Source organism: Molossus molossus, unplaced genomic scaffold (assembly GCF_014108415.1).
Source record: "Molossus molossus isolate mMolMol1 unplaced genomic scaffold, mMolMol1.p scaffold_m16_p_1, whole genome shotgun sequence".
NCBI lineage: Eukaryota > Metazoa > Chordata > Mammalia > Chiroptera > Molossidae > Molossus > Molossus molossus.
In genome coordinates this window covers 171,250,553-171,808,017 of record NW_023425344.1, presented here as the reverse complement: position 1 = coordinate 171,808,017, position 557,465 = coordinate 171,250,553, and the positions used below count along the sequence as shown (strand labels likewise).

The window sequence follows — 557,465 nt, the reverse complement described above, 5'->3', positions numbered from 1 at the left end:
CTTTAGTTCAAAACAACTTCAAACAATGCATTAATAGCTCTAGAATCTCTACTTATAGGGAGTTTAAGAGCTTAAATATGATTGAAAGAGATATAAGAAGATTTACCTTGGAACCTCCTTTGCCTAGAAAGGACATTGTTTTTACTTGGATTGTATGGTTTTTTTGTGGCAACTTCATGGGAAGCTGATACAAAATATAGCCTGGAAGTTAATGTCTCTCCTCCTACATCATGGTGCTGCCACTGGCACAGTAACAACAGGATATGACAAATCAAAACAAAATTTCATTGTCATATGAGACATGAAGATTATACTCAGTTGGATACAATAATGAAAGGCTTTTGAAAGGGAGATGGACCTCAGCAAGAGACAGAGTTTTCCAAGATCAATGATGGAAGCAAAACATTAATAGCATAAAATAATAATGTGGAAAGATTTGGCTACAAGACATTATGTTTAGAGAAGAATCCAAAAGAGTGGAAGTTAGATTACTTATAAAGGAATAGTGACATACAGGTACAAAGATGTGGAATGCAATGAACAAAATAAACTGACAAACAAAACAGAAACAGGTATGGACACATGGAGCAGACTGACAGCTGTCAGAGGGGAAGGTAGAGGGTGGGGAGGGGGGAACTGGAGGCAAGAAGGGGAAAGGATTAGCCAAAGAACATATATGCATAACCCACAGACACAGACAATAGTGTGGTGATGGCCAGAGGGAAGGGGAGTGGGGACTGGGGGTGGGGGGATAGGGGACATCTGTAATATTATAAACAATAAAAATAAAATTTTTAAAAGATTGTATCTAAAAAGGGGAGATGACTTAGGGATTCTGTCTTGCTTGGACTCTCTGGGAATGAACCACCCCCCACCCCGCACTGCACACACACACACACACATTCCAACACAGACACAATATTAACTCCTGTAGGGCAGTTTGCAATAGTGCAATTTAAGAGGGCATGATGAATAAAAGTGGACATTTGCTTCTCTTGGCTTCATTCGAGGTCTGCATCTGAGATGTTTCAAAGCCAAAAAAAAAAAAAAAAAAAGAGGGGACCACATGATGGAAAACTCAGTGCCAGCATGACTAGTTCAGGCCTAATTTGCTAGTCAATGAAAAACAACTGGAGCTAGTCTAGTATAAGAGTAAAATGATCTAAGTTTTGTGGAAGCTGCATTCAAAAGACAATTTGCCAGACAATTACAGGGTAATGAAATTAGCAGGAAGCTGTTAGAAAGCTATTTTGTTAGTCCAAGTAAAAAGAGTTCATTGAATGCTAACCTAGGGTAACGTATAAGCAAAACAATACCAGGCATGGACTCGAAAGGTGCAGAGAAACCTAGTCTCTCAGTCTTTAAAATCAGCAGAAGTCATTAAATGCTGCTCAAGATGCAGGAGAAAGACACACAAAAACAGACCTCACTTTTCCATTTGCCACAGTAATACTCTTTTTTTTTTTTGGTATGTGCCCCTAGCGGGAACTGAACCCAGGACTCTCTGGTCCGCAGGCCGATGCCCCAACCGCTGGGCCAAACCGGCCAGGGCCACAGTGGTACTCTTTAGCTCTCTTCTGCTTATCCTCTTACCTGGGAGAACTCACAAAAGCGCCACTCCCAGCACAATGGTCCTATTCTAAAGGCCTTCTGTCTCCACAGGTCAACATACTGAACAGTAGTAGCGCTCCTGTGGTTGCCTTTGGTTATCTATCAGATCCCACTTGACTCCCCAGTCCCCTGCTTTCTTTTGGCCCTTTTGAAACTGAGTATTATATTTTATTAAAGAAATTAGCTTCTACTTACAAAGTTTTCCTCTCCTACAAGCCATACACAATGGGTGTTGATTTGTTATGTTGTCATCTGTGTGAAAAACAGTGAACAAGAAAGTCATCTAAATTATTGTCAAAGTCTTAAAGAAAATGTTCCCAGCCCTGGCCAGTTTGGCTCAGCGGTTAGAGCGTCGGCCTGTGGTCGGGAGAGACCCGGGTTCGGTTCCCGCTAAGGGCACGTACTTCGGTTGCAGTTTGTCCCTGGCCCTGGTCGGTCGTGCGGGTGGCAGCCACTCGATGTGTCCCTTTCACGTCGATGTTTCTCTCTCTCTCTCCCTTCCTCTCTCTCCCTCCCACTCTATCTGTACAAAAAAATGGAAAAATATCCTCGGGTGAGGATTAAAAAAAAAAAAAAAAAAATGTTCCCATTTTCTTGTAGGCTAAGAATACAATTCTCTTGCAAATGACCTGCAAAGACAAAATGATATTTTTACAAAACAATATTTTCTTAATCGCATGTCTAATAAGGTTTATATAATTGGAACAGTGTTCATAAAGGAAAGTAATCATGAAAATGTATGCTCCATATAAACATACAAAACAAAATGAACATGCAGATACAGGAAAGAAGTTACTGTTCGATCTGTCCAAGCCCACTTATCCTAATGTAGCCCACAAGTCAGAGATGTCAGCTACTTGGTAAAACATCTTGGGTTCCTTTCTTCACACAGATCCCTTTCAGGTTTTACTCAGAGAATAGAACATGCCACAGGTCTCTCCGTTCCCTGTAACTTATCTCTTCCAGACTCTGAAGCCTGTCTCTGGAGACCTCAACCCCAGGAGCAATGAGAGCAATCACGATGCATCATACAGAAGAGTATGTTTCATCTTTAGTGATTATCATTCTGAAAATTAAAACTACATAAATATAAAAATAAACAATAAAAAAAAGAAAAGAAAACTATATGAATATGTACAGACTCACACACACACACACACACACACACACACACACACACACAAGCATGCACACATCACATATCCCAGGCTAACACAGTATCATTCCCTTCAGAGTTGCCTCTCCTAACTTTAATAAATTAGTTCTTAGCTAATAAAGTTTTTTGACATGAGATTCATCATTACATTTAAGCTTTTTAGACCTATAGTCTCCTATTCCTGTTGTCCAAATGGCAGTTTAAAGAGCTCATCCACTACATCCAGAATGAGCCTATTTCCAGATATCCACTGAACTACCTATCTTCATTGTTTACAAACTCCTTATCTCCCCGTGTGCATCAAACAGGATAGAAGCTGGGCAACCAGGAAGTTAAAACATTGTGAGGGAGAAAAATCCATTTCCTCTTCAAAAACTACATTATTTTTTTTAAGCCTTCTTGAACATAGGCATGCTATGTGACTGAGTTCTAGTCAGCAGAATATAATGAAAACTGATGTACAACACTCCAGGCTGTACCCATGCATGGTCCTTGATGACCTTTGATGTAACTGAGCATGTTGACCTCGGAAGCTGAGTTTTAAAGATGATGAAGACAAAGATGGAAAAAGCCTGCGCTCCAGAATCATCCCTTGAAGAACAATCACCTTGTCAATCAGGAACATCCATTTGGATTTTAAATGAACAGTAAATAAATGCCTTTCGTATCTGATCCACTAAAAAAGGGGTCTTATTTAGAGAACAACAATGTGAATAAAATATTTATATTTTCATAAATGTATAAAGAAAACAATCTGTGGGTCACAGGATCAAAACGTAGATTTGCATGCTTATTCCCTTCAAATCTAAAACAGCAGGGAAAAATTAAGGAAACAATGTGTATGATGGACAAATTCTGAGAAATGAACATTTTGAGTTACAGAGTGAGTGCATTTTAACTGTTGGTAAATGGGCTCATCTATCCTTCCAAAGAGGTTTCGGGGCTTTCCTCATTACTGTTACTTTTCTCTCTGTCCTTAGCACCAAGGCCCAGCTTTTCATACTGTGCTGCTGGCCTAACCCTTCAAACTGGGGCTCATCGTGAATACAGCCACACTGTCAGATGCCTCCATTATGATGAGATGTGTTAGTATCAATTGAGAGAACATGCAAGATATTCTTAAGTTCAATATTCTCTTTTCCTCCAAGGTGACCCAATGTCTACCCTTTTAACTGAACACCTACCCAATTGAAATATCAAACTACAAACCGTAAACTCTGACAATGTTGATGTAAAACAGATTTCCTGCTTTGACTCTGTAAAAGTCGAATATATCAGAAGTATTTTCAAGGGGAACTGTAAAATTCTCAAAAGATTGAGACAATACAATTAATTTGAATTCATCTTTTTCCTCAAAAGTAATAGGTAGCTTACAACACATTTTATGAGAGAAGGGGATATATTGTGGCATTAAATAGCACAGACTGAACTTAAAGACACCAGAATATTTTTTTTTAATGTTTTTCCTTTATTGATTTGAGAGAGAGAGAGGAAGGGAGAAGTAGAGAGAAAAATCAATGAGAGAGAACATCGACTGGCCGCCTCCTGCATGCCCCCCACTGGGGATCAGGCCCACAACCTGGCCATGTGCCTTGACCGGGAATTGAACTGGCGACCCCTTGGTGCATGGGTCGATGCTCAGCCACTGAACCACACTGGCCAGGCGACACCAGAATTTTTGAAATGCAAATCTTATCACATCGCTTCTTTGCTTTCAATCCTTAAATATGTCCTTCTCACCTGCAGGACCTTTTAGTATATCCAAGTTCCTACCTCTCTGAGTCCACCTCCTTTCAGGACCCCCACATTCATTCTAACATTTATTCATTCATACATTAGGACTGTTCTATGTGCTATTGTTTCTGTATGTAATATTATCATCCACTCTCCCTCCTTTCTCGAAAACTTAGCTGAAACAGCCTCTGTGAACCCTCCTCTGATACATCCCATTTTGCCCCCAACACCTGTTCTCTTGTTGGACACTCCTCTGTGCTCTTCTGGGACCCTGCGCATCCTTCTCTCTTAGCACTTCTTATTGGCATTGTTAACACACGTGTGCCACCATAAGTCAAGAGTTCTTCGAGGACAAGGATCCTATCATATGCATCTATGTAGCATCAGAACCAAGTATAGTGCCTGGAACATGATTAGAGTTTAAGAAGCCTTTGCCGGCCCCAGAGTGCCACGAGTAAGACTGCACATCCTCAGGCCAACACACCACCAACAGCAGGACTAACGAGAGGGCTGCAAAGCTCTGCCATCCCCTAGTAAAGTCGCCTCTCTCTCCCTCCCCATCCATCTTTCCACAACTGTCTGCTGCGGAGGGCAGCAGTACAAATCCCACTTGCTCTTTTTCCCAAAACGGCCCTGAAATGACCCCACTGATAACAAAAGGAGGGTCCCCTTTTGTCTCTTTTGCTGCTTCCAGGTTTTTACCCCTCCCTCCTCTCTAAAAGCCATGTGTTGAACTTCAATCTCCCTTTAGAGGAAGAAGACAAAAGGGGAGGGAGAGAGAATGAATAAAACACAATAGGTCATTTATCTAAGGTTACTAATGAAACTCCTCATCAACTGACTCTCATTCGCCCCACTGCCACCCACTTGCATTACAAAGAACATGAGAAGCCACAGAGCCGCACTGTCTAATGTGGTAACCACTAGCCACGTGTGGCTGCTGAGCACTCAGATGTGGCCGGTCCAAATCCAGATGTGCTGCAAGGATAAAACTCGGCCCAGTTTATAAGACTTCATATGGAGAAAAAAAAAAAAAATGAGTGCAGAGTACTTGGTTAATAATTTTAAATGGATTACATGTTGATAATCTTTTTATATGTCGAGCTATAAAATTACTCTCTGTTTCTTTTTAATTCTCTATGTGGTCACTCAAAACTTTACATGATACATGTTGCTTGCATGTATGACTCACATATTTCTATTGGACACCTCTGCCTTAGCCTTGGATGTCAGCATACAGGCAGGATGAGTTCTCCTTCTCTCTGAGCTCATACACCTCAAAGCTGTTGCTTACAGTGAAGGGGGCTTTGACCCAAGGTAGAATCAAGTTGGCTCAGGTGGAAGGTACTTCTGAGATTCAGGAGAGGCTCTGACTGTGACACCAGAAGAGTGGGCAACACTCAGAGCAAATTTCTTCAGGTGCCAAGCGCTGGCCCACCTCAGATAGATTTGACCTTACATATACCTCCCAGAATCAAAATTATTCCTTTCTTTAATTTTATCCCCAGTGAGCATGCAGTTTCTAATAATCATGTGCACTGAGGCAAAAGACTCTTCCTGAGTTGGAAACCTGCCTTTGAAAGAGAGGAGTGCCTGTGTCCTTGACACCACTCTCTGTGTCACCAAAGGGCAAAGCAAAGGGACACCTCGGAAGGCAGAGCACCACTGGAGTTGGTGAGTGGAGAAGTATTGATTGGAAGGGAAAGATCCTATCCTCTGTCACTCTCATTTCTAAGAAAAAGCTATAACAGCCTGGCCGCTTTTGCTCAGTGGTTAGAGCATTGGCCGGCAGACCAAGGAGTCGCAGGTTCGATTCTCGGTCAAGGGCACGTGCCTTGGTTGCGGCGGTTCGCCCTGGCCCTGGGAGGCAGCCAGTAGATATCCATGTTTCTCTCTCTCTCCCTCCCTCCCACTCTATCTGATAATAAATGTAAAAAATATCCTCAGGTGAGAAAAGAAAGAAAGAGAGAGAGAGAGAGAGAGAAAGAGAGAAAGAAAGAAAAAGAAAGAAAGAAAGAAAGAAAGAAAGAAAGAAAGAAAGAAAGAAAGAAAGAAAGAAAGAAAGAAAGACCTATAGCAGCAACATCACAGAGAAAAAGAAAATGCACACACAGATGAGATTACAGCTGTGGGGCTGCGGGAAAAGAGTACATTGGTGGTATGCTTGGCATTTAAAAATTTTGAACGACATATAATCATTTATTTCAAATATTTAGAATTTTCATAAGTACATAGTAATTTCTTTTTTTTTTTTTCTTTAAACAAGTCAGCTCTGAATCCTTAATCGCTTAGTTTTAAATGGAAGTTATCAGTGATAATAGAATTTGCTAAAAAGGTTGTCTACAGAACTTGAATTGAAAATTCTAAAGAAGTTTTCAGCACCCACATTTTGGTACATTCTTCCTATCGGGCAAATAAATACTGCTTCCTCTGGCTCGTAAGTGTGGCCTCTCTTCACAAGGGCATGGAGATTATTTTGTTTACCTTCCTTCCCAGGGAAAACAAATCTGGTGTTTTTGTGAAAATGGCATTGGTTCTGGCTGCAGGAGGTACTTAAAGAGCACACTTTTCTGTAGGCCACACATCTCTTGCTGGAACAGGGACAACCACCTTTGTAGCTCCCACAGGATGCAGCAAAGCACTTTTTAAGCACCAATTACTGCAACAGCTCAATAACTGTCTGTTGGGAAAACCAGTGAATAAAGGTGCAACAATAACATGTGGATGTACTTAGAAAAGATAAAAGGCACCAGACCAAATGCTAGGCATCACATTCCCCTCTGTACGGAGCACCATACCTGGGCCCCAAATCTACTCGGCAGGGACCCGGAGGCTGGTGCCTCAACCGACCCGCCCACGGAGATCCTTCCACAGCCTCCGGACCGCCCTCTGCTCTTCCCACTCAAACTTCTTCCCGGCCTGGTCCTGGGAGCCAAGTCTCAGGGCCTCCCAGGGACCTGTCTCCCCAGCGCCTTCCAAAAACTGCCACGCGGAGAGGTTGAGCACTGGGAAAGGTAGCCTAGCCACTTAAAATTATTTGTAATTGTAGTCAAGTACACATAACATGACATTCGCCATTTTAACAATTTTTAAGTGTACAGTTCTGTGGCATAAAGTACATTCACATTGGTGAACTATCACCACCATTCACCTCTTCATCTTCCAAAGCTGAAAATTTGTATTCATTAAACAAAACCCCACCCACCTCTATCCCCAGCCCATGGAAATCACTATTCTACTTTCTCTATGAATGTGACTACTCTAGGAACCTAATAAAAGTGGAATCATAAAGCATTTGTTGTTTTATGACTGAATGGTTGATCCATGTTTCAACATGTTTCTTAATTTTCTTTCATTATAAGACTGAATAATATGACATCATATGTATATATCACATTTTGTTTATTCATTCATTTGTTGATGGACATTTGGGTTGCTTTCATCTTTTGACTATAATTTGCATTCTATAAATACTTTCATATGTGATCTTTCATTTGATCCACAGAACCAAGCCCAAAAAAAGATAGTCCTCATCAATATTTGTCCAACAATTATTGTCATCACTTTCACAAGGCAAGGAAATATAGGGGAATGTAGCAAAAATAACTCTCCTTTTGATTTGCATTTACATAGACCCCTTTCAAAAATCAAAACTTTCTTCCTTAAAAATAATCACCTTTTTAAAAATTATATCCCATACTTAACTTTTTAGTTAGAACAAGTTTTTCGACCATTCATGTCTCTTTCCTATGTATTTTATATTATTTTCCGTCAATTTTCATTTTACATGTGTAGTTTAGTGAAAAAAACAAAGGGCTTAACATCTTATAGTTTTCTAAAGTGAAAAGTCAAAGTGACTGTAAGAATTAACTGTCAGGAGCAGAAAAAATGGTGGCGGAGTGAATGGAAGCTACACAGACCATCTTCCAGGACCAAACTGGAATTACAATGAAAATAAAGACAAATCATCAGGAAGGGGCAACTGAAAGGCAGCTTGGAGGAACACATAACCAGAGACACTGACTCAATCCTGGTAGGCCTGCGAGTATGCGAGAGGGGGCCGGGAGCCCACGGTCTGCAGCAGCCTGGGCTGGGACCAGCGAATTCGGCTGGAAGCTGTGCCCTCAGCTGGGTCCTGTGGCCTCGGCTGGGTGCTACGCCCTCAGCTGGGACCAGCGGCCTGGGCTGGGTGCTACACCCTAGGCTGGGTCCTGCGACATTGGCTGCAAGCTGCACCCTCGGCTGGGTCCTGCACCCTCGGCTGGGTCCTACAACCTCAACTGGGAGTGCCGCAGCCACGACCGCCCTTAGCTGGGAGTAGCGCCCTCGGGTTAAAGTCCCAGGCGGCTCCACAGAGCAGAGCATGGAGAGAGGCTAAATTGGCAGTAGCCACTCATCTTGGGCTCCCGCAGAGGGAGGGCAGACTGCACTGGAACTGTGTGGGGACACTCGGGATTTGGAGGGTGCTCAGAGCTTTTGTTGAGTGCAGCCATGCAGGACTGTGGTCATCTTACTCCTTCCCAGGGCCCTGGGGAGAGGTGGTGACCCCTCCTTCAGAGATTCAACCCTACCCAGTGGCCATTAAAATGCTAATTGAGGCCCATTACCAATCAGCATTTGCCCCACCCTCGGGAAATCTTCTTACACTGAGCACCTGAGGGAGTTTTTCAGGCTACTCAGAAACCAAGGTTCTTCAGGTGACCACTGCTAATAGTCTCCAGGCAAATAAGCTAGAGGATAACTATCATTCCCTGGGCTAGCAACTCTAACCAGGAAAGTTAAGACTTGACAGTGGTGTTTAAAGTGGGTCCTCTCTGCCTCATCCAAACCCAGGAGAGGGAGCCACAAACAGCAGAACACCAATACCCACAGGAAAAATTTGGCAGCCTCCAAAGCCCACTGTGCTAGCCAAAATGGTGAAAAACAGAAACAAAAGCCAAATGAAAGAACAAGAGACAGCTACCAAAGATCAAATAAATGAGGTGCAGTTAAGTAAGTTAACAAAACTAGAATTCAGAGCCATGATCTTGAGGAAACTCAACAGCATGTGTAAGGACATGAGCATCATGAGTAAAGACATAGAAATGTTGAAAATCAACCAGATGGAAATTAAAAACCACCAAGAAGAAATTAAAAACCACCAAGAGGAAATGAAGAATGATATATCAGAAATAAAAAACACATTGGAAAGTCTAAATAGCAGAGTAGAGAAAGCTGAGGACCAGATCAGTGAATTAGAAGACAGGGTAGAAAAAATCAACCAATCAGAAAACCAAAAGGAAAAAATAATTTAAAAAAAGGAAAACAGCTTAAGAGACTGTGGGACAACTGGAAATGTAATAACATTCGCATCATAGGAGTCCCCGATAAAGAAGAAAATGAGCAAGGATTAGAGAATATATTTGAAGAAATAGTGCCAGAAAACTTTCCTAATTTGGTGAACGAAGAAGGCATTTAAGTTCAAGAAGCACAGAGAGCGCCAAGTAAGAAGAACCCAAACAGGCCCACACCAAGGCACATAGTAATCAAAATGCCAAAAATTAAAGACAAAGAGAGAATCCTAAAGGCAGCAAGAGAGAAGCAACAGGTTACCTACAAAGGAAACCCCATAAGGCTCTCAGCTGACTTCTCAACAGAAACACTACAGGCCAGAAGGGAATGGCATAAGGTAAAAAAGGTCGTGAAAAACAAGAATCTGAATCCAACACTACTCTACCCAGCAAGGCTATCATTCAAAATAGAAGGTCAAATAAAGAGCTTCTCAGACAAAAAAAAAAAAAGGGTAAGGGAATACATTAGCACCAAACCAACACTGCAGGAAATGTTAAAAGGACTGCTGTAATTAGCAGGAGAAATAGGAAGAAATATAGAACCACAGTAAACAAAAATGGCAATAAATGAGTACATATCAATAATCACCTTAAATGTAAATGGATTGAATACTGCCATAAAAAGACACAGAGTAGCTGATTGGATAAGAAAGCATGACTCATCTATATGTTGTTTACAAGAGACCCACCTCACAACAAAAGACTCACATAGATTGAAAGTGAAAGAATGGGAAAAAATCTTCCAAGTAAACGAAAAGGGAAAAAAAGCTGGGTAGCAATACTCATATCTGATCAAATAGATTTCAAAATAAAGGCCATAACTAGAGACAAAGAAGGCCACTACATAATATTCAAAGAATCTATCCAACAGGAAGATATAACCATGATAAACATATATGCACCCAATATAGGAGGACCAAAATATATTTAAAATATCCTGGAGGACTTCAAAGGAGAAATCGATAGCAATACAATCATAGCAGGGGACTTCAACACCCCACTGACATCACTGGATAGATCCTCTAGACAAAAAATTAGCAAGGAAACAGAGACTCTAAATGAAGCACTAGACCAAATGGATTTAATAGATATCTACAGAGAATTACACGCCAAAACTACAGAATCCACATTCTTCTCAAGTGCACATGCGACATTCTCAAAGATAGACCACATGATAGGGCACAAACTAAGTCTATACAAGTTCAAGAAGACTGAAATAATATCAAGCATCTTCTCAGATCACAATGGCATGAAACTAGAAATCAATTTCAAGAAGAACATACAAAGACATTTGAACACATGGAAGCTAAATAGCATGTTATTAAACAATGAATGGGTTACCAAGGAGATCAAGGAAGAAATTAAAATCTTCCTGGAAACCAATGAAAATGAAGACACAACACAAAATCTATGGGATGTAGCAAAAGCAGTTCTGAGAGGTAAGTTCATAGCACTACAGGCCTACCACAAAAAACAAAACAAAACAAAATCTCTAATAGACTATCTAACCTCACAACTTAAAGAACTAGAGAGAAAACTAAAAGAAAACTCCAGAGCAAGTAGAAGAAGAAAATAGTAAAGATCAGAGCAGAAATAAACGACATAGAAGTCCAAAAAAACAATTCAAAGGATCAATGAAACAAAGAGCTGGTTTTTCAAAAAGATAAACAAGATTGATGAACCCTTAGCTAGACTCACCAAGAAACAAAGAGAGAAAACCCAAATACACAAAATCAGAAGTGAAAGAGGAGAGGTAACAACTGACACCACAAAAATACAAAAGATCGTTAACAACTACTATGAACAATTATATGGCAACAAATTCAACAATCTAAGCAAAATGGACAAATTTCTAGAAACACATGGTCTTCCAAAACTGGACCAGGAAGATATAGAAAACTTGAACAGACCAGTAACAATAGAAGAAATCGAAGAAGTAATCAAGACTCTCCCAGCAAACAAAAGCCCAGGCCTGGACAGCTTCACGGGGAAGTTTTACCAAACATTCAAAGAAGAACTAACACCCATTCTCCTCAAACTATTTCAAAAAATTCAAGAAGAAGGAAGACTTCCAAACTCGTTTTATGAAGCCAACATAATTCTAATTCCAAAATCAAAAAAAGACATACAGAGAAAGAAAACTATAGGCCAATATCCCTGATGAACATAGATGCCAAAATCCTGAACAAAATACTAGCAAATCGGATCTAGCAATACACCAAAAAAATTATCCACCATGACCAAGTGGGATTCATCCCAGGGATGCAAGGCTGGTACAATATTCACAAATCAATAAATATGATACACCACATAAATAAAATGAAGAATAAAAACCACATGATCATATCAATAGATGCCGAAAAAGCCTTCGACAAAATTCAGCATCCATTTCTGATAAAAACGCTCAGCAATGTGGAAATAGAGGGATCATATCTAGACATAATAAAGGCCATATATGAAAGACCTACAGCCAACATCATATTCAATGGGCAAACACTAAAAACATTTCCCTTAAGAACAGGAACAAGGAAAGGATGCCCACTTTCACCACTCTTATTTAACATAGTACTGGAAGTCTTAGCCACAGCAATCAGACAGGAAGAAAAAATAAAAGGGATTCAAATTGGAAAGGAGGAAGTGAAACTGTCATTATTTGCAGATGACATAATATTATACATAGAAAATCCCAAAAACTCCATCAAAAATTTACTGGACTTAATAAATGAATTTGGAAAAGTAGCAGGATACAAAATTAACGTCAAGAAATCGATGGCATTCTTATACACCAATGATGAACTCACAGAAAGAGAAACTAAGAAAACAATACCATGTGCTATTGCAGCAAAAAAATTAAGATACCTAGAAATGAACTTAACCAAAGAAATAAAGGACCTATTCGCAGTGAACTACAAATCATTGAAAAAGAAATAGATGAAGATATAAAAAAAAGTGGAAGCACGTACCCTGTTCATGGATTGGAAAAATTAACATCATTAAAATGTCCATACTACCCAAAGCAATCTATAGATTCGAGGCAATCTCCATCAAAATACCAATGGCATACTTCACAGAATTAGAACAAGTACTTCAAAAGTTCATATGGAACCAAAAAAGACCTCGAATAGTCACAGCAATCTTGGAAAAAAAGAACAAAGTTGGAGGGATCACATTACCAGATTTCAGGTTATACTACGAAGCCACTGTAATCAAAACAGCCTGGTACTGGCACAAGAACAGGCAGATAGACCAGTGGAACAGAACAGAGCACCCAGAAATAGACCCAAAGCAATATGCTCAATTAATATTTGACAAAGGTGGCAAGAGCATACAGTGGAGTAAAGACAGCCTCTTTAATAAATGGTGTTGGGAAAATTGGACAGCTACATGCAGAAAAATGAAACTAGACCATCAACTTACACCCTACACAAGAATAAACTCAAAATGGATAAAAGACTTAAAACTGACTCATGAATCCATAAAAATTCTAGAAGAAACTGTAGGCAACAAAATTTCAGACATCATATGCAGCAGAATTTTTTTTTTCAAATTTTTATTGTTGGATGTAAAATGTATTACAGATGTTCCACATTTTTCCCCCATTGACCCCCTCCTCCCCTCTCCCGCCCCCCTCCCACCTTTTCCCACACTATTGTCTGTGTCCATTGGTTATGCATATAAGTTCTTTGGTTTATTTCTTCCCACCCCCTCCCAACCCCTTTCCCTTTGAGGTTTGTCAGTCTAGCAATGAATTTGTGCTTCTTAATCCCTTCACCTTTTTCACCCATTCCCCCAACCCCCTTCCCAACTGGCAACCAACAAAATGTTCTCTGTATCTATGAGAATGTTTCTGTTCTTCCTGTTCATTTTGTTTGTAGATTCCATTGTTGATAGATATGTATTCATTGCCATTTTGTTTGTTCATATATTTTATCTTTTTCTTCAAAAAGACCCTTCATCATTTCATATAATAACGGTTTGGTAGTGATGAACTACTTTAACTTTTTCTTGTCTGGGAAAGTTTTTATATGTCCATCGATTCTAAATGACAGCTTTGCAGGATAGAGTAATTTTGGTTGTAGGTTCTTAGTTTTCATCACTCTGAATATTTCTTGCCACTCCCTTCTGGCCTGCAAAGTTTCTTTTGAGAAATCAGCTGACAGCCTAATGGGTACTCCCTTGTAGGTAACTAGCTGCCTTTCTCTTGCTGCTTTTAAGATTCTCTCTTTGTCTTGAACCTTTTGCATTTTGATGATGATGTGTCTTGGTGTGTGCCTCTTGGGGTTCATCTTGTTTGGGACTCTCTGTGCTTCCTGGACTTGTATGTCTGTTTCCTTCACCAAGTTAGGGAAGTTTTCTGCCATTATTGTTTCAAACAGGTTTTCGATTTCTTGTTCTCTCTCTTCTCCTTCGGGCACCCCCAAGATGCGAATGTTGGCACGCTTGAAGTTGTCCCAGAGGCTCCTTACACTATCCTAACTTCTTTGGATTCTTTTTTCTTTTTGCTGTTCTGATTGGGGATTTTTTGCTTCCTTATATTCCAAATCGATGGTTTGCTCCTTGGATTTACATACTCTATTATTGAAGCTGTGTAAATTATTCTTTATTTCAGTTAATGCCTCCTTAATTCTAACTGTGTATCCATGATTTCTAACTGGTCCTTTTTTATGCTCTTGAGGCCCTCCCTAAGTTCACTGAGGTTCTCACTAAGTTCATTGAGCATCCTTATAAGCAGTATTTTGAACTCAGTATCTGTTAGGTTGCTTATCTCCCTTTCGCTTAGTTCTTTTATTGGGGTTTTGTTCTGTTCTGTCATTTGGGACCTGTTTCTTTGTATCCTCATTTTGGCTGCCTCCCTGTGTTTGTTTCTGTGTATTACTTAACGAGAGAAAGGTATGGGGCTAGCTGAGACCAGATGCTGCTTGTTTGGAAGAATTTAGGAAAAACCTGAAGCAGGATCCAAGACAGGCCAATCCTATGGTTAAGCAAGTGGCAACAGCTTGGGTGGGCTTGAAAGTTGTGTGGGGCGAGGTGGGGCGGGGCCTCAGGGAGTCAGCAGGGCGGGGTTACCAGTGTGAGCCAGGTAGCTGGAGTCCAAGATATGGCTTCTATCTGCAGCAGAATTTTTACCAATACATCACCTAAGGCAACAGAAACAAAGGAGAAAATGAACACATGGGACTACATCAAACTCAAAAGCTTCTGCACAGCAAAAGATATAATCATCAAAATGCAAAGGCTACCCACTGTATGGGAGAGCATAATTGCCAATGATATATCAGATAAGGGGTTAATTTCCAATATATACAGAGTGCTCATACAACTCTACAAAAGGAAGACAAAGAACCCAATTAAAAAATGGGCATAGGAACTAAATGGACACCTCTCCAAACAGGACATACAAATGGCTAAGAGACATATGAAGAAACGTTCATCATCACTAATCATCAAAGAGATGCAAATTAAAACAACAATGAGGTATCAACTCACACCTGTCAGAATGGCCACCTCAACAAATCATCAAACAACAAGTGTTGGTGAGGGTGTGGAGAAAAGGGGACTCTAGTACACTGCTGGTGGGAATGCAGACTGGTGCAGCCACTATGGAATACAATATGGTGTTACCTCAAAAAATTAAAAATTGCACCAATCAGAAAGAATATATGTACCCCCATGTTTGTAGCAGCACTATTTACAATAGCTAATGTCTGGAAACAGCCCAAGTGTCCATCAGTAGACGAATGGATAAAAAAGCAGTGGTACATATACACAATGGAGTACTATGCAGCTGTAAGAAAGAAAGATCTCTTATCCTTTCAGACTACATGGAGGGACCTGGAAAGTATCATCCTAAGTAAAACAAGCCAAACAGAGAAAGACAAGTGTCATATGATCTCACTTATTTGTGAAATATATAATGAACATAACAGTCTGAGGAATGGAGTAGTCCCAGAGACGTGGAAGTGGGGTACAGACTGACAATCCCCAGAAGAGGAGGTAGTGGGGGAGAGATGAACCACAGAACTTCCATGCATGTATGCATGAACAATGGACATGGACAACAAAGCTGGGGACAGGGCAGGTAGGGCGGGGGAAGGGAGAATCAGTGTGGGGGGGGAGAAACATCTGTAACAAAAATTAATTAATAAAAAAAAAGAAGAATGAACTGTCAGTATTACTATAATTAATTTTTTTAATTTTATAAACTAATAGTCAGAATTTAGGAAGAGCTCAAATAAAATCTTACCTTTTTTATTATTATTTTTAATTTTTTTCAATTACAGTTTCTATTCAACATTATTTTGTATTAATCCCAGGTGTACAGCACAGTGGTTCGACAATCATGTAGTTTAAAAAAATGTTCCCCTGATATTTCCAGTACCCAACTGACACCATATATAGTTATTGCAATATTACATAGTTATTACAATATTACAATATTATTGCCTGTACTTTTTCGTTGATTTTTTTGATAGAGTAGAAGAGAGGGAGGAGGGAGAGAGAGAAACATTGATGTGACAGAGACACATTGATTGATTGCCTCCCTCATGACCTCAACTGGGGCCAGGGATTGAACCTGCAACCCAGGTAAATGCCCTTGTCTGGGAATTGAACCAGTGACCATTCTGTCCATAGGCCGGCACTTTAACCACTGAGCCAAACCAGCCAGGGCTTGCATCAAACCGGGAACTCTCAATCCATGGGATGATGCTCAAGCCACTGAGCCACACCAGCCTGGCTTGCCTGGTTCTTTTACATATGAAATTTATAACCTGGGGCAAGTGTCTCTTTCTCTTCTCATTTTAATTTCTTTATCTGCTAAATCAGAGTAACAATACCTACCACAGGAGTTAATGAAACATTAACTATAATCATGTTTTTAAAGCACCTAACATAGTGCCTATCAGCGTATCATAACATAAATGTTTAGTAGAGGGGGGGGTTCATTTTATTGTCCTAATTACCATAGCAAAATATGAGCTCATTCTTCCCAAAAAGTATTTGTTTGAACCTAAAGGGAGATTATTCAGCTTCCATATACATTCTTATCTCTGTGTATTCAATCTCATGAATGATATGAGTTTAATGTATTTCCATGGTGCTAACTTACAACTGAAAAGGTGTTCTAAAATTGCACTGTATAGAACTCAGAATGAATCTTTAAATAAAAGCTTTATAGTTGAATTCTCAAATAGACTGCAGAAACCTAATTTGATCTTCAAAATTACCTTAATTATTCCTTAACCTTTGACTTGAGCCCTTTTTGGTAATATTCTAAATGATCTTCCTCTTTCTCTGATTCCCAACCTGTTGGCTTCTAGTCTTCTTTCAGCCCCTTTGCAAAGATACAGAGACTTTGCCAAGTAGACCTTTGCGGGTTTCTTAAAATTAACCACTATTAGGAAAATTCTTTCTGTGAAAAAAAATCCATTTTAGTTAAAACTTACATGCCCGGCCGGTGTGGCTCAGTGGATTGAGCATCATTTCATGGACTGAGAGGTCCTGATTAGATTCCTGATCAGGGCACATGCCCAGGTTGAGGGCTCGATCCCCAGGAGGGGGCCTGCAGGAGGCAGCTGGTTGATGTTTCTCTCTCACATCGATGTTTCTATCTCTCCCTCTCTAAAAAAAATAAAAACATATTTTTTAAAAACTTACAAGTCCAAGCACAGCTTTCTCCTCTACTGCCTTACATATGTTAAAGCTGGAAGGGTAGAAATGAAGCTGTTGTCCCTTTAGTGTGAGTTGATAAAATGTTTTTTTTACCCAGAAGAAAGCTTCAAATAAGCTCTTGAAATTCGTGGTTTTATAAATATTTGATATTTTCTCATGTCATAGAGTAGTAAATGGGAGAAACAAGATTTGAACACAGGTTTGCATAATTCCAAAGCCCATAATCAATCCAACCCAAATAGACTGCTAGGTTAAAAAAAAAAAAAAAGTATAGAGAGGGCTTGATCAAATAAAAATCAGGAAGTCTGTCCCCTCTTCTGCCTGCTATAGGATTCTTCTGTCATTTCTCCTGTCTTGCTTCCTTTTACCAACATAGGACAAATAGGAGCTAGTAACATGGAATGTCACCACCCTACTTACCATCTTTTTCAGCATCCACCTGGATAAACACACTTCGAGCAAAGCCTCCAATAAACAGGAGAGGGCACTACATAATACAAGATCCTGATCACTGAGATGATGTGATTACAAGCAAAACCAGCAAGGTGATTCAGAGAGGGTGGGAAGCAATTTGGAGTCACTGTGGAAGGGAAACTATGAAACAGAAAGGTTCCATATTGAAGCTTTGTTACTGGGAGGATACTTATATGATTAGGAGAGAGATTAAAGTTATGAGATCTTTCAAGGGGGGTTGATTTTTTTATCATGCAAATGACTAAATTGTTTTAAGACACAGTAAGACCTGAAGTTTGAGATGTGAAAAATTTTGCCAAAATGGGTTTCCTTCTATGTCAGGAAATTTTCAGAGTAATGTTCAAAGACAAAAATCATGGGGCCTGTCCTCATCTGGCCACCTTGCACAGATGATACAACATGCAGTGAAGCCCTGGCCAGTTTGGCTCAGCGGTTAGAGCGTCGGCCTGCGGTCTGGAGAGACCCGGGTTCGGTTCCCGCTAAGGGCACGTACTTCGGTTGCAGTTTGTCCCCAGCCCTGGTTGGTCGTGCGGGTGGCAGCCACTCGATGTGTCCCTTCACGTCAATGTTTCTCTCTCTCTCCCTTCCTCTCTCTCCCTCCCACTCTATCTGAACAAAAAATGGAAAAATATCCTTGGGTGAGGATAAAAAAAAACAAAACAACATGCAGTGAAATTCTCAATTAAGCGACTTCCACAATACATCTATTCATTCATTCAGTACATATATATGAGCTATCTGTTGTGTGAAAGATAGAATAAAACGGGAAATTTTTTCACATTCTTGTTGGACAAATATGTCCAACCTCCAGTGGAATGCAAGGGCCTGGTCTGCAGGAAAAGCATAAATTTCTAGAATGTAACCACTTCTGGTTCTGACAGGATTGTTATTTAAGGAAAATATATGTCCTTTGTCTCCCCTCCCTTTAATTTTATGTTTCTCCTAAGAACCCACCCAAAAAAAGAACACTGGGAGATGTCTTCATTGCCCTACAGGGCACACATTTTTTCTTTTTGAATCCTAAAAAGGATGCAACATCAATGGACAATCTCTGACTTCCGGAAAGTATATATCTGTTGCCATCTCAGACTTCTTGAGGGATATTCTGATACTAAAAAGCTTTACTCTACCCACTGTGGAAGATTCTCTGAGCACCACTATTCCAGATGAGAAAAGATACAATTTGGTCAGACCAATTTCCCTCTTAGAATCACGAACTTGAAAGTAACGAATTTTTTCATTATTGTCACAACAGATAAATTATAAAGACAATGGAAAGAGGTCACATATTTCATAACTGGTGGCCCTCTTCCTCCCTTCTTTTTCTGATCTTTTGATGCTGGTCATCTAGTTATTGATTTTGAGGGTGAAATAAATATAATGGCACCCTGGAAGTTTAAATTATTTTGTGCTTTAGAATAAAGATTGATGTATAATACTAGATAAAAGAAACTGAAGAAGATACAAGTAAAATAAAAAATAGTCCATGTTTATGCATCAGAAGGGTTAATATTGTTAAAATATTCGTATGACCTATGGCAATTTACAAATTCAATGAAATTCCTATCAAAATTTCAATGCCATTTTTGGGGGTATTTTTCTTCTTTTTAACCGTATCTTTGTTGTTGAATGTATTACAGATGTCCCCCCTTTGTTCCCTCCTTGACATCCTCCTCCCTGCATCCACCCCATTCCTGCCTTCCCCACACTATTGTCTGTGTCCATTGGTTATGCATATATGCATAGAAGTTCTTTGGCTTATCACTTCCTGCATTCCCTCTCCCCTTCCCTTTGAGGTTCATCAGTCTAACAACCAATTTGTACTTCTTAATTCCTTCACCTTTTTCACCCATCCCCCCTAGCTCTCTCCTATCTGACAACCAACAAAAAGTTCTCTGTTTCTATCAGTCTGTTTCTGTTCTACTTGCTCATTTTGTTTGTAGATTCAATTGTTGAAAAATATGTATTTATTGTCATTTTATTGTTCATATATATATTTTTAATCCTCATCTGAGGCTATTTTTACATTAATCTTCTGACAGAGCTGGAGGGAGAGAGAGAAACATTGTCATGAGAGAGACACATCGGTTGGTTGCCACCTGCACAACCACAACCAGGGCCGGGGACAAACTGCAATCAACGTACGTGCTCTTGTCTGGAATTGAACCCAGGATTCTGGTCCATGGGCAATGAACACTCTTACCAATGAGCCATACCAGTGAGAGATTATTGTTCATATTTTTGTTATTTTTCTTCAAGAAGACCCGTCAACATTTCATATAATACTGGTTAAGAGGTAATGAACTCCTTTAGCATTTTCTTGTCTGGAAAACTCTTTATATGGTCTTCAATTCTAAATGATAACTTTGCAGGATAGAGTAATCTTGGTTGTAGGTCCTTGCTTTTTATCACTTTAAATATTTCTTGCCACTTCATTCTGGCCTGCAATGTTTCTTTTGAGAAATCAGCTGACAATTTTATAGGAGCTCCTTTGTAGGTAATTAACTGCTTTTCTCTTGCTGCTTTTAAGATTCCCTCTTTGTCTTTAACCTTTTGTATTTTAATGATGGTGTATCTTGATGTTGATCTCTTTGGATTCATCTTATTTGGGACTCTCTGTGCTTCCTGGACTTGTATGTCTGTTTCCTTCACCAAGTTGGGGGAGTTTTCTGTCATTATTTTTTCAAATAGGTTTTCAATTTCTTGCTCTCTCTCATCTTTTTCTGGCATCCCCATGATGCAAATGTTGAAGTTGTCCCAGAGGCTCCTTACACTATCCTCATTTTTTTTTTTTTGATTCTTTTTTCTTTTTGCTGTTCTGATTGGGTATATTTTTACTTCCTTATATTCCAAATTCATGGTTTGCTTCTTAGCTTCACCTACTCTGCTATTGATTCCCTGTAAATTATTCTTTATCTCAGTTAGTGCACCTTTCATTTCTGACTTGTCCTTTTTTATGCTCTTGAGGTTCTCACTAAGTTTCCTGACATTCTCACTAAGTTCCTTGAAATTCTCATTATGTTCATTGAGCATCCTTATAACCAGTGTTTTGAACTCTGCATCTGTTAGATTGCTTATCTCCATTTTGTTTAGTTGTTTTCTGGAGTTTTGTTCTATTCTTTCATTTGGGACATGTTTCTTTGTCTCCTTATTTTGGCTGCCTCCCTGTGTTTGTTTCCATGTATTAGGTAAAATTTCTATGTCTCGTGGGCTTCCTACGGTGGCCTATTGTAGAAAGTGTCCTGTAGGGTCCAGTGGCACAGCCTCCCTGGTCACCCAGCTGGGCCTTCCAGGTGCACCCCTCATGTGAACTGTCCACCCTTCTGTTGTAATTGAGTCTTGATTGTGAAAGGGTTAGTAATGTTTTAATGGGTAAAGATAAAAGCTTACAAAAGGCAAAAACTGTGAAAATTATGTTGCGCCCTGGCCGGTTTGGCTCAGCAGCTAAGGTGTCGGCCCATGGACCAGAGAGTCCCCAGTTCGGTTCCTGCTAAGGGCACATATCTCGGTTTCACTTTGTCCCCAGCCCCGGCTGGGGTCTGTGGGTGGCAACCAGTTGATGTTTCTCTCACATCGATGTTTCTCTCTCTCGCTTCCTCCCTCTCTCCCTCCCGCTCTATGTGAAGATAAATGCAAAAATGTCCTTGGGTGAGGATAAAAAAGAAAGAGAAGGAAGGAAGGAAGGAAGGAAGGAAGGGAGGGAGGGAGGGAGGGAGGGAGGGAGGGAGGGAGGGAGGGAGGGAAAGAAAAAGAAAGAAAGAAAGAAAGAAAGAAAGAAAGAAAGAAAGAAAGAAAGAAAGAAAGAAAGAAAGATTGTGTTGCTTGAATAATCTTTGCTCAGCCTTCTGTTGAGTACAGATAAGGATTATCTGGCTTATCCACAAGACAATGAATCACCCAGCAGATGCAGGATGAGATACCAGACCAGTCCAACTGCAAAGTGGACAATGGGCCAGGCAGAGTACATCAGCAGGAACTGCTGGCAGCTAAAAGTAGAGTATATAACCTACACCCCACCTGTTATTTGAGGCTGACCCCTTTTCAGCTCAGCTCACCTGCACCTAGGCTCAAGCAATAAAGTTGTTTTGCTTTACATTGGCCTCGCTTTGTGGATGTGATCTCCCGCTGGCTCAGACCCTTTAGATTGCTATTAGCATATGAATGGAAGGGATTTCCTAAGGTTGATCAGCTGCAAAGACTTGCTGTGCCCACTGACCTCTGAGTACCTTGGAGGATCAGCTGTGCAGGGCCCACCACACAAAACAAGACTTACCTCAGCACGGCTCTGGTACCCAATGAATCCATTCCTTGAGTGTGTTGCTTGTGAAGGTGATTGGGTGGTGGAGCTTTGATGTGGTCTGAAGCTGTTCACTGGGTGTGCTGGCTCTGGGGCAAGGTCAGCCACTCCCTGTGTTCTACCTAGGGCCACAGGCATAAGCTACAAAGCGATCTATAGATGGCTGCTTCTTATGCTGGGGTTGGATGTGCCTAAGCAGAGCTGAGCTGTGAGCCAAGGCTGATTGCTTCTAGTACCAGGCCTGGGGCCAGTTAGCTCGAAGTATGGGGCTCACATAGGCCAGGTGCTGTTGGTTAGAGGGAATTTAGGAAAATCTGAAGCAGAAGCCAAAACAGGCCAATCTTATGGTCAAGCCACTGAAAATAGCTTGGGTGAGCCACAAAGTTGGGTGGGGCAGGCCCTCAGGGAATCACCAGGGTGGGGCAAACAGTGTGAGTCAATATGCTGGAGTCCCAGATATGGTGGCTGTCTACCTGCCCCATGGGGGAAGGGCTCACCAAAGGAACAAAGGCCTCAACCAGCACAGCTGTCTGGGAGAAAGCTTCCTCCCCAGCTCTCACCCTGATGCCAAACAACGCAGTTTTTCCCTGTATGTCTCTGGTGCCTTTCAAGCTGCCTCCCCCATGCTGGAGGGAGCAAGTCTGAATAAGTCTGTGTGCAGGCCCTTTAAGAGGAACTGCCTAGGGCTCTAGCAGCCTTAGTTTCCCACAGCCTCAGTTCCTATTCATTTTTACAGTCAGAGTTATGGGGACTTCTCTTCCTGGCACTGGAACCTGAGCTGTGGGGAGGGGGGATGCTAGTGTGGGATGGGGACCCCTTGCTCCTCAGGGATATCCCCACAGCTGAGATATCCTCCTGATTTCTATCCACCACACATGGGTGTGGGACCAGCCTGTCTAAGCCTCTGCCCTTTCTACCTGTATCCATGTGACTTTTTTCATTTTGTAGTTCATAGAACTTCCATTCAGCTCAATTTCGGGCAGTTCTGAATGATGATTGTTCTGTAGTTTGGTTGTCATTTTGATGTGGTTGTAGGAGGAAACGAGTACCACATTTAACTACACTGCCATCTTGACTAGAAGTTCCCAATGTCATTTTTTAATGAAATAGAAAAATAATCCTGAAACTGTATGGAACCACAAGAGACACCAAAGCAATCTTGAGGAGGATAAAAGAACTAAGCTGTAACATCAAGCTTCCCAGTTTCACACTATATTACAAAACTACAGTAATCAAAAACAGTTACTATTGGTGGAAAAGCAAAACATAAACCAATGAAAAAGATTTGAGAGCCCAGAAATAAACCGATGCATATTCAATTAACTAATAGTTGACAAGAAAACCAAGAATATTCAATGAATAAAAGAATCTCTTCAATAAATAATGCTGGGAAAATTGGACATTCACATGTAAAAGAATAAAACTGTAACCTTATCTTAAGCCACTCACAAAAAAATTAACTCAAAATGAATTAAAAACTTGAATGTAAGACCTGAAACTGTAAAACTCCTAGAAGAAAATGGGAGAAATCTCCCTGATATGGATCATGGCAATTACTTTTTGGATATGACATCTAAAGCATAAGCAACAAAATTAAAAATACACTAGTGCCACTATATCAAACTAAAAGGCCTCTGCACAGCATAAGAAACTATCATGAAAATTAAAAGACAACCAATGAAATGGTAAAAATATTTACAAATCATATATTATATAAGGGGTTGATATACAAAATATATAAAGAACTCATACAACAAAATATATAAAGAAGTCACACAACATAATAGCTATAGCCAACAATGCTGCATGCAAAGTTAAGAGAATAAATCTAGAGTTCAAATCACAAAGAAAAAGCTTTCCCTTTTTCTTTTTCTTTTTTTTTTTTTTTTTTGGTATCATATGAGATAATGACTTTTCACTAAACTTATTGTGGCAATAATTTTACAATATTATGTCAAATCATTATGCTGTACACTTTAAACTTATATGGTATGTCAACTATATTGAATAAATGATATTATCAGTAACAAAGAAATGCAACTACAAAAATGAGATTGAGCAAGATATCAGAGGGAAAGTGCAGAGTAATGATCATGAGGAAGCTCAACAGCATGAGTAAAGATATAGAAGCATTGAAACCCAACCAATTGGAAATCAAGTATGACATACCAGAAATAAAGAACACATTGAAGGAACAACCAGCAAAGTAGAGGAGGCCAAGGATCATATCAGTGAATTAGAACACAGGGTGGAGAAAACCACCCAATCAGAGAACAAAAAAAATAAAATAAAAAAACCAACAATTAAAAAATAGGAAGACTGCCTAAAAGAACTGTGAGACAATATGAAACATAACAACATCCGCATCGTATGAGTTCCAGAAGAAGAAGATAATGAGCAGGGGTTAGAAGAAATAGTGACGGAGAATATTTGAAGAAATAGTGACAGAAAACTTTCCTAACTTGGTGAAGGAAAAAGACATACGAGTACAAGAAGTACACAAAGCCCCAAGTAAGAAGAACCTAATCAGGCCCACACCAAGACACATAGTAATTAAAATGCCAAAAATTAAAGACAAAGAGAGAATCCTAAAGGCAGCAAGAGATAAGCAACAGGTTACCTCCAAAGGAACCCTCTTAAGGCTATCAGCTGACTTCTCAACAGAAATACTACAGGCCAGAAGGGAATGGCATGAAGTAATCAAAGTCGTGAAAAACAAAGATCAGAATCCAAGACTACTCTATCCAGCAAGGCTATCGTTCAGAATAGAAAGCAACATAAAGAGCTTCCCAGACCAAAGGAGAAAAAAAAAAGCTAGGGGAATATATAAGCACCAAACCAGTGCTGCAAGAAAAGTTGAAAGGACTGCTGTAATTAATAGAAGAAATAGGAAGAAAAATATAACCACATTAAACAAAAATGGCAATAAATAAGTACATATCAATAATACCTTTAAATGTAAATGGATTACATGCTTTGATCAAAAGACACAGAGTAGCTGATTGGATAAGAAAGTATAACTCATATATATGTTGTTTACAAGAGACCCACCTCTCAACAAAAGACTCATGTAGGTTGAAAATAAAAGGATGGAAAAAAAATCTTCCAAGCAAATGGAAAGGAAAAATGAGCCGAGGTAGCAATACTCATATGCAATAAAATAGACTTCAAAATGAAAGCCATAACTAGAGATAAAGAAGGCCACTATATAACATTGAAAGAATCTATCCAACAGGAGGATATAACCTTGGTAAATATATATGCACCCAATATAGGAGCACCAAAATATATTTTAAAATTTCTGGAGGACTTCAAAGGAGAAATTGAAAGTAATACAATCATAGCAGGGGACTTAACCACCCCACTGACATCACTGGATAGATCCTCTAGACCAAAAATTAACAAAGATACAGAGACTCTAAGCGATGCACTAGATAAAATGGATTTAATAAATATCTACAGAGAATTACACACCAAAACTACAGAATTCACATTCTTCTCAAGTGCACATGGGACAATTTCAAAGACCACATGTTAGGACACAAACTAAGTCTCTACAAGTTCAAGAAGATTGAAATCATATCAAGCATCTTCTCAGATTCCAATGGCATGAAACTAGACATTAATTATAGCAATAACACGCAAAGACATTTAAACACATGGAAGCTAAACAGCATACTACTAAACAATGTATGGGTTACCAATAAGATCAAGGAAGAAATTTTAAAAAATTCATGAAAATCAATGAAAATGAACACACATGAACACAAAATTAATGGGACGCAGCAAAAGCAGTCCTGAGAGAGAAGTTCATAGCACTATAGGCTGACCTCAAGAAACAAGAAAAATTTCAAATAGACTATAGAACATCACAACTTAAAGAACTGAAAAGCAAACAAAAAGAAAACCCCAGAGCAAGTAGAAGGAAGGAAATAGTAAATATCAGAGAAGAAATAAATGACATAAAGACCAAAAAGAAACAATTCAAAAGATCAATGAAACAAAGAACTGGTTCTTTGGAAAGATAGACAACATTGACGGACCCTTAGCTAGACTTACCAAGAAACAAAGAGAGAGGACCCAAATTTAAAAAAAAAGACAACATACAACTGACACTGCAGAAATACAACTGATCATTAACAAATACTATGAACAATTATATGCCAACAAATTGAACAATCTAGGGAAAATGCACGAATTTCTAGAACATATAGTCTCCCAAAACTTAACAGGGAAAAGATAGAAAACTTGAACAGACCAATAACAACTAAGGAAATTGAAGATGTAATCAAGAATTTCCCAGCAAACAAAAGCTCAGGCCCAGACAGCTTCATGGGGGAGTTTTACCAAACTTTCAAAGAACTAACACCCATTCTCCTCAAACTATTTCAAAAAATTCAAGAAGAAGGAATACTTCCAAATTTGTATTATGAGGCCAGCATAATCCTAATTCCACAACCAGATAAAGACACTACAAAGCAAGAAAGCTACAGGACAATATCCCTGGTGAACATAGATGCCAAAATCCTTAACAAAATACTAGCAAATTGGATTCAGCAATACATTTAAAAAGTTATTTACCGTGACCATGTGGGATTCATTCCAGAAATGCAAGGCAGGCACAATATTCATAAATCAATAAATGCGATACACCACATAAACAAAATGAAAGATAAAAACTATATGATCATATCAATAGATGCTGAAAAAGCATTTGACAAAATCCATCACCCATTTCTGATAAAAACGCTCAGCAATGTGGGAATAGAGGTATCATATCTCAACATAATAAAGGCCATATATGAAAAACCTACAGCCAGCTTCATGCTCAATGGGCAAAACTAGAAGCATTTCCCTTCAGAACAGGAATAAGACAGGGATGCCCACTTTTGCCACTCTTATTTAACATAGTACTGGAAATCTTAGTCACAGCAATTACACATGAAGAAATATTAAAAGGGATCCAAATTGGAAAGGAGGAAGTGAACTGTCATTAATTGCAAATGACATGATATTATACATAGAAAACCCTAAAGACGCTATCAAAAATTTACTGACTTAATAAATGAATTTGGCAAGGTAGCAGGATACAAAATTAACATCAAGAAATCAATGGCATTCTTATACACCAATAATGAACTCACAGAAAGATAAACTAGAAAAACAATCCCATTTACCATTGTGTCAAAAAAATTAAGATACCTAAGTACAAACATAACCAAAGAAGAAAAGGACCTACTTGCAAAAAAAACTACAGGACATTGAAAAAAGAAAAAGAGGAAGATATAAAAAAGTAGAAGCACATACCTTGTTCATGATTGGAAGAATTAACATCATTAAAATGTCAATACTAACCAAAGCGATCTATAGATTCAATGCAATCCCCATCAAGACACCAATGACATACTTCACAGAACTAGAACAAATACTCCAAAAGTTTATATGGAACCAAAACAGACCGTAAGTAGCCACAGCAATCTTGAAAAAGAAAAACAATGTAGGAGGGATCACATTACCAGAATTCAGGTTATACTACAAAGCCACTGTAATCAAAACAGCCTGGTACTGGCACAAGAACAGGCAGATAGATCAATAGAACAAAATAGAAAACCCAGAAATTAACCCAAGACAATATGCTCAGTTAATATTTGACAAAGGTGGCAAGAGCATACAGTGGAGTTAAGATAGTCTCTTCAATAAATGGTGTTGGGCCCTGGCCGGTTTGGCTCAGCAGTTAAAGTGTTGGCCTGCGGTCCAGAGAGACCTGGGTTCGGTTCCCGCTAAGTGCATGTACCTCGGTTGTGGTTTGTCCCTGGCCCTGGTTGGATTGTGCGGGTGGCAGCCCCTTGATGTGTCCCTTTCATGTCGATGTTTCTCTCTCTCTCTCTCTCTCCCTTCCACTCTATCTGACCAAAATATGGAAAAATGTCCTTGAGTGAGGATTAAAAATAAAAATAATAATAATAATGCCCTGGCCGGTTTGGCTCAGTGGCTGGAGCATTGGCCTGCGGACCAGAGAGTCCCAGGGTCGGTTCCCACTAAGGGCACGTACCAAAAATAAATAAATAAATAAATAAATAAATAAATAAATAAATAAATAAATGGTTTTGGGAAAATTGGACAGCTACCTGCAAAAAAAAAAAAAAAGAAGCTAGAACACTAACTTACACCATACACAAGAATAAACTCAAAATGGATAAAAGACTTAAATGTAACTCGTGAATCTATAAAAATTCTAGAAGAAAATGTAGGCAACAAAATCTCAGACATCATATGCAACAGAAATGTCACTGATACAACACCTAAGGCAACAGAAACAAAGAAGAAGAAAAAATGAACACATGGGACTACATCACACTAAAAAGCTCTGTACAGCAAAAGAACCAACCATCAAAACAGAAAGAGATCCCACTATGTGGGAGACCATAATCGCCAATGATGCATCAGATAAGGGGATAATTTCCAAAATATATAGAGTGTTCATACAACTCAACAAAAGGAAGACAAAAACCCAATTTAAAAAATAGGCAGAGGAACTAAATAGACACCTCTCCAAACAGGACATACAAATGGCCAAGAGACATATGAAGAAATGCTCAACATCACTAATCATCAGAGAGATGCAAATTAAAACAACAATGAAATATCACCTCACACCTGTCAGAATGGCTGCCATCAACAAATCATCAAACAACAAGTGTTGGCGAGGGTGTGGAGAAAAGGGGACTCTAATACACTGCTGGTGGGAATGCAGACTGGTGCAGCCACTGTGAAAAACACTATGGTGTTACCTCAAAAAGTTAAAAATTGAATTGCCATTTGACCCAGTGATCCCACTTCTAGGTATATACCCTAAGAAACCTGAAACACCAATCAGAAAAAAATATATGTACCCCTATGTTCATAGCAGCACTATTTACAATAGCTAAGATCTGGAAACAATCCAAGTGTCCATCAGTAGATGAGTGGATTAAAAAGCTGTGGTAGCCCTGGCTGGTTTGGTTCAGCGGTTAGAGTGTTGGCCTGTGGTCCAGAGAGACCCGGGTTTGGTTTCCGTTAAGGGTGCATACCTCAGTTGCAGTTTGTTCCCGGCCCTGGTTGGTCGTGCAGGTGGCAGTCACTCGATGTATCCCTTTCACGTCAATGTTTCTCTCTCTCTCCCCCTCCCTCTTTATCTGAACCAAAAATGGGAAAATATCCTCAGGTGATTATTTTAAAAAAAGCTGTGGTACATGTACACAATGGAATACTATGCAGCTGTAAGAAAGACCTCTTATCCTTTGAGATGGCATGGAAGGACCTGGAGAGTATTATGCTAAGTGAAACAAGCCAAGCAGAGAAAGACAAATATCACATGATCTCACTTATCTGTGTAATATAATGAACTAAACAAACTGCTGAACAAAATTAACCCAGAGACATGGAGGTGGGTTACAGACCGACAAGCCTCAGAGGAGGGGGGTTTGTGGGGGAAGAGATAAACCACAGAACTTACATGCATGTATGCATGACAAATGAACACAGTCAACAAAGCTGGGGATGGGGTTGAGGGGAAGGGGAAGCGGGGGCCAATGGGGGAAAAATGAGAAACATCTGTAACAAAAACAAATTAATAAATTAAAAAATGGGCAGAGGACCTAGACACCTCTCCAACAGGACATACAAATGGCCGAGAGACGTATGAAAAAATGCTCAACGTCATTAATCATCAGAGAGATGCAAATTGAAATGACTATGAGGTATCACCTCAACACCTGCCAGAATGGCTGCCATCAACAAATTATCAAACAAGTGCTGTCAAGGATGTGGAGAAAAGGAGACTGTAAGACACTACTGGTGGGAATGCAGACCTTTGCAACCACTATGGAAATCAATATGGTATTTCCTCAAAAAATTAAAAATTGACCTGCCATTTGAACCAGTGATCCCATTTCTAGGAGTATGTCCTATGAAGCCTGAAACACCAATCAGAAAAAAAATATATGTACCCCCATGTTCACAGCAGCACTATTTACAGTAGCTAAGATCTGGAAACAGCCCAAGTGTCCATCAATAGATGAGCGGATTAAAAAGCTGTGGTATATATACACAACAAAACCTTATGTAGGTATAAGAAAGAAAGATCTCTTATCCTTTGAGATGACATGGAGGGTCCTGGAGAGTATTATGCTGAGAAAAATAAGCCAATCAGAGAAAGACAGATACCGCATGATCTCACTTATTTATGGAATATAGTAAACAAAGAAAAGTTGATGAACAAAATAGACCCAGAGACATAGAAAGGAGTATGGTTCAGACTGACAAATTTTAGAGGAAGGGGTCAACGGGAAGAGGAATGGGAAAAAAAAAAGTTTTAAAAAATGAGATATAGATGATTTTCTTTTATCAAGGTAGAGATAAATTTTAACAATACCATCCTTATATTTAAAAGGATACCATAAAATAGTATATACATCAACAGATCTTTTGAGAATATATTTTGGGAAGTAATTATAATTATATATATATAGGCATTATAATTTTCTTTTAAGCAATCTATTCTAGGGACATATTCTAAAATTAAACAAACATTTAAACCCAAATATTTTTATTGTATTATTTTAAGATAAAAAATTTTAAATAGCCTAATTACACACTAGGGGAATGTTATCAAAATAACACTATTCCATAGCTTTAAAAATATTTTAATAATTGTAATTACAAAAAATGCTTATGTAAGTAGGAGACTAAATTGTAAATGCTGTCTGACCTCATATGTGTAATGAAAAAGTGCTAGAAAGTAAAAGACCACAGGAAATATGCCAAGTTTTTACCTGCTTGATCAAATTATCACTAATTATAGCTCCCTTAACTCTTCTGAATCTTACAAATTTTGTTTAAACACATATTACTTTGATAATCAGAATTTTTAAATTACAGCAGTGATACCTGGCACACAGGGTGTTGAAGCATTTTTAAAAGGTGATTTTTATGTAAGAATTTGCCATGGTGCTTGGCATGAGATGAGTTAATAAGTAAAATAGTTTTGTATTTAAGAACTCAGGATCTGTGCTCACAGACAACTTAATTCAGATACTGGCATTACCATTTATATGATGTGACACTTTGAACAAACTAATTTATCTAAACTTCAATAACTTCACTATAAAATAAAAGTCATAGTAATACATCTAACATTGAATTATTATGGGAGTTAAATGAGCTTATTTATAAAAGTTTCTATCGTACTGCCTGGCACATAAGAAGCTTTCAGTAAATATTAACTGCTAATATTTATATGGCAAAGTAAAAGGGCAGCTATCAGCATGTAATAAATTAAAAAATGAGTAAAAAAAATAGGCATCCTTTTATTCCGTGAAATAGGCTCAGAATTGCATGGCAAGTGGACAGTGTAAACAGATGGAGTAGAATCATTGTTTTTATATGACAAAAGGATTATCAGATGTTTGAAATAAACTCATCCAAGGATAGGTCCCTGGGGTAATGTCCATCCAGCTGAGAGAATCTCAGCCAAGAGTCTCTTTGGGGAAGCTGGCTGTAGTCCAGCAATAGTTTCACTGGGGACAAGTGGAGAATCCAAGCTTTCATTCTTATTATAGCTGAAGGGGGAAAAAAACACGTCTTTTCCAACTGAAAAGACTCCCCCAAGTGCGCTGCAAGTGAAGCACCAGGGGCAGAATCCTGAGATCAGAGGACATGAAGAGCAGGGGAGGGTTTATCTGCAGACAGTTTCCTGTTCCTGACCAGTGCCTGCGGCAACTCCTTCAACAAAGGGCCGATGTTTCATGAATATGGGATGGAGAAAAATATGTATTTTATTTTGCTTGTGGAAATGTAAGTTTGGAAGAGTACCTTTCTACCTCTCTAGTTGTAAAAGAAACTATTACTTTCAAATTTTGTCAACTAGAAACGCCAAAAAATAATAATAATTACTATTATCTTCATTTCATCCTTTCTCCTATTTGCCATGGTTTTGTGACCTTTATTCTAAACTACGTGGTGCTCCTTAAAATAAAATTTACCCAAATTAGAAACTAATATACCTTTCTTTTTGTTTCATTTAGGGAAGAAAAGTAAACTGAGAGTGAGACATGAAGCAAGAACACAAACCCTCTCCAGAAGGTGATGGCTAGTTTCATAACATTGCATTCAAATTTTTAAATTTACCTTCTAGTCCCGGCCCTAGGTTTATGAAATGGTGTCGGTCACCTGAAAGTAAAATACAGCCTTCCAGATGCCCTGTTGGAAAGGTCCCCTTTCTCCTCAACTCTCGCACAGAGGCTGACTTCATCGGCTTGTAATTCAAGTAACAAGCGAAGGGGCGCTGAAAGCCTGCACGGTAAGTCAAACGTGGCACAGAGTAGGCTCCCTTGCACCTCGAAACAGTCCAAGAATAGCAAAGGTCACAAAAAGTGCTTGGGGGAGGTAGAAGATCCAGAGGAGTAAGAAATTTGAAATCAATCTTTTATAATGATTTGTTTTTCAGATTATAAAAGTAATATATGTTACTCATAGAAATTTTGGGAAATCTAGACATGTATGAAGACGAACATTATATAACCTATCATCTGACCTGGAAAAACTAATTACTATTTAAGTTTTATTTCTTTTCAGGAATCTTTTTATTTTTGTGTATTATTTACTTTTTCTACAGAAATGTATATAAGGAACTACATAAACCCTTGCTACACAAAGAATTCTATTAAGTATAAAGAACTTTATAAAGCTTTCCTACTCAAAAAATCAGCAATACTTACTACTTATAAGAAATTTAGAATCCCAAGCACCATCCTTTTTTTTTGTCAGAACCTGTATTTTTTAATCTTTATTGTTGAAAGTATTACAGATGTTTCCCTTTTTTCCCCATTGCTCCCCTCTTCCCAGTTCCCATCCTGCCCCATGCCTTCACCACCCTACCGTTGGTGTCCATGGGTAATGCATATATGCATGAAAGTTCTCTGGTTAACCTCTTCCCACCGCCCTTTCTACTTCCCTCTGAGGTTCATCAGTCTGTTCCATGTTTCCATACTTCTGTTTCTATTTTATTCATTAGATTTCACATATAAGTGAGATCATGTGATATTTGTCTTTCTCTGGCTGGCTTACTTCACTTAGCATAATACTCTTCAGGTCCGTCCATGTCGTCTCAAAGGGTAAGAGATCTTTCTTTCCTACAGCTGCATAGTATTCCATTGTGTAAGTGTACCACAGCTTTTTTATCCACTCATCTACTGATGGGCACTTGGGCTGTTTCCAGAGCTTGGCTATTGTGACTCAGTGGTCCCACTCCTAAGAATATAGCTTAAGAATCCCAAAACACAAGTCAGAAAGAATATATGTATCCCTATGTTCATAGTAGCACTATTCACAATTCAAAGAACTGGTAGTTTAATATGATCCCAGAAATTCATATGCACTATTATATAACCTAGCTTATTATTAAATTTTTTTCTACACCTCTGATTGTTATTTAATGGGTACAAATGTTTCAAAGATCTGGGTATTTCCAAATTGCCTGCCAGAATGTCATTTCATTACACCTTCACCAACACTGGTATCATAATTATTCACCTGAGCTAATTTGAAAAGAAAAAGAAAAATTATACTTTTCATATTTAAATTAATAACCTTCATTCAGTAATGTGGAAGTTATATAAACTTAACTCCCACAATTTACACTGAAATTTCATATTTACTTATTAAAACGCCCCTTAATTTTACTGAGAATAATATTTCTAATTGTTAAAACATTTCAATATGTGGGAAAATAAATATACATTCTAAAACATCCCTTGCATTGAAAAGTTAACAAAAATACAGTAGGCACTTCATAAATTTTCATTGCCTTTTTAAAATAGATCAGGCCAGCAATCAGCTAGAAAGCCAAATGAAGATTAGAAGATAAACTTGAGAAGATTGTACTACCACATAAGTGTTCAATAAATGGTAGCAAAGTGATAGTTGACAGAAAATGAACTAAAGTTTGTGCTGGACAGTGATCAAAAAGTTAATGCTGTTATTTTGAAATATTTTACTGAAAATGTTATGAAATATTGTTCTTTAATTATACAAGTACTGAAATTATATAAGATGAGTAGTATTGTAGCCAGTTCTTAAATTTTCCAGGGTAAGAAATCCCAAATTATATTGTCATCTTAGATGTTACTCTAGGGGGGAAAAAAATAAATGAAAAGAGAGAAAGAAAGAGACAAACATACAAAGAGACAAGTATAATAAAGTGATTATAAAGAAAGAAGGTGTTTCTCTAAGGAATTTAGTGAGTTTTCACTGGATTAATACCTAAACAAGAAGGTCTTTCCAATACCAGCTGATAGCATTGTGGTGAGAGGGTCTCCTTACTTGCAAAATTTATAAGATGAAAGGAATAGACAGGACCATTTCCTGTACTCTGGAGAGAGAAAGAGATGCAACCCATCAATGTAAAGTAGACTATGGGCAGCTCCAAAGAAAGATATTTCCAAAAGCAGAAGTGCTTGAAATGTGGAGTCTGAATTGATATGTGCTGTAAGCATAAAACATATACCAGACATTGTAGACCCAGTATTTTAAAATGTAAAATAAGACATTAGAAACTTTTAAAATTCAATGCATGTTGAAATGACATTATTTTGGATAAATTGGGTTAAATAATATATATTATTAAAATAACTTCACCTGAAAAAAAGGAGATTGACATGAAAATAAAATAAAACAATACTCAATTATTTTAAATAAGCTTAAATTTTTAGACATAGGCAAATTATATCTCAGGGTGCAGAGGAAATTTACACAAAATCACTAATGGTGTCTTTAAAGGATTCTCTAGAATAAAAGAACATTTTTTTAAAAACTGAAATTAAATAAGGGTACAAGTTTAAGTCCAAAAACTGTTTCTAAAAAATGTTTATAAATCATCTGTTTAATAATGTTTGCAAGAATGTTTTCCAGAAATTCAAAGTCATTTTTATCACCTTTGAATGATTTATCTATTTTTTAGATCAGCCATCTATAATTGTTGATAATAATAGATGTTAACATAGAAAAAGTTTTAAGTGATCTGAAAAAGCATTTTCTTATGTTCTATATAATATTTTAATCAAAGACATGTGACACACACAAGAAATTTTATCAAATGTATAGGCAATAAAAATAGAAAAGAAAGCTAATATTTGAAAGTCTTTCATCTTAATAGATTAAAACACTTGGTGAAATTGCTCTTAACTTCCTTCACAATTCATTGCCACATGATCTCACTTATTTGTGGAACATAATGAACAAAATAAACTGTCTACCAAAAGAGATCTAGAGTCAGGGATGTAGGGAACAGACTAACAAACCTCAGAGGGATGAGATTGGAAGGGATGGGAGGAGATAAACCCAGGAACTTATATGCATATATACACAACCAATTGACACAGACATTAGGTTGGGGAAAGCAGGAGGTAGGTAGGAGCAGGAAGGAGGGTCAATGAGGAAAAGGGGTGAACATCTGTAATATTTTCAACAATAAAATTTTTTAAAAATTCAATGACACAGGCATCAGATGGGGCCAATATGGTTTAAAGAAATTCCTATAAACAAACTCTAAGGGCTTTGCTAAAATAAAAATTCAATAAAAGTAAAAGTATACAGTTACTGTCAATATAAGTCAACGTGAATTTCTAGAGATTACTATAATGCTACTGTGCACTGTGTCAGTCACAGAGTACTGCGTTCAGTTTTAGTAAGATCACACCTTCGGAAAGGTATGAACAATCACCAGAAGGCAACCACAATGGTGAGCACTCTGGAAATAATGTCATATTAATTAACCAAGAATTCTTAGTGTAAATAGAGAAGAGGCAAGGAACACATGAGTACCTTCCTCAAATATTTTTAAGTGCTGTTGTGTAGACGTATTCTGAACCATTCATATAATGTAATTGAAAGGACACATACCTGCCCAGAACAGCCACTTACTGCCTTCACATGGCTCAGTAACTACTTCTGTAATTGCTGGAAGAGTATGAAGGGTAATGCATGTTCAACATCCTAACAGAGTGTGTGCATATGATGGGCACATAATTAGTGTTACCCTGTCTTCCCTGAGGCAGAAGACCAAGAGGATAAATCAAGATGACAAAGTGACCCAGGAATGTAAGAGAGAACAGGGAGGTTTTTACAACTTCCAAAAATGAAAGCTGTCTTCTTTTCAGTGATCTCTTTGTCATGGGTTATTCCAGCAGAAGCTAGATAACCAACTAGCAAGAAGGTAGAAGAGAGGGGCTCTTACTGCTGGTTGAAGGAGAGGCTAAAGAACTCCTTAAGTCTCTTCTTGCTTCGAGATTCAGTGAACTCAGATGAATAAGAAACTGTGATTTTGTAGACCCCATTCTACCCCATGATATCTCTGGGGCCAGTGAATATGAGCAATACATTATTCCAAGAAATAGAAAGCTAGATTTGACCTTTTTTTTTATCCTCACCCAAGGACATTTTTACATTTATCTTTAGATAGAGCAAGAGGGAGAGAAGGAGGAAGAGAGAGAGAGAGAGAAACATCAATGTGAGAGAGACATTATCGACTGGGTGCCACCCACACAACCCCAACCGGGGCCGGGGACAAACCGCAACCAAGGTAGGTGCCCTTAGCGAGAACTGAACCCGGGTCTCTCTGGTCCAAGGGCTGATGCTTTAACCATTGAGCCAAACCGGCCAGGGCATAGACTTGACTGTTTTTTTATTTCCTCCAGAGTACAGGAGGGAAGAGGTGAACATGGAATAGAATTCAACTATTCCCATAATTGAGTCCCTAGGACATAACACATTGAATCTATTGTCCTTTATTCTACAAAAACAACTGGCAAATAAAGACTCAGTAAGGCAGTGGTAGAAATGAAATAACATCTACTTGGTGATAAATTCTTAAGTGATATAAGTAACGATAAGTCGAAGGCTGCAACAAGTAGAATTATAACACCCCAAAATGCAAGGAAATGGGTGCCTCTATCCCTTTTACATGTTTCTTCAGTGTCTATCATTGCTTTTTACTTTATCTTCTCTACGTTTCTAAATTTTCTTCTTACTTTATTTCATTTATCTGGATTTTGTATAACTGAGTGAGGGGTGATTTGCCTCAGGTTATGGATAACAATGGGGAGCTGAATATTGCAGATCACAACAGCAGGTAAGAGTAAAACAGCTCTATAGATAACTGCCTGCTCTGCTCTTCTCACGTCAGTTTATTTGAGAGGGATCAATTACCTCTTTTTTTTTTAACTACCGCCATGAAATAGCACCTTGCAGCATCTCATTCTCAATGGCCAGTTGATGCCATTTTATGACCACATTTGAGAATACATTAAGTTCAGCTCTTGAAATATATATATGCCTTTTAACTATTTTTATTACCCAAAAAAAGACAGCTATATAAAATTTTTAAAAAGAACACAATTCTACCAAAGTAGTATGATTGAGGGGTGCTAGGATGACCTTACCTCCTTACCCTCAGATGATGTCAAGATGTCTATAGTTACTCGTTTAATTCATATGATTAACTTTCTCCATGGGATGAGTCACATTTTGGACACATTTATTCAGGAGTTTCTTTAAAATAAATAGTGAGGGGAAAAAACACACAGTAAAATAGGAGCCAAAAAGCAGAGAATCTTGTCCTGACCCCATCACTTGCTGGTTTGGGATATAACCTCTTTGAGACTTTATTTCCTCATATATGAAATAGAAGCCATAATGCTTCTATGGTTCCTCTACAGAGTAATTAAGAAAGCCCATTCCCAAAACAAAATACATGTTAAACATAAGGGTTAATTGGTTCAAAAGTAATCCCTTTCCAACTGCCCTCCCAAAGAGGAAGTTGCCTCCTGTTAACCTCCATGGAAATGGAGCAGCTGTTGCCCAGTGCTTAAGGCAATTACTTTCTCTATCACATGGCTCATGTAAAGAACCCTGCTATTAGCTTATCATTTCCTACAACTGCAGCTGCAAAGCTTGAATCCCGGCCTCTCATCACACCAGGAGAAGAGCTGGTGCCCATTTTTCCCCAGCCACAAACCTGAGCCTGGAAATAGGACTAGAGCCACATTTTCTTCGTGTTGATATTATATCCCAGCCCTAATTGCATTGAGGGAGGGGTCAGCACTTCCCTATTCACACAGTTAAAAGAAACCTCAGAGTTCAAAGATTGGGGTGCCCTCTTGGAATGGGACTGATCCAGGTCTACAATTTCCCCCCAATAAATGCCACTCCAATGAGTTTGATGTATGCGCCATCTGGTCATGTGCCTTTGTGTGCATCACATGGAAAATGAAAACTGCTATAATCTTCACAGATGTTGGACTTAAGTTTACACATTCGTTTATTGGGTTTATGTTTCCCGGAGAACTGGTGTTATTAAGAAAAGGTGAACAGAAAATGTGAGCTCTGAGCTTCTAAAATGGGAAAGTAGGAAAAAATAGGTGAAACAGAGATGATAGACCCATATTCCAAACTTCGGCTGGGTTAAACTTTTGCCTAGGTCAAAGCCTAAATTTCAGAAACACTTTTCTCTATTCCCCTGTATTCAACAGAATAGTCAGGCTTTCTCCAGGCCTGAATAAGCTACAAAATCAAAAAATACCAGAAAGAGAAAAGGTTGCACCAAAATTCTGATTTCTGTAAGGCTGCCTGTGTTGAAATAGTATCTGTTGGTGCGCCCCTGTTACGATCATGTGAGCACAATCTAATCCTCATTTCCCAGGAAACCCCACAGTTGTGTGTGGGGGCAGGGGGGTAAAGTGTGGGGATGGATCACTCAGGAAGCTTGGCAGATTCCACTAGGTATCTTTAATACAAGCTACAGTGTAGCCATCAGGGAAATGATCCTATCATTTATTTCTTATTAAAGTTATTGGGGCAACATTGGTTAATAAGATCTTATAGGTTTCAAGTGTACAGTTCTATGATACATTATCTGTATTTTGTATTGTGTGCCTACCACTCAAGGTCAAATCTTCTTCCATCACCATATATTTGACTGCCTTTACCCTTTGCTACTCCCTTACTCCCTTCCCTCTGATAACCATCATGCTGTTGTCTGTGTCTGTGAGTTTTTGTTTATTTTTATTGTTTGTTCATTTGTTGCTTTCCGTTTTATATCCCAATATGAGTGAAATCATATGGTTCTTAACTTTTTTTGTCTGACTTGTTTTGCTACATGATATTCTCAAGGTCCATCCACATTGTCTCAGGTGGCAGTATTTCATCTTTTCTTATGGTTGAGTACTAATCCATTGTATAGATGTACCACATCTTCTTTATCTAGGCATCTGTCAAAGGACACTTCGGTTGTTTCCATGTCTTGGCCACTGTGAATAACGATCATTTAAAACTCTAACGGTATCCCTGCAAGGAAGACAGTCTATAAAGAAGAAAATGAGTACTCTGGTGTGTTGGATGGGATTTTAAAAAATGGCCGTAAAAGGAAGCTTATTAGGGAGTTGTACCTGGTGTGGTCAGAGAGGACTGAGGAGCGTTCTCCTATTCATACACACACATGTACATGCACACACATATATACATGTACTTAACCTATCATATGGCTAAAATTCTACAAGCAAAAACATTCCTTGGCATTTTGAAATAAGTTTAATTTATAAAGATTAACAAGGGTAGTTAATAATCTAGCATCATAATAATAACATAATAATCCCTGAACAATTTGTAATAATTTACATTTCTGTCGCATTTTATAACTTGTAAACTGATTTTGCATATATCGTTTTATGCTACTCTCATGTCATCCTTGCTATGGAGGTGTTGCTATTCATATTTTATAGAGCAAGTAACACAGTGTCAGAGTTTAAGTCCTTCCCTGAGGAAATACTCCTCAGGAAGTGGCAGAGCCAAGATCTGTAATCCCAAAGCCCATGCTCAGCTACACTAGTGGATCCCAAACCTGAGCTGGAGCCTAGAAATCTACACCTTTCAAAGGTTCCTCCATATGATTCTGATAATATCAAGTCTGGAGTCCATGTACTACCACACCATCCTACAGAGAGAGCTTCGATACTAATAATGGCCTATACATGGTCACTTAATGTAGCCAAATTGTAACACTCTGTAGTTATTTTCACATCTGGCTACCAAGCTTCATGCTCCCTCCTTTATGTCACTTAGCTAATATTACTGTTTTGTTTGTCAAGTCTAACCGTTTTAGAATTGAATTGCCCATGTTAAAGTTTACATCTGAATGTAGCTTTAGCCAGCCACTTATCTGTATTGTCTAGATCAATGTTCTTCAAACTTGGGTATACCAGGCAACCCAATGAAGGATGCAGAAAGGAAATCTCTGAATTTCTATTTTTATTTTAATTCTAAGAAAGCTTTTTCCAAAATCTTTAACAGTATTTACTATATCAATTGATAGTCGTTTGTATATAGTTTTAAAGTAAATAGTCATATATAAAAGAGTATACTCAACAACTGTGTTGTTGGGGTGCCCAATCAAAAATAGAAACCACTGGTCTAAGCCCCTTCCCATGTGGGAAGGAAAATGTGCTCACTCTCCTGGGGAGGAACCAGGAGGCAAAATTCCCTTTGTGTATGTAATTTCTGCTGCAGTCCTCACAGGGTGGAAGAAAATGACCTCAGAGGCGAGTAACATTTCTGACACTGTGAGTGAGTTCATCCTCTTGGGCTTCCCTTGCCGCTGGGAAATACAGATCTTCCTCTTTTCCATATTCTTTGTGACTTACATCCTGACCCTCTTTGGAAACATGGCCATCGTGTGTGCAGTGCACTGGGACCACCAGCTCCACACCCCGATGTACATTCTGCTGGCTAATTTCTCCTTCCTGGAGATCTGCTATGTCAACTCTGATGTGCCCAACATGCTGGCCAACTTCCTCTCCCAGACCAAAACCATCTCCTTTGCTGGGTGCCTGCTCCAGTTGTACTTCTTCTTCTCACTGGGCACAACTGAATGCTTATTTCTCTCCATCATGGCCTATGATCGGTTCCTGGCAATCTGCCGCCCCCTGCACTACCTCACCATCATGACTATGAAATTCTGCAGCAACCTGGTCATCTTTTGCTGGGTATATGGTTTCCTCTGGTTTCTGGTCCCAGTGATACTCGTTAGCCAGCTACCATTTTGTGGCCTGAATGTGATTGATGACTTTCTGTGTGACCTGGGTCCTTTGCTGGCCCTGGCTTCAGCCTGTGTCCCAATTCCAGGGACTGTTCTCATGTGTGGCACCATGAGTTCCCTTCTTATCTTTGCCACCTTTTTCTACATTATTGGCTCCTACACCTTGGTACTGAGGGCCGTAATTCGGGTGCCCTCAGTTGCTGGCCGGAAGAAGGCCTTCTCCACCTGCTCCTCACACCTGGCCGTTGTGTTTTTATTCTATGGTTCGGTCATGATGACGTATGTAAGCCCAGGGACAGGACAAGCAGAGAGCATGCAGAAGTTCACAACTTTGTTCTACTCAGTTTTGACCCCTTTTTTCAACCCCATGATCTACAGCCTTCGGAATAAAGAAATGAAGGATGCCTTGAAGAAAGTTCTAAGAGGTTCCTAAAATTGGCTGTGATTTAGTGAGTTATTCCCAGATGAGTTCAGACTGCAAGCCGCCTCCTGTCAGTGAACCGTTAAGAAACTGGAAAATAGATGTGAACTTTTTGAAGGAGCCATTTCGAAACCCCAAATGCCAGGACATGAATGAAGTCTTTCCTTAGGCAGAATTAATTGCCTCTTCCACAGAACATTACTTGTACTTCTATTTAACGTGTCTTTTCTTCTTTCTTGTATTATAGTTAACTGTTTATAAATCCATCACCACATGCCTCCCCATCCTTACTAGACTGAATTTCTTAAGAGCAGGGACCATACTTTATTAATGTCTGTAATCCCAGGACCAACAAAATACCTAGCACAAAAATGTCAATTTAAATTAAAAAAATATATACTGTTCATATTTTCTCACTAGATTCTATCATTCCTGACATTCAGGACCATATATAAAGAAACTATGCAAATTCTGTAACAGTCTGTATTTTATATGTCCTATGGCTGAAATGAAAAGCACTTCCCTAGAAAAATGTGAGATTAACTTGAACTGGTTGAACCAATCATTGAATGATAATCAAATAAATGGAAAACTCTCACCAGATGAAAGTTAATGTCTAAGAAATTACCTGCCTCTCACCCTTCATCAATCCCTTTGTCTAACAGGGTAACTACTTTATTTCATTTCCTTCTTACAAACCCTGCTTCCACTACTGCATATTTTAAAACACACCATACAACTCTTACCACTGAAAATGTGATTTGAAGATTATCAGCTGAGCATCACTAAGAAACTTTTAGTTTTTAAACTATTTTTCTTTATTTTATTTTTCAATTGCAGTTTACATTCAAAATTATTTTGTATTAGTTTCAGGTGTACAACACAGCGGTTAGACAATCCTATACTTTACAACGTGATCCCTCTAGAGAGCAGGATCTCAGGGCCTCATGTTAGACCGAATGATGCAGAATCTTCATTTTATTTTCTGTGGATTATTATGCACATTAAGGTTGGGAAACCACAGATCTACAACAGATTCTCTAAAAGGCTCACAGTAATCATAACCACATGTAGGATTTGCTATTGATACCTACCTCCACCTGACAGTGGTTCTCAACTAATTAACTCAGATTGTAATACACAGAGAGAGTTGGGAATGACTGCATTGAAATTTAGGAACTTCTAAACTAGAATAACAGAGAATGAGACTGCATCCACATTTCTTCTCTTTCCAAAAGCCATCTTGGTGCAAATCAACCAAACTGAATATCAGAAAGCAATAAGACCTATTATAACACAAGTATAATAATCATTGCCTTGCCAAAAAAAATTTATATCTAAGATAGGTAAGTCTCTTTTGAATGTTCTTCAAATTCTTATTTTGGGGAGATTATGAATAGTAAAAAGAAAAACTATAGTAAAAAGAAAATATGAAAAGCTATCCTGGCATTGTACTAGCCTTTGGAGTGACCCAGATTAACAATATTTCTTTCCTGACCTCAGACCACAACTCAGTGATGGAAATAAGCTTTTCTAACCTGTTTGTTTGTTTGTAACAACTTGATTAAAATAGTGTTTGTGTACCATAAAACTCACCCTTTTAAAAGTGAACAATTCCATGTTTTTTGGTTTATTCACACAGTTGTGCAACCATCGCCATGAACAAATTTTAGAATATTTTTATCACTTCAAGAAGAAATCCCATGCCCATTAGCAGTCACTTTCTATTTACCTCTCCCTCAGCCCTTGGCAACCACTTATCTGCTTTCTGTCCCTATGCATTATGCCTCTTTTGGGCATTTCAATAAATGCTAGTCTGCTGTTTTTCACAGATACCATGGCTGCACGTCTGCTGGTTTCCAAGGCTACTGTGGAGCTGGAAAGAAGGAGATGGGAATAAAGCCAGTTAGGATGCCACACAGCTCATTTTTCTTACCGATTCAGCTGTTTTATTGAATAAATGCTTCTCTAATTGTTGCAAGCCTTAGGCTGATTTCCAAAGTTCTAAAGAGAGCTAATTTTTATCATTTCTGCCAGATTTCTTTTCTTTTCTTTTTTTTTTTTTTGAGGAGTGGGTTTTGGAGGCTCTTACTCTTCCATTCTGGAAGTCCCTCCCTGAACTGTTAATCTCTTACAATACAATAATGTGTTAATAACTTGAATGTTATATAGTGGAATTGTGTAAACAATATTATAGAAGCAGAATCATGGCCAATTTTGCCTGGAAGAGTGAGATATAGAAAGTAATACAAAGAGAATGCCATTTGAGTTGAACCTTGAAAGATGAGTAGAAGATATGTGGACATAGATACTAGATCAGCCATAGAAAGGCATAAAAAATAGAATCAATTCCATAGTAATATAGGCAGAAAATAAATTTAGAGCACATGGAGTTCTACAATATAACAGTCCGAATAGTACATCGACTAAGTAACCAGAGGATTATGATCTCTTTCTCTTGATCCTTTTAATTTGTCCCATTTCACCTAAAGTTTACATAATAACATTACTAGGGACAGATTCTATGCTTTCTTTTTATTCTTGGTTCAGGACATGAAGCAATGAATTAGTTCACCATTTTAATGATCTTTATTACATTATTTCTTCTTACCAGGAATTGTTCTAGGTGTTGATAATACAGAAATGAACAAGACAAGACCTGTTCTGATATAGCTTACCCTCTGGGAGTACAAGAGAGTGATAATAAAGAGATACTTAATTCCATGTACTGTTAACTGATAGAAACGAATACAGAGTAAAGGAATGGAAGGGGTGCAGTGTATATTTCAAACAAAGTGGTCAAAAAAGTGGGAGGTGTTCTCTAAGGAGGGGACAGAGATTAGAACTGAATTAAGCAAGGAAGTGAGATATGTAAATACCTCGGAGAAGAACATCAGGCAGAAAGAATATCTAACACAAAGACCCTGAAGGTTGGTGCACACTAGCGTATTCAAGATACATCTCCTGTATGACTAGCTATGAGTGAGTGAGAATGAGATAATTAAAGTAGCCAGAGCCTAGAATATGTAGGTCTTATAGGCCACAGTAAAGATGGTGAGGACCATATTAATAATAATAATGGTAGTGATAGTAACCATGTCTACTACTTTGCCACAGCAAGGGAGAATATTCCAAATGAACCATAGGACAAGTCAATAAGAGCTTGAAGGAGATTTTTAAATAAGATTTGGGTTTGTGTTATGTGACTTGAGGAAAAGTTCAAGAAAATGTGAGTCTGTTTTAGACAGGGTGATGTCAGGAAAGGGGCAACTCAGTGATTCGCATCTTAGTCATTTTTTTTCAAACTATATTTATTTTTTTATTAATTTATTTTTATTACAGATATTTCTTCTCTTTCCCCATTGATACCTCCTCCCGATCCCACCGGCACTGCTCCCAGCATTGTTGTCCATGTCCATCGGTTATGCATACATGCATATAAGTTCTGTGGTTTATCTCTTCCCTCCCCCCATAACCCCCCTTCTGAGAGTTGTCAGTCTGTACCCTACTTCCATGTTTCTGGGTCTACCCTATTCCTCAGACTGTTATGTTTATTATATTCCATAAATAAGTGAGATCATGTGGTATTTGTCTTTTTGTGCTTGGCTTGTTTCACTTAGGATAATACTCTCTAGGTTCCTCCATGTCGTCTCAAAGGATAAGAGCTCTTTCTTTCTTACAGCTGCATAGTATTCCATTGTGTATATGTACTACAGTTTTTTTTATCCACTCATCTACTGATGGACACTTGGGCTGTTTCCAGATCTTAGAGATAGTAAACAGTGCTGCTATGAGCATAGGAGTACATATATTCTTTCTGATTGGTGTTTCAGGCATCTTAGTCATTTTTATTTAGGAGGTGGGAATAATGAAGCAAGACTAGAGTGGTTAATAGTAAATAACCAGGGGAGATGAGAAAATGACAGTGCAGTGAATGGAAGCTACACAGACAATCTCCCAGCACCAAATGGGAATTACAACTAAAATAAAGACAAATCGTTGGATAAAGCAACAGAAAAGCAGTGGGACAGGACCATATAACCAGGAACAATGGTAGGATCTGTGGAGGTGCGAGAGGGTGGAAAGCTGGGAGCCCACAAACAGCAGCAGTCTTAGCTGTGAGCAGTGTTCTCAGGGATAAAATACTAGGCTTGTTTCACAGCGCAGAGGGCCGGAACAGAGCACTGGATTGGATACAGCCACTGACCTAGGGTTCTGGTAGAGGGAGAGCAGACTGGACTGGAACCCTGAGGATACATCCAGGATATGGAGGGCACTCAGAGTTTTTGCTGAGTCGTGGCCACAAAGGACAGTGGCCAGCTTGCTCTTTCCCAGAGCTGTGGGGAAAAGCAGCAACCACTCCCTTGTAGATTCAGCCACTTCCAGGTGAGGCAAAGAAATGTGAATTGAGGCTCATTAACAACCTGTATCTGTCCCACCCTCTGGAAATCCTCTTACTCAGAATACCAGGACTACATTCCAGGGCCCTGAGTAACTGAGACTAATAGCCTCCAGGCAAAAAGCTAGAGGAAAACAGAACCTTTCCTGGGTTTGCAAATCTACCCAGGAAAGTAAGACTTGACAGTGGTGTTTAATGTGGGCCCACCCAGGCTCATCTAAACCCAGTAGAGAGAGCCACAAACAGAAGAACACCAACACCCACAGGAAAAATTTGGCAGGCTCCAAAACCCACTGAAATAGCTAAAATGGTGAAACAAAGAAACAAATCCCAAATGAAAGAACAATAGCAAGAGAACTCTATCGAAGATGAGATCAATGAACTGCAGCTAAGCAAATTATCAGAGGTAGAGTTCAAAGCATGATCTTGAGGAAGCTCAACGGCATGAGTAAGAATATAAGCACCATGAGTAAAGATATAGAAACACTGAAAACCAACCAAGTGGAAATGAAGAATGACATAGCAGAAATTAAGAACATATTGGAAGGACTAACCAGCAAAGTAGAGGAAGCTGAGGACCGGATCAGTGAATTAGAAGACAGGGTAGAAAAAAATTCAACCAATTAGAAAACCAAAAGGAAAAAACAATTAAAAATCAGGAAGATAGCAAAATGGCAGCAGAGTGAATGGAAGCTACACAGACCATCATCCAGGACCAAACTGGAATTACAATGAAAATAAAGACAAAGCACCAGGAAAAAGCAACAGAAAAACAGCTTGGAGAACCATGTAACCAGAAACACTGACTCAATCCTGGTAGGATTGCAGAGGCGCAAAAGGGGGGCTGGGAGCCCACAGACAGCAGCGGCCTTACTGAGAGCAGCACCCTTGGGTTAAAATCCCAAGTGGCTCCACAGCACAGAGCCAGGACAGACGCTCAAATAGCTACAGCCACTTACCTTGAGCTCCAGCAGAGGGAGGGCGGACTGGACTAGAATAGTGTGGGGACACTCAAGATTTGGAGGGCACTCAGAGATTTTGCTGAGTTGCAACCACACAGGACAGTGGTCATCTTACTCCTTTACTACTTCCCAGGGCTCAGGGAGGGGTGGTGGTCCTTATCTTGGAGATTCAATCCCACCCAGTGGCCATTGAAATGCAAATTGAGGCTCACTAACAACCAGCATCTGCCCCACCCTCAAGAAATCCCTTTGTGCTGAACACCTGAGGGAGTTTTTCATTAAACTGAGAGGCCAAGACTCTTCAAGTCACTGAGACTAATAGACTCCAGGCAAAAAGCTAGAGAATAACTGAACCATTCCTGGGCTTGCAACTCAACCCAGGAAAGTAAGATTAGACAGTGTTGTTTAACGTGGGTCCTACCACACTCATCCAAACCCAGTAGAGGGTGCCACAAACAGCAGAACACGAACACCCACAGGGAAATTTGGCAGGCTCCCAAATCCACTGAGATATCCAAAATGGTGAAACAAAAGCCAAATGAAAGAACAAGAGACCTCTAACGAAGATGAGATAAATGAGGTGCAGTTAAACAAGTTAACAGAACTAGAATTCAGGGCCATAATCTTGAAGAAGCTCAACAGCATGTGTAAGGACATGAGCACCATGAGTAAAGACATAGAAATGTTGAAAATCAACCACTTGGAAATTAAAAACCAGCAAGAAGAAATGAAGAATGACATATCAGAAATAAAAAACACATTGGAAGGTCTAAACCGCAAAGTAAAGGAAGCAGAGGACCAGATAAGTGAATTAGAAGACAGGGTGGAAAAAATCAACCAATCAAAAAAACAGAAGGAAAACACAATTAAAAACAGGAAGACAGCTTAAGAGAACTGTGGGACAACTGAAAACGTAATAATATTTGCATCATAGGAGTCACCAAAGAAGAAGAAAATGAGCAAAAGTTAGAGAATATATTTGAAGAAATAGTGACAGAAAACTTTCCTAATTTGGTGAAGGAAGAAGGCATTCAAGTTCAAAAAGCACAGAGAGCCCCAAGTAAGAAGAACCCAAACAGGCCTACACCAAAACACATAGTAATCAAAATGCCAAAAATTAAAGACAAAGAGAGAATCCTAAAGGGAGCAAGAGATAAGCAACAGGTTACTTACAAAGGAACCCCCATAAGGTTCTCAGCTGACTTCTTTTTTTTTAATTAATTTATTTTTGTTACAGATGTTTCTCCTCCCCACCTCCACTGATTCCCCTGTCCACCTCCCTCCCCGCCCTGTCCCCAACTTTGTTGTCCATGTCCACTGTTCATGCATACCTGTATATAAGTTCTGTGGTTTATCTCTCCCCCACCACCCCCTCTTCTGGGGATTGTCAGTCTGTACCCCACTTCCACGTCTCTGGGACTATCCCATTCTTCAGACTGTTATGCTCATTATATTCCACAAATAAGTGGTTAGACAAACATATACTTTACAAAATGAACCCCCCCTCATATTTCCAGTACCTACCTGGCATCAAACATAATTATTACAATATTATTGACCATATTCCATATAGGGAATATGTAAACTACATCCCCGTGACTACCAATTAATACTTCATTAAAAAAACTTTTAGCCCTGGCCGGTTTGGCTCAGCGGTTAGAGCGTAGGCCTGCGGTCTGGAGAGACCCGGGTTCGGTTCCCGCTAAGGGCATGTACCTCGATTGCAGTTTGTCCCCGGCCCTGGTTGGTCGTGCGGGTGGCAGCCACTCGATGTGTTCCTTTCACATCGATGTTTCTCTCTCTCTCTGTTCCTCTCTCTCCCTCCCACTCTACCTGAACAAAAAATGGAAAAATGTCCTCGGGTGAGGATAAAAAACAAACAAACAACTTTTAATAGGCCCTGGCTGGTTTGGTTCAGCGGTTAGAGCATCGGCCTGCAGTCCAGAGAGAGCCAGGTTTGGTTCCCACTAAGGACCAGACCCAGGTTTGGTTCCCGGTTGCAGTTTGTCCCTGGCCCTGGTTGGGCCCTGCAGGAGGCAGCCACTCAAATGTGTCCCTTTCTCATCGATGTTTCTCTCTCTCTTCCTCTCTCTCCTTCCCACTCTATCTGAATAAAAAATGGAAAAATGTCCTTGGGTGAGGATTAAAAAAAAAACAAAACTTTTTAATAGGATATATTGGCGTGACATTGGTTAATAAAATTATATAAGTTTCAGGCTAAGGGTCCATCAATCTTGTTTATCTTTTCGAAAAACCAGCTCTTTGTTTCATTGATCCTTTGAATTGTTTTTTTGGACTCTATGTCGTTCATTTCTGCTCTGATCTTTACTATTTCCTTCCTTCTACTTGCTCTGGGGTTTTCTTTTTGTTTGTTTTTTAGTTCTTTAAGTTGTGAGGTTAATCTATTGAGATTATTCTTGTTTCTTGAGGTAGGCCTGTAGTGCTATGAACTTCCCTCTCAGAACTGCTTTCACTGCATCCCATAGATTTTGTGTTGTTGTGTCTTCATTTTCATTGGTTTCCAGGAAATTTTTAACTTCTTCCTTGACCTCAGTAACCCATTCGTTGTTTAATAACATGCTCAAATGTCTTTGCATGTTCTTGTTGGAATTGATTTCTAGTTTCATGCCATTGTGATCTGAGACAATGCTTGATATGATTTCAACCTTCTTGAACTTGTAGAGACTTAGTTTGTGTCCTAACATGTGGTCTATCTTTGAGAGTGTCCCATGTGTACTTGAGAAGAATGTGAATTCTGTAGTTTTGGGGTGTAATTCTCTGTAGATATCTATTAAATTCATTTGACCTAGTGCTTCATTTAGAGTCTGTGTTTCCTTAATTTTTTGTGTAGAGGATCTATCCAGTGATGTCAGTGGGGTGTTGAAGTTCCTGCTAAGATTGTAGTGCTGTTGATTTCTCCTTTGATGTCCTCTAGAAGATTTTTAATATATGTTGGTGCTCCTATATTGGGTGAATATATATTTACCAAGGTTATATCTTCCTGTTGGATAGATCCTTTCAATATTATGTAGTGGCCTTCTTTGTCTTTAATTATGGCCTTCAATATGAAATCTATTTTATCAGATATGAGTATTGCCACCCCAGCTTTTCTTTCCTTTTGATTTGCTTGGCAGATTTTTTCCATCCCTTCACTTTCAACCTATGTGAATCTTTTGTTGTGTGGTGGGTTTTTTGTAAACAACATATATATGAGTCATGCTTTTTTATCTAATCAGCTCCTCTGTGTCTTTTTACCAGAGCATTCAATCCATTTCCATTTTAGGTCATTATTAACATGTACTTATTTATTGCCATTTTTGTTTAGTGTGGTTATATTTTTCTTCCTATTTCTTCTGCTAACTATAGCAGTCCTTTTTATCTTGCAGTGCTGGTTTGGTGCTAATGTATTTTTTTAGCCTTTTTCTTTTTCTTTCTTTCTTTTTTTTTTTTTTTTTTTTTTTTTTTTTTTTTTTTTTGTCTGGGAAGCTCTTTATTTGACCTTCTATTTTGAATGATAGCCCTGCTGGATAGAGTAGTCTTGGATTCAGATCCTTGTTTTTCATGACCTTGATTACTTTATGCCATTCCATTCTGGCCTGTAGTGTTTCTGTTGAGAAGTCAGCTGATAACCTAATGGGTTTTTTTTTTACTAGAGGTAACCTGTTGCTTATCTCTTGCTCCCTTTAGGATTCTCTCTTTGTCTTCAATTTTTGGCATTTTGATTATCATGTGTCTTGGTGTGGGTCTGTTTTGTTCTTCTTACTTGTGGCTTTCTGTGCTTCTTGAACTTGAATGCCTTCTTCCTTCACCAAGTTAGGAAAGTTTTCTGTCTCTGTTTCTTCAAATATATTCTCTAACCCTTGCTCATTTTCTTCTTCTTTGAGGACTCCTATGATGTGAATATTATTACGTTTCCAGTTGTCCCACAGTTCTCTTAAGCTTTCTTCCTGTTTTTTAATTGTTTTTTTTCCTTCTGTTTTTCTGATTCATTGATTTTTTTCTACCCTGTCTTCTAATTCACTGATCCACTTTATTTGACCTTTATTTGATCCACTTCCTTTACTTTGCTGTTTAGACCTTCCAATGTGTTCTTAATTTCTGATATGTCATTCTTCATTTTTTCTTGGTGGTTTTTCATTTCCAGTTGGTTGATTTTCAATGTCATTATGTCTTTGCTCATGGTGTTGATGTCCTTACTCATGCTGTTGAGCTTCCTCAAGATCATGGCTCTGAATTCTATCTCTGTTAACTTGCTTAACTGCATTTCATTTATATCATCTTTGGTAGAGGTCTCTTGTTCTTTCATTTGAGATTTGTTTCTTTGTTTCACCATTTTGGCTATCTCAGTGGATTTGGAAGCCTGCCAAATTTTTCCTGTGGGTATTCGTGTTCTGCTGTTTGTGGCTTCTTCTACTGGGTTTGGATGGTGTGGGAGGACCCACGTTAAACAACACTGTCTAATCTTACTTTCCTGGGTTGAGTTGCAAGCCCAGGAACAGTTCAGTTATTCTCTAACTTTTTGCCTGGAGTCTATTAGTCTCTGTTACTTAAAGAGCCTTGGCTTCTCAGTTGAATGAAAAACTTTTTCAGGTTTTCAGCATAAGGGGATTTCTTGAGGGTGGGGCAGATGCTGGTTGTTAATGAGCCTCAATTTGCATTGCAATGGCCCACCTTGGTGGGGTTGAATTTTCAGAGGAGGGGCCACTGCCTCTCCCCAGAACCCTGGGAAGGAGTAAGTTGGCCACCGTCTTGTGTGGCCTTAACTCAGCAAAAGCTCTGAGCACCCTCCGAATCCCGAGTGTCTCCACACGGTTCCAGTTCAGTCTGTCCTCTCTCTGCTGGAGCCCAAGGTGAGTGACTGTGGCTATTTTAGCCCTCTGTTCCGGCTTTCTGCACTGTAGAGTGGGTTTGGGTGTTTAACCCTGGGGGCACTGCTCACAGCTAAGACCACTGCTGTCTGTGGGCTCCCAGCCCCCCTCTTGTGCCTCCACAATTTTACCAGGATCAATTCCATGTCTCTAGTTATATGGTCCTTGCAGGCTGCTTTTCTGTTGCTTTTTCCTGACAATTTGTCTTTATTTTAGTTGTAATTTCAGTTTGGTCCTGGGAGATCGTCTGCATAGCTTCCATTCACTCCTCCACCATTTCACCTTTCCTCAATATCCTTGAGGTATATAATATGGATAAATATCTTCAGACCAATGAGGAAAATAACATCAGCACAATAGAAAATGTGCCAAATATATAAATATAAAATGATATTCATTATATTCAGAATTACAGAAAACTCTAGTAAATACAGTTTTTCCCTAAAAACTGATAAAGATAAAAAATGATGTTGTGAAAAATAGCAATCTCATTCTTTGCTTGTAGAACATAAATTGGTACAACATTTACAGAGGACATTTTGCCAAAAACTATCATAATTTAAAGACATTCCCTTTGACTCAGCAATTCCACTCCTAAATATTTGTCTGAGTAGTATTTTCATACATGAGAAAAAATGGCATATCCCTGGTCAGTGTGGCTCAGTTAGTTGGAGCATCATCCAGTATACTAAAAAGTTGTGGGTTCTATTCCTTGTCAGGGCACGTAGAGGCCAATCAATTAATGTTCCCTCTCACATTGATGTTCCTCTCTCTCTCTCTCCCCCCTTCCCCCCTTACTCCCTTTTCTCTCTCTCTCAAATCAGAGAATCATTAAGCATGTCCTTGGGTGAGCGTTTAAAAAAGAAAAAAGAAGAATGGCATATGCACAAGAACAATAACTACTGTTTGTAATAGCAAAAGACTGGAACAATCTAAATTCCCATTAATTAATGACTGATTAGGTAAATTATTATATATCCATAGATTGGAATATACTACATAACTGTTAAAAATGAAGATCTGCACATGTCTGTTGATATAAAAATGTCCTCAAAGTGTACTATAAATGAAAAGCAAGATAAAAGAGATTGTATCTAGGGCCGTCTCTCATGTGAAGAAAAATTATATAGAGTTGTATATTGTGTGCTTCTTGAAGAAGAAAAAAAGTAGTAACTGAATGCTTTTAAGAAAGACAATTGGGTGTCTGAAGACAGGGGGAAGGAGACATTTTCACTTTATATGCCTTTGTATTTTTAAATTTTTATTCTATGTGCATGTATTGCTATTAAACATGTATTTAAATAACATTTAATATTTACATTAAAATAAATTTTTAAATATTTTATCATAAAATTAGAACAAGGAAGGTATTTCTTCATAATTCTTTGATTCTTTGGGAAATTAGAAAGAGGATTGATTATTGATGGAAAAGGAAACAGAACAAAACTGATAGCCTCTGGATATCATTTCACTAATATTCTTTGGTTTTGTTGGAACAAAGTAGGAAATGTCTTCCTCCTCTGAGGACCTGTGAAAGTAAATAAAGTATAAAAATAGAAAGTGACAATTTTTAAATAATTGTTGTATCAATTCCTCTGCTGTCGTTTTTGGGTTTTGTTTTTTTTGGTTTTTTTTTTTTTCATTAAAACAGTTGAACACATATGCTAAGCACTGAGCTAGAAGGAGCATCATATACAGAAGCTAATATGACACCTTTCCTTCTCTTGTGGGGCTCATAAACAAGTATTAAATGAAATAAGATGTGCTATAAACAAGGGAATCATAAATTCTTATGTGAGCAAGTGAAAGAACAGTACAGATAAAAGCCAAGAGTATTAAAGGGCAAGAAAGTATGACAAGTTCTGAAAAAATACATACAACTGCCCGGCCGGTGTGGCTCAGTGGATTGAATGTTGTGTCGTGGACTGAGAGATGCTGGTTCGATTCCCCGTCAGGGCACATGCCCGGGTTGCAGGCTCGATCCCCAATGGGGGGGGGGGGTGCAGGAGGCAGTCAATAGATGTATCTCTCCCACATCGATGTTTCTATTTCTCTCTCCCTTTCTTTCTCTAAAAAAAGTCAATAAAAACATTTTTAAAATTATTTTTAAAAATACATATAACCATTCACAGATCACCATCTATTTACATATATACTATAATACACAAAAATTGGTGTCCATAGGGCTTTACTACCCACCATGATTTATAATTTGTCACACCTATTGATATATTCATGAGCATTTTTAACCAAAATAAATATGGCTCCATATGTAATTAACAATTTAACAATTAAAGAGATATAGATACATGATATTGATTGATAAAATCATGTTAGCAATATTTCAAACTGAAGATTGCTATTAATCACTTTATACAGTTTCTTATGCCTCATATTCCTGAGTTAATATGTCCTTAAAGAGTTGGCAGATTGTTCATATTTCATTTCTATTTAAATTTATTTATCTTACAAGTGTCAATAAACTCCTAGAATAAAGTAGGACTGCAAAATATAACACAAATCACAACTTAGAACCCAGTTTACTTATTTAAATACAGACATATACACAGATAAGTATATATGTGTGTATATATGAGAAAATATAAAAAGTAATTCTAAAGAAATATCACAATGTGTAAATATATTACTGAAGAAGTTTTCACATTTTACTTCAGTGATGGATCCACATGAAACAGCTGTTAATGGGTTTCTGGAAGCTGAACACTTAGTCAGGCACAAACCACAGAAAATCTGCTGTGGTTTAAGAGCTGATTCTAAAAGTTTTCTTCAGGCTCTAAAAACAAAAGCTCTTACTCTCTTGATAAATATAAGTAATCTGACTGTTTTCTATGCCAAATAGGCTTTCATATGATAGTAAAGTGAGAAGTTCAGTGTTCTAAAGCAGTTTTCTAAAAGCCAAATCACTCTTTCAAGAAAATGTAAAACCATCAGAATTCTACAAAAAAGTAAATTTCTAACTTTAAAAATACCTTCGACATCTGAAAATAAAACTGGCTGCTCTGCAGCATAAATGAGCTGCAGAATGGAGTAAGAAACTCTGAGTCCACTGTCGAGTACTCATCAAAGTCTACTCAAAAGTTTTTGTTTATTTGTTTGTTTTTATAAAGAAAATAAAACAAAGTGTGTTTAAGTATTACCCAGAGCTTATTGGTGAACATTAACTGAGTGGCTGTGCTAGTTCAGTTTCACGATTAGGATAAAGAAAAACAGAAAACTTGCCCACAACCTAATCTTTTCCAGTTATTATGACCAATGAAAATATAAAGAATATGTATAGAAGAGATATTTAGAAACATTCTTAAAGAGCTAAATTGTTTGATGTTTTTTGTTTCACACACTTTCATAATTCACCTTTCCAAACAGAATGAATACTGCTCTTTAAAAAAAAAAAATTATTATATGCAATTAGGAGACTTGACTTGGGGTAGTGAACACAATACAATATAATCGTGTATTATAGAATTGTATGCCTGAAACCTATATAATTTTATTAACCAATGTCACGCCAATATAGCCTATTAAAAAGTTTTGGGTTTTTTTTTAATCCTCACCCGAGGACATTTTTCTATTTTTTGTTCAGATAGAGTGGGAAGGAGAGAGAAAGAGAGAGAGAAACATCAATGTGAAAGGGACATATCTGAGTGGCTGCCTCCCGCAGGGCCCAACTAGGGCCAGGGACAAACTGCAACCGAGATACGTGCCCCCCAGCGGGAACCAAATCTGGCTCTCTCTGGACCGCAGGCCGATGCTCTAACCGCTGAACCAAACCGGCCAGGGCCTATTAAAAAGTTTTTTTAATGAAGTACTAATTGGTAGTCACGGGGATGTAGTTTACAGCATAGGGAATATGGTCAATAATATTGTAATAATTATGTTTGATGCCAGGTAGGTACTGGAAATATGAGGGGGGGTTCATTTTGTAAAGTATATGTTTGTCTAACCACTACGTCGCACACCTGAAATGAATACAAAATAATACTGAATGTGAACTACAGTTGAACAAAGAAATTTTAAAATATCCAGGCACTGGAGGACTCCTTGAGTGGCTGCGACTACCTGGGCAAACTCTGCACCACCACGCCCCCGCCCCACCCCCACGCCCCAGCCTTACCAGCTCACCTGGTCCTGCTACCACAGATGTCTGAGAAACCGCTAGAAGCTGGTGGTGCCAAGTGGCCACAGGACATACTCCTAATCTGTGGAGTCCCCAGCTGGGTCCTCGACGTGGCGCTTGTGACTTTTGTGGAGACCACACTGGAGATACTACGGCCAGGCCACATGCGGGAACTGAAGGAATGGGATGCAGACCCAAACTGCCAGAGCCTGGTGGCCTTGCTGTACAATGGCTCACAGGGCATCACTGCCTGGCTGGAGACGCAAGGCTCCTGGGATGGCTTCTGTCGCTTCCTCAACCCACACTGACATCTTGGAGCAGACTGCTGGTCCTGGTTCTTCCTTTATGCTTTATGGCAACAGTCTTAACTTATTTGTGTACAGAATTATCATGAGTTCCAAAATTTTTAACCCATTTTTACCTGCCCAACTGACCAGCCAAGTGAATTGAAGATGTGAAAGAACAGAACAGAGTAAACCACCTCACATGTTTACCTGCATCCCGATAAGGAGTCCCGTGGTGATGATTCAGCCAGTGTTTTAACTCCTGACAATACTCAAAGGTGTTAGGACAAAGGCACTCAAGTGGCTCTTCTCTGGCAGGGGAAAATGGAAATCTAAAGGCTTATTGCTCCAAAGAATTGTCAAAGAAACTGCATTTTATTAAATGGGAAACCGGGCACTATTTGCTACATTTAGATAAATATGAATAAGAGACTTTCATCTATCCAAAATTTCAACTGTTACTGCTGACTAATTTATCAAGGCAATGGGTCAGGAGTGAAATAGGGAAATAAAATCTAAAGTGTTCCAAGTACCAGTCTTACAAAGAATGTAATATTAACACCGTTTACAAGGAATTCTTCCTAATGACGTTGAAATTGAATTCCAGGGACTTCTCAAGTTTCCAGAATTAACATTAAAAATTTCTATTTTTTACTTCAATAAACTGTTAAATGTATTCAAAGTTTTAATAAATGTATGCATCTGTTTTTTAAATCCTCACCTGAGGATATTTTTTCATTTATCTTCAGAAAGACTGGGAGGAAGGGGGAGAGAGAGAGAGAGAGAAACATTGATGTGAGAGAGACATATTGATTGGTTGCCTCCCACACAACCCCAAGCAGGGCCAGGGACCGAACCAAAACCCAGGTACATGCCCCTGACCAGAATTGAACCTGCGACTCTTTGGTGTTCAGGTCAACATTCTAACCGCTGAGCCAAATAGGCCAGGGCAAATTTATGAATCTTTTTAAAAGAGAAAAATGAAAACAAAAACACCCATCTGACACAAACAATATTTAAGTTGTCCAAAAGTTTAACTGACTGTTTGAAATGTGAAACAAGTTGCTCATCTTGGCAGTGTTACAAATGGTAGTTAGACCATAGTGTCCCTGCCCCTGAGTCTTTGTTGGTCTCCACAGAAGTAAATCCTGAGACCAGTTCAAGTAGTTTATTTGGTAATGAAGGGAACATTGATAGAGAAAAATGAAACAAGGAAAGGAAGTCTTGCAACAAGGGGTGCATTGCCAAGCCAGCTACCACGGCAGGTAACTGCAGATAATTCCTCTGGAGAACACCAGGATGGTCAAGTAGATATCCTAGGTTATCCTACTACAAGGGTAAGGAATATCCAATCGATAGCCCAATTCCCATCTGTTTACTGTTAAGAGCTTCTGGGGAATGGGGAGGTCATTCAATTCCCTGTTCTTCTGTCCTGGAGAAACAAAGAATAGGCAGGCGAAGCAGGTTTCCCAGTCAGGGTGGAAAACATACTCAGAGATATAAATGTGGGTGCTGGTAGTTACACTGAAATGGAAAGAAGGAGAAAATACAGAGGGGAAATGGACAGGGAACCAATGACCTCTGTTCTAACAGCACCTCCAAGAATTCTGTGAGAATATATCTGGGCTGAGGAGAACAATGAGAAGAGAAGCTAAGAAAAAAAAGAATGAGAGAAAAAGAGGATATTTCATAAGTGAGTTCTCTACACCCACATGAGTAAATTAACCTCCCTGGGTTCCTCGCTCCACAGGGCTTAACTCTCCCACTGCCAGTCATCAATGAAGAGTGTTCTTGGCTATTTTTCAGAGGGTGATTTATCCACTCAAGAGGGATATATGATCTTCCGTTGGGTGCCTAAGTAACATGATGTGGCTGTGACACAAGGACATCTGCAAGAAATGGTGGGGAAAACGTAAAACAACAACAATAGCAATGATAATATTAGGGCAGGGCTAAATCACAGGGGTCCTTGTTTCACACTTTTGAATTTATGCTGTGGACAGAGAGAAACATCAAAGCTATTCAAACAAGGAAATGAACTGACTGGACTGACAAGTCTTTGAGATGAAACTCCTTCCATAGTCGTGGATAGATGGACAGAAAATGAGAATGAAGAAGACAAAGAACCCAACTCCCAGAGGCAACTGCTGGAGTAGAGCATGGAATGCCCTGCGCTGCCCTCTCTTGGGTCTGGGAATTTTTCCCTGAGCTGCTTGAAGGCACAGGACCACCACAAAAGCAGAAAATAAACCATTTATAAGAAAGCCAGGGTGATCCCAGAAGGAGATTGATTCCTGCTGGAACTGTACAGCTCTGTGTGCCTCAGGTCTCATTATACCTCCAGCCCATCTCTTCTTTCTGGAAAATCAGAGAAGGCTTTTTCCCCAAAACCCATAACTGGCACTACTCACTAGCAGTCCAGTGAATACTTCCTGCTTTGGAACCACTGTATCCTGTGTTGTATGGGAGAGGCGAAAATCTCCCCCTTCCCTTCTTGGTTCTTATGGCTGGTTGAATAATTAACTTGCTCTAAGGCTGCCCTGACCAGATGGCTCAGTTTGTTGGAACATCATTCCGTACACCAAAAGGTTGGTTTCAATTCCCAATCACAGCACATACTTAGGTTGGAGGGTTGAATCCCTGATTGGAATACACATGGGAAGCTACTGATCAATATTTCTCTCTCTCTCTCTCTCATCAATAAAAATATGTCCTCAGGTAAAGATTTTTAAAAATTGTATAAGGCAAATTAATAGGAGAAAACCAAGTTTTAATACTTATTCAAGAGGAATTCGCATAAGCAAGAAAATTCCAAAGACAGTAAGGGAAAATGAGGCATATGTGTCATTCTGGAAGAGATAGAGGTCTGGGACTTCAAAGGGAATTAAAGCAGAAACAGGCCTATCTTAAACTCCTTTAGGTAATTGGGGGAAGGTCACAGGTTCTTCCTGAGTCATTTGTTTCTTAAAAATAAAATAATTCTCATGCCAGACACATTTGGAGGGGGTAGCAAATTTTCCTTCCCTACAGTTGGCTTTGTTTTCCTAGAGTTGGTCCCTTGGACACCTTGTAGGTACTCTGAGTTGACTCAGAGACTGATTAGATCTCACGCTGTCCCTGAGAAGTTTGTTTACTGAAAAACAAAGGCAGTAGGCAGTAGGGTCTCCAGAGAGCCAGGCCCCAGGGAAATGTAAGAAGTAATACAGAACAGTCTCCTGACACTGTTCTCCTAGAAGTGGTAAGTTGGTCCTCATGGAGGAGGGCTCACTCCCTGAAGGCTCTGTTTATAATCCCTCCATCCTCTAGGAAACACTGAGAGTTTCATCCGATCTGTACTCCTTCACTTACTTATGGTTTTTGTAGAGGAGACCACCTCACCTCCCAGGAATACCAGACACCGTCAGAGGAACTTCAGGTTTGGATTCCCCTCTCGTTCATGAAAGGAGATAATGTAATGCTTAGATAAGAAAATAAGCATTAAGCAGCTAGAAAAGCTTAATAAAGCTCCTTTTCACTCTGCTTCAGCTATATATCACATGGCTAGCAATTTCTAAGCATTGCTGTGTGTCAGGACCTGCACAAGCACTTTAACATATGTTATCTTATCCTTTTGGATAAGATAAAGGATTGAGAGTCCTCAGTCCTTTGGTGAAAGTGTTACTGTGCCCATTTTACAGTTGAAGGAACTAAGAAGTACTTTATATGATTGAAAACGTTTTCACAATTGGCAAAGTATGACTTATAATTCAAACCCTGGGCTCCTTACTCCAAATCCTTTGTTTTTCTACAATGCTTTAGCTGCCTACCACGTCTCATAAATGAGGAAATTGTTCTTGTTTCAAGGACTTTTTAGAAATGGGACAGGTGTGAAAACCTCCTGTCCAAACCAAATGAAGCAGGCAGATATGTCGCTGTGAGAGCAGGTCAGTTGCACTTCCACACCATTGTGCCTTCCTGGACTAGCCTCGGGGAAAAAGTAAAATGACAGAGAAATACCTTTCTCTCATCTTATATGTTATAGCTTAGGTTCAGGCTTACTTAGATTGGATCTACTCCAATGTCTCCAAGATATAATGGGGTGTGGATGTAGTTTGTTTTGTTTGGCTTTGTTACGTAACTCAGTCCAAGCATCCTTTATATATAAACACAGCTTTGACACCTTTGTATCCATATTGACACTCTGCCACAGTGCTTCCTGCAGTGATTCAGAACTGTCACTTTGGACAGCTCCAGTTTACACTTGTGCCAAGTAAACACTGCTGCTCTCTGTACACAGGAGCCAGGTAATAAAAGGTCAGTAACAATTCTTGTTAGAAAAATGTTTTTCATTTACTGTCAACTTACTTAGGTGAAGCATTAAATGGTTATGGCACAGAGAGAACCATTTTTCACACACTTCTTGTTTTCTAGGGCAGCTTTATCAGACTCTCAAAGTTGAAGAATTACTGAGAGAGTTAGCTTGAATCTTTTGGTCGCATGTATAACTGACAACTATCCAACTGATGTTTCACCTGAGAGATAAATGTAACTAAAATATAACTTCTAGATCTGTAAAGTCTTGATGTCATGTGTACTTTGCGTATACTTGCAATAGGGTTAAGCATGTTATAATGAAAAGTAATCAAAATCATACAATTCTGTTCCATTTTCATATAAAGAAAACAAAGCTTGTAGAGATTTAAAGACCCCACTAGAGCCACTAAGCAAATCTGTTGCATTGCTGAATCTAGAATTTCCATCCAGCTCTGACTCAGTTACTTGGGCATCATCCCATGCACTGAAAGGTTGCTGCCTCAATTTCCAGTCAGGGCATACGCCCAGGTTGCAGACTTGATTTCTGGAAGGGGGTGTAAAGGAGGCACACAATCAATGCTTCATTCTCACAATGATGTTTCTCTCTCTCCCTCTCCCTCTCCCTTCCTCTTTAATTTTTAAAATCTTTTAAAAAATTAAATAATAGAATTTTCATCCCATTTTTTCTCTCCTACTTCAACATCCAGAGCTGTGGGACCATAATTAACTTTAGCAGTCAGAGAGGTAACATCTGGGTGGGACATGTTCTACCACCCAGAACATTCAATCCCCCAATACTTCCTTTCAATAGAATTCCTCTCAAGTCTGGGCCAACACTCTGGTAGCCTCATGTTATTTGGAGCCTTTCTTGTTTGTTTTGTTTTCTAAAATGTCAGGTCACAGGTTTTTTGACGTTCAAATGAAGTAATTGTCAAATGTTTGTTATCTATCTATATTCTCTATCTTGGTAACAGTGTAGACAAACATTTCTTTGACAAATTTTTACAAAATTCCTGCTATCTTCCTCAGACTCTGCTGGGTACTGGGGATAAAAAGTGAACATGAAGGACAAGAGCAAAGACCCTGAGTCAGGAAAGTACTTGGCTATTTCTAAAAATGGAAAGAAGACCAATGATATATAACTGAAGTATTGTGTGGAGGAGGGAAGGTGTGCGTGTGTATGTGTACGACACAGAGAAAAGGAGATAATAAATCCTGATGGCTTTGGGAAAATACTTTTGTAATTGAGTGGAAATCTGACCAAACAGATCTGTTAGTTCAGCCGAACAGGCTGATTCCTGCTGCAGACCTCTGGAGTTCTCCTCCCTTTCTAATAAGGTCACTTGCCGCTAGACCAAGGAGCTTTCATCCATGGTTAGATAGATGGTCCTTGCTTTCCTGTCCCTATAAATGTGTAGGGCAGAGCTCAGCAAATTATGGCTAATAGGTCAAATCTGGCCAGCTCCTTGTTTTTGTATGGCCAGTGAAATAATACTTCTTACATTTTAAATTTAAAAAGCAATATAAGATGAACATTCTGTGACACATGTAAGTTATATGAAATTCAAATTTCAGTGGACAAAAAGTTTTATTGGAACACAGTCACATGAATTCATTTATCTATGGCTGCTTTCACACAACAGTGGAGGGAAGTAATTATGGCAGAGACTATACACTCTAGAAACTTAAAATATTTAAGAAACGGTGTGCTGACCCCTTAGCCTAAGGCTTAGAGAGTTACAGAAGTGGGTCCCTCTCCACAGAAATGCTGGCTACTGTGGGTATTATCCAAATATACACACCTCCCAGTGGGATCAGGAGAGCACAGGAGATGGTGTACACCCTGCTACCCCTCTGCTTGTTGAACCCTATTTGATATTTGCTGTGCTTATGCTAGTGGAGTGTGAACAACAGTGTCGTGTGTGTGTGTGTGTGTGTGTGCGTGCGTGCGTGCAAGTGTATGTAAGAGACAGAGACAGAAAGTTTCATTAATCAAATCATATGATGAGGTTTGAGATGTTAAGAAGAGTGAAATAAAAGACCCCAGTTGGAAAACTAATTGAAGTCTGTATGCAAGAGAACAGACTGATCTGATTTTCTTTTTCAAAGAGTGACTGGCTATAGCATGGTGGCAGGTAGTAGAGAGACAAGAGTGGAAACATGAAGCCAGTTACAACTGTGGGAACTACAGATACATGTGTGGATGTGAGATATTATGGGGACAAACTAACAGAAATTGGTATTAAAGTAGATGTGAGGATAAAAGAAAGGATAAAATAGTACACTAAAATTAATTCAGCCAGAAAAAAAAAAAAAAGAGTTCTTAAATATTTAATCCAAGAGATCAATTATTAGACAGTTGAGCAGATACTCCTAAAATTTCAGGAACATCAGCTAAACAACCTTAGTCAAAAATACCTAATTATTATTATTAAAACCTGTTTTTTGTTGTTGTTTTTTGTTTTGTTTTTCCCAAGGTGGTAATACTGATTTATTTTCCTGCTAGCAGATTATGAGAATTCCACATAATATATATCTTAGTCATCACTTGATAGTTTGGGTTTTGTTTGTTTGTAATTTATCTTATTGTTGAAAGTATTATAGATGCCTCCCCTTTTTTCCCTCATTGCCCCTCTCTACCCTACTCCCAACACCCCCCCTCCCAGGCCTTCACTGCACTATTGTCTGAGTCCATAGGTTATGCATATATGCATATAAATTCTTTGGTTAATCTCCTCCCACTCCCCTCCCCCCCTTCTCTCTGAGATTCATCAGTCTGTTCCATGTTTCCATTTCTCTGGATCTATTTTGTTCATTAGATTCCACATATAATTGATCTCATGTGATATTGGTGTTTCTCTGACTGGCTTATTTCACTTAGCATAATACTCCTCCAGTTCCCTCCATGTTGTCTCAAAGGATAAGAGATCCCTCTTTTTTACAGCTGCAGAGTATTTCATTGTGTAAATATACCACAGATTTTACTTACTGATGGGTATTTTAGCTATTTCCAGATGACAGCTATTGTAAATAGTGCTGCTATGAACATGGGGATGCATATATTCTTTCTGATTGGTGTTTCAGGATTCTTAGGATATATTCCTAGCAGTGGAATCACTGGGTCAAATGGCAGTTCCATTAGTAATTTTTAGAGAAAATTCTATACTGTTTTCCACAGTGGCTGCACCAGTCTGCATTCCCACCAGCAATGTACTGGAGTCCCCTTTTCTCCACATCCTTGCCAGAACTTGTTTGATGATTTGTTGATGGTAGCCATTCTCACAGGTATGAGGTAATACCTCACTGTTGTTTTAATTTGCATCTCTCTGATAATTAGTAACTTAATTGATCATAATAAAATTATCTTCTTCTTCTGAATTGGTACTAGACTTATAGACTTAACTTTTTTAGACTCCATCAAGGACATTTACACATAGCAGAATTCATCTTTCGTGTTCCTGTTTATATTCATTACAATCAGTGTGCTCGTGTGACTCCAACATAACTTTGGAAACACCCTACAAAGACCAGGGTACACTGTGAAAAAGGCTAAATACCTAATGTCCCTGAACTGGTACAAAGTGACTTTTAAAAAAAGTTTGACTCTTCTGCTGTCTGTTTTCAACTCCCCTTTATAAAAGATAAGTATGTGGTCTCAGTTATTTCTTGGGCTCCTACATAAATGACTTTACAAGCAAATAAGAGCCCTGACCGGTTTGGCTCAGCGGTTAGAGCGTCGGCCTGCGGTCCAGAGAGACCAGGGTTCTGTTCCCGCTAAGGGCACGTACCTCCGTTGCAGTTGTCCCCAGCCCTGGTTGGGTCGTGTGGGTAGCAGCCACTCAATGTGTCCCTTTCATGTGGATCTCTTTCTCTCTCTCTCTCTCTCTCTCTCTCTCTCTCTCTCTCTCTCTCTCCCTCTCTCTCCCTCCCACTCTATCAGAACAAAAAAATGGAAAGATGTCCTCAGGTGAGGATAAAAAAAAAAGCAAATAAGAAATATGATGGTGCACATATTAGAGCCTATCTCCCTCTCTCCTACCAAGACAGGAGTCTATTAAACCCTATTCCTAGAGTCTACAGATCTGTGGAGATTTATTGGCCTTAAGCATCCATCATGCAGTGTGGTAATCAGGAAATCCTGAGTTCAAAATGACCCAGAGTAGATATTTTTAATTTAATTAATTTATTTATTTTTGTTACAGATGTTTCTCCTTTTCCCCCACTGATTCCCCCCTCATCCTCCCTCCCCGCCCTGTCCCCAGCCTTGTTGTCCATGACCATTGTTCATGCACACATGCATATAAGTCCTGTGGTTTATCTCTCCCCCACCACCCCCTCTTCTGGGGATTGGCAGTCTGTACCCCACTTCCATGTCTCAACCCAGAGTAGATTTTAAAACATTATGTGTTGTCTTACAATTACTTGCCCAGGCACCCCACCCCCTCAACAAAATTATAATCCTTCTCCAAAACAACTCTCTATGCACCCACATACCTATACTTGAGAAGGGGTGTCATTTTGTTGCCTTTTACTCTCTTGGTCCTAGAAGTTTCTCTGAACCTGAATATTCATAGTAAAAACTTATTAGACTCACTGGGCCCCATGCCAAATTTCAAAAAGCAAAACATGGATTTAGCTTAGAAGAAATGGTTGGGGAAACAGACTTTCTCAATGTTGCTCATTTATACATGTATTTACAGAAGGTTCTAATTCATTCCAGGGCCTGAGTGCATGATTGTTTAACAAAGGTATTCTAACTCATTTAGGACAAAAGAAAGTCATCATGCAGATATTCAATCTTTAAAAGCCACTCTGCTTTGAGATGCTCCCAAGTAATTCATGGGGGATGTTTCCAAGTTTTAGCTTTTCATCCCCTACAGATCCACTGCTTTTTAAAACTCCATGTTATCAATACTATCCATAGTTGGTATTATTGGAATAGAATTACATCTATAACTGTAGACTGGGAAAAGACATATCTCTTTTCCAGGTAAGCACAGACCTATTTCAACCTTAATAATTCTTTCAACTTGGTCTACAAGGATTGTTGATTTAACACAGCAGAAAATAAGGTTCATTTCCTCTAGTTTATGTCACTGTTTTACACATGAAATTGGTGTATATTATTAAATTAATAAATTAATTATTTAGTTTGAAATTAGATCAGTTTTTTAGATCACATAAAAGAAGTAATTCAAAAAGTTCTATGACTTTGTGTTACATGGCTACACAATTTGACTCAGTGTCTGCCACAACTGCAATTTGTGTCACCTCTTCTGAAAAGGAAAGAAATTGCATTTTGTAAGGATAGAGCGAGAGTAGATAGATAGAGACTTAATTAATTGTAATGTCTAATTTCATCTTTAAGCATCTCTACATCACTCTCCTTCAAGAGCTAATCAATTCTGACCAAAAGTTTCCTTGAGTCCACAATGAAAACGTGAATAGAAGAAAGAAGCAACCAAGGTCAATATTCAATGTTAAAGGAAAAAAGTAGCTATTGATTATTTTCTTGCCCAAGATAATTTAAATACAAACCTGGGTCCCCATCTGTCTATACCCAGACATGTAATATTTGCTGGTCCTTTCACAGCTCACAAATCCATGAAAACCTCCAACAACTCCAGCACCACCACTGACTTCATCCTCCTGGGCTTCCCTTGCACCAGGGAGGGGCAGGCCCTCCTCTTTGTGCTCTTCTCTGTTGTCTACCTCCTGACCCTCATGGCCAATAGTTCTATCATCTGTGCTGTGTGCTGGGATCAGAGACTCCACACCCCCATGTACATTCTGCTTGCCCACTTCTCATTCCTGGAGATCTGGTATGTCACCTCCACTGTCCCCAACATGTTGGCTAACTTCCTCTCTGATTCCAAGGTCATCTCCTTCTCTGGATGCTTTCTCCAGTTCTACTTTTTCTTCTCCTTGGGTTCTACAGAATGCTTTTTCTTGGCTATTATGGCATTTGATCGATACCTTGCTATCTGCCAGCCTCTACACTATCTAATTGTTATGACTGGACGTCTCTGCACCAATCTTGTGGTCAGCTGCTGGGTACTTGGTTTCCTCTGGTTCTTGATTCCTATCATTGTTATTTCTCAAATGTCCTTCTGTGGCTCCGGGATTATTGACCACTTCCTCTGTGACCCGGGTCCTCTTCTAGCACTCATTTGCAAAAAAGTCCCTGTGGTAGAGCTTGTCTTCTCCATTTTAAGTCTTCTGCTTCTCATCATTCCCTTTCTCTTCATTATGGTGTCCTATGCTCTGGTCCTAAGAGCTATATTGAAGGTCCCTTCGGCATCTGGAAGAAGAAAGGCCTTCTCCACCTGTGCGTCTCATCTGGTTGTGGTTTCACTGTTCTATGGTTCAGTACTGGTCATGTATGGGAGCCCAACATCTGAGCATAAAGCTGGAATGCAGAAGATTGTGACTCTGTTTTATTCCATTGTGACCCCACTTCTTAACCCTATAATATATAGTCTTCGGAACAAAGATATGAAAAAGGCCCTGCAGAAATTTCTGGAAATATAAAAAGTGTTAGTCAACTGACTTTGGGGTAATTAAATCTCAAAATTGTGTTTGACTTGTTTATAAACATTTTTTAAATGGCATTTAACTTATGTTCAGGTTAAAAAAATAGTTTTATTCAGATAATTGTTCATTTTACTATTGACCAATGCCTGTCAGTATGTGTATGTTGTTTATTTCTTCCCTTAGTTTTTGATCATTTGTCTTGTTTCCTAGCATTCCTCGTTGTTGTTGTTTAAATTGAACACTGGGCAATATATTTTAAAAATTGTGAAGATAATGGGTGTAGTAACTCAACAAAAGATTTCTTCTAGCAGTAGATACAGTAGAGGCAGATGACTTTGATCTCATTTAAGGACTATTTTTTGGTGTTATAATAATGGTCTATGTGAGGGGCAAGGGAGGGACATCTGTAATACTTTCAACAATAAAGATAAATTTTAAAAAATAGTCTATGCAAGTTTCATTCTTACTTCTGGGTTGTAACCCATACTCCTGGAACATAGCTTTTCTGAGGTCTCACTGCAAAAGCCTAGACTGTTTTTAGGACCCCCCCCCCCACCTTAGTGGGCAATGACTTCCTCTTTTTGTGTTCTTTGAACCCCATGACTCCTGAAACCTATGCTCAGCTCTGTAGACTCCCAGTTTCTGCTTTCTGCTAGATTTCTTGAATATGAAAGGCTTAGAAATGAAAAAGTGCTTTGAAAAGAGATTACATCACATTTTGATCCTCACTTTTCTGTGGTCCTTCACTCTCAGGATTTGGTTCTCAAACCCCAGCTGGTTTTGCAGCCACAAACACCAAATCCTTTATCTTCTCAGGTCAGTGAAACTACTGGCTTCTGCTGAGACTTTATCATTCCTTCTCCCCATTCTTTCCCACCTGCCTCCATCTCCCATGCTCCCCCTTCCCAGTGAAATGTCATGTCTTCAGGGAAAACACCCAATGTGAATGTGGAACTCTTTTCCTGTTCCTTTCTTCTTGGAATTTCAGTCTCTGAAGACTTTCCTGTGTTGATTGCTCTTCAGTGCCTTCAACTGGTTGTTTTATATGTTTTGTCCAGATTTTCTTGTTACTTTGGGCAGAATGGTTAGTTTAATAAAACCTGCCTAGTCATGACGATAACCAGAAATGATTTTTACCATATATTCTCATTTATTTCCCAGACTTGTAGACCTGTTTTTCTTTTTATTTCAATCAGCTTCGTATTCCTATGATTCCACCCTTGCAAGCTAGACTGGGGATGGAGATGGGGCAGGGGATGGGGGTTGGGGAGCGTTGTGCTTCTTACACTAAAATGAGAGGTAAAACCAGTACCACAGAAAACAGATTTAGGCCTTTTTAATTTAGTTCTGTATTATGGGAGGTGCTCAGCCATTGTAGATCAGTAAAAACATTTACTCAGGATTTGCGTTAGTAACTTGGGTTAGTTCTCCTTTAACTCCCTCCTAAGCCTTGAATAAAAGGCCCTCATTATTAAAGTGTCTTGACCAAATCAACTACCTGATTGTGCAGATGAAGAAAATAACAATTGGGAATCAGAAGTGATTTGCTGAGAAAAATAACTTTAATGATACAAAAAATAATAATTTCTATCCATCATCTGTTTTACTAGCACAAGTAGCTTTTTCGTTATTAACTAATCTTATATTCCTATCTTTAGGACTTCTCCATTATTTGCCCATCAATAATTTAGGACTTTTCAATTATTATCCAGTTAAATAATCTTTGTTTCCTTAATATACATAAACTCTGTAAATAGTAAGAGAACAGAACAACATCCCAATGGAAAAATAAGAAAAATTATATAAACAAATAACACAGAGAAATGATTCTTAAATATATGGAAAGAGCACTCATTCATTTATGAAATACAAAGGCAGAATAAGTCCATAATGGTACCTCATTTTTAACCCATCAGAGTGACAATTTGATAACACTGTGGTTGAGGATGGTAAAATGGGTTCTCTCACACTTAGTTGATGGAAGTGTAAGTTTTACAAACTATATCGAAAAATTATGAAACTTCTATCAGAATGTAGAGGCATATGCCCCGCAACCCAGAAACTCAACTTCTAAGAGACGTAGCCCTTACATATTCTCACACATGTTAGAAATGATGAAAGCATAAGAATATTGATTTGCAGCATTGTTGTAATAGCAAAATGTTGAGAAAAGGTGTTGTAAGGCCTGCAAGATCCAAGGAGTCACATAACTTTGGGGAAGGAATCAGAGGAGAAACTGAAACCACCAATCAAATACCTCCCCTCTTCATTATGCAGAATCACCCCACCTTACCCCTTGACCAATCAAGTACCTCCCCTCTTCATTCCTCCACCTCCCCTATAAAACTTTCCTGGGCAGACATAACAGCTTGACTTTCCTGGCCCAAACCCCTGGACCAGCAAATGAACCTCGCCAGGAGTGCTCCAGTAAAACTTTCTTGTCCGCTTTTGTGGCTTCGTTTCTCTTTCTTCATCGGCAAGAAACCTGAGAGGAGCTTGAGCCCTCCTGGGCCACTCCTCTCCCTCTCTCCGGAGGAAGACCAGGGACCACCGACCTCCTACCCAGTTTGGCATGTGGTGTTATAAGTCCCCCTTGCCCTTGGCCTCCCCTCAGTTCTTTCTGTCTCCGGGGCTCCCTGTCCATAATGGTGGCCACATCAGGGACCTCCGATCCGTTCTGGGTGTGTGGGGCTCTGAGGAGACGTCCCAGACACCCACCCACACACACACACACACACACACACACACTCTATCCATCTGTCCGGTAACCAGAGATTGATTTGCAGAACGCCAGTTCTCATCTCTGATCACTCCAGAACTGAGGCTGACCATGGGCAATCAGGAATCTCGACCAGACTTGGAGATTCCATTAGGGTGTCTCATACTAAATCTCTCAAAAATAGATCCCTCTCGCCCTGGCCAGTTTGGCTCAGCGGTTAGAGCGTCGGCCTGCGGTCCGGAGAGACCCGGGTTCGGTTCCCGCTAAGGGCACGTACTTCGGTTGCAGTTTGTCCCCGGCCCTGGTTGGTCGTGCGGGTGGCAGCCACTCGATGTGTTCCTTCACGTCGATGTTTCTCACTCTCTCTCTCTTCCTCTCTCTCCCTCCCACTCTATCTGTACAAAAAATGGAAAAATATCCTCGGGTGAGGATAAAAAAAAAAAAAAAAAAAATCCCTCTCTAAAGAAGAAACTTACCTTCTTCTCCACTGTGGCCTGGCCACAATATCCACTAGACAATCTATCTAGATGGCCTCCTGAGGGGACTTTCAATTTTAACATACTCACCGACACAAAACTTTTGCCAAAGAAATGGGAAATGGTCGGAAATCCCTTACATTCAGGCCTTTTGGTACTTGCGCTCCCGTCCTAAACTGTGTGCCTCCTGCTCCATGACTCAGGTCCTCCTAGCCAAGGACACCCCTCCAACCCCTCTGCTCCTGACCTTTCCTCGTTTGCTGACCCCCCAGAAGAACTTTCTCTGCCCCCTATCTGGCCTGATCCCACTCCCAATTCTCCTCCGCCATACCTAGGTCCGTCTTCCCCTAAGCCCTCTTTGCCTCCAGCCTCTGACCCCACTCTCCCCTCCCCTGTTAGTGCCCACACCCGATCACATCGTGCCTCACAGGAACAAGTCAACCTTCTCTGCCCTCTCTGTGAAGTGGGGAAATAGAAGGGTAGTTCGGGTCCATGTTCCTTTCTCTCTTTCTGACCTATCTGCCATTGAAAAATGCTTAGGGTCTTACTCGACTAACCCCACCACCTTTGCCAAAGAATCCAGATACCTCACTCAAGCTTATGACCTCACCTGGCATGATCTCTATGTCATTATGTCTTCTACTCTCACCCCCGATGAACACGACCGTATCCAGATGGCAGCATGGGCCTATGCCTACCAGGTACACCTCACAGACAACCAAATGCCTGTCAGGACTCTGGCGGTCCCCCAAGGCAGAACCCAATTGGACTTACCAAGCAGGACAGGACGGTAGATGTAGATGAGATCAGATGGTCCAATGCCTCTTAGCAGGCATGCAGGACACAGCCCAAAAGGTAGTTAATTATGACAGACTAAAGGAGATCACTCAGGGACCTGATGAAAATCCGGCACTTTTTCTGAATCGTCTGACCAATGCTACGATTCTCCACACCCTACTAGACTCTACCTCAGAGGCACAGGCTACAGTCCTAACTACACATTTTATCTCCCGATCAGCTTCAGATATTAGAAAGAAACTTAAAAGGGCAGAGGAGGGCCCTCAGACCCCTATCTGAGACCTGATAAACATGGCATTTAAAGTCTTTAATGCCTGGGAAGACAAGGCTGAGGCCACACATTGGGCCCAAATGCAGCGGAAGATAAACCTCCAAACCCAGTAGCAGCCCTGAGGCCAGCAGCCCAGCACTGGCAGGGTATGGGGAATGCCTGACCTAAGGAACATTGGGTCTTTGGGCCTCCAAAGGCCTGTTTCAAATGTGGCAATGAAGGCCTCTGGGCTCATCAGTGCCCACGCCAAAAGCCACCTACAAAACTGTGCCCAGACTGCAAACAGCCTGGTCACTGGCATAGCAATTGCCCCTTCCAGGCAACGGGCTCATCCTCAGCACCTCCACATGGGGGACAAGCTGGCCAAGCGGGTCCATCGCTTGAACTCCTCAGCCTCATTGATGACTGACATGGCCCGGACTCAAGAACCCCATCACCCTCACTGAGCCCAGGGTAACGCTACAGGTAGCAGGTAAGTCCATCTCATTCTTAGTGGACATGGGAGCTACCTTCTCTGTTCTGCCATCTTACTCCAGGCCTCTAGTTGCTTCTCAGGTCTCGGTTATGGGAATTGATGGAAAACCCTCCTTTTCCCCTCGAACTTGGCCTCTCTCATGCATTCTGGAAGACTACCCATTCTCACATTCCTTTCTAGTCATGCCCTCTCGGCCGATACCTCTTTTGGGTCAAGACATACTCCACAGCGTTGGAGCTACCATACAACTGACATCTCACCAGTCGGCCTCCTCTTGTCTCCTCTTACCCCTCCTTGCCGAAGACTCTCCCACCACCACTGACCTCTCTCTCTCTCTCTCACACCCCACCCATTCCCCCAGATATTGCTGACCCTCAGGTCGAGGACACCTGTACTCCGACAGTAGCCACACATCATACTCTCATTCATATCCAACTAAAGGAGCCCTCTCAGTACCCGTTGAGGCCCCAATTTCCTATTTCGGGTACCCACCACCGAGGCCTCAAGCCTATAATAACCCACCTTCTAAGTCAGGGTCTACTGATCCCCACCGACTCACCTTGCAACACCCCTATCCTTCCTGTTTGAAAACCTTCAGGGGCCCTGGCCGGTTTGGCTCAGTGGTTGGAGCGTCAACCCGTGGACCAGAGAGACCAGGTTCGGTTCCTGCTAAGGGCACGTACCTCGGTTGTAGTTTGTCCCCAGTCTCGGTTGGGGTTGTGTGGGTGGCAACCACTCAATGTCTCTCTCACATCAATGTTTCTCTCTCTCTCTCTTCCTCTCTCTCTCCCTTCCGCTCTATCTGAAGATAAATGCAAAAATGTCCTCAGGTGAGGATGGAAAAAAAGATGAAAACCCTCAGGGGCTTATCACCTCATCCAGGACCTATGTTTAATAAACAAGGCTGGTGTTCCCCTCCATCCAGTAGTCCCTAACCCTTAAACCCTACTTTCACACATCCCACAAGATACCACTCACTTTACCGTCCTAGACCTCAAAGATCCTTTTTTTTTTTTTTTTTACTGACCCTCTCCCCCCCCAATTCCTACTTTTAATTTGCCTTTACCTGGACCAACCCACACACAAACATAGCCCAGCATTTCCCCTAGACTGTCCTGCCACAGGGATTTCGCGACAGCCCGCACCTGTTTGGGCAGGCCCTGGCGCAGGACCTCACCTCCTGTTCGCTTGAGCCCAGTACTCTCCTCCAGTGTGTCGATGACCTCCTCCTCTGCAGCCCCTTGCTTTCCACCTCAAGACAACATACCGCCACCCTTCTAAACTTCCTGGGTTCCAGGGCATACCGAATCTCCTCTACTAAGGCCCAGCTTCATACCAAGACTGTCACCTACTTAGAAGTTTCTCTAACCCCTACCACAAGGAGTCTTACCACAGACCGGACCCAGGATCTTATCCTTCCTTGGCCTGGTTGGCTTTTTCAGACACTGGATACCTAATTTTGCCTCCCTAGCCAAGCCCCTCTACATGGCAGCCAAGGAGACCCCTACAGGAACCCTCACTTCACCCAATACCACAAAAAGGGCTTTCACCACCCTCTGAGACACCTTAATCTCTTCTCCTGCTCTCACTCTGCCTGACCCCACACGCTCCTTTCACCTTTTTACAGATGAAAAACAAGAAAATTTATTAGGGGTCCTAACTCAACCGATAGGACCCACCCACTGCCCGGTGGTACCTTTCCAAACAGTAAGATACCACTGTCCGGGGATGGCCACCCTGCCTTCGGGCACTGGGCGCTGCAGCTGAGCTTACAAAAGAAGCAACCATGCTGACTCTGTGCCAGCCTATATCCGTTTCTCCCCACATAGGCTCAATGATCTCCTCTCACTGAAATCTCTCTCTCTTAGGTCCTTCCCGAATACAGGAATTCCACCTCCTCTTCATAGAAAATCCTTCCTTCACTCTCTCACCTTCCCCCCAACTCAACCCAGCCACCTCACTTCCGATTCCGGCCACGCTACCGGAATCTATCCATTCCTGTCCAGAACTGATAGACTCTCTCAGCAGACCCCAGGACGGTCTGTCTGACTCACTTTAGAAAACCCAGACCTTGTCCTTTTTGTCGATGGGAGTTCAGCACTGGGTCCCGATGGGTTGCAGCGGGAGGTCTACGTGCCAGTCACTGACTCCTCTACCCTAGAGGCGCAACGCCTTCCAGATGGCACCACTTCCCAAGAGGCTGAACTCATAGCTCTTACCCAGGCACTCACTCTAGCCCGGGGAAACAGGTAACCATCTACACTGACTCTAAATGTGCCTTTCTCATCACCCATAGCAATTCTGCACTCTGGAGGGAACAGGGATTCCTCACTACCAAGGGCTCCCCCATTATCAATGCTACCCTCATCTCTAAGCTCCTTGACTTTCTCCTGCTACCGCGGAGGTAGCAGTAGTACATTGCAAAGGACATTAAGCCTCACAGGATCCTGTTTCTCTAGGGAATGCTTGTGCAGACACAATAGCTAGGGGTCTCACCTCGGACACCTCCTCTACACCCATCATGTTTCTCTCCACTCCTATTAAGCCCTCTTACACTTCCCATCCCTAGGCCCTCCCCTAATTATCTGCCTATTAGCTTTTTTCCTCAGATTTTTATAAAGCCACATCCATGAGGTCTCTCGAGTAGCTGTCAACCAGATGCTACTTCACCCCTACATGTGACTCTCTTCTGAGCCACCGACCACCGACCTTCCCTCCCCACGATGCCGCTAGCCAGCAGGAAGCAGCCAGACAGAAAACGGCACCCATATCTAAAACAAAAGGTCAGAATGTAAGGTCAGCGGGCTCTGAGGAGTCACATGACTTTGGGGTAAGAGAGGGCCCAAGGAGAAATCGAAACCACCAATCAAATACCTCCCCTCTTCCTTAGGCAGAATCACCCCATCTTACCCCTTGATCAATCAAGTACCTCCCCTCTTCGTTCCTCAACCTCTTCTATAAAACTTTGCTGGGCGTTCATAACAGCGTGACTTCCCTGGCCCGAACCCCCGGACCAGCGAACCTCGCCCGGGAGTGCTCCCATAAAACTTTTTTGCCCGCTTTTGTAGCTCCATTTCTCTTTTTTCCTTACAGGCATCAGTTCCCATTAACAGAAGACTAATTAAATAAGCTATGACTCAGTTACACAATGGAATAATATCTCTTCAATTTCATAAAACATAAAATTGTTACAGGATAGTGAGAAGCTAGGAAAATTCCTAAGCAAGAGGAATGGGGAAACTGAGATAAGAAAATCAAACAAAGCCTGTTTGGCAGCCTGCAGGCAGCTTGTACATAGCAAGCCCATATCTCCCCCCAGCCAAGGACACTTGGGAGCAAACAGTTAAATTTTCTCCAAAGACAGCAGAGGAGGGAGGATGGGGAAGGAAGAGTGCAGCCTTATCTCTTCTCACTCCCTAAACAGAAAAGCCAGCAGTCTCAGGGCTTGGCCAGATTAAATTGCCAGGTGCTTCTCACAAATTTGGGGGAAACCACAACAAAGTAAGAAGGGGAACTTCAAAATTAATTTGCACCAGGATATTCAGCAGAGGAATTTAAAAATCTACAGACAGAAAATATATAAGGTCCCCCACAGAGAGCCCACCCGTGTTTCATGTCAATGATAGATTTGCTTGCCTTATTTCTTTAATAAATTTGCTTTCTTAATAAATTATTTTCTTACCAAAATTACTTCAACACTTCTTGAGAGTATAAACAATGTGCATAGTGAACATTCTCTATATTTCACAGTGAAAAAGACTTCTGGAAAAAAATTCTTTGAAAATCGGCACAGACATCTCACTATTGCCTTTAAGACATTATTCCTATTTGCTCTGGGATCCTATTTAACCTAAACTACATAAAAACTGTGGTTAAGGAAAGGATGTTACACCAAAGAATCTTAAGGGAGTCATAAATCAGCCCAAAGGGAGACTGAAGACTTCCCAATAATTTCGAAGATGAATTTTAATTACACCCTTGAGAGTCTCAACAGTACTCTCTTCCCCTTCATTCACCTGCACCTCCTTCTAGAATCTCATGATATTCATACCCCACTTATTTTAGCTACCCTACAGGTAAAGTAACCAATACATAAAGCTCACCTGCTGAATTTTCTCCACTGGGTGAGCTAAGTGAAATATCTGGGTGCCTGCAGATGATTGAGGTCTCTTATATAGCCCTTGATGAAAATATCAATATGTCAAATGAGGCCCACACCTTGAGGGCTGATCACAGGGCTATGCTTCTTTTTAACTGGCTACCATATTGCCCAACGGGAGTACCCTGTTGCTATAACTGTTTCCTTTGAGCACTTCAAGAAAGGAGGAAAGGGAGTTTTAGCAGTTTAACTTATTTTTAATGTGTTTTTTTACACAAAGAGAAAAGAAGAGAGAGATAGAAACAAGGATGTGAGAGAGAAACGTCAATCAGTTGCCTCCTGCACACCCCTTACTGAAGACTGAGCCTGAAACTAGGGCATGTGTCGAGACCAGGAATCAAACCAGGATCCCTCAGTCCATGAGACGACACTCAAGCCACTGCCACACCGGCAGGGCCAGCAGTTTAACTTTGTATATCCTAGCTTTCTCAGGGTCAGGCCCCTGGGTTTTGATTCCATGGAAAGGAAAGAGAATCATCAATGAGAAGAGACAGGCTTAGTGTTTACTGCCAGTTTTGTCCACACTTAGCCCCTATTATGAAGGGCAACTTTTGTCCCTGTCTAGGCATCACTGCAGTTTTTCAAAGACAAATGGATGCTAGTTCCAGCGGAATATCATTTATATTAATATATGTTTGCAAAATTTTGTGGGTTTTATGTTTCTGGATATTTGGTTCCATGCATAGTATCTTCAGTAATATAATGTTATGTTATGTTATGTTATGTTATGTTATGTTATGTTATGTTATGTTATGTTATGTTGTTATGTGAACTGTTGATGCCAGTGTTCAGTTACTACTCAGATCTCCCTCAGCTTAACAATCCCTGAAACTTTCTTGCCTAATGCTTCACAAAGGAATGCTTTATTATTCAGAAATATGACAAATTATATAATTTGATATTGAAAGACTATTTAGTGTTGTGTTTAGTAATTCATTTTCTGTAATGCCCGAATTAAGTAGAACTTATTCCCACTTTCTCTTATGCACATCACAGGTAATGTTATGTCCTATTTTTAATCATTTACTTTCTGTATCTTGAATTATTAACACACTATGTTTTGATGTCTTCTTCCTTTATATCAGACCAAGTTCCATGTTTTTAAGTGTCATAATATACAAGTAGGTCAGTGAAATAAATCTAAGCAACCAAAAAGAGCTTCCCATAGCTTTGCTGTGTGATACATTAGAACCAACAATTTAATCTAGTGTTTTAGGTTCACTCAAATATATTGGTTTTCATTTAGGTTTTAAAATGAATAGGCTGCCCGGCTGGTGTGACTCAGTGGTTGAACATCAATCCATGCACCAAGAGGTCACCAGTTTGATTCTCAATCAGGGCATATGCCCAGGTTGTGTGCCCGATCCCCAGTGGGGAACATGCAGGAGGCAGCCAATTGATTTTCTCTCTCATCGATGTTTCTATCCTTCTCCCTCTCCTTTCCTTTCTAAAACTAATAAAGGAAAAAAATGTTTAATTTAAAATGAATATGCTACAAATGTATCCTAGTGACTTTATAATCATATTTGTTAGTAATGATATTATTAACAACAGCTCTGAACTTTTCCAGGTCCTAGTATATTTCAGGAACTGTACTAGGCATATGTACTGAATAATATTTGCAAAAGAGCTCTGAAAAATAGGTGTTAACTTGCCCACAAGCACACAGTGTGTCTTACACTATTTGAACCCAAATCATTGCAACATTATCATTTTTTCCCTTTAAGTACTGTGATATAACAGGACTAGAGGTAATTATTACAGGATTGAGTCAATCAGCTGTGAACCTGACCCAGCTGTGGTATGTCACCACCTAGATTGCTGGAGTGAGTATTCTCTTCTGTCCTCATCAAACCACAAACTTTCCTCCTAAAATTATGTTTTCAGTCCTTTTAAAGAGACCCATTTTTCTTTCCGAGTTATATGTGTAGCTGTTCCACTTCACTATTAGACCATCCAAACAAAGAAAGCATTTACATCAATCTTCTATGTGCCCAGGACAGATTTGAAAAACATTTGGGAGGGAAAATCAACAAGAGATGGTGATTGATTGCATATGGGAGGCGATAGAATTAGAAACTGCCTTGAATGACTCCCTAGTTTCTAGCTTTAGCAAATGCTAAAAGGATTGGTGAATGAAGAGTGGTTCCATTCACCAAGAAGCAAATATAGAAGGAAGAGGGAGCCATTATGAAGGAAAAGACGAAATAAGAAGAATAACTGAGCAGAATGGTGATTACAGGTTTGAAAATATAAAATAAGGTAATTGACTTAGAAGGCTTATATTTCTAATGGACAATCAAACATGGCAGAGATTTGAGGCAAGGTTGGATTAGTGGGCCATAGGTTTAAATGTGACCCCATGCCAGGCGAGTGGCTCAGTTTGTTGAGCATTTTCCTGTGTACCAAAAGGTTGCTGGTTTGATTCCTGGTCAGGGCACATACCTGGGTTGTGGGTTTGAATCCTGGATTGGGGGGGGGGGGCATTTATGGAAGGCAACCAATCAATGTTTCCCTTTCACATTGGTGTTTCTCTATCTCTTTCTCTTTCCCTCTTCCCTCCCCCTTCCTCTCCCTAAGCATGTCCTCGGGTTAGGATTAAAAATAATAAAAGAATAAATGTGACCTTGCTAAAAGTTTGGTCAGTACATTGATAACATTCTAAATCTATCACTAGGGAGATGACTAAATCTACAGAAAACAATGCAGCCATTGAATTGATAATGTAGAGGTAAATTTTTTTTTTTTTTTTATTTTTATCCTCACCCGAGGATATTTTTCCATTTTTTGTACAGATAGAGTGGGAGGGAGAGAGAGGAAGGAGAAAGAGAGAGAAACATCGACGTGAAGGGACACATCGAGTGGCTGCCACCCGCACGACCAACCAGGGCCGGGGACAAACTGCAACAGAAGTACCTGCCCTTAGCGGGAACCAAACCCAGGTCTCTCCGGACCGCAGGCCGACGCTCTAACCGCTGAGCCAAACTAGCCAGGGCAAGGTAAATTTTTTGATCTGGAAAAATACTAAAATATATTAAATTAAAAAACAGTTTATAAAATAGCATACTTTAAAATCCCATTTTAATTTTTAAGGAAGAAAGAAATACAATTCTCCAAAAACTTGAAATTTGTTTGCTCTGGGAGATAAGATTATTTTTTTTGTCTGTTTCTATATTTTTCATGTTCTTCATTATTTTTAAAAACTATTCTTATTTTGGAAATAAATTCTGTTTTGGTAAATTTTTAATTAATAAACATTTCAGAGTACATAATGGACATCCACAGCTCTAGAGCATCTGAGAAGTATGTCAAGTACTTGCCACTTGGGGAGACATGTCAAAAAAATAGTTATTCCATTTCTAATTCTTTTTTCATTTTTTAATCCTCACCCATGGATATGTTTCCATTTATCTTCAGATAGAGTGGGAGGGAGGGAGGGAGGGAGAGAGAGAGAAACATGGATGTGAGAGAGACACATCGATTGGTTGCCTCCAGGATCAGGGACCAAACCACAGCCGAGATACATGCCCTTGACCAGAATTGAACCCGTGACTCCTTGGTTCGCAAGCCAACTCTCTAACTGCTGAGCCAAACTGGCCAGGGCCCATTCCTAATTCTTGGTTTAAAACAACTAACTCGCCCTGGCCAGTTTGGCTCAGCGGTTAGAGCGTTGGCCTGCGGTCTGGAGAGACCCGGGTTCGGTTCCCGCTAAGGGCACGTACTTTGGTTGCAGTTTGTCCCCGGCCCTGGTTGGTCGTGCGGGTGGCAGCCACTCGATGTGTCCCTTCACATCGATGTTTCTCTCTCTCTCTCCCTTCCTCTCTCTCCCTCCCACTCTATCTGTACAAAAAATGGAAAAATATCCTCAGGTGAGGATAAAAAAATAAATAAATAAAATAAAACAACTAACTCATTCTAAAAAATGTTATAACAGAAATAATTAACTGTGAGTGAGATATAGAAATACAAGCTGATAACCACCTTGCTGCCTTTCATAGAAGGCAGTCCTTCTGAGTTTCCAAAGTTTCAAAGGCAGGGGAGGACTTTTTTAATTTAACCCATTGATAAAGAATATCCAAGTAATGTAAAGATCCCATTATTATGAACCCAATTTTATTAAAATGTGATCACCAGGATTGTTGACTGGGGCTTTTAAATAAAATCCAGGATTTAACGGACGGGTTATTCCAAACTAACCACCAAATAACCAACATTTGTACCTTGCATGAGTTTCCTGCAAGTTTTTCAAGATACAAAACAAATTGTATAATGGTGTTTTCCATCTTCTCTGCAGCCCTGGGATTCCTGAACAATTCAACAACAGGCACTGTGACTGAGTTTGTCCTCCTAGGCTTCCCTGGTTGTCAGGTGTTGCAAAGTTTTCTCTTCTCACTGTTCTTTGGGGTACATCCTTACTATGAGGAAAAATCGGACCATTGTCTTTGCTGTGAGGTTGGACCAACAACTCCATACCCCAAAATACTTTGCTTGCCTTGAAATCTGGTCCTGCACTGTGCCCAGTATGCTAGTCAGTTTCATCTCAGAGACAAAAAACATCCCTTTTGTTAGCCATTTCCTCCAGTTATATTTTTTTACTTCCCTTGGTACAACTAGGGTATATTTCCTCTGCATCATGGTTTAGGATCAGTACCCTGCCATCTGCCACCATTGTACTACCCAACTGTCATGACCCAATGACTCTGTTATATCTTGATATCTCGTTGCTGGGTGTTTGGATTCCTTAGTTACTGTCTCCAATATACAGCTCTCTCCATTGCCCTTCTGTGGGCCCAACACCATCGATCAAATTGTGTGTGACATAGATCCACTGATGGCTCTGTCCTGTGACCCAGCTCCTGTCACTGAGATTGTCTTCAATGACACTGAGCTCCCTCATTAATATCTTTACTCTTTCTTCTGTTCATCCTTGGCTCCTACTCCCTTTAAGTGATAGCTGTGTTAAAAGTCCCTTTCCACCTGTGGATCACATCTGACAGTGGTGTGCTTCTTCTTCGGGGCTCTTTTAGCAGTGTATGTGAGCTCCACAGCTGATAAACCAGCTGAAATTCAGAAGAGGCTGATTTTGTTCTATTCTGTGATGATTCCCTTCTTAAACCCCCAGATTTACAGCTTATGAAACAGATAAAAGCAGCCCTGAGGATAGAATAAGCATAAACTAATCTACATGAGACCAAAGCAAACCATTGTCCAGGCATCAAAGACTAAGTATAAAAAAGGTTTGCCCCAGCCCTGGCCAGTTTGGCTCAGCGGTTAGAGCATCAGCCTGTGGACCAGAGAGTCTTGGGTTCAGTTCCCGCTAAGGGCACATACCTCAGTTGCAGTTTGTCCCCGGCCTCAGTTGGGATCGTGTGTGATACTCAATGTGTCTCTCTCACATCGATGTTTCTCTCTCTCTCTCTTCCTCATAAAAAAAGCAAAAACAAAATGGTTTGCTCTGCAGGGTTGGTCAGTTGGTTGAAGCATTGTCCCATAGACCAAAAGGTTATGGGTTTGATTTCCAGGCAGGGCACATACCTAGGTTGTGGATTCAATTCCCAGTCGGGACACATACGGGAGTCAACTGATCAAAGGTTCTCTCTTACATTGATGTTTCTTTCCCTCACTCTCTCCCCTTCCTCTCACTCTAAAATCAATAAACATATCCTTGGGGTGAGGACAAAAAAAAGAAAGAAAGAAAATAAAAGACTTGATCTACTGATGCTAATTCTCCAATGCACACTTTAAAGAAGATACTTCTCAGTGGGGTCTCTCAATTTTTTATTCTTTGCCTAACCTGGTAGAGCTAAACTATAATTAATTTCTATTACACTCCAAATGCAACATCAATATTTTCAATATGGATAACAACAGCAGATAGTGATATGAGGGCATATATCAGTGCTATTTGATACTGTGTTGCTTATTGAGGGTTGGGGTGAAATGTAGAACAAGAGTAGTTATCCCAGGTGAATCATCATTGGTGTACTCAAGGCATTTGTTAAGATCACACAAGGCAGTTCCTACCTAGTACCAACTACCTGGTCATTACAGTGAAAGACTCCAGAAAAAATTAGCAGATGCAATTTTATTTTATTTTACTTTATTTTTTTAATCCTCATCCAAGAATATTTTTCCATTTGTTTTCAGATAGGACGGGAGGAAGGAAGAGAGAGAAATGCGATATGAGAGAGACACATCAATTGGTTGCCTCCCACACGACCCCAACTGGTGTTAGGGACAAACTGCAATGGAGGTACGTTCCCTTGGTCAGAATCGAACCCAGGACTCTCTGGTCCGCAGGCCAATGCTCTACTCATTGAGCCAAACTGGCCAGGGCAACAGATGTAATTTTAAAGTGACCAACAGAGTATAGTCTCCTGTTTCTCTGTGTTGTAGCATTTCATTTAAGCTAGAAAGGAAATGTTCACAAACATGTCTCAGTGTCAGAATTAGAGTCGTGGGCAAAACTTCCATTTAGGGTACGATTTGCACAGAAGATGATTCCTCAATGGAATGCACTTTCTGCAATAGAAAGCCTCCTAAAATTCACCCAGTATTTCCCCTGGATTTTGTTTTCTTAACTCTGGTCACCCTCTGGGAACTAGATAAGCCCCAAAGATTGGAAAGAGGATGCACACCAGGGGACACTTTGAAGAAGCCATTGAGCCCACTTGGGGAGAGATGTGGAGTTTTACAGTAATCCCTGAGAGGAAACATATATTAAACACTGCTTCACATGTTAAACGTCTCAGCAAACTTCCAGAAAACAAGCATATGGAGCTTCCAGAAGTGAAGGAAGTCCAATGAGCCACATAGAGTGCCCTCCCCTGGAGTTTTCCTCATCAGAGCCAATCAGACGATGCCTTTATGTTCAGCACCACCCTGCCCATCCTGCCCTCCAAGCTGAGCTAGGGAATACAACACTGTATGTACGAGAAAAAGAACTAATTGTCCACACTACAACCACTGCTGTGATATACTGCAGGGTGCCTTTTTTTTCCTACTTTTTTTTACTTTTATTTTTACTGGGGGTGGGGTGGGAAGGTTAGTGCAGCCGAGTTAGAGTCCCAGAAAAAGAGGAAAGGGGCGAGTGAAGAAGGGGAGAAGATGGGAGAAGTGGGGGAGAGTGGGGAAGGGAGAGGGGCGATGGGAGAAAGAGGGAGGGAGGGGGGAGAGAAAGAAAGAAAGAGAGGGAAAGCTGCAGGGTGCCTTTTACATTATAAATCTGATCTGTCATTGTTCCTTTGTAGTAGGATAGTGTAAATATTCCATATATGAATATAGGACACTTAATACTCATTGGGTGAAAAGTCACGCACCCTCTCTGAAGCCTGTCTGTAAAATGAAGAGTTGAAATAGATTGCCAGCACCATTTTTCCCCCAAATTCTATAATTTTGATTATTAGGGACCTTCTTTCTGAAAACAATCTCACTTTCCAGGAGTAATCAGGTGGAATACTCTTCTCTCAAAATACCTGAGAAGACAGTATACTGAGTGAGGGACATTTGGAAGAAGACTATTTAATGAAGCTATTATTCTTGAGGTGGGTAGACTGGTGAATTGATTGATACTTACTAAATGAATTAAACCTTTATATTTAAAACACCATTGTATTTATTTATTTAGTTAGCATTTAAATATGAAAAACTATGAAGTATGTGTAAAAACTATGAAGATAAACACTTGGAAATAGTTGTAGATATTCAAAAATAATATTCTCACTTATCCTTTAGAGCAAAGATATTTGATATGCTGAGTCTTTTGTATTTTTTTTAGGTGTCACTCAACTAGTTAGAGTGATATTTTAAATGAAAAATTTTAAAGCAAATTTAAGAACACCTTGAGTCTTGAATGTAGTGACATCTGTGACAATTAATTCAGTTAATTAGACTAGTCTGAAAAGATGATGTCCTTGAGTAAGCTTTAAAGCTACGTAGAATTTGACTAATTCTGTTCGGTTGCCAAAGATTTAACCCAATATCACACCAGCTGTCCTTATTGTATGTCATGTTTTTTTGTTTTTTGTTTTTCAATGTAAGCTGAATGAGAGAAAGAAGATGAGTATGTGTGTAAACACCCTTAATAAACGTTTAAAAAACAAACCAAAATCAGAAAAGATCTTCTTAAGGATCAAAGCAAAAATGAAATAAATCTGTCTGGTTGTACCACTGGTGTGGAAAATTCTTGCTGCATTAGGATTCTGGCAGAGTAATATTCAGATTTAGAACCAAAATCAATTCTAAATAAGGAGATTTATTCCCATCTGCTCTCAAAATATCTCATATATTTTCCTGTAAAGTTTATTTTTTAAATTATTTTTTATTAATTAATTTATTTTAGTTAAAGATGTATCTCCTTTTTGCCCCCTGGTTCACCCTCCCCCTCCCTCCCCGCCCTGTCCTCAGCTTTGTTGTTCATGCCCATCGTTCATGCATACACACATACAAGTTCTGTGGTTTATCTCTCCCCCACCACTCCCTATTCTGGGGATTGTCAGTCTGTACTCCACTTCCACATCTCTGGAACTACCCCATTCCTCAGACTGTTATGTTCATTATATTCCACAAATAAGTGAGATGATATGATACTTGTCTTTCTCTGTTTAGCTTGTTTCACTTAGGATGATACTTTCCAGGTCTCTCCGTGTAGTCTGAAAGGATAAGAGATCTTTCTTTCTTACAGCTGCATAGTACTCCATTGTGTATATGTACCACTGCTTTTTTATCCATTTGTCTACTGATGGACCCTTGGGCTGTTTCCAGACATTAGCTATTGTAAATAGTGCTGCTATGAACATGGGGGTACATATATTCTTTCTGATTGGTGTTTCAGGCTTTTAGGTTATATTCCTAGAAGTGGCATCACTGGGTAAAATGGAAGTTCAATTTTTAATTTTTGAGGTAACACCATATTGTATTCCATAGTGGCTGCACCAGTCTGCATTCCCACCAGCAGTGTACTAGAGTCCCCTTTTCTCCACACCCTCACCAACATTGTTGTTTGATGATTTGTTGAGGTGGCCATTCTGACAGATGTGAGGTGATACCTCATTGTGGTTTTAATTTGCATCACTCTGATGATTAGTGATGATGAGGATTTCTTCATATGTCTCTTAGCCATTTGTATGTCCTTTTGGAGAGGTGTCTATTTAGTTCCTCTGCCCATTTTTTAATTGGGTTCTTTGTCTTCCTTTTTTTGAGTTGTATGAGCACTCTATATATATTGGAAATTAACCCCTTATCTGATATAGCATTGGCAATTATGCTCTCCCATACAGTGGGTAGCCTTTGCGTTTTGATGATTATATTTTTTGCTGTGCAGAAGCTTTTGAGTTTGATGTAGTTTGCTGTAGTTCATTTTCTCCTTTGTTTCTGTTGCCTTAGGTGATGTATCAGTGAAAATTCTGCTGCATATGATGTCTAAAATTTTGTTGCCTACAGTTTCTTCTAGGACTTTTATGGATTCATGAGTCACATTTAAGTCTTTTATTCATTTTGAGTTTATTCTTGTGTATGGTGTAAGTGGATGTTCTAGTTTCATTTTTTTTTTTTTTTTTTTGCATGTACCTGTTGAATTTTCCCAACACCATTTATTAAAGAGGCTATCTTTACTACACTGTATGCTCTTGCAACCTTTGTCAAATATTAATTGAGCATATTGCCTTGGGTACATTTCTGGGTTCTCTGTTCTGTTCCACTGGTCTATATGCCTGTTCTTGTGCCAGTACCAGGCTGTTTTGATTACAGTGGCTTTGTAGTATAACCTGAAATCTGGTGATGTGATCCCTCCAAGTTAGTTCATCTTTTTCAAGATTGCTGTGGCTATTCGAGGTTGTTTTTTTGTTCCATATGAACTTTTGAAGTATTTGTTCTAGTTCTGTGAAGTATGTCGTTGGTATTTTGATGGGGATTGCATTGAATCTATAGATTACTTTGGGTAGTATGGACATTTTAATGATGTTCCAATCCATGAACAAGGTATGTGCTTCCACGTTTTTATATCTTTCTCTATTTCTTTTTTCAATGACCCTGTAGTTTTCTGTGAATGGGTCCTTTATTTCTTTGGTTAAGTTTATTTCTAGGTATCTTAATTTTTTTGCTGTGATGGTAAATGGGATTATTTTTTTAGTTTCTCTTTCTGTGAGTTCATCATTGGTGTATAAGAATGCCATCGATTTCTTGACGTTAATTTTGTATCCTGCTACTTTGCTAAATTCATTTATTAAGTCAAGTAAAATTTGATGGAGTCTTTGGGGTTTTCTACTTATAGTATCATGTCATCTGTGAATAATAACAGTTTCACTTCCTCCTTTCCCATTTGGATCTCTTTTATTTTTTCTTCCTGTCTGATTTCTGTGGCTAAGACTTCCAGTACAATGTTAAATAGGAGTGGCGAAAGTGGGCATCCTTGTCTTGTTCCTGTTCTTAAGGGAAATGCTTTTAATTTTTGCCCATTGAGTATGATGCTGGCTGTAGGTCTTTCATATATGGCCTTTATTATGTCGATATATGACCCCTCTATTCCCAGATTGCTGAGTGCTTTTATCAGAAATGGGTGCTGGATTTTGTCGAATGCTTTTTCAGTGTCTATTGATATGATCATATGATTTTTATCTTTTATTTTGTTTACGTGGTGTATCACATTTATTGATTTGTGAATGTTGTACCAGCCTTGCATCCCTGGGATGAAACCTGCTGGGTCATGGTGAGTAATTTTTTTGATGTATTGCTGGAATCGATTTGCTAGTATTTTGTTTGGGATTTTGGCATCTATGTTTATCAGGGATATTGGTCTGTAGTTTTCTTTCTTTGTAGTATCTTTTTCTGGTTTTGAAATTAGAATTATGCTGGCCTCATAAAATGATTCTGGAAGTCTTCCTTCTTGAATTTTTTGAAGTAGTTTGAGGAGAATGGGTATTAGTTCTTTGAATGTTCTGTAAAATTCCCCCATGAAGCCGTCCAGGCCTTGGCTTTGATTGCTGGGAGAGTCTTGATTACATCTTCAATTTCTTCTGTTGTTATTGGTCTGTTCAAGTTTTCTCTCTCTTCCTGGTTCAGTTTTGGGAGACTATGTGTTTTTAGGAATTTGTCCATTTTGCTTAGATTGTCAAATTTGTTGCTGTTTAATTGTTCATAATATCTGTTAACAATCTTTTGTATTTCTTTGGTGTCAGTTATTATTTCCCTCTTTCATTTCTGATTTTGTGTATTTGGGTTCTCTTTCTTTGTTTCTTGGTGAGTCTAGCTAAGGGTCCATCAATCTTGTTTATCTTTTCAAAGAACCAGCTCTTTGTTTCATTGATGGTTTGAATTGTTTTTTTTTTTTTTTTTTTTGGTCTACATTTCCTTTATTTCTGCTCTGATCTTTACTATTTTCTTCCTTCTACTTGCTCTGGGGTTTTCTTTCTGTTTGCTTTCTAGTTAAGTTGTGAAGTTAGACAGTCAATTAGAAATTTTTCTTGCTTCTTGAGATAGGCCTGTAGTGCTATGAACTTCCCTCTCAGAACTGCTTTCACTGCATCCCATAGATTTTGTGTTGTTGTGTGTTCATTTTCATTGGTTTCCAGAAACTTTTTAATTTCTTCCTTGATCTCCTCGGTGACCCATTCATTGTTCAACAACATGCTATTTAGCCTCCATGTGTTCAAATGTCTTTGCATGTTCTTGTTGCAATTGATTTCTAGTTGCATGCCATTGTGATCTGACAAGATGCTTGATATGATTTCAATCCTCTTGAACTTGTAGAGACATAGTTTGTGTCCTAACATGTGGTCTATCTTTAAGAATGTCCCATGTGCACTTAAGAAGAATGTCAATTCTGCAGTTTTGGGGTGTAATTCTCTGTGGATATCTATTAAATCCATTTGATCTAGTGCTTCATTTAGAGTCTGTGTGTCCTTGTTAATTTTTGTCCAGAAGATCTATCCAGTGATATCAGTGGGTATTGAAGTCCCCTGCTATGATTGTATTGCTGTTGATTTCTCCTTTGAAGTCCTCCAAACTATTTCTAATATATGTTAGTACTCCTTTATTTGGTGCACTTATGTTTACCAAAGTTATATCTTCCTATTGGATAGATTCTTTCAATATTATGTAGTGGCCTTCTTTGTCTCTAGTTATGGCCTTCATTTTGAAATCTACTTTATCAGATATGAGTATTGCTACCCCAGCTTTTTTTTTGCTTTCCATTTGCTTGAAAGATTTTTTTTCCATCCCTTCACTTTCAACCTATGTGAGTCTTTTGTTGAGAGGTGGGTTTCTTGTAAACAACATATATGTGAATCATGCTTTCTTTTTTTTTTTTTTTATCCTCACCCGAGGATATTTTTCCATTTTTTGTACAGACAGAATGGGAGGGAGAGAGAGGAAGGGAGAGAGAGCGAGAAACATCGACGTGAAGGGACACATCGAGTGGCTGCCACCCGCACGACCAACCAGGGCCGGGGACAAACTGCAACCGAAATACGTGCCCTTAGCGGGAACCGAACCCGGGTCTCTCCGGACTGCAGGCCGAAGCTCTAACCGCTGAGCCAAACTGGCCAGGGCGAGTCATGCTTTCTTATCCAGTCAGCTACTCTGTTCCTGTAGAGTTTAAGTTTCCTTCTCAGTAAAGTCCTTAAGATATGTACAAAGCGCCCTGGCCAGTTTTGCTCAGCGGTTAGAGCATCGGCCTGCGGTCCGGAGAGACCCGGGTTCGGTTCCCACTAAAGGCATGTACTTCGGTTGCAGTTTGTCCCCGGCTCTGGTTGGTTGTGCGCGTGGCAGCCACTCGATGTGTCCCTTCACGTTGATGTTTCTCTCTCTCTCTCCCTTCCGCTCTCTCCCTCCCACTCTATCTGTACCAAAAAAAAAATGGAAAAATATCCTCGGGTGAGGAAAAAAAAAAAAAAAAAGATATGTACAAAGCAAAGCAACTTGGATTTACACTCATGTCTTTCTTCTTTATAGATTTAGGACTCATGAACAGCTCAGCAATACATGTTGTGACCGAGTTTGTTCTCCTCGGATTCCCCGGTTGCTGGGAGATACAGATTTTCCTCTTCTCACTGTTTTTGGTGATTTATGTCTTGACCTTGCTGGGGAATGGAGCCATTATCTGTGCAGTGAGATGGGACCCACGACTACATACCCCCATGTACTTTCTGCTGGGAAACTTTGCCTTCCTTGAGATCTGGTATGTTTCCTCCACTGTTCCTATCATGCTAACCAACATTCTCTCCAAAAACAAGACCATCTCATTTTCTGGCTGCTTCCTCCAGTTCTATTTCTTCTTTTCCCTCGGCACAACAGAATGTCTCTTCCTGGCAATAATGGCTTATGATCGGTACCTGGCCATCTGCCACCCACTGCACTACCCCACCATCATGACTGGGAAGTTCTGTGGAATGCTGGTGTCTCTATGCTGGCTCATTGGATTTCTTGGCTACCCAATCCCCATTTTCTTCATCTCCCAACTCCCCTTCTGTGCATCCAATATCATTGATCACTTCCTGTGTGACATGGACCCACTGATGGCTCTGTCCTGTGCTCCAGCTCCCACTACTGAATTTATTTTCTATACTCAGAGCTCCCTTGTTCTCTTTTTCACTATTATGTATATTCTTCGATCCTATTTTCTGTTGCTCAGAGCTGTTTTTCAGGTCCCTTCTGCAGCTGGCCGGAGAAAGGCCTTTTCCACCTGTGGTTCTCATTTAGCTGTGGTGTCTGTTTTCTATGGGACAGTCATGGTAATGTATGTAAGCCCCACATATGGCATCCCAACTTTGATGCAGAAGATCCTCACCCTGGTATATTCAATAATGACTCCTCTCTTTAATCCCCTGATCTATAGTCTTCGTAATAAAGATGTGAAACTTGCTCTGAGAAATGTTCTGTTCAGAATGAGAATTAGCAAAAAATCTGTCTTACTTCAAAGTTCTAATAAATAATAAGGTGGAGATATATAAATTCTTTAAAAAATATATATGGAACATTTCATGAATTTGCATGTCATCCTTGCACAGGGGCCATGCTAATCTTCTCTGTATCGTTCCAATTTTAGTATATGTGCTGCTGAAGTGAGCACTGTATAAGTTCTTTCAATGGTCTTTAATCCTCACTTTGAGCAGTTAGAGGACATATTTTTTTTCCTAGAATTATACCCAGCTTAAATACCTAGGCTGACTACAAAAGCCTTAATTCACTAGATATGCAGTAAATTGTTTGTTTGTTGTTAATCTTCACCAGAGGATATTTTTCCATTGACTTTTTTAGATAGAGTGAAAGAGCGAGATGGAGGGAGGAAGGGAGGAAGAAAGAGAGAGAGAGAAACATCGACATGAGAGAGACACATTGGTTGCCTCCCACACAACCCCAACTGGGGCTGAGGATCAAACCTGCAACCCAGGTACATACCCTTGACTGGGAATTGAACCTGTGACCCTTCGGTCCACTGGCTAATACTCTAACTGCTGAGCCAAACCAGCTAGGGCTGACATATTTCTTCTTCTTCTTCTTTTTTTTTTTTAATAAATTTATTTTTGTTACAGATATTTCTCCTTTTTCCCCCACTGATTTCCCCCTTCACTCCCCTCCCCGCCCTCTCCCCAGCTTTGTTGTCCATGTCCATTGTTCATGCATACATGCATAGAAGTTCTGTGGTTTATCTCTCCCCCACCACTCCCTATTCTGGGGATTGTCAGTCTGTATCCCACTTCCACGTCTCTGGGACTATCCCATTCCTCAGACTGTTATGCTCATTATATTCCACAAATAAGTGAGATCATATGATACTTGTCTTTCTCTGTTTGGCTTGTTTCGCTTAAGATGACACTTTCCAGGTCCCTCCATGTCGTCTCAAAGGATAAGAGATCTTTCTTTCTTACAGCTGCATAGTACTCCACTGTGTATATGTACCACAGCTACGTTATCCATCTGTCTACTGATGGACATTTGGACTGTTTCCAGATCTTAGCTATTGTAAATAGTGCTGCTATGAACATAGAGGGTACATATATTCTTTCTGATGGGTGTTTCAGGCTTTTAGGATATATCTCTAGAAGTGGGATCACTGGGTCAAATGGAAGTTTAATTTTTAATTTTTTGAGGTAACATCATATTGTTTCCATAGTGGCTGCACCAGTCTGCATTCCCACCAGCAGTGTACTAGAGTCCCCTTTTCTCCACACCCTCACCAACACTTGTTGTTTGATGATTTGTTGATGGTGGCCATTCTGACAGGTGTGAGGTGATACCTCATAGTTGTTTTAATTTGCATCTCTCTGATGATTAGTGATGTTGAGCATTTCTTCGTATGTCTCTTAGCCATTTGTATTGACTTTTTTTTTTTAAGTTGTCCTTATTGGAATGATAAAATGGGATTTCTACATCAGGGAAGTTATTTTCCTGAAAGATTTATCATCAGTTTTAGGACAAGTCTAATGGCCTTTACCAAGTACAGGTATCCCCCACTACCCAAAAGTAGAGTGTTCTAGTGAACAAATTAAACCAATAAACAAAATATGAACAGACTCATAGATACAGAGAACAGACTGACAGCTGTCAGCGGGGAGGGGGAGGGAGGCTGGATGAAAAAGGTAAAGTGATTAAACAAAACAAAACAAAACAAAAAATTCATAGACAATAGTATGGTGATTATCAGAGGGAAGGAGGGTAGGGAGAAGTAGAAGAAGGTAAAGGCGGGATAAATGGTGATGGAAGGAAACTTGATTTGGGTGGTAAATATACAGATGATGTATTATAGAATTGTACCCCTGAAACTTATATAATTTTATTAACCAATATCACTCCAATAAATTCGATATTTTAAAAAGTTGAGTGTTCCATGAAAACTTTTTTAAGGCAATTACAGTATAAAGAGAAGAAACAATTACCATTAATTTAAAAGGGAAAATCGTTGGATTTCTTTTACTTAGCAAAAACAGGTACTAATGTAGGTCTTTCATAAAAGACAAAGTGGTGTAATGTGAACTTTCTAAAAGTGTAGTATCTATAGTTAAAGATGCAGTAGCTCTTTAAAAACAGTTCTTGCCCTGGCCGGTTTGGCTCAGCGGTTAGAGCGTCCGCCTGTGGTCCGTAAAGACCCGGGTTCGGTTCCCTCTAAGGGCACGTACCTCGGTTGCAGTTTGTCCCCGGCCCTGGTTGGTCATGCGGGTGGCAGCCACTCGATGTGTCCCTTTCACATCGATGTTTCCCTCTCTCTCTCTTCCTCTCTCTCCCTCCTACTCTGTCTGTACAAAAAATGGAAAAATGTCCTCGGATGAGGATTAAAAAAAAAAAAAAAAAAAACAGTTCTATTTAGGTATAATGGATGTACAAAAAGACTGCATGTGTTTAATGTATGTTAAGGTGCAGTGACTTTTAACTAGCCTTTCTATAAACTTTAACAGACACTCCTTTCTTATACCTAGCCTAGCAGTCTTATCTAAACACACTTTATCTCTATTAAGAGAAAAAAAAATCTCTCTATACCAGAAGGAACTCTTTCAACAAATTTTCTTAGAGATATAATTCCTTTGTGGTTAGTTTAATATGAAACATGGATACAGCTTGGCTGGTATGGCTCAGTGGTTTAGCATCAACCCATGCATCAGGAGGTCTCCAATTCAATTCCTGGTCAGAGCACATGCCCAGGTTGTGTGCCAAATCCCCAGTGGGGGGCATGCAGAAGGCGGCCAATTGATGTTCTCTCTCATCGATGTTTCTATCTCTCTCTCCTCTGCCTTCTTCTCTCTCTGAAATCAATAAATATTAAAAAAAGAAGTTTAACATGGATACATGCTAAATAATAATTTGTTGAAGCTACTTTTAACACTTCTGTTATTACAGGTACCATGCTGTAGTGTAATTTATTTATTTACATGCACTTCCCCTGGGGAATTGCCTTTTTCATTTCTAGATCCCCAACACACAGTGACAGAGAGGAAGGTAGCCCCTGGCAGCTGGGAACTGGCCTGGCATTATCAGTAGTCCTTGGTGCTTCCCAGGAGCTCCTGACACCCCAGCCAGGATGTGGGTCAATCCTATTGAACATAAACAATTTCACAGAATGCCAACATCAGAAAGGCCACTCTTTGACAATTGATCGAGACAAAACAAGACCACTCTATAATAATGTCTAACTATAGATAAAATCAAGAACACTATCCCAACCACAAAAAAAAAAAAAAAAAAGACCAAACATCCCCTTCTTTAGGCTAATATGAGTACTGTTGCCTCTTTACCAAGTATAACTTTACCCAACTGCCTTCTAGATAAAAATTAAGATACCCAGCCATGGAATTGTCCTCCATTTTCTGACAGCATTCAGAGAAAACCTATACTTCCTTAAATTCTCCTCAAAGTCGACCAACACAAGCCCAAATCATATAGTAAATCCTTTCTAACATCTTCATACTGAGATGCCTAATGTTCCTCATAGCATATGCTCTCCATCATTGCAAGAAGCCAATGCCCTGGCCAATTCGGCTGAGCAGTTAGAGTGTTGGCCTTTAGACCAAAGGGTTGCGGGTTTGATTTCAGATCAAGGGCAAATGCCTGGGTTGCAGGTTTGATCCCCAGCCCCGCTTGGGGTTGTGTGGGAGGTGAACAATGTGTTTCTCTCACATTGATGTTTCTCTCTCTCTTTCTCCCCCTCCCTTCTACTCTCTAGAAATCAATGGAAAAATATCCTCAGGTGAGGATTAACAACAATAAAACAAAGAAATCAATAAAACCATCTTTATTCAATTACAAATGTGTTCCTGATGGTCTTTGCATGATTAAGAATCAACAGTAGTAAATGTTTAGCATATAGTAAGATTTCAAAATGTGTGTAATATACTTTTACCTCAATTTTTTAACTTACAAAAGTAATGTGTATTTATTGTACAAATTCAAGCAATGAAGAAGTGTATGAAGATGATGAGCTTCCCATCTCTACATGCATCCCCACTGATGGTTCACTCTGCTTCTCAGAGTCAACATATCTAAATTCTTGTCTGGCATCCAACACCCTTCATAAAATGGTTCTATTAAACCTACTTGATTTTTCATCACTTCCCAATATGAACTCTCAACTCTTAACTTAAGTACTCCACTCTCTGTCATCTCTGCACCTATGTTTAGGCTGCTCTTTAAACCTGGAGAGCATCTCACTTCATCTACTGCTGTACAGCTTGAGAAATATAATCAACAATACTCTTAGGGCCTTATTTTGTAAGATGAGTACATAACGTATCTTGTAACAATGTCATAAGGATAAAATGAGACAATTTATGTAAGAATTATAGCACAGTAGGCCCAGCTGGTGTGGCTCAGTGGTTGAGCATCAGCCCATGAACCAAGAGGTCCCTGGTTCGATTCCTGGTCAGGACCCATGCCCAGGTTGTGGGCCTGATCCCCAGTGGGGGACATACAGAAGGCTGCCAATAGATATTCTCACTCATCAATGTTTCTATGTCTCTCTATCTCTCCCTTCCTCTCTCTCTAAAAATCAATAAAGAAAAAAATTTTTAAATAAATAAAAGACAAATTAAAAATTCAAAAAAAGAATTATAGCCAGTAAAAGAAACATAGGAGGGTCTCAGCACTTTTGTTCCTGTCTCCTTCCTGTCTTTCAAATCTGACCATGAACACTTCACCAGTTATTCTATCAAATTTTTACCATGCTCATGCAAACCTTTGTTGCTAAATAATATATACACATGTATATGTAACTAACACCTTAGTTAAAGTGCAAACGCTACAGCATTTGACATTTTAATTTGTTATAAATTTTAATATTATGCAAATGTTTTATTAGAACATAAAAATATAATTATTTTTTAACCAAAATTTACGAAGATGCCTCCAAATTCCTTCAAGTTTATTCTAATATGTCAGAAAAACATCATTTCGTGGTGTACCTTTGCCTTAAGGGACAGCAAATCTGTTCCATCAATAATTCTCTATAATACCTTGGGGGAATTAAGTTACTCTAAAACAGAATTGTTCCTGAAGATAAAAATAGTTATAGCTTTAAAACTGTATGAATTCTCGCCCTGGCCAGTTTGTTTCGGCAGTTAGAGCATCGGCCTGCGGTCCCGAGAGACCTGGATTCAGTTTCTCGGTTGCAGTTTGTCCCCGGCCCTGGTTGGTCGTGCGGGTGGCAGCCACTCGATGTGTTTCTTTTTTTTTTTTTTTTTTATCCTCACCTGAGGACATTTTTTGATAGTTTGTTCAGATAGAGTGGGAGGGAGAGAGAGAGAGAGAAACATCGATGTGAAAGGGACACATCGAGTGGTTGCTACCCACACGACCCAACCAGGGCCGGGTACAAACTGCAACCAAGGCACGTGCCCTTAGCGGGAACCGAACCCAGGTCTCTCCAGACCGCAGGCCAATGCTCTAACCACTGAGCCAAACTGGCCAGGGCTCAATGTGTTTCTTTTGCGTCGATGTTTCTCTCTCTCTCTCTCTCTATTCCTCTCTCTCCCTCCCACTCTACCTGAACAAAAAATGGAAAAGTGTCCTCAGGTGAGGATAAAAAAAAATTAAAAAAAAAAAAACTGTATGAACTCTTGGGATATTGATTCCACATCAATACAACTTGTCAAAATTGTGCTGATTCTTTTTTTCCCTCAGTTCTCCAAACATGCTGTCCCCAGGCAGCCATCTCAGTTCTTCATAAAAGTACATACTAAAACCAATCCAATGCACTCCTCAGTTTAATAAGCTGTTTTTCTCATATTTTTTTTAATAACACTTGCTGGCATTTTGAGGTTTGACTTTTCTTCCTAGACACTTGGAAGAGAATTAATATTAAGATAAACAGCCTGGCTGGTGTGGCTCAGTGGATTGAGCGTCGTCCTATGTACTGAGAGGCCCCTGGTTCAATTCCTGGTCAGGGCATATGCCCAGGTTGTGGGCTCAATCCTCATTAGGGGTCATGCAGGAGGCAGCTAATAGATGTTTCTCTCTCATATCGATGTTTCTTTTTTTCTTCAATTTTTATTAATTTATTTTTGTTACAGATGTTTCTCCTTTTTCCCCCCTAGACACCCTCCTTTGTGGGAGACATTTTGCATGGCATCCATTTTGTTAAAATCTGCTCTGCCATCTCCTGCCCCAAGGCAGGATATCTCTGCTTTATCTCTGCATTTTGAACCATTTACTCAACAAGCCAGTCTTTGCTGATCTTTTGTTCCACCCCTGCTTCAGGGTGGTTACTCAATAACTTATCGCTTGGCAACAAATGATCTTGTTTTTCCTGCCCTATATATTGTGTGGATTTCCCCTGAATAAACGAGACTTGATCAGAACCCTGTCTTGTCTCCATTTCTCGTGTCTCTTGTCCCTCCTCATCCTCACTCCCCCTCTAGAGTCCTCGTTGCTCGACCTGCGGGACGGGTCACTCCTTCCCATCCCCACCCCCGCACTTCCCCCCAGCATTGTTGTCTATGTCCATTGGTTATGCATACATGCATATAAAGTCTTTGGTTCATCTCATCCATCGCCCCCCACCCCCCTCCTCTGAGGTTTGTCAGTCTGAACCATATTTCTTTCTGCGTCTATTTCGTTCATCAGCCCACCATGTTCATTATATTCCACAAATAAGTGAGATCATATGGTATTTGTCTTTCTCTAATTGGCTTATTTCACTTAGCATAATACTCTTCAGGTCCCTCCATGTCATCTCAAAGGATAAGAGATCTGTCTTTCTTACAGATGCATAGTATTCTATTGTATATATGTACCACAGCTTTTTTATCCACTCATCATTGATGGACAATTGGGCTGTTTACCGATCTTAGCGATTATAAATAGTGCTGCTGTGAACATAGGGGTACATATATTCTTTCTGATTAGTGTTTCAGGCTTCTTAGGATATATTCCTAGAAGAGGGATCACTGGGTCAAATGGCAGTTCAATTTTTAATTATTTGAAGAAATACCATACTGTTTTTCATAGTGGCTGCACCAGTCTGCATTCCCACCAGCAGTGTACTGGAATCCCCTGTTCTCCACTCCCTTGTCAGAACTTGTTGTTTGATGATTTGTTGTTACATCAATGTTTCTATCTCTCTCTTCCTCTCTCTCTAAAAAAACAATCAATAAAATATATATTTTTTAAAATATTAAGATAAACTATTGCCATGGCCGGTTTGGCTCTGCGGTTAGAGCATCCGCCTGCGGTCTGGAGAGACCCGGGTTCGGTTCCCACTAAGGGCATGTACCTCGGTTGCAGTTTGTCCCCGGCCCTGGTTGGTCGTGCGGGTGGCAGCCACTCGATATGTCCCTTTCACATCGATGTTTCCCTCTCTCTCTCTTCCTCTCTCTCCCTCCCACTCTGTCTGTACAAAAAAAAAAAAAAAAAATGGAAAAATGTCCTCGGATGAGGAAAAAAAAAAAAAAAGATAAACTATCACACTGATTATGTTCATGTATATGAGGACAGATTGAAAGGCTAAATCGATATGGTTTTATCTTCAAGTATACATTTTCCTATAAAATAGGCAAGTCTAAATGTTAAAAATATAAAAAACTGCCCTCGCCTATTTGACTCAGCGGTTAGAGCATTGGCCTGCGGTTCAGAGACCCAGGTTTGGTTTCTGCAAAGAGCACATATCTCGGTTGCAGTTTGTCCCCGGCCCTGGTTGGGTGGTACGGGTGGCAGCCACTGGATGTGTACCTTTCACGTCAATGTTTCTCTCTCTCTCCCTCCCACTCTATCTGAACAAAAAATTAAAAAAAAAAAAAAAAAGGCCTCGGGTGAGGATTAAATATATAAGGAGAATTGGGCACTGTACATACTAATCTTAACTATTAGAATTTTAGTCCTTCCCGCATTATCTTTTTGTGGGTTTAAATAAGAACACATAATTTATTTTACTTTCTTTCTTTGACATAAGAACTCCACAAAACAGCCTAGTAGAAGTGTCAAAAGCATTACTCTTAGAGACCCATATTTAAGCCCAGGCTTACCACTAAACTAGCTGTATCACCCTATTCATCTTAAAACTCTCATACTGCTATATCCAATACTAAAGTAGGTACTCAATCAACATTTATAAATTTTATCAGGAACTGAGTCTTGGAGGAACCAGTGAAGAAGTGAAAGAGGTCTCTCCTTTGCTTGCTAACTTATGAATTGGGCTACAGCAACTGGCAAGTAAATAAAAGAAAGGGTATAGTCCTCCCTCCCAATTGTTCAACCACGTGGCATGCAAAGGGGAAATGTCTGGACAATGAAAGGAGCACACAGAGAAGCAAAGCTAGACAGGGCTAAAAAAGACTGGTAGGCTTTGACCCTCACTGGGATTCCTGATCTCCCATGAAGCATAGTTTTCCCTGATCACACTGGGAAACTATGCACTCTCACATCTAGTGGGTCCCTGCCCTAAAATCCCAGTACCTTAGATCTGATGGGTACTGGTATAATCTCTTCTCCAGATATCCTGCTCTGAGCAAAGTTAAGCAAGACCACGCAGCCATTTTATTTACCTCCTCTATAAATACAAGCATGTAAAATACATTTTTAAAATGTGAAAAACCTGACCTTCTAATTCTAAGGTAAGAACAGAAATATATGTGTTCTGAAAATTATAATCAATAATAGAATAATGTTTATTCATTAAACATTTAATTGTGTTCTATAAACAGACACCATGCTAGAGTTAGGGACACATTTTAGAAAGACATATTTCCTACCTACAAGAGATCACAATTCTTGCTTTTTCCCATCTTGCAAGATGGTGAGGGAAAAACCTGAGAAGCCGGATACTAAGGAGAAGTAACCTGGAGCCAAGAAGGCTGAGGCTGGTGGCAAGGTTAAGAAGGGTAACCTCAAGGCCAAGACGCCTAAGAAGGGGAAGCCCCACTGCAGCCGAAACCCTGTCCTAGTCAGAGGAATTGGCAGGTATTCCCGGTCGGCTATGTATTCCCGAAAGGCCATGTACAAGAGGAAGTATTCCGCAGCTAAATCCAGGATTGAGAAGAAAAAGGAGAAAGTTCTTGCTACAGTCACAAAACCAGTTGGTGGCGACAAGAATGGTGGTACCCGAGTGGTTAAACTTCGCAAAATGCCTAGATATTATCCTACTGAAGATGTGCCTCCGAAGCTGCTGAGCCAGGGCGAGAAACCCTTCAGTCAGCACGTGAGAAAACTGCGGACCAGCATCACTCCCGGGACCATTCTGATCGTCCTCACTGGGCACCACTGAGGCAAGAGGGTGATTTTCCTGAAGCAGCTGAGCAGTGGCTTGCTACCTGTGACTGGACCTCTGTCCCTTAATCGAGTTCCTCTGCGTAGAACACATCAGAAATTTGTCATTGCCACCTCCACCAAAATTGATGTCAGTGGTGTGAAAATCCCCAAACATCTCACTGATGCTCGCTTTAAGAAGAAGAAGCTACGCAAGCCCAGGCACCAGGAGGGTGAGATCTTCGACACAGAAAAAGAGAGATTACAGAGCAGCGCAAGGTTGACCAGAAAGCCGTGGACTCGCAAATTCTGCCAAAAATCAAAGCTGTTCCTCAGCTCCAGGGCTACTTCCACTCTGTGTTTGCTCTCACAGATGGGCTTTATTCTCACAAAATGGTATTCTAAATTTCTTACAAAGAACCTAATTAAATAGCTGATCTATTGTTAAAAAAAAAAGGGAGAGAGATCACAATTCTTTGGGAGATAGTTATAATAATTTACAAATCACTTACATATTACATAGTAATAAAAATGTATGCATATGGTTGCTTTATCTAGAATGCATGAAACCGTACAGATTCTTAACCCAAGACATAGTCCTGTAAGCAAGTTTATCTGTAGGTCGATTACTACCCCATTATTTAGTAAAAAGGTCAAAATTCAATCCTCAAACAATTTTTTTCTGTCCTGAACCTTGACCATGACCTGGCCAAAGAGTATGGGTTACGAGACACTCAAAGTCAAACCTACTGCATTGCTTCTACAAGGGTGAACAGTATCCAATGTCCTTAGCAGTATCCATTTGTCCAAAATGAAGTCACACAAATGTGTTTATTGTATGCTATAAGGAGGTATATTTACTCTCTAATGTAGCTTTAAAATCATACTAAAAAACATTTCTAAATATAATTTTTTTAAAAATTTTTTTTATTTTATCCTCACCCAAAGACATTTTTTGCATTATCTTCAGATAGAGCGGGAGGGATAGAGGGAGGAAGAGAGAGAGAGAGAAACATGGGCGTGAGAGAGACACATCCAGTGGTTGCCACCCACATGACCCCAACTGGGCCCAGGGACAAACTGCAACCAAGGTACGTGCCCCTAGTGGGAACCGAACCCAGAACTCTGGTTCACAGGCCGACGTTCTAACCATTGAGAAAACTGGCCAGGACAATATAATTTTAAAATATAACCTAAGAAGCCAATCTGAAAAGACTACACACTCTCTGATTCCAACTACAGGACATTCTGGAAAAGGCGAAACTGTGGATACAGCAAAAACATCAGTGGTTGATTTGCAACATCATGGATGGACTTAGGGGGTATTATGCTATGAGATAAGTCTCTGACAGAGAAAGACAAATACCATATTATTTCACTTATATGTGGAATCTAAAGAACAAAATAAGTGAGCAAACTAAATAGATAGACACTCATAGGTACAGAGAACAGACTGATTATTGCCAGAAGGGCAGGGGTTGGGGAGCTTGGTGGAAAAGATGAAGGGATTAAGAACTACAAAATAGTCACAGTGATGTAAAGTATAGCATAGGAAAAATAGTCATTAATATTGTTTAACTATGTATGGTGCAGGTGGATACTTGAAATATCAGGGGATCACTTTGTAAAGTATATGATAGTCTAATCAGTATGCTGTACACCTGAAACTAACACAAAATGGTATTAAATGTAAACTTTCATTGAAAAATTAAAATGAATAAAAAAGAATCTTCAGACAAAAATAAGTAAATAAATAATAAAAACATCAGTGGTTGCCAGGGGCTAGAGGAAAAGGGAAGGATGAATAGGTGGAGTACAGAAGATTTTTTAGGGCAGTGAAACTGCTCTGTATAATATTACAATGGCAGATACAAGTCATTATACATTTGTCAAAACCCACAGAATATACAACATCAAGAGTGAACCCTAATGTAAACTATGGACTTTGGGTGATGATGATGTGTCAATGTACATTCACTGTAACAAATATACTACTGATGCAGGATGTTGACAGTAAATGCTTGTGTGAAGGCAGAAGGTATATGTGGAAACTCTCTGTACTTTCCACTCAGTTTTGCTGTGAACCGAAAACTGCTCTTAAAAATAAAGTCTATTTAAGGAATATTTTTAATGTAACCTAATAATGATTATTAGTCAAAGCTGCACAACTAGTGTTTACTCTCCTCTGGACAATGACCTACAGAAGCAGACAAAGTAAGTTTTTCCACAAGGCTTTTTGCTAATAAGGAAGCAGTCTGTGGACCAAAGTATCGAGGCTCATATAACTCAAATGATAAGTTTTTCATCTACACACTTCACCCATTCATCATTCACGAGGTCCTTTGGACACCTCAATCAGATATCCTCTTCTCCCCTCTCTGCTAGCAGGAACAAAACAGTCAGGCCAAACAGTAGTTGGCAAAATCTAGAAGTTGGCACTATTCAAGATGCCTCTATGAAAGCAATGCCCAAAGGATCACTATCCCCCAGGCTTAATTCACAGACAAAGTTGTTCAGAAAAGAAAGTTGAAGAAATAGAGTTGTAACAGAAAAACCTGGTGTCCCCAGATGCCAGTTTGTGACCCTGAAGCAACAACACTTTGGTTGATTAAAGCAAATGTTGAAAGCCCCTGAGAGCAAATTAGAAAAGGAAGTCAGGGTGGTAGAGGAAGAAATGATTCTGGCAACTACCAATTAAAAGTAAATGGATCCCACAGCACCTAGGAACATGACTCAAACTGTTGCATCAGCCAAGTTCCAATACAACTCCCTGAACATGAAGACGGAGCAAAGGGGATAGGTGAGGGAGGGAGGCAGGGGTGTCCCACATTCTGGCAAGCTTCCACTTCTTATCCCAAGTGCATACACACCTGACAATTAAGGTGCAAGTGGTATCTCTTGATTAGTCATTTAGAAAACCCCAAGAACATGCCAGTGAGAGGCAGGACCTGTAGGCTGGGAAATACACCAAACAGAGTTAGGCTACTGATACAATAGCTCTGCTTCCAACTCAGAATTGCTCTTTGTCAAATCAGATCACATGTGACTCATCGTCCTTTGTGAAGAACAATGCTACTTCCATGACCCCCTCCCCTCCATCCTGTACTTGTAAAATAGCTGCTAATTTTCAAAGCATGTTCACAAACACTACTTCAGTGGTTGTCACAAAATCCCTGTGGGTTTTATAAGGTATGTATTGTTTCCATCTAGGATTTTAAATAAGTTAATGCTGAAGTTTAAGAGATTTGCCTAAGATTACACAAGCAGTATTACTTGTATATTTTTAAGTGATATGCTACTGTGCTTATATATACACAGAATATCTCTGGAAGAAAGGAAAATGGAGTGGACACCAACTACAAGGGAACTAACTACAATTTCCACTAGGGTCAGGAGTGGAAATAAAGCTTTTCAGTTACCTTTTTGTGTGTAACTTTTTGATTTTACACTATAGTATATATAACTTCCTGAAATTAAATAAAAAAAGAAAGTCACAATTAGGGAGCAGAAAACCACAATCCAATTCTCCTCCCCACTGTATAATGCTGCCTCCAATGTTGGGCAAGAGGCCAGAGCAGTTTTCTTTCTCCTATATCTTCCCACATTGACCCATTCCATCTTCTCCACCCACGTATACACATGTTCTGTGAGAACTTCCCATGATTGCCTACTCTGTGCAAATCTGCCAGAAGCTGGGTGTGCTGAAAACAAACTGACAGAGAAATTGAAAATGTGATTCTGATTTATCTGTATTTTTATTTTTACATCTTCATATTATTAAATTTCATTGGGAAAAATGGCATTTTTTCCCAACATTTTAATAGAATAGAAGAGTAAGTGACACTCCAGCATAAAGGATCAAGGTTAGAAAGGAGAGGCCACAGAATCTGCCAGTACTAGGGACTATGGTTTCCCAATACTCAGTGGGATGGCAGGTCACTGACAGAGGGAGAAAATTCCCTCTCGTGGATATCAAGGGAGATTTCTTGGCCTGATACAGAGACACAGGCTCCCACAAAAAGAAAACTGACAGGATATATGACCACGGGAAATGCAGCTACACACATCTAGAGATAACATATAAAATTAAACTAATAGGGTTTTGGGAGAAATTGTCACTCAGGTCATTCTCAACACTGGCACTCTATGACTAGATGTAGGCAAATCAGTAAATAGAGAAAGTGCTAACAGAATACTGACACCAAGGGGCAGTCATTACCATGGACTAAAATAGGAGACTACCAAAAATAAAAAAATAAAAATAAAATAGGAGACTACCATGGGAACGGCATAAATATTCTTTTAAAATTCATTCATTAATTCTATGTAAATTACTGTGTGCATGTGTCAGGTACCAAGCCAGGATCTAAGACCCCAAAGATGAGGACCTCCTGTAAGCTCATAGCCTAAGGAAACTAGCAAGTATTTAAAAGACACACCCAATATCATAGGAACTCTTAGACACAGACATATCAGAATCTACCTTGAGTATGCTCAAGAAGGTCTTACAAAAGAGGTAACATTTGAGCAGAATCTCAAAGGACAATTAGGAGCTCTCCAGGAGTAAGGACAACACATTTCAAGCAGAAGGAATCACATATGCAGAAGTACTGAGATATGAAAGACCGTGGAACTTTCCTGATATTAAAAATACATTGGCTTCAAAAACCAGAAAAAGACACTACAAAGAAAGAAAATTAAAGGCCAATATCCCTGATGAACATAGACACCAAAATCCTGAACAAAATACTAGCAAATTGAATCCAGCAATACACCAAAAAAATTATCCACCATGACCAAGTGGGATTCATTCCAGGGATGCAAGGCTGGTAGGTACAATATTCACAAATCAATAAACGTGATACACCACATAAACAAAATGAAGAATAATGACCTTATGATCATATCAATAGATGCCGGAAAAGCCTTCGACAAAATCCAGCATCCATTTCTCATAAAAATGCTCAGCAATGTGGAAATAGAGGGATCATATCTCGACATAATAAAGGCCATATATAAAAGACCTACAGCCAGTATCATACAAAATGGGCAAAAACTAAAAGCATTTTCCTTAAGAACAGGAACAAGGCAAGGATGCCCACTTTCACCACTCTTATTTAACATAGTACTGGAAGTCTTAGCCACAGCAATCAGACAGGAAGGAAAAATAAAAGAGATTCCAATTTGGAAAGGAGGAAGTGAAACTGTCATTATTTGCAGATAACATGATACTATACGTAGAAAACCCCAAAGACTCCATCAAAAATTTACTTGACTTAATAAATGAATTTGGAAAAGTAGCAGGATACAAAATTAATGCCAATTGATGGCATTCTTATACACTAATGATGAACTCACAGAAAGAGAAACTAAGAAAACAATCCCATTTACCATTGTAGCAAAAAAATTAAGATACCTAGGAATAAACTTAACCAAAGAAATAAAGGACCTATTCGCAGAAAACTACAGGTCATTGAAAAAAGAAATAGAGGAAGATATAAAAAAGTGGAAGCACATACCCTGTTCATGGATTGGAAGAATTAACATCATTAAAACGTCCATATTATCCAAAGCAATCTATAGATTCAATGCAATCCCCATCAAAATACCATCGGCATACTTCACAGAATTAGAACAAGTACTTCAAAAGTTCATATGGAAACAAAAAAGACCTCGAATAGCCACAGCAATCTTGAAAAAGAAGAACAAACTTGGAAGGATCACATTAACAGATTTCAGGTTATACTACAAAGCCACTGTAATCAAAACAGCCTGGTACTGGCACAAGAACAGGCATATAGACCAATGGAACAGAACAGAGAACCCAGAAATGGACCCAAGGCAATATGCTTAATTAATATTTGACAAAAATGGCAAGAGCATACAGTGGAGTAAAAACATCCTCTTTAATAAATGGTGATGGGAAAATTGGAGAGCTACATGCAGAAAAATGAAACTAGACCATCAACTTACACCCTACACAAGAATAAACTCAAAATGGATAAAAGACTTAAATGTGACTCATGAATCCATAAAAATCCTAGAAGAAACTGTAGGCAACAAAATTTCAAACATCATATGCAACAGAATTTTCACTGATACATCACCTAAGGCAATAGAAACAAAGGAGAAAATGAACACGTGGGACTACATCAAACTCAAAAGCTTCTGCACAGTGAAAGATACAATCATCAAAATGGAAAGGCAACCCACTGTATGGGAGAGCATAATTGCCAATGATATATCAGATAAGGGGTTCATTTTCAATATATAGAGAGTGCTCATACAACTCAACAAAAGGAAGACAAAGAACCCAATTAAAATATGGGCAGAGGAACTAAATACACACCTCTCCAAACAGGACATACAAATGGCTAAGAGACATATGAAGAAATGCTCATCATCACTAATCATCAGAGAGATGCCAATTAAAACAACAATGAGGTATCACCTCACACCTGTCAGAATGGCTGCCATCAACAAATCATCAAACAACAAGTGTTGGCGAGCGTGTGGAGAAAAGGGGACTCTACCAATCAGAAAAAATATATGTACCCCCATGTTTGTAGCAGCACTATTTACAATAGCTAAGATCTGGAAAGAGCCCAAATGTCCATCAGTAGACGAATGGATAACAAAGCTGTGGTACATATACACAATGGAGTACTACGCAACTGTAAGAAAGAAAGATCTCTTATCCTTTGAGACTACATGGAGGGACCTGGAAAGTATCATCCTAAGTGAAACAAGCCAAACAGAGAAAGACAAGTATCACATGATATCACGTATTTGTGGAATATAGTGAACATAACAGTCTGAGTAATGGGGCAGTCCCAGAGACGTGGAAGTGAGGTACAGACAGACAATCCCCAGAAGAGGGAGTCATGGGGGAGAGGTAAACCACAGAACTTATATGCATGTATGCATGAACAATGGACATGGACAACAAAGCTGGGGACAGGGCAGGGAGGGAGGTGGAGGGGGGAATCAGTGGGAGAAAAAGGAGAAACATCTGTAATAAAAATTAATTAATAAAAAATAAAGAGAAAAATAAATAAATAAAAATACATTGGAGTTGCCATGCATTAGGATTACAAAGAGGCAGAAATGAGGTAGTACAGTTAAGTAGACCAATACATGAAGGTCATGGCCCGTGTGAAGGAGTGCCTTACTAGAATTATAGAATTGCTAAGTGTTTTTAAACAAGGAAATAATATAATCAGATTTGTGTTTGGAAAAGGTGAAAATGTTGGCAGCATTTCCCACTTCTAAAACAGTGGAAGAGGACATTAGCATAATGGATATGAGTACAGGCTCTAGAGTTGGGATGGTTGGGTTCAAATTCCAGCTCTAATAATTCTAGCATAATTGAGTACTATCCTGCTTGTCTCTGCTTATCCTATACCACATGTAGGATATGTGTTAGTTTATTTAATCCTCACAGCAATCCTACAAGGTAAGTAGTAATAACAACTCCATTTTATAGATGGGGACACAGAAACTCAGAGGTAAGAAACTTGCCCAGAGCCTTTGGATCAGAGTAACAGTTAAGATTTCAAATTCTATGCCCTGGGAAAGAGGTGTGATCCTCCCCACCTGTGGAACAGCTCTGGGCTGGAAATCTGCACCCCTGCAAGGTGGCAGCACGGGGGACTCAGACAACTGCCTGGTGGGAGCCTGGGCAGAAGCCGCACAGCAAGATCCTGCTTTGCTGACCAATTAGAGAGCCAGGAGAGGCTGGGGTTTTGTTGTTGTTGTTTTATCCCCTCCTACTTGGTTTGGTGACAAGTGGGTGTCAGCAACGCAGGTGGAGCTGAGGCATTGGAAGGGGAGGAAGTACCTGCCTGCCTCTCCTACAAGCTACAGGCACCACTGCCAATGCAAATCTGTTTAAACCATCCAGACCAGGGTTGGGATCAATACACCACAGAGTCCACTTCCCTGTGGAAAGAGAAAATAGCCCAGAACAAGTATATTCAAGGGGCAAGCCTCCAAGTGGATCCAGCCTCTGGACTAGGGAGGCCTCACCCACTGAGCTACTTGGGACTACCCAGGAATAAACTTTACTAAGGAGGTAAAAGACCTGTACTCAGAAAGCTACAGGACATTGCAAAAAGAAACAGAGGAAGATACAAACAAGTGGAAGCATAGACTGTGTTAATGGATTGGAAGAATTAACATCATTAAAATGTCCATACTACCCCAAGCAATCTATAATTTAACACAATCTCTATTAAAATACCAATGGCATATTTCACAGATCTAGAACAAATACTCCAAAAATGTATGTGGAATCAAAAAAGACCCTGAATAACCACAGCAATCTTGAGAAAGAACAAAGTTATCTGATAATACCAGATATCAAGTTATACTACAAAGACATTGTAATCAAAACAGCCTGGTACTGGCACAAGAACAGGCATATAGATCAATGGAACAGAACAGAGAACCCAGAAATCGACCCAAGTCATTATGCTCAATTAATATTTGACAACAGGACAATGGGGGCAAGAGTATACAATGGAGTAAAGACAGTCTCTTCAATAAATGGTGTTGTGAAAATTGAACAAGTACATGTAAAAAAATGAAACTAGACCACCATCTTACACTATACACAAGAAAAACTCAAAATGGATAAAAGACTTAAATGTAAGTCATGAAACCATAAAATCCTAGAAGAAAATGTAGGCAGCAAAATCTCATCTTAAATAGCAGAATTTTCACCGATACATTGCCTAGGGCATGAAAAACAAAGGAACAAATAAACAAATGGGACGACAGCAAACTAAAAGCTTCTGCACAGCAAGAGAAATCAGCATCAAAATGAAAAGGGAACCCACTGTATGGAAGAACATATTTGCCAATGATACATCTGATAAAGTGTTAATTTTGAACATATATAAAGTATTCATACAACTCAACAAAAAGAAGACAAACAATCCAATTAAAAATGGGCAGAAGACCTGAAGGACATACAAATGGCCAAGAGACATATTTAAAAAATGCTCAACTTCACTAATAATCAGAGACATGCAAATTAACATGACAATGAGGTATCACCTCACACCAGCCAGAATGGCTACCATCAACAAATCATCAAACAATGAGTGCTGATGAGGATGTGGAGAAAGGGGGACTCTAGTACACTATTGGTAGAAATGCAGACTGGTGCAGCCACTATGAAAACCAGTGTGGAGTCTCCTCAAAATTTTTAAAATGTAACTGCCATTTGACCCAGTGATCCCACTTCTGGGAATATATCCTAAGAATTCTGAAACACTAACGAGAAAGAATATATGCACCCCTTATGTTCATGACAGCATTATTTACAATAGCTAAGATCTGGAAACAGCCACAGTACCCATCTGTAAATGACTAGATTAAAGAAAAAGCTGTGGTACAATTACACAATGGAATACTATGCAGCTGTAAAAAAGAAAAACAAAACAAACAAAAACAAAAAACCAAAGAATCCATAACCCTTTGAGACAGCATGAAGAGACCTGGAAATGATTATGCTAAATGAAATAAACCAGTAAGAAAAAGACAAATATCACATGGTCTCACTTGTATGTGGAATCTAATGAACAAAATAAACTGTTGAATAAGATTGAACCAGAGGCATGGAAACATAGAACAGTCTGACAAATATCAGAGGAAAGTGGGGAGAGGGCAGGAAGAGATTAACCAAAAAACTTATATGTATATATGCTTAGCCCATGGACACAGACAATAGGGCGTGAGGTGGGAACTGGGTGGAGGGGGGGCATTGGGAAGAAAAAGGGGGCACATCTTTAATACTCTTAACAATAAACCTAAAAAAAACTGAAAAAAATATTTTTAAATCCTGGCTCTGCTACTTAAACAATACTAATATTATGATCATTCTTATTAAAAAGTGAAAAAATAAAGAAAAGAAGATTTCAGCAATAAAGAAGAATAACATTGTAAGAGCCAGATAAGAAATGCTAAACTACTGAACTAAGGCAATATGAATAGAATGAAGATAAATGAAGAGATATTTAGGAGATATGATCAACATATCCAATGACAGACTGGATACTGCAAAGAACTGTTACAGGTGACCTCCGAGGTTTCTGGCTTGGATAACTGAATACATGTTGATGTCAGCTGCTAATATGGAGACAAGAAAGGTGGTTGCTACAGATAATGAGTTCTATTTTAGATAAGGTACAAATGTTAGGTTTAAATAGTCTATGGCATATACAACCTACTATGCTGATATAAATTTAATACTAGTGCTAAGGGAAAAGATCTGGAAATATAGATTTAGGTAATTGGTACTTAGTTTGGTAATTGAACACAGAGTAAGAATGAAATGGTCCCAGGAGGATATTTAGAGAAAGAAAAGCAATGGGGCATGAGCAGCACTCCTAAGGCCACCATCATTTAAAAATGGGATGAAGAAGTATCCATATAGGAAGCAGGACTCCAGATTCTGACTTCTTCACTAGGGCTATGATCATCATATCCACAGGTCAGAAACAGTTTATGCGTTGGCACTTACCTGGGTTCACTATGTTCATGGTTACCCTCTCAGATTCAACACCCTGGCTTTCCTCCCTCAGTTCTTCCCCTAATCACTGTAATTAGGCCTCTTTTCCTTCTCCTGTGGAATCTAGTTGTAACCCTCAACTTCTCTCTACTCTTGCAGTATTCTCCTACAAGTTCTGTTTGGGGCTTTCACTGTGTCAACCTGCTAAACTGGAACGACATTTCCAAGAATCCTTTTCCCTGCACAGTCTAGATAAGAGTTGGCCAAAAATGGATTTTCACAAGACCTGGAAGGTGCAAATGAATCAGTAGCCATTAATCTGAACATCATTGTGGTGAGAGGTGGTGACAGACAGAGGTGTTCAGCTTGTCTTCAGTCCCCTCTACTCTGTCCCATTCGTCTTTCCTGCTGACCTGGTTGGCCAACGGTGGTTGCAGACCCACTGCAGACACTTGGCAGCAGACCCACAGAGGCTGTGTTCGCACAGAGGCAGAGCCTCCCACTGCCCTCCCTACAAGCTTTCCCTCTGCAGTCCCATTCAGTGGTTTGCTTCTCAAATTGACTGGCGGGTGGCTCCTGACTTCCTCTTGGACCTTCATTCCCTTAGCTCCTCTGACAATTGCATACGATCTAATTTGTATAATAAATCACTTATCCCATAACTGGTAAAGATTCCGCTCCCCTGATTGAACCATGACTGACATATTCCATCCTGGCCCCGTATTCTGACCTCTGTACCTCTTATTCTGATAAATAGTACAATTTCCAAAGTTTCTCTGAAAGGCTAGAGACCACGTTGACCTATAAGAGGAACAACTACCAGAGCAGGAGCCCTGTTCAACAGGCTCTTCAAATCAATAGAACAGTTTCAAAATCATTATTATTCTGCATACAAAGTGTCAACACCCTCTGTATTAGACTAATATATCCTATTTTCCTAACCCACTGTCTATCAAACCAGTTAGCCATTGTTAGTGAGTCGGGCAATGCATAACACTCAACAGATGTATATGATAATGTCTAGAACTCAAAGATGAGTATAAATTAGTATCTGTCCTTAAAGAGTTCAAACCATACAATCAAGTAGTTAGAATATTTTTTTTATTTATTTATTTATTTTTATTTTTTCCTCATCCGAGGACATTTTTCCATTTTTTGTACAGACAGAGTGGGAGGAAGAGAGAGGAAGAGAGAGAGAGGGAAACATTGATGTGAAAGGGACACATCAAGTGGCTGCCACCCGCACGACCAACCAGGGCCAGGGACAAACTGCAACCGAGGTACGTGCCCTTAGCGGGAACCGAACCCGGGTCTCTCCGGACCGCAGGCGGACGCTCTAACCACTGAGCCAAACCGGCCAGGGCTAGAATATTTTTTTAAATGTGCCATATAACACAGAATGTACAAAGTGCTATGTCATGTTCTAAACGTATCTCCCTGAGTATTTTCCTTAATACAGTTTTCTCAATTTTGGATGCCCTCTTTTACATTTCACCTTAAATTCATAAATAGCTAACAAGTATTTCATTTTAAAATGTTCAACATCACAAACAAAGGAATGGTCATTTAAAACAATGAAGGGTCAAGTTGCCTATCAGATATTACTATATTCCAGCTCATAAATAAACAGTCCTTATAATAATAGTTGGAAAGGAGAAAAAATATATATATTATGAAGATAAAAATAAAAACTAATGTGTAAGGAATCGGGGGCGCCGCCGAATAAAACAGAGAAGAGACTGGAGAGCCAATCAGCCGAATAAACAGGGATCAGGCTTTATTGGGTGCACTCCGGGCGGGTTCACAGACTCCGGGGGTCGAGTCCTAGAAGCCGCGCTCAATGTAGGGGCTTGTGTCTTTTATATCTGCCTGTTGCAGCTGGAATTTGTCCCTTAGGGTTTGGCCCTGCGGGGGTTATGCATGGAGCCTCTGGAATATGAATAGATAAGATGGGAGTTAATCTATAGCCTAGAGGCAGGCCGTTCAGGGTGGGAGACAAGGCTGAGCAAGGAGACAATGGTCGAGCACTTTGCCTGGCGCCAGTCCCCCAGGCCATCGGACATAATGAAATAGAAAAACCATAAAAAAGATAAGGGTCAAACAAAGTCAAGTGCTTTTAAGACTTTATTAGAGACAAACTGCTGAAAAGAAAAGAGATAAGGTACAAATAAACTATTATCAGTAGAGAAAAAGGGCACAAAATTACTGCTACCACAGAGAATAAAAAAATAAGAAACATTACAGATAAGTTAGGAGACAAAATTTGAAAACAAATGAAATGAATAAATTACAAAAAAATACAATCTATCAAAACTGAATCAAGAGGAAGCTTGCATAATTCAATCAAATAAACATGTAAGAATTTAAATCTCTAGTTAAGTTTTCCATAAAGAAATATCAGGTGCTGATGACTTTATAGGCAAGTTCTACCAAGAAAAAGATAAACCAATTTTATATAAACTTTTCAATAAACACAAAAGAAATACTCTTTACTCATTGTATAAGGGTAGCATAACTTCTATACCAAAATCAGACTAGAACAGATTAAAAAATAAAAAGTACAGACTCATAAACTAATATCACTTGTGACCCACAGATACAAAAACCTAAATATTATACAATTAAATCCATCAGTGCATAAACAAATATATATATCCTGACCAAGTAAGGTTCGTACCAATAATGCAAGTTTTTTTTAATTAATAAAAATTTGAGTACTCTAATTCACATTATCACATTAATAAAAAATAATAATTTCCCACCTCACTTAATGCAGAAATAGCATTAGATAAAATTTAATACCTTTTCATGACAAAAACTTAAAATAGGCTTGAAACGTAAGGGCATGTGTGTTATTCATTTTATTTTATTTATATTATTTATTTTATTTTATTTACTTTGTTGTGGGAGACCTTTTGCATGGCATCCATTTTGTTAAAATCTGCTCTGCCATCTCCTGCCCCAAGGCAGGATATCTCTGCATTCTGCATTTCTTTATCTCTGCATTTTGCATTTCTTTAAGTAACCATTTACTCAACAAGCCAGTCTTCAGTGATCTTTTGTTCCATCCCTGCTTCGGGTGGTTACTCAATAACTTATCGCTTGGCAACAAATAATCTTGTTTTTCTGCTTCTTCCCCTATATATTGTGTGGATTTCCCCTGAATAAACCAGACTTGATCAGAACCCTGTCTTGTCTCCATTTCTCCTGTCTCTTGTCCCTCCTCATCCTCACTCCCCCTCTAGAGTCCTCCTTGCTCGACCTGTGGGACGGGTCACTTTGTTTTATTTTAATTTTAATTTAGATTACTTATTTCATTTATTATATATTATTATTTTTGTTTACTTTATTTTCTTTTATTTATTGTATTTGTTATTTATTTTATTTTATGTTTGTTTTTGTACATGATTTTATTTTTTAATACTACCTTATTTTATTTTATTTATTTTATACATTTTATTTTAATTATTTTTTATTATATTTCATTGTTAATTTTATTTATTATATTTTATTGTATTTATTTTATTTAATGTATTTTATTTATGTTATTTATATTTTATTTGTTTTATTTAATTTATTTGTTTTTTGTTTGTTTGTTTGTTTTTATCCTCATTCGAGGACATTTTTCCATTTTTTGTACAGACAGAGGGGGAGGGAGAGAGAGGAAAAGAGAGAGAGGGAAATATCGATGTGAAAGGGACACATCGAGTGGCTGCCACCCGCACGACCAACCAGGGCCGGGGACAAACTGCAACCGAGGTACATGCCTGTAGCGGGAACCGAACCCAGGACTCTCCGGATGGCAGGCGGACGCTCTAACCGCTGAGCCAAGCCGGCCAGGGCTGTTATTTATTTTTTATATTTTATTTATTTATATTATTTTATTTTAATGTTATTTATCTTATTTTAATGTTATTTAATTTTATTTATGTTGTTATCTTATTTATTTTATTTCATATTATTTTACTTCATTTTAATTTTATTTTTATTTTTTTAATCTTTATTGTTGAATGTATTACAGATGTTTCTCATTTTGCCCCCATTGACCCCCCTCATCCACACTCCCGCCCCCCCTCCTGCCTATTCCCACACTATTGTCTCTGTCCATTGGTTACGCATATAAGTTCTTTGGTTTATTTCTTCCCACCCCCCAACCCCTTTCCCTTTGAGGTTTCTCTGTCTAGCAATGAATTCGTACTTCTTAATCCCTTCACTTTTTCACCCATTCCCCCAACCCCCTCCCATCTGGCAACCAACAAAATGTTCTCTGTATCTATGACAATGTTTCTGTTCTGCCTGTTCATTTTGTTTGTAGATTCCATTGTCAATAGATATGTATTCATTGCCATTTGTTTGTTCATATATTTTATCTTTTTCTGCAAAAAGACCCTTCATCATTTCCTATAATAATGGTTTGGTGGTGATGAACTTTTTCTTGTCTGGGAAAGTCTTTATATGGCCATCGATTCTAAATGACAGCTTTGCAGGATAGAGTAATCTTGGTTGTAGATTGTTGCTTTTCACCACTCTGAATATTTCTTGCCACTCCCTTCTGGCCTGCAAAGTTTCTTTTGAGAAATCAGCTGACAGCCTTATGGGAACCCCCTTGTAGGTAACTAACTGCTTTTCTCTTGCTGCTTCTAAGATTCTCTCTTTGTCTTGAACCTTTTGCATTTTTACTATGATGTGTCTTGGTGTGGGCCTCTCGGGGTTCATGTTGTTTGGGACTCTCTGTGCTTCCTGGACTTGTATGTCTGTTTCCTTCACCAAGTTAGGAAAGTTTCTGCCATTATTGTTTCAAATAGGTTTTCAATTTCTTGTTCTCTCTCTTCTCCTTCTGGCACCCCCATGATGTGAATGTTGGCACGCTTGAAGTTGTCCCAGGAGCTCCTTACACTTCCTTATTTTTCTGGATTCTTTTTTCTTTTTGCTGTTTTGATTGGGCATTTTTTGCTTCCTTATATTCCAAATCGATGGTTTGCTTCTTGGATTTAAGTACTCTACTATTGAATCTGTGTAAATTATTCTTTATTTCAGTTAATGCCTCCTTCATTTCTGATTGTGCATCCATCATTTCTGACTGGTCCTTTTTTATGCTCTTGAGGCCCTCACTAAGTTCATTGAGCATCCTTATAAGCAGTATTTTGAACTCAGCATCTGCTAGGTTGCTTATCTCCATTTCACTTAGTTCTTTTCTTGGGGTTTTGTTCTGTTCTTTCATTTGGGACCTGTTTCTTTGTCTCCTCATTTTGGCTGCCTCCCTGTGTTTGTTTCTGTGTATTACTTAACGAGCAGTATGGGGCTATCTGAGACCAGATGCTGCTTGTTTGAAAGAACTTAGGAAAACCTGAAGCTGGATCCAAGACAAGCCAATCCTACTGGCAACAGCTTGGGTGGACCTAGAAGTTGGGTGGGGCGGGGCCTCAGGGAATCACCAGGGAGGGGCTACCAGTGTGAGCCAGGTTGCTGGAGTCCCAGATATGGCGACTGTCTGCTGCCCCAGGGAAGGGCTCATCAAAGGAACAAAGGCCTCTAACAGCACATTTGTCCCAGAGAAGGCCCCCTCTCCAGCCCTCGCTCCAGTGCCAAACAGCTCAGTTCTTCTCTGTATGTTCTGGCGCCCCTCGAGCTGCCTCCCCTCCAAGCTTAGAGGGAGAGAGTCCGATAAGTCCGTGCACGGGCCCTTTAAGGAGCTACCTGGGGCTCCAGCCGCCTCAGCTTCCCTGAGCCTCAGTTCCAGCTGGTTTTTCCAGCCAGAAGTTATGGGGATTTCTCTTACTGGCACTGGAACCCTGAGCGGGGCGTCTGCTGTGAGACGGGGACCCCTCAAGTCCTCAGGAAGGATCTTCCCAGCCGAGGTATCCCCCTGACTTTTATCCGCCACATGTGGGTGTGGGACCAGTCCCTCCACCTCCGCCCCTCCTACCTGTCTTGATGCGACTTCTTTAATTCTGTAGTTGTAGGACTTCCATTCAGCTTGATTTCAGGAGGTTTTGAATGATGGTTGTTCTGTAGTTTAGTTGTAACTTTGATGTGGTTGTGGGAGGACGCGATACCACGTTTACCTATGCCACCATCTTGACTGGAAGTCTAATTTTATTTTTTTATGTTATTTAATTTACTTGCTTTCATTAGTTTATTTTATTTATTATATTTTATTTTTATATTATTTATTTTATGTATTTTATTTATTACTTTATTTTATTTATTTTAATTTAATTAATTTATTTCTTATTTTATTTTATTTGTTATTTCGTATTTTATTTTATTTATTTTATATTATTTTATTTATTTTGTTTTATGTTATTTAATTTATTTTATTCATTTTATTTATGTTATTTTATTTTACTTCATTTAATTTTATTCTTATTTTATTTATGTTATTTATTTTATTTGTGTTATTTTATTTTAATTCTTTTGGTTTTATTTTACATGTTTAATACAAAAATCTTATTTAATATTGAAAATATTTTCATTAAGTACAGGAACAAGACAAGACTACTTGCTATCATGACTTGCATTTATAGCAGAGGTCCTAACTATTACAGAAAACAAAATAAAATATAAAAGGATTGAAAAGGAAGACACAAAATAGTCATTTTGTACACAGAAAATCCAAAGAAATCACCAAATTATTAGAATGAGTCTAAAAAAGTCACAAATACAAAATATATATAATCACCAATTATATTTATATTCCCAAGCATAGTTGTCAAATGTAATTTTTAAAATTATGCTATTTACAATAGCATTAAACACTATAAAGTATCTGGGAATAAATCTAATAAAAGATATATAAGACTTTGGGGCAAAAGTATATAATTGTATTAAAATACATTGATAAAAACTAAATAAATGAAAAATAACGTCATGGATAAGATTTGAAGTTCTAAAGATGTCAACTCTTCCTAAATTGATCTATAAATTGAATGTAATCTCAATCAAAATCCCAGATGAGGTCTTCATGAAAATTTGCAAGCTAATTCTAAAATGTATATGGGTCACTGGTTAGGAATGATATGAAAGAAGTTGTTTAATCAGATACTGACTTTTTATAAAACTATAAGACAATGTGGTACTGGCATAGAAACAAACAGACTAGATTATATGGGAATAGAGAACTCAGAAACAGCCCTCATAAATATGGTTTAAGACATACTGGGTGTTAAAGATCAGTGGTTAAAGAATGGATTCTTTGGGACTTCCAGTCAAGATGGCAGCATAAGTAAACACGGTCTCACCTCCTCCCACAATCACATCAAACTTACAACTAAACTACAGAACAAACATACTTCAGAACTGCCTGGGATCGAGCTGAATGGAAGTCCTACAACTACAAAATTAAAGAAGCCACAGCAAGACAGGTAGGAGGGGTCCCATCCCAATCAGGCACCGAGCTAAGTGTTCCAGTGCCAGGAAGAGAAGTCCCCATAATTTCTGGCTGTAAAAAGCAGTGGGAACTGAGGCTGAGGGAGGCTGAGGCTGCTAGAACCCCAGTCAGTTCCTCTTAATAGCTTGTGCACAGACTTACTTGGACTCTCTCCCTCTGAGCTCCAGCATGGATGGGAGGCAGCTAGAAAGGCACCAGAGACATATGGGGAAAAGCTGAGTTGTTTGGCATGGGGTGAGGGCTGGAGTGGTAGCTTTCTCCAGATGTGCTGGCAAAGGCCCTTGTTCCTTTGGCGAGCCCTTTCCTCAAAGAGCCAGCAGATGGGTACCATATCTGGGATTTCAGCAACCTGGCTCACACTGTTTGCCCCACCCTGATGATTCCCTGAGGCCTACCCAATTTTGGGGCCTACCCAGGCTGTTTCCAGGGGCTTTACCATAAGATTGGCCTGTTTGGGCTCCTGCTTCAGATTTTCCTAAATTCTTTCAAACAAGCAGCATCTGGCCATAGCGAGCCCCATACCTCTTGCTAAGTGTCCCCAGGCTGGGCATTAAAAGCAGCCAAACATGGTGCACAGATTGGCTTTGCCTGGGCACCTCCAAGCCCAGCACAAGAAGCAGTCATTGGCAGATTGCTTTGTAGCTTATGCCTAGTGGTCCTGGGTAGAACACAGGCAGTGGCTGACCTTGCCCCAGAACCAGCACACTCAGTGGACAGCTTCAGACCACATCAGAGCACCACCACCCAACCACCTCCACAAGTTACACATTCAAGAAATGGACTCAGTGTGTACCAGAGCTTTGCTGATGTAAGTCTTGCTCTCTGTGGTGGGCCCTAGGCATCCATGGTAGTCAGAAGTTGGTGGTTAGTGGGCACAGACAGTCCTTGGAGCTCATCAGCCTGAGTAAAACCCTCCCATTAACAAGCCAACAGCAATCAATACTCAATTATAACAGAAGGGTATAAAGCCCACGTGAGGGGTGTACCTTGAGGGCCCATTTGGGTAACTAGGGAGGCTGTCTGACTGGACCCTATAGGACACCTACTATGAAGACCACCCTAGGAAACCGAGGAGACATAGCAACTCTATCTAATACATAGAAACAAACATAGGGAGGCAACCAAAATGAAGAGACTAAGAAACATGTCACAAGTAAAATATTACAACAAAACTCCAGGAAAAAAACTAAACAAAATGGAGATAAGCAATCTAACAGATTCCAAGTTCAAAACACTCCTTACAAGGATGCTCAGTGAACTTAGAATTTCAAAGAATTTCATGAGAATGTCAAGGAATTTAGTGAGGACCTCAAGAGCAAAATAAAGGACCAGTCAGAAATGAAGGATGTACTAATTGAAATAAAGAATAATTTATAGGGAATCAATAGTAGAGTAGGTGAAGCCAATAAGAAAACCATCTATTTGGAATATGAGGAAGCAAAAAACACCTCTCAGAACAGCAAAAAGAAAAAAGAATCTAAAAAAATGAGGATAGTGTAAGGAGCCTCTGGGACAACTTCAAGCATGCCAACATTCACATCATGGGGGTGCCAGAAGGAGAAGAGAGAGAACAAGAAATTGAAAACCTATTTGAAACAGTCATGACAAAAAACTTCCCTAACTTGGTGAAGGAAACAGACATACAAGTCCAAGAAGCACAGAGAGACCCAAATGAGATGAACCCCAAGAGGCCCTCACCAAGACACATCATAATAAAAATGCAAAAGGTTCAAGACAAAGAGAGAATCTTAGAAACAGCAAGAGAAAAGCAGTTAGTTACCTACAAGGGGGTTCCCATTAGATTGTCAGCTGATTTCTCAAAAGAAACTTTGCAGGCCAGAAGGGAATGGCAAGAAATATTCGGAGTGATGAAAAGCAAGAACCTACAACCAAGATTACTCTATCCTGCAAAGCTGTCATTTGGAATCCACGGCCATATAAAGACTTTCCCAAACAAGAAAAAGCTAACCACCAAACCATTATTGTATGAAATGTTGAAGGGTCTTCCTGAAGAAAAAGAAGATAAAAAATATGAACAAACAAAATGGCAATAAATACATACCTATTCAAAATTGACTCTATAAATAAAATGAACATGCAGAACAGAAACATTTTCATAGATACAGAGAACATTTTGTTGGTTGCCAGATAGGAGGGGGGTTGGGGGAATGGGTGAAAAAGGTGAAGGGATTAAGAAGTACAAATTGGTTGTTAGAGTGGCAAACCTCAAAGGGAAGGGGGGTAGAAAGGTGGGAAGAAATAAACTAAAGAACTTATACGCATATACGCATAACCAATGGACACAGACAACAGTGTGGGGAAAGGCAGGAGGGGGGCGGGAGTGGGAAGGAGGGGGTCAATTGGGGGAAAAGGAGAAACATCTGTAATACATTCAACAATAAAGATAAGTTAAAAATTTATATACATATAATATAATATATATATAAATATATATATATATAAAAGAAAAGTTTGCTAGCAGCTTAGAAATGGGTGTAAAATCATCCTCTTTGACCATAGCACCATGTCAAGTGATAACAACATGATAGGAATTTAATATTTAATTGTTAAGCATAATTCATGAAATCAAATTAAAGCTCAAATTCCAGTAACACAATGACACTTCAAAGAATGATATGCAGAAGAACCTGAAGTTCCAGGTGTTATAAAATTCTATCCACATGTGATGAAACTGGAAGTAACAAAACATGTATAATCTTTTCTGTGATTGGCTGAATTGTAGGTTTGATTTATGAATAAGTTTTTACTATACCTGTTATACATATTGTGCAAATCACTTTGCAATTATTATTTTTCTAGTATATATGTTTGTGTGCATCTATGTGTTTGTTTAAAAGTTTTTCCTGCTTATAGATTATGTCACACTATGGGTATTCTGCTGTACTTTTATTTTCTTAGTCATCTATTAAATAAACATGTAATGTGGGCAAAAGTAATTAAATAAATAAAATGGCAATATGTACCTATCTATCAACAATTAAACCTACAAACAAAATGAGCAAGCAGAACAGAAACAGACTCATAGATACAGAGAATTTTTGTTGGTTGCCAGATGGGAGGGGGGTTGGGTGTAAAGATGAAGGATTAAGAAGTGAAACGTGGTTGTTAGACTGAGGAGCCTCAAAGGGAAGGGGAGAGGTGGGATGAAAAGAGAGAAACCAAGGAACTTATCTGCATATATACATAAGCAATAGACACAGACAATAGTGTGGGGAAGGAAGGAGGCAAGGTGGGAGTGGGGAGGAGGGGGTCAAGGCAGGGAAAAGGAGGGATATCTGTAATACATTCAACAATAAAGATAAGTTTAAAAAGGAAAAGGAAAGAATGGATTCTTTAATAAAAGGTGCTGGGTCAATTCATTATTCATTAAGAAAACAATTATATACCTGTACCACAACATAAAGAAAAGTCATAATGAAAGAAGAGAAAAAAATGATAAAAATGTATAAAACAAGAGGAGAAATGTCTTTATAAATCCAGGATAGAGGACTTTTTGGTTTTTAGTCCTTCTGCAGCATATGGTTTTATTTCTTAAGATTTTTTTTTTTTTTTCAGAGAGAAAGGAAGGGAGAGAGAGAAAAACACTGATGTGAGAGAGAAACATCAATAGGCTGCCTCCTACATGCCCCCTCCCCACTGGGGATCAAGCCCACAACCTGGGTATATACCCTAGGGGAACTGAAAGAACTTGAACCGGCTACCTTTTGGGGCACAGGACATGCCCAGTCAACTGAGCCACACTGGCCACGGCAAGTAGGACTTCTTAAAACATAAATAGCACTAACTATAGAAGAAAAGATTACCAATTCAGTAGCACTGAAATTAAGAACTCTATTCAACAAAAGATCCAATTCAGAGAGTAAAGACAAGCTAAAAACAGATGTTTGCAGCACATAAAATGACAAAAGATTAGTACAAGGGATACATAAATAAGTTCTACAAATCAGTTTGAATTCCAATACAAGTGGGCAAAGACACAAATAGTCATTTTTACCATGAGAAAATATGATTGGCTTATAATGCTCAAGCCTATTACTAGTGAGAGAAATGTAAATTAAGGTCACAGGCAGTATCATTCTAACTTCCTATATTTGCAACCTCTTAAAAGTAAGACAGCACCAAAATTAGAGTAAGACGAGGAGCTTTAGAAAGACTCATCCACAGATAACAGAGACATAAATTGGTACAATCACTTTGGAAATGTTCTGTATTTCTCAAAAAAGTTGAGCATATGAATACTCTATAACCCTGCAATTCCACACTTGTACCAATATTCTGAAACAGTGGTTTTTATATATTTAAGTGAGCATCAGAATCACCGAGAGGGTCTGTTAAACACAGATTGCTGGACTCTTCCTTAGAGAATTTCTGATTCAAGGATTGGGACCTACAAATTTGCATTTCTAAGAAGTTCTAGGTTGTGCTCATGCTCTGAGAACCAATGCTATAAAAGGAACTCTTATACTTACACATCAGGATATGTACAGAGTATTGATAATGTATTGCATTGCTAGGAAAAATGAAAAACAAAACTCAAATATCCTTCAACAGTAAGATGAATAAACAGGCATAATCATACAATGAGATATTATACAGCTATAAAAACAAATGAGCCCTGGACAGTTTGGTTCCACGATTAGAACATCAGCCCATGGACCGAAGGGTCTCGGGTTTGATTCCCTGTCAAGGGCACATACCTGGGTTACAGGTTTTGATTCCTGGCCCCAGTCAGGGTCATACAGAGGGCAGCCAATCGATGTGTCTCTCTCACATTGATGTTTCTTTCTCTCTCTCTCTCACTCCCTCCCTCTCTTCTACTCTACCTAAAAATCAATGGACAAATATCCTCAAGTGAGAATTTTAAAAAATAAATTAATTTAAAATAAATGAATAAAACAAATGCGGTCATGCAGAGGCACACAGGGGTTCTAAGATACTAGTGATGTTCTTCATACTCATTTGTTCACACATTGCATGATAAAAATCTTTAAGTTGTATATCTACCACCTACTGGCCATTTTCCTATTGTTTGGCCCAACACAGAATATGTCATATCATCTTAGGACTTGTGTAAAAGGGTAACAGTTATTGGATCTCATCTCTCTACCGACTCTAATGGCATACATCACCCACACACAAACACCAGCTGGTTCCAGCCCCTTCTCAAGATATTTTACACCCTCCTCAAGTTCCTCATCACTCTTCATGACTGCAGTCCTCAAAATCAACAACCAGAACTGAATACAAGGTTCCACCTGTGGCCTGACAGGCAGTTCATTAAAAACTCTCTCTAGCTACCAGATTCATAGTGTAGTCTAAAAGAGTGTTTCTGCAACTATAGCATACTGGTTATTTATACTAACTTTATCTTATCTACTAAAACTCCTAGTACTTTTTCATACATGATATTGAAGATATACCTCATAAAGTTGACCTTTTGTACCAAAAGAATGGACTTCAAAAACGTATGCTATATTCAGCCTTGTACCTTCTTTAGACAGTTAGGTGTTTATTCTATCATCCATTATGAGGAGTCCTCTGCATTTTACCTTCTTTATAAATTGAATGAGTCATCAGTGATATCCAAGTCACTAATCAAAAGTTGAACAGGAATAAAATTTAAAAATTATTTTAAAAAGAGTTGAACAAGACTGGACTAAGGACAAAGACCTGAGCCATATCACTAGATGTCTTTCTTCCTAATTAATCTGTATCCAGTAATGTACCATTCCGTCGGCTATAATCCTTTCTCACATTTTTCTACAAGATTATTATGAGAAATTGTTATAAAATGTATCACTAGCATCTAAAACAACTGAATACCTAGCTGTCTCTGGTCTTTCAGTCTAGTACCACTATTAGAAGAGTCATCTTGGACCATGATGATGATGACCGCCGCTAGGGATGACAGAATGGGGGAAATGGAAGGAAGCTGGTTCCCAGCGACTTCGTGGAGCTGCCACTGCTGCTCTGGGCTGCCTACTGCCAGAGCTCTTTTTAACTGGAAGAGAAATCAACTATCCTGCATAAAGGGGAAAAGGGTGGTGGGCTATTACTCTAATGGATGAAGTGATCTTGAAAACCAAGAATCCAAGCCTGGAGAGAAGGAAGCAGACCAAACAACACAGTATTATTTTTTCCCATACAAATTTAATTCTGTCCCAACCCCAAAAAAGGAGATAAACCTAAATTTTAAAAATAAAAATTGCTCAAAAACCAAGCCATGATAAATTTAAGCCTCCTCCCTTAGCAATAAATACTGAAATAATATATACACATGAGGCTCAGGGAGGACACAAGGAGAGGAAACTTTGGGGACTCTGTCCCGTGGCAAGATCCCAGCACTTCTACCAACTCCGTGCTCTTTGCCTAAAACATAGAAAAGCAATGAAAGAGGCAGGAGAGATATACCAGGGGAGTGTGTGGCCCCAGAGAGAGCTAGAACATGATAACAGGAGAGAAAGAAAAGACACACAGCATCTTACAGGGCAGAGGAAGAACAGGCCATCATCTAAAACATCCCCCCATTCCAGCTGAGTCACCAGACGGGGCTGGTCCAGCTGACGAGTGCCCTTGAGCAGTCTCCGTGCCTCCACTCCCTCTTTAGCAGGCAGGGTAAGTGAGCTCATTCACACTGTGGCCGTGATGCCTCTGCAGCAGCAGCCTGGCTGCTGGAGCCCTGCGGCTTCCCATTCACCACGAGCAGGAGGGGTGTCTCCACACGAACACTGGAAAAGGAATAGTCCTAGAAAAGATAAAGCACAGAGGTTTATTACAGATCCTAAGATGGAACAAACCCGAACATGGCTGATATACCACCTGAGACTGTCTCCTCCTCTCTCCCCCCTCAATATATATATACCCTTTACCTCCATCTCACATTCAACAAAGCTGGACAAGAAAGGGGATGTAATTTTCCCAAAGTTTTCTATCTTTAGAAGGAAATTCTGGGGCAGAGAGGGTGTCAGTAGTGTCACTACAAGAATGAGACAATTCTCTGATTCAAAAAAGACCACTTCCTGGCACTGCCTAACAAAAGGGTGCCACCAGCTCTCGCAGAATCTGCCTTTCCAACAATGTTTGTTGACAATTATAACAAGATACCCATAGCAGCCAGCCAGGTAAAAATGCTGCAAAACTCTTAGTCCAAGTGTTTGTAAGGCCCTAAATTAACCTGCCAGATACAAATTAACTTTAGTTACTTCTCCCTTTGTATCAGGAGGAAGAAACAATGTGCGATTTAGACATTTTACTAATAACAGAAAAGGTATCAGCTCACTTCATCAGTTCAAATGTACTTGAAGTTGTAAAACATGTTTTTAAAAGATCGTCATTTGAAAAATTTGTCCCACTGGGAGTGTAAAAGAAGCTTTTTTAAACTAAAAAGGTAAATTAAAGAGTTCTCACAAGTCAATTTTTAAAAATATCCTAACAGTAATATAGGCAAGTGACAAAAAAAAAAAAAAAAATGGCAATCTATGAAAGAAGTATAAATAGTCAATAAACAGCCCTGGCTGGATAGCTCAGTTGGTTAGCGTCTCCGCTCAAAGTGTCAAGGTTGTGGGTTCGATCCTTGGTCAGGGCTCATACAAGAATAAACCAATTGAACAAAAAAAAGAAAGAGAGAGAGAACTCATGGACTCTGACATGACAACATGATTGCATGATTATGGGCAGGAGGCAAGTGGGAGGAGGTAGAAGACAGTACAGGGGGGATAAATGGTGATGGAAAAAAATTAATTTAAATTAAATTATTAAAAAAGAATCAACCAGAATGAGCCAGGTTGCTAGAGTCCCAGATATGGAAGCCTTCTGCTGCCCGGGGGAAGGGCTCACTGAAGGAACAATGACCTCTGACAGGAAGTCTATCCAGGAGAAAGCTGCCTCTCCAGCCCTCACCCCTATGCCAAACAACTCAGTTCTTCCCCTTATGTCCCCAGTGCCTTTCAAGCTGCCCACCCAATGCTGGAGTCCAGAAGGAGCAAATCCAACTCCTCAAGGCTGTTTCATCCCTACGAGCAAAGCAGTCACAGGCCTGCTCAGATTGAAGTGGAGGAGAGTGGCAAGGTCTTGATGGGGACAAAGCAAGGTCACACAGCAGAAGGAAAAGTGAGGCTGCAGCCGTCTTTGGAAATACAATCTTCCACATCTTCTATAACAGTTTCAGTGCTTGTGGGTAAGTGGGGTTTACCACAGATATAAAAAAAAAAAAAAAAAAAAAAAGCCCACCAGAAGACACCACCACAGGATCAAAAGAGAACCAGAGAGTCCTAGACTGAGAGAATGCTGCTTTGTCATTGGAGCCCCAGGCATTGATCCTGGTCTTGTCTCTGATCTGCTGTGTGATCTTGAGCAAGCTGGATCAAACAAGATGATGGTCAGAATTCTGCCCCAAGTTGTGAGCTGTGAGCACTAGATTAGATGAGCTCAGACTTCACTCAGCTCCACCACTCAAGAATTTAAGGACAATAAACCTCCTGCCATTCTGTCCTATGCTCTTCCCAGCAGGGTTTGTCTGCCATAGCCAATAATTATATGTGTAAAATAACATGACAGTGCAAACCTTAACAACAAAAAAATCAAAAACAAAAACAAAAAAGAATCTGGCAAGCAAAGGGGCACTGCAGGGCGGGGCTGAGGGCCAGCTAGGGGCTCACCCCCAGGGGAACCCACATGAAAACCGTGGCTTGGCTTAAACAAACAGAAACAATGGTTGCGGGGCTGAGTTGTTGACGTTAATGAGTTCATGATCTGCACCAGAAGTACTGGGTGGAAAGAAGGATCGAAGTTACTGAGTGGGAAGCATAGAGAGTGCAGAAGAACAAGCGCAGTGTAGGAAGAGGGGAGAGTAGGAGACAGTGGAGGAGGCCCGCAAGCCTTCCCAGCTTACAAGCAAAATGCTCAATTCCACCTTTGTCGCGCTCCTTTCCCTGGTCTCTTAACCCGAAGAACCGGAGCGCACAGTATCCTATCCCCACTTTGCCCCAGGGCACCCTGACCCCTGGGATACTTTCACCTCTCATGCCCTGCCTCCCTTTCTCCTCATCTCCTGAGTTCCCCAGGCTCATAGAGTCATGATGTGGGAGGTGCAGGTGCCCTTAGGGAAGACGTCACCGGACTCCAGGTTCGAGGGCTGCAAGTCCTCCACATAGTAGATGCGGCTCTTGACAGTGGTGGTGTAGTAGTCCCCTGGCTCCTGGGCAGTGTTGTCCATCCAGCTGAGGCACAGGATGCGCTGGAAAGAGCACCTGAGGTTGAAAGGAAACCGTAGAGCAGGAGTGGGGAAAGTTCTGCCCTCCAGCGGTGGAAGGCCCTGGAAATCATTTGGTCTGGCCCTGCCAAGGCAATTGCAGGTGCGACTAGAAAATTTGATAAATCTAGGAGCTTTTCCATACCAACATAAATTTATATTAAGTGACTTATAATGTAAATTTTGAGGGACAAGCAAGGAATGCCCATTATGGGATAGATAGGACACCTATGAGTACATGACGGAAAAGACACACATATGCTTCTCCTCGGCTGCCTGCAGCCTGTCTGCCTGTATTGCAGTGACTCAGAGGACAGTCAGTGTCAGGTAGGCTGGGAGTGTACACATTTTGAAAGTGTTAACACACTGTGGCAAAACGACAATGATATGGTTATGATGAGATGAGATGCAACAAGATGATTCCTTGAAACGTTTATGACCTTGCCTACAATGACTGATGACGATGTTGAGACTTCTTTGTCAATGCAGACGATAACTCAAATTCAACCTTTATCTGCATGTCCACGATTAGCAGTCCTCCAAAAAATTGAATCTCAGATGAAAATTAAGGAAATTATAGTACACAGAAAAGACTTCAAGGGTTAATGATATGAATGTTGGGTATGTTCCAAATCCAAGATGAAGGATAAGAACAGTGATCAAAGCAAAATAATCACGTCACTGGTGACACTTAAGTTGTTTTTTTTTATCCTCACCTGAGGACATTTTTCCACTTTTTGTTCAGATAGAGTGGGAGGGACAGAGAGAGAGAGAGAAACATCGACGTGAAAGGGACACATCGAGTGGCTGCCACCCACACAACCCAACCAGGGCTGGGGACAAACTGCAACTGAGGTATGTGCCATTAGCGGGAACCGAACCCGGGTCTCTCTGGACCATAGGCTGATGCTCTAAACACTGAGCCAAACTGGCCAGGGTGACACTTAAGTTATTAAAACTTAAGTAGTATGACATCCTACAAATGGTGACTACAAAGAAAAGTTGACGCAGAGTTTTGATCTTTCAAGAGAAATGGACAAGTGATTATTTTTTTGTTGAAGTCAAAGGCAAACCTTTGTTCCTAGTTTGTGGCAATGCATTAGCAGTAATAGAAAAAGCCAATATGGAGCATCATTACAGCTCAAAACATGCTAAACTCAATGCATTGGGAGGCCAAATGCATCCAGATAAAATCAACGCTCTTCAGTGGATTTGGAATCACAACAAGATGCTTTCACTAGGCCTCGTTGTGACAGAGACAATATTATTCAGACAAGTTATGTAGTGAGTAAGCTAATCACAAAGAAGCTGAGGCCTCATGTAGAGGGGAGAGTTTGTGAAGAATGCTTGGTGGCTGCTGCAGAGTTGTTAACAAGTAAAATTGTTTCAGAGTGTTAGTTTGTCTTGGAGAATGATCTCAGATCGGATTACTGACTTAGCACAAGATATTGAAAAAACACTGAAGGATTCTGCAGGAGATTTCCAATTTTTCTCTCTGGCTCATGATGAGACAACAGACATAACAAATACTACCCAGCTGGCCATTTTCGTTCATGGGATACCTGCCGAGTTTGACACATAAGAGGAACTGCTGTCACTGGAGAGGTGAGGACTTGTTTGAGAGACTTGTTTTATCAATGAAAAATCTTGACCTAACATTTGAAAAGTTAGTGGCCTTACTACAGATGGAGCTACAGCCATGGTTGGCTTGCAAAAAGGGTTAATTGCATTTGTCAAGAAAGAATTGAATCATCTCAGTCTTGATCCGAGTGATTTAATTATATGCCACTGCATCATACACCAAGAAAATCTCTGTGTACAGTCATTGCAGCTCAACAATGTGATGTCCATAGTAGTGTCATGCTTGTCAAAAGCAGAGGGTTTAACAGCTGCCAGTTTAAGGAGTTACTGAATGATCTTAACCGTGAGTATAGTGATCTTGTTCATCATTGTGAAGTGTGGTGGCTGAGTCAGGGGAACATGCTCATGAGGTTTTACAAACTTTAGGATGAAATCAAGCAGTTCATGGAGAGGAAGGGAAAACCTGTCAGGGAACTCGATGATAGCAAGTGGCTGTGTTAGTTATCATTCATGATGGACATTACCAGGTACCTCTCAGAGCTGAAGGTCAAACTGCAGGGCCCCAACCAGCTTCTCAGCTCCCTGCTCCCAAACATGCAATCATCTGAAGCTAAATTAAGGCTGTGAAAAGTACAACTCCAAAGGAATGACACAGTGCATTTCCCCACTCTGGAAGACAAAAGCCTTGAATATGTTGGTTAATGTGTGAAAATATTTGAGACATTTGATGAAAAATGCAAGGACGTGATAAGTAAACCAATGGAACTGAACATCTTTGCTACACTGTTCAATGTGGAACCAGCTTATGTGACTGATAACCTACAACACAAAATCATTCAGCTACAAAGCAATGATGAGCTGAAAGCTAGGTACAACCACCTCCCGCTGTTTGAGTTCTATAAACGTTACATAAGCAATGATGAATTTCCCACTTTGAGAAGACATGCATTGAAATATGTATCTGTGTTCAGAACAACTTACTGGTTGTTTTCAAAACAGTTCTTTTCAAAACTTACCATCACAAAGAGTTGACTGAGCTCCAGCCTGACCAATGCAAAACCTGAAAAAGCAGTTGCGAGTCGCCATATAATCAATTCCAGCTAACATCACACGCCTTACCAAAGTGAAGTAGTTTCAGCCATCACATTAGGAGCAAGTTAATTAAATGTTTGACCAAATATAGCAGGCTAATGTTTATGTTGATAATTATGGCCCACAAATTATGTTATAAATATCCAAACAGCCCTTGTCAGAAAAAAGGTCCCCCACCCCTAGTTAAGATAGTGAATGTAGCTCAGCCGGTGTGGCTCAGTAGTTGAGCATCAACCCATGCACCAAGAGGTCATTGGTTTGATTCCCAGTCGGGGCACAGGCCCAGGTTGTGGGCCATTTTCCCTAGTGGGGGGCATGTAGGAGGTGGCCCATCTATGTTCTCTCTCATCGATGTTTCTCTCCTTCTCCCTTCCTCTCTCTCTCTCTAATATCAATAAATAAATTTTTTTAAAAAAATAGTGAATGTATCCTTCATCTCCAAATGCTTCCTCATGCCCATTTGTAATCTCTCTTACCCCTCTCCAATCTCCCCCTACCCACCAAGCCCCCAGAGATCTATTTCCTATCACTATGGGCTAGTTTGCATTTTCCAGAGTTTTATATAAATGAAATCATATAGTATGCAGTCCTTTTTCTTTCTCTTTATTTTTTTTTTAATCCTCATTTATCTTCAGATAGAGTGGGAAGGGGAGAGAGAGAGAAACATTGATGTGAGAGAGACACATCGACTTGCTGCCTCCCACACAACCCTGACCAGGGCTGGGGACTGAACCACAACTGAGGTACATGCCCTTGACCAGAATCGAACCTTCGACTCTTGGTCCTTGGTCAACACTCTAACCACTGAACCAAACTAGCCAGGGCTGCAATCTTTTTATAGTGTGGCTTCTTTTACTTGGCATAATGTACTCATGTTGGTGCACATAGAAACACTTAATTCCATTTATTTGCTGAGTAGAATTATATTATAAAAATACACCACAGCCCGGCTGGTGTGGCTCAGTGGTTGAGCATCAACCTTTGCACCAGATGGTCACCATTTCGGTTCCCAGTGAGGGTATATGCCCAGGTTGTGGGCTGGATCCCCAGTGGGGAGCGTGCAGGAGGCAGCCAATAGATGTCCTCTCTCATTGATGTTCTCTCTCAATTATATTTTTATCTTTCTCTCCCTTCCTCTCCCTCTCTAAAATCAATAAAGAAAAAAATTTAAACTACACCACAATTTGTTTATCCATTCAGCTGTTTCTAATTGAGATACCTTCCTCTTTCCCTTTTTCTTGCTATATTGGACTAACTAGAAGTTCTATTATGATGCTAAATAGAAGTGATGAATACACATCTTTGTCTTGTTCCTGATCTTAGGAGAAAGAATTCAGTCATTCATCATTAAGTATGACATTATCTAAAGATTTTTTCATAGATGCCTTTTATCAGGTTGAGAATGTTCCCTTCTATTCCTAGTCTGATGAGTTTTTATTAGGCAAAGATGCTAGATATTGTCAAATGCTTTTTCTGTCTGTTGAGATAATCATAGCTTTTCTCTTTTTGAAACTGATTTAACAGGGAAGGAAGGAAGAGGGAGAGAGGGAGGGAGGGAGAGAGGAGGGAAAGACACATTAATATGAGAGAGATACATTGATCCAGTCACCTCTAATGCGTGCCCTGGCTGGGGATTGAACCCACAACCTAGGTAAGTGCCCTGACTGGGAATCGAATCTGCGACCTTCCAGTTCATGGGATGACACTCCAACCAACTGAGCCTCACCAGCAGGGCAGTTTTTCTTTTGAGTTACTATGGTGAATTACTTTGATTTTCTAATGTTAAACCAACAGAGCATTCCTGGAATAAGTCCACTCATTCCCGATGTATTATTCTTTCTATATTATCATGGCCATTTTTAATATGCAACAAATGTGATAGAAACAAAAGTACAATTATTTTTATTTGATAGAAAAATTTTAAGAGGTAACCATTTGGCCCAGCCGGTGTGGCTCAGGGGTTGATTGTTGACCCATACACCATGAGGTCCAAGGTTCCATTCCTAGTAAGGGCACATGCCTGGATTATAGGCTCGGTCCCCAGTAGGGAGCACGAAGGAGGCAGCTGATGGATGGTTCTCACTCACCATCGATGTTTCTCTCTTTCTAAAAATCAATTTAAAAAAAATTGTTTTAGGGTAGAAAAATGGCGGCAGAGTGAACAGAAGCTACACAGACCGTCTCCCAGAACCAAACTGGTATTACAACTATAACACAGACAAATTGACGGGAAAAAGCAACAGAAAAGCAGCTTGTGAGGACCATATAACGAGGGACACTGACTCCATCCCGGTAGACTTGTGAAGGCGCGAGACGGGTCTGGGAGCCCACGGTCAGCAGCTCGGCAGCGGAGTTAGCTGGGAGCGGCGCCCTCGGGTTACACTCCCAGGCAGCTCCACAGCGCAGCCGGGACAGAGGCTAAAACAGCCACAGCCACTCACCTTGGGTCCGGCAGAGGGAGGGCAGACTGGACTGGAACTGTGTCGGGACACTCGGGATTTGGAGGGCGCTCAGAGCTTTTGCTGAGTGCAGCCACACAGGATGGTGGGCATATTGCTCCTTCCCAGGGCTCTGGGGAGAGGCAGCAGCCCCTCCCTCGGAGATCCAACCCCACCCTGTGGGCCATTAAAGTGCTAATTGAGGCTCACTAACAACCAGCATCTGCCCCACCTTCGTGAAATCCCCTTGTGCTGAGCACCTGAGGGAGTTTTTCAATCAACTGACAACCCAAAACTCATCAAGTAACCTCGGACTGCTAGCCTCCAGGCAAAAAGCTAGAGGATAACAGTACCTTTCCTGGGCTAGCAACCTTAACCAGGAAAGTAAGACTTGACAGTGGAGTTTAACATGGGTCCTCCCTTGCTCATCTAAACCCAGGAGAGGGAGCCACAAACAGCAGAACACCAAGACCCAAGGGAAAACTTGACAGGCTCCAAAGCCCACAGTGATAGCCAAAATGGTGAAACACAGAAACAGAAGCCAAATGAAAGAGCAAGAGACCTCCACCGAAGATGAGATCAATGTGGAGCAATTAGGCATGTTAATGTAAGGAATCAGGGGCGCCGCCGAATAAAATGGAGAAGAGACTGGAGAGCCAATCAGCCGAATAAACAGGGATCAGGCTTTATTGGGTGCACTCCGGGCAGGTTCACAGACTCCGGGGGTCGAGTCCGAGAAGCCGCGCTCAATGTAGGGGCTTGTGTCTTTTATATCTGCCTGTTGTAGCTGGAATTTGTCCCTTAGGGTTTGGCCCTGCGGGGGCTATGCATGGAGCCTCTGGAATGTGAGTCGATAAAAGAAAGATGGGAGTTAATCTACAAGCTCGAGGCAGGCCGTTCAGGGTGGGAGGCAAGGCTGAGCAAGCGAGACAATGGTCGAGCACTTTGCCTGGCGCCAGTCCCCAGGCTATTGGACAGTTAACAGAGCTAGAATTTAGAGCCATGATCTTGAGGAAGCTGAACAGCATGAGTAAGGACATAGATACACTGAAAATAAGACAATTGGAAATTAAAAATCATCAAGAAGAGATAAAAAATGACATATCAGAAATGAAAAACACATTGGAAGGTTTAAAAAGCAGAGTAGAGCCCTGGCCAGTTTGGCTCAGTGGTAGAGCGTCGTCCCACAGACCAGAGAGTCCCGGGTTCGGTACCCGCTAAGGGCACGTACCTCGGTTTGTACCTGGCCCTGGTTGGGGTTGTGTGGGTGGCAGCCACTGGATGTCTCTCTCTCACATCAATGTTTCCCTACCCCCTCTTCTGTATCTGAAGATAAATGCAAGTGTCCTCAGGTGAGGATAAAAGTTAACAATAAATAAATAAATAATAAATATAGCGCAGAGTACAGGAAGCTGAGGACCGGATCAGTGAATTAGAAGACAGGGTAGAAAAAATCAACCAATCAGAAAACCAAAAAAAAAAAAAAAGATTAAAAAACAGGAAGACAGCTTAAGAGAACTGTGGGACAACTGGAAACATAATAATATTCGCATCATAGGAGTCCCCGAAGAAGAAGAAAATGAACAAGGGATAGAGAATATATTAAAAAAATAGTGACAGAAAATTTCCCTAATTTGGTGAAGGAAGGAGGCATTCAAGTTCAAGAAGCACAGAGAGGCCCAAGTAAGAAGAACCCAAACAGGCCCACACCAAGACACATAGTAATTAAAATGCCACAAATTAAAGCAAAGAGAGAATCCTAAAAGCAGCAAAAGAGAAGCAACAGGTTACCTACAAAGGAAACCCCATAAGGCTCTCAGCTGACTTCTCACAAGAAACACTACAGGCCAGAAGAGAATGGCATGAAGTAATCAAGGTCATGAAAAACAAGAATCTGAATCCAAGACTACTCTACCCAGCAAGGCTATCATTCAAAATAGAAGGTCAAACAAAGAGCTTCCCAGACAAAAAAAAAGGAAAAAAGGCTAAGGGAATACATTAGCACCAAACCAGCACTGCAAGAAATGTTAAAAGGACTGCTGTAATTAGCACTAGAAACGAGAAGAAAAATAGAACCACACCAACCAAAAATGGCAGTAAATAAGTACATAGCAATAATCACCTTAAATGTAAATGGATTGAATGCTCCAATAAAAAGACACAGAGTAGCTGATTGGATAAGAAAGTAAGACTCACATATATGTTGTTTACAAGAGACCCACCTCACAAAAAAAGACTCACATAGGTTGAAAATTAAGGGATGGAAAAAAATTTTCCAAGCAAATGGAAAGGAAAAAAAAGCTGGGGTAGCAATTCTCATATCTGATCAAATAGATTTCAAAATGAAGACCATAACTAGAGACAAAGATGGCCACTACATAATATTGAAAGGATCTATCCAACAGGAAGATATAACCTTGATAAACATACATGCACCGAATATAGGAGCACCAAAATATATTAAAAGTCTTCTGGAGGACTTCCAAGGAGAAAATGACAACAATACAATCATAGGAGGGGACTTCAACACCCCGTTTACAGCACTGCATAGAGGATAAAGTCTTCTGGAGGACTTCCAAGGAGAAAATGACAACAATACAATCATAGGAGGGGACTTCAACATCCCGTTTACAGCACTGCATAGATCCTCTAGGCAAAAAGTCAGCAAGGAAACAGAGACTCTAAATGAAGCACTAGACCAAATAGATTTAATAGATATCTACAAAGAATTACACCCCAAAACTACAGAATACACATTCTTCTCAAGTGCACATGGGACATTCTCAAAGATAGACCACATGATAGGACACAAACTAAATCTCTACAAGTTCAAGAAGATTGAAATCATATCAAGTATCTTCTCAGATCACAATGGCATGAAACTAGAAATCAATTGCAACAAGAACATGCAAAGACATTTGAACACATGGAAGCTAAATAGCATGTTATTAAACAATGAATGGGTCACCGAGGAGATCAAGAAAGAAATCAAAAACTTCCTGAAAACCAATGAAAATGAAGACACAGCAACACAAAATCTATGGAATGCAGCGAAAGGAGTTCTGAGAGGGAAGTTCATAGCACTACAGGCCTACCTCAAAAAACAAGAAAAATCTCTAATTGACTGTCTAACTTCACAACTTAAAGAATTAGAGAGCAAACAAAAAGAAAACCCCAGAGCACGTAGAAGGAAGGAAATAGTAAAGATCAGAGCAGAAATAAATGACATAGAGACCAAAAAAATAATTCAAAGGATCATTGAAACAAAGAGCTGGTTTTTTGAAAAGATAAACAAGATTAACGGACCCTTAGCTAGACTCACCAAGAAACAAAGAGAGAGAACCCAAATACACAAAAGCAGAAATGAAAGAGGAGAAGTAACAACCAACACCACGGAAATACAAATGATTGTTAACAACTACTATCAACAACTATATGGCAACAAATTTGACAATCTAAGCAAAATGGACAAATTTCTAGAAACACACAGTCTCCCAAAACTGGACCGGGAAGAGATAGAAAACGTGAATAGACCAGTAACAACTAAGGAAATTGAAGAAGTAATCAAGATTCTCCCAGCAAACAAAAGCCCAGGCCCAGATGACTTCACGGGGGAGTTTTACCAAACATTCAAAAAAGAACTAACACCCATTCTCCTCAAACTATTTCCAAAAATTCAAGAAGAAGGAAGACTTCCAAACACGTTCTATGAGGCCAGTATAACTCTAATTCCAAAACCAGAAAAAGATACTACGAAGAAAGAAAACTACAGGCCAATATCCCTGATGAACATAGACGCCAAAATCCTGAACAAAATATTAGCAAATCGGATCCAGAAATGCATCAAAAAATTATTCACCGTGACCAAGTGGGATTCATTCCAGGGATGCAAGGCTGGTACAATATTCACAAATCAATAAACGTGATACACCATATAAAAAAAATGAAGAATAAAAACCACATGATCATATCAATAGATGCTGAAAAAGCATTCTACAAAACCCAGCATCCATTTCTGATAAAAATGCTCATGATAAAAATGCTCAGCAATGTGGGAATAGAAGGATCATATCTAGACATAATAAAGGCCATATATGAAAGACCTACAGCCAACATCATACTCAATGGACAGAAACTAAAAACATTCCCATTAAGAACAGGAACAAGACAGGGATGTCCACTTTCGCCACTCTTATTTAACATTGTACTGGAAGTCTTAGCCACAGCAATCCCACAGGAAGAAAAAATAAAAGGGATCCAAATTGGAAAGGAGGAAGTGAAACTGTCATTATTTGCAGATGACATGATATTATACATAGAAAACCGTAAAGACTCCATCAAAAATCTACTAGACTTAATAAATGAATTTGGAAAAGTAGCAGGATACAAAATTAACGTCAAGAAATCGACGGCATTCTTGTACACCAATGATGAAATCACAGAAAGAGAAACGGAAAAAACAATTCCTTTTACCATTGTGCCAAAAAAATTAAGATACCTAGGAATAAACTTAATCAAAGAAGTAAAGGACCTATTTGCAGAAAATTACAGGTCATTGAAAAAAGAAATAGAGGAAGATATAAAAAGTGGAAACACATACCCTGTTCATGGATTGGAAGAATTAACATCATTAAAATGTCCATACTACCCAAAGCAATCTATAGATTCAATGCAATCCCCATCAAAATACCAATGACATATTTCATAGAACTAGAACAAATACTTCAAAAGTTCATATGGAGCCAAAAAAGATGCCGAATAGCCACAGCAATCTTGAAAAAGAAGAACAAAGTAGGTGGGATCACAATACCAGATTTCAGGTTATACTACAAAGCGACGGTAACCAAAACAGCCTGGTACTGGCACAAGAACAGGCATATAGACCAGTGGAACAGAACTGAAAACCCAGAAATGGACCCAAGGCAATACGCTCAATTAATATTTGACAAAGGTGGCAAGAGCATATAGTGGAGTAAAGACAGCCTCTTTAATAAATGGTGTTGGGAAAATTGGACAGCTACATGCAAAAAAATGAAACTAGACCATCAACTTACACCATACACAAAAATAAACTCGAAATGGATAAAAGACTTAAATGTGACCCGTGAATCCATAAAAATTCTAGAAGAAAATGTAGGCAACAAAATTTCGGACATCATACGGAGCAGAATTCTCACTGATACATCACCTAAGGCAACAGAAACAAAGAAAAAATGAACACATGGGACGACATCAAACTAAAAAGCTTCTGCACAGCAAAAGAAACAATCATCAAAACGGAAAGGCAACCCACTGTATGGGAGAACATCATTGCCAATGATGTATCAGATAAGGGGTTAATTTCCAATATATATAGAGTGCTCATACAACTCAACAAAAGGAAGACAAAGAACCCAATTAAAAAATGGGCAGAGGAGTTGAATAGACACCTCTCCAAACAGGACATACAAATGGCCAAGAGACATATGAAGAAATGCTCAACATCACTAATCATCAGCGAGGTGCAAATTAAAACAACAATGAGGTATCACCTCACACCTGTCAGAATGGCTGCCATCAACAAATCATCAAACAACAAGTGTTGGCGAGGGTGTGGAGAAAAGGGGACTCTAATGCACTGCTGGTGGGAATGCAGACTGGTGCAGCCGCTGTGGAAAACAATATGGTGTTACCTCAAAAAATTAAAAATTGAACTTCCATTTGACCCAGTGATCCCACTTCTAGGAATATACCCTAAGAAGCCTGAAACACCAATCAGGAAGAATATATGTACCCCCATGTTTGTGGCAGCACTATTTACAATACAATACAATAGCTAAGATCTGGAAACAGCCCAAGTGTCCATCAGTAGACGAATGGATAAAAAAGCTGTGGTACATATACACAATGGAGTACTATGCAGCGCTAAGAAGTAAAGATCTCTTATCCTTTGAGACGACATGGAGGGACCTGGAAAGTATTATCCGAAATGAAAGAAGCCAAGCAGAAAAAGACAAATACCACATGATCTCACTTATATACAGAATATAATGAACATAACAGTCTGAGGAATACAGTAGACCCAGACACATGGAAGTAGGGCACAGACTGACATCCCTCAGAAGAGGGGATGGGAGGTGGGGGGGTGGGAAGAGATAAACCACAGAACTTATATGCATGTATGCATGTCCAATGGACATGGACAACTAAGCTGGGGACGGGGCGGGGGTGGGGTGGGGCAGGGGGTGCCAATGGGGTAAAAAAGGTAAAATATCTGTAACAAAAAAATAAATAAAAAATTTATAATAAAAAAAAAATTTTTTTAAAGAGGTAACCATTTGATCAGTATACTTTTTTAGTTTTTGCTAAAACAATATAATTTATTACCTCATATACTTGATAACTCTCACAAATTCACATGGTCTCAATAAAGACAGAAAAATCTTTAAGATATGTGGATACTACCTCAGTTTAATACAATGTAAAACTTGAGCAATCTTCTGACAAATGGAAGTCAATCCAGCCTTTGCTTTTTATATTTTCTTGTTTTTAAGTGAGGCTTTTATTGTTGTTTTTGGGCTTTGCTCTTTAGATTTGTGGGAATTTCAAAGCAACATGTGCAACTCTGCTCAGTGGAGGTGTATTTACAATATAGGATAGAGAAGCTTCTAAAAGCTTCTATTAACCTACAGTTATTCCTTAAGCATTTGAATATTTTCTTGATGATTTTGTTAATTTTCTTACAACAAAACCTAATTTTCTATCTTTTGTAACTTGATTGTTTTTTTTATTAATTAATTTTTGTTACATATGTTTCTTTTTTTCCCCCACTAATTCCCTCCCCCTCCCTCCCCACCCTGTCCCCAGTTTGTTGTCCATATCCACTATTCATGCATACATGCATATAAGTTCTGTGCTTTATCTCTCCCCCACCCCCCTTTTAGGGGATTGTCAGTCTGTACCCCACTTCTGCATCTCTGGGACTACCCCATTCCTCAGACTGTTATATTCATTATATTCCACAAATAAGTGAGATCATATGAAACTTGTCTTTCTCTGTTTGGCTTGTTTCACTTAGGATGATACTTTCAAGGTCCCTCCATGTAGTCTCAAAGGATAAGAGATCTTTCTTTCTTACAGCTGCATAGTACTCCATTATGTATATGTACCACAGCTTTTTTATTCATTCATCTACTAATGGACACTTGGGCTGTTTCCAGATCTTAGCGATTGTAAACAGTGCTGCCACAAACATGGGGGTACATATATTCTTTCAAATTGGTGTTTTAGGCTTCTTAGGGTATATTCCTAGAAGTGGGACCACTGGGTCAAATGGAAGTTCAATTTTTAATTTTTTGAGGTAACACCATATTGTTTTCCATAGTGGTTGCACCAGTCTGCATTCCCACCAGCAGTGCACTAGAGTCCCCTTTTCTCCACACCCTCGCCAACACTTGTTGTTTGATGATTTGTTGATGGCGGCCATTCTGACAGGTGTGAGGTGATACCTCATTGTTGTTTTAATTTGCATCTCTCTGATGATTAGTGATGATGAGCATTTCTTTATATGTTTCTCAGCCATTTGTATGTCCTGTTTGGAGAGGTGTCTATTTAGTTCCTCTGCCTATTTTTTAATTGGATTCTTTGTCTTCCTTTTGTTGAGTTGTATGAGCACTCTATATGTACTGGAAATTAACCCTTTATCTGATATGTCATTGGCAATTATGCTCTACCACACAGTGGGTAGCCTTTCCGTTTTGGTGATTGTATCTTTCGCTGTGCAGAAGCTTTTGAGTTTGATGTAGTCCCACGTATTCATTTTCTCCTTTGTTTCTATTGCCTTAGCTGATGTGTCAGTAAAAATTCTGCTGTGTATGATGTCTGAAATTTGTTGCCTACAGTCTCTTCTAGGAATTTTATGGATTCATGAGTTACATTTAAGTCTTTTATCCATTTTGAGTTTATTCTTGTGTAGGGTGTAAGTTGATGGTCTAGTTTCATTTTTCTGCAAGTAGCTGTCCAATTTTCTCAGCACCATTTATTAAAGAGGCTGTCCTTACTCCACTGTATGCTCTTGCCACCTTTGTCAAATATTAATTGAGCATGTTGCATTGGGTCCATTTCTGGGTTCTCTGTTCTGTTCCACTGGTCTATATACCTGTTCTTGTGCCAGTACCAGTCTGTTTTCATTACAGTGGCTTTGTAGTATAACCTGAAATCTGGTATTGTGATCCCTCCAACTTTGTTCTTCCTTTTCAAGATTGCTGTGGCTATACGAGGCCTTCTTTGGTTCCATATGAACTTTTTGTTTGTTTGTTTGTTTGTTTTTATCCTCACCCGAGGATATTTTCCATTTTTTTGTACAGATAGAGTGGGAGGGAGAGAGAGAGGAAGGGAGAGAGAGAGAAACATCGACGTGAAGGGACACATCGAGTGCTGCCACCCGCACAACCAACCAGGGCCGGGGACAAACTGCAACCGAAGTACGTGCCCTTAGCGGGAACCGAACCCGGGTCTCTCCGGACCGCAGGCCGACGCTCCAACCACTGAGCCAAACCGGCCAGGGCTCCATATGAACTTTTGAAGTAATTGTTCTAATTCTGTGAAGTATGCCGTTGGTATTTTGATGGGGATTTTGTTGAATCTATAGATTGGTTTGGGTAATATGGACATTTTAATGATGTTAATTCTCCCAATCCATGAACAGGGTATGTGCTTCTGCTTTTTTATATCTTCCTGTATTTCTTTTTTCAATGACCTGTAATTTTCTGCAAATAGGTCCTTTATTTCTTTGATTAAGTTTATTTCTAGGTATCTTAATTTTTTTCCCGCAATGGTAAATGGTATTGTTTTCTTCATTTCTCTTTCTGTGAGTTCATCATTGGTGTATAAGAATGCCATCGATTTCTTTTTTTTTTTTTTATCCTCACCCGAGGACATTTTTCCATTTTTTGTTCAGATAGAGCGGGAGGGAGAGAGAGGAAGAGAGAGAGAGAGAAACATCGACGTGAAGGGACACATCGAGTGGCTGCCACCCGCACGACCAACCAGGGCCGGGGACAAACTGCAACCGAGGTACGCGCCCTTAGCGGGAACCGAACCCGGGTCTCTCTGTACCGCAGGCCGATGCTCCAACCACTGAGCCAAACCGGCCAGGGCTGCCATCGATTTCTTGACGTTAATTTTGTATCCTGCTACTTTGCCAAATTCATTTATTAAGTCTAGTAAACTTTTGATGGAGTCTTTAGGGTTTTCTATGTATAGTATCATGTCATCTGCAAATAATGACAATTTCACTTCCTCCTTTCCAATTTGGATCCCTTTTATTTTTTCTTCCTGTCTGATTGCTGTGGCTAAGACTTCCAGTACTATGTTAAATAGGAGTGGTGAAAGTGAGCATCCTTGCCTTGTTCCTGTTCTTAATGGAAATGCTTTTAGTTTTTGCCCATTGAGTATGATGTTGGCTGTAGGTCTTTCATATATGGCTTTTATTATGTCTAGATATGATCCCTCTATTCGCACACTGCTGAGCGTTTTTATCAGAAATGGATGCTGGATTTTTTCGAAGGCTTTTTCAGCATCTATTGATATGATCATGTGGTTTTTATTCTTCATTTTATTTATGTGGTGTATCACATTTATGGATTTGCTAATATTGTACCAGCCTTGCGTCCCTGGGATGAATCCCACTTGGTCTTGGTGGATAATTTTTTTGGTGTATTGCTGGATCTAATTTGCAAGTATTTTGTTCAGGATTTTGGCATCTATGTTCATCAGGGATATTGGCCTGTAGTTTTCTTTCTTTCTTGTGTCTTTTTCTGGTTTTGGAATTAGAATTATGCTGGCTTCATAAAACAAGTTTGGAAGTCTTCCTTCTTCTTGAATTTTTTGAAATAGTTTGAGGAGAATGGGTATTAGTTCTTCTTTGAAAGTTCGGTAAAACTCCCATGTGAAGCCATCCGGGCCTGACTTTTGTTTGCTGGGAGAGTCTTGATTACATCTTCAATTTCTTCTGTTGTTACTGGTCTGTTCACGTTTTCTATCTCTTCCCGGTCCAGTTTTGGGAGACTATGTGTTTCTAGAAATTTGTCCATTTTGCTTAGATTGTCGAATTTGTTGCCATATAATTGTTCGTAGTAGTTGTTAACAATCTTTTGTATTTCTGGGGTGTCAGTTGTTATCTCTCCTCTTTCATTTTTGATTTTGTGTATTTGGGTTTTCTCACTTTGTTTCTTGGTGAGTCTAGCTAAGGGTCCATCAATATTGTTTATCTTTTTGAAAAACCAGCTCTTTCTTTTATTGATCCTTTGAATTGTTTTTTTGGTCTCTATGTCATTTATTTCTGCTCTGATCTTTATTTCCTTCCTGCTACTTGCTCTGGGGTTTTCTTTTTGTTTGCTCTCTAGTTCTTTAAGTTGTGAGGTTAGATAGTCTATTAGAGATTTTTCTTCTTTTTTGAGGTAGGCCTATAGTGCTATGAACTTCCCTCTCAGAACTCCTTTCACTGCATCCCATAGATTTTGTGTTCTTGTGTCTTCATTTTCATTGGTTTTCAGGAAGTTTTTGATTTCTTCCTTGATCTCCTCGGTGACCCATTCATTGTTTAATAACATGCTATTTAGCTTCCATGTGTTCAAATGTCTTTGTATGTTCTTCTTGCAATTGATTTCTAGTTTCATGCCATTGTGATCTGAGAAGATGCTTGATATGATTTCAGTCTTCTTAAACTTGTAGAGACTTGGTTTGTGCCCTAACATGTGGTCTATCTTTGAGAATGTCCCATGTGCACTTGAGAAGAATGTGTATTCTGTAGTTTTGGGGTGTAGTTCTCTGTAGATATCTATTAAATCTATTTGGTCTAGTGCTTCATTTAGAGTCTGTGTTTCCTTGCTAATTTTTTGTCTAGAGGATCTATCCAGTGATGTCAGTGGGGTGTTGAAATCCCCTGCTATGTTTGTATTGCTATCGATTTCTCCTTTGACGTCCTCCAGAAGTTTTTAAATATATTTTGATGCTCCTATATTTGGTGCATATATGTTTATCAAGGTTATATCTTCCTGTTGGATAGATCCTTTCAATATTATGTAATGGCCTTCTTTGTCTCTAATTATGTCCTTTATTCTGAAATTTATTTGATCAGATATGAGTATTGCTACCCAGCTTTTTTTTCTTTTCTGTTTGCTTGGAAGATTTTTTTCCATCCCTTCACTTTCAATCTATGTGAGTCTTTTGTTGTGAGGTGGGTCTCTTGAAACAACATATAGATGGGTCATGCCTTCTTATCCAATCAGCTACTCTGTGTCTTTTTATGGGAGCATTCAGTCCATTTACATTTAAGGTGATTATTGATATGTACTTATTTATTGCCATATTTGTTTAGTGTGGTTCTATTTTTCTTCCTATTTCTCCTGGTAATTACAGCAGTCCTTTTAACATTTCTTGCAGTGCTGGTTTGGTGCTAATGTATTCCCTTGGCCTTTTTTTTTTTTTTTTTTTTTTTTTTTTTTGTCTGGGAAGCTCTTTATTTGACCTTCTATTTTGAATGATAGCCTTGCTGGGTAGAGTAGTCTTGGATTCAGAACCTTGTTTTTCATGACCTTGATTACTTCATGCCATTCCCTTCTGGCCTGTAGTGTTTCTTGTGAGAAGTCAGCTGAGAGCCTTATGGGGTTTCCTTTGTAGGTAATCTGTTGCTTATCTCCTGCTGCTTTTTGGATTCTCTCTTTGTCTTTAATTTTTGGCAATTTGATTACTATGTGTCTTGGTGTGGGCCTGTTTGGGTTCTTCTTACTTGGGACTCTCTGTGCTTCTTGAACTTGAATGCCTCCTTCCTTCACCAAATTAGGGAAATTTTCTGTCACTATTTCTTTGAATATATTCTCTAACCCTTGCTTATTTTCTTCTTCAGGGACTCCTATGATGCGAATATTATTCCGTTTCCAGTTGTCCCATAGTTCTCTTCAGCTGTCTTCCTGTTTTTTAATCGTTTTTTCCTTTTGGTTTTCTGATTGGTTGATTTTTTTCTAGCCTGTCTTCTAATTCACTGATCCGGTCCTCAGCTTCCCCTACTCTGGTTTTTAGACCTTTCAATGTGTTTTTTATTTCTGATATGTCATTCTTCATTTCTTCCTGTTGGTTTTTAATTTCCAACTGGTTGATTTTCAACATTTCTATGTCTTTACTCATGGTGCTTATATCCTTACACATGCTGTTGAGCTTGCTCAACATCATGGCTCTAAATTCTAGTTCTGTTAACTTGCTTAGCTGCGCCTCATTTATCTCATCTTCTGTAGAGGTCTCTTCTTCTTTCATTTGTCTTTTGTTTCTGTTTTTCACCATTTTGACTATCACAGTGGGCTTTGGAGTCTGCCAATTTTTCCCTGTGGGTGTTGGTGTTCTGCTGTTTGTGGCTCCCTCTCCTGGGTTTGGATGAGCCAGGGAGGACCCACTCTAATCACCACCATCAAGTCTTAGCTTTTGTAGTTAGTGTTGCTACCCCCAGGGAGTGGTAGTTATCCTCTAGCTTTTTTGCCTGGAGAGTATTACTAGAGGTCACCTGAAGACCCTTGGTTTCTGAGTTGACTGAAAAACTCCCTCAGGTGCTCAGTGTAAGAGGTTTTCCGGAGGGTGGGGCAGCTGCTGGTTGTTAATGGGCCTCAATTAGCATTTCAATGGCCACCAGGTGGAGTTGAATCTCTGAGGGAAGGGCCACCTCCTCTCCCCAGGGCCCTGGGAAAGAGTAAAATGACCCCAGTCCTGTATGGTTGCACTCAGCGAAAGCTCTTAGCACCCTCCAAAATCCAAGTGTCCCCACACTGTTCCAGTCCAGTCTGCCTTCCCTCTGCTGGAGCCCAAGGGGAGTGGCTGCTGCCAATTTAGCCTCTGTCTAGACTTTGCGTTGTGGAGCTGCCTAGGACTTTTAACCCGATGGCGCTGCTTCCAGCCAAGGGCGGCCATGGCTGTGGCACCAGCTGAGGGCGTTGCCCTCAGCAGAAACCCCAGGACTGAGCCGCGTAGCAGGACACTGCCTAGGTGGCAGCAGCTTCCAGCAGAGTCCTCTGGTCTCCGCGAGTCCGTGCGGCACCAGCTGAGGGCTTAGCACGCAGAGTTCGCGGGACTCAGCCTTGGTAGCAGCATCCCGCCGAGTCCCCTGGTCGCAGCCAGTCCGTGCGGCATCAGCCGAGGGCTTAGCAGGCAGCAGAGTTCGCAGGACTCAGGTGTGGTCACAGCTGAGGTGGCAGCAGCAACTTCCTGCCGAGCCCCCTGGTCTCCGCCCAGGCCGCTGCGCACCGTGGGCTCCCGGCCCCTTCTTGCGTCCTCACAAGCCTACCAGGATTGAGTCAGTGTCCCTGGTTATGTGGTCCTCCAAGGTGTCTTTCGGTTGCCCCTTCCTGAAGATTTGCCTTTATTTTTGTTGTAAATTCAGTTTGGTCCTGGGAGATAGTCTGTGTAGCTCCATTCTCTGCGCTGCCATTTCCTGATCCTCGTAACTTGATTCTTAACAGAAGCTTTGATGGGTTGTTGGTTTGATTTCCTCATTTGTATTTACTTATGCTGGAAAAATCCAGAGGCTTCATAAAAGCATTTCGTAACATTTAGCTGTTCCTATGTATTTTTTTATGTGCTTACAAGAGACCTCACTTGCAGTTCTGGCCCTCAGCTCACTTCATGGATTGCAATCACCCTCCTACACTTTGAAATCAAGATCAACAGCCCCCTTTATACACATACAGATGCTCTGCCACCAGGTCAAAATCAATGCACTGAGGTCCTGCTACATTTTTTACTCATTTTTTTTTGGGGGGGGGCACCCTTGTGTGCTTGGCCCTCAGACTTAGTTCATCCTTTCTACAATGGTGATCATTTGTTTTGTAGACCTTTGGCCTAAGCCATTACCAAGGTAAAACGTAGGCGTCTCCCTTTATTTCTCGTATGTCTCCACTTTACATCAGACATTGACATGTGCTAGGTTCTGCCTTGGTTCAACTTTCTGGTTCTAGCATCCTGATCCTAAATGATCCCAAGACTTGATGTGATAATCCTACTATTTCTTCAAAGACCAAGATTATTATTCTGCCTTTTGTGTGTTTAAAATTATGTAGATAGTCAGGCCAATGTGGCTCAGTGATTGAGTGTCAACCCATGCACCAGGAGGTCGCCAGTTCAAATCCCAGTTAGGACACATGTCCAAGTGGTGGGCCAAATCCCCAGTGGGGGACATGCAAGAGGTGGACAGTCGATGTTCTCTCTCATCGATGTTTCTATTTCTCTCTCCCTCGCCCTTCCTCGCTCTCTCAATCAATAAAGAAAAAAAATTAAGTTAAATTAAATAATGTAGGTATTTATTAGTTTCAATAAACTATGAAATTCAAAACCAAAGTAATATTACTATTATTGTCTCTTGATATTCCATTAAATGGTATAAATATCCAAGGAGAGTCATAATTACTAAAGGTCTAAGCAAATGTCATTCAAGTGAGAGACAATGCAAATGACTTAATGCTAGAGATAAAAAGTAACTTTTTTTTCCTGGAAGGAAATTAATTAGAAAAATAAAAAATAGAAGAATCTTCCATGCTGTATTGATTTTTAGTTTTTGTTTTTTAATCTTTATTGTTGAATATATTATAGATGTTCCTCATTTTTCTCCCTCCTCTCCACTCCTGCCACCCTCCTGCCTTTTCCCACACTGTTATCTGAGTCCATTGGTTTTGCATATATGCATATAAGTTCTTTGGTTTATTTCTTCCAACCCCCCAACCCCCCTTCCCTTTGAGGTTTGTCAGTCTAGCAACCAATTTGTTCTTCTTAATCCCTTCACCTTTTTCACCCATTCCCCCAACCCCCCTCCCATCTGGCAACCAACAAAATGTTCTCTATATCTATAAGAATGTTTCTGTTCTGCTTGTTCATTTTGTTTGTAAATTCAATTGTTGATAGCTATGTATTCATTACCATTTTGTTTGTTCATATTTTTTATCTTTACCTTCAAGAAGACCCTTCAACATTTCGTACAATAATGGTTTGGTGGTGATGAACTCCTTTAGCTTTTTCTTGTCTGGGAAACTCTTTATATGGCCATCGATTCTAAATGACAGCTTTGCAGGATAGAGTAATCTTGGTTGTAGGTTCTTGCTCTTCATCACTCTGAATATTTCTTGCCACTCCCTTCTGGCCTGCAAAGTTTCTTTTGAGAAATCAGCTGACAGTCTAATGGGAACTCCCTTGTAGGTAACTAACTGCTTCTAAGATTCTCTCTTTGTCTTGAACCTTTTGCATTTTGATGATGATGTGTCTTGGTGTGGGCCTTTTGGGATTCACCTTGTTTGGGACTTTCTGTGCTTCCTGGACTTGTATGTCTGTTTCCTTCACCAAGTTAGGGAAGTTTTCTGCCATTATTGTTTCAAATAGGTTTTCAATTTCTTGTTCTCTCTTCTCCTTCCGGCACTCTCAAGATGCAAATGTTGGCACACTTGAAGCTGTCCCAGAGGCTCCTTAAACTTTCCTCATTTTTTTAGATTCTTTTTTCTTTTTGCTGTTCTAATTGGGTGTTTTTTGCTTCCTTATATTCCAAATTGATAGTTTGCTTTTTGCTTTACCTACTCTAGTATTGAAGCTGTGTAAATTATTCCTTATTTCAGTTAGTGCCTCCTTCATTTCTGACTGGCCCTTTTTTATGCTCTTGAGGCCCTCACTAAGTTCACTGAGGTTCTCACTAAGTTCATTGAGCATCCTTATAAACAGTATTTTGAACTCAGCATCTGTTAGGTTGCTTATCTCCATTTCCTTTAGTTCTTTTCCTGGTGTTTTGTTCTGTTCTTTCATTTGGGACCTGTTTCTTTGTCTCCTCATTTTGGCTGCGTATTACATAACGACAGCTTTGCAGGATAGAGGAAAGTTTAAGGTTTTGTTTCTATGTATTACATAACGAGTAGCATGGGGCTATCTGAGACCAGATGCTGCTTGTTGGAAAGAATTTAGGAAAGCCTGAAGCAGGATCCAAGACAGGCCAATCCTACTGGCAACAGCTTAGGTGGGCCTGAAAGTTGGGTAGGGCAGGGCCTCAGGGAATCACAAGGGTGAGGTAAACAGTGTCAGCCAGGTTGCTGGAGTCTCTGATATGGCGGCTGTCTGCTGCTCCAGAAAAGGGCTCACGAAAGGAACAAAGGCCTCTGACAGCACGTCTGTCCCGAAGTAAGCCCCCTCTCCAGACCTCGCTCCAGTGCCAAACAGCTCAGTTCTTCCCTGTATGACTCTGGCGTCCCTCAAGCTGCCTCCCCTCCAAGCTTAGAGAGAGTGAGTCTGATAAGTCTGTGTGCGGGCCCTTTAAGAGGAGCTGCCTGGGGCTCCAGCTGTCTCAGCCTCCCTGAGCCTCAGTTCCCAGTGGTTTCTCCAGCCAGAAGCTACTTCTCTTCCTGGCACTGGAACCCTGAGCAGGGCACCTGGTGTGGGACAGGGACCCCTCAGTCCTCAGAGAGGACCTTCCCAGCCGAGGTATCCTCCTAATTTTTATCCACCACAAGTGGGTGTGGGACTAGTCCGTCATGCCTCCGCCCCTCCTACCAGTCTCGATGCAGCTGCTTCTTTAATTTCATAGTTGTAGGACTTCCATTCAGCTTGATTTCAGGCAGTTTTGAATGATGTTTGTCCTGTAGTTTCGTTGCAACTTTGATCTCCATGCTGTATTTAAAGCCAATTCATAAAAAGGTCTACTAAGAGTTTCCATTTGGAAAGATGAGAAAGTTCTGGAGCTACATGGTGGTGATGGTTACACAACGTGAGCACACTTAATTCCACCTAACTGTACATTTACAGATGGCTAAAGTGGTAAATTTTATGTTATGTATACTTTACCACTAAATAATATGGTATTTAATAATGTATTAAAATACATTACACTACTTTTAAGATTTATATTAAAACTACTCCTTCATATTAAGTTGTGACACATTTCCTTTTTAAAAATTATTTTTATTTATTTTTGTTACAGATGTTTTTCCTTTTTTCTCCATTGACACCCTCCTCCCCATCTCTGCCCCCCACCCCATCCCCAGGTTTGTTGTCCATGTCCATCAGTTATGCATACATGCATATAAGCTCTATGGTTTATCTCTTCCCTCCCCCCACTCCTCTTATGGGGATTGTCAGTCTGTACCCTATTTCTATGTCTCTGAGTCTATTTTTCTCATCAGTTTGTTTTGTTCAGTATATTCCACAAATAAGTGAGATCACATGAAGTGACACATTTCTTAAAATATTCACTTTAACTTGAGGTTTCTGGTCAAGATGGCAAGAGTAGGTAAACACAGCACTGGAATCCTTCCATAACCACATCAAAATTACCACTAGCCCTGGCTGGGTGGGTCAATTGGTTGAAGCATTTTCCCGTGCAGCAAAAGGTTGTGGGTTCAATTCCCGGTCAAGGCAAGTACCTAGGTTGTGGGTTTGATCCCTGGTCAGGGGAGTGTACAGGAAACAACAGATCAATGTTTCTCCACCTCTCTCTCCCCTTCCTCTCTAAAATCAATTAAAAATAAATAAATAAAACATATCCTCAGGTAAGGATTTAAACAATAATAATTTTTGTTTTTTTATCCTCACCAGAGGACATTTTTGCATTTATCTTCAGATATAGCAGGAGGGAGAGGGGGAGGAAGAGAGAGAGAAACTGATGTGAGAGACACATGAAGTGGATGCCACCCGCACAACCCCAACCGGGGACAGGGACAAACTGCAACCGAGGTATGTGTCCTTAGGGGGAGCCAAACCCAGGCCTCTCTGGTCCACAGGCCAATGCTCTAACCATTGAACTACTGGCCAGGGCAACAATATATTTTTTTAATTACAACTAAACTACAGAACGACCATCATTCAGAACCGCCTGAAATCTAGCTGAACAGAAGTCCTATAACTAAGGATATACAGCAAAAGCCACATGGAGACTGGTATGAGGGACAAAGATGGTCCTACACTCACGTGTGGTACTTAAAAACTGGGAGGGGCATCTGACCCGTCCCGCAGGTTGAGCAACGAGGACTCTAGAGGGGGAGTGAGGATGAGGAGGGACAAGAGACACGAGAAATGGAGACAAGACAGGGTTCTGATCAAGTCTCGTTTATTCTGGGGAAATCTACACAATATATAGGGCAAGAAAAACAGGGAGCACCTTTTGTCAAGCACCACACTTGCCCGAAGCAATTCCAGGAAATACCACAAAAGGAACAAAAGGTCAGCAAAGACTGGCTTGTTGAGTAAATGGTTACTTAAAGGAATGCAGAATGCAGAATGCAGAGATAAAGAAATGCAGAATGCAGAGATATCCTGCCTTGGGGCAGGAGATGGCAGAGCAGATTTTAACAAAATGGATGCCATGCAAAAAAGCCTTCCACGGGCATCAAAACTTCAGAGGTCCCCCCTACAGAGTGAGAAAGTCTCAGCCCCACATAGGACCCCAGCCCAGGGTTCCAGTGCTGTGAACAGAAGTCCCCATAATTTTTGGTTGTGAAACCAGTGGGGACTGTAGCTGAGTGAGATGAAGGTTGCTGAGTCTCAGGCATTCCTCTTGAAGGGCCTGTGCACCAACTTACTCAGACTCACTCACTCAGAGCTCAAGCACTGCAACAGCATCCCCCAAAATGCCAGGGACATAAGGGGAGAAACTGTATTGTCTGGCTTTGAGCGAGGGCTGGAAGGGCAGCTTTTTCCCAGAAAGAAGTGTTGGCAGAGGCCATTGTTCCTTTGCTGAGCCTTTCCCTCAAAAAGCTGGCAGGCTGGTGCCATATATGAGTCTCCATCTACCTGGCTAACACCGTTCACCCTGCCCTGGTGATTCCCTGAGACCCTGTCCCACCCAATGTGTGGGCCCACCCAAGCCATTTCCAGTGGCTTTTTCATACAAATGGCCTGTTGTGGCTCATGCTTCAGACTTCCCTAAAATCTCTCAAAGGTTCACAAATCTCAAACAAGCAGCATCTGGTGCCCTGTACCTCTTGCTAGTAGCAGCTGCTCTCAGTTCACAGCTTGGCCTCTCCTGGGCACCTCCAAGCCTAGCACAAGTAGCAGCCATCTTCAGATTGCTTAGTAGCTCAAGCCAAGTGGCCCTGGGCAGAGCACAAGTGGCACCTGACCTAGAACTGCACCTCCCAGGAGGCCCCAGTGGATGGCGTCATACCACACAGAAGCATTATCCCATTACCTCCACAAATGACACACTCAAAGGGCAGAATCAGTGGGCACCAAAGCCCCACTGAAGGGAGTCCTACTCCACATGATCAGCCACTGCACAGCAGATCCTCAACAGTGGCTGAGGCCAGTCCTTGCAACCGATTGACATAAGGGTAAATCCCTCCCATTGACATGCCAACAGCAATCAAGGTTCAACTACAACAGAAAGGTTCACAGACCCCACACAGGGCAGAAGAGGGGTGGCAGAGAGTGCACCTAGAGAGCACACCTTGGGTGACTGGGGAGGCTGTGCCACTGGGACCTACAGGACACCTACATCATAAGACCTCTCTAACAAAATTGGGAGGTGTAACAGCTCTACTTAATATACAGAAATAAACACAAGGAGACAGCCAAAATGAGGAAACAAAGAAATATGTCCCAAATGAAAGAATAGAACAAAACTCTAGAAAAAGAACTAAACAAAATGGAGACAAGCAATCTACCAGATGCAGAGATCAAAACACTGGTTATAAGAATGCTCAATAAACGTAGAGGAAGAGTAGATGAACTTGATGAGAACTTCAACAAAGAGATAGGAAAATAGAAAACCAGAGATAGAAAACATAAAAAGAACCAGTCAGAAATGAAGAATAAAATGACTGAAATGAATGCATTAGAGGAAATCAACAGTAGAGGAGATGAAGCAGTAGACCAAATCAACAATTTAAAAGAAGAGGAAGCAGAAAACATCCAATCAAAAGAGTAAAAAAAAAAAAAAAAAAAATCCAAAAAAATTAGGATAGTTTAAGGAGACTCTGGAACTCCTTCAAGTATACCAACATTTGTATCATGGGGCTACCAGAAGGAGTAGAGAGACAACAAGGAATTGAAACCTATTTGAAAAAAAACAAACCCTGCACTAACCCAGTGAAGAGACATACAAGTCCAGGAAGAGCAAAGGGTCCCAAAGAAGATAAACCCAAAGAGGCCCACACCAAGACACATCATGATTGAAATACCAATGTTAAAGACAAAGAGAGAGTCTTAAAAGCAGCAAGAGAAAAGTAGTCAGTTACCAATAAGGGAGCTCCCATAAGACTGTCAGCTGATTTCTCAACTGAAACTTTGCAGGCCAGAAGGGATTGACAAGAAATATTCAAAGTGATGAAAAGCAAGGACCTACAACTAAGATTACTCTACTCAGCAAAGTTACCATTTAGAATTGAAGGAGAGATAAAGAGCTTCCCAGACAAGAACTTATATGCATGTATATGTAACCATGGACATAGACAACAATGATGGGGACATGGGGGGGGGGGCATTGGGAGGAGGGTGTCAATGGGGGGAAAAGGAGAAACATCTGTAACAAAAATAAATTAATAAAAAAAATTAAAAAGAAAAAAGAAAAGGCTAAAGGAATTTATCACCACCAAACCAGTATTACAAGAAATGTTAAAGGGACTTCTTTAAGGAGTAAAAAGAATTTTAAAATGAATCAAATGGCAATAACTACATACCTATCAACAATTACTTTAAATGTAAATGGACTAAATGCTCCAACCAAAAAACATAGTGTGGCTGAATGGATAACAAAACAAAGCCTTTATATATGCTGTCTATAAGAGACTCACTTCACATTGAAATACACAAAGACTGAAAGTAAAGGAATGGAAAAGGCTATAACAAGAAACAAAGGAGGACCAACAATTCCACTTCTGGGTATTTATCCAAAGAAACCCAAAACATTAAATTGAAAAGACATACAGGGTGAGGCAAAAGTAGGTTTAACACAGGTGTCTGTGTAACAGTTTATTCTTTTTTTGTTTTGTTAATCCTCGCCCAAGAATATTTTTTCCATTACTTTTTAGATAGAATAAAAGGGAGGAAGGGGGCCCTGGCCGGTTTGGCTCAGCAGTTAGAGCGTCGGCCTGCGGTCTGGAGAGACCCAGGTTCAGTTCCCGCTAAGGGCACGTACTTCAGTTGCAGTTTGTCCCCAGCCCTGGTTGGTTGTGCGGGTGGCAGCCACTCAATGTGTCCCTTCACATCGATGTTTCTCTCTCTCTTCCTTCCTCTCTCTCTCCCTCCCACTCTATCTGTACAAAAAAATGGAAAATATCCTTGAGTGAGGATTAAAAAAAAAAAAAAGGGAGGAAGGGGGAAAGAAATAAAGACATTAATTGGTTGCCTCCTGCACGACCCTGACTGGGGCCAGGGATCAAACCTGCAACCCAGGTATGTGCCCTTGACCGGGAACCAAACTCGACTCTTTGGTCCACGGGCTAACACTCTAACACTGAACAAAACCAGCCAGGGCCACAGAGTTTATTCTGGCATTATTATTTACTAATTATTGTATTATTTTCCATATGAACAACAGTAAGCCTACTTTTGCCCTACCCTGTATATATCCATATGTTCATTGCAGCATTATTTATAATAGCCAAGATATGAAAGCAACCTAAGTGTCCATCAATGGATGAATGAAGCCCTGGCCGGTTTGGTTCAGTGGTTAGAGCTTCGGCCTTCAGTCCAGAGAGACCCGGGTTCAGTTCCCACTAAGGGCATGTGCCTCGGTTGCGGTTTGTCCCCGGCCCTGTTTGGGTTGTGTGGGTGGCAACCACTCGATGTGTCCCTTTTGCATCGATGTTTCTCTCTCTCTCTCTCTGTCCCTCCCACTCTATCTGAACAAAAAATGGAGAATGTCCTCAGGTGAGGATAACAAAAAACTTTTAAAAATAGATGAATAAGGAGGATGTGGTACATATATACAATGAAAAATGAGCCATAAAAAGAATGATACCATGCCATTTGCAATAGCATGGATAGGCCTGGAGAGCATTGTGTTGAGTGGAGTAAGACAGAAAGATAAATGCCGTATGATTTCACTTATATGTGTAAACTAAAAAACAAAATAAGCCCAGCTCATGTGGTTCAGTGGTTGAGCATTGACCCATTCACCAAGAGGTCACCAGTTCAATTCCTGGTCAGGGCACATGCCCAGATTGTGGGCCCAATCCCCAGTGTAGGGGGTGGGGCATGCAGGGGCTGGCTAATTGATGTTCTCTCTCATTGATGTTTCTATCTCTCTCCCTTTCCCTTCCTCTCTCTCTAAAATCAATAAACAAAAATAAAATAAAAAACAAAATAAATAAACAAGCAGGACAGAAACAGACTCATAGATACAGAGAAAATTTGGCAGTTGCCAGAGTGAGGGGGATGAAGGGATGGGTGAAAAGATGAAGGAATTAAGAACAAATTGGTAGTTGTAGAATAGTCATGGAAATGTATAAAGTACAGCATAAGGAATATAGGTAATTTATTCTAATAACTATGGATGGTGTCAGATGGGTACCAGATTTAATGGAGTGATCACTTAATAAGTTATATAAATGTCTAATCACTGGGTTACACCTCTGAAACTAATATAATATTGTACATCAACTGCAATTGAAAAATAAAAATTATTTTAAAATATTCATGTCCATAAACATTCTTCAGAAACTCAGGTAGTTTTCTAAAAAAAAATTTTTTTTATCCTCACCTGAGGACATTTTTTCATTTTTTTGTTCAGATAGTGCGGGAGGGAGAAAGAGAAACATCAACGTGAAAGGCACACCGAGTGGCTGCCACCTGCATGACCCAACCAGGGCCCTTACTGCAACCAGGGGACAAACCGAGGAACACGCCCTTAGCGTGAACCAAACCTGGGTCTTTCTGGACTGCAGGCCGACACTCTAACCGCTGAGCCAAACCGGCCAGGGCTAATTTTCTAAATTTTTTAACAAACTGCTTGAACTTTTTGACTACAGGGTCTCCTGGAGAAAAGCAGTGAAAGAGCTTTTAAAAAATTAAAATGTATTCTTTAGCTATTGACATTGTATCTTCTTGTTTACAGAATTATCTTCCAAAACACGCTTTGAAATGTTCCTGATTTTGAAAAATGAAGTCTCATTTGATGCCTCTAAAACTGGAGATTTAGACTACAAATGGCTTCAAAGAACTGAAATCTTGATGAAAAGGATTTTTTAGCATGTGTGCAATGGCCAGAAACAGGGAGTAGGTGGCATTTTTGTAGGTACCCAGGGCTTTTGAAAAGAAAGATCTTGTGTTTAGGAACATAGAAAGAAAGCAAAACCACAAACATGAAAATTGGCACTGTTTTATAAACAATGGGGACATGATGAATAAAATTGGCAATACAGGGTTTAAATGAAGTGACAGGATTTTTAACACATTTTGAAAATTCCTATCATGAATCGCTTGTGTATAAGTATGTTGTTAAGACTGGTTTTCTCTCCTTTCCAGGATAAAATCTTACTATCAGATGTCCAAGTTCATTTTAATTTGTCATCTTATCTAAAATGATCCCCCCAAATGTGTAATAATAATACCCAAACCTACTGATTGACTATAATATTACATGGAGAATCCCAGGAAGAAGTCAGGATTGGAAGTCTACAATTGGGAGTCATTAGCAAACAGGTATTTCAAGTCATGAGTCTGGATGAAAATTAACGTTTAGAGGCATAGAGGCATAGCTTGGTTTGGCATATTTCTCAAACAATAGCAATATCCTGTTTTCCTGTGCCTTCACCAGGCTTTGTTTTGCCTAAACTGATCGACCCTGTTGTTCAATATAACCAGACCTAACTATCACATTTCCTCGATTACAACTTGTGCTTTTTAGTATTACTGTTACTAGTATAAAATCAAAGTCCTTTTTCTCGTCTCTCTCCCCTCCCCCAACACCATAAAATTTTTTATTATATCAATGGTCCATATTACAATTGAGAAAATAAAATTCACTGACTACAGGTGACTTTGCCCGCAGGGTGAAAGCTTCCAGCTGTACAACCTAAAACTTCCCTTACAAAGCGCCTTTTCAGATAGTCCGCTACTGGTTATCACAGGTTTGTGGGAGTAAGGGGGGGGGGGCGGTGAGGGCTACCCTCCCCACTTTTATCCTTCAGAAAAAGGGTTGGGCTCAAAGAGCCTCTAGCGGCTTGTCTGAAGTCTGCAGCGCAATCATAAACAACCCAGAGCCTGCATTTAATCTTCGGGCACCCAATCCCAAACTGGACTCTGAATCTGCCCCCTTCAACCTGACCTATAGCAGAGGGGAAACCCCATGGAGGGCTTTTGGCCTCAGTCTAAGCCGCCAAAGTTAGTCCCCATAACATATCCTTGCCCCAACCGCCCGCCGCTGGCTCTGGTCGTTCACGGGTAGTTCTCATCCACTCCAGCAGCGCTGGGAGGTCGGCCGGCGCCACGGTACGAAGCAGTTGCAGTATCGCTTGCCGAGCGGAGCGGAATTCCATGCTGCAGCAGAAAGCGCCACCGGGGGAGGGCCGCATCGCGCATGCGCACGCGAGACACAGCGCGACACCTGATCAGGCCCGGGGTGGAACCCGCCTTCCTGGCTGCGAAATCCCTAAGCCCCGCCCCCTCGGAGTTCTCAGGCGTGCGGGGAATCCCCACACGTAACTGCCCTCATCATACCCCTTCGCTAGCAGTGCTCAGCTCAGTCACTTTTTCTTCAGGCGACTCCTCCAGGCCGACTCCTTTCCCGAGGTCGCCTCCTATCTTCACCTTGCTGCCGCAGTCGTTGAGCGACACAAAACGAATGTCAAAAGCCAGTGGGAGCGAAGACGCATCTCAATACACACTTTCAATAAACGCACTGAAGGAACACTACGGGTGACCCGGAAGCGGAAGTGCATCCTCTTCCCGAAAGGCTGGACTACACGGATTGGTGACGTTTCCTCATTGGGCGGAAGGTTCGGTGGCAGTCGTCCGTCTTCCAGCTGGTGGGAGTTGGCGTCGCGGTGCTGGGCTCTAGGACCCTCCTTTATATAGTTTGGAAAGTCGGCCTGTGGCGTCGTACTTGCCTGTCTGATCCCTGCTTTCCTCTGATTGACCCCACGGCGTGGGGCCTCGGAAGGAATTCCTGGCCCCTTTGGGCCACGGCCTTGGCGGTGCTCTTGGGGTAAGTGTGTGCCTTTTCCCACCGCAGGCTGGCAGCTGGCGGCAGCCCCAACCCTGCTTGGGGGCTAGAGACTCCGGAGAGACTCCACTTTCCTGGCCACCTGCTGTCTTCACCGACCCTGAGGTGCTCGGGCCCTTTTTCATCTCATGTACCCCATCAGAAGTTTTATTTAAAGATGCGCTGTGGCCCTTCTAAGTTGACTTCAGATTTACCCAAAGCCATATTACATGTGTAGGCAATTTCAGGCCTGACTCTGATTTGCCCTCTCGATCAAGAATTCGGGTATGACGGCTTCCCGGAAAACCTTTCATGTTCGTTGTGCTTAACACATTGTTCTTCATATAGCAGGTGTTCAATAAATGCATAAAGAATATCAGTTCAGTGTCAATGATGACTTAGGATGTACCGATGGCTCTTTGTAGCATTCGACACTACTATCCTTACATTTCTTGAAACTTTTCCCCCTGTTGGCTTTTTGGATGCTATTCTCACCCAGTTTTTTCATATGCTTAATTCAACAAAATATTTACCCATTCTTAGCTATAGGGATACAGAAATGAATGGCACAAACCCTGTCATTGAAGAGCTAACAGTACAGTGAACGAGAAGCACATAAATATACTCTATGTCTGGATGAGTGATGAGGAACTCTAGTAAGGTATAAAGAACTATGAGAGCTGTGGGAATACAGGGGAGAGCTACAGGTGATTTGTGACCCTGAGTAAGCAAAGTTGCAATTCCAATCAGGCCTCAATTTCCCCACCTACCTAATATGTTTATTAAGAGGTTGAAAGATAGGAGGTTGATAGTGAAGGAGGTTGTACATCTGTGGGGACGGGGTATATGGAAACTATGTACTTTCTGCTCAATTTTGCTGGGAACCTAAAACTGCCCTAAAAGTAAAGTCTATTAATCAAAATTTACAAGAAAGATATGAGGATTGGAAGATGAGGTAACATGTTTGGTGCATTGCCTACAGTATAACAGTGGTGGTCCTAAAGGGGAGGGGAAATATTTCCCTGAAACCTCTTTCCCTTAATTTTTTAATATGGACAATTAGTATTTTCTGACTTTAATAGAGTACTGTGCAAAAGCATCTTCAAGCCCTCCTTCAAATAGATTACTCCTCTAACTCCAGCTATCTGGAAATTTTGGACCTGCCACTGGAATATAGTAAGAAAACCATAAACAGTAGCTTTTTTATTTTTAAAATTGATTTCCTTCTGTATGCCTTTGGAGAAGGAAAGGGAATTAGTAAAGCCTCTATCCCTTTAATTATTCTCAGTCTCAGTTGACTCTCTTTTTAGTTGACCCTTCACTATTGCTATAATCCAAATGGTGTTCCACAAATTCTCCTGGAGAGTTTTCAACTACACCCATGGCTTCAATGCATTATCCTTGTATGCCAACCATTTCCAAATCTTTTTCTCTAACTTCTGTCTCTGAGTGATACAGTTCTTTAGTTCTGCAAATAGTCTAGATACAAAACCAAATTCCTTACCTCCACCTTTCTTTTTTTTTCTTTTTTCATCACCTATGTCTTAGATACAAAAGTGTATGAGCCCTGGCCAGTTTGGCTCAGTGGTTAGAGCGTCGGCCTGCGGTCCGGAGAGACTGGGTTCGGTTCCCGCTAAGGGCACGTACTTCGGTTGCAGTTTGTCCCCGGCCCTGGTTGGTCGTGCGGGTGGCAACCACTCGATGTGTCCCTTCACGTCAATGTTTCTCTCTCTCTCTCCCTTCCTCTCTCTCCCTCCCACTCTATCTGTACAAAAATGGAAAAATATCCTCAGGTGAGGATAAAAAAAAAAAAAAAAAAGTGTATGAAAGCAGTGATTCCTAGTGTGTTTTTTAGTTTTGGCCACTTGTTGAATTCTGTATGTTATTTGTATGTTCAATTTAAAAAAAGATAATAAAGCCTACACCTATGTATTCAATATCCATCTTAAGTAGTAGAACATTACAAATAGTCTTTAAACTCTTTGACCCTTTCTTAGTAACTCTTAACTTTCAAAACAGCCTTTTCTCTTTTTTGCCTTTCATTCATTGCTAATGGCATCACTAGCCATTTGGTTTTTCAGACTGGAAACCTTAGAGCCATTTTTGCCTTCTGTTTCTCCTTCATTCTCCACAACCATTTGGTCATTAGGTCCTATAGATTCTGCTTTATGTACTGGCTTTTGACTCCAGCTCCTTCTCTCCATCTTGCCATCTGTTTCCCTAGTTCAAGCCAAATCTCTCCACCAGACTTTTAGAGTGCTATTAGTATATGTAGTCTCCATGCTCTCAAGTTTTTCTTCTCTAATGTATTTGCTACATTGTCTCTAATTTTAAATTATAGCACAGATTTTTCATTCTCTTGTTTCCTTTAAGAAGTATTGACTCATGCAGTGATCATTAACCTTGGCAGCACATCAGTATAGCCAATGAAGTTTTTCAAAATATAGATGCCATGTTTTGCTCTTCTAATAAAAAATTTAGATGAGGCCACTTCCCTGAAAACCTCCTGATGTTACTATCCTTGGAGGTTTTGACTGAGTATTTAATTTTAGCTGATGTTACCTAAATGTCATTGAAATAACCCATTGTTTATCCCTCTTTCTCCATATATTCTTTTCAAGGCAAGCTATTTCCAAGGAATTCTTTGACTTTGTTTTGATTTTTTTCTTACTAACAGTTTACATAAAATTTGTTTTAATGATTGATCTGACAGCCAAAAGTATCTTGAAATGATTCCCAGTGTTTTTTAGTTATTATCCCTTGTTGCTAATTGAATTTTCAGTATACCTTTTCTGCTATTCAACTATGGAGTGTTGCAATGATTTTATTTTTAATATTAAAATGAGTTTTAAAATTTGAAAATAATTATTTTAATGAAGAATTTTCTGAGACTTCTTGACATAATTGAATATAACCTTTGGTGCAAAATTAAGTCAGCAAAATCATTGTTGCTGTGAAGCATAATTTATCTTTTCAAGTCAACAGAGTAGTCTTATCTGTGTTAAGTTAATGTAATTTGTTGATTTGGAGTTAGAACTTTTCTCATGCTGGGACAGTTTCTGGGTCAAATAAGAGATGTTTAATGAATGAATAACTAAATGAATGCAAGTGGCAACTCCCATCTGAAACCCTAATATAATATCACTCTAGTTCTCACAAGAAGCACTTTGAAAAATAATTAATTTTGACTTAAAAATAATACCTAGTAACCCTGGCCAGTTTGGCTCAGCGGTTAGAGCATCCTCCCACAGACCAATGAGTCACAGGTTCAATTCTGGGCAAGGGCACATACCTTGGTTGCAATTCGTCCCTGGCCTTGGTTGGGTTGTACGTGAGGCAACCATTCGATGTGGCTCTATCACATTTATGTTTCTCTCTGTCTCTCTCCCTCCCTCCCACTCTATCTAATGATAAATAGAAAAATATCTTTAGGTGAGGAATAAAAAAATAAATAAACAATGCCTAGTCAAAAAATAATAGTAACACCTAATCATTGTCAAAAATTCAGAAATTACAAAAAGATATAAATTAAAAAATAAAATTACTATTTATCATCCAAAGATGACAAATTCTAACAATTTATATATCATATAGTTCACCTAAAGTGTACAATTGAGAGGTTTTTAGCAGAGTTGCACATCCATCACCACAATCAATTTTAGAACATTTTTATCAACCCACAAAGAAACTCCATCATCATTAATAGTCACTCCTCATTTTCCCCAAACTCCCAAGCCCTAAGCAAATATTAATCCACTTTCTGTGTCTATTGATTTGCCTGTTCTGGACATTTCATATAAATGGAATCATATAATATGTGGTCTTTTGTCACTGTTGTTTTTTTCATTTAGCATAATGTTTTCATGATTCATCTATGTTGTAGCATGTATCAATACTTCATTTCCTTATATTATCAAATAATACTCTATTTTATGGATAATGCCAAATTTTACTTATCCACTTATCAGTTGAGGGATATTAGGGTTGTTTCCATTTTTGGGCTAGCATGACTGCTGCTAATGACCATTCATGTACAAATTTTTGTGTGGATGTATGTCTTATGTTCTCTTGAATGTGCCTAGGAGTGGAATTACTAGGTCATATAGTAACTCTATATTTAACATTTTGAGGAATTGCCACACTTTTTCAAAGGGCTGCACCATTTTGTATTTCCACCAGCGGTGTGTGAGGGTTCTAATTTCTCAACATGCTCACCAACACTTATCTGTCTTTTTTATTATAGCCATCCTAGTGTGTGTAAAGTAGTATCTGATTGTGCCTTTGTTTTCATTTCCCTAGTGGCTATTGTCATTTTTTGGATATTTGTTTAAAGACAAAATGTGGCCCTGGCCGATTTTGCTCAGTGGTTAGAGCGTCCTCCCGTGGACCAGAGAGATCCGGATTCAATTCCCGCTAAGGGCACGTACCTCAGTTGCAGTTTGTCCCTGGCCTTGTTTGGGATCGTGTGGGTGGCAGCCAGTTGATGTGTCTCTCTCACATCTATGTTTCTCTCTCTCTCTCTTCCTCCCACTCTATCTGAGAATAAATGCAAAAGTGTCCTCGGGTGAGGATAAAAAATAATAATGATAAAGACAAAATGTTGATTATATAATATATGCGGTTTTATATTCTGCCTTTGGCATTTAAGCATATTTTTATCATTAGCAAGCATATTTACAAAATAATTTTCCCCGTTTCTACTTCTCTCTTCACTCCACCCAAAACCATAATTCTTGAAAAAACTTGCCTAAATTATATGCATAGAAAATAAAACCTATAGGAATGTATGCCAAATTGTTGGCCAAATTGTTGGTGGCTGTCAGGGGATAAGAGAGATAAAGATTAGGGGAATTTTATTTCCTACCTTTAATGTTTCTGTAATGTTTGAATTTTTACAATGAACATGTATCCTTTTATAATCACAAAACATAAAGGTGAATTATTTCCTTGGAGGAAAAAGTAGATTCAGAATGAAAAAATATTTCTAAATTTAAAAGTTTTAATTATAATGTTATTAAAATATAATTTTACCAAATAAAATACCTACAGGTCGCTTTCTTAAATAAATTTACTTTTCTGTGGTCCTAGACTATGAATACATGTACTGTGCAGAATTTAAAATATGTATATTTAGTGTTATAGTCAGGAAAGCAAGTGTTGGTTTGGGCTACTGACTAGATTATAAAAGTTTACAATGTAGAAGTGATTTTTCTAAAGATATTCACTAATCATAATATATTTGTATATTTAGTTCTTTAGTCTAATATTGATTCAATAAGTTAGTCAACTACTAGAGCTTAGAAGAATTTTTTTTTAAATTTTCACCTAACGATATGCTTTTATTGATTTTAAAGAAAAAAGGAGGGAGGGAGGGTGTAACCTGTTGCTCCTAGGCTACAAAGGTATATAGCAGGTTACTGAACTGAACGCTGTAGGCAATTATAACGCAATGTTAAGTATCTGTGTATTTGAACATAAAAAAGCTACAGTAAAAATAATGGTATAAAAGATAAAAAATGGTATACTTGTAAAGAGCACTTACCATGAATGGAGCTTGCAGGACTGGAAGTTGCTTTGGGTGAGTTAGTGAATTAGTGGTAAGTGAATGTGAAGGTACACTACTGTGGACTTTATAAACACTGTACACCAGCATTACCACAGGCATGTGAGTAATACATTGCACTACAACATTACGACTGCTGTGATATCAATAGGCAGTAGGAGTTTTTCAGCTCCATTATAATCTTATGGGATCACTGTAGTATATTTGATCTGTTGTTGACTGAATTATGAGATGCATGTCTGTGATAGGCTTTGAAATCTTTATCATTAGGATCTGTTTATATAATCCCAGACCAGGCAAGGTTAAGGCAGGAATGTTAATAATGGTTTATGTAGAGAAAGGTGGCTGTTTGGACACTCCAGCTTCTCTTGAATAATAACCGGGTACATATAACATGGTGCTAAATGTTAAAGATTCCAGGGGTGGTTTCTGGGTAATGGGACAGGCACTTTAATAGCATTATTCAGAAAATTTCCAGTTTGGTCACTCTTCACATAATATAGGGAAAGCCAGTTGGTATCATTCACAAAATGAAGTTAATAGTTAATATAGTAGGCACTTTATACATGTTGTCTCATTTAATCCTCACAACGGCCCTTCGGGGTAACTACCTTGATAATGGTATTATCTTCATTTTGCAGGTGAGGAAAGTGAGACTCAGAGAGATTAATTTACCCAAAGTAACACAGCTAGTATGTAGCAGAGCTGGGATTTGAATCCAAGTCTGTCAGACTCCAAAGCCCATGCTCTTTCCAGTACTTCACACTGCAGCAGGTGTGATACTTGGCCCTGTGCTTGCCTTACTTAGGGCACCCCGTACTTGAGCCTGTTTCCATCGCCTCACTATTCAACTCCTAGTCAAACTCATGTTAGAATAACGTGTGACTCAGGCTAAGATAAATCCTCGTGCATCCTGGTTGCAATAATACTTAATCAGTCTTTTCTGGACATTGCAGTTACTCTCCCATGAGGAGAAATGTGCATCTTTGCTTTCAGAATATGATTTCCTCCCTTGTAGTATAGCAGCAAAGGTTGTCCCTGGAGTTTGTCCACAGAGATACCCAGCCTTATAGTTTAAAGCATCATTTCATACTGTAGGACCAAAGGCTATGTAACCAGGGGACTCCGGGAAGTTATTTTTTTGTTTTTTGGAGGTTATTTTTTGTAGGGAATGGCAATTCCATTCCCTAACCTGCTTATGTCATAAAATTGTTGTGAGGGTGACATGAGATAATAGATGTTAAACTATATGAAGTACTATATAGTAATCCTTTACCTTTTCAACAGTCCCATCTGAGTACAGGTTCCTCTTTTGTGAAATTCTAGTATTTACACACCGATTGGCTTCTATAAATTTTTTTATTTAGCCTAGGGAATTTTGAATGAGTGTGCTTGAATTATAAGTTACTCCAATTTGAGATATAAGGTTAACTATTAACATTTAAAAAGGTGCTTTGTGCCCAGCCGACACGCTCAGTGGTTGAGTGTCAACCCATGCACCAAGAGGTCGCCTGTTCGATTCCCGGTCAGGGCACATGCCTAGGATGTGGGCCAAATCCCCAGTGGGGGGCATGCAGGAGGTGGCCAATAGATGTTCTCTCTCATTGATGCTTCTGTTTCTCCCTCTCCCTTCTTCTCTCTCTAAACTCAATAAAGAAAAAAAAATTTTTAAATAAAAAATAAAAAGGTTCTTTGTGTTTTAGAGTGCATATTAGGTGAAGTTAATTTTTAAGAATCTTGTTGGAAATTTTTTTTAGGGAAATTCTGAAAAGTTATAATCAGTAATAGCAAATAAATAATAATTGTATAATATCAGTTACCTATGTCATTGATTTTCTTTTTCTTTTTTTCAATTATAGTTGACATACAATATTAGTTTCAGGTGTACAACATAGTGTGATTTTCAAATAATGGCAAATGAATGTTAACTGTACAGTATCAGTTACCTAGGTCATTGATTTTCTTTTGAATTGTCATGCTATCTTCATTGGTTTATTTTAGTGGTCTTTAAGGGATTTTATAGGGCCTTTCTCATGACTTTGGTTCCCCAGTTTGCTTTTTTCCTAAGGTATTAAATATATCATTCATTCATAAAGTTCATTTTTACTAAGGGCTTACCATATAATAAGATTGAGAACAGATAAAGTAGTGTAGTGAACTCACAGGAGAGAGCAAAAGAGGCAAAAATACCTGGCTTCATGCAGCTTACATTTCAGTTGGAACATATAGACCACAAACAATATAAGTAAATCATGTGTTAGTTGGTAACAATATAAGTAAATCATGTGTTAATTGGTAAAAAAACGATGAGAAAAATAAAGGGTTGGGGGATTGCCATTTTAAACAAGTGAGTAGGGAAGGTCTTATTGAGAAATTGCATCTGGACAATGATCTAAAGGAGATGAGGGAAGGAACTATATTGTCAGCCAGGGTGGGAGCATGCCATCTAGTACTAAGGCTCTGAGGTAGAAATGTGCGGCATCAACAGCAAGGTCAGTGTGATTGCAGTTGAAAGAGAGAGAGACAGAGACAGATAGACAAGAGAGACTCTGTGTGTGTGTGTGTGTGTATTGTGTATTTGGGAGTGCATTTCAGTCCATTCATTCTAAGGACTTACCCTCTGCATGAAATGGGGGGTTGAAGGTTTTGAGCAAAATTTTATTACCAGAGTTTTCATCCTTGGAAATTGCAGAGGAAACACGATAAATAAAAAATATGAAATATTATTCCTTGACTGAAGTACAGGTTTTTATAATCAGGCAAATATATTTTAAAATATGCTGCCAATAAATACTTACATATAGAAAAATGTGTTGGGAAACTTCACAGAAGTATTTTTTATTTTAAAAAAGCCAGTCAACGTGGGAAGATAGGTTTATTTTTAAGAGTTAACTTGTATAGCTTTTTGAAATGGGAGATGATCTGTTATGACATGATCTTTTAAAATGTTGATTGTGATGTCATAAGTAGAGTTATATCACTCCTGGTAATACAGTGGTAAAGGAGATGAACTGAAACATCTGAATCTTATTTCTTAACCTAAGTTACACATGTTTACTTAAGCAGTAATAATTTAGTATAATGAGTATGGGATAAGAAATAAAATGTTCTGCATATTTTCTATGAAGCAGTTGCCCTTTCAAGTTAAGTAACCATGTAACTAAAAATTTTACGGTAAGCATTTTTTTTTTATCCTCACCCGAGGACATTTTTCCTTTTTTTTTTTTTTTTTTTTTTTTTTTGTTCAGATAGAGTGGGAGGGAAAGAGAGGAAGAGAGAGAGAAACATTGATGTGAAAGGGACACATTGAGTTGCTGCCTCCTGCACGACCAACCAGGGCTGGGGACAAACTGCAACTGAGGTACGGACGCACCCTTAGTGGGAACCGAACCCGGGTCTCTCTGGACTGCAGGCTGACGCTCTAACCGCTGAGCCAAACTGACCAGGGCAAGCACATTTTTTGTTGTTGTTGTTGTTTTTCAATTCCATCAAGTGTTGGTGGTAATTTCTTAGGTTCTAAATTATGAAATTTTACCTCAGTCGAAGGATAGTGTTTACTTTAGAGTTCAACTTGGAATGTCCTTGCCAGTGATTGGTCCTTGAGTGCATTTCCCCTTTCTTTTTTCTTTTGACTCTCCTCGTCTGTCCACTTGTGTTGAATGGGTCAGCTCTTTGTTCTACTTTTTTCTCTTATTTTTAATCTCATGTGTACTTTATAGATAAGATTCAGTGGAGATCATCTTGGTGGACTAAATTAGACTAGATTAGTTTGGAAGAGTTACCAAAACAGTTGTTTTGAACACTGTTTAATGACAATATTGCTATATTGGACAATTGATATTTCTTAACCTAGTTTCTTAGAGCTTTTTGCAAACTGTATTTCCTTTGAACTATACAGCCCTCTGTCCTGACCAGAATGTTTTATTTACTGTCCCCCAAATAATACTCAATAATCTATAAGTACAGTGCATACACAAGGTTTAAGTATGTCCCAGACTTTTTCAGTGTCTCAATTTCTGGTTGTGTCATTTCACCTTCTTCAAATTCCCTTTGTTCTCATCTTCACCTATGCAAATTCTACCCATATTTCAGGATCAAATTCATTGTCAGCCTTTTCAATAAAGCCTATTCTGTGTACTTAAACCTGTTTTTTTCTTCCTTTGAATTTTTACAGAAGTAATTATTGGTAGTAGACCATAAACTTTTATTGTTAACTTTGAACTAGTACTTGACTGTTCTTAGTCAAGGCTCTCCACATAAAACAGCCCCAGTAGGATGTGTGTATGTTTATATATACATATGGCTCATATGATTATGGAGGCTGACAGTCACAAGATCCACAAGGAAAGTCAACAGGATGAAGACACAGGAGAGCCAAGAGGATGGTGTAGTTCCAGTCCGAAGGCTGGCAGGCTTGAGACCTGGGAAGAGCAGATGTTTCAGTTTGAGTCTGAAGACAGGAGAAAGCCTATATCAAGTTCAAAGACAGTCAACCAAAAGGAATTCTCTCTGAATATTTAATTTATTTTGCTATTCATTCATGTGCCTTGTCTTGCCAGCTAGGAGATAAGCAAGGGCAGGGTCAGTAAGTCATATTTGCTTGTTTATCTTCCATTAGTCTGCATGCTGACAATGTGTAGGAGGTACATCTGTACAGTTTATAAAACTATTAACATTTAGAGCTGGAAAGAAACTTTGAGGTTATCTTGGATTAGAGTTAGGGAATCAAGAATAGTTTTAAAATAGGGAGGTTAATAATATACCACTTTTCTTGGTTGTTTCAAGAATAAAATGAGATAATATATGTGAAAAGTTTAAGTGATTTAATAAATAAAACTTTCTGTTTTTTGTGGGGTTTTTTTGGTTTTGTTTTTGCTTAGATCATGAATCAAAATAGTTTTTAAAAAGTCTTTCAATTTGGTAAATTAGACAATATTCCTGGGTGGGGAATTTACTTTTTTTTCTTCTTTTTTTCTCTTCATTTAAAAAATGCACATGATACATCAGTTACTCATACTCACAAGAATGTCCAAAATGAGAAAAGATTTCATTTTCAATCCTGTCATTATTTCCTCATTAACATTATCTAACATGCTGAATTTACTGATTCATATAGAATATCCCAGTTAGGTTTTCAAACATAAGGCATTATAACCAAGCGGCAACTTTGGGTCTATAGAAGTTGAAGTTATAGCATCTAAACACTAGAGTACTTTATTTATTTATTTATTTATTTTGGTACATGCCCCTAGTGGGAACCGAACCTGGGACTCTCTGGTCCGCAGGCTTACGCTCAAACCGCTGAGCCAAACTGGCCAGGGCAACACTAGAGTACTTTCATTTGAACTTAAATACTCTTCTTTAGAAGTCTACAATTGTGGGAACTGGTATTGATTATTTTCGAGTGTTTTTATTTAAATTTTTTTTTTCTTTCTAGATTTTTTTGTAATCACGTCTTAAAGCCGTCAAGATGGTACTAGCAGATCTTGGAAGAAAAATAACATCAGCATTACGCTCATTGAGCAATGCCACCATTATCAATGAAGAGGTATGTAAAATATGTGAAATACATATTATTGCACATCATCGCTAGCATTGGGGAAATGGATTATTAGTAATTTCTATGTTTATATTTCTCTTGAGGTTGATTTAATACATGTAGATAAAAATCTAAAATGGATATTCTAGATAGTGTTTTTTTATTAAGAGTAGACTATCTTTCTATTAATTTCAACTTCCTTTCAAGAATTACAACAGAACAAAACCTTATACGTAAAAATGACATACATTTTATTTTTAAGAAGGCTTATATCTTGAAATATATGTTTGCTTTGTTTCTTGATATAGGCCTAAAATTTCAATATCCTGCTTCTTTCTTCTTGGCTAGGCATATACCTGACCTTTTCTCCTCTACTTTTATTTGTCATTCTTATATAAGGCTAATATTTTCATCTTGGCTACTTCTATTTATTTTCTCTGAAGTCCTCAGATTTTTGGAGAATTTTTTTTTCTTAATCCACCCAAGGATATGTTTCCACTGATTATCAGAGAGGTGGGGGAGAGAGAGAGAGAGATCAATGTGAGAGAGAAACATCAATTGGTTGCCTTCGCATGCCCCCAACCAGGAAATAACCCTGCACACTTTTGGTGTACTGGACAATCTCCAAACAATTGAGCCACCTGGCCAGGGCAATTTTTTGGAGATTTTGTAAGCTGACTCTTTGTATGGTATCTGAAATACTCTTCTTCTTGGCTTTATTGTTTTAAGACTTTTCTTTCTCACATTTGTTTCCACAAACTGTATTTTAATTTTTTGTCAATTGAAAAAAGATGATTATATTCCAAAAGAATACTTTATATTTTGTGGTACCAATGAAAAAATACTGAATTTGTTTTTGAAAGACCTTATTTAGCATCCTATTTAATAGCTCTGTGAGAGAAATGTGGACAAGTCAACTTTAGTTTCCTTAATGTATAAAATGAGAAAATAACATTTACCTTACAAGATGGTTTTAAGAATCAAATTAAATAATAGATAAAAAAAAGTACTTTCTAACTTGGAGGTTTGAAAAAAATTCTAATGTAGAATTTGATATCAACACAGTAAGCTAATGATATTAAATAATTTGGGGACTATCTTTGGGCTCAGCTAGTCCAGCCTCTCATTTAATAACAAATAAAGTCACTTTCATATGTTTAGTTATTGGAAGAACCAGGATTAGAATCTTTTCTCTAATTCCTCATCCAGGGCTTTTTTTTTTTTTTTAATTGTATTTATTGGAGTGACATTGGTTAATAAAATTACATAGGTTTCAGATATACAATTCTATAATATATCAACTATATATTGTATTGTGTGTTCACCACCCCAGGTCCATCACCATTTATCCCCCCTACCCTCTTCTACCTCTCTCCAAACCCATTTCCCACTGGTAATCAGCACACTGTTGCCTGTGTCTATAAGTTGTTGTTTTTTTGTGTTTTTTTTTTGCTTGATCCCTTCATCTTTTTTACTCAGCCCTCAACTCCCTTGCCCTCTGACAGCTGTCAGTCTGGTCTCTGTATCTATGAGTCTGTTAATATTTTGTTTGTTAGTTTTACTCATGAGGTTCTACATATGAGTGAAATTATACGGTATTTGTCTTTCTCTGACTGGCTTATTTCTCTTAGCATAATATTCTTTCCAGGTCCATCCATGCTGTCACAGAAGGCAAGATATCCTTCTCTTTTATGGCCAAGTAGTATTCCGTTGTGTAAATGCGTACAGCTTTTTATTTTTTTATCTTTTTTTCTTAATCATCACCCAAGGGTATTTTTCTATTTATCTTCAGACAGAATGGGAGGGAAAGATGGGGGAGAGAAAGGGAGAGAGAGAAAAACATCGACATGAGAGGAACACATCGACTGGTTGCCTTCCGCATGACCTCAACCAGGGTCAGGTACGAACTGCAACCGAGGTATGTGCCCTTGGCCAGAATTGAACCCGCAACTCATTGGTCCACAGGCCAACGCTCTACCTCTGAGCCAAACTATTGATGGGCATTGGGCTGCTTCCAAATCTTGGCTATTAAATCTTTAGATATATTCCCAGAAGTGGAATTGCTGGGTCATAAAGCAGTTCCACTTTTAATTTTTTTTTATTATTGATACAATTACAGATGTCCCCTAATTTCCTCCCCTTTGCCCACCTCTACCCAGCCCCCACCCCTGCCCCTGACCTTCACCACACTGTTATTGATGTGTGTGCACATATTCTCTTCACCTTCTTTTATTCACTTCTCCCCCACCCTCCCTGTCTTCTGACATGTATCAGTCTGTTCCATGTATCCATATCTCTGGTTATGTTTTGTTCATCAATTTATTTTGTTCATTAGATTCTACATATTAATGAGATCATATGGTATTTGTCTTTCTCTGACTGGTTTATTTTGCTTAGTGTCATAATCTCCAGATCTGTCCATGCTATGGCAAAGGGTGGGAAGGAATTCTTCTTTTTTATGGCTGTATAATATTCCATTGTGTAAATACCACAGTTTTTTTATTCACTCATCTACTGATGGGCACATTTACTGCTTCCAAATCATAGCTATTATAAGTAGCACTGCAATGAACATAAGGGCACATATATTCTTTCTGATAGGTGTTTCAGGATTCTTTGGATATATTTCCAGAAATGGAATTGCTGGGTCATAAGGCAGTTTCATTTTACATTTTTAAAAAATTTTTTTTCGCCCTGGCCAGTTTGGCTTAGCGGTTGAGCGTCAGCCTGCGGACCAGAGAGTCCTGGGTTCGGTTCCTGCTAGGGGCATGTACCACAAAAAAAAAAAGAAAAAAAGAAAAAAAAATTTTTTCTTTGTTGATATTAGAGAGAGAGAGGAAGGGAGAGGGAAAGAGAGATAGAAACATCAATGAGAGAGAACATCAATTCACCACTTCCTGCATGCCCCCCACTGGGGATTTGGCCCACAACCTGTGTATGTGCCCTGACTGGGAATCTGACTGGCGACCAGATTGTCCAATTTGTTGGCATACAGTTGTTTGTAATATTTTCTTACAATTCTTTGTATTTCTTTGGTGTCAGTTTTTACTCCTCCTCTTTCACTTTAGATTCTATTTACTTGCCCTCCCCCCCCCTTTTTGAGATGAATCTGGTTCAAAGTTTGTCATTTTTTCAAAGAACCAGCTCTTGTTTCATTGATCTTTTGTATTGGTTTTTTTAGACTCTCTTTTGTTTTTTTCTGCTCTGATCTTTATTATTTTCTTCCTTCTACTCACTTTGGGCTTTATTTGTTGACCTTTTTCAAGTTCCTTTAAGTGTAAAGTTAGATGGTTTATTTGAGCTTTTTCTTGTTTCTTGAGAGGCCTGTAATGCTATGAATTTTCCTGTTAAAGACTGCTTTTGCTATGTCCCATAGATTTTGGGTTGTTGTGTTCTTGTTTTCATTGTTTCAAGGTACCTTATGATTTCTCCTTTAATCTCATCATTAACCCATTCATTGTTTAGTAACATGTTATTTACCCTTAATGTCTTTTTGTTTTTCAGTATTTTTCTTATGATTGGTTTCTAAATTTCATACCATTATGGTCAAAGGAGATACCTGATATGATTTCAGTCTTCTTAAATTTATTGAGACTTGTTTTGTTTCCTAACATGTGGTCTATCCTAGGAAATGTTCCATATGCACTTGAAAAGAATATATATTATTCTGTTTTGAGGTGAATAACTCTGAAGATATCAATTAAATCCATCTGATCTAATGTGTCTTTTTTATTTATTGAGTGATATTTTTAGACAGAGAGGAAGGGAGAGGGAGAGAAAGAGTGAAATATCAATGAGAGAAGCATCAATTGGCCACCTCCCATACGCCCCCTACTGGGGATTGAGCCTGAAACCCAGGCATGTGCTTTGACCGGGAATCAACCTAGTGTGGCTCAGTTTGTTGAGCGTTGTATCATTTAAGACCACCATTTCCTTGTTGATTTTCTATCTGGATGATCTATCCATTAATGTCAATAGCGTGTCAGTCTCTCCCTTTATGTCCATCAAGATTTGCTTTACATATTTAGTTTTTCCTATTTGGAGCACATAAATGTTGACAAGGGTTATATCCTCTTGTTGGATTGATCCTTTTATCATTATGTAGTGCCCTTGTTTGTCTCTCACTGTAGCCTTTGTTTTAAAGTCTGTTTTGTTAGATATAAGAATTCCTACCACAGTTGGGTTTTCCTTTCCATTGGCATGAAAAATATTTTTTCATTCCTTTACTTTTAGCCTGTATGTATCTTTCATTTTGAGGTGTGTCTCTTGTAGACAGCATATATATGGGTCTTGTGTTCTTTTTCATTCAGCTATCATATGTCTTTTGATTGGCACATTTAAGCCACTTACATTTAAAATGATTATTTATAGGTATGTATTTATTGCCATTTTATTCTATCACTTTGAACATTTCATACCAATCCCTTCTGGCCTGAAATGTTTCTGTTGAGAAATCAGCTGACGATCTTAGGGGAGCTCCCTTGTTGGTAACTATTTTTCTCTTGTGGCTTTTTAAGATTCTCACTTTGTCTTTAACCTTTGATGTTTTAATTATGATAGGTCATGATGTGGGCCTCTTTGGGTTCATCTTGTTTGGGACTCTGAGCTTCCTGGACTTGTGTGTCTTTTTCCTTCACCAGGTTAGGGAAATTTTTGGTCATTATTTCTTCAAATAGGTTTTTGATCCCTTACTCTGGTACACCTATGATGCAGATATGTTACACCTCATGTTGTCCCAAAGTTCCCTTAAACTATCCTCATTCGTTTGTGTTTTGTTTGTTTTTTATATATTTTTTCTTTATTGATTTTTCAAGGGAGAGAGAGAGAGAGAGAGAAACATCAGTGAGAGAGAACATCGAATGGCTGCCTCCTACATGCTCCCCATTGGGGTTTGGCCCACAGCCTGGGCCTGGGCCCTGACCAGGACTCAAACTGGTGACCTCTGGGTGCATGGGTCGATGCTCAACCACTGAGCCACACCAGCCAGGCCCAGTATATTCTTGATGTCAGATATTTTATTCTTAATTTCTGACTTGTCTTTTTATATTTTCTGTGACATTTTTAATGTTATAGTTCTCTTTAAGTTCCTTGAGCATCCTTATAATCATTAGTTTGAACTCTATATCTGCTAAATTGGTTGCCTTCATTTCATTTAGGTCTTTTTCTAGAGAGTTAGCCTGTTCTTTCTTTTGGAGCCTGTTTCTTTTTCTCTGTATTCTGACTGCTTCTTTGCATTTGTTTCTATGTATTAGACAGATCTGCTATGACTCCCAGTCTTTGTGGGATGACCTTCTATAGTAGGTGTCCTGTGGAACCCTGTGGCACACTGTGGGACAGTCTCTTTGATCACCTGAGTTGGATGCTCTGGGAATGTCCTTTGTGGTGGTTATGTGGGCCCTCCTGTTGTAATGGAGTCTTTGATGGCTGTTGACTTGTTTGTGTTGTGGGATCGACCCTCAGGCTAGCTGACTATGAGGCTCAACCCTGACCATGGCATGTGAGCTGCTAAGCAGATCCTGACCAAACAAAGCTGAAGTCCCCTCAGCAGGTTCTGGTGCCTGCAGAGGTCTTCCTTTGGACATGCTGCCTGTGAAGCTTATTGGATCCTGCCCTGATGTTGTCTGAAGCTTGCCACTGGGTGTGTTGGTTCTGGACCGTTTGGGAAGGACTCTGGTGCCTGCCAGTGTCAGATGCTCCCTTGAGCAACTGTTTGGAGCTACAAGCGATCCACATTTTGTGGCTGCCTGTGCTGGGCTTGGATGTACGCAAGAAGGACCAAGCTGTGCCCCAAGGTTGGCTTTTACCAGTGCTGGGCTCTTGGGCAGGTCAGCAAATGTCCCAAGGCACCCCATTATCTGCCTCTGCCTGCCTCTACCTGCTAACTGCCTATTAGGCTCAGTCACTGAAAGAGCCTCTAATGGAGTCAGGATGATAGAGTTAGTGGATCTTCCATGAGGGGGAGGTGCATTTCAGGCTTCAGGAAAGGTGGTGGTTGTGGTCACAGCCCTAGAGACTCAGGACTCAGTCTGTCCCAGATTCTGCCATGACCTCAGCAGAGTGTAGCCAAGAGGAGTCAGGTGGGTGGGGCCTCCAGACCCCGAAGATTGGATCTGCTGGAAACCTGGCAGGTGGTTCTATCTGATCTCCTGTGAGGGGCAAGCAGTAGTCAGATTCACAGAAAAGTGGGGGGGAAGGTCCCCACCCCCAACCCAGACAACTTGGTCACTGACAACCCCTGAGTCTGCCCAGACCTGTACACCCTGGCTAAGGCAGCTGACTCCTCAGCAGGGTCTAAATTTTGTAGGGTGAGGTTAGAGAGAGTCTAGAAGATGGGGCAATTGCTTTCCCCAAGGTTGATGCAGCACTGAGGGGAGCGCTCCACCCAAGAAAGATGGCATCTGCTCTATTGTAGAATGACTCAGCACAGAGATCCCCGCAGCTTCCTCTCTAGAGTCACAAAGCTCATACTCTCCGCATGCTACTCTTGTCCATTTTGCCCACCCTCTGCCAGAGCCCAGAGAGAGTGGCTATGAATGAAATTTTGTGTGTTGGCCCTTTAAGAGGGTGCCTGTGTCTCTAATACACCCTGTCTCTCTCTGGCAGAAAGAAAATTTGCTGCTTTTCACAGCTGGATATTATGTGGGCTCCTCTTCCCAGCTCTGGTGCTATGGGCCCAGGAGCTTGAATTGAGATTTAGACCCCATACTTCTCAGGGGGAACCCCCTGCTGCTGAGATGTTTTCTGGAACCTCAGCCACCGCCTGTGGGAGTGGAGCCAGCCCTTCTCACAATTCTGCCCTTCCTACCAGTCTCCATTTGGCTACTTCTGTAAATCCTTAGTTATAAGACTTCTTCAGCTCTGGCCAGTTTGGCTCCGCGATTAGAACATCAGCCCGCAGACCAAAAAGTTGCAGGTTCGATTCCGGTCAAGGGCACATACCTTGGTTGCGGTTCAGTCCCAGCCCTGGTCAGGGTCATGCAGGAAGCAACCAATTGATGTGTCTCCCATCCATGTCTCTATCTCTCCTTCCCCTCCCTCCACACTCTATCTGAAGATAAATGAAAAAATATCCTCCAGTGAGGATTTTTAAAAAAGACTTCAGCTAGTCTTCATTTGGTTATTCAGGATGATTGTAATTTAATTGTACTTCTAGTTTGGTCCTGGGAGGAGGTGAGTGTAGCTTCCACCTACTCCGTTGCCATCTTGAAATCCAAATCCTCTAATAATTATTAATAAATAGTAAATCATAACTTAATCCATTATTTAGTCTTTGGAGCTCAGAATAAATAAAACAACAGCTTTCCCAACAGTTTTCCCTGTTGTGTAACCTTTATACTATTTGTTTATCATAGAGAAAAAAAAAAACAGAGAGAAGAGGTTGGTGGGAAATAGAATAACAGCTGTTGCTTGAATTGGTAGCTTCTTTGTTCTTCATACTATGCTGCTAGGGAATTAACAAGGAGAAATCTCTAAAGAAAGATCAGCTCCATTTTGATCAGATTCCTTTAATGAGGTATAGAGAAATCTGAAAAACTCTTAGAACATATAAAGTTGAAGAGGAGAGTTCATTCAAGAAGTATTTGAGGGCCTACATTTTTGCTGGCACCAGGGGTATAGCAATGAACAAAATAGACAAAAATCCCTGTGCTCATGGAGCTTGCATTCTAGTGTGTAAACATTTACATGAGCAGCAAACGCCTCATCTTAAGACTTTATAGTGTATGATCTTTTAATCATAATGCCTTGCCACTCAACAAATATGTGATAATAGTGAATTGTTAGCGACAGAGTGTTTCCTTTTCACTTTGTTCCTCTGCTCTGAATGGAAATAGTGAGTCTTTTAGATCAGACTGGGTCATTTTCTTGTATTACATTTTCCTTTATGGAAGTCTGGTTGAAGAGATACTATGAATATAAAGTCTATATCAGCAAACAGGAGGTGTTGTGTAGTAACTTCCTTTGGCTCGTATATTGTCTTTATTACTTTAATATGGGGATAAAATTGTAATTAATACTTAGTTGAATAAAACTAAATAGAATGTCTTATTTTGACACAATGACTAGACATTTAGTAAGATGATCTCTCCAAGGTTAACAAAACTTTTTCTTCCCCCAATAGCATAATATTGTTTCTACTAAGCTATGGTAGTATATGATGACTGACCAACCATTGTTTTAATATGATTGAAATGGAAATTAGCATTTTCAATTTGCATTTATTTATTTGCAGGTATTAAATGCTATGCTAAAAGAAGTATGTACGGCATTATTGGAAGCAGATGTTAATATTAAACTAGTGAAGCAACTAAGAGAAAATGTAAAGTAAGTTTAATTATTTAAGTAATAAAACTGGCTTAACTAAATGTAGCTTACTGGGATGAAGAGCTAACTAGAAAAGTCAGCTATATCATGAAACATTTCTGCTCTACAGCACTGGAAAAGAATATAACTCATAAGTTAGAAGATCGCATGTATAGTATGTTTTCATGATGATTGTTCAAAGAATAAACTACATGTGGCTTTCATTTATGGATTTCTTTCCATTTTACTACTGTATTTGAATGGATTAGTCATTTACTGTGTAGTATTTTAATATAAAAACCTTTTAATAATTCAGATTCTTTATAGAAAAGTGGCACCATTTTGTCCTCTTTGGGCTTAAGGTGGCATTAATCAGTCTCCTTATTATTGGAGAATTGTCTTTCCTTTTGTTTCCCCTTTGGTTTCTTTGTCCAAATGTGAATGAAGGAGTAATGTGTGTGGTCTCAGTTATTGTGGGAGGGGCACTGACTAGGCCAGGGCACAAAGAATAATGTAAGCAACTCAGTTAACTGCTTGAATCCCAGGTCTTGTTATGCACAGGCCATTCTTCTTTTCTATATTAGTAGGCTGGGTAATAAAGGTAAAACCACTGGCATTTAAGCATGTAGGACTAGAGAAACTAGTCTAATTTTCTGCTAGATTTAAAGATATCTAAAGTATATATGCTGTAAGAAAAATAAATAAAATTAATACTTTGCAGTGATATGAAGACAAATTAATGTTTAAATTTTCCCCCCAAAAAGAAAAAGGCCTTGCAAAACTAACCAAAGTCTTGCATCTAATATTTCATGGTACATTCTTTATGGTATAGGCTTTTAAATCTGTAACAATTATATGTGTGTTAATTAGAAGGCTATTAATATGAATGATTGTATATTATTACATTATTTGGGCCAGAAATTTTTTTTTAGAGTGTCTTAACTGGCTTTTCTCCCTTCTACCCCCAAATACCATCATCATGAAGGTCTGCTATTGATCTTGAGGAAATGGCATCTGGTCTTAACAAAAGAAAAATGATTCAGCATGCTGTATTTAAAGAACTTGTGAAGGTAAAAGTACATCAAGATTCTACTATGATTCTCTATAGACTCAATGGGTAAAAATACATTAGCACTGCAAACAGGAATACTATTTCAGAATACTTTTTTATGTTTTTATAGACTATTCATCTATATTAAAAATATTGAGGATTATTAACTTTTCTGAAGTGGCCTATTTTTATTATAGACTTTTATGAATACAAAATTCTGAGTACAGATATGAAGTCGAGTACTATTCCTGCAAAAATGCCAAAGTCTTGTTATATAAAGTTAATATCAAGCTTTGTCTATCGCAGGTCCTACTTTTGTACAGAAAGTCACTCTGGGCAAGTGTTCTTTTCTACACTTTTCATTGTGTACAGAAATTCCTTTGAAAAGACCAAATATCCCAAGATGTGAGCAATTTTGAATTAGTGTAGTTTTATTTTGCATGTAGTAAGTATAACCTATTGCCCTGTCTCACCATAGAATTGATATTGCTGCTGCTGTCATGAAAATTATGGTGAAAATCTTAAGAGCTTTTAAAAAAAATATGTATGGGGTCTAATTGTAGGAGGAAAAAAGAAAGAATTAAAAGCTATTTTTAAAAGAGCAACAGGTGTCTGATAGTGATCTCCTAGTATTTTTCCCTATGTTATATCATTAGTTTCACTTACTCCTTTGGTTCCTGTAGAGCTGATTAATACTTTGAAAAAATCTAATTATCTCAGACGGGTATGTCATTTTAGTTTAGTCCTGTAGACTGATTCATAAAAAGGGAAATTCAGCCTTGGCCGGTTTGGCTCAGTAGTTGGAGTGTCAGTCTACAGTCTGGAGAGACCTGGGTTCAGTTCCTGCTAAGGGCACATACCTCGGTTGCAGTTTGTCCCCGGCCCTGGTTGGGTCGTGCAGGTGGCAACCATTTGATGTGTCCCTTTCATGTTGATGTTTCTCTCCCTCCCTCCCTCCCTCCCTCCCTTCCTCCCACTCTAGCTGAACAAAATATGGGGGGGAAAAAAAGCAGCATTTATTGAGTATCTGCCTTATTCCAGGCAGTGTGCCAAATGCTGCTGATAACAGAAATGAGTAAGAGTGGTCCTTACACTTAGAAGCTTATGGTCCAGAGTAGTGGTATACAAAGTAAAGTCAAACTGTTTCCACAATAACACTAAGACATTATTTGCCTTTTTTGTCTCTTTTACTGTGTTGATATTTTCACTGATGATGCAAAAGCATTTTTGGGTAGAACTCCCTACACAAATCAAAGCAACGGCACCAAATTATACTCGTAGTCATTGTACTCTTGACTACCACACTTGCAGTAAAAAAAAAAAAAAAAAAAAAATTGTAAGTTTCACTTAAGAATGTCTTTGGAACAATAGAAATTATTAGTTGTACTAGCTCTTGACCTTTGAGTATATGCATGTCTTTATAAGATTTTATGTGATGAAATGGGAAATATGGAGAAAGCCCTTTTGCTGCATATTGAAATCTGACGGTTGTCTTGCGGAAAGTGCATGTGATTGTTGATTGTAAGCCACTTTTTTCCTCCATCATCATTTTTATGTGAATGAATGACAGACAGGTAATATGTGGTTATTCAGACTTGGGTGTTTGGCAGATATTTCCTCCAAAGTAAATAAAGTGAGCCTGTCACTTTATTTATTTAATCCTACCTGAGAATACATTTTTCTATTAGAGAAGAAGAGAGAGAGGGAAGGGGGAGGGGAGAGGGAGAGGGATTGGTTGCCTTCCATGCATGCCCCAACTAGGGATTGAACCCACAACCTGGGTATGTGTCCTAACCCAGAATTGAACTCACGACCCTTTGGTGCACTGGATGACACTCCAACCAACTGAGCCACACTGGCCAGGGCGAGATTGTCACTTTAAAGCAAAACACATTGTGGCCAATGATAAAATTCAAGCTTTCAAGTGAAAACTAGAAACTTGTGCCCTGGCTGGTTTGGCTCAGCGATTAGAACATCGGCCCACAGACCAGAGTCCCAGGTTCAGTTTCCGCTAAAGGCACATACCTCAGTTGCAGTTTGTCCCTGGCCCTGGTTGGGTGGCGACCATTCGATGTGTCTCTCTCACATCGATATTTCTCTCTCTCTCTCTTCCTCCCTCTCTCCCTCCCACTCTATCTGAAGATACATGCAAAAATGTCCTTGAGCCATGGCCGGTTTTGCTCAGCGGTTAGAGTGTCCGCCTGTGGTCCAGAGAGACCTGGGTTTGGTTCCCGTTAAGGGCACATACCTCGGTTGCAGTTTGTCCCTAGCCCTGGTTTGGTCGTGCGGGTGGCAACCACTTGATGTGTCCTTTTCATGTCGATGTTTCTCTCTCTCTCCCTCCCTCCCACTCTATCTGAACAAAAAATGTAAAAATGTTCTCAGGTGAGGATTAAAAAAAAAAAATGTCCTAGAAATTAAGGTATAATGTGGATTATGTGACTTTTATGGTATCCTTTAGCATGCTGTCAACAAACTTGCTCTCAAGAACTAGATAGTTTAGATTTTGGGGGCCATACAGTTTCTGTTGCAGCTACTCAGCTCTGCTGTTGTAGCACAAAAGCAGTAAGTGAACAAGTGTGGCTATGTTCCTTTAAAACTGTGTATACACATAGTTTGCCAACCTCTGGTCTAGGACATTAATTAGTATTATGACTTTATTATCATACGGAGATCCATGTTTCAAGCTCCAAACAAATAACATGCAAATTAATTACTTTTTTAAGTGAACTTTAAAAATGCCTCGTGCTTGTTAGTTTGGGAACTGTTCATGTGTGAACCTTAATTTTCCACTGACATAAAATTGGAGATTATTTTTACTAACCTTCTGAATATAATTGATTTATAGAACAGTAGATTTTTGACATTGGAGAATTTGACATTTGACTGACTTGGAACGTCTTTCACATGTAATTCATAATTTTGTTCATACATAAACATTTATCAAATTGAACATCAAAATAGGTGCTGTCTCAATATTGTAGCCATTAATGTGTAGACTACATGTTGCAATGTTAATATTTTAGATGTATTGGGTCAAATAAAATATTAAAATTAATATCAATTGTTTTTGCTTTTTTAAATGTCACTTCTAGAAATTTAAAAATTCATATGTGGCCTGTACATATATTTTCCTATTTCTGCAGTGCTAATGTAGATTGCTCCTTTGGCTTAAACTTGGTCTCACATTTTATTCACATTCTGCTCTGTCCTAAAAAATGCTTTGATGCCCTACTCTGAATTGGTTTGAATGACTTTGCAATGCATTATTTTAAGTTCTTAAATTTCACTATGTGTGTACAAAGGGAAGTAGAGTTGTATTGGAATGGTAGAATAATGGTTACCTTTTATACTATATGTCTTTAAATTATTTTTACAATTTAAAAGTTGTGGAGAGAGGGGTTTTAAATGTAAATATATGTTAACCTGATTTTATATTCATTTTATTTTTGGAATGTAGCTTGTAGACCCTGGAGTTAAAGCATGGACACCCACTAAAGGAAAACAGAATGTGATTATGTTTGTTGGATTGCAAGGGAGTGGTAAAACTACCACATGCTCAAAGGTAAATTATACTTAATATTAAAATCATGGAGAAGATATGTTTGTATAAATCTAATTTTATGTTAAATTAGGCTTTATAGTATTTTGCTTTACAGTTTTGTTATTTGATGTACCTATTATGTATTTTTAACAGCTTTTTGTAGGATAAGAAAAAGTAATCCCATAGTCTCTCTTGTGATTGCTTTTTGTAAGAATGATAGACTTCTGTATAACTATGCTATTTCTTTTACAAAATGATTTCCTGTCCTTTAAGGAGGTGAGCATATGATTCTTTAGAGTGGGGGAAAAAAGGAAAGTTTACCTTATCTCCTATGGCTCAAGACTCCCTTTTCACAGTGTCACACCCAGCATAATATAGAGCTTTATTTTGCATATACTTATGCTAATTTTTAATTCATTATACTACCCTTTCCTCCAGAATTGAGTGCCTCAACTTTGTTATCACCTTTTGTTTCACAGGCCTCAACTATGTGATTTATAGTTTAGAAAAACAAAAGATCACAAGCCTCAACTGTTATAGTTTAGAAAAAAACAAAGGATTATTTCTTAGAGAATTATGTTATTATTTTTACTTAACACTAATAATAGTTAACATTTTTTTTACTACAGTCATTTGTTGCTTGATCATCTTAAATCCTTTGAATGTGACTATATGGTGGTTAGGATTTAAACTCTTTAGGAGAGTTGCTATATTAAAAAAATTTAATATCACTTAGGAGAGTATGGGTAGTTTTATTTAATTCCTTAAGTAAATAACAAGGATAAACAGAAAAAATTATATATATAATAATTTGTATTTATTGATATATACTTTTTAATCTTTCTTTCCCAGTTAGCTTATTATTACCAGAGGAAAGGTTGGAAGACCTGTTTGATATGTGCAGACACATTCAGAGCAGGTAATGTGTTGAAATTTGAAAATTTGTTTTCTGTAATTTTTATTTTTAAGTTTGAGAACTCATTAACTCTTTATCTCATAGGGGCTTTTGACCAACTAAAACAGAATGCTACTAAAGCAAGAATTCCATTCTATGGAAGGTGGGTTTTTGTTTTTTGTTTTTATACTCAAGTGCCTCATTTTGTCTGTCTTTTTTTATTTTATGCTATCTGCTCACATTTTAACATACACTTATATAAGCTTAAATCCTTTCTGGGACAAAATGGGGGTACAATTAATAAATTGTTAGTTTTTATTATTATTATAACATGACCCTTCTGATTTAGCCTGGTAGATTAGACATTGTTTAGTTTTTAATTCTGCCTTCCATGCTTATCATCCTGCCTTTGCATACTTTCTGACCTCCTTCTGCTTTTCTCTATTCCTGTTGTTTTGTTTTGTTTTTTATCCTTACCCGAGGACATTTTTCCACTTTTTGTTCAGATAGAGTGGGAGGGGGAGAGAGAGAGAGAGCCCTGGCCAGTTTGGCTCAGCGGTTAAAGCGTCGGCCTGCGGTCCGGAGAGACCCGGGTTCGGTTCCCGCTAAGGGCACGTACTTCGGTTGCAGTTTGTCCCCGGCCCTGGTTGGTCGTGCGGGTGGCAGCCATTCGATGTGTCCCTTCACGTCGATGTTTCTGTCTCTCTCTCTCTTCCTCTCTCTCCCTCCCACTCTATCTGTACAAAAAATGGAAAAATATCCTCGGGTGAGGATAAAAAAAAAAAAAAGAAAAGAGAGAGAGAGAGAAACATCGATGTGAAAGGGACACATCGAGTGGTCGCCACCCACACGACCCAACCAGGGCCGGGGACAAACTGCAACCGAGGTACGCGCCCTTAGCGGGAACCGAACCCGGGTCTCTCCGGACCGCAGGCCGATGCTCTAACCGCTGAGCCAAACTGGCCAGGGCTATTCCTGTTTTTGTGGTTTTTTTTAAGATCTATCTGAAGCACTCCTCAATTAAACACAGTGGTGAATTCTATACTGTCTGTTTTTTTAGTACATCATTTTAAAAAGTTTGATCATCTTAAAATGGCTTATAACCTATAGATGTATCAGAGATTTTGATCATTGCTATCCTTCATTTGATACATTGCCATTCAGTTAGGTAGTTTGTATATGTTAGCATGATTAATTAAAAGAAAGGAGTCTAGATTGAATTTAAAAAGACTTGTTGGAGGAAATATCATTTTTCTTAACATTATTAATGTAAATGGTTTATTATATCCTCAGGAAGACAGTTTAAAGGAGCTAAAATTCGAGGTAATTAAATAGATGATATACTTTTCTTAGTCGTTACCTTCTACTTTTTGGCTGGCCAAAAAAGCTAGTAAACTTTGGCTATGATATGGTCTTTACTTAAATTTTTTTTCTTTTAGTTATTTTTTTATGATAATTTCTAGCAGGTAGATTGAAGAATAATATTAGGAATTTTATTTTTAGGATAAGAACTGTTTCTAACATAGCTTTAAAAATCAAGGCATAATAAACAGTTGTGTCTATAGGGTTCAAAATTTACAAATGATATAATGTAGCTGATAAATACTTGAACTTTTTGGCCAAAGCCAGAGTATTAATTTTTAACCAGTAGTCTCAATACCATTTATTAAATAATATCTCCTTTATTCATGTTAACTTAAAAAATATACCACGTACTATGGACTAAAGTATTAGTGAGCTTTGTTTCTTCTTGAAGGGCTGAAGGGAATGGGACTGGGGAAGAACTTGAACTATATCTACAATGTTAAATTTATATATAGCATTTGGTGTGGGGGAGATGGTAGATACAGAACTGTTATGTTATTTGTTCTGTCTTTAAAAAAAATAACCCACTGTTTTAATTAAAAGTTTTAAATTAAGGAACTGAAGGCACTAACAGTTTCACTTCCCAGTTACCAGTTTTTAGCATGTCCATCTGTGCTTGTTTTCAATGGCTTTATAAATGAACACATAGATAGATAGATAGATAGATAGATAGATAGATAGATAGATAGATAGATAGATGATTTTAAATTGAAATGGGCTCTTTTGTAAAAAAATTTTTATTTATTAATTTGTTTTTGTTATAGATGTTTCTCATTTTTCCCCCATTGACACCCTCCTCCCCTACCCCCTCTGAAATGGGCTCTTATAGTGCTTTGTACTTCGATTGCTGTGATAGTTCTTACATGAATTATGTAAATTTGTCAAACTCACCAAAACAAACTTTGAAATAGTGCATTTTATTGTATGTGAATATACCACTATAGAGTTGATTAAAAATGGAACCTTAGCCCTGGCCAGTTTGGCTCAGCCATTGGAGCGTTGGCCTGAGGACCAGAGAGTCCCGGGTTCGGTTTCCACTAGGGGCACGTACCAAAAGAAAAAAAAAATGGGAGCTTATGACAAGATAGTGATTACTCTTCAGGATAGAATGAGGTACTGCTTATGTTGTTTCTTGAGCTGGGTGTGTTTTCTTTGTGAAAATCTGTTCAGTTGATCATTTGTGTTATACTCCATTAAAACAATTACTAAAAAAGTAGGATCTTAATTCTGTAACAGACACTGCACTATTTAAAGTAATTCTTTTTTATGACATCATTGTATTCCTTTGTATGCATGTTCTATAATTAATCAATTTCCTTATGAATATCTTTGATCACACATCTTTGCACATTTGTAATTTTTAATTGTATCATATTTAAAATATCTGGTAATCACTAATCTATATCTTCTTTTTCAACATTGTCTTGCAACCAGCTTATTTTCCTGGATAAATTTTAGAATTCTTTATTAAATTTCAAAGAGAAAAACCTCCCCAAGATTTTTATTGGCATCAGTTAATTTAGGGGAGAAGTGACATCTTGACTATACTTGTATAGCTCCATTTAGGAACCTGCTATGTCATTTTATTTTTAACTTTTTTTTAATCCTCACCCCAGGATATTTTTTCATTTATCTTCAGATAGAGTAGGAGGAAGGAAGAGAGAGAGAGAGAGAGAGAGAGAAACATCAACATGAGAGAGATACATGGATTGGTTGCCTCCTGCATGACCCCAACCGAGGTACGTGCCCTTGACTGGAATCAAAGCCACAACTCTTTGGTCCACGCGGGCCGACGCTCTAACTGCTGAGCCAAACTGGCCAGGGCTATGTCATTTTTGTTTAAAACAAAACAAACAAACAAAATTATGCCCTTAACTAATAATTTTCTTTATTTAAATCTCACACATATTCTTATTAAATGTATTTTCTACCTGATTTGTGTTGTTAATTTAGGGGAAAAAACATTTTTTTTTACATTATATATCTTTTTATTTGACAGTATTGATCTGTGTAAAAAGTTGCCACTAAAGAGAATACAAATTAAAATGTGATTTCATTTTTTGATTTTCAAATTGAAAAGATTTTTGAGGATTGTGGAAATGTAGTGCTATAGGAATGAAATTAAACTTTGTGGAGGACATTTTTTGTTTTAAAAACATGTCTAAATGATCAGACCAGTTTATCCAAGTTCAACCTGTAGGAGTGTGTCATAACAATTTCTCATATTGGCTATATTTTTAATACCAAGAAATTGGAAAAACCTTAAATGGCCAACAATACGGCATTTATTTAATAAATGATAGAATAGCCATCTGATGGAATGCTGTATAGCCTAAAAGTCATACTTTACAAGAACATTCCATGATTTTCGTAATGCTTACAAACGTGTCTTAAATGGAAAAGGATTTGTGAAACACTAGGTAACACAAATTCAGTTACTGTATTAAAGAAAATGTGTGTGCCCTGGCTGGTTTGGCTCAGCAGTTAGCGCATCAACCTGCAGACCAAAAAGTCTTGGGTTCGATTCCAGTCAAGGACATGTACCTCGGTTGCGGTTCAATCCCAGCCCTGTTTGGGGTTGTGCGGGAGGCAAGCCTTCGATGTGTCTCTCACATCAATGTTTCTCTCTTCCTCCCTCCCTCTCTATCTCTCTCTCTCTCTCTCCCTCCCTCCCTCCTACTCTATTTGAAAATAAATGGAAAAAATATATATCCTCAGGTGAGGATTTAAAAAATGTATATATAGAGAAAGAAAATGTGTGAAACACTAGGTAACATAAGGTCAATTACTGTATTTTTAAAGAAATTGAGGGAGCCCTGGCCAGTTTGGCTCAGCAGTTAGAGCATCAGCCTGCAGACCAAAGGGTCTCAGGTTTGATACCTGAGGGCACATGCCTGGGTTGCAGGTTTGATCCCTGGCCATGGCTGGGGTCATGCAGATGATGTGTCTCTCTCACATCAATGTTTCTTTCTCTTTTTTTCTCTCTCTTTCTTTTTATCAATCTCTCTCTCTTGCTCTTCTCTCTCCCTCCCCCTCTCTCTCCTTCTCTCCCTTCCTCTTTTCCACTTTCTCTGGAAAAAAATCAATAGAAAAATATCCTCAGGTGAGGATTAACCAAAGAAAAAAATTGAAGGAAAGAACTTATTCAGTAAAGACATGCAGCAAAATCACACAGGATTTTGTAATTGGAAAACTGTATACTGCTTCATGCTGATCTAGAAGTAAATTGCTGTATTACTACTTATTAGATTATATTCTTCTAAATTGAAATTGAGATCATTATGACTTTTCCAAAATAGATTAAAGGTATACTAACAATTCCCAAATTGTTAGTATTTGGAAGTTTTGCTGTTGTGGTTGTTAAATCATTTGTTTATGTTAAATAGCTATACAGAAATGGATCCTGTTATCATTGCCTCTGAAGGAGTGGAGAAATTCAAAAATGAAAATTTCGAAATTATTATTGTTGATACAAGTGGCCGTCATAAACAAGAAGACTCTTTGTTTGAAGAAATGCTTCAGGTTGCTAATGCTATAGTAAGTAGCTTCAATTTAACATTATAAAGACTTTAGTTAATTTTACTGTAAACCCTGATTGAGTTTATGATTCATATAAATTATTTTTTGCTATAAGACAGATTCCAGGTAATTCATTTTTGTTTTGGGTAACTCTATCTGTGTGATAAGGACTTAATCTTCTCTACATTAAGTATGAAATTTTCATGAGCAAGTATCAGAAAAATAATTTCCTATCTCATTCATCTTAGTATATATAAGAAAGCATAACAAACAAAAAATTTAAGAATTAACCTTTAATAACTGTTGCATTTCCTTTCTGTAAGTATTTAAATTAAATTAGAACATTTACTTTAGGTGAATTTTCAAAATGAAGCATTTAAAAAAATTAATCTTCACTTCGTGTCTCTTTAAAATTTTGATGGAAGCAATTTGGGGAGAAGAAGCAGTTTATACATTATCTGTAGCACACATTATAAACCCGTGTTTTGTTATTGGGGTGGAGGCAGTAATTCTTTGATTAATGGTTAATTCTAATAAGTTTCTTTTTAGCTATGCTATTATTTGACCTAGTTGAGCAGAGCTAAGAGAAATATCCTCACCTTTATTTGTTTTGGTTTCTGTGTACACTTTTCTACTTTTTATTTTTCTCTCATTTACTTTTGCTCTTCTCTTTGCCTATAATATGATTCTTCCAGATCTTTGTATAACTTTTTTCTGTTTATTCAGGCCTTGGCTCAAATGTTACTCCAGAGAGGCCTTCCCTGACTACCCTATCTAAAGAAGTCTCTCTTGCCTCAAAACTGATATTCTCTAACCTATTTTTAATTGTTGTACACCTATTTATTATTAGTCTCCTCTGACAAGACTATAAGTCCGATGAGGACAAGGATTTGTTATTCATCTCTTTGTCTTAGGACCTAAATGCTGCTTAATTTATTTTACACCCTCAATAAGTATTTATTTATTGAATAAATAATTATTTATCATAAATGGTTTATCTAGCTTCTTATGATGAAATTGCTGAAGATCAGGAAAAATATGTATTTTTTCTATTTAAATTTTCTAGCAACCTGATAACATTGTTTATGTGATGGATGCCTCCATTGGGCAGGCTTGTGAAGCCCAGGCTAAGGCTTTTAAAGACAAAGTAGATGTAGCCTCAGTAATAGTGACAAAACTTGATGGCCATGCAAAAGGAGGTGGTGCACTCAGTGCGTAAGTATCATTGATGTTCTTGTCCTGTGTCTTAGGCTTATATGGTGTGTGTGTGTGTGTGTGTGTGTGTGTGTGTGTGTGTGTGTGTATTTATGGCTTTCTTATTGATCATTTAAAATATATTCCAATAATGGATCTAACATGGTCTATAAAGAAGTTTAAATAGAAACAAAATGTTGGAGTCCCTCTGATATATAGTTCTCTTTTAACTAGTTAAAAGAAACTTGAGCTATGTATCTTTGTCTAATCAGCTTTGAAATATGCAAGAAATTTGTTTTCCTTTTATGTTTTCTTCTTGCAGAGTTGCTGCCACAAAAAGTCCGATTATTTTCATTGGTACAGGGGAACATATAGATGACTTTGAACCTTTCAAAACACAGCCTTTCATCAGCAAACTTCTTGGTATGTATGGTGGTGGGATACACAGAAATCTCCAAGAAATAGCATGGATCTTTAGGACAGATTAGGGTTTTAATCCTGTCCTCTCAATAACTAGTTCAGGAAAATCATTTTCTTCTATGATTTATCTTCCTCACCTGTAAAATAGGGATGATGGTTATCTGCTTCCTTTGGTTAGAATGGTAACATGAGCTATTAGATGGCAAGAGTTTTTGGAAAAGTTTTAGAGCACAATACAAAAATATGTGGTTATACTAACAGTAGTGCTAATGACAGTAAAACTTTTGTAATATCTCCAGGTGTTACAAAGAGAGTGGAATTTGAATTAAATCCTGGTTTGCAGTCCCTGCTTTGTGACTGAAACTCTCTAGCTTCAGTTTTCTCACCTGTAATGTGAAATAGAAATAACAGACCTGCCTATCTCACAGGGTTATTATTTATGTGCATGTATTTTGTGTAATGTAAAGTAAGGTATACTATTAGTTTTTAATTTTACTTTTTTGGGTATTACAGGTATGGGTGACATTGAAGGACTGATAGATAAAGTCAACGAGTTGAAGTTGGATGACAATGAAGCACTTATAGAGAAGTTGAAACATGGTATTTGAGTAGCCAAAAACATTTTATCTCAGATATCTTCCCTTTATTTTTAATAAAACTAGTATTAATTTGTTTGAAATGATAAATCTGTTACTAAAGTCAATTCCTGAAATGTTTGTTTTAGATTATTTATATGCAAATCATTTTAAATCTTAGACATCTGAGCAATTATAAAATTACATATTTTTTTTCTTGTAATCAAATTGCTTAAAGTTAAAATTGAGGTTTTCATTAGGTTCCTTGAAGTAAAACAGGTTAAAAGTTTAGAACACTCTCTTCTAATCTGTGTGTTTACTTATAAATTATATTTATATGATAAAATATATTAAACTTAGAATAAAATTAGACTTAGAATAAAATTAAATACACAAACATATTTTCTTCACTCCACATTGAAACATTATAAGAGTTTGAGTTCTTTAACATATAATTATTTTAAATTACTTAACCTCAATTTCCTTACCTGTGAAAAGTAGATAATACTAAGTATCTTCTTCATAGAGTTGCGAAGATTAAATTATCTGATGTATGTAAATGTCCAGCACATCAAAAACATTCAACATATATTATTATTGATCATTTTAATTTTTTTCAAAAAGGTATTGCTCTTCATTTTCATGGTCACATGCTATCTTGCTTTTTTGCTCCTTCTCATTCATCTTGTGTATCTAGGCATTTAACTCTCTCTTTAATGTTGGTGTTTTTCAGGGATCTTTCTAAACCATCTTCTTTCTCTGGAGCTTCATACTTACATCTGTATGTCTACTAGACCATTCTTGGATGTTTCATAAGTACTTCAAATTCCATTCATGATAAATATCCTTATCATCCCATCCTAACCTCTCACCCCACTGTTATCATCAATGAATGCTAACATTATTTCTTTTTTTGCCTGTCAGAAACTTGGATGTTGTCATTGACTCTTATCTTTTCCTCACTCTGCCAGTTTCTTTCCCCATCAATTAGTCCTAATGATTCTAATTGTCTTCATTCCATCCCCTTCTCTCTAGCTGCTATGCATCTATGCAGGTTTATCCCTTGCCTAGATTGTTTATTCTAAGTCTTTTAACATCTTCTGGCTTCTTGTACTCTTCTCTTTGGATCTAATTTTTATACTGCAGCCAAAACAGTGTTTCAAAATGCATGTCTGATCTCATTACTGCCTTTAAAAAATCTTTTCAGTGGCTTCCCATTGCCCTTAGAATGTTTTAAAATGACTGCCACATCTTTCATGTAATGCTTTCGTACTCTTATTCTTAGCATTCCATGTGCCAGTCATGCTGAATTTTTCTGTTTCTCAAAGGTGTATTGTTGTCTCAGCTCTGGGCCTTTGCCCTTGCTGCTTGCCTATTAGACAGGTATCCTCACTTCTTTCTACTTCTACCCTCCTCTCCTCAGCCAAACTGGCTAACTCATACTCATACTTTAGTCTCCCCTGAAATTTCCTTCAGTGACATTTTACCTGTTTCCTAGGCTAAGTAGAACACTTGGCTATTTGTTTCCATTGCACCCTGTAATTATTCATCACAATTATTTGATGTGTGTCTTCCCTGCTTGAAGATGAAGGGAGGTTTCTTTTATGTTTGTAGTACTTAGCTCAGTTTCTGGCCCTCAGTAGGTCTTTAGCAAATAGTTGTTGAATGAATGTATCTATCCTTTATTGCCTGATTCTTTCCCCTTGACTTCCACTATCTTAACTTGCCCTTACCACTGTTTCCCTTACCACACTAAACTAATATATTCCTAGTTGGTCTACTTTCTGTCTCCTGGGTCATTCCTTATGTGTCCCTGCATTTTCCTTCTATTCTTAACATTCTATTCATTTCTGAGGTCACAAAGAGCCTCCTAATTTCCAAATGTAGTGACCTTTCTTTTTCCTTGGTTCCCAATATTTAATGGTGTTATCTGCCTTTTCAATTTTCAGACTCTTCACTTGGGTCCATGACAGTGGATTTTCCTATATTATCATAGCTTCAATTGTCACTTCTATATAATGGCCAAATAGGTATTTCAGCCTTAACCTTGTCTACCACTGTTTAATTTTGCATTTTTAGCTGCCTGCTATAGCATTTCTTTTTAAGATATTGTACTTCCACCTCAAATTCAGAATGCCTAAAACCAAATACCTTTTCCATTTGTATCTTTAGGACATAAATAGAAAATACTTTTACTCCTTAGTATTGTTAATTGTGGGGTTTTTTATTGAAGTTAATTTGCATATAATGAAATGCTCTGATTGTAAGGATATTATTCCATCAATTTTGACAAATGCACAATAATTCACACTCTACCACAAAACAATATTTTCATTACTCTAGAAAGTATTTTTTTCCCCTTTCCAGTAAATCATATTATAGGAATCCTTGAGTGTGTCCTTTCCTTTCCCCATCTGGTTTCTTTGATTCAGCATAATATTTTTTTATAATCATCCATTTGTTCTACATGAAAGTTCTGCTTGCTCCACATCTTTTGTTGTTGTTGTTGTTGTTGTTGTTAGTTTATTTTGTTCATTAGATTTCACATATAAGTGTATAATGTCCAGGTCCACTCATGCTGTCACAAGAAGATTTCCTTTTTTACGGATGAGTAGTATCCCACTCTGTAAATGCACCACAGCTTTTGTTATCCACTCATCTACTGATGGGCATTTGGGCTGCTTCCAAATCTTGGCTATTGTAAATAGCACTGCAGTGAACATAGGGGTGCATATATTCTTTTGAATCAGTTTTCCAAGTGTCTTCAGAAGTGGAATTGCTGAGTCATAAGGCAGTTCCATTTTTAATATTTTGAGGTAACTCCATACTGCTTTCCACAGTGTCTACACCAATCTGCATTCTCCCCAACAGTGCACAAGGATTCCCTTTTCTCCACATCTTTGTTAACACTGTTTATTGATTTATTGATGACAGTCATTCTGACAGGTGTGAGCTGATATCTCATTGTGGTTTTAATTTGCCTTTCTCTGATGATTAGTGACATTGAGCATCTTTTCATATATCTATTGGCCATCTGCATGCCCTCTTTGGAGAAGTGTCTATTCAAGTCCTTTGCCTAATTTTTTTTTTTTTTTAAAGAATAGTTTGTTGATTTTTAGACAGAGGAAAAGAGAAGAGAGAAACATTGATGTTAAAGTGAAACATCGATCAACTGCCCCCTGCATGCCCCCTACTGGGGATTGAGCCCAAAACCTGGGCACATGTCCTGACCAGGAGTCAAACCAGCAACCTCTTGGTGCATGGGATAATGCCCAACCAACTGAGCCACACCAGCCAGGCCTGCCCATTTTTCAATTGGATTGTTTGGCTTTTGGTGTTGAGTTGTATTAAATTATTTATAAACTTTGGATATTAACTCCTTATCAGATGTATCATTGGTGAATATGTTCTCCCATTCAGTGGGTGTTGTTTTAATTTTGTTGATGGTTTCTTTTGCTGTGCAAAATCTTTTTAGTTTGATGTAGTCCTATTTTTTTTGCTTGTTTGTTTCCCTGCCCAACAAGCAATATCAGAAAAAGTATTGTTACAAGAAATGTCAGATTTTACTGCCTATGTTTTCTTCTAGGATTTTTATGGTTTTTGAGTCTACTATTTAACTGTTTAATCCATTTTTAGTTTACTCTTTTATATGGTATAAGAAGGTGTCTGGTTTAATTTTTTTTTTTTTTTTTTTTTTTTTTTGCACGTGTCTATCCAATTTTCCTAACATCATTTATTGAATAGACTCTTTACCCTATTGTATGTTCTAACCTCCTTTGTTAAATACTAATTGACCATAAAGGCATGGGTTTATTTCTGTCTTCTCTGTTCTGTTTTATTGATCTATATGTCTGTTTTTATGCGATTATCATACTATTTTTATTACTGTGGCCTTGTAGTATACTTTGATATCAGGTAGTATGATTTCTCCAGCTTTGTTCTTTTAGAGATTGCTGTGGTCTCCATGTCTTCTTTAACTTTTAGTGTTATCAGGCCTTTTAATTTTAGTCATACTAGTGGATATAGTTTGTGTGCCTTGTTTTCAAGTTTCTTGTGTATTTGTTTATTATATTTTTTATGATAGAATGTAAGCTTCTCTAGGATAGGCTCTGTATATCTGTATATTCTCTACTGCATTCATCCTATGATCTTGCACATAGTAACTGCTCAGTGAATATTCATTAATTGGATGTTTTGTAAGTGTGCTTCAAGATGAACCCATGATTAAAGAAAAGATTAGTTTTATTAAATGAAATGTACATTCTCTAATATATCTGACTCATTTATATTGTATTTCAGGTCAGTTTACATTGCGAGACATGTATGAACAATTTCAAAATATCATGAAAATGGGCCCCTTCAGTCAAATCTTGGTTAGTTATCCTAAAAAATCGTTCTAACTTCTTTTGTTCTTCATTAAACTGTCTAAGAAAAGATGTACTTGCTTTAATTATTTTTAATATTTGGGTAAAAATATATACTTTAAAAACTTAGTGTCGATATTAAAGCCAATGATTAAATGTCAACATTCTGAACAATCCATCTCATGCTATTACTGATTTTATGTTTAAATATGTCTGTTTTAGGGCATGATCCCTGGTTTTGGAACTGATTTTATGAGCAAAGGAAATGAACAGGAGTCAATGGCAAGGTTAAAGAAATTAATGACAATAATGGATAGTATGAATGATCAAGGTAAGATCGTAGATTTCTTGTTCTGAATATCAAGTTGAGAGTTTCACTGTGGTCTTGTGAACAAGATGGGGAAAAATTTAGACTGCGAGATTTTTGTTAGTTAGGTTTGTATTTGAAAGTTCTTACTCAGAAGCTAATGATTAGTTGATGGACTTCATCTTTGAGAGGAAGGTCTAGTACAGTGCTTCTCTGAGTTCCATGGAAAACAAGACTAGTTCTTCATGATGATGATAAAAAGAACTTAAAACGGGAGTTCTATAATCAAATAAATTTGGTGAAATGCCAGGTTAAAAAAAATCTAGTAAGTTTATTTATTGTAAGTCTCCTCAGATCTCTAATGTGCTAACATGAAATGGGATTTATAAGGGAGGAATATTTTAAGCAATATTTGCAAACTTCTTTTGCTCTGAAACTGATTGTTCATTTTTCAGACTTCTCAGATGAAGTACATTACTCTATCTCTCTAGCCCTTTATTATCACTCCCTTCTATATTTTAGGTCTTTTATCTGGTCCTCATTCCATTAACATTTCTATTCCCATGACCTCTTTATCTTTTTACTAGTTTTTAAGCACCCTTTCTGATTCAATTCAGTAAGTATACCAAATATACCCTTTTTTAGACTTTCTATTCTACCACTTAACCTCTGACCTCATTTACAAAGAAATACAAGCCTGTTTTTTGTTTTGTTTTGTTTTGTTTTTGTGGTCTCTACCTCTTTCCCGAACTCTAGGCTTTCATGGTAACTTAAATATGATTGTGTCTTACTTATCTCTATATCTTCAACACTCTAAAAAGTTTTGCTTGTAGAATTAATAATTGCAGCCATATCTAGAGTATTTACTCTGTCCTAGGCACTATCCTGAGCACTTAACATATATTAACCCACTTAATTTTCACAACAACTCTTAAGGGACAGTTTTGGGTTCAAAATTTATTGTTATATAGCTTTTACACATTAGGAAACAGATACAGGGAATTTGGGTAATGTCCTCAAGATCACTAGCTGGAGGAGAGTGGAGAGGCTGGGCTTCAAACTCAATTATTCTGGCTCAAGAATCTACATTCTGGATCACCTTCTCTCTCGGTGCTCACTAAACAATGGACAGACATCTCTGTTTTCATGTTTGAAAGTTTTCTGCATTATTTTAGATACAAAATGTAGTGACACTTCTATATATCTACTTAGTCACTCAAGCTAGAAACCGGGGTCAACTTAGATTTATATCCTTGCTGATTTTCTGTCTAGTGGTTTTATTGATTGTAGAGCTAGAGGTATTAAAGTGTCTAACTTTTTTCTTTTTAGCTGTCAGTTTTGCTTTATGTATTCTGAAGCTCTTTTGTTGGGTACATACACATTTAGAATGTTATGTGTTCTTGGTGAATTGATCCTTTTATCATTATGTATGTAATGTCCTCCTTTCTTCCTGATCTACTTTGATATTAATGCAATCACTTCAACTTTCTTTTAATTAGTTTTTAGCATTGTGTATCTTTTTCCATCCTTTTCTTTTAACCTGCCTATATCATATTTGAAGTGAGTTTCATGTCAACACCATGTAATTTGTTGGTTTTTCTTTTAACACATTGCGTACCACATAGAAATCTCTAAGACATATATTCCCCATTCTTTTTGCTTCTGCACATTTTGGGGCAAACTGCACATTAGGTTCTGAGCTGCACTCATTTGAATCAGCAGACATCCATTCCCTAGCTACTTCAAGAATATAGAATGGTGTGCTGTTTTTCAAACTTCGACCCTCAGGGCAAAGAGTCACAAATACAATAATCCTATATTACCCTGAGTTTCAAAAACTGAAATACCTAATGCAAGTACGAACCCGAGTTAACTCGTGAGCGGTTCTTAACAGGTGGCGCGCGAAACACGAGAAAACTCCTGAGCAGTACGCAATGTGTTTAATACATTCTGATGATCTCTTTTAACTGATACATTATTCATATTCAGGATTTAGTTCTGCTATTTTATTTTTGTTTGTTCCCTCTGATTTTGTTCTTCTGTTTTCTCTTTTCTACTTGCCCGTGGTTTACTTGAACATTGTTTTAATGTACCTATGGTATTTTTTAGTACATCTCTGAATAGTTTTCTAGTGGTTGTTCTAGGTATTAATAATATTTAACTTACCACAGCTACTTGTATCAATGTTTTACAACTTCAAGTGGAATATAGAAACCTTAATATCACCTTTGATTTTAGTGAATTCTACTTCCTAAATATTTCTCATATATTCCCCATTCTTTTTGCTTCTGCATCCCCTATTAGTTCATACACTCATCATCTCTTACTTTAGCCTTCTAACATTTCCCTTTCTCTTTTTTCATTTCTTTTTTTAGTCTTTCTTCCTCAATCCCACAAGGATGGTCTTTCTAAACATAATAGTTCTAGGGTCAGAATCTTTCAATTGTTCTTTATTTTCTTCATGGTGAATTCCAGACTCCTAAGCTTGGCATACAAGTTCTGTTATAAACTTGCCCTTACCTACTTTTGCAACTTCTTAAATCTCTCAGCTCTTACCCATGTTCTACTTCCTAGAATGTCTTTTGCTCCTTTCTCTTCTGTACTTACCTCATACTTGTCCTTCAAGGCTACTCAGTTAAAGAGAAGCCACCACATGGAGCCTTTCCTAACTTTCTTCCTTTAAATTATGTCTCCTTCTGCTGTTGCTTAACTCTATCATATTGTTTATCATGATGTGCTGGTACTAGCTTATCTTTCTTCTCTCCCTCTATTTGAGCTCTTAGAAGAACTATGATACACATTTCCTAAATATTTTATAGGGAAGATGTGACTTAAAAGCTGCATTTATGAAATGGATTTAGAGATTTTAATGGACTCGAATCTTATTTATGAGACAATTTGACTTATTATTTTTTTTTTTTTATCCTCACCCGAGGATATTTTTCCATTTTTTGTACAGATAGAGTGGGAGGGAGAGAGAGAGAAACATTGACGTGAAGGGACACATCGAGTGGCTGCCACCCGCACGACCAACCAGGGCCGGGGACAAACTGCAACCGAAGTACGTGCCCTTAGCGGGAACCGAACCCGGGTCTCTCCGGCCGCAGGCCGACGCTCTAACCGCTGAGCCAAACTGGCCAGGGCGAGACAATTTGATCTTTATTTGTATTGTATTAGTAATCAAAATTCACCTGGATTTCAGTTTACTTCTGGACAGTATGCTTAAAAGGCATAGATAAATTAGAAGTTGTATTTAGGAAATCAGGATGATAAATGGGGTTCTAACCCATGTTTTAAGAGGAACAGTCAAGCCCTGGCCAGTTAGAGCATCGGCCCACGGACCAGAGTCGTGGGTTTGATTCTAGTCAAGGGCATGTACCTCAGTTGTGGTTCAGTCTTCAGCTCTGGTCAGGGTTGTGCAGGAGGCAACCTGTTGATGTGTCTCTCTCACATCAATATCTCTCTCCCTCCGTCCCTGAAAACAAATGGAAAAAAAAAATCCTCAGGTGAGGATTTTAAAAAAAAAAGAGAAACAGTCAAAAAAGTTGGGTATTTGTCATCTAGAGAAAATTCACAGGTCACATAAGGCTTTCAGTATTTGAAAGCATTATTCTTTGTGCCTGACAAGGAGCCATTTATGCAAATGGGAAGAAGTACCAGACAAACATATTTCATTTTAATATGTGAAAAGATTTCCCATAATTACAGATATAATAGAATGGTTTAGATTGCCTTATGTTAGATAGTGGGTCATCTCTCCTGGGGATATTAAGACCGAGGCTAGATGACCACTTATTGGGGGATATTGTAGAGAGAATGCAGACATAATAGAAATTTTGACTAAAGGCTATCTCATTTCTGAGATTGTATACAACTAACACCAGAAGAAATTCCTCTTATATTCTAAGAGTTCTCAAAACACTGAAGCGAATTAACTCCTTCTTTATGTTACAGGAAGGATTAAATACTAGTATTAATTATAGGAAATATAACAATTATTCTGTTGACTATGGGTAGTACTACCTACTTCTGCTTGCTTATATGCCTAAACTTGAGATTTAAAGGTTAATAGTATTTAGAGCTAAGTTGAGCACTTTTTTCTTTGTTGAAATATACCTTTTAGTTTTGTTATATGCTCTGAGGAGCTGTTAGATATGAAATATGGTTGGGGTGGACATGGGTTTCAGAGGTCTTCAGAATGTTCTGTTTTACTTAAACTGCAGGATAAATACATAGGCTTGGGGGGTTTTTTAATGGCTTATGAATATTATAAATATTCTTTAATATATTCCATGTTTAACTTTTAAAAATCAAGCAAACAGGGCAGGTCATAACATTTGTTAAATCTGGTGGTGGTTTGACCATTATATTTGTTTTTATGTGTGTAAGATATTTGCATATAACTGCTTTGATAATAAATGTTAATTGTATGTAAGTGAAAATAATTGACTCTTGCCTGCAGAACTTGACAGTACTGATGGTGCCAAGGTTTTTAGTAAGCAACCAGGAAGAATCCAAAGAGTAGCAAGAGGATCAGGTGTATCAACAAGAGATGTTCAAGAACTTTTGACACAATATACCAAATTTGCACAGATGGTAAAAAAGATGGGAGGTATCAAAGGACTTTTCAAAGGTAAGAAAAATAAGTTCATCATTAGTTAACACACTGAAAGGAAAGTAAGTTGAGAAACTAAAAATTAAAACCAAGAATACTGCCAGTATTAGAAAATATATTGCTGAATTTCATGTTTTATTTAAGTACTTCTAGGATTTGTAATGTGATCTCTGATTTGTCTCTTTTTATGTTCAAGGTAATAAACACTAATATTTTTTTTTAAAAACTTATGACTTTATTTTTTGAAGATGTAATTTATATTAAAGAAAATACAGAGAATGTCATAACAAATTTTGAAATACCCATTACCTTTACTCCCTGGAGAATCCCATGGGCCCTATCACAAATAATATTTGATATAATTTGTGTTTTCTTCTGACACATTTTGACTATTTTTCATGTTGTCAAATACGCTTTCAAATATAACTGTTAACCACTGAATGCCAGCTCAGCATATATCTTTGATTAATGCAATGTGTCTGTGTTGGATATTCAGTCTGAGTCCTCTCCTTCTCTATCAGTATCAGGTCTTGCATCAGTTTCTGTGCCATCTTCCAGGAGGCCAGGGATTTTTGTTTGATCAGTAACAGAGTAGATGCTGAATAAATTTTGTAATAATTTAATATTTCCAATCTAGTGGTCAGATGTTTTTCAATAATGTTTTTTAGATTACTTATCAAGCTTAACATGTCTGTGCATTTACTAGTTTAAATTTCCTTTGTGAATCACCTCTTGGTTCCCTGTTTATTTCTTTTTTTGTTTTTATTGCTTTATCATAACTTTTAAAAATCCTTGGTTTATTTCTGCAAATATTTTTCCCAGTTTTTCACTTGTCTTTTATTTTTATTTATATTTTTAATGAACAGTTTTCATTTATATATATATATTTTTTTAATTGACTTTTTAGAGAGAGATAGAAACATCAATGTGAGAGAGAAACATGAATCGGCTGCCTCCTGCACACCCCCCACTGGGGATCAAGCCCGAAACCCAGGCTTGTGCCCTGACTGGGAATTGAACTGGGACCTCTCAGTCCATGGGACAACACTCAATCCACTGAGCCACATTGGCCAGGCTGTAGTTTACATTTTTAATGTAGCCAAGGCTATTTATCATTTTCTTTTATGCTCATAAAATATTGATGTATTCCCAAATTGATACAACAGTGGTCAGCTATATTTTCTTCTGCTCATTTTGGTTTTATTTAAATTTTAGGTTTTTTTGTCTCATCTGAAATTTATTTTGCTCTGTATTGTGTAACCTAAAAAACATGTTTGTTATTCCAAAGAGTTAACCAACTGTCCAAGCCCTCTCATTTTTTTTCTATATATATATTTTTTTTATCCTCACCCGAGGACAGACATTTTTCCATTTTTTGTTCAGATAGAGCGGGAGGGAGAGAGAGGAAGAGAGAGAGAGAGAAACATCGATGTGAAGGGACACATCGAGTGGCTGCCACCCACACGACCAACCAGGGCCGGGGACAAACTGCAACCGAGGTACGTGCCCTTAGTGGGAACCGAACCCGGGTCTCTCTGTACCGCAGGCCGACGCTCCAACCGCTGAGCCAAACGGGCCAGGGCTCATTTTTTTTCTATATTATAAACACTATTAAAGTGAGTTTATTATTTCAAAAAATATTAATTAGATACACTCCAAAGATGAGTAGTACCACTGAATAGCTTTCTTAAAAATGAGTATTTATAGAAGTTCTTATCACCTTTTTCTTTGACATTTTTTTTTTATTTTCCTTGCTTACTATATCCTACTCTCTCTTTTGTGCCAAGGGGAAAAAGTTAAACAGATATGTTTAAAATTGGTTATAATTCCTAACATCACATGCTATTTCAGATAGTGATTAATAAATGTCTCAGTTTAACATTTTTCCCAAATGACCCTGACTGCTCTTGATAGAACTACTGCAGATCCATCAATCAGATCTTATCTAAGCATTGATACTCAATAAAGGCACAATCAAGATGAAATGGGCATTGGATATGGGGCACATCCTTGTCACACCAAGCTCTTAACATTTTTTGTAAGTTACAAATCACCAATGAACAGAGAATTCACATCTTACACAGATTTAATTATTTTTCACAGATTTTATTATGCCTTCTAAAAAATATCTTTTATTCATAGTTTTTAGTTCATATAATTGATTTAGACTAGCTAGCTTTGATCAGAGAATCGGAGAATTTGGTTTTCATTTTCCTAAATGCTCCTAAGAAGTACCAGAGTCAGTGTTCCTTGGAAATAAATACATTTGCTGAAGCAGTTTTATTTATTCATTGCTGTTGCATTGATCTCTTTTGCTTTCTGTCTCTTTAAACACAGCAGCTATTCTCTAAAGGAAAGCTCTTATCTATTCTGCCCCAGAGTGCGTTTCTTGCATTAGCTTTTTTACTGTGTGCGTTGACTAAGTGTGTAGAAATTCATTGAAAAATGGAGTTGGATATTTGCGCTCCTATTCTCTGAAGCTTTTTGTTATTTTTAATAGTTTCTTAGATATATACATATTTTCAGTTTCTCTCAGACTCATTCTTTCATATTTATTTACTAGCGTCCAGTCTTTTTCCCAATTAATCCATATCTATAAACATTATTTTGTTCAGCATGCTCCCATATTACTCTTAAAAATTGTTGTTATAGTTTACATTAATAGCCACTGGAAAAAGTTTTACTTATAGTGGCTCACTCACAGGTATAACTGAAAGTATTGAGAAAAACCTTAGCCCTGAAGAAAGTCCCTTAAATGTTCTTTAATATAGAATTTCACTTATACTTTCTCAAAAGTATGTATGTAGCCCTGGCCAGTTTTGTTCAGCGGTTAGAGCGTCAGCCTGCGGTCCAGGGAGACCCGGGTTCGGTTCCCGCTAAGGGTGCGAACCTGGGTTGCAGTTTGTCCCCGGCCCTGGTTGGTCATGTGGGTGACAGCCACTCAGTGTGTCCCTTTCACAACGATGTTTCTCTCTAGCTCTTCCTCTCTCTATCTCCCACTCTATCTGAACAAAAAATGGAAAAATGTCCTTGGGTGAGGATAAATATATACATATATGTGTGTATATATATATATATGTATATGTATGTATATAATTGAGATAAAGATTAGAAAGGAATATATGTGCAAATAGAAATAGTTGTGTTAGAGTGATAAGATTATAGGTGATGTTTTTTTCTTTTATGTACTCGTTTTATTAAACTTTGTATGATACTCTGATTGTGTTACATTCTATATTGACTCAAAACTTTTTTTATTTTCAGGTGGAGACATGTCTAAGAATGTAAGCCAATCACAGATGGCAAAATTGAATCAACAAATGGCCAAAATGATGGATCCAAGAGTTCTTCATCACATGGGTAAATACAGAGTTGTCAGTTGCTAATACAGAGTTTATAAGGGTTAAGTGTTAATAAGCCTTGTTGCAATATTATGAAAATCTGTTCAACAGATTGGTCATGAGTTCTAAGTTGAATGATTGTAATAGTGCTATATAAGCTGAAGTTTTATTCACTTCTCTACTGCCATCTGTGTGATTTTTAAGCAAGCTACTTAGTCATCTTTTGTTAATGCTTATTCTGGTAACCTTTTGCCCTAGTTTAGAATCTGGATATTTTCAGTGATGACTCTTTGAAATTATATAAGGATTTTAAAACTTAATTCCACTTTTACTGCGTAACCTATGAAAAGTTCTGTAAACTTTCAGAACCTCACTTTCCCCTTCTTGAAAATCACAGATATCTCATCAGAAAATTGTGACAATTAAATCTAATATATATGAAAGCATTTCGTACAGTTCTGGGCATATGGTAGATGTTCAGTAAATGGTTAATTATTTCTGTGAGTCTTATGAAATAACTCCCTGCCCTCCTAAATTGATTATTATTTACAATAAGACTCTTTGGGACTTCCCAGAAAATAAATTGTTTAAATTTATTGACTCTTTACTGTGCGACAGACACAGTTCTAAAGTCTTTTCAGGTATTATCTCATTTATTTCTAACAACTTGATGAGGTAGGTTCTTCATTCTCTTTTATAGATGAGGGTACTGATGAATATATAAATTATGAATTGGTATGTTCTTTAAGGCTGATGACCAAATAACAGTCAGAACCCAGTATATTTTTTAGAAGTTAAAGTACTTATTAGGCAAAAGTAACAAATGTTTCAAGTTCTACTTAATAATTATCTGATTTTACTTTCTCTCTAGGTGGTATGGCAGGACTTCAGTCAATGATGAGGCAATTTCAACAGGGTGCTGCTGGCAATATGAAAGGCATGATGGGATTCAATAATATGTAAAGAAGATGCCTTAATATAAACTGACTCAGTTGATTACATTATTTGCTGAGACCTCAGAGTTTCCTCTTTTTGCAAATGGGGAAAAAAGTATTTTTCTTGCCTGTCTTGCCCTTTTTCTTTATCTTCTCATTGTTTCCCCCCGCCTTTTCTTTTTCCTTTCTTCCTTCTTTGCTCCTTCCTTTTGATATCAGGGAGGAATATATGGTTTTTGTGGAAATCATATTTTTGCTTTAGATTTTCTTCTGTCAGTTTTTACCATCATAACACTTAGGTTAAACAAATCATGATGTAAAATTTTAGTACTTAAGTTTTTAATTGTTTCAAAGGCCAAGCATTGCATTTGTAAACAGTCCTAGTCAGTAGTTACATGATTTCTCAATAAAAGTGTTTAAAATAAACTTCAAAGTTGTTATAAGTTAAGAGTTTGTTGACTTTCTTTATGGTTTAAAATTATTAGTGCATCACATTAGGCAGACAGAAAAACCAATAGCTCTATGTCATTTAAAGCTATCCCTAGAGGTATTCCTTTAATGGGAAATATGGTAGAGTAACATAACCATTAATATAGGAATTTTTGTTTAACTTAGTATAATTGATTTTGCCATAGATAATCTTAGCACTGCCATTTAAATTTAAATTGTGTTTGGAAACAGTCCAAGTGTCCATCAGTAGATGAGTGGATAAAAAAGCTGTGGTACATACACACAGTGGAGTACTATGCAGCTGTAAGAAAGATCTCTCATCCTTTGAGACGACATGGAGGGACTTGGAAAGTATTATCCTAAGTGAAACAAGCCAAGCAGAGAAATACAAATATCACATGATCTCACTTATTTCTGGAATATAATGAACTAAACAAACTGATAAACAAAACAGACCCAGAGTCATAGAAGTAGTGTACAGACTGACAATCCTCAGACGAGGGGCCGGGGTGGGGGGAGAGAGAAACCACAGAACTTACATGCATGTATGCATAACCGATGGATATAGACAACAAAGCTGGGGATGGGGAGGAGGGTGTCAATGGGAGAAAAAGGAGAAACAGCTGTAACAAAAGTAAATTTAAATTGTGAATTTGGTTACAATTTACAATATAATGTTTTGTATATAACTTCAATTTTTTTTTTACCTCAAAAGCCAATTCGGTTGTTTCTTACATACCAAAAATATTCTTGAAGAAATTAATATACTTTTAGCCTGGGCAGTGTGGCTCAGAGTATTGAGCGTCTTCCCATGGACTGAGAGGTTCCAATTCTATTCCTGGTCAGAGCACATGCCCTGGTTGTGGGCTTGATCCCCAGCAGGGGGTGTGCAGGAGGCAGCTGTTGATGTTTCTCTCTCACATCAATATTTCTATCTCTTCCTAAAAAAATAAATCAAAACATATTTTTTTAAAAAAAGGAAATGATATACTTTTATATAAGACAATAGCTAATGCATAACCTCCTAATATAAAAATAATTGCAAATATCAGGTTGTCACTGTTATATATTAAAAATAATGAGACCATAACAAGGTTGATGTCGGTTACTTTGGATTGCTGCACAGTTCATTTAGAACATGACTTTTTATTTTTTTAATCCTCACCCAAAGATATGTTTTTATTGAATTTAGAGGGAGGGAGAGAGAGAGAAATAAACATTGATGTGAGAGAGAAACATTGATCAGTTATGTGCCCCAGTCGGGTATCAGACCCAAAACCTAGGTATGTAACCTGACTGGGAATTGAACCTACATCCTTTTTGGTGTACGGATGACACTCCAACTAACTAAGCCACCCAGCCAGGGCTACAACAGTGGCTTTTAAATAAGTTATGGAATTATTTTAAACTACTAGAATAATTATTATGCCTATTTATTATTGACATCATGAAGATAATAGATATGGTGTAGCAGTGTATTTTGAACTAGGATAAAAGGATTTGTAGTAGTAGAGAGTGAAAGAAATAGCTAGTTTTTATAGTATTAATTTTTTACGACTCGAATATTTTGTCTTCTAACTCAAAGTATTTTTAAAAAATAATTGCATAAAGAATGCAACTGATTTTTTTGTTTACTTGGGTAGGATTTTATATACCATGAAATTATTTTCCCCAGCTAAAAACTAGAATTCTATAGAACATTGTATACCCTGTGAAAATGATGTATCCTGATTCTGCAGAAATGTCATCGCAAGATCCAGCTATAGAAATTTGACAACAGAAAATTTTGTTTTCCAACTTAGTTTCTAATTAAACTGAAGCATACTGACTTTTCTGGGCATGCATTTTTTGTGATATCTATCTTTGAGGCACCACTTTTGCATTTTCGACCAGAAAAGGATTGAGACACTTGGCCAACCTTTATGGCTTCATGTGGTGTATTTTTGTGTCTGATACAAATTAAATATATATAATATATATTATATATATAGAGAGAGAGAGATAGAGATATACACACACACATTTTAAATATATTTTTATTGCTTTTTTAGAGAGAGGGACAGAGATAGAAACATCTAAGTGAGACAGAAACATTGATTGGCTGCCTCCAGCATGCCCTGTACTGAATATTGAGCCCACAACCTGGGCATGTGCCCTGACCAGAAATTGAACTGGTGACCTCTTGGTGCATGTGATAATGCTAAATCCACTGAGCCACTCCAGCTGGGCAAATTATATTTTTTAGAAGCAAAAAGAACAATTGCAAAGGACAACCAAAGGTTAGAACACCTTGTTCAGCTTGTTTCTCTTTCCTCATCTGTAAAGTGAAAGAATTGGAGAAGCTCTAAAAATCTGATTTCAGCCTGGTCAGTGTGGTTCAGTGGTTGAGCATCAACCCATGCACCAAGAGGTTTTCGGTTCGATTTCCGATCAGGGCACATGCCCAGGTTGTGGGCCCAATCCCCAGTGGAGGATGGGGGCATGCAGGAGTGGTCAATAGATGTTCTCTCATCGATGTTTCTATCTCTCCCTCTCTTCTCTCAAAATCAATAAAGAAAAAAATAGTCTTAAAAAATAAAATTCTGATTTCATTAATTCCTCAACCAGGCATCTTTAGTTATAAAAGCTATCCTTCTGTTCTCACAATTTTATCAGGTTCTGATTTTTGATAGCATGAGTACTACACCAAAATTAAATTCTTTAATAATTTGAACAATTTCCTTTCATTTCTTGCTATTGTTAAAACCGGTTTATTAGCTTTTTTATATGTTATATTCCCAATTTAGACCATTAGCTAGATCTAATATCACACAACATTGGATTCTTCCTGAATTGTATTATAATGTTACTTAAATATGTACAAACATAAAACTAGGTTTATAATTTCTTTTTTTTGTTTGTTTTTCTGTTTGTTTTTTAAATCTTTATTGTTGAATGTAGAATGTATTACAGATGTTCCACATTTTTCCCCCATTGACCCCCGCCTCCCCCCTCCCGCCCCCCTCCTGCCTTTTCCCACACTATTGTCCATGTCCATTGGTTATGCATATATGTTCTTTGGTTTCTTTCTTCCCAACCCCAAACCCCTTTCCCTTTGAGGTTTGTCAGTCTAGCAATGAATTTGTACTTCTTAATCCCTTCACCCTTTTCACCCATTCCCCCAACCCCCCTCCCACCTGGCAACCAACAAAATGTTCTCTGTATCTATGAGAATGTTTTCGTTCTGCCTGTTCATTTTGTTTGTAGATTCAGTTGTCGATAGATATGTATTCATTGCCCTTTTGTTTGTTCATATATTTTATCTTTTTCTTCAAAAAGACCCTTCATCATTTCATATAATAACGGTTTGGTGGTGATGAACTCCTTTAACTTTTTCTTGTCTGGGAAAGTCTTTATATGGCCATCGATTCTAAATGACAGCTTTGCAGGATAGAGTAATCTTGGTTGTAGGTTCTTGCTTTCCATCACTCTGAATATTTCTTGCCACTCCCTTCTGGCCTGCAAAGTTTCTTTTGAGAAATCAGCTGACAGCCTTATGGGAACTCCCTTGTAGGTAACTAGCTGCCTTTCTCTTGCTGCTTTTAAGATTCTCTCTTTGTCTTGAACCTTTTGCATTTTGATGATGATGTGTCTTGGTGTGGGCCTCTTGGGGTTCATCTTGTTTGGGACTCTCTGTGCTTCCTGGACCTGTATGTCTCTTTCCTTCACCAAGTTAGGAAAGTTTTCTGCCATTATTGTTTCAAACAGGTTTTCAATTTCTTGTTCTCTCTCTTCTCCTTCTGGCACCCCCAAGATGCGAATGTTGGCATGCTTGAAGTTGTCCCAGAGGTTCCTTACACTATCCTCATTTTTTTGGGTTCCTTTTTTTTTTTTTGCTGTTCTGATTGGGCATTTTTTGCTTCCTTAAATTCCAAATCAATGGTTTGCTTCTTGGATTTACGTACTCTACTATTGAATCTTTGTAAATTATTTTTTATTTCAGTTAAAGTCTCCTTCATTTCTAACTGTGCATCCATCATTTCTGACTGGTCCTTTTTTATGCTCTTGAGGCCCTAACTGAGTTCATTGAGCATCCTTATAAGCAATATTTTGAACTCAGCATCTGTTAGGTTGCTTATCTCCATTTCACTTAGTTCTTTTCTTGGGGTTTTGTTCTGTTCTTTCATTTGGGACCTGTTTCTTTGTCTCCTCATTTTGGCTGCCTCCCTGTGTTTGTTTCTGTGTATTACTTAACGAAAGAAAGGTATGGGGCTCGCTGAGACCAGATGCTGCTTGTTTGGAAGAATTTAGAAAAACCTGAAGCAGGATCCAAGACAGGCCAATCCTATGGTTAAGCAAGTGGCAACAGCTTGGATGGGCCTGAAAGTTGGGTGGGGTGGGGCGGGGCCTCAGGGAGTCACCAGGGCGGGGCTACAAGTGTGAGCCAGGTTGCTGGAGTCCCAGATATGGCGGCTGTCTGCAGCCCCAGGGAAGGGCTCACCAAAGGAACAAAGGCCTCTGACAGCACGTTTGTCCAGGAGAAAGCCCCCTCTCCAGCCCTCGCTCCAATGCCAAACAGCTCAGTTCTTCCCTGTATGTCTCTGGTGCCCCTCGAGCTGCCTCCCCTCCAAGCTTAGAGGGAGAGAGTCCGATAAGTCCGTGCGCAGGCCCTTTAAGGAGCTGCCTGGGGCTCCAGCCGCATCAGCCTCCCTGAGCCTCAGTTCCCGTTGGTTTTTCCAGCCAGAAGTTATGGGGATTCTCTTCCTGGCACTGGGACCCTGAGCGGGGCACCTGGTGTGGGACGGGAACCCCTCAGTCCTCAGGAAGGACCTTCCCAGCCGAGGTAGCCTCCTGATTTTTATCCACCACACGTGGGTGTGGGACCAGCCTGTCTCGCAGGGCCCTCACGCCTCCGTCCCTCCTACCAGTCTCGATGCAGCTTCTTTAATTCCGTAGTTGTAGGACTTCCATTCAGCTTGATTTCAGGCAGTTTTGAATGATGGTTGTCCTGTAGTTTAGTTGTAACTTGAATGTGGTTGTGGGAGGACGCGATACCGCGTTTACCTACCCGCCATCTTGACCGGAAGTCTAGGTTTATAATTTCTTAAGCTTACAATGCATATGTAATTATAAAACAAAAACACACTTAAAAATGAATTATCAACAAATAATAATAAGAAAGGGCAAATTAACAACGTAATGTGATGTCAATGTTCTGGAAGTATATTTGCTGACATATAAGATATAAAGTATATAGATATAGATACACATACACATACATATACATACACAATGCATTATCATTTTATGGAGGATTTTTTGGAAAAAACTAAGCACCTTTCATCATATAGAAAAATTGATTTTAGAGTGTGTTATATAAACCATTATTTTATTCAAATAAATACAGTTGCCCTGGCTGGTTTGACTCAGTGGTTAGGGCATTGAGCCATGGACCAAAGAGTCCAGAGTTCGATTCCAGTCAATGGCACCTACCTTGGTTTCGGCTTGGTCCCCAGCCCTGGTCAGGGTCATGCAGAAGGCAGCCAGTCGATGTGTCTCTCTCATGTTGTTGTTTCTCTCTCTCCCGCTCTCTCTCTCCCACTCTATCTGAAGATAAATGGAAATCCTCCAGTGAGGATTTAAAAAATAAATCAAATAAATATAGTATATTATAATGTGAGAAGTCCTACGTTCTGATATGCAGTAATATTGTATTAACCTTGTATACAAGCATGGTGTCACATAGCTAAAAAGAAATGTAATTAACAAATACTAAATAAAGGAGAAAATGAACACATGGGACTACATCAAACTAAAAAGCTTCTGCACAGCAAAAGATACAATCATCAAAATGGAAAGGCAACCCACTGTATGGGAAAACATCATTGCCAATGATGTATCAGATAAGGGGTTAATTTCCAATATATATAGAGTGCTCATACAACTCCACAAAAGGAAGACAAAGAACCCAATTAAAAAATGGGCAGAGGAGCTGAATAGACACCTCTCCAAACAGGACATACAAATGGCCAAGAGACATATGAAGAAATGCTCAACATCACTAATCATCAGAGAGATGCAAATTAAAACAACAATGAGGTATCACCTCACACCTGTCAGAATGGCCGCCATCAACAAATCATCAAACAACAAGTGTTGGCGAGGGTGTGGAGAAAAGGGGACTCTAATACACTGCTGGTGGGAATGCAGACTGGTGCAGCCGCTATGGAAAACAATATGGTGCTACCTCAAAAAATTAAAAATTGAACTTCCATTTGACCCAGTGATCCCACTGCTGGGAATATACCCTAAGAAGCCTGAAACACCAATCAGGAAGAATATATGTACCCCCATGTTCATAGCAGCACTATTTACAATAGCTAAGATCTGGAAGCAGCCCAAGTGTCCACCAGTAGACGAATGGATAACAAAGCTGTGGTACATATACACAATGGAGTACTATGCAGCGGTAAGAAAGAAAGATCTCTTACCCTTTGAGACGACATGGAGGGACCTGGAAAGTATTATCCTAAGTGAAAGAAGCCAAGCAGAAAAAGACAAATACCACATGATTTCACTTATATACGGAATATAATGAACATAACAGTCTGAGGAATACAGTAGACCCAGACACATGGAAGTAGGGCACAGACTAACATCCCTCAGAAGAGGGGATGGGGGGTGGGGGGGTGGGAAGAGATAAACCACAGAACTTATATGCATGTATGCATGACCAATGGACATGGACAACTAAGCCGGGGACAGGGTGGAGGGAGGGTGGGGTGGGGGGTGCCAATGGGGTAAAAAGGTAAAATGTCTGTAACAAAAAAATAAATAAAAATTCATAAAAAAAAAAACAAAAAACAAAAAACAAATACTGCTACACAGAAGGCAACAATACCAGGAAATTTATTAGAACTAAAGGCTTATGCATATTAAAGTAGGTAAAATTAATATAATATTAATACCTTATGTCAGTGAATGTATGTGGTCTAAAAGGTAAACCATAATATAAAATTTAATGAATGTCTTTTTGCAAGTAGCTCTAGTACATATAAACAAATAATTCAGTAAAAATGGAACAAAATATTTAAAATAAATATGAAGGAATTTCAATTTGATTTTTGTGTATATAGCAAGTCTTTTACTATTTTAATGCAAAGAGCAACCAAAGAATTAGAATAATCTTTAATAAAAACTATGTTAGTAAGAACCATAGTTAACTAACTAAATGTAAATAAGTTTTGGTCTTTCTTAAAACCTAGCAATAATTATTAATAAAGCCAAGTAAGTTATATCCAAAACTAGAAAGCCATAATCACAGTTCAGATCTAGATGATTCTGTTCACTGGTGGCATTAACTGGATTAGAAACAGTCATTTTAAAAATTCTGCCCTATAGAAGTTACCACAGGCATTACAGATATACAAAGGATCATACTAGAGTACTATGAAAGACTATATGCCACCCAACTCAATAATCTGGAAGAAATGGATAAGTTCCTAGAAATATATAGCCTTCCTAGACTGAATCAGGAAGAACTGGAAAATCTAAATAGACCAATCAGCAGTGAGGAAATTGGAACAACCATCAAAAAACTCCCAGAAATAAAAATCTAGAATCAAATGGCTTCAGGAGAGAATTCTGTCAAACATTCAAAGAAGATTTAAAACCTATCCTTCTCAAACTCTACCAAAAAATTAAAGAGTTAATACAAGGAAAGCCCTTATCATAGCACCTAGCATACTGGGCTCCGTAAGTGAAGCTACTACTGTTAACATTGTCTTTATGCTTAAAATCAACTTAACGTGAATTTTTACCATCTTATTCTTGTGCATCATTGATGATGAAAATATATCTCCCTATTTGAGGGATGGGATTACCTTAACATATATATATATATATATATATATATATATATATATATATATATATAAATAATTGATGGACGGTCCAGATTATTGAATTCTATTCAACTTTGTTTGTCCAGCCTTCCACAGAAATAGATCCAAGTTTACCTTTTTGCCTCTGTATGTATCATTAAATGATAAATTTAGACCACAATTATGTTTTCAAGTAGATAAATTATAGTAATACCTGAATTTATTTTTTGTCATAGTGATAGAATTTATACTATGAAGTGAAAGAATGAGAAATTTGGCATGTTACTTTGTTGCCCACTTTTAGTTGACCTAAGATAGTCTGGAAATAATGACAAAAATGTAAATGCCCAAACTAAAACAATTAGAATTTCTATGCTTTTCTGTTGCTATGAGTTGTTTGTAATAGACTGCTCTTCAACTGCGTATTTGTGTTAAAAAAATATTCTTCTTACTGGAATATGACTTGCATTTTAAATTTTCATTAAACTAGGAAATGTACTTATAAGCCATGAAAATGAGTTGTGCTTTAACAGTGAAAATTGTAATTTGATGTTCAATTGCCAATTTGTAAAATGAAATAATGCATTTATATGCATTCCACAAATTTTAAATAATGATTGTTTATTATCCTTCTTGCCAGTAAGAGGAACGAGATGTTGAATAGATGCAGTGTAGAACTATCTTGTTTATGTAAGTCAATTCATGAAGTCTTTAACAATTGGCTCTTTATTTTTCTTTTCAATTTATTGCAGAGCTTGTTTTTGCCATTTTAGATTGATTCAACTCCTGGCCCCTGCCACTAGACAGCACCAGATCATGTTACTAAAACTTGTTTACCTCAGCAACAAGCTAATTTGATTTTATTACTGGAATACAGATTATGAATTTCCAACCAGTGTTTAAAATGTAGATGGTTTTCAGATTACCGACTTTTATTTTTAAGGTTGTTTGCTTTTTTAATTATAATGGTTATAGCAGGATGCAAAGTGTACAGCAATCCTAAGCAGAGAGTAAGGAAAAATAACTTTGCACGGGAGAGAAAGAAATATTTAAGGTTGTAGGGGTGTTCTGCCTGCTGACTGCTTGTGCCATGATGAAGGGCAGATATTGTAGGACATATCTTTGGGGACCATTGCTGAATTTTGACTGGCATGAAAATGGAATTTAAAATACCAAATGAACTCCCCACCCCACCCGCCTTGGACAAAATCATGTATTTTATTTATGACCTCTACAATTTGTGAAAACTTGCATGAAACTTTCATACTAAAATTACAATAAAAAATCATTTACCTGGAAACGCCCCCAACTAGTTTAAGTAATGCAGTCATGACTCTTTGTTTGAACACTGGGTAAAATGGGAAAATCTGGGAAGGGTACACACACACACACACACACACACCCCTAAAAGAGATAATTAGCCCTCACATTTGTCAAAGTGGAAGCTTGTTGTTGCCTTTTGCTATTCTTCAAGCTCCTTTAACTCTTCTACAGTTCTATTTAATTTGTCTTTCGGACAAGTGTAAGCAAAATTCACTTTCGAGGCTCTTATTTCCAGGCTATTTTGGCTAGACTGTCATCCAGATTACGGATGGATTACGAGGCATGAGCCACACATTTTATTATTATTTTTTTTGTTTTGTTTTTAAATTTTTTATTAATTTATTTTTGTTACAATGAGCCACACATTTTAAAATATATTTTCGGCAACCACATTTCAGCTCAAGCTTTTGAAAATCCCTATGCAGCTTTTCTCATTTCACCCGTACAGAAACCAAGATCTGGGAGAGTGAATTCCCAGGATGCAGCTGGTGAGTGGCTGCGCAGAGATCCAAACCCAGGCTCCAGGTACAGATAAGGCGGAATGACGTCATTGGTGAAGTCACTGATGCCAGGGGGCGGGCCCGCGAGCTCCGGAGTGGGCCTGGCCGGAAGTGGTACTGCAGAAGGCCTCGCCCCGCCCCGCCCCGCCTCGCCCCGCCCCGCCCCGCCGCTCTTGAGCTGGTAGTGGCACCTCCCAGGCCGCCGTTGGCGGAGCCTGGCGTGCCGAGCTCCGCCCCTCGGGCAGGGCAGGGCAGGGCCGCCCTCCCCTCCTGCTGCGGTTTGGCCCGCGGGGCGCGAGGCGGGCGCTGTGGGTGAGCCCCACTTCCCAGCCGCGCACTCTGTGGGCGGGGAGGTGGAGGATGGAAGTGGGCTTATCGGCCATTACATTCTATCTAGCCAGCGCCAGCAGCCCTGTGGCGGCGACGACGATGGACCGGGAGCCCGGGAGCTGTGGGGAAGGAGAAGCAGGCGCAGCGTCGGGAGCTGCGGCCGCCGCGGCGTTCAGGGACCCGGCGCGGCAGGTAGGTGAGGCCGCCTAGGGAGGCGCCGGCGCCGACGCCGAGGCCGGGAGAGCCCAGCCTCCTCTCTGCCTGGTCCGCCCGCTGCCCTGGCTGGTCGGCCTTCCTCGGAGCAGGCCGGCCGCAGGCGGTGCGTTTCGGGATTCCTCCTCAGGATCTCCGCCTCGGCTCAGAAACTCGGGCTTGGAAGCAGGGAACCCCCGCCAGCCCCTCCGCTGGCAGCGCCTCAGACTCTGGGGCGGCCTCGCGTTTCCAGGGGTGACACTCCGGCGTCCAGGCTGTGAACCAGAGAACGCCGGCGTGTCCCCGAAAGGTGGCCTTAGTGGGTGGCGGCCAGGTGACGCGGCTTCCATCACGTCTCAGTCTCTCCGTTTGCAAGCGCCTGACTGGGCATGTGCCCTTTGCTGAGCTAAGAGCAAGTAAGAGCTAAGTGTGTACAGGCTCTTTCCTTTAAACTTGTAACTTCCGCGTGACGTGGGGTTACCCCTTCACCCGCGAGGTAACTGAGGCCCAGAGCTGCGCTGTCCAATGAAAGACACTGCGAGCCGCATTGTAGTCTACCCTTTCTACTAGCCACATTAAAACAGTAAAAAGAAATCGGTGAAATTAATTTTAATATTATATTCTATTGAACCCAATTTATTAAAAGATTTTAACAGGTAATTAATATAAAGTGAAATTAATTTTAATATTATATTGTATTTAACCCAGTTTTCAAAAAGAAATTTCAACATGTAATTAATGCGAAAGTTATCAATGAGATATCTTACATTCTCTTTTTGGTACCAGTCTTTGAAATCCTGTGTGCATGCTTGCTTGCTTGCTTGCTTTTTGTTAATCCTCACTAAAGGATATTTTTCTATTGATTTTTAGATAGAGGGGAGGGGGGGGCATGGATGTGAGAGAGACACATCAATTGGTTGGTTCCCACAGGACCTGGGCCAGGGCTGGGGTGGAACCTGCCTAGTTACGTGCTCTTGTCTGGAGTCAAACCCGAGACCCTTTAGTCCTCAGACTGGCACTCAAACCGCTGAGCTAAACCAGTCAGGGAAAAATTCTGTATGCATTTTAAACCTACTGCACATTTGAGTTTGACCTAGCCACATTTCCACATTTCTCATGAGCATTAACCACATGTAGCAAGTGGTCACTGGTTTGGATAGCATAAATTTAAAGAGTTGGGCAAGGTTTGGAGGTTTGTTTTGTTTTGAATTTGTAATTTAGGATCTTTGGCCAAGTAAAATTAATAAAGACATTCTTTTTTTTTTTTTTTAATCTTCAACCGAGGATATTTTTCCATTTATCTTCAGATAGAATGGGAGTGAGGAGGAGAGAGAGAGGAACATAAACATAGATGTGAGAGAGATACATCGATTGGTGGCCTCCCGAACAACCCGACCAGGGCTAGGGATCAAACTGCAGAGGTACGTGCTCTTGACCAAAATCAAACCCGAAACTCTTTGGTCCCAGGGCCAATGCTCTAACCCCTGAGCCATACCAGCCAGGGCATGAAGACATTCTTTAACTGCACTTTTGGCCATTAAAAACCTCATTGAGAACGAAGCTTTTTCAGTAGCTTCATTTTCGAGACTTAACTACTTAAATGTATGAAACATTTTCCCCAAACTACAGATTCCTAGAGAATAGTGCCTGAATGTTAATATAGCTCTTTTAAGATGTAGTTTGCATTAACAAAAACTTTCCCACATACTAGTCTTTTTGTTTGTTTGTCCTCACCCAAGGACATTTTTGCATTTATCTTAAGATAGAACAGGAGGAAGAAAGAGAGAGAAACATCGATGTGAGAGAGACACATTGAGTGGTTGCCACCCACAGGACCCCAACCCAGTCCGGGGACAAACTGCAACCAAGGTACGTGCCCTTAGCAGAAACCAAACCCGGGCCTCTCTGGTCTGTGGCCCACGCTCTAACCGCTGAGCCAAACCAGCCAGGGCCCACATACTAGTCTTTATATGTAATTTCTTGTTTTTATTTTACTTAAGAAGAGGAAAGTAATCTGCAAGAAGGAATTCAGGGGCAATACTAATTGATTAGGAAGGCACTTTCACTTTATTTGAGACCTATTGTTGACAGGTACACTTAAGCTGAACTTTTAAGTGCACAGTGCTTGCTTGATGTGTTTTCCAATTGAACTTTCCTTCTGTTACTCTAATTGTATTATCCTCCCATCACTCGTTCCTGGCAATCTCATTCCTCTATAGTAACTAAGTTTCTGGTGTATTCTTTCTGAGATTTCCTGTGTATATATATATATATAATAATCTTTCTTGTTTAACACACATGGGCAAATGTTATACAAATGATTTTTCAAACTTTCCCTTCTTGCTCTCTCATTCACACATTCCTGAAGCAGAAACATCTCTGGGAACTACATCTATGTCTAGGTGTTTGACCATGGTCAGAAGGAAGAGGTCAGCGAGGTAGAGATTTAGATGGAAGGAGAGGCTGCCATCCTGTACTCCATCAGTTTGTCAAAACTGAGAAATCCCAAGTGCCATGTAGGGAAGGGAGTAAGAGATAGGAGCTTGTGTCTTTTTAGCATTAGACCTCAAACCAGCCATCCAACAGCTTCTGTGACCAGAATTTAACCAGAATTAAAGGAGTTACAATTTCACAACTTCTCATTCATTTAGCATCATGTAGCAGCTGTGCTACCCAGCACTTACCATGTGCCAGGAGCAATAGGCTAAAAGACAACAATGAAGGATACACACTGTGCCTACTCCTATGTTGCTAACTACCTAATTGGGAAAGTACATTTTTTAAAGAAGTTGTGGGTGCTATGGGAGTATATAAAAAGTGTAGTATGTTTTATTTTTTTTGTTATTGAAAGTATTACAGATGTCCCCCTTTTTTCCCCATTGACCCCCCTCCTTCCCGCTTTCACCTCCCTCCTGCCTTCCCCAACCTAGTGTCTGTGTTGATTGGTTGTACATATATGCATATAAGTTCTTTGGTTTATCTCTTTCCTTCCCTCCAACCCCGCATCCCTCTGAGGTTTATCAGTCTGTTCTCTACTTCCACGATTCTGGATCTCTTGGTCGACAGCTTATTTTGTTCATTATGTTCCACAAATAAGTGAGATCATGTGGTATTTATCTTTCTCTGACTGGCTTATTTCACTTAGTATAATACTCTCCAGGTCCCTCCATGTCATGTAGTATGCTTTAAAGAAGCTCTAGGTATTGTGGGAGTATATAAAACACATATTGCCATTAAAAACAGGCACTGAGGAACAAGATAAGCAGAATTACAGACTGGCAAACCATAAAATGTAATAAAATGTTAATTGATATTGCATCTCATCATTTCCTGGTGTTAGAAAATATATTTTCAGATATATGCAGTTTGTTCAAATAGAATTTGTATAATTGACTGTATATTTTTTATTTGTAGTTTGCTGCTTTTCTGTAAAAACAAAACGTTTGCAAAATTGAAATAACCTTCATTTATAATCATTGGAAATTTTGTACCAAACTGCTTTACAGTTGGTTTTACCCATCAATACCTCCCTTAAGTGACTCCCCCACCCCCAGACCCCCACCCCAAGAATAGGTTGGAATTACATGTCATAGATTCTTTCACAGATTTTTAAATTTGCCAGTCTGGTTTCTTCAGAAGAGAGAAACAAGTTATAAGCTATGGGCCAGATTCTACCAACCACCAGTTTATATATAGTTTCATTGGAACAAAGTCATGCCCATTTGTTATGGATTGTCTATGGCTGCTTTCACAGAGTTCAGTAGTTGTGACAGAGACTGTAGCTGCAAAGCCTAAAATATTTACTTTCTGGCCTTTACAGGAAAAATTTGCTCACTCCTGCTTAAGATGATAAAATTTGGGTTTTATTATATGAAAAATTAATAATAAATTCTTAAAAAGCCCTTAAAGGTCTCTTCAATAAAAATCTTTATATGAAATGTAATGATTAGTTCAAATAAAATGCCTTTTTCTTTTTCTTTATTGATGTTAGAGAAAGTGTGGAAGGGAAAGGGAAAGAGAAACAGCCATGAGAGAGAACATTGATTGGCCGCCTCTTGCATGCCCCACACTAGGGATCAGGCCCACAACCTGGGTGCCCTGACTAGGAATGGAACTGGCAACCTCTTGGTGCATGGTTCTACTGAGCCACACCAGCCAGACTAAAATGCCATTTTTAATTACATATTATATAGAGAAAATAGTACTCAAAGTTCTGTTTATAATGAACTGATATTGTAATGAAAAATTTGAATTGTGTTTCAGCCTTCCCTTTTGTAGATTTTTAAAAAAACATTTTGGAAAGATATTACCAGGAGTCACAGTTAATAGAGATAATAGGCAAGTTTATACTAGTTGTTATGGCCCAGCTATAGAGTGTTTTGATTTATTGAAGTTGTCTAAGGAAGATACAGTAGTTGAGCCATGAGAGATTGCTTAGGGAGCAGTGAGAAGCTGCTTCTGCTCTGAGGGGAGTGTGTTGGGGTAGAATGCAGCATGGTGATATACTATGAAAGGTCTCAGCTCTGTTCACTGACTGGGACTATTGCTTTGGCATCGGATCCATCCAATTAGTGTGGTGACTGGAGATCTAAGCCAGCTCTTCTGACTTTTCCTTGTTGATAAGGGAATCCAAATATCATGGTCCAAAAGGACACTTTGATGTCAAGAAACCATAAACTAAATCTTACACCAAGGGGTAAAACGAGATTGGGTAGGAACAGCTGGATTACTGTGGCTAGGGATCAGTGATAGAAGGGGACCTGGATGGGTCATATGTTGTCCATTTTGTTAATGGACACAATAAATGGGCTGGTCTTCCTTTATTAAGGGCTAGGATTTATCTGAACCCTTAGGACAAGCTAGGGAAAATTATTTTTGTTTTTTACAGGTTAATTCAGAGATAGCCCGTTCTATCAAGGTTTTCATGATCTCAGTTTGCTATATAGCCGTTATAGTTGCTGTTAATTGATGACTACGTTTGTAATGAAACAATGATTGCCTGTGTTCTTTGGATTGGATATACCTATATCTGGATTCAAATCCTAGCTAATAACTAAACTTACCTTTAGAAGTGAAGGACAGAGAAGAACCACATCTATTGTCTAAGAAGGACCTTAGAGGATTAAGAGAAATGATACATAAAAATAAAATTACTTATATAACTGGTAAATTCTAGTTCACTATTTTCTATCAGTACAATGTCATCTCTGCAAATGTAGTTCAAAGAATTTAACTAGTAGTTGAACAATAATCATGGATTTAAGTTACATTTTGTCATATTTACAAGTTTAAGAATCTTTATAGGGGACAAAATTTTTAAACTCTGGACTGTCCTAGAGAATCCTACGTATTATAATCTTGACAGTCCTGTAGTCCTTTATTATTTTGCTATTACTTAATTTTTAAATTGTACCAGTAATACATGAACATATTCTCATCACAAAAACAAAACAAAAAAATGAACAAAAAGTCCCATTGACCACTCCCTTACCTCCTCCCCCATTTTCACTGTTGCCAGACTTTTTTTCCCCCACAATTATCTGTACTGTGCCTTCTCAAAATCTTCAGGTAAGAAGGTCAATGACGGCTCATTTAGGAGCTTAAACGAGGCAAGATGACAGGGAAAAAGTTTTCTTTATCTTCTCCCACAGTATGCACTTTGAGTTTGGCACATGACTGTATGTATGAGGTAAAATTAGTATTTACCCTGGGAGTGGAATTTGGATATAATTAGAATTCCATAGACTACATACTACAGTTCTAAAATTTATAAAATTATCCTGGCTGGTTTGGCTCAGCAGTTAGTGTCGACCTGCAGAACAGGGAGTCCTGGGTTTGGTTCCCACTGGGGGCATGTACTTTGGGTGCAGTTTGTCCCCAGCCCAGTTGGGGTTGTGTGGGTGGCAACCACTCGATGTGTCCCTTTCACGTCGATGTTTCTCTCTCTCTTCCTCTCTTTCTATCTGAAGATAAATGCAAAATATATATATATATATATATATATATATATATATATATATCTCCTCAGGTGAGGATAAAAAAAATAATAATAAAGTAAAATTCATAAAATCTTTTTTGCTATAAGGAAAACTGTTGTCACCTATATATTATTATTATTATTATCATCATTTAATGTTTTTTCTTAATTTTTTAGAGAGAGGAAGGGAAAGGGAGAGAAAGAGAAACATCAATGAGAAGAGGAAGCATCAACATCGATCAGCTTCCTCCTACACACCCCATACTGGGGATTGAGCTCACAACCCGGGCATGTGCCCTAACTGGGAGCCGAACCAGGAACTACTTCTTGGTGCATAGGTCGATGCTCAACCACTGAGCCACACCAGCTGGGTAGTCACCTCTATATTACTGACTAAGAAACCTGGAAGTTCAAAGATAAAACACTGATGGCCTGCTTTCCAGATCTGGTTTACAAATAAGCTTTATTTGGCCTGCACAGTGCTTTAAAATGATTTTCAATGTATTGAGGTAAGCTTTCTCCAAAGAGTCTATCCTTTCATCTATAGCTTTACTTATTTTTGGCACCTGGTCTCCCCTAAAAGGCATTTGAATTTAGGGCTCCTTTTGTTTTGCTAATACATAGCTAAGCTCAAATCCGAAGACGTCGAGTTTCCTAATATAAACTTTTATTTTATATGTCTAACATATGTATATATGTGTCATACAATTTTCTTTTGATATTACACATTAATCCAGCCATAGTTAGTGTTATTCTTTAAAACAATTGATGTTCAGCCCTGACCGGTTTGGCTTAGCGGTTAGAGCGTCAGAGCGTTGGCCTGTGGTCTAGAAAGTTTGGGGTTCGGTTCCCGCTAAGGGCACATGCTGTACTTTGGTGGCAGTTTGTCCCCAGTCCCGGTTGGGGTCGTGTGGGTGGTGACCGCTCAATTTGTCTCTCACATCGATGTTTCTCCCTCTCTTCCTCCTTCTCTCCCTCCCGCTCTATCTGAAGATAGATGCAAAAATGTCCTTGAAGGATAAAAAATAAAACAATTGCTGTTCAGCATGTCTTCACATATTATATAGTATTGGAATTGCTATGACTTGAAGTGTGGTGCTTAATTTCTTAGCTGTTGACTTAAAATAAAACTTAATTGGTTAAATTCTATCTTTTTCACCTTGTGAGTGAGTATGCAGATGTTTGCTTTATTCATTAAATTCTTTTTAGATGCTATTGATGCTTTTGTGTGTGTATGATTTAAAAAAAAAAACTATTTAAGGATTGGCTTATGTTTCTTTATTCCCTAAAATAAAGCAACCTAGAATTTTTTTTATCATATGAATGAAAATTAATCCACTTGAAATTCATTTTCTTAATTTATTATCAATATTAGATGAGTAATGAAAGAGGCTTTGAAAATGTAGAACTGGGAATCATCGGAAAAAAGAAGAAAGTCCCAAGGAGAGTCATCCACTTTGTCAGTGGTGAAACAATGGAAGAATACAGCACAGATGAAGATGAAGTTGATGGCCTGGAAAAGAAAGATGTTTTGCCTACTGTTGATCCGGTGGGTTTGATGCTAGTGATTTTTTTTGTCAGTGGATTTTGTTTTGATTTGTTTCCCTTTAAGCATTGAATAGAAGGGGCCTTTTGAGGTTATAATATTCTTATTATAAAGTTATGTATTATGATTTTGGTAGAAAATAGTATTTTTATACAATTTTGATGGAAGTATTTCTTGCATTTTAGACGCCTGAAATAGTTTGGGTTTTTTTTATTGTTTTTTTTTTTTTTTTTAAATCATTTTTTATTTTTCAATTACAGTTGACATACAATATGTTTTATATTAGTTTTAGGTGTATACCCCAGTGATTAGACATTATATAACTTACTAAGTGATCATCCTGATAAATCTTGTACCCATCTGATACCATACATAATTATTAGAATATTATTGACTACTATGCAGTATGTTACATCCTTATGACTGTTCTGTAACTACCATTTTTTACTTCTTAATCTCTTCACCTTTTTCATATCCCTCCAATCTGGCAACAGTCAAAATGTTCTCTGTATCTATGAGTCTGCTTCTGTTCTGCTTGTTTATTTTGTTTTTTAGAATCAGTTGTTGATATATATTTATTGCCATTTTTTTGTTCATATTTTTTAACTTGTTGGTATCACTGAGAGGGATTGGCCTTCAGGCCAATTGGCTGTGAGGACTGGCTGCAACTGCAGCAGAGGAGCTGCTGTGCAGAAGTCAACCTTGTGAGGCAGTACTTGTTTCATTGGGGCTTTGGTGCTCACTGAGTTCGCCCCTTGAGTGTATAGCTTGTGGAGGTGATAGGGTTGTAATATGGCATGGTCTGAAGCTGTCCACAGGGTCACTGGCTCCAGGGCTTCCCAGAAGGTACAAGGTCAGCCACCACATGTTCCCTGCCTGGGGCCACCCGGCATGAACTAGAGTTGGGCTACTTGGGTTGGGCTTGGGGGTGCCCAGGAGAAATCAAGGTGTGAACCAAGGCCTGCTGCTGCTAGTGCCAGGCCTGGGACCACTTAGCAAGAGATATGGGGTACACAGTGTCCAGCTGCTACTTGTTTGAGAGATTTTAGGAATGTCTGAAGCAAGGGGCGAGAGAGGCCAGTTGTATGGAAAAGCCATTGGAAACTACTTGGGTAAGCCCGAAAGTTGTGTGGGGCAAGGTGTATAGTGTGAGCCAGGTTGGTGGAAACTCTTATACAGCACCCACCTGCTAATTCTGTGTATGAGGGTGGGTCTCAGAAAAGGAGCAGAGGCCTCTGCCTGAAAGCTGTCCCCCACCTACCCACCTACACACACACCCCCAGCTTTCACCCTGATGCCAGATAATTAAGTTCCTCCTTGTATGTCCCTGGCTCCTTTTAAGCTGCTGCCCCAGTGCTGGAGCTCAGAGGAATGAGCAAGTAAGTCCATATGCAGGCCCTTTAAGAGGACCTGCCTAGGACTCTAACAGCCCTCTGTCTTAAACACAATCTCTGCTGTTTTTTACAGCCAGAAGTATGGGGACTTCTCTTCCCAGCACTGGAAGCCTGGGCTGGGAGGCCTCGTTCCTCATGGGGGACCTCGGCAAGTGAGATAACCTTCTCAATTTTAAACTGCCACATGTGGCTGTGGGACCAGCCCATTCTGTGTCTCCGCCCCTTCTCCCAGTCTCAATGTGGCTTCTTGAAATCCCTAGTTGTAGGACTTCCATTCAGCTACATTTTAGGTGGTTTTTAATGATGGTTGGTCTGTAGTTTAGTTATAATTTTTTTGAACTCTTACTTAAATTTTAGTTTATTTATTATTATTCAACAGCTATGTAGGACCAATATGCAGACAGGAAAGAGAATGTTATCAGGATTGCATGATGTTATTTAGCGCATATATATCTATATATCTATATCTGTATATATGTGTATAGATATAGATATATATAGTTTTATTTTCATTTCTTTTTCATTGAATTTATTGGGGTTACATTGTTTAATAAAATTATATAGGTATAAATTGTACAATTCTCTAATTCAGAGGATTGTCTGTTCACCACCCCAAACCATGTCTCCTTCTATCACCATTTATCCTTAGGAGTAATTTTGATGTGGCTGTGAGAGGATGTGAGTACCACGTTTACCTATGCTGCCATCTTCACTGGAAGTTGAAATAGTTTGTTTTTGAATGTCAGAATTCTTTGTCAGTGTGGCTAGGTTTCTTTAAGATTTATCTTACTAGAGTGATTGACATCCAGTCCCTTTGAATTAAGGACTACTGTATATCACCATGATAGTTTCTATCCATAACCTAGCAGTTGTCAGTTCTTTTTTATATTGCCTCAAGTTTTGCTTAGAAGATTTGTATGTACAGTTCTTAATTATATATGCCGCACCAACTAAATTTAAGAATTTCTAAGTTATAAAAGATGTGACTGTAGAACTATAAAACTAGCTGTATATTTTTTTAAAAAGGAGTGCTGCTCTTCTAAGTAGTCATTTTAAGAGTTCACTTGATCAAATGTTTACTGGCTTTCTAATAGGTACTGTTTTAGGTGCTGGTGGTTACAATAATGGACAATGTAAATTTCTGCTCTTCTATGCTAATGGACAGACAGGCAGTAAACAAATATATACTGTAATTATCAGACTATGGAAAGTGCTATGAAGAAAATAAAGCGCCCTGCCGGTTGACTCACTGATTGAGCATCAACCCATATACCAAGAGGTTGCTGGTTCGATTCCTAGTCAGGGCACATGCCCAGGTTGTGTGCCCAATCTCTAGTATGAAGCATGCAGGTGGCAGCCAGTCGATGTTTTCTCTTATCAATGTTTCTGTCTCTCCCTCTCCCTTCTCTCTCTCTCTCTCTCAAAAAAACATTTGATTATGCACATAATTATTACCTATACAAATGGGCCTGATGCCTTTTGTAATATAGTCAGAACCCAAAGGTATCTGGGCTCATTTTTCACCTGTCAATTTTTTAAAAAGGAAAAGAACAATAGGCTCTGGTAAGGGTACTAGGGAATGGACATCTCATGCATTGCTGCTGAGGATATTGGTAAATTTTCTGGTGTAAAGGGTTGCAGTCTGAAGGAAGAGTTTTCCAAATGATTATATTGTTGGCCTAGTTATTCCACTTTAGGAATTTAAGCATTTTGGAAATATGCTATATATTTCAAAATACTAAGTGGGAAAAACAGGATAGAGAAGTACAACAATGTTTTAAAACACGTATATACTCAGGAAAAGATGGGTAAAATATACTAAGATATGTTAATAATAATTATGGGTGGTTGAAAAATGGGTTACTTAAATTTTCTTTATACTTTGCCTCATTTTCTAAGTGTTTTAGAATAAATAGCTATTACTTTAATAATTTATTTATTTTTTCCTAATTAATTAATCTATTTTTGTTACAGATGTTTCTCCTTTTTTCCCCCCTGACTGCCCCCCTCCACTTTCCTTCCCGCCCTGTCCCCAGCTTTGTTGTCCATGTCCATTGTTCATGCAAACATGCATATAAGTTCTGTGGTTTATTTCTCCCCCATCACCCTCTCTTCTGGGGATTGTCAGTCTGTACCCCACTTCCACATCTCTGGGACTACCCCATTCCTCAGACTGTTATGTTCATTATATTCCACCAATAAGTGAGATCATGTGATACTTGTCTTTCTCTGTTTAACTTGTTTCGTTTAGGATGATACTTTCCAGGTCCCTCCATGTCGTCTCAAAGAATAAGAGATCTTTCTTTCTTACAGCTGCATAGTACTCCATTGTGTATCACTCGTCTACTGATGGACATTTGGGCTGTTTCCAGATCTTAGCTATTGTAAATAGTGCTGCTACAAACATGGGGGTACATATATTCTTTCTGATTGGTGTTTCAGGCTTCTGAGGGTATATTCCTAGAAGTGGGATCACTGGGTCAAATGGTAGTTCTATTTTTAATTTTTTGAGGAAACACCATACTGTTTTCCATAGTGGCAATACCAGTCTACATTCCCACCAGCAGTGTACCAGAGTCCCCTTTTCTCCACACCCTCGCCAACACTTGTTTGATGATTTGTTGATGGCGGCCATTCTGACAGGTGTGAGGTGATACCTCATTGTTGTTTTAATTTGCATCTCTGATGATTAGTGATGTTGAGCATTTCTTCATATGTCTCTTGGCCATTTGTATGTCCTGTTTGGGAGAGGTGCTTATTTAGTTCCTCTATTACTTTCATAATTTAAAAATAAGCTGTTTAAAAATAAAAGTAAAAGATAACAAGTCTACATTGTACCCTATTAAGGAAGAGATGGATACTTAATTATTCAGGAAGAAATGGATACTTAAAATTTTGGAAATGAAAAAAATGAATCAACTTGATTTTGCACCATAATTAAAGACCCAAGATCCTGTACTAGTTCTCCTATTACTGGGATGGTGGTAGTGGTAGGGATGGTGGTAGTGCTAGTGATGCTGGCAGCTGTCATAGGGTTCTAGTGTAGGCTCTTGAGCCACCTGTTCTTTTAATTAAGTAAGGTCGGTGTCTCAACAAAGGACCCTATAAATTCCTCTGTGTGATAATTGTAGATGTTACTCAGGAATCCTTATCTATTTCCTCAGCTCTGAAACAAGTTTGACTCTTTGGTAGTCACAGCTGGATATTAGCAATTATTCTCTCTAGAAACAACCCCAGCATATAGAAATATATGCTTTCCTCCAAAAGCATGTTTAATCCTTTTCTATGTTTGGTCCTTTTTAAATACTTTTTGTACTTTCTTGGCCCTATCCATGTGTTAAGAACTGGTTCCATTCCCTGTCTTTCTGCACTGTCCATTTGCTGTAAAAATCATAAGGTAAATACCACGGTCAGATTATCTTAAACAGTAGCTCCTCACACAGCTCTTATCCCAACATAAAAGACAACTCCCACTCTAAATATAAGGCAGATTTGATTAGGGAATCAGAAATATACAGTATGTTCTTATTTGAATTTATTTGTGGGGACATTCATTCTTTGGTAAATAAAGACTAAGGAACTACCTTACTTGTGTGTTTTTTCAGGAATATTATCACAGCAATTGGCATACCTACTTTTCATGGGAAGACTGTGTTATATGTTTCCTGCTCTCTGCTTTACTTTAGCCCATCTTTCCCAGTCTTACAGATATTCTTTATACACACACATATAAGATACAACTTTATTTTTTTAAACTTGAATAAAAAGAAGTTGATAAGACAGTCAGTGGTCACTCAAAATGACTTTGAAAACCCTCAGGAAAAAAAATTTCCTCTCACGTGGGTTTAATTTGCATTTTTTAAATTAGTGACATTGAGCATCTTTTCATATGTCCATTTACCATTTGTATGTCTTCTTTGGAGAAATGTCTGTTTAGGTCCTCTGCCCATTAGTTAATTGGATTGTTTGTTTTATTGGTGTTGGTTGTATAAGTTCTTTATTAATTTTGGATAATCAGTCCCTTAGCCAGATCTATCATTGGCAAATATCTTCTCCCATTCAGTAAGTTGTCTTTTTATTTTATTTTTTTGATGGTTTCCTTTGCTGTGCAAAAACCAATTGGATAAATAAGATTTGGTACATATATACAATGGAATATAACTTGGCCATAAAAAAGAATGAAATCTTACCATTTGCAACAACATGGATGGATTTAGAGAATATTATGTTAGTGAAATAAGTCATACAGAGAAAGACAAATACCATATGCTTTTAGTTATATGTGGAATTTAAAAACAAAATAAATGAACAAACCAAACAGAAATAGGCTGATAGATACAGAGAACAAACTGGGTTGCCAGGTGGGAGGGCAGTTGTGGGGCCAGGTGAAAAAGGGTGAAGAGATTAAGAAGTATAAATTGATAGTTACAAAATAGTCACGGGGATGTAAAGTACATGGGGAATATAGTCGATAATAGTGTAATAACGAAGTATAGTGCCAGGTGGGTATTAGAATTATCTTTGTCAATTATATAACTGTCTAACCACTATTCTGTACAGCAGAAACTAATATAAAATAATATTGAATGTTGCTCTGACTGGTTGGTTGCCTGTTCGATTCCTGGTTAAGGGCACATGCCCTGGGTTGTGGGCTCAATGCTTGGTAGGGGGTGTGCAGAAGGCAGCCGATGGATGTTGTGCTCTCACATCAATGCTTCTCTCTCTCCCTTCCTCTCTCTCTAAAATTCAATAAGCTATTATTTAAAATAATAATAATATTGAATGTCAACTGTAATTGGAAAATTAAAAAATATATTTTTAATTTCCCTCTCTTAACCATGAAGAAAAGGAAATAACATTAAAATTGACAACCATATCAGCTTTAGATATCAGAAGAGGGAGATACTTCCATTTCACCAACAAAGAAGAAAGAATTAGTTTCCAGTGTCCACAGTTTCAGTCTTACAAATATTCTGTACTTGCTTTTTTATTGCCCTTATAATCATTAACATATCTTACTTAGCTAAGAAGATTATGGATAAGTTTATCTTTTCTCCCCTCCCTGGGACCACTATCAAAACAATTAATGTGTTTGATTGGTTGCAGGCTCTATATTATGTTTTCTTTTGATGAACAAAAATATTGGTACAATGGAGCATGCTTATATTACCAATTTCATCCACAGATGCAAACTACCATCTATGTGGTAAGCTTCCCAAAAGTAGTCTGTGGATTTATAGCACCAAAATCACCTATGAAAGGTGTGCAGTGGAGATTGCATTCTCCCAGTGGTCCTGGCCTATGAAGTATACACTGAGCTATGGTGTAAAGAAATAAAAAACTCATCTTGTCACTTGGTGGTTACTTATTTTCCCACTATTAAAGTGTATTTGTTATGATTTCTTAATTTCTTTGAACCTTAATTTCCCCACTATACCATAAGCGTGTTGTTCTGTATGATTTCTCTCGGCCCCTTTCCATTGACTGCACACTTTCTCTGATGTGCTGGTGAACAATGAAGACAAAAAGCAGCATAACAGGAAAAGGAAGGCTGTGAAATGTCAACTCTTAAATAATCAAGACTATGACTTACCAACTCCATTTCAGTGGCTGCTGCTTTTTTTTGATTATTACATGGGATTGAGGTGTTGATAGTTACATGGATGAGTTTAAAATGTCTTTGTGGAGTTCTAGCTATAAAGGTTTTACATTTTTTATTGGAGTGTAGTTTATCTGCAGTACTGTCTATAGAGTACTCCATGTGCTCACCAAGTATTGATTACTTCATTGTGACCTAAATAAATAGAATGAGTTTAGGTGTGAATGTTGCTAACCCAACTTTTTGTTGCAGACAAAACTTACCTGGGGCCCTTACTTATGGTTTTACATGCTTCGTGCTGCCACATCAACCCTCTCAGGTATTACTTTTCTATTTGAATATTATATAACTATTGTAATAAGCTCCAGGAGCTTTGCCAAAAAGCAGTGTTTCAGAAATGAAGGAGAAACAATAGGGAGTTGATTACTCCCAAGATAGCTAGCATTGAAAAGTATTACTCTCACTTGTATTTCACCTTAAAACATTCTTCAGCTTCTGGTTATGTGTATGTGTGTGTATTTTTTAAAGGATTGAAAATGGCTATATTAATTTAGATACAATTTTCATATTCTTGATATTTTTTTGTTAACATCTATTTTGTTATTTTGTCATTTGATCCTTTTCTGTTAGAAACTGTTTTGTTATTTTTTCGTTTGGTTCCCTAAAGCCTGTAGTTATAATTCATTTATTTTATTTCATTAATATATTTTTTTATTGATTTTAGAGAGAGAGAGAACTCGATTTGTTGTTCCACTTATTTATGTTCCACTTATTTATCCATTGGTCAATTCTTGTATGTGCCCTGACCGGGTATCAAACCCAAAACCTTGTCGGATCTGGATGATGCTCTAACCAGTTGACTACCGGACCAGGGCAATATTTTCTTTCTTTCTTTTTTTTTTTATCCTCACTCGAGGACATTTTTTTCCATTTTTTGTTCAGATAGAGTGGGGAGGGAGGGAGAGAGAGAGAAACATCGATGTGAGAGAGACACATCGAGTGGTTGCCACCCACATGACCCCAATCGGGGCCGTGAACAAACTGAAACTGAGGTATGTGCCCTTAGTGGGAACCGAACCCGGGTCTCTCTGGACCGCAGGCCGACACTCTACCACCGAGCCAAACTGGCCAGGGCTATTTCTTAAATTGAGATATAACTAAGTCATATTTGAAGGAAATCATGCTTAATCATGCTAACTTTAAATATAGGTTTTAAATCATAAAGCTTTCCCCTGCTTCCAATTTTAACTCCTTTATAGCTTCTATCATTTTCTGCTTTTTATTAGATCTAATTTTGAATAGTAATTCATTCAACAAACATTTACTGAGCACTCAGTATATGCTAGACAGTCTGGTGAAATGAAAAGAACATGAGCTTTGCATTTAGACCTGGATTGAATTTTGGATTAGCAGTTTTAGCTTGGCAAATTCTTCAACCTCTCCAAGTCTTGTGGCATGTGGCAGGCACCCAGTGAATGTGTGGTACAAGCCATTTCTCTCCTCCAGCCCAGTGGCATCCCAGCTCCCTAAGAGTATACATTTTTTAAAAAGAAAATAGACATGTAACAAATAATTACAATACTGGGATAAGTGTTACTGAGAGTGTTATCAGGAACCCATAAGGAGCCATAAGTGCTTCTTGGGGAAATCAAGGAATTATATGCAGAAGAGATACTGAATGTTTATAATCTCCCTGAACACAGAGCCTATAACTTTTGTATTTCTACATGCTTTGCACATAGAAAGTGCTCAAGAAATGTTTATGAAAAATAATTTTTTAAAAAAGAAATGTTTATGGAATTGTGTAAGCCATTTAACTTTTTTGTATCTTTAGTGTGTGACTTTCTTGGTGAGAAGATTGCATCTGTTTTGGGCATCAGCACCCCAAAATACCAATATGCCATTGATGAATATTACCGGATGAAGAAGGAGGTGTGTCTCCTTTTTACATTTTCTTGATTCACTTTGGTTTTCTGTGGATTGATGGGTTGTGTAATGAACACATACATGTATTCTCTAGGTGCCAAAAAAAATAGCTCCCTTATACTAGGCATTTCATTTTAGAGTCAGTTTCTTTATCAAATTAGCATACATTTTAGAATTTTAATACTGTAATTTTCCTAGGTTCTATTTGTAAAACTAAGCGAGATTTCACTGTACTAGGTGCTATGTATATATTATTAATCTTCACACACCTCTCTCTGGATTATTAGTCCAAGACCCAGTCTCTGTGCTTAGGATGCATAAACTAGATGTAGGAGAATTGGAGTGGGTTTGATGCACAGAAAATTACAAGTATTAGAAATGTGTAAGTGCCAGTTGTTAAGGCACAAAGATGTGGGGCAATTCTGTCTGTAGTGAGGTCTTAGTGTGGGGGTGAAATGAGTTTAGCCTTAAACAATGAGAAAGCTTTAGCACTTAAAAGCATGGGCCCAAGAACCAAAGGGTCTGAATTCACATTCTGAGTCTGCCACTTCTAATTTTGTAACCTTGGGCAAAGTACTTAACCTCTGTAAGCCTCAGTTTACTCATCTTTATAGTGAAAATTGCAACATCCATGTTCAGGGTTGCTCTAAGGATTAAATGAGTTAATATGTAAAATAGAACAGCACCTAGAATATATTGGTGAACATGAAATATTAGTATCTTTCATTATTCTCCTTCAAGCACTTGAGGGCAATTTAGGTAAACCTAGAATGTAAAGGAATGAAGATGCATTGCATGTTTGGGGCAATGGCAGAAATACTACTTTATTGCCACTGGAGCAATAGAGTGCAATGGAAGTGGCTGGAGATGAATCTGGAAACCTCAGCTGACTTTATGTGGTTTCAAAAATGTTTGATGAATGAGTGTTTTTAACACAGCCAGCCTTGTTTAGAGCCTCATTACCTCATAGGAAATACTATAATAGCCTCTCTAAATGGCCTTTCTGATTCATTCTCAAGCAAGTTCTAGATTACTCTTCCTGACAGGTTAGTCATTCTGTACCACCTACCCACACTGAAAGGACCAATTCACATGCCACCTTCCCTATGAATTTAGTAGTTCTGAAACTAGAAGTCACTCTTTCTAAATCTCCCTAGTGCTTATTCCTGTCTTAATGCTATTTTTACATGTCTTAACTTTCCTCCTAGATTGTAAACTTTTTTACAAGTCCCTCCTAGATTTTTAAACTTTTTAAAGGGCAGACTGCCTTATCTGTATACCAGGTGCTTATGGAAACATTATCCATGCTATAGCATTTAGTGAATAGACCACCCTATTCCAATGAACACGCTAATAGCCTATAATTGAAGTGATATAGCATTTGCTAAATTTTTAGATTAGAATTAATCTAAAATTAATCTAAATGTCAAAGTTAGTTTAGGTCTCATCTAAACTAAGCAGTGCTGTTCCATGTTTTAAAAATAATGCCACTTTTCTTAAATGTCATGTAATAGTGTTCATTTCAATTTGGGAACAGGGGAAAGGGAAGTATGTCTTATCTTAATTAGACCAAAGTGAATTGGATATGATACTGGTTTGGTTAACAAAGAAAAAACCTAAAACATAAGCAGCTAAAAGTTGGGGGGAAATACTATTGCTTTTGGACATTTATAATTCAGTGATTCTTGATGTTTCCTCTTTTTAGGAAGAAGAAGAAGAAGAAGAAAACAGGATGTCTGAAGAAGCAGAAAGACAATACCAACAGAATAAACTGCAGGCTGATTCCATTGTTCAAACAGATCAACCGGAAACAGTGGTATCCAGTTCATTTGTGAATCTCAATTTTGAAATGGAGGGAGATTGTGAAGTAATTACAGAAAGTAAACAAAATCCAGTCTCTGTCCCACCATAGAATGCAATGACTCTCAAACTTCAAACTCTGAGGTGGTTTTTACACCAGGAACTTTCACATTCTCTGTTCAGTGGGACTTAATACAGTTATTTGTATTTTAAATTATTATCTGAAAAGGGGAAAATGTTTTATTCTTAGGCTCTGTCTAGTAAAAGTAGGATCTGAAATTTGGATATTTATACTATGATTTTATTGTGTGCCATATTAGTGCTTTGATTTTAAAATGATCTTTATAAAAAAGTTAAGGACATTTTAGAGCCTTAACTGCCAATGAAGAAGAGTTAAATTATCATGCTTGTCTGTTATTTGTGTTTGTACAGAAAAAATAGGTTAAGTTGCTGATTAAGGCTAATTGAAGCTAATATTCCTAATCTCAGGTGAAAATGAGGATATTTTTCCCCTAGATTTTTTTATGTTATGTCTTATTTACACATCTAACAATTAATTTCATACTAAAGATGGTTTACTGAGTAATAAAAGGAGCAAGATAAAAGCACTTTGAATTTTCTTTCCTTGAGAATAACTTTATTTTATGGAAAAGAGATTGAGTTTATAACACCAAATATTAAGGTGGGTTTCCATTTTTTTAATACAGATTACTTAATCTTATATTCTCTTTCCAGTAGTTTATACACATTAATAACTAGCATTGAAAATAATGTTAAAAATACTAGTTATTGAATGTAGTTGTTTTCAAGTGGTATTACACCTACTGATTATCCACTTGGCATCCTGGTTATGTCACTCATTCAGCTGAGTGCCTCCTATAAGCCAGTTAGTTGCAGAGAAGGGGGTGGGATTGGGGGAACCAATGAAGACTTAACCCTTCAGAGGCTCACTGTTAAATATTGAACAAGGTGCAATGATAGCATAATGAAGGTACTTGTCATTCACCACTTCAGAGTAATAACAAAGTGGCAGTTTATCTGACCCAGACTGGCCATCTCTCTGCCCAGTGTGCTATTTACAAAATATGGTATGAAACTTAATTTTGAAAATATTCCTAAATGTGTGTTCAGAATCTTGAGATATCTGTATGACTTTGATTTATAACTAAATATGAGTAAGGAAAAATGGGGCATATTTCAGACAGTGCTGCTCTTAAAAGCCTATTCACAAACTTAAAGAGCTTTTAGAAATTAATGGTTATTAATAGCCATCAAAACAGCATTAAGCTGTCAATCTTAAATGATCTATATAAAATACAGAGAAACTTGCAACATACAATGGGCCTATTATGGAACTTTGTTGTCAATGAACATCTAACAACTAGTTTGTTTTTTAACTGAAATTTGAAGGATTTGTGAAAGATAATTAAGAATCTTTGGTTACATGGGCTCATGGTGTGATGGTTCATGGCATATGCTAGATATCTTTTTAGTCATGAGTGTAAACTATATAATTTAGTGCTTAAAGGAATAATCATAAGATTATGTAATTAATGTCATTGTAAGTTATAGTTTACCAGTAGCTCTAAAACATGCTAACCTGACATTTTCCTTCAATTTTTTAACTTCGAAATAGTACCTCCAACTCAGATAGTTATCCAGTGAAGGCATGCATATCTAAAGGTGATATGAATCTTCTCTCCCTAGAGATGCTATATCTAAAAGAAAACTAAAACCTTTTCTGATTACAGTAAAAGGAAGATGATGACTTATGAAGGTTTGACGTTTCTTGAATTTTACTTTATTTGTCCAAGAGTGGCCAGTTTGTATTGTTATATAGTTATACACTGTGCCTTAAAATTTTATATTTTTATTTATGCAAATTATAAAATTTCCCATGAATGCATTAAATGGTTCTGTCTTATTTTTAAGTCTCTTTCAGTTTTTCTTCCTTTCTACCCTATTAATATTTACTGTTCCCTCTGGATCATAGTTCATGATTCTTTCCTCTTCTAAACTACACATAATGTAATTGAGAACCTTTACAGTGAATTAAATTCTCTAACAACAATCCTTACCTAACTGAAGTTAAGTTTTATAAAATGTAACCCTGATATCGGTTAATAAAGCTAGACAAATTTTTTATACCAATGATTTTAATTAAAACAAAATATTAACTTGAATACTTTAACTGAAACATCCTATTAAAAGAAACATCATATCTAAATACTTCTAACCCAGAAATGAATGGGGAAGCCTGTAATCTTGATATACATAATAATTCAGAATATTCAAGGTTAAATGACCACATTATAATGTACACTATCCTTCAAATATTCAAATTCTTAATGATTAAAGTCAGAAATAGTTCATGAAAACTTCCTTTATTCCTAAATATTACAGATTTAAAGTAAACTCCTACCTTCACCAAATCACACTTGTCATATTTGAGCCAAGTGGAAACAATTTATTGCTTCTAATTTGGTCCTATTGCCTCCAAACTGTTAATTCCCAATAATGAGAACATTTGCTGTGTTCTATAGGCATGTGAAGTGTTTTATTTAGACAATTTTTAAGGAATCTGCTTCCAAGGTTTTACATGCAGCATTCAAACTTATGTTAATTAATACAGTCTAGTCTTTGAGATCATGTATCATCAAGGTCTGCAGAGTTTTCATTGTCATTTGCAACAAGGGCTTCTCTGTTCTCATAAGTCCAGAAGCCATTCAGATCAATTAGAATGGTGGTGACTGTGTCTCCTTGATTACTGTTGATTAAATCCTGAAGAGAAATTTTCAAAGGATCCTTTGGTTTTACCATGTCAAAGATTTCATCCTACAAGAGAGAAAAAGACTGTGAAATCTGATATATGATTCACTCAATTTTTATCAAAAAGACCTAAAATTTAGTATTTAAGTTTACGTAAAATTTTTGTTGCCATTTTTTCTTTTCCATTCAACAGATGTACAATCACAGAATTTTACTGGAATATTCCTTAGGTATGTGATAACTCAGAGAGGAAGAAATTGAGGCTCAGAGTTTAAGCTAATACAAGGTATGTAGCTAATTAATAGCTAAACTGTCTAATGCAGTGTTCTTTGAGTACACGTTAACTAGTTATACTTTCATTGGTGGTGAATCAAAGCCTTGAGTGCAAACTCAAATGCTTCAGAGCCAAGATTATGACAAGATTTTGACAATAATGATGTCAACATTTTACAGTCGACCTAGGATGAGGATGGGAGGATGAGGGGTTGGTATCAAAGAATTAGTCATCCAAAATAACACTAAAATTGTGCTAAAATTTACTAGAATAGATGGAAGAACCTTTTCTATATTAAGAAATGTACTATATAAAAACTTACAAGGAATTAGTACATGTTTTCTAATCTTTTAGCAGTAAGTAACTCTGTTTAGTATCATTAAAGGAGGCATCAATTACATTTTCAAAAGTTTAGAACAATTCAGGTAAATGGAATGTATGAACTTTTACTCTTATTATATTTGGGAAACTTCCTCTTCTGGGCTGGTGGCCATTTAAAATTAACTAGTTCTTAACTTGCCTATTGCATAGTTTAAAATTTGTCTCATATTAAACCAAAATCGCCCTTTATCTTAATGCTTGGTTAAAATGGAATGAGTTATTTTATTGCATTACTCAACTTGAACCTAAATTGATATTGGATACTCCTTGTTTTTCATAGCTAGGGAAAGTCTCAATACTAAAGTGCTAAGCAGCAGCATGTGTTTCAGACAGTGGTAGTTTTCATAGTAAACGATTGATGTCTCCTTAAATAATACCAAAGCAAGCAAGCCCTTTGAAGTAGCAGACTAAAAATGTGGCCTGACCCAAAATAGTTCCCAAGTTAAAATTCAGTTTACAATAGAATAGTTTGCCAAAGGATGCAGATCATATTGATGCTCTTAATTTTCAATCAAAATAAATGAATGCTTTCAATGAGAACACAAGTGTGAAAATGCTAAAACCAAACTTATAAAACTCATTAGTTGAAGTGTGGTCTCAATTTCTAATGACTTAAATATCATTGGAACAAATAAGAGCAAATACTTGATTTGGTTTCATACTTTATAATTCATAAGTTGCTTTCATATAAAATTTCATTTAATACAAATGGTTATCTGGTGTTATGTAAATTAATGAAAAAAGTAACCTTGACATCTTGAAATGAAACAGGATCTTGTCCATGGATTTTCATTAGTTCTTGTATGGCCTATATTTAGCAGAAATAAATCTGTAAATAAAAGATAAAATACAGAACAGCGCCCAGCACCCACCCCACCCCCCAACCCCCTGGCCTTTTAGTTCCACTTACTTTCCTGTCAGACCACAAGCCTCATCATTTAAACCACTCTTGCCAATATTCTCAACATCCTTGACCTTGTTTATCACACCCACTCAGCAAAACCTAAACACTGGGTCAGTGTAACAACCTTCAACCTTTCTAGACATACACCTTAGGTACAGAGAACTTCAGAAAGACAGTATACAAGACTACAGATTATTGCTACTACATAGGAATGGTGTCCAACCTCAGCTGAGCCTTTAATGTGGTCTAGCAATTATTCTGTTATGACCTCCCATTACCCACAAACGTTCTTCATACCTTCATCATTCTTTTTTTTTTTTTATCCTCACCCGAGGACATTTTTTTCGCATTTATCTTCAGATAGAGTGCAAGGGAGAGAAGGAGTAAGAGAGAGAGAGAGAAATATCGATGTGAGAGAGACACATCGAGTGGTTGCCACCCACAAGACCCCAACTGGGGCTGGAGACAAACTGCAACCAAAGTACTTGCCCTTAGCGGGAACCAAACCCGGGGCTCTCTGGTCCACAGGCCCACACTTTAACCACTGAGCAAAACCAGCCAGGGCCATACCTTCATCATTCTTTAAAATACCCAATCCAGCACCTCCCCTCCTACTCCACACTTTGCCATCTAGTCGTCCCTCGCCACTTCGCGCTTCAACTTTTGCGGCTTCACTCTATCACGGTATTTTCAAATATATTAATTAAAAAGTTGATCAAAACAGTGAAAATAATACAGCTTGTGCTTGGTTGTCTGAGTCCATTATACACCCCTGTATAACAATTAAAATTATTGTACGTATGGACTGTAGGCCTATGTATTCGAGCACCCCAGGAATAATCCTTCAACACCAGGTGCAACTGCTAGTCTGGGATGGATTAACTATGATAAACGAGGGACAACTGTACTTGACAGAAAGAAATGGAGGTAAATCTCCCTTGATCTCTTCTCTTTTATAAACTTTAACAAAATAATACCGAAGTACAGTTGACCCTTGTATGCAGCAGGGGTTAGGGGCACTGACCCCCACATGGTTGAAAATCCAAGTATATTTTTTGGCTCCCTAAAAACTTAACTACTAATAGCCAACTATTGACTAAAAAGCCTTAACAATAATATAAACAGTGGATTAACACATATTCTGTATGTTATATGTATTATATACTGTATTCTTTTTTAAAAAAATGTTTTTATTGATTTTTTAGAAAGGGAGAGACAGAAACATCGATGTGAGGGAAGCATCTATTGGCTGCCTCCTGCACAGCCCCTACTGGGAATCGAGCCTGCAACCCTGGGCATGTGCCCTGACTGGAAATCGAACCAGGACCTCTCAGTCCATGGGATGACACTCAATCTACTGACCCACAGTGGCAGGGCTACACTGTATTCTCTAAGCTAGAGAAAAGAAAAATGTTAAGAAAATCATAAGGAAGAGAAAATACATTTATAGTAACTGTACTGTATCAGTACCATAAGTTTATGTCACATGTTTCTAAGATGAATTGTCTATCATTACCTACATCTATATTGTCTTATACAAAACACTGTATATGTTGATACATGTTATTACTAACTTTAGACATCAAAAATGAAAAGATATGAAAAAAATCATTTATTTCCAGGTATAACGATTCATGTATGAATAACAAATTAGTAGCAATATAATTGCTTTATGGTCACGTAGTAATGATATGACTTCTTCGTGGTAGTGAGGAAATCTCCAAAAGAATTTCAATATATTGAAAAAAATCTACATACAAGTAGACACACATGGTTCAAAACCATATTGTTCAAGGGTCAACTGTACTGTCATCCAGTCTGACAAACATTTTAGGTGAGAATCAGTCACTAGAAAATGTGAAGCTTAAAATACTTTTTTTTTTTTAATCCTCACCCGAGGACATTTTTCCATTTTTTTGTTCAGGTAGAGTGGGAGGGAGAGAGAGGAACAGAGAGAGAGAAACATCGATGTGAAGAGACACATCGAGTGGTTGCCACCCGCACAACCGACCAGGGCCGGGGACAAACTGCAACCGAGGTACGTGCCCTTTGCGGGAACCGAACCCAGGTCTCTCAGGACCGCAGGCCGACGCTCTAACCGCTGAGCCAATCCGCCCAGGGCTTAAAATACTTTTTAAAAAAATTTATTTTTAGAGGGAGAGGGAGGAAGAGAGAGAGAGAGAAACACCGACGCGAGAGTAAAACATCAATTGGCTGCCTCCTGCTTGCCCCCTAGCAGGGCAAGTAACCTGACCAGCTCAGGGCAATGCCCAAACCAGTTGAGCCACACCAGCCAGGGCTGAAACTTAAAATTCTTGGTAAATAGTTAACTAAATATGTTCCAAATGCCTACTCTGTGTGGGGTACCACTGATACCTGAGCATGCACTGGGGAATTCTTTGAAGATGATGAGACTTTTAGCATACTTTCAGCTACTAGAGTAGACCTGGATGGTACAAACCAGAGTGCACCATTGAGACCCAGTTTTATCACTAGGATATTGATGTACAAAGAAAGGCTCTATGAACAAATAGCCCACGAGTGCAGTGTTCGGTAACTTTTTTCCTTAGCCCATACCACCAAGCCTAAATAAATGGATGTATGAAATATTTTCACTGTATTTAATAAATAAAATTTAACATTCTGAAAATAGAAAATACTATAAAGAAATCTTTATGAAAAGGGGTTGAATGTTTAGTTACTAAAAAATGTATTTACTTGGTTTCCCTAAAACTGAATTTTCATTTAATAGGTCTGCCTAAAGTGGGGACATCCCTGTTATGGGTTGGTATTATCTTTTCAGATTAGCCACTGACTTAAGCTCACTTAAAAAAAAACGTTTTGATTGATTTTTAGAGAGGAAGGGAAAGGGCAGTAGAAACATCAGTGAGATAATCAGCTGCTTCCTGCATGGGGCTGGAACCAGAAAGCCATGCATGTGCCCTGACTGGGCATTGAACAAGCAGCCTCTTGGTGCATGGGACTATGCTCAACCAACTGAGCCATACTGGTCCAGCTAAGCCCACTTTTTTTTTTTAAATCCTCACCCAAGGATAGTTTTCCATTTATCTTCAGATAGAGTGTGAGAGGGAGAGAGAGAAACATTTATGTGAGAGAGAGACATCAGTTGGTTGCCTCCCGCACAACCCCAACCAGGGCCAGGGACTGAACTGGAACTGAGATATGTGCCCTTGACCAGGAATCAGACCCGACTCTGGTCCTGGGGCCAATGTTCTAACCGCTGAGCCAAACCGGCCAGGGCTCCCACTTTTTAAAAAATGTATCCTAGTACTGGAATTGTAATTTATCCTAATATTTGCAATCTCTACTACCTAGAAGATCATATTGGAAAGCCTTTTAGGGAATTTAACATGAAATATATACTATGAAACTCAGAAACCAGATGAAGTTATTTTATGAGACTGAGATGCTGCCCACTGAGCTAAAAAGGTAACTGAGAGGCAGTTATTTAAAAAGTACCAACAATGTTTTAAATGGAAAAGAAAACTCCTCTGCGTAAAAATGATTTATGCCAAAGATGTGAAAATGTTTTTGCTAAAAATATTCTGCTATTGATCTTAACCATATGTAAATCACACGGTCTTCTAAAAACTAGCTATAGAAATGTGGTGATGGAGTGGAAAACTGTACAAAACTACTCCATCAAGTGGAAAAGTCACCACTCAAATTGAATGATTTGTCTCAAAGGCTGGACATTCCTACTTTTACACCTTATGCATCTGGATGCTTATAAGACACAATCAGATCTCATTCCACTTCAGAGCTCATTATGTTATTATCTGAGACCAATTCAGGCACAAAATAAGTACTTCAGCAAATCTGTTTCACACTTAAATGCAGACCACAATTCTAGCCAGTTCTTACATTGTTTTTATTTTTTATAGCACAGCAATGAAAAGAATCTGTAACTACCAAAGTCTACAAAACTCCTGTTTAATTAAACCTTCTGTAGGATTTTACACACTAGTTTTTGGTCACTAAGAGCACAGAATTTCTCAGCATGTTTGTATCTCCACTGTCTAGTATAGCTCCTGACATATATTTAACACCTTTTAAGTATTCTACATCTAATTAAATCAGTACTGATTTAGCCCATTTATTTATATATGTATTTTTAGACTCAGAGTCAATTCTTTTGTAAATCTTCACCCAAGGGTATTTCTCCATTTATTTTCAGACAGATTTGGGGGCGGGGGGATAGAGAGAGAGAGTGAGACATCGACTGGTTGCCTTCCACATGACCCAGACCAGGGCCCAGGACCGAACTGAAACCGAGGTAGGTATCCTTGACTGAAATCAAACCCAAGACTCTGGTCTGTGGGCTGACACTCTAACTGCTAAGCCAAACCAGCTAGGGCTCATTTATATTTTTTTAAAAAGAAAAAACAAAACTAAAAATAGAATTGATACCCTTCTGAAATCTGTTAATGTAAATCTTTTTCTTAAATTTAGACATCACAAATTAGATAAAATAGTCACTGAGTAGGTATTTTATTTTTATTTTTTTAAAGAGAGAGACAGACAGACAGACAGACACACACTGATTGGATGCCTCCTGCATACCCCATTCAGTGCACGAGGTAACACCCAAACCAACTGAGCCCACACCACTCAGGGCCCTGAGTAGGTATTTTATAATTTTTTTTTTAATCCTCACCCGAGGACATTTTTCCATTTTTTGTTCAGATAGAGTGGGAGGGAGAGAGAGGAAGAGAGAGAGAGAAACATTGATGTGAAAAGGACACATCAAGTGGCTGTCACCCGCACGACCAACCAGGGCCAGGACAAACTGCAACTGAGGTACGTGCCCTTAGCAGGAACTGAACCCAGGTCTCTCTCGACCGCAGGCTGATGCTCTAACCGCTGCGCCAAACTGGCCAGGGCCTGAGTAGGTATTTTAAACTAAATGGCATATGTAACATATGTTAAGGAACAGTAACTCATTTACACAAATGAGACTTACCCTAAAGAAGTAATTAAGGGAAAAGACATTCAGATATCCCTTGTTCTCAATATCAAGCAATTTGAAAATATATTGCAGTGCTGCAGGTTCTTTTCGGTTTTCTAATGCAAGAACAAAATCCAGGTAGGTCTTATAGTCCTATAGAAAAGAAAACAACATTCTTTAGAGAACATATTTGAAATTAACTTTTCAAGTGAGTATCTAATAATGTGAAGCTATTTTGCAATCAAAGTGGCAAGTTTTTAAAAATATGAAATGAGCCCTGGCCGGTTTGGCTCAGCGGTTAGAGCGTCGGCCTGCGGTCCGGAGAGACCCGGGTTCGGTTCCCGCTAAGGGCACGTACCTCGGTTGCGGTTTGTCCCCGGCCCTGATTGGTCGTGCGGGTGGCAGCCACTCGATGTGTCCCTTCACGTCGATGTTTCTCTCTCTCTCTCCCCCTTCCTCTCTCTCCCTCCCACTCTATCTGTACAAAATATGGAAAAATATCCTCAGGTGAGGAAAAAAAAAAAAAAAATATGAAATGACAAATCCATTTGTATACTTAATGTTGGTTTCTAGGAATTCTATGTAGCAGTTAATCTGTACAGGACAGTTTTGGGGACACAGTTCATTTCTTATGAGGAGATTATCTGTTAAACCATAATTTTTGAAATTATGGTTAAACCAGCTTTTGAAATGAATTAAACCAGCTTTTGAAATTAAACCAGCTTTTGAAATGAATTAAACCAGCTTTTGAAATGAATAGGATAATGACTAAACTCATATATTGCCATTAAATTTACATGTTTATTTCAGTGTGGTCATTCTGAAAAGAATTTTTATCTGGAATGAATAGAAAAGTATATTTAAATAGCTGTTTAGATATATTATTTAATAAAAGTTTTAAATCTAGTCACAGGTAACTTTTTCTGCACAGTGAAAAAAAGTAAAATACTTGGGAGAGTCTCACTTAGAAATTTATATTCTTGGAAAATATTTTTGTTAGGCTAAGATTAAGAATTCCATTTTGTGCCCTGGCGGGTTTGGCTTGGCGGTTAGAGCGTCAGCCCATGGTCCAAAGAGACCAGGATTCGGTTCCCACTAAGGGCACTTATCTTGGTTGCAGTTTGTCCTCAGCCCCAGTTGGGGTCTTGTAGGTGGCAACCAGTCGATGTTTCTCTCTCACATCGATGTTTCTCTCTCTCCTTCCCTCTCTCCCTCCCACTCTGTCTGAAGACAAATGCAAAAATTGTCCTCTGGTGAGGATAAAAAAAAAAAAAGAATTCCATTTTGCTTAATTGCAGTATAAAGAACTAGGAAGATGTAGCCTCGTTATGGTCTTAACTCCAAGCAAAGTTGTTGCTTCTGATTTTCTTTTTCCACCACAAGTCATTTGTAAAGCTCCTCCTCACTGTCTACTGTAAACAACTATGGGAGTCATAGTTTGTACCCTTTTCCCCTTTTACTTTGCAGTTGGCTAACAATGGTGTTATTTAGAAAACTTCTATTAAGCCCTGGCTGGTTTGGCTTAGCAGTTAGAGCATTGGCCCTTGGACCAAAGAGTTTCGGGTTCAATTCTGGTCAAGGGCACGTACCTCGGTTGCAGTTAGTCCCCAGCCCTGGTTGGGGTTGTGTGGGAGGCAACCAGTCGATGTATCCCTCTCACATCGATGTTTCCTCTATCCCCCTACCTCCCACTCTATCTGAAGGTAAATAGGGAAAAACAATGTCCTCAGGTAAAGATTAAAAAAAAGAAGAAAACTGCTATTAAAGCTAAATGATAAATCCTAGAACCATGATTCTCTTCTGACAGTATGACCATTTCTTAAGCAACATAGTTTGGAAAATTTATCAACATCCTTAACACACACATTTAGTAGTAAGAATGGTAATTTTAAAATACTATTATAATTTTCTACAATATAAGGAGAGGTACATGTTAGTCAGTCTTTAGCTACTAATATAGTCACTTATAGAAAGTAATACAACTTGATTCTTACATTAAAATAATGGCATATATGGTACTATATCCGACCTGGTTTTGATAATTTTAAATTTTTTTTAATCCTCACTCAGGACATTTTTGCATTTACCTTCAGATAGAGCAGGAGGGGGAGAGAGAGAAACATCGATGTGAGAGACACATCGACTGGTTGCCACCCAACCAACCCCAACCGGGGCCGGGACCAACTACAACTGAGGTGCATGCCCTTAGCAGGAACCGAACCTAGGACTCTCTAGTCCACGGGCTGACACTCTAACCGCTGAGCCAAACCGGCCAGGGCCGGTTTTGATAATTTAATGGATGAACTATCTATATGAAAATAGCAATAGGATTTGCCAATTTTTCAGATTTGTATTTTACCTAGGCCACACTCCTTTATAATAGGTACAATGACAATGAAATGAACAAAATATTAAAATTTTCTATTTGCCCGGAATCCATAAGGCAAGTTATATTGTAGAGCAATTTTACCTTAAGATTAAAGGCTCTGAATCTCAAATAATGTGATCATTTCATACATTTTAAGATACTGTTACACACTGATATAAAAAAAATGCTGCATCACGTCAAGAAAAAGGCTTTTGAAAATTGTAGGAACCTAAACTTTTACAGCTTGTCAAATTTAAACTACCATTTCTCCATCATAAGTGAGACACTCCTGGAAAACACGATCTAAGAAGACATTGGTCATGGTTGCTGTTCCGTATCGGGAGAGTTCTTCTTTACTGAGCATGCCATTGTGATCCTTATCAAGATTCAAATACTGGCCTTGAGAAGAAAGACAATAAAAGACACTCATGACCAAATAAAATTCAAATTAAATGCAAAAGAATAAACACTAACAAAAAGTTCTTTTTACTGGTTAATATTCTGATTTTCAAATTAAGATACATTAAGGGTAGTGCCCTAATATCATCTATCCCTGCAATCTCTATCAGAAAAAGTGTTAAGCCAGAACCAGTCAAAGGAAACCCATGAAGGCATGGTCTTTGAACTTATCCCTTACATCATTATTTGTTTTCAGTCTGCAACCTTTTAGAACTTCCTAGGATTCTAAATTAGATGGCAGTAGAGGTCAACAAAAAGCACTGAAATGCTGGCACTTAAAAGCAGGTCAAGAGTGCCCTGGCTGCTGTGGCTGAGTTGGTAGGAAGGAGCATCATCTCATACAACAAATGGTCCTGGGTTCAATTTCCAGTCAGGGCACATACCTGGGTTTTGGGTTCAATCTCCAGTTAGGGCTCGAATGTGAGGCAACTGATTGATGTTTCTCTCTCTTCTCTCTTCCCCCACCTTCCTTTTTCTAAAAACCAATTAAAGAGAAAAAAAGAAAAGAGCAAACCAAACCCTAGAATACCTCCCTCTGTAGACCCTAAGAGCAGCATTTTATCACAGTACAAGACCATAGTTGATGTTCATAATGCTGAGTCAAAAAGAATCAAACTACAATCTGTATGTTCTACTAAAGAGAAAGTATAATAACTTAAGAAAGAGTTACAAAAATTTAAAACATTGGTATTAAAAGCCCAGCCAGTGTGGGTCACTGGACTGAGCATCCTCCCATAGACTGAGAGGTCCCAATTCAATTCCCAGTCAGGGCACACGCGCAGGTTGTGACTTGATCCCCAGTGGGAGACGTGCAGGAGGCAGCGCCAATTGGAGTTTCTCTCTCTCACATAGATGTTTCTATCTCCCTCTTTCTCTAAAATATTAATAAAAATATATTTAAAAAATAAATTTTAGCCCTGGCTGGTTTGGCTTAGCGGTTACAGCGTCAGCCCGCAGACCAGAGAGTCCTGGGTTCAGTTCCCACTAAGGGCACGTACCTCGGTTGCAGTTTGTCCCTGGCCCCGATGGGGTTGTGTGGGTGGCAACCACTTGATGTGTCTCTCTCACATCAATGTTTCTGTCTCTTCCTTCCTCTCTCCCTCCCACTCTATAAAAAAATAAAATTAAAAATTAAAAATATAGCCCAGCTGGTGTGGCTCAGTGGTTGAGCATTGACCCATGTACCAAGAGGTCGCTGGTTCAATTCATGGTCAGGGCACATGCCCAGATTTTGGGCCAAATCCCTAGTGGGGGGTATGCAGGAGGTGGCCAATCAATGTTCTCTCTCATCTATGTTTCCCTCCCTCCCTCCTCCTCCCTGTCTCTCTAAAATAAGATCAATAAAGAAAAAATAAATTTAAAAAATAAATAAATTTTAGTAATCTAGAATACTAGATCTAGGGTACTTAGAAATGTCCTTTGAATGCCAATTAACTAAGGAATGGATAATTCAAACTTTGGCATTATGACAGGAACCTACCATATACCCTTAGGGCAGAAGGAGCAGAAAACCAGTTTGTTTCTTGACTCTCCTTGGACAGTTCCTCATCCCTTAACTAAATGAACACAGAGACAATTAGAAGATAGCAACTGTCAAGTGATACATAATTTATAAGTGGTTTAAAAACATTTACCTCCAATAAATCATCTAGGAAGCTGCATGCTAAAATATCTTGAATTTTTATCTTCCCTTTAAAGAACATAAAAAAATACGATTACATTTTAAAACAAGAGCAAGTCAGTTTTATAAAGGTATTATTTTACAATAACAATCACACAACTGATATTTTAAAGCAAGGGTGGGGAACCTTTTTTTCTGCCAAGGGCCATTTGGATATTTATAACATCATTTGAGGGCCATACAAAATAATCAACTTAAAAAGTAGCCTGCTATATTTGGTCAGGCTAATTTGGTGAGGCCTGTGATGTTAGCTAGTATTGATTTCAAGGGCCTTATATGGCCCACAGGCCAGATGTTTCCCCATCCGTTTTAAAGCTGCTTAGCTCCTATGCGCCAAAGTCTTTATTATACATTGTTATGAAAGGAGAGATGTGCAGGAAATATTTAATAAAAATCTCTACCTCATATGTCTACCTATATACCCCCAAATACATAAATCTAATAGGTAAGTTATTTCCAAAATTACACTGATTACATATCTAGAAGTGGCATTTAAATTTCAATCTATCTATCTTTAACTGCATGTCCCCTCCTGGGGATCAAGCCTGAAACCTGGACATGTGTCCTGACTGGGAATCAAACTGGGATCTCTCAGTCCATGGGAGAATGCTCAAACCACTGAGCCATAGCAGCCGGGCAATTAAAAAAACTTTTTATAAAGCATAATTCTCTAATATCTTACATATCAGGATAGCAAATTATATCAGAATAACTGGCTTCTTAGAACTGAAAAGAGCCATAGATTACCCAGTTCATATTTCATTTAGTGAGGAAGAAACTGGCCTGGCCGGTGTGGCTCAGTGGTTGAGCATTGACCCATGCACCAAGAGGTCACCGGTTCAATTCCCGGTCAGGGCACATGCCCAGGTTGTGGGCCAAATCCTCAGTGAGGGGCATGCAGGAGGCAGCCAATCAATGTTCTCTCTCATAGATGTTTCTATCTCTCTCTCCCTTCTTCTCTCTCTAAAATAAATAAAGAAAAAATAATTTAAGAAAAAACAACAAAAAACTGTAAGAGGTTAGGTGACATTCTCATTGTCACACAGCTGTTTATGGTTGGTGCAAGCAAATCATAAAAGATCTTTATATATTAATGGCAATGACATGTTAGGAAAATAAAAAATGATATTTCAAGACTTTTCTCTAGTTACTGAATTTTTAAAGAAATAATATATTATATCTAAGAGAGATAAGATTTTATTTTACCTGTTCTTAGAGGGTCCAAAAAGAAAAAGAATTTCCTAACAGCTGTACAAACATAAAAGGAATAAAAAGATTTTTCCAGTCCATCTAATTGTGGCAAAGTAGGGATGAGTTCCAATATATAGTTTTCTAAATCCTGAAAAAAGAAAACAAAATAAAACTTTAAAGTGTTAAATGTCTGTTCTTGTTTCTTAATTTGATACTGGAATATAATTTCAGTCCTAAAAATTATTCAACCATTCAACATTAATACTATATTAATGACGTAATAAATTCATAAGTAGCTTAGTGGTCAAACTATCTGTTAAATCTGTTGTTACTAGTTTGCTTTTTATTTAAGTTTTAACACATTTTTGAATCAATGATGCATTCTACATAGTTCCAAATTCAAAAGGAACAAAGTATTCATTGAAAAGTCTCTCTCTCACCCATTTCCTCTTCCCAGAGGTAACCTACATTATCAGCTTCTTTTTTTTTTTATCCTCACCCGAGGGCATTTTTCCATTTTTTGTTCAGATAGAGTGGGAGGGAGAGAGAGAAACATCGATGTGAAAGGGACACATCAAGTGGCTGCCACCCGCACGACCAGGGCCGGGGACAAACTACAACTGAGGCACATGCCCTTAGCGGGAACCGAACCCAGGTCTCTCTGGACTACAGGTCGACATTCCAACCACTGAGCCAAACTGACCAGGGCTACATTATCAGTTTCTGATGTATCTTTCCAAAGATAACTAACTGATGCACATACAAGCCAATACATACATATATATATGTATATTTCCTTTCCTCTTTTACACAGGAGATAGCAGCATACCATGCAAATTCTTCTGTATTTTGCTTTTATCACTTGTCAGTCATTTCACATTGGCTCTCAAAGAGCTTCTAAAAAGAATTACTATGGGCTCCTGGCTGGGGGTGGCTTAGTCAGAGGAAGCATCATCTCATATACCAAAAGGTCATGGGTTCGATTCCGTCAGGGCACCTACCTAGATTTTGGGTTCGATCCCTAGTCAGGGCACATAGAGGCAATTGATCTATGTTTCTCTCTCTCTCTCCCTTCCTCTCTCTAAAATCAATAAAAACATATCCTTGGATGAAGATTTAAAAAAAAAATAGCTATATATTATTTCAGATGTACTATAATCTAGTCTTCTATTGATAGACCTTTAGGTTGTTTCTAATCTTTTGCAACACTAAAAACAATACTATAGTGGCTAAGCAAATTTTTCATTCATAGATACAGAATAAGAATAGGATATAATTTCTGTAAGTGGATTGCTGGATCAAAACATAAACACATTTATAATTCTGATAGTCAATGACAAACTGCCCACCTCTCCGTATAGGCCACATCTACTTTACACTCTCACCACCAATGTGAGGGCTTTATTAACAGTTCCCAAATTATGCCCAGGAGTGCTGCACTAAACTCACAGGGGTGCAGCAGGGTATGTTAAATTTTTGAGGGAAACAGCAACATCTGTTGGACACTGAATGAACTATGGCTCATGGTAGTTCACATTTTCAACATTAGTTTAAAATATATATTCCCTTTGCCCAGCCTGTGTGGCTCAGTGGACTGAGCATCATCCCATGGGCTAGAGGTCCCAGTTCAATTCTCAGTCAGGGTACATGCCCAGGTTGCGGGCTCGATCCCCAGTGTGGGGCATGCAGGAGGCAGCTGATCGATGTTTCCCTCTCACATTGATGTTTCTATCTATCCCCTTCTCTCTCTCTAAAAAAAAAAATCAATAAAAACATATTTAAAATAAATACACACATATATATGTATATATATTCCTTTTTTTTTTTTTTTTTTTTAATCCTCACCCGAGGACGTTTTTCCATTTTTTGTACAGATAGAGTGGGAGGGAGAAATAGGAAGAGAGAGAGAGAGAGGGAAACATCGATGTGAAAGGGACACATCGAGTGGCTGCCACCCACACAGCCAACCAGGGCCGGGGACAAACTGCAACCGAGGTACATGCCCTTAGCGGGAACCGAACCCGGGTCTCTCCAGACCGCAGGTGGACGCTCTAACCGCTGAGCCAAACCGGCCAGGGCTATATATTCCTTTTGATGACATCAATCTTAGCAAAGCTAGGTTCATGATGGTTGCTGTAATAAAGCAAGTGCCACAGGAAAATTAATGTGAAAGAGGAACTGAGGATGACTGTGTTCAATCTAATTCCCAGGTTGAGTAGCTGTACAGTACCCCCTTGGCACACACATTCCATTAGTAATCGATCTTTAAGAATGAAGTAAAAATAGTTTTTAACTTAAGTATATTATTCTTTTCAAATGGCTAACAGAATAAGTTTAATGAATAGTTCCATTAAATTGTTTAGAACTAATTAATAAATGGAACTGAACTATTTCTTTTGGCCTACAGGCATTATGAAAAAACTACTGATACAATAAGGGTACTGTGAACTGAAAAAGTTTGGGAAACCATGGCCTATTTCACATTTCTTCTTTAAAAAAGCATTGTCAGTTTTTGTTTTTTTTTAAGATTTTTTAATTGATTTTTAGAGAGGGAGGGAGAGGGAAGAGAGAGAGAGAGAGAGAGAGAGACATCAATGTGAGAGCAAAACATCAATTGTGGCTTCCTAAAATTATCTTGCTTATAATTTAGTGTCTACCTTACCACTCTGCTAGAAAAAAAAAACACCATAAGAGTAAGGCTTAGAATAGTGCTTGGTACAAATTGCTCACTAAGTGCTTACTTACTAAGATTTAGTAAGTGGATGAAATTATAGATGTTATTTCTGGATACTGCTGTCTTTTATTTATTTGTTTTTAATCCTCACTTGAGGTTATTTTTTCCATTGATTTTTAGAGAGAGTTGAAGGCAGGGGGAGAGTAAATGGGGAGGAGAAGGAGAGAGAAACATTGATGTGAGAGACATACATCCATTGGCTGCCTCCCACACAAGCCCTGACCAGGGCTGGGGATTGAACCTGCAACCCAGGTATGTGCCCTTGACCAAGAAATCCAAGCTGAGACCCTTCATTTCAGGTTGATGCTCTAACCACTGAGAAACACCAGCCAGGGCTGGAAACCACGGCCTTTGAATGAAGAAGACACAAAGTCTGGTTTCAAAAGGCAAAGTGCCCAGAGTAGAAATATTTATTTCTTTTCTTTGACAGAAGGGAACATTATTCCCTTTTAAACACAACTACAGAAATAATAGTTACTTATCTCTCCCCTCCCTTCATCCCTTTTTCAATTTTTGGAAAGAGGCAAGAAAAAGGAAGTGTGTCTTTTTTTTTCCCTTATTGATTTTGAGAGAAAGAGGAAGGGGGAGGGAGAGAGAGAGAAACATTGATGGAGAGAGAAACATCAATCAGCTGCCTCCTGTACACACCCCAACCAGGAATTGAACCTGCAACCTGGGCGTGTGCCCTGACCGGAAATCAAGCTGGCGACCTTTCGGTGCATGGGACAACTCTCAACCAACTATTGAGCCACACCAGCCAGGGCAAGGAAGTGTGTCTTGTAAACCAACTAACTGCTGATAAGAATTCTCAGAGCCACAGAACTACTCCAATATCTGATCTGACTAAGTATCAACAAATGGCTAATATGTCTTCCTTCCTAGAGAGAGATGGATAGAAGCAAGAACTTTTTTCTTACCTTTCTTTTTTTAATCCTCACCCAAGGGTATGTTTTTAGTGATTTTAGAGAGGAAAAGCAAGAGAGAGAGAAAAACATTGATGTGAGAGAAACATCTATCACGTTGCCTCCTGCACACATCCTGATCAAGGATGGAACCTGCAACCTAGGTATGTGACTTGACCGGAAATCCAACCCACAACCTTTTGGTGTTCAGGTCAACGAGCCACTTGGCCAGAGCAAAGCAAGAACCTTTTATTGTCAAGTTGATCTGAACCTTAAAGTTCAAGAATTGTAATGTGTCCCTATAAAGGTTTTGTTTTTTATTATAAAGTTTTTTTTTTCCTTTATTGATTTAGAGAGAGAAAGTGAGAGGGAGAGAGAGATAGAAACACAGAAACATCAATGAGAGAGTGCATTGATTGGCCGCCTCCTACATGCTTCCCCTGGGGATCGGGCCCACAACCTGGGCATGTGTCCTGACCAGGAATTGAACTGGCAACGTCTTGGTACATGGGTCGATGCTCAACCACTGAGCTACAACGGCCGGACTAAAGATTTTTTTTTAATAGTTTATTGATTTTTAGTGAGAGAGGAAGGGAGAGGAAGAAAGAGAAACACCAACGTGAGAGCAGAACATGGATCTGCTGCCTCCTGCACACCCCCTATTAGGGATCAAGACTGCAACCCAGGCACATGCCCTGACCAGGAATCCAACTGACAACTTCTCAATGCACGGGTAACACCCAACCAACTAAGCCACATAAGCCAGGGCCCTAGAAAGGTTTTTAAGTGTAAATGTTCAGTGTGAGCTAACATTCTATATATATAAATCTGGATAAAACAGACTGCAACAAATTATAAACAGAAAACAAACTATAATAAGGAATTTGTGTTTAAATCTTATATTTGAATATTTATTTGATTACTTAATCTACTTCATATTTATGCTTATCTCCCTTCCCCTTTTCCTGACAACCTTAAAAGCACTCTATATTTAGGGGGAAAAGCCTGAGCTTAAAAGAAGCATGTCCATATAATTTAGATACCTACACTTAGAAGAAACATAGCCATTTATTTATTTTTTTATCCTCACCCGAGGACATTTTTCCATTTTTTGTTCAGACAGAGTGGAAGGGAGAGAGAGGACGAGAGAGAGAGAGAGAAACATCGACGTGAAAGGGACACATCGAGTGGCTGCCACCCGCACGACCAATCAGGGCCGGGGACAAACTGCAACCGAGGTACGCGCCCTTAGCGGGAACCGAACCCGGGTCTCTCTGGACCACAGGCCGACGCTCTAACCGCTGAGCCAAACCAGCCAGGGTGAAACATAGCCATTTAGACCACGAGACTATAATTCTGTTGACAACTTGGCCTAACTACATTCATACCTAATGGGAAATAAACAGCCTCTTGATAACTGATGTTACAACCCAAACTAACCTATAGGTGAGAAAATAGTCACATTATTTTGCTCTTATATATTTCCTAAAAGAAGAAAAATTCCTGGCTCTTACATTTTAAAACAGTCATACACTGATAACACTCATGAATAACTAAAAGTTTTTCACTGTTTCTTCAATGATTTTAATCTTACCAAAACACTACATTCTTATTTTCTCCTGTCAAGTATTTTTCTTTAAAGGCTAAGGAAAAGAATCTAAAAAGGAATTTTGTGGTCAATAAACATTTTAAAAGGCTTTTAGTAACATGTTATTTGTAAAAACAGAGAAACAAACAAAAATAAGAATCATCTGTAATCCCAACACCAGTGATAACTATGAACATTTTGATGTCTCTAGTATTTATTAAAGTAGATTAATACTTACAGATTCCCGAAGGTATCCTTGTCCTGCAACATCATATAAACTGAGTCCTATTCTTGTTTGATGAAGCCACACTGACAATAAACAAGAAAACAAAATGTAATTACTAAGAGCTATCCATTAGCATGTATGTGGACAAAAGGAGATACAGAGCTAGATTAGAGAAGAAAGCTAGTAACTCTGAACATCTTTATTCTTACACATACTGATTATTTGTTAACTCCAAAATTGTTCGAAATAAAGCAAACATACCATAGAATTAATGGCAGGTATCAACAATTCTGTCAAGCCTAAAGTAACAATAAAGTCGATGCCCTTGAGGATATTGTTCTTTACTTATTAAACTTGGTGTTCCACCAAACAAGGACAGTGAGTGTAATGTTATGCTTTCAATGAGCTGCTTTTATTCTACTGAGGTTAATTACTGCCACCAAATATTAGTTAGAGATGGTACACATAGGACTTCACAGGTCATTATGGAACGTACAAGAATCATAACAACTCTAAGTTGTTTGGTTAAAATTCTTTGAATCTGATGCTACCGTTGTAAGTTTGAAACTATCCTCTCAGGCAACTCAACCCACAATATATTGGTGAAATAAAATTACCATGGGATTAAAATGATTTCAAACACCATACATTAAAACTCTTGGTTTGAGTTTTGATATATCTAGTTAGCTAGTATCTTTAGGATACATGAGGTTTTTTGTTTTATTTGATGAACTCAAATTTATGGCAGAAAAATCTCAGCTCTCCAGGAGAGAACCATAACAGGAAAAAAATCTTGGTCAAAAGACAAATTCTGCTATTCAAACTTATTATAAGAGTTGTTTCACATGGAAGGGATACTATAAAAGCACAGACCAAAAACCTACTTGATTCCCAGATAGAAGGAGCACAATGAAAATGAAATCACCTTTTCTCATGACATAATTAAAAAACTGCATGATGGAAATTCTTCCATAAGAATCTGTATGAAGGAGTTTAGCAAAGACTTTTGCTGTGAAAAACTGCCTAAGGAAAAGGAAATAAAGATTAAAATCATCTGCCAACATAACATAAAAATGACTTCTATATAAATGAGCAAACAGTAGCACAAATTCAATTAAAAATCAATGTGGTGAGCCCTGGCCGGTTTGGCTCAGCGGTTAGAGCGTCGGCCTGTGGTCCTGAGAGACCCGGGTTCGGTTCCCGCTAAGGGCGCGTACCTCGGTTGCAGTTTGTCCCCGGCCCTGGTCGGTTGTGCGGGTGGCAGCCACTCGATGTGTTCCTTTCACATCGATGTTTCTCTCTCTCTCTCTCCGTTCCTCTCTCTCCCTCCCACTCTACCTGAACAAAAAATGGAAAAATGTCCTCAAGTGAGGATAAAAAAAAAAAAAAAAAAAAAAAAAATCAATGTGGTGAAAAAATCAGGGAGAACTATAGTTCAAAAACATCATCATAGCCCTGGCTAGTGTGGCTAAGTGGTTAGAGCATTGGCCCACACATTGAAGGGTTCAATGCCCAGTCACAGGTTTGATCCCTGGCCCCAGTCCGGGCATGTTCAGGAGGCAACCAAACAATGTGTCTCACACATCGATGTTTGTTTCTCTCTCTCTCCCCCTCCCTCCCTCCTCTCCTTCCACTCTAAAAAATCAATGGAAAAAAATATCCTCAGGTGAGGATTAACAAAAATATATATATATAGCCCTGGCCAGTTTGGCTCAGCGATTGAGCGTCGGCCTGCGAACCAGAGAGTCCAGGGTTCGGTTCCCACTAGGGGCAAGTACCACCAAAAAAAAAAAAATATATATATATATATATACACACACATATATATATGCATGTATATATATAATATATATAATTATAATATATAGTCATATATCTTTGCATTCTATTGTCTTAAGAATGAAGGCCTATAGTATTATAAACCATATTATTTCTTTTAATAACTTTATACCAATGTAATTTTCTTTTCTAAATAATTTTATTAAACTTCATTAATAACTCAAATATGACTCAAATTATCACATCATTGACTTAAATTCTCATTAACATTTGAGGCATTTAAAATGCTTAATGTTCCCTGGTTGGTTTGGCTCAGTGGTTAGAGTAGACCGAAGGATCTCAGGTTCGATTCCCAGTCAAAGGCACATATTTGGGTTGCAAGTTCAATCCCTGGGCCTAGTCAGGGTCAAGCGGAAGGCAACCAATTGATGTGTCTAACATCGATTTTTCTCTCTCTCTCTCTCTCCCTCCCTCCTCCTTCCACCCTCTCTCTAAAAATCAATGGGAAATATCCTCAGGTGAGAATTAACGAAAAAATAAATAAATTACTTAATGCAACATATTCCTTTATTAAATATAGTATTCTTACTTGCACTTTGGTCCAGCTTTTTCACCAACCTTCAAAAAATTTTCATAATTAATCATTGCTTCCTCTCCAATCATAGGTGGTGTCTGGTGCTTGTCCAGCAAAAACCATAAGTTCTTAGAAGAATTGCAGAAATGGAGATGTTATAATTAACAGAACAAAATTTAAAAACATAGGCAAATATGTTATTTACATTAAAATTATAGTCTCATAGCAGAGTTAATATTAAGATGAATCTCATCCCCTATTATCCTTCTGATTAATAACAATAATAGATATATACAGTCCTCTTTAATCTATATAGCTATATGCTGTAGATACTGGTATGCCTACTTTACAGATGAGAATTAAAGCACAGAAATGTTAAGTCCATTGCCCAAGATCACAGAACAGGGCTGGGATTTGAACCCTTGCAGTTTGACCCTACAGTAAGGAGTTCTCAACTTTGGCCTCCCATTAGAATCACCTAAGGAATTTAAAGAAAAAAACTATCTTTGGGAGACGGGCCCACACAAGCTCTACAGCTGATTCTGGTGGGAACCATCTTTCCAGAGCTGGTCTTTCACCCACTCTGCAGGCCTGAGATCCTGTATGATATAAGTAGCACGAATAAGAAATGGCTAGTATCCATATATGTATAACCAATGGACACAGTCAACAGTGCAGTAAAGGCAGAGTGGGGCAGGAGTGGGGAGGAGGATGTCAGTGGAGAAAAAAAGAAGGGACATCTATAATACTTTCAATAATAAAGATAAAGTAGAAAAAAAAAAGAAATTGCTAGCATCTCAAGCAAGCTTTTATTCCATTCTTACCTGTAATTCTTCATTATCTAATAGTTCTCTGCTTTTCCTTTGTAGAAAGACAGCTCTGGATTCCTCTCTTAATTTCTGTAGTAAGACTTCATCTTCAGCTGGCAGCTAAAAATACATTGTAGTTAATTCTATACTTAAATTCTAGATTATTGGATTAAGTAAAATGTATTTGGGCTCATAAAACAATTATGTATTCCATTGTTTCAAATTATTTTTTCTTTCTCAATTTTAACTTCAAGTCATCATTCATTTAAAAAGTTCTTTTAAAAAAGATCCACAGAGAATTCAGTGACCAACAAGACCAGATTCTTAGAAAAAGCTAACAGTTTAGCCCAAGTTTCATTTTATATTCTCAGAACCCTGTTTCCACTGTAACCAAACATGAATATAGTAGTAAATTAGGACTATCTGAAGATCCAGTCTTAGAAAATTATGCCTTTGGAGACTGGATCATCTTACTTCTTGGAGATGGTCAAGCCAGTGTCTATTACGCTGGCCTCTAAGGCAGACGGTCTGCCTACTGGGGTGATTTCCATAAACAGGGCTTTATGACTTATACCAACTCAACTTCAAACAATTTTTTTCAGGATTTCTTCTTCCTTTTCTGTATCTTTGCCCCATTAAATGTAGCTAAGTAACCTGTGGTTCAAATGGGAGGTTATGGTTTTCACCTTTCATTTCCAAGAACTAAGATGCCACATCTCCCATCAAAAGGAGTGGAGAAGGAAGAAACATTTGGAGGTGAGGCTGAGACTAGGATCGTACTCCAGTGGCTAGTCAAGCAGCTAATCAGCCACGGGGGGAAAGGGGGAGGGCACTAGTTACCAAAATTGATAGGTGCTTTCTTTGAAGCAGTGGAGAAGAAACAAGGCAAAGAATGTGCCACAAATATATTCATCTAAAATTCCAAAGTTAACTTTTCTATAGTGGTTACATTTTATATAATAATACTAAATTAGGTCTTATTCTTTTCAGTCACCTTTAATTTTAGCTGGAAAATTTTTTTTTAATATTCTTAATTGATTTTTTAGAGAGAGAGAGGAAGGGAGAGGGAGAGAGAGAGGAAAAAAAAAAAAACACATTTATTTGAGAGAGAAGTACCAATCAGTTACCTCCAGCTCGATTCCTGGTCAGGGCACATGCCCAGGGTTTCAGGCTCAATCCCCATTAGGGGGCGTGCAGGAGGCAGCTAATCAATCTCTGATGGATGTTTCTATCTCCTTCTCCTCTCTCCCTTCCTCTCTCTCTAAAATCAATAAGGGGAAAAAAATTTTTTTAAAACAAACATATTTTAAAAAAGATATAACCCTCTATTTATAAAATAGTCTCATCTCATTTTAGAAATTGCATTTTATTTATAAACTCTGCAAGACATTTGCTTACATACTACTTACCCTATAATAAAACCGGGGAATGGTCTTGTAGAATTCATTTGTGTTTTTTCTACCTCCTTTCCATTCTGAGTAGTATTTGGTAAATAAATCCATTTCTTCATCTTTTAATTCTTGTTCACTTTTTTTTCCTGGTAACAAAACAGATTACGGGGAAAAAAAACACTTAAAAAAATCAAGCAATACTTTTCTCAGGTCATCTATCTACTATAGTCTAATTATAGTGCAAAAAAAAAAAAGGCCTTTACAGTTGTGCTTAGACACTAAACATTTATATTCACTTTCTTGAAATACCAAGAATCACTATCTTCCATTGAAACAGCCTCCCCTACATCTTCAAACGTTTTCAGCTGTTCCCTCTACTTTGTTTTTCATCTTATACTTGTCTCTTCTTCAAGTCACTGCCTCCCTTATAGACCTCCGGCATGGTCCTAATTCATTTAATCAAAAGTATTTACTGAGCACCTACTACATACTAGAACCCTGTACTAGACACTGGTGCTACAGTAGTAAGAAAATAGGCACAGCCCTTGACCTCATGAAGTGTCAGCCTCGTGATCACTGTTCCTCTACCTAATGTAAACTTTCATCTGAAACTCACATATATAGATACTATTACCCTCCAACCCGCCTGCTGCAGACATGTAACTATATCATTTAGCCAATTCCTCCACACTTGTTTGTAGACCATGACGACTGGTGCACAGCGGCCTTCACCCCAGTGTCCTGCAATCATCAGGGAAAAACAGACATTTACATAGGTGACTGTGACCACTTAACTCTGATGGCTTTCATCTCTGTGTCCCTCACTTCCATGGCAAGACCACAGATCTTATTTGCTCCTCTCCTAAAATCTTAAACTCTAATATACTCTCTGATACTTTCTCTCTCTCGTTTATTCAAAACCTCAGTACCATAATACCTGCAATTCAGCCTCACCGAGACCTTCAATTCTATCACCTAGTTTCTCAAAAAGTTTATTTTCCTTTTCCTGGTCTCATTTCCTTCTCAACATGCTTGTAGCTAGCTCTTCCCCTAAACTCCTCTTATGCCTGCATTTCTGCCACATCTGTCATGGTACTTTTTACCCTTGGCCCAATCTTATCTAACTTGTTTACCATGGCTTCAGTACTGTTGATGAAATGGTAAATGGGAACAAGTGAGGTTCTTTGATTGCTTATACTTTCTCCAATATCTATGTATACAAGTTCATCAGCTGAAGGTAAGGAATAGATAGGCCATATTGGAACGTTGGAGGTTTGGGAGGTGAAAAGAACTGCCTTAGAGTGTAGGACAGTGAATGTCTAGGGAAACACGGAAGAGGTGTAAATGAATGACTGAAACACCTACTTCAGGTTGGTGGACAAGTGAGACGAGGTGTCGTGGTGCCGTTTTTTCTCCAGCACTTCAGCTGCCGTGGGTGCAGGTGTGAAACAGGAAAGATAGTTTCAACCAGGTTGGTTAACAAGCAAGTGTAAAGGATGGGGAAAGGGACAAAGAAAAGTGGATTATGAAATCTAAAATAGGTAAGGAGGGAGGTGAAAAGATCGATAGTAAAAAGGCGGTAGATTCAATGGATCGTAGGTTTTGGTGGGATCCAAGAGTTGCTGGAGCCAGGATTCTCATTCCTCACAAATCTACTTTGAGACTGTGAACTTCTCATTCCCGCAAATCCTTTCCCAGGGAAGTAAGAGTCAAACCCCTCTGGATGTCTAAACCACACTCCACTCCGCCTGCTTCGTCCGGCGCGTTTTCACCGAGCGGAGCGCGCGGCTCCCAGTGCGGCTCCTCCCACCCCGCCCCCTCCTCCAGGAGTTTAGGGCCGGCCTCGCTCTGCGGGCGGCCCTTCCCAAACTCACTGTTTGGAGCGTTGTGGGGCGTCGCTAACCGCCGGCGAAGAACTTCTTTCCAGTCCATAATTGACTCCCGCGCGGCAGCTCGGGCATTTGCTAGCCGCTACCCCCGCTGCCAGCTCCGAGCCCACCACCACTTAGCCTCGGACAGGCTGGGAAGGCCGCTCGGCCGCCATCTTGGACCCGGGCGGACGTCGGCTCAGGGGGCAAAAGCGAGGACTGTAGTCACTGCGGAGAAGGCGGCGATCACGCCAGTCGCGGGGAAAGCACGCGTGGAAAAGGTGGAAAATAATGTCCGTAAGGCAGCTTCCGTATTTCACAACGCGATTTTAAAGGCGCAGGAAAAGGAAGCCCGTATTTAGTTCATCTCGGGCCTTTGGCGCGTATGCATCACGTGATTCAGGAGTGCTTGGGCATTTCCGGCTCAAGGGAAGCGTTTTTTTTTTTACTTCACGGTTTCTTTTTATTGTTCCTTGTGGCTGCCTGAAGGCCCTAAAAGTTCTCCTGAAAGTAGTAGACGCCGCCCCGTAAGCCCCCTCTGTTACTAAAAGCTTTGGAATCGCCTTTCTGTCGCCGCCAGGCCAGCGTCCAGGTCGGGCACGCCCCCGCGGCCGGGCCGTCGCGGTGCATTGTGGGCACAGTAGTTTCCGCCGCGGCCGCGGTTGCGTCGTGAAGCGGGAGTGCTCCGGTGAGTTGTGGAAGGGGACTCGCTGTGTGACTGGTCTGCGCGCCGTGGGCAGTGCCCTTCGTGGATCTCCGTTCCTTACCGGAGTTGTTGGCTCGGCTCTCTCCCCACCTCCCCCAGCCCATCCCCTCATCTGACGAGTTCAGCGGTCTGGGGACCGTTGTCAGGCAGGACCAGGGCCCCTCGCTGCTGGTGGGGCTGGGGCTGGGGGCTCTTAGTCACGGTTTTCGGCTTTACGCCCCTCCTTCAGCAAGGCACCCATGGGATCCTACCCCCTTTCGAGGGCAGTTGTGGTCCACGTGAGTCGAATTGGGCGGTCCTTGTGTTTTTTCCTCAGGTTCGCGGACGGCACGTAACAGGCGCCAGAGATTCCTGCTCTGTCCCCTGGTTCTGCGGATGGCGACCGAGTTTGGATGTCCCCATCATCATTGTGTAATGGAGAAAACTCACCAGACCTCGTTGCTATCACGTAGCCCCAAAAGCAGAGCCTTGTTTTTTCTGTAAGAAACTGAAAATCACCTTTTGAAAAGTTGCGCTTCGACTTTTCATCCCCTCCCTCCAAATAACTTGAATTGTGCTGTAGAAGTAGGGGCTCTTTGAACATCTCGTCACTATCTTGGGCTGATCTCGCTGCATGATGATGTTCTGTTTCACCAGTATTAGAAGCTTTCCTAAGCTTTGGAAAAACAACCCATACCTTGGAGGAGGCCCAGGACACTCTTATAACTCTCTCTTTCTCAAAGACTATTATGGCATCAGGAACCAGCAGAAGTTGTTTTCTCTTAAAACAGCATCTCCACAAAATACCAAAGCAGTGAGTCTTCTGGCTGCCAAGGCCAGGTATCGCAGGAAAGGAGATGAGGGCAGTAATAAAGTCTCATCGGAATTCCCTCACCTTTTTGCAGCTGGAGCAGCTAAGAAGAGATCACAAATGAATCCTCAGAGTAAAGATCATGCCTTGCCACCTGAGAGGAACATTATTCAACTTCCAACAAAACCTCTGAATTCAGAGCAGTGGGATAAACTTAAGGAAGATTTCAAGGGAAAAGCTGATTTTGAAAATTGGATCATTTCACAGATGATTCGCCAGAGTAGCTCTGTAGATGTAGCCAAATCTTTGCTGGCCTGGGTAGCTACAAAAAACAACGGTATTGTAAGCTATAATTTGCTGGTCAAGTATTTGTATCTCTGCGTCTTTCATAAGCAGACATCAGAAGTTTTTGATGTCTATGAAATCATGAAAGCCAGATACAAGAGTTTAGAATCTGGAGGAAGCACTCTTCTCATCCGGGGATTAATCCATTCAGACAGATGGAGAGAGGCCTTGCTGCTGTTAGAAGACATGAAAAAAGTCATGACCCCTTCAATAAAGAACTATAATGACTGTATCCAGGGAGCCCTCCTTCATCAAGATGTAAACATAGCTTGGAATTTGTATCAGGAGTTGTTAGGTCATAATCTTATTCCTATGATGGAAACTTTAAAAGCCTTCTTTGATTTTGGAAAAGACATAAAAGATGATCAGTATTCAAACAAACTACTAGACATTCTTTTGTATCTAAGAAATAATAAGTTATATCCTGGGGAATCATTTGCTCACAGTATAAAAACATGGTTTGAGAGGTAATTTTAATTTTTAATGTATGTTTTTATTTTAATATCTATACTAAAGGTAGCCTCCTTTATTATTGGTTGCGGAGATTATTCTATTCAGATTATAGTACCTTCCCCATTTTTAGTAATTTGTTTCCCTTTTAAGACAAATTTTTCTCTAAAAGAAATATAAACAAGTTGTGTTAATCTCTACTCATCACATAAAAAGGAAATTATAGAGAATTTATAGTTTTTATGTATTTTTCTGTTTAGGATCATTTCACTTTCTGAGGTATCTGGCAAGATGTTAATTCTTAATAGCACTGTGGCTGGAGTTAATGGCAAGAAAACTAGAGCTGTCTTTGGGTCGTATTAGTATTTTCAGAAGTTCTGAAATCTAGTGATTGGTATAATGTGCATATATATGTTCTGTTTAATATATGCATTGCATCAACTTGGATGGTTAGAGGGCAGGGGGGATCCTAATTAAACCTGATATGTAAGCATTAACATGGAACATTTTTATCCTTCCGGTTCATTTTAAATCTTTCCATCATTCAACTCCTCTCTCAAAGCCCTTTTTTTTTTTTTTTTTATTCATGTTACTGGCTTCATGCCTATTTATTGCTCCAATCTTTTACTTATTTCTTCACCATTAATTTGCTTCAGGCTATTTCCTAAAAATTTATTCCTTTTCTTTCGTTTTTTTCTTGCTCTTCTATACTATATATCGTCAGAGCTTTGAAGCAGCAATCAAGCTGAATTATCTTATTTAATAAAATTATTGAATATCAAAAGAAGAGCTGAATTGAGAAAAATCTTTGACTGCCAAGGATTTTGGATTTTTTTTCTGTTACCAAGAGTGTTGGTCTTGGAGTGGAGTTTTAGAAAGATAACTGCCAAAACAGTGAGAAAAGAAGATTGGAGAGAGATTAAAATTGAAAATTGAGATGTTCGGAGGCAGTTATAGGTTTGAATGAGAGATGATAAGGTTCTGAATGAACTGAACAAGGAGAAAAAGGCAATAGAATCAATGAAATCATAGTAATACATGTAAGAGGAAGAAGAAATACGTTGATTGAGCAAATAAGTATTTTGAATGCCTCTGATTAGGCTAGACACTGAGGATGTTTTGTGATATAAGATCTATTATGGTATTCATAATTGGGAATGCAATACTTGTCAGTGAAATAATAGTGGTATAGTATAAGCGAATAAATTACTCTGGGCAGGAACAATCTCTGGCAGCTTTATGGAGAAGATTAGAGTTGAGTTTAATTTAGAGGTTGCACTATATAATATCAGCTGCTTTCTGTACAGGTCCTTTAAAGGTAGATCTAGGCTTGACCATGGGGGTCAGATGACCAGAGAAGGGAAAGGAAGGAGGAGATCCAGAGTAAGGGAAGGGTACCATCAGTTCCTTAGCCCTATTACAGTGTATTAACCACTCTTCTAATTAAACCTTTCTAGGGAAGTAGTTTGAACTTTTCAGAGCTCTTGCCTACCAAGTTTCTAAACTCTGGCTTCAGTAGGAATCTAAACTAATTTGGTTTTGCAATCTTTTTTGTAGTGTTCCTGGAGAACAATGGAAAGGACAGTTTACCACAATCCAGAAAAGGTAAGGCCAATATTTTATTTTTAACTTGTTGGATTCAGGTTTAATAGGTGTTTTTTGCTACTGTTAAAATTTTTTTTTTTTTGTGCCTTGGCCGGTTTGGCTCAGCGGTTGAGCATCGGCCTGCGGACCAGAGAGTCTTGGGTTCGGTTCCCGCTAGGGGCACGTACCACAGAAAATAAATAAATAAATAAATATATATTTTTTCCTGGAAACCTTAGAGATAAGATAATTAAGAGTTAGAGTACCCAAGAAAAAAAGGCATATTTTGCATATGGAGTATTTGCAGTGCTCAAAGTTTTTTTCCTGTAGATGCTGTGAGCCTGGTGTAAAGCCTCAGAGATGTTTTCCCCTAGTTGTGTTTTAGGAATAACTAAAAACTTTATCTGGATGCCCAGCAATCTACTCTTTTGTGTTTTCTGGCACACTAATGTGTGATATTATCAGGCTTACAAAAAATCATGTAATGCATGCGATGATTATAAAGGTTATAATATTCTTTTTTTAATTTAATTATCTTTCCATTTCCTCATGCCCTAGGATTATTCATTTTAGAAAAAGTTTATTTCTGGAACACTCCTTAACAGAAACAATTGTAATTACAGTGGTCAATGTTTGGGTTGTGGAAAAACCATAGAGTCTATTCACCTGAGTCCAGAAGAGTATGAATTTCTTAAGAGAAAAATCATGAGTGATGTGATAGATGGAGGTGACCAATACAAAAAGACGACACCTCAGGTGAGTCTGGACTGGGTTTTATTGCATTCTTTGTGTCTAGAGCAGGGGTTGGTCATTTTTTCTCTAAAAGACCAGAATAGTAAATATTTTAAGCTTTGTGGGCCATACAGTCACTGTTGCAACTTTTCTACTCTGCTGTTATAGTGAAAACAGCCACAGACAATACATAATGAGCATGGCTTTGTTTTAGTAATAATTGTAGTATTTATGAAAATAAGCAGTGGGCTGGGTATTTTATTTTTTTAATTTTTTTTTGTTAATCCTCACCAGAGGATATGTTTCCCATTGATTTTTAGAGAGAGTGGGAGGGAGTGGTGGTGGGGGGAGTGAGAGAGAAACGTCAATGTGAGATAGAGACATTGATTGATTGCCTCCAGCACACACCCTGACCAGTGCCGAACCTGCAACCCAGCTACATGCCCTTGACTGGGAATTGAACCTCTGACTCCTTGGTCCATGGGCCAACACTTTAATCAATGGGCCACATCGGCCAGGGCAGATTTTTTTTTTTTAATGCAAAGAGAAGCAGTCGGCTGGATTTGGCCTGCTGGCCATAGTTGCCAACCTTTAAGAGAGATTGCTTTAGAATTTCATGGAACAATTGGGTTAGACTATTATCCATCTATTGAAGTCAGTGCTGTTTCATCTGGGCACAAGTGCACTGAAGCCAAAAAGACAGATGCTTACTCTTTGTCTAAGTGCTTCCAGAAAACTGTATTAGGTAAACTCCCATGAAAACATTATGGTTTCTTACAACTTTAGGAGTATTCAAGAGTATTTAAGATAACTAACAAAATTATTTCCAAGTTTTCTTAGTATTGAATTTGATTCTCTAAGTCTTTTTTTTGTTTGTTTAATCCTCACCCGAACACAATTTTCCATTTTTTGTTCAGATAGAGTGGGAGAGAGAGAGAGAGAGAGAGAGAGAAACAGTGACGTGAAAGGGACGCATCGCGTGGCTACCTCCCACATGACCCAACCAGGGCCGGGGACAAACTATAACTGAGGTACATGCCCCTAGTGGGAACCGAACCCGGGTTTCTCTGGACCACACACCGACACTCGTAACTGCTGAGCCAATCCGGCCAGGGCTCTAAGTCATTTTTAATAGCTTTATTTTGCTAGTCTTCAGTACTTTATGCTGGATTACCTATATTAAGTTGAAGTAAAATGCTTTTATTTTTATCTTGGGAAAGGCTACCCATCATCACACTGAATGCTTTTTTCCTTCAAGGTACTAAATATAAACAAGAAGCGAAAATTGTTTTGCCTTCTCACCTTGACTTAAAATTGTCAGATAATGCCCATAGATTATATGAAAAACTTGAATCCTCAGAATAAAGTAAAAATCTGGTCCATAAAAACATTATCTTAGTTTTATGGAATACCTTTTAGCTGACTTTATTGATAAAATTATAGTTAACATTTATTAAGTGATGCTAAGTGCTTTCCATTCATTATCTTATATCTTATTTAACCCTTACAACTACGCCATATGGTACTATTTTATTTCTATTTTACAGGTAGACTGATTGAGACTTTGAGAGATTAAATCTGCCAGAGGATACCTTGCTAATAAAATCTAGATTTGACCCTAAAACCTTTGTTGTTAAACTCAACTGCCTCTCATGGAAGGAAAGGTTACAGTGACGACTGTAACTGACAGCCTGTTGGTTGTAGCAGCTCTTTAATGCTTTAGGAATTTCTGCCAGCTAAAATATGAATTAAACAGATTTTCTTTCTCTTATCAAACATCTTTTGAGCACTTATGTGTATCTTCTGAAGTAGGTGTCAAGGTTGTATGAATTATGTTGTTTGTACCAAAACCTTACCATTTCTGTTGTGGACTAATTGAATATTCTTCCCACCCTCCAATGTCTTATTCAGTAAAATTTTCAACCTAAAGGAAAATGAAAAAATAGCACAGTGGATACCTACATACTCTTCATGTAGAGTAACCAGTTGGTATTATGGCACATAGGCTTTCTCTCTCTCTCTCTCTCTCTCTCTCTCTCTCTCTCTCTATATATATATATATATATATATATATATGTTTTCACGAACCATTCAAAAATAAGTTGTAGACATGTTACTTTATTTTTAAGTTTTTAATTTTTTTATCCTCACCAGAGGGCATTTTTGCATATATCTTTAGATAGAGTGGGGCGGGGGTGGGGGGGACATCGATATGAGAGACATATCAACTGGTTGCCACCCACACAACCCCAACCAAGGCTGGGGACAAACTGCAACTGAGGTACATGCCCTTAGCGGGAGCTGAACCCAGGACTCTGGTCTGTGAGCTGAAGCTCACCGCTGAGCCAAACTGGGCAATATGTTACTTTAAATGTTTCAGCAAATATTTTCTGAGAATAAGAAAATTCTATGTAATTAAATACCATTATCACATTTACAAGCCTTACCTTTATTAATTCAGTGTCATTTAATAAAAAGTACATATTCAAATTTTCCCAATTGTCCCCACAAATTGTACTTTATAACTTTTTCCCCTCTGATCCAGGATTTAACCAAGAGTCACATTGCTTTTGGTTGTTATGGCTCTCTAAATCAGCAGTTCTCAACCAGTGGGTCACGACCCCTTTGGGGATTGAATGACCTTTTCACAGGGGTTGCCTAAGACCATCGGAAAACACGTAATTCCGATGGTCTTAGGAACAGAGATACCGCTCCTCTATCGTCTCCACGCGGGTCCCCCCACATGCAGATATACCCACATACAACATGAGGAACTGTATTAAAGGGTTGCGGCATTAGGAAGGTTGAGAACCACTGCTCTAAATTCATAACAGTTCCCCCTGCCTTTTTGGGGGGTTTATGACATTGACTTTTTTGAAAAGTCTGGGTGGTTTGTCTTGTACAGAGCTTTTCAAATTTTACGCCTACAAATCACTTGAGGATCTGGTTAAAATGCAAATTATGATTCAGTTATCCAGAGTGGGGCCTGAGGTTCTGTATTTTGATAAGATCCCAGGTGTTGTGTTTATGGTCTTTGGACTAACATATTCAGTAGCAAGACTGTGGACTAATTGTTTGATTATATTCTTCTCATTAATTCAGTATGAAAGTGGTTAGGTAGACTACATGGGTGAGTCTTACTGACTCACAGCAGCCACATATATCAGGTTGTACTCACTCTTGCTGATGTTAAATATGATCACTACAGTTGTCCCTCGCCACTTCACGCTTCAACGTTTGCAGCTTCACTCTAGGTGGTTTTTTCAAATACTACTATACTATATTTGGAAAAACCGCGATAGAGTGAAGCCCCAAAAGTCGAAGCACGAAGTGGCAAGGGATGACTATGTATAAATAAAGAATCCTACTTCGTGGAAATTCATTTATCATGGTAGAGCCTGGAACTGATTAATTGAAATAAATGAGGGCTGACTATACACAAAGATCTCTCCATTGTAAAGGTACGTTTCTTTCTTTATAATTTCCCTTTGTAATTAAAAATTAAGTGGTCCATGGAGTAAATACTTCAAGATTATGCAGGTATCCCGTCACCCATTAACTCTTCACTTAATGTTTTTTAAAATCATGGAGATGCTCTCGACCTTTGGAGGTTGCAAAGTGGCGATTATTTTATTTCCTCTGCACTTATTAGCTGGCATTATTCTATAAAATTTTTCCCTTTCTTCCCTCCTTTAAAAAAAAAATTACCTGTATGGGCATGAGGACATTTTTCTTTTTAATTAACTGTGTTAGAATTTATTACCATCGTTATTTTTTTTGATGCTCAAATTGTTCCAAATTTGGCCTGTGGGAGCCCCTTTAAGCTAGTTCCTGTGTCTTTTACATCACTTTTCCCACCCCCATCACTTTTTCCTCCCAATTAGTTTTTGAGCACTTCAGTGCTTTCTAGCACAGCATATTCTAGACTCTTACCTTGAAGTGCTCCTGCCCCAGTTGTGGAATCACTAGTTGAATACTTTTGTTTAACTCTCTGGTTTTTTTCCTTTTTATTGAATTTATCGGGGTGATATTGGCTAATAAAATTATATGGGTTTCAGGTGTACAATTCTATAATACATCATTTGAATATTGTATTGTGTTTACCATCCCAAGACAAGTCTCTTTCCATAACCATTTATTCCCCCTTTACTCTCTTCTATGCTCCCACCATATGTTCAACACTCTTAATGGCTAATCATAGCCATAATTTTTTAGTTTTATGTTTTGGGGTTTTTTTTTAATCTTTATTGTTGAATGTATTACAGATGTTCCTCGTTTTCCCCCCATTGACTCCCTCTTCCCCTCTCCCATCCCCCTCCCACCTTGTCCCACACTATTGTCTGTGTCCATTGGTTATGCATATAAGTTCTTTGGTTTATTTCTTCCCACCCCGCAACCCCTTTCCCTATGAGGCTTGTCAGTCTAGTAATGAATTTGTACTTCTTAATCCCTTCACTTTTTTCACCCATTCCTCCAACCCCACTCCCATCTGACATCCAACAAAATGTTCTCTGTATCTATGAGAATGTTTCTGTTCTGCCTGTTCATTTTGTTTGTAGATTCAGTTGTCGATAGATGTGTATTCATTGCCCTTTTGTTTGTTCATATATCTTATCTTTTTCTTCAAAAAGACCCTTCATCATTTCATATAATAACGGTTTGGTGGTGAAGAACTCCTTAACTTTTTCTTGTCTGGGAAACTCCTTATATGGCCATCGATTCTGAATGACAGCTTTGCAGGATAGAGTAATCTTGGTTGTAGGTTCTTGCTTTTCATCACTCTGAATATTTCTTGCCACTCCCTTCTGGCCTGCAAAGTTTCTTTTGAGAAATCAGCTGACAGTCTAATGGGAACTCCCTTGTAGGTAACTAACTGCTTTTATCTTGCTGCTTTTAAGATTCTCTCTGTCTTGAACCTTTTGCATTTTGATGATGATGTATCTTGGTGTGGGCCTCTTGGGGTTCATCTTGTTTGGGACTCTCTGTGCTTCCTGGACTTGTATGTCTGTTTCCTTCACCAAGTTAGGAAAGGTTTCTGCCATTATTGTTTTAAACAGGTTTTCAATTTCTTGTTCTCTCTCTTCTCCTTCTGGCACCCCCAAGATGCGAATGTTGGCACGCTTGAAGTTGTCCCAGAGGCTCCTTACACTATCCTCATTTTTTTGGATGCTTTTTTCTTTTTGCTGTTCTGATTGGGCCTTTTTTTTTTTTTTTTTTTGCTTCCTTATATTCCAAATCGATGGTTTGCTGCTTGGCTTTACCTATCTACTATTGAATCTGTGTAAATTATTTATTTCAGTTAATGCCTCCTTCATTTCTGACTGTGTATCCATCATTCTGACTGGTCCTTTTTTTACACTCTTGAGGCCCTCACTAAGTTCATTGAGCATCCTTATAAGCAGTATTTTGAACTCAGCATCTGTTAGGTTGCATATCTCCATTTCGCTTAGTTCTTTTCTTGGGGTTGTTGTAGACCAACAAGAAAGGCCAGACTCAGACTCCAAACTGGGTTCAAATTAAGAGAGTTTTATTAGCCACGCGGCAACTGTCCCATCCTACTCAAAGGAGAGAGCAGCCCTGAGCTCAGGGGGAGGGTTGCTTATACAGTTGTCTTAACCCCTGTTAAGGAATTTGGATTAAGGGTATGCGAGCAAACAAGCACGTACAGAGGCAGATATTTGCAATTAGCTGTTATGCCTGAGGGAACAATCAGTTTCTGTGTACACAAAACAATGGTTATCTATACAATGCAGTGGTTATCTATTAGCAGATAGTTCTTGCCGTTCCCTTAAAATCCAGGGGGCAAGGTCATGTGTTTGTCCTTTACATTTTCCACTGGTCTTAGGGTTAAATCAAATCTTTGATTCTAAAGTGTCTTCAATTTCTTCCATAGTGGCTAGCCTCTGATAGGGAGTGCTAAGAACCATGAGCTTAACAGCCTGTGTTTTTTTTCTAAAAAATTGCATTAAGTGATTAATTAGGATTGGGCCACAAGTTAATAATAGGAGGAGGAGTAAGGGGCTCGAAAGGCCAGTGCTAAGAGTAATAAACCATGGGGGCCAATTAAAGAGGTTCTCATACCAATTCTTAGAGGTGGATAGAGCCTGTTCTCGTTCATCTAGTCACTATCTAATTTTATGCTTTCTCTAATAATACCAGATTGGTTAGCATAAAAGCAACAGGTTTCTCCTAAGGCCAAACAGAGAAAAAATAAACCTGTGGAATAATGTTAGTAAGAATACATAAGTCTTTGGTTCCAGCGGGAAAGATGCAGAAGTCAGTCCTGAGGCGCAAGCAAACCAAGTCCCGGGGGCTGCAGTTGGGACCCAAATCTCTTGTGATGAGGGGCTTAATGGGGTTAGGGTGGTAGCATCCCCGCATGAGTCCGCATAAGGGGAAGAGCTTAGGTCGTAGTTGCTGATGATGAAGCATGTCCCCTGTCCTTGTAGGACTCCGAGGGTCAGGCGGGGGCCCATACCTTCATAGCAGTGGCTGCCCTTAAGTGCATCTAAATTGGGTAGGTGCTTTACTGGCAATCAGAGTCAGGAAAGTGACTAGGAGGAAACCCTAGAGAGCTTTATCTTCAGGGGATCCTCTGTCCGCTGTAAGGCCCATTGTTCACGTATTTGCTCAGGGTGTGCTTTCTTTACCTGAGTGTGGTGAATCCAAAATTTCCGTCCTCCTATCTTAAGAGCAGTGGGCGTAGTCAGGATAACAGGAAAAGGGCCAGTCCAGCGAGGCTCGAGGGAAGCAGGCTGATGTTTCTTGACCTAGACCCAGTCACCAGGAGTGAAGTTGTGTGGTGGTATCTGGGGTGTCCCCGGTTGGGGTCTGGTGTCCTTGATTAGCTGTTGGGTCTATCAGCCTCTGGATTGCCTGCAAAGAGCTGAGGAGGTTATGGTTACCTAGGCTGGCTAAGACCTCGTCCCCAATTTAGAGTAGGATAGGGAGAGGTCGGCCAAACATGATTTCAAATGGGGTGAAACCCTTAAGATAAGGGGTACAGCGCACACGAAGGAGGGCAAAAGGAAGGAGCCTTACGCAGTTATCGCCCATCTCAAGGTGGAGCTTAAAGTTTCCTTTAATGTTCTATTCATTCTTTCTACCTGTCCTGAACTCTGAGGCCTGTAGGCACAATGCAATTTCCAAGTAATCCCTAAAGCTTTAGCTAATAATTTTGTGGTTTGAGCAATGAATGATGGGCCATTGTCGGACCCTAGAGCTAGAGGGAGGCCAAATTGGGGGACTATCTCAGAGAGCAGTAACCGGGCTACCGTGGTGCAGTTTCAGACTTGGTAGGAAAAGCCTCAGTCCACCTGGAGTAGGTATCTATGAAAACAAGCAGATATTTATAGCTATATTGGCCAGGGGTGACTTCAGTAAAGTCAATTTCCCAGTGGTCACCAGGAGCTGTGCCTTGTTCTCGGGTCCCGAGGTCTGTTGTTTTCCGAGGGTGAGAGATGACTTGGACACAGGCAAAGCATCTCCTTATTTCAGGTTCTATCCATCTGTTGAGGTTTGGGACATAAAATTCCCAGGCTATGATTCTAGAGAGTTTAGTCTTGCCCAGGTGGGTGCCCTGATGCAGCTGAGAGATCAGCTCTTGGCCTAGGGGCGCAGGCAAGAGGATCCTCCCGTCTGAGAGAAGCCTCCAGCCTCGAGGCCCCTGGGTACAGTTGAGCCTCCATCCAAGTTCTTTCTCCTCTTGGGTATAGGAGGGCTCTTTGAGGAGACTTTCCCCTGGAAGGACTGGAAGGATCTCTAGTGGCCCCACTGGTCTTAGGGCAGCCTCCTTGGCTGTCTGATCGGCGAAGGCATTCCCCTTAGCTTCAGGGGTGTCGGAGTTCTGGTGGCCCTGGCAGTAGATAATGGCCACTTTTGTTAGTAGCCAAATGGCCTCTAGGAGGGCAAGAATTTCTTCTTTATTTTTGATCTGTTTCCCTCCTGAGGTTAGGAGTCCCCTTTCTTGGCAGAGGGCCCCGTGGACATGGGCTGTGGCAAAGGCATAGCGGCTGTCGGTGTAGATGTTTACTGACTTGCCTTTTGCCCATCTTAAAGCCTGAGTTAGAGCAACTAGTTCAGCCCTCTGAGCTGAAGTCCCATGCCCTAGTGCCTGGGCCCACATGATCTTGTCTTACGTGACTATCTCTGCTCCCGCATATTGGACTCCTTCCCGGATGAAGCTGCTCCCATCTGTATAGAGAGCACGCTCTGGAGTTGGGAGAGGGTTGTCAGTTAGGTCAGACCTCAGGTTAGTTAGAGTCTCAAGAATGTCCGAGCAATCATGAATGGGAGCCTGAGGATCATCGTCAGGCAGCAGGGTGGCTGGGTTGAGGGCAGAGATCTTCAGGAACTGGATTCGGGAGGAGTCTAAGAGGAGTACCTGGTATTGGGTGATCCGGGCATTAGACATCCACCAGTCCGGAGGGCTCCTGAGGAGAGCCTCAACAGAGTGTGCCCCAATAATCTGGAGGTCTTGCCCTAGGGTTAGCTTGGATGCTTCTTTAACTAAAAGAGCAGTAGCTGGTATGGCTCGCAGGCAGCTGGGCCAGCCGGAGGCTACCGAATCTAATCTCTTAGATAAGTAGGCAACTGGTCTCTTCCAGGGCCCTAATGATTGGGTTAGGACCCCTTTGGCAATGCCTCGAGTCTCAGAGAGGAAGAGCTGAAAGGGCTTAATGATATCAGGCAGAGCAAGGGCTAGCACAGACATTAAGGCCGTTTTTAGTTTTTCAAAGGCCTGTTGTTCTATCTCAGTCCAGGTTAAGGTATTGTCCTTTCCCCTTGTGCTGGTATAGAGAGGCTTAGCAATCTTGGCAAAGCTAGGGATCCAGAGGCGGCAGTACCCTACAGCCCCAAGAAATTCCCGTACCTGTCTCTTGGTCGTGGGGGTAGGGATTTTCATGACCGCCTCTATCCTGCTATTGGAGAGTGACCGTTTTCCTTCTTTGAGTTTATAACCTAGGTAGGTCGCGGTGGTGGTGCATAATTGAGCTTTCTTGGCTGAGACCCAATATCCTAAGTGTTCTAGCTCTAGTAGGAGTGCCTTGGAGGCCTCCTCACATTCAGGAAGAGAAGCGGCTGCTAGAAGCAAATCATCTACATACTGTAGCAGGGTGACATGTTGGTACCTTTCCCGGAACAGTTGGATGTCCTTGCTTAAGGCCTCATCGAAGATGGTGGAAGAGTTCTTGAATCCTTGAGGCAGTCGGGTCCAGGTTAGTTGTCCTGAGAAACCCCCTTCCGGATCAACCCATGCGAAGGTGAAGATGGGTTGGCTGAGAGGCAATAAGGGAATTGCAAAGAAGGCGTCCTTGAGGTCCAAGACAGTATAGAAACACGGTTAGGGGGGATCAGCTCAGAAGCGTGTAAGGGTTCGGAACTGTGGGGTGGATGGTTTCCACCCGAGTGTTTACTTCCCTTAAATCTTGGACCGGCCTAAAATCCTCAGTCCCAGGCTTTTTAACCGGTAAAAGGGGAGTGTTCCAGGCTGACTGGCAAGGTTTTAAAATGCCAACTTCTTGAGTCTATTAATATGCCTAGTTTGGCCTTTATGGAGATCGGGTATTGGCAGATGAGGTCCTTAGGTTTCTGTGGGCTCCCCCTCTTAGGGCAGTCCTTTTTCCACTGACCATATTCTTTGCAGTAGGCATATTGGTTAGGGTCAAGAAGTGGCCGAGATCGTTGCCTAGGTCTCCGTGGGGTTGGCCCTATGTTTTTAGGCTATTTCCCCGTTGCCCTTTTTGATTCTCTTGAAGAGCGGCTATGATTACTCTTGTGACTTTTTAGCATTGGCCGTTTCTGGGTCGTCCCAGTTGTTAAATACTCTCTGAGCTATTTCAACTAACTCACGAAGATTCTTTCCTTCAAAAGCCTCTAATTTCTGGAGTTTCTTCCTAATGTCTGGGGCCGACTGGGTGACAAAAGCGATATTAATTGCCCGTCTATTCTCAGGGGCCTCCGGGTCTATGGGAGTGAAGAGGCGATAAGCCTCCATGAGATGTTCAAGAAAGGCCGCTGGGGATTCCCCTGAGGTTTGAACAGTCTCACTTACCTTAGACAGATTAGTTGGCTTTTTGGCTGCTCTGCGGAGCCCCTGAAGTAGAGATTTGCAATACTGGGTTAAAGCCTCCTTACCTTGATCAGTGTTCGGGTCCCAACTGGGTCGGGTAGTTGGGAGGTAGGCTCCTATCTGGGCCGGATCTGTGAGGGGTTGGCCGTCTGGCCTGAGGACAAATTTTGCTGCCTCTCTGGATCCTGTCCCTCTCCTCGGAGGTGAACAGGACCTGCAACAATTGCTGACAGTCATCCCAAGTGGGCTGATGGGTGTGGAAGACTGTCTCTAGGAGAGAGATTAAACCTTGGGGTTTATCAGAGAAGGACGGGTTCTGTTGTTTCCAATTATACAGATCGCTAGTTGAAAAGGGGACATAAACCATGAAGGGCCGAGTCTGGTCTCCACCTGGTGGTGGAGCAACCTGACAGAGGGACAGGATGGCAGCCGAGGAGTCTGGCACCTGGGGAGGAGGGTTATAAGGGGTGCCGTCATATGTATGGGAAGGACTGAGCGGCTGAAGGGCTTCAGCCTCTCCAGCCACAGCAGCGGCAGGTGGCAGAGACTGATAAGGGGGTGGCCCCACAGGGTCAGTGAGGGGGTCTTCTGGGGCACCTGAAAGAACAGGGTAAAGCCTTTGGGAGGGAGCAGGAACGAGGGCTTCTGAGGCATCCGTGGAAGCTGGGCAATTAAAATCTTCTCCCTATTAGGGCACGAACATTTCTTAATATAATTAGGCTTGTCAGTAGCTATGTCAATCCAAACATCGATGTCAGGAGTTTGGTCTGGGTGTCCGGGAGTCCCGTAGATGACACCTCAAACTGCGAGCAAACAGCTTAAGTGAAAAGTGCCCTGGGAGGGCCAATTGACCCGGAAAGTGGGCCACTCCCATTCGCACAAAGTGCGCGAGAATCCAGGGTCTGCTGAGATGCTGTAACCTGAGGCGTGCTTGGAAAAGTCTGAGAAGTTATTAAGGATACATTGAGGAGGGGTCCTAGGTCCTGAAGGACCTATTTTGAAGAACACAGGCCGGCACAGCACAGAAACATAAAACACAAAGGGACAAACAAATAAGACAGACAAAAAACGAGACAAACCAAACTGGGGCCCTGGGGCAGGATCTCTGTGCTGCGTCCAGCAGATCCACTTCCCCTCACTCTGTAGAGATTCCAGAAACAGACTTACCCAGGGACGTCCCATCTGCCAAACTGAACCTGGGCTCAGGGTTTCCAGATGCTCTCTAGATGGAATTTTGGAGTGGAGACAGTTCCAGAGCAGAACGGGGTCTGGGGCGGAGGAACGTCTTCTCCGAGGCCTTCCCCTAGACCGCCCGTCCACTCCTGGGATCGACCTGTCTCCCGGAGTCTGAGGAGGTCAACCCGCCTATGTGGGGGACCTTGTTTGTCTATCTCACTGGGGCCTCCAAATGTTGTAGACCAACAAGCCAGACCAGACTCAGACTCCAAACTGGGTTCAAATTAAGAGCTTTATTAGCCATGCGGCAACTGTCCCATCCCACTCAGGAGAGAGCAGCCCCGAGCTCAGGGGGAGGGTTGCTTATATAGTTGTCTTAGCCCCGTTAAGGAATTTGGATTAAGGGTATGCGAGCAAACAAGCACGTACAGAGAGGCAGATATTTGCAATTAGCTGTTATGCCTGAGGGAACAATCAGTTTCTGTGTACACAAAGCAGTGGTTATCTATATAATGCAGTGGTTATCTAGTAGCAGATAGTTCTTGCCATTCCCTTAAAATCCAGGGGGCAAGGTCATGTGTTTGTTCTTTACAGGGTTTTGTTCTGTTCTTTCATTTGGGACTTGTTTCTTTGTTTCCTCATTTTGGCTGCCTCCCTGTGTGTGTTTCTGTGTATTACAGGGTACTTAACCAGAGATATGGGGCTGAGACCAGATGCTGCTTGTTTGGAAGAATTTAGGAAAACCTGAAGCAGGATCCAAGACAGGCCAATCCTATGGTTAAGCAAGTGGCAACAGCTTGGTGGGCCTGAAAATTGGGTGGGGCAGGGCCAGGGCCTCAGGGAATCACCAGGGCGGGGCTACCAGTGTGAGCCAGGATGCTGGAGTCCCAGATATGGGGACTGTCTGCCGTCCCAGGGAAGGGCTCACCAAAGGAACAAAGGCCTCTGACAGCACGTTTGTCCCGGAGAAAGCCCCCTCTCCAGCCCTCGCTCCAGTGCCAACCAGCTCTTCCCTGTATGTCTCTGGTTCTCCTCGAGCTGCTTCCCCTCCAAGCTTAGAGGGAGAGAGTCCGATAAGTCCGTGCGCGGGCCCCTTAAGGAGCTGCCTGGGGCTCCAGCCACGTCAGCCTCCCTGAGCCTCAGTTCCTGCTGGTTTTTCCAGCCAGAATTTATGGGGATTCTCTTCCTGGCACTGGAACCCTGAGCGGGGCACCTGGTGTGGGACGGGGACCCCTCAGTCCTCAGGAAGGACCTTCCCAGCCGAGTTGTCCTCCTGATTTTTATCCACCACACGTGGGTGTGGGACCAGCCCGTCGTGCCGCCGCCCCTCCTACCAGTCTCGATGCAGCTTCTTTAATTCTGTAGTTGTAGGACTTCCATTCAGCTTGATTTCAGGCGGTTTTGAATGGTGGTGGTTCTGTAGTTTCTTTGTAACTTGGATGTGGTTGTGGGAGGACGCGATACTGCGTTTACCTACGCCGCCATCTTGACCGGAAGTTCGGTTGTTCTGTAGTTTAGTTGTATCTTTGATGTGGTTGTGGGAGGACGGGATACCACATTTACCTATCCGCCATCTTGACCGGAAGTCCAGCCATAATTTTTTAAAGAAATAAATATCACTTTAATTTTGGATTAATAGAAGGACAATTTGTTACTTTTCTCTGCTGACAAAGACTTAATACCTGGAGCAAATCTTCTCTTTGCAGAGGAGTATTCAGCAAGAGGAGTTTCAGGCCCCTGACTACGGTGAGAGTAGCAAAGAGTAGTCACACATTTAATTATCGTAATTCACAAACCAACTGAATATGTTCATGGAAGGCTTGAGACATTTTATGATAAGGGAAATTATTTTCTTCTTTTTTCTTTCCAGCCATCCTTCTTCTTTCCCCCTGCAACTCCCCAATTCTGTATCCCATTTCTTGTCATCTGCCTGTCTTCTTTAAGATATTAACATACTAAAAACAAGTTGCTACTATATACTGAATGGTTGCCAAATGTCAGGCAATTCCAGACCTGTTACACTCACAACAGTCTAGCAATGATATCACCATTTTGAAGACGGGGAAGGTCAGAATAAGAAAGGTATCCATGGTTAAAGAGCTGTGAACTTGGTCAGGGTTTTGTAGTATTGGTGAGGTAAAAGAGGCAGGGATCGATCCAGAGCACTTCTGGTGTGTTGAAGTAAAACCAGCTCTTTTTCTGGGACTAGAGAGAAGGAATTAAGGATAGTACATACATTAAGTACATCTGTGCAGCAAAGATTTGGAGCATTTATTCAGACCTCTAAATTTTCTGAGGGCAAATTGGTTATTTGAAGATAAGAGAAGGTATGATAGTTTAAGGGAGCTTGAGAGTTTTAAGCCTTGGAAGTTTGGATTATTTGTGAGAGGATTGGGGAAAGTATTGATGAGTGGTGCTGAAGCCCCAGTTGAGGCTGGAGAGCGATTTTCAGCAGTCTTGAGCCATCCACGTGTACAAACAGAGAAGACAGTTGGATGGGATAGTACGGGAATTTTGCTAGTCTGGTACAATTGAGGAAAACAGGAGTTGAAGGGGCAGGTGAGAGGGTGCTTCAATTTATGGACCATGAGATCAAAGTTGATAGGAAGGAAGTAAAGATGGTTGGGAACTCATGGATTAGGAGACTAGAGATAAAATAGACTGAAGACTCATGGAGGTTGAAGAGCATAAAAGGAGTGAGAGCAGAAATCAGGAGATTGGCAGGGGTAGGAGGTGTTGCTTAGATGTGGCAACATGATAGGGACTAGGCGAAGGTAGTTCTGAAAGAGTATCACCATAGGGCCCATATTAGATAAGGAAGAAAGGAAGGCCAGAGAGTACTGTCCAAGAGGATTCCAGGGACTGGTAGTCTCAATGTGGGATAGAATAAAATGTATGGTGAAAATAAGAATGAACACTAAAAGCTGAGGTTATAGAGTAGGTGAAATATATGAGGATTAGATTTCAGAGGACGAGCCATTTTAGGCCCTGGCCAGATCCAGAGTCAGGCTATGAAGGTTTGGTAAGCACCTCAGGGTAAAATTTAGCTCGACTGTCATTTCCCACAGGTTTTTCATCTTGTATTATATTTTTGTTTTTGCTTACTATTTATGTTATATATGATAAAATATCACAGACTGGATGATTTAAACAATAGAAATTTATTTTCCCATGGTTGTGGAGTCCAGAAGTCCAAGATCAGTAGGTTTGGTTTCTCCTGAGGCTTCTCTCCTTGGTTTGCAGAGGCCCTCTCTCTTGCTTTGTCTTCATATAGCCTTCCTCTGTGCTTGAGTATCCTAATAGTCTGTGTGTCCAAATTTCTGTTTCAGATGAGGACACCAGTCATGTTTGATTAAGGCCTTGCCCTATGACCTCATTTTACCTTAATCACCTCTTTAAATGCCTTTTCTCCAAATACAGTCACAATCCAAGATATTGGGGGTTAGGACTTCAACATAAGAATTCTGAGCTGGCCACAATTCAGTTCCTGACACTATTTGTTGAAATATGTATTAAATTATATTGTGTTTAGTATTTTAAATTATTTTGTACTTGATTTGCCTTCAATATTGCTTTCTAAAGCTTGCGTATAATTTGGGAATGTGAGATATAAACCGAAGAGTAAGTACTAAATCCACCTTGAGTTTCCTTGTGTACTTAAAAAAAAATTATCTCAGCTGGTCTCCATAAGCACCTAAAATGTGCAGTATCAAAATTGTTTCAAGCTTATATGTTTTCACCAAATAAAACCCTTTTGTTCAAAACAAAGTAAATGAGATGGCACCCTCTAATGAAGTGATTCTCAACCTTGGCTGCTGGTTAGAAAGAACAGTTTAGGCGATATTTAAAAAGATATTTAAAAATGCTACTTAGACCCCCACGCCCTAGAGATTTGTAAATGTAAATGTTTTAAGTGTAAATGTTCAGTGTATTAAATACATTTATATTGTGCACCCATCACCACCACCCATCCCCACAACTCTTTTCCTCTTATAAAACTGAAAGTCTATATACATTTAACAATAACTTCTCACCTGGCCGTATGACTCAGTTGGTTGAGTGTCCTCCCTACACTAAGAGGTCACTGGTTCAATTCCTGGTCAGGGCACATGCCCAGTTTGTGGGCTTGATCCCCAGCAGGAGGCATGCAGGAGGCAGCCAATTGATGTTTCTATCTCTCCCTCTCCCTTCCCTCTCTCTAGAAAATCAATTTAAAAAATCTTATTTAAAAATAATAACTTCCCATTCTCCTTACCTCCCAACCCCTGACAACCACCATTATACTGTCTTATGCTTTTACTACTGTAAGCAGTAATTATATAGTATTTCTCTTGTCTGTGGGTGACACTTTAACTGCTGAGCCAAACAGGCCAGGGCATAATATTCTGTAAATGAAATCATATAGTATTTGTCTTTTTGACTGGCTCATTTCATTTAGCACATCCTCAAGGTTCATACATGTTGTAGCATATTGCAAAATTTTTATCCTTTTTAAAATTGAATAATATTCCATTGTATTTTTATACCACATTTTGTTCATCCATCAGTGGATACTGCTTCTACATTTTAGCTATTGTGAATAATGCTGCTACGAACATGGGTGTACAGATAATCTCTTTGATGCTCTGCTTATAATTTTTTTGGCTATATACCCAGAAATGGAATTGCTGGATCATATGCTAAACTTATTTTTAATTTTTTTAGTAACTGTGTTCCACAGACGCTGTACCATTTTACATTTATTCCAACATTGCACAAGGGTTCCAGCTTCTCCACATCTTGGCCAATACTTGTTATTTTCTGTTATATTTTTGTTTGTTTGTTTATAGTAACTATTCTAATGGTCAAGGTGGTAACTCATTGTAGTTTTGATTTGTGTTTTTGTAATGACTAGTAATACTGAACATCTTTTCATGTGCTTATTGGCCATTCATATATCTTCTTTGGAGAAATGTCTACTCAAGTTCTTTACCCATTTTTGAATTATTTTTTTTTTGTTGTTGAGTTTAGGTGTTCTCTGTGTGTTCTAGATATTAATCTCTTATCAAATATTTTATTTATTTTCTTCTTTTTTATTAATTTTTTTTTGTTTCAGTTGTTTCTCCTTTTTCCCCTCATTGACTCTCTCCTTCCTATCCCCTCCCACCCCATCCCCAGTTTTGTTGTCTATGTCCATCGGTTATGCATACATGCATATAAGTTCTGTGGTTTATCCCCCCCCTTCTGAAGAATGTCAGTCTGTACCTTACTTCTATATCTCTGGGTCTATTTTGTTCATCAGTTTGTTCATTATATTCCAGAAATAAGTGAGATCATGTGATATTTGTCTTTCTCTGCTTGGCTTGTTTCACTTAGGATAATACTTTCCAGGTTCCTCCATGTTGTCTCAAAGAATAAGAGATCTTTCTTTCTTACCATTGCACAGTATTCCATTGTGTACATGTACTACAGCTTTTTTATACACTCATCTATTGATGGACACTTGGGCTGTTTCCAGATCTTAGCTATTGTAAATAGTGCTGCTATGAACATAGGGGTACATATATTCTTTCTGATTGGTGTTCCAGGTTTCTTAGGGTATGTTCCTAAAAGTGGGATCACTGGGTCAAATTTTTAATTTTTTGAGGTAACATCATAGTGTTTTTCATAGTGGCTGCACCAGTCTACATTCCCACCAGCAGTGTACTAGCGTCCCCTTTTCTCCACACCCTCACCAGCACTTGTTGTTTGATGATTTGTTGATGGCGGTCTTATCAGATATTTTATTACTGTTTTTTTTTTTAATCCTCATCTGAGGATATTTTTCCATTTATCTTCAGGTAGAGTGGGAGGGAGGGAGGAAGGTAGAGAGAGAAAGAGAAAGATCAGTGTGAGAGAGACACATCGATTGGCCACCTACCCCACAACCCTGACCAGGGCCAGGGATTGAACTGCAACCAAGGTATGTGCTCTTGCCTGACATCGAACCTGTGACTCTGGTCCCCCAGCTGATGCTCTAACCTCTGAGCCAAACCAGCCAGGGCTCTTATCAGATATTTTATTTGCAAATATTTTCTTCCATTCTGTGGGTTGCCTTTTTACTCTTCTGATAGTGTCTTTTGATATACAAAAATATTAAATTATGAAATCCAAGTTTAAAATTTTTCTTTTGTTACCTATGCCTTTTGGTGTCACATCCAAGAAAATCATTGCCAAACTCAGTATCATTAAGTTTTTATTCTGAGTTTTCTTCTAGGAGTTTTATTGTCTTAGGTCCTTGATCCATTGTGAGTTAATTTTTATATATGATGTTAAGTAAGGGTCCAACTTCATTCTATTGTATGTGGATATTCAGTTTTCCCAGAACCATTGTTGAAAAGACTGTACTTTCTTCAGTGAATGGCTTTGGTACCCTTGTCAACAATCCTCTGACCATATATGAAACAGTCTGGGATTATTTCTATTCCATTGTTTTATATGTCTGTCTTTATGCCAGTACCACACTGTTTTGATTACTGTAGCTTTGTAGTAAGTTTTGAAATCAAGAAGTGTAAGTCCTTTACTTTTGTTCTTTTGCAAGATTGTTTTGGTTATTCAGAGTCCCTTGAGATTCCATATGAATTTTACGATGGGTTTTTTAAATTTTTTGTAAAAAATGTCATTGGGCCCTGGCTGGTTTGGCTGAGCAGTTAGAGCATCAGTCCATGGACCAAAGAGTCTCGGGTTCCATTCCAGTCAAGGGCACGTACCCCAGTTGCGGTTCGGTCCCCAGCCCTGGTCAGGGTCATGCAGGAGACAACCAATTGATGTGTCTCCCTCACACTGATGTTTCTCTCTCTCTCTTTCTCCTTCCCTCCCTCCCTCTCACTCTATCTGAAGATAAATGGAAAAATATCTTTAGGTAAGGATTAAAAAAAAGATGTTATTGGGATTTTGATAAAGATTGCATTGAATCTGTAGATCACTCACTATAGGTAGTATTGACATTTTAACAATATTAAGTCTTCTAATACATGAACATAGAATATGTTTTCATTTATTTATGTCTTTAATATCTTTCAGCAACGTTTTATAGTTTTTGTTTTACAATTTTTCACTTCCTTGGCTTAGTTCATTTCTAAGTATTTCTTTTTTTTTATTTTTATCCTCACCCAAGGACATTTTTCCATTTTTTGTTCAGGTAGAGCGGGGGGGGGGGGGGGGGGACAGAGAGAGAGAGAAACATCGATGCGAAAGGGACACATCGAGTGGCTGCCACCTGCACAACCGACCAGGGCCGGAGACAAACTGCAACCGAGGTACGCGCTCTTAGCGGAACCGAACCCGGGTCTCTCAGGACCGCGGGCCAACGCTCTAACCGCTGAGCCAAACCGGCCAGGGCTCTAAGTATTTCATTTTTTGATGCTACTATAAATAGAATTGTTTTTCTAATTTTTATATTCATTGTTTATAGAAATGCAACTGATTTTTGTGTGTTGACTTTATATACTGCTACTTCGCTGAATTGATTTATTGGTTCTCTGTATGTGTGTGTGGAGGTGGGGAGGGAATAAGAGAGAGGGACAGAGAGAGAAACATCAGTGTGCACTCACATCAACTGGTTGCCTCCCACATGACCCCAACCAGGGCTGTGGCGGACTACAGCCGAAGTAGGTGCCCTTGACTGGAATTGAACCCACAACTCTTTGGTCTGCAGGCCAATGCTCACCGCTGAGCCAAACTGGCCAGGGCGATTTATTAGATCTAACAGTTTTTATGTGTGGAATCTTTATAGGGTTTTGTACATAAAAGATCATATCCTCTGCAAAGATAATTTACCTCTTCCTTTCCAATTTGGTTGCCTATTTGTTTGTTTTTTCTTGTTTAATTGCTCTAGCTAGAACTTACGGTACTGTTAAATAGAAGTGCTGAAAGCAGGCGCACTTGCTTTGGTCCTGATCTTAAAGGAAAACCTTTCAGTCTTTCACCACTGAGTATGATGCTCACTGTGGGCTTTTTATATATGGTTTTTATATTTCCTTCTGTTCTTAGTTGGTGTTTTTAGCATGAAAGGGTGTTGAATTTTGTCAAATGTGTCTTCTGCATCAATTGAGTGACCATGTATTTTTTTTCCCTTCATTGTGTTGACATTAATTATAATGTTATATACGACTAATTGACTTTTATATATTACTCTATCCTTGTATTCCAGGAATACATCTCACATGATCATAGTGTATAACTTTTTACTCTGCTGCTCAGTTCTGCTTGCTAATTTATTTATTTATTTATTTATTTATTTATTTATTTATTTATTTTTTATCCTCACCAGAGGACATTTTTGCATTTATCTTCAGACAGAGCGGAAGAGAAGGGTGGAAGAGAGAAAGGGAAACATTTATGCGAGAGAGAGAGAGACACATTGAGTGGTTGCCATCCACATGACCCCAACCAGGGCAGGGACAAACTGCAACTGAGGTACCTGCCCTCAGCGAGAACCGAACCTGGGACTCTCTGATCTGCAGCCAGTGCTCCAACCGTTGAGCCAAACTGGCCAAGGCTGCTTGCTAATATTTTGTTCAGGATTTTTGCATTCATGTTTATAAAGGATATGGGTCTGTAGTTTTCTTGTAGTGTCTTTCTCTAGCTTTGTTATCAGGATGATGCTAACCTCATAGAATGAGTTTGGAAATATTCCTTCCTTTTCAGTTTTTTGGAGAAGTTTAAGAAGAATTGGTATTAGTTCTTCTTTACGTGTTTAGTAGAATTCACCAGTGAGCCATTAGGTCCAGGACTTTTTTTCGTTGTTGGGAGATTTTTGGTTACTGATTCAGTCTCCTAACTATGTATATGTGTATTCACATTTTCTTTTTCCTCATGATTATGCCTCTTTGTCTTTGTGATTAAAAGTAGCAATCAGTACACAGATCCCTGGTATTTGGAAGACAGGGTCATTTTTGCGCACCTGCTTGGTTCTCGTAAGCTGTGTGCAAGCTGCTCCAGTAACATATGTGTATAGCAGTCCGCTACGCCGCTTGGAGAGAGGGATGAATAGCTGCTGCTATGCTAAGAGTAAAAACTCACTGAAATTAACCACAAGTTATCATCCAAGTTTTCCCCTAGAAGTTGCAAGCCTTCAGGAGATTCCAGAGTTCCAAAATAGTTAACTAGTTACATCAGACAGTTTCTGTCTGTGCATTTGTTGTCTGGTTGGGGAGACAAATTCCTGGTACTTCCTTCTCTGCCATCTTCACTTTAACTTGATGAGTTTTGACATATGTATGCACCTATGGAACTGTAACAACAGTTAAGTAACAAATATATCTATCACCCCCAAAGTTTCCTCCTGCCACCTTACAGTGGCTTCCTTCTGTATCTCCTGTATTCATCTTTCATTCTTGTCCTCCTACCCCCAGGTAAACACCATATAATAATACAATGTATAGTTTTTTTTAGTCTGGCATCTCTTGATCAGTATAGTTGAATCTTGAACAACATATGTTTGTACTATATGGATCCACTTGATTTTTTTTCAATAAATATACAGTTGACCCTCCATGTCGTGGGTTTCACATTTAACCAACCACATATCAGAAACAGTATTTTCAATCCAGAGTTGGGAATCTGTGAATGTGGAGGGTCAATTGTATCATTTGTCTACACCATTGTATATAAAAGACTTGCGCATCCGTGGATTTGGGTATCTGTAGGAGGTCCTAGAACCAGTCCTCTGCAGATATTGCAGGACAACCATAGTTAAGTTTTTGAGGAGTCAAAAGTTGTATGTGGATTTTCTACTCTGGGGTGTCCCCTAACCCTCACATTGTTCAAGGATTAACTGTATATAATTATTTTGAGATTTTGTTCTTTTTTTTCTTTATTGATTTTAGAGGGAGAGGCTGTATATAATTTTGAGGTTTCATTTATTTTTATTTTCTTTATTGATTTTACAGAGAGAGAAACATTGATGAGAGAGAACATCAGCTGGCCCCCCTGCATGCCCCCCACTGGGAATTTGGCCCACAACCTGGGCATGTGCCTTGACCGGGAATCAAACCGGCAACTTCTTGGTACATAGGTGTGCTCAACCACTGAGCCACACTGGCCGGGCTCATTCAAGTTTTATGTCTCAGTCATCTATTCTTTTTTATTGTCAAGTTCCATTTTGTGGATATGCCACAATTTGTAAATTCATTCACCTATTGGTGGACATTTGGATTTTTTCCGGTTTGGGGTTATAACAAATAAGAGTGACAACATTCTCATGCAAGTCTTTGACTTTGTTCTTTTGTATGTTTCCTAGAGAAGCTGTAAGAAATTACTGTAAACAGTTGGCCTAAAACAACATCTTCTCATAATTCTGGAGACTAGAAGTCCAAAATCATGGTATTGGCATGTAGGTTCCTGTAGGTTCCAGGGAAAAATCTTTTTTTCCATTCCTAGCTTCAGAAACTCCCAGCTCCTGGAAATCCTTGGTATTTCTTGGCTTTTAGCTGCATCACTCCACTCTGTCTCTTCTCTGTGGCCATCTCCTCTTCTTTTTTTTATCTTCACCTGAGGACATTTTTGTATTTATCTTCAGATAGAGCGGGAGGGACAGAGGGGAGAAGAGAGAGAGAAACATCGATGTGAGAGAGACATATTGACTGGCTGCCACCCACACAACCCCAGCCAGGGCGGGAACAAACTGCAACCGAGGTACGTGCCCTTAGCGGGAACCGAACCCAGGACACTCTGGTCCACAGACTGACACACCAACCGCTGAGCCAAACTGGCCGGGGCCATCTCTTCTTACAAGGACATCAGTCATTGGATTTAGGACCCAGCTTATTTCATTATGACCTCATCTGAATCCAGAAAAGGTCACATTTCAGGTGGACATGAATTTTAGAGGGGAAACTGTTCAACCCACTACAGCTTTTCTTTCTCTTGAGTACATATCTAGGAATGAAATGGCTCGGTCTTGTGGTAGGTGTGTATGTGTGTAGCTTTTAAGGAAATCACCAAACTGTTTTCCAGAGTGGTGTCTCTTTTTACATTTTTACTAGCGGTGTATTAGGATCACAGTTGTTCCACATCCTGGTAAACTTAATATGCTCAGTCTCTTCTACCTTTAGCCATTGATGGTTATTAAGGAATTTGTCATGTGGTCTTAATTTACATTTTCCTAGAGACTGATGATGTTGAGCATTTTATGTGCTAAATTGCCATCCATATATCTTTTTAGTGAAGTACTTGTTCAGATCTTTTCTTTGGGCACAACCCAAAATTAAAAATTTGGGTTGTGCCCGGCTGGTATGTCTCAGTGGATTGAGCATCGTCCCATGGACTGAGAGGTCCCGGTTCCATTCCTGGTCACGGCACATGCCCAGGTTGCAAGCTCGATCCCCAGTAGGGGGCATGCAGGAGACAGCCGATCGATGTTTCTTACATCCATGTTTCTATCTATCTCTTCCTTCCTCTAAAAAAATTAATAAAAACATTAAAAAAAAATATTGTTTAAAAAAAAATGGGTTGTTTTCTTATTATTGAATTGTAACAGTTTATAAATGCTAGATACAAGTTCTATGTCAGATATGTCTTTTGCGTATATTTTTTCTCAGTCTGTAGCTTGTCTTTTATTTTTATCAAATAGAGATTCTGATTTAATTGCTCTGGTTTGGAGCCCAGGTATTGGAATTTTCAAAAGCTTCCAGATGATTTTAAAGTGCAGCCAGGGTTGAGAACCACTGCTTCTAGTGTGAGTTTTTGAAGAATTCTAATGGATGTATAGCAACTTCTTTTCTTCAGAATAATTTTGGGAGAAAACCTCAATCATAAGTAAATTTTTAGCTTTTCTGAAACCTTTGTTTACTGTACTTAGATGACACAGCCAGCAGATGGCAATAGTGCAACATGTAAAAATTACTCCAGGTTATATAGCCAAGTCAATCAGGTAAAGGATTTGGTGGGCTTCTTTTATTATTAAAATTAAAGATCTCTATGTCACTTTCGTTTAAGTCAGATTAGTGATAGTAGATAGGGATGGGAGCTGTATATGTGAATTTTAAGTGAACGAAGCAGAACCCCATGTAATATTCATTTACGCTACTGGTTTAACTACATGAAACTAATTGAGAGGATCAATGAAGATCAAAAAGTGAATTTGGAACTATGTGAATAGTGTTAGTTAAATATTAATTTGATTTTTTCTTTTATTTTTCTTCATTCTTAATAACATTAAATTACAGATATATTTTGTCATATTTAACTGCTCAGTTATGAGTTTAATTCTTCATTTAATCTTTTCATTAGGGAAAATTTCAAACATTTGCAAAAATAAAGAGACTAGTATAATGAACCCCTGGCTCAGTGATTAACTCATGGTCACTTTTGTTTAATTTATATTTCCTGTTCCTCTCTTGCCCCTCAGGTTTTTGTGAAGCAAATCTGAGCTTAATCATTTGTCCTATAAATTACAAATTCACTTTTAAGCAGCTTTCTTTATTTCTCTTATCTTAAAACATACTTCTTTGTGTAGAGTGACATTTTTTTTATACAATAAGAAATACTTTAGAACAGCAATTCTCAAACTTTTTGGTCTCAAGACCCTTTTACATTCTTAAAAATTAAAGACTCCTGAAAGCTTCGTTTATGTGGGATTATATCTACTGATAATTACTTCATTAGAAGTTAAAACTGAGAACCTTTAAAATATATATATATAGTAGTGTATTTAAAATAACAATATAAAAACTTGTTGACATAAGAAAACATTTCTCTCAATAATAACTGTTGTTCAAAACAAAAAACAGTATGTGAGGAGACAGGCATTGTCTTACATATTTGTAAATCTCTTAAATTACATGGCTTAATAGATGACAGCTGAATTTTTATATCTGCTTCTGTATTCAGTCTGTTGTGGTAAGTTACTTTCGTTGAAGTATATGAAGAAAATGGAGGTTTATAGGGATATGTAGTTGAAAAGGGTAAGAGTATTTTATTGGCATTTTCAGATAATTATAGTTTTTCTTCTTTGATGTTATCCCAAAACTTCACTACACAGTTGTGAGCAATGGGAGAAAAAGACAGATAATATCTTAGTCTAAGAACAAATGCTTTAGAAATAACTCTGCTTTGGATATAGTTTCCTTTTCTTTCTACTTGAAAGTTTAGGTAAAATGTATTTTCTTCCATTTTATTACAAAAACATATTAACAGAGGTAAGTTAAAACAAAACAAGGACAACAATTTCCATACTCAGCATATCTTCTGTTTAGTTTCTCCTATTCTCTGTTAGTTCTTATTGAGACTTCTTTCATCATCATCTTTCATTTTCCAAAATGAAAGTTTTTTTCCAATTATAAAAATATTTATTAATTATTAAAAAACAGTCAAAATAGATAACTCTAAAAGAAGGGAATAGCCCAACACAGTCCTCTCATTTTAAACTTTAATGAAACTCTAATTACAATAGCACTCTCCCATAATCCTGTGATTTAGAACTTCTTAAATAAAACCTTAATGACTTGGGATTCTGTTTTCTGAAAAAGAAATTGGAGAAAGGCAAATTGCCTGTAGTACATTTAATTGAGTTTTTAGGTTTTAAGTTTAAATCAAATCATTTGTTCTGCTTTATAATATCTTTTTAGTTAATTGACAGACGGGAGGCCTTCTGGTGTTTTTCTAATTATAGATATTAGATGGCAAATGTGACCCAAATGAAATGTCAGTATGAGAACTAATCTAATATAGGTTTGTTTTTGTCTTGTTTTGTTTTTCATTTGATAGTGGCAGCTGCAGACTATGAAAGAAGTGAACTAACTGAGCTCTTCATCACAGTCTTCAGAACCTTTCACTCTCATCTCTTCCAGGTTTTAAGATCTGGTTAGGTTTTTCCCCAGATTTAAAAATGTTGAGTGGGCCCTGGCCAGTTTGGCTCAGCGGTTAGAGCGTTGGCCTGTGGTCCAGAGAGACCTGGGTTCAGTTCCCATTAAGGGTGTGTACCTCGGTTGCAGTTTGTCCCCGGTCCTGGTTGGTCGTGTGGGTGGCAGCCACTCGATGTGTCCCTTTCATGTTGATGTCTGTCTCTCTCTCTCTTCCTCTCTCTCCCTCCCACTCTATCTGAACAAAAAATGGAAAACTGTCCTCGGGTGAGGATAAAAAAAAAAATGTTGAGTGGTAAATGGCAAACTTTGGGGGATTGGTAGTTAAAACAAAAAAACTGAGCAAGAAATTTAATTATTTGCAAAGTATAGTTTTAAAAACATATCTTTTGAATTCTCTATTTATAAAAGCTCATAAATGATAAATAGTCCTCAACTTATGAATATTTTACTCAGTGCTATTCCTAATTTCCTGTTCTACAACTCCACAATTGAAACAGAAAAATAGGCTTGTTATCTCTGGATTATCCAGTATGTTGGTGTAAAATGTGAAACTTTTAGAAAAATCAATTACTTCAGAAATACAGGAAGGGTAAAAATGTAAAAAGACAAACGCTGACTGCTTGCAGTGGCCTTCTCAACATCACATATTTACCTTATTCCTAATTCTTTTTTTATTTTCTCTGATAAAATACTTGCTGAAATTCTACCAACTGGGATCTAATCTTTTTTGGTAGAACTAGCTAGAAGTGGTACATTTCCTACTGATGCCTAACTAAGTTCTGTTTTACAAAAGTATGAGAATTGGGTGTGGGTGTGAATGTTTGGTTGCTGCTCTTTTAAAATTGGGTGGGTGAAATGGCAGTTCAGTTTTTAATTTTTTGAGGTAACACCATATTGTTTTCCATAGTGGCTGCACCAGTCTGCATTCCCACCAGCAGTGTACTAGAATCCCCTTTTCTCCACACCCTCGCCAACACTTGTTATTTGATGAATTATTGATGGTGGCCATTCTGACAGGTGTGAGGTGATACCTCATTGTTGTTTTAATTTGCATCTCTCTGATGATTAGTGATATTGAGCATTTCTTCATATGTCTCTTGGCCATTTGTATGTCCTGTTTGGAGAGGTGTCTATTTAGTTCCTCTGCCCATTTTTTAATTGGGTTCTTTGTCTTCCTTTTGTTGAATTGTATGAGCACTCTCTATATATTGGAAATTAACCCCTTATCTGATATATCATTGGCAATTATGCTCTCCCATACAGTGGGTTGCCTTTCCATTTTGATGATTGTATCTTTTGCTGTGCAGAAGCTTTTTAGTTTGATCCCACTTCTAGGAATATACCCTAAGAAGCCTAAAACACCAATCAGAAAGAATATGTGTACCCCCCTGTTTGTAGCAACACTATTTACAATAGCTAAGATCTGGAAACAGCCCAAATGTCCATCAGTAGACGAATGGATAAAAAAGCTGTGGTACATATACACAATGGAGTATTATGTAGCTGTAAGAAAGAAAGATCTCTTATCCTTTGAGACGACATGGAGGAATCTGGAAAGTATTATCCTAAGCGAAACAAGCCAAACAGAGAAAGACAAGAATCATATGATCTCACTTATTTGTGGAATATAATGAACATAACAGTCTGCAGAATGGGGTAGTCCCAGAGACGTGGAAGTGGGGTACAGACTGAATCCCCAGAAGAGGGGATGGTGGGGGAGAGTTAAACCACAGAACTTAGATGCATGTATGCATGAACAGTGGACATGGACAACAAAGCTGGTGACAGGGCGGAGAGAGAGAGGGGGGAATCAGTGGGGGGAAAAGGAGAAATATCTGTAACAAAAATAATTAATTTAAAAAAATAAAATAAAATTGGGTGGGTGATTTTTAGACATGGAGAACATTTTGGGGGGCAGATCTGAGGAAGATGCTAGAGTGGGGGGGTTCATGTAGATTGCAGTGCTAGAGGCAGAGGGGTAAATGCACCTTAGTTTAGTTGCTTTGAACAACGTGAGAGTATGCAAAAGAGAAACTTATTTTTGTCTTAGGCTAAGGGCAAGAAAGTCTCATTTTTCTTAAACCCTGTGACCTTTTCTGTCTTAGATTCAGGCTGGCACTATTATAATACTTTAGCCCTATTACATAGTTTTGGCGTGGAAACCAGATCACTTTTTATAAATTTGTATTTATAGGAAAAATATTGAGTTCTAAATAGCCATCTTACAAGTAAATTTTTAGAAATATGTTGGAAATGAGATACTACCCAGAGTGACCACACTTAGTTTTCTTTTACTTAGAAAGTGCTAGCTTAGATTTCTGATTCAATTTTTCTTTTGCTGTTAATTAAATGTGTCAATTTTTATTGCCATTTCATTTGGTCTCTCCCACCCACTCTGAGAATAGAATAATGTAAATAAGATAGTAGATTAGAAATAACACACTCATATTGAAGAGGGACAGCTTCTGAGGGAAAAGAAAACGATCAATACGAAAGAGTTGTTGAGATGTTTGCAATAAGGGCAAAGGTCGCCTCCCTTCTCCATAGCACAAACCTGATCTTTATAAAGATGCCCCTCTTGCAGTGTTTCTTATCTCAGTAAATACAACTACCACCACTTTTTGGTCCAAGCCACTCTGAACTAGACAACTGCAATAGCTTTCTAGCTGGTCTCCCATTTCCCAATGCCCCAGTCGGTTCAGTGAGATTGATCCTTTTACATTCATGTCAGATCTTGTTATTCCTCTCCTTAAAATTCTTCAGTAGCTTTACATCTCACTCAAGCTGAAACTAAGAGTCATCACAGAGACCTGTAAGGCCCTTTGCAATCTGGCCCCCATTAGCCTCTCAGGTCTTACTCCATTCTAGTCATACTGGACTCCTTGGTGGTTCTCAATCTCACCAGAAACATTCCTACCTCAGTACCTTTGCACCTGCTATTTCCTCGTCCTTTAGATATCTGTGTGATTATTTGTTCACCTCCTTCAACTCTTTTCTTAAATACTGCCTTCTTAAAATGGTTCTTCCTGACCACTCTAGTTAAAATAGCATGTATACCCTCACCCAGACACTTCCTGTCTTTTGTCTCTGCTTTATTTTTCTCCATAGCACTTATCACAATTTGACATACTATATATTTTATTTGCTTTCATTGTCTTTTCTTCATATTAGAATAGAAGCTTCATGGGTGTAGGAATTTTTGTCTATAATATTCCCATAAATTAGGCATACTGTGTTAAGATCTTTGTTATCTCTAATCCTTGTCACAATCCTGCAAGGAAAGGAGCATCTCTTTTTTGCTAGGCCTCAGAGAGGTAAAGTGACTTTGCCAAACCTAGTTTGTTAGTAGCAGAGCTAACATTAGAACCCAAGTCTGTCTTCAAAATCTGTGTTCTCTTTATTAAGCTTCCCTGGGTTCATAATGAAATATTGAGTCACAAAGAAATTTAATAAGATATTGTTTGGTGTTCTTCATTTTTCCTAACAATAATCTCTATTTTGGATTATCTTGACTTTAAAAGATTAAAAGGAAGTAAAATTGAGTGTTTAAAGGAACATGCCATCGTTATCTGGAATGTTTACTTGTATCTAGAACACATTCCCCCAAAATTCAAGGTAGAAAGGAATAGCGTTTGTATTCTTGAAGAAGTTCAAAAGGTCTTTCCAAATACTAGTTTTGCTTCATAATTGGTTTTAATTATGCTTTTTGTAAAAAAGTGAACATTTGTATAAGGCTTATTAGATGCTAGTCTTTATTATGAGTACTTTACAACTATTAACTCATTTAATATCATCTTTATAATAACCATGGGAAAGTTACTTATTGCTCTTTTGTTATTGTTGATCCTCACTTGAGGATATTTTTCCATTGATTTTTAGATAGAGTGGATGGGAGGGAGGGAAAGAGAGAGAGAAGAAAGGAGGAAGGGAGAGAAACATCTATGTGAGAGAGACACATCAATTGGTTACCTCCTGTATGACCCCACCTGAAGCCAGGGATTGAACCTCCAACCCAGGTGCATGCTCTTGACTGGGAATCAAACCCGGGACCATTTGGTTGCGGGCCAACATTCTAACTGCTGAGCCAGACCTGCCAGGGCTTACTTATTACGCCTATCCTCTGTTTCTTGATCTTTAAACAGAGAAGGTTGGACTACATGATTTCCAAGGCCTCTTTCAGCTCTGAAATGTTAAGACGTTCTAACTGTTGGCCAGGCAACCTAGTTATGTGTTAATTAAGTCAAGGTCATCTTTTCCTAGTGGGAATAGGGATGACAGTGGAGCCCTGAAGACAAGAGAGAGTAGGAGAGGAAGTTGTGATTTAAATGAGTAAAAGTGCAGAATCTGTATCTGGCAAAGTGTCAGTCTGGGAAGGAAGAAAGAGGGCATCAAATCATTGTTGAGGTTTTGATGGTGTTGAAGCTGTTTGACTATTTCACTGCCTTTCCTTACTATCTTAAGGTAGAAATTCAAAATTATTTAATTCTTGAGCAGCATGTGACACATCCTTATTATCTGGCACTAGTTTTTAGCTATAGATTGAAACTTAGCCAGTGGTTCTTCTCCCCCAAGGTTTCAAGAAATAGGAAATAGAAGAGTTAAGAATTTGGTACATGGCTCTGGCCAGTTTGGCCCAGCGGTTGGAGCGTCGGCCTGTGGACCAGAGAGTCCTGTGTTCAGTTACCGCTAGGGGCACGTACCAAAAAAAGAATTTGCTACATGAAATATCAAACTTGAATCTGATCAAGCATCTAGAGCCAACTCTTAATTCACAGGAAATACATGGGATATATTTTTGTTTTCTTTGTTGATTTTAGAGAGAAAGATAGAAACATTAATGAGAGAGAACATCAATTGCCCACCTCCTGCGCTCCACCCCACTGGGGATCGGGCCTACAACCTGGGCATGTGTCCTGAGCAGTAATCGAACCAGCGACCTCTTGGTGCACAGGTCAACACTCAACCACTGAGCCACACTGGCCGGACTATAGGGGATATATTACACATTAAGGATGGAATCATCAAATCCAGTCCATGGGAAACTCTGTAAGACAGATAACCCAGTTTCTTGTAATAAAAAAATTGCAAGGGGGTTGGGGAAGAAAGAGAAAAGACCTATAGATTAGAGCATTTTGTGATATAGCAACCATTTGTGTGTGTGGACTGTGCTGGGCCTTTAATTCCTGATTTGAACAATCAAATCTGAACATCAATTAATGGTGATATTAATAAATTATTATTGGGGTTTTTTTAGGTGTAATAATGCTAGTCAGTTGTGGGTTTGGTTTTTTTTTTTTTACCCTCACCTGAGGACATTTTTTTTGGTTTTTGTTTTTGTTTTGCATTTATCTTGAGATAGAGTGGGAAGAAGAGAGAGAGAGAAACATCGATGTGAGAGAGACACATCAAGTGGTTGCCACCCATACAATCCCAGCCAGGATCGGGGACACACTGCAACCAAGGTACATGCCCTTAGCACAGTGGTTCTCAACCTTCCTAATGTTGTGACCCTTTAATACAGTTTCTCATGTTGTGCTAACCCCCAACCATAAAATTATTTTCATTGCTACTTCATAACTGTAATTTTACTGCTGTTCTGTCTTAGGCGACCCCTGTGAAAGGGTTGTTTGACACCCAAAGGGGTCACAACCCACAGGTTGAGAACCGCTGCAGCAGGAACCGAACCTGGGGCCTCTCTGGTCCCCGGGCCAGCGCTCTAACCGCTGAGCCAAACCAGCCAGGGCAGTGAGTTGTGTTTTAAAACTCATGATATTTTAGAGCTGCACACCAAAATATTTATGGATGAAGTGAGTGACATCTGAGTTATACTTAAAAAATAACTGGGAGCCCTGGCCGGTTTGGCTCAGCGGTTAGAGCGTCGGCCTGCGGTCCGGAGAGACCCGGGTTCGGTTCCCGCTAAGGGCATGTACCTCGGTTGTAGTTTGTCCCCGGCCCTGGTCGGTCGTGTGGGTGGCAGCCACTCGATGTGCTCCTTTCATTATCGATGTTTCTCTCTCTCTCTCTGTTCCTCTCTCTCCCTCCCACTCTACCTGAACAAAAAATAGAAAAATGTCCTCAGGTGAGGATTAAAAAATAAATAAATAAAAAATAACTGGGAAATGGAGATGGAGTAGGTGGGGTTACAAATGAAGCAAAATTGGCCATGAGTTGATAAAGTTAGTGTTTGGGTTCACTGTGACTTATTATATTATTCTATCTACTTTTATGTATGTTTGGAATTTACATTGTAAAAATCTGTTTTAAAAAAACTAACATCTGCACATGGTAATATATTTCTTTTTCTGATTATGAAATGCATAAGAGATGAAATTTAGATTAAGAGATGGAGAGAGATTTTTCTACTGAACTGCATTGCTTTTCCTTTGCAGAAGGGATATTAACATTAGTTCTGGAATTTTAAAAAAAATCTCATACCTATTAATCTATTATGTAGTGAAAACTATAGCTAAAGTGGCAATCTGGAATACTCCAGTGTTCTTCTGCCACTGCCTGTAGTGCAGGTGGCAACTGCAGATTAATTGTGGTGTGGTTAGGCCTGCCATGAAGGGAAAGTGGAACCTGAGAATTTATAACTTCAGCATTGCTAATTGGGAGATGTGGAGTAAGGGGATTTCCACTCTTTGTTATTAAGATCTCTAGGCGAATTTCCTGTTTGTTTTTGTGTTTTCTTTAGCTATGAAGAAGCTACAGGGAAGTCAAATGTGGTTTTCCTGCACTTAGGTTGCTGGCTTTTCTTTTGGGAAATTATAATTGGAAGAGTGGAATGTGTATGGATTGAGTTACCTACAGAGCTGATTTAAACACGAATTTTTCAGTTTTATTGAGATATAATTGACATATAACATTGTACTAGTTTAAGGTGTACAACATAATGATTTGATATTTGTAAGGATCTGATTATTATTAAGTACCAAAATAACCTGAAAAATCATTTGCAGAACCAGGAGAGCTGAATGATCAGATCCAAAGCTCAGCATTCATGGTTCCTATCAACTGTGTCACCAATGACTTGCCAAAGCCACATAGTTTGTCATAAAGCCTGGTTTCAAACCCAGATCTTTGGATTCAGTTACAAATGCTATTTACACTTACTAGTAATTCTACCTCCTTATTCCTCTGATGTATGTTTTTTGAGGGTGGGAGAGTACTTAACATTTAGCTTGCTATTACTTGCCTAATTAACGGCAGCAGAAGAAAAGGTGTGCTAACATGGATTTAGCAGTAATTGTTAGCAGGAATAATAAAACAGATGCAAACTGTGTCAGAGTTCAAAGGAAAATAGAATTTCCGTTAATCTCATTGATTACTGGTGGAATGACTCACCTTCCAGTTGTACATTATTAGGTTATTCAATATTTGTGTAAGTTAGACAAGGGAGGAAATATCATTGATGAGATGTACAAAATACGTCATTTGAGCCAATGACTGTTCCTGGGATATCCCCAAGATTTGTACCTTAGTATTCTTGCCTCTCCGATTTACTGTTTGACTCTTTCACTGTTTGGATTTTTTTTCAGAGTAAAATCACTTCCCATTTCCTTTCTGCCTTCTACCTGGACAGCTTCCATAGGCTACTTTCTTATACTGTGATGCACAAATATTTGCTTTATACTTACTTAACATTCATCAGATTTAGTATTGCTTATCTTAGGCACTAGAATTTTTAGGAATTAAATTTTTTTCCCATTCTGTTCTCCTGTTTCTATTCTTTGTTGTTGTTGTTAATCCTCACCCGAGGATATTTTTCCATTGATTTTTAGAGATAGTGGAAGAGACGGAGGGAGGGAGAAAGAGAGAAACATCCATGTGCGAGAGACACATCAATTGGTTGCCTTGCACACACGCCCCAGCCAGGGCCGGGGATCAAACCTGCAACACAGGTACATACCCTTGACCAGGAAGCAAACCCATGACCCTTTAGTTAGTGGGCCAACACTCTGACTGCTGAGCCAAACCAGTTAGAGCAGCTAGGGCCTTTTTGTGTTCTTGATTTTGTTCATTAAATGAGTACAAGAAACGACAACCCAAGCTATTTTCTTTATAAATTAGCAATACAATTGAGCACAGGTGATAGTAAATTCTGTTTCGTTGTTATAAGAAAATTAAAAATTTTTATGGCTTTTGCAGATACAAATGATAAACTTGTTTCTTCTGCTTTGTAAACAAATAACTCATTGAACTTAATGAGGTAATGAGTTAAATAGGAGTCAGAAATAGAGGTTCTGTATTTTTTTTTTTTTCTGTAGGCATTAACTTGTTTTCCCCCTCTGCATCTCAGTTTTCTCACAGAATCATTTTGAGGATAGAATCAGAAAACATAAGCACATTGTAAAGCATAAAGTAATCTATAAGGGATTACTTGTAATCTACAGGCAATCTCCAGCAGAGAATTGATTTATGAATCATCTGTTGTGCAAGGGCAGTGGATCTACTCTCAGTCTAGAGCCCTTCTCAGGAGGTAGACTGAATAGTATCTTTGGCCCCTAAATCAGAACCTGGAAACAAATGAAATGTAGACGTCCTTTTCTTACACATGTGGAGGCAGTTAGGTTATTGGTGTTTATGTGGATCCATCTACTCTACCGCTGTATTGAGGAACAGGAAGCAAGGAAAGTTGTTTTGCTGGTATGTGTTTTAAAACCCAAAGAGTTATAAATGGTAACAAACTATTGGTAAAACTTGTACCATTATTACTACTTACCTAAATTTAGGACATGTAGAGACTTCTGCAGTATAGTCTTATTGTAGTCAAATCCCTTAATTTTATTGAATCCTTGCAATAGCCCTTTGAAGTAAGTAGCACCACTTCATTTCTCAGGAACCTGAGGCCCAGAAAAGTGAGGCAACTTGATCAAAGCCATATAAGATAATGAATGGCCCAGCAGAGAAGGTGCAAAACCAGATCTGCGATGATTAGTCCAGGCTCTGTTAGTATTCTCACAGCTCTTCTGGGGGCTGTGCATGTATCTGAGGATAATAATATAATATCCAAACTTATTGTTAAAGGAAATATTTTTAGTTTGGTCACTTTTTGAGGGTAAACAATGAAAAATGTATAAAGATTCTTAAAAAGAGCCTTGGGCAACCCTCTTGTAATTGCATTTCTCTAGGAATTCTTTTTGAGGGTTTTTAGTTAGGTTCCATCTATAAATACAGTGTTAAGTTTTTCTTCAATACTTTCTCTCCCCTTTTTGGAAGGTAGATGTTTACTTCCTGGTTTCTTTTTGAAAAGTTTTCCAGTGAGTTTTATCTGTGCAATATTTTTATTTTGTTTTTTTGGGGGAATCACCCAGTGAAAGGACTTAAATATTCTGCGTGTTTGTTTCCAAGGAAGGAGGAAAGTTAGATACTGTGTTGGTGCTTAAGAGCCAGTTCCTGGTTGGTTGTAAAACAGGGGCTTTCCAGGGTGTGTAAGCATGGATGAACTCCTTGAACTGAGAACAGAATTAAAAAATAAAAAGTAGCTAGCATTTCTGGATTGCTGCACCCAAGCCATGTTATTGCGTTTCCTTTCCTGATATGTTCCTTTTTAATTTGGAAGCAAGATTCTACAATGAAAAATACATTTTTCTGCCTTTCTTTTAGCTATTCTCTATAGGTCTGTCAGGATATGATAGGAAAGGGAAGGAGAGTGGGGTTTAAAAGAATACAACTTTTTGTTTTATCTAGAAATTTAATTTAAAATAAATTCTAAACTATCTTTACTTGAATAAGATATATTTTCCCCAAACCCAGGCAAGATTTGAGAAATAACTTTATACTTGTGAGTATATGCCATTCTGTCTGAGTACTTAGTACAAAAATCTACTTGGAAATATACCTTGCTGCTAGAGAACATGTGTCTTTAACTCATGATTCTAGGTTGAGAATCCTTTAGTGAAACTTTTTTCAGTCCTTTGTGTAATTGATAGTAGGTTATCATTTTGTACATCAAGACAAAAACTAGATTTTCTGTCTGCCTCTCCCCCACTCCTCCTCTTCTTCTTTCTCTCTTTTTTCTCTTTCTAACCTATATAGTTTTCCATTGTATAGCATGATCAGAATTTATTATTTTTTTCTTTTTTGATTTTAGAGAAAGAGGAAGGGAGAGGGGGAGAGAGAGAAACATAAATGAGAGAGAACATCGATTGGCCACCTCCTGCATACTCCCCACCGGGGATTTAGTCCACAACCTGGGGATATGCCCTGACCAGGAATCAAACCAGCGACCTCTTGGTGCATGGGTTGACAATCAACCACTGAGCCACACTAGCTGGGCTAGAATGATCAAAATTTAATTATTTATTCAGTCTTTTATTAATGGTTATTTAGATTGTTTTAAGTCTTTCACTGTTACAAAAATGCCACAGTGAATTACCTTATACATTTGTAATTTCTCACATATTCTAAGACAGCTGTAAGGTAGATCCCACAAATTGAATTGTTAGGGCATCAGAGATGTCTCAATTTTGATTGGCCTTCATGGAAATTTTATCAGTATACATATACACTGATCAGCAAAGTATGGGGATTCTTGTGTCTCCACACCTTTGTGTACCAGTGTGTCATCAAACATTTTGATCTTTGCCTATCTGAAGTGAAAAATGGAATCTCAGTACAGGGTTAATTTACTTTGTTTTTTCCCTCCATTGAAAGTCATTTATTTCTTTGGTGGAAGTGAGCAAGGTCACTGCAACATTAACCTCTTTTCTAGAACAGTGTAAATAACAATGTATATACATCTTAAATTTGATAGGTCACTTTTTGATGCAACAGAAAAATAAATAAATAAATACAAATTAAATACTTTAACCCAACATTTGGTTTTGACAAACCAGTAGTGTCGGCTTCACTTATGAAGGACCACATAATCTGGTTTGTAAAAAATCCTCAGTGTCATGATATTTGGGCTAAAAATATTTAGAATATTAAATGTTTCTTTTTTGCTTAAAGGAATACAGTATAATTGCCATCAAGCTGCTGTCATAACTCCTTTTCATCTAGGGTAAATTGACTGTTTGATCCATGGCACATGTTGCATATATCACACTTCTGTCAAATCAAAACATTATGTTTATAAGGTTTCATGTTTATAAGCTACAATATACTGATTAAGCTGTCAGTCCCTCACAGTTTTTTAGAAAAATAGCTACATTTGTCCATATGGATATCAAAATATTACACATCATTTATTTAAAAAGGAAAAAAGATGCACATTAATACTGTGAAGTTATTAGAAAAATACTCTTGCAGATAAACTATATAAAGATAAAATACACTTCAAAGGTGTATGAGGTTTTGTTTGTTTTACAATATTTTCTAAGGGAAAAACTACTCCCTATAACATAGTTTAATTACAGCAGTTTTTGCATAGCAATACTTAGAGCAGCGGTTCTCAACCTGTGGGTCGCGACCCCTTTGGGGGTCGAACGACCCTTTCACAGGGGTGGCCTAAAACATAACAGTAGCAAAATTACAGTTATGAAGTAGCAACAAAAATAATTTTATGGTTGGGGGTCACCATGACATGAGGAACTGCATTAAAGGGTTGTGGCATTAGGAAGATTGAGAACCACTGACATAGAGGAAGTTGGACACTTCTGTTTCCTCAGGAAGAGAAGGAGAAAGAGGATCTTTCAATCCAGATTTTTTTTGGCCATAGTCTGCTTTCTTCAGGAATGGTTGCTGATGCCAAATCTCCATTAAGTGTATTTCTTGAACAGTGAACAGGCCTATTTAGGTCTTTAAGATGAATGACATTACAAGAGTATATCTGAGTAGGTTCTTCAGCTCGCTGGGAGAGTGGGTGAAGTATAGACACCAGTTCTTTTATAGAGTGGCTGCTTCTCTCTGAACTGCAAGAACTGGGGTGGCTGGCAGAACACTTCATCTTTTGAACCGTAGAAGATGACCCAGGAGAAACTAAGGGATTCAAATGGAACAGCTGAAACATTTCAGGTTTAAATTTAGCATTTGCTATCTTCACACATTCCTCAAGCATTGTGATGAATGTGTTACATATATAACACTAAGTAAAGAAGATGCTTCATTCATGTTCTCTATGCTGGGAGATGAATGTTTCTCATGGTGAACAAATTCTTGAATCATAGAAACTTGCTGCATTTAGGTCACAGAGGAGGTGAACTCTAGACATTTTGGGTTTCAGAGATTCACTAGTTTCACTTATTTTTCTTTTTAGTCCTACTATCAGTCATACAGGCTTTGGAGCTCTCCAGAGCAACGAGCCACCTCTGTCTTGCAGCTGCATTCACTGCCTTCATTTGGAAATGCTACTCTACTGGAATGATTAATTCCATTTTTGTGTTTGCTGAATGGACTTTAATTTTACAAACTGCCATATTTATACTTCCTTTGCTCCCTTTGCAAACATCATCTTGTGAATCATTGTAGGATAGGATCCCATTATTTAAAACAAACTAACGAGGCTTGCCAGCCTATGAGATAGTTGGTCTACTTGTACAAAACTTCTTCCATGCTTTAGAGCCCAACACCGCTCATCCTGCTGGTCCGGTGCCAGCCATGCTGGTGAGGTAAGCATGAAGCCTGGACAGCAGCGCCCTTGCCCTGCAGACCCCTCCCTAGGCAGCCCCAGCCAGCACCAAGCCCCTCTCAGCCCTTGCGCACCCGCCAGGCCAGTCAGTACGTAGCTGCCCTTCAGAGACCTGGACAGTGGCTGCCTAGTGGAGCTGGGGGACTACGAGGAAGCTCAGGCTCAGATATCCCCCTAGTGAGCCTCAGTACCTGCAGCTCCTGAGCCATCCTCCAGCTTGAGTTTCTTCCCCCGAGTTGCTCCCTTCCCAGCCAGCACTCCCTTCCGTGCTCTCTGTTTGTTTCCCTACACTTGTCTCAGTGAGTAAGTTGAGCATCTTTTCATAGGTTTAAAGCCAATTATATTTCTTTTCTGCAAACTGCTTGCTTCTGTTTGCCCATATTTTTACCTGAGTTATTGGTGGGTGTTTTTTATGTTGATTTGTAGGAGCTATTTATTAGAAAAATTGTGATTTGAAATACAATTTTTGAGGCCTTTTTTAAAAAACTTACGATTTTTTTTCTGTGCACATTTTTAAAAAAATCTTTATTGTTGAATGTAAAATGTATTACAGATGTTCCACATTTTCCCCCATTGACCCCCTTCTCCCCACTCCCGCCCGCCTTCCGCCTTTTCTCACACTATTGTCTGTGTCCATTGGTTATGCATATAAGTTCTTTGGTTTATTTGTTCCCACCTCCCCCCAACCCCTTTCCCTTTGAGGTTTGTCAGTCTAGCAATGAATTTGTACTTCTTAATCTCTTCACCTTTTTCACCCATTCCCCCAACCCCCTTCCCATCTGGCAACCAACAAAATGTTCTCTGTATCTATGAGAATGTTTCTGTTCTACCTGTTCATTTTGTTTGTAGATTCCATTGTTGATAGATATGTATTCATTGCCATTTTGTTTGTTCATATATTTTATCTTTTTCCTCAAAAAGACCCTTCATCATTTCATATAATAACGGTTTGGTGGTGATGAACTCCTTTAACTTTTTCTTGTCTGGGAAAGTCTTTATATGGCCATCAATTCTAAATGACAGCTTTGCAGGATAGAGTAATCTTGGTTGTAGGTTCTTGCTTTTCATCACTCTGAATATTTCTTGCCACTCCCTTCTGGCCTGCAAAGTTTCTTTTGAGAAATCAGCTGACAGCCTTATGGGAACTCCCTTGTAGGTAACTAGCTGCCTTTCTCTTGCTGCTTTTAAGATTCTCTCTTTGTCTTGAACCTTTTGCATTTTGATGATGATGTGTCTTGGTGTGGGCCTCTTGGGGTTCATCTTGTTTGGGACTCTCTGTGCTTCCTGGACTTGTATGTCTGTTCCCGTCACCAAGTTAGGAAAGTTTTCTGCCATTATTGTTTCAAACAGGTTTTCGATTTCTTGTTCTCGCTCTTCTCCTTCTGGCACCCCCAAGATGTGAATGTTGGCACGCTTGAAGTTGTCTCAGAGGCTCCTTACACTATCCTCATTTTTTTGGATGCTTTTTTCTTTTTGCTGTTCTGATTGGGTGTTTTTTGCTTCCTTATATTCCAAATCAATGGTTTGCTTCTTGCATTTACGTACTCTACTATTGAATCTTTGTAAATTATTCTTTATTTCAGTTAATGCCTCCTTCATTTCTGACTGTGCATCCATCATTTCTGACTGGTCCTTTTTTATGCTCTTGAGGCCCTCACTAAGTTCATTGAGCATCCTTATAAGCAGTATTTTGAACCCAGCATCTGTTAGGTTGCTTATCTCCATTTCACTTAGTTCTTTTCTTGGGGTTTTGTTCTGTTCTTTCATTTGGGACCTGTTTCTTTGTCTCCTATTTTGGCTGCCTCCCTGTGTGTGTTTCTGTGTATTACTTAACGAGAGGTATGGGGCTAGCTGAGACCAGATGCTGCTTGTTTGGAAGAATTTAGGAAAACCTGAAGCAGGATCCAAGACAGGCCAATCCTATGGTTAAGCAAGTGGCAACAGCTTGGGTGGGCCTGAAAGTTGGGTGGGGCGGGGCCTCAGGGAGTCACCAGGGTGGGGCTACCAGTGTGAGCCAGGTTGCTGGAGTCCCAGATATGGGGACTGTCTGCTACCCCAGGGAAGGGCTCACCAAAGGAACAAAGGCCTCTGACAGCACGTTTGTCCCGGAGAAAGCCCCCTCTCCAGCCCTCGCTCCAGTGCCAAACAGCTCTTCCCTGTATGTCTCTGTCGCCCCTCGAGCTGCCTCCCCTCCAAGCTTAGAGGGAGAGAGTCCGATAAGTCCGTGTGCGGGCCCTTTAAGGAGCTGCCTGGGGCTCCAGCCGCTTCAGCTTCCCTGAGCCTCAGTTCCTGCTGGTTTTTCCAGCCAGAAGTTATGGGGACTTCTCTTCCTGTCACTGGAACCCTGAGCGGGGCACCTGGTGTGGGACAGGGACCCCTCAGTCCTCAGGAAGGACCTTCCCAGTCAGGTATCCTCCTGATTTTTATCCGCCACACATAAGTGTGGGACCAGCCGGTCTCACCACCAGCCCTCGCGCCTCCGTCCCCCTTCGCCCCTCCGCCCCTCCTACCAGTCTGGATGTGGCTGCTGCTTTAATTCCGTAGTTGTAGGACTTCCATTCAGTTTCATTTCAGGCGGTTTTGAATGATGGTTGTTCTGTAGTTTAGTTGTAACTTTGATGTGGTTGTGGGAGGACACGATAAGCGGTTACCTACCCGCCATCTTGACCGGAAGTCTCTGTGCACATTTTTAAATAGACACATTTATCAAACATTTTCTTATGGCCCCGGGGTTTCATACTTAGGAAGGTCTTTTCTATTACGAGATTATTAAAAATAAACACACACAAACAAAATATCTCCCTTTGTTTCCTACTACTTCTGTTGTTTCACTTTAAATTTTTTATTCATTGGAATTTTTTCTAGTATAAATGAGATATGTAGTTCCAACTTGATTTTCCCCCCAGCTAATTACCCATTTGTGTCAATACCTTTTATTTAACAACCCACCTTTTTCTCCACCACATTGTGATGCCACTTTTAGCATATATCAATTTCTCATTTATACTGCGGTCTGTTTCTCACCTTCTATTCTCATCCATTAATCTCTGTACATAACCATACAATTTTGATCACATATTATAGTTTTATTATATGTCTTAATATGTGGTAGGGCTAATCCAGAGAACTGGGTTCTGGCCCCTAAATAAATTTTCAAGTGGTAAATATTATAGACCTATAATAAAATATGTTAATAATGTTCCTGGGCAAAATTGTATCTTGTACATATGGCAGTCTCATTACCAGTGGCTTTTAACCATTTTTTTTTTTTTTTACCACAACTCAAGTACAAAATACATTTTATATAACATTCCATTTTCATAACTGAAAAAAATTTTTACATACAAAATATTACATGCTCATCCTGCATGTGTTGTACTCTATTTTAATTGTTTACTCTCCCCCACTCCAAATGCTGGTTGCAACCTATTAAATTGATTTCATGACCCAGTAATGGGTTGTGACCTGCAGTTGAAAAATACCTCATTAGACTTCTATTTAGGCGAAATCCCAATACTTCCTATTAGTATTTTTTGAGGGTGGGGAGCAGGAGAAGGAGGAATATCACTTCCTAAATAAACTAGGAGACTTCATCAGAACAAGTAGCATTTTGTGTGTGTGTGTGTGTGTGTGTGTGTGTGTGTGTGTTAATCCATACCTGAGGATATTTTCCCATTGATTTTTTAGATAGAGGGGAAGGGAAGGGAGGAGAGAGAGAAACATCCATGAGAGAGAGACACTTCAATTGGTCCTCCCACATGACCTCGACCAGAGTCAGGGATCGAACCTGCAACTCAGGTACATGCCCTTGACTGGGAATTGAACCTTCAACCTGTTGACCCACGGGCCAGCGCTCTAACCACTGAGCAAACCAGCCAGAACAGCAAGTAGGATTTCTCAACAAAAGGACTTCTGAAGGGCATTTGCATTTCCCTCTCCTTATTTGTAGTACCCTATAAGAAAGGGCAGTAGTCTCAATGGGCATACCTTGCTTAAGAACATAGGCCACAACTTATTAATGTGTATGGTCCAGGAAGAAAAAAAACTGTTAAAAGGCAGGTGCCAGGAGGTTCAGACCCATGTGAAGACTGCTCCACCATTTTCAAACAGTTGTTGTGACCCAGCTTTGGGGTTCCCAGCTTGATTTTTGTTCTGAGGTATAGTGGAATGATGAAAAAATAGATTTCTAGGTTTCAAATTCTAAACCTACCACTTACTAGTTATGTGACTGACTTACCTTCTCTGTGCCTTAGTCTCCTAATCTGTTAAAATGGGGAAAATGGTAATATCTACCTCATACCACTGAATAAAAGAGTTAATATATGGAAGCACTTAGATTTCTTGTTTTTTGTTTTGTTTTGTTTTGTTTTTAATTCTGACCTGAGGATATTTTTTCCACTGAATTCTAGAGAGTAGAGGGTGGGAGGGGGCAAAGAGAGAAAGAGAAACATTGATGTGAGAGAGACACACTGATTGGTTGCCTCCTGCACATTCTCCAACCTTGGTGGGACTTGAATCTGCAACCAATGTATGTGCCCTTGACCAGGAATTAAAACCGAGATTCTTCGATGCATGGACCAACACTCTAACCACTGAGCCACATCGGCCAGGGCTGTTTTTCCATATTTTTGTGATCTGTATGGCATGTGGAAAACACTGTGAAAGTCTTTGTGTTATTATTATTTGGCTTGGATGCATATAGGATTTTTCTTCTTTAACCTCAAAATTAAAACGTTTGGGGGAAGTAAACTAGGTGGATTTTTCATTGTTTCCCTGAATCTTATGAGTCCTTAGATCTTTTTTTCGTGGGAAAGTTTTGTTTTTGTTTTGTTTTTTAATGATTAGTTCTCCTCTTTTTGTTTTGATTTATTCCTTGGGAACATTTTTGTGAGGCTTAAGTTGGAGCTCTATTCTCTGGCCTTTATACCTATAACGTTCTCTTAATATTCTTTCGTTGTTCTTTTCCTTTTTCTGCTGCATTTCACAATAACCCATGTTCTAGTTTATTACTTCCAGTGAAGACTTTAATTCTGCTGTTGCATTTTGTTTTTTTCCTAAATTTATATTTTATTTTTGCCAGATTCCTTTGCCTTTCTTGTTGTTCCTTCCTTATTGCTGTTTCTTGATAGATAAAACTGAGTTTTATCGTTTTATAGTAACAAGACAGTAATAAAATATGTTCTCTGCCTATCCCCTAAGTTTTTGGTGTTTCCCAGGGCTTCCTTCCTTTTCTCCTATTCTGCCCACTCTCTCTCTCTCTTCATTTTCACCCATTCCTTTGGTTTTCTCTACCACCTGTATGCCAGTGACACACATCTATGTAGCTCTAGCCCGCACATTCTCTTTGAATCCCACACTTCTTTTGGGTATCTACCTTTCAGTGACAGGATAAGAGTAGTAAATTATTTTATTCTTTTTCTGAAAATGTTTAGTTGAATGATAATTTAACTGTATAAATTTTAGTATTTCCCCTCAACACCTTGAAGATAGTATTCCATTGTCTTCTGGCCTCTATTTTAATTACTGTTGAGAAATTTGCTTTTGGTCTAACTTTTGTTCGTTCCATTGTAGATTATCTCTATTTTCCTCATTGCTCTTAAGATTTTTTTTCACTCTGCTGTTTCACCATGATGTGTATGTATGAATATATTATTTTTCCTGTTTGGGATTCACTGAACTTCTTGAGTCTGAGGTTTCACATCATGAATCAATTATGAATAATTCTCAGCCCATATATCTTCAAATATTTCTCCTGAAATTACTATTAGAACTTTGGTGGGCCCTTTCACACTCTCCTCCATGTCTCTTACTCTCTCTCTCGTGTTTCATCTCTTTGTCTCTCCAGATTGCATTCTGGGTAACTTCTTTAGATATATCCTCTAGTTCACTAACTACTTCTCACTTCAGATGTGTCTATTCTCTCTATCCATTCATTTAGGGGTATTTCCCCTATTATTTCAATAATTAACGTGCCATAAAAGTGACCTATTTTAAGCATATAATTCAATGATTTTGAGTAAATCTATACACTGGTGTGACTATCACCGCAGTTCAGTTTTAGAATACTTCTATCACCCCAAAAAGTCTCATCATGCCCTTTTGAGGTAAACCCCTGCTCCTACGCTTCACTACAGCAACTACTGATCTGCTTTCTGTCTCTGCAGTTTTGTCTTTACTTAAAAAAAATTATATAAGTAGAATCATGAAATTTCTCATTGTTGTGTTCTATCACTTAACGTGTATTGTTTGTTTTTACTATATATTAGATTTAGCTTTAAATATGTTTTTGAGTTTGTGTTGTTACATGTATCAGTAGTCCATTGCTGAGTAGTGTCCCAATGTATGAATATAGCACAATTTGTTTATTCACTAGATGATAGACATTTGGATTTTCCCCCATTCATTTAGTTTTATTTTAGAATTTTAATTTTAGAACTTCTCTTTCAAATTTTCCTCTTCAGTATTTTATAATCTGTTTTACAGTTCTGATTCTTCTTCTATATTTTAATTATTATTACAGACTTATATGGTCTCTTTGATTTTTCTATTATCCTTTATCCTGAATTCCTTATGCTCTAATCTTTCTGTTGTGTCTGAGGACTCTAGCACATGGTACATTGTTTACTTTTGTGTTTTGTAATTTTAAATTGATAAGTACAGTTTTAAGGGGCTTTCTCTTTCTATGAGATTCCCTTTGTTGCCTGAATTGTTGATAAGTGTCTCTCTAGAGAGGTTTTGTGTTTGCTTCTGCCAAGTACCGAGAGATATTACTAGATGAGAACCAATTTTTATATAATTTTTTGGTGGCACGTGATGATTTTGTATCACACAGTTTGTCTAAATTTGTACTCTAAACCCATTTAAGACATAAGCCTGGAGTTTCTTAGCGGGCTTTTATCCCCCCACTAAGACCCCTAGAAGAGATAGGGGAGCTGGTGTATTGTGTTTTGACATCAGTGTGCTTATTTGTAAAGGCTTCTCATTTATTCAGGAGTTCACTTCCAATTTCTTCCCTCATTTGGGCCCCAGGTTGATAGTTCTCCAGTTTCCATGGGGACATCAAAAGCCAAGCCCTTGTTTGCTAATAACCTATTTTTCCTCTTTACTTCACTCCTGGACAAAATTAGCATCAACTCTTATCCTTACCATTCTGATTTTCAGATCTTACTTCATCTCTGGCTCTTAGAGATTTATTTCTCTTTCTTTTTTGCCATGGATTAAGTCTTTTTGTTGTATTTTCTCCAGCCTTTTCAGATATTTATATCAGGAAGGTTTTTTGTTTGTTTATTTGTTTTTTCATCTCACTAGAATCAGAAAACTCAGATAACATTTTCAGTATTTTTAAATAGGATAGTACATTATTGTAATTATAGCTGTAACTACTAAATGAAAAAATCTCCTAAAACATAGCTTGCTATCAAATGAATATAAGCTTTTTTTTAGATTATTAGTTGTTAGATTGCAGTCACATTTTTCAGACATGTTACTTTATTTTTCCTTGGCTTCATTAAGATAGTCATGTCAGTGTGCTTTTTATTTAGAATTTATTTGGATCTCTGGTTTGAAGAAGGCTCATAAAGAAATTTGCCCATTAGATACAGAGATATATTTTTTATTGTTTCCGTGTTTAAAGCAGTGCTTCAAACCATAATAGCTGGTATTCCCCTATTTTTCCATTCACTATGACTAAAGCCAGTTGTTTAATACTCCTTTGTTTTGGAAAATATGTGTTATCTGATTTTTTTCAGTACATTTAGTACAATTAACATGTTAAGATCACTGTTTCTTTTATGATGCAAAGTTTGGAGTATACATTACTGTAGTCCTCCTGTCTCTTGTCTCTTTATGGTTGTTTTTCTAGAATAGTACAGTAACTAAATAAAATAAATAAGAGATCTATTTTGAACTTCCTGGTGAGATTTGTATCAAAGTCTCAGAATAGAAGTAAAACATCCTAAACATATGGACAATCATTATACAAAAATTTAAGTGTTTTAACCTCTTTTAAAGGGAAAGGGTAAAAAAAAAGTTTTAATATTGCTTTTTAGATAGTTTGTTGAGAAAAATCAGTTGTTTAACCTGTTTGCTTTCTCATCCATAATGTAGGAGAAGTAATAAATAGAAAAGGCAAGTTCTACTGCCATGTGTGTTGTCAGAGTCATTTCTTTTTTTTTTTTTTTTTTATCAGTTTTATTTTATTATGATGATTTTAAAATCTTTACCCAAGGATATTTTTGCATTGGTTTTCAGATAGAGTGGGAGGGAGAGAAACATCGATGTGAGAGAGACACATTGATTGGTTGCCTCCCACACAACCCCCACCAGGGCTGAAGATCCAGCCTGCAACCCAAGTACATGCCCTTGATCGGAATTGAACCCACGACTCTTTGGTCCATGGGCCATCGCTCTAACCGCTGAGCAAAACCAGCCAGGGGTAGAATCATTTCTAATTATGAAGCCAGTTCTTTGGTGGCAAGTGTTGGAACACCTCTGTTCTAGAGCTCATGTGTCATGAGTATGGTATAGCTGTGCCATTCTTTTATTTCTCCTCCTTGCTGCACATCTTTGTATCATTTTGCTACTCGTGTGGTTAGGTAGCAACCACAAAACAACCATATAAGTTCTGCTTTATTGTAATCAGAAGTTGAATAAGATAGCAAGTTGAAAACTTTTAGAATTATTTTTAGATGTATTTATTCTTTCCTATATTATGGTGATAAGAAAGAGTTGATTTTCATAAAGACTTTATACTTATTCTTTGAGCTTTCAGATTGCCTATTTGTTAAGACTTAAACATGCAAAATGCTGTTTGATGTTTAAGGGCCTTGGCAGTTCTTTTCTCTGCCTAGAAGGCTGTTCCCCCAAAGAGAGCATGCTCCGTCACTTCAATTCAGTTCTGTTCATATGTTACCTCATGAGAAAGACCTTTTCCTTTCACCATTATCTAAAATAGAGAGGGGTTAGGGAGAGGTGCCAATACCTACTCTGCTTAATTTTTCTTCAAAGCACTTCTCTCCCTCTTAAATATCTATTTGTTACTTTGGTGTTGCTTGTCTCCTCCACTAATGTATAAATTTCTTGAGGATAGGGCATTTGTTTGCTCTTTTGTTCCTAGGAATGAGAACATTATTTGTCACATGATAGGTATCTAATGAAAATCTCCTGCCTGACCATGTGAATGTATTATAAACTTGTGGCTTAAGGGTGGAATCTAGCTCACATATGTTTTCTGTTGGAGCTTCTTTGTGGTTTATTCTCTTAAAAAGTTATTTGACATATTTCATAATACCAGATTTTTCACTTTCCTTGAAAATCAAATCTGCTAACCCTGGGTCTTTATTTTTATGAGGTGACAACTAGCTGGATTGAATACTGGGCTACTTCCTTTTTAAGGGAACTACATTCTCCAATTTGTCATAGTCTTCACCTTTTTCTGTCAAATATTAGACAGTGAGACTTATGCCATATGCTATTTATCATTTTGCCATCTCTGTTATGTTTTCTTAGACTTGGCTCATCTTATTTATGTTACCTGTCTGGTTCCTGTAAGTATTTAAGTTAACAACTTGTGTTGCAAGTCATGTGTTTACAGTTTCTGTGGTTATACATCCATGCAAAACTTGTACACAAATGTTCATAGGAGGGCTATTCATAATAGCCAAAAATGGAAAATAATCTAAGTGTCCTTCAACTGATAAATGGAAAAAATGTATTATGCCATACAATGGAATATTATTCAACAGTAAAAATGATGAAGTCTGATTTATGCCACAACATGGATGAACCTTGAAAACATTATCCTAAGTGAAAAAAAGTCAATCACGGTTACATGAAATGTTCAGAATAGGTAAATCTAGAGAGACAGAAAGTAGATTAGTAGTTGCTGTCTGGTAGGGTGGTGGAATGAAGATTGACTGCTAATGAGTATAAAGTTTCTTGTAGGAGGAACAAGAATGTTCTAAAAATAGATAGATTGTGGTCATATTACAAAACCTGTGCTTTGAATTGTATACTTCAAACAAGTGAATTGAATACTATGTGAGTTGTAGCTCAATAAAATTGTTTTTTTTTTAAGAACAACTTTTATTAATAGTCAAGAATAAATGATCAAAATATTGGTGAATTTTCATATGCCAGATCATCAACCAATCTGTAATCAAGCGCAATCCCAGCAGTAGCTCTACAAAGAAATAATTGTTCTTTGTTTAAATTTACCCTCATTAAAACAGCTAAGCTTGTAAATTTGTAGTGCCCTATGTCAGCAGTTCTCAACCTGTGGGTCACGACCCCTTTGGGGATTGAATGGTCCTTTCACAGTGGTCGCCTGAGACCATCGGAAAACACATATTTCCGATGGCGATTCATAACAGTAGCAAAATTACAGTTATGAAGTAGCAACAAAAATAATTTTATGGTTGGGGTCCACCACAACATGAAGAACTGTATTAAAGGGTCTCAGCATTAGAAAGGTTGAGAACCACTGCCCTATGCCATATTAGTTTGCTATCTTATTAAGTCAACTCTTTCTTTGTCATACCTTTTCAGCATGATGTACTCAGAGGGTTTTTATTATGATGACATAAATTTGTGTAGTTGGAAAAGTGAGCATTTTGGAAACTCTTTGGAAGGAAGGATTACAAAGAATCCCAGACTAGCAATATCCTTAGTAAGGGGAGCTTTAGTAATGGGGGGGAAAAGCCCAACCTGACATTTTGGATTTTTCTGTCTATTAGAAGACATGGATCAGAGTAATCTTTGGATGGGATTTTTTTAAAAAATTTTTATTAACATTCCTGTGATTACACAGAAGCTCCTGAGAATCACCTTTCAAACAAACTATCTCAAGTATACTCTTTTCCATTCTGTGATTTTAAGGGATTTCCAAGTCCTGTTAACATAGACTATCAGAACTAGAAGGGGATTTTATAAGTTATCTAGTTTAACTCTTGATTTTTACAGATGTCCATTTGCCAGTAATACTGAGATACCTTAGTTTGTCATTACTCCTGAGGTGAATATAACGTAGTACTAAGAGTAGCACTAAAATGATAAATTGGAAGTGTAGTGGAAAATCTTGTTCATGTTCATTATTAGTGAAACCTGAATTTTAGAAATTTAGTGCACTTGTTTTGTTTCCCTTAATTCATTCAGAATAAAGCAAAAAATGGTCACATTAATGTAGTAAACTATTTTAATTCTCCTTGGTAACATTATTTTCAGTCATAAAAAAAATAGTACCCCTGTTCTAACCAGTACTTAGTTTTGATATTAATTAGAACTTTCTAAAATGTCTCTACTCAAATATATGTCCTGGAACCTTAATCTGCTTTCTGTTGGTATGTTTTTACCTGTAAATTTCATGTAAATGGAAATCATACAGTATATAAGTAGGTTTTTATATCTACCTTTCTTCATTTAGCATAATACTTTTGAGATTCATCCATGTTGTTTGTGTATCAATAATTTCTTTTTATAGATGAATAGGATTTTATTGTCTGATATACCACTTTTTTCATTAATTTTTAGTTAATGGACTTTTGAATTGTTTCCAGATTTTGGCAATTAGGAATAAAGTCATTATTAACATTCATATATAAGACTTTGTATGAATGTGGGTTTTCATTTTTTTCTAGAGATAAATACCTAGAGGTGGGATTACTGAGTTGTAAGATAAGTATATGCTATACTTGAAAAGAAACTTGCCAAATTGTTTTCCAGAGTGTTTATATCATTTTTACATTCCCACCAGCAATGTGTGAAAGTTCCAGCTTCTCCACGTACTTGTTATGGTCAATCTTTTTAATTTTAGCCCTTCTAGTGGGTGTGAAATGATATCTCGCTGTGGGTTTAAATTTGCCTTACCCTAATGACTAATTATATTGAATATCTTTTCATGTGCTTATTGGCCTAAAGGGAGTTCTTCATCTTTGTAACATTGATACAATAATATCTAATCCACAGTTGATGCTCAGGTTTGTCACTAGTTCACAATAATGTCCTTTTATAACCTTTTCATTTTCCAGATCCAGTCCAGTATTACACATTGAGTTTGGCTGTCATGTTTCCTGGGTTTCTTTTAACCTGCAGTGAAAAGCTCAGTTTTGTTGTTGTTTGTTTTTGGTTTTTTTTTCTTTCTTGGACCTCCACTTAAAAAAAAAAACTATAGGCCTATTATTTTGTAGAGTGTCTCTCAGTTTGAGTTATTACTTTATCTTTGTTTTCTTATGATTAGATTCAATTTAAGAATTTTTGGCAAAACTGTCACAAAAATGCTGTTATATCCTACTCAGTTGGCTTCATATCAAGAGGCACACTATATGAATATCAGTGATAACTTTATGTGTTGCCCACAACATTTTTGCTGATCCTGATTTGAAGAATTTGCCTGTTTTCTTTAAGAATTCTTATAGTTTTGGCTTTGGGCTTAGATTTATAATTTATTTCAAAATATATTTTTAGTGTCATCTTAGAATAGTAATTGAGGTTCAGTTTTTTCCCCCAACCTTTTCTCTGGTTAATTTTCTTATTTTTCTGTTTTCTATTTCTTTGATTCCATGCTTTGTTATTCTATTTTATTTGAAATTTAATTTGCTCTTCTTTTCTGGCTTAAGGTGAAAACTTAGATCAATGATTTTAGACCTTTTTATATAAGCATTTAAAGCTACACATTTTCCTCTACATGTTGCTCTAATGCATACTGTGAATTTTGATAGGTAATCTTTTATTATTCAGAATATTTTCTAATTTCCTGTGTAATTTCTTTTTTGACCCAGAGGTTATTTAGAAGTATAATTTAGAAATATTTGAGACGTTTATAGATATTTTTCTGTTATTGGTTTCTGATTCAATTATGTGTGATTAGCAAACATACTCTTTCAGATTTTAATATTTTGAAATATTTGAGATGTATTTTATGGCCTAGAGCTTGTGGGTGTCTTGGTATTCCATGTGTACTTGAAAATAATAAATATTCTGTGATCGTTGGGTCTAGAATCTTTCAGATATCAATCAAGTCAAAGTAGTTATTAGTATAGTTTGTCTTCTCTATCCTTACTGATTTTTATCTACTTGTTCTGTCATTATGGAGAGAGGAGTGTTGAAATCTCCATCTATAATTGTAGACTTATTTGTTCCTTCTTTTAGTTCTGCCAAGTTTTGCTTCATATATTTTTAAGCTCTGTTCTTATATATAAGTATACTTCCTGGTGTATTGATCTTGTCATTATGAAGTGTCCATTTTTATTTTTTCTGGTACTAGTTTTCTTTAATCCTATTTTGTCTAACATTAATGTTGCCACTCCAGCTTTCTTAAGCTAACTAATATATTTTATCTCCCTTCTTTTCACTTTCAGCTTATCTGTCTTTATATTTAAAAGTGTATCTATTATAAACAGCATTTTTGTGATTTATTTTCTATTTTTCCAATCTGTTTTTTTGTGTGTGTCCCTGTTCCTCCTTTTATGCTTTTATTCTGGGGTAGGGGTAATCAGAATTTTTTTAGTATTTTATTTAATTCTTCTGCTGGATTTTTGTCTATACCTTTTCTGCATTACTTTTTAATGTATGATTTGGGATTGTAATATGAATCCTCCCCACAAAGGTCATTCGATTTTTTTTATTAATTTTAACACAGATTAAGTTTGTTGTGATTTATGAAAACTAATGGTTTTATTAGACTTAACATTTATTCTTAAATATTATAACATATTTCTTTTAATTTAATCCAGTTCGTTTAGACTTTAGATTTGACCATTTCATGTAAAATGTAGGAATCTTAACAGCAGTCAAATTTCATTTACGAATTTCTGGTCTTTATGCTATTATTGTTATACATATCACATTTGCATATATTTTTAGCCTTATAGTACAGTGTTATGATAATTTTTGCTTTAACTGGTCATGTCTTTTTAAAAATTCAAAGAAAATATACTTTTTTATAATTACTCATGTTTACCATTTTTGGTATTTTTCTTTTTATGCTCCTTTTTATTGAGTTTACTGGGGTGACACTGGTTAGCAAAATTATACAGGTTTTAGCTGATGTCTTCATTTTTTCTTCTACCTCCATGGTTTCATCTCATGTTATTTCCTTTCATCCTGAAGAAATTGCCTTAGCATTTCTTATGATGCTGGCTTGCTGGTGATGAATTCTCTCAGTTTTCATTTAGTTGGAAGTGCCTATTTCACCTTACTTTTTTACCTCAGTGCTTGTAGGATTTTTTTATAGGAATCTAGGTTGACAGGGTTTTTTGTTTGTTTTCTGTTATCACTTTAAAGACATCCTCTCATTGTCTTCTGGCCCCATTGTCTGATGAGAAGTCAACTGTTATTTGTATCATCTTACATGTAATATATCCTTTTAAGATTTTCTCTTTATCTTTGCTTTTCAGCAGTCTTATGAGCATAGTTATGGTTTTCTTTGTATTTATTCTACTTTTAGTTTGCTCTGCTTCTTGGATCCCTAAGTTATGTTTTTCATCAAATTTGGGGAAATTTTAGCCATTACTCACACTTTTTTTTCCTACCTTCTTTCTATCCTCTCCTTCTGGAGTCTAATTACATGTGTTAATCTGTTTGACATTGTTCCACAGATTATTGAGGCTCTGTTTATCTTTTCTTTTCTTTTTTTTTTTCTTTTCTTTCAGATTGATAAGTTTTATTGCTCTGTCTTTGTATTAACTGACTTCTTTTTTTTTTTTTTTTTATCCTCACCCAAGGACATTTTTTGTTCAGATAGAGTGGGAGGGAGAGAGAGGAAGAGAGAGAGAGAAACATCGACGTGAAGGGACACATCGAGTGGCTGCCACCCGCACGACCAACCAGGGCCAGGGACAAACTGCAACCGAGGTACGTGCCCTTAGCGGGAACCGAACCTGGGTCTCTCGGGACCGCAGGCCGACGCTCTAACCGCTGAGCCAAACCGGCCAGGGCTTAACTGACTTCTTTTACTTCTACCATCTCCAATCTGCTAAGTCCAGCCTGTGAATCTTTTATTCACATTTGTGCTTTTTGATTTGAATGTTTTTATAGTTTCTGCAGATACTTCTTGACTTATAATGGGGTTACATCCAGATAAACCCATCATAAATAGAAAATTTTGAAGTCAAAATGTACTTAGTACACCTAAATAGCTGAACATCATAGCTTAGCTTAGCTTAGCTTAGTTTACCTTAACGGAACTTAGAACACAATATCAAAAAAATACTGGCAACACAGTCTACTATAGAATATCTCTTGTTTACCTTTGTTATCACATGCTTGACTGGGAGCTGTGGCTCAGTGTCCCTGCCCAGCAGCATGAGAGAGTATTATATCACACATCACTAGCCTGGGGAAAAAATCAAAATTAGAATACAATTTCTTTTAAGTTTTTTTTTTCTTTATTGATTTTATAGAGAGAGGAGGGGAGAGGGAGAGAGAGATCAAAACACTGATACAAGAGAACATCAATTGGCCTCCTTCTGCATGCCCCCCACTGGGGATTGGGCCCACAACGTGGGCATGTGCCCTGACCGGGAATCGAACTGACGACCTCTTAGTGCATGGGTCGGTTCTCAACCACTGAGCCACACCGGCTGGGCTAGAGTACAGTTTCTATTGAATGCATATTTGTTTTGCACCATTATAAAGTTGAAAAATTTAAGTCAAGGACTCTGTATTTGTGTATGTTTTCTCTTCTTTGCATTCATTATAACTATATATTCCTTTAAATTCTTGAATGTGCCCTGGCCGGTTTGGCTCAGCGGTTAGAGCATTGGCCTGCAGTTCAGAGAGGCCCGGGTTCGGTTCCCGCTAAGGGCGTGTGCCTCGGTTGCAGTTTGTCCCCGACCCTGCTTGGGTCGTGTGGGTGGTGGCCGCTCGATGTGTCCCTTTTGCTTCGATGTTTCTCTCTCTCTCTCCCTCCCACTCTATCTGAACAACAAAAAAAATGGAGAGGTGTCCTCAGGTAAGGATTAAAAAAAAATAAATTCTTGAATGTATTCACAGTAGCTACGTGAAAGTTCTTGCCTGCCAACTCTATCATCTGAACCTTAGATTGATTTCTGTTGACTTTTTTTCTCTTGACTATGAGTCACATTTTCCTGTTTCTTCTCATATTAATTTTTAAATTATATATGGACATATGGCAAAGGCTCTGGATTCTATCATCTTTCTCTGGAAGTTTTTTTTTTGTTTTTTTGTTTTTGCTTTAGTGGGATATTAAACTTATTTAGACGACTCTTCCTCCCTTACAGTGAATAGTAGCTGAAATCTCTGCTTAGGTTTTTCAAGGTCTTTCATCACAGATTTTTGTTTGGTCCTTTCTAGCATTCCCTTTCTCTTTTTTGTTGTTGTCGATCCTCAGGATATTTTTCCATTGATTTTTTTTAAAATATGTTTTTGTTGATTTTTTTAGAGAGAGAGGAAGGGAGATAGAAACATTCATGTGAGAGAGAGAGAGAGACATTGATTGGCTGCCTCCTGCACGCCCCCTACTGGGGATTAAGCCCACAACTGGGGCACGTGCCCTAACCAGGAATCAAACCAGGAACTCTCAGTCCATGGGACTGTGCTCAATTCACTGAGCCACACCAGCCGGGCTTTCCATTAATTTTTTACAGGGAGTGGAAGGGAGGGAGATAGAGAAACATCAATGTGAGAAAAACATATCAATTGGTTGCTTCCCACACTACCCTGACCTGGGCTGGGGATCAAACCTGGGACCCTTCAGTTCACAGGCCAGTGCTTCAACCACTGAGCCGAACCAGCCAGAGCATCCCTCTCTCAATTTTTAGCCTCTCTGGCAGCCCTGAACTCTGTCTTCTGATTTCTGAAACCAGTACATCTGCAGCTTTCTGTTTATTTTTATCTGCCCCTGCAAACCATGCTGACTCAGGCAAAAGGCCACGTACAGACAAATTTCACCTTGTGCAGTTTCCTTCTTTTCTGGTTTTCTATAGGTAGATAACAAACTATCCCAAGTGTAGTAGCATAAAAAAGAAACATTTATTACTATTATTACCTTTCATGGTTCTAAGGCTGGACTAGACTGTTGGATGATTCTTGTTTGGGTGTCCTACGGTTGTAATCAAATGGGGGTTGAGGTCATCGTGAACCTTTTCTCAATTTCATAGGTCTGATGATTTATTCTGACTATTGCCTGGGACTCAGTTGGACCATCAGGTGGAACACCTATATGTGGCCTCTGCCTTGGCTTTTTCTTGAAGGCTAGGTTCCAAGAGCAAGGATCCTGAGAACCAGATGGAAGCTATATTGTCTTTTATTATCTAGCCACGGAAGTCGCAGAGCATCACTTCTACCGCATTTTCTTCATTAAGCCAGTCACAAAATTGACCTCGTATTCACATGAAGGGAATTAGGCTCCATGTTGTTTGGTTTTTTTTTTGCAGTCCTCACCAGAGGATATTTTTCTATTTATCTTCAGATAGAGTGGTAGGGAGGGTGAGTGGGAGAGAAAGAGAAACACTGATGTGAAAGAGACACATTGACTGGTTGCCTCCTGCACTACCCCGACCAGGGCTGGGGACCGAACTGAAACCGAGGTACATGCCCTTGACCGGAATTGAACCTGTGACTCTTTGGTCTGTGGGCCAACACTCTAACCACTGAGCAAAACTGGCCACGGTGGCTCCACTTTTTGAGTGGGGAGGAATGTCAAAGAATTGTCAGACATGTTTTGAGACCACCAAATCTATTTTCAAATGTGTTTCCTTCCATTTCTGCCTGCTTTTGGTTATTCTCTAGTTCCTTCAAGTAGTTGTTTTTTATATAGAATTTGTTATACCCAGCCAGTATGGCTCAGTGGTTGAGCATCGACCCATGCACCAAGAGGTTGCCAGTTCGATTCCTGGTCAGGGCACATGCCTAGGTTGTGGGCCAAATCCCCAGTGTGGGGCATGCAGGAGGTGGCCAATCGATGTTCTCTTGCATCAGTGTTTCTATCTCTCTCCCCCTCTCCCTTCTTCTCTGTCTAAAAAAATCAATAAAGAAAATAAAATTTGTGTGTGGGTGTGTGTTTGTGTGTAGTTGTTATTTGCTAGTCTAGTACAAACCACTCCATCATTACCAGAAGTGAAATTCCCTCTCCTCTTTCTCTCCTCCGTATCACTCATCACACTTGAAATTTAATATAATTTCCTTACTTGTTTGGTTTATTTTGTTTCTCCTCCCACTAAAATGCAAGTTCCATTAAATTAGGGTTTTTTTGGTCTTTTTGGTAACTGCTAGGCACATTGTAGAAGCTTAGCAAATATTTATTGAATGAATAAATGAATCTTCAACTCTTCAAAACAACCATAAGTAAATAAAAGCCTCTTGATGACAAAAGAGGAGCTATAAATGATAAAGCCTATTCTTTCAACACAATTGCACTGGTAGACAGGCATATGTGAAGTTTACTTCTTCTTGGTTTACATAAAGATTTTACATTTTATTCTCAGCATGACTGTTATGTGTGTCCATTTAGCTGACTAGATAGCTGGTTACAGATCAAATGAAATAGCACAGGAAAGTATTTTGTGAAGTGTGAAGCACTATGAGATTATAAGGTGTGTCATAATTATATGCATTTGCATTTATCGGGCTGTCTTTTTCAGATTTCATTTTGAAAGTATCTTTGTGTGTGTGTATTTTTAAAGGATGAGTATTTTGAATTTCCAAAATAATAATAAAAGTCATAGCAGTATGTTTATAATAAAGTTTTTACTATGTTTTTATTAATGTTTTGTCTAATTTTTTTTTTTAGGAACTTACGAGATTTCAGAACTTTGTGAAATACTGTCCTCCTTTTGATATTGTCCTTGATGGGCTCAATGTTGCCAAAATGTTTCCTAAAGCTCGTGAGTCTCAAGTTGTAAGTACAAGTTTTATTTTGTTATTCCAATTCTATAGAAAATATTTATTGTACCCATTTATGATCTTCCTTGGATCTCATCGCTCTGTATCTTTCCTTCCTCTAAAAATAAAGCTCTTAAAGGTGCCATAGTGACCAACTACTCATTTAAGATTCATTGTTTTCATCTCTGGAAAGTAAGTGACTCTTACAGACTGGGCAAGAATGAGAGATTTAAAAGTCCATGTCATAGCCCTGGCTGGTTTTGCTCAGTGGTTAGAACATCGGCCTGAGGACCGAACGGTCTTGAGTTCGATTACTGGTCAAAGGGCACATATCCGGGTTGCAGGTTTGTTCCCGGGCCCCAGTGGGGGTTGTATGGGAGGCAATCAATGTGTGTGTCTCTCTCACATTGATGTTTCTCTCTGTCTCCTTCTGTCCCTTCTACTCTATCTAAAAATCAATGGAAAAATATCCTCGGGTAAGGATTTAAAAAAAAAAGTCCATGTAATAAAAGCTCATTTTAGCCCTTTTAGTAACCTTTAACTTTCTTCTAGGTCTCTACGCTATCATTTCCCTGTGGGTCACATTTCCTCTATTTGAAAATTAACAGAGTACACCATCAAGAGATATTAATCATTCATTACTACATGTGTTTTTTTCAAACACATTGTATTTGTAAATTAACCTAAGCATGTTTTTTTGTAAGGTAATCATTAGTTCAATTTATAAATGTCATAGTAGGTTCTGATAGAAATATCATGACTTTTTTTCAGAAGTAGTGAGCAATTATTTTAATTCTCATTTTATAGTTTAGAAAATTAGAAAATTCAGGCTAATTTTGTATAGTAAATCCTTACATAACAATCTTAACATCAAAATTAGATTGTAGAGAGCTGCAAGGTTTCAGGCTTGTGGCTCTTATCACTGGCAATCTACGGCTGTTTATCTATAGTTAAACTCTGTTATTTCTTAAAAATTGCTGCCAACTTAAAAGCTGTTTCTCAGAGATTCTACTAGTCCAATTTTGCCATTTATACTCAGAAAAGCTTACAAGTACTAACAAAGGACAAGGTTGATTTACAGAAATTTCTTGTATGCCTTTTTTTCTGTTTATGCCTACCTTTTTATGGTCAAATATGCACTTAAAATTTTTTTTTTTATTGAATTTTTTTAAAGAGAGAGAAAGAAACGTTGATGTGAGAGAAAAACATCGATCAGCTGCCTCCCTGCATGCCCCCTACTGGGGATTGAGCCCACAACCTGAGCATGTGCCCTGACCAGGAATTGGACTGGGAATCGAACTGGGAATCCAGCCGGAACCTTGAAGTCCATGGGACAATGCTCAGTCTACTGAGCCATACTGGCTGGGCAAGTGTGCACTTTCTAATCCTTGTTCTTTAGAAAAACAAAGCAAGTAGAAAATATTTTTGTCTCTTAGGTACTTGAAAGGGCCTTTGAGGCAGTAATATTGACAAAGGCAAAGCCAAAAAAGGAAACATGAAATTATCACTAATGCTTGGTAGAGCTCAGAATCAGAAGGGCTTATTCTAAAAAGTTTCTTATCTAGTCTAGTCTGCTAAATTGACACACAATAGTCATGATGAAAATGAAATGTCAAAATCTCTATGGTCCTACTCTGTAATCCAAGGAGAATTAGAAAGTGACATATTTGTTTACCTTTTGTTTGACTTTCAGCTTCACACAAAGCGCTAAAAATTAGCTTGCTGGAAATATATATCCTGAATTGAGCTAACTTTTTGGGGAAAAGGAAAATGTTGAAGATGATGTAATGGACACATCCCCTGGCATGGAAGGAAAATGTACACATTTTGGAAGATTCTGGCAGATTTTGACAAATAGACAAAGAGCAAAATATCAACCAGGGAAATCATAGGCATCTATCTACTACTGCTTTTAGCTTTTACTCCTAAAAGAATTTTATGCTAGCAACAGTTTATGTGACAAATACGTAATTGTTATAACCCAACTCTTTAGAGCACTGCTATCTTGTGGTAGTGCGCTGATATTATATTTGGGAAACCTTAATTCAGGTTTAGGTTAGAGATGCTACCTGAGTTAGGAAGGAGGAAATAACCTTCTTTCTGGTTTTTTTCTTGAATCTCTGAAGCTAGAGATTTGAATAATAGTAATAATAATAAAAATAAAGGCATATCATATTTTCCATAGTCCCCCCCAAATCCCTTTTATTTCTTGCATAAATCTGAGGCCCTTTGTAGCTTAGTTTCATTCTTTAACACTTTCTAGGTTATCAGAAGTAGCTCTCTACTTTTTCTGTTAATCTTGTAAATAACATTTTTATATAAAGTTTAGAATGGGGATTCTGGAGCCAGAAGACCCTTCGAATTCCAATACTGGCTCTGCCACTTAATAGCTTTTATAGTTTAAGGAAGTTACCCTTTTTGTGCCTTAGTTTCCCAGCCTATAAAAGGAGATAATAACAGTACCTATCTTATAAAGATGTGAAGAGTAAATGAGCTATTGTATGTATGCTTGGCACATAGTAAGTACTTAATAAGCGTAACTATTACTGTTCAAATGAACTTCCCAAATGGAACCATAATTCTCACTTTCAACAGATTCTTACTTGGCAGTTTAAAATTTTTTTTCTGTCATGTCATTCATGTCAGTGGAGTTAAAAGAAAATGCAAAGCTCTGCTTTAGTAGACTCAAAATAGGTCAGGTACTCAATACTTGGTTGAAAATTAAAGCCAATACCATCAGAAACTTAAGAAAAATTTACATATGATAATTTAAGAAATTTTATTTTCTTCTGATTATAAAAGTAATGCATGATTACTGGTTATAAAGTAATTGATTATGAAAGTAATACAAGTAATTGTAGAAAATTTGGAAATTACAGAAGAGAAAATCATACATAATTCTACCATTCGACTATTATCGCTGTCAATGTTTTATTTATTTCCTTGCACTATTTTTCTTTTCTTAACCTAGTTGAGCTCCAAATGTATAAATAGTTGTATATCTACATTTTAACTTATAATTGTTGAAAACTATAAAAATGGAATTATAAAAGGAGTAGAAGAAAATATGTGTTTCTTTTATATTGGAGATGGAAAGGACCTTCGAAACACATAAAATCTAAGATCCCTAATAGGAAGAATAGAGAAATTTTCTAGTCTAAAAAAAAAAAAAAATACTATAAGCACTGTTAAAAGACAAAAACAAACTGAAAAACAATTTTACAACACACATAACAAAGGACTAATTTCTTGACTGTACCAGAGACTCTTATAAGCCTATAAGAAAAAGATGAACCATGCAGTAGAAAAGTGGTTTAACCTTATTCATACTTACAGGTATGCAAATTAAAATATTTATATTCCAGATTGGCAGAGATTTAAAAGTTGCTAGAATCCAGTATTTTGAATGGTTTGGAGAGGTAGGAAGGAGGGCATTAGTAATATTTTTGGTGGTTATTTTGGCAATAACTTTGAATACCTAAAATGTTGAAATTCTGCTTGTAGGAACTGATATAATCACTATAGTACATTAAGTTATATATCCAAATATGTTAGTTATAGCATTGTTTATAAGCAGAAAATTCTAATCAACCTAAATATCTATCAATCCAGGATCTGATATATATGAAAATTAATAAAGTGGATCCATATGTGCTGATAGAGAACAAAAGCTAAAATAAGTGTAAGAAGCAAGTTGAAGAACAGCAAGCTTAGTATGGCCCCACTGTGTTAAAAACAAAACAAAAGATCACTAATATACAAATGTTTGTTAGATAAGCTTGTATATGTCTAGAAAATTTCTAAAAATTATATACATGTAAAACTTAATAGTTAACTTTGGGAGTTGGGAATAGAATATAGGGTGGAGCAAAAGTAGGTTTATAGTTCATATGGAAAATAAAGCAATAATTAATAAATAATAATACAAGAATAAATAAACTCTGTTTCATGTACTCACAACTGTAAACCTACTTTTTCCCCACTCTGTATAAGAGAGTGAGAGGATTTTTGTTTTCATTTTTATTTTCTTAAATTTATTTTTACAATGATTATATATTTGTTTAAAATAAACAAATCCACATCACGAGAAGAAAAACTAAAAAAGCATTGTTAGTAAATACAGTCAAACTTCGGTCTCCCATCTCGAATATGCTTCATAACCCAACAACCCTTTCATGCTGATACCTGTATGATCAGTCACAGTCTCTCAGGTGACAAAAGAGAGAATGTATGAGTATGAGTCAACTTACCACTATTAATAGCTCAGGAAATTGTGCTGTGCATATTTTGGGGTTTTTTTGCTTTTGTTGTTGTTTATTATTGTTATTAAATTTTCATTTTTTTTACTGTACATTTCATTTCTTTTTTAAGTTTTCATCTACATTTCACGTCCTTTTTGTTTTTAAAGTGCTTAAAGAGCCCTGGCCAGTTTGGCTCAGCGGTTAGAGCGTCGGCCTGCGGTCCAGAGAGACCCGGGTTCAGTTCCCGCTAAGGGCACGTACTTCGGTTGCAGTTTGTCCCCGGCCCTGGTTGGTCGTGCGGGTGGCAGCCACTCGATGTGTCCCTTCACGTCGATGTTTCTCTCTCTCTCCCTTCCTCTCTCTCCCTCCCACTCTATCTGTACAAAAAAAATGGAAAAATATCCTCGGGTGAGGATAAAAAAAAAAAAAAATTAAAGTGCTTCAAGATTAAAACGGGGAATCATTTTGGGGGTTTGGAATGGATTAATTCAATTTACATTATTCTAATGGGAAAAAATGCTTCAGTTTTTGAACAGCCTTCCGAAGTGAATGAAGTTCGAGAACCAAGGTTCCACTGTATTCTGAACTAACTATAGTATTCTATATCTTAGGGATGTACCACAATTTTTAAATCATTTCTGTGTTTGTGGGCCTATCCTATTGTTTCCCATTTTTTACTGTGGTAAATAATGCTTGGAAGAAGATTTCTGTGAATGTTTCAGATGATTTTTTTTAAGAATAGATTCCCAGAAATACAACTCGAGTTAAAAAGTATGGATATTTGCATAGGACTCACTACATGTTGCCAAATTGCTTACCCAAATGATTGTAGCCATTTATAATCCTACCAACAGTGTATAAAAGTGCCCAAATAGAACACATTTCTTCAAGATTTCTTATTACATGATTGCTTCAACTATTTAGTTACATTTGTGCCACGAATCGCAAAGTGAAAAGAGCTGGACAGTTTTTGCCGCCCATTTTTTAGGTCAAATGGTTTAAAAATTTGTAAACCAAGTTAAAATAGTCCAGAAAGGAAATATTTTTGACTGTCTCATTTGTCCTCTTTATCTCTGTCTTAATACAATTGCCTATAAGCTTACATAAAGGAAAGATTAGAAATCCTAATTCTGTGTCTTGAGTTTTTTCATGTTTGTGTAAAGAAGTTTCTAGATTTACAAATATACACATCATTGTTGTTTCTTCCCATAAAGTCTGCATAATATGAGACAAATTCTTTTTGGTCCTTTCCCATGAATGGTTAATTGTACATCCCTCAGAGTTCTTCATAAGCTCATAAATGGAAAAGACCATTTTTACATTCATTAGATAGGGAGTAGCACTATGATCTCAGAGCCTGTATCGCAGGAATGATAGAAATTAAGGAGCTAAAAATAAGTTCTGGTTGTGAATTTATTTTACTTGCTCAATTTTCACATGTATCTTTTATTTATTTATAGACAGATATAGATAATTTTTAAAAATCTAGAGTATGTCTCCTGGCCAGTGTAGCTCAGTGGTTGAGCATAGACCCATGCAGCAAGAGGTTGCTGGTTCAATTCTGGGCACATGTCTGGGTTGTGGGCCCAATCCCCAGTAGGGAGACATGCAGGAGTCAGCCAGTCGATGTTCTCTCTCATAGATGTTTCTACCTCTCTCTCTTTCCCTTCCTCTCTCCCTAAAATCAGTAAAGTAGAGTATGTCTTACAATTGATGTCAGCAGAAACTTGCCAGTCCCCATGTGGAGTTGAGACTTATTGGTGGTTGTCATAGCCTGGGTGTGGACAAATTTAGCTACACACAACGTATGTCTGCTTATCCACTTGTCACCTCAATTGGTTAGTTGTATTGGCAGGTCCACACAGTGTTTAATTTTAACCTTAATCTTAACTTTAAAATTTTGCAAAAGGTTTTCTAACAATGCAGTAAAAGGTAGTGGTGATTGACACATTTCTCAGACTAAGGTATAGAATTTTAAAGCAAGGGGAAGTTGTTATAAGTGATTTTTGCTTTTTGAAAACCTGTTACTTAGGCTGCAAATTTCTGTCTGCCTAAAACTTCCCATAGATATTGAAGTTAATTAATTTACAGAATGGTATAATTCATTGAAACAAAAAGCAATAATCAAATGTGAAATACAGGTAAAGCCCCAGTATTCTTTAGTCAGCCTTTGCTGTTGGTCCTAAAAGTAATACAGAATTAAAGATGAAGAACACAGGTTCTAAGGAGAATGGTTTGTAACATGTCACCATGAGGCTGTACAGAGCTGCTATGGCCAAAAGTGATTCAGAAGAACCTTTAACTCAGATAAGAAGGTTTATATTGCCCTGGCCGGTTTGGCTCAGCAGTTAGAGCCTCAGCCTGCAGACCAGAGAGTCCCGGGTTCAGTTCCCGCTAAGGGCACGTACCTCGGTTGCAGTTTGTCCCCACTCCCGTTGGGGTCATGTGGGTTGCAGCCAGTCGATGTGTCTCTCTCACGTCCATGCTTCTCTCTTTCTCTCTCTCTCCCGCTCTCTCCTCCCGCTCTATCTGAAGATAAATGCAAGAATGTCCTCGGCTGAGGATATATAAAAAAAAAAGGTTTACATTTAAATTTTACTTGCGATTCTGAAAAAAAAAGAATATGGTATGGACTGCATTGGATTGACATATGATTTGGGTTACTGAAAAAAATATTTTTGTTTGTTTTTTTAATTAATTTTTTTTCTTTATTGATTTTAGAGAGAGAAAAAGTGAGAGGGAGAGAGCGATGGAAACATTAATGAGAGAGAACATCGATTGGCCGCCTCCTGCATACTCCCCAGTGGGGATCTGGCCCACAACCTGGGCATGTGCCCTGACCAGAAATCAAACCGATGACCTCTTGGTGCATGGGTCGACGCTCAACCACTGAGCCACACCGGCCGGACTGTTTTTTCTTCAAAGTTATTACTAAATTGGTGGTTTATCTTCTAATTTCTGGTGTTAATACAATTATAGGATATGCTAAATGGAATTTGGAAATTGTAAAGTCCCTGACTAGATTTCACTTTTGGCAGAAGTTAGTGTCTTAACAAAGTCATATCTCAACTCTTTAATGTCTACATTAGTTTTTTTGGTTTGTTTAAAGGTCTAATTCATAAACCATAATAATCACTCTTTTAAAGTGTATAATTCATTGGTTTTTAGTGTATTCACAAAGTTTTTCAGCTGGAATTTATCTAATTGCAGAGTATTTTCATTCCCCCCAAAGTATTCCCAAACTCATTAGTAGCCATTCCCAATACCCTCTTCCCCTTAGTGTTTGGCAACCACTGATCTACTTTTGTCTTTATGGCTTTGCCTATTCTGGACATTTCATATTTTCACTTAGCATAATGTTTCCAAAGTTCATCTATATTGTAGCATGAATCAGTACCTCATTTTTTATTGCAGAATAATATTTTATTGTATGGATATACCACATTCTATTGGTCCAGTCATTAGTTTGTGGACATCTGGATTATTTCTACTTTTTGGTTATTAAGAATCATGCTTCTGTGAACATGTCATATTCAAGTTTTTATATATCTTCTTTGGAGAAATATCTGTTAAAATCTTCTGCCCTGCCTGGTCAGTGTGGCTCATTGGATTGAGAGTCGTCCCATGGACTGAGAGGTCCAGGTTTGATTCCCCATTAGGGCACATGCCCAGGTTTCTGTCTCTATCCCCAGTAGGGGGCGAGCAGGAAGCAGCTGATTTATGTTTCTCTCTCTTTCTAAAAAAAAAAAATCAATAAAAAATCAATAAAATCTTCTGCCCATTTTTTAAATGGGGCTACTTATCTTTTTATTGTTGAGTTGTAATTTTTTATATATTCTGAATACTAGGCCTTTATCATACAATTTGGAAATATATCTCTCATTTGGAATGTCTTTCAGTTTCTTGATGGTGTCCTTTGAAGCACAAACGTTATAAATTTTGATGAAGTCCAATTTATCTGTTTTTTTCTTTTGTTGCCTGTCATTGGTGTCATATTTAAATAATGATTATCTAATCTAAGGTCATGAAGATTTATGCCTGTTTTCTTCTAAGAGTTTTAGTTCCAACATTTATAGTATCTGCATTTTTAGAGAAACCATTAATCTTGGGTAGATAATAAGCCAACATAATTTATAGTATAGTGAGATTCAGATGGGGCTAATTCATTTGTTTAATCTTCTGTAAACCTGGGCAAAATAAGACTCACCACTCACTCTGTAGATGTTTTTCAAGTGTAAAATGTATCCTGCTTAAAAATACATTTATTTGGTTTCAAATTTCCAGAAAAAGAAAGGTTCTGGTTTGTAGTATTATTTTTGAGAAATGACCAGCAGATTAATTTTATAGCTTCCACTTCGAGAAGGATAAAACATCTTAACAGGAAATTACAATGTGGATTTCAGTTGCTGTTTATTTAGTACCTGTTTCATTTCAGAAATAGTTTTAAAGTGTGAGGATATAACTATAAGCCAATAATGGCAATGCTAGGAACATGATGAAACTAATGGTTACATTATCTAAACATGAAGTTCATAGTACAGTGTACATCCTGTTGTCTGTTAACAGTGATATTTATGTTTGTGTATGACTCTTTTCTTAAAAATTTACTTGGAATGTCAGAATGGAGAATATTTATTCAAAATATTTGGATAAGAATTTTTTTTAAATAACTATTGCAAAAATGATTTTGTAATTATCAGTTCTCCAGAATATGTTGTAATTTTGGAGAAACAGTGACTAAATTAAAAAGTGTTAGGTATAACCTTTGTATGTAAGCACTTGAGTCAGTATTTATGTAGTGCTTGGACTAATGTCTTTCATCTTATCCTGCAAGATATAGTGTTTTGGGTTTTCTTAGATTGGATTCCTTCCTTCCTTCCTTCCTTCCTTCCTTCCTTCCTTCCTTCCTTCCTTCCTTCCTTCCTTCCTTCCTTCCTTCCTTTTAAATCCTCACCTAAGGATATGTTTTAATTAATTTCTAGATAGAGTGGGAGGGGGAAAGAGGAGGAGGAGAGAGAGAGATGTGAGAAAGACACATCAATTGGTTGCCTCCTGCATGACCCTGACCGAGGCTAGGGATTGAACCTGCAACCAAGGTACCTGCCCTTGACTGGGAATTGAATCCAAGACTCTTCAGTCCAAGGGCTGATGCTCTAACCACTGAGAAAAACCAGCCAGGGCTGGATTTCTTTTCTTTTAACTTAATAAACTTTATTTTTTAGAGCAGCTTTATTTAGGCTCATCAGTTTCTTTTTATGAACACTGATTCCCCCAACAACATGTTATTTTGACTGTTAAAAATATTTCTGAGGAAAAACATTGCATAGATAAGAAAGAGATGGAAATTAAATTATATTTGTTTTCTTAAGCATAGGAGAATGGATAATTGGTACTACTATGCACCTAATTGCTCAAGCCAAAAACCAAGGATTCTAGCCTCAATTATTGTTCACTAGCTCCATATCCAATTGACTGACATATTTTATTGGTATATCAAAATATCTCATATTGAATTACTTTTTTTCATATTCATTAACATTGTCTCTCACCTAAACTCCAATTGGTTTGCTTACTTATTCACTCTTGCCTCAATGACTTTACATTACACTTAAAATAAAATCCAAGTTTCTAATCATGGGTTATAGTACCTTTGTCATCTGGTCTTTACTTCTCTTTGCAGCCTCATCTTTGATTTTTTTCTCTTTGTCTTTTACTGAATTACAGATATACTAGAATGCTTCCTGTTCCTCAAACATACCAAACTTGTTTCTACATTAAAATCTTTGTACTTGCTATTACTCCTTCAAATGGCTGGATCATTATCAGCATCTCACATATCTTTCCTGATTTTTCTAAAGTAACCCCACTCTGCTCTGCCTGTATTTTCAGTTATATCATTTCTATTTACTTCTGTGTGAATTAAAAATGGCCACAGATTCTTTGCAGTTTCTCTCATCAGGACATGGAGTCTATTTTCCCATCTCTTGTATCTGGGCTTGCCTTATGACTTGCTTTGACCAGTGGAATGTGGTAGAAGTGATATTGTGGGATTTCCAAGAAAGAGTTTAAGAGGCCATGCATCTATGCTGTCATTCTCTCTTAACTACCACCTTGTAAATAAACCCAGGCTATTCTTGAGGATGAGATGCCATATGAAGGGGATGGGGGTTAGGGGGGAGAGAGAGAGACTGATTGAAGCTCGCCGTCATCCCAACTAAGGCTTCAAACATGTAAGGTCATTCAGGACCAGACAGCCTCCAGTCAGCCTTGCCAACTGATTGTGGATACATGAATGAGCCTAGCCAATACCATGTGGAACAGAGTAACTGTACAGCTGAGTCCAATCCATAGTACTGTGAAAAACTAAGTGGTTATTTTAACCCAAGTTCCAAGTTTTCGGGTAGTTTATTCCACAGCAGTAGATAACTGATTTAATTTTTTGTAGTGCTTGGTGTTTACAAGTACCTATATATTTCTTTGTTTTCTTTATCTGTCTCCTGTTTAATTTTTATTTTTTTAAATATGTTTTTATTTGGGTTTTTTTTTTGTTTTGTTTTTGTTTTTTGGTTTTTAGGAAGAGAGAAGGAGAAACACCAATAGGCTGCCTACTGGGGATCAAGCCAGAAACCCAGGGCATGTGCCCTGACTGGGAATTGAACTGGGACCTCTCAGCCAATGGGACAGTGCTTAATCCACTGAGTCACACCGCTGGGCTGTCTCCTATCTTAAATGACCTGAAATTGAAGGTCTTGTGTATCTTGCTCACTGTTATGTCCTCAGCACTAAGAAAAGTGCCCTGAACATAATAAATGCACACTAGATACTTAGAATTAATGAAAGAATGAACAGATGTATGTGCAATAAATTATAACCTGTTAGAAATAACATGTGCTTTATAGGGTTATCTCTGAAAGACTAGACTGCTTGAGTTTTACTCTTATTTCACTTGCTAGCTATGTGACCCAGACTAAGTTACTTAACTTCAGGGGCCTTATGTAAAGATTAAATGAGCTAATCCTTGAAAAGTACTTAGTGCAATACCTGGCACATAGTTCATTAAATTTAAAAGGTAAAAACAACAACCCGGCAATCCTGTGAGTGCATTTAGTTGTCTATGATCTTTACTTTGTAGAAGTAAAATCCTGGTAGCTTCTTATGATGTGTTTAGTATTCCTAATTTAAATAAATAACAGTTTACTCTTTTAGTTTTTTTCAGTTTGGGTCTTCATTATGTTTGAACTGATGCTTAGAATCTAAAGTTGAGTCTTTAAATAAAGGCAAAGTTCTCTTTAAGGTGACCAAATAAGAAATATATCAACAGTATAGAGAAAATAAAAGACTGATTAAATTAGTCAGGATAGGCTAGGTTATACTGTAGCAAAAAAAAAAAAAAAAATCTCAGTGGCTTAAAATAACAAATTATTTCATGTTCATGCTACATGTCCATTGTTGATCATCTAATGTCATCATCATCCTCACTCTAGGACCCAGAATAACTATCTGAAATATTTCCAATCACTGTGACAAAGGGAAAAGGGAAAGTGGTGAAGCACACACTGACACATAAAGCTTCTGCTCAGATACAATACCCATCACTTCTGGTCATCCTTTATTCGCAGCTAACACAAGTTACATAGCTACTGACTACCACACTAAGGTTGGTAATGTCTTACTTGTTACAATGGTGTTATGCAAAGAGCTGAGGTCTGAGAAAACCTCAGCATATTGTTACCAATTCCAAAGAAGTAACCCAGAGGACTGGCAGTGAAAGACATGAGTTTATTAGGACTTATGCGGGCATGGTGGGGTGTGAGGGTGGCACTACTGGTAAAGTTTTCAAAACACAGCCTTTTGTAGTACAGGGTTATATAGAGTACAGAAAAAGCAAACAGACCATGCATGCACAGTGGATGTGCTCCCGTGCAAGCTGTGTGAGATCAAAACACAAGCTGTTTACAATCCTGGCTCACATTTAAGAATAGTTTCTGTTTGGCCATTTCTTGACCAAGGAGCTGGCCAGGCTCCCAAGGTCCCACAGCACTCACATGGATGGCCTTCATAATATTCCCACGGGGGGGGGGGGGGGGGTTGAAACTTGGGAAGGGGCCCAGGTTCTCACATACCACACAATTGGTTACATCTAGCCCAGGAGGAGAAGTGAGTTTCCATATGGCAATGCAAACTATTTTTCCTGAGTTTTTGTTTGTTTTCTTTTTATATATCAAATTCCTTCACTAGTTTTATGTGAAAAGAGTTGATGCTTTGTTGATCATTTTTCCCAGAATGATCAGGTAGGAATTCTAAAGTCTTTGTGACTCATACTTTACACATACTTTCACGACTTTCATTTTAAGATGAGTTTTTCTTTTCTTTTTTTTTGGTATGTGCCCTTAGCGGGAACCAAACCCGGGACTCTCTGGTCCACAGGCCTATGCTCCAACCGCTGAGCCAAACTGGCCAGGGCCATTAAGATGGGTTTTTCTTTTGAGCCACAAGTCATCATTAGTAACTGGTGATGTGAGATTGCCTTGAAGGGACAGGGACAACATACTAACCTTTCACCTAGAAAACAAAAGGATATAATGTGGAAAGCTATTTATCCTGCATTTTCTCTCTCATTATCTCTCCCTCTCTCTCCTTTACCCCACTATACCTACCCATACCCATGACATGATTCCTTACTAATGTTTTTGTTTCTTGTTTCTTTTGCAGTTTGCATTTTATGTTTTCAGTTGTTCATAAGTTTGTCTTATAGAGGTTATATAGGAGAAAAAGTACAACATTTTAGTTAATCTTGCTAGCTGTTCAAAACTCTGCTTCCTATTTTTGTACATAACTGAAAATTGGTTTAAATGGTTTCACAGAATGAGAATTTATAATATAATTTAAAAGAATTATGGCCTGACATCAGCACTGAATGTTTTCATTCTTACAGCATACTTGGCCATTGAATAGAAAGTAGTTTGGTGGTGGAAACACTGCAGAATTTATTTTGATTGCCATCTTTTAGTTGGTTTTACTATAGTGAGAGGAAAATGCAGGCAAAGGTATTAGCTATTAAAGGTCATTTGACAGTAGTATTTACTTGGCAGTGAGTTTTCATTTTTTTCCCCTGCCATCCAAGCTTGTTTTATTTTTCTGTTGCTTTACATAACCCCTTGTAAATGTTCCAATAACATCAAGAACCTAAGGTACAATAAACTATGCTCAGTGTTTTTGTATGTATAATTCTGGTCATATTTGCCCAAATTTGTAGAAATGTTGTGGAGTTTAACACCAAGTGTGTTTGAAATTATGTTTCAATAATGTTTAAATAGCAAGGGAGTTCATAAATACCTTGCTGTGTTTGCAATGACAAATGTTAGATTAGGTAGATTATTGAAAAGGAAATTTTATTATACCTCCTTAATTTTCAAATACTCTTCTTCATTTAATTGTTTCTTCTCTCTTAAGGGCTGGTTTTAGAGGTAGACAGTCCTGTTCACTGGGTCTCAAAACTTGAGTGTCATGCTGATGCTGGACTCAGGTTCAGCTGGCTGCTGTCTTGAAAGCCAATATGCAAGAGACAGGTGCTGATGTAAGGAAAGATGGTTTATTCACGTGCCAGCACCCTGAGAAGATGGCAGACTCCTGTCCTAAAGACCATTTTAATATCCCAGTGCAGATAGGGGTTTTTATTTGGAGGGTGAGGGAAAGCAAAACAAAGAAATTGGGGAGGGAAGATTGAAAGTTCTGTTCATGTAAATCAGTACAATCTATTCCAGTGATTGTCTCAAAACTGGTTAAGTGGAGGTCTGGTTTTTATGGTTGCAATTCAGCAAGTCTCCTGGAGCTGAATGTCCAGTTGCTGGAGTCAGCTCCCTTTGAAGTTAGTTCTTGGAACTCTTTCACAAATATGCTGTTTATCTACAGGTTATACATTAGTTAACAATTCATCTGATACAGAAACAATATTGAAAGAATAGAGGGGTAGGTTACAATGCTGCTATATTGCCTTCTGAGAACATATTGTCCCATGTCTGCTCTGAGAACACGTTTGAGGAAAATTTTTCTATGTTGAAATTTAGAATTGAAAACTTGTCTTTTTTCCAGTTTAATAATTTTTGTTTATTACTAATGATTAGAAATGAAAAGTGACTGGAGATTACTTCTAAACATTTTCTTAATTTTAGTCAACTGGTTAGTAATAGTTTTTTCCCAGTGGAACTTAAGTATTTTTTTCCTATGTTTTTAAGTCTAGGAGTTATACAACAAGTATTAATTCATTTATTTCTGGGTTAAACTCTAATCGAGGAAGGGACTTCACTTTTTATTTTATACAAGTTGTATATTTTTATAAGTACTTATTATATTTCTTCTTTTAAAATGTTAAATTTTTTAAAGATAAGAAACTATAAAGCAAATCTTTAATATTATAAACTTAACTACTAATGTTTCTGTTGTAGAATATTGATTCTCAAACTTGAATATGCATCACAGTCACCCAGAGGGATTGCTAAACAATATTGCTGGACCACCCCCAGAGTTCCTGATTCAAAGGTCTGGGGTGGGGCTGAGAAGTTCCTACTTAATGCCAATGCTGCTGGTTTGGGGACCATACTTTGAGAACCACTGTTATACAAAAATAGTTTCTCAGAAGTGTACTCATACTGCTTTACAAAAACAATTATAAAAGTCAAATACTCAAAATCATTAGCAGTCTTAGTGATTCTTAGATTGAGAATTTGTTTTTTAAACGAAATATATGAAACTCATTTTAAGGTACTGAAACTTGGTCCTAAGAATAATATACTTCTTCCACTTTCAAAATAGAAGTTTGTCATGTTTCCATAACCAGCAATTATGTTATCAAGTAGTTATATTAGCCTTATGTTAAATAGAGTATGACTTTAAAAAAAATATGTTTCCCTGTTGGCTCAGTTGGTTGGAATGTCACCTCATACACCAAAAAGGTTACAAGTTCAATTTCCAGTAGGGCACATAACTAGGTTGTAGGTTCTATCCCCAATTGGGGTGAATATGGGAAGCCACCGATGGATGTTTCTCTCTTATATCAATGTTTTTCTCCCCCCTGCCCCATCCCTGTCTCTCTAAAATCAATAAACGTATTTTCAGGTGAGGATAAAATAATAATAATAATAATAATAATGTTAACTATCCCAAAGAGAATGTGCTAACTGGGGAAACCTTAAACTGAAAGTAATTATATGCATTATCAAACCAGTGCAACTGCATGCTTCTCTCTAAAACATCTGAAATAACCACCCAAATAAGTCACTGTTAGTGTATATTCATAAGCCTAAGGTTTTTTTAAAATTCTGTGAAAACCATATACTTGGACTGTGTCTTAAGGCAGCTAATCTGGCATTTAAGTACTGTTTCATTAGGGTTTAGGAAGGGCTGATATGAGTTCTCTAATCCATAAACTTATTACATCAGGGGGACAAAAGTAGATCTAATCTTTGCTCATTATTATTATTATTATTATTTGATATTTTGTTCAGATAGAGTGGGAGGGAGAGAGAGAGAGAGAAACATTGACATGAAAGGGACACATCGAGTGGTTGCCACCCACATGACCAAACCAGGTCCAGGGACAAACCGCAACCGAGGTACGTGCCCTTAGTGGGAACCGAACCCAGGTCTCTCCAGACCTCAGGCCAACACTCTAACCGCTGAGCCAAACCGGCCAGGGCTGCTCCTTATTTTTAAAAGAGTTACATCTGGCTAGTCAAATAATCTAAGTGACTTGGGGAAGTAAATAGGTGTTAGTGGATGCCAATGAAGGATTCACTAAAGAACACAAAACGTGTTTGTTTGTTTTTTCCTTCGTATTCATCTTTCATAACATGATGACTCAGGGAAGTCACATTGCCCTAGGTCAAATAATGCCAGACTGACTAGGTGCTTCCTTCCACCCATGTGCCATTCTACCTACTCCACCTGCTTAATACGTTGTAGGAATTCTGTTTTGTCATGTGACTGCTACACCACTCAAAATTATTTTTACATGTACCAACTGCTAATGAAGTGAATGATCAACTGTCATATAGGTGAGTTTTTAGTGATGTGATCAAGGGAATAAGTAGAAAGATGAAGGCAGAGTTTCTGTAGTGAATTTGGCCATGTATATATCTTCCTTCCTTCCTTCCTTCCTTCCTTCCTTCCTTCCTTCCTTCCTTCCTTCCTTCCTCCCTCCCTCCCTCCCTCCCTCCCTTTCCAAATATCCCCAAAAGGTACACTTTGCATAATGTTTGAAACAAAATTTCCCCAATTGTATTAGTCAGGTGATCCGATATCTTAGAGCAGCATTGTTAGGAACACAGCGTTGCCAAGCTCCCATATCTGTTTTCTCTGGCAAAATCTTAATAGCAAGTTGACTCTCCTCTTGATGTGTCACTGATAATGTTTGTGTGATAACTATCTGGGGTGTGGTGAGATTGTCTTTGTGAATCATTATTGTGTGTACCTTGCTTCTATGACACTATTTTAATTTTTTTCCTTTATTCATATTAGAGAGAGAGAGGAAGGGAAAGGGAGAGAGAAATAGAAACATCGATGAGAGAGAACATCGATTGGCCACCCCCTGCATACCCCTCACTGGGGATCAGGCTCACGAGCTGGGCATGTGCCCCAACTGGGAGTTGAACCAGCGACCTCTTAGTGCATGGGTTGACACTCAGCCACTGAGCCACACCAGCTAGGCTATGACACTATTTTAAAACACACTTCTCAGGAATGTGGTAGGTAGAGGCTACCTATGAAATTATAATACTCACTTTAAACAAAATTTTTTAAAAATATTTGTTGAGTCTATAAGGTAAGCAGCAATTCCAGAGTGAGTAGTAAATTTATTTAAACATGTTTTTGAGGCTATATAAATTATTTTTACCTAATTTTACTACAGTGGTAATGCCTTATTAAGTTTGTATTATTTATTTTAAGATAATAATTTTTTCCTGTTAAAATAGTTTCTATTTCATTTTTTTCACTACTGTAAAGGCTGATTTTTCTCCCCAAAACAATTAAGATTGAGTCATTCAAATCTTAGATTTTTATTGCAGTGTTTCATCTAGATATTTTTTTTTTCCTAGATAGTATTAGGAAGGATATATAGTATTCACCTCCAAAGTGGATATTTTTTATTTATAGATTTTTTTCTGCCTCACTTGGTTCCATAAGAGCTATAAGATGGTTTTAGTAATATACACAATGTAGAAAAAATAAATTTAAACTAAGTTAAAATAAGAAAAAGAGCACAGAGGTAAATAACCTTAGGAAAACTAAGTGGTTTGCGGTTGTTACGCAAAATTCGTACCATAAAGTGCACTATTTCTTTTTGTTGATTTTCACCTGAGGACATTTTTTTTCCATTTTTTGTTCAGGAATGGGAGGGAGGGAGAGAGAGAGAGAAACATCGATGTGAAAGGGACACATCAAGTCCTTGCTACCCGCACGACCCAACCAGGGCCGGGGACAAACTGCAACCGAGGTACGTGCCCTTAGCGGGAATCGAACCCGGGTCTCTCTGGACCGCGGGCCGATGCTTTAACCACTGAACCAAACCGGCTGGGGCTTTTGTTGATATATTTTAGAGAGAGAGGAACGGAGAGGGAGAGAGAGATAGAAACATTGATGAGAGAGAGAAGCATCAGCATCAGTTGGCTGCCTCCTCCACAGCCCCTACTGGGGATTGGGCCCACAACCTGGGCATGTGCCCTGACCAGAAATTGAACCAGCAACCTCTTGGTGCCCAAGTCAGTGCTCAACCACTGAGCCACACTAGTCGGGCTGAAGTGCACTATTAATTTAGCTGTAAATTCCGTCAACAAACAAGATGAAAACATAATCACTGCAAGAGCAGAGTTTCGTTCTTTTTTCTGCCTGCACATCATTCTAGAGTATTCCCATTTTCCCATTATAAACATCTCTCTTTACCTGAAGACATTGTCAAAGGATGGGTGCAGGAAGAGTGGAAAGAGAGCAGAAAGTGAAGTATGAAGATACCCAATTCTGGCATACCTTCTGAGGAAGTTATTTCCACTGAAAGATTGATTAATTTGTAGAAATTGCGTAATTCATAAGATCAAATGGAAACAAATTAATGTTCAGGGACTCATTTTGGAAAATGGGTAAGCTGATTTTTACTTCAGTTCTACAGTAATCCTTAACAGCACTAGACCTTGTTTTAAAATTTTATAATTACAAGTTCGTTGCAGTTCTGAAAAAACTGGTTGGAAAGTAAATAACCCTAATATATCTCCTGTATAGTAAGTACTCCAAGATTTGAAAAGATACTTTTTTGAGTATCAGGATTGTATGTAGTGTTAAGTAATTATAGCCAGTTCCATCTCTTTAATGTGAAAAAAGCTTGCAAACTCAACCTGACATTTAATTTAATTAGTAGGCCATTTTCTCACACATTCTTTTCTTTTTTATTTTAAATTTATTTATTTTTGTTACAGATGTTTCTCCTTTTTCCCCACTGATCCCCCCATGCCCCCCACCACCCTGTCCCCAGCTTTGTTGTCCATGTCCATTGTTCATACATAAATGCATATAAGTTCTGTGGTTTAACTCTTCCACACCACCCCTTCTTCTTGGGATTGGTAGTCTGTACCCCACTTCCACGTCTCTGGGACTACCCCATTCTTCAGACTGTTATGTTCATTATATTACACAAATAAATGAGATCATGTGATATTTGTCTTTCTCTCTTTGGCTTGTTTCGCTTAGGATAATAGTTTCCAGGTCCCTCCATGTCGTCTCAAAGGATAAGAGATCTTTCTTTCTTACAGCTGCATAGTACTCCATTGTGTATATATACCACAGCTTTGTTATCCATTTGTCTACTGATGGACATTTGGGCTGTTTCCAGATCTTAGCTGTTGTAAATAGTGCTGCTACAAACAGGGGGGTACATATATTCTTTCTGATTGGTGTTTCAGGCTTCTTAGGGTATATTCCCAGCAGTGGGATCACTGGGTCAAATGGAAGTTCAATTTTTAATGTTTTGAGGTAATACCATATTGTTTTCCATAGTGGCTGCACCAGTCTGCATTCCCACCAACAGTGTACCAGAGTCCCCTTTTCTCCACACCCTCGCCAACATTTGTTGTTTGATGATTTGTTGATGGTGGCCATTCTGACAGGTGTGAGGTAATACCTCATTGTTGTCTTAATTTGCATCTCTCTGATGATTAGTGATGTTGCACATTTCTTCATATGTCTCTTGGCTATTTATATGTCCTGTTTGGAGAGGCGTCTGTTTAGTTCCTCTGCCCATTTTTTAATTGGGTTCTTTGTTTTCCTTTTGTTGAGTTGTATGAGCACTCTATATATATTGGAAATTAACCCCTTATCTGATGTATCATTGGCAGTTATGCTCTCCAGTACAGTGGGTTAACTTTCCATTTTGATGATTGTATCTTTTGCTGTGCAGAAGCTGGAGTTTGATGTAGTCCCATGTGTTCATTTTTTGTTTGTTTCTGTTGCCTTAGGTGATGTATCAGTGAAAATTCTACTGCATATGATGTCTGAAATTTTGTTGCCTACATTTTCTTCTAGGATTCTTATGGATTCATGAGTCACATTTAAGTCTTTTATCTATTTTGCGGTTATTCTTGTGTATGGTGTAAGTTGATGGTCTAGTTTCATTTTTTTGCATGCAGCTCTCCAATTTTCCCAACACCATTTATTAAAGAGGCTGTCTTTACTCCACTGTATGCTCTTGACAACTTTGTCGAATATTAATTGAGCATATTGCCTTGGGTCCATTTCTGGGTTCTCTGTTCTGTTCCATTGATCTCTCTGCCTGTTCTTGTGCCAGTACCAGGCTGTTTTGATTACAGTGACTTTCTGGTATAACCTGAAATCTGGTAATGTGATCCCTCCAACTTTGTTCTTCTTTTTCAAGATTGGTGTGGCTATTCGGGGTCTTTTTTGGTTCCATATGAACTTTTGAAGTATTTGTTCTAGTTCTGTGATGTATGTCATTGGTATTTTGATGGGGATTGCATTGAATCTATAGATTGCTTTGGGTAGTATGGACATTTTAATGATGTTAAATCTTCCAATCCATGAACAAGGTATATACTTTCACTTTTTTATATCTTCCTCTATTTCTTTTTTCTATGACCTGTAGTTCTCTGAAAATAGGTCCTTTATTTCTTTGGTTAAGTTTATTCCTGGGTATCTTAATTTTTTTGCTATGATGGTAAATGGGATAGTTTTTTTTTTTTCCATTTCTCTTTCTGTGAGTTCATCATGAGTAAATAAGAATGCCATCGATTTCTTGACATTAATTTTGTATCCTGCTACTTTACCAAATTCATTTATTAACTGTAGTAAATTTTTGATGGAGTCTTTGGGGTTTTCTACGTATAGTATCATGTCATTTGCGAATAATGACAGAGTCACTTATCCCTTTCCAATTTGGATCCCTTTTATTTTTTCTTCCTGTCTGATTGCTGTGGCGAAGACTTCCAGTACTCTGTTAAATAAGAGTGGCGAAAGTGGGCATCCTTGTATTGTTCCTGTTCTTAAGGGAAATGCTGTTAATTTTTGCCCATTGAGTATGATGTTGGCTGTAGGTCTTTCATGTATGGCCTTTAATATGTTGATTTATGATTCCTCCATTCCGAGATTGCTGAGCGTTTTTATCAGAAATGGGTGCTGGACTTTGTTGAATGCTTTTTTAGCCTCTATTGATATGCTCATATGATTTTTATCTTTCATTTTGTTTATATGGTGTATCACATTTATTGATTTGTGAATATTTTACTAGCCTTGCATCCCTGGGATGAATCCCACTTGGTCATGGTGAATAATTTTTTTGGTGTATTGCTGGATTCGATTTGCTAGTATTTTGTTCAGAATTTTGGCATCTATGTTCATCAGGGATATTGGTCTGTAGTTTTTTTTCTTTGTAATATCTTTCTCTGGTTTTGGAATTAGAATTATGCCCGCCTCATAAAACGTGTTTGGAAGTCTTCCTTCTTCTTGAATTTTTTGAAATAGATTGAGGAGAATGGGTATTAGTTCTTCTTTGAAAGTTCGGTAAAATTCCCCTGTGAAGCTAGTATTTTGTTCAGATAGAGCGGGAGGGAGAGAGAGGAAGAGAAAGAGAGAGAAACATTGATGTGAAGGGACACATCGAGTGGCTGCCACCGGCACGACCCTCCAGGGCCGAGGACAAACTGCAACCGAGGTACATGCCCTTAGCGGGAACCGAACCTGGGTCTCTCTGTACCGCAGGCCAACGCTCCAACCGCTGAGCCAAACCGGCCAGGGCTTGTTTATCTTTTCAAAGAACCAGCTCTTTGTTTCATTGATCCTTAAAATTTTTTTTTTTTTTTTGGTCTCCATGTCATTTATTTCTGCTCTGATCTTTACTATTTCCTTTTTTTTTTTACTTGCTCTTGGGTTTTCTTTTTGTTTGTTTTCTAGTTCTTTAAGTTGTGAAGTTAGATAGTCTATTAGAAATTTTTCTTGCTTCTTGAGGTAGGCCTGTAGTGCTATGAACTTCCCTCTCAGAACTGCTTTCGCTGCATCCCATAGATTTTGTGTTGTTGTGTGTTCATTATCATTGGTTTCCAGGAAGTTTTTCATTTCTTCCTTGATCTCCTTGGTAACCCATTCATTGTTCAATAACATCCTATTTAGCCTCCACGTTTTCAAATGTCTTTGCATGTTCTTGTTGCAATTGATTTCTAGTTTCATGCCATCGTTATCTGAGAAGATGCCTGATATGATTTCAATCTTCTTGAACTTGTAGAGACTTAGTTTGTGCCCTAACATGTGGTCTATCTTTGAGAATGTCCTATGTGCACTTGAGAAGAATGTGAAATTCTGTAGTTTTAGGGTGTGATTCTCTGTAGATATCTATTAAATCCAATTGATCTAGCGCTTCATTTAGAGTCTGTATTTCCTTGTTAATTTTTTTGTCTAGAAGATCTATCCAGTGATATCAATGGGGTGTTGAAGTCCCCTGCTATGATTGTATTGCTGTTGATATCTCCTTTGAAGTCGTTCAGAAGATTTTTAATATGTGTTGGTGCTCCTGTATTGGGTGCATATATGTTTACCAAGGTTATATTTTCCTGTTGGGTAGATCCTTTCAATATTATGTAGTGGCCTTCTTGGTCTCTAGTTATGGCCTTCATTTTGAAATCTACTTTATCAGATATGAGTATTGCTACTCCAGCATTTTTTTGCTTTCTGTTTGCTGGAGAGATTTTTTTTCATCCCTTTCCTTTCAACCTATGTGAGTCTTTTGTTGTGAGGTGGGTCTCTTGCAAACAACATATATGTGAGTCTTACTTTCTTATCCAGTCACCTACTCTGTGTCTTTTTACGGAGCATTCAAACTATTCACATTTAAGGTGATAATTGATATGTACTTATTTATTTCCATTTTTTTTAGTGTGGCTCTATTTTTCTTCCTATTTCTTCTACTAATTACAGCAGTCCTTTTAGCATATCTTGCAGTACTGGTTTGGAGTTAATATGTTTCCTTAGCCTTTTTTTTTGTCTGGATAGCTCTTTATTTGACCTTCTATTTTGAATGACAGCCTGCTGAATTGAGTATTCTTGGATTCAGATCCTTGTTTTTCATGACCTTGTTTACCTCATGCCACTCCCTTCTGGCCTGTAGTCTTTCTGTTGAGAAGTCAGCTGAGACCCAGTGGGCTTTCCTTTGTAGGTAACCTGTTGCTTATCTCTTGTTGCCTTTAGGATTCTCTCTTTGTCTTTAATTTTTGGCATTTTAATTACTATGTGTCTTGGTGTGGGCCTGTTTGGGTTCTTCTTACTTGCGGCTCTCTGTACTTCTTGAACTTGAATGCCTTCTTCCTTCACCAAGTTAGGAAAGTTTTCTGTCACTGTTTCTTCAAATAAATTCTCTAACCCTTGCATATTTTCTTCCTTTTCGGGGACTCCTATGATGCAAATGTTATTACGTTTCCAGTTGTCCCACAGTTCTCTTAAGCTGTCTTCCTGTTTTTTAATCGTTTTTTCCTTTTGGTTTTCTGATTGGTTGATTTTTTTCTTCCCTGTCTTCTAATTCACTGATCCAGTCCTCGGCTTTCTGTACTCTGCGGGTTAGTCCTTCCAATGTGTTCTTTTTTTTTATCCTCACCCGAGGACATTTTTCCACTTTCTTTATTCAGATAGAGCGGGAGAGAAAGAGGAAGAGAGAGAGAGAAACATCGACGTGAAAGGGACACATCGAGTGGCTGCCACCCGCACGACCCAACCAGGGCCAGGGACAAACTGCAGCCAAGGTACATGCCCTTAGCGGGAACTGAACATGGGTCTCTCCGGACCACAGGCTGACACTCTAACCGCAGAGCCAAACCAGCCAGGGCCCAATGTGTTCTTAATTTCTGCTATGTCATTCTTCATTTCCACTTGGTTGGTTTTCAGTGTTTCTATATCTTTACTCATGTTGCTGATGTTTTTACTCATGCTGTTGCGCTACCTCAAGATCATGGCTCTGAACTCTACCTCTGATAATTTGCTTAGCTGCATTTCATTTATTTCTTCTTCGATAGAGTTCTCTTGTTCTTTCATTTGGGATTTGTTTCTTTGTTTCACCATTTTGGCTATCTCAGTGGGTTTTGGAGCCTGTCAAATTTTCCCTGTGGGTGTTGGTGTTCTGCTGTTTGTGGCTCCCTCTACTGGGTTTAGATGAGCCTGGGTGGGCCCACGTTAAACACCACTGTCAGGTCTTACTTTCCTGGGTAGATTTGCAAGCCCAGGAAAGGTTCAGTTATCCTCTATCTTTTTCCTGGAGGCTAGCAGTCTCAGTTACTCATTGCCTTGGAATGTAGCCCTGGTGTTCTGTATAACAGGATTTCCAGAGGGTGAGATAGATGCTGGTTGTTAATGAGCCTAAATTTGCATTTCTTTGACTCTGGTGGGAATTGCTGAATCTCCGAGTGGGGGTGGTGGTGCTGCTGCTTTTCCCCACAGCTCTGGGAAGGAGCACACTGGCCACCGTCCTTTGTGGCTGCAACGCAACAAAAACTCTGAATGCCCTACAAATCCCAGTTGTCCCCACAGAGCTCCAGCCCAGTCTGCCCTCCTTCTGCCGTAGCCCCCAGGTGAGTGGCTGTGGCTGTTTTAGTGCTCTGTCCTGGCTCTGCGCTGTGGAGAAGGCTTGGACTTTATTCCCCAAGGGTGCTGCTCACAGCTAAGGCTGCTGCTGTCCCTGGGCTCCCAGGCCGCCACCCTCTCGTGCCTCCGCAGATTCTACCAGTGTCCCTGTTTTATGGTTCTGTCCTGCTGCTTTTCTGTTGCTTTTTTTTGAGGATTTGTCTTTATTTTAGTTGTAATTCCTGTTTGGTCCTGGGCAATCATCTGCGTGGCTTCTATTCACTCAGCTTCCATTTTCACATTCTCTGTGCCTATCTTGTGTGCAGCTGGGTCGCACAGGCCTTTCTGGTGCCCCCGCACCCTGCAGGTCCCACAGGTAACTGGACTGCACAGTCCCTTTGGGGACCCGGCTCTATGCCTCTTATGGGCTGCTGGGTCACACAGGCCTCTCTGGTGCATTAGCACCCCACAGGTCCCGCAGGTAATTATTGGATGGCACAGTCCCTTCTGGGTTGCACAGGCCTCTCTGGTGCTTCAGCACCCCGCACTTCCTGTGGGTAACTAGATTACACCGTTCCTGCTGGGGTGCACAGGCCTCTGTGGTGTTTTAGCACCCAGCAGGTCCCGCGGGTAACTATATCACACAATCCCTGCTGGGTCGCACTGTTGTAACCCAGGAGATCGACCAAACTCAGACGCCGAGATGGGGTTTAACAAAAGGAGTTTATTGAGCTAAGTCCGCAGGCACCTGCAGTATGTCCCACACAGGAGTAACTGTGGCGGCGGAGAGCTAAAATGGCTCCTTTTTATAGGATTTTGTAAGGGGGGTTGCTACGTGTAAGCAAGCATGTTACAGAAGCGGAATTTAGCAGTTAGTTAATTACCTGTTACTCAGTTTCCCAGACATCTCAAAGGTCAAGATGTTTTCAATAGATTATCCCTGGCGCCGACCCCAGGATTACTCAAGGGATAGTTATTACCCCAGGGTTAGCGATTACTTAGGGATTAGTTAGTGAAGAATGTTCTTCAGTAAATGAGTAAACTGACAACCCCTTTGGTTGTCGTGAAGGCCTCTGGGAGTTTGGGTCAATGGCACTGAGTTATAACATTCCCCACTTCTTCTGGTGAATTAATCAAATCCTTGATTTATATTAGTCATGGATTAGGGGTAAGCGTTGGTAATGTTGCTGTTGGGCTAGTACCATAAGCTTAATTGATTGGACCCGCTCCTTGACAAATGCAGTGATTCTGTTAAGGATGATAGGTCCGCAGGCTAAGGCTATGAATAAGAGGAGGAGCGGACCCACTAGAGCTGTGAGGAGGGTGGTCAGCCAGGGAGACCAATTGAACATACTCTCATACCATGAGGTAGAGGTATGTTCTCTCTCTCTATCTCGTAATCGCTTTTGCAACTCTTGCATATATTGTCTGATGATACCTGAGTGGTTAGCATAGAAACAACAGGTCTCTCCTAGGGCAGCACAGAGGCCTCCCTGTTTGAGGAAGAGCAGATCTAGACCGCTGCGATTTTGGAGGGCCACTTCGGCTAGGGAGTCAACCTGTTTTTCAAGGTATTTGACTTGGGTTTGGAGTAATTCAACATCGCGGGAAAACGTGGCTGACAGCTCACGAAGGGCAAGGTCATTCTTAATGAGAGCTGCCGCCCTTAGGGCAGTGGAGCCGGCAATACCCAGGGTAGCCAGTACAGGGATCATAATGGGTACACATTTCTGGAGTTTCTCCACGTTTCTGGAGTCTAGTATGATAGTCTGAGGCTAGAAAATGGGCTGCACCTGTGGGCCCTGCATATAGGTATACCTGGGGAACTATATAGATAACAACACAAAGATCTGAATGGTTCCCGGGACTAATGCAACGGTGGATACCTGATAAGCATGCAAACCAAGTCCCGCTAGGTGCAATCAGAGTCCATGGGGTTGAGCCTTCGGCTCGCAGAGAGGTGTTGGTCAGGCACTTGTCCTTGTATGGCGAAGCTTGAAGGTCGAGGTTTCCAAGGATGAAGCAGGTCCCTTGTCCTTGAAGATCTCCTAGGGTGAGCTTGCCGGCTAGGGCACAGTTGGCAAGGGTTTCTTCCCCAGGTGAGTCTGAGTCATTAAAAGTTTGGTTCATGGGGGCTAGAGTACCCGTGGCATTTGCCCCAATACCAACATAGTAGGGTGGTGCTGGATCTACACAGAGCCAGCAGTCTTCGGTGGTGTTAGGTTGAGAACTATTTAAGAGGGAGAAAACAGAATCTAACATGGTTAGAAGCGAGCTGCTAAAGGAATTGAGGGGGTGTGGCATTGGCACCTGAGGAGGCCCAAAAGCTGGAGCTGGTGCCCTATCCCGGCTCTCTAGAGACTCTGTGGGTGTTAATAAAGTACCAGTGTCATATCCAGCGAGATATAGTCTCAATCCCCATGTTTTTCCAGTGAGCCAGGCTGAGTTTCTTGAGATATGGGGTGCATCGGGCGCGCAACAGAGCAAATGGCAAGAGGTTTACCCAATTATCACCGGTTTCAATCTTAAGTTTGGTAAGAGTCTCCTTAAGAGTTCTATTCATTCTCTCTACCTCACCTGAGCTTTGGGGTCTATAGGCACAATGTAATTTCCAGCCTATTCTGAGAGCTTCTGCTATTAATTTGGAAATTTTGGCTATGAAAGCCGGCCCATTGTCTGACCCCAGTACTAAGGGCAGGCCAAATCTAGGAATGATCCCAGTTAGATGTCTGGCAACTACGTTAGCAGTCTCGTGCCTTGTGGCAAAAGCCTCAGTTCATCCTGAGTAGGTGTCAACAAAAACTAGTAAGTACTTAAATCCAAATTTGCTGGTTGAGATCTCAGTAAAATCAAGTTCCCAATGCTCACCTGGTTCATGCCCTCTGATTCAGACCCCAAGTCCATGGGGTCTGGGAGGCCCTGGATTTACCTGTGCACCGGCAGAACATCGGGTAACCTCCGAAGTGGCTATAGTCTTGAGATCTGGAATATAGAAGTGTCCACTGACTAGAGAGATTAATTTTGATGTGCCTAGGTGAGTACTATAGTGGAGATCTCTAATGAGAGCAATTCCCAAGGCTTTGGGGAGAAGTAGTCTTCCATCAGGGAGCTGATGCCAGTTCCCTTCTCTGTTGAACAATTTAACTTCTTTCCCAGGTTGAGCTCCTCTTCATTGTAGGATGGTGAGGAGGGCAATGCCCGAAGGGGAAGAGCAGGGAGTATTTCTATAGGTTTTACCTCAGTTAGGGCAATTTGTTTAGCAGTCCGGTCTGCTAGGTCATTTCCTTCTTTTGGCTGACTAGGCTTGGTTTCATGCCCCCTGCAGTGAACAATGGCTACAGCCTTAGGTTGCCAGATGGCTGCTAAGAGATTGAGTATTTCTTCTCTATTTTTAATTTCTTTCCCAGCTGATGTGAGGAGCCCCCTTTCTCGGTATAGGGCTCCATGCACATGAGCAGTTGCAAAGGCATAGCGGCTGTCAGTGTAGATGTTGACCCTCTTGCCTTTTGCCCAGTTGAGTGCCTGTGTCAGGGCAATCAGTTCTGCTTTCTGTGCAGAAGTTCTGTGGGGCAAGGCCTGAGCCCAGATTACCTGTAAGTTGGTGACTACTGCTGCCCCGGCATACCGAGTTCCATCCTTGATGAAACTGCTCCCATCAGTATAGAGGTCATAGTCAGAGGTGGCTATTTGCTCGTCTTTGAGGTCCGGTCTGGTTCTCTCTATGGAGGCTAGTAATGAGTGGCAATCGTGGAGCAGTTCTCCTTGATTCCTGTCGGGGAGTAAGGTGGCCAGGTTGAGGGCAGTAGACTTGGAGAAGGTAACCTGTGGTGGGTTCAATAATAGTACCTGATATTGAGTGAGGCGAGCGTTGGAAATCCATCTGTCAGGAGGAGACCTGAGTAAGGCTTCAGTGGTGTGGCCTCCGATGATTTGGAGGTCCTGGCCTAAGGTCAGCTTCTGCGCCTCCTTGACAAGGAGAGCGGTTGCAGCTATTGCTCTCATGCAGGACGGCCAGCCTGCAGCAACAGGGTCAAGCTGTCTGGAGAGATAAGCAATCGGGCGTTTCCATGGTCCCAGAGTCTGTGTTAGGACTCCTTTTGTATGCCTTTGCGTTCTGCAACAAAAAGCTGGAAAGGTTTGGTGGTATCTGGCAAGGCAAGGGCAGGGGCTGAGGCAAGCGCCTGTTTAAGTCTTTCAAAAGCCTCTTCTTCCCTTTTAGTCCAAGTTAAATCAGGTTCCTTTCCCCCCCCGTACATGAATAGAGGGGTCTTGCAATTTCTGCAAACCCTAGAATCCACAGTCTGCAATATCCAACCGCGCCTAGAAATTCTCGTACCTGCCTTTTGGTGGTTGGCCTTGGGATCCCAAGGATTGCTTGGATTCTTCCTGAGGATAAGGTGCGTTTCCCTTCCTCTAAATGGTAACCCAAGTAGGTGGCTTTCTTGACACAGATTTGGGCTTTTCTCATGGATACCCAGTACCCAAGTTTGCCTAACTCAATGAGAAGGGCTCGGGTGGCAGCAAGGCAGTCATCGGAGGTCCGGGCAGCTAGGAGTAGGTCATCTACATATTGGAGCAGGGTTACCTGTGGGTGGCTGTCTCGGAAGTTGAGGAGGTCCCGGCTCAGGGCTTCGTCAAAAATGGTGGGAGAGTTCTTGAAGCCCTGAGGGAGTCTGGTCCAGGTAAGCTGGCCTGAGAAACCCCCTTCGGGGTCTGTCCATTCAAAGGCAAAGATGGGTTGGCTCTTCGCAGCAAGCGGCAGGGTGAAGAAGGCATCTTTGAGGTTCAGGACTGAGTAGTAAACCTTGTCTGGAGGTAAAAGACTCAGGAGGGTATATGGGTTAGGCACAGTAGGGTGGATAGACTCAACCCTTTTGTTTACCTCCCGCAAATCCTGAATTGGCCTATAATCATCCGTTCCCGGTTTCTTCACGGGCAACAATGGGGTGTTCCAGGGGGACTGACACGGAATTAAAATGCCTGCATCTCTCAGCCTCTTAATATGTTTGGCAATCCCTTCCTTGGCCTTTTGGGGAATTGGGTATTGTCTGACTTGAATGGGAGTAGCAGTGCTGGCCAATTGCACAATGATAGGGGGCTGGTGAGAGGCTAGCCCCGGTGGGTTTGTTTCAGCCCAAACTTCAGGGATCTGTATGGCTAATTTAGTCAAGACATCCTGTGAGTTACTTTCCCCAGTGGGAGGTGACATTTCCTCTTGAAGGAGATATTCCTCAGAAAGGGGTACTGTAACCATGATAGTGGAAGGTTGTTGGTTCCCTAAGCTTAGAGTTGTGCTATTGTCTTGAAAAGTTATAGTTGCTTTCAGCTTTTGCAGCAGGTCTCTGCCAAGCAATGGGTAGGGGCAGTCGGGCATTACAAGGAAGGAGTGAGTGATAGTGCCCTTCCCAAGATCAGTGATTCTGGCTTTAGTCCATGGGTATGCTTTTGGCTTTCCTGTTGCTCCTATAATCGATGTCTTTTGGGAGGAGAGCTTTCCAGAGGCCTGCTGCAGGACCGAATAGGTGGCCCCCGTGTTGACAAGGAAGTCAGTTTGTTTTCCCTCGACCGTCAGGGTTAACATGGGTTCCTGGGGGCCTAAATTGATGGAACCCTGACCCCCCTAATCTTCCTCAGTCTCTAGGAGTAAGCGTGCAGGGGTTTCTTGTGCTTTTCTTGCCATTAGCTTGGGGCAATCTTTCTTCCAGTGTCCCATAGCCTTGCAGAAGGCGCATTGATTTTTCTTAAGTTGGGGTCTATCTTTAGATGGTTCTTTATTCCCCTTATAGGTGGCTAGTGGTCCCTTGTTAGGGGTTGCCAGCAAGATTTGAGACAGTTGCCTAGTTTGCTCCTTAATGGGATCCTCCCGGTTCTGAAAAACTTTCTGAGCTATTTCAAGTAACTCACTTCTATTCTTTCCCTCAAAGCCTTCTAATTTCTGCAGTTTCTTTCTGATGTCTGGGGTTGACTGTGAGACGAAGGCCATGTTGACCATCCGTCTATTCCCATCTGCATCCGGGTCTAAGGGGGTATAAGTTCTGTAGGCCTCTAATAATCTTTCTAAAAAGGCCGTGGGAGATTCGTCCTTCCCTTGTATAGTGGCTGCTACTTTTGCTAAATTGGTGGGTTTCTTAGCAGCGCCCCTTAGACCCCTGAGGAGGTTTCGGTGATAAGTGCGTAACCTCTGCATCCCCTCCCCAGTGTTTGGATCCCATTCTGGGGGTCGTTGAGGCAGTTCATCATCTAAGCCCTCGGGGCCAGCGTCATCCCCGACCACAGCCTTAATTGCCTCAGCACGTATCCTCTCCCTCTCCTCTGAGGTGAACAAAGTTTGTAAAATCTGTTGACAATCATCCCAAGTGGGTTGGTGGGTCCGGAATACAGACTCCAATAAACTTATCAGAGCTTGTGGTTGCTCCGAGAAAGGGGGGTTTTGTTGTTTCCAATTATATAAATCGCTAGTTGAAAAAGGGACATAGATCATTCATGCCGGGCCCATAGAGCCGGGCGCAGCGGGCACCTCTCGTAATGGGAGCATCGGGACTGAGGTGTCCGCTTCCCAGGCTGGTTGATAAGGGGTGCCGTCCCGTGTATGTGAGGGACTCAAAAGTCTGGCGTTGTCAGCCGGGCCTGGGGCTCTTGCCTGAGGCTCGTCTGAGGGTGCCCTCGCCTTCCCGCCCGAGGCGTTTCCTGCATGAGGCGTTTCCTGCATAGGGCGGGGGCGTCATTACTTCTAGGAGCGATTCCTCAGGATCCCCTGGGAGGATGGGATATAACCGGGGTTTGGGTGCTTTCCCAGGGGATTCTGGTTGGCTCTCCTTGGTTGCCCCCCACGGTCGCTCCTTTGGGGCTGCAACCATGATGGTATGGTTTCCTACCTTAGCTTTCATTCCCTTTTGGGGCTCCTCCCTTCCGCATTTTGTTATATAGGGAGGCTGTCTAATACTACAGTGATACCTCGGTTCTCGAACATAATTCGTTCCAGGAGGACAGTCGAGAACCAAATTGTTCGAGAACCAAAGCAATGAAACCCAATAGGAAATAATGGAAACTGGATTAATTCGTTCCAAGCCCCAGAAAATGCCTATTTACTGGCCTAATTTGTATATAATATGTAGAAAAACATAAGTCTCAACAAGAAATAAAAGTGTACAGTATGTCTAAGGGTTCAATTCAGTGTAAAGCGTGACTCTCTCCACAAAGCGTGACTCTCTCTCTGCACTCACACTGATGACGCAAGCAAGGCGCGCTGGGCCGAATGAACGCCATTCGGCTCAACTCGGCTCATCTCGGAAGTTCGAGTTCCAAATATTTGTTCGGATTCCAAGACAAAAGTTTCTCGAATCTCCTGGTCGAATACCGATTTGGTCGAAATCCGAGGCGTTCGAGAACCGAGGTATCACTGTATGTCAATCCAGACATCTATATACACCCGTTGATCTGGGAGAGGGACCCTATAGACAACCAAACGCACGGCGAAGAGGAGGTTAGGGTCAAAACTCCCCTCCGAGGGCCATTCCACCCCAAAGGTTGGCCACTCTAGTTCACATAGCGTCCTCAGGAAGCCGGGGTCTGCTGGCTTCCCATAATTACAGGACCTTTTGAGAAAATCGGAAAAGTTAGAGAGCAGACATTCAAGGGGGGTTGGTTTCCTGGATGGTCCTTGACCCATGGCGTCTCTCCTGAGAGTGAAACAGAGCAGAAAGAGAGGCTGAACATACAAGAACACGAAATCAGAAGACAAACAAGAACAATCACTGAGACTAGTCTCACACCCTCACGGAACACACACACCTTCAAAGTGAAGCACCTAGGCTTCCAAAATCAGAAGTCAGCGTCCTGACTCTGATTAGAGGCAGACAGTGCGCGGCGTCCCGCCTGTACAGCCTCGCCAAATGCTCCGGAGCCAAAGACACAAAGAAACAAATGGATCGATCCACTTACCAAGACCACGTGGCGCGGAGACCCTAAGCCGAATCTGGCCGCAGTCAGAAGATCAAATTTGTAGAGGCGAGGATGGAGGTGCCTCGCCTTGTGCCTGAGGAGGTCGACCCCTCTCAGAGGGGGACCTCGAGGTGATCTCGCTGGGGCCTCCAAATGTTGTAACCCAGGAGATCGACCAAACTCAGACGCCGAGATGGGGTTTAACAAAAGGAGTTTATTGAGCTAAGTCCGCAGGCACCTGCAGTATGTCCCACACAGGAGTAACTGCGGCGGCGGAGAGCTAAAATGGCTCCTTTTTATAGGATTTTGTAAGGGGGGTTGCTACGTGTAAGCAAGCATGTTACAGAAGCGGAATTTAGCAGTTAGTTAATTACCTGTTACTCAGTTTCCCAGACATCTCAAAGGTCAAGATGTTTTCAATAGATTATCCCTGGCGCCGACCCCAGGATTACTCAAGGGTTAGTTATTACCCCAGGGTTAGCGATTACTTAGGGATTAGTTAGTGAAGAATGTTCTTCAGTAAATGAGTAAACTGACAACCCCTTTGGTTGTCGTGAAGGCCTCTGGGAGTTTGGGTCAATGGCACTGAGTTATAACAGCACAGGCCTCTCTGGTGTTTCAGCACCCCGCAGGTCCTGCAGGCGGGCAGCTGGATCGCATCAGTCTCTCTAGGGCTCTGGCTTCCCACTGCTGTTGTGAGCTGCTGGACTGCACAGGCCTCTGTGGACCCCAGGTCCCGCCATTGGTGGCTGGGGAGTGCTGCTGCCCCGTGGGGCTCAACTCCTGCTCAGCTTTTGCTGTAGTTTTTGGGGATGGGTCTCAGCTGCTGGTCTGTGCTTCTGTTGCCTGGGGATGGATGTCTGCTCCCCAGCCTCTGTTGCTGGGGGTATATCTCAACGCTGATCAGGCTGCTACTATGGGGGATGATGCTGGGCTCCCAGCTGTCTGTGGCTTCTACGACTGGCACCTTAGGAGCTCCACTACTGTGCACCGGTCTATGATGACACAGAGTGTCCACTGGTCTGATGGTGCCAGGTGTGCTGGTGGGCTCAGGTTGCTGGACCCTAGCTGCTCCCACTGCCTCCTCCCAGAGAAGACGCGGGATCTTCCAAAATGGTGGGACCTCCCCGCGGCACAGGGAGAAACACCCTGAAGAGCCGCTTACTGAGATAGCCGGCTGCTACTGTCCACAACACAGGAACCTTCTGCTCCCTGTGTTTGCACTGCTCGGGTTTGGCCATCCACCTTCAAGTCCACCCACACTCTCTCACACACTTGCTCACTCTCACACTCATCCTCCCTCCCGTCCTGCCTGCCACCTTCTTCTCACTCATTCTTATCTAAACTATCAGTGCCTAGATATTGCTTGTATATATAAAGTTACAGAACTAATCTAAATTGAAGCTTTCCAATTATAATAGAGCTTACTTTCCACAAAAAGATCTACTCATTCTATGATATTAAAGCAGGAAAACCTCTTACAATTTCTCATCTCCATCATCCACTTCCTACTTTGTCTCTCCTCTAAATCTCTGTATTTCTGTGCTGTATGCTGGGTGAATTTCTCAGTACCAACTTCCAATTCATAAATTACCTCTTTTATTGTGACCAGGCTAGAGTTTATCTTGTCTATTGAATTCATTATTTAATGACTATTTTTTATTCAAGATTTCTAACTGATTTTTTAAAACATCTATTGTTCCTGTTTTATTTCTGCCTGTTTTTGTTTAACATTTTCTTGTTCATCTTAAATGGAATATATTCACTTGTGTCTGAGCATATTAAACATACCTTAAAATACCTGAAACTTTTTATAGAATTAACTTTATTTATAAATTTGTGTTGTAAGCATTGATTTTTGTTAGCATTAACTTTTTTCACATTGTAGAATTTTGGTTTGCAAACTCATTTTTATTTCAAGTTAGAATTTTTCTTGGTTTTTTCTCTCTTTCATATTCCCTTTCTTAACTTACTCTCTGCTGATCCTATCCATGCCTAAAAGTTTTGGGATTACTCGCCTTCTTAGTTCCTGAGTCCTGTTTTGAGATTAGGAATACTATAGATCTAGTCACTGTTAGGTTGTTTATATCTTTCTTCCTGGCCGTATAGCTAATTATAGATCATAATTTTAAATGGCAGTTAAAGGGTTTTTTCCCTTATAACAGCCTCCTTTGCCCTCTGAGGAGCCTCACCCTTTCCCCAGCTTTAAGCAATAAATCTGGCTTTGCCCCCATCTCACGTGGCACACTGTTAGTTTCTACTAACCCAAAGGAGTTGAATTCCCTGCCTCCATGCCTGTTGTAGGACTCAGAGCTAAGCAGTCTATGGTTTCAGCTCTACTCAAGATTTTTTGCTTCTAATTTTACATCTTGTTTTTTTTTTTAGCTTAGCCACATCTTTTTGGTTTTTTGTTTCTATATTTCACATATCATTGATAAGTTTTGATGCAGAGGTGTTACATCAATGTGTGAATTTATGGAACCATGTTAACTGGAAATTATTGATCTACTTTCCACACTAAAGCCAAAATTATACTTTCAAAATGAAAATCTAATTATGTCCTATCACTTCTTAGGATAAAAACACAAGTCCTTGAAGTCTACAAGGTCTGGTCCTTTACTGCTCCTAACACGCTGGCCTTCTTTCAGTCCCTCATACTTGCCATGTTCCCCCCTCACTCCCATTAAGAGCCTTTGTACATGCTATTCTTTCTACCTAAAATACTTTTCCATCCATTTTTATTTTTCTTTACTTAGTTAACTCCTACTCATTCCTCTAATCTCAATTTGCCATTTCTTCAAGCTAGCCTTCCCTGATTTCCTTATCAAGGTCAAATGTTTTGTGTGGTTTTGTTTGTTTGTTTATCTTAAATGCCTTCACAGCACTAAGCACCTTTTTTTAATTTGTTTGTTTGGTATCATTTATCACAATTGCAGTTTTACATGTATTTCTGTAGTTATTAATGTCAGGCTATAAACTCCATGGGGACAATGATCATGTCTGTTTTTATTTACCATTGTATCTTCAACCTAGCTGCTTAATGTCTGGGGCGGGGGGGGGGAACTCTACCCTTCAACATGGTATTTAAGGTACTCCCAACCATAGCCCCAACCAACCCTTTCAAACTCACCTCCCATTACTACCAAACAAGTAAGCTATGCTCCAGTTTCTAGTGGTCTACTCACTATACTTCAGTATGCCTTTATTTTCTGCCTTCAAACACTCATGGCTCAAACCAGTGCCTCTGCTTAGAGTATCCTCCCCACTAACTGTGCCTGATGAAGTTTATCTCAAATGCCACCTTGTTCATAAAGCCTTTCACTAATCTCCTTATGTGCACCTCATTTATGGTGTTAATATGTTGCCTTCTTTATTTGTATATGTGTTATCACACCTAGGCATATGGCCCTTTCCGGAACCACATAACAGTCACTCAGTATTTATTGAACTGAATTTGGGCACAGACAATTAAACTTATTTTGGCTGATTTGTAGAAGATAACCAATTTTACAAAAGGCATAGTATCTCATGTAATCTAGACAACTCCATGTGGTTCAGGTACTATTATTATTTCTATTTTATAGTGAGGATACTAATGTCCAAAAAGGGTAAGTTAGCTTGTCATTGCTAACTTAAGTGATAGGATCAGTATTCCAAGTAGGTAGTCCATTTCACAGCCTGCTGTTACCTAACTCTACTGTATTGCCATCATGATTTGGATCTTTTAAAAAAAATACATTTTGAAAATGAAGAAATTGGTTATACAGCCTAATAGGAAGCTTAAGCTTATTGGGTGATAGGAAGTAAGAATAAGTTATAGAGCCCTGGCCGGTTTGGCTCAGCAATTAGAGCATCGGCCCACGGTCCAGAGAGACCCGGGTTTGGTTCCCGCTAACAGCATGTACCTCGGTTGCAGTTTGTCCCTGGCCCCGGTTGGGGTTGTGCGGGAGGCAGCCACTCGATGTGTCTCTTTCACGTAGATATTTCTCTTTCTCTTTCTCTCTCTCTCTCTCTCTCCCCCTCCCCTCCCTCCTTCTCTATCTGAACAAAAATGGAAAAATGTCCTTCGGTGAGGATAAAAAAGAGAATAAGTTATAGAAAATAGAAAAAATAAAGTTGGCTTTCTATTTATTTCTAACACCAGATGTATAGGTTTTCCACACATCAAACACTTTTTTGAAACACCAGTTGGGTGTCCTACAATTGAATCCAATTTTGACATTAACTGAAGTTAGTATAGACCAATTAAGAGCTCAGTCCCACAAGACTTCTCATCCCCCTCAGACACCAGCTACAAGTCCCAGGTTGTCACCTGGGACCAGTTATAAATTAAAGTGGCCCATAACCATACCTTGATTTTCATCCTTTTTAGAATGGCTTACAGAACTCAGGGAAAACTTACCATTACTGGTTTATTATATAAGAAAGGACATGACAAAGGATACAAATGAAGAGATACATAGACTGAAGTCTGGAAGGGTCCCAAGCGTGGGAGCTTTCTCCCTGTGGAATTGGAGTGTGCCACCCTCCCAGCACACTGAACATGTTCCCTAACCAGAAGCTCTCTGAACCCCATACTTTTGGGTTTTTATGGAGACTTTATCACATAGACACGATCCATCATTAACTCAGTTTCCAGCCCCTCTTTCCTTCCTGGAGGATGGGGTGGAGGCAGGGCTGAAAGTTCCAAGCTTCTGAATATGGTTTGGTTTTTCTGGCGACAAGCCCCAATCCTGAAACTATCCAAGAGACCACCAAGAGTCATCTTCTTAGAGCAAATAATACTACTATCACCCAGGAAATTCCAAGGGATTTAGGAGCTCTGTCTCAGGAACTGGGGTCAAAGACCAAATAGTAAAACAAAAGATGACCCTAGAATTCTTAGCACTTAGGAAATTACAAAGGTTTTAAAAGCTCTGTGCCAGGAACCAGGGGCAGAAACTAATATATATACTTTCTATTATTTCACAAGCAGTAAAGGAAATTGAGACAGTGAAATGGGGAGGATGGAAATAGGGCAGTATCTGGAAGAGGGATGAAGTGTATGGTCAAATGAGAGAAGATTCAAATGAGGGCTTGAAGCTGACTATGTAAGAGAGAAGGAGTGAATGAGAGTGTAGAGTATCTGAGAAAGTAGAAAGGGATAGGGTCCAAACATAGAAGGAGAAATTAGTCAAAACAAGAGGTCTCGGGGGGAGAAGAATACAAGGTTTGCAGATATTTTCCAAAAGAGGATATATTATTTGACTATAGAACTTTTCTTTACAAAGCATTTTGGAGGACATACTAGTTCTTCAGAATATACTTGGGGCCCTGGCCGGTTTGGCTTAGCAGTTAGAGCATCGGCCCGCAGACCAATGAGTCACGGGTTCAATTTCAGTCAAGGGCACATACCTTGGTTGTGATTCATCCCCGGCCCTGGTTGGGGTCGTTCGGGAGGCAACCACTCGATGTGTCCCTTTCACGTTGATGTTTCTCTCTCTCTCTCTCTCTCTCTCCTCTCTCTCTCTCTCTCCCTCCCTCCCTCCCTCCCTCCCTCCCTCCCTCTCCCCCTCTCCCTCCCTCCCTCCCTCCCTCTCCCCCTCTGCCTTCCACTCTATCTGAACAAAAATGGAAAAATTTCCTCGGGTGAGGATAAAAACAAAAACAAAAAAATATGCTTGTGGAAATATTGCCTTAAAGCACAACTATCTTCTGAACATTCTAAGTCATCGATTACTATACACTTGTTACATGGGAAGCCATAACATATTCAAAATTAATTGCTTTTTTTCTTTTAGAATAAATTAAAAGTAATTTTAGGTAGTAAAATATTCTCTCTACTTTCTTAAGATTAATTTATAAGAGCAAAGAAATTTTATATTAATATAGATTTAAACCTTACTCAGTGTTGCTCGATCTTGTCACTAATAACATCCAGATTTTAATATAAAGGTGTTATTCTCTTGATAAAATTGATCATTTTGTTATTGTGTTGATGGGGGAAAAATCTGCCTTGAAAATCAAGGATATCCTAAGGTTTTTTAATTGAATTGATTCATTAAATTCTGCACCACTAAATATGTACACCTGTGAAGTTATCTTAAGCTTTGTATTTCATAAATGGTATGTTGTTATCTCCTTTAATCTGGCAACCACAAAAAACTTCCTGCAGAGAAAGTTTATATGTTTAGGTAATATTCTACTTGTCTTTTTAAAAATTTTTTTCTTCCACTTTAAACCTTTGTTAAAGGTGATACTCATGCACATGGTCATATTACTGGAAAGTAATATTAGGAAAAGTTTTGTGAAAGAAATGAGAGAAAAATTTCTTCTGCTGAAAAAGAAGTGGGTCAATGAGACCACAAGATCTAACGTTGAATTTTGTGTGCTCAAATTGAAGACATACATGAAAACTCCTACCTCCCTAATCACAAAGTTACCTCCTAAGAAGACTGTTGATTTTATTTTTTTTAAATATATATACTTTTAATTAATTTATTAATTTTTGTTACAGATGTTTCTCCTTTTTCCCCAACTGATTCTCCCCTCCCCCTCCCTCCCCACCCTGTTCCCACCTTTGTTGTCCATGTCCATTGTTCATACATACATGCATATAAGTTCTATGGTTTATTTCTCCCCCCGACCCCCTCTTCAGGGGATTGTCAGTCTGTACCCCACTTCCACGTCTCTGGGACTACCCTGTTCCTCAGACTGTTATGTTCATTATATTCCACAAATAAGTGAGATCATGTGATATTTGTCTTTCTCTGCTTGGCTTGTTTCGCTTAGGAAAATAGTTTCCAGGTTCCTCCATGTCGTCTCAAAGGATAAGAGATCTTTCTTTCTTACAGCTGCGTAGTACTCCATTGTGTATGTATACCACAGCTTTCTTATCCATTTGTCTACTGATGGACATTTGGGCTGTTTCCAGATCTTAGCTGTTGTAAATAGTGCTGCTACAAACATGGGGGTACATATATTCTTTCTGATTGGTGTTTCAGGCTTCTTAGGGTATATTTCTAGAAGTGGGCTCACTGGGTCAAATGGCAGTTCAATTTTTAATTTTTTGAGGTAACATACTGTTTTCCATAGTGTCTGCACCAGTCTGCATTCCCACCAGCAGTGTACCAGAGTCCCCTTTTCTCCACACCCTCTCCAACACTTGTTTGATGATTTGTTAATGGTTAAATATATTTTTATTGATTTTTTAGAGAGAGAGAAAGGAAGAGAGAGAGAGAAACATCTGTGTGAGAGAGATAACACCGATCTGCTGTCTCCTGCACCCCCCTACTGGGATCGAGCTGGCAACCCAGACTTGTGCCCTGACTGGGGATCGAACTAGGACTTCTCAGTCCATTGGATGACACTCAATCCACTGAGCCACACCAGCCAGCCTCAATTTCTTTAATAAATCACATTCTAATCACTTTATAATTTTAATATATTTTTGAGATATATTGCTGTGGCACAAAGATACCAAATTTATTCAGCCTGTTTCCAGTTACTCCAACTGCATTGATCAGAATGTTCTAATCATTTTATTCCTCAAATATTTTTTGAGGGCCTTGTTTTAAGGCCCTGTGTCAAGTGTATCAAAAGTACAAAGGTGAAAGAAGCATCATAGTCTGTATCCTCAAGAATTTTATAATCTCTTAGGAGAAATAAGAAAAAAGATAAATGTCTATGATAGAAGACAGAATATGATTAATATGCTAATTATACCAGTAACTACACAGGAACTGCAAGTAACATTTTTTTAGATTCCTTAGATGTTTTGTAGTTCAGACTGGTCTTTCTATCCAGATGCTTAGAAATATTAAACATTTATGGTCATTTCAGTTAATATATTCATAACGGCTCCAACACATCTTTTGTTCTTAGTTTAGCTAACATTAAGAACTTCACATGTGCCAGGAACTGTTCTGAGTACCTTATATATATATCATCTCATTTAATCCTCACAACAGTCTTATAAGGTATTATTTTCATTTTACAGATGTAGAAACTGAGAATTAGAGAAGTCAACCTTGCCAACTTTACATATATCTACTCTATTCACAGAAAACCAGCTTCAAAAGTGAAAGGAAAGCCATCACTGGTATTTGTTCATTGGTTTTAATTAGATATTGACATGATCTTGAAATAGAAAATATTTACAGTCTACCAAACAGTTCAAGTTTATATTATCACCATAGTTTCTTGCCATTGTATATGCAGGTGCTTTAGTATGGCTAATTCATTCTTGCTCTTCAGGGCTCAGCTTGGGAATCATCTCTAGGAAATCTTCCTAACCCCTGACCCCCACTATGTGCTCTCTGAGCAGCCTGCTCTCATCTCTATCATAGCACCACCAGTCACATAATTGTACTTGATAGCAAGGACTGTTCTTCATTTTAGAAATCTCATTGTCGCCCTGGCCGGTTTGGCTCAGCGGTTAGAGCGTCGGCCTGCGGTCCGGAGAGACCCAGGTTTGGTTCCCGCTAAGGGCACGTACCTTGGTTGCAGTTTGTCCCCAGCCCTGGTTGGGTCGTGTGGGTGGCAACCACTCGATGTGTCGCTTTCACGTCGATGTTTCTCTCTCTCTCTCTCTCCCTCTCACTCTATCTGAACAAAATATCGAAAAATGTCCTCGGGTGAGGAAAGAAATCTCATTGTCCAGCAGTGCCTGGCAGTTGGTAGGTATACAAAAAAATATTGAGTGAATGTTTGACTTGAAGTGTATTTTTTAGACTTGTGGAATGTTTGATGATTCTCTTTAGTCTGTGTTTTTATGCTGAAAGCTGCCATCCATTGCTGTGATCATGGTCCTTATGATGGACAACGTACCTTTTTAGTCTTCAGTCTTTATAGTGAATAAAGAGTGCTTTTCATATCCTTGAAGCCTGAGGTCATCAGGTGGAAGAGGAGGGAGGGAATGCTATTAGTGAATTCCCTGAGTGCAGCAGAGGACATTGGTGTTATTCTTTCTTCCCTCTCCAGTGAGAAAGAAGCCAGGCTTTAGAGGTTGGGGGAAGACAGTGGCACTAACATGAAGCCTCAGAGTCTACCAGTAGCAGCTCACTGTTTACTGGTTGGGACATCTGATTTAAGTACTAGCCAGGTCTACACTGTCCAGACCCATGGCTATTTTACACAACTTTCTATTTCACCAATATGGTTTAAACTTGTAACCCAAGGTAATACCTCATGCCTGAGTGTTCACCCCTAACCTGAAACCAATCTCTCACATTCCGTCATAAGTCTGCAGACTAGCAACACTGTCATGTATCAGAAAGAACTACACATCTCCCTAACACCACCACCGTTTATTGACGGGACGAAATTAGGTAAGACAGTGAGCTTCTCTGGGCCTCAGTCATCTCCTTTCTAAAGTGAGAGTTCTAAGTTTTTATGTTCCTGAGACCATGGAATTAAGCTGGATTGTTTCTCAAGGTTCATTCCATTTCCTTTTTAAGTTTCATAATATCTATGAATTAGTTATCAGTGTTCCAGTGCTCACTGAAAAGTTTAAATAAAAGTTTTCCCTGCCAGCCATGGCCATGTGGCTCAGCAGTTAGAGCGTCAGCCTGTAGACTGAAGAGTCTCAGGTTCAATTCCAGTCAAGGGAACATACCTCGATTGCAGTTCAGTCCCCGGCCCCAGTCAGGGTTGTGCAGGAGGCAACCAATCGATGGGTCTCTCTCACATCAATCTCTCTCTCTCTCTCTCTCTCTCTCTCTCTCTCTCTCGCTCTCGCTCTCGCTCTCTTTCTCTCCCTCACCCCTATCCCACTCTATCTGAAGATAAATGGAAAAATGTCCTTGGATGAAGGTTAAAAAAAAAAGTTTTCTCCTCTATAGAGATAGTACCTTTGCCATGTTTGTCCCATTTAGCAGTGTTAAAACTCTAACACATGAACTTATTGCATTCAGTATGTTGATTAACTCCTAAAATTTCATGATATTAGGATTATTAATATCACATGGAGGGCTCTCTTTTTTAATTTCTCCTCTCAAGGTGGTTGTGTTTCACTTAGTTTTTTTTTAGGGGTCAGAGCCTAATGTGCTAAACAAATGTATACTGTCAGGCCATTTACCTGCAGACAGCAGAGCCTTTTCAGCATGTGCATACATTTGTATCAATACATGAGATAAATGCTGAAATGTTTTTGCCTAAGCCCTTTAACTCCTTACTTTCAAAAGAAGGTTCTTGAATATAAAATAAAAGATCATATTGTTCTGTTTTATTAAAAGCCTTACTTACTGAAGGCAAAAAATCAGATAAAAATTAAGAACTTTAGTGGTCAGGAAAAAGTATCTTCTTCAATATTACTACAAATATTTAATAGCTCATTGTCCTGTTCACCAACAGACACCACAAACTATACAATATTTTTTTTTCTTTTTATTTTATTTTTTTATCCTCACCCGAGGATATTTTTCCTTTTTTTGTACAGATAGAGTGGGAGGGAGAGAGAGAGAGAAACATCGACGTGAAGGGACACATCGAGTGGCTGCCACCCACACAACCAACCAGGGCCGGGGACAAACTGCAACCGAAGTACGTGCCCTTAGCGGGAACTGACCCGGGGTCTCTCCGGACCGCAGACTGACGCTCTAACCACTGAGCCAAACTGGCCAGGGCCAAACTATACAATATTTTAACAGTGAAGATACCTGTAACAGGCCTCCCCCCTGACCCACTCATGTCCCCCCTTTTTTTACATTTTATTATGAAAAAATATTTTAAATACAGCAAAGTTTAAAGAATTTTACAATGAACATTTGTACACCCATGTCCTTGTTCTGCCACTAACATTTTACTATATAGTACTTCCTTCATCGGGTATCTATTTTTTTATTTATTTCTTCATTCATTCATTCACTCATTCATTTTTATGCATTTCAAAGTAGATTGCAGATGTCTATATCTATACCTATACTATTTTGACCAGTGTTTATATTTCTGCTAAAACTGACTGAAGTCAAGTGTACAGGCATGGCCATTTCTTCTGACTCATGAAGGACTTAACCCATATCACCAGCCTTTAAAGTATAGTGCCTTCAGCCTGTACGAAGTGGTTTTCACAGAGCAGATTGGTGATAGTCTAGATCATCTCTGTACAGTAAAACTATAATAATACTATAAATCTTTTAGTAGCCACATATAAAAAAGAAACAGGTGAAATAACTTTATATTTTATCCTTTTAAAACATATCCAAAATGTCATTTCAACATATAATTAATATTTTTAAAATTATTAATGAAATATTTTACATTCTATATAAATGGTAACTTTCAACAGTATAGCTCAGCCTAATTAGTTATATTTCAATGCTCAATAGTAACATGTAGTTAATGGGTACCATATTGGGCAGTGCAGTTCTAGGCCTTCAAACTTGAGTACATTTCTCCTCATAAGTTTTCAATGTTTGAGTATACTGACTTAGATTTCTAATGAATGCAAAAGAAGTAGTGATGTTTACAGAAAACCCTAATTATACCCTTTCATGTTGAGGACATTTTATTCTTGGTAACCCTTGTCAGAAACTTTTAGAGTTTTTTTCCCTTTAATTCTTTCTCTTGATTTATTGGCATCTATAGAACTTGAAGTTGAATTACATTCCCTAGAGAAATATTGAGTGTATTTTATTACTTTTCTGCTATCCTCCATCAGGAAGTTTCACATTCCACCAGTTTATCGTCTCCCATTTTTGCTAGAGTACTCTCTCTAAAACAGATAAGATCTTTATATCTAATTGTAAAAATAAAGACAGTCTAGTGTTAAAATATTAACCAACACAGAATTATAAAATTGTTCTGTATCCTGATTGTGGTGTTGATTAAACCTCCGAACTGTATATGTACTTGCGTGCATGCATGCGCGCGCGCGCACACACACACATACACACACACTTGTGGGAAAAAAGTTGATTAGGTGTTATGAATTGAAATTTTTACTCTATTGACTAAAAGAAAACTTTAGCTGAATATCTAGAAAACATGTTTCTATTTATAAAGTGCAAATTGAGTCTCCATTGATTATATGTCAAAACGCATGTATATTCTTTCTTTTTCCACTAACAAATGTTTATTTAATTTTTGATCATGAAGATGCTTCATCTCATTCTCTGATTTCATTTGGTATATTTCACCCAGAAAATGGATGGGGAGAAGTCAAGTTATAGAAAATATATCTGGTTTCAGATACATCTGGGTGGTTTTTATTTTTAACTTTTATCTTGTAGTTATGAGTCTTGACTATCCCAGGGAGAAGACAGACTAGAAAGTCAGCTGTAGTGGCAAGAATAGCTAGTATTCTAACAGTGGCAGAATTTTGCAGGAAGAGTCTCATGTTAATAAATATTAATTATCTTGAAGATCAACACATGCTTAGCTAGAAATATGTGAAATGTTGCCTGATTTAATATTGGATTAAGAAATTAATTTGGATATCTGAAATACTAAGATATGCCTGCTGAACTTTTGAAGAAAAAAAAAAAAAAAGGCACAAAAGTTCACCTCCTCCAGTTTTCTCCAGTAAAGCAAGTCACTGTAGGCTTCATGCCCACATCACATTGCATCATAATAGACAATGATATATTTAGGATTGGCTTGGATGCCATGGTGGAACTGATGAACATTTTTCAGTGGGTGTATAATACTCTTAAGATTAGTTTTAAGGTTGTCCTTAGATACCCATTGTATTGTCTTCACGCTTTGCAGTCACCTTGCTCATTTATTTGTTTTTGTTTACCAGCAGTTACCCACCTTCCAAGAATATAAGTGCCATGACAGCAGGGATCTTCCCTTTTTTAGTCACTGCTATCATCCCAGCACCTAAAACCAAAGCTGGCAGATAATGGCTGCTCAGTAAATATTTGTCAAAAGAATGATTTTTTTTTATATTTAAAAATTTATCAATAAATAAATATCAATCAAGAATGACTATTGTATCCCCAGTCCATCTGCTCAGTATACTATAAAGGCCAGTGATAATAAAAGCCGTACATTATTCTTTACTCCTCAGTTGTTATAATATCCATTTTTTTCCTTCTTGTTAGTCATTCTTCAAATAAGAAGAAAACATGGAATGTTCTTTCAAAGATACTGAGCTCTAGAAATAGGAGAATGATAAAAGCTAAAATGGCAGCCCCTATATTATTTCATATATTTGAAAAAGAGTTATGGACTACATTTTAAAAATAAATAGCCATTATAAACCTGCCAAAGTAATGAAATTGTGGGACTTTTCTCCAGAATAATATCCCAGCACATTAGGTCAATCATGGTAAGATATTTTTCAGAGGCCAAATTAATATTGAGTCAACTCTCATTTTAAGATTTTGTTTTTTAGCCCTGGCTGGTTTTGCTCAGCGGTTAGAGCGCCGGCCCTCAGACCAGAGAGTCCCGGGTTCGGTTGCAGTTTGTCCCTGGCCCCAGTTGGGGTTGTTTGGGTGGCAGCCACTCAATGTGTCTCTCTCACATCAGTGTTTCTCTCTCTGTCTCCCTCCTGCTCTATCTGAAGATGAATGCAAAATGTCCTTGGGTGAGGATAAAGAAAAGTTTTAAAAAGATTTTGTTTTCTAGAATTAAACAGAATGACTATACTTTCTTATCTCCTATTGCTTCATTTTAGAAGAAGGATGTATCATTAATAGACAAATGCAGAGGTTGTGAGGTTTTATAAATTCTTGTTTGGATTTGTATCAAGCAACACGCAAGAATGGACATGTCTTTCTAAAATAATACTTTTATATGGCTGGGTGCCCAGAGTGCCTTTTTGAGTATAGGCCTTCATACTTACTAAAGATTGGGAGAATATTATTTTTAATTCTTAAAATAGCTGTTGAATAAAGAATGGAAAGATCAGAAAAAATAAACTCTGGTTACAATCTGATATGGGGATCCACTCCCAGCTCTACTGCTACCTCTCTTTAGGATCTTCAGTGGTCTCCTTTTTGAAGCCCAATTTCTTTTTTTTTTCTTTTTTTAATCCTCACCAGAGGACATTTTTCCATTTTTTGTTCAGGTAGAGTGGGAGGGAGAGAGAGGAACAGAGAGAGAGAGAGAGAAACATCGATGTTAAAGGGACACATCGAGTGGCTGCCACCCGCACAACCGACCAGGGCCGGGGACAAACTGCAACCAAGGTACGCACCCTTAGCGGGAACCGAACCCGGGTCTCTCAGGACTGCAGGCCGACGCTCTAACCACTGAGCCAAACCGGCCAGGGCGAAGCCCAATTTCTTTATGTATACAATGAGATCAGGCTTCATAATCTTTAAAGCCTCTTTCAACTCTAAAAATATATTGAGTCCATCAGGGTCCTATGAAAAACAATACATTTCTTCCAAAAGAGGGTGCTGTGGTATTTCTAAGAGCTTTAGCATTTTTTTTTAAAGGAACTGAACAGGTGAAATCTCAGCTTATTTTGTAGTTTTAGACTCCTAAACTTTGAGAAATAGTGTCTGGTTCTTTGAATTTGTTTAGATGAGGTGACATAAACCAATTATTGTTGTTACTTTTTAAAGCTTTTTAAAATGTGTTTATATTAGAAAATCTGGCAAATCAAATGTCAAAGAAAAAAATAATTTCATGACTCAGTATTAACAATATTTTGTTTGTATGCATTCTTTATAAAGTAAGTATATTGTTCTTTGTTACAGTTACGGCAAATATTTTCCCAGTTTGACTTTTACTGTTGTTTATGATCTTCGGTGTATAGAGGTTTTACATTGTTAAGTGGCCAAATCTATTGTTTTTCTTAGCTTTTTTTATTTAGAAAATGTTGCCACTTCCTAAATTCATTCTTCTTGGGAAAGAAAGCCAGTTTAGAAAGCCAGGTTAGGTAAATTTAATTTAAAGATAGATTACTATATTTTTAAAAACTCATTTTTTAAAAAAAATACATAACAGAACTGTTGCATTAGTCACAAAACAAGTTATTAAATATTTTATAACACATCACAAATATTCTTTGTCTTAATTCCTTGTTTTTTTGTTTTTGTTTTTTTAATTTTTTCACAAACCTCACCAAAATACCTTGCTATACTTTTGTTAGATTTACTTAGTGTTAAAAGACCTTCCTATTCACTTGCATGTCGCTGGGTATTCAGTAGAACTATGTGACTTCAGGTTCCTTACATTGAGCCTCCTATAGGAAAAGTTGTCTCGATTCCAGTTTAAATTTTGAGAAAGTCTTTCATTTGTCTTTCCTTCTATGCTCTGTTCTTTTCATGTGTCAGAAACTATAGCTGTTCTCTTTTCTTTTTAATGTTTCTCATTTTAATTAGTCAGTTTGGAGCTAGAATTTTTTCTTTTTCTTTGCTGAATTCTTTAACCCTTTCATTTTCTGTTTTCTTACTCACTCTCTGAAGTATGTAACATTCCTGGTTCTACCTTACCTAAATAGACCAGATAGAATAGCCCAGGCATTCTTAACCTTGGCACATTTTAGGCTAGATAGTTCCTTGTTGTGGATTATATTGTTCACTGCAAGATGTCTACCATCTAAGTGGCTACTTAGATGCCAGTAGCACTCCCTTCCCCAACTTCTCCAGTTGTGAAAACCAAAATTGTCTCTAGACATTACAGGATGTCATGGGAGAAAAATCATCCTCCTTTTAAAAACCCTGGAATTGGCAAACAAACCAGCTATTCTAGTTCCAAGATGTAAATTTCTATCCCAATCCTGCCTTTGCCTTCTCTACTCCCCAACTTAGAACCAAATAAAAAAATTTTTTCTTCCCACTAGGTCTATAGCTTGATGCTATTTGAGAAGTACACCCCATATTATTCATACCATACATTTTTGTATTATGTGCTCTGCCCTTGAGCCATCATTTATTGAGTGACCTTATATCTTTCTGATTACTTCATCTCTAAAAGGAAAATACATACCTACCCATTGGATTTTGGTGAGAATGAAGTAAAAGAATGCATTTTAAATTTTGACCACATTGTAAATGCTCAATTAATAGTTTGTTATATCATTATCATCACCACTCCACTGCTCATCGCCTCTATTGAGCTGACTCAGAACTATCACGAGCACATCTAAAGTTATTACCTGATTCCACCACTCTACTCTTTTTTTTTTTATCCTCACCCGAGGACATTTTTCCATTTTTTGTTCAGGTAGAGTGGGAGGGAGAGAGAGGAACAGAGAGAGAGAGAGAAACATCGATGTGAAAGGGACACATCGAGTGGCTGCCACCCGCACAACCGACCAGGGCCGGGGACAAACTGCAACCGAGGTACGCGCCCTTAGCGGGAACCGAACCCGGGTCTCTCAGGACCGCAGGCCCACGCTCTAACCGCTGAACCAAACCGGCCAGGGCTCACCACTCTACTCTTATTTCAAGTTAAAAGTAGTCTCTCCCTCCTTGGAATTCCTATAATATTTTTTCTCTACTTTACTTGTAGCACTTGCCACTCTACCTTATGTTATAGTTATTTATGTACATGTCTTTTCTTTCCCACTTGTCACTCCTTACATTTCTCGTGTTTTTTACATTTATAGTTCAACACATTCTTATACTTCTATTAAATTTTTGAACTGAATAAATTTAGAAACCAGTGAACCAGCTCAGGGTAGCCTATTAACACTAATAGAATAATAAATTGGAAGATACTATAGTTAAGAGCTCAGGAGCAAAGGTGTGTGTGTTTGGATCTACCACTTATTATCTGTGTGCAGCCCACCTCCATCACACACAAGGCTTGTTTAAGAAATGGTTTTGTGCCCTCACTGGTTTGGCTCAGCAATTGGAGCATTGGCCCACAGACCAAAGAGTTGTGGGTTCAATTCTAGTCAAGGACATGTACCTCTGTTGCAGTTCAGTCCCTGACCCTGGTCAGGGTTGTGCGGGAGGTAGCCAGTCGATGTGTCTCTCCTACGTCGATGTTTCTTTCGCTCTCCCTCTTCCCCTACCACTCTATCTAAAGATAAATAGAAAAGTATCCTTCGGTGAGGATTTTAAAAAAAGAAGAAATAGTTTTGTGATCAACAAATAAATTTTTAATGGAAGAAGAAAAATATTTCTTTTTATTCAAAGTATTTTGTCTTATAAAAATAATTTAGTGATATAAAAAACACTATTCAATATGTATTTCTTTGTTTTAGTTATGCTATCTTCTTTTTTAATTAAGAACCAAAAAAAGGTGTGAAATTGGATAATCATTCTTTTTGGTCATTTTCTTTAAAAACTTATGAAGTATTCAGATTTTTAAGCCCATTTTGTAAGTTAATGTCAAATTAAGGGTAGAGTGAGATTGGCCTATGGATAATTTTTTTTCTACAAAGGAACATACAGCATTTTTTAAAGCTAGTGGCACCCAGCTAGTGTGGCTCAGTGGTTGAGCATCAGCCCATGCACCAAGAGGTCACCAGTTCGGTTCCCAGTCAGGGCACATGCCCAGGTTGTGGGCCAGATCCCCAGTGGGGGGCATGCAGGAGGCGGCCAATCGATGTTCTCTCTCATCGATGTTTCTGTCTCTCTCTCCCTCTCCCTTCCTCATTCTCTAATATCAATAAAGAAAAAAATAAAATAAATAAATAAATATATATATATATATATAGCTTCTTTTAAAATAAATAAAGCTAGTGGCCTACATGTGACAGTGTTTAGACACTGAAGACTTCGAGGTCTGCTGTTCAATCCCCAATCTCACTCCACTTTCTGCCAGGTTCACTTAACAATACCCTGACAAGGAGTTGCAGGGTTTGTGGTCATGGTACATTCTTCATTTCACACGTTTACTATTCTGTTTATGAACAGCTCTAAAGGTTAAAAACTATTCTTTATATTGAGCCAAAACCTGTCCTGGGATAATATTTGGTGGTGGGTTCTAGGTTTTTCCTGCAAAGCTGTAGGCAATAAGAAAAACTGGTCCCATGTTTCTCAGGACGAGAGAGAATAACACGTGTACTACTTCTCTACTGTTCTGATACAGTATTCTCAGAGGTACGAGATCCTCTGCAGCATATGTACTACCATCACCAGCCTCAAAAAAAAACAAAAAAAAATTCCATACTTAATGTATAGTTGATGCCTTTGTGAGCCAGATGTAATTTCTATGTAATGAACCCCCTCCAGAAGAGTTGGGAGTGGACAACAGATTGAGAAACAATCTCAACCTTCTTCCTGATGACAGCCAATCAGATAGATGAGGACAGCTATTTATATTTTCTTGAGTCTGTTCTTTTCCAAAACAACATTTTTAATTTCAGTTATTCCCCTATGACATGGCTTCCATGCCATCCAGTCAGCAAATACTTATTGAGGGCCTAGTATGTACCAGGTACTCTGTTAGGTATTGGAGTGATACAGGGATGAATCTCCTAAAATCTGTGTCACCTAAGATTGTAGTCTGGGAGAGGATATAAACAAATAAATTGCAAAACACTGTAATCAGTATTTTGATAAGCTTAAGTATAGGATGCTGAGTGAGCACAAAGAGGAACACTTAAACCAGTAGTGAAGAAGTGATATCTAAACTGAGACCTAAAAGATCAAGAAGAGAGAAGAGAGGCAGGACAGCTTTGTGTTCCAGGCAGAAGGGGCATCCCCACTTACTTCCTTTTGTAGAGCCATGCCTCCCATAGGGGAATAAAATATGCCTCCAGATGGTCCCTCTTGTTGCTCACTGGCAACTATAGGCAGGTCTGGAGCTGAGGTGAGGAGATCAAGGCACTCAGCTGCAATAATTAAGAGGATGCCAAAAACTCAATAATTAAGATAAATATTTTAATGCAATATTTTTTTTAAATTACACTGCAAAAAATATATGATGAAACATTAAAAGATGTTTTGAAGAAAGACATGAACAGTATTATTGATTTTCCCTTTTGCCTCAGGTACTAATATGGCTTGCTTGGCATGACACTATTTATTGAGCCTCTGTTTCTTTAAATTTTGATATTTTGTTCATCATGGATTTTTTTATTTTGCATTAATTTTTATTTTTTTAAATATTGCATTAATACTATCTATCTTAAAAGTGAGTTTCTTTGGTGCCTTAGTCACCTGACCCTGTAACTGAGACATACTCAAGATCCATGTTCAGCCTGTTGGGCTCTCACTCTTTGGGCTTTGACTCTGGAGTGTCTAAAGACACAGATGTGATTAAAGATATTTCACAGCAACAACAGTGGAGGTCAGTATCCCACCCTACTATGACTGTGTGTGTGTAACACATGCGCACCGCTTCTGTGGTATGACCTTTCATGTTACCACTCTGGCCTCTTTTGGTCTTGCTCCTTTTCTGAGCCAGTGTTCCAGTATTCAAGATCGATATTTCCTTCCTTTTTGAAAATCACACTCATGTTTGTTTACCTCCAGACTTCCATTCTCCCTTCTTTAGAGATAACCGGTAATGGTTGCATGATTATATATGTAATTTTGTGGGTATCTTTGGATGAAATTCATCCAGGCCTAGAAAAAATTTTTTTGAAGTAATTATTATTTTTTAGTCCCTTCCCTTGTCTTGCACTTCTTTTCTCATTTGATCTTTTGTCTGACATTTCTACCTTGAATATAATTTTGAACATTTAGTTGTCATTTCTTAATATCAACTGCTCCAAACATTTAAAAAGGCCATTTTGTTGTCCAAAATTCAATAATAACTAGTCACTGTATCTAAATATGTGAACAATGAAGATTAACAGATGCCAGACTCAAAAGTCTCTCTAAAGGCAGGCACCAGAGGCATCCATGGAAGAAATGAGCAGTGTTCACCAAGAAACAGCTGGAAGATTTAGAGACATTATTAAATAGGAATCCATGCCCAAACTCCATTCTTTGGAAGAAGTGGCCTCAAAAATTGACATATTCAACAGTACTACAGATTTGGTTCAAGAACCTCAGAGCAAAACAAACAAACAGAAAACACAAAAAATCAAACATATTCAGGAGGAAAGCACCAAGAAGCTCAACAATCACAATTACCTGAGGAAGAAGTCAAGAAAAATATGGGCATACTACCAAGATCCACAGATGGGGCCAGCTCCGTCTCTCGGATTCCTATAGCTCATCTGGCACTCTTAGTCCAAGTTAGCGCGTCCTGATTTTAAGGTCCTCTCAGATCATTCTGTTGGCCACAAAATAGCCTATTTTGCATACTGCCAAGACCATAACATATACTGCCTACTCCCCATTTTGGACTTCCAGGTTCTTTTCCCAGGCTGAAGTTCTAATTCTTTGATCTCTTCACTCCCAAGTAGAACTTAACCAGCAATTCTGACCTGCAAGAGGGTGGGGGAGAGGGGTCATGTGGGTAGGAAAAAAATATTTACCTCATTCTGGGCATTAACTTCCTGATAGTATTATAGTATGTTTGTGCCACTCTCTGCATTCATCCTTTAATGAATGAATCTCTACCTGTTTGTTTGTTTTTTTCATTGTTTCCCTTTTTTCCTCATTAGTCAATAATACTATCATTTTATTTTTAAAGCCTAACCTTTCATATTTCTTAGATTGCACTTCCTGTTAGACTTTATGGCTTTGAATTACCCCCATCCTATCTCTGAACACTTTGAAACTGACTCTCTTAGGGTCTAGGGTCCTCCCATGAGAATAGGTTACATATTTTGCTATTACAAAGTCCAAGTTAGCAAGCATCATCGCTTGTTTTAAAGTTCTTGTCACTCCTGCATCACCTACAGTTTCCTTGTCAGTCATTATAGTCCTGAATAGCAATTCTCAGCTGTTTCCTCTGCTTTCTGAGAAATGAGGTTGTCAATATGGTATCAATTTATCAGGTGCTCTACTTTTACCAGAATGAAACCTCTGCTCAGTGCGGGGAGAGGTGACGTTTCCCGTTACTGCTGTATATTGTTTCTATATCTGTTTTGTAATCTGTATTAGAAAAGCATCACTGTGCATTGACCACAACAGTGTTATTAAAGTGGAATATACCTTTCCAGTGTCATGAGTCTCAGTGACACTTGCCTTCTTGGGTTAACCTTTCAAATTTACTTTTCTTCTTATTCATTGTTATTAGGAATGAGGCCATTAGCTTGATTTTTCTTTTACAAATTATTGGAAGGCTCTACTATATTATTCTTTAGGTATTCACAGCAGCACCTCTATGTGAGAGCTCTTCTTGATTTTACATAATCTTATTGAGACTTCAAACCACCCTCTCATCAGCTATAATGCTTACTATCATATATCTAATAAGGGAAGTGATAGAGATCCTCTTTTTCCATCTCATTTCTGTAGGGACATGGCAGATTCGGTGGAAATGAACACTTAAGGATCCTGAGCAAGAGGCATATTGTTTCCCAGATAACTGTCTTTTAACTAGCATTGTAAAGGCATAATTAGAAATCATCGTGGGAGGAGGAGAGACAGAAAATTAAGTCCACCTAGTGTCATAATAGATACATATGAAGACCTTATCAATCACGGGGGCCAAACTTTTTCTTATATCAGGTGAACATCTAAACTATTGAGGACAGGTTTTTATTTAGCAAACATTCATATAGCACTTACTGTGGGATATATGTTCAGGTAAATTATTAAAAATTAATTATTTAATCCTTATAACAAATCCTCCTATCATATAGGAACTAATATTAGTTCCCATTTTATAGCTAAGGAAACTGAGGCTTAAAGAGGTTAAATAACATTCCTAAGGTCACAGCTAGTAAGTGAGAGAGCTGAAATTTGAATTTAAGAAATCTGGCTTGAGTCTATACCTTGAACACTACATAATGTAGCCTCTCCAACTGATTTTCTTCCTGAAGTTCCAATGCAGAAAATACCTAATGAGCATGAAATATTAGTTGAAAAAAAAAAAAAATTAAGTACTTTGTCAAATGAGTAGCACATTGGTCTTTGTCATTTCAACTTTCCCAAAGCTTCCTAATTACAATAATGTACCCTCCCTGTTATTTATTGTCAGCTAGGTTCTCTCACTTATTTCCCAACTTTCAAATTACATGGTTTGTATCTAACTCTTTTTTGTGTGTCTTTTATCACAAGCTCCTTTTCATTGGTATGTTGTGTGATTGTGAGGAGTTTATTGATTGTATCCAGGGTTACACTATTCTTTCATCTATTTCTCTTCTAGCGTAATTATAATTATTGCCTGCTAATTATTTCTACCTATCCATGTTGACATTTAATCTTCTCTTCCATGTAGATTTTGCCAGTATCAGAAATTTTTTTCCATGTCTCTGCATAGATTTTCTGTACTGCTCTTCTAAATATATTAATCTTTTATTTTTAATCCTTATCTGAGGACATGCTTATTGACTATAAAGAGAGGGGAAGGGAAAGAGAGAGAGATAGAGAGAGAGAGAGAGAAACATCAATCAGTTGCCTTCCTGTATACACCCGATCTGGGGATCAAACCTGCAACCTAGGTATGTGCCCTAACTGTAAATTGAACCTGCATCCTTTTGGTGCATGGGACAACACTCCAACCAACTGAGCCATACTGGTCAGGGCTAAATGTATTAATCTTAATTATTTTAATAGAAATTCTGTTGTAGTTAATTTCATATAGTGTACTATACTACCTACGTAAATTTCATTGGGACTCCAAATAAAATTTGGAGGGCTTGTATACTTGAATACTTTGGTAGAGCATTTTTATACTGTAGTGAAGGGAGCTCCAAGAAACTTAATCAGTAAATATAAAGCTAAGGATTCTGTTTAATGGCTGCTTTTCTTCTCAACATTTGCTATGTTTTAACATTTGTTTATGCTTTCCTTTTTGTTGTTGTGACATCCATCTCCCTGGCAACAATACAACCTGTCTAGCCTGTAAATTAAAGTAATGATTAGCAAAGAGCTTAAGAAGTTTAACTCCTTGTAAGTCATATGCCTCTAAGCTAGTCAGAGTTCTAACAGGCTGTATGTAATATTAAGCTGTCACTGGACTCAATTACGCTAATTATTACGCTCATAAAAACCATGACCTTACTTCACTGTCAAAAATTCTAGCTTTCCTTGTACAAGAAATATTTAACAAAGACCCATTTGTTGTTGACCTTTGTGCCATGATGTTCCTCAAAAGAACTATTTGTTTGGTTTACTGGAAGCCATGCAAAATTTCAAATGTAAGCATACGTTATTCACTAAATCTTGATTTTTTATCCTCTGTTAGGCACTGTGCTAGGTACTATGGCAGATGAAAAGATTAATAAAATGCAGGTTTTTTGTTTCTCAAGTTTGTAATCCTATAAATATTCACATTTTTGATATGTAGGATATTTATAAGGGCCCTAAGAAATATTTAAGAAAAGAGCTAAAAAAAAATTCATAGGCTAAAAATTCATAGGCTAAGTAATCAAAGACTACTTTATGAAGACATCTGCTTGTAATTTGGGTCTTGACAATTAGGTTAGGTTTTGATAACTAGAGTTGGGGGTGGGTGGGAAGAAGAGAGGCTGGTTCCATATCCAGACAACACTGTCCAAATAGCACCATATAGCAAAGGAGTACTGTAATACTTTGGAGATGGGGATGAAGGGTGAGGGAAAAGTAATGACTGTTGCCTAATTTTTTTTCCTATTATCAAACCTCTGGCAACCTTAATGTAATGAGATTTTAGAAGAAAGATGATATTTAGGAGACTTTCAGTCAAGATGGCTATGAGGGTCAACGAGGTACTCGCCTCCTCTCACAACCACATCAAAAATTACAACTAAACTACAGAACAACTATCATTCAGAACTGCCTGAAATCTGACTGATTGGAAGTCCTACAATTAGAGAATGAAAGAAGAGGCCACATCAAGACTGGTAGGAGGGGCAGAGATGCAGAACTGGCTGCTCCCACACCCACATATGGTGGATAAAAATCAGGAGGGAATATATCAGTTGCAGAGGTTCCTCCTGAGGAGCAAGTGGTCCCAGCCCCACACCAGGTCCCCCAGCCCAGTGTTCCAGTACCAGGAAGAAAAGTGCCTGTAATTCTGGCTGTAAAAGCCAGTGGAGATTGAAGCTGAGGAAGACAGGCTTTTGGAGTCCCAGGCAGTTCCTCTTAAAGGGCCCACTCATGGACTTACTCAGGCTCACTCCCTCTGAGCTCCAATGCCAAAACAGCAGCTTGAAAGCACCAGAGACATATGGAGGAACTGAATTGTCTGGCATCAGGTCAAGAGCTGGGAGGGCAACTTTCTCCCCGACAGAAGTGTTGTCAGAAGCCATTGTTTCTTTGATGATCATTTTCCCCTACAGAGTCATACCTGAGACTTCATCAACCTGGCTCACACTGTTTGCCCCAGGCTGGTAATTCCCTGAGGCCCCACCCCACCCAACTTTGAGATCCACCCAAGCTATTTCCAGTTGCTTTTCCATATGAATGGCCTGTCTTGGCTTATGCTTCAGATTTTTCTAAAATCTCTTAAACAGGCAGCATCTGGCCTCAGCAACCCCCATACTTCTCACTAAGTGGACCCAGGCTCAGGACTAGCAGCAGCCAGTCTTGGGTCATAGCTTGGCCATTCCTGGGCACCTCCAAACCCAGCACAAGTAGCAACCATCTGCAGATGACTTCATAGCTCATGCCAGGTGGCCCTGGGAAGAATATAGGCAGTGGCTGACCTTGACCTGCACCTCTTGGGAGGCCTCAAAGCCAGCACACCCAGTGAACAACTTCAGACCACATCAGAGCACCACCACCCAACCACCTCTACAAGCGACACTCTTAAGAGGCAGAGTCACTGGGCACCAGAGCCCCACTGAAGTAAGTCCTGCTCTGTGGGTGGGCCCTGGCATAGCTGATCCTCCACAGCAGTCAGAGGTCAGTAATCAGTGGTCATGGCCAGTCCTTGCAGCTGACTGGCTTAGGGTAAATCCCTCCCATTGATGTACCAACAGCAATCAAGGCTCAACTATGACAGAAGAATGTACACAGTCCACACAGGGGGTGCACCTCAAGTGCAAAGCTTAGGTGATCGGGGAGGCTGTGTCACTGAATCCTACAGAACACCTAGTATAGTAAGCTACTCTACAAAGCCTGGAGAGGTAGCAGCTCTACCTAATACATAGAAACAAACACAGGGAGAGTGCCAAAATGAGGAGACAAAGAAACATCCCAAATGAAAGTGCAGAACAAAACTCCAGAAAAAGAATTAAACAAAATGGAGACAAGCAATCTACTAGATGCAGTGTTTAAAACACTAGTTATAAGGATGCTCAGTGAACTTAGGGGAAGAGTAATTGAACTTAATGAGAACTTCAACAACAAGATTGAAACATAAAAATTGAACTAGAAACTATAAAAAAGAACCAGGCAGAAATTAATAATACATTAACTGAAATGAAGAATACATTACAGGCAATCAACAGTGGAGTAGACAAACAGAAGATCAAATCAGAGATTTGGAAGATAAAGAAGCAGAGAACAGCAAAAAACAAAGAATCAAAAAAAAAAATGAGGATAGTGTAAGGAGCCTCTGGGACAACTTGAAGCATACCAATAGTCACATCATGGGGGTGCCAGAAGGAGAAGATAGAGAGCAAGAAAATGAAAACCTATGTAAAAAAAATGATGACAAACTCCCTGACCTGGTGAAGGAAAGAGACATACAAGTCCAGGAATTATAGAGTCCCAAACAAGATGAACCCAAAGAGGCCCACACCAAGACACACAATCAAAATGCAAAAGTTTCAGGACAGAGAGAATCTTAAAAGCAGCCAGAGAAAAGCAGTTAGTTACCTACAAGGTTGCTCCCGTAAAACTGTCCAATGATTTCTCAACACAAACTTTTCAGGCTAGAAGAGAGTGGCAAAAAATAATTGAAGTGATGAAAAGCAAGGACCTACAACCAAAATTATACAGCAAAGCTATCATTTAGAATTGAAGGACAGATAAAGAACTTCCCAGACAAGAAAAAGCTAAAGGCATTCATCACTACCAAACCAGTATTATATGAAATGTTAAAGGGCTTCTTTAAGAAGAAGAAACAAAGATTAAAAATAAGAACAATAAAATGGCAATAAATACATATCCATCAACAATTGAACTGAAAAAACAAACAAGCAAGCAGAACAGAAATAGATAAGACAGAGAACATTTTGACAGTTGCCAGATGGGAGGGGAGTGGAGGGGATGGGTGAAAAAGGTGAAGAGATTAAAAAGGACAAAATTGGTTGCTACAGAATAGTCATGGGGATGTAAAGTACAACATAGGGAATATATTCAGTAATCTAATAACAATGTTTGGTGTCAGATGGGTACGAGATTTATTGGGATGATCACGTAGTAAGTTATGTAATGTCTAATCACTTGGGTGTAAACCTGAAACTAATATAATAATGTATTTCAAGTGTAAATGAAAAATGTAAAGTGTTTTTTTAAAATAATATTTAAAAAGGACCCAGAAAAATAAAGATGATATTTAATACCCAGTTAAGAATAGCTGGTTAAACAAACTAGAAATATTCTTATCATCCTCTTACTATTATTGGTTATCTCCAAAATCAAATTTCTTTTTTTAATTGTAAAAAATAATTTTAGCCCTGGCCAGTTTGGCTTAATGGTTAGAGCGTTGGCCTGAGGACCAAGGGGTTGTGGGTTAGATTCCAGTCAAGGGCATGTACCTGGTTGTGGTTCAGTCCCTGGCCCTGGTTGGGGTCATTAATCGATGTGTCTCTCTCACGTCAATATTTCTGACTTTCTGTCTCTCCCTCCACTCTATCTGAAGATAAATGGGGGGGGTGGGGGGTGGGTGGAGTATCTTTGGGTGAGGATTTAAAAATAAATTGTTTTAGCCCTGGCCAGTTTGGCTCAATGGGTAGCATGTCAGCCCACAGACCAGAGGGTCTCGGGTTCAATTCCTGGTCAAGGGCATGTACCTGGGTTGCAGGTGCAATCCCCAGTCCTAGTCAGGGTCCTGAGGGAGGCAAACAGTCGATGTGATACATCGATGTCTCTCTCTGTCTCTTCCTCCCTTCCTCCCAATCTATCTAAAAATCAGTGGAGAGAGAAACAATGGCAGTGGAGCGAATGGAAACTACACAGACGATCCCCAGGACCAAACTGGAATTACAATAAAATAAAGACAAATTATCAGTAAAAAGAAACAGAAAAGCAGCTGGAGAGGACTGTATAACCAGGAACACTGAATTGAGCCTGTTAGGTCTGTGGAGGTGCAAGAGGGGGGCTGGGAGCCCATGTACAGCAGTGGTTTTAGCTGTGGGCAGCACCCTCAGGTTAAAATTCCAAGCCAACTCCACAGCGCAGAGGACCAGGACAGAGCACTACATTAGCTACAGCCACTCACCTTGGGCTCCAGCAGAGGGAAGGCAGACTGGACTGGAACTCTGTGGGGACATCCGGGATTTGGAGGGCACTCAGAGTTTTTGCTGAGTTGCAGCCACACAGGGCAGTGGCCACCTTGCTCCTTCCTGGAACTCTGGGGAGAAGCAGCAGCCCCTCCCTCGGAGATTCAACCCCATATAGCTGGGTCAAAGACATGCAAATTGAGGCTCATTAACAACCAGTATGTGCCCCACCCTCTGGAAATCCTCTTATGCTGAACACCTGAGGGAGTTTTTCATGCAGCTGAGGGCTACAGCCCAAGACCCTGAGTAACTGAGACTAATAGCCTCCAGGCAAAAAGCTAGAGGATAGATAAACCACAGAACTTATATGCATGTACTCATAACCAATGGACATGGACAACAAAGCTGGGGATGGGACAGGGAGGGATGGGGAGGAGGGTGTCAATGGGGCAAAAAAGAGAAACATCTGTAACAAAAATAAATAAAAATAAAAATACTCTCCCCACATAGACACAAACACTGTAATTCCCTTGACTTGCTCTACCCTCCAGTAAAACCTGACATCATGTGCAGACACGTGAGAGAGGGTGGGGACCAGGATGGGGGCATCTCCCATTCCTAGCAGACTTCTCTGGAGTGACTACACAGAGCCTCCCCTTGCTAGCATGTTCTGGAGGAAGGTGACCCTCAAAGGAGAAAGGGGGGTGGCTATGAGTGCTTCCCTATTTTCACACGCACCAGCCTGACTGCCTCCTACTTATTTTTCTAGTCTCAGCCTCTGTACCACCTCCTCTGGGAAGCATTCCCGACCACCTCCCCCCATCCTACCCCAAGCAAGGTTAGATGCGCCTCCTTTGTGCTAACCCAGTACCTTTGTCTTCTCTCCACAGATGGGCACACTCATCACATTTATTTTCAGTTTATTTTTCCAGCTTTCACTTTACACTGAGGGAAAAAAAAGAAAAGAAAAAAATACATCAATGGAAAAACATCCTCATGTGAGGATTAACAACAACAATAACAAATAGTTTTAATGGATTCTACTTACTTACCTTAAAACTTATGATAAAACAACGTATTTGTATAATGTCCTCTTGAGAGCATGAAAATTATCTGTGGCTTGGGATACCTTTATTCAGGCTTTTCCCTCTTGCACCTAGAAATCTGAATCAGTCTGTTGGCTTTTTTGTGTTTTTTTATTGTTTTTGGTAAGTGCCCCTAGTGGGAACCGAATCAGGGACTCTCTGGTCTGCAGGCCGACGCTCCAACCGCTGAGCCATACCGGCCAGGGCAGTCTGTTGGCTTTTGATATTCTTTCTCCTCTTTCATCCTATCTACCCCTAGATTAACCCCACTGGTCAATAAAGAGAAGTCCCACCAAAAATAAGAAATTCTTGTTACTTCTTACAGGGACTTTCTTTACTTCTGCTTGGAGAGTCTCAATTTGCATCTTACAGAAAAATGAAATAAATGAGAATTTGGGCATATTAAAAACATTTCTTAAATTTCTAGTTCAAAATTATAAATTCCTTTTTTTCTTCATTGTTTATAGTTACATACCTGTAATTTAAAGTCTTAAAGTCATAAGCTCTAGCTTTACAATATTAATTTTTAAAAGATATAACAAGCCCATTGAGTATTATTGCCTTTCCTTATTTGTGATAAATGTGTGTATTTAAAAGGGCATGGAGATGTTAGCCTATAGTATGCCAGACTTTTTCGTTATTTCCCCCCATTTAAAAAAAAAAAATACCATGGTTCCTACATGTACTGTAGATGGCAGTACTTATATGGAAAATATAAGTTCATATAAGAGATTTGAGAATAATCAGCACATGGGAGTCTTAAATGAGTAAGGTTCAATTGAAATCTTTCTTTGCTAATTTTTCTCATGCACTGGATTTTTTTAAAACAATCATAAACTTTCTTTTTCACTCATGTTTCCATTCAATTCTCTGTCACCATCACCTGACCTCCTTCCCTACCCCACTTTTGTTTCAGAAATCACGTTATACAACCATTTTCTCTTTAGATGGCAGTGATTGGAAACTAAGTGATTACGCACATGATAGAATCCTGTGTAAAGTTCTGTGTAAGTACTTTTTCTCAAGCAGGCTGAGTGCCAGATGGCATTGCTATAAATTCTGATAGGGACAGGGAAAGCCCTGTCATATGTTTCAAAAACACCTTCATTACTAATCTACACTTCTAGGGTTGATCACGTCTATTTTTGTATGGAAGGGAGTAGCTCGTTTAGGAAGACAAAAAAACTCTCTCATTCTCCCTAAACATTGGGAGTTTTGCTGTGGGATTAATTCATAAGTATTTATTGAGAACTAATTATATGTTAGGCACTGTGCTGGGTAGGCATCCTGCATTATGTACATGAAAGGATATGTTACCCTCAGACACCCGTTTCCAAGTATAATGTGGTAATTCCTATAATAGGCATGTAGAAGATACAGCAAGACATAAAACTGGAATAGATGGCTATAGCAGATCTTACAGTCAATCACAACATACTTTACTTCCAAATCTTCTGGCTCAAATTTCTTCATAATACAGCACTTGAGAAAGCTTCTATTGTTCAGTGAAAAAAGACCTGCAAGAAGAAGCCTATTTCCTGCCCATGGCTTAGTGGAAGAAGTGCCTAAGAGTCTACCTAGAAGTGGTATACATTATACCACCAATTGTGTAAAGAAGGGGAAAGAAAACACACACATGCTTATTTGTTCTTGTCTCTCTAGAAGGCTACCCAAGAAATGGATAATATTGTTTGCCTCTGGGAAGAGGAGCTATGTGGCTGGGGAATATGGTGAGAGAGAGACTTTTCATTGAATATCCTTTGCTTTCTTTTGGAGTTTGAATCGTGAATTTATTACACGTACAAAAATAAGATTAAAGTAAAACTTTACTTCTTTGGTATATCACATTACCACATCTGAGGAAAATATATACCAGTTGTCTTTTATTTGGTAGGTTGTGTAACCTACTAAATTAAACATATATTGGATAGGATACTGCTAAGGATCATTGAAGCATCTATAACATTTTTTGTTTTGGTTACAGGGAACTTCCCGTTCTTTATTTCTCGCATCTCTCAACTAGCATATCCCCATAAACATAAAGTGTCTGTGAGTGGGAGTGGTTCCTCCCATAAAAGCCAACTGTAGATTTTTTTTATACAGCAAAGAGCTATGTGTGTTTGGCTTTTGTCTGGTGGTGTTGTTTTAATGGAAATTACAGATGGGGTGTGCCAAATAACCCTGGCAGAAAACATACGGTTTAGTAAATCCCTTCACATTGCTCAGAATTTAGAGCAACTTGGCAGATTTCCTTGGCAAGATAAATTGTCTGTGATATACCACTAGAGAAGTCATAATAGGACATGTAGAGGTTCAACTCTCTTGAAATAAATTTTTGTAGCTGAAATTTTAAAAAATAGTATGATTGAATGTAAAAAGAAATTCCATGGAGTCAGCCATAGCCCATGTCCTTAGAAATTCTCTGTTCATGAATCACATAAAGAGGATGTTGAGGGTTATAAATAAACAGAACTTTAGGTCTAGTTGAAACCTGATAAATAGAACAGAATGAAAACCAATATACACAAGGAATAATATGTTGTCTATTTTATATTACATGCATATTTACCAAAGCACAAAATGGTCAGTGGACATTAACTAGATAGTTAATCTTTATGAACTCTGTTTCTATTAGTTGGATAATTAAAAACAGCTAACATTATAGTAGCATGTAACAGTTCACAGATCACTTCTGCAGTATTTATCTCACTTGTTCATGTGTTCAAGAATTTATTTTAGGGGTCAAGGTTCATATTATAACGAAAATCATATCTTCTGATTTCTACTTCCCTGAATGGTTATTTAAGTCCATGTAGATGTTTTTGATAGGAAAAAAGCAATTGAGTGAACTTTTCTTGACATACTTAGCATGTTAACTAAGAAGATAATCTCCATCTGTGCTAATAAGGTCTTTCTACCACTTCTTGTTATATAACTTGAGCTCGGCCTTTAATAAGTCCATGCCATAGCACAGAAACCTGGAAGTCCAAATTGGTTTTATCATCCCTTCCTTCTCCTTCTTCCTAGGAGGTAGGAATTCCATTCCAAGGTTTTGGATTTTTTTACTCCATCTCTTCCAATTGTAAGGAATTCTGCTCTTACATATACTTCATCTCTTTTCTCTGCTCTCAAACTTCAGTTTTCCCTTTTTCTTTCATTAATTCATTCACTTATTTCAGCAAATATTTATTTTTTAACCTTATATTTATTGTTGAATGTATTATAGATGTTTCTCCTTTTTCCCCTATTGACCCCCTACTCCCCACTCCTGCCCCCTCCTGGCTTTCCCCACACTGTTGTCTGTGTCCTTTGGTTATGTATATATGCATATAAGTTCTTTGGTTTATTTCTTCCCACCCACCCCCTTCCCTTTGAGTTTTGTCAGTCTAACAACCAATTTGTACTTCTTAATCCCTTCAACTTTTTCACCCATTCCCCCAACCCCACTCCCATCTGGCAACCAACAAAATGTTTTCTGTATCTATGAGAATGTTTCTGTTCTGCTTGTTCATTTTGTTTGTAGATTCAATTGTTGATAGATATGTATTTACTGCCATTCTCTTTGTTCATATTTTTGGTCTTTTTCTTCAAGAAGACCCTTCAACATTTCATATAATACTGGTTTAGTGGTGATGAACTCCTTAGCTTTTTCTTGTCTGGGAAACTCTTTGTATGTCTATCGATTATAAATGATAGTTTTGCAGGATAGAGTAATCTTGGTTGTAGGTTCTTGCTTTTCATCACTTCTAATATTTCTTGCCACTCCTTTCTGGCCTGCAGTTTCTTTTGAGAAAAATCAGCTGACAGTCTTATGGGACTCCCTGCTAGGTAACTAACTGCTTTTCTCTTCCTGCTTTTAAGATTCTCTCTTTGTCTCGAACCTTTTGCATTTTGATCATGATGTGTCTTGGTGTGGGCCTCCTCAGGTTCAACTTGTTTGGAACTCTCTGTGCTTCCTGGACTTGTATGTCTGTTTTCTTCACCAAGTTAGGGAAGTTTTCTGTCATTATTGTTTCAAATAGGTTTTCAGTTTCTTGCCCTCTCTCTTCTCCTTCTGGCACCCCCAAGATGCGAATGTTGGCATGCTTGAAGTTGTTCCAGAGGCTCCTTACACTATCCTCATTTTTTGGGATTCTTTTTTCTTTTTGTTGTTCTGATTGGGTGTTTTGTGCTCCCTTATATTTCAAATTGATGGTTTGCTTGTTGCCTTTACCTACTTTACTATTGAATCTCTGTAAATTATTTTTTATTTCAGTTAGTGCCTCCTTCATTTCTGATTGGTCCTTTTTTATGCTCTGGAGGCCCTCACTAAGTTTATTGAAGTTCTCAGTAAGTTCATTGAGCATCCCTATAAGCATTGTTTTGAACTCTACATCTGTTACATTGCTTATCTCCATTTTACTTAGTCCTTTTCCTGGAGTTTTGTTCTGTTCTTTCATTTAGGGCATGTTTCTTTGTCTCCTCATTTTGGCACTCTCTCTGTGTTTGTTTCTATGTACTAGATAGAGTTGCTATGTCTGCTGGGCTTCCTAGGGTGGCCTGTTGTAGTAGGTGTCCTATAGGGTCCAGTGGCACAGCCTTTCTGGTCTCCTAGCTGGGCCCTCGAGGTGCACCCCTTGTGTGGACTTTACACCTGTCTGTTGTAATTGAGTCTTGATTGCTGTTGGCACATCCATGAGAAGGTTTTACTCAGGCTGATCAGCTCCAAGGACTGGCTGGGCCCGCTAACCACCGACCTCTGACTACCTTGGATGATCAGCTGTGCCGGGGCCCACCACATAGAGCAAGACTTACTTCAGCAAGGTTCTGGTACCCACTGAATCCATTCATTGAGTGTGTCACTTGTGGAGGCGGTTGGGTGGTGGTGCTTTACAGTGTTGTAAAACTGTCCACTGGGTGTGCTGACTTTGGAGCCAGGTCAGCCACTCCCTGTGTTATAACCAGGGCCACCAGGCGTAAGCTACAAAGTGGTCTACAGATGGCTGCTGCTTGTGCTGGGCTTGCAGGTGTTCAGGCAAAGCCAAGTTGTGAAACAAGGATGGCTGCTTCTAGGGGCCACTTAACGAGAGGTATGGGGCTGACTGAGACCAGATACTGCTTGTTTGAGAGAACTTAGAAACATCTGAAGCAGGATGTAAGACAGGCCATTCCCTTTAAACTAGTAACAGCTTGAGTGGGCCTGAAAGTTGGGTGGGGCAGGGCCTCAGGAAATCACCAGAATGGGGCAAATAGTGTGAGCCAGCTTGCTGGAGCCCCAGATATGGCTGCCCTTTGCCAGCCTCGTTGGGGAAGGGCTCACCAAGGGAACAAAGGCCTCTACCAGCACGTCTGTCCAGGAGAAAGCTGCCTCTCTTGCCCTCACCCCAATACCAAACAATTCAGTTCTTCGCCATATGTCTCTGGTGCCTTTCAAGCTGCTTCCTCCACGCTGGAGCTCAGAGGGAGCAAGTCCGAGTAAGTCCGTGCACGGGCCCTTTAAGAGGAGCTGCCTGGGACATCAACAGCCTCAGCTTCCCTCAGCCTCAGTTTCCACTGGTTTTTACAGCCAGAAGTGATGGGGACTTCTCTTCCTAGCACTGGAATCCTGAGCTGACGGCCTGGTGTGGGAGGGGGACCCCTCAGTCCTCAGGGAGGACCTTCCCAGCTGAGGTAAACTGATTTTTATCCTCCATGCATGGGTGTGGGACCAGCCCGGCTGCGCCTCCACCCCTCCTACCAGACTCGATGTGGCCTCTTCTTTAATTTTGTATATGTAGGACTTATATTCAGCTTAATTTCAGACGGTTTTGAATGATTGTTCTGTAGTTTAGTTGTCATTTTGATGTGGTTGTGGGAGGACACGATGCTGCGTTTACCTTTGCCGCCATCTTGACCAGAAGTCTCAGCAAATATTTATTCATGATCTTAAGCATTAGATGCTATTCTTTGTGCCAGGGATACAGCAGTGAACAAAACAGAGAAAATGCCCTGCCCTCATGGAGTTCACGTTGTTTTTACTACATACCGACCTACCATGTGGGCTGCTGCAGTGCATAACTCCCCTGGGTGCCTCTCAGGTTGTAGTCTGTGTGAATATTGCCCCTAGAATTATGCAGTGCACAGCCAGCTCAGCTCTTCATAGTGCTCCAGTCTACTATGCTTAATTTGGATTTTTGTCAAAATTAATTTCTTATAAAGTCAGTTAGTTGTCACATTCAAACAATTTCCAGAGTGTAACTCCTTTGAGGAAAACGTGTAGTCCTCTCGTATGGGATGGAAGGTGATTTTGTGGAGAAACCAACCTTTGTCTTCTCCTAGACTACCTGTGCTAAGTCACTCTAAAATTCACTTATTGCTTCTTTCTTTACCTTCACTAGTAATTGTAGAATATTTTTCTTTGCCTTTGAAGAGTTCTGTAATTTTTTTCTTTTATCTTTTTTTCTTTGTAGAGCAAAACATGGAGTGTTTTTCCTAGTTTCTTTTCCTTTACAGTGACCACATCATTTTTTTCCCTGAGCTATACAGTGGTTTCCACCTCAATTTGTGGTCAGTAAATATGTAGTTTGTAAGAAGTCTGTGCCCTATATTTTGAAGATAAAATTACATTTTATTTATTTATTAGGAAGAGAGATTCAGAAAAAGAATAGTATTGGATTCCAGTATACCATTATCTTGCCTTGTGACTCTACTGAGTTCTAAATTCTTTAAAGCTCGGGTTTTCCTTATGATCAAAATATGAAGCTATCTGGAAAATCTCTTTGAATTTATCTAAGAATGGTATCATGTCAAGACTCATTATTAGAATGAAATGTGTGTTTGAAGAGAGCAATTCTTTGTGCATGTAGGGTTGGAAAAACAGAAGTATGTCTACTTGCACATCGTTAAAGTTAAAATCAGATGGAAAGATTTAGAGATTGTGCAATTAGGGAATGTTTTCTGCACATAAATTCCATAGCTGTGTGCTTCACATTCATTAACAATTAGGCCCAAGAATACTTGGATTCAAATCTGTTTTGGAAACTCATTTTCCCAAATATTTTGTTTCTTACATCTTTACTGACATGATCAACAACATCAGGTATCAACTCCACCAGCAGCTTTTCTCCCTGAGGTGGCCTTTGATCTTTTCCATATCCAGCCCCTTAAAACTTTATCTCTGTTGCAGATCTCCTCTTTTGTAGACCAATGCGGGACCTTTTATTTCAAATAATTTGGGGGCATATGCTAATTATATGTAAGGTACAAGAGCTCCCACTACCCTCGCCTTGCTTCCCTCTTGGCACTTGACTTGCTTTGCCCTTTTTAGACTTCAAACGTGGTTAAAAACCCTTTCCTCTTTCAATTCTTGTTCCCTATTTTTAATATTTTATAACTAAGTGCTTTAACCCTGGGTAACTAAACACACGTTTACTGCTTCATTGGAATGACACTCTTCAACATTACCAGTGTCTTCTGTACTTTATGTGGACCAAGTGGAAGGTGCCTATAACTAGACACTTTTATATGCAGTGTCTCAATTAATTCTCACAGTGGTTACATAATTAGTGGTATTCTCTTCTTAAGGATGAGGAAACAGGCTCAGAAAGGGTTAAGTAACTTGTCTCATAGCTAGTAAATGTCAAAGCCACAGAATTAACACATCATTCCAAAATCCATGTTCTTCCTTCTGTAAAACACTATTCTATCTTTATATTCAACCTTTTGATCTATTTATCCCCTTTCTTGAAATACCACTCTAAGCTTTTTGTGACACACTTTTCAGGACCTCCATTGCTTTAATCACTAACTCATAAACAGCTAGCTTACTCTAGTCTTTCTCCTCCTCATCTAAGCTTCTTAAATAGCTGGGATATAATTTCTTTTTTGCTACCCGTTTACTCACTAACCCCTAAACCAACTGAAGGTCTGGCTTAGCCCCCATCACTTGTATTGAGACTGCTCTTTCTAAGGCCATCAGTAATTTCTTTCTTTTTTATTTTTCTTTATTAATTTTAGTGAGAGAGGAGGGAAGAGGGAGAGAGAGAGATAGAAACATTGATGAGAGAGAACATCAATTGGTCGCCTCCTGCAATGCCCCCCACGTGGGATTTTGCCCACAACTTGGGCATGTGCCCTGAACAGGAATCAAACCAGCAACCTCTTGGTACATGGGTCAAGGCTCAACCACTGAGCCACACCAGCTAGACCCATCAATAATTTCTTAATTTCCAACTCTAATGGACTTATTTTTGTCCTTGTCTTAGTCCGTTGGGTTACTGTAACAAAAATACTATTGCCTGGGTGGCTTGTAGACAACAAACATTTACTCTCACAGTTCTGTTGGTGGGAAGTCTTAAGATTATGGCACCATAGACTCTGTATCTGATTCTTCTTCATAAGTGGTCATCTTTTCACTGTAACCTCAGGTGGCAGAGTGGGTGAGAAAAACTCTCTTGGGCCTCTTATATTAGGGCACTATGTAATCCTATTCCTGGGGGGAAGGGGATTCTGTGACTTTATCCCTTCCCAGGGGCCCTGTCTCCAGAAACCATCAAATACCACAGGTTTCAACATATGAATGGGGGGCGGGGCAGGGTCATAAACATTCAGACCCATTCTCTGTATTTAATAATTTATTATTATTTTCTTCTTGAAACTATGTCTTTGATATCTGTAAGTCTATACTTTTATCCTTCTCATTATACTCTGATCATTCCTTGTCATCTCTGACTTATTTTTGAGCTCCCCTTCCTCCTCTTGCCCCTTAAATGTTGCTTTTTCCCTGAAGTTCTGTCTCAGGCCCCACTTTAGTTGATCTCATCCACTTTATGTGCTGTCAGTTTCCAAATCTACATCTCTACCCTTGACACATACTTCAGGCTATGTCCAAAACTGAACTCAGCATTTCTCTCCCAGACCTCCATACTACAGCTAGTATCACCATTTTTCCAGTCATCCAGCCTAGAAACCTGGGAGTGATCTGTAACTCCTTTGCCATAACCCTCACACCAGTTATTCACCAAGTCTTGCCAGTCTTGCCTCCTAATTATTTCTCAATCAATTGTCTTCTCTCCCCCTATTGCATAGTCTTCTCATTAGATTTTTATCATCTGCTTAACTACAGGGTGGGGCAAAAGTAGGTTTCCAGTTGTGAGTATATGAAACACATTAATTATTATATTATTTTCCATATGAACAACTGTAAGCCTACTTTTGCCCCACCCTATACATACCATACCCTCCTAACTGGTTTCTCATCTCATTTTGTTTCTTTTAAACCTATCCTGTTCCACAGGCAAAAATAAAAATAGCCCCATAATTCTTCAACTTAAATAGATTTACAGTTCATGTTTTGACCAGGGAGATATCTGAATAAAATATTACTTTGCCAACTATTTTGGTGAGTTTTTTGTTAACTAATTTCCCTTTCTAATGTAATTTTCTTATCTTCTTGAACTTTAAAATTAGATATATCTGTTCATTATTGGAGCAAAGTAACTCTACAGTGCATTTAACTATTTTATTTTTATTAACACTTCTTATTTTTCTATCTGTTTTAAGTGAAGGGACAGAAACTAAAACATATTGTACACTCTATTAAAGTTGGACACTATGCTTAAGCAACCCCATGAAGTAGGCAATTAAATTCTTATTTACAAATAAGGGAACTGAGGTGCAGTTAGGTCACTTTTCAGTGATCATTGAAATGAGAAACAGATCCAAAATTCAAAAAGCAGCCTGACTCCAAAGTCTGTGGTCTCCCCTCTGTACCACACTACTGTGCCCTGTAGTATACAATTATAATTCCCAAATCCACATATCTAGTCCTCCTCTCACCAGGTAGCTTTCTGGATTTGTTCACACCTGCAGGTTAAGACAGCCTGCCAATTCAGAAATTAAGGTGAATAGGAAAATTTTGTGAAGAAAGCAATGTTGTAGGGAAAATAACCTGACAGGAGAAAAAACCTGGTTGGAAAACCAGTTAGCAGACCTAATGACATCTTGAACTAAAGTGATGACAGTGGAACTAAGAAAGAAGAAATGAATGTGTTTAAGACAAGGAGTTAAAGGATCTTAGAAGATATATGTCAACTCTGTTTTCATGAAGACACCTTGATTTTCTGAATCTTCATCTTTTAGGGTATATCAAAACTGTATATACATGGATATATTTTTGTACTTTCGTCGCCTAACAATAACAATGTGTAGTCTTTTACAGCTTACTGAGACCTTTCATAGATATTGCTTGATTTTATCCTCATATATCCCTATGGAATAAGTAATAGTTTTATTTTTGTCATTTTACATATGAGGAAACTGGCTTAGAAGCTAAGTGACTTGCTCAGAGGTAATGGCTATCTAGTAATACACTAAATCCACATCCTGTGCCTTTTTTCAGAGATGTTCTGCTTCCTTGAAAACAAACAGTATTTTTTCAAAGCATATGATCACATTGGAGCCCCTTTTTTTTCTCAGCATTTGAATGCCAGCTTGGCAGCATATCATGTGTTGGTTAGATCAGGCAGTGAGTGAATGAAGAACAAGAACAGACTATATAATTTATGCTATGGACTGAATTGTGCACCACCACCACCCCAAAATTCATATGTTGAAGCCCTAACTCCAATGTGTGATGGTATTTAGAAATGTTTGTCCCCAAGTGCAATATATTCTAAAACATGTTCTAGAATTAGATGCCTTGTCTATTTCTTACAAACAGGATTCTTGTTTCCTTTGATGGGTGACAGATACATGACATATTTCTTCTGCATTTCATGCATTGCTTATTAGAAGTATATAAATAAAGCCATACCAGAGTCATGCTAACAACTCAGTGGCATGTCACATTGAAACAAGTTCCCCACTCACATGAATTGTCCTGCCTTGTCCAACTAAAGAAAAGCAAGAGCCCTCTACACTGGCATCTATAAGACAAATATTAGAAGAGTTTGAAACGAGTGCTTGATAGGATTGTTGTGCAGACTGGCCTGGAGTTGGTGGTTCATATATCAGTTCACTACCACCATAGTTACTACTCAAACAATTTCCTTGCATTCTGCACACACATTCTAATTTTAGCAACCTTTAAAAGTGTTGTGGCTACTGCTTCCTGGGTAGTGGTCAACTTTTAAACCATTCTTTACTTTGTTTTCAAACTTACCCAGGTGAGTTTTCTCTGTTTACCTGTTTCTATTTTGGAAAATCATTCCTTGAAAACAGGTTATTTTCTTTACTTGTTTATTCCTATTCTTCGATACCAGTGTGTGTGTGTGTGTGTAATCACAGACATTTCCTAGGCAACCAGTGTGTTTTGAAACAGCAAATAGCCCTAGCCAGTTTGGCTCAGCGGTTGGAGCAGTGGCCTGCGGACCAGAGAGTCCCAGGTTTGGTTCCCACTAGGGGCACGTACCAAAAAAAAAGAAAAAAAGAAACAGCAAATAATCGGAGGATCAGCTGTGGTACGACCTGTCTTTCAGGGGTATCATTTTTTTGTGGTGTATTACATATACATACATTAGAGGAGAAACAAAAATGTATTTCCAGTAAATGTCCTTGAGCTAAATTATAGTCAGACTGGATCCCCTTACTTTTTTACTCTTTAACATATCAGAAGGTTTTAGTAATTTGGGGACCATTAGATTTTTAGGAATTAATGTCTTCACCTTACGACATGGACATAATTTTGATGAAATCTTAAAATCCCACTTCTTCTAGACTGGGTGTATATTTATAAAATAGGGTAAAGTGCCTTGGAAAGTGTTTTTTACTTTAAATTTTGAAAATTAGGAACATTAAAAAAAATTTCTTATTTTCTTCAAAAATATTGAAATTATGGCTGCACTATTTATGCAAGAAATTCAAATACTTGATATGCAAGACCTCAAATACTTGATTGTTAAATTTTTTAGTTTGGGGTTTTTTTTTGACCCATGTTAATTTTATATTGAATGAAAATAAAGGCAAACTTTGACCTCCAGTGTTTTATCCTTTCTTTCTGTTAAATCCTGACTCAGAGAAATCCTTAGGAAAGGGTTGACATCAAAGAGATCTGGATCAAAATTCTGGCTGTTATTTACTTGGGCAAATAACTTCATGCTTAGGCATTTCAAAGTTAACACTTGAAAAATAAATTTTCTATCTCCTCTTTCCTCAGACCTGTTCTTTCTGTTTCCTCTATTTATTTGCTAGTACCACTTTCCATCCAGTTATCCAAACCAGCAGTTCCAGATATTTCTCCCTCCTTATTCTCCACATTCACTAAGTCAACAAAGCCTCCCAGTATTGCTTTCTAAATCAGTCTCTGTAATCCTGCACTGTCTGATATAGTAGACACTAGCCGGTGGAGCTGTTGAGCATCTATCTGTTATGTTGCTAACCAAATGGAGATGTGCTGTGTGAAATACACACCAAATTTTAAAGACTTAGTTTAAAAAAAGGAATAGAAACTATCCCAAGAATAATTTTATATTAATTTCATGTTGAAATAATATTTTTATTATAGTGGGTTAAGTAAAACGTTATTAATATTTATTTTATGTGTTTCTTTTTATTTTTTAGTAATAGGTTACCAAACGTATAATTACGTTCATGGTTTGTGTTATTTCTCATGGACAGCACTGCTCTAGTCTGTCTTATCCTCTCTATCTATTTTATTCAGGCTCTTCATCTCTAACTGTGTTGGTCTAGTAATTGACCCCCCTACATTTCGAACCTCAGAGAGAATGTTCTTTCTGAAATGAGTATCTAAAAAGTGTCACCACGTTGGTACTACAGCCCTGTAGAAGCTTCTCATCGCTTAAGCCCGAGGTCCTTTATGCAGTGCACAGTCTGGATTATTTGACACCTATGTACCTCTTAGCCTGTCTCTTGCCTTCTCAGCTCCTCCTTCCTCCCACTATACACTCCACCTTGCACTATACACTCCACTGAACCTCAAATATCTGTTTTCTCCTAAACATATCATGTTGTTTCACTCATCTATGCCTTTGCACTTGCTGATTGTTCTTTTTTTTTCCAATTCTTTTTTCTTTATTGATTTTAAAGAGAGAGGAAGGGAGAGGGAGAGAGAGATGGAAACATCAATGAGAGAGAACATCTACTGGCCACCCCTGCATGCCCCCTACTGGGGATTTGGCCCACAACCTGGGCATGTGCCCTGATTAGGAATTGAACCAGGGACCTCTTGGTGCATGGGTCGGTGCTCAACCACTGAGCCACACCAGCCGGGCTGTACTTTCTCATTCTTTCATCTAGAATGTTCTCCCCTTCATCCTTCCCCATCTGACAGGGGAGTTCCATTTTAGCTTTCAAAACTTTACATAGGCTTCTTTTTCTCCCTCCCTTATAGAGGTCCTACCAACACCTTGTATTTACTCCTCCTGGGCTCTAAGTTCCTTGAGAGCAGAGACGATGTTTTGTTCTTTCTTATATCTAGATCTGCGTAGGGCAGTACCTGGATTAGAACAGATACAGTCATTTGGTAAGTATTTGTATTAGTTGTATTGTATTAGAATCATATATACCACGGTGATTTGTTTATATGTCTGTCTTTCCACTATGGAATGAATTCTTTGAAGAAAAGAAGTGAGTCTTATTAATATAAAGATGTATATCTCCCAGTACCTCAAATAGTGCTTATCATAGCGTGGACACCAAAGTAAATATTTGTTAAATTTAATTGAATAAATTCAGTCAGAATCTGCTCTGCATAGATCTGCTGACTTTCAGATTGATCTTAAGGCTCATTCTTTCAGTGGGGTAAGGACTTGGAAAATCTCTAGCAAATCTTTTTTTGTCTTTGGTTTTGGGAATTTCTTTGTGTTCTATTGTTGCTGAGGGTTTCCCAGTTTTATTGAGATATAATTAACATAATACTATGTAAGTTTGAGGTGTACAGCATAAAGCTTTGATATATGTCATTTTGTGAAATGATTAACACTAAGTTTAATTAACATATCCATCACCTCAAATAGTTACAATATTTTCTTGTGATGAGAATTTTTAAGACCTACTCTCTTAGCAACTTTTGAACAAACAATACAATATTATTTAACTATAGTCACCATGATAAACATTATGTCCCCAGAACCTGTTTATCTTATTGCTACAAGTTTGTACCTTTTTTCCACCTTCACCCATTTCCCCCACCCTGTTGTTTCTGTTTTAACCTTTAGATGTTTTTCTTCCTTTACAAAGGTAGCATTAAACATGTTTACCAGGGAAGAAAAGTCTAATAATATCAAATGATAGAAATTGAAAATTCTCCATCCTGTTCCTCAGAGGAAACCACTGACATCAGTTCAGTGTATATCTTTCAAGACTATTTTCACACATGTATACATAATTATTTTGTACAAAAATTGCCATTGTTAAACTTATTGTTCTAAAATTTACATTTTCCTTAATATATATATTTTCAATGTAAAGTTCTGAAAGTCTTGAATAGTCAGATTAAAGCCATGTTCCATATTGTGACTTTGTTCCTGAGCTGAGTAGAGAGCTATGCTCAGCTGATTTATTTTACAATCTGGTAGTCCTCACACTACTTCAGAGGAGAAAGAGCCCTTATCCCCAGAAGTTGGAAGGTATGACCCTGCTGCAAACGCAGAACATCTTTGGAGTCTTATTTATTCCACTTATTCATGCATTCATTGGTTTATTCTTTTTTTTAGTCCTCACCCAAGGATATGTTTCCTTTGCGTTTTAGATACACTGGAAGAGAGAGAGGGTGAAAGAGAGAGAAACATCAATGCTAAAGAGACACACAGTCTGGCTGCCTCTCACACAACCCCCACCAGGGCCAGGGATCAAACCTGCAACCCAGGTACATGCCCTTGACCAGGAATCACCGCAGACCAATGCTCTAACTGCTGAGCCAAACCAGCCAGGGCTGGAGTCTTATTTGTTTTATATTAAAAGTTAGTGCAGTCTGGCTGGTGTGGCTCAGTGGTTGAGTGTCGACCTATGCACCAAGAGGTCGCCGGTTCAATTCCCGGTCAGGACACATGCCCAGGTGTGGGCCTGATCCCTAGTGGGAGCATGCAGGAGGCAGCCAATTGATGTTCTCTCTCATCGATGATTCTATCTCTCTCTCTCCCTCTCACTTCCTCTCTCTCTAAAATCAATATAGGGAAAAAAAATTGAAAATAAAAATATTAGTGCAGCCCTGGTGGGGTAGCTCAGTTGATTGGAGCATCATGCCCACACACACATCAAAAAAGTTGTGTGTTCGATCCCTGGTTGGGGTGCGTACGGGAGGCAACCAGTCGATCTTTCTCTCTCTAACCCCTTCCTTCCTCTCTCTCTAAAATCAATAAAAAAAGAAACCCTTGGTGAGGATTTTAAAAAAGTTAGCATAGATGTTGCATTTGAAGATATTACAGCATCTTTGTATTTGTTTTCAAAATGAAAACAAGGAGAGTCTTCCCCAAAAATAAAACCTGAAGTGAAAATTGTCACTCCAAGAGGATGTGCTTTGTTATTTCTATAGCTTCCAAGTACCCTCAACATAATTGCCAAATACTCTTGTGAATACCCCAATGTGAGAAATACAGTGGTAGGCTTTCAAACAAAAGTACCCAGGGATTTCCCACAACTCACTTAGGAAGGATGGAGCAGCAGATGCCACTGGAAAAATCATAGTAACATTTAGCTATAGAATAAGGAGCAGGATTAAGAAGGGAAACTTTTGAAAAGAAAGGAGTTAGAATCTTGACTTGTGTAGTATAAGAGGATTACTGATTAAGAGTATGGATTTAAGGTTAGAATTACCTGTTTTAAACCTAGCTCTACTATATACTGGTCTGTGACCTTGAGCTAGTTCCTAAACCTTACTGACCCTCAGTTACCTTATATGTAAAAGGACCTTAGGAACAAGGTGGTAATAATGGAACCAAATCCATAGGGTGTCTATGAGGATGAAGTGAGATGATGCTCCTAACAAACATAACAGTCTGAGGAACAAGGTAGACTCAGACGTGGAAGTAGGGTACAGACTGACAATCCTCAGAAGAGGGGGTGGCGGGGGGAAGAGACAAACCACAGAATTTATATGCATGTACACATAACTGATAGACATGGACAACAAAGCTGGGGACGGGGGCGGGGGATGGGGAGGAGGGTGTCAATGGGGAAAAAAAGAAACATCTGTACAAAAATTAATTTATTTAAAAAAAAGAAAAAAATGCTTCTAACACATCATAATTGCTCAGTAAGTCATAGCTAATGGGAGAATGTAGAAGATTTTTTTTTGAGGTTTACTTGAATTTTTAATCTATATGCTTGGAAAAAAAAAAAAAAAGAGGCTCTAAACAGCCCTTCTATTGAGAACCAACTCAGTCTATCCATATCTCTGCCTTGATTAAAAAGAATAGTGAATACATTGTCTCATTTTATATCTAATTCTTCCTCTCGTACCTCTCCCTCAAATCACATCCCCATTATTGCTTCCTGTCATTTCCAGTTTCTGTGCCCCCATTTCTGCTAAGAAAAGCAGAAGTGAGGGAAATGCGAAGGCTTGGGGATTTCTAAAAACTATTCTTAAGTCCTCATTGTTACATTATAGTAAACTATAGTTATGTGAATATAATATTTGCCAGATCTTTTCTCTGGGAAATACAAAGGAATTTCTCCAGTAGAGTCTTTCTTACATTTTAACTTTTTATAGGACAGGAATTGTATTGAGCATAGATAAGAAAAGAGTTACACAGTTATGAGAGTTCTTTATATTTAAGAAATCCTCTGGTGGCTTTTGTTTTTTGTTTTTTGTTTTTTCACTCTACATTTTGCATATGGGGAAACTTGAAACTTGGGCTCTTGCCTCAAAGACACAAGGTACGTTGCTGAGCCTGACATATCAGAGTTAAACGTACAAGCTTGCTATTTTTATATCTCAAAAATGGTATAATATTAGTAATTTCATATGGTTTGTAGTACAAAGCCCTGTGTGTATATAAAATGCATCAAATGTAAATGTGCAATGTAAAGAGTAATGATAAAATTAACACCCCTGTACCACCAGTCATGTTAAGACACTCCCGATGTACCTTATCTAACCTCTAACCTTACTTCCCCCCACCCCCAGACAGGTAACATCACCCTGAATATAGTGTAAATAATTTGTATGCTTCTCATTGTTTAGGTTTGAAAACTGAGTAGCAAGCTCAATCCTAGCTGTATGAGGAAGGGCAGCTATTAGATTACAGCTCTCTCACAAAGGTGAAGAGTCTTTGGTTCATGATCTGGCGTTGGCTTCTCTGAGAGCTTATGAGCTTCTTGTGAAGTCAGGTTTCAAGTCATGAGTAAATCTTAGGACACAGGATTTGCTGTAGTGAGGGCATCTGGCAGAACTATAGTTTGGACTAAGTGTACGACATTTGACAGAACTATGGTCAAACAGAATAGGCTTCTGTTTACTGTCTCTAAACTCACCATGGATTTCCTCCAGCTTTCAGGAGTGGGTCAAAGAAAAAATTTCTTGCATTTTTAGTAAAATGCAAAGGCTCACTGATCCTGGCAGCAGGGCATGGAGGGGAGTATAGTAACTCCAGCCTGTGGTTAAGACAAGCCAAGTACAAGCTCACAGGCATTCTATCCTATGCTTGGTTAAAATGATAGTGTGATGGCAGTGGGGATGATGATGGTGACTATCCCCAGTGTGTCTGTCTCTGCAGTCACTCTCCAGTCTGCACTAATCACCCTCTGTATCTGCTACACAGCCATCATCCTGGGATCTCTCTTCACCATCCTCCTGGAATTCCCATTGCCTCTCTCCTGTGTTGGATCTCTTGTTTCCTGTCTTTCTCTTTCTTGAATTAGTCTCATTAGTGGAAAACATTCTCCAGGAGCTACTTAAGGAAAGGTGAATGGGAAGTAAAATTTTTTAGAGTTTCCATGTCTGAAAATGTCTTTATATTATTCTTATACAGATACAGTGGCTGAAAAAGCTAGGTTAGAAATAGTATTCTTGAAAATTTTTAAAGATTTTTTTTTTTTTTTTGCATTCATCCTCAGATAGAGCTGGAGGGAGAGAGAAACATCGATGTGTCGAGAGACACATTGAGTGGTTGCCACCCACACGACCCCAACTGGGGCCGGGGACAAACCGTAACCGAGATACGTGACCTTAGCAGGAACTGAACCTGGGACTCTGGTCTGTGGGCCAATACTCTAACCACTGAACTAAACTGGCCAGGGCAATTCTTGCAAATTTTTGAAGATAGTGCTTCATATTCCCGTTATCCTTGAAGTTTTAGGGCATTCTAACTCCTAATCTTTTCTGTATTATCCGCTCCTCCCCGGAAGCTTTTGGAATCATCTGTTTCCAGTTTTTTGGGGTTTTTTTGAATTTTACGATAGTGTGGGTTGGTATGGTCTATTTGCCATCCGTTTAGTTGGATATAAAATGGACTATTTCATTCTAGAAACTCATGTCTTTCTGTTTGGGGAAATGTTCTTCTTTGCCTTCCTTGTTCTCTCTGTTTCATTCAGATGTCATATCTCCCAGACTGGTCCTTTAAATATCTTATTTTTTTATCTCTTTGCTCCTTTCCTGGGAGTCTGCCTCAGTGTTCTCTTCCTAAGACAGGCTAGTAAGCCAGCACAAGCAGAATAAGGAAACTGAGACAGATGGTTACACAGCAATCTGTAGCCATCAAGAAAATATTGATGCCAAGCAGTTTGCAGCCATCTAGTAAATCTTATCTTCTCTAAACCAAGGATACTTGAGTAAATGATTTGCACTTCTCCTCCCTAACCGGGGGGGAATAGCTTAAACCACCCTACGCAGGGAGGCAGATTACAGAAATTCAGTTAGTGCCATTTGCCAACCACACCCAAGGACAGATGAAGTTAAGAAAATAAATCTCATTTTGGCACATCAGCATAAAGCTGATGAACATTCTATTGAAATCCTTCCCTAAGACCTCCCCTAAACACTCAACCTTTAAAAACCCTCAAAACAAAGGTCCCAGAACATGCTCTCCCTCCAGAAGGACGCTTGTGCCTCCCTTCTTCCCCCACAGGCATGGGTGTCCTAAACTCTAAGGGACCCCACGAGGCTTGCAACCAGGGCAGCAATGGGCAGTGGCAGTTCATCCCAGGCAAACGCCCTGAATCTGTCCTCGAGGCCCCCTTTTCTCTGACTTCTTAGTGAGCCAAAGCAGACCAACCTAGGCTCTTTTCCCCAGCCCTTTCTTGTTTCACTGTCCCCAGCTTTGATAAATGTCCTCTAAAATTCATCTGGACTCATGTTGTGAAACTTTTCCTGCATGAGGTCAAGAACCCACACACTACCAGACCAGCCCGAGGCAGACCCGCTCAGGGTCAGGTCCCCTTTCCAGTAACATTCCTACCCTTCTATTGATTCTTTTTATTCATGGTTACAATCGTGTTTTAATTTCCAAGCATTTCTATTCATGAATGCATTATATTTTCTCATGGGATTTTTAAAAATTATTTAATTAATTTATTTATTTTTGTTGTTGTTGTTATAAATGTTTCTCCTTTTTTACCCCACTGACACCCTCCTCCCCATCCCCCCCGCCCCGTCCCCGGCTTTGTTGTCCATGTCCATTGGTTATGCATACATGCATATAAGTTCTGTGGTTTATCTCTTCCCTTCCTCCACCACCCCCTCTTCTGAGGGTTATCAATCTGTACCCTACTTCCATGTCTCTGGGTCTACCCTATTCCTCAGACTGTTATGTTCATTATATTTCATATGTAAGTGAGATCATGTGGTATTTGTCTTTTTCTGCTTGGCTTGTTCACTTAGGATAATACTTTCCAGGTCCCTCCATGTCGTCTCAAAGGATAAGAGATCTTTCTTTCTTACAGCTGCATAGTACTCCATTGTGTATATGGACCACTGTTTTTTTATCCATTCGTCTACTGATGGACATTTGGGCTGTTTCCAGATCTTAGCTATTGTAAATAGTGCTGCTATGAGCATGGGGGGGTACATATATTCTTTCTGATTGGTGTTTCAGGCTTCTTAGGGTATATTCCTAGAAGCGGGATCACTGGGTCAAATGGAAGTTCAATTTTTAATGTTTTGAGGTAACACCATATTGTTTTCCATCGTGACTTCACCAGTCTGCATTCCCACCAGCAGTGTACTAGAGTCCCCTTTTCTCCACACCCTCGCCAACACTTGTTGTTTGATGATTTGTTGATGGCGGCCATTCTGACAGGTGTGAGGTGATACCTCATTGTTGTTTTAATTTGCACCTCTCTGGTGATTAGTGATGTTGAGCATTTCTTCATATGTCTCTTGGCCATTTGTATGTCCTGTTTGGAGAGGTGTCTATTCAGCTCCTCTGCCCATTTTTTAATTGGATTCTTTGTCTTCCTTTTGTTGAGTTGTGTGAGTATTCTATATATTTTGGAAATTAACCCCTTATCTGATGTATCATTGGCAATGATGTTCTCCCATACAGTGGGTTGCCTTTCCATTTTGATGGTTGTTTCTTTTACTGTGCAGAAGCTTTTTAGTTTGATATAGTCCTATGTGTTCATTTTTTCCTTTATTTCTGTTGCCTTAGGTGATGTATCAGTGAAAGTTCTGCTGCGTATGATGTCCAAAATTTTGTTGCCTACATTTTCTTCTAGAATTTTTATGGATTCACGGGTCACATTTAAGTCTTTTATCCATTTTGAGTTTATTCTTGTGTATGGTGTAAGTTGATGGTCTAGTTTCATTTTTTTGCATGTAGCTCTCCAATTTTCCCAACACCATTTATTAAAGAGGCTGTCTTTACTCCACTGTATGCTCTTGCCACCTTTGTCAAATATTAATTGAGCATATTGCCTTGAGTCCATTTCTGGGTTCTCTATTCTGTTCCACTGGTCTATATGCCTGTTCTTGTGCCAGTTCCTCATGGGATTTTAATCAGAGGTTTTTGTGGGGTTTTTGCCTTCTTCTTTTACAGTCTTTGTTTTTTCAGTTTTTTTGTTTTTTCTTATTTGTTTTAGACTCTCCACAGCTGTCTGGTAATTCTTTGCTGTCTGCTTCTGACTAAACATGTTCTAAAGAGGTGATTGGAAGCTCCGCATGTATAGGTGGGGCTTGTTGACTGTTGTCTTCCTGGTTGGATGATCTGAATGGGCCATTGTTGGGGGATTACCAATATTCAGAATCTTTAGGATTTTTTTCTCTTTTGCTGGTCAGATTCCCCAAAGTCTCCAGTCTCTTGGCTGCAGGGTAAAGGCCTTGCTGCCAGTGTTCTGAAAGCCGAGTACAGAGAAGTCTAGGTTTCTCTGTATTCTGCATTCAAAATGCATACATTCACATACTCCCTGTTTTCAGTATATACTCACACTATCAAATGTGCTTGGTACGTCAGTCTAGAGACCCTCTGATTTACCACATCCTTCAGGCTTCTCCTTAGTACCCTCATAGAAACAATATGGATGGGGAAAGGGGTCACAAATCTAGGAATCAAATGCTTCTCCAACAGCCTTCAGTAGCTTCAGCTGAGTCCTGTCAGTCTTCCTAATTTAAGCCACACACCTCCACTTCAGCCTCACACTTTTGCTTCTAGTTCTGGAATCTTTTGAGAAATTTGGTTGGTTCTTAACTTACCCCTCTCCAAATTTGACTCTTTCTTGGATTTGCAAAGTCAATTACCAACTTGTCCATCTGCCTTACAGCTTCCAAATTTTATTGCTATTGTTTCCTGTCTTGTTCTCCACATTTTTGAGGGTTTGTCATTTTAGAAAGACTCTATATTATGGTTTTAGTTGGATCTCAAGTGGGATTAGATGCATGAGTTCCTTTTGCCTTTTTAATCTGAAAGCTTATGTTGTACTCTTAACAAGTGTTACTGGAAAGATTAACATAAAAGTCGCCCAAGTTGCCCTGGCCGGTTTGGCTCAGCGGTTGGAGTGTCAACCTATGGACCAGAGAGTCCCAGGTTCAGTTCCCACTAGGGGCACGTACCAAAAAAAAAAAATCGCCCAAGTCTGTAATAATGCCAAAAGAATCTCTTTTTCTTTGGGGGTGGTAGGGAAGTGAAAATACAGTGAAGCTTGGAAAGTCTAAATAAACTAATCAAAGCTCTCCTGTCTAATAATAGCTCATATCTTTTCTATGTGCTTTGTGTCCATATGCATTCAAATTAATCTTCATAATAGCCTAATTTGTATCTCCATTTACCAGTGATGAAACGGAGGCCCAAAGAGGAAATGTAACTTCCCAAGGTCGCACAGCTCTGACATAGTGGAACCAGAATTTGAAGCCACACAGCCTGATGCCAAAGCGTGTGCTCTTAATTTCTATTACTATACTATTAAATAATAGATAAACACTGGAAGAGTTTCTTTTATGTCTCAATTCAGTTTTTTGTTTGTTTGTTTGTTTTTGTTTTTTTTACTGTATAAGTCTTTCCATTGCAGAGCTATATAAATGGCTTGGGACATTAACTGGAAATGTTCAAGGTATCTTTTATATACCCTATGTCTTTTATATATATTTTAACTGACAGGATTATTCCAGAAAACAAAATCAATAGCCATAGTGTACAATTGTGTGTGGCTCTGTACCAACACAAAAGATATGTGGATCAGTGGGGCCATGGAGAGGCTACACAAATTCTCAAGCTTCCAGATATTCTTTGATATTCTTTCTTCTCTAGTAATTAAATGATGTCTTATGAGTCAGAAAGTTTTTATATACTTTCTTAGTGTGAACAAGTTATTCCTTGTACATGGACTGGATCTAGAACCCTGGGAGAAAAAATTTTATAGGCTTTTGAAAGTGGAAATTAAACTGCATCCAAGTTAATTTAATCTTCCTAAAATTCATTTTGAGTCTTCAGAATATTATCCTTTCCTGCCTCTCAGTGATAAAGGAAACATAGATATCTCATAGAAAAACTAAAAAGACCGAAGAATGCATGTAAATGTTTAGAGAAAAGTCACACTATGAGTCAGGAGCCAAATCTTCAGTCTTCTAGACAGCTCTGACTCTTAGCTAGCTGTGAAAATCCATCCAGGCCAACAGTTTATTCGTTTTCTAAAAGGCTGGGAAAATTGTGTGGGTGCTGGTGGCACAGAAGACATGGTACGCAGGAAACACATCCCACACTTGACAGGATATTCCCAAGACAGGAAGGACATTTCTCTTCCTTGGTAGAATTGTTTCATTGACTAAGGACAACATGAGATCATTGAAATCTCCCTAAAATACCGAAGACTGACGAAAGCAGGATATAGAACATGGTGAGTCTAATGTAAATCAGTGGGATTATTTATGACATCATAATAAAGTATATTTTGTATATATACTTTCTTTGAAGAGATTCAAATAACTTTATAGAGTCAATTGTGAGAGTTTTACATTTTCTTGTGCTCAAAGCACATGATCCCAGAGATGGGAGCAGGACTCCAGCCCAGTCTCAGCCTCTCCTCTCTGGAACTACGCCACCAGGCTTATGAAGCTTCCTCTACTTGAATACCACCCAGCGAAAGCCTCTCTCTCCCTCCTCACCCGAGCTTCTGCTACTTCTCTAAAACATTTCCTTTTCTCATCTTCTTCCAATTCTCTCATTTTTATCAAATGCTTATCTGTGTCTTACATGTTTGGTGCTTTAACAGTCCTAGCAATGAAATGTCACTAATCTTCCTTTAAATAAATAGTGATCATCTATCTATCTACCTATCTCTGTCTATCTATCGCTCTGTCTTTGTCTTTCTGTTTTCAAGCAGCAACAGCTATTAAAGGTAGAACTGAGGCTGAAGCAGCACCAGTGAGTAGCAAATGAAAACACGATGAGAAGCCTCAAGTACAACTTTAGTGAGTTTCCCACACTGTCTTCCTTGGTGGCATTTTTAGAAGTACACAAAAAAGTGTTGAATATAGCAGTCACTTAAGAACTATCTTTGGGACAGGGTTTCTCTTAGCAAAACTTAGCTTAAGAGAAAAATGAGAGGAATAAAGACAAAGAACGGAATGGAACTGGATATTAGCTTACCTACAGACAGTAGGAACATAGAAACAAATAGAAAACTCCATTGTTCTAGTGTAAGTTATGACTTACCTTGTGTTCTCTGCTGTAAACTTTGTGAAGAGCAGTGCATCAGTTATAAACATTGTGTGTGTGGTCTTCTGAGTCCGAGAACACTGCCTCCATAGAGCTCATCAGTCATTGTCTATGTCCTGAAGTGGTTTCATGTTCTCTTAGCTGTGGGAAGTAATTTTCAAAATTAATTAATACACATGAAAGAAAAAGATAAAAAGAATCTTTGTTTACTTTTCTTGCTTCCTCTTGTCTGCCTTTGACTTACCCCTTCATATCCTGAAATTCAGCCACACTCAAATAGGAAACCCCCCACCCTCCATCCTAGTTCAAGGTCCAAGTTACTATGAGGTTGTCTTCAGTGAAGCAATAGCATAAAAAGTCTATAAAAAACCGGTATTAGAAATTGGTACTTTTTGATGTTGGAACAGTATGCAGGCTATTTGTGCTGATTTTAAGAATTTTGCTTTTGTTTTGTGGGTTTTTTTAATTAAATTTTAAGTCTCTCCACTTATAAATAACTAAAAATATTTTCTTTCACGTCAACATTTTGTTTAAAATGAACCTGCTTTTCTTTCACAGCTCAGTGCTGAACTACAGCTATGTGTATGTGTAGAGGAGGCAGGTCAAAGATCACTTCACCTCCTTGGTGTGGACACTTGCATGGTTTTATCTGAGAAAATGAGGTTGCCAAAAGCTTAGACCCATCAAATGTGTGATGCCTTGCTCCTCAAACACCCCACCCAGTCACAGTTTGCACCTATATCAGCTGCTGACTATTTTCCGAGAGGACAGTTTCTACTTTAATCAAGCTCTCTTTCTACATCAGATCCTTGAAAGAATATGGTCCACAGCGAGTGCAGGAATCTGCACTTGCAGTTAGTTGTTCCTGAAGAACTATTTACGCTCATTTGTTCATACATCTAATAACAGCATCAGAAGCTACCAGGGAAAGACAATGGGTACATTATCCACGGCATACTTGGCTCTAAGTAGTTGAATAGAGGTGGGGGTAGGGGTGCTGCTCCTAAAAGGCTATAAGTACAGTTTCTCCTTACCATTCCCCAACCTCCACATTAAAAGGTGGGGATTGGGTAGAAGGTAGTTTATTAGAAGGAACCATGCTAAAGTACTTCAGCATTAACTTTCAGCCTCCTGGGACCACCTTATCAAATAGGCCCCTAATTTCCTAAAGTCATTAAAAGGAAGAGACTGCCAGAGAGAGCCTGCCCTGAAGTCAGGTCCTTTCTCCAAAGATCTTTTCTTTCTTTTTTTTTTTTTAATCCTCACCAGAGGACATTTTTCCTTTTTTTTTTTTGTTCAGGTAGAGTGGGGGGGAGAGAGAGGAACAGAGAGAGAGAGAAACATCGACGCGAAAGGAACACATCGAGTGGCTGCCACCCACACAACCAACCAGGGCCGGGGACAAACTGAAACCGAGGTACGCGCCCTTAGCGGGAACCGAACCCGGGTCTCTCGGGACCGCAGGCCAACGCTCTAACCGCTGAACCAAACCAGCCAGGGCCAAAGATCTTTTCATATAGAAATGGTATGTGAGTGTTGATATTTTACATTTTTTATGATGACTTGTGGATAAATAATAACACTGTTAAGGATGGTGGGAGGGTACTTTATTCACATTTTATAAATAAAGACATCTCCGCAAATAAATAAAATGAGAATTTGGAATTCCTGTCTCAGGCTGATGTGTCTAATAGTAAATAGATAAGGAGAATGATATTAGTTACAAGTCTGATGTTTCAATTATGGTTCCACCTGACAGTGACTTTGACCAGATGTTAACAAGGAACAAGGGGTGATCATTATCCATACTGGCCGTGTCACTCTGCCGCCAGGGCACACTAAGTGCTATAAATCTCTTTTTACCAACTGCTGCGGTCTCTAGGCACTCCTGGCCCCCACCCTTGCCTTGGCTTTTACACCGTCTGCATCTGTAGTTGGCTCTTACTCCCATCTCATACCAGCTATATTTGACCTGCCCCACTGCCCTGCAGTCTCCTGCTCCACCCTCCTCCACCATCCTGCCAATGACTCAGCTTCTGTTGCACACAGAAAATAGAAGCCATCAAAAGGAACGACCTCATGTCAAACTATACACCCACATACGCCAACCACACAATCAAACCAACTTGTCTGTGCTCAAATCCATCTCAATGCAAGAGGTGTTCTCTCCACCAGTTCGCTAGATTCTCCCTCTGCCTTTCTCAGGACCTTGTTCCAACAATTATTTCTTCTGTGCCTGTATCTTTAGCTTCTACCTTGCTACTGGCTTTTTCTGATCAAAATATAAAGATTCTCAAGTCTCTTCCATCTTTTAAAAACCAAAAACCTCCTCTCTTCACAGTGAAGCTTCTGGGAGGTGGAAGGTTTTAAAGAGGCCACACCACTCTAAAATGAAAAGCAAAATTGATTTGTTATTTTCAGTAAGCCAGATAGAGCCATGCTTGTGAGACAGTCTCTCTGGACAAACAAACTGCAACATTGTACATACAGAGTTTAGGGAACCAACTAAAATCTCAGTCCAGCCCCACCCCCTTCATTTTTATTCTATCCTTCTGGCCATTCCTCAGCTTCCACTAATGGCTTTTTAAAAAAGCTACTCTATATACAGACAGCGTATCATAGAATTGTATACAATAGCTTTTTAAAAATCACATAGAATTGTACACTTGAAACCTATATAATTGTATTAACCAATGTCACCCCAATAAATTTAATTAAAAAGAAAACAAGTGACTCTATCTTTTAAGTAATAGTATTCCTCAGGTTTCATCCTCAGTTTTCTTCCCTTCTAAGTCTGTATCCTATCCTACTATACTTCATCTACTTGCTGATGGTTCCTGCCATCACATATTCCCTGATGACTCCAAATCTTTATCTGCATCTCAAAACGCTCTCCTAAGTAGTTGAGTCACATACTGGCTGCCCACTGGACAACTCCCACCTGGGGACATCACCAGCTCTCCTCTCAGAGACCCTGTCTTGCTATCCAGCTGTTCAAATCTTTCTTGGTTTATCCCTTCCCTTATATCCCACATCCAATCAGTGACTAAATCAGTTCTGCTTTACTCATAGGGCTCTCTTCTCTCCATATTTACTGCTGCTGTCTGTTCTCATTATCTCTTAACCTGAATTACTGCAGAAGCCTCTACTTGATCTCCCTATTGCAAAACACTATTTTGATCTCCAAATTGATAGTCATGTCATGCTCCTGTTTTAAGCTCTTGGTTTTCCCCCATTGCTTCCAGGCGGTAAAAGACTCATCACAGCTTACAAGGACGCCTATGATCTGACCCCCTACATTCATTTTCCAGCCTTATTTCTGGCACTGCTCATGCATGTCATCCTTGAGCCACATTTGACAGCTTGCAGTTCCTTGTATTCAGCATACTAATAAGAGATCCCACCTTCAACATGCTGCTCCTTGTTCTTGGAAACTCCCATTCCTTGTCTGGATAATTCATCTGAAAACTCAACTCAGCTATCTCTTCCTCTGTGGAGACTTCCCTGACCACCCTCCCCAGCCTTAGTCTGATTTAAGTGCTTATCCTTTGTGCTCCCTCTTAGCACGTATTACAGTACAGTCATTTGACTGCTAACTCCTGGAGGTTAGGGATAAATGTGTCTTTCTTTACATCTGTATCACCAGTACTCCCTGCCTAGTGACTGACAGAAGGTTGTCATTAATTTTTTTAATCTTTTTTTTTTAATCCTCACCCAAGGATATGTTTTTCATTGATTCTAGAGAGAGAAGAAGGGAGAGGGAGAGAGAGAAAACCAACATCAGTGTGAGAGAGAAACATCATTTGGTTGCCTTCTATATACACGCTCCGACCAGGATCAAACCCAAAACCAGGTATTTGCCCTGACTGGGAATCAAACCCACAACTTTTCAGTGCTTGGGAGGATACTCTAATCAGCTGAGCCACACTAGCCAGGGCAATTCTCATTAATTTTTTTTTAATGAACTGACCTTTTTACTTTATCAGGGTCATAATTTTAAATGCTCTCTCTCTCTCACACACACACACACACACACACGTACGTACGTACACACCAACCAAAAAAAACTCATAAATTCTCTAGATCCAACTACCACTTTATAGGAAACAGAAAGGACTGGGGAATATTTTACCTGATACCAAAGAGTTACTGTTGGCAAAATATAAATGTATGAAATTCCTTAAGACAAACAGCCACATTTCTTTAGCTGCAATCAAGAAACTGCAATGTATGGAGCTTTTTAGATCCTGATTTAAAAGTAAAAAATTTAAAAAATATGACTCAGAAATATAAACATTGTATATTTGATATTAAGGAATTATTAATTTTTTATGTGATAATGATATTATACTTTTTTAGAGTCTTTATGTTCAGAAATACATTCTGACATATTCATAGATGAAATGATATGATGTCCGGGATTTGTTTCCAACTAATCTGAGAGACAGAATGAAAGGTGATACCAATAAATTGGATTGCTCATGAGCTGATTGATAGTTACTAAAGCTGAGTGATGGACACATTATGCTATTCTGCCTACTTTTGTTTATAGTTTAAAACTTCTACAATAAAATATTTTATTATGTTGAAATACACAAAACATAAAATTTATCACTTGAACCATTTTTAAATGTACAATTCAGTGGCATTAAGTAATTCACATTGTTGTGCCACCATCACCACCATCCACCTCCAGAGCCTTTTCATCTTCCCAAACTGAAACTGTACCCATTAAACAATAACCATCCATTTTCCCCTCCCCGGCCCTGGGCCCCCACCATTGTATTTTCTGTCTCTATGAATTTGACTATTCTAGGTACCTCATATAAATAGAATCATACAATATTTGTCCTTTTGTGTCTGGCTTTTTTTACTTAATGCAATGTCTTCAAGGTTCATCCATGTTGTAGCATGCATCAGGATTTTATTCCTTTTTAAGGTTGAATAACAGGTATCATTCAGTAAGTGTAGATATCAGTAAGTATATACTACATTTTCTTTGTATATTCATTTGTTGATCGACATCTGGGTTGTTTCTAAAACCTTTCCTGAAGGTACCCTATAATGAATATATGAGATATATTTATTATAGCTACTGTATCTTGCTGAAGAACTGGCATAGAATTTCTAATGTCTGTAGGCATCACATCCCAAAGGCTTTAGAGTTTTTGAACATCTATGGTGCACACAACCCAGGAAATGCCAAAGACTGCAGAGGGGGAGGCAAAAGTTAAGAATCAGGAAAGGAAGTTACACTTGCTGTTTAGGATTACTCAGAAAAGCTCTTGCTTTCATTGGCCTCTCCCACCTTCCAGGCAGCTTTTCTACTTCCTGAGCATACCTACACAGTTATTTCTTCACATGTAGCCCTGCCAAGAGTATTTGTACCCTAAGCTCAGGAACTGCCTTTCATCAGTTTTTTGTCAAAAGTAAGTGTGATTCTTATGGGTTAAAACAAAAACAAAAATCTTTTAATATGTTCCTACAGGAGATAAACCAAATTAGAATGGAAACCAAACCAGAAAATGTTTGAACCAAATATTAAGCTAAAATTTGTTCTTACTCTTCTGATTTTTGGAGAATTCTCCTTTAGACATCTTAAGGAACAATGGGGGAGGAGGGAATGACAGGGCATAGGAGCTCAGAGAAGGGAGTGAGATCTGATCCCAGGTTAACCTTGAGGTACTGAGCACCCAGAATTCTGGAACCAATTTGGATTTTTAGATATTCTATAGAATGAGCTGTACTGTTTATTTACTTTACTATGTAACCCAGATTTCTGACATCTTAGGCAAGTTCAGAATTGTCCCCACCATCTCTGAGTTATCCAGGTTGAGAACAGCCCAGAGGGATCTCGGCTTCTCTGATCAGGACTACCCTGAATTTAAGAAAACTTGCAAATCCCTCTCATTTAAACTTAATCCCTGTTTATAGTTTCGAGGAAAGGATTTTGCCTTTTGGTGAGATATTAAACATCCTGTACACACAGGGTGTTCGTCACAGACCCCTTAATCCTTCCTATGAAGGCCCAGTTTGTTTTTGTTTTTGATGTTTTGGGGAGGTTTTTTGGCTTTTTATTTACTTTTTATTTTGAGATATTTGTAGATTCATATGCAGGTAAGAGAAATAATAGAGAGCCCTGGCTGGTTTGGCTCAGCGGTTAGAGCATCCGCCTGTGGACCAGACAAAGAAATAATATAGAGTAATCTCATGTATCTTTTGCCTAGTTTCTCCCAATAGTAACATCTTGCTAAACTAATATTATAATATCACAACCAGGATAGTGATATTGATACAGTCAAGATAGAGAGCATTTTCATCACCACAAGGGTCCCTCATGTTACCCTTTTATAGTGACAGAGAGAAAAACGATGTGTCGCATCAACTGGTTGCCTCTCACACGACCCCAACCAGGGCCAGGGGTCAAATGTGCAACCCAGGTACATGCCCTTGATCAGGGATCAAACCTGGGGCCCTTTGGTCTGAGGGCTGATGCTCTAACCACTGAGATAAACTGACCAGGACTAGTGTTTTGTTTTTTAATCATAGTGATTTTTAGTGTATTTCTTTGTATAGCATTTTTAAATATCTCTCTTTGTTTCTATTTTTTCTTAATTTATTTTTTATTTATTAATTTGTTTTTGTTACAGATGTTTCTCATTTTTCCCCCATTGACACCCTCTTCCCCTTTCCCCCAGCCTCATCCCCAGCTTTGTTGTCTATGTTCATTGGTTGTGCATACATGCATGTAAGTTCTGTGGTTTATGTCTTCCCCCACCCCCAACACCCCTTACTCTGTGGCTTGTCAGTCTGTACTCCACCTCTATGTTTCTCGGTTAATTTTGTTAAGTTTGTTTAGTTCATTATATTCCACAAATAAGTGAGATATGATATTTGTCTTTCTCTGCTTGGCTTGTTCTGCTTAGCATAATATTCTCCAGGTCCTTCCATGCCATTTCAAAGGATAAGAGATCTTTCTTTCTTACAGCTGCATAGTACTCCAATGTGTACATGTACCACAGCTTTTTAATCCACTCGTCTACTGATGGACACTTGGGTTGTTTCCAGTTCTTAGCTATTGTAAATAGTGCTGCTATGAACATAGGGGTACATATATTCTTTCTGATTGGTGTTTCAGGTTTCTTAGGGTATATTCCTAGAAGTAGGAACACTGGGTCAAATGGCAGTTCAATTTTTAACTTTTTCAGGTAACACCATAGTATTTTCCACTGTGGCTGCACCAGTCTGCATTACCACCAGCAGTGTACTAGAGTCCCCTTTTCTCCACACCCTCGCCTACACTTGTTGTTTGATGATTTGTTGATGGCAGCCATTCTGACAAGTGTGAGGTGATACCTCATTGTTGTTTAAATATCTTTTTATTGATTGGGGGGGGGGGAGAAGAAGGGAGAAAGAGATAGAAACATCAGTTGGCTGCCTCCTGCACAACCCCCACCGGGGATCGAGCCCACAACGGGGGCATGTGCCCTGACTGGGAATCAAACTGGGACTTCTCAGTCCCTGAGATGATGCTCAGTTCACTGAGCCACAGCGGCCCAGCTGTATAGCATTTTTATTTTTGTTTTGTTTTTAATCTTCACCCGAGGGTATTTTTCTATTTATCTTCAGATAGAGTGGGAGGGAGGGAGGGAGGGAAAGAGGGAAAGAGAGAGAAACATCAATGTGAGAGAGACACATCGACTGGTTGCCTCCTTCATGACCCCAACCAGGGCTGGGGACAAACCGCAACCGAGGTAGGTGCCCTTGACTGGAGTTGAACCCGTGACTCATTGGTTCCTGGCCCAACACTCCAACCACTGAGCCAAACTGGCCAGAGCTGTATAGCATTTCTAATGGTTGCTCTAGATATTAAATTTTACACAAAATTTTGCTATACTCCTCTTTTCTAGTTGGTTGACTAGCGAGAACATGCCTTTTTTTTCTGCTTTCATTGGCGTTTCCAGGTTGCTAGCTTCTTCAGCTTTAAGTCTAGGATATATGAAACAAAAGAAAATCCAAGGAACTCACCAACGTTCCTCATATACTAAAGTCCCTAACCAATTCTCCTTTTCCTCTCTATGGAAAGTCTTATGTTTGTTTTATCTATAATGTCTGAGATTCTTAGTTGTACTTAGTGGGAGAAATAGGGAAAAGTACACCTACTTTGGCTTCCTAGAAGTGGAAATTTCTCCCAGTTTTATTTTTTATCTAACATATAATTAAGGTGAATTTTCTTTTTCTCTACTATTCTAAGTAGTATGACTCTGACCCAGGCCACTAAATCCAGCCTTGGAATTTACCCCAGGGGAAGTGGGCTTATAATAAGCTAGACCGTCGCAGAGTTTTAGTCCAGTGCCTTTAATCTGTACACTCATTTTTCCTTTCTGTGCCTTTCCTTTATTCTCTTTTCTTTGCATCATTTTCAAAGAGCTCAACCACAAGGTGGTGCCCCAGAGTAGTTCAAACTAAGCCTTTACTGCTCTTCCTGGAGCCTCTGTCTTTTACTTAGTATTAGTAAACGCAAGGCCATTTATCTAAACCTGTGTATAAATGTAAAAACACAATTGTGTTTTTCTTTAAGTCACGTCTTCTCAGTTACATGGAAACGTAAACAGTCAGTATCAAAAACTGTTTTTGTTTGATTTTTTTATTTTTATCTTTATAATAACTTTGTGGGAATTCATATGGAAATTTTTTAATTGTCATTCCCCTTAATGAAGCCAGTTGTCATTTTATATCTGGGGTCATTAAAAGTAAACCATAATTTCAGCATAGCTTTAAGAAAGGAATGTTATAAGTACATTCTGAAGGACATGTAGTCTCAATGTCCTGAGGTGTTTGAATTCATGAACTACACTTTCTTAGTGTAAATGTTTGCCTTTGAATGATTACTAGCCTCATTTTAAAAATAATAGTTTATAAGGTTATATAAAATGTATAGAATAAAAAGACTAGTAGTGCCCTGGCCGGTTTGGTTCAGCGGTTAGAGCATCGGCCTGCGGTCCTGAGAGACCCGGGTTCAGTTCCCGCTAAGGGCGCGTACCTCGGTTGCAGTTTGTCCCCGGCCCTGGTTGGTTGTGCGGGTGGCAGCCACTCGATGTGTTCCTTTCACATCGATGTTTCTCTCTCTCTCTCTGTTCCTCTCTCTCCCTCCCACTCTACCTGAACAACAACAACAACAAAAAAAAGACTAGTAGCCCTGGCAGGTTTGGCTCAGCGGTTAGAGCGTCCGCCTGCGGTCCGGAGAGACCCGGGTTCGGTTCCCACTAAGGGCACATACCTTGGTTGCAGTTTGTCCCCGGCCCTGGTTGGTCCTGCGGCTGGCAGCCACTCGATGTGTCCCTTTCACATCAATGTTTCCCTCTCTCTCTCTTCTTCTCTCTCCCTCCCACTCTGTCTGTACAAAAAATGGAAAAATGTCCTCGGATGAGGATTAAAAAAAAAAAAAGACTAGTAAATACATCATTATTCCCATTCACATGAAAGTGCAAAGTAGTTCAATCTATGAAGACAGAAAGTAGATGAGTGGTTACTTGGAATAGGGAGGTGGGAGTGCAGAATGACAGCTAAAAGGTATAAGATTTCCTTTTTGAGGTGATGAAAATGTTCTAAAATTGGCTGTCGTGGTGACCACACTTATCTGTGAATATACTGAGTCATTGAACTATATACTTTAAATGGGTGAATTTTATTATGTATGAATTATATCTCAGTAAAGCTATTTTAAAATAGAAATTAAAAGCACTTTAGGTGTTCATGTTTTCTCTCCCCAACCCATACCCCCTAAAACCTAGAATTCTAGTGAATTAACTTTGAATTAATACTTATTACCTATAATTGATTGTTACTTGCCTGTAGCTAGTTTCCTTGTCATACCTCTTAGATTATATTATAAATAATGTACAGCTTTGCCTGTCCAGTGTGGCTCAGTGGGTTGAGCGTCCTTCCATGGACTGAGAGGTCCCAGTTTGATTCCAGGTCAGGGCACATGCCCAGGTGGCAGGCTCAGTCAGCCAGTCGATGTTTTTCTCTTACACTGATGTTTCTATCTCTCTCTCCCTTCCTCTTTCTAAAAAATCAATAAAACATTTTTTTAAAAAAGAATGTACAGTTTGTTTTCTGAGTATATTTAATGTCCTAATATAAATATAACAATATATACACTTGATGTATGTATACGTACATGTTAACAATCTTTGGGTAGTGAGGTACAAGTGGTTTCTTTTATCTTCTAGTCTTTATTTTTCAAGTGTTCAAAAATGAGCTACTTTTATGCTGGATAAAAATAGATGTGTGCTGCTCTGGCCAGTTTTCCTAGTGGTTAGAGCATGGGCCTGCAGACTGAGGGGTCTCGAGTTTGATTCCAGTTGGGGGTGCATACCTGGGTTGTGGATTGGATCCCCAGCCCTGGTTGGGGTCGTCTCAGAGGCAGCCAATAGATATGTCTCTCTTTCTCTCTCTCCCCCTTGCTCCCTCCCTCCCTCCCACTCTTTCTAAAGATCAATGGAAAAATATCCTCTGGTGAGTAGTAAAAAAAAAGTATTAAAAGAAAAAAATTTTTTTTTTTTTTATCCTTACCCGAGGATATTTTTCCATTTTTTGTACAGATAGAGTGGGAGGGAGAGAGAGGAAGGAGAGAGAGAGAGAAACATCGACGTGAAGGGACACATCGAGTGGCTGCCACCCGCACGTCCAACCAGGGCCAGGGACAAACTGCAACCGAGGTACGCGCCCTTAGCGGGAACCGAACCCGGGTCTCTCCGGACCGCAGGCCGACGCTCTAACCGCTGAGCCAAACTGGCCAGGGCAAGAAAAAATTTTTTAAAATAGATGTGTGCATATTCTTCAGCTAATCAGAAAATGTTTATTAAACATCCAGTATATGTGGAGTCAGCATATATATTTTCTTAGGCTTGGTTGTTGGGTAAGAAAATTATTAGGTACTCTCTGTCACTAAAGATAGGGGCCATGTCTTTTTAAATTGTGTAGGCTATGATACCTACCATGTGCCTTATACATAGAGAGGCCAAAGAAATAACTGTTGAATGAATACAGAAGCCATTATTCCTAGCTTTAAAGAAAAGAATTATACTTTACTGGTTGTAAAGCTTTGGGTTTAGGGTCTTCACACTGGTCTTGGTATACTTATCTGCTTGAGTATTAACTCACATTCAATGACAAGTTGTGTCTATTCTGTCTCTTAATTCTAGAATTAATAATTAGACATAGTAAAACCAACTACTGTTTCCTAAAATAATAAGAATAGTAGGGGTGGACCAAACACACACACACACACACACATACACACACACACACACACCAATATAAATCCAAAGCATTAAATATTTTTAAATTCAGCCCCTGCTAATTCACTATTTGATTGTAAAAGAGTTAGACATAGCAGGTGCTAAAGCAATATTTGACAACTGACCAAATAAATGAATGCATTTTTATTGATTAAAGAAATTTAAATAACATCCTGAAAATTTGCATGGGAAGGAATTATGAGTAAAGGGAAGCTAGACTAAAATCATTGCCTTTTCCAACCAATACCCAAGAAAATTAAGAATTTCTTCAATGACTTTAAACTTGTGATTTTCAAAGGCACAGCAGTTCTTATAAATTAAAGAATTTTTATATTTCTAATACACTATTATATAACATAAATTATAATTTTTCAGTAGCTTTTATTTCATTTTATAGAATAGGAATAGCTTAGTTTAATAGGTTGTAGATGAAAGTAATATATGGACTTTTCCTTATGCAGGATTGACTATAGTCAAACTCACCAAAGTACTAGATTTACTAAGTCTAGATTTTTAAGAGGAGTTCATGTGCACACAAGACATGTGGGAAGTGGAGAGAATAGGGGTAAATTCATTGACTGGAAAATAGGTTAAAAGACAGAAACCGACAGATCTTTGGGAGAAAAAAGGAATTCCAATGAAAGGTAGCAGTCTTAGCAGAATCATGACATAGAAAAGTTGGCTGAAAAAAGGCTACTTACAAACTTTAAAATAAGAACCCTTTAATGTAATGAACACTTATGCAGAATACTAATATATAAATATGCAAAAGTTGAGCTGTTTTGGTTGATACAGGTTTGGGACTGTATAAGAACTAAACCCCACCCTCCTGGCCTCCGTATCTCTATCCCAGTGGGCTCTAGGGAACCTATTTTTAAAACAAATCTAGTTTATACTTATTTTAAAAAAAAACACAAAAAACTCTGGATCCAATGGAGTCTGCGCATTGGGTGGATGTGAGACATTAATTTGTAAAAAGGAAGCATTTCCCTCAGACTTACAAAGATGGAAATTTTCTTTTTGTTGTTGTTAATGCTCATCCAAGGATATTTTACGCTGATTTTTTTTTTTTAAAGAGTGGAAGAGAGGGAAAAAGAGAGAGAGAAACATCGATGTGTCCACATTGATTGGTTGCCTCCCACACGACCCTACCAGGGCTGGGAATTGAATCCACAACCCAGGTACGTGGCCTTGGCCGGGAATCAAACCCACGACCCTTGGGTCCTTGGACTGATGCTGTAACTGCTGAGCCAAACTGGTCGGGAAAGATGGAAATTATTTTAAGGAATGTTTTCTTACCCCTTACCAGAAAAGTGTTTACCATTGAGATTACCAGCTGGAAGAACCACTCTACTTACTTGGGATTCTTCTTCCCTTGACCCTCTCAGGGGCTGGCTTTGTGTTTTTGTGTTTGTTTTTTTTAACTTATCTTTATTGTTGAATGTGTTACAGATGTCCCCTCCTTTTTTCTCCCATCTTAACCCCTTCCTCACCACTCCCACCCCCTTCCTGCCTTCCCCACACTATTGTCTGTGTCTGTTGGTTATGCATATATGCATATATTTTCACCTCATCTCACCCCTTCCCTTTGAGGTTTGTCAGTCTAACAACCAATTTGTGCTTCTTAATCCCTTCATCGTTTTTACCCAACCCCCATCCCATCTGGCAAGCAACAAAAAGTTTTCTATATCTATGAGTCTGTCTCTATTCTGCTTGCTCATTTTGTTTGTAGATTCCATTGTTGACAGATAAGTATTTATTGCCATTTTATTGTTCATGTTTTTTTTATCTTCTTCTTCAAGAACACCCATCAACATTTCATATAATACTGGTTTGGTTGTGATGAAGTACTTTAGCTTTTTCTCATCTGGGAAACTCTTTATATGGCCATTGACTCTAAATGATGGCTTTGTAGGGTAGCGTAATCTTGGTTGTAGGTCCTTGCTTTTCATCACTTCAAATATTTCTTGCCACTCCCTTTTGGCCTGCAAAGTTTCTTTTGAGAAATCTGCTGACAGCCTTATGAGGGCTCCATTGTTGGTAACTAACTGCTTTTCTCTTGCTGCTTTTAGGATTCTCTCTTTGTCTTTAACCTTTGTCGTTTGGTGATGATGTGTCTTGGTGCAGACCTCTTTGGGTTCATCTTGTTTGGGACTGTCTGTGCTTCCTGGACTTGTATATCTGTTTCCTTCACCAAGTTGGGGAAGTTTTCTGTCATTTTTTCGAATAGGTTTTCAATTTCTTGCCCTCTGTCTTCTCCTTCGGGCACCCCCATGATGCAAATGTTGGTATGCTTAAAATTGTCCCACAGGCTCCTTATAGCATCCTCATTTTTTTGGATTCTTTTTTCTTTTTCTTTTTTCTTTCTTTCTTTTTTTTTTTTTTTGTGGTACGTGCCCCTAGCAGGAACCAAACCTGGGACTCTCTGGTCCGCAGGCCGACCCGCTGAGCCAATCTAGCCAGGACTATTTGAATCCTTTTTTCTTTTTGCTGTTCTGATTGGGTGTTTTGCTTCCTTATATTCCAGATCAATGGTTTGCTTCTTGGCTTCTCCTACTCTTCTATTGGTTCCCTATAAATTATTCTTTATTTCAGTTAGGGCATCCTTCATTCCTGTCTGGTCCTTTATTATGCTCTTGAGGTCCTCATCTAAGTTCCTGGAAATTCTCACTAAGTTCACTGAGCATCCTTATAAGCAGTGTTTTGAACTGTGCATCTCTTAGATTGCTTATCTCTATTTCGTTTAGTTCTTTTCCTGGAGTTTTGTTCTGTTCTTTTATTTGGGAAGTGTTTCTTTGTCTGCTCATTTTGGCTGCCTCCCTGTGTTTTTTTGTTTGTTTGTTTGTTTGTTTTTATGTATTAGGTAACGTTTCTATGTCTCCTAGGCTTCCTAGGGTGGCCTGTTGTAGTAGGTGTCCTATACGGTCCCGTAGCACAGCCTCCCTGGTCACTCAGCTGGGCCCTTGAGGTGGGTCCACCCCTTGTGTGGACTTTATACCCTTTTGTTGTTATTGAATCTTGATTTCTGTTGGCACGTCAGTGGAAGAGTTTTACTCAAGTTGATCAGCTGTAAGACTGGCTGTGCCCACTAACTACCAACCTCTGACTGCATTGGATGATCAGCTGTGCCGGGGCCCACCACACACAGCAAGACTTACTTCAGTAGGGCTCTGGTACCCACTGAGTCCATTCCTTGTGTGTGTCACTTGTGGAGGTGGTTGGGTGGTGGTGCTTCGACGTGTTCTGAAGCTGTTCGGTGGGTGTGCTGGCTCTGGGGCAAGGTCAGCTACTGACTGTGTTCTACCTGGGGCCACCAGGCATAAGCTACAAAGTGCTCTGCCAATGGCTGCTTCTTGTGCTGGGCTTGGAGGTATCCAGGCAAAGCCAAGCTGTGCACCAAGTCTGGCTGCTTCTAGTGCCAGGCCTGGGGCCACTTAGCAAGAGGTATGGGGTTCGCTGTGGCCAGATGCTGCTTGTTTGAGAGAATTTAGGAAAATCTGAAGCAGGAGCCAAAACAGGCCAATCCTATGGTAAAGCCACTGGAAACAGCTTGGGTGGGCCCAAAGGTTGGGTGAGGCAGGGCCTCAGGGAATCACCAGGGTTGGGCAAACAGTGTGAGCCAGGTTACTGGAGTCCCAGATATGGCGCCCATCTGCTAGCATTGTGGAGGAAGAGCTCACCAAAGGAACAGAGGCCTCCGCCAGCAAGTCTGTCTAGGAGAATGCTGCCTCTCCAGCCCTAGCCCTGATGCCAAACAACTCAATTCTTCCTCTTATGTCTCTGGTGCCTTTCAAGTTGCCTCCTCTCCACAATGAAGCTCAGAGGGAATGAGTCCAAGTAAGTCCATTCACCAGCCCTTTAAGAGCAGTTGCCTGGGGCTCCAGCTGCCTCAGCCTCTATTCCCGCTGGGTTTTTTGTTTTTTTTTATTTAATGAATTTTTATTTATTTTTTTGTTACAGATATTTTACCTTTTTACCCCATTGGCACCCCCCACCCCACCCCCCCTCCACCCCGTCCCCGGCTTAGTTGTCCATGTCCATTGGTCATGCATACATGCATATAAGTTCTGTGGTTCATCTCTTCCCACCCCCCCACCCCCTCATCCCCTCTTCTGAGGGATGTCAGTCTGTGCCCTTCTTCCATGTGTCTGGGTCTACTGTATTCCTCAGACTGTTATGTTCATTATATTCCGTATATAAGTGAGATCATGTGGTATTTGTCTTTTTCTGCTTGGCTTCTTTCACTTAGGATAATACTTTCCAGGTCCCTCCATGTCGTCTCAAAGGATAAGAGATCTTTCTTTCTTACCGCTGCATAGTACTCCATTGTGTATATGTACCACAGCTTTTTTATCCATTCGTCTACTGGTGGACACTTGGGCTGTTTCCAGATCTTAGCTATTGTAAATAGTGCTGCTATGAACATGGGGGTACATATATTCTTCCTGATTGGTGTTTCAGGCTTCTTAGGGTATATTCCCAGCAGTGGGATCACTGGGTCAAATGGAAGTTCAATTTTTAATTTTTTGAGGTAGCACCCTATTGTTTTCCATAGCGGCTGCACCAGTCTGCATTCCCACCAGCAGTGTACTAGAGTCCCCTTTTCTCCACACCCTCGCCAACACTTGTTGTTTGATGATTTGTTGATGGCGGCCATTCTGACAGGTGTGAGGTGATACCTCATTGTTGTTTTAATTTGCATCTCTCTGATGATTAGTGATGTTGAGCATTTCTTCATATGTCTCTTGGCCATTTGTATGTCCTGTTTGGAGAGGTGTCTATTCAGCTCCTCTGCCCATTTTTTAATTGGGTTCTTTGTCTTCCTTTTGTGGAGTTGTATGAGCACTCTATATATATTGGAAATTAACCCCTTATCTGATACATCATTGGCATTGATGTTCTCCCATACAGTGGGTTGCCTTTCCATTTTGATGATTGTTTCTTTTGCTGTGCAGAAGCTTTTTAGTTTGATGTAGTCCTATGTGTTCATTTTCTCCTTTATTTCTGTTGCCTTAGGTGATGTATCAGTGAAAATCCTGCTCCGTATGATGTCCGAAATTTTGTTGCCTACATTTTCTTCTAGAATTTTTATGGATTCACGGGTCACATTTAAGTCTTTTATCCATTTTGAGTTTATTTTTGTGTATGGTGTAAGTTGATGGTCTAGTTTCATTTTTTTGCATGTAGCTGTCCAATTTTCCCAACACCATTTATTAAAGAGGCTGTCTTTACTCCACTGTATGCTCTTGCCACCTTTGTCAAATATTAATTGAGCGTATTGCCTTGGGTCCATTTCTGGGTTTTCAGTTCTGTTCCACTGGTCTATAAGCCTGTTCTTGTGCCAGTACCAGGCTGTTTTGGTTACAGTCGCTTTGTAGTATAACCTGTTATCTGGTATTGTGACCCCACCTACTTTGTTCTTCTTTTTCAAGATTGCTGTGGCTATTCGGGGTCTTTTTTGGTTCCATATGAACTTTTGAAGTATTTGTTCTAGTTCTATGAAATATGTCGTTGGTATTTTGATGGGGATTGCATTGAATCTATAGATTGCTTTGTATTCCCGCTGGTTCTTACAGCCAGAAGTTATAAGCACTTTTTTTCCTGGTACTGGAACCCTGAGCTGGGCTCCTGGTGTGGGACAGGTACCCCTCACTCCTCCGAGAGGACCTTCCCAGCCAAGGTATCCTCCTGAGTTTTATCTGCCACACATGGGAGTGGGACCAGCCAGTCGGTGCCTTCGCTGCTTCTACCAGTCTGGATGTGGCTCTTTAATTTTGTAGTTGTAGGACTTCCATTCAGCTCGATTTCAGGCAGTTCTGAAGGATGTTTGTTCTGTAGTTTAGTTGTAATTTTGATGTGGTTGTGGGAAGAGGCAAGTACCGTGTTTACCTACATGGCCATCTTGACCAAAGTTCTGGCTTTGTGTTTTTTTAGCTCTTGGATGTGGTCTCTCAGCTAGCCAAGCAGAATCTGCGAGTTCTGGTCTTGGGCCGGAAGCACATGATAATGCCGAGTGCCCGGTGGAGAAAGGATGAGATGGAGAAGGTGCAAAAACAAGCCAGCTGTTTCTTTGCTGACAATATGTAAGTACTGAAGGTAATAATTGAATTACACTAGGCTCCTGTCATCTGCTTGTTATTATTTTTGCCATTTTTTAAAGTGCATGTATGTATACTCGGCCTCATTCAAAAAATAAAATAAAAGACTTGACACAGCTTACAAAAATAGTTCCTACAGCAGAATAAATATAAATAGCTTCAATTAAGAAATCAGGATAAAGGAGGAATGGGAGGAAGATAAAGTCAGAAGTGAGCTTATTACACAGAATGCATACCATAAGGTCCTAAATCATTTAACAAATAGTTTACAACTATGAGCACTTTCTGTGTTCTTGGAGAAACAGTAGTGAACAAGACCAACAAGTCTCTGACATCTTATGACTTATAATAAACAGATAAACAAGTTATATAATCCCAGGCAGTAATTAATGCTATGAAGACAATAAAGCAGAGTAAGTAGATAGAAAGGAATTAGGTAGGGGTAGGTCAGCAGTTAGTGGATGGGATGATCAGGAAAGGCCTCTGGGAGGGGGCAAGTCTAAAGGGAAGAAGTGAGTCATTTGAAAAAGGGGAGGGGTGGTGGGAAGAGCATACCGGGTAGAGGGAACATCCAGTGTTCAAAAAGCAGGAGTGAGCCCTGGACAGTTTTGCTCAGCGGTTAGAGCATTGGCCTGCGGTCCAGAGACCCAGGCTTCATTCCCGCTAAGGGCACGTACCTCAGTTGCAGTTTGTCCCCGGCCCTGGTTGGGTCATGCGGGAGGCAGCCACTTGATGTGTCCCTTTCACGTCAATGTTTCTCTCTCCCTCCCTCCCACTCTCCCTCCCTCTCCTTCCCACTCTATCTGAACGAAAAATGGAAAAATGTCCTTGGTTGAGGATTAAAAGAAAAAAAAAAAGCAGGAGTGAGCTTGGCAAGTGAGGAAGGCAAGCAGGCCAGTATAGATGGGCTATAGCCGCAAGAGGGAAAGTAGTAGGTTCTGAGGCCAGAGAGAAGGCAGGGGTCACATTACATAAGTACTGGTGGACTCTGGTAGACAAGCAAAGGGCATTGATTTTATTCTCAATATCAAAGGAATGTACTATAGGCTACAGCTTCCCAGGAAGCCAAAGGAATATGGAAAACATGGTCAGCAACAAAATGAACATCACCCGTAAAGTGAGAAGAATGCAGCTAATCAGGAGGAGCACAGATTCTCAACAGCACAAGGGAACTTGAATATGCCTTTCGCCATTCATACTATAAGCTGACCAAGTTTATTTCCAAATTTGCACAATGTTTGTGCCTCAACCCCAAGTCTAGGTTTTATTAGGTTGAATGTGATAATTTCGAGATACATCAGTATTCCTCAAACCATTTATTCTTTTTTTTTAAGGTTTTTTAAAATTGATTTTTAGAGGAAGGGAGAGAGAGAAAGACATTGAAGTGAAGGCAAAACATCAATCAGCTGCCTCCTGCAAGGGAGAGGGGGAGAGAAAGAGAAACATTGATATGAAAGCAAAACATGGATCGGCTGCCTCCTGCACTCCCCCAACCAGGAATGGAGCCTGTAATTTGGGCTCATGCCGCAACCCAGAATCCAGCCAGCTACCTCCCTCCCTGTGCATGGGATTATGCCCCACCAACTGAGCCACACTGGCCAAGGCTCAAATCATTTCTTTTTGAAAAGATAAAATGCTTTCCAGTACATGAAGGAAGAGACTAACCCCTCATTCAGATCCCAAACTAAATACCTTTATCCTTTAGCCTTTAAGTTCTTTTTTTAAATTTATTTATTTAGGGGATGGAATGTTTCCATCTCTCTGAGTAGTAGACAATAATAATGCTCTTTGTGTAATCTCGTTGGGCAACACTGGGTAGACATCATGAGTACAAGCTTGTGAATTATTTTACCCAGGTTCAGATCATGGCCCTGCTACTACCTATCTGGGAAGGTGTTTCCCTTCTCTGTGTCTTCTTCATATGTAACCCCCATTGAGATGTTGTGAGTATTAAGTGAGATGATACTTGTAAATAATACATATAAAATTATTGGCACAGCACCAAATGCATGTTAGTTGCTGTCATCACCATTATTATTTTTCTGCAGTAGAAGAATGAGATAAACACACAAAGTGTTATAACCAAGAAGCCTGTTGAAAATTGGTCTTGTGCTTGATTTGGGGCCTGTATTTATTGTATCCACTGAAGTTCCAAATCCAGTTATAAAGATTGATTCAGTGGCCTTCTATGACTTTGGATTTGAATGTTAACTTTTTAACATCAATTATGTTTCCATTAATATGCCAAAGAAGCCTTTTCATATGTACATGAGAGAGAATATTATAGTGAATCTCATATAACTGTCACCTAGCTCCAAAAATTACCATCATCTGCTAATCCTGTCACATATAACCCCCATATATTTTCTTTCCCTTTCTCTTCTTCCTGGAGATTTTTAAGGCATATTTCAGTCATTTTATCATTTCACTTGAAATGCTTGGTATATGGTAAACATTAAGTGGTCCTACTTTGGGTCATTTGGATCCAGGCATAAGTTATAGCACATGTTGCAATTCGACTCTCCTGAGCCAAGGTAGGTATTGCTGTTTTTACAGCACATGTGCTAAAGTGGTAAGTGCTGATGCTGAGGGTCTTTTGGAGGCTCTGAGTCACTGGCTCTTCTCAAAGCAGGAGAGGCCTTTGGATGCTGATCTGGGTGACACTTTCCCAAGAAAGTGTCATCCTACCCTATCAGTATGATGAATGTTTCTTGAATTTGAGTGAGGGAGGTAGAGCTGGGGAGCTTTGTGGTAGATGAGGCAAATAGGAAAAATGCTCTGGGAACAAAGAGCTAACTTTTGAGTGTGAAGAGAGAATTGCTGTTATAATTCTTCTTTTTAGTGGGAGAGCCCAGTTGAGCAGTTAAGAGTCCCAAGTAGCATTCCCATCCCCTTACTTTCCATCTGTGTCCTAGATAGTGTTGTCTACCAGCTAAGGTGGTTCCCAAGTATCACTGAGATCATGTCAGTTAAAAATGCAGAGTGCCTCTGAGGAAAGTAAAATAAGAAGTAAAAAACATGGTGAAAAATCCTATCCTCTGCTGCCTCGGGTGTGTTTGATTATGTCCTTTCTCCTGCCTGACTCAGCTCGGAGGATGATCCGTTCCTTCTGTACGCCACACTGCACTCAGGGAATCACTGCAAGTTTATCACAAAAGATCTGCTGCGGGACCATAAGGCCTGTCTGCCTGATGCCAAGACCCAACGCCTGTTCTTTAAGTGGCAGCAGGGACATCAGCTGGCCATTATTAGCAGGTGTCCAGGATCAAAGATAACTTTTCAGGTATGTCATCTGTTCTTTGCATAATGTCAACAGAGTCGAGTACATAGTAAGAATGTGGCATAATGAAAGAATGTTGCAACTTTTTGAGGTCCTAAGTGCTTTACTTTTCTCAGTTTTAGTCTGGTATTTGGAATTAGCCAGTTCCTAGAAACAGGAAGTCAGCCAGAGCAAAAGGTTTTATAGGCCAATCCCACATTAACCTACATATTGAAAACATCTGGAACATCATTGAGTATGGCTCCAATTATGTTATTAATTACAAATATTCATACATGGTTTTTACTTTCCTACTTATTTGTAATATCTCAAAATTGTTTATCCCTGTGGTTTATCATACTTTTACTTTTGCAAAGTAACTCCATTTTCCTGTTTAATTCACTTCTACAGCTTGGTCTCAATTGAATTCTTTGATTCTAGTTTAGATACCTATAAATACAAGGATGTCTCTTGTGTGATACCAACAGAGGAAATCCAAAGGCGAGTTATTACAGAAAAATACACTATCCCTGGCCTGTTTGGCTCAGTAGTAGAGCGTTGGCCCACGGACCAATGAGTCGAGGGTTCGATTCCAGCCCAAGGCACTTACCTCGGTTGCAGTTTGTCCCCAGCCCTGGTCAGGATCGTGTGGGAGGCATCCAGTCGATGTGTCCTTCTCACGTTGATGTTTCTCTCTTTCTCCCTTTCTCTCCTTCTCTCTCCCTCCAACTCTATCTGAAAATAAATAGAAAAATATCCTCGAATGAGGATTAAAAAAAAAAGAAAGAAAAATATACTAGCCAATGGTAAATATAGCCTAATGGCTAAAAAATATACAAAATGCCAAATTTATAGAAAATACACTATCAATTGATAGCACAGAAATACAATCAGCATAATCAAGACTGTGGGAAACAATATAGGACAGTTGGCCTAGTTCCTCAATAGCAAAAGATTGCAAAAATAGCCCTGGCTGGTTTGGCTCAGAGGTTAGAGCGTCAGTCCTCGGACCAGAGAGTCCCAGGTTCGGTTTCCCGCTAAGGGCACGTACCTTGGTTGCAGTTTGCCTCCGGCCCCACTTGGGGTGATGTGAGTGGCAACCAGTTGATGTGTCTCTCTCACAGCGATGTTTCTCTCTCTCTCTTCCTCCCTCTGTCTCTCACGCTGTATCTAAAGACAATTGCAAAAAAAAATGTCGTAGAGTGAGCATTTAAAAAAAAAAAAATGATTGCAAAAATAATAGAGATGGAAAGGGAAGCTCTAGATTAAAAGAGAATTGAGAGATAATTCAACCAGTCACAATGTAATAACCTTGTTACAATCCCTATTCAAACAAACTAAAAAATATGTACACACATAATAATTGGAAATGTGATTAGAAATTTGATGATGTTAAGGAATTATTAATTCTTAAATGTAATAATGGTATTAATTTTATATTTACAAAGTAAGTCCTTATCTTTTATTTTTTTTAATCCTCACCTGAGGATATTTTTCCATGGATATTCAGATAGAGTGGGAGGGAGAGAGAGAAACATCATATGAGAGAGACACATCAGTAGGTTGCCTCCAGTACAATTCCCAGGGGTCAAATTGCAACTGAAGTATATGCCCTTGACCAGAATCAAACCTGCAACTCTTTTGATTCTCGGGCCTACACTCTAACCACTGAGCTAAATTGGCCAGGGCAAGTTCTTAACTTTTAGAGATATATACTAAATTACAGAAGAAATTATATATCTCAGGTTTGCTTCAAAATAACTTTGGCTTGGGGAGGATGGAGGCAGAGGAAAGGAAGTAGATGCATGAAATAAAAATAGTCTTGAGTTGATAATGGTTGAAGCTGCTGATGGGTGTATGGTAGTTCATTATACTATTTCTCTATTTTTGTATATTTGAATTTTTCTCTGTTAGATACAAAACTGAAAAAAGCAATAAAGAGATTACTGTATGGTATGTGTGTGTGTAGAGAGGGTCCTTAACCTTAAAAATGAAGCCCCCCAGAAAAGGAACTCCTAATACTACTGCTCTTTGAAAATCCATTGTTAAGGAAGACCAAGAATATGTCTCTGAAGCAAACTGAGAAGTTATCAGAAAAGAAAGGGAAATGGCCAAGTATCCCTTCATTGTTGTTCTCATTGTTTGGTTACCTTTTTGATTCAACAGGATATTCTCAGCTATGACACAGTGGTACAAACAACTGGAGACTCGTGGCACATACCATATGATGAAGACCTACTGGAAAGATGTTCCTATGAAGTGCCAACCAGATGGCTTTGCCTTCACCAAAAGACATAAAGACTCTTACTCTCATGCTAATTTTGTGTTTGGGTACCCTCCTGGTTGGCATCAGAGTTCTAAAGTTGATGCTTGTTTAGACCATTGCTTCTGTCCTATTTGATCCATTTGTCCTGTTTGGTCCAGTTGGTTTGTATATCAACAAATAGACATTTTAATTAAATGCATTATAATGTCTTTTCATACTCAGTTACCTTTTCCCCCCTAACATTTGGGGTGTGGGGGCTGCTTAACCAGAGTTAGGGAACTCAGTGCAGAGTGAAGCCTACATTTCTCTTATTGGGCCATCTATTTCACTTACTTGGGAGACAGGCACTATTCCTGACCTCACCCTCCACCAGTAGCAGAACCAAACCATTTGGCCGTGAGCCCTGGGTTGTTTCTAAATCCCTTCTCCCATTTCTGATATCATCTCATCCTCCACATGTTATCTCTTACCCATACTGAATCACTTATGGTCCTCTGTGATAAACTGGCCAAGATACGAAAAGCTTATTAGCAACTTTTATTTATCATCCAATAATTTGGGATGGAGGAAAGGGGGACAATTCCTTCTTTTAGACTATGATCTTTCTTCTTTATTCTATAATGCCTTTTCCAAATTGGTTCAACATTTTGTGAACACTATTAATTCCATCACTGGTATGAGGGCTTTCTAAAATATACAGCTTCTTTTTATTTAAGTTTGACTTAGTTTAGCTAAGTGATTAAATTTTAATAGTTGCTTCTCTGTTTTACTCCTTTGCTAGCCAGCTGATACCTCACTAGACCTTGATTTTAGCTGAAAATATTTATGTCTGCAGCATTTTATGATAGTTCTTTTCTTATTCCTACATACCATATAATTTAATATTTAAGAACAGGCAAAAACCAATCTATGGTGATAAAAATTAGAATAGTAGTTGCCTGAGGAAAGGAGCACAAAAGAACTTTCTGAGGGTGGTGGGAAGTTCTGGGTGATGCTAGCATAGGTATATATATAAGTCAAAGTTCATCACACAAAACACTTAAAATTGATGCATTTACAACAGTGTGCCTCAGAAACATATGTTAGCATAAGAAAATAATTACATGAAAAAATGACCTTGTTGCCCAGCTGGTGTGTCTCAGTGGGTTGAGCGTTGGCCCATGGACTGAGAGGTCCAGGTTTGATTCCTGGTCAGGGCATGCCCAGATTGAGGGCTCAATTCCCAGTATAAATAAAAGCAGCCCTGGCCAGTTTGGCTCAACAGTTAGAGCCAAACTGGCCCACGGACCAGAGAGACCCAGGTTCAGTGTTCGCTAAGGGCACGTACTTCAGTTGCAGTTTGTTCCCAACCCTGGTTGGGGGCATGTGGGTGGCACCACTCAATGTGTCTCTCTCACATTGATGTTTTTCTCTCTCTCTTCCCCCCTTTCTCCCTCCCGCTCAATCTGAGGATAAATGCAAAAAAAAAGTCCTTAGGTGAGGATAAAAAAAAACATATTTGTAAAAAATGACCTTGTTTACATAAAACAATATACATGGATATAAGCAGGATGTGTATTATGGACAGAGAGACAATCCAGGAAAAACAGAGGAGGGAATGTTTCATCTCCTTAACCATTTACTAGATTCATCACTGCTGCACACCTAGACTAAAGTGCTCTCCACAAAAGTATTTGATAAATTGAGAGCATTGAAAGATCCTGAGAATCAGAAAGCTCTCATAAATCCAATCTGTTTATTTTCTAAATTTCATAAACTACATACTTGAAAAACTATGCTTTCAATGAGCTAAACTTTTTTTAAGGAACTATCCTGATTTTAAGAAAAAATTTTAAATGTTGTTACATAAGTTCTTCTAAAAGCCTAATACAAATTTCCCACAAGGAACACACTGAGATGGGGAAGAATACAAAGAGAAGATAGAACTTTAGAGCAGGAGTGAGCCTCAAAGAACATAAAGGCCAACAGTAAGTACCATTTATAGAAGAAGAACAGACCCAGAAAGATGGAAAGGCTTCCCTAGATCCCTCAGCTATTAGTGGAGCCATTTCAACCATAACTCACCTCTCCCAATTTCTAGCCAACTATTCTTTCTTCTTCTGTACACTGAATTAGGCTACAAGAGTTCATAAAAACTCAAACAGTCTGAGTGGTAGAGCATCCAGTATTTACATTTAGAAACTTTGTTAGCCGCATAACAGTAAGGGGGAATGAGAGAAAGGGAACAGGAAGTACCTCTTTAAGGCCCCCATTTCCAGAATGGCTGTCAGTGTAGAAAATTGTGGTAGGGAAATTACATTATTTCTTAACTATTTAATAGCATTCAAAAACAAAACCCTAATTCTGCTTGAGGTAAATTAAGGTGCATCTGTTCTTTGTCCAGTTGCATGGGAACCATTCTAGGACCTCTCAAAGTAAATCTGACACAGGACCCTGGGGAGTGCAGGGATTCTCTGAATAAAGGCAGCTGGTAACAAACACCTCAGCTGTCTTTTTTTTTTTTTTTTTTATCCTCACCTGAGGACACTTTTCCATTTTTTGTTCAGATAGAGTGGAAGGGAAAAAGAAGAAGAGAGAGAGAGAAACATCGACGTGAAAGGGACACATCAAGTTGCTGCCACCCACATGACCAACCAGGGCCGGGGACAAACTGCAACCGAGGTACGCGCCCTTAGCGGGAACCGAACCCGGGTCTCCCTGGACCGCAGGCCAACACTCCAATCGCTGAGCCAAACTGGCCAGAGCTCAGCTGTCTTTTTGTATTCTGGTCGCCTGAGTGAAACAAGCTACCTGTCACACAAGGTCCAAGATACAATGGAATGAAGAAATTCTTTAAAAAGCTGTCACAGAGATTAAAAGGATCTTTTTATTTTTTTATTTTTCTTTATCGATTTTAGAGAAAGAGGAAGGGAGTGAGAGAAACATTGATGAGAGAGAACATCGATTGGCTACCTCCTACATGTCCCCCACTGGGGATCGGACCCACAACCGGAGCATGTGCCCTGACTGGGAATTGAACCGGTGACCTCTTGGTGCCTGGGTCAGTGCTCAGCCACTGAGCCACACCTGCCAGGCTGAAAGTGTCTTTAAAGTCAGCTATAAACAACAAAGATTTTGAAACTGCACTGACTCTGCCACTGAAAAATATTTATGAAAAGCTTTGTGCTTCCCTCTGGCATGCTTCTGAATTTATACTGTCCTTTCCTCCTGCTGTTCTCAGACCCAAAAGAGAGAAAATCTCACAGGAGAAACCTAATTTCATTCTCTCAGGGGTCCACTGGGACAACCTCAACTCACGTGCCTTGTTCTTCATTTGAAATTAACTTCTCTCTTCAAGTTCGCACTTAAATATAATTAGTGCTTCCTTGGTCATCTAGCAGGTTTCTAACATTTTTTAAAGAACTGTCCTAAGGTACTATGAAATGTATCATATGTATACACATTAGATTTATTTTTCCTTGATATTTTTATTCTAAAGCAGGTGTGGGAAGGAAGGGGGTGTTGTGTAGGTACCTGAATTCTGGTCCATCATGGTGTGTCTTGTCTTCATTTGCCAAAAATCAAAATTATTAGGGTAATTGAGGACAAAGCAAAATGCAATCCAGAGCTGGTGTTTTGCCCATCTTTCAGCAATTTGGAATTCACAGAGTAAAAATCTAAGGGAGCCCTTGGTGGAACGACTGGGAGTATAGCAATATAGGCCACTGTGATGAAATGGTGGTATTTAGATTTGGGTATTTTTTCCAGGATGGGACTTAAGCAGATAAAGTTCTCGGTAAGAGGGACCAGCTGCTGGAGCTTCCTGTGGCCCACAGGGTGAGGGTAGGTTGCCAGATAAAATATAGTACTCTCAGTTAAATTTGAATTTCAGATAAATAACCATGTTTTTAGTATAAGTATGCCCCAAGTATTACAGGGATATATACTAAAAATATTCATTGTCTATCTGAAATTCACATTTAACTGGGCATCCTGGGTTTTTTTGTTGTTTGTGGTGTTTTTCTTGTTTTGTTTTTTTGTTAATTGTTTTTTGCTAAATCTGGCAACCCTAGGTAGTAATCATATGGGAGGTAAGGGATAGTGGGAAATGGAGCATTTATATAGCCCAGCAGCCCTACAGGAGTCAGGAGGGGAACAAGGATTAGAGAAGAAAGGGGGAGGAAGAAAGGAGAGAAGACCAGCTTTTTTCTGCTTTGTCCCAGTCAATGAGAAAAGCAGTCTGCTTGAGTCTATAAATATGAACAAAGGGAGTTTCACTAAGAAATAAGTGACCTACTTAGAGGAAACCATAGAAAACAGTGGGATGAAAGAAAATATGAGACAGAGACACCAAAGAGGAAATGTAGTAAATCTTGAGAAATGTTCTTTAATTTTCTCTTATCGTGTCTATTTTATGTTTCGAGACTTCCTTGAAGTCCTCTCTCCTCAAGTTTGTTCTTTGTTGACAGTATTTGATTTGACAGGTCCTTCCAGAGATAACATACATAACTGGCTTTCAACCAGGAATTGAAATAAACAGGAAGACAATTATCTAGTCACTGATGGCAGCTAAAAATAGTTTTGCTACCAGAATACTGTCAGAAGTACACTGTTATCAAGTGGATTGTGTTGTTAAGATAACCATGATAATTTGTTGTAAATAGCAGTGTCATATGAAGGTTTTTCGGTAGCTTCTGACAAGAAATTTGCTGTAGAGACTTCATTTCAACCACATTAAAATGACTGCCCCAGCCATATCTTTGGTGTTAGTTAAAATCCAGCCCAAGAAGCAAATAATTGAGAAATCACTGGTAGGGAGGGGTCTTTAATTTCTAATATGGTAGAGACATAAGTTCATTCTAAAGAAACCAGGTGAGATCGCTCTATCACTCTCAGCTTGACTAGAACATTACCAGATATGAAGTGTAGTTCACATCTACATATTTAAAGTCCATTATTAAAGCAGGTTTCTTGTGCTTTCTCTGACTGCATCAGAACAGAGAATGTCAGTGTCCTGATCAGTGCCAGTAGAATTCCCTGACAATCTACTGTTCCTGTGGCTCTCTGGGGCAGAGTGGTACCCTAGGAGAACAGAATGGGCCTCCACCTCCAGGCTCCTTTGGAAGTGGTTATAGCAGGTCTTCTGAAAGGTAAGTCCCTTGTTCACACCTGTTGCTTAAGATATACTGTATTACTGATTCTTTAAAAATGAATCATTCTTACATTTCCTTCCTCTTTTCAGTGACCTTGTCCCAGAATTCAGTGCTGCATTTCCTTTGCATCCTCTGCTCCAAAGCTGAGCAGTCTATTGCTATTAAATGTCTATGCATTTGTATGCCTGTTATGTTATATGTGTATATACATATTTTTTAAAGGATTAGCTCTGTAAACTCTTTTGTAACATTTTTTTACCTGACAAAATGAAAATTTTTCCTTGTTCTTAATAGTCTTTTACCACTTGTTCCTTGTGTGCTCTCATCATAATAATTTAAATTCATAAAGATAGGCAGACAGGTTAAGCTGGGGTGTTGCTGTGTACTGTAAAATATTACTCACATACTCACAAATGACTCCTTGAGGCTTCCTTGTATTCAGAAGAAAATTTGTGTTACAGAACACTGTCACTCAGATAATAATAGCTATTGGCTCAAATTAAGGGTCATGTCCTTTGGCACTTGGTCCTGCTCTGACAGGAGTGGTCAAATCCTTGAAGGGAGAATCTTTTCCAAGTTAGGCCCTGTGAGTTGGAGAACTTCTAAAGAAAGAAACTCTGGTCAGACCCAGTTTTTGAAGAGAAAGTCTCAAGAATTGCCATCTTATACTGATGAAGAGCTTTTTATTTTTTAAAGCAAATCACGTGTGTCTTCTTGTTTGCTGACACACCAAGAGAAGTTTATGTGAAGAAATCTGTATTGAATAGTTTGTGCTTTATAAACGTCAGTAGATTTTTTTCATTCCACTCCCTCTACCATTATCTGCAGAGATTTCAACACCATCCACATTCCGGTCTCATTGTTTCTTAACCTCTTAAACTGATTATTTTGGGCCTTTGTAAGATGGCCAACCTGGACCTTTTAAATTACTTAAAAGTGCTCCAGTTTCAGGAGTTCAAACTTTCAAGTTCTTCATTTTGACCACAGCCTCCTTACCTACCCCACTCTTTTATACCAACCACCAGTTTCTTGGCCTGCTCTCAGGCCTATCCCTTCCTCACCTGACCCCCTCTATTGTCCACTTGCCTTCTTCCCCACCTCATATCACTCTTAAAGCATTCATCTTGCCCTTGCTGGTGTGGCTCTGTCAGTTGGACATGGTCCATGCACTGAAGGGTTGCTGGTTGATTCCTGGTCAGGGCAGGTTTTGGGTTTGATCACCAGATGGGGGCTTGATCACCACTAGATAGGCTGTGTGCAAGAGGCAGCCAGCTGATGGGTGTTCTGCTCATTGCATTGATGTTTCTCTCTCCCTCCATCTTCCTCTCTCTAAAAATCAATTTTAAAAATCTTTAAAAACAAAATCAAGCATTCAGCCCAGGATGGCTTCAATAGCACTACAGATTCTTTCAATCATTTTACCTCTGTGGTGTCCATCTTAGCAATTCTAAGCCTAATTTTGGGCGGCCCCAGACCATTCCACTCCTTTCACTCCTATACACTGTGCTAATGCTAGAAAAGCCATGAAATTATACTCTTGGACCTTCACTCCCATGTGAAGTCCCTTTTTATTTGCCTTTTATTGAATTCCCATTAATTTCCTGAAGGAACTCTCCCAGCCTTTGTAATTTTAACTTGAAAAGTAGCTCATCTTCCGAAGCCTCCATTTCCTTTTCTGTTAAATGGGGACAATGGCTGCAGTGGTACTTCTCAAACTTTATTGGATACCTAGGATGTTGTTTAAAATTCTGATTCTGATTCAGGTCTGGTGTGCTGCTGACGCCAGTGCTGCAGACCATATTTTAAATAGTATTTTGAGTAGCCTCAAATAAACTTCAAGGTTATTTTAAAATAATAATATAAATACTAATAATAATCATCATAATACACTCATAATTCTAATTCCTGAGCCATAACCTTATCATTCTCACTCTCAACAAGTGACTTAACCAGCAACTAAAAGCCATGTGTGATAAGCCTCTTAGGCAATTTTTGCCCATTCCAATAACTTTCCTATCCTGACCCTATTCTAGATTACTTTTCTACGTCCTCCATACTCACTCTTTGCTGACTTGGGACCTTGCTCTCTCAGTTAATCCCTTTCCACTAGCTTTCTTCCTATCTAACTACAAATATCTTTAGTCTTCTAGCCTGATGAAATCATGCTTCTCTAGGGATAGTTTAGTAGCCAGACTTCCCAAAGGAATAAGCCATCTCTATCTGTGGTTTCTTTCCAGTTCCACACTTGTCACTGAGCATTTCCACCTGGGTAGACTGTGGACCCACAAGCTCAGCCACTTTGAAAACAACTCATCTTCCCCCAACAAAATGACCTCTTGTTTTACTTTATATTTCCTGCTCCTTCTCTCCTGCTTGTACACCTAATTGTGTTGACTTTACCTGCCAATGCCAACCATCTGTTGTAGCCTAGTTATTCAGCTCTTCACTACTTTTCCAAAGGAAATAATCCTTTTGGAATGATTCAGGATGTGCTCTTTTGTGGCTGGCTTCTTTCTTTCAATTTTATGTGAGTTTCATTCGCATTGTTGCATGTAATTATATTTCATTTGTTTTTATTGTTAGATAATGTTCTATAGGGTGAATATTCCAAAGTTTATCTATTCTGTTGATGGTCATTTGGATAGCTTCCAGTTTTGGCTTATTATAAGGAGTCCTGCTATGAATAGTGTGTTACACTTAATATTAGGGGAGAGCTATTAAAAAATCTCTTACAGATATTCTTTCCTTTCCATTCCCATTACGACTGCCTCAGTTCAGACCTTCAGAAACTTCTACTTGGACTATTAGTGATAGCCTCCTGATTGATACCTCTATCATCATAAATACTGCACAGGTTTATCTTCCCAGAGCAGTGATTTCAACTAATGTACCACAATAAATTTTTTTTATAATTTTTAAAAATTTATTTTAGAGAGAGAAACATCAGTGAGCAAGAACATTGATTGGCCGCCTCCTGCATGCTCCCCACTGGGGATTTGGCTCGCAACCTGGGCATGTATCCTGATCAGGAATGGAACTGGAGACCTCTTGGTACATGGGTCAGTGCTCAGCCATGGAGCTACACTGGCCGTTCGCAGAATTTTTAAAAAGTGTAATACCTGACTATTTAGTCAGGGCTACTGACCTCTTTTCCCTTAGACTGTCAAATAAAAATATGACAACAGCCAACACAGTAGCCATTTGGTGTGAATTAATCAAAATTATACCTGTTTCCTTTTTTTGCCATATCAGCAAAAAATATATTTTTTGGTGTGCCACCAAATTTTAGTAATTAGTTTGTGCGTGCCATGAGATGAAAAAGGTTGAAAATCACTGTACTAGAACATAATTCTAATCATGCTGCTGCTTTTACTGAAAACGTGAAATGTCTCCCCACTGCCTTCCAACTAGAGCCTTGTCATTCAAAGCCTCCTCCCTGCATTTGTACCCTAATCCAAAACATTTTTGTGTCCTAGTCAAAGTGGGCTATTGCCACACCCTAAACACAGGATCTTTTTACCCTCTCTGCTTCTTTGTTCATGCCACTCCCATTCCATGTTGTATTGTGATATCACCTACACCACTAATTCTAACAAGTAACACAGAGTCTTTGTCTTCCCAAGCTGAACTCAGATATACTTCTTCCATCAGGTAGCTTGTCTTCTGTAGGGATCAAGGTAATTTCCTATCTGCAATGTTTTGTTGGACCCTACCTTATGTATCATGAGCTGCCTCATGTTAGCGTTGCTTTCATTCATGTTTCATCTTCCCCATTAAACTCTTGTGGCGACCCCATCTGTGTGTCTCCCAGGGCAGCCAACCCAGCTTCTTGCTCACAGGAGGGGTTCAGTAAATGTTTGTTCAATTGCTTTGGAGAAGTTGTTTGACAATGTCTTCCTGATTTTTACCTCTGATTCCTACTTCTCCTTTGTGAATTCCCCTCTTGCTCCTGGGGTTTTTTGCTTATTTGTTTGTTTGTTTGTTTGTTTCTTAATCCTCATCAAGGACATGCTTTCACTGATTTTCAGAGAGGAAAGAAGAGAGAGAAAGAAACATCAACTGAGGATTGAATCCACAACCTAAGTATGTGCCCTGACTGGGAATCAAACCCGAAACCTTTTGGTGGACGGGACGATGCTCCAACCAAATGAGCCACCTGGCCAGGGTGCTCCTAGGTATTTTGTGTGTACGCTGGCTAGCTCAAGAACATAGTCTTTGGGGTCTGATGTTTTGACTGATCCTCAAGAAATAATTTATCAGTGTCCCCATCTATAGTCATACCATTTAAACCCCTCCTATGTCCTAAATGCATTAAATGTTTATTTATTAGGCATCTACTATATACATGGCATTATGATAAAATTTGCCTGTACCTATAAGACATCATTCCAGAGTTTATAATCTGGGAAATGTTTTGTTTTTTCTTTTTCTGATATTTTTAATTTTTATTTTTTAATTACAGTTTACATTCATTATTATTTTGTATTAGTTTCAGATGTATAGCATAGTGATTAGACATATAGTTTACTAGTAAACTATAAGTTTTCCTATCGATGTTTCCAGTAACCACCTGGCACAATACATAGTTATTACAATGTTATTGACTATATACCCTATGCTGTACTTAATCTTGGAAATGTTTTAGATTTTTTAGTGGGAGAGAAGGAAGGAGGGAGAGAGAGATTTGTTGTTCCACTCATTAATGCATTCATTGGCTGATTCGTGTGCCCTGACTGGTGTATCGGGACGATGCTCTAGCCAACTGAGCTACCTGACCAGAGCCTGTGGTTGATTTTTTTTTTTGAAACTTACCTTTTTTTCACCGCTATGAATGAAATGCAGTCAGTGAAGTTTGGGGGCCTTAGATGAGATCCATCAACCCCTTTTCACAGCAAGTAGAAAGTAAAACTAGAGAACTCTCTTGCTTTCCCATCAATAACTGAGTCTGAAGAACTGGTTTCTAAATTAGTGACTGAAAATATTGGTGATAATGATCAGAAACCTCATTTGTTTGCTCTCTGCCATTATCCCAAGAGAATTTGGCTCACTCTGAACATCAGAGATAACTTAATTTTGTGAAAAGAAAATAGGAATTAGAGGAAGCCAATTAGGAAACCTCAAGGAAGAGGAAGTATCTCTAGGCTAAAGGGAAGGCTGTTGAGTCTTATTTCCTCTCTGTTCTTGACTCACTTTCTTGGTTCCTGGCCAACCTCTGCACCTCCCTTTCCCCACCTGATCAAGGGCTGGAGTGGTGTGGGTGTAAGGGTGAGGGTGGTGAACAAAGTGAACAAATTTAAATAACATTCATAAAGACCCAGTGAACTACTTGATTCTTACTGTTCCCATCCTCCTGTCCACGGTCATGGTAAGGCTGCATGTGTATGGCACAGGGTGGGTAAGAACTGGCCGCTTTCCAAGTTAAGAAGACAGACTGAGTTTCACTTCTGAACAGCGGCAGAGTACAGCAGTGCAGGTTGGTGCAATACTTGGTTTCCTTCTGTATTAGGGATAGATCAAAGCAAAATAGCCAAGAATCCAGGTCTTACTCACCAGTACCCCCTCCTTTCACAGAGAGAAGCTGAGTTCAAGTTTACTAGTAGGTGGCTTATTTTCACTGTAGTGGTTAACATTTTTTTCCTCTATACCTTTAAAGTGGATACAGCACGCTCACCTGTTTGGCCATGGACACCAGGTTAGTCTGTGGCAAGGCTCAAATTCAAGTCCAGTGCTTCTGACACTCAGAGCAGAGCCTGACCATGTTCCAGATTCAGGTGCCTCCTTTCCCCATCTTATTTTTCACTGGAACATTTGCTGGTCTTTCAAGCTATAGAGGTTTTCCTGTTATCATGCCTAAGGGGAAGTTGTATGTTAAAAACCACCAGCGGTTAAGCCCAGTCCAGCTGGGGTCTTCCATTACTTCTTCGAGTATTTCGTGGAGACCCACAAGAATTCTCAGTGTTTCAGAAACAAAAGATCAAAGCAGGCAGTCAAGCATTGGGTCTTCATTTAACAGGTAGTTTGGGAAAACAAAAGAAACATCAAAAGTTGTAAGGATAATACTGAAGTTGTTATAGCTAAAAATCAAATGGTAAACTGAAAGCTAAAGGTTTGGCTCTATAAAAAAGGTAATTTTAGTTAAATGTCTTTTGGGTTGAGCTGATACAGGTTTATTTCCTTTCAAATCAAAAGACAGCACTATTATTATTAGGGATGACTGATATAATACAGGCACAGAATTAAGGAAAGGATGGAGAAGGGAAATGACAGTTAGCTGACTACTATGTTGATAGACACCATACTGTACCCACTGTTGGTATTTGAGGGTGAGAGAACCACATTAGATGTTATGGACAAGGGAATGGGGCTGGGAAGTGTTGCTTTATTGGAATCTGGTTAGGCAAGCGGTTTGAAGGGTTTTTAAGTAAAAGCCTCACCAAATGCCTCATGTGAGCACACCCCACCTCACATTTAGTGTCTCATTTGTGCCCTTTCCTTTGCCCATGAATTATAGAACTGGAGTACAGAAAAATCACCTTTTCTCCTTTCCGGAGACTCAGCCAGAATAACAACTCCTAGGCAGCCAACCACAGCTACTGGTGTACAGGAAGAATGGCAGGACTGAGATTGGTATGAGAAAGATACAAAGAGAGCCAGGTTCTTGCCCGTAGTCCTCTGAGGAAGCACTGATTGATGAAAGTCTGGCCAGGGAGCTGGGCAGAACCCTACTTCCCTCCACCTGTTAACCCAGAGCTGCTATATCCCTAGCTCTGACCTGGCCACACTTGACACTGGGGAATCCTAACTTTCCTAAGATACTGTGTTATCAGTGTTTATGGCCAACTTACAGGGCATTGTGTTTTAACACCTACTAATATCACATGGAAACACAGATACATTTTATTTTTTTATGCCCTGGCTCTCTAAAACTGTCAGCCGAGCTTCTTAAGCTAAGGACTAAATTCTTAATCTTATCTTTAAATGGCATATCATTCGGCATGTCTGTAGTCACTGGGAACCTACGCTGCCACTCTTTACCTTTGCCTTATGGGTAACCCCTACGTTCCACCCACCTCCACCCCCAGGGGGGAGAATGTGGGCCTTGCCAAACGGAGGCCCCAAGGAGATTTTCCAAGATTCACGAGATGTCAAGTCATCTCTGAAATTTTTCAAAAAACCAGAAAGTCATTTCAAAAAATCTAACTTGGTGGCCCCACAGAGAGGAAGATCAAACTTTCCACACCGACCCAGCAAGTCTGCCCCCATAGGCTGGTGATAAAGCTGCAGGCGTATTTGTACTCAGACTTTGGTGAAAGCTCCTCAACCCCAGGGGAAGTCCACCTGGTTGTGTAGTTTAGCTGCTGTTTGGCACTCAGTGGCTCATATTCATGAACTCTGCTTCCAGGGGATTTCCCTTATTAATGGAATCGGCAAGGGGTTTTGTCTTTCTGAAAGATTTCCCAGAGGAATTCATTTGCCTATGTGGAAAAATCTCAAATTCTAATATAAAATCTCTGACCTTTTTAAGTTTTTGAGATCAGGATTTCTCATTTATTCTCAAATCTCTTCAAAAAACAAACAAAAAAGAAAACCCAAATAGTGTTTGGCATTGAAGATATACTGGGGAGCAAAACAGAATTCCAGTTTTCAGTTTGTTTTTGTATTGAAAATGAGGTCGGCCCTGACCAGTTTGGCACAGTGGTTAGAGCATCGGCCAGCACTGATCAAAGAGTTGCGGATTCGAAGGGCCATGCTTTGGTTGTGGTTTGGTCTCTGGCCCTGGTTGGGGTTGTGCAAGAAGCAGCCAGTCGATGTCTCTCTCTCACATCAATGTATCCTTGGTTGAGGATTAAAAGAAAAAATAAAATGAAGTTGATTCCTTCCAGGAAGGATCCTTAAGAGTAGTAAAGTGTATACAGCATCCCAAATCCTATGTGTCTTTCAGGGCCCAGCTTAAATGCAACCTCAAGAAGAAATCAAGATTTGTATAATGTGTGAAATAATTCTTATGGCCTGCAGTATGTGTGATTTACAATATTCCCAAACTTCCCTGGATGGTGTGGCTCAGTTGGTTAAGTGTCATCACGTGCACCAAATGTTTATGGGTTCGATCCCCAGTTAGGGTGTGTGCAGGAGGCAACTGATCAGTGTCTCTGTCTCTCTCTCTCTCTCTATCTATCTCTCTCTCTCTCTCTCTCTCCCCCCCCTCCCTCTCTAAAAACCAATAAAAAATATTTAAAAAATAAAATATCCCCAAACTTCATGGTAGTGAATATCCAGAAGTGCTTTACAGCAACCATGTCTACATGAGAAGGAAAGAATTGCAGCTATGAAAACATTTCTCAGTTGTACCCTTTCTTTCTTTAGTTTTCAGTTCCATTTAAGAGTCATTTATTAAACTTTAATTAGCCAAGCTCCATGCCAGGGGTGATAGAGGATACAGAGATGAAAAATACCCATCATCTGCCCTGGTGATCTTTGGTGAAGCCCAAGCATACAACTTTTTTTTTAAATTGATATTAGAGAGAGGGGGAGAGAGAGAGAAACATCAGTGAGAGAGAACATCGATTGGCTGCCTCCTGCATGCCCCACACTGGGGATCAGGCCCACACCTGGGTATGTGCCCTGACCGGGAATTGAACTGGTGACCTCTTAGTGCATGGGTCGACGCTCAACCACTGAGCCACACCGGCCAGGCCGTACAACTCTTTTTTGTTTGTTTGTTTGTGTTGTCTTTTTATTCATCCTCACCCAAGGATATTTTTCCATTGATTTTTTTTTTTTTTTAGGTAGAGTGGGAGGAAGGGCGGGGTGGGGAGAAACATCGATGTGAGAAAGACACATTGATTGGTTGCCTCCCACACACCCCAAACCAGGGCCAGGGATTGAACCTGCAACCCAGGTACATGCTCTTGACCTGGAATTAAACCCATCACCCTTCGGTCCTCGGGCTGACACTCTACCCACCGAGCCAAACTGGCCAGAGCAAGGCATACAATTCTTTAAGTCAAACCAATATTTGACCATTTTGACCTACAAAAATGGCCATTTCATTTGGTTCAGGCTAATAAAAGATTCAAATGATATGCACTGGGCATTTGGAGGAAAAGAGAACAATTGGTGAACTTGAGCTACTCAGAAGAGGAGATGGGAATAAATAGTACTTACATAAGTAATAGGGGTATGGGGGAAATGGAGAGTTTGAGTAGTGACAGGCAGTGCTCAGAGCAGTGCTGTGGAGGGTAGCCTGAGAATAGAAATAGGTACAGGTCAACTTGTAGAAAACTGAACACTAAGTTAAAGACAATTTTATTCAGTAGCTCAAAGAAATCTACACAGAGAAGCAACCCAGTGAGATCTTGCTCAAGAAAAATATTTCAAGAATGTGGACCAGTAAGAGTCTCTACTGTGCCAGACCAGGCAATCTGTAAAAAGAGTAAATTTCCATAGTGGCAATAAGAATGAAAAGCAGATAGTCATCCCATAGGAATAATCAAAGGATTTGGTAACTGACCAAAGAGGAAGACAACAATAACAGCTGTTTAATGAGGATTTATTATGTGCTAGGTACTTTGTTTAGTACCTCACTTGCCTTCTCTCATTCAGTCCTCACAACAGCCCCCATAAAGTGGATCTTATCCAAATTTAACAGATAAGGGAATCTAGACTTGGGGAGGTTGCTTGAGATCACATATGTAGTAACTGTCAAAAAATGGGCCTTAAATTCAGGTTTAAATAGGAAAGGAAGCATTTCTAACCCCTGTGCTGTAAGGAATCCATTTATGCAACTAATATATGGTAGGTATTTTTCAAGTTGCCTGAGCTAGACTAGTGAAAGAAAAAAAAAAAAACACAAAGATTCTTGGCCTCATGGAGCTTAGATTGGGGGGGGCGGGGGGACAATAAACAGTGAACAAAATTATGAATTATGTAACAAAAAAGGAGAGCAGAAAAAGAAGGATCATGAGCCCTGGCTAGTATGGCCCAGTTGGTTGAGGGTTCTCCCATACACCAAGAGATCACAGGTTCTATTCCAGGTCAGGGCATATGCCCTGGTTGCGGGCTGGATCTCCTGTAGGGGGCATGCAGGAGGCAGCCAATTACTGTTTCTCTCTCCCTCTCTTTCTAAAATCAATGAAAACATGCTTTAAAAAAGAAGAAGGCGGCCCTGGCCGGTTTGGCTCAGTGGTTAGAGTGTCAGCCTGCGGTCCAGAAAGACCCGGGTTCGGTTCCTGCTAAGGGCACGTACCTCAGTTGCAGTTTGTCCCCAGCCTTGGTTGGGTCGTGTGGGTGGCAGCCACTCAATGTGTCCCTTTCATGTGGTTGTTTCTCTCTCTCTCTCTCTCTCTCTCTCTCTCTGAACAAAAAATGGAAAAATGTCCTCAGATGAAGATAAAAAAAAGAAGAAGGATCATGATTATATGGAACAGAATAGGAAGTTTTGGAGAATTGTAGACTGCTGCAAGGCTTTGACTCTGAGGACTTGAAAAGTGTGCTATGAGAGGCAGGAATTTGCTTGGGAGGGAAAAGATGAGATAAGGAGTTCTGTTTTAAACATGTTAGGTTTTGAGGTACCATGTTATCTCAGTGTGAAAAATATTTCATGGACAATTAGAGAAGACCCAGCATTTGAAAGGGTCCAGCTAAAGACCTAGGTTTGGGAGACATCAAAATAGAGAGGGCTGTTGAGGCTGTGGGACTAATGAGATCACCCTCCAAGCAGCCTTACAGAGAATTCTTTTTATCTATGACTATGCAGGCAAACTGTAGTAGGAATTACATACAGTACACAAAACTCATTCAGAGTCGGGGGGCGGGGGGGACTAAAAGGTCAGGAGGAGTTGGTCCTGAGCACAGGGACCTGAACCAAAGCAAGTGACAACTTTTATCAGTACACTTAGGAAATAAGCAGAGCTGGAAAGTACCCTGTATGCCCTAGATGCTTTTTGCACTTAGTATTTTCTCAATCATATTTCAGTTTTGAATTTTTTTTCAGATTAAAAAACATGTTTATTTTTTAAAAAACACTCTTGAGAAACTGGAGCTTCCTCAAGAAACTGCTTTTAAGAGGTTCTTACAGATTTTTTCACTTAAATGGAAAGTGAGTTTAAGAGAAAATACATTAAAGAAGTAAGAAACCCTACTTCAGTATGTACTTAACGGCAGGCATCCAAGTGCCAGAAACCTTGGTATATCTGGCCTTCCTGGTGCACAAACTATGCGGGGAGGGGCACACAAGCCTAACATCACTTTATTAGATAGGAGTGTGCCTAGAGGTAAAGTCAAAATAGGCAGTTTTACAGTTTGAAAAACCACCCGAGAGCTACCTCACCTGCTTGGAATTACTCTTGTTAGTCCATCTATCACCAGCTTGCCCCGCCCGTCCCTTCTGTCTTGTTCATTTTCATTCAAGGCTACTTAACCTCATAATTCCCCCTTACATCTTTAGCTCAACCTCAGTTGCACTTTTAAGACAGAACTGTCAGGGCTGCTGGCCAAAGGAAGAACACTGGCCAAAAGAAAAATTTTCTTTTGCCAGTGGCTACCAGAACCCTCTCCCTTATGTACCAAAAATTAACGGCTGCAATCCATTTCCCCCCGCAGTAGGAAGGAAAGGGGATGCGTAAAGGAGAGGTCAAAAAGGACGCCAGCAATCTAGATGCAGGCTGGATATATACAGTGGCCAAAACTAAGGAGAGATTTGTAAAATAAACGATCCGTTTAGGTCACACTGAATGGCAAACCAATAATCTGCGCCCCCAGAAAGTTTTTTCGTTCTTGCCAGTCAGTTCTTTCCCAGATGACAGCTCTAAACCGGCACAACTCGACTTCCACCAGGCACCTTGAAGACGCTTAGAAGTGAGGCTCACGCAAGCGCACGCCGAAGCCGCTACGTCCGCTTTCCCTCACCCCACTAGGGGCGGGGCCTCGGGGCTGCGCATGCACTGACGCTAGAGACATGAGTTGGGCGTGCAAGAGCGGATGAAGCCGGCCGGTGCACCGGAAGTAGTCGCTTGGGCTTCCGGAGGGGTTTGTACGCCTGGCGTGGGAGCTACGGGGCCCTGAGACCGTTCTTCAAGTGGGGGTAGCAACATGTCCCGTGGTTCCAGCGCTGGTTTTGACCGCCACATTACCATTTTTTCTCCCGAGGGCCGGCTCTACCAAGTAGGTGAGTGAACCAGGTCCGCCTTTGGTCCACTCGAATTGCTCTGTCATGGTACGCCTGGAGTTTAGTCCAGAGCTGAAGCATGGCCGGAGTTGGGACGGGAGAAGGGCCTAGTCTGGGTTGGCGTCCCGTGGTGGTTCTCACCCCACTCTGGAGGCCGGGATCAGGGGCCTGAAGGCTGAAGGCCTCTTGCTGTTAAGGCGAGTGGCCGCACCGCCTGAACACAATAAAGATGTAGTTAAGGAAGGTAGAACCTAATGTTTGACAACGGTTTCCTGACGCCTATTCACTTGTTAGTTTTGGCCTAGGTAGACTCAACGTTTGTACTTCTCTAAAGCGTAGTTGGTTCCTTAACCTCCCAATTAAAACGTCCCTTCTCCGTTTTCCTTTGTTTGCAGCATGCACTTCCTTGTCCTGTGGTAGTGCTTTCCACCCAGGCATTCAGAGTTTTTATGCGCCAGACACTGCTGGTCCTAGGGGGTGCAGAGATGTCACACCCTCTTATATGGAAACCCACTGCTTAAAGGAAGTGACAGATACATAAACAAACGGAGAAAAAGGAAAATGCCAAATTACAATTATCTACAGAGTTCAGGACATTTTTGGAAAACTGGTAGATAGAATGTGTGATTGTCAGTTCTAGAGCGACTCCTGAAACTAAAACCCCCTTTTAACCCACATCTGTTTGACTGCACCTGTAGTTCAAAAGCTGGCTCTGAATTGTAGATGAGATATGGTGAACTAGCTGTTTACTGAAGAACAGCTTTAGTGGAAATAAATGCTAAGCTAGTTCTGAGTTATTCAATATAACAGTATATTTTGTTGGGTCGAAATGGTGTCAGGGTTTAGGTTATGATTGTAATTCAGACCCTTAATCTGTTTTCATAGAGAATTTATTATCAAGAGAACCTCATTCACATCTGGCCCTTGGTGGTTTTATTTTTGAGTGAGTTTAGCACCTCAGTGCCTCAGTGAGAACGATAATACAATCTGTGCTTAGAAATCATAAGGATGGAGTTGGCCTGTAAGTGAGGGTCTCCTCACCTGTACATTTTAGAAATAGAGTTAAAGCTAACTTGCGATGAAACCAATCCATTATATGGCTACACACTGTATATAATGTAGCAAGAAACAACATCGTATTAGGTAATTTAGTAACCCTTTTAACTGACTCCCAATTGAAAAATATGATAAAGCCTGGCCAGTGTGCCTCAGTGGTTGAGCGTCTGAGCATCGACCCATGCACCAAGAGGTCACCAGTTCTATCCCGGTCAGGGCACATGCCCAGGTTGTGGGCCAAATACCCAAGGAGGGGCATGCAGGAGGCGGCCAGTCGATGTTCTCTCTCATTGATGGGTTCTAACTCTCTCTCCCTATCCCTTCCTCTCTCTCTAAAGTCACTAAAGAGAAAAGAAACATATGACAACTGTTTTTTATCAATAATACCTAGACAGAATGATTTTAAACTCTGCCTTGCTAAATAACACATTTCTTTTGCTAATCGGGGTACTAATTAGACATTGCTAGGAAAAGGAAAGTGAAAGAATAGTTAGTATGAGCAAGCAGTATTGTGGTGAAGAGTTCAGGCCCTGGAGCCATAACATGGATTCAGATACCTTGCCTGCTCTATAGTGGCCGACCAAATGATACAACTCTAGCCTTAGTTTCTTTTTGCAAAGTTGGGCTAATAATTCCTTTTGTGGTGGTTTTGAAGATTAAATAAGGTGATGTGAGAACAGTGGTTAGCACAGTGTTAAGTGCTCAGTGAATGTTACTAGATTCCTGTTGGATTTTTTGGCTTCTTTCTCCTATTAGATTAGTTGCTCTGTAGACCTGGAATCTTTCCCTTTTTGTAGTCCATCCATGCTTAGTTCTCTAGTGAAATATATGTACATTATCATAATATCATAAATGCTATTTATTAATTGTAAACTTTAGAATCCACCTAAGCAAAGTATATAAAGATTATAGAGTGCAAACTTTAATCTTGACAGTAGAAAAATAATATAACAAAAATGGGGTGATGACAAGGGAAGGAAAGATCAATGGAAAAGTGAATATGCTCCTCATCTTCCATAGTTGGGACTCAAGAGATAAATGTAGTCTAAAGTTGGTAAATCAAAAAATAGAAGTATAAATTTAAAGTTACAATGCTAACCATAATTATAAGCAAACTTTTGACAGTGTGTGCCTGCAGGGAGTAGGGAGAAAGATTTTTTTTATTGTCATTTGTACCCTTTGTAACTATTGAAAATTTTCTGTTGACATATGTATTTAAGTTGTGTGTGTGTATAGAAAAACTGTATAGCTATATACAGAAATGTAATTTTAGGAATTCCCCACGTTATCAGTAGGGCAGCTAAGGCCCTGGTGGAGCAAATAGGCCTGGCTACTTTCAAACCCCCCTCTTCTGCTTGCTGATCTTTTGCTGGATAGATTCGGCAAGAAGAAGAGCAGTCACTTGAATTTGCCTGCCAGGTGGATGTGAGCACTGCCTGCTTCTAAGAAAGGAACATGCTGCCCAGCAGGTGTGGCTCAGTGGTTGAACATCGACCCGTGCACCAAAAGGTCACCGATTCTATTCCCAGTCAGGGCACATGCCCAGGTTGTGGGCCCAATCCCCAGTGTAGGGCATGTAGAAGGCAGCAGTCGATGTTCTCTCTCATTGATGTTTCCATCTATCTCTCCCTCTTTCTTCCTCTCTCTAAACTCAATAAAGAAAAAATAAATAAATAAAAAAGAAAGGAACATGCTGATAAGGAACAGAAAATAAATGGACTGGTGGAGGCAGACTAAAAAGGACAGTTTTCTAATCTAGAAAACTATATTGAAGCCAGGATTTCTGGGTTCAGTTCTTGCTACACATCAACTTTGAGAACTTTCTTCATATGTAAAATAGAGATAATAATTCCACCTACCTTATAAGGGTATAAGGATTTAATGAATTAATAGATGTAAAATACTTAGTGTCTGTCACATAGTAAGTGCTCAATAAATGTTTCTGTGAAGGATACTGTCAGGAAGAAACAAGTGGCTGATAAAAATGGAATTGGAATCAGGAGTTTTATAAATAAATGGACTGAGAAATACTTACTGTTTGTTTGCTTCTTTTGCTGTTAAAAAAAATATTCTTATTTTAAAGTAGTGTTTTTCAATCCAGACTTCTCATGCCCTCCTTGAATTTGATTTGAAATTAAATGTCTGTGTATACACAAATATACATACCTATTATAACTACACAGAAGGTAATGAGGTCAAACACTGCTATATTTTGAAACTTCATATTCCCCTTCCCACCAGTGCCAAAGATTTCTAGTGACTTCATCCACTTGAAGATCACCATTTGGAAGTACTATGAAATGAGACACACTTCCCATTTAGGTTACATGGTTTAGAGAAAGACAGAATGAACAACTTAAGAAAATCCTAATAGCAAAAAGTTTCTAGTCACACAGCATTGAAATTGAATATAGACACATCCTGCAGAGTACGTACCTGTCTTGCCCCCAAACATTTCTTGTTTTTTTAATAACCAAACTTAATAGAATATATGGATCTCTTGATTTGTTTTTATTTTCCCAGCCCATGTTTGGGGGGGGGGGGGCGGTATTTATTTCCCAAAACTCAATATAGCACTTGAAGCAAAATTATGAGTGAGAAAATCTTGAGGCACATTCGGATAATTGGCGGAACCTCAAAATCACCTGTAGATGCTGATAGGCATCCATAAAGGTGATGTGCATCTCCACTATTGCTAGCAGCACACTAAGCAGGTCATACTGTGGGCCATTGTCTGGCATTGTGTGCTTATTTTGAAAACTTTGTCACAGTGACTTTTATATTTAGCCCCTGTTTTTTTCCTAGTATCACGCAAATGAGTCCCAGAAAAGTTGGGAAAGTGTTGGGGAAGTTTGTAGGGAAGAAAACGAAGTAAGAGATAACTGTGGAAAAGAGATCTCTATACAAAACAACTATTTATTAGCCATTTTGTTTGTGACTAAGGAAGCAATTTACATTCTAATGTTATGGTTTACTGTTAGGCTGAACCATATAAAACTGCTGATTTTGACTTTTTTTTTTTTTTTTTTATCTTTAAAATGGCTGTTTCTTGTAGTTCAACCAAATACATATAGGTACATATTTAAGATTGGGAACTCAACAGCTGAATATAATCCATTATAATTTCTCCCATTTAAAAAATGGGAAATGGGCTATCAGTTGGACATTCAAGAACAGATTACTGAGATTAGTGTAATTGTGTTTGCTACTTTTGCAAGTTTCTGAAATTTTACCCAAAAAACCAAAATCTTTAGTAGTGATGGAAATAAATTGTATAATTACTATTTCCAGCATTTGAATTCTGTCTTTAAAAAATAAATATACCTTTTAAATGCTGCCCATAAACCATTCCGGTTGTTTTTATTTATTTATTTTTTAATCCTCACTCAAGGGTATTTTTCCATTTATGTTCAGATAGTGTGGGAGGGAGGGAGGAGAGTAGAGAGAGAGAAACATCAATGTGAGAGGGACACATTGATTTTTTTTTAATATATTTTTCTTTATTGATTTTAGAGAGAGAGGAAGGGAGAGGGAGAGAGAGATAGAACTATCAGTGAGAGAGAACATCGATTGGCTGCCTCCTGCATGCCCCACACTGGGGATTGGGCCCACACCTGGGCATGTTCCCTGACTGGGAATCGAACCAGCAAGGCAGTTTCCATTTTTCTTGAAATTATTACAAAATATATATTTTATGGTAGTAGTGTTAAAATTTATACAAAATTTTATTGAAAATTACAACATGGTGAGTACTAAAATAACAGTACAAAGAAAGGGTACCAAGGGAAGTGACACTGCTTAGGAGAGCCGGGAAAGGTTCCTCAGAGAAGATGAATTGATCTAGATGGAGATTAAGGAACTTTGTAGGTCAGTGTGACTAGAGTGTAGACAGTGACAACTGGAAAAGTAGATTGTAACAAAATTTTAAAGAGATTTGGGTAGTATGCTAGGGTTTGGACTTTATTCTGTGGGTTTTGGACATAGCTAGCAGAAGTCTTTAACAATGACAGGATTATTAAATCAGAGTGCAGGAGGACTGAGGGTAGAATTAGGATTAGAGTAGAAGGGGGCTTGATGGCAGGAAGACCAATGAGAAGAAGCTAGTTCACTAATCCATATAAATCCTGATGCGTGAACTAAGGTATTGAGAGAGAAAGTGTGGAAAGGAGACTGAGTTGAGAAGATGTAAGTGGACATTTGAGAGAGAAAAGGCGAAGAATCAAGGGTGGTACCCAGTTTGTAGCTTGAAAAACTGAGTGGTTAGTTAATACCATTATTTGAGATAAAGACTATAAGAAAAGTAGCAAATTTATAGAGAGAGTTGTTTGCTTTCATACTTGCCTGTGGGTGAAATAGGCATTTGCAAGTATGGGGTCAGAGGTAATGATGACAGAGCAGTGATAAGATAAAATCCAGGGATAGGGAGAAATGGCAGAATCTGGCTGAAGAGATGGAAGCAGTGAAAGACTGAGAAGGGAAGTTCAGAGGAGTAGGAGATGAACAGTAGCAATGATGCTCTACTTTTTTTGCAGGGGGGAAAGAAACATCGATTGGCTGCCTCCTGCATGCCCCCTACTAGGGATCAAGCCCAAAACTCCGGGCAGGTGCCCTGACCCGGGAATTGAACTGGGACCTCTCAGTCCATAGGGCAACACTCAATCCATTGAGCTACACTGGCCAGGCAGAATGATATTATTTTAAGAACTTCAAAATTCAGTTCCTCGGTTGCATTGGCCACATTTCAGGTGCTCAATAGCCTTATGTAGCTAATGGCTATTATATTGGATAGTGCAGATATAGACCATCACAGAAAATTATGTGGGTTAGCACTAGACTATAGAGAGAGGGAGAGGAAAAGGACCCATTTAATGAATCATAGCAAATTCACAGGTGCATTCTCTATTGAGAAGGGTTTTTTTTTTGTTTTTTAATGTGAAATATTTTTTGTGGAACAAAGTTTTATTCTGTGGTGGAGAGTAGCCTTATCTTTTGTGGCTTTTATATTTTGCATTTAAGCAGACCAGATAAGTAATACAAATGAGAGTGCAACAGGCTAAGGGAGATATGACAAGGAGTTGTGGGAACTGTGGAAAACAGCAAAACACGTGCCAGCCCTATATGATTTTGCTATGTGCACATGAGGAGCAGGTGTTAACAGAATTTTTTTTCCCTAAGAAAAACTAAATCCTGATTTTATTTTATCTGACTCTTAGTTAATTAAAATCTTTCTAGAAAACCCTGGCATTCTAAGCCAACTTGAATAAGTTGGATTGGGTCCCCGGCCAACCTTTGACTCTAATACTTTCTGGTTGCAAATTTAATTTTAAATGTCCTTGGTTGCTACTTTCTTTGATTCTCCAGCCTGGGTGTGGAGGGTAGAAATACACATTTTAAAGTGCTCAAATTAGCCCAGCTGGTGTGGCTCAGTGGTTGAGCATCAACCCATGGACCAAGAGGTCGCCGGTTCAGTTCTTGATTAAAGCACATGCCCAGGCTGTGGGCTCCATCCCCAGTGCGGGGTGTGCCAGAGGCAGCCAATTGATGTGTCTCTCTCATCGATATTTCTATCTCTCTCTCCCCCTTCTCCCTTTCTCTCCCTCTCTCTCTCTCAAAATCAATAAAACATTAAAAATAAAACAGAGTGCTAAAATTAGTGGTGAAATAGGAAATGCTCTCAGAATTCAGAGAAAGTTTAGGTTTTGTTTTGGTTTTTTTTCAGAGAGAGGAGGGGAGAAGAAGATAGGAGGGTTGAAGAATCCCATCTGGGACGGTCAGAGAAAGTGTCCATGGGAAATGGAAGAGGCTTGAAGGGGAAGGGCAAGCTATGGCTAGGTGGACATTAAGAGTAAGAGTGCAATTCAGGCTAAACATAAAGAAACAAAGACATGGGGTGTGGGAAGGATCAAGCAAGGTCTGTAAATATAAAGGGTAATGTGAAAGGAGAGTTGGTAAGTATTCCAAACTAATAGTTCTCAGTGGCCATAGATGGACTTTATTTAGGCCAAATTTGTGTTCTGAACAATTGGATAATGAAAGCAAGCAATTGAAAATTAGAGAAGATTAAGGATAGTGACTCAGATATTAGAATCATCTGTATAGGAGTGACTATTCCTTACCTCTATAATATCTATAGTGATACCGCCTCCCACACACACACACACACACACACTTTTAGTCCTGATACTGGGGATTTGTATTCTCATTTTCTTGATTAGTCTAACTAGAGGTTTGTATTCATTTCCTTTGGCTGTTGTAACAAATTACCACCAACTTTGTGGCTTAAACAACAGAAATCTATTTTCTCACAGTTCTGGAAACCAGAAGTTCAAAATCAGTATCAGTGGATCAAAATCAAGGTGTGCACAGGGTTGTGCTCTCTCTGGAGGCTTTCAGGGAGAATGCATTTTTCACCTCTTCCACTTCTAGAGGCTGCCAGCATTCTTTGGCTTATGGCTTCATCACTCCAGTCTTCTAAACCAGCATCATAGTCAAATGTCACTCTGCTTCCTCTTCACAGTATCTTTTCCTCCATTTGTTTAAAATCTCTCTCTGCTTATCTTAAATGTCAAATTGCATTTAGGGCCCACCGAGATAACTTTCCCCTGTCAGGGTACTTAAGTTAATCACATCTGCAAAGATTCTTTTTTTGGAGCCATATAAGGTAATAGAGATTCTAGGATTAAGACATGGATATCATTTGGGGACCATTTTTAGCATACCAAAAGAGTTTATAACTGTTGGTTTGTTTGTGGTCAAAGAATCCAGTTTTTGCTAACAGTTCTATTTTTGTCTGTGTTTTTGATTTCTGATCTTTATTGTTTCTTTTTTTCTAATTTGGTTTTACCTTTGCCCTTTTCTACCGTCTTAAAGTAAAAACTTAAGTCATTGATTTTAAACCCTTTCTAATATAAACAATTAAGACTATTGTGTTAGTTTTCTGTGCTGCATAAAAATTACCACAAACTTAGCAGCTTAAAATAACGCACACTTATTATCTCACAGTTTCTTTAGGTCAGGAGTAGTCTGGACACAGCTTAGCTGGGTCCTCTGCCTAGGATCTTACAAGGCTGCAATCACAGTGTCGTCCAAGCTTTGTTCTCATCTCAAAGCTCAACTGGAGAAGAATCTGCTTCCAAGCTCACTGAGGTTGTTGGCAGAATTCATTTCCTTGGGGACTGAGGACCCCAGCTACTTGCTGGCTGTACACAGGGGGTTCCTTGCCATACAACTACTTACCAAGCCAACAAGAAGAATCTCTAGAGTGAGCCTGTTAGCAATACAGAGTCTCATCTAATATAATCAGGAGTGAGGCATCCCATTACTATCACCATATTCAGTTTGTTAGAAGCAAGTTACAGGTACTGCTCACACTCAAGGGAAGGGGATTACACAAAAATGTGAACACCAGGAGGCAGAGATTGAGGGGTGGGGGGGCCATCTTAGAGCCTGTCCACCATAGCAATAAAATGCCTCCTGAACACAGTTTTATCTGCCTCCTGCAAATTACTGTTCAATTCAGAATATTTTTAAATTTTCCTTGTGATTACTTCTTTGACCCATGGATTATATAGAAATATGTTTTTAAATTTTCAAATACTTAGGGATTTCAGTACTTTATAATTTATCAAGATTTGTTTTATGGCCTAACACACGAACTGTATTGGTAAGTGTACCATATGTCAATTTCTTTTCATGTATTTTGAAGTACTCTTAAAGGTATATATACAATTATGATTATTATGCTTTATTAATTGATTCTTCTACCATTTTGAAATGTTCATCTTTTTTTTTAAATATGTTTTTATTTATTTATTTATTTTTCTTTTTAGAGCGAGAGAGATAGAAACATTGATGTGAGAGAGAAACATCAATTGGTTGCCTCCTGCACGGTCCCCACTGGGGATCGAGCCCACAACATAGGCACGTCCCCTGACTGGAAATCGAACCAGAACCTCTCAGCCTATGGGACGACACTCAATCCACTGAGCCACACTGGCTGGGCTGAAATGTTCCTCTTTATCTCTGATAACACTGTCTTAAAGTCTACTTTGTCTTATATATGGTATACTTCTTTTCATCCACTTTTTAAAGTGTGTCTCTTGTAGACAGCATAGATTTGAATCTTGCTTATTTAGCCACTCTGAAAATTTTTGCATTTTATTGGAGTATTTTGTCCATTAACATTTAATGCAGTTGTTGACATGATTAAAATTTACTATTTTGTAATTTCTGTCACATATATATATGAATTCTTTATTTTTAATATAAATTTTTTTTAATCCTCACCCAAGGACATTTTTCCATTTTTTGTTCAGATAGAGTGGGAGGGAGGGAGGGAGAGAAACATCGATGTGAAAGGGACACATCGAGTGGTCGCCACCCGCACAACCCAACCAGGGCCAGGGACAAACTGCAGCCAAGGCACATGCCCTTAATGGGAACTGAACCTGGGTCTCTCTGGACCACAGGCCGACGCTCTAACCTCTGAGCCAAACCAGCCAGGGCTAATTTTGTTTTTTTCTTTATTGATTTTAGAGAGAAAGGGAGAGGGAGAGAAAGTCAGAAACATTGATGAGAGAGAACATCAATTTGCCTCCTCCTGCATGCCCCTACTGGGGATCTGGTCCACAACCTGGGCATGTGCCCTGTCCAGGAATCGAACCGGCGACCTCTTTGTGCATGGGTCAACACTCAGCCACTGAGCCACACCAGCAAGGCTGAATTCTTTTTTTTTTTTTTTTTTTTTTTAAGAAAAAGGGTGGGGGGAGAGAAAGAGAGAAACATTGTTTGGCTGCCTTACACACACATCCCAACCAGGGATTGAGCCTGAAACCTGGGCATGAACCCTGACCAGGAATCAAACCAGTGACCCTTCAGCACTGGACGTCGCTCAACCAGCTGAGTCTGTTTCTCTGTTTTGTTTGTTCTGCTGTTCTTCCTTTTTTGTCTTCTTTTGGATTGTTTGGATATTTTTAGAATTTCATTTTAATCTATTAGCTTTCTGGCTACTTGACATTTTTTAGAGGTTGCTCTGAGGACTATAATATACATGCTTAAATTCTTTCTTCCAATCTTCTTAGAGTTAATATTTATCACTTCACATAAAATGTACAAACCTTGAAACCTTATTAAGTCCATTTATTCCTTTCCCTTTCTATAGGTAACACATTACATATTTTATAAACTCCACAAATGTTATTTTTGTGAGGTATTTTTAATTTTTCTTTATTGATTTTGAGAGAGAGAGGGAGAGAGAGATAGAAACATCGATGAGAGAGAACATCAGTTCGCTGCCTTCTGCATGCCCCCCCCACACTGGGGATTGAGCCCACACCCTAGGCATGTGCCCTGACCAGAAATCGAACCAGCAACCTCTTGGTGCATTGGTCAGCAGTCAAACACTGAGCCACATGGGCTGGACGGTATTTTTAAAGAATTAAAGAGAGCCCTGGCCGGTTTGGCTCAGCAGTTAAAGCGTCAGCCTGCGGTCCAGAGAGACCCAGGTTCGGTTTCCGCTAAGGGCACATGCCTCGGTTGCAGCCGTGGTTGGGTCATGCGGGTGGCAGCCACGAGATGTACCTTTCACGTTGATGTTTCTCTCTCTCTTTCTCTCTCTCCCTCCCACTCTGTCTGAACAGAAAATGGAAAAATGTCCTCGGGTGAGGATTTTAAAAAAAAGAATTAAAGAGAATAAAATTATCTTTTATATTTACCATTTTTTATATTCTTTATTTCTAAAGGTTGGAGTTTTCATTAGGTATCATTTTTCCTTCTGCCCAAAGAACTCCTTTAATATTTCTTGTCGTAGAGCTGTCTTTATTTTACCTTCATTCTTGAAGGGTTTTTTTTTTTTTAATTAAATTTATTGGGGTGACATTGGTTAATAAAATTATCTAGGTTTCAAGTGCATAATTATATGATGCATGATCTGTATATTGCATTGTGTGCCCATCACCCAAAGTCAAATCATCTTTCATCACCATACATTTGGCTCCCTTTACTACCCCCTCCACCACCATCCCTCTGGTAACCACCTTTCTCTTTGTCTGCGAGTTTCAGTTTTTATATCCCACGTATGAATGAGATCATATGGTTCTTAGGTTTTTCTGACTGATTTATTTTGCCTAACATAATAATCTCAAGGTCCATCCATATTGTTGCAAGTGGCAGTTTCATCTTTTTTTTTTCTTCCCCAACCTATTGTCTGTCATCTTTTCTTATGGCTAAATAGTATTCCATAGTACAATAAACCCTCAATTTTGCAGACCTCCATTTAATGGACTTTGGATTTAACAGACAAAATTTCCAGTCCATATGTCATAATGTGAAAATTAACACCCTGTTAATTTAAAAATGCTTTTAACCAAGATTTGCTTATAATTAAATTAACAGGTTATTTTGTTGTTGATTCACTGTTATTTTTAACAAATTTTAGAAAATAGGCCATATGCTGGAAAAACCACTGTAGTTATTTTGCCAACATAAATAAATATTACATATCTACAACTATAATCTACATATTTAGATCTAAGAGTCACCGCTCGTAAATAGTATATAGCGAATGATTAGCATGTGATCCCATCGCATCACTTGAGGTAAATTGGTTCTGTTGTTGTATGACCTTTCTGCAGCAGTTTTAACACGTGCAGGCCCCCCAGCCATGTGCATTCATTTACTTGCAGTGACTGGTGAGTGCACTCATTTACTAGACCTATTCAGTATAAGTTTAAAACTACTGTAATGCATATAGAAAACTTTTCTGTGAAGTTAAATTACTTAATTAATACATACTTAATTTTAATTACACAAACATGTCTACATAAGTAAAAATGGGTAAACTAATTACTTTGTCAAATTTCTAATAAGCACATTGGGAAAACCTACTTTATTATATAACAGACTTTCGGCTTTAACAGACACCCCGTATCCTGAATAGTCCATTATATCAAGGTTTTACTGTATATATGTACCACATACCACATCTTCTTTATTCTTTTTTTTTTCTTTATTGATTTTGGAGAGAGGAGGGGAGTGGGAGAGATAGAAACATCGATGAGAGAGAACATTGATTGGCTGCCTCCTGCATGCCCCCCACTGGGGAGTTAGCCCACAATCTGAACATGTGCCCTGACCGGGAACCGAACCGTTGACCTCTTGGTGCATAGTTCAGTGCTCAACCACTGAGCCATACTGGCCCGGCTATAACACATCTTTTTTTTTTTAATCCTCACCCGAGGACATTTTTCCAGTTTTTGTTCAGGTAGAGTGGGAGGGAGAGAGAAGAAGAGAGAGAGAGGGAAACATTGACGTGAAAGGGACACATCGAGTGGCTGCCACCTGCACGACCAACCAGGGCCGGGGACAAACTGCAATCGAGGTACACGCCCTTAGCGGGAACCGAACCCAGATCTCTCTGGACCGCAGGCCGGCGCTCTAACCGCTGAGCCAAACCGGCCAGGGCACACATCATCTTTATCCAGTCATCTATCAAAGGATACTTTGATGTTTCCATGTCTCGTCCACCATGAATAGTGCTGCAGTGAACCTGTATAGGAGTACATATATCTTTGCAAATACATGTTTTCAAGTTTTTCGGGTAGACACCGAGAAGAGGGATTGCTGGCTCATATGGTGACTCGATTCTTAATTTTTTGAAGAATCGCCATATTGTTTTTCATAGTGGCTATACAGTGTATATTCCACCAGCAGTGAATGAGAGTTTCTTTTTCTCCACAAGCTCTCCATCACTTGTTATTAGTTGTCTTGTTGATAATAGCCATTCTATCAGGTGTGAGGTGGTATCCCATTGTAGTTTTGGTTTGCTTTTCCCTGACAGCTAGTGGTATTGAACCTCTTCGTATGTCTGTTGGCCATTTGTATGTCTTGGGAAAAGTGTTCAGGTCTCCCATTTTTTAACTGGTTGGTTGTTTTGGGGTTTTTTTTAAGTGTTGAGTTGTATGAGTTCTCTATATGTTTTGGATATTAACCCCTTGTTGGAGCTGTTGTTTACCATATCTCCCATTTGTTGGTTTCTTTTTTGTTTTGTTGGCAGTTTTTTTTTTCCTGTGCAGAAGCTTTTTTGTTTAATTAATTCCATTCATTTTTTTTTTTGCCTTTACTTCCCTTGCCTTTGGGGTCAAATTCATGAATTCTCTGAGGGTTCAGGCTGCTCAGTGGCTCTGGAGGCGGGTAACCAGGAGCAAGATTTTTTTTTTCTTTAATCCTCACCCAAGGACATTTTTTCATTTTTTGTTCGGATAGAGCCGGGAGGGAGGGAGAGAGAGAGAGAGAGAGAGAGAGAAATATCGACGTGAAAGGTGCACATTGAGTGGCTGCCACCCGCATGACCCAACCAGGGCCGGGGACAAACTGCATCCGAGGTACATGCCCTTAGCGGGAACTGAACCTGGGTCTCTGGACCGCAGGCCGAAGCTCTAACCACTGAGCCAAACCAGCCAGGGTGGAGCAAAATGTTTTGAATTGACAAATGTTGGACATCAGGAGTCAGTCCCCATGGAGATTACCTTTGATAACAGATTTCTGGAGAATAGCTGAGTTTGTGTTTTTGTTTTTCAAAACTGCTTCAGCAAGATGTGGGAAAAGAAAGAGGCAACAGAAACTCGTCTGATTCCAGATGTGATGGTGGAAGTGGGCCCCCAGGAAATCTCCCCAGAAGAATGGGTCAAATTAATCATCTGTGTGGTCCCACTCTTCATCCAATGGCGGGTGGATGAGGAAGGTAAATGTCTGCTTTAAGAAGCAGACAACTGGATGTGCACCTTCATAGTAGAAGGAAACCATCAAGCAGTGGAAGGATATTTTTGTTGGATATAGAATTCAGAACTGAAGGTTTTTCTTTCCACACTTTAATGATGTTCTACTATCTTCAGTGAATTCTGTGGAATTCAAATCATTGTTCTCTTATGTATAAGCTGTTTTTTTCCTCTGTTTCAAATGTTTCCCTAATTTTGCTTTTCAGGAATTTGAATATAGTGAGCCTACGTGTTGTTTTCTTTGTGTTTATCCACTTAGAGTTTGCTGGATCTTAAGTCTGAAATTATGTCTTGCCATATTTGAAACATTTTTAGCCATTATTTTTCAGATTTTTAAAAAAATCTTATTGATTAGCTTTTATATCCATTCGCTTTTTATTATCTTCATTCTGCAGTTAAGTACATATTTGGTTAATTTTTTTTTTTATTTTTTTATCCTCACCCGAGGACACTTTCCCATTTTTTTGTTCAGGTAGAGTGGGAGGGAGAGAGAGGAACAGAGAGAGAGAAACATCGATGTGAAAGGAACACATCGAGTGGCTGCCACCCGCACGACCGACCAGGGCCGGGGACAAACTGCAACCGAGGTACGCGCCCTTAGCGGGAACCAAACCCAGGTCTCTCAGGACCGCAGGTCAGCGCTCTAACCGCTGAGCCAAACCGGCCAGGGCTTGGTTAATTTTTATATTCCAATTATGTGTCCCAGTTCTACAGTTTCTATTTTGTTCTTTTGTATTTCCTTTACTGAGATTTTCTATCTCATTTCATTTTGAGAATATTTTCTGTTATGTCATTGAGCAGAGTTTTAATAACTTTTCCTGCTAATACAACATCTGGGTTATCTCAGGATTGGTCTCTTGCAAATGGATCACATTTTCCTGGTTTTGGTTTCTTTTTTGGTATGTTGACTAATTCCGGATTGTTCTGGACATTTGTGAATGATAGGTTGTGAAGACTGGATTCTGTTATATTCCTCCAAAAGAGTATTGATATTCCTAGAGGCAGTTCAGTTTATTTGAGTGGCAGCTCAAAATCTCACTTTCCATCCTTAGCTGGGCTGCCTGGAGTCTGTCTTGTACATGTGTGTTTATGGAATCAGCTAGAGATTTGGACAACATTTTATATAGAGAGGTTGGGACTCTCCCTCTCTGGCTCTTTTCTTTCTCTCCCTCATTTTCCAGCATCACTGGTTACCCCCAAACTGCTCTCTAGTTCTCTAGGCCAAAAGGACTGAGTTTTCTATGGGTGTTTAGTCTTGACTGGGACCTGGATTCAGGATATAGGCCATGAAAATTGGAAATTCATCCCATGCCATTCCTTTCTTCCAAATGTGGACTCCCCTTCTAGAATCTGCCTACTTTGGGCCACTTTCTTGTACCTTCAAGTAGTTATTGTTTTGCCTAGAATTTGTAGATTTTTATCTGTGTAGGGATAAGCAGCAGAACTGAAAAGCATTTTGAAATATATTTTAGAAGTTATTTGTAATATGGTATTTTAGAAGTTGTTGGCAGTGTAATGGATTGGTAAAAATAGTATAATTGACCAGTTAAATCTAAGCTAGATTTGAGGATTTCCTTAAGATGATTTTTTTAGTCATTTTGCACTGTTTTTTTGTTCTCTCTTCAATATATGGCCATTTAGAAATATTTGATAACGGATTTTTACTTTTAGCTCCTATTAAAGGAAATCCTTTGTTGTTGTAGGTAGTATCTTCCATGGCTGGTCCTCATTACCAATGGCTTTTTGAACAGATGAGGCCAAACCTCAGACCCAGTGCCCAGAATAATACTTTACAGAACTTTAAAAGCATCTATTATGTGTGAAAATGTAGATAGTGATTGGAGTTATGAGTAATTTTTTTATTTTATATTGTCTTATGTCTTTTCATGTTTTCTACAATGAGCATATATTCATTTCTGTTGCTGTTTTCCTAATTACAAAATGCATGTTTATATTAAATTTAAATATTATGGAAATATGTAACATAGGAAGAGGAGGGATAGGATAGTCTCATCTGCAATTCTACTCCAAAGGCAGACATTATCAACTAAACTACATGGTGTCAAAGTAGTTTGTTTTTATGCTAGTACTTTGATCCAGCTGTTTTAACAGCCTTAGAAATGGGTAATGGTTTGACAGCAACTATAAGTATACAAGCTGAAGTTTGTCATAGACAAACTAAAGAGTCCTATAAAAATGCAAAAATGTGATCCAGAAAAATTCAGCTTGGTAAGGAAAAAAACAATATAAAATAATCTAAGAGCAATTAAAACTGTGTGTGGTCAGATTAGTTGTTGGCCAAAAATTAACAGAATAGTAAATTTTGAGAAAATTTACAACTAAATTTGACCCAGATAAACCAGACTTAGTAGAAATATGGTCACAGAACCAACTTTTAAAATGATAAAATATAACTGATAAAGATTTGACATAATAAATTAACCAAATCTTTATTTGAAATTTGGCTCTTGAGCCTGATAAAAATGATTTCAGTAAAATTAAAATGGAGTTGGTTTAACTATGATTTATTATATTATTTTGACTTTTCATGTCTTAGCATTCTATATTAGCGCTTACAGGTCTGTCTCACGCTTTCTAATGACTGCTTATTGTCCCATTGCATGAATTCATTATAATTTATTCTGCCTTTTTTTTAAAAAAAACAATATTCTGTTTTCTAGAATATGCTTTTAAGGCTATTAACCAGGGTGGCCTTACATCGGTAGCTGTCAGAGGAAAAGATTGTGCAGTAATTGTCACACAGAAGAAAGTACCTGTAAGTAATACTGCCCACATAGTCGATTATTACAGAATATGTCAGAATTTTTCATGAGTTTACACAAAGGGATATTATTATCTATATATGTTAACACTATTCTTGCTTTGACTCTGCTTTCCTGTGTTTATTGAGCAACTATTCACAATTTAATGAGTAGACGCACTTAACATATTAAACTTTGTGATATAATGATAAGCACAGTGGGCTTTCTAGGTTCTTAGTCTTCAGAGACCTTGAAACACATTTTGTGAGCTGTAGTTCTTGCCCCCGGAAACATACCATCTAAAAAAGGAAAACAGAGTCTCCCTTCCCCTTTTTAAAAATTGGTTTTAACTGTAAAGTGAACAAGATATTTATTATATAGTGTATTGTTATAATTCCACAATATTTTTATCACTATACAGAGACCTGTGATTTTTTTTAATTATCTTGATTTATTTTGTTCATTAGGACAAATTATTGGATTCCAGCACAGTGACTCACTTATTCAAGATAACTGAAAACATTGGCTGTGTGATGACAGGAATGACAGGTAATTGGCTCAGTGTCTACTAAGATTTATTTTCTTCATATTATTTTTGAGTTTTATACTGATTTTAAAATGCACCCTTTAGTGCCTTTTTTTTTCAGGTGATATGAGTAGATTTGCAGTTTTCTAAGGCTGGTATTAATATCTTCAGAGTATTGTGAGTTTTTTTGAAATCATGAGTATAATAGAATTAGATAGCCATATTACTGTTAGGGAAACTGAACTGAGGCCCCTCTCCTAGTTGATTTATTTCAGATGTAGTTAATAGTATAAGGAGATGTAAGTCAGTATATCTCAAACCAGGTAATAATGACACTGGTTAGAAGTAGATGAGAATTATAAAAATTACTTTGGGTTTCTATTTTCTGAAACCTAGGGAAATTCAAGATTATCAAAAAAGATCAAGAGAAACATTCTCTCGTCTTAAAACTTGTCCTTAGGGAGTTATTAATTATAGAAACTGTTTTGACAGCTGATGAAAGGGCTCAGAATAAAAGGGCAGTACTGTGTAGAACTTCATCTTAAAAAATTTTTTTGTCATGTATTTGTTGCTGAGTCATTCACTATTCATTGGTGGGAGAAAAAGCCATAGTGGACGACTTCTGCTTTCCTGAAGTCTAATGGAGATATATATGGAAAATAGTCTGACTTGGAGGTCCATTCTTTCCTTCTAAAGAAATAAACCTTTTTTATGCTCTTAGCTGACAGCAGATCCCAGGTACAGAGGGCACGTTATGAGGCAGCTAATTGGAAATACAAGTATGGCTATGAGATTCCTGTGGACATGCTGTGTAAAAGAATTGCTGATATTTCTCAGGTCTACACACAGAATGCTGAAATGAGGCCTCTTGGTTGTTGTAAGTATTCTAAGAAGTCCCCCAAATAAGAGATGAATTTAGAATTTTTTTTTAGAGAACATGCATAAAGTAAGTTATTTCAGTAACACCTGGGTTCTGAACATGTGGTTTGGAAATTATATAAAGTGAGAAAATCTTTATAATAAGTCAGCAATGAAGGGTAGGTTTCACAACAGTATTTACAATGTTATCTTTAAGCTTTTGATGCTATTAGACTTTTTATCAAAATATTTCTATTTAGGGTATGTGAGTTGAACGATCCAAGTTGCTGTTATATTAGGCTGTTGTAGTGAGGGTTCTACAGTAATTCTAGATTACTAGTTCAAAGGAAATGCCTAAATTAGGCATATTAACAATGTGGTTGTTTTTTTGACCACCCTGAAGAATCAGGCTTACACACATACACCTGTGATTCATATTTTTAGAAAAATTTTTTTTAAAAACAAGGAAAATTTTATTGGTAGAGGGATATGATTTACTGATTTTAAACTTGACATAATAAATTATCCTGAAAAATTCAACACGTTTGTTTTTCACATAGTCTCATTTCTTTATGAAATTAAAGCAATGTAATGACTTTTTTTTTAGCATCTAATGCTATTTTTTGACCTCTCAAAAATTCTTCCTTGAGCCCTGGCCGGTTTGGCTCAGCGGTTAGAGCATTGGCCTGCCATCCAGAGAGACCCGGGTTCGGTTCCCACTGGAGACGCGTACCTCAGTTACAGTTTGTCCCCGGCCCTGGTTGGGTCATACAGGTGGCAGCCACTTGATGTGTCCCTTTCACATCGATGTTTCTCTCTCTCTCTCTCCCCCTCCCACTCTATCTGAACGAAAAGTCCTCTGGTGAGGATTAAAAAAAAAAATTCTTCCTTGATTTTTTCAGTGATACTCTTTTTTCCTCTATCTCACTTTCCTTAGCTCACCCTCTTCTGCCAGTCTCTTACTGATGTAGCTCACCAGGTTTCTCTCCCTGGTCCTTCTCTCCCTCTTGTTCTGTCTGTCTAGTCTCACCCATTGCCACATTAGCTTTAGCCCAGTCCCTTTCTCCATTGTCTGCAGATACTTCAAATTGAAATCATTGCTGTTTTCATCGGCTACTTTTCTTTTCTATCCCCACCCTACGTCCCCTGGTCATCTGATTAGTCATCAAGCTTTTCCTCTTCATTTCCTCTGTCACTTTTTCATCATCTCTTGCTTTTGCTACTAAATTTACCTGTCTCTTCCCTCCCTTCTCACTCTTTCATAGTCTGTCTTTTATATTGCTGCATGAGTTACCATTCTAAAATCAAATTTTGGTTGTTGCTCCCTTAGAAAAACGAGTTACTATTGGCTAAAGTGTAAATTGCAAACTCCTTAGTATGACGTGCAAGGCTCTTTAGAGTTTACTCCCAGATTGGATCTTTCTTGTGCTGCTTCCCTCCCTCATCTGAAGACCTGGTAATACACAGATCATTTGTCATTCCCTGGGTGTACCCTGACCTTTCATGTCTTGTTTCTTTTGCCTTGTTGGCCCTTCATGTCCTTATCACCTATTAAACCCTGTTCATCTTGCAACACCCTGGGGCAGAGCAGTGTTTTCTTGCTTCCCCCAGGCAGTAAGTGGATATCTCTTTCATGTTACCCTTATAGTTTGTATATATCAAGTATAAAATGTAAAGCAAATTACAGGGTGACATAACATTGGAATAAAGCAAATATCTGATCACTACCATAGTGTTTATCAATAAAATAAGGTTGAAAACTCCTCATTAGTAGACTCTATAAAACATCTATAAATGTAAATAAAGTGGTCAGTTCATACCGAATTTTAGAAGACAACACTTTTAAAAGAGGTAAGAAAGCAGGAGTTAAGCCATTCTTTAAATACTTTGTTACCTGCTCTGCTGAGTAGAAAGAAGTTCGGTGGTGATGGCTATTTTAATTATGTCGTATGTCATTCTAATATTAAATTTGTGGTAAACTTATGTAAAGAATTTAGAATTTGGTTTATACCAACAGTAACAAAGATGAGTAGTGTAGAGGTGAGCATTAGCCCTGAGGTGTATTTCACTTTGCTCCAGCATTCCCAACGTGTGTTTGTTACATATACTTTTAATCAGGAGTTCTTAAATTTAAAAAGAGAGAAAGTATTTCTTGTCAAGTAGATTTAAGAACTACTGAGCTATAAGTAGGTCGACCTACAGCAAAACACTTTAGAACACTCATAAGCTATTGTATATTATTATCTCTAAAAGAATTATATAAAAAGTATATTTTCCAAATTTATTTGACCAAGTAACATCTTGAGGAATTAGAGTTCAAAGGAACATGCTTTGAGTAATAGCAAGGATTCAAGAAGTTATTTGTGCATTACATTTGTGATAATTTGAACTTCCTAAAAACCTGTGATAAAACCTTTTGCAAAATGGAAATTTTGGTTACCTAATTTGTATGTAGTAATAAACTGTATTTTTTTTTATCAGTTTTTTTAAAGCAAAATATATATTCTAAGATAGATGGCCAAGGTAATGATTAACAACAGCTATATGACAATACAAGAAATTTTGCTGTATAAAGGTATAAGATATTTACTGAGTATCTTTCTTTCTTGTTAGGTATGATTTTAATTGGTATCGATGAAGAACAAGGCCCTCAGGTGTACAAGTGTGATCCTGCAGGTTACTACTGTGGGTTTAAAGCCACTGCAGCAGGCGTTAAACAAACCGAGTCAACCAGCTTTCTTGAAAAAAAAGTGAAGAAGAAATTTGATTGGACATTTGAACAAACAGTGGAAGTAAGTTAGCTGAAAGAAGCTGAGTTTTTTAATGCTATATAGAATAGTGGAGATCATTGCATACTTGACAATCTATTAACTATACCTGTCAAGTATATAGTCTATGAACTATACCTGTGAACTATATCACAAGATCCAGGTTTGTCAGCATAATATTAAAATTACTATCATTCCATTGGCATGGGAACAATGAGGACTGCTGTTATTCCCGTAATTCCCTATCTCATTTCATAATGTATTTGAAATTATTTTCAACAGAACACACTTACAGTGGAAAAATATAAAAGTAGTAATCAAGACTAGACCTAAAGGCCTGCATGGTTAAGACTCAAATTAAGCTTAAGCTTCTTGGTAGCAAAAGTGAAAAAATTGAGTCAGTAACGTTGCTCTAATGGTGTGCTAAAAAAAATAAATAAATAGACACACACCAGATTATCAGGGGAAGCAGACATCTTTCTAGTAGAAGAATATGCTCACAAATGACTTGGCAGAGAAATTATATCTGGAATACAAAAAGAGAGCTAGCTTTATGCAGTGTTCTTCATTATAATAAATAATGATTGGGAACTTTAAATTGATAGGACAGGCTAAAATTCTTATACAAATACTTTATTAGACTAAAGAAGCCTCTTATTTATTGCCAAGAAGTTAAAGACAAAAATTTTAGTAGATATTAGAATTAGGGTTTGGATACAGCCATTTCTAAAGACTTAACAACATGATTTTGACAAATGACAAAGGAAAAATTACCATGTGATACTTGTACATTTGGTTGGCAATATTATTTATACTAACAGGTGATATAAAGCTTGTCTTCATCTGGGAAGTATTGTGCCATGTTTAAATGTTTATTAAAGGTGTTTTTTTAATTGCAGTTTATAATTACATAAGTAATCACATCAGATACAGAGTCACTTAAAACATTCTTAAATTGTTATTACTGTAAATTTCTTGCAAAAAGTCTGTATTGTTCATTTTTATCCTCTACTCATCTCACTCCAAGTGCTAAGCATAGTGCCTGGCATGTGGTGGTCATCAACCAAACAGTTTTATGCAAATCTTTCTATTTTGTTTGATGGACCCCTTTGATTTATGGCTGGACTGGTATAAACAAGTTTCTTATCATTGGCAGGCAGCATATTAGAATTAAGCAATACATTAGTGGCTATAGAACTGTATCGCTGGAGCATGGAGCAGAAATGAATAGCTTGTGGTTAATTCATGATTTGAATAAGTTTGGAATGATAAAATCTTGGAATCTCTGAAAAGTACTATATTTTAATATTGATAATTTTTTCAGACTGCGATTACCTGCCTGTCTACTGTTCTATCAATTGATTTCAAACCTTCAGAAATAGAAGTTGGAGTAGTTACAGTTGAAAATCCTAAATTCAGGTGAGTTATATCATCAGCCAAGTACTTAAAGAAGTTTGCAAGTGATAAATTCCAGCCTAGAAAGGTAGATAAGTGAGGGTCCATTTGTGCTATAACTTGGGGAAAGAAAACATTTTCTTGAACTACAATTACAGTTTTTTTCTTCAGCACCTGAGAGATCTGTTTTAAAACTTACTGGATGTCTCTTTAAGATATAACTGCTTTTCTTCTCATTTCAGAGTGATTTTATATCTAATACCAAAAGTGACATGAAATAATCATAAAGTAAGAGGTGCTCTGGCCAGTTTGGCTCAGCTGTTAGAGCATCGGCCCGCAGACCAGAGAGTCCCAGGTTTGGTTCCCGCTAAGGGCATGTACCTTAGTTGCAGTTTGTCCCTGGTCCCGGTTGGGGTCATGTGGGTGGCAACCAGCCATTGTGACTCTCACATCGATGTTTCTCTCTCTCTCTCCCTCCTGCTCTATCTGAAGATATAAATAAATAAATAAATAAATAAATAAATAAATAAATAAATAAATAAATAAATAAATAAAGTGAGGGGTAAAGTAAGCATAAGTATTTTTCTTTCTTTTAGTTTAAGGTCAGTAGACATTCAGTTGTCAAAGTAGTTTTAAAGTTTTTTAGGTGGAGCCTCGATTATTTAGTGGTTATGTATGTGTACTACTAATATACATCAGACCCTATCTAGAGATCTTTGGAAGCCCCAAATTTTGAATACAGCTCATTGAATTGCAGGTGCTGGGTGTCTGTCTGCTCTTACTAAGTGAACTAAGTGACTAACTCCCACAAATCAACCTTATAGCTTCCATGAGTCAAATCTGTACTGACTGCTTAGCACATGTTAAGTTCATTTAATCCTCCCAGCAACCCTGTGAGGTTGTACTTACCATCAATTTGGTTGCCTTTTTGAATAGTGGAAAATACTTCAAGTAAGTCTGCAGATGCGAGGAACTGCTAGAAGGGAAGGCATGTTAGCATTTACGTGCATTTACTCTTAGGTCATAATTATAAGGACACATGGTTATGGTTAGAGGTACACCAGGCCTTGTAGAGTTTTTTTTCTAATTTGTTCTTTTTGTTGCCTGCAGGTAAGTGATACAAACATGAAAGACTTAAGAAAAATTTATAGAATAAAAAAAAAAGTCTATTCTCTAACTTTTTTCTGTAGTAAAAGGCCTTTTTTTTTTTAAGCAGTAAAATTCCATCAAGAGCAATTTACAGAGCTCTCTAAAGGACCTGCAATTAGTTTTTGTTTTCCTTTCATTCTGAGACCCTCCAACAACCTTTAAATTTTTCATTTCCATCAATTAGTTAAATAGATAAGAAACCAAAGATACCATGTCTTCAAAAAGCCCTTGTATCATTTATAAATTCTATGATAGTAAGTTTACTTAAATAACTAGACTATATAACATAAACATCAGATAACTATATAAGCTATTTACATTGCCCCAATTTGCACTAAATAATGTCACTGACAAATTTTACCTTTTAGAGATCCAGCAGGAATAGGTTGCATTAAAGGTTGCCAAGCAGTTGATTTCTTTGGGTCAAATATCATTTAGAAAGTACCATATGTGTCCAGCCGGTGTGGCTTAGTGGTTGAGTGTCAACCAATGCACCAAGAAGTCGCTGGTTCAATTCCTAGTCAGGACACATGCCCAGGTTGCGGGCCCAATCCCCAGTGGGGGACATGCAGGAGGCAGCCAGTCTATGTTCTCTCTCATTGATGTTTCCATCTCTCTCTCTCTCTCAAATCAATAAAGAAAAAAAAATTAAAAGAAAGCAAGCACTGTATGTTCAGCATGGAGTACCTTCTTTTCTCTCAGCTGATACAAACTTGAATTATAGTAGGTATAAAGGCATTTTGACATAAGAGCTAAAATAGAATATTTTATGTGTAGTTTAGCTTTATGTTTAATGTTTTCTATCATATCTACAACTAAAAGGCTTTTGTTTTCACAATACCTAATTCTAGATCTGATGTCATTTTTGTGTGTAGATGGAGTTGATTCCTTCAGAATAATCTAAAGGGATGAGTGGTGGGTGAATAGATTTTTTTAAAGATTGGCTATAAATTGATCATTGTTAAAGTTGTGCATTAGGTATACATGAGTTCATTATTATCCTACTTTTGTATGTGTTTGGAATTTCGCATAATAAAAGTTTTCAAAAAGTAAATAGTTTGGGGTTTTTTTCCCCTTTCCTTTCTAGGATTCTTACAGAAGCAGAGATTGACACTCACCTTGTTGCTCTAGCAGAGAGAGACTAAACATTGTAGTTAGTTTACCAAATCCATGACGCCACTTGCCTGTGTATTTGGTGACAACAGACCAACATTATGGAGACCCCTGGATTGAAAAAGAAACCTCTCCCACTCCTGCCACCGAACTGGTTAAGACTCTATATAAATAAATACAGTGCTTTTGGAAAATAATTGCATCCTGTCTTTTTTACTTCCAGTTTTAGGTATTATGCCTTTTGTACATGCAGACTGTTAATGTTCACCATCTTTACATTGTGACTTTATTCATTTTGTTGACCAAGTTCTAAGTTTCTGTGGCTTAAGAAACTTAACTGCCAGAAATTTATACTATAGAGATATGGCATAATTAAGAAATAGCAAACTAACATTCTGGTTTTAAAACTTTCTCTGTCTGTAAGTTGGCATGTGAGGCAAGGCCTTTATTTTACAATTCCTCATTCATTCAAACAAGATTGGGGGCATAGTTATAGACTTCCTCATTCATTCAAATGGGATATTTCTGAACCTGGACCCAAAGTTCTGTTGGAAGTTTTAATTGTAGTAAAGAGGTTAGCATTGATATTCAGTAGTTTTGAGATACACATTTAATCTATACTTAATAAGAACCAATATGTTTTGTTTGTTAATCCTCACCTGAGGATGTTTTTATAGACTTAGATAGAGTGGGAGGGAGGGGTAGGAGAGGGAAAGAAACATCAGTGTGAGAGAGACACGTTGATCGGTTGCCTCTCGTAGGACCTTGCAACCCAGGTACATGCCCTTGACTGGGAATTAAACTCATGCTCCTTCAGTCCATGGGCCAACACTTTAACTGCTGAGCCAAACCAGCCAGGGCAAGAACCAGTATTTTTAAGAGCAGAAATTGTAGTTACCTTTGGGAAACAGTGGGGCTAGAAAAGTTGTAGAATATGTATATTTTTCTATGCTGCTTTAAGATTAATTATTTAAAGCTGACTTTAAGGAATTGGTCTATAGTAGAGGTACCATCATAAACAATTTAAGGGAAAAAGAAACTATACTCAGAATAATCTTTATGTACAGCATTAAGTTTTTTAAATTCCCACAGTGATTGCCTGGTGACCTAATTGTTATAAATGATATAAAAATCTTGGAATGTCTAAGGCCAATACTATGTCCTCATTTGCACTGGATGAGACTGGTGCTGTTGGTGTTTCCTCACACAGGTGAGTGTGGTGGTTGGTCTAAATACCAATCCCTGGAGTCATTTACCCCTGTATCTATAGCCACCAGGCCCACAATAGGGGAGGCTATGTGAACTTGTGACCACTAGAAGCAGGAAGCTTCACCAACCACATCCTTTTCAGAGCTGAGTCATGAGTTGTAAAGTGTCCTAAAAGGGAAGAAGGGTTCTTCCAGTTTAGGGGCTACTGCTCTGGGATTACCCATCCAAATCCACTAGGCTCTATAAAGAGGCTGCCATCATTTTGAAAGGGATCTGTGTAGGAGGGCTACTTCCCTGAACAGACTCTGAAATTCTATACCCTTAGAATCTTGAGGGACTGTTGCAAGATAGTGAGAAGCTAAGAAAATTCCTTAGCTAGTGGAATAAAGAAACAGACAAAATTAAACAACAGTTTGGGCAGTTTGCAGCAAAACCTTATCTTGAGAACAAATGGCTAATACCTCTGCTCACCAAACAAAAGAATGCAGAAAAGGAGGGGGAGTTTTAATGCCTCCTCTCTAACCAGAGAATACATGGTGTAAATCACCCTGGAACTGCTAAGGAGAGGAGAGTTTTATCTCAAACACTTAAACAAGTCAGTTGTCTTGGAGGAGAGGGAGTTTTATTTCACTCTAAACAAGCCAGCAGTGTTGGGCTTGTCAAGATAAAATCGACAGGCACTAGCCATTGTGGCTCAGTGGTTGAGCATCGTCCCATGTACCTAAAGGTCGCCGGTTTGATTCCCAGTCAGGGCATATGCCCAGGTTGTTGACTGAATCCCCAGTAGGGGCTGTGCAGGAGGCAGCTGATCAATGTTTCTCATCTATATTTCTATCTCCCTCTCCCTCTCTAAAATCAATACAAACATTTTTTAAAATATATATACAATCACCAAATGCTTCTCAAATTCTGGAAAAGCCATGAAGTAAAAGGGAGACCTTGAGATCTAGTCTGCACCAAGATACCTGGCAGAGACATTTTAAAACCTGTAGACAGAAAAGTATTAAAAGCCAAACCTCTCCCAGGCAGTGCTTATCAGATTAGGTGAGGGAGCCACCTGTGCTTCGTGAACCAGACGTATTTTGGTAAGATTTGCTTGCCTTGCTTCTTTGATAAATGTACTTGCTTTATTTCTTTAATAAACTTTCTTTACACAACTGTCCAGAGTCACTTGTTTGAATTCTTTCTCGTAAGACAAGAACCGGGGGGGGGGGGGGGGGGGGGGGGGGGGGCAGCCCTTCCTTCAACTCAGGGCTGTTTCATGATACTTTTTCTAGCGTTTCTGGTGCCCATAACAACTTACCTTTGTGGAATCATGGATTAGAGACTAGCAAATAACTCGGTCTTTCTATAAGAAAATACCTTCTAGTGATAACAAATGAAATTGTTTATTTTATACTTAAAAGAACTGGAAGAGAGAGAAGACCAATATAAGTATGTGAACATTACATCTTGTTTTTGGGGTATTTAAAACAATCTGGGATAGATAACAAGGGCCTCACAGAAGTCTTACACAAATGCTAAGAAAAATATCTTAAAACTGTAAATATCTTTACCCAGAAGGCATTCTGATAAACTCCTACTAAGAAATATACATTTGAATAGTGACATTCAGAGGGATATGTCTAGACATACATGAATGTGAAATTATTTGTACATCTGGCTTCCCTTCTCAGTTCTCATTTTTATGAAGAAACAGTTTTGAACCACAAACCAAGTACCCAGCTCTCTCACTAGCCCCCAAATCCAAGATTCAGATTTGTACCACAACTAAATTATTCTATTAAAGATCTTCAGGATCTCCCTTAAGGTCAGAAATGCTAAGATTAAAATATATTCTGACCATTTACTGCGTTTTCAAAATAAAAGACTCTAAATAGCAAACATTGTAATGGTGAATTAGTGGTAGGCACTTGCATTGAAATCAGGAATGATCTCAGGATGATTATTAACCTCTATTTATTTTACATTACAGGGAATTCAGCTAATAAGTGAATTAAGTTATCAGAACACCAACAGAAAAATGTACTAACAACATAGGTAATGAAAATTTTCTAAGTCAATAGACTTGTAAAAATTGATTAATCTCAATTTTAAAATACAAATTACAAGATAACATATTTCCATTAAATTAAACTTTTAAGAGTGTAATAAATAATGTACTTGGTACATTGCAAGTACTCAATAAATATTTGTTGTATGAAGGAATGATAAAGTATGTTAGAAGTTATGTACTCATTCAGCTGGTGGAAGGATAAACAATCACTTTCTGGAGGACAACTTGGGAATATGAATCAACAAAAAAAATATAAGAATTTTTCCTAGGGATGTAATTAGAGATGCAGAATTATGTCACAGTAATTTTTGTGTACTGCAATAAATTACATTGCATCCAATATTGTGGAATATTGTAGAGTCATCAAAATATCTGTTTTGAACAATATTTAATGAAAACATTCACAATGTAATATTATGGAAGAAACAGGATACAAAATATACAGTGTGATTCCTGCAGCAGACCCTTTTGATAATTTCATTCCCTCTGTGTGGGAGACTTCTGATGCTTGCCAGCAGTATCCCACCTCAAGCGTTCCATGCATGTATCTGCTTCCCTAAAGTCAGGAAAGTGTGCAGTGTGTGCAAGCCTGACATAACCAGCATGGTGTACCTGCCAACTGAAGCTGGTGGATAAATGTCCCAGCCTCTTGGGGTATTTCTAGGGTGGGCCATGGAGAACTCTGAAACTGAAAAATTTAGTACATATCTTAATTTCCTGGGAGAGACCCATACATAATTCATCAGATTTTCAAAAAATTGTTACTGAAGAAAGGAGAAGCACAGGCAGAAAGGAAACAGTAGAAGAAACAACAGAATGGTAATAGTGGTTGTCTCTGGTGGAAATTGTTTTGGTTGTTTAAGGTGGAAGTATGAGCACATTTTTTATTTTTTAGATAATTTTTCTTTATTGATTTTAGAGAAAGAGGAAGGGAGAGGGAGAGAGACATAGACATCGATGAGAGAGAACATCGATTGGTGGCCTGCATGCCCCCTACTGGGGATCAGGCCCACAACCTGAGCATGTGCCCTGACCAGGAATTGAACTGGCAACCTCTTGGTGCATGGGTCGATGCTCAACCACTGACCCACACTGGCCAGGCAGTATGAGCACATTTTACTTGTTCTTTTTATTCTCTTTTTTAAAAGAAATCTGCATGAAGAAGTTAAAGACAAATGAGTTCACTAATGTGTTAGCTAATTGCTGAAAATATTTTGCTGCCATTAAAAATGTTTTAAAAGAACTAAAAATGACATTTAAAAATGCTTATGACATAATTCAGAAAAATAATAAGATTGTTTACAAAGTCCATGACTTCAACAATGTAAACAATGCTTGGAGAAAATAACTCCTGAACTATTAAGTGTTTGTAGGAAGGTTGTAGGATGCAGGTTAATATTCAAAAGCCAATTGCTTTTCTAAATACCAGCAATGAACACTTGGAATTTAAAATAAAAAACACAACACCACTTACATTAGCACCAAAATGTGTACTAAATCTATCTGAGGAAAACTATAAAACCCAGCTGGAAGAAACCAAAGATTTAAATAAATAGATAGTCCATGTTTATGGATAGGAAGAGTCAATATTGTCAAGATGTCAATTCTCCATAACTTAATCTATAAATTCTGCACAATCCTAATTAAAATCCCAGGAATTTATTTTTCAGCTATTGACAAACTGTTTCTAATATTTATATGGAATAGCAAAAGACCCAGAGTAGCCAACACACTACTGAAGAACAAAGTTAGAGGATTGATACTACCTAACTTTAAGACATACTACAAAACTACAGTAGTCAACACAGTATGGTATTAATGAAAGAATAGATAAATCGATTAATAGAACAGGATAGAGGTTGTAGAAGTAAACCCACGCGTATATAATCAACTGATCTTTGAAAACAGGAGCAACAGCAATTCAGTGGAGAAAGAATAGTCTTTTTGAAATAGTTCTGTAACAACTAGACCCCCACATGCAAAAACTAATCACCTATCACAAACAGTAACTCAAGAGATCATAATGTAAAATACCAAACTATAAAACTTCTTTCTAAACAATAAGAGAAAATCTAGGTGACCTTGGGCTTGGCAGTAAGATTTTAGATACAGCACCAAAAGCACAATCCATGAAAGAAAAAATTGATAAACTAGAATTAATAAAATGGAAAGCCTGCTCTTGAAGACACAAGAGAATGAAAAGACAAGCTACACAATGGAAGAAAATATTTGCAAACATATATGATGAAGGACTGGTACCCAAAACAGATAAAGTATTCTTAAAACTCAACCACAACAAAAATTAAAACATTTACAAAGATCTTAAACTCTCACCAAAGAAGATATACAGATGGCAGATAAGCAAATGAAAAGATGTTCAACATCATATATCATCAGGAACTGCAAATTAAAACAGCATTTAGGTACAATTACACATCTATTAGAATGACACACAAAAACTGAAAGCACCAAACACTGGTGAGGATGAAGAGCAGCAGGAACTGTGACAATGCAACATGCTACAACCACTTCAAAAGACAGTGTGGCCATTTCTTACAAAGGTAAGCACAGCCTTACGGTAAGATCCAGCATATGCCCACACAAGACCCTGCACACAGTGTGTATAGCAGCTTTGGTCATAATTGCCAACAACTGGAAACAAGCAAGGCGTACTTCAACAAGTGAATGGAAAACAAACGAAACATCCTGACAATGGAATATTACTCACCACTACAAAGAGAAAAAAAACTATCAGGTCACCAAAAGACATGGAAGAACCATAAATATATACTGTAAGCGAAAGAAGCTAGTCTGGAAAGGCTATATCAAACATATAGTTTGATTCCAATTATAAGACCTTCTGGGAAAAGTCAAAAACTATAGACAGTAAAACTGATCAGTGGGTGGTGAGGGAAGTAAATGGTTAGTGAAGCACTGGGCAGTGAAACTATTGTTTGATACTGTACTGGTGGATACACGACACTATGTATTTGTCAAAACCCATAGAAATCTACAACACAAATGGTGAATCCTTAATATAAACTACTGACTTTAGTTCCTAATAATGTATCAATATAGTTCACTAAAAGTCCATTTTTTTAAATGCATGAGGAAATTCTCAAGAGATAATCCCAAATATTCACACTGGTTATGAATAATATTTCTCATTTCTTTTTTTTTTAAAGACTTACCTTTATTGTTGACTGTATTACAGATGTCCCTCCTTTTATTCCCCCTTGACCCCCTACTCCCCACTCAGACCCCCTCCTGCCTTCCCCACACTAGTGTCTGTGTCTATTGGTTATGCATATATGCATATAAGTTCTTTGGTTTCTCTCTTCCCGTGCCACCTCCACCCTTCCCTTTGAGGTTCATCAGTCTAACAACCAATTTGTACTTCTTAATCCCTTCATCTTTTTCACCCAACCCCCCTCCCATCTGGCAACCAACAAAAAGTTCTCTGTATCAGTCTGTTTCTGTTCTGCTTACTCATTTTGTTTGTAGATAGATATGTATTTATTTCCATTTTATTGTTCATGTTTTTTTTTTTTTTTTTAATCTTCTTCTTTAAGAAGACCCATCAACATTTCATATAATACAGGTTTGGTGGTGATGAACTCCTCTAGCTTTTTCTTATCTGGGAAACTCTTTGTATGTCCATCGATTCTAAATGATAGCTTTGCAGGCTAGAGTAATCTTGATTGTAGGTTCTTGCTTTTCATCACTTCTAATATTTTTTGCCACTCCCTCTGGCCTGCAAAGTTTCTTTTGAGAAATCAGCTGACAGCCTTATGGGAGCTCCATTGTAAGTAACTAACTGCTTTTCTCTTGCTGCTTTTAAGATTCTTTCTTTGTCTTTAACCTTTGGCATTTTGATGATTATGTGTCTTGGTGTGGACCTCTTTGGGTTCATCTTGTTTGCAACTCTCTGTGCTTCCTGGACTTGTATGTCTGTTTCATTTCCCTCACCAAGTTAGGAAAGTTTTCTGTCATTGTTTCAAATAGGTTTTAAATTTTTTGTTCTCTCTCATCTCCTTCTTGCACTCCCATGATGCAAATGGTATGCTTGAAGTAGTCCCAGAGGCTCCTTACACTATCCTCATTTTTTGGGATTCTTTTTTCTTTTTGCTGTTCCGATTGGGTGTTTTTTGCTTCCTTATATTCCAATTAGATGGTTTGCTTCTTGGCTTCACCTACTCTACTATTGATTTCTGTAAATTATTCTTTCTTCTTTTTTTTTTTTTTTTTATCCTCACCCGAGGACATTTTTCCATTTTTTGTTCAGATAGAGCGGGAGGGAGAGAGAGAGAGAGAAACATCGACGTGAAGGGACACATCGAGTGGCTGCCACCCGCACGACCAACGAGGGCCGGGGACAAACTGCAACCGAGGTACGTGCCCTTAGCGGGAACCGAACCCGGGTCTCTCAGGACCGCAGGCCGACGCTCCAACCGCTGAGCCAAACCGGCCAGGGTTGTAAATTATTCTTTATTTCAGTTAGTGCATCCTTTATTTCTGACTGGTCCTTTATTATGCTCTTGAGGTGCTCACTAAACTCCTTGACATTCTCACTAAACTCCTTGAAATTCTCACTAAGTTCATTGAGCATCCTTATAAGCAATGATTTGAACTCTGCATCTGTTAGATTGCTTATCTCCATTTCATTTAGTTCTTTTCCTGGGGTTTTTTCCTGTTCTTTCATTTGGGACATGTTTATTTGTCTTCTCATTTTGGCTGCCTCCCTGTGTTTATTTCTATGTATTAGGTAGAGTTGCTATGTCTACTAGGCCTGTTGTAACAAGTGTCCTGTAGGGTCCAGTGGCACAGCCTCCCTGGTCACCCAGCTGGGCCCTTGAGGTACACCCCTCATGTGGACTTGACACCCTTCTGTTGTAATTGAATCTTGATTGCTAGTGGCATGTCAATGGGAGAGTTTTACTCAGGCTGATCAGCAGCAAGGACTGGCTGTGCCCACTAACCACCAACCTCTGACTGCATTGGATGATCAACTGTGTGGGGACCCACCACACAGAGCAAGACTTACTTCAGCAGGGCTCAGGTTACCACTGAGTCCATTCCTTGGGTGTGTTGCTTGTGGAGGTGGTTGGGTAGTAGTTCTTTGATGTGGTCTGATGCTGTCCACTGGGTGTGCTGGCTCTGGAGCAAGGTCAGCCACTGCCTATGTTCTACCCAGGGCCACCAGACATAAGTTTTCTCATTTCTTATTATGTATTTTCCAAATATTGTTTAAGGCATCAGGTATTGACTTACAGAATCAGACCAAAATAAAACCATGAATTCTAAAAACCTATACTGGAAATACAGACTGTTAAAAATCTGATTAAAGTTTCAGTTTTTTTTATGAACAAATAGACCCATATTTTCCCAATAAAATACCAACGTGAAGGGTTGGCAGTCTGCCTTTTTTTTTTTTAATCCTCACTAAAGGCTACTTTTTCTATTGACTTTTTTAGACAGAGTGGAAGGGAGGGAGGGAGAGGGGGAGAGAAAGAGAGACAGACAGACAGACAGACAGACAGACATAAACACCAATGTGCAACCAGGTACATGCCCTTGACTGGGAATCAAACCCACGATCTTTTGTTGCATGGGGCAATACTGTAACCACTGAGCCACACCAGCCAGGGCTGAAGGTTTGGTATTCTTACCCAGTTCCCACATCCCTCTGTAGCATTACCTGAAGAGGAGCTTTGCTCCATTGGTCACCTATTGGCCAAGGCCCCTTGTTCAAACCCTGTGTGGGACACTTTTTTCTTTAGTTTGGGGCTACAGACAAGCCCTAACTTAGGTGGCCCAAGTGCCTTCTCTATTCCTGGGTCAAAGCCATCATCTGGCTACACACAGCGTAAGTACCCCCGAAGGGGGAAAACAGCCTACAAAGTTCCCTGGGCTCAATCTCACCCTGTTCACCTGTGATCCATCTGACTGACTTCAGGACTGAGCAGCCTCACCTCCAGCCCTAGGACCCTGCCTCCCTTTAGCTTTAACAAAAGCACACCATCAGGTGCTGGTGCTTGCTTCTGACTCAAAAATAGCTCCCTGGGTAACCAAAAGCACCATTTGCCTCTTGGCCCCTTTACGCAACAAGGAAATCACTGAGCTCAGTGTGGTTTGAAATTCTCTGCAATACCACTTTCTGTGCCCACATCCCACGAAGACTTTTAAATGGAAATGTGCTAAATTAGCCGTTCTTAGCTAGGGTTTCACATCAGAACCACCAGGGAACTTTTTCGAAGTATACAAGCCTGGCCCCCAGCCTTGATCTATCAGATCAGAGGCTCCCAGGAGGCTGCTCTGGGCATGTACATTTTGAGGGCACTCCTCAGCCAGGGCTGGTGTTGGCTGCTGGTTAGGAAACAGTGTGAGAGGTAACTAACTGCAGTTGACATGATCACAGTCAAGTGCATCTGGGGCTCATCCCACCTCTACTGCTCTTTTGGTCAGTGGGAGGCAGACCATTGTGCTAAGGAGTCAAGCAGGTTTTCAGGAAGTGACCCCTGTGCATTAAGTTCATGTCATCTCTCTATGCCTTTACTGACCTCATCCTTGACTCCTAAAGCCAGTCAAGGGGACAAAAAATGCAAATGTCTAACAATAATTAACCCCTCTCAGCAGCCCAACTTGTAGCAACTTCATCCTGGGGTTCCCCTTGCAAGAAGAGCTCAAGGCAGATCCACCAGGGTTTTCTGCAGATGCCTCTCAATGAAGGTCCTCTCCCGGACCCAGAGGGATATGAAAGGAATCCCGGGAACTGTACATTAGGCGAAAGGAACGTGCCAATGTCCCAGAAGGCAAGTGATGTTGCAGAAACTCTGCTGAAACGATGTGTGTCCCTTTTGAGCATTTACCACAAGAAGACAGTCTGCATTAGAGGCATCCTCCACACAGAAAGCAACATCTGACCTTACTGCAAGCGGTGCAGCTAACCACGAAGTTAACCCCGTGGAGGAGGTTTTACCAAGAGCTGCAGTGATTGAGCCTCCACTGGGGACTGGAATGAAGATGAGAAAAAGCAGAAGAACAGGAAAGACCTGGTTTCCCTGGGCAGAGTAGGGATGAATTTGGGGGAGCCCCAGCTAACAGCCTCAGAGTGCCTGGCCCAGCTGGGGTTTTCCAGGGAGAGAAGCCGAGAGCAGCAACTTGGTTATCAGCTGGATCTGGCTGTCTAGTTGATAACTACCATCAGGGCCATGTCTGCCTGCATCAGTAAACTGGGGCCACACTTGAGCAGCCGCCAGGGGCCTGGCAAGTGCATGTTTCAGGGAGCTTATAAGTTCTCGCCAGGAGGGAAAGCCAAAAACAAGCTTCTGTGAAGATGGCCGTGCTGGCATTTCTTATGTGATGGTGGACGCAACCTGGGACAAAATCACTCTCTCCAAGAAAGTAGCTCATTGATCCCAACAGAATGGCTACAGAGATGCACCGTTGCAGGGTGACCTAGCATAGGCCTCCAGCTTCTCTGTGCCTCTGTGCTGCAGCCTCCTGAGAAAATGTGCTTCAAGAGAGCCCCAGGGAGTGCTGTGCAGGGGGACACATATTGTCACCATAGGAAAAGTTCTCTTAGTTCTTTTGATTGATCGGCAAATATCTTTGAGCCCCTCCCACAAGTGGGACCCTACTTTTGGGTGTAGAGACACAGTGATGAACAGAGCAACATGGACTAGTTCTCAAGGGAGTGAGGATTTGGGTCCTTGCATCTCTTGCAGATTATCTCCTCCAAGTGTGCCGTCACTGAGGTATCTGTGGCATCGTCACATCCTGTCTGTGTCCAGCAGAGTGGGGGCTTGCCCCTTCGTAGACGCAGTCTGGGCATGAAGGCATCTTGTGCAAAACCAGCCTCCAGGCCTCCTTCCTGATGGGCTCCATCAGAGGCACCCCAGGGACCAGCAGCAACTTGCCTGTGACTGGTGAGAGCACACCTCTGACAACTCCAACCTGTGATACACACAGTTCACTCCTGTCCTGCCACAAACTACGTGGATAGCTCCTCTGGGTTTGTTTGGTTTCTTTCCTTCATTTTTTCTCTGTGTTCTTAAAAAACAAAACGTTGTTGTAAAACAGGGTATGATGCAGTTTCTTCTAAAGCAGGAGGGCTGCTGGTGCTCACAGCTGATTTCTGAGAAACCTTGGCCCAGGCCTCCCTATTTCAAAGTGGCAGGGAGCTGATGGCCTTTCCATGGAGGGGAGTAAATGGTCACATGCAGCCCTGTCCAGGTACCTGGACACCAGACAACACAGCAAAACTGGGCATGGGGAGGACCCTGCTGAAAAGGCTGCGGCCAACGGCCCCGATGACGCACACCCAGCACCAAAGTCCCAGCCCTGCATTTGCTCCAGTTCACACTGGGCCTCGTGGTGACCCAGGGGACACACCACTGCCTGGGGAGGTGGGGAAAAGGGCACTTGCCCCAGGCTTCCATCTGCTAGATTCCTGTTCTAAGGACTTGACCCTCCTGGGAAGAGCCTCAGTGTGTTTTCTTTTTTTTTATCCTCACCTGAGGACATTTTTCCATTTTTTTGTTCAGATAGAGTGGGAGGGAGAGAGAGGAAGAGAGAGAGAGAAACATCGATGTGAAAGGGACACATCGAGTGGCTGCCACCCGCACGACCAACCAGGGCCGGGGACAAACCACAACCGAGGTACATGCCCTTAGCGGGAACTGAACCCGGGTCTCTCCAGACCGCAGGCCGACGCTCTAACCACTGAGCCAAACCGGCCAGGTCCCTCAGTGGTTTTCAATCCATGGCTGAGTTCTTTACAGCCTCCGTTTTCTCTTGTGTGAAATGATATAATCATAAGGTCCATCTCAAAGGATGCTGTGAGAATTCGACGACATGATGCATTTCACTGTGGAAAGAGCAGTGTCTGCTCTCTGTCAACAGTGTGCTGTAGCTTCCCAGAGAGGCTCTTCAGTGCTTTCTGGTTTCTAAAGCATCTCGACCTTGCCAGATGTGATTTCCCAAGAATATTTTTACCCAGGTAATGGGGTCAGCAAGGCAGAAGCCAGCCTGCAGTTAAAAAGCCCCTCCCACCCTGGCCAGTTTGGCTCAGCGGTTAGAGTGTCGGCCCTTGGACCAGAGAGACCCGGGTTCGGTTCCCGCTAAGGGCACGTACCTTGGTTGCAGTTTATCCCCGGCCCTGGTTGGGATTGTGCGGGTGGCAGCCAGTCCATGTGTCTCTCTCACATTGATGTTTCTCTCTCTTTCCTTCCTCTCTCCCTCCTGTTCTACCTGAAGATAAATGCAAAATGTTCTTGGGTGAGGATAAAAATAAATAAATAAAAATAAAAAGCCCCCCCTGCCCGGCTGGTGTGGCTCAGTGGTTGAGAATTGACCCATGCACCAAGAGATCGCTGGTTCGATTCCTGGTCAGGGCACATGCCCAGGTTGTGGGCCAAATCCCCAGTAGGGGGCATGCAGGAGGCGGCTGATCGATGTTCGCTTTCATTGATGTTTCTATCTCTCTCTCCCTCTACCTTCCTCTCTCTCTAAAAATCAATAAAGAAAAAAACATTTTTTTAAGCCCAACCCCCACCCTGACAGGGCCGAGCTGCTGTGGCCGTGTGTAGCCAGGAGCTAACTTCCTGATTCTTTCTGGGTGAAAAGCGTCCTTCCTAGGCCCTCTGTCACTGGTCACTCACTTGCGCACCACACACACAGGCCTCAGCTTTTCTCCATGGAGGTCCCTGGCCTTTAGGGCAATTCCTGTCCTGGCTGGAGCCTTCTCTTTCTGGAGCGGCACACAAGACGGCAGGAGGCAAGCTGCTTCCAACCCTCCAGTGAACCAAAACAGTCTCCTGGGGCTCGGAGGGGAACCTGGGCTCAGACATCTCCCGCTCCCCTTCCCCCTCCCAGGGCCTGCAGAGTCTTCAGGAGCTCCAGTGGTCCTGGTTTGGCTGGACCCCCTCACAGCACTGTGAGGCCTCTGGCCTGCCTTCTGGGGGTTCCTTGCCCCTGTGTCCTGAGGATGGGGTGGAGCAGATGGAGGGAGGCCAGAGGGCCCATGCCTCTCCCAGGCAGTGTGTGAGTCAAGGCCAGCAGGGAGGGAGGGGCAGAGGTGGAGGAGCCCTACGAGGCAGAAGAGAGGAGAGATGGGAAACTCCTGCGCTCCCAAGCTGCTCTGTGTAGCTCTGGGCCAAGCCAGGAGTACCTGTGGTGAAACAGCCCCCACAAACGTCCAGGGCTCTGCAACCTTCCCTTCACATCCTTGTTGAAAGAATGGCCTCTTGAAGTCTAATTGTATGGGAGGAATTTTGCAACCTCCCAACCAGGTCAGTGATAAAATATCTTGCTTATCGGGTGATTGAGGCCAGGAAGATTGCAGGCCTTGAGATGGGGAAATCCTATCTTGCATGACTTCCTTCCTCCCTCTGGCTGGACCCACAGAGGTGGGGAGGCCGTCGGGCTTGGCACCCAGGCTGCTGGGCTCCCAGCCAAGTGTCCAGAGGACACTCCTCCTGACACCTGGATCCTTCTCACCTTTCTGGGGCACAGGGAACGTGAGGCTTCTGTTCTGCAGACACACTGAATGGAAGACATCTACATTTCCAGGGCCTCGAAACGACCTGCTCTATCCTGGCTTTCTGAGAGAAACTGCGGGGAAACACTGGTCAGGAGCATTTCTATCCTGCTTTGTGCTGCTCCAAGCGTGCTGGCCTGCTGGGGGCACTCTTACCAACCACAAATGTGCCAGCACACAGCAGGGGCCCCACGGATTCTTCCTCAAGGTCCCAGGCCCAGCAAAATACCATATTCAACAGTACTGGTGGAACCTTAGAAAGTCTGCATCTGAGCTTTAATAGTGATTTAAATTTGAAATCCTCATATGCTGGTGGAATGCTGCTTAATTTGTTTAAACCAACATGCCCCCCCCCTTTCTTTTTTCCAGATTCTCGTCCTATTTTGGAGCATTGTTGGACCTTCTTTAAATGCAGAAAGCAGGTCTGTCTGCTCTCGTTTTCTAATGGCCTCCCCATCTCCACCCAACACACCCACTAAGCCCATAATCAGGCAGTTCCCAAATCATAAAAACAAAAAGAAAGGTCAAAGGCCAGGTTACCAGCCCCCTCCCCTGGAAGTTGTTCAGCTGCAGTGGCCTCCCCAGTGTCTGCCCACGGAGCCCACAGGTGGTCCCTCCCCAGCGCAGCCAGGGCCTGAGTACAGTGCAGTACCGGTGAAGCCTCAGGTGCAGAGCGCTCTGGGAATTTTCCATCTTGCTCTACAGCCTGGCTGGCTCCTCCTTAGATCATCATCCGGCCAATGACACAGGCCTGGGTTGGGCAAGTTTTCCGGCAGGACATCACGGGTGGTAGAGGCAATGTCTGGACTTGCTGGGGTCCTGGCTCCCTTTTCTGCAACTCCCAAGGGTGGAAGAGGGGTTCAGGGCTCCAGATAGCCCTCAGGCCAGAGCCTCAGGCCAAGGCCGCTGCCTGCACCTTCTGCCTCTGCCCAGGCCTGTTTCCTCCTGGCCTCCTGATCTCCTGTTTTCTTGCCCTTCCCTCTGGGCGGCTCCCAGCTCTTCCAAAAAACCCCTCCAGGAAATTTGTTTGTTGCCATAAAATAATGCAAATGTGCTTCTGGTGCGGACCAGGCAGCAGCAAGCTTTGTCTCCTGGGGACCTGGAGAGGGAGGGCCAAGCAGTCCTGTGCCCCTCAGTGCCCTCTCTCCAGCCACCCACCTTTTTTTTTTTTTTAAGTCTCACCCGAGGACATTTTTGCATTTATCTTCAGATAGAGCGGGAGGGAAAGAGAGAGAGAAACATCGACTGGTTGCCACCCACACAACTCCAGCCAGGGCTGGGGACAAACTGCAGCTGAGGTACGTACCCTTAGCAGGAACCGAACCCGGGACTCTGGTCCACGGACCAATGCTCTAACCGCTGAGCCAAACTGGCCAGGGCTTCAGCCACCCACCTTAGAGGACAAAAACACCTTTAAGCGCCACAGACCTGCGTATTGACAAATACAGGGACACAAAGGAGGGTAGCAAATAAATCCTGGCTGTGTGGCTGTTTAGAGGAAGAGCCTGGCGTGTGCCCCTCTGCCACAGCGGCCTGAGACCCCGAGACGGGGACTTGTGACCCACCTCCATCCCAGTGGCATGGGGCAGGAGGTAGGGGTGAAGGTGAGACCCCCAGGTGGGCCCAAGGACTGTCATTTCCAAAGGAGGATGGGCGGGGGCTGCATAAACAGTGACCAGGCAGAACGACTGACCCTAGACCTCTCAGCTGTGTTCCCTGCCGCTCTTCTCACCCCTTCCTCACCACTGCCTGAGGTCCCTGGGGTAAGGGTCTGATGAGACTGTTACACCCCCCAGCACGCCTCATCTCTTGCTGCTGCTGCCTCCATGATGGGCCATGATTGCTCAGTAGAAGAATGAAATCCCAGAGGCTCTCGTTCCTCATGAAGGAGAAGTGGCAGGAACACCCATGACGTCCACTCTGTACCAGGCCCTTGGATTGGTGCTTCAAAGACACACTGCTCCGTTGACTATCCCAATAGCAATCCTGTGAGGTAAGTGTTTTCATGCCAACCGACAGGTGGAATTCAGAGGCTCATAGAGGCTAGTGACTTGCCCAAGGTCACACAGGTTGTTGGTGGTGATTCGAAGCTAGGTCTGTTTACAGTTCGGTGGCCATGGAGTCTTTCCGGGTTAAAGGGCTGCTGTAAACCTGAACATACAGTTCTCACCTTGTGAAATCTGGCACAGTTCATCCACATGCTCACTCGACTTCAGACTCCAAGGTTCCTGGCATCTTTGCAACCTTAAAAGGCTGCCCAGAGACTCCCTTGAGGCCCCTCAAAGACACAGGTACTTGAATCCAGCACAGCCTTTGGATTGGCCTGGGACTGACTGGTACAAACCAGCAAAGACAACAGAGCAGGGGAAGGCTTCCCATTTCCACACTGAGCCCTCCAAGTTAGGGTGAAGACCAAATGAGGGGTCAGACCTAATAAAAAGCTAGTCAAAGAAATTTTGCCTCATGATTTCAAAGCAGAATTTGCCTCGTGTTGGATGGTATTATTCAGCCTAAGTTAATTCACCTGGCCAGCTCTGTGGACCTCACCAGCCAGAAGCCGGGAAGGGGTTTGGGTTCTGGGGCCAAGCCTGCGGGCCTGTCTCCCACTCGGGCAGGGCAGCGTCCTCTCACCGGTCATGGCAGCTCTGGTGGGGTGCCAGGCCACAGGCCAGAGCTAGGATTGGGGCTGGAAAGGGGAGGAAATGATCAAGGCAAAAATCTCTTCCTCCTGTTAGATAAGACAAGAGTCTCAGGGTCTGGGCCATTCTTACTAAATGCAATTCTTACTATTAAAATATAGTACAGTGTTTTTCAGACCAGCTGTAAACAGAATGAGCTTGATGGAGCCATGCCCATCAAGGGTAGCCAACTGTAATCAATGTGTAACTGACCAAATAAGCAATGGCTAAGCCTTCCTTCTGGGAGGCAGAGCTTTGGATAGGATCCCCAGTCTCCTTTACTTGATACAAGTAAATGAAACTACCTTGCAACAACAGTCTCGTTTTTGAGTAGAGCACCCTAGAGGCGAACCCTTTGAATTCAGTAACACTCCCACAAAGGATATTGAAATACTGGTGCAGTTTGGTAAGTCCTAACACAGGCTTCATGCTGCTCAACAAGGGCCTTGGGGCAACCCCACAGATGGACACCCCCACACCATTCCTGGGCTGCAGCTTGTCATCAAGGAGACAGCAAGCATGACTGTTGACTGAGGCCTGGATGCTTGTGCAATGAGGCCCATCTGCCCACAGAGAAGCACCACGAACCTCTGCTCGGCCGACCCTGGAGCGGGGTAGCTGGTTGAGGGCAATATCCTTGACCTCCCTGAGGTCCCCTTGGGCCTCTGCACACCCCCGACCTTCCTCACCAATCAGGACGCTCACCCTTGCAGGTGTGCCTGTAGCCTAGCAGCTGTGGGAGCAGGCAGAGAAGTTATGCCTTGATGCCCTCAGGTTCTTAGCAGCTGTGAACTCCTTCTGTGACCTGGTGGTTTCAAGCCTTTCTTCTGGAATGTTCAGTTTTGTCCACTGACAACATCACCCTCAGGTGTGAGTGCTGAGAAGCCAAGGACTTCCATGTAGGCAAAATGCATTTCAGCCTTGGGTTCCCAGACCTGAGGCTGCCACAGATCCTCACTCTTGATTTGTTCAGGCTGTTTTTCTGGTGGAAAACCCATTACTGAGAATATGGGGGAGGGAGGCCCTCAAGACTCTCGTGCAGCCTCTGTCTGTCTGTCGGAGCACAGATGCAGCAGGTGGGGATGCCCGTGAGAGGGAGGCTCTCCTTCTGAGACCTTAAGGCGGGGGTGGGGGTGTGCTGATATGGACCAAAGGAAAAGTCGTGGGGTCTCCAGAGCTGCCATGCCCCACTGTGAACCACCAAGTCCCAGTTCCCTGGTGGCTGCTGTTCTACCCAGGCCGAATTCCCAGCTCTGGCCCCACTGGCTGCCTATATCAGAATCGCCTGGGTGCTTGCACATTCCTGGGTCCCACCCTACACATTCTGATCCCAGAGGAGAGGAAGAAGGACGAGTCTCCATGTTAATAGGCTCCTCCGCCCCCAGATGACTCGGGTACCCTCAAGTTTGAGAACCACTGCCTTGCATGCTCAGATCAGACGCAGACTGGAGGCAGCTCTATACAAAGAGCCTGTTTCCGATTCCCCAGCCAGCTCCCCACTCCCGAATCTCTGTGTCAGTGGCCAGTCGGCAGGAGCACGTTTCTCAGTATCCTGGTGGTCTTTCAGAGGAATTCGTGGCCAGGCCTGCGGAGAAGCAGACTGTCCTCCCAGGAGCTCACTCCAGAGCCCTCCCTCCTCATAACTCTGCCTGGACCTTGCCCTGAGGGGCTCTGGCCAGGCTGACAGCATGGGAAAACCCCGTGGAAGCCTGGGCGCCACAGAGGAGGCAGAGTGGGAGGTGCCACGAGGGCTGGCAATGAGTCCCCTGGGGTGCTGTCCGACCGCCGGCAGAGGCCTTAGGCTTCTCTCGGGATGCCTGATGCGCCTGTTCCACAGCACCAACCCCTCTGATCCCTCCTCTGCACCTCTGTGCCGGGCAGACCGCCCCCTTGCCAGCCTACAAATCTGAATTCATCTTTTAAAATGGATCTCAGCTCCCTCACCCTCTCTGTGAATCCTTCCTGCCACCCTGACAGAGAACCGATCTCTCCCTGCTGAGGAGCCTCAGAGGTGGCAGGTGGCTCACATCCGCGGTCACGCCTCCCTCGGCGCGGCTGCCGCTCCGCCTGCAGCGAGCGGCTCCGCTTCACTGGGTTCTGTGGTCTGGACGGAGCCCAAGGGCTGTTTTTCCACTGACAATGGTTTGGGTGGGTTTTCTATTCTCTTACTTCAGAAGTGAAGGCAGACCAGCTCATACCTCACACTCCGAGTAGGCCCACTGCTCGGCTCTGGCGTGTCACCTGCCTGTGCGGACTGCCGTGTGCAATGCTGCTTTGTTTTCGTGGGTTTTGCTCCGTCTGCCCCCTGGAGTGCGAGGGGTGCTGGCTGTTCTCCTGAGTATTCAGAGGCCCAGGCGCTGCCTGAGAAGTGTTTATCAACTGAGTGAATAGGGCTTGGAGATTGGTTTTTGCAAATCTAAGCATTCTTGTGAATTAGGATAGGTATGAAATTAAATCACTGGTCCTGCCCCAGTGTACTCATTTGGCAGGCAATTCACCCTCACAGTCTATATTTTTCAGATCAAGTGCAGGTACCTTACCACGCCTGACCTCAGCTTCCACAGGCTCATGCCACATTCGGATTCTGGGTGACGCAAGCCTCTCGGGATGAAAGGTGATCAGTTTGGAGGTGACCCTGCTGCAGTGGCAGAAGTTAGTACACAGTCAGGGAAGGACAAGGAAGCAAACAGTCTGGCGAGGGGGAAAGGGGTCTGGGCTTTCTCAGCCTGGGGCCTCCGGCTGCTACTCTGCCAACCTGGTGGTCACGTCTCCGGCTGAGAGCCTGAAACTGACATACCAGGTCAGATGTGCAGTCCGGAAGGTGCCATTCTGTCCTCTGGGGGAAGACCAGCCGAGGCCAGCTGCTACTCATTTCTCAATAGCAAAGCCCTCTGACTCCAGCCTGGTAGGCACTGGTCATCAGCCTGCACAGGGCCTTTGTGTGGTTTGGAAAAAGGTGACCCATCATTCCAGATAGACACAGCCCAATACAAGCTGGGCTAGCCCCCACTCACACCTCAGCCCACACCTGCACAGCTGTACACAGCAGCTCTGACCTCAGGAAAGTCCCCAAGATTTGTAGGAAAAGGAAAGGCATACATAGTACACTCTCCACCAGGCCCCTGTCTCTGGGTCTTCCCCAAGCATTCCATCCAATTCTGGCCCTGCCACATCCCAGCTGGATGAACCTTGGGCCACACTCCTCCCTCAGTAGGACCCTGGACCCTGGACCCTGAATCCTGAATGCAAGGGGCCGAACCTGCCCCACATCCAAGGATTCTTAGTCGAGTTCCCAGCTGGAGCCAGCGATTGGCACAGCTGCCCAACCTGGCTCCTCTTCAAGGCCTGGCTCAGGCTCCTGCCAGCACCTCCCTGCCCTCTGTCCCCACACCTCCCCGCAGTGTTTACTCAAAGAAGGAGGCAAGCTGGGAAACTCCCCAGCCGCCTGCCGCCAGCTGAGGATAATTAGGCCTGCCGCCACTCCCACAGAGGCGACACCTTGCTTGCCAGGCCCCCACCTTCTAGGGCTTATTGGCAGCGCCTCAGGGCAGTCGAGCCTCCCAGCCTGCCTCCACTCAGGGATAAGCAACAGCACGTAAGAGGGGAACAAAGACAAGACGGGAGGCCAGAGCTCGGGCTGGGTCCTGGAGCCCAGTGGAAGCCCTGGGGTGGCTGTCTCCCTGAAGTCACCTCCTCGTCCGTTGCCTCAGCCATGTCAGGGCCCCTGCAGGGGATGGAGAGGGGAGATGCACCTCAGGGAATCTCCAGCCAGCAGCTGCCCTTGCTGGCCAATGGGGGATTTACACAACAGAAGCCTCCTGGGCTGTCGGCGGTTGGCCACAGAGTCCTTAGCTGACCCCAATGATGTCTCAAGTGGTTTTGCTTTTGAGGAACCTACTGCCCAGGACTTCCAGGGCCTCCCCTGGCCCATACCTGTCTCAAGGCCTCAGCTGGCCACCATCCATCTCCCACTCCCCAGCTCCAGCCCACTTGCTGCTGCTGGTCCTGGGCTCCCAAGGCTGAGGAGTGACTCCAGGCTCTGCTGAAACCCTGGAAGGTGGACAGAACGTCTAGCAACAGCCTGCCACTCCCAGGCAATGACCCATGATTTCCAAAGGTCCCAAATGTACAACATCTACTCACATGTCCCTAAGGACCCTACCCTACTTAGAGAAACAGTGGCCGTCACTTGTCACTTCAGGGACTATGCAAAAGAGAAGTAGCAACCCTTCTCCATCTCAATACCAGCCGGATTCTTCTTCACACAGCCAGAGCACCGACCCACCCAGCTGAACTTTTTTTTTTTTTTTTTTTTTTTTTGAGGGATCAATAAGCTGGAGCCACCCTTTCTGGGGCTTACTACTTTTTAAAAAAATATTTAATTTTATTCTTTTATTCCCATCACCCCGTTCCCTCCACCTTGACAATCATCAGCTTGTTCTGTATATTTGTGGGTCTGTTTTTATTTGTTTTCTTTATTCATTTGTTTTTTGTTTTTAAGATTCCAAATGTGAGTGAAATCATACAGTATTTGTCTTTCTCTGACTTACTTAGCATAATACCTTCTAGGTCCATCCACGCTGTCAAAAATGGTAAGATTTCATTCTTTTTTAGTCCTGAATAATATTCCACTGTAGTCTGGCTGGTGTGGCTCAGTGGTTGAACGTCGACCCATGCACCAAGAGGTCGCCAGTTCGATTCCCGGTCAGGGCACACGGCCAGGTTGTGAGCCCAATCCCCAGTGAGGGGTGTGCAGGAGATGGCCAGTTGATGTTCTCTCTCATCCATGTTTCTCTCCCTCTCTCCCGCTAACATCAATAAATAAAATAAAACTAACAAAATCCTATATGATTTACATGGGGGTAAATAAAATAAAAAATAAAATGTTAATGGAATCTAACAAGCTTGAGACAGTTTGTTACCTTGCAGCCTCAGTGTTTACTTGCCTGGCAGTAGTATCAGGAATTTACAGAATCTGGAAAGAACGGTAAAATGACTAAATTCCGCTCCTGCTGCTGCTGCTTCTACTGACCTGACTTCTTAGAACACTGCGCCAGGACAGACTTACCCTGAGCATGGAAAATTGCAGCGAAACTGAGTACAACAAGATTATTCAAAGTGCATACGGACTAAAATGTTTTAAAATGAGATATATTTGTTTTTGTTTCCTATGTCTTTATTATATGTCGAAAGCTGCCATTCAAAACCTGATTAATTTGAGGTAGAAGGGCCTTTTGTCTTTATCCTTTTCATACATAGTTTCTAGAAACTGAGTGAGGGTTTTCTTGAACACCTAGGTAAATCATATAGGACTTCGTTGGTTTCTGCTGCCTATATACTTTGTTATTGTATTCAACTTTCTTGATAACTATTGCACAATCACCTTTTCAAATAAAATATTATAACAAAGTTGTTTGGATTTTAAAAGTGACTTACCAGCCCTGGCCAGTGTGGCTTAGTTGGTTGAGCGTCACGCTGTGCACCAAAAGGTCACCAGTTCAATTCCTGGTAAGGGCACACACCCAGGTTGTGGGTTCGGTGTGTATGGGAGGCAGCCAATCAATCCACGTTTCTCTCTCACATCAATGTTTCTCTCTCTTCCTCTGTCTCTAAAATCAATAACATATTTAAGAATAAATAAATAAATAAATGTGACTTACCATATAGCTGGAGATTGATTTTTTTTGTACTGAACAATAAAAACAATAAATTTTAAAATGTGAAAAAAGATGTGGTACATATATACAATGGAATAATTTTTTTCCTTTATTGATTTTTAGAGAGGAAGTGAAAGAGAGATAGAAACATCGATGAGAAAGAACATCAATTGGCCACCTCCTGCATGTCCCCCACTGGGGATTTAGCCCACAACCTGGGCATGTGCTCTGACCAGGAATCGAACGGGTGACCTCTTTGTGCATGGGTTGACGTTCAACCACAGAGCCGCACCAGCCAGGCCCATTAACATTTTTAAAGAAGAAATTTCAGTGTCAATTTTATTACTGTTCTCTGCAGTAATACTTTTGGTTTTGGTGTCCTTTTTTGGTAAATTTTGTGGTTGCTTCCCTAAGTATCTCATCCTGATCTGTAAAGACATCTGTTACTCGGCTTCTTTCTAGGTTGGTATCCAGTTTATTATCTGCTCTGGGTTGACTGGTTTTATTTATCAGTTGTTGCTTAACTTGTTCTAATTCAATTTTCATTTTCTTGTTCTCTGCTCTCAGATTTGCAAATTTCACTTTTCTCATGGATGACCGTGTCTTTCCTGATGGAGTCCAAATGAACCATTACCTATGGTACTGTTATTTCTATGAGTCTTCAAGTCCTGAACCAATGCAAGGGTGTCCAAAGTTAATTTCCCTTTGTTCTAAAGGAGTTATGGCCGTTTGCCTCATATGGTATCTTTCTTTGGTTGTGGCGGTGAAGGAGTCTCTCTGCAGGTCCAGAGAGAAATGCCCTGGGGTGGGGCTTGAAACCTGGTGGCCCCTGCTGCTTTAAGATCACAGGAGTGTCCCCGCCACAGCCTCTGCTCCACGTGTCCTCAGTTTTCCAGGTGTCAGGAGCGACCACCTCTTCTCTACCCAGCCATCTATTGGTGGGCATCTGGGTTGCTTCCACATCTTGGCTATTATAGCAATGTTGCCATGAACATAGGGGTGTCATATCTTTTTGAAATAGAGGGTTTTTTCCTTCAGATAAATGCCCCCAAGTGGAATTAATGGATCATATGGCAGCTCTATTTTTAACTCTTTTGAGGAAACTCCATAATGTTTTCCACTGTGGCTGTGCTAACTTACAATCCCACACCCTTTCTGCACATCCTCACCGACACTTGTTTGGTGATTAATGACAATAGCCATTTTGACAGGTGTGAGGGGATATTTCATTGTGGTTTTAATTTGCATCTCCCCGATCAGGCTGAATTTTCAAAACCCCTGAGGTGGGAGGAGCTGCCATCATCCTTTTTCCTCTGGGGGCTCATAGCCCCCCACCTACACACACCTCCATGTAGCCTGTCAAGAAAGTCCCATTGTGCGGCCCGAGTTTTGGACACTGGACCTGTGAGCAACCTTTACTGGGACTGCTGTTTCTTGCAAAGGTTCATTCAGGAACGTTGGTGCTACATATCTAAGTAGTTCTCATAGTTCAGAAATACATCTTTTATGTTCCCTGAATAAGCCAAGCTACTTCTCGCCTCACAGCCTTTGCACTCTCTGTTCCCCCTGCCTGGATGACTGTCTCTAGTTTATTTCATGGCTGGAGCTCCTGATTCTTGTCTGCAAGAGCAGCACGGGACAGATGGGATCCTTCTCAGTGGTCAGCAGCCCCTTCCAGGAGGACATGGACAATCCCCTTCAAAGTGAGAACAGGCGTAGATCTCGTCATCACCTGGGAGGTTCATTTGAAAATTTGAAAATGGCTATTTTGATTTCAGAGAGCGTCTTTGAGGCTGCGTCAGGCAAGGGACTTGACCCCTGACCCTTCTCTTACTGTGAGGGGCAGCCTGGGGCTCAGAGGCATCGTGAATTATCCATGTCCTCCTGGAAGGGGCTGCTGACCACTGAGAAGGATCCCATCTGTCCCGTGCTGGTCTTGCGGACAAGAATCAGGAGCTTCCGGTCTGTGGCCCCGAACTCTTTCTTGCAGGCCTTTCTGTGCATGTGAACGAGAGGGCAGCCCCTTTCTTTATGGGTTGTCTTCTCTCTCACGTCCAGTTCAGTTTGAACTGTGACATTCAAGGCAGGAGTGAGGAGAGCGAGGGAGAGATGATCTAGAATCTTCCTAGTGCTGCCTCAGCCCCTCACGATTCAGCATAGCAAGGTGGTCAGGTGATCGAGGTTGTCCACCGGGTATTCTGGAAACACACTAGGGAACAGATGCACTGACATGTCTGCAGTAGTGTTCTGACCAGGGTCTGCCTGCCTGGCAGGGTCCCAAAGACTGTAAGGGAAGACCTGAAGCTGCCCATGAACCACTCCAGAGGGGACAGAACCTCCTCGTGGAAATAGGGTCAGAATCAGAGGACATGGTTGAACTGTGGCCTTGATGTCCTCCATTCCGGGCACTGGGTCAATGTCCAGCATCAGAGAATGAATCTCAACACCACCCTGGCCCTTGGGAGGCTGGCGGCATAACCACAATGCGGAGAGAAAAGACTTCTTCCCCACAGCCCGACTTTCCTGGTGCTTCCAGCAAGGGCTGGATTATTCCCCACCCCTCCACTCAGGCCCCCCCAGATCCAGTCGGCTCTCTTTACCACCTCAGGCTTCCTTCCTGTCCTCTGCCCCTCTCAAAGATGCTACACCTCCCGCCCCCAAATGGTCACCCTGACGCCATCCTTTCCCTAACCTCACCCCTTGGTGAGATCACCCTTCCTCAAAGCCCCAGTCACATCCCTTCCCTGTGCTGCCCCCGGGGAAACCCCAGCTCTTCAACTCCTCTCAGACTGTGCCCACGCAGCCCACTGTCCTCCCAGCCTCCTTACCAACGTCTCTACACTGGTCCACTTGTCCTTCAGATACACCATTTGTCCATTTTCTCATTCATTCTTCTATATTTATGATGATCAGGGACTGACAGGGATGGGAATTCTTTCCTTCAGTGAAGGGACCAGGACAGGGAGCAAGGAGGCAACCCCTACACCCGCTGACAGACGCTGACCGCAGGGTGGCCTTGTGCTTTTAAACTTTTCAAGCACGGCCCAGCCGGTGTGGCTCAGTGGTTGAGCGTCAACCCAGGCACCAAGAGGTCACGGGTTTGATTCCTGGTCAAGGCACATGCCCAGGTTGTGGGCCCGATCCCCAGTGGGGGGCATGCAGGAGGCGGCCAGTCGATGTTCTCTCTCACCCATGTTTCTATCTCTCTCTCCTTCTCCCTTCCTCTCTCTCTAAAATCAACAAAGCAAAAAAAACTTTTCAAGTACTTTTTCACTAAGAAAATGATGTTATTGTATTTGTAGGCTTATAGAATAATGCATTTTAAAACTTTTGAAAAATAAAATTGTTTTAAAAGATAACGTGTACATTAAAGCAAACAAAAAACTTACTTGTGTTGACAGCCCCATAGTTACCAAGGACAGAGAGGAACATGAGTCGTGGTGTTCGGTCCCTGACTGTTTCCCCTGTGCGTCAGTCACTTGTTAGGCCAAATCCGCCTGTAAACACCACGCTGCTGGCATCTTTCTGAACAGTCATTGCCTTCAACATGGACTTACTCGTTCTCATGTTTCATAAAAACCCTTTAAAGTTGCATTTTAAAGTTAACAAATTTGACATTTTGACACTTTGAATGGACTCTTCTCTGTAGACCCTATTTTTAAATGAGAATGTGCTCTCTGGGCAAGCGCTGAGGTACCTGGTAAGCTCCAAGAAATTCTGGAAGAGGCTATTTCCAATTCTGATTTTTTTTTATATTGCAGTTTGTAAATCTTTCATGAGCTTATGTTTTGAAGGAACACTCAGCAGCGGTGGTGGGGTGCGGGTGAGCGTGCAGGCGGGCGCTGCACGGCCTGGCACCGGCTTCCCCTCTGAGCTGCCGTCTGCTCTGCCCTGTAAGGCCTGGGATTCCACTCGGCTGCCGTGTGTGGTGAGGGCTTCAGGACGACGGACACAACAGGCCCAGCTCGGTGCTGACCCTGAGAGCCGTGCCAGCTGTCTCAGACATCACCCCTTGGTCTCTCCAGGTCCTCTCCCCACCTCGTTCTACTGCGCCCTGTGTCTGCAGGAGGCCCACCCATGCGGCCGATCCTGCAAGGGCTGCCTTTCGGTGATGGCCAATGGGGAGCCCCAGGGAGATGGAAGGGAGGGAGGAGATGGAACTCTGATAATTCCCCTGCTCTCCTCTCTGCAGGGTCGCCCGGCTGGCTGTGGCCCTGGAAGGAAGGTCACAGCCTCTGTCTGGCAGCCTTCGGGAGTCTCTCCTGGATTCAGTCGGAGCAGGAGCACTGTTGCTGTTGACCCCAGGCGGTGGCACCGTGCCCTGTGTCTCCTTGCCCTTCACGTCTTGTTTTTGTTTTTTGTTTTTTTTTAATCCTCACCCAAGGACGTTTTTCTATTTATCTTCAGATAGAGTGGGAGGCAGGGGGAGAGAGAGAGGAAGATAAAGAGAAACATCGACCTGAGAGTGAGAGAGACACATCGATTGGTTGCCACCTGCATGACCCCGACCAGTTCCGGAGACAGACCACAACCAAGGCACGTGCCCTTGGCTGGGATCAAACCTGGGACTCTCGGGTCCACGGGCCGATGCTCTAACCACTAAGCCAAACCAGCCAGGGCAGCCCTTCACATCTTTGTAAATGAGCCGCCACCACGCTGCTTCTCAGCCGTCTGTCCAGCCAGGTTTCATTTGTCCTTGGAACTTAGCAGTTGCTGCTTCCTTTCTCTTTAATTTTTCTTAGTTTTTGAAAAGATTTCAAGGGACACAAAAAGATGTACAGTGAAAAGTCTCCCTCCCTCTTTCAAACACCCAGTTCTCCCCACAGGCAACTAATGAAGTGTTTTGCTTTGTTTTCTTATTGTGGTTAAATACATGTAATATAAAATTTAACTATTTAAAGCAGAGATTTTCAACAGTGTGCCTCAAGAATTTTTAAAATATGCAATACCTGACCAGTTAGTCGGGGGCACTGACTTCTTTTCCCTCAGATTGTCAAATAAAAAATGACAACAGCCCTGGCCAGTTTGGCTCAGCGGTTAGAGCGTCGGCCTGCAGACCAAAGAGTCGAGGGTTCGAGTCCAGTCAAGGGCAGGTACCTCGGTTGCAGTTGGTCCCCAGCCCTGGTCAGGGTCGTGCAGGAGGCAAACAATCGATGTGTCCCTCCCACATCGATGTTTCTCTCTCTCTCTGTCTCCCTCCCACTCTATTTGTAGATAAATGAAAAAATACCCTTGAGTCAGGATTAAAAAGACAACAGCCAACACAATAGCTATTCGGTGTGAATGAAACAAAATTATACCTAATTTTTTTTTTGTCATATTAGCAAAAAATATACTTGTTCGTGTGCTGCAGAATTTTAGGAATTAGTTTATGTGTGCCGTGAGTGAAAAGGCTGACAATTGCGGATCAAGTCATTTTCAAGGGTACAGTTCAGTGGCGTTAAGTACATTGCTATGTGACCCCCTCCACCTCCAGAGCCTTTTCACCTTCTCCAGCAGAGACTGTCCCATCAAACTCCAGCTCCCTGTGAGGTTTTGTTCATTTGTTTGTTATTATTTCGTAAGTCCTTTCAGAGACATTTTTGGCATATTCAGGCAAATACACATAAGTAAAAACACAAATGGTAGCTTATTTTTGACATTGTCTGTGTCTTGCTTTTTTCCACTTAGGACATCTTGGATATCATTTCACATCAATACGTAATGCAACTTCTCATCCTTCTGCCCAGCCTTCCCCTGTATGGGTACTCCTACGTGTGTAGGCCTTCCCACGTTGATGGGGACAGGGTGTTCTCAGTGTTGTGCTATGGTTGCTTCTAACCTCCTGTTTCCTCTCCAGGCTCGTCACCTCCCTAGAAAGAAAACCGATCACCACCATGACTTGAGGGCCTTCTAGTCCTCTGGGTTCAGACTTGCTGTCGCCTCTGCCTTCTCCTCTACCCCTGGCTCTGCAGTGACCCCAGCACATGTCTCCTTGGGGCCCTGTCTCCTGGGCCCAGTAACCTGCATTCCAGATGCAACAAACCACAGTGACACAGGTAATTGGGGGGCTCCCTGGTGCCCAAGGGTGGGGTTGTTATCATAATGCGAGCTCCTGGGGAGTACCCACACTGCCCCTGCAGGGGCGGGGCCCGGCTCTGTCTGCAGAGGTGAAGAGTTTGGCACTAGATTTCCAAACTTCACTCGGTCCCAGCTGAATGTGCTGTATCCACCATGAAAGGCGAGGCCTCTGACGGCCTATTTATCTTTACATCCACACCCTGTGCTGTGTTTCCTCCCTAACACTGCCATCACCATCTCCACCTTCTAATGCAAGAAAATGGTGGCGACAACCCCTCATCTTCCCCGAAAAAATATGACTCGATTTATGCTAAACAGAGCAGAATCAATTACAATGAGAAGCGCTTTTCATATCATACTACTGACAGAGCCCTCACCACCCCATGAGTGAGCACCGTGTGGTTTTCCTTCACCGTGTTACTGATGAAGAAGTCCGTGCTGGCGGTGGGCAGGACCCTCCTCCTGACACCAAATCTCCACAAATGCATTTCCCTGGTGAGTTTGCCTGCTGCTGGATGGAATTACTGAGTAAAAGAACTAGAGGCAGCAAGGCCCTAGGGGTAACTGGCACAGATGTGGGGGAACAGGCCCAGCAAAACAAGGTCAGCTTGCCACTGAGCTCACGGGGGCGCTGGAGGGGTTGAAAGGCTGGGAACCAGCTGAAAATGTTCCTCTGCTGTCCTGAGAGCTGGCCCCCAGGAAAGAGAAAGACAGGCAGAGAGAGGGGGTCCAGAGCAGGGAGGACCCCCTTGGTGTGCAGGTGCCTGAATTACATTACAATTCCCACTTCCAGGAAATGTGGGACCTCACGGAATGGACTTCATGACCAAAACGTTAGAGCCGGAGCTTTGATTCAGCTGCAAAGTCAAGACCGAAGCAGAGGTGTGGTAGGGATGGAGGACAACACCGTGGGCGATGGATTCAGCTGTGTTCATAGGAAGACTGGGCCCTGGCACCTCCCTCCAGCTGTCCTTCCTGGGACTCGAGGTCTGAGGTCGGTTCACACTGTTCAGTTCCCTGCCTGAAGAGATGCCAGCAGAACAGGAATGGAGGCTGGGGGAGACAAATGTGGGCGGGGAGGCCTCGGCCGCGGACAGTGCTCTTGGGAGAAAAACTTTTTCCCTGGTGTCAGCCAAAGAAAGTCTTCAGGAGAAAGCAGAAGCCTAGGAGATCATTTGGGGGACACCCTAAGGGCCCCCTCACTGATGCCCCACCCTTCCCAGCCCTCTTGTAGAGCACGAGGACAAGGACAGCCTGGCTAAAACCAGCAGGTGCTTCAACACCATACCTCCTGACTAAGTGCCCCGATGTGCAAGGCCCACAGGGCAGATGCCACAGAGGAGAGCAAGATGGGCCAGCCCCCACCCACCAAGACCTTGCTGGTGGGGCACCAACAAGCACACAAACCACAGCAGCCTCAGATGGTTTCAGACAAAGGTCTAAGAGAGAAGAGGCCTGGAGCAGCAAGGGGTGTGGCTGAGAGTTTTGGGGAGAGGCTCTGGGAAGTACACAGGGTTTAACACCCATCTGCTTTCTCCTGATAAGCTCTGGCCTCTCTGCTTGGAAGGAAGTGCATGTGCGTGCACGCACACACACGTACACGCACACATATACACACATTCACACACACATACACATACATGCTCATGCACACATATGCATGCTCTCTCTCTCTCTCTCTCTCTCTCTCTCTCTCTCTCTCACACACACACACACACACACACACACACATTTCTGGCCTTAAGGGGTGTGATGACAGAAAGAGAAAAAGTAGAGAAAGAAAGTTTTCCTGACCTCTGTGTTCCAGAAGTCCTCCTCCATAGAGGATTGTAAGATACAACCATAGATTTGAGCTGCTTGATGTGGAATCCTGGCTTGCCAGTCTCCCCAACTAGATAAAGTCCCTGGACTTGGGAAGGGGACAGAGTTGTGTGTGTGTGTTGAGGGGGAGGGTTGGAAGATGTATGTAGGTTGGTGGGGCCCTGAAAAAGGGGCCCTTCCTGAGTTTCCTGGGGCCAGCCAAAGAAAGTGGCAACGGTCTAGGTTAGAAGCAGCTGTGTGGTGTGTCAGGCAGGTGGGCCTCTGCATCACTGCGGGTGGTAGAAAGAGTCCTGTGCACCCAGGAGTGCAGGGGCATGGAGGGTCACGCAGCTGTGAGGGGTGGAGGGTGGGGCTGTGGGCCAGAAGGGAGCAGACAGGGAATTCCGGTGGATGCCAGATGGACACTGGCCTGGAGGATCCAATGAGCTCCAACCTCCTCCCGTGCACTGAGTAAGCCCACCTGGGCTCAGGACCATCCCAGGAACTTAGGGGGTGTGGGTGAGGGGAACCAGCAACCTTTGAGTTGACAAAATGAAGTGCCTGCCACCCCAAAGGAATGGAGACCGCAATGTAAAAATGAGGATAAAGCATAAAAATCAATTCTTGCCCACCAAAATGTGTGCATTGACATTCTAACCTGCTCTAAGACAGAAAACCTATAATCTATAGTACATATATGTAATGGAATCATACAAACTAAAAGACAAAAAATAAAAAGGGGAAATTATTACACCATACATGACAAAAATACTAATTCCCTTCATATATAAAGAACTCTAATTAATCAATAATTAGACCGACAACCACTAGGGTAATTCACAGAGAATATAAATAGGCAGTTCACATAAAAAGAAATATAAATAGCTCCTTAACATTTAACACATATTCCTCAACCATAATTAGAGAAGTAAAAATTAAGATTACAATGAGACACCATTTTTCACCAATCAGATGGGCAAAGATTTCTAAGTTGAACAAAGCCTTAGGCTGGTAAGAGAGGGCAGGGAACAGCCTCTCCTCATGACTGTTGATGGGAGGGTGAATTGGCAGTCTCTTTGGAGAGCAAGTTGGCAATATCTATCAAAATTAAAGTACACATTTTCCCTGACCCTGCAATTCCAGTTCTAGGAACTTACCCTGCAGGTACAACGCCACATGTCCACAAGGATATTTGTTCAAGTAATATTGTTTGTCAGCAAAATAAACCAAATGTCTATTAATAGGGGACTGGATAGATTTATACATGCATACATAGACATCAAGGAATACTTTGTGGCCATTAAAAATGAAATAGATCTGTGTATGCTAATATGGAAAGATCTCGGAGATACATTTTTTTAAAAAAATAGGTTTTTATTGATTTTTTTTTTTAGAGAAAGAAGAAGGGAGAGAGAGATAGAAACATTGATGTGAGAAACATCGATGGGCTGCCTCCTGCATGCCCCCTACTGGGGATCGAGCCCGAAACCCAGGCATGTGCCCTGACAGGGAATTGAACCAGGACCTCTCAGTCCATGGGACGACGCTCAATCCACTGAGCCACACTGGCCAGGCTTGGAGATTCATCGTTAATTAAAAAGAAGCAAGGTGCCAAACATTATGTATAGTTGTCTGTCATTTACATTTTTAAAAAAGAACTCATGCAAATATGTGCATGGTTATGCATGGACATTTCTAAAAAGGCACAGAGGTTAAACAAATTTATATCTATATACTCTCATGGGATAATTTTGCAGAGTTTGAATGGTTCAGCATTTGTGGATGCTTTACTTCTATAATAGCAAATGAGGTAGAGGGTGAGCAGGAGCGAAGAAGCCCTGGAAGGAAGTCACAGTAAGCACTGTTGCTGACCTAGGGCCAGGGGGCCGCACGTTGTTGCCAGGAACTAGTGCTTTCCACATGGACAGCCTCAGACTACAAGACAGGGGCTGAGTCACAGCCACCCTGGGAGCTGTGACAGAGTCCACAACCCTCCAACAGCAGGCTCTGCTGACGTGTTCCAGAACAGTTTATCCTTGAGGAAGGAGCCCTGGAGGGGCTCCAGGTGGGCTGGGAAGGACTGACCAGCAGGCATCCTCAGAGAGAGACAGAAAATCAGTCCTCTGTCCCCGCCAGGCTGTTGTCACTCTGCCAAAAGAGTTCCTATTTCTCAGCAAAATCTACCTAATTGCAAAGGTGAAATCAGCAAAGAGGTTTTTGTTTTTTCTTTTTAATCCTCACCCAAGGACAGGCTTAGAGAGAGTGCAAGAGAGAGAAACATCGATTGGCTGCCCTCTGTACATGCCTGACTGGGGATCAAACCCTCAACCCAGGTATGTGCCCTGACCAGGAATCAACCGGCAACCTTTCCGTTCCCAGGATGGCGCTCAACCAACTGAGTCACTCTAGCCGGGCAGCAAAGAGTTTTGTGGGGTTTTTTTTCTTTATTGATTTTAGAGAGAAAGTAAGGGACAGGGCGAGGGAAAGAGAAATAGAAACATCAGTGAGAGAGAACATGGATTGGCTGCCTCCTGCATGCCCCCCACTGGGGATTTGGCCCACAACTTGGGAATTGAACCAGCAACCTCTGGGTGCATGGGTCGACGCTCAACCACTGAGCCACACTGGCCAGACAGTAAAGGGTTTTAAAGAGAAATTTCAGATTGTTATGAGGAAGGATGCAAATACTTGCACAAGATAAAAGAAGAAATCCAGAGCCTTATATCAGGCAAGCAATGAGGGGACTAGAAATATAAATTCAAACAACATCAATTTAAATTAAAACAGGGGATCCCCATTTCCACCCACCAGATTAGTAAAAGTGTTCAAGATTGCTACTATTTGGTGCTTGTGAGGGTGTGGGCAACAGGTGCTCAGCATGGCTTGAGGGAGTATGGGATTACAAAATGAGTACATATTAATATGTGATTGAATAAATTAATAAATGAAGGGGAAACAAATCTGAGCAGAACAATTTAAAAACAAATGCAAACAGCCCTGGCCGGTTTGGTTCAGCGGTTAGAGCGTCGGCCTGCAGTCCTGAGAGACCCGGGTTCGGTTCCCACTAAGGGCACGTACCTCGGTTGCACTTTGTCCCCGGCCCTGGTTGGTTGTGTGGGTGGCAGCCACTCGATGTGTTCCTTTCACATCAATGTTTCTCTCTCTCTGTTCCTCTCTCTCCCTCCCACTCTACCTGAACAAAAAATGGAAAAATGTCCTCGGGTGAGGATTAAAAAAATAAAAAAATAAATGCAAACAAAGTGCAGAAATTGCTCAAGACAATGTCTCAGCTTTTTCAGAAAAAATATATAGCCCGGCTGGTGTGGCTCACTGGTTGAGCATCGACCCATGTACCAGGAGGTCGCCGGCGGTTTGGTTCGATTCCCAGTCAGGGCACATGCCCAGGTTGTGGGCCCAATCCCCAATGAGGGGCACGCAGGAGGCAGCCAATCAATGTTCTCTCTCATTGATGTTTCTATCTCTCTCTCTCTCCATTCCTTTCTCTAAAATCAATAAACAAAAAATTTTTTAAATATATATGTGTGTCACTTGTCTAAAAATATTTTGCTTAGAAAAGCTTCAAAAATCGAAGGGAAGTGCCATTTTTACAGCATTTAAATTTGCAAATGTATATATGTCTATACATATGTACATGTAACATGTATATGTATCTATATGTGCATTTGCAAACTTAAATGTTGTAAAAAGTATATTACTATATTACATATATCCATATGTGTGCTATGGCTCCTCAGTCCTGGCAAAGTGGCAAGAAATTAATACTTGCGTACATCGCTGTGAGCAAGGCATGTTCTTACAGATCTTTCACACAGCACCTTGGCAATATCTGTCAAGAACTAGAAAAACATTCATACCCTTGAACATGGTAGTTTCTTTTCTGACAATTAATAATAAGGAAACATAGATCCACAAGAAAAGACAGGAAAAAAAGCAAATGACATTTTTGCTGCTCTCTAATTTAAAAGAGCAAGATTGGAAACTAAATGTCCCATGGAAGGTTACAAAATGACAGTCACTGGTGGAATATTATTTAATTACTAAAAAGTATGATATGAGAACTATATAGGAGCATGGAAAATGCTGATGAAGCCCTGGGCAGTTTGGTTCTGCGGTTAGGGCCCACAGAGCGAAGAGTTTCGGGTTCAACTCCCAGTCAAGGGCATGTACCTGTGTTGCAAGTTCAATCCCTGGCCCAGGTCAGGGTCGTGCAACCCACTGATGTGTCTCTCTCAGGTACATGTTTTCTCTGTCTCCCTCCCTCCCTTCCACTCTATTTAAAAATCAGTGGAAAAATATCCTCAGGTAAGGATCAACAACAACAACAAAAAATGCTGATGAACATTTATGAGAAAGTGTAAAGCAAAACATGTACTTTATTTAGGATAAATATAAACTATACTTTAATTAGGACTTGACAGAAACAGGCACACACGGGCTGGAGGCCTAGGACACTGAGCAGCTGGGCCCTTTCCCACACCGTGCACCCAGCCTCTCCTCCTCCAGGCTCCTCCGGCAGCCAGCTGGAGCCATCACCCAGAGTACCGCGGGCACGCACAGGGTGCTCCGCATATATTTGGGAGGAAATGTTTTGTTAATGTTGCTATGTTGTTCTGTAGTACCACTCGAAAAAATTATCCTCAGTGTTTACCGGTGAACCTGGATTTAAACTTGAACAGTGTCTGCCAAGGCCGCAGTCCCCCAGGGCCTACCCCAAACCTCCCACGGCCCCCACGGCTCCCACCGCCTGTTCACAGTTTCCGCGCTCACAGCTCTCCCGCTGCCTCTCGAGCGGGTGCAAGAAAGCCCCTGTGTGCTTTCGTAGGAAGCAGAGCATTTTAAAAGGTCAAGCAACACTCAGAAAACAGCTGCTTAAAACTCGAAAGGGTTTTCCAGGGAAATTCTTGGATCTCATCTGGAGAACCTAAGAATTAGGACACCCCGCACCTGGGCTGGTTTACATTCAGTCCGGGGGTGAGGGGCGGGGCTACAGAACCTCCACAGTTGTGGGAACCAGAAGGGGGCTGGGCCCAGGGCTGCCGGGCCAGGCCAGCCCGGGACAGTGATCTGGAGCTGTGGCCACAGATGCAGTTGTAAATGTCCTGGCAGCACGTGAACAAGAGGAAAAAAAAAAATAGGTGATGTTCATTTTGATGTATTTTGTTTAATCCAAAATCTCCAAAATATTATTTCAACAAACAATTGATAAGAAGTATTCATTGTTACTTATTTTACACTCCTTTTTTTTTTTTGGCTAAGTCTTTGAAATCAGCCTATTTTTTATACTTATAAAACATCTCAATTCGGATCAGCCATACTTCAAGTTCTCCACAGTCATACTGTGAGCAGAAGCTACCATACCTATCAAACAGCAAAGATCTAGAACTTTTGTGTTTTCTTTCTTTCTTTTTTTTCACTTCCCCTCCTCGCCTCCCTCCCTTCTTTCTTTCTTTGAAAAACAGATCATTCTTTGGAAACTGAGGCATATGTCTACCTGCCTACAACATTCACCCAGGCGTTGCTCCTGGGAACCCTTATTTCCCAGAATTCCCTGCTGCCCGTGGCTCTGCTAGAGCGAGGCTGCACGCGTGTAAGTAAGTAGTCCCCTTCTGTGGGCTCTGGCAGCCCTCTGGCGAGGATCCCTTGGAGACATCCAGGCCACACACACTCATCCTCCGTGGTTGCACAGAACCAGGGTGAGCTGTCTCTCCTCGCGGAGTAATGGGGGCAGGCGTATGCAAACCCTTTATTCTTTTCCAGCAGAGTTTTCAGTATTTGGCAAGACTGCCCAAGTCTCTTTCGTGACTGGAGTTGCACTTTGCATGGGAAGTTGGCTGGTGGCCAGAAGGCTCTGCATCCCTCTCTGGGCCTGAGAGAAACTTAGAGCCCCAAAGTAGGAGTCCGGTGGAATGAAGTACATAGATTCTCATGTGTCCCCTAGCAATCCTGGAAAACTACTCTGGGAAATAAACTCCTGGAGAAGAGATCTTGAGAGGAGGACCGGAAGGCTGGGAAGGATAGAGAGTAGGAAGTCATCTTCTAGGCATCATTTTACCAGAAGTCATTACTTCTTTATTTGCATTTCCTTTCACTATCAGAGTAAAACACATAGCGGCAGTTGCTATGGAGCCCGAAAGCTGGGCTGTATGTGAGTCGGCACATCCCTGGCTTCCCGCACTTGGGGCAACAGGAGGCACTGGGAATTTCTCAAACATTCACAAGAATGTTGAGAGGGAGTTCTGAGTAATTACAACTCCTTGAACGTCTTGTGGGAAAATGTAGTCCTAATTTCCTTTTAGAGGCAGCAGTCTTTGAAAGTGTTTGCCACGAGAGTCTTCATTATGGTCCAGATAACGGTAAAAATGCACTTCTGTGGAAGCCTCCAGCAGATGGAAACTCCTGCCGTGGGGATGCCACGGCCCTCGGCACAGAGCACACGGGTGCTGCAGCTGCACTCCAGTGTCTGCTGGAATCCTGGTCCACTCCGCTCTGGTGTTTTGGCCGTTGATATGATCAGCCTGGTCTATTTATGTGCTTCTTGTGACCCTTTCTCTTAGGGACCCAACCCTGGTTGGCTCCTCTGGCTCTGTTTTCTCCTGCCCCTCCCCCCTCCCCAGGTGGAACCCCAGAAACCAGGGCCAAGGAACTGCTCATCATCCAGCTCTTGTAGCTGAGCTCACATCTCCATTGGAAATCTCTGTCCTGTGCCGCATCCTCTCTGATTTCTGGTCCCCACCGACTAGGTTGACAATTAGACTAAGTAAGGAGAAAGCAAAGAAAGAAAAGAAAAGGACAGGCGGAAAAGCCAAGCCAAGGTGCCTGGTCCCTCTCTCTGCAGTGGGGGTAGCACTGGTGGCAGCTGCTGTCCCATTCACAGGCCCACCTGAAGGTGGGGATTTTGAGACATGGAAGAGATGCTGTGAGGCTGGTGGAGCCTGTGGTGTGGGGAACTGTCTGCCCACTCTGGCAGCCTGACCAGGCCCACAGTGGCTGCTCACTCCTCCCAGCGGGGCCAGTCTGCTCTGGCCTGGCCCTTAGCACCTGCCACCAGGCCTTGGTTTGCTTTTAAGGAGCACAATAGTAAAACACTCTTTGACAGACGCAGCCAACATGAACTCTTTATAATTCAGGGCGCATGGACCTCTTTGCCCCCGCCAGCCATCAGCTCACTCTGTGGAGGTCCAGGATCCCTCGTGGGAGACCACACGAGCATCACTCCTCTTCGCTAAAAAGCAACACAACAGGGGATACCCACATGGGAAATTATGGCTTTTGTACCTGCTTCACTTGTTTTTTCTGTTGTCTGATCAGTCATCTAACAGACATTTATGGGAAACCTAGGGGCTAGGGACCTAGAACTGAACACTTCCTCATCCTGGCTCTGAGAGCCCCAACCTGGACAGCTGGAAAGGCCCATCTCCTCTGTCTCTCCAGTCCCCCCCAGGAGGTGGAGAGCCCTCACTTTGAAAAGTGCCTACAGAGCAGTTTCGCCCTCTGTGAGTGAGCTTGGCAAGCACATAGCTGAGTCAGTCTTGGTGACACAGAGCACGTGGCTTTTAATTGCCCAGAAGTATGACTGGCAAACCAGCCTGTGCCTCCCCACCCCGAGGGGGTTCTGGATGAGCCACTGTCAGCTCAGAACAAGGGATCCTAAGATTACCCCCCCCCCCCTTGTTTCTAAGAGCCAGTTGAGTTGTCCATACATGGTAGATTCCTTGAAGGCAGCTGAAGTAACCACTGTTTTTTTTTTGTTTTTTTTTTTAATTACCTAAGCTAAGTGCTTTTTTCTGAGAGGAGCAATTTCCCCTGTGGGTCTTCCAAGCTTGAGGAGAAGGTGGAGAATGTTCTTACTTGGGAGCTGAGTGGGGCCATTAGGCCCAGTTCAAAGAGCTTGCTGGTGGCACCTTGATTCCTAAACCTGGAAACTCATGGCTGACCTGCCTGGGAGCTGGTTGGGCATCTGCCTCAGTCACAGTTTCCTCTGGCTACAACCCAGAACCACTCCGGGTCTGCTGTGACCCACAGTGGATGTCTGCATGAGCCCCCCTGGTGTGGCCCCACCTCTCCTCTGTAGAACAGAGCAGAGATGGGAGAAGGCAGTGGACAGCCACCAAGCCAGCTGGAAGCCAGGCAGCGGGTGGCCTGTCAGCGACAGGCTGACGTCTGACTCATGGCCCCATCGCAGCCTTTGGTGGAGGACTGACCCACAGAGGAAATTACACAGTACTCTGTGGCGCATGGTAGAGGCAGGGGCTTTTCCAAGTGCATCAACTGGGAAGCAGCCTTTACGCATGCCAGAATCTATGGGGACCCACACTAACTTCAGGTTAGTCCTGGTGACTGCTGGAATGGGGTGGCCTGTGAAAACCCCTTGCATGTTTCCCCATTGGCTGGCAGGGAGCCCACAGCCCCAACCCATTTGTGACAGAGTGGCCATACTGTCAGCCTTCCACGCAAGGTTCCTCGGGCAGCAGCTCCCAGCTATTACAGGCCGGCCTAGCTTGAGACCACCCACAGGGCAGACCACTGCGGAGGATTGTTTTCCACCCTCCCCTTGCCTTCAGATCTGACATCCCAGGGACATCCTGCAGGGAGCCAGAGGTGGAGGGGACTGGCTACCTGTCCCCAAATGTAGGGGAGAAGAGTGACAAGAGGGTGAGAGGAAAGAAGGGATGGGCAGCACCCTAGTTCCTGCACCTGGATTTAGTCCTAGGAGCCTCTTCTGGGAGAATTTTCAGCCCCATGAGGACTCTGACGGGTCAGAATGTTTTCCTGGAACCCAGAGGGCAGGGCTCTTTTGTGGATTGTCCCGGCTCACCTGTGCACTGCCATCCCCTTCCACGACAGGAGCCAATGCTGGGATGGCCCTGTGACCGTTATGTGGAGGCCTGCAAGTGTGAGCAGCCAAAATTCTGCCTCTCCAGGGGCACCAAAGGAATAGATCAAGTAGGTGGGTAACAAGAAAATACCACCCAAAGACTCTCCTTCCTCGTAACCCATGTTCCACGGTCACCCCAAATCTCCTGCCTCTCCTGCTGTGCCTGCTGCTCCCTCAGCCCGGAGGCCCATCCACCAGCACCCCCCCAGGCTCCTGTTAGGGCTCCAGCTCTGTCCTGGGCTCAAGTCTGTCTCAACCACCAGACAGAAAGCTCCTAGAGGCCAAGCCAAGGCCAGTTCTTGGAGGGACTGGTCTCCTGAACCTTGTACAGTGCCCAGCACATAATAGGTGCTTGGTATTTGCAGAAAGTCTTGTGGGAAGGCCGAGTGTAGTTGGTTGTGTGTGCACAAATGTATAAGGGGAACAAATTCATTGTGCACCCACTATGTGCCAGGCCAGTGCTAAACCTGTACTCAGGGTATCTCATTTAATCAGCATAATTTGTGTGGCTGCTTCTGAGTAATTCCAGGGTGGCTTTTTTTTTTAATCCTCACCTGAGGACATTTTTGCATATATCTTCAGATAGAGCAGGAGGGAGAGAGGGGGAGGAGAGAGAGAGAGAGAGAAACATCGATGTGAGAGAGACACATCGACTGGTTGCCACCCACACGACCCCAACTGGGACTAGGGATGAACTGCAACTGAGGTACGTGCCCTTAGCGGGAACCGAACCTGGGACTCTCTGGTCCATGGGCCGACGCTCTAACCACTGAGCAGAACTGGCCAGGGCTCCAGGGTGGCTTTTTACACAGACATCCTTCACCTGGTATTGGGGCCGGAGAGCTCTATTTCTATTTTTATCTCCCCCATTGAAGAGTGTTCCATGCACAGTTCCCTTGTCTCCCCTGGCACTTTCCCCTATATTTGGCGGCAACTCGAAGCTTAGAAGCTTTTGGTTTGCAAAAGGAACTTATTGCTTCATACCCAGTCACCTCAGCCCCTCCCAGTGCACACCTCAGAACCTGGGTCACCTCTTCCAGAAGACTTCTTCCCCCAGACCTCACCCTCGGCTAGATGGGGGCAGGACCCCTGCTTTTTCCTGGAACCTGGGACCCACCTGTTGTGGGACAACTGCTCCCTTTGCCCCCTGTCACCAGCAGTTCAAGAATTCACTTGGACTAATGGCCTTCTTCCTGCAGCAGCCCAACAGTAGGGACAGACCACATGGTTTAGGAGATCCTCTGGGGCCCCTGCATTCCAACTGCGGTTGGTTTATGTTAATCCTTTACAGCCCCAGCTGAGCATTAGAGCAGTTTGGAGTTGGAGACTCCACATTGTGATGTTACATCTAGAAACAGCTTATCCAGAAATGGACTCATTTAATCCTCACAAAACCCTAAAAGGCAATGTGATTATTCCTATTTTACAGATAAAAAGATGGAGACACAGAGAGATTAAGAAATTTGCTTAGCCCAGCTGGTGTGGCTCAGTGGGTTGTGTCCCATGCACCAAGAGGTCCTGGTTCCATTCCCCCTCAGGGCACATGCTGGGCTTGTAGGGTTTCAGGCTAGATCCCCAGCAGGGGGTGTGCAGGAGGCAACCAATCAATGATTCTTTCTCCCTCTCCCTTCCTCTCTCTATAAAATCAATAGAAACATTTTTAAAAAGAAGAAAGAAACTTGTCCAAGGTTAAACAGCTAGGGAGTATCCAATAAATGTTACTTTTTCCAGCTCTTTTTAGACCATTCCTGTGGGCAGAAAATAAGATTGGTCCCTAAAGCTGTGACCTGAACAGGAGGTCAGCGTGCTTAATCTGTTTCCTCATTCTTCTACTTAAAAACAGAGATGTACTTTTGCTGGGTAGGTACAAATGTGGGTGGTTTCTCGATTTTGTAAAAGCATATACTATTTCATGTTGTTGGAATAAGAAGTATATTTATTTTTGTTTTTAAGTACTTTCCTTCAGCTGGCCCTCCCCACAGAGTGGCCAGGAGAAAGGACAATGACTAGCAGCTCAGTGGAGCTGCTGAATCGGGGGCTTTCCTGGACAGAGGGCCCGGCCTGCCCTGGCTGGTCCCTGCCGGTGACCCCAGGCAGGAGAGGCGCCCTGGGCCCGGTCCGGCCGCCAGATGGGTTGCAAGCCCGAGGAGGCCCCACCGGGAAGAAGGCCACCCTCCATGAAAGGCCTGAGGCAAACCCAGCGTGAGGCCGGGAGTTTTGGGGTGACTATGTTAGATTCTTGAGACATCTGGATGCAGCTATAGGGTATCTCTTAATTGCAGAGTCAAAACAAAGCCACAAAACATTAGCTAGTAGGGCTGGACATTTGAGGCCCGGCTCCTCTCGCCAGCTCCCTTCTCTGCCCCGCAGGGACAGGAGCCCTGGGCTCAGCTGGAGGGGAGGGGGGCAGAGCTGGGCAGCAGCAGGGGGCGAAGCCGGGTCTGCCTGGCCTCCCTGCAGGCTTTCCCTGGGCTCCGGCCGCTGCCCTCTCGCCCCGCCAGGCCGCGCTCAAGGTCACAGCCGAGGCTGCGAGCCCTGAGCCTGCACCCAGCCCCCTTACCAGGCTCCTTCTCTCTCTAAACAATCCCTTTGTTAAACTCTCCCCAGTCACCCTCTGTGTGGTGACAGCTGGCTCCTGCTCCCAGTGATGTGCACAACAGCTATCTCAGACCCTCTCCTTTTATCCACCCTCGCTCCCGCCGTATCCCGTCAAAGGGGCCTCCACAAATGCCACCCTCCATTCTGAAGGGGCCCGAGCCGAGAAGATCTCAGCTCCGTGTATTTAGAAGAAATCATGGGTCTGGTATCTGGAAGCATAAATACATTATGACACCTAAGGTGAGGTATGGCAGGAAACTGACAAATGAACGTGCGGAGCACATTCTTTCCTCCTGAGGCGGAGCCTCCAGGGGCAGGCGGGGTCGTCGGCACGCCATCCACGGCCCCCCGACCCCGCGCCTGTGCTGCGGGCCCAGAGCGCAGGAGCGTCCAGGAGCGTCCGGGCTGCGAACTCCCCTCCCTCCCTCTCGCGGCTCCGCGAGGCGAGCAGGAGCCGCCCGCGCCCGCGTCAGCCGCCACCGCGCGGCGCTCTAAGGAACGGGGCAGGGCCGGAGGTCGGGGCCCCCGAAGATGCTGTCCTTTTCGGCAACTGCTCCCTGGATGCTGGCGGCCTGGCGGCCTGTTGGCTCGCAGAGAAACAGGAAACGCTCGCAGGCCGGTCCACCCTTGGCACTCCCGGTTGTTTCCAGGTCCAGAGAGCAGCATGAAACGCATCCTGTTACCGTAACATGAGTCAGCTGAATCCTGTTGGGGCTTCTTCCCCAGGTGCATGGATTGGCTGGGGGGGGGGGGGGAGGAGAGAAAAGGATCCTAGGCTTTGCAAGGAGAGGTTGGGGAGCTTCTGACCAACTCCCCAATCACCCTGATTTCACAGCAGAGAAATGGGCCTGAGTTGCAGAACTGGGCTTAGAACCCAGGATCAGCAGCACCCTCCCATTGAAACCTGCTCTCCTCTGGCACGCAGCTGTTTTCTGAGCTGTTTTTCTAAACCCCTTGCCAAAGGCCTGGAGGCTCAAATCAATGAAGCTTACTTGAAAACTGGTTGTTCAGAAGCTGAGGAGAGAGGATCCTGGCATACTAAAGAAAGTAAATGCCCCCCCTGCAGCCCTTCCTCGTGACACCTTATGGAGTGATTGCTCCCTTCTCTGAAATCCTGCTTCTCAGGATCTTCCAAGGTAGATTTTAAACGAACATTCATTCACTTATCTTTATCAATCCACATTTTCCATGTAATGTTGGTGCTGCTTCCTACACAGTGCACAGATTCCTAAGCAATTTTCCCCCTTCCCATTCATGCCCAAACTCAGAAGTGTGTGTTAAATTCAGACAGACAGTCCTTCTGGGACAGAAACCACTGATTTCCAAGGACTGTGATTGCAGAAAGTCTGAGTCCTGATGTCTGGGCCCTCCCCGCTGGGACAAGGCCTTCAGAAACCCAGGCTAGGATGGAAGGGGTAAAGGTGGGGGTTGGTGACAGATTAACAAGGACCAGTTGGGATTATTTTCTGAGGCAGGGCTGATAAAAAGACTTCCTATTCTCCCCTACTACTCTACAACTACTATTAATGATTGTATTAGTGAGAGTATCAGGGGTCAGATGTTTGAATAGTTTCTTTCAGCCTTATAGGCAGGAACTACCCAAACCCCCAATTTAAAGATGAGAAAACTAAGGCACAGAAAGGATGAGTGATGCGCTCAAGGTGTCATGGACGGCAAGTGGTAAGGCCAGGAGCCTGTCGTGACCACTGTGCTCGATTGCTGCCTCCCTCCAGAGTGACTCCTTGGTGGCCTCCCTGCCCTTGATGGGGCATTTAGGGGTCCCCTAAGCAGTCACAAAGGCTGCCCAGGCAAGCTGGGTTGCAAGATTAAGGAGCTTTTTCTTTGTTTTGTCACCACAAGGATTCCAATAGTTCCATGACCCGTGAACTGGAGAAATCCCTGCTCAGCCTACACCCTTGGGTACACAGAGGGTGTCTGAGGTGGAAAGTGGGAGTTAAGAGGGCACTGTGAGGAAGGCATGCAGCCTGACCCTGGCACTGCCTACTAGAGAGTAGGCCATGTAACCCTCACCAGAGCCCTTGCTTATTCAAACAGACTGAAACAACAATGCTGGAAACCAAGCCAAGATGGAGGGTAGGAAGCCAGAAAAAATAGGAAAGGTGCCTTCCCTTATCAAGATCACAGAGGCCTGGTTCACTGAGCGGCTGGAACAAAAAGTTCCAATTAAAACGCAAAGTAGCCACTGAAGGAGATAACTTGGGAAGATAGTCTACTGTGTAGCTAGTCCGCTCCTTTCCCAGGACAGGATCCAGGCGATCTTTCCTGCATCTGCGGTGGAGCCCGGAGCCAGCAGGAGGGGTCTGTGCACTTGGAACCGCCTGACCCTGAAGCTGTCCTAGCTGTCAGCACCAATGTCTTTCTGCCTTCTGTGACATTTATTGGGCTATTCATTGTGCTAATTTCTTAATCAAGGAAGAATGAAATAAAAAAAAAGTCTTGGGAAATTTAGGAAGTATATTGCAAGAAACCTCAGAAAGGTGACTCAGTACTTCTTCATTTCACAAAGAGAACCAGAAATTTTGCAAATACACATTGTTCCCTCTGCATAGGTGGATCAGAGGAGACTGGCGCAAACCTTTGCTGAAGACTCCGGGATCAGTTCCAAAACTCTTGGTTGATAGGGCTAGTGTTCTCACTTTTCATAAATGGTTGAGTACAGAATGGCTAAGTGACCCGGTGTAGAGGCTCACAGGCTGGTTCAAGCCTGGTAACAGAGTGTTCCTCTGGACCACCAGGCAATGTCAAACTATCAATCCACGTCATGAACCCGAAGCAATGGTGCCAACAAAAAATTTGCCAGTGAATAGGACCTGAAATCACAATCAAAAGCAGGTGTCCAAAAAACTTTCATGCACAGCATGATCCATAGTTCTTTAGTTTTTCTGTTAACGTCCATTTACTCTTATAAATGTATTTTGTAAAATGTATGTGGATATTAACTATAATTAGTCAAGAAATTGGGAGGACGAAAATAAAGTTTTATGTTTTTGGAGTAGTTTGTTTTGCAGTTACATAAGTTGTATATATTTTTTATTATTTTAAAAATCTTTGCTGTTGAAAGTATTACAGATGTTTCCTCCCTCCCCCCCCCATTAAACCCCTCCTCCCTGCTCCCACCCATAAGTTGTATATTTTTAAAAAGTACTTTTCCAGATGTCATGCTGTCTTTACCGATGCTGTAATTTTCCTAATTTTGCACATGCCTCACATATGGTGTATTTCAGTCAATGAGAGTTCAATAAACTGTAGAACGTCCCAGCTGTACATGTCACATCATGTCACCCGCTTGCTGGTGGCAGCCATGGCATGGTTTGGTCTGGACCTGACTGGAAGAGCTGAGGGAGATCAAGGCTTGTCAGTGAGTCCCAAAAATGTCCCTGAGCCTGGGGACTGAGCTCAGCACCGCCGCAGCCACAGGACTGGGGTGGGCGGCTGGATTTCTGAGACTGGATTACCTCTTCTTGCATATGCAGGCGCACACGCACATACACAGTCATCTTGTCTGACAGAGGTGTTTCTTCCTCACTGAGAGTCGCTTTTCTATAAAGAGCTATGTTTTCTCACTCCTAGGCAGCTTCTTAGCTGAGCTCCCTTATAGCTCACTCTGCATCCTAAGCTCTGCTAAGTATCACTGCTGCCCTTTATCCTGTGACTTCCCTGCTCAAGAACCTGGTGTGGTTCTCTGTAGCCTGTAGGTCAAGTCAGACATCCATAGCCTTCTGGTCCCACTGCTGCCATATGACCGTAGGAGTCCTGTGTTCTCCTTGAGGGACTCCAGATGGACACCCACCTGACACCTTCCCTGATGGAGATCCTTTCTCTCTGGTCTGTCCAAACCATGCCAAGAATTTGGGGCTGGGAGTTAGATCTCTGGATCTGGTTTAGTGCTCTCAGGAACTTGTCTTGGTTTGGGGCAGTCACTGACGTCCCTGGGGGCTACTGCTGTGATCTACAGAAGGCCTGGTTGGATCAGGGGGTCATCGGTGGTCATCAGGGGGTCATTCCTTACAGTTCCCAATTGAACAAATACTATACACAGCCCCCTCCCACTTTTGTGCTCCTCTTTTCTTTGTGAGGCCCAGCCCTGGCAGAGGACATGGAGGGACCGGCCAAAGGCCCCGCTTCCTCTGTCTCCTACCTTAGTCATTACAATCCTGTGAGCCAGATGGGCACAGTTGGGCTTGTACTGTTGAGCCTCAGAAAAAAGGAAACAGCCATTGATCTCAGGTCTCCAAAGGCACAGAACTCACTGTCGACTCCAGCCACATGGACTGTCCAGTGTTTAGAGTCTAGAATGGGTGACACTATAGTCCACAGGGCCTTCCCCTGTGAGCTGCTGCCCAGGCCACAACCTGATCCTGCCTCGTGCTGCTCCATGCAGCTTCCTGTGTTACTGGCACCAGGTCTTCTCCCTAAATCCGAGCTGTCTGCACAGATCTCTTGTGCAGCGGGCACCCCTGGGCTGGCTCTTCAGCTCACAGTGGCCCTCCTTCTGCTTATTGCCTTTGATCTGCCTAGATCCATCCAGGGATTCAGGGCAGGCTCTCAGGGCTTAGAAATAAACATGCCCCACTTCTCGGGTTATAATTAGACCGGTCTGAGCCCTCCCCCTGGGAGTATATGAGTGAGTGAGCGAGCGAGCGAGTGAGTGAGTGTGTGTGTGTGTGTGTGTGTGTGTGGGAGGGGGAGAGCAAGGTTGATTGAGGGGTTGGCCTCTCTCCGCTCTGTGCCTGGCACCTGCAAACTTGGCAGTCACAGCCAGGTTCCCCTGCCATGTGACAGGACACACAGAGAAAACAGGCAAAGCTCCTCCTTAGAGAGGAGCACGTGGAGGCCCAGGTGACTTGTGATGGCCTTCAGCCTCACTGCTTTACTGTCCTCAGCTCCACTGAGCCTCAGAGCCATTGGATGGAGCTTCTGATCCTTGTGACTGAAATCACTCCCGCGCTCCTGGGTTACACTTGTGTGTCTCCTGGCCTCCCTCCGCAGACCTGGGTTTGCAGGGCATTCTCAACTGTGGGTCGGTTGGTTTTAGAGAACAAATTGAAATTAGGGATAGCTGTATTTTTTCCTGATAATTAAAGTAATAGAGACATGCACAAAGAAACGATAAAAGAAGTCTCTCTGAATTATTGTGAATTAGTTTTTAGGTGTGATAATGACATTAAAGTCATGTGTTTAAAATATAGTCCTTATGTTTCAGGGATAAGTACTAAGATATTTAAGGATAAACTGACATGATATGGTGACTCGTGTTTATTTTGAAGTAAGATGAGGGGAAGGAGGTGGATGGGCATGTAAATGAAACAAAAATGCCACGAGCTAATAACTGAAGCTGGAGATGGGGGACAGGGGTTCATCTTTTTATTTATTTATTTATTTATTTATTTATTTATTTATTTATTTATTTTTATCCTCACCCAAGGATATTTTTCCATTTTTTGTACAGATAGAGTTGGAGGGAGAGAGAGGAAGGGAGAGAGAGAGAGAAACATCGACGTGAAGGGACACATCGAGTGGCTGCCACCCGCACGACCAACCAGGGCCGGGGACAAACTGCAACGGAAGTATGTGCCCTTAGCGGGAACCGAACCCGGGTCTCTCCAGACCGCAGGCCGACGCTCTAACCGCTGAGCCAAACTGGCCAGGGCGGGGGTTCATCTTAATATTCTTTCTACATGGGTATATGTTTGAAATTATCCTACAACAAGTAACAAAAAAAACCCAAAAAACCCACCCTTTAATCCAACCACCCAGAGATAACCACTATAAACATCATGGGATATTTGTCATCTGAATCCACTTATGTTTGGGAAATGCCCTAACTTGAAGCAGAAATGCCAGGCACTTACATTCCTAGCCTCCTTTATATGGGCACACAACCGAGGCTCCTGCAATCACACCCTTCTGCCCAGACCTTGAATCAGAGGCTAATGATGGGAAGGACTGTGTGGAATCCATTCTAGCCACAGTGGACCAGCCCAGGCTGCAATGATTAGCTCACCGGCTCTTTCTGGCTCTCCAGGCACCCTGGAGATTCTGAGGGGTCCCCCAAATCCTTGCCACAAATCTCTTTTATGCCTAAATTATCCAGAATCAGTTTATTTTGCTTATAACTAAGAATCCTGGTGGGTGGAACATTTTAGTGCAGTTTTTTGTTTATTTTGTTTATTTATTTATGTTAAGATTATGCCATGCAAACCGCTCTGTGAGGGGCTTTTATTCTTCCACCTACTGGCATGTGCAAGATGTCTTCATGGGGATACAGACCTTCTCCCCGCTCCTTCATTCTCTCAAATATAGTGAATGCCGCTCTCTCCTTCCCTGTCTTTCCCCTGAGAGGGCTGGCAGAAGGAAAGGAAGGGTCTCCATAATAAAGTTCACTTTCCTCAGTGTGAGGCATGGTGAGGGGACCTGAATGCCCCGAGGGTGTGCCTAACTAGCTGCCCCTTAACAGAGGGCTCCTGGCAAGGCCCCAGGAGATGGGTGTTCATCACACTCTATAAATGGATTGTGGCCTGGTCCGTGTGGCTCAGAGATTGAGCGTTGATCAAGAGGTCACTAGTTCGATTCCCAGTCAGGGCGCATGCCCAGGTTGTGGGCCTGATCCCTAGTGGGGGGCATGCAGGAGGCAGCCGATTGATGATCTCTCTCATCGATGTTTCTCTCTCTCTCTTCCATCCTCTCTCTCTAAAATCAATAAAGAAAAAAAAAATTAAAGTAAATGGATTGTGCTTCCACTGAGACATGGTCCCTGAGCAGCCTGTAGCCTGGCCTGCTGCTGACCACAGGAGCAGAGGTGTCGCCTTCCACGGCTTCATGTGGCATTCAGAGGTCAGGAGCTCATCTCCCACCTGGGCCTGAGCCCAGAACAACCTTCAGCTTGTTGACTGATCGTCTCTCATTCAGCCCTGTGGCAGCTCCTGTGGGTCAGGTCTGCACTGAACAGGCTTCTCCAAATCCAGCAGGTGCTCCCACCAGGGAACCAAGTTCTGTAGCCAAGATGGGCTGGCTGGGAGAGGGTGGATCCCTGGGCAAGGGACAAGGTCAGGAAGGGCACTGGGGACAACAGGATTCCCCAGTTTGTCTTTCGATGATCTGGTTCCTTGATCCTGGGCAACCATGAATGGTAGAGGAAGGAGGAGAGCTGCTTGGAGGGACTGCATGCCAAAGCCTGGTTGTCAGATGCCTCTTACGGTGCTAAAATGAATAATCCTAATAGCAGGAGCTGTCATCTACCGAGTCCTACTATGTGCGGGGCACTTTGCCAGCGCTTTACAGGTGCTATTAGTGACAGTGAAGCACCACAGCAGCTCTGCAGGGCAGCGGCCTCACCTGCTTTATAGATGAGAAACTAAGAGAAGCAGAGAGGTTAAGTGACTAACCCAGGGTCACACAGATGAGGGCCCAGAGTGGGACCCAGCTTGGTCTGAACCTCAAATGGCTGGGCAGTCACTCTACAGGCCGCTTCTGTCATAATAACCACCAACAGTGGTGCCTGCTTGTCCTTTGAAAAGTGTCCCTGAAGCAACCTTCTCCAGGCCCGGGCCCGGGCCCACGGGTGTTTGCTCATTGTACCCATCTCTGCCCGAAAGTGTCAGCTGAAATCTGGTCTAACCCTAATCACAAATTACCTTGAACAAGGTTTCCCAGCAGGCTTAGAGGAGGCAGAGTTTTCTTCTTTGCCGATGGGTCCCTATTTTTTGCTTTCAAGACACCCCCATGCCCACCCTGCCGCCGGACAGCCTCCTGACCAGAGGTGTCTGGAGTCCATCTGCCTGGCCGGGGGCCTGTCACCCATCGAAGCTCTGCGTGCCAAGACTGCGTCCAAGGCGGGGTGGTGAGTTTCTTATGCATTTACAGCTGCTCTCTCAGTTATTTGTCAAGCTCGTCTGCGAGGTGCCTTTCCAGCTTTTGCAATAAGGAAATTGTATAATATAGAAGTAGCAAACAGCCTCTCAGAGAAAAATGGATTCACGCAGCAGCCAGAGCTACTTATGGTTAACAGCAGCAGCCGTGGAAAGGGGAGGTGTTAGGAGTTTTGAACATTTTCAGTGAGGGAGGAGGCTCGTCCTGACCAGCCTGCTGAAAGAGCTTTGGAGGCAAAGGGGCTGGATTGGAATCCAAACACCACCACTTTTCTTGACTGCATCATCTCAGACTAATGGCTAAACCTCTCTGAACCTCAGTTTCCTCATCTGCAAAATAGGATAATAATGCCCACCTCTGTAGTGATCGCATATATAAAATGCCTGACAGCCCTGGCCGGTTTGGCTCAGTGGTTAGAGTGTCGATCTGTGGACTAAAGGGTCTTGGTTTCGATTCCTGGTCAAGAGCACGTAGGTAACCAGTCAATGTGAGATACATCAATGTTTCTCTCTCTCTCTCCTCCTCCCTCGCTTCCGCTCTGTCTAAAAATCAATGGAAAAATATCCTCGGGTGAGGATTAACCAAACTAACTAAATAAATAAAATGCCTGACATATAGACCCTGCTGAAGGAATGATACCTACTATTATTCTTCACCAGTAGCTGGATGACATGGGTACTTTGGAGTGTGAGTTTGTTATGTGAACTAGCAACTTTTTACCAACAAATTGCAGCTAAGGTGTCAGTTATGAGTGAAAACACAGAACAGGCAAAACTTGTTTTGATCCCCCCTCCCTTCCTCTGTGCTCCCTGCACACAGTTTCCTCTGTAAACTCCCTGTTAGCCCTCCCCCCATGGGTTCATGTCCTGAATTTTTTATCTTTTTAATTTATCAAAACGTGCCTGTCCTGAGTCCTCGTATTGCTCAGGACTTCACTGCAGACCTAATGACTAATCAGACTGAGGCTGAAACTACTCTTTCCTGCCCCATAGTTTGCTATCTACATTAACATGACTTTGCTCTTCCATTGTTCATTACAGTAACTTTACTATTCTAAGACACTCTTGCTCAGGGAAATAACTGATTGTTCATTACAGGAATTTCCCCGAAAGATCCATCGGCTTTTTAATAGGAAACATCAATGGAGAGTTCACACCTGAGCTCCTTCAGACCCCGCCCTTGAAATCCTCCCTTTGCGGTATCCAACCCCAAATGGCTCTATCGCGAAATTGACCTAATCCCAGTAAAGCCCCTGCATGGAAATACTCTCTTTCAACCAAATGTGAAATTCTCATTGAGAGTTGGCCTTGCCCCTCCTGGCGTGGGTGCTGTGGGGACCACAGGTGGAAAGCCAGTGCACGGCCCCACGCATTTCAGACCCGGAACGTGCTGCCTGCACCCCAGACAGGCGCTGTGACTGTCTAGCCTCAAAGAGGTGAAAGCTGTCCACTTCTTTTGACTTGTAAATTATGTGACATTTACATATCTATGGCTTAGTCCTCTCGTCCAAACCAGAGCTTTACTCTTTGTTTTGTGGAAGAGAACAACGGAATTAAGGGCTAATACACAAAGGAGTTTGGGGACTCTACTCCCCTTGACCACACACAGCGGGCCACGTGGCAAGGTCTGCCCGGGAAATTGCCTCCCAACAACCGGAGCAGAGCAGGAAGTCAGTTGAAGGAAATCTTTAAAAGCCAATTCAAGATTGAGTCGACACTAGAACATTTTATCTGAAAGAAGCTCATTAATTATTCCTTCAAAGTTTGCATTTGCTTACTTATTTTGGGCTGCCCCGAGATGAATATTAAAATATTGAAAAGTTGTTGCAAGTCTGACTGAAATGTTTCATGTGATTTTGGGTAGTCCTCGCCTCAATCAGAAGCCAACACAGACCACACAACTGGAAACTCCTGGAGGGAGAGACACGCCTCACTTCCTTTCATTTAGCACCACATGAAACCTGACACTAAACATTCAAAGGACAGGAATTAGAATTTGGGTCCAGATCTGCCGGCGTCGCACACTCCTGCTCAGCTTGCTGAGGCTTCCTAAGATCTGACATTTTGCATTCTCGGCGTTGTTACGTCGTTGCTGTGAGACACTCTTCTAGTAAGACACTAACACAGCACGTCAGAAATTCCAACCACCCTTGGTAATTTGTATCCAATTTTGGTAGGCTATCAGTAACAAATGTGTAAGACACAGTCTGAACTGCTGATCTGAAATCCTTTTAGTTAGTGGGAATCCCCACACTTGCTTGGAAGCCGCTTTGCACCAGGGGAATGTGGACCTGCGCCCACCCAGGCGAGGCGCTGCCGTTTACTGACTGTGTGACCTGGCAGAGTCTCTTAACTTGACCATGCTCCAGCTTCTTTATAAAAAATAGGAAAGTAAAACAGTAGCTACCTCGCAGGGTGGTATGAGGATCCCAGGAGTCAATATTTGAAAGCCCCTTAGAATAGTGTCTGACACACAGCACTATATACTTATTTAATAAGTAAAAGGCAAGTGTATTCTATTATTTTATTCCATGATATATATTACCATAGATCTGTTAAATAACATTTCCAATAAAATACTGTGCAAAATGAAAATTTGGCAATTTAAAAGTTTTTTTAAAACTCACCTTTAGTCTGGCTGGTGTGGCTCAGTGGTTGAGCGTCGATCCATGCACCAAGAGGTGGCCGGTTCCATTCCCAGCCAGGACACATGCCCAGGTTGCGGGCCCAATCCCCGGTGAGGGGCATACAGGAGGTGGCCAGTCAATGGTCTCTCTCATCAATGTTTTTCTCTCTCTCTTCCTCTCCCTTCCTCTCTCTCTAAAATCAATAACGAAAAAAAAAAAAAGAAAACTTACCTTTAACCTTGGTGGTTTTGCTCAGCGGTTATAGCATCAGCCCACGGATCAAAGAATTTCGTGTTTGATTCCAGTCAAGGGCATTCAACCTCGATTGTGGTTCGCCCCCGGCCCTGGTCAGGGTCATGTAGGAGGCAACCACTCGATGTGTCCCTCTCACTTTGATGTTTCTCTCTCTCCCTCCTTCCCACTCTATCTGAAGATAAATAAAAAAATATCCTCGGGTGAGGATTTTTTAAAAATTACCTTTAAATGGCTGAATGTTTTCCAAATAGCCTATACTTAGTATGTTTTTTATTTTTAAATTTTTAAAAAATCCTCAACCAAGGATACTTTTCTGTTTATCCTCAAATAAAGTGGGAGGGAGGGAAACAGGGAGAGAGGGGAAGAAAGAGAGAGAAATATCGATGTGAGAGAGACACATCAACTGGTTGCCTCCGCACTATCCTAACCAGGGCCGGGGACTGAACCGCAACCAGGGTACCTGCCCTTGACTGGAATGAACCTGTGACTCTTTGGTCTGAAGGCCGACACTCTAACAGCTGAGCCAAACTGGCCAGGGCTCAGTATATTTTTTTTTTTTTTTTTTTGTGATTTATTTTTATTTTTTATTAAATTTTTTTTTTTTTTTTTTTTTTTCCCCAAATCTTTATTGTTGGATGTAAAATGTATTACAGATGTTCCACATTTTTCCCCCATTGACCCCCTCCTCCCCACTTCCGCCCCCCCCCCACCACCTTTTCCCACACTATTGTCTGTGTCCATTGGTTATGCATATAAGTTCTTTGGTTTATTTCTTCCCACCCCCCCCCCACCCCTTTCCCTTTGAGGTTTGTCAGTCTAGCAATGAGTTTGTGCTTCTTAATCCCTTCACCTTTTTCACCCATTCCCCCAACTCCCTTCCCAACTGGCAACCAATAAAATGTTCTCTGTATCTATGAGAATGTTTCTGTTCTTCCTGTTCATTTTGTTTGTAGATTCCATTGTTGATAGATATGTATTCATTGCCATTTTGTTTGTTCATACATTTTATCTTTTTCTTCAAAAAGACCCTTCATCATTTCATAGAATAACGGTTTGGTGGTGATGAATTCCTTTAACTTTTTCTTGTCTGGGAAAGTTTTTGTATGTCCATCGATTCTAAATGACAGCTTTGCAGGATAGAGTAATTTTGGTTGTAGGTTCTTGGTTTTCATCACTCTGAATATTTCTTGCCACTCCCTTCTGGCCTGCAAAGTTTCTTTTGAGAAATCAGCTGACAGCCTAATGGGTACTCCCTTGTAGGTAACTAGCTGCCTTTCTCTTGCTGCTTTTAATATTCTCTCTTTGTCTTGAACCTTTTGCATTTTGATGATGATGTGTCTTGGTGTGGGCCTCTTGGGGTTCATCTTGTTTGGGACTCTCTGTGCTTCCTGGACTTGTATGTCTGTTTCCTTCACCAAGTTAGGAAAGTTTTCTGCCATTATTGTTTCAAACAGGTTTTCGATTTCTTGTTCTCTCTCTTCTCCTTCGGGCACCCCCAAGATGCGAATGTTGGCACGCTTGAAGTTATCCCAGAGGCTCCTTACTCTATCCTCATTTTTTTGGATTCTTTTTTCTTTTTGCTCTTCTGATTGGGGATGTTTTGCTTCCTTATATTCCAAATCGATGGTTTGCTCCTTGGATCTACATACTCTATTATTGAAGCTGTGTAAATTATTCTTTATTTCAGTTAATGCCTCCTTTAATTCTAACTGTGTATCCATGATTTCTAACTGGTACTTTTTTATGCTCTTGATGCCCTCCCTAAGTTCACTGAGGTTATCACTAAGTTCATTGAGCATCCTTATAAGCAGTATTTTGAACTCAGTATCTGTTAGGTTGCTTATCTCCCTTTCGCTTAGTTCTTTTATTGGGGTTTTGTTCTGTTCTTTCATTTGGGACCTGTTTCTTTGTATCCTCATTTTGGCTGCCTCCCTGTGTTTGTTTCTGTGTATTACTTAATGAGAGGTATGGGGCTCGCTGAGACCCGGTGCTGCTCGTTTGAAAGAATTTAGGAAAAACCTGAAGCAGGATCCAAGACCAGCCAATCCTATGGTTAAGCAAGTGGCAACAGCTTGAAAGTTGTGTCGGGCGGGGCGGGGCGGGGCGGGGCCTCAGGGAGTCAGCAGGGCGGGGCTACGAGTGTGAGCCAGGTTGCTGGAGTCCCAGATATGGCTTCTGTCTGCCGCCCCCGGGAACAAAGGAACAAAGGCCTCTGACAGCACGTTTGTCCCCGAGGAAGCCCCCTCTCCAGCTCTCGCTCCAGTGCCAAACAGCTCAGTTCTTCCCTGTGTGTCTCTGGTGCCCCTCGAGCTGCCTCCCCTCCAAGCTTAGAGGGAGAGAGTCCGATAAGTCCGTGCGCGGGCCCTTTAAGGAGCTGCCTGGGGCTCCAGCCGCGTCAGTCTCCCTGAGCCTCAGTTCCCGCTGGTTTTTCCAGCCAGAAGTTATGGGGACTTCTCTTCCTGGCACTGGAGCCCTGAACGGGACACCTGGTGTGGGACAGGGACCCCTCAGTCCTCAGGAAGGACCTTCCCAGCCGCGGGAGCCTCCTGATTTTTATCTACCACGCTTGGGTGTGGGACCAGCCCGTCTCGCCGCTGCGCGCTTCGCCGCTGCGCGCTCCGCCGCTGCTGCACCGCCGCCCCCCCTCGCGCCGCCGCCCCTCCTACCGGTCTGGATGTAGCTGCTTTTTTTTTTTTCCTTAGTTCCGTAGTTGTACGACTTCCATTCAGCTTGATTTCAGGCGGTTTTGAATGATGGTTGTTCTGTAGTTTAGTTGTAACTTTGATGTGGTTGTGGGAGGACGCGATACCGCGTTTACCTACGCCGCCATCTTGACCGGAAGTCCTCAGTATATTTTTTTAAATATGAAATGATGGCAACATTTAAGAGGAAGTCATTTTTTACTTAAGATTTTCTCTGATTCATTTTAGTCAACTGCTTGTTAAAGCTTCTCATATTCTGATTAGGACATAGTGGGGACTGGGTCACAGGGAAGCAGCTCCCTCTCCCTCCTTCTAGGTGGAGGCCTGGCCGGCCTCGCACACGCCACAGCAGCCCCGTACAAAGGCACAGATAAGCTCATTTCAAAACCAGCTTTTCACCTTAATTAGCCAATTACCTTTCAAAGACATTTCCTCTGTGATTTGCATTTCTTTCTTTCTTTATCCTCACCCGAGGACATTTTTCCATTTTTTGTTCAGGTAGAGTGGGAGGGAGAGAGAGGAACAGAGAGAGAGAGAGAAACATCGATGTGAAAGGGACATATCGAGTGGCTGCCACCCGCACAACCGACCAGGGCTGGGGACAAACTGCAACCGAGGTACATGCCCTTAGCGGGAACTGAACCCGGGTCTCTCAGGACCGCAGGCCGACACTCTAACCGCTGAGCCAAACCGGCCAGGGCTGATTTGTATTTCTTTCTTGGACCTCAGATTATGTCTTTGGGCTTGTATTATGTCAGATACCTCCCTTAATATTTAGCTGGTTGGATAGTTGGTTTGTTGGACGTAACTTCTGTTTTTCCTTCTTATTATTGGGGTGACACTGGTTAACAAAATTATACAAGTTTCTAGTGAACAATTCTACAACACATCATCTGTACACTGTATTGTCTGTTCGACACCCCAAGTCAAGTCTCCACCCATCACCATTTATTCCCCCATGCCCTCCACCACCTCCCCCCAGCTCCCAGCCTTACCTTCCAAAAGACTCCTGCTGCCTGATGCTGGGTCATTCTCATGAGCGGCTGCAGAAGCGCTGGTCCCGGTTCGCAGTGATACTGAGGAGGATTGCAGAGAGTGCTTCCTTAACTAACTAAATCCAATGACATTTTATTCAAAATGTTATTCAAAATGCTCTTCTGCCTAGCCGGAAGCATCATCCTGTGCTCCGAAAGGTTGCCGGTTTGATTCCCATTCAGGGCACATACTTGGGTTGTGGGTTCGATCCTCGGTCAGGGCATGTACAGAGGCAATTGATAAATGTTTCTCTCTCACATCGATGTCGCGCTCTCTCTCTCTCCCCCTTCCTCTCTCCAAGCATTTCATCAGGTGAGGATTACAAAACAAAACAAAACAAAACAAAAACCTCTCGTCCAAGTGTGGTCCCAGGACCAGTAACATAGGCCTTGTCTGGGAACTTGTTAGACATGTCAGGCCGGCCCCAGACCAACTGAGTCAGAGCCTGTGTTTCAACAAACTCTCCAGGCTATTCAAGGTACATTGAGTTCGAGAAGTTCTGGACTAAGGGGAAACACATTATTTATCATTAATTCAAAGACTAGTGCAAATTGTTTTGGGGCTCAGCTCAGCAATCTAGGATCACACAGAGTTGCAAAACTGAATAGGTAGTCTGCTGGGGAGGGTTGATTTAATCCCAGCCCAGGACTTTTGTTCTGAGCACAGCTTTGTTTCCAGCCACACGTCAAAAGGGTGCCATTGGTCACTTGGGACATGGATTAATATAGTAGGCAGTTAGACAGGCATGAGCGGAGTAGGAACAACAGGCCAGGTACAGAAGGTCGTGAGGGCAGAAAGCCCCGGACCCTAGCAATGGGCAAAACTGGGAGGGCGAGAATTGTAGGGCGAGACCTTGCCCCAGGGTGATTTCTCCTCCCCTAGCATGTCACTGGTCAAGAGGTTTAGACCCCATGACCTTTCATATTGCTGGTCATGCAGTTCAGACCCTCCCCTGAACTTTCCTCCCCTGGCATGTCACTAGTCCTGTGGTAGACCTCTCAGAGGAGAACCAGCCTCATACTCCCAGACAAGCCCTTGTATGACCACTCTCTTAAGCACTAACCCTAGAGATAACATCTAGGACTCAGTTGTGTTTCAGCTCCAGGCCTACAAAAGCAGAGCAAGGCCAGACTGGGTGAACCCTGATCAGGACCAGCTGCCATGACTAATGACCCCATTTGCTGGCACCGACCAATCAGTAGAGACCAGGACCTTGAAAGGACAGCCGTGGAAACGGATGACTATTCTATTGAGGTCCTTCCCTGAGACGTCCAGATAAAACCCTTAAGACAAAGGACTCAGCACTTAAGATTAAGATTCTCTCTGTCTCTCTCTCTCCCCCCCCCTCTTCCTCTCTCTCTCTCTCTCTCTCTCTCTCTCTCACACACACACACACACACCCACACACACACACACACCCCACATCACACATGGACCTGCTCCTTTAGGCCTTTCCGCCTCACCTTCCCCCCAGGTACATTTTCTTTGCCTTTCTTTCTCCTAAGCCCCAAAGGCCCTTCTTTTGTCTCTCTAACTTGTGTCCTGAGTCCACACAGCCCAGCTGGCTCTCTTCTGTGGCTCACTTCTACCTCTGAGATTTTCTAAATGAACTTGAATGTGTATTTGAGTCTTGGCTCTAAATTCTTTCTTAGCCAAAACTCAAGGACAAAGATCTAACCTCTGGTGCTGTTTGCCCTTAACAGGATGAGAGAATATATAGTACTGGCCTAGGGGGCAAATAGCTAACTAGGGTATATATCCTGATCTCCCCCACCCTGCCTTATATATGCTTATGTGTCTCCCTGTCCACCTAAGCAAGGCACTTTGTGAGGCAGAGGCCGTGACTCGTTCCTCTGTGCAGTCTCTAGCCCTGCACAGAGCCTGGAGAACAATAGTGCTTTATAATGCAAATAGTGAATGGGACGGAATCTACTGCTCTCGGAGGGAAGCACAGGACATCCAGTTTCAGTTTCTGTGGGGATCTCTTAAAATAAGGCAACGGCACGGGGATATTCTTGTCGAAGGGCCAGAGGTTGGAGAATGCTTGCTGGGAGTGTTTCTGACTGGAGTTCCACTCCGACCTCTCTTGTCAAATGAAACTCAGCTATACTCAAGGCGAGTTGAATGAAAATTGGGAGGAAAGGGGGTGACTCAGGGACTCAGTTCCAGTTGTCACCAATTAGTCACTTCCAATAGCGAATGAACTTCAATGCAAATACCCCAGAGCATGCAGCAGCCGGCATTTCCAGGCCCTAAAGATCTTCAAATTGCTGAGACTGGGGTTTATTCCCTCTTGAAAGAAAAATGCTCCCTTCTGGAAGTGACTTGGTTCATGTGGCCTATAGAGGAAATGTATCCTGAGGATGAGGCAGGCAGAAGGAATCAAGGAACTGAATTCGAGGAAGTGGCTGACCTTTGATTTCCCCCTCACGTCACTTCCTTTTTTCCCTAGGCCCCCTTCGTTCTACCTGTCCCTACGGGGCCTGTACCTTCTTGGAGAATGTCACAGTTCAGTCTGCTGAACTATTTTCTTTGAAAACTTTTGTTCTTGTTTGCTTAGAGATCTGGGGACAACTTTGTACAGATTAGAACGTTTCCTGCGTTTCTTTAGGAAACTCCAGGCTTCAGCCACCCACCAATGGCATGAAGGAAAGAAAATGCATCAAAAATTAAAAGAAAGGAGTGGAGAATCAAGAACTGGAGTACGAAACTGGGGCCGACTTCAGAGCTCAACTGAGCCCAGCTGCCTTGAGATTTATTTGGACGGTTGGGGTCCTGAAGGGCAGAAAAGCCAAAGCCTAGAAAGGTGGGAGGCGGGGCCCAAATGGGTCAGAAGTCCCTTTTTGCCATGACATGGAAGGAAAGACCTCTACACAAAAGTTGATCACCAAAGAGGCCGAGGAGGAGGGGGCCACATGCTTAGTTCTGCTTCCAACCCTCTGGCACAGACCTGGAATGAGGGTGATGGGCAACTCAGCATAGATTCAACACCATTACACAGGGGGAAAGAGGTCCTTTTGACTGAGAGGCACTAAGGTCATCATTTTAAAATGGGAGCCAAGCTTCCAACCTTTGTTCTTTTGGATAAGAGGTAGGTATTCCTCCCCGCCCTCCACCCTTCTTGCCACTTCTACTTATCAGCTAAACCTAATTGACATTTATGTGTTACATTTTACAACCTGTCTTCCGGTGCTCTGGGATGAATAAGGAATTTCAGTGATGGGCTTGGAGAACTTTGAGAGAAGCCAGGACTGGTAGGGGCGCCTACACAGTGCTCAGCTCCAGATGACTAAGGCTGCTTTGACCAGTCAGTACAGTCTACAATAATACTCTCTATATATGGAAGACCCAGTAAGTGTTGGCTAATTTTTGGTCTGAGAGGAAGGTGATCATCATATTGGGTTTGACATCATTTGTGAATCAGGAAAGGGATACTATAATAGTAATCCTTTCTTAGTTGTAAGCCAAAGTACATGAATTGTATTTATACACCATTCTGCACTTTATAGTGTGCCACAAACTTGCCTTCTCCTCTTTCTACCTGGGCAAGAGATGCACTGTAGGAATGAAAACATTGAGAGTTAGAGCATCTCAACCCAAATTTCACAAGTTATTGATTTCTTGTGAAATCTGCTTCTGCAGAATCATTCAGTAGAATTAGTATACTGATTAAGCTGATTGAATGTTTCAAGCCTTTATTATATCACTTTTATTCTACAGCTGGTAACAAAATAGGTTTAGAGGTGGAATGCATTTAAAAGACAGTAAGTACCTGAAAACAAGTTTATTAAATAAGTTAACCACCTGCATCCCCTGTAAGGTGACCTTGGAGAGGACATTCTCTCTGGACTTGTTTCTTCCTGTGTGAGATATGTTACGTAATAGCTTATATTTTTCTTTGGCACTATGTGCCTGGCACTCTGCTGCGCTTTGTATGTGGATTGTCTAGTGTAATCTTTTTCATCCTCACCCGAGGACATCTTTGCATTTATCTTCAGATAGAGCGGGAGGGAGAGATGGGGGAAGAGAGAGAGAGAAACATCAATGTGAGAGAGACACATCAAGTGGCTGCCACCCACACGACCCCAACCAGGGCCGGGGACAAACTGCCCTTAGTGGGAACCGAACCCAGGACTCTCTGGTCCATGGGCTGATGCGCCGATGCTCTAACTGCTGAGCCAAACCGGCCAGGGCTGTCTAGTGTAATCTTCACAACAGCCTAGTTTATAAATGAGGAAACAAAGGCTCAGAAGTGGGCACCTGCTGACAAATGTTAGTGCAAATACCCCAGAGCATGCAGCAGCTGACATCTTTTCCAGCTCTAGAAAATGTGAGTTTAGCATAGTCCTCTTAGAAGTGGAAGTTAAGGGTACTGGAATAACTTAAACCAAGAGGATGACAGTAAATGACAACGGAGAGAACCTTTTAGCTGTAGGCCAAGCAGCTTGCCCCACCCCCTACGCCTGTTTCCTATCATCTTGCAATCTTGCAACAGAGTCCCCTCCCACACAGTGGGCCCAGGCAAGCTGGTGTCTGACTGTGAGAAGCTGCTCTCTGAGAGGGTTCCATGGCTGTGGTGAGGGCTCCCACACACCTCTCCACCTGAGGATCAAACGGCTCTCAGAACAGGAGTCCCACAGCAGCCCGAAGAACACCATGATCAGGGTAATTCTGTTTGTAAACATCTGTTTAATAAATATACATCTTAGAAGTAGCAAAATAATTACCAACAAAATACTGTACATAATTTACAGGAGGGTAACACAAACCTTCACAGGTAGCAGTTGTAACCCCCACACTACTGAAAGGTTTAACAACACACCTCCTTGCTACACGTCACAGGGCATAACTGGGCTCAGTCACTGAATCCAAGTTGATCCAATCAAAAAAGCACAATAAATAAAACGTAGTCCTTTCATCAAATTTTGGATAACCGTCTCAAAAAACCCCTAAATGGGAGGTTTAAAAGAGGTTTTCTTTGAAATCCAATGATCTTTCTTGTCCCAAAGTTCATAACAATAACACAATGAGGGCTGATCCATCACGGTAAAATGTTTTGGGCCAGACAGTGTGCAGTGTGGTTATAAGTATACCCTTTAGATTTTTTTTCTTTTTTTCTTTTTTTTTTTAGAAAAATAAAACTCTCTTTTTGTACAAATATACAAGTCCATGTTCTTTTAGATACTTTGTGAAGCTCATAACGTCAGGCGCTGGCCTCCAAGCACACAGTCATCATAGGGCAGCTAAAAACAAGAGGGAAAAAGGCATGTTAAACTCCCAGAGCTTTGAGAGGGGGGCCGGGATCATGGTGAGGGCTGCTACTGGAAATAACTCAAGTATCTGTAGAGTTCCTTCTCTATATCCCAAATATAAACTAACTTTGTGGACTGAGGGAGTTTTGCTTTGATACTCCTCTCAAGACACTCTTGGGATACTGGTTCTACACACTCAAGTTGGAGAACTTCATTATGTGAGACCTTTGGATGAAGAGTACAGCTCTAGGGGCCTGGGCGGGTGGAGGGAGAACAGCCACTCTCATTGTTTTTTGCAGAGCAAAACAGAGACTCACCTCGTCCTCTGTGAACTCTGACTCTGTATCATAGCTCTCCTCGTCCTCACTCTCTGGCAGCATCTGAAGGTTTTCCAGGGTCAGCTGGCCCAGCTGCTGCTGTATCCGGGTGCTTGGGCGGCCCCAGGTGAGCTGGTATGGAGAGTAGCCCTGGTAGGTGACTCTGTTGACGTCAGCCCCACACTTCAGCAGGAGAGACACCAGCTCGGGATTCTGCAGGTCCACCGCAAGATGAAGGGCCGTTCGACCATTACAGGGCTCCTGAAACCAAAAGGAATTTGAGATGTTTACAGCTGAGTTTGGAATTTCTGCTTGCAACAGAAGCACATGAAGTCTTAGTCAGGAGGCCCTAATGCCCGATGCACTCCATTTGGAGGCATGAAGCACTCACCTGAGCATTGACATCAGCACCCAAGGACACCAAAAGCTCCACGATGCCCAGGTAGCCATGGATAGAGGCTAAGTGCAGACACGTGTGGCCTAGAAGAACAAAAGGAAGAAAGTATAACTACTTGTTTCAACCCCCAAAGCTCAAACAGATTCTTTCACCTGTTCTTTTAAGAGACAAATTCTTTTGAAGAATCTAGTTTCCGAATGAACTTTATAAAAGCATCAAATAGGCCTTTTGTATACATGTTTTCTCAGCCTTTCACATGTTGAGACTTTAAGCTCTTGCATGGAATCCTTAAATTGGCCCACCTCCCCCTTCTCCGTGTCAGCTGTCCTCTGAGGGGCAGGCGGACGTACCATTGTAGTTGGTGGCCTGCAGGATGGAGTAGAGGTGCTGGGTCCCACAGCTCTGAGTCAGGACTCCCACACTGGCCAGGCAGCCCTGCTCACAGGCAAGGTGTAGGGGGGTATTTCCTCGAAAGTCTCGGAGCTCAGGATCACAGCCAGCTTCCAGAAGTGCCTCAGCAATTTCTGGCTGGTTTGTGATCACAGCCAAGTGGAGTGGAGTCTACAAACAGAAGAGGGAAGAGAGGATAAGTTATGGACCAAACCCACCGTTCCCTTGAACCCCAGAGATTCCCTAAGTTGTGGGTGCTGCTCCTCCCAGACAGGTGCAAGGGGCAGGGCAAATACCAGAGGCCCCCACTGGGCTTCATAAAGGTCTTATTCAATTAATGGAATTTTCTTTCTAGAATGTTGTTGGCTGACTCGAATGTAAAAGGTCAGGTTGAATAATGACCACTGACCTACTTTTATAAAGGATTAGGAGCAACTGTGCTGCCCATGGGGTCAGAGGCACGGGGCTAGGCCGGAGGCGCACCTGCTGGAGGTTGTTCTGGAAGTTAAGAAAGGCCAGGTCTCCCTTCACTTGCCGGACCACTTCCATAGTCAGGGCCTTTTCTTCATGGATGATGGCCAAGTGCAGGAACCTGAGGGGAGGAGAGGGAAAAACCCCCAGGGTGAGTACAATGCGTGGGGCCCTGGGAGGCGCGGGCTGCGGGGGATTGCGCAAGGCCGGGGTTTCTGGAGGCCGAGGCCACGGTGTTTTCCGCGAGGTTATTATGAGCTGAGTGTTCCTGGCAGGCGCCCAGGGACTTTCCGGGCTCACCCCCCTCCCCGGAGGGCGCCGACCAGACCGCTCCGCCCTCTCGCCGCCGGAACGCCCTGTACTTCCCCTCCCGGCCTGGCGGCGCCCGCCAGCGGGGCAGAAACTCCCGCCCCCTACCCCCCCCTTCCCCGCCCCCCCCCCTTCCCCGCCCCCCCTTCCCCGCGAGCGGGTACTTCGTGTCCCCGCCGCCGCCCCGCCCCCGGCCGGGAGGACCGGGACGGGGGCTGGGACCTGTGCACGGCTGCAAGGCCGAGCTGTGGAACCGCGGCCGCGGAACGAACCCTGGTCCCCTGCCCCTGCGGCTCTGCACGGTCTCGGGGTCTCGGGGTCGGTGCACAAACCCCGCGGCCGCGGCCGCATCGCGGGCCCGCGACTCGCTCGCGCTGCAGGCCCCGCGCCCCGCGCCCCGCGCCCCGCGCCCCGCGCCCCGGACACCGAGGCCTGCGACACTTACGAGTCTCCGTCCTCCGTGAGCTGCTGCTTCCAGGGCTCGGGGCTGCTCGGCGCCTCCTGCGGCGCCAGGCGGATCTCCTGCAGCTCCTTCACCATCTGCTCGTACTCCTCGTCCTTCATGGAGTCCAGGCCGCTGTCGTGGCGGTCGTCCAGCAGCCGCTCCTTCTTGAGCCCATCCCGGGGGCCCTCCGCGGCCCAGTCCTGGGCGTGCTCGGCGGGGTGAAACATGGTGGAGCGTCCAGGCGCTGCTCCGGGTGCGCTGGGCGGCGGCGGCTCCTCGCTCTCGCTGTGGCGGGCACGGACTGCTGTGGGCTCGGCAGCGCCGCCGCGGCGCCCTATAAACGCTGGCAGGGGATTTCTCCGGGGCGGGGTCAGGCGCGGGGAATTTCCAAGCCAGTCAGACCAGAAAAGAGAACTGGCTTCGTCTTCGGCTAGGGGAAAAGCAGTTTAAACCCTGAGCCGGGGTTCATCAGAGAAACTCCCTGCGATGAGCCACTGGGGTCATGCACAGGGAACTTTTTGATGAAAGCTGAGTGGCTGGAAAGTCCTTCCGACCAGGCCCCCTCCCCCGGTACTTCCCTGCAGCCTGAAATCTTGTCCCTCTGCAGCAAACCTTTCCCTGGGGTTTCCCACGAAGTGTTGGGATTGGGGTCGCCGGCTGTTGAGATCCCAAAGACGCAGACTGGCTAGACAGCTCCTTGCTGGGGTTGGCCAACCTGCAGGTCCTTTCCGTTTTTTGACCTTTTGAAAACGCGAGTGGAAATGATGGCCCTGTGTAGGGATTCGTTTCCCCAAACTTCTCCGTGCGGGGAAGGATGCACGGGCGGTGGGAACCGTCCACTTTGCTACCGAGTCCAGGCTCTTTGCAGGGACTGGGAGCACTCCCCCAGCCCCTCCTCAGGCAGAAGCTGTGAAAGTTTGGGGCTTAAACATCTAAATGCTTGGAGAACACTCAAATCTTTCCTCAGGATTCACAACTCTGCTGACTGGGGGAGGGGCAAGCATTCAGCTCTTATGTGTAGGGGGTTGGGGGGAATGCTGAATGTAAACGCAATGCTTTTTCGAGTAGGGCAAGGTGTTAATTTTGTAGTAGAGGTTGTAGATACATTGCAATAACGAGATAATTACTGAGGTCGTGTTCTCTGATTTGCACTGAGCTGCTGCAGAGAATGGCTCCTGAGCCTACTTAAGGGTGCCCAGCGGGGTGACTTTTCCTGAAGCATTCGGAGAGGAGGGAAGAATGGGTTGAGTAGTACCTTACCCAAGATTGGACCTTAAGGATGGCTAAGAAAGTCCAGCTGCTCAGCATACTGCATTGGCCCCCATCCTGTCCCTCCTGGCTCCTTGCTGTCCTGTCCTGGGGAGGGAGGCAGTTGGACATATCCATGCACTCCAGGCTTACCATCCTCTGGTTTCACCTGCAAGAATAGAACTTATACCCCTTACTGCACCCCCACTTCTTAGCCAACAAGCCACAAATTGAATTAATTTACTACTAGAATTGGTCCAGGCAAAAGAAAGCAACGTTGGTCACAGAGTTCTTCAGAATTCGTCCCAGGAGACTTCTATAGTTTTATAGAAATTCCTGACATTTGTTGCAATTATCTTTAACTTGACTGACCATGTACTAGCCAACCTTTCTCCTTTTCCAATCTCCCCCTCCTCACCCCAATATCTGAATATAGCGAATCTGGGTCATTTGAGAGACAGATGAAACATGAGGGAAAAGGAGTAAAATCGAGAAATAAAACCTCAGGGCAGTAATGATCACATGCTAAAATGAAAACTTCCCAGTGATAGACTCCATTGCCTCTGCAGGCATATGATATACAGATACACAAATTTTTGAGGCAAGGTGGAACAGCGACTATAAGTAGATCTCAATTTCAGGCTGTGCATAATTTACATAATATGTAAAAATAATCCTCACGCGAGTATAGTTTCCCATTGATTTTTAGATAGAATGGAAGGGAAGGAGGGAGAGGGGGAGAGAGAGAGAAAGAGAGAGAGAAACCTATGTGAGAGAGACATATTGATTGGTTGCGTCCCTCATAACCCTGACTGGGGCTGGGGATCGAATCTACAACCCAGGTATGTGCCCTTGACCAGGAATCAAACCTGAGACCCTTCGGCCCGCAGGCTGACACTCTAAAATCTCTATTTATATCTATCCACATTTTAGAAGGATTTCCACTGCTTTAATAACAAGGTTTTAAAAAAATGTTTTTATTGATATTTAGAGAGTGGGGAAGGGGGAAGGGAGAAGGAGAGATAGAAACATCGATTGACTGCCTCCTGCACACCTCTAACTAGGGATCAAGCCCACAACCAGGGCATGTGCCCTGATGGGGAATTGAGCCAATGACCTCTTGGTACATAGGTCAGTGCTCAACCACTGAGCCACACTGGCCAGACTGTATATATACTTTTAAAAATACGTTTAAATTGATTTCTAGAGAGAGAGAGAGAGAGAAAGAAACATCGATGGTATGCAGGGTTCAAAACCACAACCTGGGTATGTGTCATGACTGGAATCGAACCAGAGACCTTTAGGTGGATGGGTCAATGCTTAACCAACTGAGCCACATTGGCCAGGGCTAATTAAGTGCATAGTAATTGGAAAGATCAGTTAACTTTGCTGTGGTATACCTGCTTTTATAATAATAAGATTGGATTTAATGCTATTTAGGGTCTTTTTTTAAACCAGCTTAAAAATTATATTATGTGGCCAAAAATACATGTATAATTTTGCTTAAGGGCGGCCATGTCCCTTGGAAATTCACAGTATTAATGTTTGGAAGGACTCCCAATACTTTATGCAACACATTGCTCTGAGAACAAATCTTGTAAGATAGGTATTGTTCCAGTTTTCCTAAAAAGAAATAGAAATTCAGAGAAATTTACTAGGTACCCTGTAGCAGTTTATCTAATTTATATCCAAATATAGTAATTATTTGGCTAAAACAGTTGTAGTATTAACAGTTTTGAAAACACATTTTGAGAGCTGGCCGGGTAGCTCAGTTGGTTAGAGCATCGTCCCAGTAGGCCAAGGTTACGGATTTGAACTCCAGGCAGGGTACATACAAGAAGCAACCGATGAATAAGTTAACATCATTAAGTGAAACAACAAATTGATGTCTCTGTCTTTTCCTTCCTCTGTCTTTCTACCTACAAACAAAACAAACAAACAAACAAACAAAACATATTTGAAAATGAGATTGAATACACTATAATTTGGAAGATACTCAAAGTAAAGAGGGTGGTAGACGTACCTCTATTTGGGATAGTCATGTCTGTAAAGAAAAGTACAGAAATGTCAAGCTCTAAAGGCCCCACTAATAAGGATACCACAGAAGATGGTGTTTTAGCTGCAGGTTTAAAATAATCATTAAAAAGAAAATCATGCATAAAAGACTTAAATGTGACCCATGAATCCATAAAAACCCTACAAGAAAATGTAGGCAACAAAATTTCGGACATCATATGCAGCAGAATTTTCACTGATACATCACCTAAGGAAACAGAAACAAAGGAAAAAATGAACACATGGGACTACATCAAACTCAAAAGCTTCTGCACAGCAAAAGAAACAACCATCAAAATGGAAAGGCAACCCACTGTATGGGAGAGCATCATCGCCAATGATACATCAGATAAGGGGTTAATTTCCAAAATATACCGAGTACTCATACAACTCAACAAAGGGAAAACAAAGAACCCAATTAAACAATGGGGAGAGGAGCTAAATAGACACCTCTCCAAACAGGACATACAAATGGCCAAGAGACATATGAAGAAATGTTCAACAAAACTAATCATCAGAGAGATGCAAATTAAAACAACAATGAGGTATCACCTCACACCTGTCAGAATGGCTGCCATCAACAAATCATCAAACAACAAGTGTTGGCGAGGGTGTGGAGAAAAGGGGACTCTAGTACACTGCTGGTGGGAATGCAGACTGGTGCAGCCACTATGGAAAACAATATGGTGTTACCTCAAAAAATTAAAAATTGAATTGCCATTTGACCCAGTGATCCCACTTCTAGGAATATACCCTAAGAAGCCTGAAACACCAATGAGGAAGAATATCTGTACCCCCATGTTCATAGCAGCACTATTTACAATAGCTAAGATCTAGAAACAGCCCAAATGTCCATCAGTAGACGAATGGATAAAAAAGCAATGGAACATATACACAATGGAGTACTATGCAGCTGTAAGAAAGAAAGGTTTCTTATCCTTTGAGACATCATGGAGGGACCTGGAATGTATTATCCTCAGTGAAACAAGTCAAGCAGAGAAAGACAAATACCACATGATCTCACTTATTTGTGGAATATAATGACCATAACAGTCTGAGGAATAGGGTAGACCCAGAGACGTGGAAGTAGGGTACAGACTGACAACCCTCAGAAGAGGGGGTTGTGGGGGGAGGGAATATACGCATAACCAATGGACATGGAAAACAAAGCCAGGGACAGGGTGGGGAGGGGAAGGGGAGGAAGGTGTCAATGGGGAAAAAAAGGAGAAACATCTGTAACAAAAATAAAATAAAATAAAAAAAAAACTTCTAATACTTTAAACAAATTAATACTACTACTACTAATAATAATGAATATCATGCATAAATGAAAAGTATCTCAGGATTAAGTGTCTTTGCACCTCCCTATGGCTTTCTATTCCCGATGGCCTTCAGGACCCGGCAGTCTTTATTCCTGATTGCTTAGTGTGACATCTAGTGGTATGAGTTAGGCCCAGGACTTCCCTGATTTGTCACAGCACTTTTGGGAGGTGCTGAGCCTTGATATGACCTGTCCCTATGGTGGGGATTCCCAAGGAGGTACCTTTTGTTTTTCTGTAACCTGGAAAACAGTTTTGAACAATGTGATCCAGCAGGTTTTCTCTCTATCATCTACAGCGCTATAGAGTTTAAATCAACAAAAAACACAGCTTGGGCAATAAAGAACATACTGTACTTGGAAATCAGAAAACAGGAGCAGAGGGGCAAAAGAAAATGGCAAAACTGATTTCTGGTTTAGAAAGACCTTTATGGACTCTGAGGCAAGAAGAATTCTCCCCACCTTATTGTCAGACATTTTCGCAAATCTTGACCATTTTGAAAATGTTAAAACTTAGATAACTCATTTTTTAATGTCATTTGGCTTTTTTTTTTTTCTTTTTAATGCAAAAGGCAAAAGAATGAATAAGTTAACCCGGAAGCTGCTTTGTACTTTAGTGCAGAATGCAGCCGAAGGGAACGACAGGATGGCCACTGATGCTCCAGGACTTCACTGTGGGCAGGAGCTCCCCGCCCCACGTGGGGAAGGAGCATCAGCAGGACCCGGTGTGACTTCATGCACTCTTCCCCGGGTGGGAAATGCACCATGTGAACCAAACTGCCTGAAGTGCCCAGTGGCCTGGCAGCGTGGAGATTTTTCTTTAAGTTCAGCCAACTGGTCCAACATCTGGCTTTTCTTCACATCCTGGGCAGTGTCCTGTGTCAGTTGCCTTGGTCAATAAAACAAATTTATTTTAGCTCCAGCAAATGGAATCCAGCCAGGCTGGAAGAGAGAGGAGCTGAGACAGAGTCCTGAAGACCAGGAGAGGCAGGCCCGCTGCTGATGGACAGCCCTGCTGTGAAATTCCGGATTTATATTCTGCTTCCAACCCCAGGCTCAGCTTTCCTTCCTCCTGTTGTGGTTAGCCGCCACCTCAGAACCCGGAGCTGCCAAGCTCTGGATTTCTCCATAGAAAATCAGCTGTCAGTACCTTCATTCATAGTGACCTGAAAATACGACTGTCAAAGCCTGTTTTTTGTTTTTTTTCTCACAAAGACTACTTGGGTTTTTTTTGTTTATTTGTTTTGCTTTTTTAAAAACTTAAATTCTTTCAGACAAGTATAAAAGAATAAAATCTGTCTCAGGCTGGTATTTATAAAAACCCTCAAGTTCTTTCAGTAAACATGTCTCTGAGGTGTCCCTGTGCTGCCGGTGCCTCAGCCCTGCGCCCGGTCTGCCTGTTGGGGAGCCTGCTGCCAGGGAAGGAGGAGGCCTCACGTGCCAACCCCTGGCAACGTTCCTGGCGCTTCCTTTTCACTGTTTGTTGGTGGCAACCAAACAGTACCTGTAGGTGTGTAGGTGGATTAAGTTCTGTGTGTTTGGGGAGGAGCAGTTGGATGAGAAAGAGGTGGAGGCATATTGCTTCCTCTTCATGTCAGTATATGTCCTCTTTTGTCTTAGGTGTAAATTCATCCTGAGCTTAGTCAGGGTACCAGGAGACTTAGCGCGAGGGCAGTTCTGCACAAAAGCCTGGTACCCTGCTGGTTATGCTACATAAATGAGAGGAGGTCCCTGCTCTTGGGCACCATAACCAACATCAGAAGCAAAATCCACCACAAGAAACGATAGGGGGATGTGGACATTTTTTTCTGCATGGTTGAAGGTCCAGGGAATGGTTTAGGACAAAGGTAAACAGAATCATAGCTGCTAGGATACAAAATTAATATCCAGAAATCAGTGGCACTTTTATACACCAATAATGAACTACCAGAAAGAGAAACTAAGAAAACAATCCTACTTACTATTGCAACAACAACAAAAAATATAAGGTACTTAGGGATAAACTTAACCAAGGAGGTAAAAGACCTGTGCTCAGAAAACTACAAGACATTGAAGAAAGAGGAAGATGCAAACAAGTGGAAGCATATACCATGTTCATGGATTAGAAGAATTAATGCCATTAAAATGTCCATATTACCCAAAGCAATCTATAGATTCAGCTCAATTCCTATTAAATACCAATGGTATATTTTTAGATCTAGAACAAATATTTTTATATGGAAGAAAAAAAGACCCCAAACAGCCTCAGTAATCTTGAGAAAGAAGAACAAAGTTGGAGGGATCACAACATCAGATATCAAACTATACTACAAGGCCACTGTAATCACTCTGGTACTGACATAAGAACAGGCATATAGATCAATGGAACAGAACAGAGAACCCAGAAATCAACCCAAGCCTTTGTGGTTAATTAATACTTGACAAAGGAGGTAAGAGAGTACAATGGAGTAAAAACTGTCTCTTCAATAAATGGTGCTGGGAAAATTGGACAGGTACATGCAAAAAAATGAAACTAGACCACCAACTTACACCATACACAAATAAACTCAAAATGGCTAAAAGAGCCCTGGCCGGTTTGGCTCAGAGGTTGGAGCGTCGGCCTGCGGTACAGAGAGACCGGGTTCGGTTCCCGCTATGGGCACGTACCTCTGTTGCAGTTTGTCCCCGGCCCTGGTTGGTCGTACGGGTGGCAGCCACTCGATGTGTCCCTTCACGTCGATGTTTCTCTCTCTCTCTCTTCCTCTCTTTCCCTCCCACTCTATCTGAACAAAAAATGGAAAAATGTCCTCGGGTGAGGATTAAAAAAAAAAAAAAATGGCTAAAAGACTTAAATGTAAGTTGCAAAACCATAAAAATCCTAGAAGAAAATGTAGGCAGTAAAATCTCAGACATCTCACATAGCAATATTTTTGCTGATATGTTTTTAAAGGCAAGGAAAACAAAGAAAAAAATAAACAAATGGGACTACATCAAACTAAAAAACTGCACAGCAAAAAAACCATCCACAAAATGAAAAGACAACCCACTGAATGGGAGAACACATTCACCAATGATACATCTGATAAGGGGTGAATATCCAAAATATATAAAGAACTTATGCAACTCAACACTAGTAAGACAAACGGCCCAATTAAAAAATGGGCAAAGGACCTGGATAGACACTTCCCCAAAGAGGACACACAGATGGCCAAGAGACATATGAAAAAATGCTCAATGTTACTAATCATCAGAGAGATGCAAATTAAAACAATGAGGTATCACCTCACACCTGTCAGAATGGCCGCCATCAACAAATCATCAAACAAGTGTTGGTGAGGATGTGGAGAAAAGGGAACCCTGGTGCACTGTTGGTGGGAATGCAGACTGGTGCAGCCAGTGTGGAAAACAGTATAGTTTTCTCAAAAAATTATAAATGGAACTGCCTTTTGATCCAGTGATCCCACTTCTGGGAATGTATCTTAAGAATCCTGAAACACCAATTTGAAAGAATATATGCACCCCTATGTTCATAGCAGTGTTATCTAGAAGAGCCAAGATCTGGAAACAACCCAAGTGCCCATCAGCAGATAAGTGGATAAAAATGCTGCCGTGCATTAACACAATGGAATACTACACGACTATAAAAAAGAAAGAATTTTTACCCTTTGCAATAGCATGGAAGAACCTGGAGATTATTATATTAAGTGAAATAAGCCAGCCAGAAGAAAACAAATACCATACAATCTCTCTAATATGTGGAATCTTATAAACAAAATAAACTGATGAACAAAATAGAACCAGAGGCATGGATACATGGAACAGACTGACAAATGTCAGAGGGGAGAGGGGTAGGGTGGACTGGATAAAAGAAGGTGAAGAGATCAGCCAAAGAACATATATGCATAGGCCATAGGCACAGACAACAGTGTGGTGAAGGTCAGGGGAGGGTGGGGACTGGGTGAAAGCAGGCAAAGGTGGAGAGGGGAATGGGGACACCTGTAATATTGTCAACAGTGAAATAAAAAAGAAAAAGAATCCTAGCTACTAAAAGTTTTGCTTCAGATTATAAATAAAGATTTAAAAACCTTGATCTATGGCCCTTTCTTGTAATCACTAAGGTAATGTCTTTCCCAAACTTCCTTTTACAGCCTCTGTTCTCTGAGGAGAGCCCTGGATTACTTGGACGAGTAGTAGCAATTGAGATGTCTTGGAGGCTTATCTCTGAGGTGTTTAATGGGGGAAAATGTAAACATATTCCTTATGGAAGTTATTCTTAGGCTGATTTTTACACACTGGAAGCAAATGAGAGACAGGTTAAGAAGAGTCACAGACAGAAGCCATGAGCAGGGAGAAAGGGGGAAATTGGCCTGGAACATGTTTCCTTTGTTACGAGGTCTCGGCCGTCACCGTGCAGTCCCATGACTGTGACATGTTCCCTCTGGATACGTTACTCAGCTCGGCTCAGGAACGCTCATTTCCTACCTCCTGGGGCTGTTTAGAGGCTCTGGTTTAGAGATTGTTTCACCAAGAACACTGATTTTTTTCAGAAAGTGAGGTAGAGTGATGCATCACCAAATCTTTACATGCTAATATTTGAAAACTGGACCAATTTAGAAGAGGTTAAAGAGCGTGGAGAAAGAGCATAGTGGTGCCCCCTGCCTTCCTTGATGGAAATTCAAGAGGCTAGGGAGAATGTGGGTGGGTGACAGCATGGATATAGGTCTTGGTTACTAACCTATATGATCATGATGGAGAGAGCAGGGAAGCACAGGTACAACCTAGTCACACTGTTTGTTGACTCTGTAGCCGTGAAGGGCTCAAATCCACCTCCAGGTACCCAGGGCCTCAGGGCAGGGAGTCGAAGGAAAGGTGAGGATTCACAGGAAAAGGAGGAGTCTACACTCAGGGCAGGAGCCCGGAGTAGGGGGCGTTGGGTAAGGAGCAACAGGGAATGTTTCCTTCACAAATGGCAGAGGGGGACGCCGAGATGAGGCGCACAATATGGATGGTGCCGTCTGCAGCGACATCTTCAGGCCATCTGCGGAATAGCTGTTCTTTGAAGGATCACATTTTATTAAGGAGGGGATTTCGGGAAAGTTGGGTTGGGGATGTTCATTGAGACGGATATTTAGATGTGACTTTCATATGTCATTTATCACAGTCCCAGGGGAAACCTGTGAGTGTCCCCTCTCCTGAAATCCCCACAGCCAGTCAGTTCATTCATTCTGCTTTTGAAACGACTCCAGCCCACTCCCTTTCCATTTTCACCATCCCCACCTACGTTAGGGCAAGCCCTGTTTTCACCACAATTTGTTATTTATGCATTTATTAAATACTTACCAGGGCCTGCCCTTGATATACTTTATCCTGTTTAGTCTTCACAACCATTCAGTTACATAGGTATTATTATTTCTGTTTTAAAGAAATTTGAGACTTAGAATGGTTAAGTCACTCAGAAGCCAGTATTCAAGACACCCCCCCCAAGTTGCGCCCCCCATTGTTCTTCTCCATACTCTGCAATGTAGCTTGACTGTTCCTATTTTTAAATTTTTTCAAAGGTACTGGCACACATTATATGTTGTATTCCCTATAGTATTAACATGAGTTCATTTTGAAATGGAAACATAACATTTGCACATGGTTAAAAGTAGTTTAAAAATTCAAGCACTAGCCCTGGCCAGTTTGGCTCAGCAGTTAGAGCGTCGGCCTGCGGTCCGGAGAGACCCGGGTTCGGTTCCCGCTAAGGGCACGTGCTTCGGTTGCAGTTTGGGGCACGTGCTTCGGTTGCAGTTTGTCCCTGGCCCTGGTTGGTCGTGCGGGTGGCGGCCACTCGATGTGTCCCTTCACGTCGATGTTTCTCACTCTCTCTCTCCCTTCCTCTCTCTCCCTCCCATTCTATCTGTACAAAAAAAAAAAAAAATTCAAGCACTATAATGGGGTTACAATTATAAATTACATCTCCTTTCACTACTGTTCATGGTATTTCCTGTAACGGAACCTCCAGTGACCATGGCCGGCAGGACAGCCTGAATTGCTCTGGCAGCATTTAAAGCCCTCCAGAGTCAGACTCCACCCGGCTTGGCCACTCCCCGTCTGCATTTCTCCCCAGCAACACACTGCTGCAGCTGCTCTGGCCTTCACCGGACCGGCCTCTGCTCTCCCTCCGTGTCCAAGGACCAAGCTCTTTCCACCTGCTTGTCAGGACCCCCACCTCCTTTCCAAGAGTCCTCCCCTGTCTCCCTCTCCCTGGAGTTCTCTGTCCTTTTCTGATTCTTTCTAATTCTGCAGTCTGTCTTGCATATTGAGCCTGTGGTTGCATGTTGCACTGTCTTGCTTTGTTTGGCTTATGTCCCTTTTCGACTCTGGTTAGACAGTTGAGAATGTGGGATGGAATGGGCACTGCTGGGGGGCGGGGGGGGAGAAAGAACATTAATTTCATCTGTGTCTCCCTTGTCCAGTCCACTCTTTAAGGCACTAGTAACCTCTTTTCTTCAGGCCTCTCAAGTATTCTTTGACTTCTCTTTTTTGTTCATATCTCACTCTGGATCCAATCAACTTTTCTTCTCTATCTGGAAATTATCTCAAGAGCTCCTATGGTCCAGCTTCTGCCTTGGAGAGAGTTAGGTGTTATCATTCCATTTACAAAGGAAGGAGGCATTGCACAATACAGGCTGTTAGGGGGACAGGAAGACAAAGCAGGGTCACCATAGAACTCAGCCACCCTGGGGACTGAACACTATTAAGAGGAGTGAAGAGATTATCGACAGACCTAGAGAGTGACCTTCTCTCTCCTCTTCTGCTGCCCTACAATAACCCCTAGGGTGGGACCCAGGGTAAAGAAGACTCTGCCTTCTCAAAACCTTCAGTCTGGAGACAGATGAAGGTCTGGAGATTTGCATATGGCTTAGTCCAGCTCCCCAGGACAGGAGATCAAAAAGGAAAATAGGGCAGAAGCTCTAGTTTAGAGACACTAGATGAACTTTGCCTAGAGTATCCCGTGTCAAAAATCCTTTGAGGACACAGAATGAGGGCAAGGAGGCTGAGTCAGCCTGGATGACTCAGAGGTGCATCATTGGCACCCCCGTCGATGTACAGTGTACTGTGAGGCTGAAGCCCATGGAAACGCCACAGCTGGACTAGGTGCAGCTGTCACCGCCCAGCTGCCCTTCCAGGCTGATCTTCGATGGCTTCCAGAAGCAGCAGCATTTCCAACACAAAATACCATCCCAGAGCTTGACCTCATTTAACAAAGTGTCCGTAAATGAAGCTCGTCAGTATTTAAAATGAAAAGCCACTGCCGTGCCAAGAATAACGTCTGGTTTGTCACCTATCTGACGCAGGCGACATCTCGAACAATTCATTTCCCAGGTAAGTTTCTCTTAAAGAGGAAATCCTGGAGAGGAGTTTAGATTTTCCACTGTAGGTTCTGCGTCTTGGACCCTGGTCACAGAGAACGTCATGAAAATCACATTATGAGCATGCATTAAGTTGTTTTATGAAAGTCGCACAGGGAGGTATTAGACATATTACATGTCAGGGCACCTTGCAACTTTCCATTGTTCAAGCCTTTACCTCCTCACTTCACATCTCTGTTCTCACCTCAGCTCTAGTGGTTTGCCAGCCCAGCCCTGGGTGATTCCCAGCAGCAGCAGCAAGACTGAAAATTAAGGCACAGGTACATGGGAGGGTTGCTGTCTGTAGGATGTTGAACTGAAGCTAAAAATAGGTGGGGGTTCCTGGGGTAGCCTCCCTCATGGCCACAGACACCGCAAAAGAAAACTCACTGGGGAAATCTGCCCACAAAAGAGGACAAAAGCCCCTGTCACCCCTTTTGCCCCACAGAGAAAGCTCAAGGTACCCGAGAATTCGGTGTTTTCAAAATGTCACGACTCCCACAGGCAGGCTCTCACTCCTACCCCAGACCTCTGATGAAAGGCTGTCTCTCTGGCTGAACGTGCCTTCCTTCTTCCTACTCTGGGGTCCAGCACAGGTGACTGTCCCTCGCCATCTGTGCCGATGTTCAGTCAAAGGACAGCTTAAGGTAAAGGACATGTGAAATATTGACACACATGGCTAATATGAAAAAAGAAATCTCTAAAGAGAAAATGTATTACATATAAAGAAAAGATAAGCGCGGATTTGTCGAGCCTCTATCCTGTCAGGCACTGCGCTGGGATCTGGAGGCACAAAGATCTGCGATGGAACAGGGCTCCTGCCCCCAAGGAGGTATGGACCGGAGGGCAGACCGTCCGGCAGAGAGTGACCCTCGGCCGGGAGACAAGGCTGTGGTTGCAGTAAGAGTTAAGGACTCTGGGAGCATGGAACAGGGGAAGCCAGCGAAACTGGGAGGGGTGGTCCAGTCGGCTGTTAGGGGCCAGTAGGAGTCAGGAAGGGGGAAGGGCAGCCAGAAGGTGGGATCTGAGACGGAGCTCGGAGCTCCGAGTGGGAAACAAGCGCTGCCCGTGGCCTGGTGGGTGGTGGAGGGAGACGGTGGGTGGCCCTGTGACCGGGCAGAGAAGTTGGCACAACCCCTGAAAGCCACAGAGACCTCTGAGGGACTTGACATGGTGGCTGTGATCACTGTGTGTTTTGGAGGACAGTGTGGCAAACAGACTGGAAGGGTTGGGCATGAAGCTGGTGACTAGTTAAAGGCAGTGACTGGAAAATGGAGAAGATAGATGGCTAAAAAGAGGTCCCAGAACAAGGATTGTAGGTCGTGGTGACTGGATGAGAGGGAAGGACAGAGGGAAGCCCCTGGGAGCTCTCGGTTTCTGACTTGGGCTACTTCGTGGGAAAACAGGAGGAAGAGTACGATGAGGGAAAGATGGAGAGTTCTGTCTTGGACGTATTACTTTGAGGGACCCGGTGGGTATGTTACAGGTGATTTAGTGTGGGGAGTTTTTTGTTGTCGTCATTGTTGTTTTTTATCCTCACCCGAGGACATTTTTTCCATTTTTTGTTCAGATAGAGTGGGAGGGAAAGAGAGGAAGAGAGAGAGAGAAAGAAACATCGAGGTGAAAGGGACACATCAAGTGGCTGCCACCTGCACGACCAACCAGGGTCAGGGACAAACTGCAACCTAGGTACATGCGGGAACCGGACCCGGGTCTCTCTGGACCGCAGGCCGACTTTCCAACCACTGAGCCAAACCGGTCAGGGCTAGTGTGGGGAGTTTTAAGAGAATGAAATACTGGGAAGTCATCAACTTATTCCAGAAATAGCTAATGTCCAGGTATGGACAAATCCACCCCGGAATTGCGTAGAGAGTTCTAAGGACTTAAGGAGTGAGCTGAGGCTAAGAAGCCAGCAAGGGAAACTGAGAAAGAACATCCAAAGAGATGGGAGGGAAACCGAAAGAGAAGGTTGTTTCAGAAGCTGAAAAAGGTAACAAGCACAAGAAGATGGTCATTGCAGAAGGTGTCAAATGTGGCAAGATGGTGTGTCTGTGTGAATTGCTAACTGGAGAAGAAAAAGGCCAGGCTGAAAGAAAAGAAAGTTTTACTTAAGATATGATGTCTAGCCTTGGCCAGTTTTGCTCAGTGGTTAGAACAATGGCTGTGGACCAAAGAGTCACAAGTTTGATTCCTGGTCAAAGGCATGTACCTAGGTTGCAGGTTCTATCCCCAGCCCTGCTTGGGGTCATACAGGAGACAGCCAATCAATGTGTCTCTTTCATATCTCTCTCTCTCTCTCAATCTCCCCCACCCCCCCATCCCTTCCACTCTATCTAAAACTTAATGGAAAAATATCTTTGGGTGAGGTTTAACAATAACAACAACAACAAAAGATATGATGTTTAATTACTTGTGAATATATAATTATAAGGCTAAGGAAATGGGTCCTTCATGGCTGTGATTGAAAGATTTAGCACTAGTGCATTAAAAGCATCTAATAAAAATATACCATTTTTTACATTTTGTATGTAAACAGATGGAGGAAGATGAAGTTAAGGGAGGCACCCAAGGTCACACAATTAAAAAGATCAGGACTAGAATCTAGACCTCTAGATATTTAGCCCACTGTTCTTTTTTCTCTGTACTGGTAGTTGGTTCACAAACTTCACCTTGCATTAAAATCACTTAAAGGGCTTTTGTTTTTAACTTTGAAAAAAACAAAAATTTTAATTACAGTTGATATTCAATATTTTATTTCAGTTGTATAGTTTGGTGATTAGACATTTATATAACTTCCAAAGTGATCCCCCTAATAAATATTTTACCCACCTGCCACCATATATAGTTATTACAATAATTTTGGTCATATTCCCTATGCTATACTTTACATCCTTGTGATTATTTTGTAACTTCCAATTTGTACTTTTTAAAAAAGTATTTTTTCTTTATTGATTTTAGAGAGAAAGGAAGGGAGAGGGAGAGAGATACAGAAACATCGATGAGAAAAAAACATTAATTGGCCGCTTTCTACATGCCCCCCACTGAGGATTAGGCCCACAACCTGGGCATATGTCCTGACCAGGAATCAAACCAGTGACCTCTTGGTGCATGGGTCGATGCTCAACCAGTGAGCCACACTGGCCGGGCAAATTTGTACTTTTTTTTAATCAGAAAGATTTTTTAAAGTTTAATCCTCACCCGAGGATATGTTTATTGATTTTAGGGAGGGGCGGGGGAGAGAGAGAGAAACATTGATGTGAGAGAGAAACATCTATCAGTTGCCTCTGGTATGCACCCCAATCTGGGACTGCATCTGTAACCTAGGTATATGCCCTGACCTGGAATCAAGCCCATAACCTTTTTTTTTTTTTTAAGAGTTTTATTTTATTTATTTATTTTTTAATCCTCACCCGAGGACATTTTTCCATTCTTTATTCAGACAGAGTGGGAGGGAGAGAGAGGAAGAGAGAGAGAAACATTGATGTGAAAGGGTCACATTGAGTGGCTGCCACCTGCACGACCCAACCAGGGCCAGGGACAAATGGCAACCGAAGTACATGCCCTTAGCGGGAACTGAACCCGGGTCTCTCTGGACCGCAGGCCGACCCTCTAACTGCTGAGCCAAACCGGCCAGGGCCCATAACCTTTAAAAACATTTTTTTTTTCTTTATTGATTTTAGGGAGAGAGATAGAAACATCGATGAGAGAGAACATCGATTGGCCACTTCCTATGTGCCCCCCACTGAAGATTAGGCCCACAACCTGGGCATATGCCCTGACCAGGAATTGAACCAGTGACCTGTTGGTGCATGGGTCAACGCTCAACCACTGAGCCACACAGGCTGGGCTCATAACCTTTTGGTGTATGGACCATGCTTCAACCAACTGAGTCACACCAGCCAGGGGCAATTTGTACTTCTTAATTCTTTCACCTTTTACCCAGCCCCATTCCTATCTGGTAATCATCCATTTGTTCTCTGTATCTATGAGTTTGTTTCTGTTTTGTTTGCTTGTTTATTTTGATTCCACATGTTAGTGAGATCATATGGTATTTGTCTTCCTCTGTCTGGCTTATTTCACTTAGCATAATACTTTCTAGGTTGATCCATATGGTTGTAAACAGTAAGATATTATTCTTTTTTATGGCTGAATAATATTTCATTATATATATATACTACCTCTTCTTCATTCATTCATCTTTTGATTGGAGCATCTAACCCATTTACATTTAAAGTAATTATTGATAGGTATGTAGTTATTGCTATTTTATTGTTTTCTGATTGTTTTTGTAGTTCTGTTTTTTTATTATTGTTTTTAAAAACATTTTTCTCCTTTATTGATTTTAGAGAGAGAGGGAGTGAGAGGGAGAGTGAAATAGAAACATCGATGAGGGAGAACATCGATTGACCACCTTCTGCATGCTCCCCAATGGAGATCGGGCCCACAACCTGGACATGTGTCCTGACCAGGAATCAAACCAGCAACCTCTTGGTACATGGGTCAATGCTCAACCATTGAACCACACTGGTTGGACCTTTATTATTCTTTTGCTCTGTTCTCTTGTATGTTGATGACTTTCTGTAGTATTGTGTTTGGATTCTTTTCTCCTTATTTCTTATACATCTCTTGTAGATTTTTGGTGTACAGTTACCATGTGCTTTGTATATACCAAACTATGTATATATCAGTCTATTTTACTTACTTAATTTTTAATATGTTTTAATTGATTTTTTAGAGAAAGGGAGAGTGAGAGAGAAACAGATGTGAGAATGAAACATCGATGGGCTGCGTCCTGCACTCCCCCTACTAGGGATAGAGCCCACAATCCAGAGTATATGCCTTGATCAGGAATTGAACCAGCAACCTTTTGATGCATGGGACAATGCCCAGCCAACTGAGCCACACTGGCTAGGACTATATCAGTCTATTTTAAGTTGATGGTTGCTTAAGTTTGAACACATTCTAAAATCACTACCATTTTTACTCACCTCATTCATGTTTATGTTTTTGTCATTACTTTTTACTTCGTGTGTGTGTATTCCTTAATTTACTTTTGTAATGATATGTTCTTCCTACTTTTGCCTTTTAACCTTTGTACTAGCTTTATTTTTGGTTGATCCACTGTTTTTATGTATTTGACTTTGTCAGTGAGAATTTTTTCCTCGTGAAATTTTCTTAATCATATATATTTTTTCTCTTTAAAGAAGCCCCTTTAACATTTTATATAATACTTGTTTGGTGCTGATGAACTCCTTCAGCCTTTTCTTGTCTGGGAAGCTCTTTTACTGTCCTTTGATTCTAAATGATAGCCTTGCTGGGTAGAGTAATCTTGGTTGCAGGTCTGTGCTTTTTATTACTTTGAATGTTTCATGCCAATCCCATCTGGCCTACAAAGTTTCTGTTGAGAAACTAGCTGACACTCTAATGGGAGCTCCCTTGTAGGTAACTAACTGCTATTCTCTTGCTGCTTTAAAAGTTCTCTTTCAGATTCCAAAATGGCGGCAGAGTGAACGGAAGCTACACAGACGGTCTCCCAGAACAAAACTCGAATTAAAACTATAACACAGACAAATCGACGGGAAAAAACAATAGAAAAGCAGCTTGTGAGGACCATATAACCAGGGACACTGACTCGATCCTGGTAGGATCGTGAAGGTGCGAGACGGGCTGGGAGCCCACGGTCGGCAGCTCAGCAGCGGCTTTAGCTGTGAGCAGCACCCTCGGGTTAAACTCCCAAGCGGCTCCACAGTGCAGAGCCAGGACAGAGGCTAAAAAGCCACAGACACTCACCTTGGGCTCCAGCAGAGAGAGGGCAGATTGGACTGGAACTGTGTGGGGACATTCAGGATTGGAGGGCACTCAGAGCTTTTGCTGAGTTGCTGCCACACAGGACAGTGGCCATATTGCTCCTTCCCAGGGCTCTGGGGAGAGGCAGCAGCCCCTCCCTTGGTGATCCAACCCCACCCAGTGGGCCATTGACATGCTAAATGAGGCTCATTAACAACCAGCATCTGCTCCACCCTTGGGAAATCCCCTTATGCTGAGCACCTGAGGGAGTTTTTCAATCAGCTGACAACCCAAAACTCTTCAAATAACCTGGACTGCTAGCCTCCAGGCAAAGAGCTAGAGGATAACAGTACCTTTCCTGGGCTAGCAACCTTAACCAGGAAAGTAAGATTTGACAGTGGTGTTTAACATGGGTCTTCCCTCACTCATCTAAACCCAGGAGAGGGAGCCACAAACAACAGAACACCAACACCCACAGGGAAAATTTGACAGGTTCCAAAGCCCACTGTGATAGCCAAAATGATTGAAACACAGAAACAAAAGCCAAATGAAAGAACAAGAGACCTCCACCGAAGATGAGCTCAATGTGGAGCAGTTAGGCAAGTTAACAGAGCTAGAATTCAGAGCCATGATCTTGAGGAAGCTCAACAGCATGAGTAAGGACATAGAGATGCTGAAAATAAACCAATTGGAAATTAAAAACCACCAAGAAGAGATAAAAAATGACATATCAGAAATGAAAAACTTATTTGGAAGGTCTAAAAAGCAGAGTAGAAGAAGCTGAGGACCAGATCAGTGAATTAGAAGACAGGGTAGAGAAAATCAAACAATCAGAAAACCAAAAGGAAAAAAAACGATTAAAAAACAGGAAGAGAGCTTAAGAGAACTGTGGGACAACTGAAAACGTAATAGTATTTGCATCATAGGAGTCCCCGAAGAAGAAGAAAATGAGCAAGCGTTAGAGAATATATTCAAAGAAATATTGACAGAAAACTTCCCTAATTTGGTGAAGGAAGAAGGCATTCAAATTCAAGAAGCACAGAGAGCCCCAAGTAAGAAGAACCCAAATAGGCCCACACCAAGACACATAGTAATTAAAATGCCACAAATTAAAGACAAAGTGAGAATCCTAAAAGCAGCAAGAGATAAGCAACAGGTTACCTACAAAGGAAACCCCATAAGGCTCTAGGCTGACTTCTCACAAGAAACACTACAGGCCAGAAGGCAATGGCATGAAGTAATCAAGGTCATGAAAAACAAGGATATGAATCCAAGACTACTCTACCCGGCAAGGCTATCATTCAAAATAGAAGGTCAAATAAAGAGCTTCGCAGACAAAAAAAAGGCTAAGGAAATACATTAACACCAAACCAGCACTGCAAGAAATGTTAAAAGGACTATTGCAATTAGTAGAAGAAATAGGAAAAAAAATATAACCACACTAAACAAAAATGGCAATAAACAAGTACATATCAATAATCACCTTAAATGTAAATGAACTGAATGCTCCGATAAAAAGACACAGAGTAGCTGATTGGATAAGAAAGCATGACTCATTTATATGTTGTTTACAAGAGACCCACCTCACAACAAAAGACTCACATAGGTTGAAAGTGAAGGGATGGAAAAAAAAATTTCTAAGCAAATGGAAAGCAAAAAAAAGCTGGGATAGTAATACTCATACCTGATAAAATAGATTTCTATGAGGCCAGTATAATTCTAATTCCAAAACCAGAAAAAGATACTACAAAGAAAGAAAACTACAGGCCAATATCCCTGATGAACATAGATGCCAAAATGCTGAACAAAATACTAGCAAATCGGATCCAGCAATACATCAAAAAATTTATTCACCATGACCAAGTGGGATTCATCCCAGGGATGCAAGGCTGGTACAATATTTGCAAATCAATAAATGTAATACATCACATAAACAAAATGAAGAATAAAAACCACATGATCATATCAATAGATGGTGAAAAAGCATTTGACAAAATCCAGCATCCATTTCTGATAAAAACACTCAGCAATGTGGGAATAGAGGGATCATATCTCGACATAATAAAGGCCATATATGAAAGACCTACAGCCAATATCATACTCAATGGGCAGAACATAAAAACATTTCCATTAAGAACAGGAACAAGACAGGGATGTCCACTTCTGCCACTCTTATTTAACATAGTACTGGAAGTCTTAGCCACAGCAATCAGACATGAGGAAAAAATAAAAGGGATCCAAAGTGAAAAAGAGGAAGTGAAACTGTCAGTATTTGCAGATGACATGATATTATACATAGAAAACCCTAAAGACTCCATAAAAAATCTACAAGACATAATAAATGAATTTGGAAAAGTAGGAGGATACAAAATTAATGTCAAGAAATCAACAGCATTCTTATACACCAATGATGAACTCACAGAAAGAGAAACTGAAAAAACAATCCCATTTACCATTGTGGCAAAGAAATTAAGATACCTAGGAATAAACTTAACCAAAGAAGTAAAGGACCTATTTGCAGAAAACTACAGGACATTGAAAAAAGAAATAGAGGAAGATATAAAGAAGTGGAAGCACATACGTTGTTCATGGATTGGAAGAATTAACATCATTAAAATGTCCATATTACCCAAAGCAATGTATAGATTCAATGCAATCCCCATCAAAATACCAACAACATATTTCACAGAACTAGAACAAGTACTTCAAAAGTTCATATGGAACCAAAAGAGTCCCCGGGGTGACTGACTGTGAGGACAAGCCATAATTACAGCAGAAAAGCTGTTGTGTGGGGGCTGACTTCACAGAGGGGGATTTGCTTTAGTGGGGATTTGGTGCCTGCCAAGTTCATCTTTTGGGTGTGGCATTTGTGGTCCTAATTGGTGTGGTCTGAAGCCAGCTACCATGTATGTTGGTTCTGGTGCCTCTGGGGAGGGGCTCCAGTGCAGGCTGTCGGCTGCTGCTTATGTCCATCCCAGGTCTACCTGGTAGAAGTATGAAGTGATTTGCAGTTGGTAGCTGCCCATGCTGGGCTTAGAGGTGCCTGGGAGAGGCTGTACTGTGAACCGAGGCTGGCTGCCACTAGTACCAGGCTTGGGGCTGCTTAGCAAGAGGTACAGGGCATGCTGAGGCTAGCTGCTGCTTGTATGTGCACCTTTGAGAGATTTTAGGAAAAGTCTGAAGCATGGGCCCAGGCCAGCTTCAAATTAGCCTCTGAAAAGAGGTTGGGGCCTGGCACAAGAATTGGGTGGGGCGGGGTCTCAGGGAATCAGCAGGGTGGGGTGAGAGCAGTGTTAGCCAGGTTCATTAACACAGATTTGGCATCCTCCTGCACCTGCAGGCTCTGGGGGACAGGACTCAACAGAGAAACAGTGGTGCCTGCCTGTACTTTAGTCCCAAAGAGAACTGCCCCTCTGGCTTTTGCCCTGAAGCCAGATAATTCAGTTCCTCCCTGTATTGAACTGCCGTCTCTTCTCTGGAGTTTAGGGCAAGTCTGTGAAGGAGTGAATCTGTACTCAGGCCCTTTAAGAGAACGCCTGGGTCTACAGCAGCCCTCTCTCACACCTGATGCAGTCCCCGCTGGTTTTCACAGCCAGACGTTAGAAGGGCTCCTTTTCCCAGCACTGGTGCTCTGCATGTGGGACCCTGGTGTGGGGCTGGGACCCCTTGTTCCTCAGTGGGAACCCACAACCTACACATCCCTCCCGATTCGTAACGACCACAGGTGGGTGTGGGACTGGTTAGTGTCTCCACCCCTCTTATCAGTCTTCGGTGGCTTCTTCTTGATGTCCTTGGTTATAAGAGTTCTGTTCAACTAGTCTTCAGGTAGTTCTCAAGAGTCATTATGGTTCCATAATTTGGTTGTAATTTTGATGTGCTTCTCAGAGGAGGTGAGCATAGCATTTACCTAGTCTGCCACCTTGACTGGAAGTCCTAGAGTCGCCTGCAGGGCTTTTTAAACACGTTCTGCTGAGCCCCACCCCCAGAGATTTTAATTTAATAGGTTTGAGGTGGAGTTTGAGAATGCATTTCTTATAAATTCCCAGTTCGCTATTGCTTCTGGCTGGGGAACACAATTTGAGAACCATTGTTTTATATGCTTCTTTTCTTTTCCTTTTTTAAATTTATTGATTTTAGTGAGGGAGAGAGAAAGAGAAACATCAATTTGTTGTTCCACTTATTTATGCAGTCAGGGGTTGATTTTTGCCCTCCCTGGGCTCAACCCCGCAACCTGGGTGTACTGGAATGACACTCTAACTAACTGAGCTACCCAGCCAGGGCTCTGTATGCTTCTTTATCTCTTAACACTGAAACATACTCAAGGATTCTGGAAAGCAGTTAAGTTGCTTAATCGTTCCCTAAGAAGCCCTTCTTATAATACAGTGATACCTCGGTTCTCGAACGCCTTGACTTTCGACCAAATCGGTATTCGACCAGGAGATTCGAGAAACTTTTGTCTTGGAATCCGAACAAATATTTGGAACTCGAACTTCCGAGATGAGCCGAGTTGAGCCGAATGGCGTTCATTCGGCCCAGCGCGCCTTGCTTGCGGCATCAGTGTGAGTGCAGAGAGAGAGTCACGCTTTGTGGAGAGAGTCACGCTTTGTGGAGAGAGTCACGCTTTACACTGAATCTAACCCTTAGACATACTGTACACTTTTATTTCTTGTTGAGACTTATGTTTTTCTACATATTATATACAAATTAGGCCAGTAAATAGGCATTTTCTGGGGCTTGGAACGAATTAATCCAGTTTCCATTATTTCCTATTGGGTTTCATTGCTTCGGTTCTCGAACAATTTGGTTCTTGACTGTCCTCCTGGAACGAATTATGTTCGAGAACCGAGGTATCACTGTATTACTTTGCTTTATGTGAACGAGTGTCCTTTGTGGAAAGTGTGAATATGAGACTGAACTTGATTCATTCAAAACTCTGTTTTGAGCACTTGCGCTGTTCTAGACCCTATTCTAGGCACTGGAGATAGTCAAAACCTCTGCCCTCAGGGAGCTTACCTTGTGCAGGAGACACATACATACTAGATAAATAAGTAAAATATATGCCATGTTAGTGAGAGTGCTAATGAGAAAATAAATTGGGGAAAGGGATATAAATGCCAGGGCAGGCGGGCATGTCAAACTTTGAAGCAGGGTGGTCAGGACGATGGGAATGCAGCACTAAAGAAAAGATGAAGGAAGGGAGAGGGAGCCGTGTGGACATCTAGGGGTAGAATGGTCTGGGCAGTACTCAGTGAGTGCAAAAGCCCGGAGGTGGGGGCACCCTTTGAGGAGCAGCAGGAAATCAGGGTGAGTGAAGTGGGGTGAGTCAGAGGAATAGTAATAGAAAATGAAGTCAGAGACAACAGAAAGTCAGATCGATGCTGGGATCTTAGAAATTGATTTTTAGCAACATTTAGGAAATTCTTCCATAAAATGTCACTTTGTTTCTCTATTTCTACATTGTACTGTTTATGTCTGAGGGAATATTAAGTACCAGACCTGAGCCATGGACTTCCCAGTACTGAAGAGTTATAGCAGTTCCCTCCACAAAATGTCCAATGAATTCGTTCAGAGGCTTGTTTCCCCAAACAATGGAATACACACCAGTCCGCAGAGCCAGATACAGAAGGAAATGTGTGTCTCTGGCCACCTTTTATGTGTATTTGTGCTTTCCTCATTCCCCTTCCTCAATCCACACCCTACCCTGACCTCTTCACTACATTTTGAAAGAATTGCCCTGGCAATGTCTGCCACATTTTTCCTGTATTACAGAATTACATTGTCTGCACTTCTTGGAAAAACTGACCCCACCCATATGAGCTGCGGGCGGTGGCTTAGACCTTCAGTTTGTCAGCCTACATTCTTTTTATGGTCCGATCTTTCCTGGCCCACCCCACAGCCACCTGTACTGGGGGGAATAAAAGACTGATTAACACATTACAAGACAGACCAGGGTGTTTTGTCTTTTTGCAAGATGACTGAACTGCTATTCAAACATAAAGAAATCTTTAAAGAAACAGTTGTCACAGTCAAAGGCAAACTGGTCGGGTGGATGGATCACTGCTCTAAGAAAGGTTTGCATTTTATGTTCTCATATAAACAGTGTGACCTGGATTGGAATTGGGGCTATGGCACAGTGAAGTGCCTGACGGTTGTCTGCGGAGGTTTAGGCTAGGTGCTGCACAAAAGCATAGACGGATGCAGTCCTGGGCTCTAAGAGGTTGTGTCCTAGACCTCTGAGAATGTAGGGGTATTTATGAGGGTTTGTATTTTCACATTGGTAACGAGAAAAATTTTTTAGAAGAACAAAAGCGAATTCTAAGCTTCCCTCAAAATTTGGTTTTAGTCTTCAGAGACCACATTTGTTTCCTTGAACAGAATACAGTTTTGAAGCCGTATCGGCCAATATCAACTTATCTGTGAGTAAAAATGACAAAGTATTGGATATAAAAACACAGGAGATTTCATTGATGAGTTTTATCTTTTCAAAACTGAATTGGTGCCATTTGACCCAGTGATCCCACTTCTAGGAATATACCCTAAGAAGCCTGAAACACCAGTCAGAAAGAATATATGTACTCCCAGGTTCATAGCAGCACTATTTACAATAGCTAAGATCTGGAAATAGCCCAAGTGTCCATCAATAGATGAGTAGATAAAAAAGTTGTGGTACAGCCCTGGCCGGTTTGGCTCAGCGGTTAGAGCGTCAGCCTGCGGTCCAGAGAGACCCGGGTTCGGTTCCCGCTAAGGGCATGTACCTCGGTTGCAGTTTGTCCCCAGCCCTGGTTGGTCGTGCAGGTGGCTCCCACTTGATGTGTCCCTTTTCACATCGATGTTTCTCTCTCTCTCTCTCTCTTCCTCTCCCTCCCTCCCACTCTATCTGAACAAAAAATGGAAAAATGTCCTGTGGTGAGGATTAAAAAAAAAAAAGAAAGCTGTGGGATATACACACAATGGAGTACTATGCAGCTGTAAGAAAGAAAGATCTCTTATCCTTTGAGACGACGTGGAGGGACCTGGAAAGTATTATCCTAAGCGAAACAAGCCAAGCAGAAAAAGATAAATACCACATGATCTCACTTATTTGTGGAATATAATGAACATAACAGTCTGAGGAATAGGGTAGACCCAGAGACGTGGAAGTAGGGTACAGACTGACAACCCTCAGAAGAGAGGGTTGTGGGGGGAGGGAAAAGATAAACCACAGAACTTATATGCATGTACATATAACCAATGGACATGGACAACTAAGCCGGGGACGGGGTGGGGGGAATTGGGGAGGATGATGTCAATGGGGTAAAAAAAGAGAAACATCTGTAACAAAAATAAAATAAAATAAATAAATGAAAAAAATAAAATAAAAGAACTGAATTGGCTCTCAGTGGCCCACAAAGAGAAGGGGGTGACTTTCTGTAGGTGCCATTTGCCACCTGTCTATAGCAGGCCCTCTGGCCCACCCAGAGAAACATACCACATGTGGGCGGTTCCAAGACTCTAGGCAGACGGCCCTACTCCTAGGGCTCTTTGGGGCAGGGACAAATTTTTTTTGTCGATCCCTAGAATCTTAGACTTTAAGGGCTGAAGTGACCTTTTTAAAAAATATATATGTTTTTATTGATTTTTTTTTTTTAGAGAGAGAGAAAGGGAGAGAAAGATAGAAACGTTGATGTGAGAGAGAAACGTTGATCAGCTGCCTCTTGCTCACCCTCTACTAGAAATGGAGCTCACAGCCCAGGCCTGTGCCCTGACTAGG

At 40.3% G+C, this 557,465-nt stretch overlaps 9 protein-coding genes, 1 non-coding gene and 4 pseudogenes across 19 annotated transcripts; 9 read left to right on the top strand and 5 right to left on the bottom strand.

Annotated features, from left to right (window-relative positions):
• Positions 1 to 40,890: 40,890 nt before the first annotated feature.
• LOC118641299 (olfactory receptor 11G2-like) lies at positions 40,891 to 41,832 on the top strand. The gene has a single exon (XM_036278394.1). The coding sequence runs from the start codon at positions 40,891 to 40,893 to the stop codon at positions 41,830 to 41,832; it is 942 nt and encodes a 313-aa protein (XP_036134287.1).
• A 24,440-nt stretch (positions 41,833 to 66,272) lies between these two features.
• Positions 66,273 to 67,292, top strand: LOC118641618 (olfactory receptor 11G2-like). The gene has a single exon (XM_036278947.1). The coding sequence runs from the start codon at positions 66,366 to 66,368 to the stop codon at positions 67,290 to 67,292; it is 927 nt and encodes a 308-aa protein (XP_036134840.1). The 5' UTR covers positions 66,273 to 66,365.
• A 21,813-nt stretch (positions 67,293 to 89,105) lies between these two features.
• On the top strand, positions 89,106 to 90,127 carry LOC118641151 (olfactory receptor 11H4). The gene has a single exon (XM_036278224.1). The coding sequence runs from the start codon at positions 89,123 to 89,125 to the stop codon at positions 90,119 to 90,121; it is 999 nt and encodes a 332-aa protein (XP_036134117.1). The 5' UTR covers positions 89,106 to 89,122; the 3' UTR covers positions 90,122 to 90,127.
• Positions 90,128 to 90,151: 24 nt separating this feature from the next.
• LOC118621181 lies at positions 90,152 to 90,258 on the bottom strand. Its single transcript, XR_004957645.1, has one exon. It is a non-coding gene; the product is annotated as a U6 spliceosomal RNA (small nuclear RNA).
• An 8,643-nt stretch (positions 90,259 to 98,901) lies between these two features.
• Positions 98,902 to 99,758, top strand: LOC118642593 (annotated as a pseudogene).
• A 56,693-nt stretch (positions 99,759 to 156,451) lies between these two features.
• Positions 156,452 to 202,746, top strand: SRP54 (signal recognition particle 54). Its single transcript, XM_036252360.1, has 16 exons — positions 156,452 to 156,773; positions 167,771 to 167,881; positions 176,103 to 176,194; positions 177,159 to 177,243; positions 180,685 to 180,789; positions 181,621 to 181,687; positions 181,769 to 181,826; positions 186,415 to 186,565; positions 187,614 to 187,762; positions 188,064 to 188,164; positions 188,675 to 188,761; positions 193,036 to 193,109; positions 193,323 to 193,431; positions 197,870 to 198,040; positions 201,287 to 201,382; positions 202,235 to 202,746. The coding sequence occupies exons 2-16, from the start codon at positions 167,804 to 167,806 to the stop codon at positions 202,324 to 202,326; spliced, it is 1,515 nt and encodes a 504-aa protein (XP_036108253.1). The 5' UTR covers positions 156,452 to 156,773; positions 167,771 to 167,803; the 3' UTR covers positions 202,327 to 202,746.
• A 9,970-nt stretch (positions 202,747 to 212,716) lies between these two features.
• FAM177A1 (family with sequence similarity 177 member A1) lies at positions 212,717 to 236,371 on the top strand. Of its 5 annotated transcripts, XM_036252402.1 has the most exons (7): positions 212,719 to 212,955; positions 220,308 to 220,481; positions 227,724 to 227,790; positions 229,306 to 229,403; positions 231,103 to 231,213; positions 234,160 to 234,252; positions 236,337 to 236,371. In XM_036252402.1, the coding sequence occupies exons 1-6, from the start codon at positions 212,794 to 212,796 to the stop codon at positions 234,202 to 234,204; spliced, it is 657 nt and encodes a 218-aa protein (XP_036108295.1). In that variant the 5' UTR covers positions 212,719 to 212,793; the 3' UTR covers positions 234,205 to 234,252; positions 236,337 to 236,371. The 5 variants fall into 5 exon arrangements, with proteins under 5 accessions (XP_036108289.1, XP_036108301.1, XP_036108295.1 ...); XM_036252408.1 differs by lacking the exon at positions 236,337 to 236,371 and having other exon boundaries at positions 212,718 to 212,955; positions 234,197 to 234,252; XM_036252423.1 differs by lacking the exons at positions 234,160 to 234,252; positions 236,337 to 236,371 and adding an exon at positions 231,846 to 233,101.
• On the bottom strand, positions 233,710 to 258,389 carry PPP2R3C (protein phosphatase 2 regulatory subunit B''gamma). 2 transcript variants are annotated; one of them, XM_036252374.1, is made up of 13 exons: positions 258,071 to 258,378; positions 256,215 to 256,342; positions 254,821 to 254,925; positions 254,012 to 254,124; positions 252,569 to 252,666; positions 251,656 to 251,726; positions 246,209 to 246,341; positions 244,956 to 245,011; positions 244,802 to 244,877; positions 243,125 to 243,261; positions 240,510 to 240,647; positions 235,370 to 235,429; positions 233,729 to 234,032 (listed from the first exon to the last, which is right to left on the bottom strand). In XM_036252374.1, exons 1-13 carry the CDS (start codon positions 258,126 to 258,128, stop codon positions 233,844 to 233,846), a joined length of 1,362 nt encoding a protein of 453 aa, XP_036108267.1. In that variant the 5' UTR covers positions 258,129 to 258,378; the 3' UTR covers positions 233,729 to 233,843. The 2 variants fall into 2 exon arrangements, with proteins under 2 accessions (XP_036108275.1, XP_036108267.1); XM_036252382.1 differs by lacking the exons at positions 244,802 to 244,877; positions 244,956 to 245,011 and having other exon boundaries at positions 233,710 to 234,032; positions 258,071 to 258,389.
• A 759-nt stretch (positions 258,390 to 259,148) lies between these two features.
• Positions 259,149 to 431,763, top strand: LOC118640333 (protein only RNase P catalytic subunit). 4 transcript variants are annotated; one of them, XM_036277267.1, is made up of 8 exons: positions 259,149 to 260,372; positions 261,913 to 261,960; positions 262,563 to 262,695; positions 319,062 to 319,169; positions 420,965 to 421,113; positions 424,216 to 424,411; positions 426,554 to 426,729; positions 431,628 to 431,733. In XM_036277267.1, the coding sequence occupies exons 1-7, from the start codon at positions 259,384 to 259,386 to the stop codon at positions 426,683 to 426,685; spliced, it is 1,755 nt and encodes a 584-aa protein (XP_036133160.1). In that variant the 5' UTR covers positions 259,149 to 259,383; the 3' UTR covers positions 426,686 to 426,729; positions 431,628 to 431,733. The 4 variants fall into 4 exon arrangements, with proteins under 4 accessions (XP_036133160.1, XP_036133168.1, XP_036133155.1 ...); XM_036277275.1 differs by lacking the exon at positions 426,554 to 426,729 and having other exon boundaries at positions 431,628 to 431,763; XM_036277262.1 differs by lacking the exon at positions 431,628 to 431,733 and having other exon boundaries at positions 426,554 to 426,790.
• LOC118639943 lies at positions 299,354 to 300,240 on the bottom strand (annotated as a pseudogene).
• A 12,002-nt stretch (positions 431,764 to 443,765) lies between the features above and the next one.
• On the top strand, positions 443,766 to 468,564 carry PSMA6 (proteasome 20S subunit alpha 6). Of its 2 annotated transcripts, XM_036271820.1 has the most exons (7): positions 443,774 to 443,951; positions 460,462 to 460,556; positions 461,010 to 461,091; positions 461,790 to 461,945; positions 464,540 to 464,718; positions 466,019 to 466,113; positions 468,326 to 468,553. In XM_036271820.1, the coding sequence occupies exons 1-7, from the start codon at positions 443,876 to 443,878 to the stop codon at positions 468,381 to 468,383; spliced, it is 741 nt and encodes a 246-aa protein (XP_036127713.1). In that variant the 5' UTR covers positions 443,774 to 443,875; the 3' UTR covers positions 468,384 to 468,553. The 2 variants fall into 2 exon arrangements, with proteins under 2 accessions (XP_036127714.1, XP_036127713.1); XM_036271821.1 differs by lacking the exon at positions 461,790 to 461,945 and having other exon boundaries at positions 443,766 to 443,951; positions 468,326 to 468,564.
• LOC118636736 lies at positions 457,382 to 457,767 on the top strand (annotated as a pseudogene).
• Positions 468,565 to 490,799: 22,235 nt separating the features above from the next.
• On the bottom strand, positions 490,800 to 492,891 carry LOC118619536 (annotated as a pseudogene).
• A 36,136-nt stretch (positions 492,892 to 529,027) lies between these two features.
• On the bottom strand, positions 529,028 to 532,233 carry NFKBIA (NFKB inhibitor alpha). The gene is made up of 6 exons (XM_036242994.1): positions 531,935 to 532,233; positions 531,193 to 531,301; positions 530,670 to 530,880; positions 530,314 to 530,402; positions 529,923 to 530,183; positions 529,028 to 529,596 (listed from the first exon to the last, which is right to left on the bottom strand). Exons 1-6 carry the CDS (start codon positions 532,159 to 532,161, stop codon positions 529,549 to 529,551), a joined length of 945 nt encoding a protein of 314 aa, XP_036098887.1. The 5' UTR covers positions 532,162 to 532,233; the 3' UTR covers positions 529,028 to 529,548.
• Between the last annotated feature and the right edge of the window lie 25,232 nt (positions 532,234 to 557,465).

Bases quoted from the DNA above. Each gene is read 5' to 3' on its own strand.
- LOC118641299 (XM_036278394.1), top strand. From the start codon at position 40,891: ATGACCTCAGAGGCGAGTAACATTTCTGACACTGTGAGTGAGTTCATC.
- FAM177A1 (XM_036252396.1), top strand. From the start codon at position 212,794: ATGGAAGTGGGCTTATCGGCCATTACATTCTATCTAGCCAGCGCCAGC. The intron at 212,956-220,307 runs GTAGGTGAGGCC...TATCAATATTAG, and splicing joins TCAGGGACCCGGCGCGGCAG to ATGAGTAATGAAAGAGGCTT. The intron at 227,791-229,305 runs GTATTACTTTTC...TTGTATCTTTAG, and splicing joins TGCCACATCAACCCTCTCAG to TGTGTGACTTTCTTGGTGAG.
- SRP54 (XM_036252360.1), top strand. From the start codon at position 167,804: ATGGTACTAGCAGATCTTGGAAGAAAAATAACATCAGCATTACGCTCA. The intron at 177,244-180,684 runs GTAAAAGTACAT...TTTGGAATGTAG, and splicing joins TATTTAAAGAACTTGTGAAG to CTTGTAGACCCTGGAGTTAA. The intron at 181,827-186,414 runs GTGGGTTTTTGT...TATGTTAAATAG, and splicing joins AGAATTCCATTCTATGGAAG to CTATACAGAAATGGATCCTG.
- NFKBIA (XM_036242994.1), bottom strand. From the start codon at position 532,161: ATGTTTCACCCCGCCGAGCACGCCCAGGACTGGGCCGCGGAGGGCCCC. The intron at 531,302-531,934 runs GTAAGTGTCGCA...TCCTCCCCTCAG, and splicing joins CTCACGGAGGACGGAGACTC to GTTCCTGCACTTGGCCATCA. The intron at 530,403-530,669 runs GTACGTCCGCCT...TTGTTCTTCTAG, and splicing joins GCAGGCCACCAACTACAATG to GCCACACGTGTCTGCACTTA.
- PPP2R3C (XM_036252374.1), bottom strand. From the start codon at position 258,128: ATGGACTGGAAAGAAGTTCTTCGCCGGCGGTTAGCGACGCCCCACAAC. The intron at 254,926-256,214 runs GTAAGTAGTATG...ATGTATTTTTAG, and splicing joins TTCCCCGGTTTTATTATAGG to CTGCCAGCTGAAGATGAAGT. The intron at 245,012-246,208 runs GTAAAATAAAAT...TGTTCTTTAAAG, and splicing joins TTTGGACCCTCTAAGAACAG to GGAAGATAAAAATTCAAGAT.
- LOC118641151 (XM_036278224.1), top strand. From the start codon at position 89,123: ATGTCTTTCTTCTTTATAGATTTAGGACTCATGAACAGCTCAGCAATA.
- LOC118641618 (XM_036278947.1), top strand. From the start codon at position 66,366: ATGAAAACCTCCAACAACTCCAGCACCACCACTGACTTCATCCTCCTG.
- LOC118640333 (XM_036277267.1), top strand. From the start codon at position 259,384: ATGATGATGTTCTGTTTCACCAGTATTAGAAGCTTTCCTAAGCTTTGG. The intron at 261,961-262,562 runs GTAAGGCCAATA...TTGTAATTACAG, and splicing joins TTTACCACAATCCAGAAAAG to TGGTCAATGTTTGGGTTGTG. The intron at 424,412-426,553 runs GTATGTCATCTG...TTGATTCAACAG, and splicing joins GATCAAAGATAACTTTTCAG to GATATTCTCAGCTATGACAC.
- PSMA6 (XM_036271820.1), top strand. From the start codon at position 443,876: ATGTCCCGTGGTTCCAGCGCTGGTTTTGACCGCCACATTACCATTTTT. The intron at 460,557-461,009 runs GTAAGTAATACT...TTTGTTCATTAG, and splicing joins TCACACAGAAGAAAGTACCT to GACAAATTATTGGATTCCAG. The intron at 461,092-461,789 runs GTAATTGGCTCA...TTATGCTCTTAG, and splicing joins TGTGATGACAGGAATGACAG to CTGACAGCAGATCCCAGGTA.